A 508,853-nucleotide genomic window follows, 5' to 3' on the forward strand; every position below is an offset into this window, starting at 1 on the left:
GTAAACGGCAGAAGTAAGGCAGAACGGCAGAACTGCGGTATTGGTTTACCATACACGCCTGCAACGATGCGCTGCAAACCGCGCGACGAGTAGCTAAATGAACCGTAGAGTAAGTGAGCCTTCTAATATTTGTAGAGGGTTCACTTACTCTACAGATCATTGTGCCAATGAACTGTAGAGTAAGTGAGCCGTCTTCTATTTGTGTAATAGTTATCATGAAATAGGCTCGTATAGTATACGAGCCTACTCCTGTAATTTATTTAAATTCAGTATTTTGGCTCGTATACTATACGAGCTTATTCCTGAATTATTCAAGAATTCATACGCTTGGCTCATAGGCACAATGATCTGTAGAGTAAGTGAACCCTCTTCATTTATTTGATATTTTTGATCGGCTCGTATAGTATACGAGCCTGTAGTGCAAGTGAACCTTCAATATTATTTACGAAGCTCGTATAGACTATGATTTGTAGAGTAAGTGAGCCATGTGTTTTAAGAATTACATATTTGGAGGCTCATTGTGTCAATGATTCGTAGAGTAAGTGAACCCTAACCAGCAGGAGCAGCACAGCAGATCTAGAAGAGAAGAAGAAGAAGAAACGCAGAACAGAACAAGAAACGAGACGAAGGAAGGCTGAAATTTGGGTGGAGTAGAGGTAATTCAAAGAAGTCGCGGCCGTCGCGGGAATTTTCAGAAGTGTAGAGGGTAAGCGACCGCACAACGAAACACGTGACCACGGCGAAGCCACGCCCTTCCCCCAGAAGGGAGGGGCTGGGACCTAGCTGACCGATTTGAGTTGTTGGTACCAACTTGATATGTGATTTAAGTGAAATGGTACCTAGATGAAAGGTTGCCTAAAAGAAGGCCTCCCTCTACAACGAACTACGATCAGCTGATCCAGATCCACTATCCTATCCTCTCCTCCGCTCTCGGCGCTCTCCTCTCCAGTCTAGTCTACCTTCAGACCTCCTCTCTCTCGATTCAATTCTATTTATTTCCATTCGATTCTAACGTTGACTATAACCATAGATAAAACATGCTATAACCATTGACTGTGCTATAACCATTAGATATAAAGTCAATGCTATAACCATAGATGAAGTAATATAAATGGTGTTTATTAGATGGTGTTTATTTATTCTATGCTATAACACATCGATGTATAATACTCTCTACTGGATAGCGCGCTGTGTGGTGGAAAAACGGTCCGTGCCCACCAGTCGAATTTGTGGGATACCTACCGAGGTGGACGGGCCGTAAGAACCTCTGTCTTTTACACAAACATACTTTCACTCAACCTGCCCTGCTTCACTTATTTGCCAACGTAAAAATTTCAAACTTTTATTTTTATTTTCTGGAAAAGACAGTGTTTTTTACTGTATAGTTTGTTTTAACCTAAACATATTTTTTATAATTTATTTAGGCAAATAAAAACTGTTGATCGTTTTTTAACACAACTAAAAACATGAAAAATGTAGTAAGCGAGGAACTTTATTAATTTTTGGTCAGGAAAAAAATCCTGTGGCAAAGTTTTAGATTAAAGTATGAATTTTATTTTTTAGTTGTAGCTTTTTTCGATACGGAGTTTGCTTCTATAATTTTTAAGCGATTAAAAGTAGGCATAAAATCGCTTGGCGCGGCATTGGCGCTAGGAGTTTGGCCGGCTAGGCATCAGTTTACGGGATTTAGATACTGAGTTTCTGGCATTTAATGATCATTATACACATTAAATATGTCATTACATTTATAGCTTAAGTAACTAAATCTACAAACGTATGTTTATGAATTTTATTGCTTACCGTAGTCTATAGTTTATTTTTTTAAATCGTTGAATCAAATCATACGTTTTGGATTCACAGTACAGTAGTATTTATTATTAATGTGGGAAAATATTTTGCAATTATTTTACTTTACTGAGAATAATTAATGAATCGGAGTTATTGCCATAAAATATTATACACTCCTTTTATTTAACAACATATAATATATTTTATGACAAAGAAACATACTGTAATATAACCAAAATGTATACTTTTTTATACTTTATACTTTTCTTTGAAATGGCGACCATACAAATGTAGTATATTCTGTTGCTAAGTCTCTGTATAATAATTGGGGCTCACAGCAGCAAATGATGACATGCTTATGTGATAGAATAATTATTGTGGTATTTTGTTCTGACCAATGTTCAAATAGGTTATAAATAAATCTAACTCTTTCATAACATCACTAAATTTCTTCTGGGATTTACTTGTGATGCATAGTCTGTAAAGTGTGAGCAAGTAATTAGATTAATTATACCTGTTTACAAACCTCCTTAAGTTCGATATAATAAATTTTACTCGTAACATTTCCACAAAACTAACATTTGCAACACGCGGATAGCGCGGGCGCGACGCTCGCCACTAGGGTGACTCGTGTCTTTATCCCCACTCCTCGCGGACAGAGCGAGGAAGCGGCGGCAATGAATACACAAACTATAGTTTGTGTATTCATTGGCGGCGGACCGTTTTTCGAGCCCTACTTCAATCTCAGCGTGCAATCCAGGGAGTTATTATACATCGATGCTATAACCACGGCCTCCTTTAGTAGGAGGCCGTGGTATAGAGAGAGGTTCTCATCGGTTCCTGACCAGGAAAATGAGACGCCAGCAGTTATACCACGGCCTCCTACTCTGCAAACTGTATTAAAAAATATTAAAACTATTAAACTGTATTATTGATTATTGTAACTATTGAAAGTAATGTAACCGTATCTAAATTGTAACAGTAGTCTATAGTGTAGTATGAAGTGTAATCCTTAAAAGTGTAATTGGTAGCTTAATTTCTTTTGTATAATAAACCATCATCGTTTTTCTCTAATCTTTTCTAACTCGTTATTAATCCAACATCTCCCACTGGATGCCTTGATGAACAACGAGAGCTCGAGCTACACTAGAAGCGCTCAGGAAATCCTGCAGACGCCCAGTTGGAGCTATCCCAGCCTTCGTAAAAGTGTTTTGGAGAATTTTGCCTAACTTTTAGAATGACTCTGTAGGGCCGACGAGTATCCAATGATAAGCCAATTTGATATAAATACTCGTATTAAGCTTCAACTATCTGGCTAAAGACGTTGGTAAATAATATAAAATCGAATATAATGTAAAAGAGCAATTCCTACAGAGTCGTCGGGGCCTAATGAAGATAATTGGACGGAGAATTTATCGTGATACGTTTAAAATAAATTTAATACTAATATTCGTGGGTGATTGTTCAAATCAGCCTACTCCCAAGACTAGGTTCTCTCGCCCGCCAAAGACGGAGTTTAGAACTCAGACGACAAGTCTCGGGGCATTAAAACGGTGAATTAATTAGAATAAACGTACGTAATAAACATTCGTAGAAATCGTAATTTTGAAACTAATTGATTTAAATCAAACCAAACTATAATCACCGCTAGTCACTGGCAGTGGCAGGCAGGAACTGGCGGGTCTAGAATCAAGTCGGCGAAATTTAAGTTATTAAATTTATTTATTGAAAATCGAATTTGGAAACGGTAATGCGAATGTCAAACGTAAATCGTAGCAATGTGATTAATTAATTACGCTAACCTTCGGTAAATTATATATGATCGTCAGATCGTACAAGCCAGTGGCGTAACAAACTTTTACGGGCCCCCCTCCCCCTGCAAACTTATTTTTTGGGCCCCCCTCTCATGAGTTATTTTTAGACCACCGATACAACACAATCAAATGCCCTCTCCCTCCCCCCAGAGTTATTTTTGGACCACCGATACAATGATCAAACAGATTAATCATAAAAAGAGTGGTAAATAAATTATGAAAAAAATATTAAATTAAAAATTGAAACATTAAATTATGGGTTATATGTCATGTCCATAAAGGTGTGTTAAGTATTTCAGTCGTGGTTTGATGAAAGTGTTACATCACTACATCATTATATCAATATTAGTGTTTGTAAATAGTTTTGAAATCAAATAAAAAAACCTTATTTTCCATCCGTCTATCAGAATGTTTATATCAAGGAGGTTAAAAATTTTACATTTTATTTATCACACATGTTATCAATTTTTATTACCCTGATAATTAGACTAAGTCGCTAATTACAAGGCAAAAATGTGGTTCGAATTCCCCTATTAACCCCACTGAGCTATAATACTCAAAATGATTAACCCCCTTAGGTGCCTTTTGCTGTCATGGCTAGGCTATTAATTAACATCTGTGTCTACAAATGTCGGACTTAGTCCCTTTCAAAACTAAAAGGTTGGGCTACGGTACTCATACTACACTCCATGTCCATTAATCCTTGGCTTAAAATACAGTACCTACATTGGTATGGTCGCCATTTCAAAGTAAAGTATTAAAGTCAAACAATCATAAGATGGGGACGCCACTATGTGCGTATTTTAACTCAAATATGACTGAAGGATGGGAAAGTATTAATTTATTAGGTTAGTTTAATCTTTGGTTATAATTAACTCGAACACTAAAAGCTGGTTAATTTAATATATTAACGTACTTTTATCACAGGCTAAAATAGCCCATTGCATTTTTATTTGATCTTTGTATGGATTTCAAGCGTCTTATTACGTTGTAAGCGTTTATCTTACAACAAATGTCTTTAGTAGTATCTTTTCTGTGGTATTGGTTAATTGTGAGGTAAAATAAGATATGGGTTAACAAACAAAGTCAGTAGAGTAGCAGCTTCTGAAATATTGGCACTATCCATCGACATAGAATTAAAACATTGATTGACTATAATAGTCAATGATTAAACTCAATCCACTTTGTTTACAACCACACATATAGGCATGGTTTGATATAGTTCATAAGGTTAACCGCAGACTGCAGAACTTATTACTTCTAAAGCAAAGCCAGAATTTATATTTTTATTATTTACATCTGTTTACTTCGGTTCATAAATTAAAGTATTTCCTAGTCAGACTTGACAACCAATTGTTTGTAATAGTTGAATTGATTTACCTTACATCAAATTTTCCTGAATTAGTACCTGGGGACCGAGCTTTGCTCGGGGAAAATCATTAGTTTACTCTAAAAGCAGTCTTAGTATTGCAGATACATAAATCCATTCCCCACAATCGGTACTGCTAGCCTTTACTACTTCTCTTACCATTTCGTGTGTCGTGGACATGTTTCCATCCCTTCTCATAGCATTTCAGTATTGCAGATACATTCTAACTGCTACAAACTGTTTCCAATTCCCACACTCCACACTGCTTGCCTCTTCTACTTCCTTCACCCCTTCCTAAGTCGCGGACCTGTTTCCCTCCCATCCCGTAGCATTTTAGGATTGCAGATACCTTAATATAATCATCATAAACGGTTCCTACACTCCGGACTGCTCACCTTTACTACTTCCTTCATCACTTCCTACGCCACGGACCTTTTTACCTCCCTTCCCTTAGCATTATTTGATTGCAAATACCTTAATCTATTGGTCATAAACAGATACCACACTCCGAACAACTCACCTTTACTACTTCCTTCACAACTTCCTATGTCACGGACCTTTTTCCTTCCCTTTCCATAGCATATTAGGATTGCAGATACCTTAATCTAATTGCTATAAACAGTTCCCACACTCCGGACAGCTCGCCTTGACTACTTCCTTCACCACTTCCTACAATGCCGACCTGTTTTCCTCCCTTCCCATGGCATTTTAGGATTGTAGATACCAAATCTATGTTGTTCAAAGGTTTATTGCCGACATTTTCCATCACGATTGTAAAAAACAATACACAACGTTTCGGGATCTGGAATCTGATCCCGTCCGCAGGTGAAAAAACTTAACTAACACATTACAACTAACAATACACAAACACCCAACCTAAGTTGGAATACACTACAGAGGGTAGCAGTTAAAAAAATATGCACTGTATAGCAGTCACGTCATGATACAAAATGCAAAAAATAACCAATCACAAAACACTTTAATCTATAAAAGGTGTAACGTAAAAAGCTCACACAATGGAACACTAATAGCACCGTTCGCAATGACTCCACCAATGAGACTGTCACACACCTTATTCTAATGGTCATAAACAGTTTTCACACTCCCGACAGCTCGCCTTGACAACTTCCTTCACTACTTCCTACGTTGCGGACCTGTTTTCCTCCCTTCCCATAGCATTTTAGGATTGCAGATACCTTAATCTAATCGTCACAAACAGTTCCCACAGTCCCACAGGAGATTGCAGATACCGTTTTCTAATCGTTATAAACAGATCCCACACTCCACACTGCTACCCTTGACTACAATGTATCAAGTAATCTTCAGTATAATCTTTGCTCAATAGTAACAACTGATGTTTTCCTTTTGTACTGTATTTTTCATTTCCTAGTATACTGTGGATAGACAAGTCTTTGTTTACTTTTTCCTTGTTATTTAATTCAGCCAAGATGGTTACTTAGCAACCCATAAGACTAATGTTAAAAAAATATGACTTTCAGTTTAATTTTTCTGCGTAATTTAGATTTTTGTTGGCAGTTCTAACTGCAGTAAACTAGTTTTTAGGCCAGAAATAAACTACTTACAACATTTTATGAAAATCGTCGGAGCCGGTTTCGAGATCTTTGTGCAAACATACATACATACAAACATTGCTCGTATTAGAGTATAGGATAATGTAGTTTTGGTTACAGTTTGGTATGATAAAGTGAATATTTAAAAGTGCTTTGCTTACTTAGTGCAGTTACCCCATGACCTTAGGATTTTCTCAAAAATGGCCTGAACGATTTTGATAAAAATTTAGTATGTTGTAGCCCTTTAAATTCTGAATAAAATGGGTCAAATCCCATTTCTGTAAAAATTACGGTTCAAAAGTTATTGTAAATTATGTTATTTTCCCATAAAAAAACCCATAAAACGACGAAAAAAAGGATTTTATAAAAAAATCCGGTTTTGATTTAACATAGTATGTTATGGTCCTTACAATTTTGATAGTTTTTTTCATTTTTTACAAATTTTGATTTTTAATGGGGATTTTTCCATAAAACCCCATAAAATAACGGAAAAATAGGATTTTTCCAAAAATGGCCCGAACGATTTTGATAAAAATTTAGTATGTTATAGTCCTTTATATTCTGAACAAAATGGTACAAATCCCATTCCTGTAAAAATTACGGTTCAAAAGTTATTATAAATTATGTTATTTTCCCCATAAAAACCCCATAAAATAACGCAAAATCGGATTTTCCCAAAAATGGCCCGAACAATATTGATAAAAATTTAGTATGTTATAGTCCTTAAATTCTTAACAAAATTGTACAAATCCCATTTCCGTATATTTACTCTCACCGCTTACACATGATAAAGGTTTTTGACAAACTTATGGGAGAAAGTATTTGTCAGAATGCTGATACCGTTTATTTACATTATGATCAGCTGGATAATTTAATTGCTGTTAATATTTTAGTTGCAATTTAAGGAAGTGTGTGCTACAAACATTTTACTAACTCGGTTGAAATTTAATAGGCCTATTATTTAGTAACTAAATTTCAACAATTTTAACTGTTATTCGTTTTAAAATAACTCCTGTAATACTTCGCAATTGCTCGAATTCGAGCAACAGGTACACTAGTACACTATAGTAAACTCTGGTGAGATGGTCCTGAACTTTATCTATTTTCTTGGCTTCAAATTTTTATATCACACAGGAAGTCTATTCTTTATATAGTCAATGCTTCTTTGCTAAACTTTAAGTTGAAGATGATGAATCAGTCAGTGAGGACTTTGACTTTCATATGTTTAGATTTTAAAAAGCAAAAGGTCCCTACTAGGGTACCAGGGTTTTTAAAGATGCTCATATAAATTACAGTCAACATAAAATAACAATTTATTTAACTTTACAATACATTTAACAAAGTTTATCTTATAAATTTAGATCACAATGGGTTTTACTGTAAAAATCAGTGAGTTATGATGAAAGCTTTGGTGAAACAGCTTCTTTCTTGAGAAGCACAGGGTCTACGATGGCTGGGGACATGGAGAGTGCAGGGTTGGCAACAGCAATGATGTTTCCTCCGCTGGACGCAATCACCTGCTCCAACACATCATTTAGTTAATAAATACCTACCAACTATAGGTAGTATATGCTGCAACACTTGTTTGTTTCTGACAACAGTACCTGGGCTCGGTCTACTATGATGCAAATTTTAACCTGGCAATCAAAAACATTTTACAGTCGATGATAAATCACTGGTTTATAATAGCCTATACTTGCATAAACATTGTTTTGACAGTTTGTTTAAATTAAAACAGCAGATTGAAAATTGTTACTTACATATAGAATAAATCTTAGCACAATGACTTCAAAAACAACTCCTATGATTTCCTACAAATTGTTAGAATATCTTAATTTTAGGCTAAAAATGCCATAGGCTCTGTTCTAAGAAAATTTGTTTTCCATTAAAAACTTAAAATGAAATTTTAATATTTGTAACATCAATCTTGGATTTTTAAGTAGCTATAGCAGTTTTGAGTTTAGTTTTAAGAAAATGTAAATACAGTAAATGAATTGTAACATATGATTTAAACAAATCATCTACAGTACAGAAGCAAATGATTAAATACAGTACAAAATAAAAGGACTCCTACAAATACAGTGCTATTTTTAGCATCTATATTTATAAAAGAGGAAGTTTGTATGTATATATATTTGAACGTTATGGACTCCAAAACCGCTCAACAGACTTTAATAAAACTTTCATGCATTATTAAGCATTAAGGATGGTTTGTGTGAAGTTTGGTGTAGATCCGTCAAAATGGTTCCGCCCCAGTGGCTCTGGAGTTTCCCATGTTAACCTTATGAGTACTCTTATTTAAATGGAATTAAAGAATGTTAACAGCTGGTTCAACTAGAAAATTTGATTCTGGGATGTTCAATAGCATTAAAAAGTTAATAGGTTTACCAACAGGGTGCAGCACTATTGTTTTTAAATTTATGACAACAGCTAATTTGCAACCAAAAGGTGAGTTAGCGAAGCGAACGAGTAAGCGGTCAAATGGTAGTAAGCATAACAAACAAACTTCAACCAGGACGTGATTGAGCGATAGGACAGGACGACGTCTGTCGGGCCAGCTAGTTCATTATAAAGTACTCTTGGGGTGTATTACTAAACAAGTGATGATTACGACCATGGTGGAAGGAAAAAACCTAGGCGGGGTATTCCCGCCATGCTTACGTCACCTAGATTGCAAACGCCATTTCACTATTTAGAAAAAATCATATAAAAACAATAACAATCAAATCAAAACAAATGTATACTTATATGACAGATACAATCAGGTAATTTTCTGTTTGCAATTTGGGTGACATCAGCCTATGACGGGAGTATCACACCTGTTTTTTCCTTCCACCATGGATTACGACTATTCAAAAACGTAGAGTCTTTACTGCAAAACAATATACACTAGGCTAATATTGAATTAAAACACTCAAGGAAAAGAAAAGGATATTTTGTAGTTTTTGACGATGCGCCGCCGGAATGGGCGGGTTGTTTGTGTTGAGATAAATAATTTTAACATTATTAATTTAAAATTATTATATATATATATTTTGTTTGTATTATCAACTCTTTTGTTGCCTTTGAGTTTAGAAAAAAAAGAAAGAAGTTTTTTTTATATCAAGAAGGTCTTTGAGTTGTAGGCCTATAGAAAAAGAGAAGAAAAATGGCCGTGGTAATGAGAGGTTGAGTAGTTGTTTTTGCTGTGTAAATTGTAACATTAAAAAAGTGTTTTCAATAAATAAGATATTTGGGAAATGTATTGTGTTATTAAAAAGCCCAGCACAGACTAAAAATTCACAGGTCATGGGCCCAGGTACGCCTGCAGAAGCAGAAAAGTAAAAACGTACCGGTAAAATCAGAAACATGGCAGCAAGTGGAAATTACGACAATGTGGAAAAGTTGAGTGACTCTGAGTCGTACAAATATTGGAAATTTCAGACAACAGCACTATTCAAAGCCCAAGGTAATTATGATATTGTTGAAGGTAAATATGAATATGACACAATTACAGACGAAAAGGAAAGAAAAGAATGGTTAAGAAAAGATGCCCTAGCTCAGAAAATAAAGTCACCTCAGTAGACAAACACTATTTAGTTCATATTTTAAATGAAACAACATCTCATGGAATGTACAGTAAATTATGTAGCTTGTTTGACAGAGAGACCGAACAACAAAAATGTTCTCTATTGCAAGAATTTTTTAATTACAAATATGATGTTGGCCAAAGTATGACCCATTTTTTGTCTAACCTACACAACATGGCTTTTAAATTAAAATCCTTGAATCAAAATATTGATGATGATATGCTAATATCAAAGATCCTTTCATCATTACCAGAGCAGTTTAAGCATTTCTTAACTGCTTGGGACTCCACTTCAAAAGATGAAAAATCGCTAACTAACCTAACAACTAGGTTATTAGCTGAAGAATCACGGTTTAAAACTGATAGTGGTCATGATATGTCATTGGCTTTTAAAACTGGAACAGAAAAATTTCCAAGGTTAAATAGAGGTGGTAATAATGATAGGCCTAGTACCAGTAGGCCTAGTAGCTACCAGCAACCTAAGTCAAGTTACCGACCTGGAGCAAACTTAAATTTCAATCAGCGATCAAACACTGGAAATGTAAATAGTCTTAATGTAGGTAATCGCAAATGCTTTATTTGTGAGAAAGTAGGACACTTTGCAAACTCATGTCCTAACAAAAGTAAGAATCAGAGTACTGGTAGAAGATTATTTTGTAAAATATGCAAGAAAACAAACCATGAGGACAAAGACTGTTATTTTAGATCAACTAATAAATTTTCAAATGACAAAAGTAAATTGTCGTTCTTAACCTACTCAGATTTTAATAAGTCGAAACATGTAACTCAGTTTGTAGTTGACTCATGATGTACAACTCATATGACAAATGACAAAACATTGTTTTCTTCACTAGAATTTAAGCAGTCAGATGTACATGTTGCTAAAAATAATGAAACAATGACAGCAATAGGAGAAGGTAAAGTTGAAGGGAGAGAGTTTGATTTGAATAAAGTTTTGTTTGTTCCTGATTTAAGCACCAACTTATTTTCTGTAAAGGCGGTCACTGATAATGAAGGAGAAGTGACATTTACCAAGGACAGGGTAGTAATATCGAAAAATGGAAAGACAGTAAGTGAAGGTGTGAAGCAGGCGAGTGGTCTGTATACAATTAATTTAGAACCTGAGAGTAGCCTAATTGAACAATCAAGTAAAACTATGTTAACGGGGTATAAGGATAGGCCTAATGCGTTGGATTGGCATTCTCGTTTGGGACACCTAAATGTAAACTACATGAAGAAAATGGTAAAGGAAAATTTAGTTGACGGTATGGAACTAACAGAAAAAGATTGTGAAGAAATTGAAAAAAATTGCGATGTATGTTTAAAATCTAAACAAACCCGTTTCCCATTCAGTGAAGAAAGAAAACGTGCAGAAAGACCCCTCCAAATCATACACACAGATTTATGTGGTCCCATTGATCCGAGTACATGGGATGGAAAAAAAAATGCTTTGACCTTGATGGATGACTATACTCATTTTGTAGTGGTCAAGTTGTTGTCGAACAAACATGAAGCATTTAAGTTTATAAAAGAATATGTATTAGAAGCCGAAGCTCAGCAAAATCTTCGGGTTTCAAAATTAAGATGTGACAACGGTGGAGAATATAAAAGCAAAGAAATGCAAGATTGGTGTAAAAATCGAGGGATTCAGTTAAGCTATACAGAAGCGTATACGCCAGAACACAATGGGAAGGCGGAGAGATTAAATCGAACACTGATTGAAAAGGCCAGAGCATTGTTGTATGACACAGAGACTGACAAGAAGTTTTGGGGAGAAGCAGTGAGAACATCAGCTTATTTGTTGAATAGAAGTCCTACAGAAGCGGTGGACGTAACACCAGCAGAAAAATGGTTTGGGAAAAAACCTAATGTGTCTCGACTACGGAAATTTGGATGTGAGGGACATGTAAAAATTGTGAGACCAATCAAGAAACTTGATCCGAGAAGTGAAGTCATGAAATTTATAGGCTATGCAGAAAATGGTTATCGAATGTGGAGTTATGACAAACAGAGGATCATTACAGCTAGAGATGTCATTTTTGACGAAAAAGGAAATAGGCCTAAATCAGATGTTGGAGGAAAAATTGATTTTAGTCTAGAAAATGACTTAGTCGATGGTAATAGTTCAAATGCAGAATTTTATGAAGAAAATCATGAAGAGGAAAATGAAATGAATCCAGTAAATCAAACCGAAGAAACAGAAGAAGAAATAAGACCTAGAAGAGAAAGGCGAATACCCAGTAAGTTTCAAGATTTTGCAATGTTGACGTTTAAAGAAGCTATAAGTAGTCCAGAGAAGAAGGAGTGGTTAAAAGCAATCGAAGAAGAGAAGAAATCACTTGAGAAAAATAACACTTGGACTTATAAAAATGAAGAAGAAGCTAAAGGAAAAAGAGTTTTAACAAACAAATGGGTTTTTTCTAAAAAAGAAGATGGTCGTTTTAAAGCTCGCTTGGTTGTAAGAGGATGTGAGCAGAAAAGTGATTTTAACTATGAAGAAATTTTCAGTCCAGTAGTAAGTAGTAATTCACTTAGAATTATGTTTGCAATTGCTGTGTTGAAGGAATATCATATTTTAAAATTTGACATCAAAACAGCATTTTTGTATGGTGAAATACAAGAAGAAATTTTTATGGAAGTACCAGAAGGATTTGAAGAGCCTAATAAAGTTTGTAAATTGAACAAAGCCTTGTATGGTTTGAAACAAGCACCAGTTACTTATGAGCATTGTGTGTCTGTGGCAGTTAGATTAATGTATCTTCAATCCTAATGAGAAGGGAAGGAAACAGGCCCCACGACGTAGGAAGTGGTGAAGGAAGTAGTAAAGGCTGGCAGTGCAGAGTGGGGGAACCGTTTGGGCAGTTAGATAAATGTATCTAATTCTTAAATGCTATGAGAAGGAAAGGAAACAGGTCTATGACGTAGGAAAGGGTGAAGGAAGTAGTAAGGCTTGCAGTGCAGAGTGTGGGAACTGTCTTTGGCAATTACATTAATGTATCCTGCAATCCTAAAATGCTATGGGAAGAGAGGGAATCAGGTCCACGACGTAGGGGGTGGTGAAGGAAGTAGTAAAGGTGAGCAGTGCAGAGTGTGGGAACTTTCTTTGGCAATTACATTAATGTATCTGCAATCGTAAAATGCTATGGGAAGAGAGGGAAACAGGTCCACTACGTAGGGGGTGGTGAAGGAAGTAGTAAAAGTGAGCAGTAGTTTGGAAATGGATTAATGTATCTGCAATGTTAAAATGCTATGGGAAGAGACTGTAGACTGTAGTTTAAAATTATTACAAAGCACGAATCGATACACATTTTCGATACATGCAATCGTTTACAATGGAAATTTACAACAAAGTTGACAACAGCTGATTTTTACTCCATAGAGGCTAAAAATGATTTTTACTCCCTAAAAAGTAAAAATGGTACTTTAGACCCGCAATGCATGCATTAAAACGACTGTTTTTACTGCAGTATGACAAAAACAATATAATATGAACCCTTGATGACTCCGCCCAATTTTGTGGATGCCTCTGCGAACGCCACCTAGTACTTAAAAACTACCTATTAAACCTGTGTATCAAATAGAAATAGAAATAATCAATTTAACTTATCAGTTTGTCTCAAAACTATCAACATCTATAACAAGTTTCATAAGGTAAGATGTGGACATAGCCAAATTTAAGCCCATAATCCGACCAGTATGGTTAATGTGTGATTGAGCGGCAAACTTTCACATTTATAATATTATGAGTATGATTATAGTATGATGAATAATACTTTTCATCATGTTGCAAACAACTTTAAAATATTTATAATAGTTATTTTCACAGTAAAATTATTGTGAACAAAAGACGTAGAATTTAAATTACAAAATACACATTGAAATTAAACCCTGGCGTGCATATAGGGTGTGTGAAAGGATAGACAATGAATTGGGGGTAAGAGAAAATAAATCAATGAAGAGGAAAATCAGCAGATTTTTCCCTAGTTGAAAATTGAGAGCTTGGAAAATGATCACTTTCATTTTCATAATCGTGAACTGTTATCGAAAGTAGTTAGCCTACTTTCTACAGGGAGTGACAACAATTATCATACTATTGTTAACCATCCAACAGACCACTCTGGTACCTACCTGAACTTTGTTCTCTTTGAAGTAAGGATCTTCAAAGTCCTCTGTATCCGTTTTGGAAGGGACTACAATCATCTCGTTGACAATTTTAAACTCATCTTCAGACTCATTCTGTAATTTAAAACCAATTTTATAATGAGTTCTAAGGGCTTGATTAAATTATTCTGGTATAAACAATGATTGATTGGGCAACTTTTATCTATATATTTTTAATGTGTTTTTGCTACTATGGATGGTGTTTTTAATATGGGCTTTATATTATTATTGCTTCTATATAAAAGGGAGTTTCTTCTCGGAAAGTATAACTATACATATGTAAATATATTATATATATAAATATACATCGTCTCATGTGACTCCAGTTGATATGAAACACAAACCTATAGCGAGATGTTACTAAACTAACTACTAAAATCAAAATCCATCATAGTTTCCTTCGTGAAGAAAATTATTGTTAAAAAGTAGTTTCTTTTCAAATTGTTAAAATTATACTCTACACTCTTTTACTGTAATTAGACATCATATTATGAGATATAATGAGTGACTCATAGATAGTATGTTTTCCCTTAAACAATGACTTTTTGCTGATGAGGAGAAGCGCCTGAAGTTTGTTTGGATAGGAAACAGTCTGTCATATATTCACTGTTTATTTAAAAAGCATGATAAAAAAAATAATAAAATAAAATTTAAAAAAAAGCGCTGAGGGAGAACTGACTGTGGCACTTGCCTGGGAATAGAATAAATTTAAACCAACCTTAGAAAATACAAATAAATTATTAGATTTTAAATACTGTTTGTGACCAAGTGCACTATAAACACCATGTAAATTAAATTGTATGGTAAAATATTCTTTACATCAAGATAAACTACAACAAGATTACAGTTTTGACAATTTTCTTACAAAATATTAAAGAAATGGGACATGTTAGAATGTACAGAGTAGCTATAAAAATATACGCTGTGACATTCTTTGTTTGATCTCATCGTTTGTAAAGTTTTATTGCGGACATATTTTCCATCACAATGGTAAAAAACACAACGTTGCGGGATCTTGCAAGCTGTGTGATTAGTGTTCCATTGTTGTGAGCTTTTTACATCTTATTTTTCTTTTTCCCATAGATTTTTTGAGTTTTGTGATTGGTTATATTTTGCATGTTGTATCATGACTTGACTGCTATACAGAGCATGTACTTGACTGCTACTCTCTGTAGTCTATTCCAACTTAGGTTGGTTGTTGTTTATTGTTAGTTGTAATGTGTTAGTTAAGTTTTTTCACCTGAGGACGGGATCAGATTTCAGATCCCGAAAACGTTGTTTTTTTTTACCATTGTGATGGAAATGTCCGCAATACACCTTTAAACAATAATAAAACACTGTGACATTTTTATAGACAGGTGGTGACCACTATTTTATGAGTCGTCAATGTATTTTGTTTAAATAGAATAAAAATAAGTCTGTGTAAATACCTGCTTCTTGTAATCCAAATTGTTGCTGTTATGACGCAACTAGTTTTGACTTATCACGAAGTCATCTTCGGGCGTCCAGGGGATGTCAATTCACTTCATCAGAAGGTCGTCAATACACACATACGTTCATACACGAACATGGTCACGGTTACGAACAAAAACACAGACACGAACATTGAAACGAAAAAAGTACGATTTAACGAGTAAAAGCTAAAAATGGTAACACCGGTGAGGATTATGCGTCACGGCCGGATGGATGTAGCGTCTAGACTCCGAAGATGACTTCGTGATAAGTCGAAACTAGTTGCGTCATAACAGCAACAATTTGGATTACAAGAAGCAGGTATTTACACCAATTTTTATATTCAACGTAATCCGGAGGCTAACATCAACAATGAAAAATAAGTCTTTTGGTGAATAGGATATTTTACTGAAATTAGCTGTTTTTCAATACAGAGTGAAAAGAATGTATATATGTTCATTTCTCATGCTTTTATTCTTATAATTTCATTGATAGCCTAACAGATTGTTTTTTGAAAAAAAAATTAAATGCTTTATATCACTATTAACTTTTAGTCATTCCTTAATATTTTTATTATCTCTAACATCAATGCTTTGAGTAAATTGCACACATCAAAATACTACAATCCTCTACACCATGCAGGGAAATGCAAACACACACACACACATTACCTGCAGGATTGTTTCAAAATGTTAATGCCATACAACAAAAAGTTTAAAGCTTATATATTTTATTTGGTTATTTTTCTCATTGAAAATAACTAATTATATAATAAACTAGAGGTCGTCGAGTGGTCGAAAACTCAACCAAAAATATGCAATGTTCAGACTTTCTTCCATTTGTTTAGATTTTGTGTTTATATTGTGTTGTTATTTCGTCACCAGCATGGCAACACATAAGGTCCATGTAAATTGGATACAACAACCAATTCCGTAATATTCTACAGATAAGGGGCCATACACATATTACGTAACGCACTTATGGGGGGGAGGGGGTATGGTATAGCGTTACGCTGCGTTATGTGGAGCAGGGGAGAGGGGTTTGGCTCAATATTACGTAACACGAATATTCCTCTTTAAAAATTCAAAAATAATCAAAATGATATCTAAATAAGTTAGTTATATTAATAAGATACGTCCACGTATCTTTTATTCTTCATTATTAGTATCACGTCTTTTTTGTTTGTATCAATTTTGATTTTATTATAAAAAGATTACTAAAACAAAAGTAATTACAAGTCTAATGTATTTAAATTCATATTTCACTAGTAAAATTATACTTAAGCTGTTATTAAAGTCTACTACAGTGGAACCTTTATAAGAAGACTCTCAATAACAAGTAGCCCTTGATAACAAGTGTCATTTTCAAATACCCATGATTTGATATTGCCCTTAAATGCATGTTATTGCAAACCTATATAAGGAGTCAACCTTGATAAGTCATATTTCATCATCCCCATGAGGGTCTTCTTATCAAGGTTCTACTGTACAATCAAGTTATGTAACGCAAGGGGGGTGAGGGAGGGTTTGCTCAAGCGTTACATTGAAGAGGGGGGGGGGGTTTAATTGTTGAAAATTGTGCGTTACGTAATATGTGTATTGCCTCTAAGGCCTCGGTGAACACACAATGAAATGGCCGTAACGGCCTTAAGCTTACAAGTGATATGAACCTCACCCGTAAATACTGAGCTCACACTGAAGCAATAAAACCTGAGTCGGGTAGGGGCGCGCCTCGGTTGTCTGGTGCTAGTTTTGTGGGGTCGGATCCATGCCTTGTGCAATCAAAGTGTTAACCAACAATTCTATTGACTTTTAGAAACCTTAATACAAAAATAACACATTGGTACTGGATGATATAGCCCTTATCGATACTTAAAAAAAAAACCAAAAATAGCTTATCCTTTATAGGAAAATTCTAATGAAGCTAAACAAATTTGAATTACAGTAATAGACACTAGCAGACAACCCGTCCTTCGTACGGGGTTAACGTATAAGTGTAAGATGCTTTTTGCAGTTATACTCGTGCTTTGCGTTTGCATTGGGATAGGACACGGTTTAAAAAAATTGTGTTCATTTAACTTAAGGTATGCTATAGTATAGCACATCTACCATAACCATAATGTTCTACCACTGCCCTTAAACAAAAAGTGAAATTCTCATTTTCACAGCTTTTTGTTGATAGTTGGTTCAAATTAGATGTTGTCATAAATGAAAAAAAAAATAATAGTGCTTCACCTTGTTGGTAAACCTTTATAACTTTTTAATGCTATATCATAGAACCAACTTGAGTAGTTAAAACAGCTGAAAAAATGCTTTTATTCCTTTTAAATATGAATACTCATAAGGTTAACATGGGAAACTCCAGAGCCACTGGGGCGGAGCCCGAAGGATTTTTGAGATAAGAATGCGTCTGTATGTTAATCGGGAATGTGAGCTATTACCGCACCAAATTTCAGCCCAATCCAACCAGTATTTTTCGCTTTTACCTGTCACAAACATCCATCCATCCATCCAAACTTTCTCACTATATTAGTAGGATTATAAAACGCTAAGACAAGTTTAAAATATCCTGCAGGTAATACTGATACTATTTTTTAAATAGATTTAACAAGCACCAAGTATATATTTTACAATGGTACTTACCTGTAGGAAGAATTTTGTCTTATACACTCCTTTAAAGAGTGAAGAGAATCTATGATCTATTAATCACCTAATACAGAATATATGTAGAAAGAAATTAGGTAATGCTTTTATAATTTTTCAAATATAAATAACATTAGTTGTACGCATTATCATTGAACTAATAATCAAAAATTATACTATAGAGCTCTCAGATTTTTTGGCAAATAATAATGGGGTCAAATTAGATTCACTAGCTTATTGATAAAAAAAAAATAAACGTTATAAAATGCTGGAATTGAAAAATTCAACAGGCAGGCTATGCTGCCACATTCAAACAACAAGCAATTTTTATACAAAAAATTCACAACATTAAACATGTCAACAAAACGTGCATATTAAAAAAAGTTGAGCAAAAATATGAAGCAGGATGGTATTTTGTATCACAGCCATTGTCTATGGATTAAATTATTGTTGTAAGTTAAAAAAAAGAAACTGTTACACCTGTGTGCTAAATTCAACTCTTGTGTACATTAAACTCTTAAAGCCAAAAGCAAACATTCAGACTGCACAATAAGCGGATAAGCGAAGCGGTTTGTGTTAGTTGAGGATGACCACTTCGGCTTCCCGCTTTACCTGTTTTGGTTTTGGACTCAACAGATCAGCCTCCCTCGTTAGTGAGTCCCGGGAGTCACCAACATCCTGGAACAACATCAACAGTGACTTATCAAATTCAGTCTCAGATTTCTATCTTAAATTTGTTTAACACAATTTGGATAAGAATGTTGTACTCATACTTGGATAATTTGTTATTGTTCTATTATAATGTTAAATTTTTTATTTGATTGTTTGAAATATTAACTGTGAAGGAGCTTGCAAAGTTTCTTTTTGATGATAGGCTACCCTTACTTTAGATTGTTCATGTGCTACGGGTCATTTTATGGTGCAAAGCTATTTATTTAAGAACACTGGATCAATGTAAAATTATAAAATATTTGGAGAAAAAATCTGCAGACAAGTTTTCTTCTTTAGTTTTGGAAGCCAGTTGTATCCATTTAGTTTGTAAAAAACCTTATATATAATTCTGTAAGACAACATTTTTACCTGAAAATTGTGGACGTGGTAATGGTAAGTCGCAAAAAAGTGGGAGGGGTCTTAAATTAAAGGTCTTGACCTCAGGGAAAAATATCAGAATTCCCATAAAGAGTCCAGAAAACGAGATATAACGTAAAATGTTCTGCATAAGAATAGCATTAGAAGCCAGTTACTGCTGATCGTGATTTATCATCAAGCCAGTACGCAATGTTAACATTTGGATTGCTTATTTGCCAGTCAATTCTGCAATGTACTATATAAAACCGGGGATGACATTACCTATAATAATAAAGACTTTTTAGTTACGTTATAGAACGTGGAAATAAATTATTTTACGTACTGTAATTTGTGTTTTTTTAACTTTTAACATGAAATAACCACATTGAATATAGTATATTTCGTACCTAGGGCCGAAAATGAGGTTTTGCCGGCTCGAGATAGTTTTTAAGTTCGAGACGAAGTCGAGAACTTAAATCAATCGAGAGCTGCAAAACCATTTCGGTCCGTGGTTCGAACGCTATTTTTCACCACACTATTTCCTATTACCACTATTCACCACTATAATAATGCACACTGATAGTCAACACAACTACAACTTTAAGGTTATGTGAAGAAATAATTTGAGGAATCAGCAAAAATAAAAATAAATAGTTGCTAGGCAACAGAGACAATAACACTATTGCAATGCTATGGATTTTGATTGTATATTTAAAATGCATTCGTGTTTTAAGTAAGTAAGCGGACAGCTGATTTTGCGGCCCCGGCCTGTAAAAACCTGCTCGGTCCCCAAATTACGATGACAGCTGGCATGACCAGCAAAACGTAACTTTCAGCCACCAATTAACGTATGTAATACAGCCAAAAACATCATAGTGTGGTGAAAAATAATTAACGATTCAAGATTGGAAAACTTCTGCTTTGTTTTTATTTCAAAACATATGTTCTAGATTTATTCTACACTTTCTTTAATTTAAATTTGAGATTTATTGTAGTAACCCAGTAACCTTGTTATAAAAATCAGGGTCTACCTTGCATGAAATGGGGTAGTAGGTTTCTTTTTTTTATGTTGTTTGTAATAGTACCGAGTTGCTAAATCCAAATTTTCGACCTCGGCGACCTTCCGGATCACCTCCAAAAAGCTTAAAAATCGGCAGAATTACGCACTATTTTTACGTTTGTCCGATTTTGACCCTAAAGCATCACTTTTTCATCAAGAACAACCATAATCATTTTTAAAGTATATTAAATTACCTATCATATAAGACCATAATGGTTATTACAGGCCTAATAGTTTTCAAGATATGACTCCGCAAACAACGGCTAAAATTACCAAATTTTGAATTTTTTTTAAGTTTGGCTAACGTTAACCCTTAAGCATAACTTTATCGTTATTTTTCATTAAAACAACCATAATTACTTTGAAACTGCATTAAATTACTCACAATTTAAGACCAAAATGGTGATTATAGGCCTAACACATTGAGAGATATGCCTCTTCAAGGTTTATAAAATCTTCCATAAATGTTTGTATTTTAAGATTCAACTTTCAATTTATTCAATTTGGTCAAGTTTTATAAATGAACCATAACAATAAATAAACAAATTTATTTCATTTCAAGTAGGTACAGATTGTGTTATAACAATTTATTTTTAAATTAATTTAAAATAGTAATTTAAAATTAATTTATTATAAATTGAAATAAATCTATTGTATCTATCTACATAAACACACACGTACATTGTTACAATAATTGGTTCTCGGACAGGCCTGTGACGAACGGTATTCATTTTTACGTAGTTTTGATTTTAAATTAAACTGTTTACAACATAGAAATACCTAATAATGGCTTAAATACTATGATTTTGAATACAGATATGGCTTCTGTAATAGCATAAAGAAAGTATAAAAGGATTACAATCATATTTTTTCCAAATAAACCCCATTTAAGGGGTCAAAAACATTACGTAAATTAATTAATTTGGCCTAACACATTTTGTGTCTTAAACTTTGAAATGCTTAAAATTGGCTTAAATATTATAATTTTTAATACAATTATGGTTTTTTTTTAATTGCATAAAAAGTGTATAAAATGAATACAACTAAAAGGTATACAAATAAAGCTCATTTAATAGGTGAAAAACATTACGTAACAGATTTTGCGTAACAGATTTTCTGATTTCAACTTTAAAATGGTAAAAAAGCGTAAATTTAATAATTTTGAATAGGATAATGGTATTATAAATTACACAAAGAGTATAAATGGAATACAATTCTAACTTAAACAAAAAATCATATTTAATGAGTGCAAAACATCACGTAAACAAAATACTCAAATTATTTTTGCTAACATTTTACTTTATTTGTTTATTTCCTTGCAGTTCATATTTTTTAACGCTTGAAAATGCTTTATTACTGAAGGACTATATACTTAATGGTATAGAACCAATTTAGACTATAAAAAGTCAATAGTTTGCTTCATAATTCAAAAACAAAGTCAGATTTACAAGAATTTAAGCGAGTTTTGTTGTGCAAACCATACATTATTTGTTAATATTTTTCAAATTATTCACGATTGACTTTTTAAAACCTCATATATCAAAAGAGTACTAGTTGGAGCAAGGTAAGAAACTAAAAAATACCAATAAAAACCTATGGTTTACGCAAGAATTAAGTTTTAACATAGGAAAGAGCTAAAGACCACCCACAGTGCCAAGGGGACTATGGACACCTGTGGTCACTATTACCACAGAAAACGTACTACTATAACCCAGAATGCCAACCGCATGGTAAAAAGCATTAAGTGTTTTGAGAGAGCTTTGCCTGTCAATCGGTAGGCAGCGCCACCAGCGTTGCTATGCTATTGCTATTGTTGGCTGCCTACGGATTGACAGGCAAAGCTCTCTCAAACCGCTTAATGCTTTTTACCATGCAGTTGGCATTCTGGGTTATAGTAGTACGTTTTCTGTGCTATTACCTACAAACAACCATGATATGACTCATGATGACATATAGTTTTTTTTGTCAGATATTGTAGATATTTGAATCATATACATCCTGCAGTTAATCCCATAGTGATGGGTTGAAGCGTTCAAAAGTTATAGGACTTTGAAATTTCAAATTGAGACAACTTTTTTCACCCAAAAAATCATATTATTGGTCTTAATTTCAATTAAATTCTCGAAATTTGTTACAATTTGTCCTCTTGATTTAATGCTTAAAGGTAAAGCATACCTAAAGGTTGTTTAATCTTATTCCTTACCAAGAAATTGTGAAAATTCATAGGCATGCAGGCAGGCAGATCCAGTGTAAGAGTTCCTTATCAGGTTCATGTAAGGATACCTATACCCATGTCCTTCTAGTGTCAGTGCTGTAGTTTGAACAAGTTGGTCCTTCCCCCCACTACTGCTCAATTCATACAGCACAGACAGGACAGGAGGTCCTGAGGAATGCCAGTAAATCCTGGCATAAAAGAAGTAATATATTGCATGGCAGAACGACAGCAAAGTTGAAACCTTTTTTCACTGTTGCATCTTCATTCTTTATATCAATTCCTCTTGATAGTACTGTATAAACATTTTAATTACAATAGATTTCTTCCATAAAAAACGCATAATATGTTGTTGAAATGAAATAAATTTGTTTATATTCTTATTATGGTTCTTTTATAAAATTTGATCAAATTGAACAACTTGAATCTTAAAATACAAACATTTATGGAAGATTTTATGAACCTTGAAGAGGCATATCTCTCAATGTGTTAGGCCTATAATTACCGTTTTGGTCTTAAATTGTGAGTAATTTAATGCAGTTTCAAAGTAATTATGGTTGTTTTAATGAAAAATAACGATAACGTTATGCTTTAGGGTTAACGTTAGCCAAACTTAAAAAAAATTCAAAATTTGGTAATTTTAGCCGTTGTTTGCGGAGTCATATCTTGAAAACTATTAGGCCTGTAATAACCATTTTGGTCTTATATGATAGGTAATTTAATATACTTTAAAAATGATTATGGTTGTTCTTGATGAAAAAGTGATGCTTCAGGGTCAAAATCGGACAAACATAAAAATAGTGCGTAATTCTGCCGATTTTTAAGCTTTTTGGAGGTGATCCGGAAGGTCGCCGAGGTCGAAAATTTGGATTTAGCAACTCGGTACTATTACAAACAACATAAAAAAAAGAAACCTACTACCCCATTTCATGCAAGGTAAAATGCGTTAGGTTACTGGATTATAGTGTTTAATCAACTTCCAAAATTCCAATCAGGGAAGTTTTTTTTTTTATCACCATTAAGCACAAGACCAAAGCTACCTTAATAAACCAGTAGACTATTTATTCACAAACAATTATATGTTTGCTGCCTTTAGGCTGTGGTTTCCTAGACGCGTAATAGATGCGCTGCGTGTGCGCATCTAAGACGCAGCTCACCTGTCTTATGGAGTTTCGTTTAAGTGGTTTCCAAGGCTGCGTATCTAGTGCGCGCGCATCTAATACGCGCGCACCAATAGCTGCGTATTTGACCGACTGCTTTCAGAGCAGTCAAATCTGAGTTACGCTGCGTTTTAGACATGTCTTGTGCAATGGATTCGGAAGTAAATGTTGTACAGAAGGCAAAATTCTGCAACAACGACGGAAAATTGATTGAATTTGTCTCTTCTAATGACATATTATGGAAGTACTTTGTTCATACAATTAAAATGTTATAGTATTATATTTCATATCATTCGTTATGTAGTGTTAATTTCCCCATAATGTGTAATTTTAATATTCAATTCCCTTGTTACATGTTCCCTACAATTAATTAATTTGTCCTAACATATTTTCTTATTGTTTTTATTAGTAAATAAACCTAATCTTGACAAATATTCTTTTCAAGTCAGCACAACACCAACTCCCAAATATAAGAGCCCCCATAATTATTTTAAGAACTCCTGAACATCTTAGTAATAAGCCTATACTGTATTAATTACTATCATTGTACCCAAACTTCTTACGGGGTTGGCGTATACGTATAAAATGCTTATTGCAGTTATACTTGTAAAAGGTATTTTCATCGATTCGGTAAATCCCGAATAGGTAAATATAATAACAGTAAAAGCAAAGTTGGATAGGGTAAATTAAGATTTATTGTTTACATTTTAAATTGACATGTTTGCTTTAACAGTACAGTTAAAAGATCCACGAGGGCCACGTACAGTTCCTAATCATGTACTTTTTACTGCTTACGCTTCTTAAAAGCTTTTAATACCAAAATATCCATGTAATTATCTAAATCATCATATAACATCATAGTAGCCACTAGTTATCTCTCCCTTGACCTACGCACCAACCGTGTGTATTGTACGCAGTCTAGGAAACCACTCACGGCAGCTGCGTTTTTGGACCTTGATAAAAGACGCAGCGCATCTAAACCGCTGCGCATCTATTACGCGTCTAGGAAACCACAGCCTTAGCAGAGTTAAACCTATGTAGTGATTCAAATGATTTTGATTGAAAATAACATCAACAAAGGCAAACAAAGACAAACAACAAACTGTTTTTTAGACAAAAGATATGGCGTACAGGGATATCTATTCTGACACATGGATAATGTATTTCTTAGTTTGTTTAGATATTACAAAAAGGTTGAATAAGTTTGAGTTTGTAATTTTGAGCTTTTTAGGGATTTTTGTCCCTACAAGCCACTAGTTAGTACTTAATTATGGATGGTTGTCTCCATAGATCTCCCGTTGCAGCCAAGCGAGCAGACCAATGTTGTGTTGTTTACTTTATCTACTGATATTCAAGCCAGTTCCCACCTCTATGCCTCAGTAGTGTCGTCATAGTTGGTGAAAAAGATGAAAGGGAAATCAACACTACTACCAAGTACGGATTGTTTTCTATAATTAGCTTTCTTTGTGAAAAAAGTCAACCACATTTGAAATTCATAGCCAGTTGTCAGTTAATCAGGAAAAAAGTTTCAATAATCTATGTACTCTACAATCAATTGATGGGGGAATTCTTAACACTTACCTGAGAGGGAGAGCTAGCATTACTAAAGGAAAGTTGAGAATCTGTATCATCTGTATCAAGTTTTTCAGAGTCAAAAGAAGAAGACACTCGGCCACAACTGCTTGTTCTCCTGTACATATGTCTGTAAAATTGAACACATATAATCCAAGATTATCTTCTACTAGCCTATAAGAAAAAAAACATGTCCCTTATAATTTTAGATTTTAATCTTCAGACAATTTTGGATTTATATCTGGACCTTCATTTATTTAAACTTAAACTCAATTTAAATCACTGTCATCTTCAAACGGTGTGATGGTTGATTTTATTTACAGGGAATAAATTATTAAGGGGGAATAATTGTGATATTTTAAAGGAGACATTTTAGTGTAAATCAAATCTGGCAAATGAAAATTTGCTTAGTCTGCAGGTTTGCTGCGGCGGGGTATTTAATTGAATTTGTTTATAACAGATACGCTTTAAAAAAAAGATCCTGGATAAAAAATAGTTTATTTTAGTCATAAACAAAACTACACAGATCATCTAACTCCATCTACACTCACTTTGCAATCATATTCAACTAAAAATACACGCACAAAGTACGTTGTCTACTCACAATGAGGAGTTGTATCTCATCAGTTCCGTGCGCTCCTGTAGCAGCTGTGTTTGCCGAGCTTGTAGAGCCTCCACCTGGTAGGGAGCCGACCCTGCAGTCAGCAGGTCCTCTACGCTGTGCAACTCATCGCCTATCTGCTCTAGCCTCTCCTACAAAATCCAACAAATATCTAATCTATTTGAAAATATTATATTGCTAAATCAAATTAAAAATAAACATTTATACATTTAGGTTTGGTCAAAAACCTTACCAACCTTTTCCTAAGTGGACATGCATTATAGCCGTGGATCAAAAGCTCTCTTCATTCAACAAGATGGTTGTCTGCAGATAGATAAGAATATATTGAAATAAAGAAGTGTTTTGGGGCCAGGGGGGGCTATGATAAAAGGCTAAATAAGTACTGTAACGTATCAAAAACTTTAATCTGCCTTTCTTAAACTGTATCGATTTTTTATATTTTTTATTTTGTCATAATCTGTCTCAGGAATGGGTTCTTTGCCATGTGACTGATTTTATCCTAACTGTAGAATGTGTGAGATGTGAGATATAATGTAAGTGTTATTTGGTCGCAGCACTCTTAAAAAGGTGCCAGATTACTACCAAGTGTGCGTGCTTGTTAGTGTTAAGCCGCAGCCAGCGGTCTGCCGGGGCCTGACAAATGCTTTGTGTGTATTTAATATTTATAATTTCTTATCCTACTTACTTGTCTTAATTACCTTATCTTATTATTATTTAAAATGAGTACACCTTTGGGGACTGTTCTTTTTCTTTTATTTCCTTTTCAGAAATTGATTAATACAATTATTATTTTATTTATTTTGACCGCCAGACAAATGGTATAAACCCGCAGCGGCTGACTAACTGAAGAGTGAGTGAGTTTTAGGATTGAGACATGCACTAATAATATCTTGTATATATGTAAATATTGTATATGCGTTAATAGCCTATGATTGCTCGCACAAAGATATTGAAGGAGTTAGTATATCTACGTACGGGGTCACTGAATGTGCCGATTTCAGGGATACATCAAACAAGACCATGCATTTCATACAAGTATTGAACATAAAGAAACACGAGCAGCTGGAATATAAGCATTGCACAGTAACGAGAAGCAGCTTGATTTACAAATCCGGGTAAATACCACTTGTCTGGAGGTCAGACAGAAAGAAACAAAAATAAGAATTCTAAAAATTCATTTGTGAATAGAAAATAAAAGAAAAAGGTCAGTCCTCACTGTGTACTCATTTGAAATATTAATTAGATAGGTAAGGTAATTGAGATAAGTAGGATAGAAATTTTAAAGAAATTACACACAAAAGCATTTGTCAGGCCCCTGCAGACCGCTGGCGCTGGGGCTAAACACTAACACTCACGCACATTCGGTAGTTGTCTGGCACCTTTTGACTGTAATTTAGTTGAGTTTATCAGTTTATGTGAGAATAATCTGGTTAACCAACAAATCGTTCTAGAGGTAGCTAAACTTAAACAAAAATACCCAAGGAATTTCGCTCCTTGACAAGGCCCCTAAACAATAAAATTCAAAAATTTGTTTTTAAATACAAACAATAATTTAACTAAATTACCTTGTTATTTAATCGCTTGTATCTTAAACCTATCCCTTTACATAATAGAACCTCATCTAAAAGAGTGAATCCAGTGGTAGATCAACTAACCCAAACCAAAGTGAAATCCAAGGTCACCCTGTTCTGATGAACTGGTCATAGAGGCGTACCACTGTTACACTTCTTAGCTTAAAAAGGTTACCTAACCTACTATCATCACAGCAGCTCCTGTCGCCTGAGCCTATCTGACTCCTCAGTAAAGTCAGTGGGAGACTGAGGCAGATCCAACCTATCACAGTTGATATCATTATAGAAGTTCATACCTGTCGCCTGAGCCTGTCTGACTCCTCAGTAAAGTCAGTGGGAGACTGAGGCAGTTCTAACCTATCACAGTTGATATCATTATAAAAGTTCATACCTGTCGCCTGAGTCTGGCTGACTCCTCAGTGAGGTCAGTGGGAGACTGAGGCAGATCTAACCTATCACAGTTGATATCATTATAGAAGTTCATACCTGTCGCCTGAGTCTGGCTGACTCCTCAGTAAAGTCAGTGGGAGACTGAGGCAGATCTAACCTATCACAGTTGATATCATTATAGAAGTTCATACCTGTCGCCTGAGTCTGGCTGACTCCTCAGTAAAGTCAGTGGGAGACTGAGGCAGATTCAACCAATCACAGTTGATATCATTATAGAAGTTCATACCTGTCGCCTGAGCCTGTCTGACTCCTCAGTAAAGTCAGTGGGAGACTGAGGCAGATCTAACCTATCACAGTTGATATCATTATAAAAGTTCATACCTGTCGCCTGAGTCTGGCTGACTCCTCAGTGAGGTCAGTGGGAGACTGAGGCAGATCTAACCTATCACAGTTGATATCATTATAGAAGTTCATACCTGTCGCCTGAGTCTGGCTGACTCCTCAGTAAAGTCAGTGGGAGACTGAGGCAGATCTAACCTATCACAGTTGATATCATTATAGAAGTTCATACCTGTCGCCTGAGTCTGGCTGACTCCTCAGTAAAGTCAGTGGGAGACTGAGGCAGATTCAACCAATCACAGTTGATATCATTATAGAAGTTCATACCTGTCGCCTGAGCCTGTCTGACTCCTCAGTAAAGTCAGTGGGAGACTGAGGCAGATCTAACCTATCACAGTTGATATCATTATAGAAGTTCATACCTGTCGCCTGAGTCTGGCTGACTCCTCAGTAAAGTCAGTGGGAGACTGAGACAGATCTAACCTATCACAGTTGATATCATTATAGAAGTTCATACCTGTCGCCTGAGTCTGGCTGACTCCTCAGTGAGGTCAGTGGGAGACTGAGGCAGATCTAACCTATCACAGTTGATATCATTATAGAAGTTCATACCTGTCGCCTGAGTCTGGCTGACTCCTCAGTGAGGTCAGTGGGAGACTGAGGCAGATCTAACCTATCACAGTTGATATCATTATAGAAGTTCATACCTGTCGCCTGAGTCTGGCTGACTCCTCAGTGAGGTCAGTGGGAGACTGAGGCAGATCTAACCTATCACAGTTGATATCATTATAGAAGTTCATACCTGTCGCCTGAGCCTGTCTGACTCCTCAGTAAAGTCAGTGGGAGACTGAGGCAGATCTAACCTATCACAGTTGATATCATTATAGAAGTTCATACCTGTCGCCTGAGCCTGTCTGACTCCTCAGTAAAGTCAGTGGGAGACTGAGGCATATCTAACCTATCACAGTTGATATCATTATAGAAGTTCATACCTGTCGCCTGAGCCTGTCTGACTCCTCAGTAAAGTCAGTGGGAGACTGAGGCAGATCTAACCTATCACAGTTGATATCATTATAGAAGTTCATACCTGTCGCCTGAGCCTGTCTGACTCCCCAGTAAAGTCAGTGGGAGACTGAGGCAGATCTAACCTATCACAGTTGATATCATTATAGAAGTTCATACCTGTCGCCTGAGCCTGTCTGACTCCTCAGTAAAGTCAGTGGGAGACTGAGGCAGATCTAACCTATCACAGTTGATATCATTATAGAAGTTCATACCTGTCGCCTGAGCCTGTCTGACTCCTCAGTAAAGTCAGTGGGAGACTGAGGCAGATCTAACCTATCACAGTTGATATCATTATAGAAGTTCATACCTGTCGCCTGAGCCTGTCTGACTCCTCAGTAAAATCAGTGGGAGACTGAGGCAGATCCAACCTATCACAGTTGATATCATTATAGAAGTTCATACCTGTCGCCTGAGTCTGGCTAACTCCTCAGTGAGGTCAGTGGGAGACTGAGGCAGATCTAACCTATCACAGTTGATATCATTATAGAAGTTCATACCTGTCGCCTGAGCCTGTCTGACTCCTCAGTAAAGTCAGTGGGAGACTGAGGCAGATCTAACCTATCACAGTTGATATCATTATAGAAGTTCATACCTGTCGCCTGAGTCTGGCTGACTCCTCAGTGAGGTCAGTGGGAGACTGAGGCAGATCTAACCTATCACAGTTGATATCATTATAGAAGTTCATACCCGTCGCCTGAGTCTGGCTGACTCCTCAGTGAGGTCAGTGGGAGACTGAGGCAGATCTAACCTATCACAGTTGATATCATTATAGAAGTTCATACCTGTCGCCTGAGTCTGGCTGACTCCTCAGTGAGGTCAGTGGGAGACTGAGGCAGATCTAACCTATCACAGTTGATATCATTATAGAAGTTCATACCTGTCGCCTGAGTCTGGCTGACTCCTCAGTGAGGTCAGTGGGAGACTGAGGCAGATCTAACCTATCACAGTTGATATCATTATAGAAGTTCATACCTGTCGCCTGAGTCTGGCTGACTCCTCAGTGAGGTCAGTGGGAGACTGAGGCAGATCTAACCTATCACAGTTGATATCATTATAGAAGTTCATACCTGTCGCCTGAGTCTGGCTGACTCCTCTGTGAGGTCAGTGGGAGACTGAGGTGGATCTAGCCTCGGTCTCTTGCTGCCGTTTTCTCCATTACTGTAGCCCAACATTGATCTCGAACTGTGACTAACAGTGTATGCTCTGAAACATTACAAATCTATACAGTGCTTGTCAAGAACAATGTCAGGGGTTTAAATTTTTATGCAGCTAGATTGAATAGAATTGAAAGTTGTGCTTAACGAATTTACAAATCTGTTAGCTCTAGGAGGATAGCACAATCTGTCCTTATATGTTTTAACATTGATTATATATCTTCTATCAGTAAAAAAAAGTGCTGGAGCAGGTGGAGAGGATTTCACGGAAAATGAGCTGAAGGTGCGTTTTGCACAGCTGAAGGACAGAAAAGTGCCAGGATATATGATGGAATCATGATTGAAGTTGTCAAGAGGATGTTTAGAAGAATCAAAGGTACACTGTGGGATCTGAACATCAAAAAGTTAAAAGGAGGTAGGTTCCTTATGAATTTCTCATGAAAGAAAGGAATATTGAATGCTTTTTTGAAGAGTGAAATTAAGAATGCGAGCAAGGTAAAGTACCCTCCTCCAAAAGTGACCTGCCTTCCCATGTTAAGAAAGCTAGACATACTATTTACTGTGAAAAGGATCAAAGAGTGGATGGAATGGGAAAAAAGAACAAATCATCTACAATATGGATGTGTTGGGTGGGCACAGAATGTGCCTGGAAAGATCAAGATTGAAGCTGACAGCAGGAAGAGAAGTCCAAAGTTTTTCAGGAAAGAGGCTTGGCCTGGTGAATAGTCTCTGACTTTGTTGGAAATGGGAACGCTGGGCTACAGCCAAACACCTGTAGGAGGATGTTCTGGCTCAGGACCTAAGAACTGTCTTCTCTCCGTCTTTCACCTCACTAAAACGCCTTACAAACATGTTTATAATAAAAGATAAATACCCCCCCGCTCACCAAATTTTCATTAACCTGCTAGAATTTTCACTAGAATATTCTCTTAAAATTGTCAAATTTATTTTCCATTTAAATATAACATTAGTTTTAATGAGCAGGCATACTTAAGTTTGCTGCTATAGAAAGGGTAATAAAGTTTGTTTTTTAGTAAAATGTTATTAGCTTAGTAGTATAGTAAATAAAATTGGCAAGTTTGATCCAAATATTTCCATAAACAAGTTAACTATACAGTTTACTTATTATCCATAAAACTAACATGGGAATTTTGAATTCAATTATTTACAAAATGGTTTATAAAGAGTAATAAAACTTGTGTTATCACTCATGTGGCTGTCCTCACTTGGAATGTCCCTTAGAGTAGTGGTAACCAGAGTCCCTGACAACTTGTCTGGCCAGAGGGAATAGCTCGTCTCTTCTCATGAGCAAGGCAGGGACAAGTCTGCAGATCTGGGCAGCTGCTTCATTTACAGACACCTGCAACAATACATACTCTCACTCCTTACTTCCATGAGCTAAACTATTGTAACAACCTTTAAAAAATATTTGGAAGTCATTACTTTATTATTTTTAATGTTTATTCTCCTAAATGTAAAGTTTTAATATCATTTGTTTTCTTTGCATTTTTGTTTGTTTACTTGGCAGGGTCCTGTGTGTCTGAGTGGCTCATGGAAAATACTAAATTGAAATCAGAAAAAAAATTAGGGCTATGGAAAATGTAAATAAACATAAAATTGGTAATATTATCTGTTTTTCAAGAAAACTTTACAATGGTTTTTCAAAATGCATCAGAATAAAGGTGTAATAAAGAAGGCAAAGGCAGTAGGTAGTACCCTCCTCAGTCCTCATAACAGCTAGTAGGAATAGTAATGGTGTGATATAATTTTAGTATTAGTTAATCCAAGGCTATACTATAAAGTAAAGTACTTATACACAACACTATAAAATATACAATGTATATTAAATACATAATATTCAATGTAGTTGTTATTCCAACCTAAAATATTAAATATAAATCATGAAATAACAAATTTGAAAAATACTGAACCTTCAGGTGTAATTGTATACATAAATTCAAATATTAAGAAAAATGTGTTAAACATTAATTAGGCATACAGAGCTAGCAACCATTAGTCAGTCACACCTCCCATTGCTTTAGAGTTATTAAATTTTCTGTACTCAAATGTTTTCCTAACACATATTGATCGATCACACCATAAAAAGATATATTACCTGTTAGCGAATTTCCTTATAGGGAAGTAGCTATTATCGTAGGTCTCATGGTAAGACCTAGGCCCGGGACCGATTGACTTTTTCATTTTGATGTCCCCAGAGGCCAAAAAAACGATTCGTTCAAATTTTTATATATGTATGTATATATATATATATAGATCTATATACAGGGTGTCCATAAAAAACGTTTCAGGACTTTGGGAAATGAATCCCCATACTAAAAGGAAGAAAAAGGTTTATGGGAAGGTATGTCCGAAAATGCATATTAACCCAGATATCCGCCATTTTGTTTTTATACAAAAATATTTTTAACTGTGAAGTTTTTTATCCGATGATTATGAAATTTAGTAAACATGTTAACATAAACAATACCTATAATAGAAAAAATAACAAAGTTGATCCGATTGTAAATTTCAAAATGGCGGCCGTTTAATTTTTTCTAACTTAAATAACTCAAAAACGGCTAATTCTATGAAAAAAAGTCAAGAATACTTTTTTTGCATTTTTAATTTTCTATTAAACAATACCAAGATCAAAAAGATCGGACAAAAGATAACTGAAATATAAGGTTTTTTGTGTAAAAATAAGGCAAAAAATAAGGGTTCCCCGACTAACTTTGCCTTATTTTTACACAAAAAACCTTATATTTCAGTTATCTTTTGTCCGATCTTTTTGATCTTGGTATCGTTTGATAGGAAATTAAAAATGCTAAAAAAAAATATTCTTGACATTTTTTCGTAGAATTAGCCGTTTTTGAGTTATTTAAGTTATAAAAATTCAAACGGCCGCCATTTTGAAATTTACAATCGGAACAACTTTAAAATTTTTTCTATTATAGGTCTTGTGTATGTTAACATGTTTACCAAATTTCATAATCATCGGATAAAAAACTTCACAGATAAAAATATGTTTGTATAAAAAACAAAATGGCGGATATCTGGGTTAATATGCATTTTCGGACATACCTTCCCATAAACTTTTTTCTTCCTTTTAGTATGGGGATTCATTTCCCAAAGTCCTGAAACGTTTTTTATGGACACCCTGTATATATACAGGGTGATTGATATAAGTGTGCCAGCCGTTTTATTCGAAAACCATAAGAGATATCAAAAAAAGTTAAATGGTAAGTGCATTGGATTTTTTATTTTAAAAATTGTAGTCAAGTCGGAAAAATATTTTTAGCCGCCATTTTTCCAATATAGCCGTCAACTTTGATTTTTCTTATGGAACACCCTGTATTTCATAATGTATTCCAGTAGAAAATGTAATTTTAAGCCGATTTTATTCTTGTGATTTTTTTCATAAACCTAACCGTTTTAAAGATAATAATGGTTAAAGTTGTGAAATTTTGAATAGTTTTTGAATAAAACAGCTGGCATGCTTGCTTAGGCCTTTATCGAAACTCTTTCTTATGCCTATTTTTTAAAACTTTAAACATTATTATCTTTGAAACGGTTAGGTTTATGAAAAAAATCCCAAGAATAAAATCGTATTAAAATTACATTTTCTACCGTAATACATCATAAAATACAGGGTGTTCCGTAAGAAAAATCAAAGTTGGCGGCCATATTGGAAAAATGGCGGCTAAAATAATTTTTTTGACTTGACTAAAAATTTAAAAATAAAAAATCCAAGGCACTTACCATTTAACTTTTTTTATATCTCTTATAGTTTTAGAATAAAACGGCTGGCACACTTATATCAATCACCCTGTATATACCGGGTGTCCAAAACCACCTGTACACCCCTTTCAAAACGATGGAAACCTTTTCTTACAAACAAAAAATAATACAGAACTAGCTAAATTGGGCACGGTCTACTAAATAGTGATAATTTCAAATCCAAAATCACACCGGAAGTGGCTTTTTCAGACCGGAAGTTGACTTTTTTAAATGTAAACTACCAATTTTTATTACAGAATCGGATTCTACGTTGAAAAATACTTAACTTTTGTCTAAAACATTTTTTGAAAAAAACTTGTTTTCTACCTCTAATCCCCCATTAAAGTCAATAATTTTTGGTCATTCATCTGTCAAAATTACTCGAAACAATAATAGAGAAAAACAAATAACAAAGATTACATAAAGACATATGATGAATAGAATCAGCTGTTTATTTTAAACACCTTAGCAATTAAGTAACAGCTGGTCTACACATTGGTAAGTTTATTTTTTTTTTTTTTTTTTTTTACATTTGACCCCTTAAATGTAAAAAGAAATTATTTATTTTTAAAATTAAATATAATTAAGCAATGTGTAGACCAGCTGTTACTCAATTGCTAAGGTGTTTACAATGAACAGCTGATTCTATTCATCATATGTCTTTATGTAATCTTTGTTATTTGTTTTTCTCTATTTTTGTTTCGAGTAACTTTGACAGATGAATGACCAAAAATTAATGATTTTAATAAGGAATTAGAGGTAGAAAAAAAGTGTTCTTCAAAAAATGTTTTAGACAAAAGTTAAGTATTTTTCAACGTAGAATCCGATTCTGTAATCAAAATTGGTAGTTTATATTTTAAAAAATCAACTTCCGGTCTGAAAAAGCCACTTCCGGTGTGATTTAGGATTTGAAATTATCACCATTTAGTAGACCGTGCCCAATATAGCTAGTTCTCTATTATTTTTTGTTTATAAGAAATGGTTTCCATCGTTTTGAAAGGGGTGTACGGGTGGTTTTGGACACCCGGTATATGTGTGTGTGTGTCCATCCGCACGATAACTTGAGTAATTTTTGTCCGATTTTTATAAAATTTGATTTGAAGGTGTAAGGCGGGATAAACTTGAATGAGTTCGCGAACCAGCATGATCGGACCATGGAAACGGGGTTTAACGGGGGGTTTTATGGGGTAAAAATGGGTTTTTCTCATTTTTTACCCTTAAAACACACAATTTATCAATTTTTCTCCAGATCTTTTTAAAGAGCTTAAAAAACAAATAATTTAGTATATCAAAGTGTTTTTGTACAATAATTGGTTACGAAGAAAATTTAAAAAATTGTTAATTTAAAATTCCCATGTTATTCTTATGGAGAATATTATAATATACTAGCTCTTGTACCCGTGCTTCGCAACGGAGAGGACACTGAAGCGAAAAAAATTTATATTAAATTCCGTTATAGGAAATAGTTAAACATTCCCCTTTGGTTTCAGGAACATAACTCAACTAAAACTCGTAGTTTGATAAATATCTTTGTTTAATGCTAGGCTAACTTATAAGGCTACCTAGTACAAAAATTATATGAGACGCTGATGCATTTATGGAAATAATGATATGTTTTACCATAGCTACTGAGCTTTTTTCAAAGTTCAATCTTTACCTGCAGATCAGTGTGTGTACGGTTTTTTTTTTTTTAAGGGAGAGGAGGTAAAAATGCTTTTACGCACACAGGTAGCCAGCCTGTAGTGTGAGACTCCTGAGCTTGTCAGACTACTCACTAAAAAACCCCCTCTACTCTGTTGGACACAGACCTGGGATTGTTTGTCACATTACTTCAGGTCAGGTCAACGTGTGACCTAAGCCCTCAGGGCTCGCGCCTTTTCTGGCATTCAATTTCTTTATGACCTAGACTGCATCTCGATCAAGCTCTAGCTTCTTTGTGCGGAGAATATCCTGGACGAAATGTGACATACAGGTCCAATTGTCCTCACCCTCCGTCATCATCGGAATGACAGTGTCCACCAACAACTGCCCTACATGTTGTTCGGCCTCCAGGCGGGAACCTTCCCAACGCTGGCAGCGGAAGAAGGTGTGCTCCGCGTCGTCAAGAGTGCCTGGGCAGTAGATGCAATCGGGTGACACGGCTTTGCCCATCCTGAACAGGTACGACCGAAAAAACCCGTGTCCTGTCAGAAACTGGGTAAGGTAATAGTCCACCTCACCATACCGTCGGTCAACCCATGGCTGGACTTGCTGAATCAGTCTCCTGGTCCAACGTCCCCGCGACTCCTGTTCCCAGCTCTCCTGCCAGAGCTGGTAGGTGCGGTTGCGCTCCTCCATTTTTGCATGGTCCTCTCCACGCCGCTGATAAATCGCTTTCCTCTCCGCCGCCAAAAGTTTGACGGGATTACTCCAGCAACCACAAAGATGGCAGGTTCAGACACTGTTCGGTAGGCGGATGCTACCCTGAGTGCTGCCTGACGCTGCACTCTGGCAAGCCGCATCCTATACACCTCCTTATTGAGCGCGTCTGCCCACACCTCCGCACCATACAGGAGCACAGACTGAACTGTAGACATCAACAGCCTTCTGCGACTGGAACGAGGACCTCCGACATTGGCCATTAACCGGCTAAGAGAAGAGATCACCTTAGCAGCCTTGTCCGCCGTTCGGAATATCTGGTCCCGCCAGCTAAGCTTAGAGTCCACCATGTCACCAAGATACTTGGCAGCACGAACGGACTGGACTTCGACGTCCCCCACCCTCAACGGCACAATGGTGTCAATCCGCTTTTTGGTCAGAATCACGATCTCAGTTTTGTTCAGCGCGAGTGAGAGACCGTGATCTGCCATCCATGCGTTTATAGTTCGCATGACTCGGTTTAATTTTAGCTGGGCCAGCTCAACACTACGAGCAGCTATTAACGCTGCAATGTCATCTGCGTACCCAACTAAAACGGTTTCTTCAGGCATTTCAGACCTAAGGAGGCTGTCGTAGGCAACGTTCCAGAGGTCCGGGCCGAGTATGGAACCTTGGGCAGCACCAGAAGTGACACTCATCGTCCGTGGGCCTTCTGTAGTATCATACATGACGAGGCGGAACCGGAGGTAATCCTCTATAATGCGCATGAGGTATGCCTGGACGTGGAAGTTGTTCTCCAGAGCGTCCAGCATATCGCACCATCTAGCAGAATTAAATGCGTTTCGCACATCGAGTCTAACGAGCAGCACAACCCTACGAGAGTAGTGATTAAAATCCTCAGCTCTCATCACGGCTTGCTTCACCTCCTCAATAGCGTAGACCGTTGATGGCCCCTTCCTGAAGCCGTATTGGCGAGGGCTCAGGTCCCCCGCAGCAACCACGGCTGAATTCAGTCGGGAACGGATCAACTTCTCTAGGACTTTCCCAGCCGTATCCAACATGCAAAGGGGTCTGTAAGAGGACGGCAATTCTGGGTCTCCTTTCCCCTTCCCTACGAGCACGAGCCTAGCTTTTTTCCAGCACAACGGAAATACCCCCTCTGCCAGGCAGGCGTTGTACATGCTCAGAAGAATCAGGGGATTGATTGAAAAAACCTTCTTAAGAGCCTCGCCAGGTACCCCATCAGGTCCAGGAGCCTTGTTGTTTTTTAGGGATAAAACGGCAGTCTTCAGCTCCTCATGAGTGAAGAGTGGGACATCGTCCATCATCTCAAACTCACGCAGTGGGCGCAGAATATGATCCGTAAAAAGGGATTTGACAACCCTCTCCATAGCGGCCCCCTCCATGACGGAAGGTGGAGAGCGAGTGGTGAGTTTTTGGGTTACTAGTTTGTAACCCAGGCCCCACGGGTCGGAATCGACATCATCCCTTAGTGTTTTCCAGCAATTGTGTTTGCTCCGGTTGATGGCCCGGCGGAGAGACTTCCTCGCCACCTTATACGGCTCCAGCCACCAAGCTCCACCTTAGACTTCCTCCAGCTTACGGCGTCTATCCAAGGGTGCCCTGGCCCTAGTAGCGAGTCGTCTAGCTCTTAAAGCAGCTCGGCACAAATCCGCGATCTCTGCAGTCCACCAGTTTACGGGTCTCCTATCGCAACGGAGTCTCTTGCAGGGCATTGACTCATCACAAGCCGAGGCAATCAGCCCCATCATTGATGTTACTATAGCCTCTGCATGAGCCATGCCAGGTGCGGCAGGCACCACTGGCACTCCCCGCAGGATGGCCTCGGTGAATTTAGCCACGTCCAGTTTTTTGGTATTCCACCGAACGGGCACTTCCCGAGATGCAGCAACTGGTCTCGGGAGGCGATCTAAGACATAGAAAATAATGTATTGATGGTCGCTGGCTGTATAATCCTCCAAGACTCTCCAGGCTTTGATCCTTGGCAGAAGAGACTCAGATGCAAGGGTTATGTCTGGGATCGTTCCCCTCATACCGGGTCGCCGGAACGTTGGCGTGTTGCCCTCGTTGATTACAACGAGTCCGGCCCTGGCAGCAAAGTCCAGGATGTACTTCCCCCAGGAATTAGTGAGGGTTAGTCCCCACTCGACGGCCCTAGCATTGAAATCACCAGCCACGACTACATGCCCTGTGGTGTCGTGCACGCTCTCTTCCAAGCGGTCTATCTTCTCGCGGAAGTCATGGATAGCCTCGTTAGGGGTGAGGTAGACACTGTAGTAGGTGACGTCCTTGCACCGAACCCAAACAAATCCACGGCCCTTTCCATGACCCCGCACTTGCACTTGAGCTGTATTACGCAACCAGAAAGCAGCAGTACCAAGACTATCGGGGAACCAAAAGGGTGGGACCCTATTCCGGTACTGGTACTGCTCGCTGACCAACAGCGCGTCGACACCGTGTTCGAGGGCAAGCTGACTGAGAAGCGCGTCAGCTGTCCTGGATCGCCCAAGATTACATTGGAGTATTCTTATTTTCGTGGGTGGGCTTTTGCTTGCTGGAGCGCAGTTTTAAAAGCGCTGCACTGCCCAGACCCAGCTATATGTTTGGTGTTTTTGTCCGCAAGCCCATTTTCCTTACAAAGAAAGCAAGATTCAACTTGGCAGTCCCTTCGAGCGTGACCCACCCCTCCGCACCGGAGGCAGTGCTTGCCTCGGTCGGGCCCCTTGCAATTTCGGGAGGAATGACCGAAACCGAGACACCTAAAACACCTGGTTACTTCCACCCTCTGTCTGAGCCTGCAGTTGACCCAACCGACCCTCAAATGCTGGAGTGCCAACACCTTACGTCTGCCATTTCGGCGACCGCCATCCGCTGCTGGTTTCTATTTGGTTTTGTGAGCCACACCCTAAGAACAGCCGATGTTCCGGCAAGCTCGGGGACTGCTTCCTTTAGGGCCTCAACCACCTCACTCTCTGTCGACAGACCATCTATGTCCCGAACCTCAACTGACGTTTTAGGCTCGAGTGCACGGACATGTGTACGGTATATCACAATAATAAGCAAAAATAAACTAATGGAAAACTTGTATTACCTTGTGTTAGAAAGCCAACCACTATTCATGTTAATCAGGGCACAAATTTCATTAATTTAAATATAAATCAACAACATAATACATAACAGTTATTATTTTTGTTCCACATAATCGTTCCATAGTTCAAAACGTGTATGCATTTGCAATAATTTACATAATTATTTAAAACATTGAGTAAAGAAACATAGTTATGTTACAGATATTTAATTGATTTTAGAAACAAAAGTGAATTGCGTGCAGCTTAGTTTTGTGATATTCTCCATAGTCAAATTAAAGCAGTGTTGTAAAAGCACAACTACTAAGGAGATTTCTGTATAATGTAAAAAAAGTGAATGTGAAGTAGATGATATAAGTACAGTAGTAGCTACCTCTGGACAGAATAAAAGTAGGTATAGTTGAAATTTAGTTTGTAAATTGAATTAAAACACAAATAAAAGTGTAAAAATTGAGTCAGTTAAATTTGTAAAACTGTACCAGTACATACATCTCTTAGTTTTTTTAAAACCTACTAACCCTCATCCAAAATTTGTTTATCAGTTCAAATTTGTAAACAAAAAGCAACCATATCAAAATTATTCAAAAAAATTTATACATTGTAATGATCCTTCCGCTTCCATGAAAATAAGTATATTTTTATAAATATTTTAATCAAACTATTCTCATAATCATAAAATTTATAATCTTGGGAGCAGAACCTGTACCTCTTTACCTCTGCTGTTTGAACTGTCAAATTATAGTATTTACAGCTAACTTCAATTAATATTTTTTTTACTATTTACATTCTTCCATAATGTAAACAATAAAACTTTGGAAGCCCATAGGGCGTAGCCCAAGGGGAATATAATAACAGGAATAGGCCTATATGTTAACCAGGTATATAAGCTACCTTCATACAAAATTCTATTTCAATCGGTTCAGTGGTTCTTAGGTTATTAGGTAACAGACAGACACACACACACAAACACACACCATCTCATTTTTATATATTAGTATAGATAGATATAGATTGTAGTTGGCTTGTTTATGGATAAATTTTGATCAAACTTGGCGTTTTCATTTATTTCATACTAAGCTATTGATATTTATTTAATAAAAAACACACTTTATTAGTTTCCCTGTAGCAGGTAACCTAGGTAGGTACTCGTTAAACATAAATGTTAATTTATTAACATTTATAATAGATTAATAGTTTAATAATTAATAGATTAATAGATAATTAAAAGTCAATCCAGGCAAATGGAAATTCGCTAAGTCGGTAGGTTTGCTGCAGCGGGGGTATTTTTACTTAATGTTTACTAGATATATTTTTAACTCCAGTCCCCGTTATATACACCTCTATACTGTAGGCCTACTATGATGAGCAACTGACCTCATGGAGTGTGAGAGGTTTCTCCGGTTTGCGTTTGCAATCAAAGCGTCCGTAAATAGCGGCAAACTTCCTGATCTGCTCTAGTTTTTGTGGATCGTCTTCGTCCATAGCAAGGACACTCTGAAAACAGCCGTAGCAATTTGATTTCGTATCTTACTACAAACAATGTGCTATTTAATTACTATTATTAGATTAAGACTGTTATTTTAGTAACTATCACAACCGTCCAACACAAACTCAGCCCAGAAAAGTTGCACTTTAAGATGATCTATTTGATTAGGTAAGTTGTTAGCATATTACCGGTTTTAATTTTCAATTTGCCCTAATTCAGCAAGGCTTTTTTGGTTAAACCTGAGATATTTTATTCGTTGAACCTATGGATCGGATACTAAAGAACCAATTGATTGGATTGGATTTGGTGTCCAAAGAAAGAGAAAAAAGCAGGTGCGTCTAAAAGGAAAAGTGTACAATATTTTGTACTTTTCTGGATTCTTTTAAACATAATGGGATGTTAGTTTTAGTTTAATTGCTTCATAATATTAATTTCTAGTTGGCAAAGGCAGCGTTTCTCAAATTATGAGTCACGAGAAAACAACTAACATATAATATTTTTCTGACCAGACTTGAAAATTGAGTACCGGTAATACTTTATTGCTAGCCAAACAGTAGCAACCACACCAATGGGTCATTAGCTGTATAATTTATGGATGTTAGCTCACAATGACAAAATTTTAATTATAATTGTATTTGTTTATATTTAAACTGTGAATAAATATTGTTTGGTAATTATTATTTTAGACACATTAAAACGTGTTTAAAATATGACAGTAATATAATAATTATAATTGAGCGGTGCAAAGCCAAGCTCTTTGGGATCAACTTCAATGCAATCTTTATAACACTTAATCTCAATAACGACTGAACACATTTTAGCCAAACTTACCAAGGTTGTTTTGTCAAATTTTTGGATGGTATATACGTAACCAATTCCAATTTTTGCTAACGCCTATTATAATTCAAAAGTAACTCAGAGTTTTAAATTTTAACATTGGCCTTATGGGTTGCCATGATGGTTACAAAATAACGAGGTAAATATGTAAACAAAACAAAGAATCATAACATATGTTCAAATTAAATTAAGCCACAACCTAAACACAGTATAAAGGAAAAAAATTTGGATGATGACAACTGATCAAATAATACAGAGAAAGTCTTAGGTTTAGATTAGAAAAGCAATTTTTGGAAATGACCACTGATCGAATAGGTACAGTCATAGATAAAACATATTTTCTTAGGTACAGCATTTAACAGATTTTATAAGGTTATAAAATCTTAAGTAATATTTATAAATCTTGAGTAATCTCAAGTGTAATATTTGCTCAATAGTTACTACTGATGTTTTCCCCTTTGTATTGTATTTTGTATTTTGCTATTACAGTATATATGCCTAATGTGGATGGCTTGTTATAAACACGTGTTACAAGTCTTTTGTTTACTTGGTACTTTCCTGTTAAAGGGAACATTCATTATTATCGATGATTTTTATTTCCATATCGATATCAACAAATTGAAACATATCAGCTGACAACTATGATAAAAAATAGGATATTGTTCAGTATCAACAAACAATTTAAAATTTTTACCAGGAGACCGAGCTTTGCTCGGATTGAGCTAAACATTAAATTTATTAGATAAGTTATTTAGCTAAATATAAAATATTTATTATGTACGTTAATCATGGTGAACAAATTTGAGATGAAACAAAGAAAACATTTTAGTACACCTGTATAAATACATAGATTGCTATAAAAATTGCCTGTATCAGCTGTTTTATTATAACTGCAGCTACAAAAAGGTATTAACGATAACATGGGTACTTTAAAGGGTGGAAACTGGATCTTTCCCGGCCTTGTGACCAACTCCAATCGATTTCTCATGGCCAAATAATACCTTTTAATAAACAAACTAGCGCTTGTGTTAAATATTATAGGATTATACTGAAATGAAACTGTTCTAAACTAACCTAACCTAGGCTTACTAACCAAACTTGATGTAACATTTCAAAATTCCGTTTGATATTCCCCACATGCCTTTTCTGTTATCAAACGGAATTTTGAAATGGTACAGCAAGTTTGGTTAGTTATGTTAGGTTAGTTTAGAAATGTTTCATATCTTAATCCATATATATATATATTACTTTTGGTTAAACAAAAGATCAGTTGTCAATTTAATTTATAATTAAAACACATGAAGATATTAAAACAGAAGGAAAATTGATAATAAAGAAAAACAAAAATATCGATATATCAAAAAAACCATAGATTATAGAGTGAAAATTTAAAAACGTACGTTTTCATGTCCCTGGCCTTTTACTTCGTAGATACTGGATTTGTAGTTTATTATTATGTGTTTTAATAATTTTTGGGACGGGGGCAACATGTTACACACATTTATTTGGTTTTAAATAGGTTCTTGGTATTTTTTTCGTATTTTTAAAGTCTCGAAATTCACGACCATGACGTGTCCCTAGGGTACATTTTCCAACTTTCACGCTGTTTTTAGACTAATTATTCATGCCGAAATATATAAAGCCATATTTTTATGTCATCAATGGTTATTAAACTTACAAAAAAGGAGCATATTATAATTTTATTGTCATTGCAGACTGACTACTATGACAAAATAAGTCTGTCCCTCGATTTGGCGTCACGACCATTTGGGAAAAATTTTGAACTTTGGAGCACGACAGTGGCAAGCCTGGCGTCGATGGAGTCAGTTGGTTTTAGAGACTAGTTCGGGGTGTACGTCAGGATTGTAGTGCCGGTCGTTTTGAGTTGAAAGGAGGAATTACAAGATTAATAAAGGAAAGATTGTGTTTTTTGTAATTTTGGTGTGTCCATGACCGTACGTAGTCATTCGATGAAGTAGACATGGTGTTAATTTTTGTTTATAAGATATTTCAATTGCTAGATTAACCTAGAAGTCCACTTTGTATCCTCGAACATGAGGTGCAGGGCTACCGCCAGAACAGAGCCAAATAACACGTAATTTCACGACTAAAGTTTCACGATCATCGCGGTTTTTTTCACGACCAATCCACCTTTATGGATTATAGTATGTTTGGTCGTGACAATAACTTTAATATAATTGTAAATTGAACAGTTTAGTTCAATTGAAACACATAGTTTATTATAACTAACAGTATAATTGAAGGTTTTTTTTAGAAAGATTTAGATTATTCCAGACAATTCACGACCGTACCGCTTGTCCCTGACCATCACGTTTATGATTTCTATCATAAAAATTTCAAAAATTAAAATATCGTCATATTTCAATGTTTTATACACAAAAGAAGCACACCTCTATACAAACATAACGATTTTTCGGGTCTCAGGTAAGTTTTTTCGGAGTTATACAAACTTAAAAAGATTTTATTGGCTTTTTTATATTTTTTGAGTTTTTTTTATTTTTTTCTTGAAAGACCAAATATACCAAAAGCTCAATGACCTTTTTATTGTATAATGGTCATTAAAGTAAATTAGTTTATAGCAAAACATAGTTATAAAAATAATATTAACTATTTTTAATATTCATTTAAATGTCCGTTATGGTCGTGACAGGATTTTGTGTTTTTCTACTAAAGATGCTCTTTAAAAAGAAAACTACCAAAGATATTGCGTTACCATGGACATTTTATGAAACTTCAAATGTTAATGAAATAAAAAAAATAATAAAAGTTTTGAAAAAAGGGGACAAAAATTTGCAAAGTGCTTTTCCTGAAAACGTACGTTTTTAAATTTTCACTCTATAATTAATGTTGCCTTTAACAGAAAGTAGCCTCCATTTACTTTTTTCTTGTTATTTTGTTCAACCAATATAGTTAAATATTTGGCAACCCATAAAGCCAATTTTAATTTTTTACTTTTTCAAAATGAGTTGTGTAGCGGAAATAGGGATTTTCTTGAGGTAGTGGCTGTCGCCAATCCCATTTAGGCCTAAGTCCCTAATTCTAAAATTTAGTCAAAATCCTGCTGGATTTAGAAATATATATTACCTACAGACAGACAGACGCATTAGCGGATATAGGATAATCATTAACAATAATCATAACAACAATAAAAAGATAACAATAAAAGCACCATCAATAACAAAGTCAGAAGTGAAATAAACCTCAAGTTCCTTGTTGGCTTTCTTCTTGGTGGGGTTGGTGGATGCTCTGGCTGTGGTCTCCAGTTGTGGCAACCGCTTGACAAGGTTAGCAGCAGAGTCGGCCAGCCGCTGTACTTGGGCTGGGCTCAGTACAGGGGTTAGTTGTAGTGGGGACGGGGGTCCGGGGCCTGGACTAGTACTAGTGGCGGGTCCTCTGCCAGGACTGCCTATACTTGAGGCCACCTCACCAGCCATTACCTGTGACAAGTACCGGTACTCAATTAACTATTACTTTATTTTGTAAGACTGAGTAACTTTTAATAAAATATTTTCCATTATAATAATGCTTGCGATGATATTTTCAAAAACTTTTACATGACGTTTTACATACAAAAGTAAAAATCAAACATACCGTACCTGTTGTATTTACTACATTCATTTTTCTTCTTAGCGAATTTCCCATAAAGGAAATACTCTATTAACGTATGTCTCTTACCTGGACATACCTGGTCTTGGGTTTTGGGAACCTGGACCAGGGTCCGATTTAATTTTTCGTTTTTATGTTAAACTAGCTGGCCCGACAGACGTCGTCCTGTCCTAATGTGGTTTTATGTCAAATGCGCGTTCATTTTCAAGATGAGCTCGATTGCATGGCTCATTCACGTCCTGGTTGAAGTTCGTTCGCTACGCTCACTCACCTTTAGGTATCAGGTTAGCTCGTTCGCTACGCTCACTCACCTTTAGGTATCAGGTTAGCTCGTTCGCTACGCTAACTCGCCTCCAGGTTGAAGTTCGCTCGCTACGCTCACTCACCTTTTTGTTGCAAATTAGCTGTTGTCTTAAATTTAAAAAATAGTAGTGCTGCATCCTGTTGATAAACCTATTAATTTTTAATTCTATTGCTGAACATCACAGAATCAAATGTTTTAGTTGAACCAGCTGTTAAGATGCTTTAATTCCATTTTAAATATGAGTACTCATAAGGTTAACATGGGAAACTCCAGAGCCACTGGGGCGGAGCCCTTTTGACGGATATTCACCAAACTTCACACAAACCATCCTTGAGTAATGCTTAATAATGCCTGAAAGTTTCATTACAATCTGTCGTGTGGTTTCGGAGTCCATAAAGGACAAACAAACAAATATACATACATACATTGAATTTTATATACATGGAAAAGAAACGTAAAAAAACAAATAATTTAATACATTAAAGTTTTGTTTTATTATAGAGTTATTGATTACGGAGAAAATTAAAAAAATTTTAAATTTAAAATTTCCATGTTAGTCTTAAGGAGAATAAGTAAACTGTTATAGTTTGCTTGTTTATGGATATATTTTGATCAAACTTGGGAAATTAATTTATTTTTTACACTAAGCTATCAACTAACTATACACTATTTTACTAAAAAGCACACCTTATGAGCCTCCATGTAGAAGCAAACTTAGGTACTCGTTAATCTTAATGTTATTTAAAAAGACTAATGTGAAAATCAAATCAGCTAAATGGAAATTAGCTTAGTCTGCAGGTTTTCTGAGGCGGGGATACTTTGAATAAATACATGGTATAGGCAATCTGACCCATACTTTCTCTCATTGGCTTGCCAACATCCCCATATCATGGGCAACAGTGGGAGAAAGTATGGTACCTGTAATATGGGTAAAATGACTAAAGTTGCAATAACTCTTGAACTGTATATTTTACAGCGATGGACATGGGGGTTGTACAATTCTGTTTAGAGTCATAAGAACCAGAAAATACTACATTTTAATGAAAATCGGTTAAGCTGTTTTTTTCATCAGATTTTTTCATGGGAAAGTCTTTTAAGTTGCAATAACTTTTGAATAGTAATTTTTACAGCAATGGGAACTGTACAGTATGTAAAGTTTGGTTGAGAGCTAAAAGAATTATAGCACACTGTTAATAAAAATCATTCATGCAGTTTTTGAAAAAATATGTTTTTTCTGTTAGTTTAGGGGTTAAAAAAAATGAAAATTAAAAAAAAAACCACTTTGCAAAACTACAGATCAGGAAAATTTTTCTGACACTTTAATCCAAAAAATCAGTCTAAAAATGAGGGAGGAGTTCTGTTTACAAACATCGGCTTAGCATATTATATATATAGAAGATGTATAAATATACTGTATAGTGTGTATAAAATATTCAAAATTTATGTTACCGTATGTATTTTTTATTGTACAGGGTTAATAAAAAGTCTGGAGACCACTTATTAACTTTTTAATGGGTTACACAGGTAAACCAAACTCTGCACACCTCTATATAGCATAAAAGTATACCTTTTTGTTGGTATCCCAATTTCGTCTGAAAACCCAAAATGGGTTATTTTGGGGGAAACTCAAAAATGTTAAAAGTAAAGCCCCATCAAGTGACACCTAATTTTAAAGGCCATTAGTTTAAAAGAATATCTGTGAAAACTCAGGGTGTCCACAGAAAATTTGTCATTAATTTCCATGACTTTCCATGACTATCCATGACCATTTACCATCGATTTCCATGACTCACGAACCTTACTCAAATTATAATATAACATACACACACAAATAAAACTGCCTAGATTTCGCAGAAACTACTGAAATATGTATTAACAGACAACAATGGAGTACAATGGTACAACAATGAACTAATACAAACTCAAAAATCATAAAATAATACAACTGTAATAAATTGAATCGTCGAAAATTTGTGAAAAATCCTGAAAAATGCTACAGTAGTCGGAGTTACAGCGAACTAGAGCATTGAATAGTTCCCTCAAATCATCCATCATAGGGAATTTCCATGACTTTCCACGACCTTTTGCCTATTTCCATGACTTTCAATGACCAGAATTTTTTTCCATGACTTTCCAGAATGTGGACACCCAGAAACTAGAGGTAAGCTAAGGTAACCTAAGGTAAATCTATTGGTAAATATGGTAAATCTATGTAAACTAAGGTAACCTGTATCTCAACTCATTACAGAATGGCAGCCCAGGAAAAATTGTCATACCGACCAAAAAGTAGTTTTCAGTGTCTCATTACAGTAAAACTGTGTTAGCGAATTTCCCATATAGGGAATAAGCTATTACCGTAGTACTCATGGTAAGACCTGGACGCGGGACCGATTTTTTTTTCGTTTTGAGGTCCCTAGAGGCCAAAAACACCATCCGTTCAAATTCATATATATATATATATATATATAAATATATTTATATATTTATATATATATATTTATGTGTCCGTCAGCACGATAACTCGAGCAAAAATGATCCGATTTTAATGAAATTTGGTACAAACGTGTAAACCTACGTTTATTCGAACGAGTTCGCGATCCAGCATGATCGGACCATGGGAATGGGGGGTTTACGGGGGGTTTTATGGGATAAAAATAGGTTTTTCCCATTTTTGACCCAAAAAACATAAAATTTAGCAATTTCATTCCAAATAATTTTGTAGAGCTTAAAAAAACAAATAATTTAGTATATTGAAGCGTTGTTATACGCCTAATGGTTATGGAGAAAATTCCAAAAAATTGTAAATTTAAAATTCCAATGTTATTCTTATGGAGAATAAGTAAACTGTTGTAGTTTACTTGTTTATGAACATATTTTGATCAAATTTGGAAAATGTTTTAATTTCTTACTAACTATTAACATTAAAAAAAAAACAGTTTTACCCTCCCTGATGCAGCAAACCTAAGTACTTGTTAAACTAATTCTATTTAAATAGGGAATAAATGTTATATTTTTAAGTAGACATTTCAGTGTAAATCCAATCAGTCAAATGGAAATTCGCTTAGTCTGCAGGTTTGCTGCGGCGGGGGTATTTAGTTTTCCTGGAGATATTGTTATACTATATATTTACATAGGGTCTCTCAGGATGATGAAAAATAAAAATGGCTGCAATTCTGTAATGAGTTGAGATCGATACAGTACCTCTAGTTTTCACCGATATTCTTTTTAACTAATGGCCTTTAAAATGAGTTGCCACTTAATAGGGCTTTACGTTTTAAATATTTGAGTAGTTCCCAAAATAACCCATTTTGGGTTTTTGGACGAAATTGTGATGTCAACAAAAAATTGCACTTTTATACTACAGTTGTTTTTAGAAATGTGCAGAGTTTGGAGTTTCCTGGTGTAACCCATTAAAAAGTTAATAGGGGTCTCCAGACTTTTTATTAGCCCTGTATATTTGAGCTTAAAAAATAAGTGCATAATGTTAGTTACCTACTATTGCTTAAGCACAAAGAAAAATACTAAAAACCTAAAGGCTAACTAAATGCAATCCTGGCTAACCTGAGTGTTGTTGGGAGATGGCGAGTGAGGCAGGAGGGGGTCAAGTTTGCATGTGACGGGGCTGGGACTGACGGGGGCGACATACGAGGGCGCCACTCTGGAGAAGGATCCGGGCACCAGGGGTGTCTGGAACATTACTGACACACAGGGCTTACACAACCTGAGGCAATCCAACAGAAACAGAACTACTTGGATTTCACATACAGCGGGTAAATCCCAAACCCAATGTAAAATAAGTTGTATTCTTATCTAGTAATGGCGTGTCAAGGGATGAGATGAGGTTTTTGGAAGTTATTGGTCCGTTTTTATTTGATATAAGGGTGACGAATCTACCGCGGCGCGCAGCGGCAATTTAAAACCCTGAGACTAGATGGGCTAGATTGAAGGGTAAAAACAGATTGCGCAATATATTGAGTGTATTCAAAAAAGCTTATAAATTGAAGCTTGTGTGGCTAGTACCATAGACAAAAAGAATTAAATGTAGTACAATACCCTGCCAATCTGTCAGTTCTCTGCCCATATTATGTTTACATTTGAAACACTACTTTGCTTCTTATAATGTGAATTTACGGTCTGTACAATCTTACCAATATTATAAATGTGAAAGTTTGTGTTTTTGTTTGTTTAAAGTTCAAACACGCATTAACTTCTGGACGGCTTGGGCTGAAATTTTTCGGGCTCTGTCCCAGTGGTTCTGTAGTTCCCCATGTTAACCTTATGAGTATTCATATTTAAAGGGAACTAAAGAATTTAGTCAGCTGTTTCAACTAAAATAGTTGGTTCTATGATATGCAAAATCATTAAAAAGGTTATTAGATTTACCAACAGGGTGCAGCACTATTATTTTTTTCATTTATGAAAACGGCTAATAAGCAGCAACAAAAAACTGTGATACACAATGAGAACTGCCAAAGTAGGACTGTTTACAGTTATGTTTACGTTTTTAATATTTCATTTTTCTCTATTGTTTAGGTGAAGTGGTAGAACATTATGGCTATGGTAGATGTGTAATACTAGTATAGGCCCTACGGTAAATTTAAAGAAGCAAATGTTATCAAACTGTGTCCTCCCCATTGCAAACGCAAAGTTTGAGTATAACTGCAATAAGCATTTTAGACTTATATACCAACCCCGTACGAAGGACGGGTGCTCTGCTAGTTAAGTATAATTGTTAATAAACACGACACACTTTGATGAAAGGAAGTCGTTATTGGAGCCTGGGGGTGATAAAAGTGTGCAAATCGTAAACCGTATTTTTGGGACCAACAGCTAAGTTCAAGGAACAGCAACAGATTAAAGAACAACGGGCAGTACAATGTACGATGAACTACAATAGTCCCTACTGCTCACTGCAGAAATATATTTAAAAGTATCCAAATGATGACAGGAAGGCATTGGTTAAGAACATGATTTCACTGATTTTCCAAAAGTGTTTGACCGTGGGTTGCTCAAATTTTTTGAACTAAGTATTTTGTGGACCTTTATATCATCGCGCAATATATTAATGAACAGTCATATTTACTGGGTATGAGGCCTTGAAATATTCGCCCAGCAGTAGCTAGTGGTACAGGCGGGCACTACCATAATAATAATATGGTGCACGGTGTGCTGTTTAAGATAAAATGGCAAGTAGTTTCAAAAAGTTCGTGTCGACTGCATATTATAACTTTTGATGTTTTTGACAAGTACACCAGTGATACAGTGTTAGTGTTACTGATTACACACCCCGCAATTGTTATTTTCTCACCAAAGGGGGAGGGGTTAGCTTCCCTTGTACGCTCTTCTACAAATACACATGGACTATTCCATTCAACCAAAGAAATCATCAGACATGTTACATATTTAGAGACACCGGAGTACTTATACTTTAAAACAAGGTCAAAAAAACATTGCTGAATCAACAATTATTTAGTTCCAATTGTTGCATAATAAAGACCATAACGTCAGTGCCTAAAAGCTCAGTGTAGTTTTTCGAATCGATAAGAAACGTGGTATGGACGTATGAAACAAAGATCGGAGAAGGCAATTAGTATAACAGCTTGAGAAGGAGGCGTTGCCAAATGGCTGTGTGTCGTTCATATAGACAACAAACTAAAGTCGTACAGAGGAACAAAAACATAATAATCGCCGTATATGGGAAGGACGGTGTCGTTAATGAATAATATAAATAAACGACATGGCAATGGCGCGGACGCGAACCAATCGTGCGACTGCTGGTTTCATCGCCACACTCCCTTTCTCTGTGGTAGACTATACCATCACTATCCAATCCAGTATTCACCCTACCATGTGTAGGTACCTCGGTACCAGTACCTCAGAAACATACACGACACAATTAATTGCATTTGGCAATCCATTTGTTAACGACAAGACTTGCTACTTCCTTTCGACGAAGTGATTGTTATTTATATAGGGCCTACAGTAATTTGATACGTGTTTTAACAGAGAAAATGGCATTTAAACAAATATCACTAAATACGTTATTTGTGAATTGTAGAAGTGCCCAATCACTTAAAATATTCTTAATTTGTTTTATTTCATATCACAAATGCTATATCTAGGATTGTTAACAGGACGACACATAAAAGAATTTGTTGGATTTTTGTATTCAGCAAATCGATCCCTAAATATTAATTTTTACAGGCATATTGGGTATAAATTTAAAGCTCTTTTCCTCTAGATGTGTTTTTTTGCAGGTTCGTATGATATTCCATGAAAGCTCTTCGTCCTGTAGGCTTTTAAAATTCCAAAGTTTGTGCTGGATTCTATTGTCAATCACCTGAACTTTTTCAAGTTTACATCTGTTTACATAAAAACAGGTGGCCATGATTCAATTTTGTTTACATCCATACGAAAATGCTTAACAACACTATTGAGCGTGTAGTACGGAAGTAGACTTCCCATCTATATGGACCAGCTGTAGCCAATTTTTTATTAAAAAAGAATGTAGTTGTGTGAGCCAGTCACAGAATGTGTTAGTGTCTAAAATTCTATTTTATACGTTATTTTTGTTGCTGGCCAGGTTGATGGGTCATAACAGTTGCTATAGCTCACCATAAGTTATTCCCTAAGTTTGACCATAGACAAAAATAATTAAATATAGACTGTCAGCCGTGCTGCGGTTACCATGGTTACCATAGGTTCCGGCGCACACCGCTGTAGTTTACGTAGCGCGTACGCCGTAAATACATGGCGCTCCAAGCGGTGTGCGCCAGAAGCTATGGTAACCGCAGCACAGCTGACGGTCTATATTTAATTCTTTTTGTCTATGGTTTGACTTAGAAAAAGTTTTGTGTATTTGACAGAATTTAGTAATTTAGATCAGTGCAATCTGTAGGTAGCTCACACCAACTACGACGATATTGTTAACAAATATAGCTACAAATTTAACATAGGGACTGAAGGTTTGTTGCAAAAGGACAGTATGTTACTTCTGGCCAATAATTACGGACAATGTTGTCTGGCCAGAAGTTCTGTGAATTTCGTAAACATTTTCTGTTTGACATATTTTGTTAAGAAAATTAAGGACTTCGGCTGAAAAAAACGTAGGCTTACTTGTCTAAATAAGTTTTTTTTTTGTTAATTATTAAAGTTCGTTTCACTTTATTATGCATGATTTCATATTTTACTAGAGGTCACCCCGTGGTTGAAAACTCGACCAAAAATATGTACTGTGCAAACTTCTCTATTTTCACCCCACACTGTAAATAAAATATGTGATTGGAACTTTGTTTTGATTTTCTGTATTTTTTTTGTTTACAACATATATTTCTGGTTCAAAGAGGACATTATTCACATCATTGTTAACAAAATATGAACAAAAATAAACGGTTTTCGTTTATATTTATATTTTCTGTTTATATTTCTTTATATTCGTCACCAACATGGCAACCCATAAGAACCATGTATTTTTTTTTTAAATTTAAATTCATTTTTGTGTTTATTTTTGAGCCTATTTTAATTTATAAAGGGATTCTGCACATATACAGGCAAATATCTATAATAAGTTATTTTTTACTGTTTCTGTATACCCTCACTAGAATGATGTAAAAGTTTAGGCCATTTTAGCGAATTTCCCATAATAGGGAATAAGCTATTACCGTAGTGAAGTACTCATGGTAAGACCTGGACGCGGGACCGATTTTTTTTCGTTTTGAGGTCCCTAGAGGCCAAAAACACCATCCGTTCAAACTCATATATATATATATATATATATATATATATATATATATATGTGTGTGTGTGTGTGTGTCCGTTATCACGATAACTCGAGAAAAAATGATCTGATTTTGATTAAATTTGGTACAAACGTGTAAACCTACGTTTATTCGAACGAGTTCGCGATCCAGCATGATTGGACCATGGGAACGGGGGTTTACAGGGGGTTTTATGGGGGTAAAAATAGGGTTTTCTAATTTTTGACCCAAAAAACATAAAATTTAGCAATTTCTTTCCAAACCATTTTGTAGAGCTTAAAAAAACAAATAATTTAGTATATTGAAGCGTTATTATGCGCCTAATGGTTACGAAGAAAATTAAAAAAAAAATTAAATTTAAAATTCCCATGTTATTCATCTGGAGAATAATTAAAATGTTGTAGTTTGCTTGTTTTTGAACATATTTAGATCAAATTTGGAAAACGTTTTTATTTCTTACTAACTATTAACATTTTGCAAAAAAACAGTTTTACCCTCCCTGATGCAGCAAACCTAAGTACTTGTTAAACTAATTCTATTTAAATCGGGAATAAATGTTATATTTTTAAGTAGACATTTCAGTGTAAATCCAATCAGTCAAATGGAAATTCGCTTAGTCTGCAGGTTTGCTGCGGCGGGGGTATTTAAATTTGTGTATAGATGATGTCTGACAATAGCTGTGAAAGGAGTCCACTAACATCTTCTGATTTTATAACAGTACTGATTTTTCAGATTTAAGTATTAAAATTATTAAGATAGCCACGTCGTCAAGTTGTATTTGAAAAATGCACTGGATGACTTAGTTCTCGTAATATTAATGTTTTTGAAAGGTAAAAGAAAAATGAAGGTTATTAATTTAAAAACAATCTTTGGCTACTTGGGGATGGGATGGTTTCTTGTATATGTTTCAGCTGACAACATAGGCTACTTGTGCGTGCGTAGGTAATTGCATCTCATTATCAGTATGGTAAGATGAAACTAAATTAATGAGTAGGCCTATGGTTCCAGTTCAACTTTCCCTACTGTCTACATTCTACAGCCTTTTACTATTTTAATGCTACAACCGTAACAGTAAGAACACTGTAAACAATTTTGAATAGGTACTCAATTATGTAAAACCTGGCTGGATTTCTACTAAAATATTTCCTTAAAACTGCCAGATTTATTTACTACTGGATGTTGTACCCGTGCTTTGCAACGGGAAGAGGACACGAAACATTTTGATCTTTACATCCGCCAACACTTTTAGAAACAAAATTCAACCTTTATGGCCTTTATAGAAACGTTTATGGATGTAAAATATGGTAATTAGCGGAAACCGCCATTTTGGTTTTCATTAATTTTAAATCTTGTGTAGGCTAATATGAGGCAAATTTTCGAATAACATGTTCACGTACATGATTACATCTCCCTTATGATTACATATCTTTTTGCTTTATTTTTGACATTTTAAATTTAAATTTTGAAGTTAAAAAAAACGACTAATTATTAAATTGAAATGAAAATTAACTATTTCAAACCATGCCCATGTGTTTAGAATAGACAAAGTAAATTTAATTTGTTCCAATGTCGACGGATAGCGGCACCGTTCCGAAATTTTAGCCCAACTGTACTTACGTCATGCCGTTTCTTAATATTCTGAGACGTATTTGCACATCTATGTGAAAATACCTTTAATTTGACATCTCAAACGTTAAAATCCTTCCAGCCGTTATCGAGTTATGACTCCAAAAATAAAACTGCTTGTGTATTAAAATCCATATCAAAATTTATCCAAAATATATTTAATTGCAAGCATGTTTCTTTAAAACCTTGTTTCTCCGCTCGTGTACATTGCAGGGAAAATCTACGTATATTGTTAGAATTATATATTCCTGTATAATATGTGCAGAAACCCTTTATAAATTAAAATAGGCTAAAAATAAGCACAAAAAAGAATTAAATAATAACATTTGCCTTGCAAAAAAAAAAAAATAAATAAATAAAAAGATATGTTGTCATGCTGGTGGAAAAGTATAGATACCTAATAAAGTGTTTATGCCAGTTCACTTTTGATCCATTCTTTCTGGGACACCCTGTATTTTCGTTGCCTGCATTTTATTTTCTGTGAAACTGCCCGTGCAGTGTATACATAAGCGTAATCGACAGAGTAAGTTACTATTTATTGTCGTTTAACATTACCATAGATAGTCTAATTGAATTAGAATTACTTCCAAACACGTGTAAGGTTTCCTAAACACACGACTTTTTCTGATTTCCCAGATTTTATTATTAGTGCCAGTGTCCCAGCAAATGACCAGCGACGCGAGTTTGTATGGAGGGAGAAGAAGGGAACCACACCATTTGCGCGCCGAGCAAAGAAATGGGCTGCGAGAAAAACTGGCATCGCTATCTCGAGCTGTCTACAGAGTTTTTCTGGGGAGCAGCGCCTGGCAAAAACCTCCCTTTTCTAAGAAATTCTCGTTCAGCGCCACCGCTTTATACCCATCGGAATTTGGTGTTAACGTTTTTAAAGGAGTCAAAAAGTGGCATCTGCGAGAGCGAATGTCCTGAACAGTTGTTACCAGGCCCACGATGTTGGACCTGAAACCACATACAAGAGAAAAGCGCCTTTGACTGTGGTGTAATAAAGCACACAAAGATAACCAGATAGCTCAGCAGCACACATCCTAACTCTACATTATACTACAAACATACAAAAATAAACTAGTTTAGGTATCTAAGCAAAGTCTCTCAAATATATACTGTACTACTGTCTGCTGCTATACACGATATGTGTCCACTTATGAGATAAGTATCTTTAAGATAAATAAATAGCTTTAAATAGCTTTGGGTGAATAAATAACTATAAATTCCCCAAGGAAAACTTTAAAATTTGTTAAAATGTTTTTTTTTATACAGAATGTACCAAAACCACCGGTTCACTAGTTGAAATCGCACAAATGTGGAATATAAACAGATTTCACAGTATACATCATTTTAATGCTCGTTTTAATACAAAAATTTTTGTGCAATTCGAATTTGACTATTATTTTTCATCCTTTACAAATTGGCGACTCTTTATATGGAACATTTTGTACTATTTTTGTAATATCTTTCTTGAAAATGTATAAAAGCTACTTTTGGAAGCATTGCCATTTTTTACCACCACCAGGGTACACCCCCCCCCCCATGAGGGTAGGTACATAATCTTTAATGTAAGCATAGGTTGATATGCACATCATTTTAAAGGGCTGGTCAAGTGGAGTTCATTGCCGGAAACCGCGTCTCAAAAGGTTCATCCGTTACAAAATGGCGGCTGGTCAAAGTTCTTGCGGAAATACCTGCACATGCCTTACTATTGGTAAATACTCGTGGACAACATTAGCTAGAGAGCTAAAACCCGGTTATGTTTTGAATATTGAATAATATTATTCTATGAGCTACAGTAGTTGAATTTTAATCTCCGATGTTGGACGGACCATGTGGAGTCAGTGGATAACCTTAAAAGTAAGCATGTAATCTTTGGCTTTATTAATACTTATGAAGTCAAACGGGGTAAAGCCCGTCGGTAACAGCTATGTATCTTAAGCTATATTTATGAGAATAGTTTTATTCATATATTTTCATGGAAACATAAGGACCATTACAATGTATAAATATTTTTTAATTTATTATTTTGATACGGTAACTTTTTGTTTTTAAAATTGATTGACTAACCCACATATTTGGCTTAGGATTTAAAATAGATGGATTTTTTAAAACTAAAAGATAAATAGTTATTTTTAGCGAATTTCCCTATAGGGAAGTGGCTATTACCGTAGGTGGCACGGTAAGCTTAGGCCCGGGACCGATTTACTTTTTCATTTTGATGTCCCTAGAGACCAAAAACACCATTCGTTCAAATTTTGATGTATGAATATTTTTATATATTTATATATTATATATATATATAATATTTATATAATATTAAATAATTATATAATTATATATTTATATACATTATATATATATATATATATATATATATATATATATATATATATATACGTCCGTGAACGCGATAACTTGAGTAATTTTTGTCCGATTTTGATGAAATTTGGTTTAAAGGTGTAAGGCGGGATAAACTTGAATGAGTTCGCGAACCAGCATGATCGGACCATGGGAACGGGGTTTTACGGGAGGTTTTATGGGTTAAAAAATGGTTTTTCTCATTTTTGACCCTTAAAACACAAAATGACCCAATTTCTCTTTAGACCTTTTTAAAGAGCTTAAAAAATCAAATAATTTAGTATATCAAAGTGGTTTTGTACGATTATTGGTAACGGAGAAAATTCAAAAATTGTAAATTTAAAATTTCCATGTTATTCTTATGGAGAATATTGAAAACTGTTGTATTTTGCTTTTTTATGGATATATTTTGATCAAACTTGGAAAATTTATTTATTTTACACTAAATATTTTACAAAAAATAAACTTTATTAGTTTCCTTGTTGCAGCAAACCTAGGTACTCATTAAACCTAATGCTATTTAAATAAATTTAATTGAAAATCAATTCAGACAAATGGAAATTCGCTTAGTCGGCAGGTTTGCTGCGGCGGGGTTATTTATTATTATGGTGACTTAATGTTTACACTATTATTTGTGTTTTCATTCAATTTACGAACTAAATTTCAATTATACCACAGTTTTGTTGTTGTTCAGGTAGCTACTACTTATATATTTTTCTATAATTTACTTAGGATACTGAAACTTCTTAGAGTCTACACTTTGCGTGCTATTGTAAAATCTAAAGCCTTTTTGAACTGCATTTCATGCGTGGATACGATTGAGTGCCCTGATGGTAAAATTCATTTAACATATCTTACACTTCACATTGGATGTTTTCATAATTAGAGAATAGGAGAATATGTTGGTGTGTTTTTATACAACACTGCTTTAGTTTATCTATGGAGAATATCACAAAATAAAGCTACTGCATAATACGCAATTCACTTTTGCTTCTAAAATAAATTAAATATCTGTAACTATGTTTCTTTACTCAATGGTTAGTGTGTAAATGTAACGAACTATGGAACGAGTAAAAATAAGAACTGTTCTGTATTATATGTTGTTGGTTTCTTATTTACTTTGATAACATTTGTGTCCTGAGGATTTCTAATCGAGTGTAATATAAGTTTTCCATAATTTTATTTATGATTACTGTACTGTGATATTTACATAATGAACTGCAGGTAAAGATTCCTGCCTTAAGTTCAATAGTTAGGGTAAAACATCAATTTGATGTGGAATTAATATAACCTGTTATTTTTGTTGCTTTATTATACAGTACCCTATGTTGTGCGATTATGTTTTACAAATTAACTTAATATGTAAGCTTTCAACGAAATAAACGTAAGCGTATAATTTGAAAATTAAATTGTATGATACATTGTATTTTCATACATGCATCAGCTCATATATTTAGTACTAGGTAGCCTTATAAGTTAGCCTAGCTTTAAAGATGGATTTTTAAACTAAGAGGTCCAATTGTAACGTAAGGCCGGGGCCAAACTCATCTTATCTAGCTGATTTGTTTTCCAAGGGCGTTACCAGTGGGTTTGAGAGATACATTACGGTACCGATGAAGTGGCATCCTCAGTGTCTCGGCCCAGACACTGAGGATGCCACTTCATAGTGAAGGGCGAAGCGTCTGGCAGTGAAATACAACTGACGACACAGTTGACGCCGAAAACCACCACCATAGATTGACCTTAGTTTGAACTAGTTGCTATTGGAAAAAACCTGACCAATTAGGAATCACAGAGCAAAGCGGATGTAGTATTTTTATGATTATGGAGAATGTGAATACACAAAACCACTGCTATACTGATTTAGCTAAATTATTAAGCTCAAGTTTAGCAACAGGAAATACATATTTGCATAATTCATATTTGCTGTACTTTGTATTCACATTTATCGTTATGTTAAGAACACCTTTCATGAGGTTAAATCCAAGTTTTTATTTGGTCGATTTTTTATGACAGGTTCAGTCAGTTGGTATAGATACCGATGGATGTTTAAACACTTAACCCTAAAAAGTTCTATCTATCTTATTATTGTATTAAAAACTATCGTTTAGTTTCTAGCTACTATGATCGTAGTACTTGCAAAACTTATAATGGTTACTTGGTTAGGATTCATTCTGAGCTCATATCCCACATTAAACTGCAAAAACATTTTTCAACAAATACACCATTACACGATTCAGGGGTGAAACCACTTTAGTAAAATTAAAAACAGTATGACACTACCACGTGTGGGAAAGATTTATGACAAACTAGCTGTTGTACCCGTGCTTTACAACGGGAAGAGGACACAAAATAGAAACATTTTAATCTTTACATCTGTTGCATATAATAGTTACACATCCACCAACACTCTGAGAAACAAAATTCAACTTTTATTGCCTAGAAACGTTTAAGTTATGACTTTTAAATCTGGTAAGTAATGGATACCACCATTTTTGTTTTGATTAATTTTAAATCTAGTGTATGCTGATATATTAGAAAAACTGACCAAATCTTTGAATAAAACTTTTACATATATGATTTATCTTCATCTCCCTTATAAAGTAAATGTAAACTGAAAGCTAGGTTAAGATAAAATTAAAGTATTTAGTATTACCATTTATAATTAAATATAGTTACACATATACAACAGATGTTATAACACCAAAATCAACGACATACAACTTAGTTTTTGATGATATTCTTTAGTTTAATTTAAGCATAGGTTTAGCAAAACACAATAACTAAATTCACCTAAATATATATCTAAAAAAAAAAACAGTAAGATGTGCAAGTTATGTTAAGTTAATCTAACATGTTAAGCAGTTCGAATTTATTTAAAGTAGCCTCCAAATTCATACAAAACATCTATACATTGTAATTTTCTTACTGTTTACATGAAACTATATCAATAACATTATTTTCAAAACACTTTACAAATCGAAAGCAGATCCTGAGTTGAAACCAACCACATAATTGTGTGAAATATTATATTTTAATTTCATTGGATCAGCTGACTTATGCAATTTGACAGTTCTTCTGGTTCACATTGAAATGTCTAAGGAAATGTAAACATTGTGAGTATTCTCATTGCAGCCATGGAGACGAATCAATATTTACTTTTAAAATCCTCACCTCAGAACTTTTAAAGCCAAAGGGGCAAAGCCCGCGGTCAGTATCGAAGTGTGAATAGTCCTATAATGGTCCTTGGTATGGTAGCTATATTTTTGTAAAGTTTAAGCCCAGTTGGTTGCACCTATTAGTAATGCACACATACAGACATACACCATTAGATTTTTATATAATAGTATAGATTAAACAATACTTTCTCCGTATACTATGTATAGGCCTAACTGAACTGTTAATTATTGAGCTACAACTACAAAGTAGTGATGTAAAATACCCGGGTATTTAAAACTCGGGGTAAATACCCTGGGTATTTACCCGGGTAAGTACCCAAAATCCATAAATACCCGGGTATTTTGGGTATTTATGAAATCGATTGAAATTCATTTATATTTACCCCTTAATATGTTATTGTTATCATTACATGATTAATTAGGATAGTCTATAACACCTTTTACAGTAACTTGAAGCTTTGCTAGTAGGCTTCCTTTTATTTAATGATTTAGCACTTTTTTTAATAATACATAAAGTTTCTAAATAAGCATGGGGTTTCGTGTCTTAAATCGAGTAACATCAGTTATATTTAACTTACTAAAAAATAGTATATTATTGTCGGGACCACGTAAGTTTGCAGTTGGTGACAGCCAATCACAAGACGAGGCTAGTGCGACGTTGCCACATCGCCAATGACAACACTAATAAAAATATACAAAGCTATATTTTCAGATCAGCTGGTATTGTTACATTTGGCAACACCACACCGTTCTCATTGGATAATTGAAAACCATATGGTAAATAAGCTCCTCCCTCAACTGCAAACTTATGTGGTCCCGACAATAAAAAAAGGTTGTGGCTATTTCAATTTTTATCATTTTATAAATTTACAGTATAACCAATTAAATAACATAAACAAAGTTATTTTGATTTATAAATATCCAGGAATTGTTGAACGATTTATTGTGCTATAGATTCAAATGTTTTGTATCACAAGTTTATGAAATTAGTTTTTTTTTATTTTGATACTATTGATAGGCTTACCAACAAAATGTCTAGAACAAAAATATTATTAAATCCTGCCATCCTACAGATTGAGTTTTAATTATTTTCTTAAGTTGACACATAAGTTAGGCCACTACTAGGTTAAATTTTCCTTGTCTTTCTAAATAATAATTATTAGGTACTTTACAAATTATTTTTCTTCACTTTCAATAAAATAAATTCATCTATCTAGCATAGAAATTAAAAAATCATAAGTAGTCAGGAGCAGTGCAACCATGGGACCAGGGTATTTATTCCAATTATGCTTTATGCTCAGACCTGGGTATTTATGGCGATTGTACCCAGAAGTAAAATGCTAGTAGTGACCATATGAAATTTTGTTCAACACATTTTATCATCATTTTACTATCCTTACAGGGTAATAATTGCAAAAAAAAATCTCAATTTTCTTAACTTTAATAAAAATTATAAATACCCAGTTTTTGGGTATTTCCCCAGGCCTGGGGTAAATACCCAATTTAACTTACCTACCCACTGGGTATTTACCCGGCCCACATCACTAGCTACAAGTCTTTACCCTATCTATGAAAGGCTTCTGAATCTCGTTGTATTCTATGCTACTAGCATGACTGGTACATTTACTATAAATACGGGAACAAAGACACAAATTAATTTTATTTTAGGTGTGCAATTATTAAACAAACTTTACAACAATAACGATCAATCGTCCTTCAAATGTGGACGGGATATCTTACAAAGAGAGGTTAGTTAGGCCGCATATCTAACTGCTTAACAAACATAAACATGTAAACTGCGCAACAGGATGCAAGCGATACTAAACACGTAAAAAGTTGTCCAAGAAGCGCGCGGCTTTTTGCTGCTATGTGCTCGTAGGCTATTTATGAGCAGGTCGATCTCGTTATGGAATAGAGAACGATTTTTTCGCTCAAATCGCTCTGCATTTGTTACTCGGGTTGTCAAGACTCAAACCTTGACAAACATCGTCCATTGCCTCCTGTCCGAGCATTGAGGCTCGTGTGGTACAGTAATGTTACTAGCTTATAAACTGCGCCGGTACCTTGTGTTATGAGCACCGCAAACCCCCAAATATTATTTAAACTTACATTTGGGAGGGGAATTAAGTTTGTGTTTGTTGTTACTGTTTTAAATCCAATTAAGATGACGGTTATTTTATGGACATGGGAACCATAGACCAGATTTATTGAAAAAGACAAAAGTATTTCAAGACCAATCCAAAATGGTTTTAATTCTAGCATCTATTATCGTAAAGTCCATTAAGATCGTATTCAAATATTTAGTATGGTTCCAATTCAAGTTTGTATATATCAGAAATGTTTTGCCATGGAGTTTGCCATGTGAAATTGAGTTGTAAGACTTTTTCATAATTTGAGAATGTTTCGTAAGCACTGTTTTTATTAAAATGTCCCTAAATAAATAAATAATTATTATCAACGATGAAGAGTGAAATTGCAGTGCGTTAATCCTTGGAAAACCCAACCAAAAAGTAGATGGTTCCTTCCCAGTGAAAATTAGAAGATAAAAATTAGCTATTAAAGTTAGAAACATTGATCATAAGGTGATTGACAAAAAAATACCCCCGCCGTAGCAAACCTGCACACTAAACGAATTTCAATTCGTCTGATATAAATTTTACTCAAATATTTACATCGAATAAGACATAGCCTATTCATTCCCTAAAAAAAACATCAGATTTAACGAGTACCTAGGTTTGCTGCTACAGGCTACGGGGAAAGTAAAAATTTTTGTTTTTTATAGAATTAAATCCAATACAAAAACAAACACAACCCCCATATTATGTGGTTTCATTTGCCACATTTTATCAACATACGTCATAAAAACAAGCAAACTAAAATAGTTTTCTTTTCACCATAAGAATAACATAGGAATCTTAAATGTACAGTTCCTGTGGGAATTTCCTTTTTTAAGCTCTACAACATAGTTGTAATGAAGATTGGGAATGTTCATGTTTCAAAGATAAACATTACAAATTTACCCCGTTCCCATCACCCGATCCTGCTGGTTCATGAACTCACTCAAGTGTAGCCTATCCAGTCTTTACAACTTCAAGCGAAATTTCATCAAAATTACTCGAGTTATCGCATTCATGAAGTATGTGTGTGTGTGTGTGTGTGTGTGTGTGTGTGTGTGTGTGTGTGTGTGTGTATAAATTTGAACGAATAATGTTTTTAGCCTCTGGGGACATCACAATGGAAAAGTAAATCGGTCCTGGATCTAAATCGGCCTTAGTATGTCTAAGTGTTTTTGTACGGTTATTGGTAACGGAGAAAATTCAAAAAATTGTAGCCTAAATTTAAAATGATCAAACTTGGCTAGTTTATTTATTTTATACTAAGCTGTTAATATTTTACTAAAACACACTTGATTTTTTTCCTTGTAGCAGCAAACCTAGGTGTTACAATAACCTAATGTTATTGTTATTGTTATTGTTGTTATTAGTTAAACCTAATGTAATTGAAATAGATTTGGTGGATATTTATAGGCATGCACTGTGGATGCGATACTCTCTGGTGTGGATTAACGTCCGTACAAGTGAGTACTACGACTATCCGCAGTGTTATCCTGATAATTAGACCAATACCAAGGCAAAAATGTGGTTCGGATTCCACTATAAACTGTAGGTCCCTTAGTCGCCATTAGCTGTATGGGCTATTAATTAACAGCTGTGTCTAAGGAATATGTCCGCCTTAGTCACTAACAAGACTACAAGATCGCGCCACTCATCCTACACTCATCCCCATTCATACTTGGCTTAAAATACCTACTTTGTATGGTCGCCATTTCATCGAAAAGTAAGCTATTAAAGTATTGAAAATCAATTCAGACAAATGTAAATTCGCTTAATCGGCAGGCATGCTGCAGCGGGGATATTTTCTATTCTAATATTCCACTCGAATCATCTAAGGTAATAAATACAGCTGAGACTATTACAGACTATTGCAGTAACATTACATCATAATGAAATTTCCAACAATTTTTTACTTTAATTAATTGTTAATTAATTTATACAGAACCCTTCTGTATAAATGGATGTCTGCTTGGTTTGAAAAGTCGACAGTACTTCCTAAAATCTCAACTCAGAGCTTCAAATGCCTAAAAATCTCAACTTTTACGATTTTCGATGATGGTTGGGGGTGGCTCCCCTCCCTCCCCTGTCATAGTACCGGTACCCAAGTGTAATGTCACGTATATCGGGGCCGAGAGCAAAGTACACGTCGATGTACTTTCACTGCACGACCCAATACAGTTCGGACATAAAACCTCTCCCGATCGAATAAATGAAAAACGCCCAGTCCTTTTGAGGTAAAAACGATATCCGCCGCTCGGATATACGACTGCTTTTTACCGTACGACAGTAATTTAATTTTTTGTTGCCAAACAATGTTCTCTCTTGAAGTTCGTTATACACTTTTTACTCGTGTATTATTATTGTTTATAGCGATAGTCGCCTAGAGGCCGCTCCGTTCCCGACGAGCTATTCAAGTTTTTGTTCTCTAAGAATATTAACTGGAATGGACGAGAAGTGAAGATTAGTGGACGCTAAAAAAGAGCCCTTCCGTGTGGTAGGGAGGGGAGAGGGCCCGACTGACCGACGAGCGACAACGCAACTGTCCGGAGATGTATTGTACCAAACATTGTTTGTAGTACAGAGTACAGCACAGCATCAGCTAAATAGCGTAAGCATATACATTCAGATTTACGGACAAAAATGTCCAGATATATTTTAATTAAGTATTTAAACCCCTTGCAGTCGACCCTACTACGTTCGTATGTTTCGTTTTAATCGAGGAGACTACAAAAAACATCTTACTCCCCAGCATCACAATACAATACTTCCATTTGTTGAAATTCAAGAAATGCAATTATTATTTCAGTTAGCATTAAAACTTCCCCCGCTGCAGCAAACCTGCCGACTAAGCGAATTTCCATTTGCCTGGATTGATTTTCAATATTAATCTATTAAATGAACATTTATGTTTAACGAGTATCTAGGTTAGCTGCTACATGGACACTAATAAAGTGTGTTTTTTATTAAAATATCAATAGCTTAGTATGAAATAAACAAATCTGCCAAGTTTGATCAAAATATATCCATAAACAAGCCAATTACAACATTTTACAATAGTCTCCATAAGAATAACATGGGAGTTTTAAAATAACAATTTTTTGAATTTTCTCCGTAACCAATCACCGTACAAAAACACTTTGATATGCTACATTATTTGTTTTTTTAAGCTCTTTAAAAAGGTCTGGAGAAAAATTGATAAAATTTTTGTGTTAAGGGTAAAAAATGAGAAAACCCCATTTTTACCCCATAAAACCCCCCGTTAAACCCCGTTCACATGGTCCGATCATGATGGTTCGCGAACTCGTTCAATTTTATTCCGCTTTACACCTTAAAACCAAATTTAATCAAAATCGGACAAAAATTACTCAAGTTGTCACGTTCACGGACGTTTATATATAGATATATAAAAATTTGACCGAACTGTGTTTTTGGCCTCTAGGGACATCAAAATGAAAAAGTAAATCGGTCCCGGGCCTAGGGCTTACCTTGAGAATTACTGTAATAACTACTTCCCTATAGGGAAATTTGCAAAAAAATATAAATAAGTACATTCTACATCTAATTGTGTTGCTAGCTGATTCAGAGATTGTGTTCTTAGCATGAACACAAATTAGTCTCGAAAGAACTAATAGGAGGATGGTTATATACATCGCATCTATTAGCGTACCACCGCATACAGTAATGTGGTGAACTACATGAGACATGTGGGTCAGCCGGTCACTAGTCAGACCAACGACGTTGTCACCAACGACACGTGTACTTTTATTTGAAACCTTGATTTTTTACGCCGGCAAAAACGAGATACGGAGGCACAAAAAGTGACCGACCAGTGAGCTAGTAATCGACGCCACGTGGGTACCGGTTTGGCAAACAGTGTTAACCTTTATCTAGAATGCGAATGTAAAAACTCGTTGTTTGGCTTCAATTATTTTATGAACTAAGTCAGTGATATATATCCTAAATGATGATTTAAATCCCTCGATCCGTTGGTTTACGTGCTTACTATGCTTACAATGATTGTTGTTTCACTACGTATAACCATGTTTTCAATGATATTTCAATCATAATGAACTATTGGAGGGATTGTATCTCCTCTTAATGTAGACGTTTTATTGTATTTAATTGACTGCACGACATCGAACGGTGAATATAGTAATCTGATGTGTAGAAAACCTATCATTGTTAATAAGCTACGATTTATTACAAACAAAATTTATTGATGAAAAATTATTCATTATTTTCATTACTTGTCTGTTTAAGATAGGGAAGTATATAGGTATTTATGGCAAGAGCATTATGGTTCCAGTGCGAGTCATGCCGAGCGCGAGATTTCATGTGCGTAAACACTTTCCCGGGTGAGTTGCGTACGATCATCGCCTTACTATCAGCAACAAGTTTCTTGCTAATTTAAACAAATTGTCGACTTTTAACTGCATCATTGACGTTACTAATATTTCAATAATTTCGTCACTAAAATATGGAATGCTATTTTCTCATATGTAGATTTGAGATAATTTCTTTCGACTTAGCTATTATATCATATTGACATTTATAATACACATTCTTGTAAAGATTAATTTGTAAAATATTACAAAACTCTGCACAATGACAGTCGTCAATCTAAGTGAAATAGATAACGAAATATTTGATTTTTACGATGGGCGGGGGGTATTGCAAAACTGATCGGGATCGTACTGGCTTTACTGGCCACTTCTGTAATGTAAACAACGACTTTCTGCTCTAAAAAAGACTACAGAAAACAGTTGCTTACTGTGTGGTGTGGCGAAAAATACTATTAAAAGCCTGACATATACTTATAAACCTCTGCACCGCAAGAGTAGTCTGTGAGTGAACCGCTCATGGTCAACGCTGACATGGCCTATACAGTATACACTATACAGTAAATACTCTTCATGTATATGTTTAAAGTTAAATTGGTATGGTGAAAGTAGAGTAGCTTTGTTTCTGAATTCAAATGGAATTCTCGGTGTAAGATCATAGAACCAACGAATCCCCCCCCCATTTATTTACATCCCGGGAGTATATATTTAAAATTATTTAGATAATAACTCTACAATGTTGGAACACCTTTAAGGGTAAACGCTTGATTACAGTACTTCATGGCAAATTTCCATGGGTCCAAAAAAGTATTTGAAGTTCACTTCACTTCACTTTAAAGTTGAAAAAGTAGTTGATGGCCACTGGCCGCCCTCAATGCATAGACTCCCTGCATAGCGGGATATGTGAGGGTGTAAGCTGCGACACAAAACATTACATTATTTAGCTGGATAATAAACAGTAACTTGCTTTAGCACGCTTTAATAATCATTATCCAAACCGTGACACGAATCGGGTGGAGATGGTAGCCTGTTTGAAAACTCAGCAATGTTGGGCGTTTACATGTTTTACAATTACCGAATCGTTATAACTATTCTCTCATCTGTCATAAATGTCTACAATCTACGTCAGAATAGAATGTAAATTAAATCCTATCCTGAACGATGATGGAATATTAATAGCATTTTGCAATAGCAAACCACAGTAGTAGTGGTTTGTAATTATTTTTATCAACTTACTACTGTAAGCATCTCATTACACCTAAAGGAAGTGATGTTTTCAAATATTTGCAATATTTGTATATGGTTGTAATAAATGGAATTTGGAAAAGTAGATATAATTGGTAGTTGGTTTAATACAAGCGGTAGTTACCAGGGTTGGTCAGCCACTCTTGTAAAGCCTTCTGCAGCCTCCGCACATGCAATGGTTTTGACGCCATCCCCACCAACGCCATGATCTCCAGGAACTCCTCCTCTCCAGCGTCACAGAGCTGTTGTACGTCGTCCCCTCCTGAGACAAACAGCCCGACGTCTTACAACTTTCCTTGCTAGAGTGCAAACACCACTGTCATATTTTACTAAGGACTCGTTGAGCACTCCGATTGACTTGGATGACGTGATTATAGCCTTCAATGTTTGATGGAAATTTTTATTAAGTGACCGCTATTTCAGTGCTTAATTCAATAATCGAAAGTTGCCTGCTCAAAGTTAGTGCTCTGTTTTGACGTGAGACACATATCCTAAACTAGTAGTGACTTTAGGATACTGAAGCTAGTATATGATAGAATTATTTACTCACCCATTTCTAGGAGAGTGTCGTAGTAGGCCAGCAGGCTGGCGCGCTGCATGACGCGGTACAACTGTAGCTCAGCTTCGTTGTTGGGAGTTGACGTCAGCACCACTGCAACGAGAAAACATTTATCCTGGTTTGAATATGGCCACCTGACCCAAAATAGCACAATCTACTCTTAAAATTACTAAATAAATTATAATCATTTGCAATTTGTCATACAGACAATTTAATAGATCACACGAACATCTGTTATAACGGAATAGTATAGATATTTTACAACATTGCATGCATCTTGTTAGACCATTTTCATTCTGAATACTCTGGTGTTTTATTCCTAATAATTAAGATTATTTAGCTTAAACTACACATGTATAACCTCAAACCCCTAATATAGCTAATTCGCATATCCACTCCGAATATTTCAAGCTCTAAAGTTTGACACACTGATAGCGTAGTTAACGTAGTAGACCGAATTGTTATGTTTACTTTTCATTGTTGCCAAGTCCAGACATTCCTTTAAAATTTCTTCTTATGTTTAAGGTTATGTGTTTTCTTTAATGAGTTGATCTTTGACAATGAACCGAACAAAAGAGATCCAACATAAAGGGAGTTGTGACGATGACCAGAAGAGATGGATCTGTGTCTACCCGGCGTACATCGACAGTAGGAAACATCTAACCGAGGGTCGGAGGATCGCGAAGGACGAATCCGTGGACAATCCTACAGTCCAGGAGATGCGGGAGGTGTTGTCAGCGGCGGGTCTTGTCGTGGCTGTGGAGGACAAGACCTACTGCAGGACCAGAGGCTCGTGGGGGAGAGTCAGGGTACGACTGGAGGACAACTACCCTACCAGACGAGCAGTGATGTTGTATGCTGCGGCGACTATATCCAAGCAGCGAGGAGTCACGAAGGGCAGTAAACACAAAGGAAAGGCCAGGAGGTGAACAAGTTAGGACCTACTGCTGCCTGACTCATTGCATGCATAACTTGTTACTAAAATTTGTTATTTTATGCCTAACTACTTTGTAAAACAGTTCCTTGTGTTCCTTATGTCGTTTGTATGTATGCCTTTTTCAAAATTTGTTGTGCATAATTTTGTTTATGTAACAGTGTAAAAAAACAAGAAGGCAGTTTTTATATTACAGGGCTTGATTTGTAACGTTAAACCAAATTATTCTAGCAATATATAAGTGGCTCTACATAGTCATTCAATATTAACAGCGAGCATCTCAACAGTACGAGAGTCGGTAAGCTGAAATAACATACAGTTTTCATTATGTTAATAATTTAGAATTCAAGATGTATCATGTCTGCAATGAAATGTATGTAAAATAAACGTAATTTCAGTGATGAGCATATACAATGCTCAATTAGGCACACGCCTTTACCGTGTTGCGTTGCTTTTGTGAATTCCAATTCGGCTCTCAACATTGTCAGATTATGCTAGGCAGCCCGTTTGGCGCTGGGGAGACGCGGCGCTGGGGTGACGCGGCGCTGGAGAGACGTGGCGCTGGGAGACGTAGAGCTGGGTTGACGTGGTCCTGGGGTGACGTGGCGCTGGGATGCACGGCGCTGGGGAGAAGTGGAGCTGGAGTGACGCGGCGCTGAGAAGACGCGGCGCTGGGGAGACGCGGTGCTTAGGAGACGTGATTCTGGGGTGACGCGGCGCTGGGGAGTCGTGGCGCTGGGGAGACGTGGTGCTGGGGTGACACGGCGCTGGGGAGACGTGGCGCTGGGAGACGTGGCGCTGAAGAGACGTGATTCTGGGGTGACGCGGCGCTGGGGAGTCGTGGCGCTGGGGAGACGTGGTGCTGGGGTGACACGGCGCTGGGGAGACGTGGCGCTGGGAGACGTGGCGCTGAAGAGACGTGATTCTGGGGTGACGCGGCGCTGGGGAGTCGTGGCGCTGGGGAGACGTGGTGCTGGGGTGACACGGCGCTGGGGAGACGTGGCGCTGGGAGACGTGGCGCTGAAGAGACGTGACGCTGAGGAGACGTGGCGCTGGGGTGACGCGGCGCTGGGGAGACGCGGCGCTGGGGAGACTAGGCGCTGGGAGACGTGGCGCTGGGAGACGTGGCTCTAGGAGACGTCAAACCGCATCAAGCAATATTCTCCAATCACAGTTCAAGTTAAATGGTATTTGGTTCGGTGAGAACGGGGCCATTGCATGTGATGAATTTACAAAACAAATGAAGTATTGCAGTGGGTTATCTCATTGACTAACCAACTCAAGTATACTTCCCATCCAATGTCAAATTTGAAGCATGATTTTATGTCTAAATTCGTGTTGGTGACACTGGGTGCTAGTGCTGGCAAAATTTTGTTTCTATTATTTTTAGGATTAATTTTATAATTTGAACTTAACTGTTTGGTTACGGTATATAACTAGGGGACGAGTTATTGTTTACAATTATATCGTTTGATTTGATCAGTTTCAAATAACTTAAATAACAAAAAATTGCATACAAATCACGATCTAAGTGGCACCAGAGAACCAACAATAAAACTGTCTTCAGCAGATCCATGAGAATGATACTTAGAGAGTATGTTTTAGTATGTTTAATCTATGGTAATTATTACTATATACCCTCGCCGCAGCAAACCTGCAGACTGAGCGAATTTCCATTTACCTGGCTGGATTTCTACTAAAATATTCCCTAAAAATTGTCAGATTTATTTCCTATTAAAAAATTTGGTTTAAATATATCAATAAACAAGCAAACTACTACAGTTTATTTATCTATAAGTATAAAAGAGGATGTTTGTATATATATTTGTTTGTTTGTTTGGCAGTGATAAACTCGGACACCGCTGAACCGATTGCCACGAAACTTGGTACATACGTGTAGAATGTCATGGAATAGGTTTATACACCATCAATTTCGTGATCCGTCCAATCGGCTCCGCCCCAGTGGCTCTGGAGTTTCCCATGTTAACCTTATGAGAAATGGAATTAATGAATCTTAACAGCTGTTTCAATTAAACAAGTTGGTTCTGTTCTGTGATGTTCAATAGCATTAAAGTTACAAGGATTACCAACAGGGTGCAGCACTATTATTTCTTTTACATTTATGACAACAGCTAATTTGCAACCAAAAGGTGAGTGAGCGTAGCGAACGAACTTCAACCTGGAGGCGAGTTAGCGTAGCGAACGAGCTAACCTGAAGGCAAGTGAGCGCAGCGAACGAGCTCCAACCTAAAGGTGAGTGAGCGTAGCGAACGAACTTCAACCAGGACGTGATTGAGTCATACAAACGAGATCATCTTGAAAATTAAGAAGTTAAACGGGACAAAGCCCGCGGGATTATAAATAGTCAAAGGCAAGACAACGTCTGCCGGGTTCAGCTAGTTCTCCATAAGAATAACATGGTAATTTTAAATTTACAATTTTTTAAACTATCTCCGTAACCGTTGGGTATACAACAACACTTCAATATACAAAATTATTTTTTTTTTAAGCTATACAAAATGGTTTGGAGAGATATATTGTGTTTTTAGGGTCAAAAATGGGAAAATCAATTTTCACCCAATAAAACCCCCCATAAACCTCCGTTCCCATAGTCCGATTATGCTGGTTCGCGAACTCGTTAGAATAAACGAGGGTTTACACGTTTCTACAAAATTTCTCGAAAATCGGATCATTTTTGCTCGAGTTATCGCGCTAACGGACTCATATATAAACATCTACAGTAATATATATATGAATTTGAACGGATGTTGTTTTTTGGCCTCTGAGGACCTCAAAACAAAAAAATAAATCGGTTCCAGGTCCAAGTCTTACCACGAGACATACGGTAATAGCCTATTCCCTATATGGGAAATTCGCTAAAATCCTATTTAAAGTTATTGATAAACTATGCCTTAATAGTATATGCTTATTCGTTTCAGAATTAAAAAAATCTACCTTAACAAGAACAAACATATTTACTCTTATAAACTTGATCCATTGTCGACGGATGTGGAACAACGGTACTGTGAGCCCGTCCCACCCCGACCTACCCCGACCTACCCCGACCTACCACAACACAACACAACACTTGCTTGACCTGCGCGATCGATTCACCTTCCTCCTTTGCCATTCCTTTTTGCCATTTACTAAATTATTTTTACTTCCAGGGGTGAAGGGGGGGGGCGTTAATGGTTAAAACAATATCGTAAACATACCTTTTATAATTTACGAAAAACAATTTTAATACAAACCATTGACATTTGGTCGCTGAAATAATAACAACTCTGTAATGTAAATTATTCAATTAAATAAAAATAATATACACTTTTATGATCTTGCTTAAGTTTAAGTGCTACTTTCACAGAATTTTTCTCTCCTCTAGACATTGAAACCCGTGGTTCGGCTTTTACGCTCACCAATGACAGCAGATAAAAATATGGTATATAAACAAAATCATACTAGTGAACCTGTGCGGCTCAATACCCCGCAAAATTACATATGAATTTAGAAAACAAATTCATCGTGTTATATATTGGCTCAACGTCAAAAATTAAATACAGTAATAATAAATCCTTAGAAGAGAAGCAGTCCAGCAATTTTCTAGCTCTATTTGTATTTTATTTAGTAAATTAATAAGTGTTCAAGTATGTTATAGGGTAGTTATATTTAAAGATTTTTTAAAACACATTTAACAAAACTCTTTATCATATCAAACCAATAGGCCTATGTAGCATATTTTGAGGGTCATAAAAATGCTGCTTAAAAAAACAAAACAAAAACAATATTTTAACCACAAAAGCACTTCCATGAATACACGATTTTAGTCTTAAAGTTACCTTCAGGAAGATTACCCTCGTCAAAATTTCCCATTATGAATATGTGTAGCCTATTAAAAGATGTAGTCTTTACTTAAAACAACATATAATATAATTGCTCATGACTGAAATTGGTCTGGGTAAGAAAGTCTGATCTTTAATTAAAGTGCTTAAGTTACTTGGCTTGGTGCGAACATAACTGCAAACTCATAATACACCCACAAGTAAAAAAGAATCAAGATTGTATGTTTGTGTAACAACATTATTCACATGAAGTAGACGATTTGTTTAATTTGTCGATCAGCTGTTTTGTTTCAAATGAATTAATAATGTCAAAGATTTGTGATGTTAAATACATAAATTATTATAGTAAAGTTTTCTAAATCATGGTAACTTATTCCCAACAAAATTTTACTATTCCCAGCATTAAAATAAAGTAGTAAGATCCATTATTATGAGTAAACTTTAAGGTATACAATCCTTGATTGAAATGTAGTATAGTATACACTAACAGTCATAAGGCACAGCAATTATTATGTAGTATACTTTGACTGTGCTCAAGTAACAAACATATGTTTCTGTAAATAAAAATTATCTGCAATGTTATCCTTATGAAGAAATACGAAACTTTAAAGGGCGCCAGGGCCTCACTCTCTTATTATTTCCCCAAAAAGAAAGTTTCCTGCACAACTTCACGTTACGCTCTTTCCAATGACACCATAAACATGTCAATCGGTTCAGTAGTTTCGGAGGAGTAATTGTCACAAAAAACCTGCTTGCGTATTAAATAAGTACTAGTGTCCCTGTTGCTCGATTTCGAGCAATTTATAAGTATTACGGGAGTTATTTTAAAACGGATGAAAGTTATAATTTCTGATGACTTTAAAAGATTAGACTCAAAGATTATGGAAATACTCAAGTACATAACAGATCGATGTAATCAACGTTTCTTGAATATATCTTGTCATTTTTCAAAAATGATAAATGATGTACTTTTGAAAAATGATCTTTTTTGTGTTTTCTACAAATGGCCTAAGTCATAGCCGCATTTGGTTGTCTATAATAATGATTACAAATATAAAAAAAAACATTATTTCTATTTCTTCTCCTTGGTGGTGTTCTATGACTTTCCTATGTTTCCATAGTTTGCAAATCGGCTCTTTCAATCATCACTAAGAAATGCAGCACAGTGTTAATTCAGTTTTCTTTTTAGTATATCAAATTATCCAGGCTCTCTCGCTTTTTCCGTTGTAATATTTACGCCAACCCAAATTCAAATAGTAAATGTTTCATTTTAACCAAGTCAGTAAATATTTGTAGCTAACTGTTAAATTAGCAAACTTATTGACTGTTTACAATTAACATGTTCTTCTTCTCACTTTTAATTTCTGACAACAGCTGGAGTTTCAAAACAATTTTGTTTCCCATGTTAATCTTATGGAGAAATACGAAAATTTAAAGGGTCCCAGGGCCTCACTCTCTAATTTTTTCCCTAAAAAGAAAGTTTCCTGCACAACTTCACGTTACGCTCTTTCCAATGACACCAAAAACATATCAATCGGTTCAGTAGTTTCGGAGGAGTAATTGTCACAAAAAACCTGCTTGCGTATTAAATAAGTACGAGAGGTCATCCAGTGGTCGAAACTCGACCAAAAATATGTAATGTAAACTTACTCACTTCTCTATTTTCACCCCACACTGTAAATAAAAATGTGATTGGAGTTTCTTCCATTTGTTTTGATTTTCTGTTTATATTTCGTTGTTATTTCGTCACCAGCATGGCAACGCATAAGATCCATGTTAATTTTTTCAAATTTTTAAACTAATTTTTTGTGCTTATCTTTGAGCCTATTTAAATTTATAAAGGGATTCTGCACACCTACAGGAAAATAGCTTTCTAACGGTATGCGTAGATTTACCCCACGATGCACACGAGCTGAGAAAAAAGGTTTTAAAGAAACATGCTTGCCTATTAATATATAGATAGATAGATAGATTACTGAAGTTTAAATATGTTTTGTGTTTCACTTTTTCACTTCTACTTCTAAAGAAATTAAAATTCTGTCTGTTTTGTCTTATTGTGGAATGCCTCAGTACTTCGGGGATTCAACCTTTTGAAGTGTTGGTGGGATACAGCTAAGTAAAATAATCAGTATTTGATCTATTTTGGGGGACTATTTTCCCCTATATAGAATAATCTTCAGCATAATCTTTGGTCAATAGTTTGTTTTCTTTGTATTGTATTTTGTAATTTGCTAGTGTACTGTGGATGGCTTGTTATAAACACATGGACAATTCTTTTGTTTACTTTTTCCTTGTTATTTTGTTCAACCAACATAGCTACTTGACTTGGCAACCCATAAGGCCCATGTTAATTTTTTAAATTTTCAAATGAGTTGTGTAGAGAAACGCGAATTTTCCTGAGGTAGTGGCTATATTAGAGCTGTATTAGAGTATAGGATTTAGTTAATTATCTTGTTTCTTAAGGCCTGGTAGTGTCAAAATTCAATAAACGCAATTTTTATGCAATTAAAAGAACCAATTAAAGGGCTATGATATAGATGGTTTAAGTAGTAAAAAAAACAACATATACATAACTAAACACACACACATAAATACACATATACATATACATAAATGTGGTGTTTATATTTAAATTTCACGTTAAAGGTTTATATTCTTAAAAAATAAAAATACGCTATTTTGTTCACGAAATTGCGCCAATGATTGATCTCGCTGCTATATAAATGATGGACGATTGTTGATGTGATGGTAGATATCGTGTCCTAACAAATCGACAGTAATTTTGAATTTATACATAATATGTCGCATACAAGGCCTAAAAAATAACGGTAATTTCCAATTTCTTAATTATATTTAGATAAACTACAGGTACGGTGGACATGTTCAGTAATAAACAAAGGTTATTTTTAATAATCTTCTTTACCTAACTATAAATCAGTTACATAGTTCAGTGGCGTACTATTTATTCAACTATTACTAATTTGCACTCTTTTGATGGCTTTGTATGCAAAAATTCACTTTAAAGTAATTTTAAATATACAAAATATGATGAGAAGTACTGCACTGTGGTGATAAACTTTGGGAATATATAAAATCGCTTTGGAATGCGTCACAATGTGTTTTGTAAGGGAGCCTACCAGTAGACCGACAAGATACTTGGTCGTCTGGCCACTAGACCGTCTTTTTTAATTAAATAGATAAATACTGAAAACCAGTACGTCGACAAGTTATTTCATCGTCATTCCAGTTGACCGGCCTGTAAAACTAAATTATTATATACGAGAAACCAACTTGTCGTCAATTGACCCGACCGACTTACCACTTGCTCGTCTTTTAGGTGGGGATAGGGGGCAGAGTGGGAGGAGCTAACCGGGGATTACCCAGGAGTTTGAGGCGCTTCTCATGGTTGAACCACCTCGCTCGAGGCTAGAAGCCAGTATTGCCAACTGAAAGTACTATAGCTCCGTCGAACACTACACACGCGTGTTTATTGTACAGTCTAGCGTTTAGTTGACGTTGGCGCGCAATTCTAATAGATAGTTTCGTCGTTTCTATAGCAACCGTGCCGTGACCTTGTCCTTGGTTTCGCGCATTCCTCTGCCTTTGTATTATTTAATCTGCATCGAAAGATAAGACTCGCTTATATGCATTGACTATTGAGTCAAATAACAATTTCATTCGGGGTTTTTGATCGTTTGTTTGGATAAAACTACGTACCGTATATTGTAGAATCAAATTTGTAGTGTGGTAATATGGTACCTGTGTATAATTATGGATATCATGGAGGTCAATTTACCTCTTGTATATCAACAAAGTTTAATATCTTAAATTAATCCGAACGATTCATAGTAGCCAACAGGCACAAAGTAGTGTATTATGCAAGATGTAAATTTCAAACATGTGTAAGAGTAAAGTAAGAAATATTCGCAAGTTTACTGCAACAGTAGTTCGTTAGGATTATCTATTCAAGAAAGTTATTATTACGTGTATAAGCCGTTCATCAAGCGTCATGAGAAAGAAAATCTTTTATAGAAGTGAAAGTGTATGTAAAATATCTATAAATAAAATTAGAGTTTTCACTGTGCATTGTTCAGGATTATGTATTTTTCTGTTATGTTTGAGTTTATACTTTAAAAATCTTTTAATGTGTTATCTAACTTTCTGTCTGTCTGTTTATCATGGCCCGGAAGGCATTTTACGTAGTCTTTGCATGTAAAAATGAACAAGAGTTCTTCTCCTGAAATACGAATACGAAATACGATAGGGATTTAAATAGTTTTTTTGTGTTCACTGAATTGGCAAGAGTGTATTTAGCCATTAAAACATGCATCGCTACTTTTGAAATAACCTGACTGATGACGTTCAAAACCCAATTTTGTGGATTTTTGTCAAGTTTTCTCCCCATGTACATACACCTTTATCAAATACTAATTGGAGAATACGACATCTATGAAATAACGAACATCTTTTTGGATGGATTATTTTTTTCTAGCTGTCACTGATATGTGTGATATGTAGATATCCAATGTGATATGTGGATATCACATTGGTGGATATCCACTAAGATCCATTGGTGGATCTTGCCTCAGATGCCTCTCTCTTTCCTCGATGGTGTATCTTGCCTCAGTTTACCTCCTCTTTCCTCATTTTTGTATCTTAGCCTCTCTCTTTCCTCGTTGGTGTATCTTGCCTCGGATAGTTCCAGACACCGGGCGCTTGGAGCGCTGAAATAGTTTCTTTCCGTAGTAAGGCAACGTCGTGTCGGCCTGTCGGCCGCTACGGCAGTGTGCGAGAGGCTGCTAAAGTGACAGCATGTCGCTCCCATCGATATGTAACACAATGGATCGCGCTACGTGAGCCAAAACGCGGACGCCCAGACACCATAGTCCGGTCAACCACTGGGGCTGCCGACGTATACTATCTGTATAGTATCTGTACGTCGTCAGCACGGGTGTGTGGTTTGAACTGGTGTTTTTTTTGCAATAGTGCTGTTTAGTTTATATTTTTTATAATGAATTGAGTATATACGTGGGACATGCCATGCAAGTGTGTTCTACTTCTACGATCTGAATTTGTCAGAACAGCTAAAACTATAACGAAGTTATTTGTTTTTAGTGAATTTACCATATAGGGAATATGCTATTACCGTAGTACTCATGGTAAGACCTAGACCCGGGACGGATTTAATTTTTTGTTTTGAGGTCCCTAGAGGCCAAAAACACCATCCGTTCAAATGCATATGTATATATATGTGTGTGTCCGTTAGCGTGATAACTCGAGCAAAAATGATCCTATTTTGATGAAATTTTGTACAATTGTGTAAACCTGCGTTTATTCGTACGAGTTTGCGATCCAGCATAATCTGACCATGTGAACGGGGGTTTATGGGGGGCTTTATGGGGTAAAAATGGGGTTTTCCATTTTTTTTACCCTAAAAACAAAGAAATTTGCAATTTCTTTCTAAACCGTTCTGAAGAGCTTAAAAAATTAATAACTTAGTATATTGAAGCGCTGTTGTATGCCTAACGGTTACGGAGAAAATTTAAAAATAGTATAATTTAAAATTCTCATGTTATTCTTATGGAGAAAATGAAAATTGTTGTAGTTTACATGTCTATGGGTATATATTGATAAAATTTGAAAAATTAATTATTTCATCCTATACTATTGATATATATTGTCCAAACACACTTTTTACCTTCCCCGTAGCAGCAAACCTAAGCGCTCGTTAAATCTAATGATATTTAAATTTGGAATAAATATGTCTTATTTATAGAAATATTTTAGTAAAAATGTAATCAGACAAGTTGAAATTCGCTTAGTGTGCAGGTTTGCTGCGGCGGGGGTATTAAACATATGTGCTGATAAAGAATCGATGTAGGGTACACATTGTGTTATATACGTTATATGTTATGTTACGTTATATATATGGTCGCTCCCCGGTTGAGTGAATTTGATACTTTCCAAATTTCTTCATTTGGAGTAAAACAAGTCGACTTCTTACCCCATTGTAAATCTTGAAGCTCGTTTTCGTGTCTAGTTCATGTACGGTGACACTGGGCGCTAGTGTCAACAAAATTGTGTTTCTAATTATATCTTGATTTGTGCTTTCCTGTTTAGTTATATAAATAGGAGACGAGTTATTGTTTATGATTAGATCGCATTATTTGGTTAAATGATGTTTTAAATAACTGAAATAACAAGAAACCAATTGTAAACAAAACACGGCCTCTGTAGTACCGTACAGAACTATAGCCGAATACAGGATTAGGCAAAAGTCTGGAACCCCCCAGTTAATCTTTTAACGCGTTGCAGTAGAAAAACCAAACTCGGCATATATTTACAACATAAGAAATGGCACTTTTTAATCTAAGTTACAACTTTGCCCCAGTTTTTACAATGCAGCCCCGAATTTTCAAAAGTAAACACCTATCATGTGAACCCTAATTTTAAAGGGTTTATCAAGACAAATCGAATGGCGCAAACCAGAGGTCAATATCGCACCCGTAATCAAAATGGCAGCCCAAGATAAAGCCTGGACACCCCCTTAACTTTATAACGCGTGGTAGTGGGAAAACCAAACTCGGCACATGTTTAAAACATAAAAATGGGATTTTTCATTCAAGTTAGAACTTGTACCCGGCCCCCAAAATGGGGTATTTTGGGGGCAGCACCAAACTTTCAAATGTAAACACCTATCATGTGACCCCTCATTTCAAAGGGTTTCTTAAGACAAATTAAATGGCGCAAACTAGAGGTCAATATCGTATCCCTAATCAAAATGGCAGTCATTTTGAAATATCCCTTATTAACTTTTTAACAGGTTATAGCAGGGAAACTAAACTCAGCATACCTGATATGTTTGGACATACTCTCATAATGCGGACTATTGCGTCGTATGAGAATTTGACCGAAGTTGGTCAACTTCGCTTTGATAGTTTAAGTGAGCTACAACCAATCTTATATAGTGCTTAGGTTTCTCATCAACATGATAATAGAGTTCTTTTTAGCGTGGGTTAATGAGGTAACTAACCTAAGGGGCTTAAAAACTCGAATGCATACAACAGAGCGTTCTACGTCCCTTGGTAAATAACCGAATCAAAACTGATAAATGCCGTTTCCTGTCGGTAACGAAATCAACACAACATAACCATTCATTGAAACCTGTTAAAGAAGAGTTAAGAGGTGATATCATTTGAAGATGGGTTTGTTAAATATATATAGAATAGTTGGTAGGTATGTAAAAATGAAGATTAAAGGTTAAATAAATAAATATTCGTTCTTTTGATTAATATAACTGAAAAAAGTTGTACATTTTGAACAATGTAATAACCTACAATCATGCGTCCACTCATAACGGTGTTTCTTTCGGCTCTCTTTTTAACGTCTTCGCGTCAAGTAAAAATAATGATTGTGGAGGGTTTCACAAATGTAGCTAAGGTCACGGGAGATTTTACGATGTCATCGTGATCTTCATGGATGTTCACGGATGCTGCTGAAATTGTTTCGCTATATTTTGTGTTGTATACTTCGCTTTATCTGCAAACTTCCACTAATGAGTGAGTCTGCCTCCATGCCGTGACCGGTTAATAGTTGGCCTACTTTAAATTTTAAATGTTTTGCGTGCGTTGTGTTTGTGTATTTATTTAAATGTTTTTTAGACGACTATATCATGTATTTTTTCTTGAAATGTATTGAATGTGTTTATGTTTTGTAGTAGAAGTCATTATAGTTTCATATATGAACAGTCATAATTATTGGTAACGGAAGAGTTATTATGTTTTGCGGGGTGGCTGCACTGTGCACTGAGCCCTGAAGTGGGATGATTCGTCACGGCTCCGTCTTCTATGTCCAACAGCGATCGTAAGTGGTTCTTTTATAATTACTGTCCACTTTCTAACGTAACGGTTAGGTTACGACATGTTTCATTACATAAAAATTGTATTTCGGAAAAACAAATTTACAACAAAACGCATTAAGGAATATTTGCAAAAGTCAAATAAGAAAACCAATAATCCTACACCTTGAAAGGTGAGTTGCCTAAAGTAAACATGTAAATTTCAAAAAGCTGGCTATAGTGCAGCGTCACAATTAAGTTAAAATTTGTATTTTGGTTTAATCAGACTAAAAATGTTTTAAAAGGGCAATACAACAATAGGGCCTATTGCCATACAACAATAGCATTTTTTGTATTATCTAGGTTTATTCAGAAAACCCGCTCTTCGGTGTTTTAAAAAAACATTGATGCAATTAAAAAAGTAGCCATCTTGGATGAAATTAATAACTTCACCCTGCAGATCGATATAACTAAAATTTCAATGGTGGCAAGAAAAGCCTCTAACGGGAATATGCAACTCAGAACGTACCAATCGAAGGTAGACAGAAATTTTGTTATAATATCACCCGGGCATTGTTAAAGCTAATTCCCTGATTTATGGCCCTCCCCGGCACATTAGGGGTGACAATCAGTCGATGGTTCCGAATGGGGGAGGAAGTGAAAGTAGTCTCGGTGAGAAAGCGCGAACTGCTCCGATGTTCCTAGAAGGATATGGATGAAGTAGGCCTACTACACAGGGTGAATCACGTCAGGTGCCCACTATTGATTTCAGACAAACCGTTTGTTCCACAGTCATGAAATAACAATTTTCCCACTAAACAAACTCAACTATAACTTCAAAATATTTTAAATGTTTTTTATACAGAATGTACCAAACCCGGAGGTTATCCCGTTCAAAATATCACAATTATTGTCAAATGGGTGTAGCAAAATGTTTTATTTTTGGTTCTCTTTTTGGCCCTAAACAGGTGGGTCAACATTGTCTACAATATTTTAACCAAGCGGAATTTACACACATAAAAAAAGTGGCTTTTTTGAAATACCGAGTAAAAAAGAATGATTAATCCTCGATATTATGCATACATTTCACTACGAAAAGCATAAAAAACTTATTCCTTGTATGGGAAATTCACTAAAAGCTATTTGCAATTCGCTACAACCGCTGATACTTGACATATAATCCAAAAACATAAAGCAACAAACTCATCTGCAATTGCATGATTGTGACTTTTTAGCCTTTATGTAAGGATGTAGGGATGATCGAACTTACATCTGATCTTCTCTCTTGAGCAAGCATTATAAAATAATCATAAGGTGATTAACATCATAAGTGAAGAAGGCAGATGACCTTCCCTAAAAGAACTAGATAAACTAGTGAAAATAATCGTACCTTTCACGTATTCTGGACACATTGAAAAATATAGGCCTACTGTTATTTAGTTGTGTGTAAACGCTGATATTAAGAACCACAACAAATAGTGCACAAATGTTTATTTGTAAATTCATTTAACGATTTCAAAAAGTGTTATGCTGTAAAACACAAATTTTCAACCAACAAAACAATGCAAATATTTCCATTAAAACCAAATAAATACAACCATCTCTATAAATAAAATAAAATTATAAATTAAATAATAATAAGATAAAATAAATAAAATATCTCTATAAAAATATCACATTTATTCCCTATTTAAATAGCATTAGTTTAACGAGTACACATAGGTTTGCTGCAAGAGGCAGGGTAAAAAGTGTTTTTGTGAAATGTCCCTCCGTAGTTAGGTGTAAAATAAATGCATTTCCAAATATTATCAAAAATATTTTCCTTTTACAGGAAATTACATCAGTTTACTTATTCTCCACAAGAATAACATGGGAATTTTAAAATAAAATTTTTTTCATTTTTTTTTACAATTATGGCTCTTAATAACGCTTTTAGTAAAATTTTTACTGCTATGACTATATACTAATGCACCTGTTGCTCGAATTAGAGCAATTATTGTAAAGTATTACAGGCGATATTTCAAAACTAATAACATCCATACTTCCCGATGACTTACAAGAGTCAGCTCAAAGATAATGTAATCAATCACTCCACTACGGTTATCGAAACTGAAAACGAACTCACTCTGAAAACGAACGCTCTTGTGTGTTTCATGTGTTTACTTTGAACAGCTGTGTTAGTATGCAATTTATACAAATCTTACTAATATTATAAATTTGAAAGTTTGTGAGTTTGTGTGTATGTTTGTGTGTTGCTCAATCACGCATAAACTACTAGACGGATTGGTCTGAAATTTGGCATGATGATAGCTAACATTTCCTATTAACATTAAGGCATATTCTTATCTCAAAAATCATTTCGGGCTCCGCCCCAGTGGCTCTGTAGTTCCCCATGTTAACCTTATGAGTATTCATATTTGAAGGGAATTAAAGAATTTAGTCAGCTGTTTCAACTTTCTATAATATTGGTTCTATAATATGCAAGAGCATTAAAAAGTTATAAGGTTTCCCAACTGGGTGCAGCACTATTATTATTTCGGTTTTGCATATATGACAACAGCTAATTTGAACTAAGCAGCAACAAAAAGCTGTGATACACAATGAGAACTGTCAAGTCAAAATAGGATTGTTTACAGTTAGGTTTGATTTGTTTATTTAATGAATAATTTGAGATATTGTGCGAATGTTTGATAATTTATCTTTTCTATTGTTTAGGTGCAGTGGTAGAACATTATGGCAATGGTAGATGTGTTATACTATATCATACAGTAAATTTTATCAAACTGTGTCCTCCCCCCATTGCAAACTCAAAGCTTAAGTATAGCTGCAATAAGCATTTTATACTTATATACCAACCCCGTACGAAGGACGGGTGCTCTGCTAGTTATTAATATGTTTAAGTAAACAAAATTCTTGCTTCATAAGAAATACATTGGGATTTAGATGGTCTGTGGGGCAAAGCCCGAGGACTTTTATTGCTGGAATTGGTGAAAGGGGGCGTCTACATAAAAAATACTTAATTTTGACACATCATTTGTAAAACTCCGTCCATTATTAACGGAGGAGTAGTGTTTCGTATAAATCGCCTTCACGTATTATATATAAGGATATCTATTTAATTATTATAGAGACAAATTAATTTGCTTTAATCTATAGTATGTTTTTGGTTTGTAATTAATGAATGATAAGTGATTTATTAGAATTGTATATATGCTCTGCTATTTATTTAATATACTTCTAAACTGGTTTACACATTTCTGATTAACCATCTATTACAGTTGTATACGTCATTTATTTATACAAACAGCGATTTTATTTTATACTAGCAGAGTACCGTTCTACGTACAGGAATCTTGTAGTAAGTTGAAACCTTCTTACATTCAGAACAGGAGTTTGTTTGCATATTTAGAGTGCATTTTTCCAGATATGCTGGAAAAACTATTTTTGTATAGGAATACATATAAACCTTCGCAAATACAATATCTGACAGTTTCAAGCCAAAATGAATGCTTCGCAAAAAAATGTCACCCGATCGTGTTAGTCCTTATTTTATATCTAATGATAAAAATAATTGCTTTATAGATCTATGAGGCATAGCCCTAAGGTAGGCCTGTAATTGGAAGTTACTTTTCACACTGGTTAAAATTAGTTAAAATACTACCTCAACCACACTACTGTACACTTTATTCGGGGTGAAATTTTCATTAACAAAGGCACTCTTGTCTTTTCCACGAAACACAAAAAAATAAGGACATTAATGCGTTACCAACAGACATACACACAGAAATGCAGAATTGAATTAGGTGATTTGCTACGCTTTAGCCAAAGCAAATTACAAACAAAATAATTATTTGAAAGTTTTGATAGTGTCATCAAATTTTATGATAATCGTATTTAGGCCTAATCAAACTGTAAACTTTTTGTAAATCCGTTGGCAAATATATAAATAAGTAAATAAATACACAGTCCACAAAACATTTATACGTTAACAACGTAAAGCTTTAAAAATTCATGATGGTTTGCTGAAAAAATCTTTCACTAATGTGTTATTACTTTCATAGCTGAACTAACATTTTTGAGTCCAGATAGAAAACGCAAAAAATATACAGTAAGACATCAATTAAACTTAAAAAGCAATAAGGTGCAGCACTAAAGATAACTAAGTTGTAAATAGTGAAGTGTTTGTACGTAAAAATGATTCTTACTGCTACCACAGGTTCTAAGAAAAAGTACCAGTACCAAAAACCAACGTTTACAGTTAAGAAAAGAACTATTAGTACTTACGACCAATTCAAACTGCCCTTCTAATCAAACTGTATTATTGGTGTTAATCCGTTTGCAAATAATAAATAAATACACAGGGGACAAAACATTGATACGTTAACAACGTAAAGCTTTAAATTTCATGATGGTTTGCTCAAAAAATCTTTCACTTGATGTGGTATCAGTACCGAAGTTATTAATCTCCCTTGGTTTTTTTTTTAGTTTTCGAAAATCTAAGTTATTTTCCATTAATAGCATTATTTGTAAGCAACTTTTAATGTTAACATATTAATGACAGTTTGAAAAAACCACCTTTATCCAACCAAAGGTTTCTTATTTAAAAGATTACGTAATCTCTAAACCTAACGTAGATCGGTATATCAAGGAAATTCCCTAGTTCTCAAAATTATCTTTCTTTCAACACAAAAATCATGAAAATCCGTCGAGTGGTTGATTCAGAATCGTGAAATAAAAAAAACACTGTTTCGTTTTAATATTATAGATAATTGGCAAATGGGTCCTTTCAATGATTTAATTTTTCTAGGACGCATTTCTTTGAATTGCAGCTTAAATATTACCAGCAATATAATACCCAGCTGATCATAATGAAAACAAATATGTTCTTCATAAGGATAACATGGGAACTTTAAAAGCCAATGAGGCAGAGCCCAAGTGGCTTTAAAAAAAATGTAAGGTCAGTTTGCAAATCTACGCAACACGCTCTTTCTAATGAGACGTCAATAGATAAAATCGTTTAAGAAATGGCGGAGGAGTTCAACCGACAAATTTCGTGTTGGTCTATTAATTATATAGAAGATGGTCTGAACATTTTATCTTTGTTCGCGGAGAATTCTAATTTAACTATCCTATTGACACCAGCTGTAATGAAATGTTCAAAGTCAGTTTTTACAAATAGATTTCATGTAATTCTTCAATGATTTAAATGTAGTAGCTAAAAAACGTGTATTTAATTGAAGTAAATTAATATAGGCATATTTATATTCACTGTACTGTATATAAACAAATATCGATTGAGAAACAAACAATTACACGTAATAAAAAACCTCACTAGTCCGCTGCATTGTGATAGTTGGAAATCGTCGGAATAAAAACCGCCGCTACAAGATACAGAAGTTGGTACGCCTACAGCGCCCTCCACAGCTGCGTGCGCCGCTGGCACTGCTGCTCAACACATCCCCACCTAAAAGACGAGCAAGTGGTATGTCGGCCGGGTCGATTGACGACAAGTTGGTTTCTCGTATATAATAATTTAGTTTTACAGGCCGGTCAACTGGACTGACGATGAAATAACTTGTCGACGTACTGGTTTTCAGTATTTATCTATTTAATTAATAAAGACGGTCTAGTGGCAAAACGACCAAGTATCTTGTCGGTCAACTGGTGGCCCCCCGTTTTGTAAATCGACCGTTTTTATTATCAGACAACAGGGCTTCTTTAGGCTACAAATTATACAAATTTGACACTGATAAACCAATAGTTTTTAAAGAAATGTAGATTATTCTAGAATATCAACAGTAATCGTGACGCCTTACATTGCACAAAACAGTTTTTGTTCGTTAAGCAAGAGTTGGACGGGCGAGTGGCTGCAACAGTCTGTCGTAGCCTAGTGTAAATAAGGTGCTACTCTAGTTGTCTTGTTATACTGCTATGATTTCACTAACTACTTCACTCATGAAATAAGATTAAAATTCTAAACTAAAGACATACATTTTAAGAGGAATTAGTTGAGTGTCAACGTACAACTTTCCAATCGTTCAGTGCATAGCCTAATAAAAAAAGTACAGGAACACATTTCAGTGAAAAGGAAAACACATTTTCAAGTGATTCAACCTCCCTTACTTGGTTTTAGTTCAATATTTACATTTTTATTTAATAACCAAACACCACGCGTAGGCCTATAACCACAACCGTGCTCGTTATTATGTTGTATAACACAGCACATGCGATGAACAGCTCGTCGATTGTGCTACTCGCTACCTATCAAATGTTATTTACCTTAACACTCTACAACTAGTTTTATTTTATTTTATTAATTCTGTATGTAGCGTATAACGTTGATCAAAACAATTAACCAAGCATATTACGAGGTAAGTCAATTTTAAGAACACATATTAAGTTGGTGGATGTCCTTGTTTAACATATTTGTTTTGTACTGTAATTGTTTATTTCATAGACAAAACTCAAAGTGTACATACAAAGAATAAAAAGTTGAAAATTTTTAATTGGCCTATTATTTTTAAGTTTATGATTTTTTTGGTAGCAGTCTTGTATTGATTGCCTGGTGACATTATATTGCCATATACATTAAAAAAACCAAAGTGTAATTTTTGGTTCATGGACTATCATGCATAAACATGGCATAAGTAACTAATACCCCCGCCGCAGCAAACCTGCAGACTAAGCGAATTTCAACTTGTCTGATTACATTCTTACTAAAATATTTCCATAAATAAGAAATTTTCCCTATTTAAATAACATTAGATTTAACGAGTGCTTAGGTTTGCTGCTACGGGGAAGGTAAAAAGAGGTTTTTGACCATATGTCAAAAGTTTAGTATGATATAAATAAATTTGCCAAATTTTATCAATATATATCCATAAACAAGTTAACTACAACAATTTTCATTTTCCCCATAAGAATAACATGGGAATTTTAAATTACACTATTTTTTAATTTTCTCCGTGACCGTTAGGCATACAACAGCGCTTCTGATTACATTCTTACTAAAATATTTCCATAAATAAGAAATTTTCCCTATTTAAATAACATTAGATTTAACGAGTGCTTAGGTTTGCTGCTACGGGGAAGGTAAAAAGAGGTTTTTGACCATATGTCAAAAGTTTAGTATGATATAAATAAATTTGCCAAATTTTATCAAAATATATCCATAAACAAGTTAACTACAACAATTTTCATTTTCCCCATAAGAATAACATGGGAATTTTAAATTACACTATTTTTTAATTTTCTCCGTGACCGTTAGGCATACAACAGCGCTTCAATATACTAAATTATTTCTTTTTTTAAGCTCTACAAAACTGTTTGAACAGAAATTGCAAATTGTTTTGTTTTAAGGGTCAAAAATTGGAAAAACCCATTTTTACCCCATAAAACCCCCCATAAACCCCCGTTCCCATGGTCCGATTATGCTGGATCGCAAACTTGTTCGAATAAATGTAGGTTTACACTCTTGTACCAAATATCATCAAAATCGGATCATTTTTGCTCGAGTTATCACGCTAACCGACATATATCTATATCTATACTTCTATACTATTATATAAAAATCTAATGGTGTCTGTCTGTATGTGTATTACTAATAGGTGCAAAAACTACTGAAACAACTAGGCTTAAATTATACAAAAATATAGCTACCATACCAAGGACCATTATAGGACTATTCACATTTCGATACTGACCGTAGGCTTTGCCCCTTTGGCTATAAAAATTCTGAGGTGAACATTTTAAAAGTAAATATTGATTGGTCTCCATGGCTGTGATGAGAACACTAACAATGTTTGTTTACATTTGCTTTGACATTTAAATGTAAACAAGAAGAACTGCTAAACTGCATATTTCACAATTTTAGACAGCTGATACAAAGAAGTTAAATATAATATTTTCCATAACTATGAGGTAGGTTTATTTTAATCTAACTTTTTATCATGGATTATTTATTCTAAATCTATTTCAAGGATTATAGAAAAAAAATTCTATAACCGTTGCTGTATCAACTCAAGGCCCCACTCAAAGCGTCTAAGTTATGAAAATAATGTTATTGATATGTTTTCATGGAAACAGTATGAAAATTACAATGTATAGATGGTTTGTATGCATTTGGAGGCTATTTTAAATAAATTGAAACTGCTTAACATGTGTTAGATTAACTTAACATAACTTACACATCACATTGTTTTTTATAAGTATATTTAGGTAAATTAAGTTATTGTGTTTTGCTAAACCTATGCTTAAACTAAACTAAAGAATATCACATATAACTCAATTAAACGTTGATTTTTGTTTTCTAAAATCTGTTGTAACTATATTTAATTATCAAATGCCAATACAAAATACTCTAATTTTATCTTAACACAGCTTTCAGTTCACATTTACTTTATTTGATACATTTATTATTTGTGTTTTACCAAACCACTGATTAAATTAAACCAAGGAAAATATCATAAAACTAAGCAGTACACAGTGTTCTTTTGTTTATAAAATCAATGAAATATCTGATACTATGTTTACTTAATGGTAATTGTGAAAATGTAAAGGCAATGGACCAATGGACGATGGAACTGATTAAAAGAACGAGTTTGTATAATATTAAGTTGTTTGTTGATATTTTTGTAGAGTAGAATCGGGAGATGCAATGAAACATATACTGTATTTGCTATTACATTTTTTAGTCCTTGATGCTTTGATAATCATAGTTTTGTCTGCTGTCTTTAATGCAAAATTATTTGCTAAATTTTTTTTATAGTACCTATAGATATAGTCTCTTTAATATAAAAAAAAACAGTATTGATAAGGCACAGCAATATTTCTAAAGTTTATAACAGCTGACTTAGTTTTGCTAATGATTTATTATGAGTGAAGAAACTGAAGATGGAAGGTTTTGTGATTTAATATAAAGAAGAGTGAAATTAAAAAAATGTTCATTTAAATTTAATAATTAGTATTTTTGCAAGTTCAAAATTTAAATTTAAAATGGCAATAATAAATTAAAATATATGTAAGATGAAGGTAAATCATGTAGGCCTATGTCAATGTTTTATTCGAGGATTTGGTAAGTTTTTCTCATATCAGCCTACACAAGATTTAAAATTAATCCAAACCAAAATAGTGGTATCCCCTACTTACCAGATTTAAAAGTCATATAACTTAAACGTTTCTATTAAGGCTATAAAAGTTGAATTTTGTTTCTAAAAGCGTTGGCGGATGTGTAACTATTATATGCAACAGATCTAAAGATTAAAATGTTTTCATTTTGTGTCCTCTTCCCGTTGCAATGCACGGGTACAACAGCTAGTATATATATATATAAATATATATATATGAATTTGAACGGGTGGTTTTTTTGGCCTCTAGAGACCTCAAAATGAAAAATTAAATCGGTCCTGGGTCCAGGTCTTACCATGAGTACTACGGTAATAGCTTATTCTCTATATGGGAAATTCGGTAAAAATAATATGTTAAAAGTATAGAAAATATTTCTAATATTCTAGTATTTTTTTAAGGAACTAGTAAATATTAAAACCTGCTTTATTTGATTTAAACCTGCAAACGATAGGTGCTCATCCTGGATACTCATTGCTGCATAATAGAGTAACTTGAAAAACAAAATATATCTGTTAAAATCCTTCCGTTATAAATCCAAGACAACCAATCTAAGCTCTTCTAAACTAAAATTTCAAAATTGATGGATTGACGTATCTAAAACATTTAATATTTCAACAAAACCAGTATCACGACCCTAATATTATAGAAGAAGTATTGCATTGACATAACAGAACGCTTTAAAATAAAATTGTCAGCAATGTCGCCAGAAAAAGAGATAAATCTGTCTATAAAGTTGCAATGGAAATGGCGTCGTGGCGCCCGCCGTCGTGATCATGGCTCTGCTGCAGTGTAACAACTGCATCCCATCTCTTGATGTAAATATTGCTGCAGTTGATATAACGTAACAGCACGTCTCAGTCTGCTGCGGTGTAACAACTGAATCACATGTCTTGATTTAAATATTGCCGCAGTTTATATAACGTAAAAGCACGTCTCAGTCTGCTGCAGTGTAACAACTGAATCACATGTCTTGATTTAAATATTGCTGCAGTTTATATAACGTAACAGCACGTCTCAGTCTGCTGCAGTGTAACAACTGAATCACATGTCTTGATGTAAATATTGCTGCAGTTTATATAACGTAACAGCACGTCTCAGTCTGCTGCAGTGTAACAACTGAATCACATGTCTTGATTTAAATATTGCTGCAGTTGATATAACGTAACAGCACGTCTCAGTCTGCTGCAGTGTAACAACTGAATCCCATCTCTTGATGTAAATATTGCTGCAGTTGATATAACGTAACAGCACGTCTCAGTCTGCTGCAGTGTAACAACTGAATCACATGTCTTGATTTAAATATTGCTGCAGTTGATATAACGTAACAGCACGTCTCAGTCTGCTGCAGTGTAACAACTGAATCCCATCTCTTGATGTAAATATTGCTGCAGTTGATATAACGTAACAGCACGTCTCAGTCTGCTGCGGTGTAACAACTGAATCACATGTCTTGATTTAAATATGGCCGCAGTTTATATAACGTAACAGCACATCTCAGTCTGCTGCAGTGTAACAACTGAATCCCATCTCTTGATTTAAATATTGCCGCAGTTTATATAACGTAAAAGCACGTCTCAGTCTGCTGCGGTGTAACAACTGAATTACATGTCTTGATGTAAATATTGCTGCAGTTGATATAACGTAACAGCACATCTCAGTCTGCTGCGGTGTAACAACTGAATCACATCTCTTGATTTAAATATTGCCGCAGTTTATATAACGTAAAAGCACGTCTCAGTCTGCTGCGGTGTAACAACTGAATCACATCTCTTGATTTAAATATTGCCGCAGTTTATATAACGTAAAAGCACGTCTCAGTCTGCTGCGGTGTAACAACTGAATCACATCTCTTGATTTAAATATTGCCGCAGTTTATATAACGTAAAAGCACGTCTCAGTCTGCTGCGGTGTAACAACTGAATCACATCTCTTGATTTAAATATTGCCGCAGTTTAAATAACGTAAAAGCACGTCTCAGTCTGCTGCGGTGTAACAACTGAATCACATGTCTTGATGTAAATATTGCTGCAGTTGATATAACGTAACAGCACGTCTCAGTCTGCTGCGGTGTAACAACTGAATCACATGTCTTGATGTAAATATTGCTGCAGTTTATATAACGTAACAGCACGTCTCAGTCTTCTGCAGTGTAACAACTGAATCACATGTCTTGATTTAAATATTGCTGCATTTGATATAACGTAACAGCACGTCTCAGTCTGCTGCGGTGTAACAACTGAATCACATGTCTTGATTTAAATATGGCCGCAGTTTATATAACGTAACAGCACATCTCAGTCTGCTGCAGTGTAACAACTGAATCCCATCTCTTGATTTAAATATTGCTGCAGTTGATATAACGTAACAGCACGTCTCAGTCTGCTGCGGTGTAACAACTGAATCACATGTCTTGATTTAAATATTGCTGCAGTTGATATAACGTAACAGCACATCTCAGTCTGCTGCAGTGTAACAACTGAATCCCATCTCTTGATTTAAATATTGCTGCAGTTGATATAACGTAACAGCACGTCTCAGTCTGCTGCGGTGTAACAACTGAATCACATGTCTTGATTTAAATATTGCTGCAGTTGATATAACGTAACAGCACGTCTCAGTCTGCTGCAGTGTAACAACTGAATCCCATCTCTTGATGTAAATATTGCTGCAGTTGATATAACGTAACAACGTCTCAGTCTGCTGCGGTGTAACAACTGAATCATATGTCTTGATTTAAATATGGCCTCAGTTTATATAACGTAACAGCACGTCTCAGTCTGCTGCAGTGTAACAACTGAATCACATGTCTTGATTTCAATATGGCCGCAGTTTATATAACGTAACAGCACGTCTCAGTCTGCTGCAGTGTAACAACTGAATCCCATCTCTTGATGTAAATATTGCTGCAGTTGATATAACCATAGACTAACCAACACAAGTAGACTTCTCATCCCATTGTAAATTTTGAAGCACGTTTTTCGTGTCTAGTTCATGTAAGTGACACAAAGGCGCTAGTTGCGATGAAACTTTGTTTCCGTTATTTTAGGGTTAATTTCTTTATTTGTGCTTTACTGTTTGGTTATATAACTAGGGGACAAGTTATTGTTTATGATTAGATCGTATTATTTGGTTAAACGAGGTTTTAAATGGCTATAATAACGGGAAACAAATTGTAAACAAAACACGTCCTCTACATAAACCGTACATGAACTAACAATAAAATTGTCTTCAGCTGTTCCATAAGGATGAGAAATCTACTAAGGGAGTATGTTTTATCTATGATATAACGTAACAGCACGTCTCAGTCTGCTGCAGTGTAACAACTGAATCCCATCTCTTGATGTAAATATTGCTGCAGTTGATATAAGGCAGGGTGCACACTGGAGAAATCTGTTTCAGGAAACCGATTTCACGAAACGAGAAACTTTAGTTGCTCGCAACAGATAGATTAGTTTAACACAGGGCAGTGCACACTGCGTTGCATGAAACTGTAATTTCATTTGTTTCTTGCAACTGGTATACATGAAATCCAAAAAACAGATTTCGTATAGGATTCAGTTTCACGTTTCTATTGGTTTTATTGACTTCCTCAATGTATTGTTATTTTTCCTCAGCACTCAGAGCTAACCTCCGGTTAGTGTCCTTCTTTGTTATTAGTGGGCTAGTAATTCCACAAAACGTTAAAAAAGAGGTTTTGGCATTCTAAAATATCAAAAAATTTACAGGATCACAGCATAATTAACGAGCTACGCAATGTAAGTACTGTGTTGACCATCCCTAATCAACAGGTGAACCCAATACTTCCTTCTTTTAGTTTCCTTTAGCCACCACCAATATAGTCACATAATCATCATCCGAATTCATAACACGAAACTGATGGAATCCCGTTTCTTCTGTGTGCATTTGTTGAAGAAATGGTTTCCTTGAAACCAATTTAATGAAACCAGTTTCCTGAAACGGGTTTCTCCAGTGTGCACCCTGCCTAACGTAACAGCACGTCTCAGTCTGCTGCAGTGTAACAACTGAATCCCATCTCTTGATGTAAATATTGCTGCAGTTGATATAACGTAACAGCACGTCTCAGTCTGCTGCAGTGTAACAACTGAATCCCATCTCTTGATGTAAATATTGCTGCAGTTGATATAACGTAACAGCACGTCTCAGTCTGCTGCGGTGTAACAACTGAATCACATGTCTTGATTTAAATATTGCTGTAGTTGATATAACGTAACAGCACGTCTCAGTCTGCTGCAGTGTAACAACTGAATCACATGTCTTGATTTAAATATTGCTGCAGTTGATATAACGTAACAGCACGTCTCAGTCTGCTGCGGTGTAACAACTGAATCACATGTCTTGATTTAAATATTGCTGCAGTTGATATAACGTAACAGCACGTCTCAGTCTGCTGCGGTGTAACAACTGAATCACATGTCTTGATTTAAATATTGCTGTAGTTGATATAACGTAACAGCACGTCTCAGTCTGCTGCAGTGTAACAACTGAATCACATGTCTTGATTTAAATATTGCTGCAGTTGATATAACGTAACAGCACGTCTCAGTCTGCTGCGGTGTAACAACTGAATCACATGTCTTGATTTAAATATTGCTGTAGTTGATATAACGTAACAGCACGTCTCAGTCTGCTGCAGTGTAACAGTTGTGTAAAATAAAACAGAGATTGGATCTAAAATGTCCCTAAGCTATGGATGAATTACTTAAGTACATTTGATCGATCTCCCTGTTAATCCTATGTTTGTGCTAGTCATAAAACATTTCTTGAGTCGGAAGGACAACCCGCAGAAATGACACAACATCGGACTATCAAAGAAACAAAAACCTCGGACAGATGTCCCGCGTGGCCGAGAAAAAATACTCATTCTTCGTGACCCTTTCATCTGACCAGGTGGGGCATGCAAATGAGCCCGGGCTCCGAGACGATGCATTGTGCCACCAAAAAACCTAGTAAAAACGTGTTTAAAAATGAATAGTCCTTTCACTTTTCATCTGCCTACCCGTTGTTTTTTCGTCGGACCTGTTTAATCGTCATCAGGGGATGCCGGAAGGCTTCTCAAACATTTTTTACACCAATTTTTTGGAAGGTCTTGGGCGAGCTTGGGAACGGAAGGGTTGAGGGTCACCGAACCCCAAACATCTTTCACTTTCGGTAATCTATAATCTTGAGACCGATTATCCCTCATTTGAACATGATTATCTGACGTTTCTGTTTACGTGGAATGCATATCTGACCCGCATCTTAGTTTTTACTCGACTTGTAACGTCCCTTACGCCCACATAGTCCTAACGAATATTTGCTTGAGTCTGTTATACTCAATAACATTGATCATGCCTGTAAAATATAGTTAAAGATAAAAACGCTTTTATATTTTTATGTTAACCATACTTTACAAAGGAAACAAATATCCCAAAACATCAAAGAATGTCCGGTAAGCTAGTGAATATTGTTTTTGTTTTTTAAAATATTTGGGAAGGATTAAAATTATGAATATGCTAGCAACAGAACCCGTTGTGGTTAAATACAATGGTCTCTAGTAAAATAATGGTTATAAAATCCATACACCACTTTACTCACTAATAGTAATGGTACAGATTAAGCATATAACATTAGAATAACACACTTAACTTATAAGGAACACACTTTAAACACAAATGAAAATTGTTAACAACATTTAATCAAAGAAAAATCAATTAAATAACAATTTAACAATAAGCTGTTAAATTATTAACACATGTTTCCTATGATTAGATTATGCATACTGATAAACCAATTATTGCTATCTATAAAAATTATTGGTTTTTCTTATCCGAGTTCCACCCGACCGATTTTCATAATTTTGACCTTAAACTAAAGGTATGGACGCACCACAGATTTGCCATGAAGCATCGGCATTCATTTTGACGTAGCCTATATTTAGAGTTATATACAAACTGCCTCCCTGTACATTTCTTATGGGAGTTAAATTCGGGGTTTTTCGAGTCCGTTTGGCTCTTCTACCCGAACGATTTTCATTATTTTGGTCTTAAAATAAAGCTACGCGAGCACATATTTGTCATGAAGCATCATCATTAATTTATATTATGTATTAGCCTACTAGACAAAAAAATTTAAATTTGTTTTTTATTCTTTACTTCAATTAAAGATGTATCCAACAGTTCTAATTACATTACCCTATATGTTTTGGTCTAAAAACCTTTAGTGAAATGCCAGCTTTCATTTGAGCTATTGATTATTAAGATCTGGACTACCTAAAACACACAGCTGAATCACGAATCAACAATAATTATAATCGTTTTAGTACTTATCTGGATTCAATGATACGTAACTCTTTTTATAGTTAAGTTATTTTAAATGTCTTGGTCTTAAAATACTTCTAGAAATAAAGGCTTTCATTTGAGATATTGATAGTTTTAATCAGTTAAGTTCAAGATATGACTCGCTCAATCAGAAAACATAAATTTGATTATATCTTGGATATGGAATTTAGTTTTAGATATATTTACTCAATTCTAATTAATTACGTTATTCTATTTGATTTTATCTACGAACCTTCAGTGAAATTCCAGCTTCCATTTGAATTATTGATTATTTAGATCGGACTTACCTAAAGCACACTGCCAAATCACGAACAACCCAAATTGTAAAAAAATGGAGTTATTTATAATCGATTTATAGTCAAACGATCTGCTTGCAACCTCAACAGTAACTGTCGACTTTGACGGGTTTCACCTAGTAAATCTTAAAAAACAAATCAAACTTTCATAGTTATTTGCAAATCTACACGAATTAGGCTTTACAATGACCTCTTAATTAATAAAATTGGTTCAGTAGAACTGTAGATTTAATTGTACACAATTTAACAATAACATCTTTAATTCAGTATTTTCTCACAACTATAAATTGGGAGGTTGCTTAACTATTTTGCAAATAACTTTAAAATGGTGAGGAAATCGTCCAATGTGGAAGGTGATATTCTGATAGAGAATAAAATTTCCTACAAATTATTAATATGTATTTCTTGAAAATACTCAATAAAGGCAGCCTAAAGTTGGCTACAAATATAAACTTGGAAATATGAAATTGGAAAAAAGGCGTTTAAAATGTATTATTGTTTTTTAAATTCATTTTCACTTCAAATATGTAATAAAATTAAACTTTCATAATTATTGCAAATCCACACGAATTAGGCTTTCCAACGACCCATTAAAACGAAATCGGTCCGGTAGAAGTCTAGATTTAGTTGTACAATGTTGAACAAAAATATATCTAATTCAGTATTTTCTCACCACTATAAATTTGGAGGTCACTTAGGTTATTGCCAAAAACTTTTACATGGAGGGGAAATCGACCAATGTGGATGTAATATTCTGAAAGAGAATACAATTTACTACAGATAACTACTATGCATTTCTTGAAAATACTTAATGAAGACAGCCAAAAGCTGGCTACAAATAGAAACTTGAAACAGAAACTTGAAAACGCAGTTTTTAACGCATTTTTGTTATTTTTACTTTTTCACCACAAATATTTAATGAAATCACACTTTCATAAATATTTGCAAATATACATGAATTAAGATTTCCAATCACCCATTAATTATCAAAATCGGTCCAGTCAGTAGAAGTCTAGATTTAGTTGTACAAAGTTTAACAAAAGTATCGCTAACTCAGTATTTTCTCATTACTATAAATTCGGTGGTTGCTTAGCTTTTTTGCAAATAACTTTTAAATGGTAAGGAAATCGACCATGGTGGAAGGTGATATTCTGAAAGAGAATAAAATTCCTATAAATTGATGCCACGCACTTTTTGGAAATACTCATAAAAGGCAGCCAAAAGTCGCGCCCAAATAAAAAGTGCAAAAAACCGTTATCAATGTATTTTTTATTGAAAACATGTTTTTTTTATTTGTCACCATAAAGTAAAACAAAAACAAACTTTCATAATTATTTGCAAATATACACGAACTAAGCTTTCCAACAACCCATTAATTTATAAAATCGGTCCAGTAGAACTCTAGATTTAATTTAGTTGTACAAAGATTTTAAAACTGAATTGTATATAAGTAGATATGTATAAGTATATAGATAGATAGATAGATAGAGATGGATGCTACAATGCGTTAAATAGCCCTTGAAACTATTAGCTTTAAAATATGTATTTAAGAACCTTTTAACTATGTATGTTGTAATTAAAAATACCCCCGTCGCAGCAAACCTTCTGACTAAGGGAATTTCCATTTGCCTGAATTGAATTTTAAAATTAAACATACTATTTAAATCACATTAGGTTTAACAAGTACCTGGGTTTTCTGCTACAGGGATGGTAATAAATTTGATTTTTAGTAAAATATTATTAGCTTAGTATAAAATAAATAAGATGGTCAAACTAAATCAAAATACCACGTGGTCATAAATTAATGGACGCATTATTTTATGAATTAATAAATAAATAACTAAGCATCCCAGAAACATGGAAATCGTTTGATTAAAATAGCAAACGTAAAACAGTTTTATACAGTTATTACAAAAAAATAATCATAAAAACTGCCACTCATTATAACAAGAGGTTAGACAAAGTCTGTATGACCTAAACTGTGAGTGTAAGTTGTTTTCTTATCAATGACTTGTGTTGTGACGCTGGCCAACTAAACAATGGACCTTCATACACCATCTGTGTATGGCATTTGACTCATCAACAATTAAACTAACTTCAGTATCAACATGGCTAGTGTCCAAGAAGCAGGGTTTCTGGTCGTTGGATTGGCCGCCACGTTCTCCACACGTTACACATTTAGAATTTTTTATGGGGTTACGTCAAAGACAGAGAGTTTTTCAAAGGAGGTCCAAGCCATTGAGGAACATAAGATAAATGTTAGATACTGTAGGCTATTGAAAGGATAACTCCAGCAATCTGAGGTAGAAATTAGACTGAAAGCTTTGCGTGCAAACCATGGAGAACACGTGGAAATAGTTTAGTTACTTTAGTTGGAATTGTAACAGTAACTTTTTTGTGTTGTTATGATAAAAATTGTTTTAGATTTGCTATTTACTTAAACAATTTCCATGTTTCTAAGCTGCTTGGTTATGTATTTATTTAATTTTAAAATATGCCCAATCATTTATGACCACTTGGTGTATCCATCGACAAGCAAAATACAGCAGTTAAATCATTCAAATCATCTTGCACTTAATTTATTGGACAATCACAACACCATTTACAGACTGAAGCGACATACGATATTGGACCTACCATTCAGATTCGGCTAAGTGTTATCAAAATTCTCTTTGTTTGCTAGTGTTGACGGTGGTCAATCACTAGCTCATGTTCTTCAAGTTATTTTTGTATTACTATTTATATCATTTGCTTATTGTTCAACTTGAACAGATTGTAAATTGAATAAAGTTAAAAAAAAGTCTAACTCCCCTCTATTTATGAATAGCATATGGGGATTTTACATTTTAAATTTTTGAACTGCCTCCTTAATTAATAATTGACAATTATTAATGAATCAATAATTGTAAAAAAAACACTTCAATGTACTATAATTATTTGTTTAAGCTCTTTAAAATGGTTTAAAGAGAACTGCCCGCCACATCATTTAACTGCATAATAAGCGAATTTGTATTTGCCTGATTTGATTTTCACTTTAATCTATTTAAAAACATTAGATTTAATGAGTACCTAGGTTTGCTGCTACAAAGAGGGTAATAAAGTGAGTTTTTAGTAAAATATTGACAGCTTAGTATAAAATGAATACATTTGCTAAGCTTGATCAAAATATATCCATAAACAAGCAAACTAAAACAGCTTACTTATTGTCCAAAAGAATAACATGGTAGTTTTAAGTTAACAATTTTTTTTTTGAATTTTCTCCGTAATCAATAACCGGTTTCAGTTTTCCATAATTAAGTTGCGGCAAGTCTTCTTTTGTATTTGACGCCTATATTAACCTATTTAACAACAATTGTTATAATTTGTTAATAACTTAGACTGACAAAGTGTACACATTGTTGATATGAATTTGTAACGGTGTTTATACAAATCAAAGTGTTGCCGGTAGTTGACGATGTAAAGGTTTATTCCAAGTTGAGGCCTTTGCGGATAACACCGATGATACGGTATAACCATTGACTAGGTAGACTATATATAGTCAATGGTATAACGTCGAACTGAAGAAGTTATGTTACTATTTCAAAAACAATCAATGCTGACCAAATTTGTAGCATTCAGTTCATTCTTGATTCCTCACTGCACAATGCATAGTAATTGTAATGAAACTTATCAAATAAAATAAGTTGAAAACATTACAAATGTAACTATTGTTTTTTAGAAACGAATGAATTAATTTTAACGAACGTTGATTTTTGAAGCGATTTGCGACTGTTTTACTACAGAGATACTGTAAGAATACTAAGGATTGTGATGTTTCACCATTATTCATAGAAAAGCCATGATTATTTTATGTAAATTTTCTATGTATGCCTAGTTTGTCAAGTATTGCTTATTTTATTCCCAAAGCTCTGAATTCCCTTCTGCAAAATGTTCTCCTCAGCATGTTTTTTTCTCAACACTACTTGTTGTAAATGGATTTAATTTGCCAGTTGTGTCAAGATTTGTGGTGGTTACATAGACAAGTAGGGTCCTTCTATCATCTAATCAATTAATGTGCGCAAGAACAATTTCTAAAGCTACCCTTACTTTTTTTGTAAAATATGTTGTATAACCTTCTGCCAGAATACCTCTTACAATGAACATAATTCAATAAATTTAAGAAGCATTTAAAAACTTTCATGTTATTTAAAGGTTGTTAACTTTCATTATATTTTCTGGTTGATTATTTCTAATTCGTAGCAATAGTTAATGTTAATAGTTTTTATTTCTTGACTTTAGGTTCAGTATTTAATATTAAATTGTATAACACCATTCTTGTGTAACATGTTGCACTTTCAAAAAATAGTGTATTTCGTACCTAGGGGTCGAAAATGAGATTTTGCCGGCAGCCGGCCCGAAATGGATTTAAAGTTCGAGACAAAGTCGAGAACTTAAAACTACTATCCACCACAATAATAATGCACACTGATAGTCAACACAACTACAAAATTAAGGTTATGTGACGAAATAATTTGAGGAATCAGCAAAAATAATAATAAATAGTTGCTAGGCAGCGGTGACAATAAAACAATAATTAGATTGCAATGCCATCGATACTGATTGTGTATTTAATATGCATTCATGTTTTAAGAAAGGAAGCGGGCAGCTGATTTTGCGGTCCTAGAGATGGAAGAACCTCCTCGGTCCCCAAATGACGATGACAGCTGGATTGGCCAGCAAAATGTAACTTTCAGCCACCAATTAACGTGTGTAATACTGCTAAAAACATCATAGTGTGGTGAAAAAGATATATGACTATGCCTAAGTAGCATACCAACAGTTTCCACCCCTACATCTTTCCAAAATTATTAACTTCTGGGATATAATTGTATATTGCTAGACCAGTTACACTTTTGCGAACCTTTGAATCTGGCGGAACACCACAGCAAATTCGACAGTGCATGAAAAGTAAAATATACAGGGTGGTTACGGATGCGAGGTGCGGGAAGTATGTGTATGTACGCAGCGCACATATCAAGACAAACACTCATTTGCATTACGACCGTGCGAAACTAAGAAAAAATCATTAAGTCTATTTTTTAGTGAAGGTTTTGTCGGGTGATTAGCAGACCCCGGTATGCAAGAGCATGTAGATGCGTGTGAAACTCTCCTAGCTGTGTTTTTTGGGCGACCCGAAGATGCATGGATAATTACTATCCCGGGGCGTCAAGCTATTCACGTTTTGTTTTTTGACCACCCACCAAAAAACTTACCGAAGGGTTGGTATAAAAACTCGGGACTACTTGCTTCGTGGTTTTTATAAACCTGTACGCCGAGTTTTTCTGGCGTGCACCGAGCCCGGAGCTTCTTGCGAGGGGAGTTTTTCATTCCCTCCCCTCTTGAGAAATCGATGTCGTAGTCTCCCCTCTCCCGTCGCATAAAAACCTTTCACTATTTTTTTGCCGAGTCGCGTAGGGTAGTTTTTGTTTAGAATTCGTCCGTTGAGCGAAACTTCCACCCCGCCAATGGAGTTTGAGAATTCGCGGCCCCGTCCCTCGCCACTCCCCCCACCACCCCTCTACTATTGTATATTAGCCATAAAGGTTGTCTACGATATGGCGGTCACGGAGCCGGTAGTGGAGAAAAATATATCCTCTAAAACTTAAATAATGTATCAATCATATGCCAAAACACTTCTACATTCTATGAATACAATAGTATGTAAAGAAGCTATAACCGTCAAACCGAGTCTGCGTATAGGTCTACAAAGACAATGCCGCATAATTATGATTTATAATTAGATTAAGTTTATTCGACTATAGGCCTACTGTTGGATTCATCTATTTTTTTTAAACATTAAGTTTCAGAAACAATAGATAAGTCACATTATTTCGTTAAACTGATTTTATTTTTTTGAGATTCACATCCAAACGAAAAAACATATGCCTTTCGACGACTTGTTTCTAGTAGTTGGCTTGGTTTGTAGATTATTTTGATGTTCCTTTGTGATCCTAGAGCGTCTAATTAAGCCATATTATAACATAGAATAAATCAGTTTTCTAAGGAAATGAATCCCCACCCCATAGAAATACTTATGTTACTTATGAGGGGTCAAATGTATAATGACCCCTCGTTGAAAAATTGTAAGTATAAACTAACATACACACACAGTGGACATTTTTCGACACCCGTAGAAAAACTTATTCAAGTACAAATTTAATAAATCTTGGAAGATCGTAAAAATAAATGCATTTTTGGTTGAGTTCAAAATTCAGCGTGACCGAACAACATTTAAGTCGTGGGGGTCGTACGTCGTACCCGAAAAGCAGTTTCTCACGTTTTTACTTCTTGAAGTTGGTATTTATTATACAACTTACCAGCCGTTTGAGAAAACAATACATTTAATGTAAAATCATCATCATCATCATAATCATATTTAATATATTTATTATTTACTAGAGTTCGTCCAATGGTCGAAAACTCGACCAAAAATATGTAATGTGCAAAATTATCTATTTCCACTTACACTGTATATAAAACATGTGATTGAAATATCTTCCATTTGTTTTAGTTTTCTTTTTATATTTCGTTCTTATTTCGTCACCAGCATGGCAACCCATTTCGACCATGTAATAAACAAATTAAGATCAATTTTGTGCTTATTTTGAGTCTATTTTAGTTTATAAAGGGATTCTGCACATCTACAAAAAAATATCTTTCCAACAGTATGCGTAGAGAAGCAGCTATGCATCCGATCACCACGTTTAAGGTGTCGTTGCATAGGTCGTGGCACGCAGATTTGCCATCTATCAAAAAATGTTTAAAATTCCATCAGGGCTCTGCCCCAGTGGCCTTAAAGTTCCCATGTTATTCTTAGGGAGAAAATGTTTATTTACATTTGAACAGATGAATACTTTGAAACTTACACTAATAATTGAAACAGCTGGTTATACTAAAATTGGAATTTGGAAACATGAGCTATAAGGATTTATTAGATTTCTTGAAAAGATCTACTCTGTTTTTGTGGTTTAAACATTGGCGTTTCGCTGCAAAACACGTTAAAGGTTCAATGAATTTAAAAGTCAACTGACAGTAAAACATCCTTATATATAATACGTGAAGGCGATTTATACGAAACACTACTCCTCTGTTAATAATGAACGGATTTTTACAAACGACGTGTCAAAATAAAGTATTTTTTGTGTAGACGCCCCCTTTCACCAATTCCTGTAATAAAAGTCCTCAGACTTTGCCCCACAGGCCATCGAAATCCCAATATATTTCTCATGGAGAAAAGATTTTGTTTACTTAAACAGACGAATAATTTGTATTAATTGCAGCTGTTTATAGTAAACACATGATACACACAAGAGCGTTCGTTTCAGAGTGAGTTCGTTTTCAGTTTCGATAACTGGAGTGGAGTGATTGATTACATTATCTTAGAGTTGTACATAGGAAATTTTATGACTGTTAGGGTTATTCGTTTTGAAATAACACCTATAATAGGCTACTTTGCAATTGCTCGAATTTGGCAACTGCATTCTTCTGTATGATATATGCACAAGAATAATCATTAGAAGTTATTGGTATGAGTTTTAAACATGTTTTCATATCCGGAAAAAATATTTGATTATTGGAAGGTAGTGGGTCCCAAACATTCTGGAAAACGCCATTGTTGTGTTAAACAGGAATCTTGATAAGTCGTCAGGCTTGATTAAGGAGTGGCTGTAGGTAAAGGAATGACCTTTGAAATACGTGTGGAGGAAATGTGCAAAAAAAATGAAAGAAGTCTTCGCGAAATAAGCAGGACAGACCAGAGCCAATAGAGGCATGACTGGGAAGCATTTGATGACGATGAACAAAGGGTGTTGAGCCAGCAATGCTTTACGAATGCGAGTTTGGATGCTAAGAAGATACGATTGAAAAAGAAACTTTTGAGTATGCAAAGAAGAGGTTTGTTGAAAGTAGGGAAATCAACCAACACAGTATCGCATGATAGGATTAGGGTTTTGACCGGAGCCATATCACTCATGATAAAATGGGAGGCCAAAATCCTCTTAAGGTTTCAGTGGCCACTGAGGTAAAATCAGGTACGGTAAGTGATAATATGCAATTAAAGGTGGTAAGAAGCTACTGTACTTTAAACCAGTGTGTGTGAATTGACCACCAATCTCACTTCAAGGCTTTTAAAATCAATACAATTGCTGTTTTATTTGAAAATTATCGGATTTAAAATTCATATCATATAGACCAATAATCGGTCGAACGAAATAGGTGGTCACGTGATATTAGTTTACATGATGATTGTCCCTATTAAAACTGCCACCTAACTTTATGTGTGTAAACTATATGTTCTGAATTACATTCAGTTTTAATCGACTACTATATACACCCGTACGTAGGACGGGCTAACATATAGTTTATACAATTTGTATCAGTGCTTGTCTGACCAATTAACTGTACTCTCCAGTCAGATTTGGTGTCAAACAAACAATTTTAAAATTACTGCCAGGGTATGCCTTGTGTGGGTACATCCAACTTTTAGTTTACCAAATGTTAATTTTTACTCTCTAGGTAGAGCGTCCTTTTTAGGCTAGAATGAATCTCGTTCTCATGGGTTTGTTCGAATGGCTTTTAAAGATCCCGTGATAATGTAAGTTAATGTTTATCTAATTTACAGGAACTCATCATGTATATCATTTAAAGATTTAAATAACAAATACTGAGAAAAAGCTTACCAGTAAGAAAGACACCAGTATCTTACCTACCAAGTTAACTTATAAAAAAAGTGCACCATTTGTTGTACACTTTTGTTATAAACGGATTAGAAAGAAGAGTTATCAACAAAAAGTTTCAAACATTTTGTTCCAAACTCCAATGTAAACGCGGCTTCAAGCAAACGGCTCGCTTATTGAATATCTTATCTTACTAATCTTACTAATATTATAAATGTGAAAGTTTGTGTGTTTGTTTGTTTGAAGTTCAATCACGCATAAGCTACTGGACGGATTAGACTGAAATTTGGCATGATGGTAGCTCACATTCTCGATTAACATATAGGCATATTCTTATCTCAAAAATCCATTCGGGCTCCTCCCCAGTGGCTCTGTAGTTCCCCATGTTAATCATAATGAGTATTCATATTTAAAGGGAATTAAAGAATTTAGTCAGCTGTTTCAACTAAAAAAGTTTATTCTATGATACTGTATGCAAAAGCAAAAGTTATAAGATTTACCAACAGCACTATAATTATTTTGCATTTTTGAAAACAGCTAATTTTAACTAAGCAGTAACAAAAAACTTTGATATGCAATGAGAACTGTCAAAGTAGGATTGTTTACAGTTATGTTTATGTTTTTAATTTCATGAATAATTTGTGATATTTTGCGAATTTTTAATATTTTTTCTCTATTGTTTAGGTGAAGTGGTAGAACACTATGGCTATGGTAGATGTGTAATACTATTGTGTACCGTAAATTTAAAGAAGCAAATGTTATCAAACTGTGTCCTCTCAGAATTACAAACGCTAAGTTAGAGTATAACTGCAATAAGCATTTTACACTTATATGCCAACCCCGTACGAAGGACGGGTACTCTGCTAGGAACCTATAACGGTTCGTGTACAACTACTACTGTAACTGTACTATAATTTTTACAATGTTATATCACGGGTGAACACAGTGGAGTGATAAGTCTTTTATAGAGCTAAATTAACGCAAAATGCATTAGCTACGTCAAAAATTATTAATTGTTAGGTCTAATAATTACAAATTAAATGAAAACTGTTAATAAAATATTTTTGTCAAATGGTTGTAGTCATCATTTAATTCCTCATTACCAGTCTAGGTGCTAAAACAAGGTCACATACAATTAACAGTGCAAAGAACCGTCCTGAATGTTGTAAGGGATTTTCATGATTTTGGAAACCGGCGTCGTCCCCCCGGGGTTAGTGAATAAAATGTTTAAAACCTTTGTCGTAAGAGGTAGACTGCTTGTTGTAATGCAGTTGTAAATAATTATACTTTTAATGAGTTGTAGCCTTTTTTATGACTATTAAATAATTTAAACTGTATACAAGTTAATAAAAAAAATTAATTGATTTATAAATGGAGTGATATAGATTAATTAAAAATCGATAAACTTAGCCTAAGTCTACCTACTTAAGTATCGATTAACTCAAGTAGTATCAATAAATGTATAGCCCTACTTTACATGCAGAAGCTTACATTATAGATAATTGTATGGCACATTTTAAATTATAATTTATAAAGAAATTGTTAAACAAGGTTTGTATATACAATTTTACTATATAATTTTACATACATTACGCAAAAGAGGCTTAAAACATTATCTTTAAGTGCCCAGATATCATTTTAGGCAGAAACGTTATAGAATTAAGCCCTATTGTATTTATGCGTAAAGTCTGATCTGAATTTGATGAGGGTGGTTTTGTATGTAAAGTATTTTTCGAATGATTCGCAAGGGAACGCCCAAACGCCGAGGTTGTCGAGCTTTTCTTTTAATTGTTTTTTAATAAATAATTACTGACGGAGCATTGACCTATTTAAATAAACATATCTGTCGCAAATAAACAAACTCGATCGTCCTGTCTAACATAATGTTTATTTGTGATAAAGGTTGTGCAGGCCATGGTTATTCCTAAAAACGTATTTGTATGAATCGCCCTAGAATGTTTTAAGCTGTTTTATAATTACAGCAATTGCATTATCAACATTAGTGATTTAGGGACGATGTTAATTAATCAGCTAGTGATTTTCATAGTTAAAAATATAACACATATCAATAGGTTCAATAGGTTTTAGCCACAATGGTAATGACAATTAATCCATGTTTTTAGTTTTATGAATGATAATTGCTGGCAACAAAACCCTGTTCTAAAAAAATTAAAATATTTATGGTTTTATATGATTTTGTTATGTACGTAATGGTATACGTATCAGATGTTAGGTATTTATGTGGATAAGAACTCTTTTTCCAAGTACAGACTCACGGTAAATTCGGGTTAAATTAACTTTTATTCCATTGTAAAACCTTTAATCTTCAATGTTTTATTTTCCCGTTTTAGTTATATATATGTGGGATTTTCTTATATTATCCAGTTGATTTAGATTTGTTATTTTTGAGGATGAATAAAACAGCGATCGCACGCCTACAAACCAACGAACTATTACAAACACGTTTTCCAAGCACTCACGTCTCGAGTTTGGAAAGCAATCCAGCTTCCTAAAGTGAACTATTGAGCTACTTAAGCGAATTAAACTGTGTATTCATAGCTGGTTCACTATAGTAGATAATAGTGTTTCCTTGCACATTTGACAAAAAACGGACTTTGGAATAATTTTGGATTTCAAGTACCGTTTTAATCTTGTGTGGTTTTTAATAACATTTGCGTGATAACTTCTGTGTGTTGATTAATGATTAAATGTACGTGTTTATAAACACATGTTTTTTATGTTTTTTTTTTCACGCGCAGCGTGCTATAAATAGTAAATAGTTCAAAGCAGTAATTTGATTTTATTCAGGGCTTTATAGAAGCTGAATGTATCAACAGTTGTTTTAGATGTTACAAAAATTGTTTTGAGTTTTTTGTACTTGACAAGGTAGTTGTTATTGTTAGTTTTGAAGGCCATTAGGCATACACTTGCATACAATCTTCTGCCAAGTCCACCTTTTATAGAAGCGTACGGTATCACGGCTCACAGTACAGATAATAACGCAAGTATGTTACTCACAGGTGCCGTTGGTGTTCCTAGACAGTATCTTGGGGGCTGCGTTGTGAAGGGGTGGCGGTGGTGTAGTCACTGTGCCGGTACTAGAGCTAGCGTCGCCAGGGTAGTCCATCGGTGATCGGTGACCAGACCATATCACGAGCGACGCTCACAGCTGACTGTCGTGTCGCTGTCGCCGCGGCGCCCCCCCCCCCCCTAGCAGGAGGCGTGACCCTTCCCCTCCGCACTCACCCCTTTACTCGTCGAGAACTTTTTGCATGTCTCTATAACATCGTACAAAGAGCGCCAAGGTCTGAAAATATGCAAAAAGCTCGGTTTTAGCCCTGGCGACGAGGAGTCATTTTTTGCTGTGTTCGTTATTTAAAATTCAACGCTTTCTGTTTTTTTTTTCAACCTAAAAAACAACATATTTGTTTACCATCGTGAGAAATTGATCCATATGTTGAACTTAAAAATTGATAAGGAAAATTAAATACTTTAACATCATTTTTAAGTATTTGAGGGATGAGTACAATAAAAAATGTGTCAAATAATAGTCATTGGTACTTTTGAAACGTAAGACTTTTTTATAGCATTTCAAGCCTTTAGCCTATATGTGAAATTCATGAGAAACTGTTGTTGCGGAAAATTCTACAGCCCAATCTCAATTTGTTGGTTCTACAGTGGAAGTGCACTTGATCGCACACGTACGTAAATATCATACACATTTCTCGTCTTCTTGTCTTCAAAATTACGTTTAAAATTTGTAATAAAGTAACAATTTGTTAGATCATAATTTTTAAATTGGGGTTTCATTCTTTACTAATTTGGTGCATTACTGTAAATTTGCTAAGGTTGTCGTTATGATGGTGGTATACTTGATATTTAAGGCACTCAAGAACGACTCGAGAAATATCATTATAATGTTTGTTTTGATAAATGTGTACAAACTACACGCTGACAAAACAAAATAACTTGAAAATACTTCATTTAGACTTCTGAGGTCCCAAGATGTGTTGTTTTGAGCACAAGTGGCAGTAATGCCATAGACTTAAGATACTAACTTAACTAGTTAACAGATTCAATAGTGTTCTGTTTTTCTGTGAAAATTGTTGCATTGGCTAAACGTCAGTCGGCTGCCTTGATCTGTAGCCGGGGAAGTGCGAGGTAGCAGGAAACCACAGCTTTGAACGAAAAGAATATATTATCTACAGCATTGTTATAGCAACTAACTTCTGTACTTCCAAATAAGGATCATTGGTTATGGTTTGGCGAGCATTCGTGTTGTGTTAATGATGTTGATACCACTCCCATTGAATAATTTTGTATAATAAATTTTAAGATTTAGGTCTTCACTCAAAATATAACAATCCGAATTGTTATTTCTACAGACAGTGGTCAGGAAATAAAAAATATGTAAGATATTGCAAACAACGATGGTTAATAAGTTTATGGACTTTTCTTATGCTAAGTGTTTTAAGGAAAGTACATAAACTAAAATTAAGAAAATAAAGAAAACAACAGAACGTTGACAAAATCTTTAACAAACTAATGTTTGAAGGTGATATCGTATGAATATAATAATGTAATATATAAATACCCCCACCGCAGCAAACCTGCAGACTTAGCGAATTTCCATTTGCCTGATTGGATTTAAACTAAAAGGCTCCTTAAAAATATCACATTTATTCCCTATTCAAACAGAATTAGTTTAATGAGTACTTTTGGTATCAGTAGGCAGTAGGTTTGCTGCAACAGGGAGGGTAAAAAGGTTTTTTAAAATGTAAATTGTTAAAAGGTACTGTGGTTTAGTAAGAAATTAATGCATTTTCCAAATATGATCAAAATATGTTCATAAACAAGCAAACTACAACAGTTGACTTATTCTCCATAAGAATAACATGGGAATTTTAAGATTACATTTTTTTTTAATTTTCTCCGTAACAATTAGGCGCATAATAACGCTTCAATATACTAAATTATTTGTTTTTTAAGCTCTACAAAATGGTTTAAAAAGAAATTCTGAAATTTTGTGTTTATATGGTCAAAAATGGGAAAAACCTATTTTTACCCCATAAAACCCCCCATAAACCCCCGTTCCCATAGTCCGATCATGCTGGTTCGCGAACTCATTCAAGTTATCCCACCACACACCTTCAAACCAAATTTTATCAAAATCGCACAAAAAATACTCAAGTTATAGTGCGGATGGACACACACACACACACATATATATATATACTAGCTGTTGTACCCGTGCTTTGCAACGGGAAGAGGACACCAAATAGAAACATTTTAATCTTTACATCTGTGGACATCAAAATGAAAAAGTAAATCGGTCCCGGGCCTAGGTCTTACCATGAGACCTACGGTAATAGCTACTTCCCTATAGGGAAATTCGCTAATACGAATATATATATAAACAATTGAAAACATTATAAACACATTAGTACCTGTTTATTTAGTTTTAAATAAATTAATTTGTTTGAATCTTGATAGATAATCTCGTTTTCCAGGAGAAGGCCACGTAAAATGGCTCTTGGTCCGTGACAGACAGACAGAAATTGAGATGAGACTGGTTTCGGTTTCTTTAATGTATAAAACGTAAATATAACCTAAAAATATTTATGACTCTGAGCAATAATGTACAGACAAAACTTTAATTTTATTTATATAGAAGATAGATATTAATAGTTTACTAAAAAAACACTTTACTGTAGGCAAGTGAAAATTCGCTTAGTCTGTCGGTTTGCTGCGGCGGGGGTATTTACAGTATTGCCGTTGTTATGATTCAAGACATTGTTGATAAAACTGTCCAATAAGCTAGTAAAGTACCTAATTATTGTTTTGCAATATCATTAAACCCGATTGTTTTAACAAGGCAGACGTGAGATACTTTTTAGGCCTACATATATCTATTGGAAACGTCTGAAATGTCAGGATATTATGATAAATACTTGACACCATCGCACCATTATCACTGTTATTTAACTGTCTTTGCTTTTTATAAGCAAATTGTCTGGGTTGATGTTCAATTGAGTTAAGTTTGATTTAAAATCAAATCGTATGAAACTAGAGGTAGGCCTACCGTACATAGACTATATTGGTAGGTCTACGGTCTTGACGGCCCAAGCCACTCGCCAGGACAAGATCAGCTCATCACGTACTATAGTCAGTAGGACGGAAATGATAGGCTACATCTATCTATGATTGGACACGAGCAAGTTGTATTCGGATGCCATCTGGCAACTTCACCCTTTATGTCCAGCTGGCCCTTACTTCCACTTCTGTACTGCGGCTGACGGCGAGCTACTTCCGGTCAGAGGACGTGGGGAGGAACATCTTTGACAGAAATAGTTCATTTTAATGCATCTTTAAAACTTGGATTACACACAGTGTAAAAAATATACTATAGGCTAGATATTTTCTGCATTCCCATGACACGTTTGATTGATTGTGTTGGGGTTCGTTGGCCTTGATTGCAATTTAAGTAGTTGTTGTGAAATACAGTTGGGGACCATGGATGGATTGGTTGGAAGGTAACTGATCCCAGTAAACGAGTGAACCACGTTGAGCCACTAAAAAAACTTAGCAGAAAACATCAACATTTGATTACATAATAATCTTTCCACAGTTATTGTATTGTAGTTCGTCACTCAATGGCATAATTGTATTAATATATCTTTAGGCCTACCGTTTATTATGTCTTGTTAGCGTTGTAAGCTTCCGGATAACTGGAAGTAAGAGTTGTATGTTTACTGTTTACCGTCTCATACTAGCTTTACTCGTTTCATATGTTCCGGATTTAATTTTCACTAGTGGAACTCGCGGAATTTTATTTCGTTTGTTGATAATCATCCCAAAATGGCAAGGAAGTGTAAAGTAAGCGGAAGGGACAGTCGGACAGTAAATAAGGCGAATACGTTCCAGATATGGCTGAAGAGGACTAAGTCCTAAAACAGCCTCAGTCCAGTAGGGTTTCAGCCACAAACAATATAATACTTTAATGTTTATTTTTTTAATGTTCTTTTTAAGGTTTATTCCATTGTCTGTGGTTTCAGCTCTCTGGATTGGAACGTCACGAAGAACGAGAACGTACGTTCCAGACCTAATCAGCTACAGTAGCCTAGTAGTAGTTAACACTCAGACATTGCTTTAGATCTAAATTTGTGTAACTATCGGGGCAGCTCGGTCAATTTGTTTATATTTAAAACTTTACTCCAGAGCTTTATACACCTCTCATGTACCTGAACCATACCTTTTGAGCTAATTGAAATTTAATCCCTCGTTTCAAATGGTGTAGTGGCACATAGGCTATCCTTATTAACGAATTCCCATATAGGAGGGAAACAGCTTGCGTGTAGGTGGCACGGTTAAGACCTACAGACCCGGGACCGATTTGATTTATCAATTTGATGTCCCCAAAATCCAAAAACACTATTCGTTCAACATTTTATGTTTAGGGATATATATAAATAAATGTATATTTAATGAAATATGGCATAATTATGTAGGGATGTACCGGTATACATTAGAATGAGAATGTATACACTCAAAACGCTCTAACTAAACTTGTAAGGTAAATAGCAATTACCTTACAAGTGTAGTAAGAGCGTTATTACATCATGCAGGTGAATGTTGTGCAACGAGCGGAAGCGAGTAGCATAATTCACCTATAAATGATGTAAACACGCTCTTGCGTAACGTGTAACGTACAAGATTTTACTTGACCCGACAATATACAGGGGGTTACGTACAATATTTTTCCTACAGTCACCCGACAAAGTTGGCTCCCTTGTACTGTTTACAGTACAGAAAGCTGCTAATTGCTGCATATTTATACTTTGCCGTACGGTTTATACTTTGCCGCACATCAGGATTCCAACGAAACAACACAAAACAGCGTGGTTATATTATACACGTAATCCGTGTACGCTTGGAAATAGGTTGGCAACACTTAAAGATAATAATACTATGAGCAGCTGATTGACTATTATAACTACGATTTAACCTGTCATTTCGTGTTTATAGTTTCGGTATTTCTGAACTTTCTGGACTTTTCTTTTAAACGTTTTTAAAACATTACTACGATCTTAATAAACGAGAAAATACCTTTAAAGCATTTTTTTTGGCGTGGAAACCACTTCAAATTACAAAAAACATACGGAACTATATTCTCAAAACGTGGAACACATTTCTTGCCGAGGAAAAATAGCGGAGTGATACGGACCGCGGGTACTACTTTTCTAGGGCACCATTTGTTTTGCCAGCTGAACCTAAAAACGTGTTGTATAGTGTTTGAAAGACTAATTATTTATATGGTTTATTTACTGTATGGTTTATTTATTTACTGTAGGAAAATAACTATTTCATTATCCATTTACCTCATCTTCTAACAGTAACGTTTTTTTTACAAACAAAAACTAAGTTGGGAAAAGTCTTTAAAGCATAACAATAAAATTCAAGCGCACAGCTGAATTCTAGCGTTGAACGTCGTTGGCTCCATAGAGGTATCATCATCTATCTATCTATATATTAATAGGCAAGCATGTTTCTTTAAAACCTTTTTTCTCAGCTCGTGTGCATCGCAGGGTAAATCTACGCATACTGTTGGAAAGATATTTTCCTGTAGGTGTGCAGAATGCCTTTAAAAATTAAAATAGGCTAACAAATAAGCACAAAAAATGAATTTGAAAACTTCAAAAAATTAACATGGACCATATGGGTTGCCATGATAGTGACAAAATAACAACAAAATGTAAACAGAAAATCAAAACAAATGTAAGAAATTCCAATCACATGTTTTATTTTCAGTGTGGGGAGAAAATAGAGAAGTATGTACATTAATATTTTTTGGTCGAGTTTCGACCACAGGACGACCACTAGTATATATTAAAACGTGACAGGGTTTTTTATTTCACGATTCTGTATCCAACCACTTGACGGATTTTCATGATATTTGTGTTGAAAGAAAGACAATTTTAAGAACTAGGGAATGTCAAAGCCATAATTTTAGTTTAGGGTTTCAGTTTCTTATAAATTAAGTTTTAAATTTTTAAAAGTCTAGCAGCCGACGCTAACATTCTACTCAATCTTTTGGTATAATAATAATACCATTTGTTTAATGTAACAGCTGTAAACATTCAGCGTTTTCGACACAAATTCAGCATTTGGATGAAAATGAAATGACATACGCATGGTTGACTTATTTATACTATGTGTAATGCTATAATCATTGATACGTCCATTTATTCGGTAAGAGGACGAGAGATTATTTAAATATACATACATAATAAAATACTAGATGTTCTAATTTATTTTGTTTGAGCAGTCTCTAAAATCTTTAGTTTGTTTTAGTGCAATATAATTTGTTATAACTAACAGCTGGTTGAATATAAAAATATTTTATGTAATTATGAGGTTAGTTTATTTACTCTGTGATTTTGTCATTGATTATAGGAAATAAGTAAGATTCTATAACCATTAATGTATACGATTCGAAGCTCACGAGTCTTCAAAAGAAAGCTTATGAAAATTATTTTACTTCTCGACTTTTTGAGAAAAGGTTGAAAAAATAACAATGATCACATGTTTTAATTCATCTTGGCCGTTTTTTCTTACAATAAATTTTGAACTGCTTAACTATGATTGAATAATTAGGATTGGACATATTTATATAACTATATACAGTTTTAATGGACAACTTGATTCCTGTACGTAGGACGGGCTAATAGCTCGTATTGTTTGAAGTTGAGCACTCAATGTCATTTAAATGGGTTCCATTACTTCACTAGTGAGTTTTTGAAACTTAACTTCACTCGTGAAGTAAAGAAGTTGTTTACATCGCGCTTGGGATAGGGAATTTTAACATGGTGGGTTGGGTAAATAATTTAACATTATATTTTGAACAAGTGAATTACTTACTAAAATGTAAACCCGCATCTATTCCTGAAGTAAGAACCCATACTTAACGATGCACTTACTACGCAGTAATTAACTGTGTGTTGTGTACTTCAATGAGTTGGATTTGAGAAGGGTTCAGTGGGATGGGAATGCTTTGCACGGGTCAGCTAGCTTACCTTTAAAGCACAAAAATTCCCAATTTTAAATGCATCTGTGTAGAGCTTTAAAAACAAATGATTATGTACATATATTGAATCATTGTTGTAAAATTGAAAAGCATTATTTGTAAATAAATAGTCACATGAATCGGACTTCGACTCACACTTCGTTCACTTTATTGTTGCTAAAGGCCCCACTTCACTTGACGGGAATTGAAATTTAACACTCGTAATCGGAAACACAGATTCGTCTGTAATTTAATTTGGCTGTACAATTTATATTTGAGACAAAGTACTATGAAGCTCAATATATGAGCGTTTTGCGTTGCTTCTACCAGTTGGCCAAACTGAATATCGGTAAACAAGCTGTGATGGTAATTAGTTTTACGGTAAATTAAGTTGTTTACGTAATATACTCTTTTTAAATTAAAATTCTTATAACATAATTTACTAATGAATTATTATTTACACATTCCAGACACAGCGTTTTGCTGCAGATTTCAGCTCACAAAAACTAGGATAATTAGAATGTTGGACCTCAGGTGAATACTAATTATTATTGTCGACGAGAAGGGAACGGGACGTGGACGTAAAAATCGAATGCAAGGCCCGCAAATAAAGGGTTTTTGTTTTGATGAGACGACCGTGTCGGTTTTTGTGGACTCCGGTTAATGTAGCATAATTTAAGGGGCTCGTGAGACCAAGGCGCATGCAAAGTTCCGGAACTGAAAAAAAAAACGACAAAGAAACGCTCCCAGGTACGACGAGTCGGCGACGTAGACATAGTACACGAGTATACTATGGCAACGACAACTGAGTTGAATAATATGAGTAGGTACCATTGCCTTTTGAATGCACAAGTCTCATTGAAATGTACCAACTATTCAATTTTCTGATTTAGAATAGGCCTAACTAGTCGAATGCAAGCATACACAGAGTATGCTAAATAAAAATATATTTTCTTTCCTATCCTTTTAATGAATTTCCCTATTAGGGATGTAGCTATTGCCTTAGGTGACACGGTAAGACCTAGACCCGGGACCGATATCCTCGGTACTTTAAACAGGCGACCATAGTACTTATTATTATTACTACTTATTACTTATTATTATTAGTACTTATTATTTCACGTTTTTATTTTATATTTAAACGTATTTTGTATCACTGATTAAATTAACTTAAGGTTCATGTAGGCTACTTCAACTAGCTATTTTAAATGGAACTTATTTTTTATTTTCCTTTAAGCTTTTAACAGTTTTATGAGTTGGAGATTCGTAATGAGCACGAGCACTGTAGCTCTCCAGAAGTAACACAAAAGGGGTTTCAACGTCACTCCTTTTAATCATTTTTAGCGAATTTCCCTATAGGGAAGTAGCTATTACCTTAGGTGGCACGGTAAGACCTAGACCCGGGACCGATTTACTTTTTCATTTTGATGTCCCCAGAGGCCAAAAACACCACTCGTTCAAATTTTTATATATGTATATATATATATATATATATATATATATATAGACTTTTATATATATACGTCCGTGAACGCGATAACTTGAGTAATTTTTGTCCGATTTTGATGAAATTTGGTTAAAGGTGTAAAGCGGGATAAACTTAAATGAGTTCGCGAACCAGCACGATCGGACCATGGGAACGAGGCTTTACGGGGGGTTTTATGGGATAATAATTGGGTTTTCTCACTTTTGACCCTCAAAACACAAAATTTCCCGATTTCTCTTTAGACCTTTTAAAGAGCTTAAAAAAACCCAAATAATTTAGTATATAAAAGTATTTTTGTTCGATTGTTAGTAACGGAGAAAATTAAAAAAAATTTAAATTTTAAATTCCCATGTTATTCTTATGGAGAATATTGTCAAATGTTGTAGTTTGATTGTTTATGGATATATTTTGATCAATTTTTGCAAATTTATTTATTTTGTACTAAGCTATCAATATTTTACTCAAAAACACACTTTATTAGGTTCCTTGTAGCAGCAAACCTAGGTACTCGTTAAACCTAATGTTATTAAAATATATTTAACTGAAAATCAATTCAGACAAATGGAAATTCGACCCGTCCTTGCAACGGGGTCAGTATGCAAAAGAGACAATGTTGGTCTTTGTAAATGACTTAAAAATGGTTTTATATCTATCATTTGATTTTGAAACGAAATTGAACTGTATTATACTTAACTTGATGATAACACGTTTTTGTTAATTCTGACTGTGAAAACTTAAGTTAGGCTACCTATGAAACAAATTCAATGACATATTTTAAGGTATAATCAAATAACATGTTGATTGGTTTGTACTATAAACGAAAAGCTATAATAATAGCACCAAACCTGTCAACAGTGTAATTTTTAACTTATTTTTGTGAAATTATGATAAGGCAAATGGTTTTTCGCTTGGTCTGCAGGTTTAGTGTGGCAGGGGTATCTTATTACTATTTATACTCCGCGCCAAAGCTGGTGGCGGCTGAGGGATTAGGACCGCCGGTACATTTTTGTACACAGTAAAATGTATCTAAAAAAAATAATTCTCATAAAACTCAGGATAAGTCTGACTTATTCACTGTTAACTATTATTACAGCATTTCACAAATATCAGAACAGACTCAGTAACTTATAGATCATAAACATCGGGAAGTTAGTATAAAATTGATTGCAAAATTTGTACCGGACAAGAAAGCGAGCTAATAAAAACGTTTTAATTACCCCAACAAAGAGAATTCTATACTAATGCCATTAACACATGGTTTGTCCGTTCCATTTAAATAATTATTTGTATAATAATATTGTATAAGTTATTTGTGTAACTAGTGGGCAAAGTGACACTTTGCTGCACACGAGAGCAGCGGAATGATCTCGAGTACAGCAAAGGCCTTTTGCACTCGTGTTACACATTATATTTTTCCTACAGTCACTATAAAACATATAAATAATTAGTCTTTCAAACACTATACAACACGTTTTTAGGTTCAGCTGGCAACACAAATAGGTGCCCTAGAGAAAGTAGTACCCGGTCCGTATCACTCCGCTATTTTTCCTTGGCAATAAATGTGCTCCACGACTTGAGAATATAGTTCCGTATGTTTTTGTAATTTGACGTGGTTTCCACGCCTAAAAAATGTTTTAAAGGTATTTTCTTGTTAATAAGATCGTAGGAATGTTTTAAAAACGTTTAAAAGAAAAGTCCAGAAAGTTCAGAAATACTGAAACTATAAACACGAAATGACAGGTTAAATCGTAGTTAAAATAGCCAATCAGCTGCTCAGCTGCATGTATTATTATCTTTTAAGTGTTGCCAACCTATGTCCAAGCGTACACGGATTACGTGCATAATAGAACCACGCTGTTTTGTGTTGTTTCGTTGGAATCCTGATGTGTGCCAAAGTATAAACCGTACGACAAAGTATAAATATGCAGCAATTAGCAGCTTTCTGTACTATAAACAGTAAAAGGAAGCCAACTTTGTCGGGTGACTGTAGGAAAATTATATTTTCACCACACTATGATATTTTTGGCTGTGTTAATTGGTGGCTGAAAGTTACGTTTTGCTGGCCATGCCAGCTGTCATCGTAATTTGGGGACCGAGCAGGTTTTTACAGGCCGGGGCCGCAAAATCAGCTGTCCGCTTACTTACTTAAAACATGAATGCATTTTAAATATACAATCAAAATCCATAGCATTGCAATAGAATTGTGTTATTATCACCGTTGCCTAGCAACTATTTATTTTTATTTTTGCTGATTCTTCAAATTATTTCTTCACATAACCTTAAAGTTGTAGTTGTGTTGACTATATGATAGTCGTGAATAGTGATAATAGGGTATAGTGTGGTGAAAAATAGCGTTCGTACCACGGACCGAAACGGTTTTGCAGCTCTCGATCGATTTACTATTTTTTATTTTTTTTTTTTTTACTTAAAAACTATCTCGAGCCAGCAAAACCTAATTTTCGGCCCAAGGTACGAAATATACTATTACATTCGGGAGAGTGATATCATTTATTAATGTTTATGATCCATATACAGTTTCTGTTCTAATATTTGTGCTGTATTTAACATGTTTGAACCAGCTGTGTGGAATTGTGAAATCAAAATTCATATGACAGTTCGCTCTGCTTGTTTACTTTTTTAAGCTTTGTAGGTGTGTTCTTTGTTACAATGGATACCATGAATCAATATCCACTTTTACATCTCTCACCTCAGATTTTTGAAAGCCTATGGGGCAGAGCCCTAGGTCAATATCGAAGTGGGAATAGTTCTATATGTATCCTTGGAGCTGTAGCTTCATTTGTGTGCAATTTTTGAGCCCAGTCGGTTCAATACTTTTTGAGATTAGCTCATACAAACACACAGACAGACAGACAGTCACCACCTCTGCTTTATAATAGTACTAGCAGAGTACCCGTCCGTCCTTCGTACGGGGTTGGCATATAAGTATAAAATGCTTATTGCAGTTATGGGTGAGGACATAGTTTAAGAAAGTTTGGTTCTTTTGTTCTACCACTGCCCCTGAACCATAGAAAAAAGTAAAGGTCTCATTGTGTACCACAGCTTTTTGATGCTAGTTGGTTCAAATTAGCTGTCGTATATGCAAAAAATAATAGTGCTGCACCCTGTAGGTAAACCTTAAAACCTGTTAATGTTATTTAATATCATAGAACTAACTTGTGCAGTTGAAACAGCTGACAAAATTCTTTGATTCCTTTTGGATATATATTTTTATCAAACTTGGCAAATTTATTTATTCTATACTAAGCTAATAGTATTTTCCTAAAATCACACTTTGTAACCCTCCCTGTAGCAGCATAACCTAGATACTCGTCAAACCTAATGTTATTGAATTAGATTTAATTGAAAATAGGCTGCAGCTGTAGGTGTGCTGCGGCGAGGGTATTATGGAATTGTAATTGATGTAGAAAGAAGACTTTGTGGTAGTACATAATTAACTCTAAGTTATATAAGATACTAAAAAAATAAATAAAAAATAAATAAATAAAAACAAAACTAAATTTAACAGAGCAACTCAAGAACTTAAGAGGGATCTGAAAAATTTAAAAAATGAATGGTTTTCTGAATATGCAGGTAATTTGTCACCTGATAAAACAACAAACTACTCTTTATGGAAAGCTACTAGAGGGATGAACCGTCCAAATATCCTGATACCGCCTATCTCTAAGTCCGATGGAACTTGGGCAAGAAACGATATTGAAAAATCTGAAGTGTTTGCAAACCACTTGGCCGCAGTGTTTACTCCCAATCAAAATCAAAATAATAATTTTAATAATCTTGACGAAATTCTTGAGTTCATTGACTCACCAAATCAGTTATCACCTCCAATAAAGCCCTTTACTCCCTCAGAAGTCTGTAAACTTGTAAACAAATTAAAACTGTTTAAAGCCCCTGGATACGACTTAATCACGGGGAAAGTAATGAAAGAGCTTCCTAGAAAAGCATTCATATACCTGACACTCATTTTTAATTCAATTATGCGGACTGAGTATTTCCCGTCACAATGGAAAGTTTCAGAAATAATCATGATAGCAAAGCCAGGAAAACCACCCCAACAAGCAAGTTCATATCGACCTATCAGTCTACTTCCAATAACATCCAAATTGTTTGAGAGGCTCTTCTTGAATCGTCTACTTGAAGAAGTAGAGGACAGAAACTTGATTCCAAATCATCAGTTTGGGTTTCGACGGGAGCATTCCACAGTTGAACAAGTACATAGATTGGTTAATACAATTAAAGAAGACCTTGAGAAAAAGAACTATTGTACAGCTGTCTTTATCGATGTAAGTCAAGCCTTTGACAAAGTTTGGCACACAGGCCTACTTTATAAACTCAAACTGAATCTTCCTCATACATTTTATATGACAATTAAATCATACCTAACCGACAGATATTTCAGAGTTAAATTTGGAGATAGCATTACAAAATTGTACCCAATTCAAGCTGGCGTTCCCCAAGGAAGTGTTCTCGGACCTGTACTACTGGAGCTGTAGCTTCATTTGTGTGCAATTTTTGAGCCCAGTCGGTTCAATATTTTTTTAGATTAGCTCGTACAAACACACAGACAGACAGACAGTCACCACCTCTTCTTTATAATAGTACTAGCAGAGTACCCGTCCGTCCTTCGTACGGGGTTGGCATATAAGTATAAAATGCTTATTGCAGTTATGGGTGAGAACATAGTTTAAGAAAGTTTGGTTCTTTTGTTCTACCACTGCCCCTGAACCATAGAAAAAAGTAAAGGTCTCATTGTGTACCACAGCTTTTTGATGCTAGTTGGTTCAAATTAGCTGTCATATATGCAAAAAATAATAGTGCTGCACCCTGTAGGTAAACCTTAAAACCTGTTAATAAAATTTAATATCATAGAACTAACTTGTGCAGTTGAAACAGCTGACAAAATTCTTTGATTCCTTTTTTATCAAACTTGGCAAATTTATTTATTCTATACTAAGCTAATATAGACCAGGCCCAAAATTAAAAAATCCCTCTCTATAAAGTGCAAGAAGCATTTCATGTAACAATTGGGGAAACAACGTTTTTAGGGTATTTCGACCCTGCTGAGTACGAATCTGCCTGTTGCCAACGCGAAATTTGTACCGGAAGTGCGGTATCCAAGATGGCGACCAAAACTCTATTTGCCCCATATCTCCCTTGTTATTTGGCCTAAAATAATGGTTTAAACGTGTATATAGGGGGTTTTCAGATGCCAAGCACATTAAAACACTCAAAATTAACTTAAATGAAGTTTTGAGGGCATATCTTCCAAAATGGCGTCCAAGATAGCCGCCAAAAACTCTAATTTACGCATATCTCCCTTGTTTTTTGGCTTAAAATAATTATTTAGACGTCTGCATAGGGGTTTTCTCCGATGCCAAACACATTGCAACACCCAAAATTTACTTACTCTAAGTTATGGGGGCATATATTCCAAGATGGCACCCAAGATGGCCGCCAAAAACTCTTATTTCTGTATATATATATCCCTTGTTTGTTTGTTTAAATTAATTATTTAAACGTCTACAAAGGTATTTTCTCGCATGTTAAATCACATTGCAACACTCATTATTTACTTCCTTTGAGTTTAGATGACATAATGTTTCTAAGATCGCAATATAAAAACTTTATTGTGCTTACGTGAGCTCCGTTTGTATTATTGTATAGTGTTTAAGACCAATCAGATATCTATTAGTGGCTGAATATTTGCTACTATTTTTGAAATACCAATTGAAATTTAGCAATGTTAAAGTAGAAGGCAAATTGTTTAATGTACTCTGGTGGCACCGTAGATAACGCGTAGTATAACAGAACCTGTAATTAAGTAATTGTAGAATTAATTGTGTATGATGTTGACGAATTTATCACTTATTTAAGGTGTCCAGTTATGTAAATAGATATTTATTGTAAAATATGACGATGCCATACGTATGTTTTGTATGTTATACGGCAATAAATAATTTGATTTGATTTGATGTTATTTGAACGTTTAGTCCAACAGAACCTGTAAAAATTATTTTTTAGACCATACCTAAAATCCGCAAGAGGTGGTGCATGTAAATTAAGTTAAACAAAGGTTCTTTATAACACATTAATAAATAATAGCCTAATAAACAATTTGGTGACAATATTAACAATGATACTGTACTGTTATATTGTATTGATCTTGTGGTACCACCCATCAATGGAGGTTTGTTTACCATGGGTCTCAATGGATGAAATAGATTTTTTTAAAGTTTTTTTTTATGGCAGCATTGTGTTGGCTGCACTGATCAACATTAATCAGCAAACAATTCTTCTTCTTTTTAATATCTTATGTAGGCCAACCGTCTATAAAAGTTAGTTTATGAAGAGAAAGTAAACAATTGTATGTGTACAAAATAGTTGTTAATAAGGTAACATCTTTTGTTTCCCAACCGTCTATAAAAGTTTGTTTGTGAAGAAAAAGTAAACATCTGTATGCATTTCTACGAAATAATTATTTGAGGTAAGTACAATTTGTAATCCTTAGTTTATTTTAACTTATCAATAAGGAGTTTTTGAACCATTTGTTAAATAATTACGGTAAACGCTATTCGTTATGTTTTCTCGTTTATTAAATGTTAAAATAGTGTATTGCGTTTACCGTGATTATTTAACGAATGGTTCAAAAACTCCCTATTGCTAATTTTTAATAAACTAAGGATTTAATACAAATTATACTTACCTCAAATAATTATTTCTTAGAAATTTACAAATGTTTACTTTCTCTTCACAAACAAACTTTTATAGACGGTTGGAAAACAAAAGATGTTACCTTATTAACAATTATTTTGTACACATGTATACAATTGTTTACTTTCTCTTCATAAACTAACTTTTATAGACGGTTGGCCAACATAAGATATTAAAAAGAATAAGAATTGTTTACTAATTAATGTTGATCAGTGCAGCCAACACAATGCTGCCATAAAAAAACTTAAAAAAATCTATTTCATCCATTGAGACCCATGGTAAACAAACCTCCATTGATGGGTGGTACCACAAAATCAATACAATATTTTAGGTATGGTCTAAAATATAATTTTTACAGATTATGTTGGACTAAACGTTCAAATAACATAAAATCAAATCAAATAATTTATTGCCATAAAACATACAAATCATACGTATGGCATCGTTATATTTTACAATAAATATATATATTCACATAACTGGACACCTTAAATAAGTGATAAATTCGTCAACATCATACACAATTAATTCTACAATTACTTAATTACAGGTTCTGTTATACTACGCGTTATCTACGGTGCCACCAGAGTACATTAAACAATTTGCCTTCTACTTTACATTGCTAAATTTCAATTAGTATTTTAAAAATACAGTAGTAGCAAATATTCAGCCACTAATAGATATCTGACTGGTTTTAAAAACTAAATACAATAATACGCACGGAGATCACGTAAGCACAATAAAGTTTTTATTGCCATCATAGAAACATCTAAATTTAAAGAAAGTAAATAATTAGTGTTGCAATGTGATTTAACATGCGAGAAAATACCTTTGTAGACGTTTAAATAATTAATTTAAACAAACAAACAAGGGATATATATATACAGAAATAAGAGTTTTTGGCGGCCATCTTGGGTGCCATCTTGGAATATATGCCCCCATAACTTAATGTAAGTAAATTTGGGTTTTGCAAAGTGTTTGGCATCGGAGAAAACCCCTATGCAGACGTCTAAATAATTATTTTAAGCCAAAAAACAAGGGAGATATGCGTAAATTAGAGTTTTTGGTGGCCATCTTGGGTGCCATTTTGGAAGATATGCCCTCAAAACTTAATTTAAGTTAATTTTGAGTGTTTTAATGTGCTTGGCATCTGAAAACCCCCTATATACACGTTTAAACCATTATTTTAGGCCAACTAACAAGGGAGATATGGGGCAAACAGAGTTTTTGCCGCCATCTTGGATACCGCACTTCCGGTTCAAATTTCGCGTTGGCAACAGGCAGATTCGTACTCAGCAGGGTCGAAATACCCTAAAAACGTTGTTTCCCCAATTGTTACATGAAATGCTTCTTGCATTGCCTTTTTTTGAAAACGGGCCTAGTCTAATAGTATTTTCCTAAAATCACACTTTGTAACCCTCCCTGTAGCAGCATAACCTAGATACTCGTCAAACCTAATGTTATTGAATTAGATTTAATTGAAAATAGGCTGCAGCTGTAGGTGTGCTGCGGCGAGGGTATTATGGAATTGTAATTGATGTAGAAAGAAGACTTTGTGGTAGTACATGATTAACTCTAAGTTATATAAGATACTAAAAAAATAAACCCCGTCGGGCGTCGGTCCCAATTAGTAGTGTCGGTCGCTTAACAATTTGACTGGCGGTACTATTCGTATTCACTTGCTGCTATACCCGTGCCTTGCACTTGCAACGGGGTCAGTATGCAAAAGAGTTAATGCTGGTTCTTTAAAAATTCCAAATGGTTTTACTCCCTACCATTTATTTTAGAAACGAAATTGAACTGTATTGGCCTACTTAACTTGATAATAGTAATTAGTACTTGTTTGTTAAGTCATACTGTGAATACTTATTTAGGCTACCTAGGATACAAAACCAATGATATATTTTAAGGTATAATAAAAGAACCTGTTTAAAGGTTTGGACTGTAAACGAAAAGCACAATAGCTCCAAACCTGTCAATAGTGTAGTTTTCTAACATATTTTAGAAATGACAATCAGGCAAATGGAAATTCGCTTAGTCTATAGGTTTGCTGCAGCAGGGATAATAATTTACTGTTTACACAACAATAAATCTAAAACATAATTCTCATACAACTCAGGATAAGGGCCTAGGTTGATAAGGCAATGATTGTAGAATCTTAATTATTTCCTATATCCATGAATAATTTCTTTTTACAATGAAATATTCACTGTAAAATATTATTAGAGCATATCACAAATATTAGAACAGACTCAGTATAATTGATTATAAACATAAACAAATGATGTAACTGAAAGTCATACAAGACTATTATAATGAAATGAAAATAACATGGTTTGACAGCTCCATTTAAGTAGCCTAATATTAAATTATGTTTACATTCAGGCTAGTGACATCATTATTTTAAATACGATCCTTACCCTCTCTGTTCTAATATTCGTGCAGTATTTAAATAAATGTTTGAATCAGCTGTGTGGAATTGTGAAATCAAAATTCATTTGACATCTACCTCTGCTTGTTTACATTTTTAAACTTTGTAGGTTTGTTCTTTGTTACCATGGATACCATCAATCAATATTTACTTTTAAATCTCTCACCTCAAATTTTTGAAAGCCCATTGGTATAGCCCTAGGACAATATCGAAGCGGGAATAGTTCTATATGTATCCTCAGAGCTGTAGCTTCATTTGTGTGCAATTTGAGCCCAGTCTGTTCGTAGTTTAAGTTTTTGAGATTATCTCATACAAACACACAGACTCACAGACAGACACTACCTCTTCTTTATAATAGTATAGAAGATAGATAGATAGATACATATAAAACGTGAAGGCAATTTCTACGAAACACTACTCCTCCGTTAATAATGAACGGATTTTTACATACGGTGTGTCAAAATGAAGTATTTTTTGTGTAGACGCCCCCTTTCACCAATTCCTGTTATAAAAATCCTTGAGCTTTGCCCCACAGGCCATCAAAATCCCAATGTATTGCTTACGAAGAAAATATTTTGTTTACTTAAACAGACGAATAATTTGTATTATTACAGCTGTTCGTGATACACACAACCTACACACAGGACACACTGACACACGATACACACAGGAGCGTTCGCTTTCAGAGTGAGTTCGTTTTTAGTTTCGATACCTGGAACTGGGGTGGAGTGATTGATTACATTATCTTTGAGTTGACTATTTTAAGTCATCGGAAATTATGAATGTTTTGAAATAACGCCAGTAATACTTTGCAATTGCTAGAATTCAAGCAACAGGTGCACTAGTTATATGTTATATATTTTACTGTAAATGGTCCAAACTACTGCAATTGCGCCAAAAATGGCCGATATTGTCTTAAAAACTACGAAATCGTGAGCGTCATCCGTGTTTGCGGGGGTCATCACCTTCGTCTCCCGCGGTCGCGAAGTAATAGTAGTTATCTTCCGAGATCGACGGTGGAGTAGCGAACATCTTTCGCAGTCGCGGGGATGTATATTCTACGTGTCCTGCCTTTAAGACGAAATCGTTAACATCTCCCACGAACGCGGGGTCAACATTATCGTCCCCCGTGATCGTGGTGATATCATGAATACTGATTAGAAAACTAACGAAGTCTTCCTTTGGTCACAACAAATTCGTAGTTGAGACACCTGCGGTGTTGTTGAAAGTAAAATGTTGAGCATCTTCCGCGATCGTAAAGGAATCGTGAACGTTTCGTATACTACGTTTGCGAGGATATCAGCTTCTTCTCCCAATATCGTGGCGAAATCATGAACGCCTCTGTCTCGAAGCAATCGTGAACATCTTTCGCGGTTGCGAGACCTGATTATCGTCACCCGCGATCGCTGGGAGTCGTGTTTTACGATCGCGCGATCTTTGCAAAATGCTTTAGGCGATCGTGAGGATATAAGTTCGACTCGGAAAATTCCATCCCCTAATTCTAACAGATTATTGGCAAAATCTATTTTCTAAGAGAAAAAAATCATAATTTTGAGGCCGCTTTCCAGGCCGAGAACCTCGGCAACCGCTGTTAGGGAAGGGGAAGGTGGGGCAAGACGGGGTTTTTGTGATTTCTACCTTAGTGGGTGTCTCAGCCTATCGGTAAATAGTTGAAGTAGTAGATTGTTGCTATGCCTTTGTCTCATAATGCAGCAAGCCAGTTAAAGTAAACCACATGATGTGTATGGGTCATAGTGTGTTTTTCACCAACAACACAACAACAAGCAATTTTTGCTTGTTTTTACGCAAGAAAATCTCAGAGACATGTTTTTTTCTCATACAAATTATTATTAGCATTAAATGAGGGTTTTTTTTATCGAAGTAATTATTACAACATACAGCTTAATTGACTAACCTAAACATTGTCCACGGGGGCAAGACGGGAAAGGTTTATTTGAAGGAGAATAGTTATGAAAGTTATTTTATAATTTTTTAACTGCAGACATTTTTATTTTAAGGAGAAGAATCTGTTTAGTTAGTAATGTCATTATTTTTTTTTAGTAACTGCAATACTTTTTATTACATAGTAAAGTGTCAATAATATAAATTAGAGTAATTTTTTATTGTTTATAGGAGTAATTTTTATGTTTTCTGTTAAAACGTAATATCACTATTGACAACATAATACTTTTTATATTATAACAAATGTTTTTTTTTAAGTTTGAATAGTGTTTATTTGTTTATTTATCTTACTTTATTACCGCAAGATGGGGTACTCAGTAAACTATAAAAACGATTTTTTTATATATAAGTTTTTAAGCTAGACGAGTAGAAAAATTTATATATTTACTCTATAAAGACTAAAGTTTAAGTTGCAATATCATTTATTTTTGTTAACTAATTAGGAAGCTTTCCAAAAATTATTAAATGCTTAAGTAACCCATCTTGGCCCACCTTCCCCACCAGCCCTGTTTGGGGGCCTATGTTGGTGTGTGGCCTGGGGCTGCAACTTTGTAAAACACAGTTAAATAGTATATTTCGTACCTAGGGCCGAAAATGAGGTTTTGCCGGCTCGAGGTGGTTTTTAAGTTCGAGACGAAGTCGAGAACTTAAAACGATCGAGAGCTGCAAAACCATTTTTGGTCCGTGACACGAACACTATTTTTCACCACACACACTACTACTGTTCACAATGATAATCAATGCATACTGATAGTCAACGCAACTTTAAGGTTATGTGAAGAAGTAATTTCAGGAATCAACAAAAATAATAATAAACAGTTGCTAGGCAACGGTGAAAGTAAAACAATTCTATTGCAATGCTATGGATACTGTTTGTGTATTTAATAAGCAAGCGGGCAGCTGATTTTGCTGCCGTAGGCATGTAAAAACCTGCTCGGTCCCCAAATGACGATGACAGCTGGCATGGCCAGCAAAACGTAACTTTCAGCCTCTAATTATTAACGAATGTAAAACAGCTAATAACATCATATAGTATATTTCGTACCAAGGGCCGAAAATGAGGTTTTGCCGGCTCGAGATAGTTTTTAAGTTCGAGACGAAGTCGAGAACTTAAATCGATCGAGAGCTGCAAAACCATTTCGGTCCGTGGTACGAACGCTATTTTTCACAACACTATACCCTATTACCACTATTCACCACTATAATAATGCACACTGATAGTCAACACAACTATAACTTTAAGGTTAAGAAATAATTTGAGGAATCAGCAAAAATATAAATAAATAGTTGCTAGGCAACGGTGACAATAACACAATTCTATATTGCAATGCTATGGATTTTGATTGTGTATTTAAAACGCATTCATGTTCGAAGTAAGTAAGCGGACAGCTGATTTTGCGGCCCCGGCCTGTAAAAACCTGCTCGGTCCCCAAATTGGCGACAGCTGGCATGGCCAGCAAAACGTAACTTTCAGCCACCAATTAACGTATGTAATACAGCCAAAAACATCATAGTGTGGTGAAAATATTATAACATACTTTTAAAATCGTGGATATTTTCCAAAACAAGCAGAAAAATTAACAATATTCTTGTAGTTTGATATTTAACAGTATTGTTTATTAATGTTATTGCAGTAATAAATTGAGAACACTTTTGCTTCTGAATTTTTTTAAACTAGTTTAAGTTATACTAAGGCAAAACAAAAGGTATCAGCAATCTGACACTTTATCTCATTACCTTTACCTTTATCTCATTAGCTTGTCAACAACCTTTATCATGGGTATGGGAGTAACTTTGATAATAATAGGGAAAATCACAAAATAGTTACTTCTGAACCTTAATTTTTACAGCAATGAGGTTGCACTATTTTGTTAGAATTATAAGGATCTTAACATACTAATTATGATAAAAACCGGCTTTCTTTTTTAAATAATCTGCTTACTGTTATTTTAAAGGTTTTTAAAATGGGAAAATAGCATAAGTTACCATAACTTTTAAACTGTAATTTTTGCAGCCATGGGACCATTTTGTTCAGAGTTTAAAGGGCTATAACATATAAGTTTTAAATAAAATCGTTCGGGCCATTTTCAAGAAGATTTGATATTTTCATTATTTTATGAAAAAAATCACCTTTACAATCAAAATGAAGAAATGAGAAAAACACCTGGAGATACCACGGATAAGTACCTACATACCAAATGCATCACAATTGGACAACGGGACGTGTGGTCTACTGGTCTGTAGCTCTGTACATATCCTCACACAGACATCACTTCGAAAACCACTTTTTTGGGTTCAGCTAGGGGGACCCAAAACAGATATATCCACTCAAAACTCAAAATCAAAAATTTTGCCAAAAACCAAATATTCTTCATATGGGTATAGGGGGAGAGAGTAAAAATTGTAGGTTCAAGTATTGATGCGAAACTCTTAATTTTCATACTCAATATTATCGTTTAAATGTATTCTTCTATAAAATTTATACCTTATTAGTGTACGATACCTACGATCAGGAGCGAGCTGGTCTTGTGGTGGAGAGTGGGATTTTAGTCACCAAGGTTCCGGTTTAAAATCCTTCACATCACCAAAGGATTTAATCTATGTGATAATGCCACAGCCCTCTAGACCTTCAATAAAAAAATAAAAAAAACTATGATATAGGGGAAAATAGAGCAAGTCAGTGTTGATGAGTAATGAGTGTTTCGTGTAGGTGCCGTTTGAGGGCACTTTAATACTTTTCATTGAAATGGCGACCATACAAAGTACGTATTTTAATCCTAGTATAAATGGAGATGAGTGTAGGATGAGTGGCGCGATCTTGTAGTCTTGTTAGTGACTATAAGGCCAACATATTCCTGGGACCTACAGTTTATAGTGGAATCCAAACCACATTTTTGCCTCGGTACTAACAAATTGGTTTAATAATCAGTAAAGTACTACGGATAGTCAGTGCGGATGTTAATCCAAACGGCCTTCAAATCAATGTTTCACTCTATTTAATGGTAGATTTTAAAATTTGTATGAACAATTTTTTATAGTTTACATAATTTGGATAGCTGTATTCATAATAAATTGAAATTCCACTGGAACTTAAAACATAAAAAACAAAATTACTTCAATATTATTTGAAACAAGATACAAGACCTGTATTATACAAATAATTTATTTAACTATTTTGCCTGAAGGCATTGTAGGTTGTTGTAATAAACGTGAGTTTCCTTTATTTTATATTGCTTTTACAACAACAACAAAAAAAACCTATAGTAGGCCTACTAGTAGTTATATGATGTAAAATTCACTTTCTTCCAAAGTTAACTGTGAAAACCCATGCTTGTTACGGGCTAAGTATGGGTTTTCTCAAACAAGCATTGCCTCAGCTCATGTGGCTGCACTGTAGCAGGGAGAGAAACACAAGAGTAGCACCAAGATGTAATGTTTATTTTACACATCATACTGTAGTATCGCAATCAGTTGGAAAGAGAGGTCGGTGAGTGTCGATACTGTAGTATTACTTTTCTTAAAAATTTGGATACATATTTTAAAACCAAGACTATTTGTTTGCAATATGATACAAACCTGATAAGCTAACGCACTTTCTACATATTATATATATTTTATGTACAACGTTTTTAACAACATGGTCAAATTTAAAATAAAACATAACAGCTAAGTAATTTAAATAATAACATACTCAGTGATCTGTGAAATATACTGCAATTCAAAAGAATAACTAGAAGAAATAGGTAGTTTTCCCCAAAGCTGTGTAAATAACTATGATTTGGTGCATCAGCTTGTGTTATTTTGTGCATTTATTGTACAACATTTGTGACCTAACTTAGAAAAGAAGACTTAAGATAAATAATTTTAGATAGGATGTAATAACACATTCAACTAAATAATTATTGTGTATATTTAGTCATAATTTCAAATAATTTAGATATATCTCTTTCTTACCTTGGTTTGAGACAAATTTATTGTTTGTAAGAACACGTTTAATACAAGGAAGAATAAGATCAGTTCTTAAATTGATTAAAAAAACCACCTTTTGAAATAAACTCTTCCTTTGTAAATAATAGCAATTATCAGTAATCACAGTATGGTACTTATTTCATTATTGTTAATTTTATTTCTAGAATTCTTTTCCATGAAATGGTCATAAATATTAAATATAATATTGTTTATATTTTAATTTTTATCAAATTTTAATGTTGGTTATTTGTTAAAGGTTCAATCCCGACACTTACTTGTGTAACTAATTAAACCAAACCTTCTGATTGGTTAAATAGATTTTGTGTCCTAAAGCTAAACAAACCTAACAATTTGATCCAAAATAAGATCAAAGGCAATAACTTTATTTGATACAGCGTCCAAAGACTTGAATAGTTATTGAAAATATTTTGTGAATATAAACATGTTTTAATGTTTATATTTTCAGCAAGTCAATTGAAAAATTTCATTCTAATAAGCCAACACCCATTGAAAATGTTATTAAAATTTGTATAATTAAGTTCAAATTATGGTTTCATATGATAAGCTAATAACACATATTGCTTATTTTACTTTCCTTAAATTGAAAATTTACACAAAGCTTATAATGTACAAAACTTATTTAACATTTCTGGTACATTTGGTTTATATAATTATTTTGTAGCCAGAATGGCCACGAATGTTGACATTAGTAATTTAATAATAAATACACTGATGATTACCCTAACTCGGCCATATATTTCCTTAGTGACTTAGTGTTTCTAGATTTTAAGGAACATTACATTTTAAAATTTATCTGTAAACACTTTACTTTTGCATAAAGTAAGCTTATAAAGAAGATTTTTGGTAATTTGTTATACAAAACCATTTTTAGTCCTAAAAAAACTACAGACAAACGAGTAGGTAGCCCATTTGCAAAATATTTAATATTGTTTCGCAACAACATGTGCTGACTTCTTCACTCAAACAAGTTTAGTCACATTAAGGTTTTTATTTAACTGTAAGCTATAAGTAATTTTTGAGCCATCACTGTCAGAATTCTGACACACCTAGGGCGGTGCTTTTACCTGTTATTGACAGTATAAAATGGAACTTCTATAACAATGCAACATTTTATAAGTGGCTTACTAATCAGTAGTTATTGACATTTCATGCGGGGAAGTATCTTACATACATTTGTGTAACATTTAAAAATAAAAGTACAAAACAACGACCCTATTTTTGTCAATAATAAAAATGCCTGTCACTTGAGATGGAAAATCTATAGTTGTAGATGTATTTACAAATCAGTGTCCAACGGTGAGTGTATAAACCCTGGTATTCCATTGATAGTTCTATCTTAACTTAACTTATTGCTAAGCTAACATCTCTAAGTTGACAATTACTGCAAATTGTTGAGTGATTGATGCGGATAAACACATTGACAACTGAGCGAGTATAACGACATTTTGTTGCTTGATTGTGCAAACTTATACATTTTACAGTATTTAAATGTTTTTTTTTTAATTATTAAAAGAAACATTTAAAAAAGAAAGTTTAAAAATATACAAAAATGAAATAAATGAACAGATCTTAGTCAAAAAGAGGGATTTGCAGGGAATAGATTTTTTAATAATTGGTTTTGATCAAACAACACCAACAACACCAACAACATACAAATTATATTAAATAATATAATGCTGCTGGTTAATGTGCTGGTTATTTTTTCTAAAATTCAGGATTAATTTTGATGATACCTGTTACTGAATGTAAGTAAAAAAAAGATGATGAAAGATTTTTACAGTGAACTTAAATGTAAAATATATAATGTGCTTTGACACTAAAAAGCGTGTGTATCTCTTCATCATGTATCTTTTTCTTTCAAAAATGTCTTACAAATATTGAAAAAAATTGGCTTTTATTTATAAATCATCCGTATCACTTCTCAATTTCAAAAGGTGATAGAAGACAAGTTGTATTATGTTTCTTTAACGCCAACAGGTATAGCCATAACTATATGACAACATTGATTTATAGTTTGTTTGTTTACTTTTCCATGAGTTAATCTTTTGATTCTGATATTCTGTAGATGTTTAAATTACAATAAAATTATTTTTTTTTATCCTGCCACACAGTTTAATACAAATACAAAAGAGATTTTCATTAAAATAAGCAACAAGAACAAGTTTCTTATTTGGCTGCAATGACATCACATTGGTTCCTAGCAGCCAGGAGTGTATTTTCTATCTGTGAGAGGATAACAGAACTTGTAAAACTCATTATACATCTAACCAGTATTTCAGAAAGTTAATCTTGTCAGTTTTACAGTTAGAGATATAAAACTTACTATATTATATTTATGCAAGTAATATTGATAATACTTGACTAAGGAGACAAATTAATACTGCATAGTTTTTATTTATTATATTAAACCGATATATTGTACTGAAAGTTAAATTTGCTTGACTTTAATTGATTGGTTTTTATGATTGCATCCCCTGGTGCAAATATATATACTTGAGTAATTTTCAACAATCTTGGTAAGTATGAATAACACACTACTTTAATGTGTTTAAAAAAAGAATCTTTGATGTATTTAAATGGTACAATGGTATAACAATTTAGAAACAAGCACAATACAGATTTGTCTGAAACCATTTATCGTTTTATTTATTAATTTTAATATTAGGTTAACATGTAAAGACAACTTAGTAAGACTTTTAAAACATGAACAATAAATATATAATTCTTAGAAATAACAGAACATAACCTCTAGCCTAAACATTCTACTTTAAGCTCAGTTATTTATATTTATATATTTGTACATATTTTTGTATAAACATATTCATATAAACAAAGATACAACAGTAACAAGAATCGTTCTATTACATTATCAGATACACAACTCAACCACCTTCATTTGATCACATTTGTTCAATAAGTTACAGTAGTTATAATTATGGACATAAGGAAATTGTACAGTTGGAAATATCAGCCAGTCTAGCTTGAGCACAGACCATGAGTATAACAATCAGATGTTCTACAAGGGCCTCCAATCAACAAGTTGACATTTATCATGACAATATTTTTAAATTTAGCATTAAAATAAACTATGGTACCTTATTCATTTCACTAAGATAGGACTACAAATGTTATTCAGATAATAATAAACAAAATTATATATTTTTCAAATTTATTTGATGATTTCTTGCAATTACAAAAAAATGTGAAACGTTTTTATCATGGTAGTAACATTTTCAGATCTGAACAGAGTAACCAATCAAACTAAGACACAATACTGACATTTTTTAATGATTAAGATGTTGCAATTCAAGTTTAAAGAAATTAAACACTAGAATTAAGCTTGAATGAAATGAGCATTTTGATACTTAAATAATAAAATAAAACTCTGTGTGTTCTCATTATTCTTAAAATGTAGTTTGTACTGTGTCGCTAAAGGAAGCAGTCCCACTATGCCTGTATCAGTTGCAAATCAAATAAATGTTGACTTTTATTCAAGTAAATAATTTGCACACAACTTTTTATAAAAGCTGATGATACAATTAAAACAGATAGGTAATCGAGGATAAGCATTAAGATCTTTTCTTAAACTTAAATATGGTTTAAATGGGTTTACTCATGGCTATTTACTTTGACACAATGAAGTGTAAAGTAGATTATGTTCTTCATAAGATGGCATTTTTCTCTATTCGTTTTATAGCTTACATAATTTAGGTACAAGTACAATGGTCAACATGGAGGTGTTTTTACCTCATGTCCTTAGTAACTTCAATACCCTGTGAAATGTTACCATGGGAAAATAGCTCAAGAAAATGATTCAGAATAGCTGTGGTTTAATGATAATACCTTTTACAGTACAAATTACTTACATCTAATGCTTTGTACATTTTTATTTACACAAAGTAGTACATAGGCTAATGGAACTGCTAACCCATAGACAACATTTCTTTATTGTAGATATGTAATTTTTACAGAACAATATTGAGCCCTTTAATTGTGAACAGTTAATCTCAAGTACCATAAATGCACAACACTCTACTCGCACACATTGTCACATTAACAGCCACTAATTATCCGAATATCATTTCAATACATTTTACAGTAACGCTCCGATTCTACTTTAATCAAAGAATCTTTCATTTCAAATGTACATTTTTGCACTGTTGAGGCATTGCACAATCATTGTTACACATCAATTTAATTCGATAGTTATAAAAAATCAACACTTTTATTTTTAAAATCTGTGGACCAGACCATATTCAAGGCAAAATGGCTCCAAATTCTCTCCTGAACTAAAGATCTAGCGGTCATAAAGATAAAAGGTCGAAGCGATATCGGTTAGTGAATCAATCTGTATCGTGTGAACCGTATAAAAAAAGTAGAAAAGCCGGTCCTTTGAGCCACCGTGTGAGTCAACCACTCTAATCACCATCTTTGTCTTCTCGGAACAGATAAGTAGACCAATAGGTGATGTTGAACAGAGCGAATACCAAAGGAAAGGTGATGCGAGAGATTACATCAATGCGTTTCGAACGTGTCGGAAACTTGGAGAGCCACGAGCGGCAGAAGCTGGGTCGCTTGGGCTGCTGCATGTGCACCTGACAATGCATCTTCTCTAACGTTAAAGAGTCCCCAGGCTGCCGTACCAGGGGCTTCTGGAACAAGGGCTATTACTGTAGCAAACAATCGCGAATACAATTACACACTGCTTCAACCTCTGGAACAAAAAAAGTTACTGTGCCAGACTAAGTCTAGTTCTCCATGACATAGACTTTGGAGATGTCACATGGGTGTCAAGATTGCTACCAATTCCTATAAAGAGTTAGTCAGGTGAATCACTTTCAGATCAACACCTTGCTCAGTGACATAAGTTGGGTATCTCTTTATGTCAAGGAGGCCCCTCTAACATTATGAAGCCATCTCATACAACAGAGCATTTAGCAGAAAGATAGCACAGTCTCCATAATTAGACACACTCAATACTCAAGTAGTGGTGGTCTCAATACGCAGAAAGATGGAGATTTCACATTTTGAATGAATATGAAAATGTTTGTAAATTGGGGTTCCCTGTACATACTTTCTTGGGTAATAACTAGTTAGAATTCATTTCCTACTACTGGAGCGTAAGATATTAATAAATAATAATGTTACCTTCTAGCGTTCCAAGTTTGTTGTAAATTAATACGCGTTACGTCCACACAGTGACATCATCAGGTAATAAGCTATTGCTTCGTCTTCAATATTAACATAAAACAGTCACTACACAATACACAAAAATACATTTAACAACCGATCGATAATGTTGTCGCAGTGGCCAACTTGCATACGCACATGATTAATTCTGGGCGAAGACTGCAGGATGGAGAGTTGTCTATGGTGTACTTTGCCCCAAAACGTCATTGCTCTTTTCCAGGCGTATTGCAGTTTCGAACAAAGCATTTCCTTGAGTGTCTATTTTTTCATTCAGTTCATTATCTGGTTCACACTGTACTGCCTTTTATATCTCACAAGACTAAAGTGTAGTCATTAAATAACCTTACGCCATACTACACTATTTTGACGAACTTCCCACGCAAGGATTTAGTCCAGAAAACAGCTGTTTGGCGCCAGCTTAATCAAATGGGGTTTCATTGCGTACTACTGTACTGTAATGAGTTTTACCGGACACCAATCAGCTGATTATACTGTATTTGGGTGGCAATGAGTAGTTATAAACAAAAACATAACCTGTCTTAGAGGTTATGACTAGTGATTTTTAGTCCTTTAGTTGGTAACAACCACACACTCGTCCGGCAAACACTTTTCAGGACTAATAACGTAATATACTATCTTTTGCACTTGTGTAATATTTGCAAATTATCTGAGATGGAATTTTAATTATGTCCACATTGTATAACAGTCCATTCAGGTTAAACCTTAAAAAAGGGCCTTGCATGCAACATGGTCATGTAGTTCTATTTTTTTAGTAGGTTGTTAGGACCTATACCACGAATAAGAAAACAAGTTTGCAGCTTGGTAACCATAAAAAACAATTGAGACGTTGCTAACAAAGTGGTTATTGACGTAGGTGGTGTAACCTGAGATGACTGATGCTACTGAACTTTTTCGCTGCCAGACCCTTTAGTGCAGGAGATAGCTACCATCTAAAACAACGTATGTATTGGCATCTCATTAGCGTAAGAGAATTAAATTGGTGTGTGGCTGGAGAGAGGAGTGAAAGCAAAGTAGAGTGAGGAATTTGTGCTTTTTTGCATCCCTTGCTCCGTAAACAAAGACAAAGGGGACGGGGCCATTTCGTACATGAAATATTCTTGCAAATCCTTTTCCAACTGTTTAATAATGAAATGAAATGAAAATCCTTCTTTATTGAGGCGAACTTACAGTTAACTTCTAAAAAACTAACAATAATGATAAACATTAACAAAATAAAACAATAAATTGAAATAAACAAATAGGTGTAACAACATTACATAAATGTATTTCCCTAACACACAATCACACACACATACACCCTCTGCTGCACCCAGGCCTAATGCACGCCATCCCGCCACGCCACAGCCATCCGGTTAAGGTAATATTCTTTCAGCGCCACCGTCAGTCGGGATCGGCTTTCTAAGGATTTAATGGGATAAGGTACAGAGTTCCAAAGGCGGCATGCAGTTACTACAAAAGATTTGTTATAAACAGTCGTCCTGTGATGAGGAATACGCAGCGTGGGCGAGCCAGAGCGAATATTCCTTGCGACTCTTTCACGCAAAAATTCAAACTTGTCGGCTAGATAATTTGGAGTTCCAACATTAATGGCTGAATGAGTAATTGAAAGTATTCGGATTTTTCTGAAGTCATCTAATTTCAAAATTGATTCATTAATATAATACTAGCTGAACCCGGCAGACGTTGTCTTGCCTTTGACTATTTATAATCCCGCGGGCTTTGCCCCGTTTAACTTCTTAATTTTCAAGATGATCTCGTTCGCATGGCTCAATCACGTCCTGGTTGAAGTTCGTTCGCTACGCTCACTCACCTTTAGGTTGGAGCTCGTTCGCTACGCTCACTCACCTTTGGGTTGCAAATTAGCTGTTGTCATAAATGTAAAAGAAATAATAGTGCTGCACCCTGTTGGTAATCCTTGTAACTTTAATGCTATTGAACATCATAGAACAGAACCAACTTGTTTAATTGAAACAGCTGTTAAGATTCATTAATTCCATTTCTCATAAGGTTAACATGGGAAACTCCAGAGCCACTGGGGCGGAGCCGATTGGACGGATCACGAAATTGATGGTGTATAAACCTATTCCATGACATTCTACACGTATGTACCAAGTTTCGTGGCAATCGGTTCAGCGGTGTCTGAGTTTATCACTGCCAAACAAACAAACAAATATATATACAAACATCCTCTTTTATACTTATAGATGGTGTGACATGATCGTTACGTCTAAGATTGAACAAAAATCGAATGCAGTAATTTTGAACACATTGTAATTTTGTTGCCAAAGCCACAGTCATATCATTAACCACAGTGTTGCAATAGTTGTAGTGTGGAAATACGAGTGATTTGACCAGTAAGAGTTTAATATGAAACGGTAGGAGTCATTGCATCTTTTTCAGTGTGTGAATGGCGGCAAATACTCTTTTACAAGTATTTACCACCGCGTCAGTCCAGTGCGTCAGTCCAGTCTAATGTACGGTTTAATTTCAAACCAAGACTTTTTACTTTGTATTGATATGTCAAAGTGGTTCCATTCACGGTAAGTTTTGGTAAATTGTCTACATCAAGTGTGCTAAGTAACCGTGGGTGACCTATGATGATTGGCTTTGTTTTGTCAGGATTGAGTCTTAGTCCATTCTTTGCTGCCCAGTGAGCAATGTTGTCGATGTCTTGATTCATTAAGTTTATAGTTTCATTCGTATGACTGACTTTAAAATGAGAGTAGATTTGCAAGTCGTCAGCATAAAAATGAAACTTTACGTGGTGTAGTACTGTAGTTATGTCATTTATGTATATTGTGAAAAGCAGTGGACCAAGAATTGAACCCTGAGGAACTCCACAGGGAACATGTTTCCAGTCGGACGTCAAGTTGTCATGACACACACACTGCTTTCGGCCCTGAAGATGATCTCATACATTTAAATGAATTTTCAGAGAATCCTATAAGCTGGAGTTTGGTTATAAGAATGTTATGGTTTACTGTGTCGAAAGCTTATGCAAACTCGCTGAAAGATTGTAAGTTAGATCAATAAATTCATTCTTGTTCTTGTTCTCGAAATGAAATCATGTAAGTGCAAAAAGGGTTGCAGCGGCAGATGCAGCTGCCGTAAAGCTGGGCTGAAATGTTTTGTTCTTTGCCAAGCATGTAGTGGAAAACCATGCACAAATACTCCCAAATGGATGATAAGGATTAGGATCTTACAACTGAGTTTGAATCGGTCGACCCGGCCAACATCGGCAACGAAGCAGCACTTCCTCCATTTGAACATTTTCCTGAACCAGGGCCGTCGAAAGTCATAAAAATGTAAATACTTCTTAATATACTTAGGTTATTGTCTGTCACAAGTTGTATGGTTATTCTTTTTATTAAATAAACTATCCATACAGATGTGTTAGATAGTTTACTTTTATTTCTGCGAAATCCCCTTCTTACATTCAATGTTACAGTATCTACCGTTTTTGAAAGAACCGTTGGGTCTACGGCAACTGATGCTCAAATGAAAGCTAATTAAATTATCTTTAATTTACTTCTGTATAGATTTTCTCTTGGATTAGAATAATATGACACAAAATAATAGATCATTAAAAATCTTTTAATTTTTTGGAAAATTTCTATAGTTTTTTAAGTATTGTACATTCATTGATAACGGACATATTGGAGTCGTTAAAATCTCAAAATTTAGTAAATTTTATCTAAATTAAGTAAGGATAGGGCAACATTTACTGAAAGAGGCATACCTTAAGAAATATTTGGCAAAAATGAAAAAAAGTGTAAAGTTTTGATGGTTTTCGGCTATTGTCTCCCATAACAACTGTAAAATAGTGATCAACTCCCGTGGATAGAGAAGACATTATCATTGTCCCTACCCATTTTGGAGGATATCCTGAACTTCTCCCACAATGCCGGCAAAAACTAAACATCTCCTGTGATCATGACAAATTTGAAAACATCTTCTCCAAGCCTGAAGACATCACGATCGTGTCCAGCAATTGAAAAATATATGAAAATTTTTTTGTGATTTCAAAAACATTCTTACAGTTTCACAGGTTTGTAGCAAAAACATAACTTTACAAGCTGTCTGGGTTAGTCTGGGTTATAGTGCTTGCCTTAAAATCTGAAGGTTGCTGGTTCGAATCCAAGCAAGATCGTTTCCAGACCCAGATGCCATTTGTCATTGGGCTATGAATTAATGATGCTATCTAACAAAAAGGTCAACGTTAGATAGTAACAAGACCAGGGTTTGGACCGTTCACTTTCAAAACGTTAAAAATGCCACTGGCGTAAAAACTAGGGCAAAATTTTGTGAAAAAATATTCCCAATTTTTGGAACAGGATTACATTTGATTCGGGAATATTTCCGGACGGGATTTGATTCAATTGTCTGCGATTTTGCTGATGACGCTGCTTTCGTGAGTCATTCTGACAATCACGCCGTGACCACGAATCATTTTGATGATCGCACCCGTCACCGGGAGTCATTTCGACTGCGAACCTGTAAGTTTTTACCCATTTTTTGGTTTTTGTAAATCAGTGCCACAAATGGTAAAAATTGATTTTTTTGTCTTTTTTGGTAACTGCAATACTCAAGACTTTCTTTTTATGCACAGGAAAAAACCTGTCCCAAACTAAAAATTGAATCCCGACCATCCCTAGTAAAAACACACAAATACAATCAAAAAGCCTCGCTTTGGCAAAGCTTATTATTATAAAATACCACTATTACAACCAAAATCATCCTCTTTACCATAACGTGATTAAATTGAAAGCATCTTCTAAAATAACAAAGACATAATCATTCTCCCCCGTGATTATGACTAAATATTGAATATCTCAATTGGAAAAAATTATTTTAAGTAAAAAAAAAAAAAAAATTAAGGGTTCCCGTGCTCCTTGGCGATTGCCCCTGCATAATAATAAGGAGAAGATGCAAATACAATCAAGCCAGTTTTATAATGACCCTGCGATGAAATGAAATTAAGATAACCTGACAATAATCCTTCAAATATAAATAATGTTGTAAATAACTACAATTTTATGTAAATCCACATATTTAATATAGTTGGATGACGTTTTTATCACATTTTTTATTTTAGCGGTTTCACATCAATCAACCATTCTATAATACCTAATGTGGTTAAGTTTAAACGCTATGTCTTTAATTTTAATTTAATTTATTATTTTATTTGAGTAGTGATTAAGAGTATCACAGGATCTAACTTCATATTGATCCTGCCTAAGCAAGCACTACAGTATCATCAAGGCAAGTAGAAGGTACCCCAAGTAATAATTTCACATTTAATCAGAAAAAGACAAGAAAAACCCTTGATTATAATATTATTTATTTGGTTATTATAGTCTTCTAAATAAAGTTCTGAAAAAACTATAATTTACTTAACAACTTTAATTCCATTGGTAAAAACAAATCAATATATTTTGAATTTGCTTTTTGATTGTTTCATAAAAAAATATCAATATCTATTTGGAACTAATTTGAGGCACTATAAAAATGTTATATTGCATATTAAATAATTTTGACTACTTTATTTAGCTAAAAAGCATATGAAAACTGATTATGTATTTCAGAGTGTTAAATAAGTACCTCTATTTCAGACATCGGGGCGAAAGAGCAGAGCCGAAATTGAGTGGACGGGAAACACTGCAACAGTGAAAGACTGTCTCAAAGGGGAGATGTTTAGTAAACTATAAATTTTGCTTCATTCATAGTACAGTATAACTATTCATTATTACAGATTTAAAATCGATAACTGCATGGTATTTTCCTAATTATTTAAGGCATATAAAAGAGGAATGCAATATCCAATGTGTGCGTGCACCATCACTCTGTCATAGGGGATGTCCATACAGGAGGGATAGATTAACTAATAAGAATAATGATTAAAACTAAATCTGAGATTGAATACAGTTAGTTGTAGTTTGTAGTCAATAAACTACTAACTGTGAAGATGGTAAACAGATATGGCTTGGATAAAGGAATTTGAACACTTTGAAAATAATTTAGTTTGTTATGTCATATTGTTAATTACTAGAAAGTAAATCATATGAGTACATAATTAAATTTAAACAACGAAGGTTGTCATTGAAGTTTTAATTAAGCTCATCTGTCGCAGCCAAGCAAGCTAGTTCACAAAATTCCTTACTTCATTCAATACTGTTAGTTACTCTTTCTAGCCAGTCCCCGATTGGTCTCGTCATAGTTGAAAACATAGTGAAAGAAAATGTAAGCTCCTGCCGAATTCTGTGATCAACCATTAATGAAATCCATCGCCATTTGTTGGACCTGAATGGAGTTAAGTATTTAAACATAGTGCAAGAGATGGAGGGAGTTCGTAGGTAGTCAATATACATGAGGTTTTCCATGGTGTCGGCCAACTAGTGTTGTTCATCATTCTCATTTCAATCCTCAATCACCGTCAATCACCGGAATTACACTGACTTTGTTTTTGCCGCAAGTGTCAGTCGCCAATCACGGTGACGTTGAAGGCTTTTAAATTTTTTCCTGTATTTTTTTAATATAATTGCCTACTATTGAATGTTTCCGGTGACGATGCATACCGTATTCAGCAGATTCTGGGCTTCATGACAACCAATGAAGATAGCCGTTTGGTGAACTATTTCTTTTTCCCTGTGTTTGTTTTCCTGCTTGTTTGTTTTTATCTATGGTTGTCATAGTGCTATTGTTTTGGTGTTCATATCTTTGTTTTTTATAAAGTTTAGTAATCATTTTTCAAATAAATACTATATAACTATATACGAGGGTTGTTCCAAAAGTAAGTTACACTCTTTTAAAAAGGTAATAAAAAACTCCAGAAAAACTTTGTAAAGGATATATTTTTAAAGCTACACTCAAAACCTATTTTTCTACATAGTTGCCTTGGTTTTCAATGCATTTTTGGTACCTTGGCAAAAGTTTTATTAAAAAACCTTGCTTCATACCAATCTGCCGCCATACTGTTTAGCCAACTTTCAACTTCTTGCTTTAGATCTTCGTTGTTTGCAAAGCGTTTTCCCCCAAGATGTTGCTTCAGCTGTGGAAAGAGATGATAGTCGCTTGGTGCGAGGTCAGGGGAATAAGGCGGATGTCCAAAAACATCCGACCGAAACTCTTCAAGCAGGTCTTGTGTTCGTCTGGCAGCATGTGGGCGAGCGTTGTCGTGGGACAAAAAAACTTTTTTGTCAACTTCCCTCTTCTTTTGTTCTGTATTGCCCTTCGTAAGTTTTTTAACACCTCACAATAACGTTCTGCGGTAATCGTGGTCCCATGAGGCAGATAGTCAATCAGTAACACATCCTTTGAATCCCAAAAGACAGTTGCCAAAACTTTTCCTGCAGATTGCACGACTTTTGCTTTTTTTGGTGCAGCCTCATCTTTTGCTTTCCACACCATGCTCTGTTTTTTTGTTTTGGGAGTCCAATTATGAATCCATGTTTCATCTCTGGTCACTCTTCGATCAAATAAACCATCCCCTTCATCATCGAAAAATTGCTGAAATTGCAATGCTGCATCAACTCTCTGCTCCTTGTGTTGTTCTGTGAGCAAGCGTGGAACCCATCTTGCGCAGACTTTTGAGAGGCTTAGATCTTCAGTAATTATTCGATGAAGTGAAGTACAGCTTATTTCAACATTTGGAGGCAGTTCAGTAAGGATGTCATCAAGTGTAAGGCGGCGATCAGTGTCAATGACCCTTCGGACGTCTTCGGCAATGCTCGCAACTCGGGAAGTTGAAGGTCGGCCACTTCTTTCTTCATCATGTGTCGTTGTCCGTCCATCAATGAATGACTGGTGCCAACGATGAACCATAGGCCTAGACATAACGTCATCACCGTACACACTACTAAGTTCGCGATGAATCTCAGTCGCATTTTTATTTTTAGCGGTAAAAAAATGAATGACAGCACGCACTTCACAATCGGCGGCAGGAACCAGTGGTAACTCCATGATGGCTAGCGCCTGACTGGCGTAGTGAGCCACGCCCAGCCTTGGGCACGTTGCAGTGCTGCCACAACACCCAGACGCTAATTCCCTGCTACTCCCAGACTTCTCCCTCATACCGCACGGATTTTATAGAAAAGTGTAACTTACTTTTGGAACGACCCTCGTATTTTCTTTTTCCTCATTGAATTTAGAATAAAATGTATAAAATAGTTTTTTAGTTAGTGACTGTTGGTGTTTTACCACAATGTCTGGTTACTCAGAAATAGAAACAACATTTGTGCATCTCCTGGATTTGAACCCATATCGGAATTCAGTCTTGTAACCTGGTATTATACTACATGTTTAAAGATAGCCTATTTTATGTAGTTTAAGAAAATATACATGTTTACATATATATGTGTTCAGTAAAAGTGTTTATGGATGTTTACATAAAACTCGGCAAAAGTGCCTAAATACTCGTGACATTTGGAGGTTGTCAATGCGACACCTAGAGGGTTAAGCAGTTATCAAAATTAGGGGAATATTGCATGCGGATCACGGTGTGACTGAATAAGAGAGATTTACGAACTAATATGTAGGGGTTGTCATTATAAGAAAGAACTACGTTCAGTCCTGAAAGTTTGAAGCACATTGAATAGCAAGCAAAGTTTCCACAAATTATATCTTTGTCTTGATGGAAACTGATAAATACACACTGTTGACTCCTTTAAAAAAAAAAAAAAAAAAAAAAAAAAACGTATTAGCTTCTACAATATCATTAATGCATATTTTCTTTGTCAGAACACTTGACTGAATCTGAATACACATCTGTCTAGGGATAAATCCCCTTCCAACAGAAATTCAATCACAGAACGTGATTACAACTTAGCAGGACCGTCAATTTTCTTCCACAGTGTTGAGAAAGAGGAGACTGATCAACCGTTAGGCTTGGAACAAGCTAGAGTGGATGAACTAAAGAACACAATGTTGGTCTCAGATTTGAACTAGCTTACTTCGATACAATGTGAGCTCGATGGAGGCTTTAATTTATCAAAAGCAAATAGATAAATAAACACATTAAGTTAATAATGTAACCAACCCTTATATCTTTAGGAATTATTTTATAATTTATTTGCATTTGTGTTGTTATTATTTTCCCCTTATATCTCACATACAAACCCAAATTCATTTAACACAAGTTTTAAGTGGATACAAACTCGGAAAGGAAAAGCAAAAGTAGTAAAACTGTGTGATTTGAGGTGCAACTCTCAAGAATCCACCCATCCCATTAACTTGAACCAAACCCAAGGTGGGCCACAGAAGAGTGACCTCTTGATGAGTTGCACACAAGCTCTTGTTTAGGGAGAATAACAGCGAATAGTGTAGGGAAAGAGAGGTCCCTCCCCCCGGTACCTAACCTTGGGCGATAAAATACTTACTGAAATTAGTGTGTTTTATATGTTTTTTTTGCAACTAAAAACTAATTACAAGAACATTGTAAATCAAACTTTTTTGGAAATTTCACGGCTCTTTAAATTTGGTACTCTGGGCTAGGCAGACCTAGCTGTCTGCCACTAGCAATACTGATCAACCCCAAGCCCGAGTTTAGCACATGTCAGCTATAGCTTTCAGTCGTTCTTTTTAGGTATACTCACATAGATTTAAGTAAAAGTTTGGTTACTCTAATTTAATAGTTTTTTTTTTTTAAGTACAGATTGATAAAAGCAGCAGAGGTTTCTAGTTTGATGATGGAAGTTTCCCAACAATATCTGTACTCGAATCGACTCTTTCTGGTCAACATTATATCACTTCATATATAGAATTTTAGTGGAAAGAACCACTTTTAAATAGGAGAATACTTGAAATTAAGTCTAGAGATTTCCACTTAACTTTGATGTTTAAAGATCTTTGATGGAACACCAAATCTATAAGTAATTGTGTATACAACTTACTCTGTCCCAGCACTGAGGTAAGGTAGAGACCATCCATAAGGCAGTCATTATTATTATAAATAAATTATTTCAGAGTTTGATGTCAAATAGTCTTTAAAACATAGAGATATACAGCTTTCAGCAAATTTAATTATCCCTACAGTATATCTGACAAAAACATTGTAAACTTGTCCTAACAACTCCTTGAACTCATTACAGAACATCAGTAGGAATTATCATCTACAATTCAAGCCTAAACAAATATGTCCCAGTATGTCTGCACACTTCTTTTAAATGATTGAATACTTAAAACAATTATTTTCCACACAAACATGCTGTAACCCACTCAAATTGTTCATTAACTGTCTGAAATGAAGGCCATGCATGCAATTTAATAATCCCATAGACTGCTATGCTGAAAGAGTAGCCTGGTTGCCTTTGACAAAGAAAACTGTATTGCATTTTTATGGTACATTTTGTTACAAAACTAATACCTGGATTTATCAAATTTATTTGGTATTAGAGAAACAAAATAGAAGTAACATAATTCACATTACTATCTATAACTTTTTTATGTTTTTTTTTATTAAATAAAAACCATGAGTGTATTAACTACCTTTTTTAAAATCACATAGCAAAAATATCTAAATCTTCTTAAGAAAAACTCTGAAACTTTGTTAAATTTCTTGATTCTAAAGATAGTAAATATAAAAATGTGTTAGGTATATTTTGTGGAAGTTATAGCGATCACACAGTTTTTAGGAATGATACTGACCATAGCAAAAGTGGCTCCTCCGTCCTCCAGGAGGTCAGCCGCCGCATCCAACTGAGCGTTGGTGGCGTGTTCCATCTCGCACGCTCGACGCTGCTTTGTAATGTTGTCCCGGTGCATGTCAGACCTGGAAGCGTAGTTCACCAGGGCAAACTCTAACAGCGCTCCAAACACAAATGTCAAGCAAACTCCGGTCCAGACATCAATGGCCTTGGTGTAGGAGACGGGAGGCAAGGAGGCGTTGATGCCGGACGTCTGAGTGGCCATTGTCAGCAGTGTGGTGACTCCTAGGGACACTCTCGCAGGTACAGCGCTCTGGTCTAGCCAGAACGACACCCAGGATACTATCACCAACATGCAGCAGGGGATGTAGATCTGTATCAGGTAGTAGCTGAACTCTCTCTTGAATAACAAGTCCACCTTTAGGCAACTGTATTCACCTGTAAACATCCATAGGTTGAAGCTAATGGTTTTCATATCTTTAAAGATGTTTAAATGTTACATTCTGTTGTATGGTTTTGAAAGTAGCTAATTTAAACTAATAATTAAAATTTAATGGGCAAGCTTTCATGCCCACACTGTACAAATATATATGAAAAGTTTGATAGTCTAAGAAATAAATTGTGAAGTTATCTCGTTTCAACAGACTTACTGCAATACTGCATAAATATTAGACTATATAAATGGCTTTTTTGGTTTAGGCCTAAGTAAAATTTTTTTACAGTGTATCTTAAAATAGTCCTCCCATGACCAACATTTCTGGGGGGGGGGGGGGGCATGCACAATATATCAGCACTATGAAGTCTAAAAATAAGCTAAAATATTGTATTTTTAATAGAAATTCCTAAAACATGCCCCCCTATGCCTATATCTGCCTAAGACCCTCAATAATTCCAAAGAAAATAAAATTTGGAGAAATATTCTATTGGAACGCATCAAACCAAGGATGATACATATGTAGATGATAAAGGATGATACGCATGGTACACTCATTTATCTGTTCTTTGTATCAATTTATTGTGAAATAATTAAATAAACACAGACTTTTCATCTTTAGTTGATGAAATTCCAAGGATCCTTGTTTACTTCAAATCTAATTAGAATGAAACAATGATATCAATTACTCCATGGACTTTCATGTAAATATAATTAACTAATTTTGCATAAGTATTACTGCACAAGTAAGTAGGCCAAATCACGAAATCTCGGAAACCATAAGACCTAGGAACCTGAAACTTGGCAGGCATCTTCCTTTTGGGTAGTAGACTATAATATCGATATTGTTTAGTTGGCTAAGAAAGGATTTTACCCTCCGACCTCTGGGCTCCGCCCCAGTGGCTCTGGAGTTTCCCATGTTAACCTTATGAGTACTCATATTTAAATGGAATTAATGAATCTTAACAGCTGTTTCAATTAAACAAGTTGGTTCTGTACTATGATGTTCAATAGCATTAAAGTTACAAGGATTACCAACAGGGTGCAGCACTATTATTTCTTTTACATTTATGACAACAGCTAATTTGCAACCAAAAGGTGAGTGAGCGTAGCGAAAGGACTTCAACCAGGACGTGATTGAGCCATGCGAACGAGCTCACTTATGAAGTTAAACGGGGCAAAGCCCACGGTTACAGCTAGTGTTATCATAAAAAAATCTACACATAATTTTACTATGTACTGTTAAAAGTCTTTATTTAACCAATTGCCAATTTCAGGGATAGGAAGAAAACATGAAATTTGTATCACAGTGGTAAAATAGGAGGGTCAAATAAAATCATATCAAAAATGTTTGTTTCAAATCTATATATGAATACGCAAGCGGTTTTCTTTTCACAGTCATAGCTCGATAACTGCTTGATGGATTTTAACGTTTGAGGTGTCAAATTAAAGGTATTTTCATGTAGATGTGCAAATACGTCTCAGAATATTAAGAAAGGGCATCACTTAAGTACAGTTAAGGGCTAAAGTTTGGAAGGCGGCGCCATCTGTTGACATTTGATTAAACTCATTTCCCTTTGTTTACAAATAACATATGGACGTAGTTTGAAATAGTTTTTAAGGTTAACCACAGACTGCAGGACTTAAAACTTACAGAGCAAAGCTTGAATTTATATTTTGTTTCAATCTGTTAACTAAGTCTGGTTCATAATGAAGAGCATCCTATCAATACTAGACAACAAAGTGTTTAAGAATAAATATAATTCTTAAAATTTTTAAGTTTGACCATAGACTGCAGGACTTATTTATTCCAGAGCAAAGCCGGAATTCTATATTTTTCTATATTTTTATCTAAACATCTGTTAACTATAAATGTTTCTTAAATAAAGAGTTTCGTATCAAGACTTGACAACAAATTGTTTGTAAATAGTTGAATGTATTTACCTTACATCATATTTTACTGAATAATCGTGTAGTTTTGGTTACAGTTTGGTGTGATGAAATGAATGTTTGAAAGTGATTATTTCCAGTGCAGTTACATCACATTATCATGTAATTTACAACGTGTATAACAATTCCGTTGTAGTGTTTTCTGTTGCTTTGTTAACTTTCGTAATTCATCTTAATTTAAAATAATGTAAGACGAAGACTTTGAGTGGCTGGAGGAAACGCGGACGTAGCCGCTTGCATCAATCTCCCAATGTATCATTTGAAGATTACAGAGTGGCAACCATCGTGTGGGATACATCTAACCTTGACAAATGAACGTTAAATGTTTACATTGTGGTGGCTTACATTTTAAGCAAAAAAAAAAAAAAGAGTTTGGCCGATACAGTTCAATTACTCTTTGGTGCCATAAACGAGAGAACCATTTACCTCATTTGCGGAATTCACCATACCTACTTTCAGGAACTTATTGGAAACTCCCAATCTGAAATCAGGGCTGTGAGGCTTGGATCTAAAAATTATTAGAGTAAAATTTGTCAATTCAATTCCGCCTTTGCCATGGTCAGCTCTGAAGCTCATTTAGATGAGAGGATCATACAGGGGATCTACAATTTCAAGATCCATGACACTTGAAAGGAAAGATTCAATGATAAAATATGTGGGAAATAGGGTCACATTGCCAACCCATTTGCCCAATCTTTTAAACTGTGGCAGAAATGTGTAGGGACGAGAGCTCCGAGGAGTTGAGGGAGATTCTTATGTACATAATAAGAGACAAAATAATTGGCTTTCCTCGCTACAATGATGCGACCTGTATAAATGTCACCGCTATTTTTAAAGCTGAAAACAGAGTACCACCAGACAAAATAAATCTTAGTTTCTTTTTTTCCAAAAACTAATAATGTTAAACGCGAATCCGTTCTAGATCCGTCGTTAGATACACTTGCTTGCCCTCCAATGTTCCCAACTGGACACTTTGGTTGGGGCCCCTAATTTAAACACGCCTAAAACAGAACCTATCGCAGAAGTAATTTAACAGTGCTATATTACGTGTCGAACTGGTTTCATTAGGTCGGAAAAGCTCACTTTACAGTGTGTGGTTGACATCTTCGTTCTCATAGTGGGGGTACCTACAATACATAAGAGATGACCAAAGCAGTATGAGAGCGGATCTATATTAAATATTGTAGGTTAGTTTTATTGAGCGGAGCGAAGCGAAGCGAGCGAAGCTCTTATACAGGGTGATTACCGAGAAACGCATGTTTTTCAAATAACGAGTACTCAGGTAATTCAGAGCAAAAAATGTATTTATGAGTGGAAAAACAGTGTACACAATATGCAATTTCAGAATAAAATTACTTGCAATTTAGCATTTAAAAATTACATTTCTAACGTGGTGGTTAGAGAACATTGATAATTTTACGGGTCGCCTTCTGCTTTAATACAGCGTTGAAGGCGTTCCTTAAAACTTTCTACGGAATTTGCTAACATATCTCTAGGAATGGCGTTGATTTCCTGGCGAATAGCTTCTTTAAGATCCTGTATTGTTTTTGGTTTGTTTATGTAAACTCTAGATTTAAAAAATCCCCATAGAAAGAAATCTGGAATTTTAAGACCTGGTGAGCGCTCGGCCAAGTGACACCACCAAAACGTGGGTTTTAGGTAATGTTCGCCGAAGGAATTCCATTCTAATGCGAGCTGTATGGACTGTTGCCCCATCTTGTTGGAACCATACGTCATTACGTATCTCGACACGTTGATGGCGCAGTTCCGGCAAGAAATATTCTTCCAACTTGTCAACGTAGGTACCGTTGTGGATTCACTGTCACTGCTCTGCCGTCGCGGCTAGGACTCTGAGCTGTTGCAAGGCGCACTCTTTCAACTGTCTCAGGGGTACTAACTGTCCTTGCCAGTCCAGGAGGGTTTCTCTTAAGCAGAGATCTAATTGAGTTTTACATTATGTATCCAACGCAATATCGTGTTACGATCAGGGGTAGCGCCATACCGTGCAATGTTAAAATGTGTATGAAAGTCTCGCTGAGTCTGAGTGACTAAATCACCATTTGCGTAATATCGTCGCATGACAAACATACGATGCTCAAGGTCCCACATCTTGGCAAAAATTGAAAATGCACACTTCCCCCTACACATCGCAACAACTTCCGGCCGTCGCCGAACGATATTCCTTGTGTACTATGAAAGTCAAAAACATGCGTTTCCCAGTAATCACCCTGTACTACACTCCTGCTTTTGTTTTACAAATACTCCTCCTGAACGGCTGAAGCGATCTGCACGAAATTTAACACAACCATAGTACCCAACCATGGGAAGGTATAAATCTTAAATGGTAAAAATCGGACCACGGGGCTTTTCCCTACGTGAATTTAAACTTTTGGAAATTTAACATGGGCCTTATGGGTTAATTGGTTGCCATGCCATTATTTGCGAGATAACAATAAAAAGGTAAACAAGAGTTGCAACATATGTTAGTCAACGAATCATCTAAATAGCACATTTCAAATACCGTACACAGAAAAAGGGAAGAGCAATCTGATTGATATCATTGAGCATATAATTTACTACAAAAAATGAATAAGCATTATGCAATAATTTATTATGGTCGTCGGTAATAAGGCTGATGAACCATTGAATTTAAATAATCCAAATAGACAAATAAATGTGAACCAAATAAATGTCTACAATTGAGTTTGAATACTGCAAGTAGACTTTCCATTTATGTGAATTGGACGTACGATTCAATAATGCAGACTTTGAATAGGTACTGGTACTGCAACTAGGAATTCCATTAAAATGTGAACAAAAAAAAACACTGAGTTTGGATACTGCAAGTATAGACATTCCATTGTTGTGAACCTACGTACCAGATTATAAAGGACTTTGAATACTGCAAATAGGCACTCCGTTTATGTGAATCAAATGAACTATTGCTTTGGATCCTGCAAGTAGGCTACACAATTAATTTACGTTAACCAAATGTGACATTATGAGTTTGGATACTGCAAGTAAACGATTTCTTTACGTGAACCCGACGTATCATTGGCTTTGAATACTGCAAATAGACATTCCAAGTGATCCAGAAGTAAGCCTACCATTTACTTTGGATACTGCAAATAGGCATCTTATTCATGTGAAACAAATGGACCATTGACTTTGGATACTGCAAATAGGCATCTTATTTATGTGAAAAAAAATGGACCATTGACTTTGGATACTGCAAGTAGATTTCCCATTTATGTGAAGCAGGTGTGCCATTGATTTAGGATACTGAAAGTAGACAATTCATTTACGTGAACCAAATGTACGAATAAGTTTGGATACTGCAAGTAAACAATCCGTCTACATGAACCAGACGTACCACTCATAATATTAGAACCTGTAAATAGTCATTCCATTTAAGTGAACCAGGTGTACCATTGACTTTGAATACTGCAAACAGGCGTTTTATTTATGAGAACAAAATGTATCATTGACATTGGATACTGCAATCAGACAACATACAGATGAAACATAGACTTTGGTTCCTGCATTTACGTGAACCAGACTTATAATTGACTTTGAATACTGCAAATAGACATTCCATTTATGTGAACCAAATATAAATTGACATTGTAAACTTAGTCAATGCTGCAAGTATTTAATCTCATTTATGAGAAACAGATGTAGCAAGGGCTTTATAAAAGTATTGGATTAATATGCTAGCTCCGCTCAATATTACAAGCAGACAACTGCATTGTACACCTAGTAATTTCTTACAACATAATATTTGTCGTATTTCTATAATCAGTCATAGACTTTAGAATTACTCTTTGATTGAGGTCTTGCTGTTTATGTTTTTGTTGTTTATTTTTTTATTACAAGTTGCAGTTTTGCTCGATTTTGAGCAACAGGCTATCTAGTTATAAATAATCACATAATGTATTACATTAGTTTAGTGCATCAGCTTTTATCCAACCAAAGAGAACATGGCAATAGCTGAAATTAGTGAAATTACTAATTTGAACATAATTAGAATTTGTACATAATTAGCCCAGTCTTTATTAGCCCAGGATCTGAAGGGGGTTGAGTATGCATGGAAAGCCTGACGCAATTTTATTTCTTATTGTTGTTATAGGCACTATGGTGATCATGAAAACGCATGTTGTCGCCCCCAGCGTGGTCGACATTCCCAGTGTGAGGAGGGGAATATGGGGGGGGGGGGGGGCGCTTACTAAAACGCTCATTAACTTGAGAACATTGCAACAAGTGCCAATACTCATTAAAATATGACCTTCAAAGAAGGTTATGATGTTTGAATTTGTATCTTAGTTGTTTTTTAGCGAATTTCCCATATAGGGAATAAGCTATTACCATAGGTCTCATGGTAAGACTTGGACCCGGGACCGATTTACTTTTTCATTTTGATGTCCCTAGAAGCCAAAAACACCATCCGTTCAAATTCATATCTATATATATATTAAGATTGAGCAGAGCGAGCAAAGCGAGCGAAGCTCTTTGGGATCAACTTCAATGCAAACAATATAACACCATCACTCAATAACAGCTGAACACATTACAGCCAAACTTAACAAGATTACTTAGACTAATAGGGAGATGGTTTGTAAACAAACAAATTACAATAAGATAATGCTAATGCAGTTTAAAACTAACTTAAAATTTACAATTTTTAACGTTAGGCTTATGGGACTAAAGTAGCCATGACAGTTTTATGAATTAACAAGACAAATGTAAACAAGAGGTATTTCTGAACTTTCTAGACTTTTCTTTTAAACGTTTTTAAACCATTCCTACAATCTTAATAAACAAGAAAATGCCGTTAAAACATTTTTTTAAGGCGCGGAATTCACTGCAAATTGCGAAAATATACGGAACTACTTTCTCAATGCGCGGAGCATATCGCACGTCAAGAAACAAGGAGCGGAGTGATATGGACCGGTGACTACTTACTCTTGGGCACCTATTTGTGTTGCCAGCTGATTAGAAAAAGGATTTAATAAGTGATATATCGAACCGCATCGAAATCGATATTTAATCCAATAATACCTCACAGGTTATATGTTGAACTACATCGACAGTACAGTAAGTTATTATACTTATTAATAAAATGCAGATTGAACACTGATCTAATTTAGGCATTTGGAGAAGGTCAGATTGGGGTTTATGAGTATTCGTGACTACATTAAGTGTTTTGAAGTAAGGTTAGATTAGGAAGGTAAAGTGTAGGTTATAGCATTGACTATATAACCAATGTTGTGGTTATATAGTTGTGGTTATATAGTCAATGGTTATAGGTAGGTGATTGGGTTGTTTATTTGTGTTGTACCATATTATTTTTTATCTTTTGGAATATGCAACCTCAGGGTTTAGGGTTAGTGCTAGGAACTCTCTTTATTTTCCAATTTCCTTGCTATCTTTTAATTTATGAGACCTTTTTTGAGCGGAGCGAGCGAAGCTCTTATACGTCGACTTTTATGCATTTCGTAATACGCAAACTCCTCCTAGACGGCTGAATCAATCGTTTTCAAATTTTAGATGGTGATAAAGACCATATCGGTTAGTGCCAACATCTATATGGCGTTAAAAATAACTCTCAGGAATCCGCCCCACTGGGTCTCAGAGTTTCAATGTAATCCTTATGGAAGCAGTATTTGACACATAAACAAAGACATATGATCAGCTGTTGACTTTTGAATGCAGTAGATAAATAAATAGCTGATAGCATTATTCCCACAGATATTAGAACATAAACGGTGGTATGGATCATAAAATAATCAAATGACGACACTAGATTGAGGTCCGCGACGTAGGAAGTGTTAAAGGAAGTACTAAAGGTAAACAGTCAGGAGTGTGGAAACTGTTTACGACGATTAAATTTAGGTATCTGCATACCCAAAATTATAAGGAAAGGGAGGAAAACGGGTTCGCGACATAGGAAGTGATGAAGGAAGTAGTCAAGGCAAGCTCTCCGGAGTGTGGGAATTGCTTATGACCATTATATTAAGGTATTTGCAATCCTATCATGCTATGGGAAGAGAAGGAAACATGTCCACGATGTAGGGAGGAAAACGGGTCCGCGACGTAGGAAGTGATGAAGGAAGTAGTCAAGGCAAGCTGTCCGGAGTGTGGGAACTGTTTATGACGATTAGGTTAAGGTATCTGCAATCATAAAATGCTGTGGGAAGGGAGGAAAACAGGTCCACGATGTGGGAAGTGGTGAAAGAAGTAGTAAAGGCGAGCAGTCCAGAGTATGGGAACTGTTTATGACGATTAGATGAAGATATCTGCAATCATAAAATGTTATGGGAAGGGAGGATAACGGGTCTGCGACGTAGGAAGTGATGAAGGAAATAGTCAAGGCAAGCTGTCCGGAGTGTGGGAACTGTTTATGACGATTAGATTAAGGTATCTGCAATCATAAAATGCTACGGAAAGGGAGGGAAACAGGTCCGTCACGTAGGAAGTGGTGAAGGAAGTAGTCAAGGCAAGCTGTCCGGAGTGTGGGAACTTTTAATGACAATTAGATTAAGGTATCTGCAATCATAAAATGCTATGGGAAGGGAGGATAACGGGTCCGCGACGTAGGAAGTGATGAAGGAAGTAGTCAAGGCAAGCTGTCCGGAGTATAGGAACTGTTTATGACATAGATTAAGGTATCTGCAATCATAAAATGCTATGGGAAGGGAGAGAAAAGGTCCGAGACGTATGAAGTGGTGAAGGAATTAGTAAGGTGAGCAGTGTGGAGTGTGGGAACTGGAAACCGTTTGTAGTAGTTAAATTAATGTATCTGCAATGCTGAAATGCTATGGGAAGGGATGGAAGCATCCCCACGACATAGAAAATGGTGGAAGAAGTAGTAAAGGCTAGCAGTGTGGAGTGTGGGGAATGTTTGTGGCAATTAGATTAACGTATCTAAAATACTAAATTGCTATGGAAAGTGTTGAAAACAGGTCCACGATGTAGAAAAAGGCTTAGAAAGTAGTAAAGTATGAGCATAGTGTGAAAACCGTCTGTGGCAGTTAGATTGATGTATCTTTAATCCAAAAATGCTATGAGAAGGGATGGAAACGAGTCTATGACGTAGGAAATGGTGAAGGAAGTGGCAAGGCTTGCAGTGCAGAGTGTGGGAATTGTCTTTGGCAATTACATTAATATATCTGCAATCCTAAAATGTTATGGGAAGAGAAGGAAATAGGTCCACGACGTAGGGGGTGGTGAAGGAAGTAGTAAAGGTGAGCGTGTTGAGTGTGGGAATGGATTAATGTATCTGCAAAGCTAAAACGCTTTAGGAAGAGACTGTAGACTGTAGGTTAAAATAATTTCGAAGCACGAATCGATACATATTTCGATACATGCAATCGTTAAATAATAGAAATTTACAACTGAGTTGACAACAGCTGATTTTTACTCCATAGAGGATAAAAACTATTTTTACTCCATAGAGGATAAAAACTATTTTTACTCCATTGAGGATTAAAACTATTTTTACTCCATAGAGGATAAACACAATTTTTTACTTCCTAAAGAGTAAAATTGCTACTTTAGACCCGCAACGCATGCATTAAAAACGACTGGTATTACTGCAGTATGACCAACCAAAACAATATAATATAAACCCTTGATGACTCCGCTCAATTTTGTGGATGCCTCTGCGAACGCCACCTAGTTTATAATAAAGTGATAGCCTTTTGATTATTTTCTTTACCAAATAATGTTATATTAAATTTAGATAGGATTGTTCCAAAAACAAATTGATAAATTTAGTCTTTAAAGCACATGGCTTATAGCCTAATTTTAATGTCTGTTTGTTTGTAATTTCACTAAAAGATTTTACTTGAATCAAAGATTTTAAATAGGCTTTAATAACTATGAGGTTACTCGATCCACCTGAGAAATAATGTTCACAAATTTCCAACACCTAAATAGGCTAGTCTATAATAATTAGATGGGGATTACCAAGTTCAATTTTCCAGATCTTCTTCCTATTTGAAATAATAAACGATTTTGGTCTAGCTTTCACTTTTTATTAGAACATATTAATATTAAAACCACACAAATTTGTTTCAAACTATCACCCAGGCTATTTCATGGCAGAAGAAGGAGGAAGTCCAGTTGCTAACATATGTTCTACAGCAACAATGCACTCAGGTCTTCTAGATCTTGAAGTTCAATATTCACTTTTAATCACTCAGGTCAATTAATATTATATGCAATTTCATTTGTGTAAATTGGCTTTATGAGATTTATTTAATTATACATATATTTATTTTATTTTAGCTTGTGTTTGAAATAGATTATAAACATAATACATTTTAAATAGGCTGTTAGGCTTAATTAACTGGTAATAGGCTATTTATATATTATTTAATTAATATACAAATTTATGAACTGTTGCAAATATTTGGTTAAACGGGGAAACAATTTCAAAAATGCTTGCATATGGTCATAGATCCCTTATTAGATTTCTCATCCTAATGGAACAGCTGAAGACAATTTTATTGTTAGTTCTGTACGGTTTATGTAGAGGTCGTGTTTTGTTTACAATTTGTTTCCCGTTAATACAGTCATTTAAAACCTCGTTTAACCAAATAATACGATCTAATCATAAACAATAAATTGTCCCCTAGTTATTTAACCAAACAGTAAAGCACAAATCAAGAAATTAACCCTAAAATAATAGAAACAAAATTTCGTCGACACTATCGCCCAGTGTGGCATACATGAACTAGACATGAAAAACGAGCTTCAAAATTTACAATGGGATGAGAAGTCTACTTGTGTTGGTTAGTTTATGATACGGTCTTAACAAACCATCTACAGTATTCTAGCATCGACTTTATATAAAGTCAATGATTCTAGCAAATTACTACATACAGACCAAAAGAAAAGAACATTTGGATTTGGACCTTTGACCATAGCAATACTAACATATATATATATATAAACTCCAATGTATGTTATTTGTTTGTATGTTTGTTTGTTTGTCCTTTATGGACTCCGAAACCGCTCGACAGATTTTAATGAAACTTTCAGGCATTATTAAGGATTATTCAAGGATGGTTTTTGTGAAGGTTGGTGCAGATCCGTCAAAAGGGCTCCGCCCCAGTGGCTCTGGAGTTTCCCATGTTAACCTTATGAGTACTCAATAACAGCTGGTTCAACTAAACAATTTGATTCTGTGATGTTCAATAGCATTGAAAAGTTAATCGGTTTACCAACAGGGTTCAGCCCTATTATTTTATGACAACAGCTAATCTGCAACCAAAAGGTGAGTGAGCGTAGCGAACGAACTTCAACTGGAGGCGAGTTAGCGTAGCGAACGAGCTAACCTGAAGGCAAGTGAGCGCAGCGAACGAGCTCCAACCTAAAGGCGAGTGAGCGTAGCAAACAAACTTCAACCAGGACGTGATTGAGCCATGCAAACAAGCTCATCTTGAAAATGAACGAGCATTTGACATAAAACCACATTAGGACAGGACGGAGTCTGTCGGGCCAGCTAGTAATTTATGAAATGTGAAAAGTTGTATATCATTAAATACAATCTGTAATATTAATAATTGTTTGGCAAATCCTCATTTTAATGCCTCGGCTGAAAATGGAATCTGCATTTTGTGAAACAGTAATTTGGTAACAATTCAGCAATTTCAAATGTTGATAACAGTAGCCTATCCTATATAAATACTGTTATTTGATTGCCAAGCCACGGACTATACATACGTCCAGTTAAAACCATAATAATAAGTAAATAATTAATTACCTAGCCTTATAGAAGTCCCCTTTAACCACAGTATGGATCATTGTCTAGGCCTGTCCAGAAGTAGGTTACTAATTTCTAATTATATAGCCTATTGAATAATTGTTTGTAGTTTATTATTCTTATCTCAATTCTCATATTCTTATCTCAAAAATCCTTTCGGGCTCCGCCCCAGTGGCTCTATAATTCCCCATGTTAACCTTATGAGTATCTATATAAATAAAATTACAGTTTTGTCTGTATATTACTTGAAATCATGCAGTTTTTGGTTATTTTTACGTTTCATAGTCTAAGAAAGCCGAAACGAGTCTTATCTCAATTTCTGTCTGTTTGTCTGTCTGTTTGTCCATTCTGTGGTTTCGTCTGTAACGCCAAAATGTCATTTTACGCGGCCTACTCCTAGAAAACTAGAGTACCGATCAAGGTTCTAATCATTTTTCTGTATTTACTGGAATGGTGAGAGTGTCTTTGGCTATAAAAACATGGCCTCACTTCTTTGAAAACAAAATAACGAACCATCAAAAACCCAATTTTGTTCGATTTTTGTCAAATTTTATCCCAATGTTTACTATTACTTTTATGAAATAACGATCAGCTGTTTGGATTAGTTCTCACTTCTAGCTGTCACTGCTATGTTTACATTAAAAGTTGTTTACAAATACCGCAACCATTTCCGATCAAGTTTTGTTAGCATATCCAAACCATGTGAGATTAAAAACGTTGTGCTTTACTTAACCGGTTTAATTAATCGCAAGTGCAACGATTGTTCTTGAGTTTTGATAACCGGGGAAAATACTGCGAATCAGTTTTAGTGCTGGGAAACTTACATTTTTTTAATCATCGTCACCAATAGCTTACAAAAAAGGTTTCTACTCATTGACGGCGCTTCAAGGACAGTTGTGTAAAGTGCAAAGTAAAAAAAACAACTGCAGTGGGTGATCGTGGATGTTGCTGCGATCTTGGAAGATCTTTCTGATTTCGCTGTGATCGTAACAGAGGTTTAACTTACAGATGTAGCTAAACTCCCTTTTCCAATGTGTCACTTTGGTTTCTACTTACAGTACTTACATTTCAACAACGATATCGGTACTTTTCCTACTTAAGAAGTAAAACTACAAACGTCCAAAACCCCAGATTTGTGCGTTTTTTGTCACATTTCCTCCGAATATTTGCTAGATATATGTACCGATTATCGTTTAAAGATTACGTAATCTTTTAAATATGAAACCTTTGTTTGGATAAAGGTGGTTTCTTCAAACTGTCATTAATATGTTAACATTAAAAGTTGCTTACAAATAATGCTATTAATGGGAAATAACTTTGATTTTTGAAAACTAAAAAAAACCAAGGGATATTAATAACTTTGGTACTGCACCACATTAAGTGACAGTTTTTTTGAGCAAACCATAGTGAGTGTCACTTTGTACACTCACTCTTGTGTGTACAGATGATGTGTACACTCACTTTGAGTTGTCACTCCAAACTACACTCTAGCTCATTTTTATTGCAGAAAAGAAGGGACCCATGGGGGTTCTTGTATACTGATTAGCTCAAATTTGAAATATAGTGTAAGGCATGATTTGTGTGTTTTCAATGAAGAATCAATCTTTGAAGTTTCATGTATTGAAATTGAAAGTTTAAATATTATTGTAGCTTCTGTTTACAGAACACCTCATGTTGCAAACTTTAATTTTTTTCTTTATAAATTAGAGAGCTTATTAAAACTTTTAACAAAGGCCACAAAAACCAAGAACATATATATTACAGGAGATTTTAATGTTGACATTTTACAAGACTGTAGCCAAACTAGACAAAAATCTGACTTTATTTCTTTGTTAAAACAATATGGATTTAAATGTAATTTCTACCAACCTACCAGAATTACAAATTCATCTAAGTCATGTATTGACAACATCTTAACATCTGAAATGAAATATAAATCTCCAGTTACAATGAATTTGGAGTTGGGCCTCTCGGACCATAGGGCTTTATTTATAAATATTTCAAGTGAAATTAATAAGCCATACAAAGAAAATAGAAATAAAAAATGTAAGAAAAGAATTTTTTCCAAGAAAAATATTGATATATTTTTAAATAGTATACAAGCTACAAAGTGGGAAGTATCTGTTAATAACTGTTTTGAAATCAACTGTTCAAATTTTTTTCAAAAATTCCAAAGTAAATTTGAGGAAGCATTTCCTCTAAAGTTTTATAGTAACCAAAACATAAACAAAAAAAAAACCTTGGGTCACTAAAGGTATTAAAATATCTAGTGTAAGAAAAAGAGAGCTAAGCAGATTGGCTAAAGAGTAAAATAATATTGACTTCATTAACTATGTTAAAGAGTACAGAAAGATTTTTAGACAAGTGTGTAATAAATCTAAGAAATCATGTAACGCTAGTTTAAATAAAAGACTCAGAACATAAAAGTAAGGCTGCTTGGGCTATTATCAAAGCTGAATTGGGTTTGGGAAAGAGTCAGTCTACTTTTCCCAATATAAAGGTGGCTGATAAATCTCTTACAAATGCAAAGGAAATTGCTGAATATTTTAACAACAAATTTATAAACATAACAAACCAAATTGGATTGTCCTCTTCTGAAAGTGAGGCGGTACAATTAACAATAAAGGCAATGGATGAAAGACAGACCCCTAAATTTGACTTTCAATTTATTGACGTGAAGGATGTTATTAAAATTATTAAATCTTTCAAAAAAAAGAAATCATCAGGGTGGGACGAAATACCACTAAATTTGGTCAAAAATGCTTCTAAATTCATTGCAGAACCACTCTCTATAATTATAAATCAATCATTCCTCAATAGTAGTTTTCCTGAACACTTAAAATATGCTGAACTAAAACCTCTTTTCAAAAATGGAGAGAGACATAATCCAGACAATTATCGTCCAGTCTCACTTTTACCGACATTCTCTAAAGTTTTTGAAAAATGTGCTTCTTACCAAATGTCCTCTTTTATGGAAACCCACAATATTTTGTCTAACAAACAGTTTGGGTTTAGAAAGGGTCGAAGCACCATGAGAGCGCTCTCAGACTTTGTTGAGGAGGTGTCATGGGCCTTGGATGAGTCGCATAGCACAATGGGGGTGTTTTGTGACTTATCCAAGGCGTTTGACTGTGTCAATCATGATATCCTCATTAAAAAACTAGAGTCGTATCCCTTTTCTGGAAATTCAGTGTCATGGTTGAAATCTTACTTAAATAATCGCTATCAGAGAACAGTCATTTGTAAAGATAATTTAAAAGTAAAGTCAGAATGGCAAAAAATTAAAATAGGTGTGCCTCAAGGTTCGATTTTGGGACCTCTTCTATTTCTTATATATATCAATGATCTTCCAAAAAATGTTTCAAATAATCTAATTCTGTATGCTGATGATACTACTGCAGTAGTTAAAACAAAAAACAATGAGGGATTAAAACATAAAATTGAAGAAAGCCTAACCGAATTGGGGAAGTGGTTTGAGATCAATGGATTGAAAATGAATGAAGAGAAAACCAAATTTGTAAGATTTTGTACACCTCAATCAATGGCACTCACTGATCAATCTCAACCAACTGATGATAATGTAAAATTTTTAGGGCTATATATTGATAAACACTTGACCTGGAGTAAGTGCATTCAGTCGGTAATTGGAAAATTAAATTCAGCCTGTTTTCAAATGTTATGTTTAAGAAATTCTATAGACCTGAAAACTTCTGTCATGCTCTATTATGCTTACTTTTATTCAATAGTTCAGTATGGAATTGAATTTTGGGGGTTCGCCTCTGAAATTGAAAAAGTTTTTAAAATTAAAAAAAAGTTTATAAGAATTATGACTTTTTTACCATGGAAATCTTCGTGCAAAACAGTTTTTAAAGAATTGAATATTATGACTATTCCAAATTTGATTATTTACAAAACATTGTTAGCGGTGCATTCAAATTTTGATGACTACATTAGCGAAAACTTTGACCACATATATAACACTAGATTTAAAAATAATTTCCAATATCCGAGACACCGACTGAAGCTTGTAGAAAAAACACCTAAATACATGGGAAAAAAACTTTTTAATAAACTACCCTCAACTCTAAAAAATGTAATTAATAATAAATCTTTTAAAAGCAGCCTTGCTGATTTTCTGATTAGCAAAACGTATTACAGTGTGACCTCAATGAAACTAACCAATCAATATGACTATTTTGTATGACATAGAAACTAATTTTTTTTTTCTGTCATCGTTTAACTAATTTTGCCAACTTGTTTACAAACATTTTTTATGCATAAGACATATTGTTGTACATTAGGTTAAGTTAGTAATAATTTTGACAATGTCATCTGTTTTTTAGCTGTGCTATGATTTAAAACGTTGATGTGACAATAAAGAATTATTTATTTATTTATTTAGTGTTCAAGGCTTTACATTGTTAACGTTACATGTTACATGTTTTGTGGCCTGTGTATTTATTTATTTGCCAGCGGATTAACACCTATAATACAGTTTGATTAGAAGGACAGTTTGAATTGGTTGTAAGTACTATAGTTCTTTTCTTAAATGTAAACGTTGGTTTTTGGTACTACTACTTTTCCTTAGACCGGTGGTAGCATTAAGAATCATTTTTACGTACAAACACATCACTATTTACAACTATAGTTATTGTTAGTGCTGCATCTTATTTCTTATTAAATTTAATTGATGTCTTACTGTATAATTTTTGTATTTTCTGTCTGTACTCCAAAATGTTAGTTTATGCTATAAAAATAATAAAACATTAGTGAAAGATTTTTTTTTAGCAAACCATCATGAATTTTTAAAGCTTGGCGTTGATAACGTATCAATGCTTTGTGGACTGTGTATTTATTTACTTATTTATATATTTGCCAACCGATTTACACACCAATTTTATAGTTTAGTTAGGTCTAAAGACGATTATCATGAAACTTGGTGACACTGTCAAAACTATCAAATAATTATTTTGTTTGTGATTTGCTTTGGTTAAAGCGTAGCGAATCCCCTAATTCAATTTTGTATTTGTGTGTGTATGTCTGTTAGTAACACATTAATGTCCTTATTTCTCAGTGTTTTGTGGAAAAGACAAGAGCGCCTTTGTTAATGAAAATTTCAACCCGAATAAAGTGAATTAGTGGGTCGGTAGCTCAGTCGGTAGCGTCGCGGACTTCGGGCCCAAGGCAGCGATGTCGTGGGTTCGGATCCTGGTCACTGCCACTAAAATTTATCAGTACAGTTCACCTTTGTACTGTACCGCCTTGCTTTGCTGTAAACGTTCCACGCACGGGCGGTTAGTCTATGTGGACGGGCAAATGCAAGGTAAAAAGAGGCCGCCAACCTCTTTTTTAAAAGTAAAGTAGTAAAGTAAAGTGTGCAGTAGTGAGGTTGAGGTAGTATTTTAACTACTTTTAACCAGTGTCAAAAAAGTAACTTTCAATTACAGGCCTACCTTAGGGCTATGCCTCAGTCAGATCTATAAAGCAATTCCTTTTATCATTAAATATAGCACGATCGGGTGACATTTAATTGCAAAGCATTCGTTTTGGCTTTGAAATTGTCAGATATACACTTATTTTTAATAACACTAATACCGAAACCCCACCTAGGCTGACGTTAACCGAAATCCCCGGTCTGTGAGACCCCATTTGAAAAATAATGGACCCCGCTTAGAAACACACAAACCGAAACCCTCGGTCTGTGAGACCCCGCTTTAAAATACACTAACGCTGGGCTTCTGAGACGGACATGTTATGAACAGACGACCTGTCAAGGTCACGGCACCCATGCAAAATGAACAAATGATATATCAATAGGTAGGGGAGGAAAAGGGGGGAAGGTATTGGGGGAATGGAATCTACCAAGTAAACAGGGTTTTCAACATGCTTTTTTGAAAATTCCCGTGGGCCTGTCAGACCGGGGTTTCGGTATTAGTGTTAAAAATAAAATATTTTCAAAAAAATCTAGATTAAAAATTATTTTTGTTTTTGACAGCTCTTCACAGTGGCGTAACATAAGGGCCCGCAGGGCCCACAATGCGGGCCCTGACTTTTATCAACTTATAACTTTTTCATCAAACCATGACTTAAATACTTAACCTTTTATGGAACATAACCCATAATTTATTTGCTACTTTATTTATGATTAATATGTTTGATCATTGTATCAGTGGTCCAAAATTACTCTTGGGAGGAGGGGGAGGACGTTTGATTATGTTGTATCGGTGGTCTAAAATAACTCATGAGAGGGGACCCAAAAATATGTTTGCAGGGGGGCCCATAAAAATCTGTTACGCCACTGGCTCTTCATGTAGTAACCATTCAAGCTTTTGGCTTGCAACTTTACCAAAAGTTGTAGAATTTGACGAAGAACAAGGAAAAATGAATTTATGTATACCTTTTATTGGGATTATTTTTGTCAAAATCTAAAATATTGTACAATATCAGAAATTAATAAAATAAAGCGAAATAAACAAAATTGTATATTTAGCTTATTTTTAAACACATCCTAATAAAAGTTGGTATATGGGTTCTACTAGTTGAAAAGTATTGCATAATGGCCTAAAATGTCCTTCTTTTTCATGTTTAGTGATAAAAAACAAGCATACTCACTTTCCTACGTCAACCTTATGGGGAAAAAATAAAATACGATAGCCAGTGGCGGATCTAGAACAGGGGGGAGCGAACCAGGGGGCTAGGCGGTTTAAAATTTATGTAAACTAAGTCTCCAAAATGGCAGTTTCATACCATTTCTTTTGTCCAAAGTTAGTGTGACAAATTAGTTTACGGAATTTGTATGCACTACTGTATTACATGCAGTAAAAAATATATGTACAGTCCAACCTCAGTATAACGAATCTGAAAGGACCAAACTGAATATTCGTTATATCAAGGATTTTGTTAAAACGAGGTTCGTTATATAGAGGTTAGGTTTGCAGGAATTTCGCTAAGTCAAGGTTCAGAACCAGCATCGGTCAATATAGGTCGGGATTTGACCTCATTAAAATACAATTAAAGTAGCATAGGCTACAATACTTTACAGTACAGTGTTTACATTGTACAGTAGAACCTAAATTATCCGGCATGGCATAATAAAGGGGAGGGATCTTGAATATTGCGCAATCATGACAATGACATTGACCTTGGTACAGGTTAAAAACTGTAAGTGTAAAATCACAGCTTGTTCTAACCCTCCTAAAACCTAGCCAAACACTACATTGCGTAGTCATAAACCATGTAAAGAACAAAACAAAACAGTAGAAAGTTTTGTAAGCTACTGCTCGTGATAGGCCGGTAGGCTACTTACAGTACAGTACTGATTTATCACAACAGAGGAATGTCAATAATAATCATTAACTATAGCATTGGTGTTGCTAGTTGAAACAAATCGTATTGAAAACAATAAATTATTAGATAAGTCATTATAAAAGTGTATAATCATAGCCATCTTAAGGATAATAAAAACAGTCGTAAATGGAATGTTAAGATAACGATGTTGCTATTCTTTCTCTTTGGGTTTGTTTTTATATTCTTTCTTAGTTTTCTCTTTATCCAAAAATTGTACAATTCACCATAGTTATCCCATATCGCCCAATCATAGCTTACTAAACATTACGTCGTCATCAGTCCTCAGTAAATGAAATCAGTTCAGTTCTCAGTTGCAACATAGCGCGCGCAGCGACAGCAGACAAAGATGTAAAACGGAGCAGACGAATGTTAGCGCAAGCGATGACGTGACCTTTCCATTTCATTTGATAAATAAACAGATTTTCCCAAAACAATAATTGGGTGGGGGATTTGTTATATCGAGGGAAAGACGTAGACAATTCGTTATGCAGAGGTTAAATTTGCAATGTAGAGGTTCTGACAATGACAAATTCGTTATATTGAGGTGTCTTATTTTAGCCGAAATCACGAAAAATTCGTTAAATCAAGGTCAGTGTTATGGTTTGTTCGTTATGTAGAGGTAAAATATACATTGTGTCTTATGGAGGGTTCTAGGGGATTAAAAAATATTCGTTATATCAAGGAATTCGTTATATCGAGGTTCGTTATATCAAGGTTAGACTGTATATGTATGCCCGAGGGGGGGGGGGGCGGTCGCCCCCTTCGCCTCCTCTCTGGATCCGCCACTGACGATAGCTCGCATATTTTTGAACACATCTTATTAAAACTTGGTACATCCCTTCTTTTATTTGAGTACTACTTGATTATGGCCTAAAATCTCTAGTTTACATTTCTGTTGCACGAAGCCTGCTTATTCCCATCCTTTAGAAAAAAATATAGTTTTTCCAACTTTTTGTTTGTCTAATGGACGTTTTGACCTAAAATTGAAATAATATTTCGAAAAAGTGTTTGTGATTAGATAGAATATTAAGTTTTAAAGAGATACCATTACTACTATGTGCAGAAATACTGACTGTGGTAAAAAAATCTTTTGAAAACGAATACTTGATAAAAAAAAAAACTAGATATGTTTTTATTTTAGTAGCCATTCATACTGTAACCTTTCTAGCGTCGATCTAGCGGATATTTTAGGCCACAATCAAGTAGTACTCAACTAAAAGAAGGGATATACCAAGTTTTAATAATATGTGTTTAGAAATATGAGAGCTATCGTATTTTATTTTTTCCCCATAAGGTTAACATAGAAAAGTGGGTATGCTTGTTTTCTATAATTAAAAATGAAAAAGAAGGAAGTTTTAGGCCATTATGAGATACTTCTCAACTAGGAGAACCCTTATACCAACTTTTATTAGGATGTGTAAGCTAAATATACAATTTTGTTTATTTCGCTTAGTTTAATTAATTTTTGATATTTCACAATATTTTAGATTTTGGCCAAAATAATCCCAATAAAAGGTATACATAAATTCATTTTTCCTTGTTCTCCGTTAAATTTTACAACTATTGGTAAAGCTGCAAGCCAAAAGCTTGAATGGTTGGTTACTACATGATGAGCTGTCAAAACCGAAAAATATTTTTTCCTACAGTCACCCGACAAAGTTGGCTTCCTTGTACTGTTTATAGTACAGAAAGCTGCTAAATGCTGCATATTTATACTTTGTTGTACGGTTTATACTTTGTCGTACGGTTTATACTTTGTCGTACGGTTTATACTTTGTCGTATGGTTTATACTTTGTCGTACGGTTTATACTTTGTCGTACGGTTTATACTTTGGCGCACATCAGGATTCCAACGAAACAACACAAAACAGTGTGGTTCTATTATGCACGTAATCCGTGTACGCTTGGAAATAGGTTGGCAACACTTAAAGATAATAATACTATGATCAGCTGATTGACTATTATAACTACGATTTAACCTGTCATTTTGTGTTTATAGTTTCGGTATTTCTGAACTTTATGGACTTTTCTTTTAAACGTTTTTAAAACATTCCCACGACCTTAATAAACAAGAAAATACCTTCAAAGCATTTTTTTAGGCGCGGAAACCACTTCAAATTACAAAAACATACGGAACTATATTCTCAAGTCGCGGAGCACATTTCTTGCCGAGGAAAATTGTTTTTTTTTCCTTTATGGTAAATGTGTAATTAGTATTTATAGTAAAAATTATTATTAAAACGATGTTAGATTTTATAATATAGATGGTCTGATAATAACTCGTTCCCCACGCACAGGCTTCGCCTATGTGGGGAAGTTCCATTATCATTAAGAATACTGTTTTGTAATTTTTGTTTATCATGGAATAAATTATGTTTGATTTGATTTGATTTTGAGTCCTGTAGGCTATCGAAACTCCGTATTTCTTGAATCTGTTAGCAGTCCTTTGTGTTGTAGTCCCCGTGTAGCTAAATGTGACATATCTGGTGTTTTCCTCTTTCATCTCTTCTAATGTTGTTCTGCTGTGTAGTGTATTCTGTCTATTGAGTTTTATTTTCGTCTTTCTTGTGATGTCCTCTATTGTCTTGGTTCGAAATCCATTAACTTGAGCGATCTTCTTAATGGTGTCCAGTTCTTTCTTCCTATTGGCTTGGCTAAGTGGGATTTTATAGGCTCGGTACAGCATGGATCTAAAGGCTATGCGGTGTTGTGGATTGTCGGATGGATAGACTTGCTGTTTATTGTAGTGTCCGTTTGCGTAGGTTTTCTGTAGATGTCAAACTCGATCTTGCTGTTTTTTAGGTCCAAGAAGTTGATCTTTTTGTTTTCTTCAAACTCGTTGGTAAAGGTGAGGTTCGGATGGTGGCCGTTAAGTGTATGCATCATCGTTTCGTGCTCTTGTTCCTAGGCTTGTCTAAAAATAACAAGAATGTCGTCTACATATCTAACATACAGTTTTACATCATGATTCTTTCTTAAATCTGTTAACATTTCATTTTCCTGATGCTGTAAAAATATTTCTGACAAAATTGCCGAAGTGGACTTCCCATAGCTAAACCATCTGTTTGTTCATAAAATCTATTGTTAAATCTAAAATAATTTTGTTTCAAAACAGTTTATTAATTTTGTTTCATTTTATTTACTTTCCGTAAATTTAATAACACGTACAATGCTGATCAAGAAGTTATTTATATTTATATATATATATATTATTTTCTTGCATGTTTAGGCTACTAATACAATACAAATCAAAAATATATTTAACAAAGTACCCTTTTAGTAATTATTTTATTTTTCATGACGACATGTTTCGGAGACTAACTCCATTATCAAGTCATTTTTACCATACCCTCATTCTTTAAACTAATTTAAGTTAGTTTAAAGAATGAGGTTATGGTAAAAATTACATGATAATGGACTTAGTCTCCGAAACATGCAGCCATGAAAACTAAAATAATTACTAAAAGGGTACTTTGTTAAATATGTTTTTGATTTGTATTATATGTGTGTGTCCGTTAGCACGATAACTCGAGAAAAAATGATCCGATTTTGATGAAATTTGGTACAAACGTGTAAATCTACGTTTATTCAAACAAGTTCGCAAACTAGCATGATCGGACCATGGGAACGGGGTTTTATGGGGGGATTTATAGGGTAAAAAAAGGTTTTTCTCGTTTTTGACCCTCAAAACTTAAAATTTCCCAAATTTTCTCTAGACGTTTTGAAGAACTAAAAAAAAACAAATAATTTAGTATATTGAAGTGTTACTGTATGATTATTGGTTACGGAGAAAATTGTAAATTAAATATTCCCATGTTATTCTTATGGAGAATAAGTAAACTGTTGTGGTTTGCTTGTTTATGGATATATTTGGATCAAACCTGGCAAATCTATTTATTTTATACTAAGCTAATAATATTTTACTAAAAACACACTTTATTACCCTCCCTGTAGGCAGCAAACCTAGGTACTCGATAAACCTAATGTTATTTGAAAATCAAATCAGGCAATTGGAAATTCACTTAGTCTGCAGGTTTGCTGCGGCGGGGATATTTTAGTAATAGCATATTATTTTATAATGAAGCAAAAATATTCAATATATTAAGCAAAAACAAGTTATTTTGTAATACAAAAAATAAAATAAAATTTATAAATTCAAGCGATTACATTTTTAACAGAAGAATTGTCAGTAAATAATACTGAAGATGAAAATACACATAACTGAAGATGCTGTTGTTAATATGGCATTGCCCAGTGCCCATACACGTTGTTTATACAGATGGGATTTCTATTTTTTATTACTATTTTTAATTACTCAATACGAATTGTATGCTTAATGACGACGTACGGAGAAAGTTTTTCTCAATTACCCTGTATTATATTACCTTTTTACTGATGGGGATTTACCTCCAAAACATGTTTCTTTAGCACAATACGTGCATCACTTCATCCGATCAAAATCAGTGCTCGTCAAAATATATAAGGTGTATAAGGTGTGATCAAAACCGTGCCTGAAGAGAATTGATAGTCAAACAGCCAAGGAATATAATAATAAAAAATAAAACTGAGAGTTTACCTACAATTATACCTCGTGATCCTGACATTTTTCTTCATGAAGCAGTAGAAAATTATGACTTCAAAGAGGGATCATGTATGGGAAAAGACCAGCCTATGTCACTGCAATGGTGCTATACCAGACATCAACTGACCGCGACCGACACTCAAACTACATCAAAAGAACCTCTGCACCTTGAACAGAAGTTGATTATACTGATACAGTATTATACTGTGCCAGTCTGTCAAGAAATGTGCCTGAATAAAAAATAAACCATTAGTCTATCCGGGAAAAATACAGCAAAATGTAACCAAAGATGCCCTCTCAGTAAAAAAAATATACTACAGGGTTTCCTGCTGACCATATCCGTACATGAATTCCTTTAAAGATCCGGGCAATTTAAATGTTTGAATAGTAGCCAAAAAATTAGCCCGAAATCGCAGATTTTTCTCATTTTCCGTAGTTGAAAATCACGATGGCTGGAAACCATCACTAATAACAGACGGGTCCGTGATTGCAAGATGATCTCAGATGTGGCCGAGATCGCAAAAAAATAGTTACAGGAGTTTAAACAATTGCAGGCGACGATCGCAGATTTTACCATGTGAAATAATCTCAGGTGTTGTTCACGTTTGCGGTACATTAACACAGTTATTGCCGCAATCATGAGAAATTAACACAATATTTGCTGATGGGTTTTTAAAAGTACTAGCAGGTTTAAAAAAGGGTTTTCCTAGAGATGTTGAACCTGGAAAATCTGGAATTGACCTAGAATTTTATTTTGACGGGACACTGGGCACCAGGGGTAATTAATTAAATTAACAAGTGCAATGTACGAGTTTGACGAGCATAGCAGTAATGAGTAATTGTGATCGGATGAAGTGATGCTCATATTGTGCTAAAGAAACATGTTTTGGAGGTAAATCCTCATCGGAAATAATAAGGTGATATAAATCCAGGTAAATTAAGAAAGACTTTCTCCATACATCGTCATTAAGCATGCGATCCATACCGAGTAATTAAAAATACTGATAAAAATAGTAATACAAATTATAAATTCCATGTATCTAAACGACGTGTGTGGGCACTGGACAGCGCCATAGTCTATCTTCAGAATTATTTACTGACACTTCTAATCTGTAAAAAATGTAATCGCTTGAATTTATTCATTTAATTTTTTATTACAAAATAACAGTTTTTGTAATTTATTAAATATTTTCGCTTCAGTAAAAAATAATATGCTATTACTAAAAAAACCACTAAGATACAAATTCAAACATCATAACCTTTTGTAAATGTCATATTGTTATGAGTAAATTGGCGCTTGTTGCAATGTTCTATCTAAAAGGGTTCTCGAGTTATGAGCGTTTTAGAAAGGTTTTAGTAAGCGCCACCCCCCCCCCCATCATATACCTCCCTCCCAGGGGGCGACAACATGCATTTTCATGATCACTATAGTGCCTATAACAACAGTCAGAAATAAAATTGCGTCAGGCTTTCCATGCATACTCAACCCCTTTCAGATCCTATACTATATAATCAAACCACACCCACAAATCTATTATTCTTGGTAATTTTTTCCAAGTGAATGCTTTTCACTATTTATAAAACTTATAATGAACTCTATTTAATATTTTGAATAATTTTAAATCCAACTAAAATCGTTTCCCCATCTTTGCACCTATATATAGTATTATATTAAATATTTATTATGTGATGTGTTTATGGGTACTGATACTGGCAATTCAATCAAAAGCCAGAACAAATATTAGTCCAAGAATTTTAGGAATAATAAAGCCATTCGACCTAACAAATTCGGACTAAGTCGAAACTTTGCACAGTTGTTTAGTAAGCCTTAATAAATAAAATCTCAAAAGTCTCCATAAATCCGTGCTGTGCTTCAGCCGCCATATTGGAAAATGGTGGCCAATTTTCACTTTTTTGACAATATTTCACAAACTATTGGTCCTAGAGAAATTGTGTAAATACAAAAGTTAAAGAACGTCTAATAATGCATCTTTTTTATAATAGAGGTTTGCTCTATCTCTAATGGTTATTGAGATAAATAATAAAAGTTAGTATTAAATAAAAAATTCCCATGTTATTCTTATGGAGGAAAATACAATTGTTGCAGTTTGCTTATTTATGGAAATATTTTTATCAAACTTGGCAAATTTATTTATTTTATACTAAGCTATTAATATTTAACATAAATATACACTTTAGTACCCTCTCTATAGCAGTAAACCTAGTACTCGTTAAATTTAAAGTTATTTTAATAGGGAATCTATCTTCCTTTTTTAGGATATATTTTTAGTATAAATCCAGTCAGGCAAATGGATATTCATTTTTCAATCATATCAACAATCATTTTTCTTATTAGTATTATGATTACAGCCCACTTACGATTTTGTCACTACTATGTAACTACTAAAAACTTAAGTGGTACCTACGTTATTACTCCCGGTATAATTTTTTGTCGGTAAATATTAGGAAATTGAACCTTAAAATCCGGACTAAATTGCAATTTTGCACAGTTAAGCACAGTGAGACTAGTTGATGAAAATGGCAAAAGTTCCCAAAAATACCGGCTGTGCCTCAGCCGCATTAAGTCCGGATTTTAAGGTAGAATTTCCTAATATTTACCGACAAAATAATTATACCGGGAGTAATCAGTAGGCCTACCATGTAAGTAGTTACATAGTAGTGAAAATATAGTGAGTGAGCTTTAAACTTACTTATATTAATAAGGGAAAACTATAGTTAATATGTCTAAAAAGTAAATTTCCATTTGCCAGACCTGGATCATTACTAAAATATATCCTAAAAATATAAGATAGATTCCCTATTTAAATAACTTGAAATTTAACGAGTACTAGGTTTACTGCTATAGGGAGGGTACTGAAGTGTATATTTATGTTAAATATTAATAGCTTAGTATAAAATAATTAAATTTGCCAAGTTTGATAAAAATATATCCATAAATAAGCAAACTGCAACAATTTTATTTTCCTCCATAAGAATAACATGGGAATTTTTTATTTAATACTAACTTTTATTATTTATCTCAATAACCATTAGAGATAGAGCAAACCTTGTGATATAAAAAAGATGTATTTTTAGACGTTCTTTAACTTTTGTATTTACAAAAATTCTCTAATAGGCCTACCAATAGTTTGTGAAATATTGTCAAAAAAGTGAAAATTGGCTGCCATTTTCCAAGATGGCGGCTGAAGCTCAGCAGGGATTTATGGGGACTTTTGAGATTTTATTTATTTAGGCTTACCAAACAACTGCAAAGTTTCTACTTAGTCCGAATTTGTTAGGTCGATTTTCCTAATATTCATCCACTATATCTATTGTTCTGATATACAGGGTGTTTTTAAAAGAATGCCAGGATTTAAAATGGTAATTGCTTGGATACTATTCAAGGTAACTAAACGTTTTATACGTCAAATTAAAGCTAAAATGACTAAGTTTTGTTTCCCGTGTAGCAAGGGAGGAAACTTTGACCTTGGCATGCGTAAAACAAGTGCAGGGTGGTAGGCTGCCATTGTGACTCATACGCTTGACTCCAGTCGCCAGTACGACGTTTAAGGCGCAACAGAAGACACAGATTGTAATCTATAGTTCGCAGAGTTTATATCTGTTGCTAAATTAAACTAAATTTAAATCTACTTGATGATAAAGAAACTTGAACTGGTTTAGTGAGTTTTGTGGCACCAAAGTGTTTTGAAAAGACATTTATTTACCTTGCCGGCTAAAAACAATCGATGACATAGTTGAAGAAATCTGACAATTCTGCATCAGAAGCCCGAAAGATTCTATTGCCCAACGAAGTCTTCAGTTTAACAAACCTAAATTTGCCACTTTATAATGTTATCTATAAAAGATATAGTCTTTGTGCCAAAAAGATTTAGTTAAGACATCAGATAAACCCGCCGGTCGCCCTGAGCGTACATACTTTTCCAGTTTTACGCTCATATAAGATTGATGAAAATCAGAATTTTATTAAATCATTCCGAATTGTATGAAAGAATGAGAAAAAAATTTTATTCTTTTCTCTTCAATTTGACGTTTAAATCGTTTAATTATCTTGAATAGTCCCCGAGCAACGACCGTTTGAAATCCCGGCATTCTTTTAAAAACACCATGTATTGCACCACCTGCTAACTTCATATTCACTATTCAATTAATCTTCTCCTCGAGTATATTGTACACAGACAATGTTAGTACAAAAGATGGAATAAGAAGCTGGGTGGTAAGACCTAAACCCAGGAATGATTAACATTTTCATTTTGATGTTCCCAAAGACTAAAAACTCTATTTGTTCAAATTAGTTAAGGACTACTTAAAAAGTGAGATATTAATTAGACAAGTTAAAATTTTATCATAAATCAAATATTTAAACCTATGTTTATATTTACACATCAGGACAAACTGTTGTACAAGACGGAAGTGGCGAAAAAAAGGAATAAAATACATTAAAACTTTATCAATAATTGAAACAATATTTAAAGATATTAAAACAGTAACACTTAATTTCTGTGAACATATACAGGGTGTTTTGAAACTCTCTCCCGAAACTCCATGTTCCTTAGGTCAAAAAAATACATATTTAATATCCTACAAACATATGCCCTATCTCGCTTCGTTTTCCGTGTGTTAGTGTGTATAGGCGCCTGTTGGTCTTATAATTTCCCTCTCTACACTGTGAATGGCTTGCCCTTTGTTACGGGCGGTTGCCATGATATTAATCTAAGTTAGCCTAAAGTTGTTTAACCCACGGGTATTTTTAACAATCACTCAATAATTACTCAACCACACTAATCAACTCCACAACACAGTCCAATAAACTCAAATTGACAGTCGATAGAACACGATAGAATACAATACTCATCCAGTCATAAAATAGTGTCCTAAAATACTTTACGACCTTAAGAGACGGACATTCGTTATATCAACTTAGGGATATAAAATAAATAACTGCAAGCCATTAACCTTTTTACAGTGTTCGGAAAAACCGTCAGATATTTTGAGGTGTTATTTATTGTACATGATATGAAAATAAGCAAAAAGTTTCCATAATTATATAAACTCAGTTATAGTTTACACCTAATAAGTCAAATTTTACAATTAAATTGAAATATACTATGATTTTATCGTTTAGTGTACATTTTAATAAGTAAAAACATAGTTGTATCAGAATTAATTATTCTACTACAGTACCAAAACTACAGTATTATACCAGTAGAACCCTTAAAAATTACATTGTATGGTATTTGAATTAAATTCAAATTTAAATTTTTTTTAAATGTACGCAAAAAAGTAAAATAACACGAGCAGCGCTGGTCTAATGTTTTTAGAAAGCGTAGTCCGACCAATGCCACGGAAACTTTGGCTGCGGTGGGAGATTGGTGCACACACCCCCCCACACACCGCTGGTAAACAAGTCCAACGCTTACAGTATTTTTGACATAACTTTGGAACCACTAGAGGTACCAACTTCAAACTTGTTAGGTGCATGATAACTAATAGGAAATATTTTTTTTTCAAAACATCAAGTTTCTACTTCTTATAATTTCAAAATGGGGGCCATTTAAATTTTCAAAGCATAATAACACATAATAGCTTTCAGTACTACCACAGGGATCCTCGGATTTTTCTATAAAAAAACTTAGCACTGGATTTATGTAGTGTTAAATCATAAAAACATACTACAGCAACGGAGAAAAAACTATAACTTTTAATAATACAGTAGAAACATTCAAAGTTGACTTGCTTCAACTTGCAATGCAACGCTGTCATGACTTTGAAGCACTTGAACACCCAACGTAGCTAGCTATAGAGTTTGCTAGAAGCAGGTGTGATCTAAAACCTGATGGATCAATTAATGCCTTTAAAAAGTAAGAGGAACAGTGAAAACTCAATGTCTATGTCACTTTAACACAACTGACCTGTGTTGGTTTTGCTGTTGCAGTAATCTGTCAGAAACTTCTCCAGAGTGAATCTTGGCAAATGCAAATTTTTCACCACCTGCACAGGATCCCCTTCTTTCCATAGAAAAACAAGGTCATCCGTAGTCCAACCATCTAAAAAATATTTGCTTTCTAAGGAAGATGTATTTGAACATACTGTAGTTCTTGCTAATATAAAGCAGCAAAGACTTATGCCATTGATAAGAAAATAAAGAATTCAGATAATGTCTTGATAATGGAATACCTATTATCAACAATATTAAAAATTATACAAAAAGTCAATCCAATTGCACTAAACCTCAATGGAAAGTTTAAGAACCCAGACGATGTCGCCAATGCTTTCAATACTTTTTTCCATTCAGTTGATGAATGTAAATCAAAAACAAACCCAACACCTCTTCACAGTCATTTCTGGCACAGTCCGCTATCATCAATGGTTTTAGCTCCTGCCAGTGAGATTGAGGTCGCACGTATCATTCATGATCTTCCGGCAAAAAAAAAAAAAGGACGATATTAATGTTAAGGTTGATGTGGACAGTTAAGCAAATTTATTTGCTTATACTGACCTCATTGACCAAACTCATCAATCTGTCACTTCAGTCAGGAACTATCCCATCTGGATTGAAAATTTAAAAAGTCATTCCAATATTCAAAAAAGATTATCCAAAAATGTTTAATAATTACCACCCTATTTCAATCTTACCAGTTAGAACTTATTTAGAAATAAGCAATTTTAGAGGATCTTTCTCACAAGGCTTCAATATTTTTTGAAAAAGTATAATATTCTTTCAGAATCAATATGGATTGAGACCGGTAAAATCCACGATAGACCTGGTAAATAAATTTATTGAAGATTTACTTGAAGGAGCACCAAAAAAAGACACTTAGTTCTTCATCGATCTTTCAAAGGCGTTCACACACAGCCACCTCTAACACAAGGCCGCGGCGAGTGAAAAGCGGCAACGTCGCATCAGTGTCTTGGCGTTCGGTCGTTTTACCATTACAGTGAATGGAGGAGTCGCGTACTCTACGTACATAATCGCGTTTCTACTACCTTTAATCATTAGTAATGACATTAAACTTCTTACTACAGCATGCCAGATAGATGTGATGTGCCTGGATGCAAGAATAATTACGATAGCTCAATTAAAAATGAATAATACATACAGTGTTCTAAGATTCTACTTGATCCACCGCGTAAGCAACAATTAATTGCTTTCTGCTATTCTTCGATCAAATTAGACATCTAAAAAATATTCTCGTTTTTGTGTGAAACATTTTTCACGAATATGAGCTTAGATTAAATTTGTAAAAAAATGTAAGAATAAGACAATGATTCGTGTAAATATAGACGCGAGAAGCAAGTTTTAGGTAGTAATGCCGTACTATTTCCTTGTTTATTTGTCTATCTTATTGATAAATGCTGTTGTTAAGTGATTAAAATAACTTAAATAAATGCCACTTCAAAGAAATAAGCCGGTGTTCCTGTTAAGTAGGCCTACTATTAAAAAATATGTAACCTACTGCACCATCTAACAATAAAAGCATCATAGTCTCCGAATCCAGTCTGAATGTTGATGTGATAAAAAATTCTATTAATATTGTGGAAAGCCATATAGAGGCCTAGCTTCTAAAATCGTTTACAAAATGGCAAACGTTTTTCTTAGTAATTATTCAAAGAAAATAAATTATTTAGTCAGTATGCCTTCAAAATGAAAACTTCAAATTTTGTTGTCGCTAACTTATGGTTTCCTCAGGTAGACTAAAACATAATATTCCTATTAAAAATTTAAAATTAATTTTATTTGAACAAATTGTTAGATGTTAGTCTCTACAAATCCCAAAGTCTCTACAAATATTGAAGTGGCAATAAGTTAGTCCTACTGTATAACCATTCTTGGTATAGTAGCTTTATTTTGTAAAATTTAAGCACAGTCTGTCTGTCTAGTAGTTTTTACTATGTTGAATAACACACATATATACAGACACCATGAGATTGTTATATAATAGTGTAGATTAACAAATTAACAAAGGAAATATTTAAAGTTCATCTATTTCCACATTCATCGTACTTACAATACGATAAATGCAACCAAAAACATTATGTTTGTATATTTTTAGTTTTAGACATATTGCGGTATGTTGCAATTTTTCACTAAATAAACAACCTAGATTACAATTTTGTCTATTTTACCATACCTTAAAATCTACTAAAATATGTTATTACGTATTTAAATACTTTCATTCATTAATACAGAGCAGCAATACTCTCATTGATGTTCATAGCCTAGCGCGTGTGAAGACGGACGCAGAGGGGGTGTGATTGCGGCGTTGCCAGTTCGAACGTCGCGGCCTTGTATTAGAGGTGGCTGTGGTTCACAACATCATCAGATTGCGTGGGTCACAACATATTGTTACGGAAACTGGATCTTTGCGGCATCCGTGAAGTCCCAATTCTGTGGCTGGAATCTTACCTTGAGGGTAGGACCCAGTACCTACAGGTATCAACTTGCAGATCAAAGACCTTAAGGGTTTGTCAAGGTCTCCCACAGGGTTCAATCGTTGGTCCAGTTTTGTTCTTAATTTATAATGACATCTGCTCCTCAATGTTATGGCGGAAAATTCATACAATATGCAGATGACACGCTCTTTATTTTCAAACATAATTCCAAGATGCTCTAGAACTTTAAATTTTTTCAATTTAAACACCTGCATCCAATTTCCGAAAATTTGAACACAAATCAGTCAAAAACAACGTACATAATTTTTTTCCTATGTCACCTTGACGACGAGTGTGCGCCCACAGTAATGGTGGATGATACCTGCTTGAAAGAGGTTGATTTCACAAAGTTCTTACAGATGCACTTAGATAGAGTGCTGAACTGGCAAGATCATATAGATAGCATTATTTGTTCAAAAATTAAAAGGGGAATTTTTATTTTTGCCTTGTGTAATCTTAAGCCTTCATGTTCAATACAAGACCAGGTCATAGGCTATTATGGACTTAATCATCCACATCTTTCCTTCGGATTACAATTGTGGGATGGTTCTACCAGGCGAGATTTTAAAAGGCCATTTAGAAAAAAAAAGTGCCGTATAGACTTTCAGTTTCAACATGTGCCTATTCAATGCTGAGTTAAACTTCCTTCTCAAGTCCTCTTGAGAGGCTTAAAAGTCTGGAAAGTGCCTCTAAAACAAAACTGAAACGTGACTTTAAAAAATCAAGTGTTCTATTCGGTTGATGAGTTCACTGAGCACCGTTGGAGTTGAAGGTACAAAATTATATCCCCTAGGGGTTAAATGTTAAATGTATAATTTTTTGTAGATTTCTTCCGTCTCTTGCATGTATTACTGTAGTATTGATTTATTTGTTGAAAGTTAAATTTTATATATGCATTGTTATTTTTTTTTTAACTTCTATGTAAGATATTGTATTTATAAATATTAGAATGATTATGTTTGCTACGCAATGTACAAATTTTCAAAAGTAGTGTACCATATGATATAATGGTAAGTTGTTTTCATCTTTTAAATTGCTAGGATTAGGAATCTTCTTTCTGAGCCTGGCAGAGAATCCCGTAGATAAAGACCAAACCAATGTAGGGTGCTGTATCATTGATACACCTCTCTACGTAGTTCATAAATGATCACAAGAGCTCAGAGGTAGGGTCACATCTGACATAAAGACATTGGTATTATAATTATGGTAAACAACATAATTAATTATTTGTTCTTGAATCTGGGAATACCACATAAAATCTATGGAAAATCCTCTTGGGTTAAGTTTTGCTTTTCTCTTGATCTTGATAGTGTGTATAATTTTAAGGAACTAAAGTAAATATGTTATTTTCTAATCTGTTAGTTTAACCCAAAGCAAAAAAATCATAACATGAAGTGTTATTCTAAAACTCCTAAGAGGACTTTGTCATTTGAATAGTAGTAGTAAAACCCTTTGACTACCAATCATTAACTATTTAAAATCTAGTTTAGGAGCTCTTTAACAAACCAGTAGTGACATAGTGAACAACTATATGCTATTTTAGGCTATGGGATATGCTGCGTGTATTTTATACTTCATCTATTGCTTGAGCCTCCCAACATATTGGAAGAGGTTCTTTATGTTTATTCTCTTCCAACCTTTTGGAAGAGGGTTTATGTTATGCATTGATGGTCCTTACTAACAACACTGTTCTATATATGTACAGGGTGAAGAAAAAGTCCATGGACGGTCAAATATTCCAAAAAGTTATAAAGACAATGCTTCAAAACTTTGTACATAGTTACTAGGCTTTTAAAATCATTTAAAAACATTATTCAGTTATGCACTACCTCCTCAGGGGGATGGCCCGCCAAGAGTCAGAAGAACATCTTAAATTGAGCATCATTTGATATGCACATAAAATTAAAGATCTTTGTTAGTAAAGTACAATGCTGCAAACCCAAATTTAAACGATCAACCGAGTCAAAAATGACAACTATTCAAAGATGCATTGATTTTGCATTGCTATTACAGTATACGCTGCCTCTGGGAGCGTGTGCTAGAAGTCGGAAGAAAATCATAAACGTATGCATAGGTAAATGTACACATCAAATTAAAGGTCTTAATTAGTAGAATACATTGCCACAAATTAGAGCTCAAAATAACAACTGAGTAAAAAATAGCAGCCCCCCATTAAAAAATTCAAAATAGCAGATTCAAGATATCTTTGAATGGCTGCCATTTTCGACTTGGTTCTCCGTTTGAATTCAAATTTGCGGCATTGTATTTTACTACTAAAGACCTTGTGCATATCAATCTATGCTTACATTTAAGATTTTCTTCTGACTCCTAGCGGGCCGGCCCCCTGAGGAGGTAGTGTATTACTGAATAATGTGTTCAAATGATTTTAATGTCTATATGGGAGTGTACCAAATTTTAAAGTTCTACCTTTATTACTTTTTGAGATAACTTGCACCCCCCCTTAGCTTTTCAACCATTTGAGATATTTGAAATCTGTTTACGGCAACCTTCTTAGATATGAGGGGCTACAAAAATTAATTATGGTCAATTTAGAAAATTTTGCCCTTAGGGGTAGTAGGGGTAGGGGGTAGCTCAAAATTTTAAAATTACAACTATAGTCCAGTTTAGTATCATTTTACAGGTCTTGAGGAAACATAAAAATTGACATAAAGAAAACCAAAATCGGCCCATTAATAACAAAATGGCGCCCTAAAACGTTTCAAATCCAAATAACCATGAGGGTGGCTGAAAATTAACTTGCACCCCCTTTAACTTTTTAACTATTTGAGATATTTGAAATCAGTTTGCGGAAACTTGTTTGGATAAGAAGGGCTACAATAATTATGGTCAGTTTTGAACATTTTGCCCTTAGGGGTAGTGGGGGTAGGGGGTAGCTAAAAAATTTAAAATAGCAAGTATAGTCGAGTTTGGTATCATTTTACAGGTCTTGACGAAACATAAAAATTAACATAAAGAAAATAGAAATCGGAGCATTAATAACAAAATGGCAGTTCAAAATTACTTTTAATGATAATTGTCTTAACCATTTTTAGCTGCCCTTTTGTTATTAATGGTCCGATTTCTATTTTCTTTATGTTAATGTTTATGTTTCGTCAAGACCTGTAAAACGATATTAAACTCGACTATACTTGCTATTTGAAATTTTTGAGCAACCCCCTACCCCCACTACCCCTAGGGCAAAATTCGCAAAACTGACCATAATTATTGTAGCCCTTCATATCCAAACAAGTTGCCGCAAACCAATTTCAAATATCTCAAATAGTGAAAAAGTTAAAGGGGGTGCAAATTAATTTTCAGCCACCCTCATGGTTATTTGGATTTCAAACGTTTTAGGGCGCCATTTTGTTATTAGTGGGCCGATTTTGGTTTTCTTTATGTCAATTTTTATGTTTCCTCAAGACCTGTAATATGATACCAAACTCGACTATACTTGTCGTTTAAAAATTTTGAGCTACCCCCTACCACCACTACCCTTAAGGGCCAAATTTTCAAAATTGATCATAATTATTGTAGCTCCTCATATTTAAGAAGGTTGCCGCAAACGGATTTCAAATATCTCAAATGGTTGAAAAGTTAAGGGGGGGGTGCAAGTTACTTTTCAGCCACCCTGTATATGGATATGTAAAAGGTAGTTGTGTTACCTTTTGTCTGAAAAATAATTACACAAATAAGTCATAGATACCCATGCATCAAGATTGGCTAGAACAGGCTTTAACGACACATCAATACATGCATACACATGCAAGGATTATTCTTGTTTCAACTGTAATCAATGGTATTTTGGAAATTATTTATTTTAAGTAACCGATTGTTACCTGTTAAGTGAAAGTGACAAATAAAATCTGCCCAGCCAGTCAAGATCAATCCAACGCAGCTAAACTATTTATCAGTCGTGCAGAAGAAATACAACTAAACACAACCCCATTCTAGATGCCTACTCAGCTATTCAATTTAATCTTTGCCTAATAACTAAAATTAGAACAAAAATGATGCAACTGAAAATAGAGGCATAAAATTAAAATAGTTCTTTACAAGATAAACAGTAAACCTATCTCTCTACCTGTTGCATGTTCTGCAATATCTGTATCAACCGGAATTAATTTTGAAACTGAAATTTTAGAAACTGTAGCAAAATTAATCAGCTTTATGTAATTAATGATTATTAAAAATATAAATATACATTTCAAACTATATTTCTAAAACTACCTAATAATGATTAAGTAAATATGACTAGAACACGTCAGGCCATGCAGACTGTATACTATAAAGAAATACATGGATGGTATGTATTTACTAAAAAGTATACTTTGTAAATACTGTTCCACATTACCTTATAATTAATGAATATTATTAGGTAATACATAATTGATTTAATGAAAAACTAGTAAGATTTAAATGTGTAGTTAAAATATCAATTTACTGACATTTAGTTTTTAGAGGTAGGTACCTACTGAAAAAAAGTCTAGGCTACCATTGATAAAAAAAAACATTTTCAGTGTTTTAAATTTTTGACCAAAATTTTCACTTAAAATACCAAAAGGTTTTGTTACAATGATCAGTATAACAGTGTTTATGGTAAAGGCAAGTTTCTACTGTTTCAATCAATTGATAAAATACCTACCTTTGTATGGTTGCCATTTCAGTTAAAAGTATTAGTGGATAGGAAAACTGAAATATTAAAAAGACGCAAATATAAGCAACCATGAAATTCAAAAGCCATTCGAATTATAAAGCAAAGCTAGTGCACAGCTTTATCTTGTTTCCAGTTTCAAAATCAATGTTGACAAGATATTACAGAGGTTGGAGATACTTACAACTGGCCATTCGCAGAGAGCACACCTGCCTATCCAGTGGATACAGTTTCAGGTTCATTGGGCACGACAGGGTCAATGAAATTCTGCACAACAAATTAAATACGATCATAAAACGAGTCATTGAGCCTACTTACAGCTTGCCATCCTTAGTGAGCAGATTTGGCTGTCCAGAGGGTACAGTTTCAGGTTCATGGGGCACGACAGTGTCAACGAAATTCTGCACAAAGCACAAATAATCAATGTTAAGAAGACTATTTTTTAGTGACTCCCAATTTGACGGTGAAATATTCTTACTTTACTTAAAAAAAGGATTGCTCGAGAAATTAAGACTTTTAGTACTTGATGTAATGGGTTAAATGATAAGTCAGAGCCGAAATGGAGATAATTTTATCTGCTATAAGTTTATAAAACTTAGCTGATGATTCAGCCATATGCTGCACTACGTGGCAAAACTGTAACAGGACAGAGTCATTATCACAAGTTTACAGGTTTTGGGACTTATCTACTGACATGTGAAAATAACGTTATTGTCTTTGGTCTCAATTAATTTTGTTGAAATACTCTTAGATTACCGGTAATGAATAAAAAATGTCGTATGTCAAATGTGTGCATGTGTGTGTTATAACTTATTTTTATCAAGTAGATGTATTTTTATCAAAGATTTTTCATATTCTGATGTGATTTGAAAATTTGCATGCCAAATTAGACAAAAACAGTAAATTGTATTAAAATATAGGATAAGAATATGTAAATTTTTGAAAAAAAATCATGCATTACGGTAGTTAATAACTCTAGTTGAGAAATGGCTGAACTATGAATTATTAACCCACGTTTAAATGAAATGTTATTGTTAAGAAAATTGGAGCTTTATTGCATAAACTAACGCCAAAATTTTATTTTGAAAAATACTAAGGAACCCAAATATTTTAAATTTGATTTTCATGAATTAGGTGCTATTATATTGACATCAAAATTTGTATGTTTTATTAGGTACCAGTACCTGGAGACCGAGCTTTGCTCGGGGAAAATCATTAGTTTACTCTGAAAGCAGTCTTAGTATTGCAGATACATTAATCCATTCCCAAACTCTACACTGTATACTGATTCTTGTATTGTTTGTTTAAAAAAAAAAAAATCCAGCAAATTTAGTTATAGTATGTAAGAAGCATAAGTTGATTTATTTTAATTGTTTGTAGTGGTAACATTGTTTCTTTTTTCATTTCCCTCACAAAGTTTGATTTCATTCATAATTCTGTATCTCATGGCAGGCAAATCTCGTAGACATTGTAAGTACAAAATATTATTATCCATTAAAATCTAGGAAAGTAAAATCTGAAATTAAAATTTGTATTAAAAATACTATTGAACATGGATATGGGAAAATAATATTCACTGTTGGTTAACCTCAAATTCTAAAATATGTTAAATTAGGTTATAAGTATGTTAACTTGCAAAAAGCACATTGTACGAAAGAAAATGGTAATTGAAATTTATATTTAGAATAGTTATATTAGTAATATTTATGCATTTGTATATTTTTTTTACAGACGAGTTCCTGTATTAAAATAGAGCTCTACGGAAGGCCATCATAAAGTAAGACTGTTTCAATTAAATAATTAGGTATTTAGGGCTGAGATACAGAGGTATAATTTAACTAAAGGAAAAGTATATATTTGTTATGATTACATTTATTTTGTTAATAAAATGTCATTGTTGTACATGAAAATGAAATGGCTTCTTTTTAACTTAGGCTGAATCCTATTGAAGTTATATAGTTCTGTAGTATAAATCATTACATTTATACTTTTATTGGACCTTACGAGTATAAATATATGCGCCACTCTGCTATACAGAACAACAAAATATAACAATAAATCAGGAAATCACTATAGCCTACTTTTAAAGTTTTATCCAAGCCTAATTTTTACTAGCCTAGAGTGAAATATTACATTACAGCCTAATTACTAATGAGCATGAATCTATAGCAAGATAATTTCATAAATATGTCTAAATTTAACTTGAATTACCTTATCAAAGAAGAGCTAACATATGAGCTCTTATCAAGAGGACAAGATATTATCAACAAGGATGTTCAGAGTTTAAGGAGGCAATTAAGGTTATGTCAAGACGTTCCAACAAATGTCATTAATTTGAAAGGGAAAATTATACTTAAAGATGAATTTGACACGATAGAAAACAAATTATATAGTGTAGAGGAACTAATAGGTCAGTGCAAGGAAGCTAATAGCAACTTATTAGTAGCCAAAATCAAGGCTAAGCTAGCCCATTTAGCCTTAAGAATTTCACATATGAAACTGTGTAAATTAGAAGAATCATTTACGAATAGACTTACTGAATATGTGGATAAATTGCAAAAATCCACGTCGCAATTTGAAGCTATCCTAAATGACATCCCTCAGGAGGAGTTGGCGGAATTTGAAGAAAGGTTAAACACATCTATTTTGGACGAAGAGGAAATCGACTCAGAGATAAATAAGCATGTTGTTCACGATAGACAAACTTCTTCTACCCCTACCCAACATAACACACAGACACTGGAAGTCGTTCAAGATTTCAAGTCTATAGAAATTCCATTTAACAATCGCCTTGGTCCACAAGTACAACCACTAGCAGGCCCCTCTCAAGAGATTGAGAATGTAAATGTATTCGGAAAAATTAAGAATCCGTTAGAAAATTATCTCCAAAAATTCAGGATCTGTAATGGATTAGAAATCTATCCTCTGCTGGACTTTTTAAGAAACCTAATAACCATCACCATCGAGACCAATCTTACTTCACACCAACTGTTTGAAATCTTGCCTACATATACTTCTCAACCACTCACGAATAAAATATTAGAACACAAGAACACAAATCAATCAATAGACCGACTACACACAGATATCATAAATACTTTCATACCAATAACACTGAAGGAGAAACTGAAACAAGAACTTATCTTTAGACCGCAAAAAACAAACGAACCGTTGTCAATTTACATAAATGAGGTCAAGACAAATCATCAAGTATTGAAGGGAAATCTCACTGAAGAAGAATTGGTTTGTTTCATCAAAAATGGCATCCATCCGGAAATCAGAAATAAATTAGTGTTTGAAAAAAATCCGATAACCTTCAGAGACCTAGACCAACTGTGCATAAACCTAAACAACGTTAATTTTAATGATTATGTCAGACACAATATGTTTCCTACAACGTCAAATACATCATCAGGACATATGCATAATAGGTCAATTGAAAATCAGGGAAATCATGGGTATGGACAAACGTCAAGTGGGACCTCATATCCACGAGACAGGGTTTGTTATAACTGTGCTAGACCAGGTCATACAGCAAGACAGTGCTTCAGAAAACCAAAAAACTCATAAACTTGGGAGGTGTAAGAACCGAACTTCACGTATCTTATCCTCCCAGAAAACAAAATGTTAGTGATAATACAAATCATAGTTTCGCATTCAAAAATGAATTAAGACAACTAGTTAAAGGGCACAACAAATCAAAGAAACCTAGCATAACTAAAACCAAAGGTAAAACAATACATTCTTTACCATGCATGCAAATAAAATTAACTGGGAATATACATGTAAAATCTCTACTCGATACTGGAGCCAGTAGAAACTTTATAAGTAAAGAGCTTTATGACAAACTAAACGCAGTAAATAAAATTAGAGGAACTAAGAAATGGACTGATATAATGTTAGCTGCAAATGAAGAACCGTTGGACATCATAAATGAATGTAAGATAAAAATCAAGATAAGCAAGTATTCCTGGTATGAAAAATTTTTGGTGATAAAACAAAACTATTATCACATGATAGTGGGAGCTCCATTCATTCGGAACAAAGGCCTAATTATCGATTTAAATGCCAACAGCTGTTATTTTAAATTCGCACCTTCAGACAAAATAAAGTTGTGTGGAGATGAAAATTGGCAGAAATTAGCAATAAATAATATTCATATCGGAACTCCAGAGATGACCACAGAAATAGAAGAACTAGTAAAATCTTATCCCAATGTATTTACTGATAAGATTGGTGAGGCACTTGACCTACAAGTAGAACTAAAGCTTACTGATGATAAACCTATATGTATTCGCCCTTATTTTCTAAGTCCGCCCACTTTGAACAAAATGAAAGCTATAGTAGACGATTGGTTAGCCCAAGGTATAATAGAACCATCCACTAGCGAATATAGCAGCCCAGCATTTTTAACAGCAAAAGATAGATTGGTAGTCAACTATTCAGAGTTGAATAAGAAATTAGTGAAAATGAACTATCCAATTGGTGACCTCCAAAATATGTATCATCATCTACAAGGGGCTAGTTACTTTACAGTAATCGACTTAAATAAGGCTTTCCTTCAATGTCCTTTAGCGGAAAATTCTAGAGACATCACATCATTTTCTACAATTTTTGGGAAATATCGCATGAAACGTGTTTGTTTTGGACTCCAGGTTGGAAGCTCCGTTCTATCAAGCTACTTGGATAAAGTTTTTCAAGATATAAAGTTTAAATACATGGTAAATTTCTGTGACGACATAGTTGTTTACAGCACTAACAAGTCTCTGCATATGTCACACGTTAAGGAGGTCATTGACAGACTCGCCAAACACAAACTAACAGTAAACGTTGACAAAGCAAAATTTTTTTGTCGGGAAATCAGCTTCCTAGGACACTTAATTAAAGACAACACTGTAAGAATCGACCCAGAACGTACAACTGCCATTCAGAAGTTTCCCGAACCTAAAAATGTAAGACAAGTAAGGCAATTTACAGGTATGTGTTCTTATTGGGCTAAATATATCCCTAACTATGCCGATATATGTGCACCTTTACACAGTTTGAAACAGAAAGGAAATAAATTCATTTGGTCCCAAAAGTGTAAAACTGCCTTTGATACGTTGAGGGAGAAAATTTCAAATCCCCCAATTTTGCAGTTAGCTGATTTTTCAAAACCATTTGTTTTACAAACGGATGCATCGCAAATAGCGGCAGGAGGTGTTTTATTGCAAGAAAATGAAAATCAAGATCTACTACCAATTGCCTACTATTCCAAAAAGTTCAATGATAACGAGCTCAAATACAGTGTGTATGAGAAAGAAGCCTACAGTGTCATATTATGCATCGAAAAATGGCATGAATTTTTGGAAGTACAGCCCTTTAAATTGATAACAGATAATCAAGCTCTCAGCTACGTTCTAAACACTCGGAGGAAACTGGGAAGATTATCAAGGTGGGTAGAACGCCTGTTAAACCTCCCATTCACTGTCGAACATAAAAAGGGAAGTGAAAATATCTTAGCGGATACTTTATCCAGACTTTTTGATGAAGAAGACATCAATCATGACGAAGACATCACAACAGAAGTGGACTCTACGTTGAAGAATATAAATAAATCTGTAAATATTGTTAGGGAAGAAATGAGGAACAAGAAGAGAAATGTAAATAAAATAAATCATGTAAATAGTAGTAATAAGAAAATGATGAGAAACAAACAAGAAGATATACATTTTTGTAATCTAATTCAAGAGATACCCATGGCATTAAATGACTTGAAGTATCACCAGGGAAATGACCCCAAATGTGCAGAGATAATTAAAAGCGTACAAAATAATACTAATCAAGAGTGTTACTACCTGAAAAATGACGTTTTGATGTACAAAAATCAATCTGGAAAAAGTAAAATTTATCTACCAGACAACTTAATAAATTTGGTTTTCACATTTTACCACAACACAATGATCGGAGGTCATTTGGGAATCTCTAGGACCCAAGGAAAAATAAATGAATATTTTTACAATCCGATTTTAAATGAAACTGTGAAACAGAAGATAAAACAATGTAAAATATGTGCTATGTCGAAGACCACACAAAGAAAATACGAGGGTAAACTAATTTCAATCCCAGTTGAACAAACCATGAATACAGTTTTTATTGATATTCTAGGACCATTGCCGAGATCAAAGGGACAAAATAAATATATTCTAGTGATAGTCGATGCATTCACTAGATATTTATGGCTTCACGCTCTTAAGGACTGTAATTCAAGATTGATAATCGCAAAACTTCAGCAAACCTTTGTGAATTTTTCAACTCCGAGGATATTAGTGTCTGATAACGCTTCATATTTCATATCCAAGGAATTCAAGGCCTATTTGTTTAAACATTTCATCGAGCACCGTCGTATAGCGATATATCGTGCAAACGGAAATCGAGCTGAGAGATTTATCAGAGATGTGTCTACACTATTGCGATGTTTTTATCACAACAATCAATCTAATTGGGATGACAATTTAGGTTTGGTCCAACTTAGTTTAAACACAGCTGTAAATTCGTCTACAGGTCAAACAGCCTTCCAAATGATGTTTTATCATGAATGTAATAACGCACTATCAAATGTTTGGAATATACAGGATTTAATTTCAACAAAGCTAACTGAAGATGAGAAGAAAGAAAATTTAACCAAAGCTATAAACAACATCAAGAGAAGCATTAAGAAAAACCAAGAACGTGCGAAATACAGGAATCCAACATCGCCATTCACTGTCAATTCTATTGTTTATGTCCGCACTCACTATTTGAGCAACAAAGTGAAAAACTTTTCTAAGAAGCTTGCTATCAAATATTCTGGACCATATAGGATATTGTATTTCATCACGGACGTAACAGTTTTGATACAGAACGTGAATAATTATCAAGACGTGAAGAAAGTACACATTGTGGACCTCAAACTAGCAGAAGACAAATGAATGTGTTTTAAACCCGATGCTTACACCGGACTGAGAGGACTGAAACTACTTCAGAAGATTGTATTACTTTTTTAGAGTAATGTCAGGGAATGTATATTTTTATTAAGGAGGTATACAGAAAGAAAAGCGAATTATTTTAGCAAACAATGGCGAAAGAAAACCAAAATTTCAATAATTAAATAAAATTAAATGTTAATAAATATAGCACATTCATTTAAAATAGTGAATCAGGATGAATGAATGTGTGAGTAAATGTATAGTTCAAATGTGAGTGTAAATGTGAGCAAATGGATTGATCAAATGGGTGAGAATGTGTGTGAAAGTTTTGACTAAATTAGTAAATAAGGATACGTGACTCTGAACACTTGACACTAAACTGTTACTTATACACTTATACGACAGGCCATACAAAACACAAACTTTAACGCGCACTAAATATACTAAACTTATAACTAAAACACGACACATCACACTAAAACGCACGCACTTCAACTAGTTTCAACTAATGTGAGCAAACAGGATTTTAAATGAATGCAGTTTTTATCTTATCTTTGGTATTCGTGATCATTATCATTCTTCCTTTTGGGCATAGTTTGCTGAATAATCTGCCTTGTTTTAAAAAGGGATATAGGAAAGTTTTGTTTGAATCAAATAAATGGATTTGTATTTATTTATATGTAGTTTTAAAATGGTAGTTGATGAAATCACAAAGAAAAATGTTAAGTTAAAAGAAATGTTTTAAGTCAAATTAATTTGGTTTCATATAACAAAAAAAGCAACAAAACTGAAGGCCCGCGCATTCTAGTGACAAACTATTTATACTACAATAGGTTATCTGAACTAACCGGATATTGTATTGAGCCGAGCTATTCTATTTCATTGTTGTGTATTTCATAGTATTGAATCTTGTAAATATCATTGTTTGTTATTAAGGAAACAAAAATTTGAACTAAATTTACTATGATTTTTTTTTATTTTGAAGTGGCGGAAAATTTATACTGATTCTTGTATTGTTTGTTTAAAAAAAAAAATCCAGCAAATTTAGTTATAGTATGTAAGAAGCATAAGTTGATTTATTTTAATTGTTTGTAGTGGTAACATTGTTTCTTTTTTCATTTCCCTCACAAAGTTTGATTTCATTCATAATTCTGTATCTCATGGCAGGCAAATCTCGTAGACATTGTAAGTACAAAATATTATTATCCATTAAAATCTAGGAAAGTAAAATCTGAAATTAAAATTTGTATTAAAAATACTATTGAACATGGATATGGGAAAATAATATTCACTGTTGGTTAACCTCAAATTCTAAAATATGTTAAATTAGGTTATAAGTATGTTAACTTGCAAAAAGCACATTGTACGAAAGAAAATGGTAATTGAAATTTATATTTAGAATAGTTATATTAGTAATATTTATGCATTTGTATATTTTTTTTACAGACGAGTTCCTGTATTAAAATAGAGCTCTACGGAAGGCCATCATAAAGTAAGACTGTTTCAATTAAATAATTAGGTATTTAGGGCTGAGATACAGAGGTATAATTTAACTAAAGGAAAAGTATATATTTGTTATGATTACATTTATTTTGTTAATAAAATGTCATTGTTGTACATGAAAATGAAATGGCTTCTTTTTAACTTAGGCTGAATCCTATTGAAGTTATATAGTTCTGTAGTATAAATCATTACATTTATACTTTTATTGGACCTTACGAGTATAACTGCTCGCCGTTACTACTTCGTAAGGAGTGGTGAAACTCCTTACGTCATGGACATGTTTCCCTCCTTTCCATAGCATTTTAGGATTGCAGATACATTAATGTAATTGCCACAAATGGTTCCCCCACTCTGCGATGCCAGCCTTTACTACTTCCTTCACCACTTCCTACGTCGCGGACCTGTTTCCCTCCCTTCCCATAGCATTTTAGAATTGTAGATACCTTAATCTAATCGTCATAAACAGTTCCCACACTCCGGACTACTCGCATTTACTACTACCTACGTCTTGTACACTTGTTTTCATCTCTTTCCATAGCATTTTAGTATTAAATACATTAATCTAATTGCCACAAACATTCCCCACACTCCACAATGCTCCTTTACTACTTCTTTCTCCATTTCCTATGTCGTGGATATGTTTCCACCCCTTCTCATAGCATTTCAGTGTTGCAGATACATATTATGCGACGTAGGAAGAGGTGAAGGAAGTAGTAAAGGTGAGCAGTCTGGAGTTTGGGAACTGTTAGTGGGGATTAGATTAAGGTATCTACAATCCTAAAATGCTGTGAGAAGAGAGGAAAACAGGTCCATGACGTAGGAAATGGTGAAGGAAGTAGTAAGGATAGCAGTGCAGAGTGTGGGAAATGTCTGTGGCATTTATGTATCTGCAACACAGTAAACAGTTTCCACACTCCGGACAGCTCGCCTTGACTACTTCCTTCTAGTTCTAGACTAGTTCCTACGTCGCGGACCTGTTTCCCTCCCTTCCCATAGCATTTACCACATATATTTCTTATTTAGCATATACTAAGTTCAACCTAAAAATACCAAAATAAATGGTATCAGCAATCTGATACATACTTTCTCCCATTAGCTTGTCAAAAACCTTTATCATGGGTAAGCGTTGAGAGTAATTATGATATTTAACCCTTCTCGGACAGCCTATAGCATAGATAAAACATACTCCCTTACTATATTTTTCATCCTTATGGAACAGCTGAAGACAATTTTATTGTTAGTTCTGTACGGTTTATGTAGAGGTCGTGTTTTGTTTACAATTTGTTTCCCGGTATTACAGTCGTTTAAAACCTCGTTTAACCAATTAATACGATCTAATCATAAACAATAACTTGTCCCCTAGTTATATAACCATACAGTATTGTACAAATCAAGAAATTAACCCTAAAATTATAAAAACAACATTTCATTGACACTAGCGCCCAGTGTCACCGTACATGAACTAGACACGAAAAACGTGCTTCAAAATTTACAATGGGACGAGAAGTCTACTTGTGTTGTTTAGTCTATGCCTATAGTATGTAAACAGACAGCAAAATTATTATATTAGGATAGAAACTAAAAAGTATTATCTTTTTTCTATCTATAGTATATAGAATGTTGAAAATAGTTTACCTATGCAGAACTTTTGTCCAAAATAATTTTTGTTATCCTTTTTTCACCTTTTTAATTTTTTTTGTTACGGTACATAAAAAATATTTATTAAATTTTTATTCTTCTAGGAAAACATCCCTTGTACATCAGCTAAAGATACAATTGGAAAAAAGATGTTTTTACAAAGATTATTGTTGTTATGTACAATCTACTATAACAATAGATGTCGTAATAATCGGCGGATATATCCGCCTACAGTCTAGGAAGGGTTAATAGGTAAAATCACATAAGTTGCATTAACATTTGAACCAAAATTTTTGCAGGAATGGGGGTTGTTCTATTTTGATAGAATTATAAAGATCTTAACTACCTAACAAATTTCAAACAGAAATGGTGTGTTTTTTTTAAATCAATTTTTCTATTTTCTATAGGTTTTTATGAGAAAATAAGTTACGATAACTTTTGAACCGTAATTTTTACAGGAATTGGAGTTCTACAATTTTTTTGAAATTTAAAGGGCTTCAACATACTAAATTTTATTAGAGTCGTTTGGGCCATTTTCAAAAAAAACTTTATTTTTCTGTTAGGCCTATTTTATGGTTTTTTTTATGGAAAAAACACAATTAAAAATCAAAATTTAAAAAAATATTTAAAAACCCTGGAGATACCATGGGTTAGTGCCTACATACCACATTAAATCAAAGTCGGACAATAAGAGGTGTGGTCTGTAGCTCTGTACACATCCACACATACAGACAGACACACCCACACACACACACACACACACACACACACACACACACACACACAGACAGATATCACTCCGAAAACTACTGTTTTGGGTTTAGGGGGACCCAAAATGGATATATCCACTCAAAACTCAAACCTACAGATTTTGACAAAAACAATACTTTTTCATATAGGTATGGGGAGAAAGTAAAAATCAAACCATGACTGAGCATGGCTTAGTTTTATGATAATCAATGCTTGTTTTACAAATCAAAATAATTGTAAAAAATATTATAGTCCTCCATACCTAATTTATGTGTGTAAAACACTCTTCACCCTTGATATAAATAATTTCAAAACATGACGTAGTACAATGTAGGCCCTACCTTATACTGTAGAGGACGGAACCATATGGAAATATTCTGATGTACACATTTGGCATGATGATGTTGTGGAAGTGTCCCTCCTTCTCATTGGAGAAGAACAGATCTGGCATCCACACTCTGTTTGCCTCTGTTAGTGTTAAATACTTGATCTTGCCTGAAACATACCAATGATAACTATCCGTCTTTTAACTTAAATAATAAATTATTTTGCTTAACTTCATCTGTGTAAGGATTCTCTGTTCTATGTCCATGTGTAGAAAAGTAGTCACAATGATTTAGTAAATATTTTAAATACAGTACAGTGCTGGTTTCACCTGGATACATTTTGTTATCATGGATGATAGTCGATAGCACAAACACTCTTTTAAATCAAATCTTGTTGGCTGTGTTGGCTGTAAATCAGCTTAAATGTTGTTTTGGAACTTGAGAAATTAGATCAAACATCTGCAAACCTTTTCAGTTTCTTTAGGTATTTTTGCCTGCATGTTTTGTCACATTAAAAGCATCGAGAGCTCCTGTATGACTTGTTTAATGTTTACCTCTAATCTTAGATTAAATACTATGTTTTGAATCAATTTGCTCTTTTTAGCCAATTTCCCATATAGGGAAATAAGCTATTACCGTAGTACTCATGGTAAGACCTGGACCCGGGACCGAATTACTTTTTCGTTTTGAGGTCCCTAGAGGCCAAAAACACCATCCGTTCAAATTCATAAATATATATGTATATATATATGTGTCCGTTAGCACGATAACTCAAACAAAAATGATCCGATTTTGATGAAATTTGGTATAGATGTGTAAACCTACATTTATTCAAACGAGTTCGCGAACCAGCATGATTGTACTATGGGAACGGGTGTTTATGGGGGGTTTTATGGGGTAAAAAATTGGTTTTTCCCATTTTGACCCCAAAAAATAATATTTAGCAATTTCTTTCCAAATCATTTTGTAGAACTTAAAAAAACTTAAAAACAACTTAGTATATTGAAGCGTTATTATTCGCCTAATGGTAACGGAGAAAATTCCAAAAAACTGTAAATTTAAAATTCTCATGTTATTCTAATGGAGAATAAGTAAACTGTTATAGTTTGCTTGTTTATGAACATATTTTGATCAAATTTGGAAAATTCATTTATTTCTTACTAAACTATTAACATTTTACAAAAAAAAAAAAACACTTTACCCTCCTTGTTGCAGCAAACATAAGTACTTGTTAAAGTAATTATATTTAAATAAGGAATGCATGTGATATTTTTAAGGAGAAATTTTAGTGTAAATCCAATCAGGCAAATTGAAATTCGCTTAGTCTGCAGGTTTGCTGCGGCGGGGGTATTTAAATTCATGCCGTAGCTTTAGTGGGTGGTTGAATTATCAAATTCCAAGTAAGAGCTTCTATCATATTAGCAGTATTTTATTAACTAATATCCACCAGAGTGACTCTATTTGGAATCGTAGTATTGTATAGTATGGCATTTAAATCACCATTGTTAACAAATTTTATCAGGAACAAAATTTCAGTTGTAACACATTGAACTGACCTTTAAAATCATCAAACTTGAGTCTTTCATCCAGCCACTGCTCTCTGAAGGTCAGCTGGACACTGTATTCCTAAAACACATAATGAGTATTAGATCAAATAAATTACTTTATTGCTAATCACATAAACATCTATATTGCTAATGATTTAACACATTTTTTAAGGGATTGTGGTTCAATATATTTTACTTGTTTGTTACTACTATGTTAAATGTGAGTAAAATGAAATTGAATTACACAGTGTTTTTGATGGAACTTATCTGGTAAATATGGGCTTCTAATGAATTCCATATCCAAGACTCATTAAGTATATGATTATAATGTACATTTAACTGGATCATGTTCCATGTATAGATATACATCTATAGATCTATAGACATTTATAGATTTATTTGCAAACATTAAAATAAATACCTATATAGTGTTTCAAAATAAATATTGCAGTTTTAATACTCTTTAATGTATCTTAAAGGTATATTACATTGCACTTTTTAAAGTTAAAATAACACATCAAACGAAAAAGTACAAAACAGAAGTCAAACATCACTGCCATATTTAAGAAGACAGATAGCCATTGTAAGGCACTGTACCCGATTGCTTTATGACGAATCTTGTCCTAAATCCATGTATACTTGATCAGACATTATGTTGAAAAAGAATCATTTAAGTGTGTGTAGTTGCCTCCACTACAAACTGATCCACCTTAGTTAGTTAACAAGATTTCATCAGATAGTGCAACTATCACTCCAGAAAAATGTATCTACGGTACTTGTGGAAGGGTAAATGCATATAAAATGTGTTACAATAGCTATTGATATTGACTAGTAACTGGTCATCATCAGGCCTGACCAGGGACTGAGAGAATCGAAATGGCGTCCTTGCATAAATACTGGTGGTTGCCGGAAATTGAACAAGCCAACTTTGATCCAGCCAAAACTGATCTGAATTTGTTTCCAGGACTTCCGGCAACCTAAGAATAAGACATATTTATTTCAATTGATTTTTATAAAAAAAATAGGACACATAATTTGTTATACATAGTTACATGGTGATTCAGTCTTTACAGTATGATATATATATCTAAAATTTAAATAACTACTTACATTCTTCTTACAACTTACAAAATGAAAGCTTTATTTTAAATTACTCTTCAACATCTAATATTTATTTTACAACTTATATAATCATAAATTTTGTAAAAAGGATTTTTAACCATCCAGTCATACAGTTAATTTTTTTTAAATACTGTAAGAAACTAATTTTGACTCTTCAGGCAACTTATTAAAAAACTTTATAGAATTTCATTTATGTGGATATTCGGTTTTTACCAATCTGTGCTGCTATATATCTATAGTACTTAAGTAAGACACCATTTCATGCTCTAGTCTCTTAGGGCTCTTACACTGGCCGCCCATGTTACCCGCCACAGCTTAAACATAGTTTTCAATAGGGGCCTTCAGACGAGGCCACTGCAATTGCTCGTGAGGACTCGCACGACTGCGAGCCATCAACCGCTGTGGCAACAACTCACCGCGGATCATTGAACTAAAAAGGAGCTTTCAGACAAAGCCACTAGTGGCCGCCACCGGACTCACGACATCACCTGTTTTGGGGTAAACAGTCAGTTAACTTTAAAAATCATCAAATGACACTTTGGACATGTACGGAAATAGTTTTAAATATTTTGTCGGCACACAGTTTGTCAAACTACGTTCAATAAAGGCCACTGCACTTCCTAAACACTAGGTATTGGATGGTGATGGAACATACACCTGCCTCTTTGCCTTCTTTTCTTGATTTGTAATGCGAGAAGATGTTTATTGTTTGTCAGCATTTTCTTGACTAGTCGTGCGGTGGCAATTGGTGGAGTGGCTTGACAGTGGCCTGTACCATCAACTGCAGTTCACCGGCCACCTCTTAAAGCTACCGATGGCCTCGTGTGAAAGAGCCCTCATAAGCTCAGATGATGACCAATGTCAAGAAACGTCAAGAACGTTTGCTATTCCAAAATCTTTTATTTGAAGTCTTGTAAATATTTACAGTATTTACAAATGTATCAAAAAGTGCATAAACACATATTTTATAATTTTCATGTATAAAACTTTAAAATTGTTGGTATAGTGTTGAAACCAAGCATTGAAACTACTATATTAAATTTGAAACACGTTGATTTGTTTTCTTACAAACTATTTAAAAAACTTGGCAAATTCTTGAATTGTATATGAATTTGATAAATACCGAGTTGTATCATGAAACAGCACAAATACAATGTTTGTCATGCAATTGAAGTTATTGTTTTTGACAGTTCACACAGTTTTATCTTCCTAAACAAAATTAGGAGTTTTGATTTTTTTCAAACCCTTCATATAAATTTTTAAAATGTATGGACTTATTAGATTACTAACAAGATTCTGAATTTTTGGATTATTTTAATATTATAAATCAAGAGTCATAAAAAATAGGCCTTATTGTATTTATTATCAAAACATTTAACTTAAAAAAGATTGTTTGAATGAAATAAAAATAGTTCTAGTTGTGACTCCTAGAAGATGCTTTGATGCGATATTAGATGTATTTATGTATACAGTCTGAAACTTTACCCACAAGCTTTTTAAACTTCTGAACGGACCAACGATTTTCTCATGACTTACTGGTGATTTGCTAGCTATATTTTGGGAACTGCTAATTTCTGACTTTTAAGTTTTATTTTTGTCTTAATAATAAGCCCTGGATTTTTTATGTATCTTCATTACATAATTTAGTAAATTAAATTGATTTATGGCAATCCCTAAAAAGATTATAAGTACATACTTATTTTACTAGCATGCAGGGTAATGATTATCTCCAGAGTCCAGTCACTACTGTTCATTATCTGGTAGAGAAGTAAAAAATTCTACTTTCAAGCATTTTGAAAAAGGTTTTTGCGGTTTAACTCCATGACAGTTTTAAATATATCAGTTAAAAAGGCACATTTACAATTGAAATACAGTAAAGTAAAAAAATCTTTTTATCCAAAGTAACTTTTGAATGTTATCATCAATACTTACCTCTAGACCTCTAAATATTAGCATAGAATCACAAAGGTGAAAGATTGTAATGCACATTTTTGTGTGTAAGTAGGTTAAACGACAGATTATTAATGATTCTTAGCTCAAACCCAAATTAAAAAAAATGTTTAAAACTACTTTAAATTTAAAATAAGTCATGCATCAAAGGGGTTTGTTTTTCAGAATGTTCTCATGTCTTACAACAAATCTATAAATAATCAATGAACACAACTATGTTTCTTGAGGTTATCAGGAAAAGACATGTATTTTATTTTACACTATAATTATATATTTACATTATTTACATATGAAAGCGGACAGCAAGTGCGAGGGGGAGGTGGGAGATGTGTTCACTACAGAAAGAAGCTTCAACTCTACACAACATGAACATATCAGAACAAATGTATTTACAACATGCGGGCTTACCTTTTTTGCTGGGGAGAACATTGTTATACTGTAAACAAGAACTACACACGTTTTGCTTAATGTCTGGCATTTGAGCAAGAGATCATAAACGAACACTGCAGTTCATATGGACACACAGATGCATTCACAGACATAAACAGTCGGTCATTCAAACGTTTAATTTTTTTATGTATATCACGAAGAAAATATGAAATCATTCTAAATATTTCAGTCAAAGCTAGACACTAAAAAATTTAAATTAAATTATTTAATTCTCGACACACAGCTTTTTAAAAAAACTTGAATATTTGATTTAAAATATTTTTGCATACCACCTTAAGACATTTATTAAGCATTTAGGGCTCGGAACTCAACATGAAATGTTTATATACAAAAGACATGATAAGGGAATATAGACAAAAATACCAATACGTCAATGAAATTATTATTCATGATATCATATAGATTTAGGCGCACATAGACAATCCATGGACCAGGCGACCAGGCAATGCGCAGCATCACACGACACCAAACAAAAACAATGACATCAATGGCGAAAAATGAAAAATAGTGAGATAGGTGACGGCAACACGGGCTCAACACAGCCAAAGAATCTGTACTCAACATTGGGGCAGAATGCAGGATCTGGAAACACAACTACAGTATGGTATAGTATACCAACTTTGGTCATGTTATTTACCTTGTGTGAATATCAGTAACAGTCTGAGGAAATGGAAAATAGTTTTTTCATAAACAGTAGTATTTTACCATTATTGTCATATTTTTCTATAACTTCAATGTTACTTAATTTTTTTTCAATTTTCTACATTTGTTAAAAATTGTTGTATTAAAAAGTATCATATAATATTAAAGGTAAACTGCTGTTAATCTAAAGTTCTTCATTGCACCCTCTCTTTCTGACTGAGAATTGAAAATCAAAATACGATCAAAATGTTCCTTCCTGTTTTATAATTGTTCTATACTTTTAAAAAATAGGCTAAGCGCTATTGACTAAAGATTCCTATGCCTAACCAAAAATTTTATCTCTTAGGTCAATCTAAGTTGTTCTATTTTTTTAAATCGAGTAAAATAGTTTTTGACTCTTTAAAATGTGTTTCTGGGCAAATGATTCCTTCATATGGGATTTTGTAACAATCGTTAAATCTTGTTAAACTTGTTATCTCGTTTAATTCTATGGCTTAATTTATAATACAATACTAGCTCTGGAGATGTAAGTTTATATGTAAACGTTTACCTGACTACAATTAGCTGTCTTATACAGAGTTCAGTTGTATGTACAAAATAAATGTGTAGAATGTGGCTGACTAGGTGTATAATACAGCATTTAGGTTCATGCTATCGGTGTGTTTTGGAAGAGGATTATAGAGAAGGATATTATTGTTGATAAAGCTGCTAAGCTACATTCTCCATTGTGGGTGTGGCAAGCTTCAGTATGTACATTCCATATGACATAGACACACGCACACACATACAGTCCAGTGTGAGAATACAGCCAACTCGGACCCTCCGACCTACACTCATCTTTCAGGTAAAATAAGTATTAATGATGATCAGTATTGGTATTTGGTAGTATTGACTGAAACACACGCTTGACGTTTTGTCACTTGGCACATCCACATGCATGGACTGACTCATGTGCAAAGACAAAGGATCAGGACTTGAGTACAGACTCTTTGTGAATGTAGTGAATATATAAATAGAAATTTGGCAAAACAATTCAAAAATCAAATTAAACACATCACGAAAATTCAACATAGCAAAGAACTTGATTCATTCTTCACCTGGTGTTTTGAAGGATCGGAAAATATTACAATATTTTGAGTTTTGATTAATATTTGGCCACATTGTTTTTATTCCAATTTTGGCTTTGAGAAAATTGAGGACTAATTTCAGCAGACATTGTATCAAATAATGAAAAGAAAATTAGGTACACACCTAGATGATATGATTGATATTATAAAAATTAGTTCTTGGTGAAACTTACAGTTTGCACCATTGACCCTCTACTGTTATTTGACAGTATGTTGGGAAATTATCTTTACATAACTTATTAGATTGTACTTGATTGCATTTATTTAACCATGGAAATAATTTGCCCCCCTTGTACCGTTCCAACTCTTAATGAACCTATATTGATTTGACTGACTAAATAAATCCAACTATGGTACTCAATGTCATTTCATCATATTTTAGCTACTTTAATTCCACAATTGGAATTAACTGTTTGTTAATTTAACAGTAACAGTGAATAAAATTGAACTACCAATCGTAAATACTAAACATTATCCAAGTTTACTTATTTTCCTTAAATCTCTTCATTAGGAGTTTAAATTATATTTTGATAACTAATATACTCCTTACAGACGCAACTATACTCTGTCCATCAATCCCTACAATCAATTGGTACGCTCAGTGAAATAAGTTGGTTTATTGGGAGAAAGCATAAATTGACTTATGTTATCTTAATTTAGAAATCACTATTTCCTGTTTGTTAAGATGAATACATCAAAATGTAAGGTGTCTCTCGCTTATAAAAATAATAACACTCAAATGAAAATTGAATCAAGTTTTTTATCTATGGCTCGTCCAATAATACTCCAATTATGTACAGTGACAATAGGCCTATGTACAATATACAGACATAGTTACAATCAATGAAATATTCAAACAAATATGAGGGACGTTGTATGCATCCCTCGGTTACGAAAATAAGATCAAACCGTGAAAGACGTCACCAGCACTCACCATCTTGTAATCGTCAATTTTGCTGATGGAGCGGAGAAATATGTTGACACGAACTTTGGTGTGCACTGCAGGAAACAGACACAACTATGAGCAAAGCTGCATCACTGCACCACTACTACTAATGGAAGGCCAACGGCAGTTTCATATAATATAATAACGAAAATCAAAATGATTAATTAAACTAACTATATAATAAAAAAAACTGAAATGATACCAGATCTAGTTGTGACCACTTTTAGGTTGTTTTTGTGGGTGGGGGGGGGGGGGTAATCCTAAAGTAAATTAATCAATTCTTTTAACTTGAGATGCAAGATGACAATATCAGTGGAATGCTAAATTTAGCATTTTGCACATCCTCACAAGGTATAAAAGACTAATCCATGTATCGGAGCCGCTGTATATAGTGTGAATTGAATTTCCTTAGAGAGCATCAGGTCCGGGCAAATTAGTGAGGTTTTTTGTTGTTTGGGACAGACTTTGGTAAGAGAAACGATCACTTTCATTGGCTACAGCCTACAGAAAAGCTAATGTCTGGAAACAAATGTAGATGTATGCTACATTAGTGGCACAAACATATCACTGAATTGCAATGTAAGTAAATCAAAAACGTTGATTTTGTATGTTAAAATTTAGTGGACTTATAAATACTCATAAATTATAACTGCCTTTGGTCTTACCATTGACACATTACATTACTTACATTACACATTACATTTAATGAAAACTGTGTGGATGTCCAATAAGTCTACGATTAGTAATGATGGTCATGCCAAGCCTTAAAAATGATCAATGTTAAATAAGTAATGCTGATAAAAGTAGAAGAGAATAGTTTATGTGAATAAGTTTTGTTACACCTAAGTGCAAACACTGTACTTGTGGTTCTAAATAAATAATATTAAGATTGGTTTTCTGTATACTATGTAGACCTCAGAGGATATTTTAATACAATACACATTTTACAACTTTATAATGCATTGGCTACTATGAATATGTTTAAAATTAACTTTAAATTAAAAACAAATCTATTTATCAAGTTTGCAGCTGATAAAAATTTTTTACAATTTAATATATTATGATATTCTTACACAATTTAAGTCTCATTACCAGCTAACAATGATTACTTTCAATTTTAGTTTATGAACATAATAATTTCAAAAGTCATCAAAACTTAAACTTTCTCTGAGGAGGTTAACGTTTTTGGCCTCTAGCAATGTTTCAAAAGAAGTTATTTATAAAAATGTCACATATGACCAACAGAGCTTTGGTCATTGTAGAAGAAATAAATCTCTAGAGATAAGTTTGTCATTGCCATGGTATGTGATAACTATGATATTTTTGTTTTGACCTATATTTAGGCTTAACTGTTAATTATTTAAATTTAGGTTGTATAATGTTTTAAAATAATAATGTTAATTTGTTATCAGATTTGTCACACAAATAAATAATTATTATACTGGTATTTATTTATGTACTCTGGTAAAAATTACATTATGTAATGCTTGTTATACAAAGTAAATTTATTACAGGAGTATTTTTTTAACATATATTTATATTTTTGTAATTTTGAAGTATAAATAGTAGTCATCTCTTTTCTGCTGGTACTAGTCAAGAAATATTTGTGTAACAAACTTAACCAACAGACAAAATAAGCGCTGACACATTTTTAATTTGTGATATTGCTATTTTTTTATGTTATAAAAACATAAAATATTATTATCACTAGATTATTATCGAGTGCAATAGATTGTATAAGCCTTTTCTAAAATTTGAGGAATAAAGCTATATTGAGAGGCTGAAATATTATTCTAAGAGAAGAAAAAAACTTTATCGGCTAATAATTTATTTTGAAAGATAAATTACTAAGAAAAAGTAATGAAAAACCAATATAACCAACAAGATGCAAGACCAGGATGCACTGTGCATGCTCTAGAAAAGTCGCTGTGAATGAAGCTGCAATCTGCAATCGGCGACTGAGCGACTAACATAGACAGCGCTAGACTAACACACACTTCTAGGTGACCTACGAACCACCGCTAGTCCTCAAAAAGTTTTGCTCGGAATACATTACATAGAGAACATAGAGAAAAACAAAGTTGAACACATTTAGAAGTTTAGGAGGCAGTGAATTGAGGAGGGGTATGGGTGTAAGCATCTACTCGTGGCGGGAAGGATGTTAACTTACCATGGTAACATCATCGATTTTTGAGATACTGCGAACGAATATGTTGACCCGGACGACCGCAGGGCCATCTGAGGGACGCAAAAATGTACGAAAGGTGATAAACTATCTGAGCAAAACCTGTCATCGTAGCATGCTAGAGGCAGCACTCCTGAATATTGTATATCTTACAAGCATTGCAATACCCATTCCTCAATAAAAATAGACAAAGCTGAAAGCGAATAATTGGTTAGAGCTGTTGCACAATGTGGTTGTTTAGTGTAATGAATGAAATTGTATTGTAAATTATAAATAACATTTGTTGCAGACTAGACTGCCGAGCAAAACTTTCTGACTATTGCGGTAAGTATTCGTGTACTTATTGTAACTGTCTCTTGAGAATGTATAAACCACTAAAATAAAGTGGTATAACTTAGAAATAAAAATTGCTTTAAAATTTCTAGTTTAATCAACACCCTTGAATGCAGTTGGTCAAGAAAAGCAGTCTAAAATAATAATAAAAGCACTACAGAAATAAATTACAGAAATCAATCAGTTTTACTGTATTAATCTTAAATAAAAAAAAGTTTGTGGACTAGATTGTTTGGAGATACAACACTTGCAGTAAGGTTATATTCACAATCGCCAAATAAAATGGAATATTCAGGAGCTAAATACTTCTGCCACTTGAGTATTGGTATTGCAAACAAAATTTTAAATTTTACTTTTCTTAATATTAGTACGAGTAATTACAGTTATTTACTTGATAAAAAAGTTATATTTTCAAAACATAATAATTAAAGTGACTAGGCTGTGCTAAAAATACCGCTTTTGGTTATTGCACAACAATATTTATGATGAGCATCATATTGAATATAATTCATTTGAGACTTCTTTAAACTCTGATATCATAGTCACCGTTTGAAACAGTTTTTAAATTTCACTAATATCAATTTCAGAATCAGTTGCATGTAAGCAAAGAGCAGTGATATGTACACAGATCTAACACTATAGTGGAGTCAGATTCAGCTTGTTGCTGTGTAGCAGTAGAAGCTCCTTGACATATTGTGTTTAGCTTAGCAAAATGATTAAATTACGAGTACTATCTATGATGAGTTTTTGTGTTAAGGCTATTTCCCAACAATTGTTGAAATGGTTGGTTTCTTTACAGCAGGCCAAATGTAAAAATAAATTTTACATTCCATGCTAAAGAAGCACTGGCTATAACACAAAAATAGTATTTATTAAATAGTTTAGTAACTCAATAACATTGACACTTTAATGCTCTTATTTATCATCGCCATCAAACAATGAGTATCCAAGATCTTAAGTCAAATTCAATATTCAAATTCTATTTGAGGGGGAGAAAATCAATATTATGGATGGTCTACGATTAGTAATGATGGTCATGAACCTATAGGCCTAATAAACTTATGGGCTGGCTAAGTGAACGTTTTTGATAACACGGTAAATAGTAAAATCCATGGTAAACACGTTGCTATCATAAAATTAATGAATTTTCTTTGTTGTTAAGCTATTTTTGAGAATACATGTTTTTATTTTATTAAAACTTTGAGCTTGTTCCATTTACAATCCATAATCACAAACAGCTATAAAAGAAATCTCTTCCACTCAGCCACAGGTTTTGTTTCGCACCATAACCATGACACCATTAATTTAGCCTACTATAGAATGAACCATAAATCGAGACTATCAGGATTCATGCAGTTTTATTATTTAAACATTATATTTTCTTAGAATGAAGCATCTCCTTTTAAAGAAAGCTTTAACAAGATTATACATTGGAAAATAATAAAGCTAGAAATTGATATAGTAGTTGAATTAGATCTTCGTTCTCCTTTTATTAAACGGAAAAAATCAACACTTCGCATCTTACAGAAGTAATCTTAGAGCAGTGGGATTTGGAAGAATTTTATTTTATTCACCATCGTAGGGTGTAATTATGTGTAATTGAGTACATCAGCAAATATGTTTTTTTCATCACAGCACTAGGCATGAACATAAGCAGTTTTGAATAAATGTAGAATGTATACACAAGATAAGATGTATACACAATAAGATTGTTGTTGTTGTAATTTCATACACACATTTAAACCAAATAAGGTTATATTAAACGATGTACTTGGTTTCCAATTATAGTATAGCACTGGCATATCTTAATTTTATCCAAGTTGTACATTGGTACAAAACCAACTTGAAGACTACCTAGTTTCAAAGTGGTTATGATAGTTTTATAATTTTTCCACAATGTAGTAAAAAAGTTCATGTATTTAAGCGGTAACTTCAATGTAACAATTATTTTTACTATTTTTGCATTGAGCTATCATTGTTTTTTTTTTCATAATCCTGTTATATAAACCGAGGGAATATTATTACTGTACCTAGTATAGCCAATCCTTTTATGTTAGAGTATTTTTTATTTTTTTTTGTTGATATTTTTTATAAAACACTACAATCACAAAGTGTTTGGTTTTTACTTAATGCATTGTGTGATTGCAGTTTATTTTGAATACACTATATGAATCGTCACTGTTACATAGATTTCTATTGTATTTTAAAATGATCTATTACACATAATAAATGTTAGATTAGATGGACAGTTCTAGATTCTAGAAAGAAGACAATAGCTATCAGGTGCAAAAGGCAGATAGGTGAGATGGCTATACAACATATCAATCTTGTCTTCTAAAATACCCAAATTCCACATTCAAGCCACTCCAGTCTATTCATGCGAGTTACAGCTTAAAATTCTACCAAGGTACCTAATTGATTTTGTAGAGTTTAAAACATTATATGTTTCTTTGTTTTATATTACAGTATGCCTTTTGTATATAAAATTTAAAGTCACTTCATAATATAGATAATTTTATGTCATTGCATATTTTGTTGTCTAGAACTTTATTTTTTAACTTGACATTTTACCTAATAATATTACAAATATATTATGTTCTCTAGAACACAAACTAGTTGGGTGGTTCAATATCAATGAACACTTTGGACGATCATAATAATTTTGGCTGGTTCATGTGAAAACATTTTTATGTAGGTATAGTTCTTCGACTTGAGTCTTGAATCAAACAGTATCTTATAAATTGACTTCAATGAATTAAAAGAAAATATTAAGACATTATTTATATGAGTTCACTGTGTGACAGAAACCGATTTCACAAGTTGTTTGAGAGCCTAATTTAAAAGCTCACAGTTAATTCACTTATGCTGTAGTCAGCAGTTTTAATATTAAATATACACCTTATTACCAAAGCAACTAAAAGATATATTCGGTTGATAGATTGATCTTGATGTTCTTGTCTGCAGATAAGATGGTTAGCCAAATGACCCACTCAGTCCCCAAGTATAGGGTGATCTCTAAGGTACAAACAACTCTTACTGTTAACAGATCATGTTGAGTTTTGAGCGTTATCAGAGGAGTTTCTGTATTACAAAAGAGCCCCATATTGCACAAGCTTCTTTGATCAGGCTACTACAACTGTCAGGTGGTATTTTATTAATGAAAAAAGAGTTGACAAATCATGTAAGACTTAAGCGTAGTCATTAATAACTTGAACAAAATGAACAGTTTTTGTAGAAATTTTCTAGTTGTCATCGAGAATCAATCAATTAATTATTCAGCTCTCAATATCGGATAAAGAAAAATCAATGAAATGATTCAAAATAAGACTGAAAATGAGTCTGTTGATGAGAATCATGCAGTCTAGACCTTGTAGGCCAGGACATGCAGCTACTCTACTCAACATGATGTTGATAGTTTCAAGCGTTTTGGTTTGTGCAATCCGTTTTGTTTAAGCATCAAACTCGTTTATTTCTACATCGGATAACAATTATAAATTATAAAATTACATATCAACAGAAACATTTTGCAGCAAATTTTTTATTAAGGCCTAGTTTCGCGAAGCCAGAAACTTTTGAATAGTGCAAAACAAAACACAGTTCAAACGCAGCCACACAATCTACAAAATGCAATTAGGGCGCAAACCACTGACCTTAACATGTCGACTGCGCCCTCATAATGGTTGAATGCTATTCTTAATCTGGTGGAGCTGTCACTTCATGATATTGAATGAACAATTTTAATTACTCAAATATTTGCTTAAAAAATGAATTCTGGTAGAGTTAGACAAACATGACAATTAACTATGAAATTCTACAGATACAAATTATGGTATAATACGAGCAACTTCTTTCCAGCTTTGGTTAAAGAAATTCACATGTCTTCTCTACATTTTAAACTCTGCTTGGACCCAAAAAAATATTCTTTAGCAGAGTTGAAACTATGTACACTAGTGTATCTGTTCATGAGAATTTGTTTTATTGAAAAAAATAAAATTATTATTTCTTATTGGGGTTTTTTTCTTCTTAGTCATATGTTGGGTCTTTACAAAACAATGCCACTGATTGTGGTCTTATATCATCTCTATTCAGTATATTGAAGAATCTAATCAGGCTTTTTACAAAATCGTGGATTTGGCTTCATATTAATGCAGATTATTGATTATTCGCTAGGAAAAAGTATTCCATTGCAAAGAACATTACTATTTACATTTGCAAATGTTATTAGGACATTCATTATCAAAGGGAACTCATCATATAATTAATTTAAGGGCTACTCTTAGGAATCATTAATGGGAATAGCAAGACCCTCCATAGGGGCGAAGGCTGGCAACTCCGACCTTCAGATGTGATGACTATACTGTATGTTAAATGGTAAACATAAAACCGAAATTGTCAAAATATTTATAAAACTCAAATAAAAGTAATATACTTAGTTTTAAATGATTTTAAGTTATACCAGATAGAGAATAGCATTCATCCATAAAAATATCAATCAAGAATACAACTGCACTGCATTGGACTTAAGATAACGGTTAGTTAGTGGTAGAGGAGATATTTCGCTTACCATCTTGATGTCGCTAATAGTAGCTATGCTCCTTACAAAGAGGTTAACCCGCACGATGGCCGGACCATCTAATAAACAGTGGCTGCGTTTGACATTTTACACTTACACAGGGACATTTATTTTTTGTCCTTTATAAAACTAAAAATGCATACAGTATTTTACAAATAAAAACTAATTGTTTCTGAAAAAAAAACTCAGCTAATAGAAACTTTGGTCACTGATAACAAACTCAAAGTCAAAGATAATCTGTTTGAAAGAATTCTTTTGATAAAGAGGTAAATGGTGGGATACTGTGGACTCATTAAACTTATAAACAAATTTAAACTTTACAAAATCTCGATAAATTTGAACTTTATTGAACTCTATGCACAGACTATTAAATTGTATAATTACAGTTTAAATATTTTCAAATACTTAAAAGATGTCTTCCATTATATCAAAATTGTACGACGTTGTTCTGTTGACTGATGTTCAATTAAGGACAAACTAAAAGTATTCATTTATAGTGTAGAAAATTGTATTACTTCACTCATATAGTTTTGAAACATAAAATTTACCTACCAAGTTAATGTACAGAGACAAAATGTGACCATAGTGTAGCTTACAGAAGATTTACTTTGGGAAATTCATAGTATAGATCTTTAGAAGGTAAGTCTAACATTTTAATATTGTTTAAATACATTTTAATTAATGATAAATTTATGTAATTGAGACCATAGTGCTTTAGTTTAGAGTGAACATCAGCATCACCAAAGAACCTCAAATACCATGTATGGATATAATTAAAGATACTCCGATGTAATAAAACTGTCAAACATTCATTGAGCATAGTAAACTTAAATAAACCATTAGTTTTTCAAAGTTTTTCAAAAGAGATTTTAGTTTACAACCTAAGACTTTCAAAATACATTTGGAGACGATGAAAATGTTAGTAAGCCTCTGATTTGTTTATGTGCCAAAGCAACGGTAGTCTACTGTCTGACCGTCAAGATTTTAGTTTAAGTTTGGATTTCAAAACGTAACATCTCAGTACCCCTTATCACATGTCAAGTTTTGGTCATTGTGATCCTTGCACAGCTTGATACTGTGGAGCTGTTAGCCTTTCACTTGGACCAATACCGATACAACTGTTAAAGAAATTAATATTTTAAACAAATAAATTAGATCATTTTGTATATGGCTGAACAGTGAACAGACTGGGTGGTGTATTATTTATTTATATTGCATATTCAAAATAAAAAAAAAAGAATAATTGGCAAAATTGTGAACAATTTATATATTTAATACACAGTTGTAAATCTGTTTTCTCAGTGACTACTGGACCGATCTAACAGATTTATGTATCAAATTAAAGATGATAATGCGTGATTTGCCGAATTTCCTTAGAATTTATGGTTTTTCTAAGGGCTACGACCTACGGGAAACAGACAGAGGAGCGCAAGTCATAAAACTGTCAACCCCTCGGCAGAAGAATTCGTCAGGGTAGGACCAAGGAGCGCAGAAGTACCTTGCGCGCTCTTCGGTCCTACCCGTGCAAGGAAATAATCCCCTTCTTACAAGGGTTGAACAAGACAATGCTTGGGTCGACCCTGCGAGATCCCATTAGTGGCGCCTCACTGACGACACCATCGATTCAGGCATATTTTTATAGTGGAACTTATTACCAAACTAGTGTTGTATCGACAAATAACCATGACGTACACTTTTACTTTTAAAAATCCAGTGTTGCTTAGCAGCTTTCTTTAAAACGGTGTAAATTCAAATTGTAATATAAAAACTGATCCTTAAGTTGAATGTTGAACCACACTCAGATTGTAAACAAGAGACCGAAACATTTTTTCAAATGGATTTTGAATAGGTTACTTTTTTATAACTGAACTTGATAAGGGTAGGCGACTCGAGTCTTCATGGCATGGATCTAAAATCAATTAATGTAATTATTGTAAATTAGTAAGTTTATTCACTTTTAATAACTTCCTAAAACAAACAAAATCTTTGAAAAGTAAAGGGGTATCACGTTATTAGTTTTACCTATCAAATGATTTAAACCTTGTTTAAAAATGTGCAATGGGTCCACTCGTTATATACCCTTTTTTATGCAGGAATGGTTTGTGAACACCTCAACTAAACTTGAATCTATGAATACAGTTGCTTTCAACATGTACCCTTAATTGATAAGAAAATTAAACTGAATTTTACATCATAGTTTTATAAAATTGTCTTTAAATAAATTCAACGGACAGAAACCATCTCTTCTTTATGATGTTTAGAACATTGCCCTTCCATTTAAAGTATTTCATTATTCCATAAATAAATAAATAGAAAAAGGTAATGAATATTATAAGTGCAAATACGGTACTGTATTTAAGTTAATTTTAACTAAGTTTAATCTAAGTTTAATTTAATGCTTAATTTAACTTCTTGAAAACATAACCAACCTATGTCATATTATTTACAAAATTCAATATTATAAACAAAATAATATACTTTGGAAATAGCCAAGTAAATTTTTATTAAATAAATTTGTGACTTAATTAAAGTAAAGTTAGGAATAATCATAGAAACTTAAGGAGTAAAGGTTTTCATTAGATACACTTTTTGTCGTCAATGGACTAGCGTACTGTTGTTAAAAAAGTAAACAAAACAAAACAATCGATTTACTTCCAGGTATTTCCAACAATATATTACTATAACAATATACTTTCAGAAAAACCTAACTAATTCTTATACAAAAAGTATTTTTAAATTAAACAAAGCCTATGTAAACAACACTACTTTTTTAAGTAAATTTAACCAGCCAGACACATTGTCATTTGGCAAAAATCACTTTCAGCTAAGCCGGAAATACACAACATAATATTTTGTTCTTAAGAATTAGTTTCCAGACTGGTTGCTCCTAAATAGTACGGACGTCCAGTAGTATTGAGTCATTAAATATTCTAAGTCAACCACGAGAGAAAATTTCAGGTGTTTCCGTAGGACGAATGGGGAATCAAGGGTCGAGGATCAAGACAAATTACGTAGAACCATGCATGTTTATAAGCATTAGTCTTCATGCCTTCAAAGCTTTTTTAAAATTTTACAAACTATACCTGTGAAACAAACTACTATACGGTACCGAATTTAATAATTATTCTGAAACGCAGAGAGAAGTTTAACTGTCACACATTAAATAACATGATCTAATATGATTTTAATCAGATTAAAATAATGAAAATTTAGTCCCGTACTGTTTAGTGATAACAATTTAGTCTTAAAAGACTTTTGCAATACTTACGACAGCTAGCCTGGCCATACTACTGGACCAAATTACACGCGAATGGTACCAAATGAAAGATATTTTCCTGTAGATGGGCAGAATCCTTTTATAAATTACAATAGGCTCATAAATAAACACGAAAAATGAATTTGAAATTAAAAAAAATTAACATGGGCCTTATGGGTTGCTATGCTGGTGACAAAATAACAACAAAATATAAACAAAAAATCCAAACAAATTCTAATCACATGTTTTATTTACAGTGTGGGGTGAAAATAGAGAAGTCTGTAAATACATATTTTTGTTCGAGTTTTCAACCACTGGACGATTTCTATTTTACTATATTAACTGTTTTACAGAGTTGTTCAAAGAAGGAATTGTCTGTGGCAGTTAGATTAATGTATCTGCAATACTTAAATGCTATGGGAAGGCAGGGCAACAGGTCCACGACGTTGGAAGTGGTAAAATCAAAAAAACCACACATACCAGATAAGGCATAATTCATTGCGGAGTGTGAAAACCGTTTGTGGCAGTTGGATTAATGTATCTGCAATACTTAAATATTCTATCGGAAGGAAGGGAAACAGGTCCACAACGTTGAAAGTGGTAACAGTTTTTTGAAATAAAAAAATTCCAAAAAAATAGATTTTTGAAAATATTTGCAAATTTTCAAAAATCAATTTTTTTGGAAATTTTTATTGTTTGAAATTTTTTAATAACATTACAGTAAATGTCAAGTGGCACATCATTTTATAGGATTTTTAATTCTTAACAACTTTGTAATTTACACTTACTTCGTATCTCTTTTAGTTTTTGTGAAAATAACAAAAACCTAATTAAATTTTCCTATATCATATGCATGTTATTTGGGTTTAACACTCAATGAAATGGGGCCGTTAGTGTTAAACCCAAATTTAAAAAAATTGAGAAGTCTGTACATTACATATTTTTGGTCGAGTTTTTGACCTCTGGACGACCTCTAGTTTGTATTAAACTGCACTTAGAAAAATATGTGATTGTCTGCATTAAAAATCGGACGAATAACGTGGGACGATCACAAATTGTTTTTAATATAACTACAAATACATAATACAGTATCTTGCATTATCTCTGTTAAATTATTTGTATTTTCAAAACTACTCCTTACATTTCCACTTCTACAGTGAAGAGCGACTAATGGGATTTACTCACAGGGTCAACCCAGCCATTGTAACTTACAACCCTTATAAGTAAGTGATTAGCTCTTTGCACGGGTAGGACTGAGGAGCGCAAGTTACCTCTGCACTCCTCGGTCCTACTCTGACCAAATTTAATTTATGGTCTCTCATTAGAGCAGATTGTGCGCTCCTTGGTCCGCAAATCACGACCTACAGCCCTTTAAAGGTAGAGTCAATATAATTATTATTGACGAATATAAAATTCAGTTATAATTACAAATCATTCGTCAGATGTTACATGTTTGTCAGCTGTGAGACATTTGTTATTATTTGTATAACCTCACCAAGTATGTAATTATTAATCTAGGAGTTCCTGTTTAGGAGCACACGATTCTGAAGAAGAAAAAGTTTATTTGTTAACTTTTTATACAACAATATTTTTACAACCAAACCGAATAATGTGTTAGTTTTCCTGCGAAGTGATTTGAAGGAAAGTGATAATTTATTTTTAGTTTCAGTATGGAACGTGAAATAATGCCCATAGTAGGGGACGGAAACTGTTTGTTACGATCAATATAAAATTTTTGCTCTACGGTCACCAGCACAATTATAAGGAAATCCGCTTGCAAGTTGTACTAAAAATTGCTAATGAGTGGGAAACATACAAACATTTGATTGTAGGTGATGAATTTTACTCAAGATCAGTGTTTGATGTTCAGCAGTACCAAACTTAACTATCTCGAGATGGCGAGTACGCTGGATACAAGGAACTACAATATATCAGTGAACTATACCCTAACTATTTATTTTGAGTAGACAGGGAAGTTGCTGGAAAAACTGTGACTTATGATTTCGGTTCTGGCGAAGAAGTGTGTGACTTTATGTTTACTCATTTAGATGAATCAACATCTGGTGGTCTATATAATTTTAAGATCCACTTTTCCTTTACCATCAAATTGGACCGTTAATACCCTTTAACCAGGTCTTTTATTGCTGACATTATTCCCGTGCTGGAACACGGGCGGTTAATTCATAATTATTAAGCAACATGTCGTTAACATAATGTAGACGTATGTGTCAAAATTGGCTTGAAACTGGTATAGGCTTTGACTATTAATATAACTAGATATTCCATTTTCATGTTAAATTTGTAGTCAGATTTTTTTATCAAAATCATCGTAGTTGATGATTATTCAACTAAATTACTAAATTCTGTTGAATAATGAAACTTATGGAATGACTTATGGTGAGCTTTAGCAACTGTTATGACCTACCAATCTGGTCAGCAGCATAAAATAAGGTACAAAATAGAAGACACTAGCACATTCTGTGACTGGCTCACACAACTATGTCCTACTCCTTTTTAATAAAATATTGGCGACAGTTGGTCTATATAGATGGGATATCTTCTCCAGTATCCAATAGTCAATGATATAGGCCTACAGTGACGTATTGGTATGGGTAGGCTACATATACGCCATTGTGATCATATTCCACAATGTAGGTACCATGCACGACATACAAAACAGAGTTGTTTCTACCATTAAACAGAGAAGAGGAATGGGATTTGTTTTGGAACTTACTGCCTCGTAGAAGAAATAAATTGGTTGTGCACTTGCGCAGTTCTGTATAATGGTGATTGTGGAAATGGTGAGAAAATACTTAAATAATATGAAACATAGATCTTAATTTTGCTATAGAAAATAATGATAGAAGCTACATCTGAGAGAATTCAATAATAATATGGATTTTCTCTTAAAAAGTAATAACCTAAGGGATAAGTGACAGGATGACAGATGGTCATTTCTATCCAATCCTCTCATAACTCTGGGCCTTTCTCTTGGTGGTCTGACAGTACTTCCCTTCTTTATGAATAGGGTAGTTAAAGAAAAGTTTAAGAATTTAACATTTATTCGTTAATAAATACCGTACATTATTCGTTTGTTACTGTCACAATACTTGACCATCATCCAAAAACTTACGGTATCAGCGAATATAAGTCTCTTGACACGCCTTAAATAACTGAGTGAAAATTTAAAAACGTACGTTTTCATGTCCCTGGCCTTTTACTTCGTAGATACTGGATTTGTAGCTTATTATTATGTGTTTTAATATTTTTTGGGACGGGGGCAACATGTTACACAAATTTATTTGGTTTAAAATAGGTTCTAGGTATTTTTTTTGTATTTTTAAAGTCTCAAAATTCACGACCATGACATGTCCCTAGGGTACATTTTCCAACTTTCACGCTGTTTTTAGACTAATTATTCATGCCGAAATATCTAAAGCCATATTTTTATGTCATTAATGGTTATTAAACTTACAAAAAAAGAGCATATTATAATTTTATTGTCAATGCAAACTGACTACCATGACAAAATAAGTCTGTCCCTCGATTTGGCGTCACGACCATTTGGGAAAAATTTCAACTTTGGAGCACGACAGTGGCAAGCCTGGCGTCGAACGAGTCAGTTGGTTTTAGAGACTAGTTCGGGGTGTACGTCAGGATTGTAGTGCCGGTCGTTTCAAGTTGAAAGGAGGAATTACAAGATTAATAAAGGAAAGTTTGTGTTTTTTGTAATTTTGGTGTGTCCATGACCGTACGTAGTCATTCGATGAAGTAGACATGGTGTTAATTTTTGTTTATAAGATATTTCAATTGCTAGATTAACCTAGAAGTCCACTTTGTATCCTCAAACATGAGGTGCAGGGCTACCGCCAGAACAGAGCCAAATAACACGTAATTTCACGACCAAAGTTTCACGACCATGGCGGGTTTTATCACGACCAATCCAGCCTTATGGATTATAGTGTGTTTGGTCGTGACAATAACTTTAATATAATTGTAAATTGAACAGTTTAGTTCAATTGAAACACATAGTTTTATTATAACTAACAGTATAATTGAAGGATTGTTTAGAAAGATTTAGATTATTCCAGACAATTCACGACCGTACCGCTTGTCCCTGACCATCACATTTATGATTTCTATCATAAAAATTTCAAAATTTTGTACACAAAAGAAGCACACCTCTATACAAACATAACGATTTTTCGGGTCTCAGGTAAGTTTTTTCGGAGTTATACAAACTTAAAAAGATTTTATTGGCTTTTTTTCTATTTTTTGAGTTTTAGCGAATTTCCCTATAGGGAAGTAGCTATTACCGTAGGTGGCACGGTAAGACCTAGACCCGGGACCGATTTACTTTTTCATTTTGATGTCCCCAGAGGCCAAAAACACCATTCGTTCAAATTTTTATATATGTATATATATATTAGATTTATATATATATATATATATATACGTCCGTGAACGCGATAACTTGAGTAATTTTTGTCCGATTTTGATGAAATTTGGTTTAAGGGTGTAAATCGGGATAAACTTAAATGAGTTTGCGAACCAGCATGATCGGACCATGGGAACGGGGCTTTACGGGGGGTTTTATGGGGTAAAAATTGGTTTTTCTCACTTTTGACCCTCAAAACACAAAATTTCCCAATTTCTCTTTAGACCTTTTTAAAGAGCTTAAAAAAACAAATCATTTAGTATATAAAAGTATTTTTGTTCGGTTATTAGTAACAGAGAAAATTAAAAAAATTGTAAATTTAAAATTCCCATGTTATTCTTATGGAAAATTTTTGTCAAATGTTGTAGTTTGCTTGTTTATGGATATATTTTGATCAAACTTGGCAAATTTATTTATTTTGTACTAAGCTATCAATATTTTACTAAAAACACACTTTATTAGTTTCCTTGTAGCAGCAAACCTAGGTACTCGTTACCCCTAATGTTATTAAAATATATTTAATTGAAAATCAATTCAGACAAATGGAAATTCGCTTAGTCGGCAGGTTTGCTGCGGCGGGGGTATTTTTATTTTTTTCTAGAAAGACCAAATATACCAAAAGCTCAGTGACCTTTTTATTGTATAATGGTCATAAAAGTAAATTAGTTTATAGCAAAACATAGTTATAAAAATAATATTAACTATTTTTAATATTCATTTAAACGTCCGTTATGGTCGTGACAGGATTTTGTGTTTTTCCACTAATAATCCAGTAAATTTGTATTTAAATTTACTCATAGCAAGAAAGTTTTGGGGTAGTTTTGATTTTTTCCATTTCTTATGTATTTTGGGGTGCTGAATCCGAATCTGAGGTTTGCCAACAAAAATTCTTGACGCAACATTGACAAAAATGAGAAAAATATGGAAAAAATGATATTTTTTGTAATATTTAGCTTATAACTCGCAAACTATCAACTTTTTGTTATTAGTCTATATTATAAAAATTAAAGTACACAAAATTTGCTACAAAATGTACCCCTAATGTGACAATCTCCGATGAACCGTTTAGGCTCCAGAGCTATTTGAAAATTGGAACATTTTCTGTTAGTTTTTAAATTTCTCCAATTATTCTGTCAATGACATATATTCATTGTATATGCCCAGGCAAAGGTCTTATATAAATACAAAGTGTTAAAATTGATTAATTTTGTGTTACTGAACCGTTGACAGTTTATTTAGTGTACAGAAAAGTTACACAAACTGTTGCCGTTTAAATTATCCTCACTCAGAGGGTTGTAATGAGGCAGGTTCTGGCAAACGTTTCGATGAATTATTTGTGAGCATTCTAGCTTGTTAATATGGACAATTAAAAAAGGGTAAAAGTAAAAAAAATTACACATAATAATAAGTAATACCAAAATCAAGATTATCAAAATTAAAATAACAGCAATCTGTTAATCATGTAATATCGTATGCACCTGATGACGTGATATTTAGATATATGTAAATAATAAAATGTTATGTAGGCATATACTGTTGCTAAGCATTTATATTGTGTGTAGATTTAACAAGTTAATAAATAAAGGAATGTGCGTTTGGTACTATACTTACTTTCTTACTTACTTAGATTCTAGCATCACAGCCCATCGTACATCCTCAATCGTATTGGCACCCATTATAAATTTTATGTGTAAAATTTCAAGACCGATGCATGGCTTAGAGTGATGGGCACTGTTACCATAGGCCAATACAAATTTTTTTCACCCCCATTCATTCACCTGAATGTAAATGTAAACTCTAAGCGAGTTATGTCCACACAGCTGCTTGATTTGGGGGCAGTGAGGCAACGTTGGATTTAGTTTTCTAGCCAAAATTTGTATTGACTATCTTAAGTCAATTAACCCTTACCACTCTCATGTAGGCCTATGCCCTAAGCCCTAGGACCTACAATTTATCAAATCTACACACAATGTAAATGCTTAGCAACAGTATATGCCTACATAACATTTTATTATTCACGTATATCTTAATATCACGTCATCAGGTGCATAAGATATTACATGATTAATAGATTGGTGTTATTTAAATTTTGATAGTTTTGATTTTGGTATCTCTTATTATTATGTGTAAATTTTTTACTTTTAACCTTTTTTTAATTGTTCAGATGAACAAGCTAGAATGCTCACAAATAATGCATCGAAACGTTTGCCAGAACCTGCCTCATTACAACCCTCTGAGTGAGGATAATTTAAACGGCAACAGTTCGTGTAACTTTTCTGTACACTAAATAAAAAGTCAACGGTTCAGTAACACAAAATTAATCAATTTCAACACTTTGGATTTATATAAGACCTTTGCCTGGGCATATACAATGAATACGGTATATGTCATTGACAGAATAATTGGAGAAATTTAAAAACTAACACAAAATGTTCCAATTTTCAAATAGCTCTGGAGCCTAAACGGTTCATCGGAGATTGTCACATTAGGGGTACATTTTGTAGCAAATTTTGTGTACTTTAATTTTTATAATATATACTAATAACAAAAAGTTGATAGTTTGTGAGTTATAAGCTAAATATTACAAAAAATATCATTTTTTCCATATTTTTCTCATATTTGTCAACGTTGCGTCAAGAATTTTTGTTGGCAAACCTCAGATTCGGATTCAGCACCCCAAAATACATAAGAAATGGAAAAAATCAAAACTACCCCAAAACTTTTCTGGTAAAAACACAAATTAACTGAATTATAAAGATGGTCTTTAAAAAAAAAAACTACCAAAGATATTGCGTTACCATGGACATTTTATGAAACTTCAAATGTTGATGAAATAAAAAGAATAATAAAAGTTTTGAAAAAAGGGAAAAAAAATTTTCAAAGTGCTTTTCCTGAAAACGTACGTTTTTAAATTTTCACTCAACTATTACTTCTTTGTAATGTGGTATACTATAAGAAAGGTTTTGAGCAGTTTCAGCCATAATAATAACAAAAAAGTCTTTACATTTGGTCATTACTATTTGGAATATCTTAGAGCAGAAATGTTGCAATAGGCTGTATTTAAAATCAAGTGTAAAAAAAGAAGTTTGAAAGATCAAAATCAACAATGTTTGATCATGACATAATCAAGAATTTCCATGATCAAGAGGTTGCAAAAGATAATTTATCTAAGGTGCAAAAACCATTTTTCACGACTCTTTAAAATAAACACAACAGCATAAATTAGGTACCGGTAATGAAAAAACCAATGTTTTGAAATTCATATGGAAAATATAACTAAAATAAATTAAAGTCGGGACCACGGGAGTTTCCAGTTGGCGTCAGCCAATCACAAGACTGGGCTAGTGTGACGTTGCCATATCGCTTGTTGACAACACTAATTAAAATATACTAAGCAATATTTTCAAGTCAGCTGGTATTATTAGATTTGCCAACAACGCACAGTCCTCATTGGCTCCTTCAAAGTCACGTGGTAAATAGGCTGCATCCTCATCTGCAGACTGCGGACCGTATTGTAATTTAGTTACTACTTATCTGGGGTTGAGACCTTTTTGTTACATATATCGATGAAATGTTTTGATTACATTTATAGTAGCCATTTGGCTTAAGAAACATATGGAAACATCCTAGTGGGATGAAAAAAATATAGTTTATCAAACGGGCAAAAATTGTCTTTTCAACTCTTGCTTATTTTCCAACCTCGGCTTCGCCTCAATCATAAAACTTGAGCTCAGGTCAAAAACTCACTTTACGCTTAATGATAAAATATACTATTAATAATAACTTATGTGCCTAGGAAACAATCTTAATTCTTCATCTATATTCTTGACATTGTTTTTCATGTTTGAAGATTTTGGTAAGATTGGAGATTTTAGGTATTCAATCCACAAATTGTAAGATTTTTACAGCGACATAAAATCAATGTTTATAAAAACAAAAACTGTGGAACTATTCCTTCAATTAACTAGCATTTTAGACTATCAGCATTTACCTTCAACGTCTATCATGATAAACAAATAATAATGTTTTATACAAATTTGAGGAAGCTAGCGAGGTATTTATGACAAAGCTAATATTTAACAGCCATCCTATTTATGGAACTGAAAATATCTATAGTCTTACTACTGTATTTAGATTGTTATAGTCTTTTGTAATTCATCTCTTTTCACTTTCATATTTCCAAACATATTACAGAATATTTTAATAAAATATGGTTAGGTTAGTTCAAAGTCAAATAACAAATTTCAAGAAGTAAATAAATTCAGTCAATTAAAACCCTGCTATGAATGAAAACACGTGATTGAAGCTCCACGCTGAAACTCTCTCAGGAAATTGGCAATTTAACATGTGTGACAAGCTTAGTATTCTCATAGATTTTGATTGGAAGGGCTCCTGAAATAACTCAAACCCTTGCCATGAGTTTATAGAATAGTTATCTACAAACTAAGGAGTTTGTAGAGAATTTTTCTATAAACTCATGGTAAAAACTTAAGTAAGAACTTATCAATGTAACTGATATATATTATGGATGGACTGTTGTAAGACCACAGGATATAGGCCTATAGCAACTATTTGGTCAAATATGTACGTAGGCTACATGCAGTTTGTTTGAATCACAGAGACCATCTAGATTTGGCTTTTCTTTATTAAAATTACTTTTAGAATAGTAATTTTGTCTATTATAATTTTTAAGCCCGAATATATTTAAAAAAAATTTGTGATTGTAAGAGCACACAAACGTTTTATGTTCTAAATCTTAACCAGTAACTCTTAAAACAGACGGCAGCTTCAATTAGACCTGGCTGAAGCAAACTATTGATTCACACATAAAACAAATCTTGAACTATTTCGTCATTTCGTCAATAGTGATATTAAAGTTTTACTTAGTTCTCAGTAAATCTCAAATAAGGATAGCTAAACACTAATTGGAGAAGAACATGTTCTCTCCTCATACCTACTTAATGAAAAAAAGTGTTTACAGGGTGGAAAAAAAGTCCTGGGACGGTTAAATATTTCAAAAACTAATAAAAACTTCAAAACTTTATATACAGTTACTGGGCATTAAAATTATTTTAACACATTATTCAGTGATGCGCTACCTCCACAGGTGCTAGGAGTCAAAAGAATGTAATCATAGGTTGATATTCACATCAAACTATTATAGAAGAAAGAATAGAGCCGGCCTTAGGCACAAGCAAAGAGTGTGACTACCACACCTAGGTGCCTCTCTTAGAAAAAAACACAAATATGTAAAATGTCTGTGGGCGTTATAAAGACTGTGTATGGGACTAGAAAATTTTAGATTTTGAAAAATCGCCAATAACCTGCTAATATCTGCCATATATCACTTTTTTGCATCGTCTTGTAAAATGAAAAATTGTGATTATTTGCAGTTAATGTCACGATGTAGCCCTACTCATGGGAATTGACCATAGTAAGAAATCATTAAACAATTGTTGCTGTAATCTTGAGGATGATGACATAAATTGCTACAATTGCATTTAAAATTATTGAAGTTGGTGCTACGACCAGATGAGATGAATACTGCTGATGTTGCCGCGATTGTAAGGAACCATCGCGAATGTTAGAGCAATTGTGAAAAATCTTCATGTGTCCGTGATGACAGGAAACCATCATGGATGTTACTACAACCGAGGGAAATCAACAGCGACATCGCCATGATCGCTGCGAGATGTCATGAACGTTGCCTTAATCGCAAAAAATCATTTATTGGATGTTGCTGCGAATGCTTGAAATGTTGTGACATTTCTGCTAGTATGGAGTTCACAGTTTTTAAAGTTAGTTTTAAATTGAGAACTGATATACACAAAATTTCTGTGAATAACAATGCAAACAAATGTTCATACCGTACTACAGTCGAACCTCGTTTGTACGAACCTCGATAAAACAAATTCCTCGATAAGACAAACTTTTTTAAATCCCCTTAACACTTTCATATAGGTCAATGCTAAAAACACCTCTATACAACGTAGTAATTTAGTTAAAAACCTCCATAAGACGAATCTGTTTGTGACATGGGCTAGGACTGATTAACCTCTATACACCGAATATTCTTAGCACAAAACCTCTACAAAACGAACGTGACCTCTATAAGACGAATTTATCATAATCTTAACCTCCATAGTACGTAGTTTTCAAAACAAACAGAAGCTTGTCTCAACATGAAACCCCCACCCATTCCTCCTCCTTCCTCAGCCATTGTTTGGAGAAACCTTGGAGCGAGGAGAAACCTCTATAAGAAGAATAACAGCAGCATTAAACCTCGATAAAACGACCCTCTTTATTAAGAATACCTCTATAGTACAAATTTTCCCCGTACCCCTTGAAATTCGTCTTATAGAGGTTCAACTGTACATTGTATTGTGTTTTATAACTTTTTCCTAACATGTATTCAACTTTTGAGACTAGTGTTTTAATGTGTTTACTCATTAAATAAATAAATATTCATAGGCTACGGTACTTAAATTTCTCAAAGCTACTTGTTTACAGTTTAAAGGCTACGTACCTGTGACATAAAAATGCCATATATGTTGCCATGTTGGCCTAAATACTTTTTACTGTCACAACAACAAAATAATCATCATATGAGCAACAATTTTGTGTTTTGGGTGTTCGATTATTATGAATAGGGTGGCCTACTAGTATTTAATGTAGACATATTTTTGGTTGGTAATGTTGGGGTAGGTACTACTATTTTAGTAGCAAGAGGCCCCGCTCTGATATTTTGTACTGGGACCTACAGCACCTAAGGCCGGCTCTGAGAAAATAACAAACATGACTTCCATCTGACAGCATTAATGTAAGTCATAATAAAATAAACTTGTCTAAATTTGTATTTGAATTTTTTGTTGATGTAACAATAGTTTAATGAACATTCAATATATTCCACAACTAAAACAAAGGTACCGGTACCCTATTATAAATTCTGGCCGACGTCATCATGATAAGAATTAAAATACAAATTCTGTAGCCTACCTAGTTTTTTTTTTTTTTAAGTAAGTGAATAAAAGTACAGTGAGATAGAGCTCACCTGTCCCGTTGACACCTGAGGGCCGTATTCTCGCATCGTAGCTTGTAGGGCCGAGGATCTGATCCAGCACTTGCTTCTCCTTCTCCCTGTAGTTGATCTTTTGATTGTTGTAACACCTGCAATCGATTCATAATAAGAAAAAGAAAATTATTAATAGACTGAGAAATTACAGAACTACTTAGTTAGGTTAGTCATGAAAACCTAGAATGTAATGGGGCATGTTTGTAATATAGGTAAGCCCTAACTAGAAAGACAAACAAATTGATGGATAGAGCAACACCCGCAAACAACCATCTCACAGGGAATGGCCGGTTTGTATAAAATACATCATATTAACCTTTTGGTTTTGCCTGGATCACAAAGTCACTTGAGCCTTAACTGGTCACTTGAGCCTCTACCCTGTCACTGGTTCAAAAAGAAAGTGTTGATCATCCTTGTAGGCTAAAATAAACAAAATAACTTAAAGTGTTCCAACCAGATAATCCTCAAGCTTCTTTTAAAAATGTCTTGTAAAAACAAGGTTGTTGTTTAGACATAGTGACATAGTTCTTTCATTATTTATTAAAACTGTGATATCTTACTAATATTATAAATGTGAAAGTTTGTGTGTTTGTTTGTGTGTTTGAAGTTCAATCACGCATAAACCACTGGACGGATTAGGCTGAAATTTGGCATGATGATTGCTTACATTCCCGATTAACTTATAGGCATATTCTTATCTCAAAAATCCTTTCGGGCTCCACCCCAGTGGCTCTGTAATTCCCCATGTTAATTTTATGAGTATTCATATTTAAAGGGAATTAAAGAGTTTAGTCAGCTGTTTCAACTAAAACAGTTGGTTCTATGATATGGAAAAGCATTAAAAAGGTATAAGATTTACCAACAGGGTGCAGCACTATATTTTTTTGCACTTATGAAAACAGATAATTTGAACTAAGCAGCAACAAAAAACTGTGATTCACAATGAGAATTGTCAAAGTAGGATTGTTTACCGTTATGTTTATGTTTTTCATTTCATGAATAATTTGTGATATTTTGCGAATTGTTGATAATTTATTTTTCTCTATTGTTTATGTGAAGTTGTAGAACATTATGGCTATCGTAGATGTGTAATACTATAGAATACTGTAAATTTAAAAAAGCAAATTTTATCAAACCGTGTCCTCTCTTATTGCAAACGCAAAGCTTGTGTATAACTGCAATAAGCATTTTATACTTATATTCCAACCCCGTACGAAGGACGGGTACTCTGCTAGTATTATATGAAATTCAGTTAACAGGTTTAAGGTGCGATTCTGTTACAATTTTAAGTAGGGATCTGCAGTAGGCCTACAGAAAATTTAAGGCCCATACAGCTCAATGTACATTTTTTTTTACACCCGTTATTGGTACCGAACACGATATGGTACATAATCGGTTCTTAACAGTATGTGCCCTCCAGTATATTTACAATTTTGAATTTTCTCCTCAGGATTGCATTAAAACAATTTTGTTGTTGTTATAATACATGAAAATTACTGAAGATGAATAGTTTCTAGTTGACAGGCTTTTTTACAATTTTTTTACAATTACAATACAACACATTACTCTTAAAAGGATTGTGTTAGAAATAAACACAGTTAAGATAAAGGCTTTACCTTAATACTACTAACATAAGTCATAGGCATAAAGAGGTTTTAAAATGTAGGAACTAAGCATGTTTGAAGCAAAAATTGACAAGATAAACACAACTGGTAACATTATTCCAACTAACTAACACAAACACAACACGAACATAAACTGGGCATTTAATTCAAACTTTTATTTATTTAACATTTATTATTTATTTTATCAATGCTTTCAGTACAAATACAACGACATTCGTAGTTGTCAGCTGTTCACGTTCACGTTCACAATTCACATTCAACAGACGACAATCAAATCAAATCGGAATCGGACGAGAATGAAATGAAAGACTGCTGGACTGAAGACAGGAGGCTAAGGGGAAGTAAAAGCAAAGAGGAATAATGCCAAACATCAAAACCTATATATACTATATATAATAATATTAGTTGCAAATGTTCCACTTTTTCTACGATAATACTGTTCCGCTTATAACCTTGTAGTATGTCATTAAAAGTATTGTAGCAAAAATCTCATATCTGAACATAATAATTAATGTAAAGAGAATTATAACAAAAGATAAATCGTATAAGTTAGTTGATTCAGGTGTTTGAGAGATTATTATTGGCTGTAACCATAGATAACAGATAACACATACTACCTTAGTAGATTTCCCATCCTTGTGGAAAAGCTGAAGCCAATTTTACTGTTAGTTCTGTCCGGTGTACTGTAGAGTCATGTTTTATTGTTTACAATTCGTTTCTTGCTATTTCTATTTCAGTAATTTAAAACCTCGTTTAATCAAATAAAACTAACTAATCTGTGAGGAAGTTTCCTCCAGAGCACTAGGCCTTATCAAGGGTGGTAAGGGTCGATAAGTGAAAGACTCTGGGTATCTCAAACTTCCATTTTATTCCTTTCTAACCTTATCCTAACACATATATTTTTATTTACAATCTATAAGTATAAAAGAGGATGTTTGTATATATATTTGTTTGGCAGTGATAAACTCAGACACCGCTGAACCGATTGCCACGAAACTTGGTACATACGTGTAGAATTTCATGGAATAAGTTTATAAACCATCAATTTCGTGATCCGTCCAATCGGCTCCGCCCCAGTGGCTCTGGAGTTTCCCATGTTAACCTTATGAGAAATGGAATTAATGAATCTTAACAGCTGTTTCAATTAAACAAGTTGGTTCTGTTCTATGATGTTCAATAGCATTAAAAGTTACAAGGATTACCAACAGGGTGCAGCACTATTATTTCTTTTACGACAACAGCTAATTTGCAACCAAAAGGTGAGTGAGCATAGCGAACGAACTTCAACCTGGAGGCGGGTTAGGGTAGTGAACGAGCTAAACTGAAGGCAAGTGAGCGCAGCGAACGAGCTCCAACCCAAAGGTGAGTGAGCGTAGCGAACGAGCTCTAACCTAAAGGTGAGTGAGCGTAGCGAACGAACTTCAACCAGGACGTGATTGAGCCATGCGAACGAGATCATCTTGAAAATTAAAACGAAAATTAAAATTAAATCTTGAAAAGTAAAACGGGACAAAGCCCGCGGGTTACAGGTAGTCGTATATACAATCTTGATCCTGGGTCCGTAGTCCTCCTACCAGGCAGTGTCTCCGGGCTCGTATTCAGGGGTTGGGCGATCAAGTCTTGCTTGCGCCCTTACTGGCCCGGTGGTCTACGACACTCCTAAAAGATATCCGTGTGGGTCCGCGGTCTAGATCCTTGGCACCTTCACCCCGGAATCCTCGGTCCCCTAGATGCTGCTCTCCACTGGAGACGGTTCTGGCTTTCCAAGCACAGAAGTCAAGCTGGTCCGGTTTAATGTACTACTGCTCTCCACTGGAGACGGTTCTGGCGTCACTTGCTCAGAAGTTAGCACTCTCTAGAGGTGAAAGAATTGCGCCCTGTGGGACTCCGGCTTGAATTGGTCTGGAAGTTGATAGGGAGCCATCAATATTAACTGAAAACGTTCTATCTTCAAGGAAGCTTTCAATAATTCTCTGTAGGTAGGAGGGGACTCCGAACTTTCTTAGTTTAAACAACAAACCATCGTGCCAAACACGGTCAAAGGCCTGACTTACATCAAGAAAAACTGCAGCAGTATGACATTTTCTTTCAAATCCTTTAATGATGTCTTCAGAAACTCTTAAAAGTTGATGTGTTGTGGAATGTTGGGAGCGAAAACCAAACTGATGAGGAGATATTAGGGAAGCACTATCTACGTAGGAGTCTAGGCGTTGCTTAATGTTTTTTTTTTTTTCAAACAATTTAGACAGTGTGGGGAGGAGGCTAATCGGGCGATAACTATTTACTTGCGATGTCCTTTAAGCGCCGTCCTTGAGTGAAAACCTTTTTTGTAAGCTATTGGTGACGATGACAGTTAGTTGTGTAAAGTTCAAAGTAAAAAATCACAACTGCAGTGGGTGATCGTGGATGTTGCTGCGATCTTGGAGGATCTTTCTGATTTCGCTGTGATCGTAACAGAGGTTTAACTTACAGATGTAGCTAAACTCGCTTTTCCAATGTGCCACTTTTTGATTCTACTTACTTACATTTCGACAACGATATCGGTGCTTTTCATACTTAGGAAGTAAAACTACAAACGTCCAAAACCCCAGATTTGTGCGTTTTTTGTCACATTTCCTCCGAATGTTTGCTAGATATATGTACCGATTATCGTTTAGATATTACGTAATATTTTAAATAAGAAACCTTTGTTTGGATAAAGGTGGTTTCTTCAAACTGGCAATAATATGTTAACATTAAAAGTTGCTTACAAATAATGCTATTGATCGGAAATAAATAGCTTTGATTTTAGAAAACTAAAAAAAATTAAAATCAAGGGAGGTTAATAACTTCGGTACTGCACAACACTCCCTTTGAAAAAGTATTCTCGTAAACATTGCTAATGCACTTTATTGTCCACTTTGGGCTGATTAAAATGATTTTATTTTTTAACGCGTAGCACGGATTAGGGTAACGGAGACCATCCTACCAAATAACCACATAAAAACTACAATTAAGTTTTAGTTTGATTAGTGTTTGTTGATTTGTTGGATGACTTTAGATCCTGTGTTTTAATAAGGCTAACCGTAGCATTCACTACTCTTAATGAAACAATTATGCACTTATCAGCATACAGCATTTATCGTCTTTATAATCAATCTCCAATCATCAATGTAGGATTGATATTTACAGGATATATGTTCGTTGATATCTAGTACTGAATATATGTAAAATATTTTTAGGATATTGCATCTAAACATTATATAAATATCTACTGTGAAACTTTTAATATCCATTAACCAGTTCTTATTTTTACTCGTTCCTGAGTTCATTGTGTTTACATTAATTTACACGCTAACCATTGAGTAAAGGAATATACTTACAAATATTTAACCTCCTACTGCCCAAATTTTCAAAATACCGTAGAAAAAACGTTTAATTGAAAAATTGTGGTTATTTATGTCTTAAAATGACTTGGAATTTTTTTCAGATTTTTCCAATGCTGATTTGACATATTTTGGGGTTTGTTACTAAAACGCAACATCGGGCAACAAGCGATTTCAAGCACCACAGGGGTTTGTAATGGAAATGCATCATTGGGTTCTAAAATATTTTTTACTGTAGACAAAAAATATAAAAAAAACAATGTAGGCTTGGATTTCAATCTTATAGTAAACAACAGTCTTTGATTTCAATGGCACTAACTTATGTATGAGAGGATGATGAGAAGCAATTTCTGTTTTTGTTAGACATAGATGCACATAGCATTTAGAGCACTTTACAACGGTGATTCCTTTGCAGGAAGGCTTTTTGCATCTTTGGCGGTCTTCTGTGATCAGGGGCCAATGACCAACGCCATCATGTCTAGTTATTTATAATGTGATACATTTTATTTATTACAACATTTACGTCATGTTCTAATAAGTCTAATGCCTACGTAAGTTATAAGGAGTACCTGGGGACCAAGCTTTGCTTGGGAAAACTAATAAGTTTACTCTGAAAACAGTTTAGTATTGCAGATACATTAATCCACTCCCAAAATCCACACTGCTCACTTTTACTACTTCCTTCACCACTCCCCACGTCGTGGACCTGTTTGCCCTCCTTCCCTATACCATTTTAGAATTGCAGATACATAAATGCCACAGACATTTCCCACACTCTGCACTGCTATACTTACTACTTCCTTCACCATTTCCTACGTCATGGACCTGTTTTCCTCTCTTCACACAGCATTTTAGGATTGTAGATACCTTAATCTAATCCCCACTAACAGTTCCCACACTCCAGACTGCTCACCTTTACTACTTCCTTCACCACTTCCTACGTCGCGGACCTGTTTCCCTCCCTTCCAACGGCATTTTAGGATTCCCTAATCTAATCTTCATTAACAGATCCCACACTCCAGACTGCTTGCCATTACTACTTCCTTCACCACTTCCTACGTCCAGGACCTGTTTCCCTCCCTTCCCATAGCATTTTAGGATTGTAGATACCTTAATCTAATCGTCATTAACAGATCCCACACTCCAGACTGCTTGCCATTACTACTTCCTTCACCACTTCCTACGTCGAGGACCTGTATCCCTCCCTTCCCATACCATTTTAGGATTGTAGATACCTTAATCTAATCGTCATTAACTGTTCCCACACTCCGGCCAGCTCACCTTGACTACTTCCTTCGCCACTTCCTACGTCGAGGACCTGTTTCCCTCCCTTCCCATAGCATTTTAGGATTGTAGATACCTTATTCTAATCGGTATTAACGGTTCCCACACTCCGGACTGCTCACCTTTACTACTTCCTTCACCACTTTCTACATCGCGGACCTGTTTCCCTCCCTTCCCATGGCATTTTAGGATTGCAGATACCTTAATTTAATCGTCATTAACAGTTCCCACACTCCGGACTTCCTTCACCAATTCCTACGTTGCAGACCTGTTTCCCTCCCTTTCCATAGTATTTTAGGATTGCAGATATACATTAATCTAGTTGTCATAAACAGTTTCCACACTCCGCACAGCACGCCTTGACTACTTCCCTCACCACTTCCTACGTCACGGACCTGTTTCCCTCCCTTCCCACGGCATATAAGATTTGCAGATACCTTAATCTAACCGTTATAAACAGTTCCCACACTCCGAACTGCTAGTCTTTACTACTTCCTTCACCACTTCCTACGTCGCGTACCTGTTTCCCTCCTTTCCTATAGCATTTTAGGATTGTAGATACCCTTATCTATTCGTCATAAACAGTTCCCACACTCCGGACTGTACGTCGCGGCCCTGTTTCCCTCCCTTCCCGCGACATTTTAGGATTGCAGATACCTTAATCTAATCGGCATTATCAGTTCCCACACTCCGGACTGCTAAGCTTTTCTACTTCCTATACCACTTCCTACGTCGCGGACTGGTTTACTTCCCTTCCCTCGTCATTTTAGGATTGCAGATACCTTAATATAATCGGCATTAACAGTTCCCACACTCCACACTGCTAGCCTTTACTACAACCATAGATAAAAAAAATCCTGCTACAATGTATCATAGACAAATAGATGAATATATCGAGTAATCTTCAGTATAATCTTTGCTCAATAGTAACAACTGATGTTTTTACTTTTGTACTGTATTTTGTAATAAATTGCTAGTATACTGTGGATCGGTGGGGCACACGGAAGATTTCTCAGGTGCCGTTTGACGTCACTAACTGCTGACGTCACTAACTGCTGCGTCTGAAGAAACAGACAATTTTATAATTTTCTATTATTAAATTAAACTGTCATAACCTAACCAAACTAACCAAACGTGCTGATAATGGAAAAATCGATTAAATGTTTACTAATCTAAAAAATAGTTTTGTTCATAAAATAAAATTATAATTGCCTAAAATTCAATTTTATAATTTTTTAATTATAAAATTAAACTGTCATAACCTAACCAAACCAACCAAACTTGCTGATATGAAAAAATTGTTGATAAAAAGTTAGTACCGCCGGCGGGATTCGAACCCGGAACATACAGATTATCAGCCCGTAACGCTATCCACTGCACCACCGAGGCCGATGGCTCAGAACCGTATCCTTGCGGTATTGGTGTTCCCTCAAAGTGACGTCAGCAGTTAGTGACGTCAAACGGCACCTGAGAAATCTTCCGTGTGCCGTTTCGTACTGCGTATAAGTAGTACGTTTTCTGTGACTGCGGTTAGACTACTAGCAAGTCTTTTGTTTACTCTTTCCTTGTAAACCAGCCAAGATTAATTAATTCAGCCAAGATAGTTGCTTATCAACCCATAAGACTAATGTTAAAAAAATGTGACTTTCAGTTTAATTTTTCTACGTAATTAGATTTTTGTTGGCAGTTCTAACTGCAGTAAACACGTTTTTAGGCCAGAAATAATCTATTTACAACATTTGAAGAAAATCGTCGGAGTCGTTTTCGTGATCTTGGTGCAAGCAAGCATCTATATATATATAAGGCAAAGCCCTCACTGACTGACTGACTCACTCACTCACTCACTCACTCATCACTAATTCTCTTACTTCCCATTTACCTAGGAGGCTGAAATTTGGTACACTGATTCTTTAGGCATTAAATAGGAAAACTAAGCTGTTTTTATTCTGATTGGACTCTCGGGCTCCGCCCCAGTGGCTCTGGAGTTTCCCATGTTAACCTTATGAGTACTCATATTTAAATGGAATTAATGAATCTTAACAGCTGTTTCAATTGAACAAGTTGGTTCTGTTCTATGATGTTCAATAGAATAAAAATTACAAGAATTACCAACAGGGTGCAGCACTATTATTTCTTTTACATTTATGACAACAGCTAATTTGCAACCAAAAGGTGAGTGAGCGTAGCGAACGAACTTCAACCAGGACGTGATTGAGCCATGCGAACGAGCTCACTTATAAAGTTAAATGGGGCAAAACCCGCGGGTACAGCTAGTACATACATACAAGCAAACATTGCTCGTATTAGAGTATAGGATAATATCAATATCCAGATTCCATATGTATTTTGCAGTTATAAATATCACGTAATGTATACCTATATACGTATAAGTAATATAAATTACATACACTTACTCATATAATATATACTTTTACTTCAGAATATAAATATATTTTAAAGTAGATGAGGGTTCATGTTATAGAAGGGTTTGACTCTTGTAATAATTAATAAAAGTGGGATATTTGCCCAAAATATTTTGCCACTCCAACTCCCCTCTCGAGCGGACACCTCTTGAGTTGTGTTTAATTATCCGCTACAGCTGTTTTATCACGTTACTCGTTCACCGTAATATATTTTATTAAGCTCGTTATTTACAGAATGAGCTCTTGGCTTTAACTGATCCACTTACGGGTTGTTGCGACAATACAACTAAATTATAAAGCACGAATTACTGTAAATAAGCTCACTTGCACCTTTTTTTAAGATTGTTGTTATACATCATCGCATCATGTATGCAGATCATGGATCATGGATTATGGATGTTACCTGGATCATGGTATGTTATGCATCATGTATTTACTGTATGTATATAATTGACGTTGTAGCTGAAGGTCTGTACTAGGATTAGCCAGCACTTAGAAAATATACAGACGATATAATCATAATCTATCTACCATCATGTACGAGTACAAATGTATTATTAAAGTTTACTCCACTTTAATAATAATACTCTTTATAGAATCAAAAACATAATACATTTAACGGTGGCAAAAATGTATTATACTAATTTAAGAAAAGTTTAATAATTTTATTTATCCTATACTATATTACTCATATTCCTATACAAGTGACGTTTACGAGCACAATGATTTTTTAAACGGCTCCAATTAATTCCTCTTAATTTTTAGAAATAACTTAGTTTCATACAAAAAATCTACGTTAGGGTCTAATTTTGAAAAAAATAGTTTCTTGTTAAAAGCTAAAAATGAAACTTAAATATTTTAAATATTGGCCTTAAAGGTTGCCAAGAAGCCATGATACTTTAACGAAAATTTTAAAAAGGAATTGTATAAAATATACTATCTACAGTATATTAGCCTATAATACTGTAATACGCTAAGCCGATTTTTGTGAACAGAACTCCTCTCTCATTTTAGACCGATTTTGATGATTAAGTGTCAAAACATGGCTCTGATCTGTAGTTTTGCAAAGTGGTTTTCACTTTTTAAAATCTGTATTAGTTTGGGCAGGATCTTTTATCAAAATGGATTTTCTCCCTTATGGTTAACATGGGGGAATAAATGGTTTTTAAATTACTTCTGTTTATAGCAGCTGATCAGATGATTTGTTTACATTTGAGCTCAAATCAAAGCTTTTTACTTTCTCCCACGAATACTAGAAAAATACCGGTATGGATCATAAACATAAACAAATGACGTTGATGGCCCGAATCCTATACTAATAGCATTGAACATAAGTTTTGTCAGTTCCATTTAACTAATGTTAAATAATGTTTATTTTCGGGCCAAAAACGTCATTTGTTTATGTTTATGATCCATACCGGTATTTTTCTAGTAATCGTGCTTTCTCCACAAAGTATTGTTTTCGTCAAAATTTTCGAGTTTGTCTTGAGTGAATATATCCGTTTTGGATCTCCCTGAACCCAAAAACTGGTTCTTGAAGCGACGTCTGTCCGCGTGCGCGCGCGCGCGTGTCTGAGTGTGCGTGCGAGTGTGTGTCTGGGTGTCTGTATGTGTAGACGTGTACAGAGCTACAGACCATACACCTGATAAAATCCCTTTTGTAGGTAATAATCCATGGTATCTCCAGGCAATTTTTCATTTTTTGAAATGTTGATTTTTGATAGTGATTTTTTCAAAAATGCCCCGAACAATTTTGATAATTTTATGTTGTAGCCCTTCCTGTATAAATTACGGTTGAAAGTTAATGCATTTTATGTCATTGGGTGATACAAGCTTGAAAATGTAAAGTTATGATTGAGTTGCAGTTATCTAATTACCATCTTCGTCTCATAAACTGCAACGACCTAAGCGTATCTCTTTAACATAATGTTCATCATTATCGAAACCCATTTTTAAAAGGAGGTTTTAGTAAATAAATTCCTTATTTTCAAGGAAATACAAAACGCGTTAATTATATCGATATAAATAGACTACTTACGAGATCTTGGATAAATTTTACAAGAAACTCACCAACAAATTTGAGCAAAACACAGGAGCACGGTGAGAAGGCCGTTGGGGGCAGCCATGACTCCCGGAAACATCACAATCTGTAACAAGACAAACCACATGTCATCAGAGTATTGTTGTGTGTATTGTTGATGAAGAGTAAAACCATAGATAAATCATACTCCCTTTGCTTAGTCTATGGTAAAACTGTCTAATAATACAGCCGCAATACTAACTACTTCAACACACTCCATGCGTAAGGATCCGGTCAGTCCGCTTAGTGAGTTTCAAGGCATGTATTCGATACGTTCAAACTACAACAATCAGTCCCAAAACGAACGAATTCCCTCCCTATTTTTAGACGGGTTTAACCATATTTGCAGTATAATTACGTTTCTAAATAAGATAAATAAGTAAATTTGATGTGAATTTGGCTTTAGTTTTAGTATGAATGTTAACTGTTTATTTTCTAAACACCAAACAGCTAACAGCAATAAACGGATTTACAAAAGACTTAAATGTTGTGCCGTATTATGAAATCAAAACTATCAATATATTTTCATTTCACTTATAGGCCTATATCGAATCGAGATACGGGTGAGAGTATATGTAGTGACAAAGAAAATTCAATACAAAGTACAGTACCGGTATCCTTCTCTGCATTATATATATATATATATATATATATATATATATATATATGTACATATAAATATTAAAATACATTAGTACCCCTTTACATTTATTTTAATTAACAAACGACATGTTTCAACACTTACGAGTAGGTCATGTTCATGTTTGCATTTCATACAAAAATACAAAAACAAAAATAATGAGAGGAATAAATATAGTCATATGTTAGACTAACTTAGAATATAATGCTTTCGATTATTTATATAGTATTAGCCCTAATCACAATTACATTATGTGAATAGATTTTAAAAACTTTATATTACACTTGACATTTGTTATCTTGGTCTTGTCAGTTCTAAATAACTTTATAAAAAAGGTTTATTTACGCACAATATTGCATTTATGTAGTTTTTTTTTTTTTTAATATCATTCGATTTATCTTCATATACGGGCAGATCTAAGAGGATATTCTGGAAAATTCAAAATGTAGTTAAAGTAACTAAAAGAAGGCTTTTAAGAGGGCTTGTGGTGAGCGCGGTTAGAGACAATGCGTAAGACACAAAAGCGCGGTGGGGGCGAGAGCTAAGTGGCTGGGGTAAATCACAACAGAAATACAGTATAACCTACTGCTTTGCCACCCTTCAAACGGCTGTCACTCTGCATATAAACTATTACAATAGAAATACAGTATAATCTACTGCTTTGCCACCCTTCACACGGCTGTCACTCTGCATATAAACTATTACAACATAAATACAGTATAATCTACTGCTTTGCCACCCTTCACACGGCTGTCACTCTGCATATAAACTATTACAACATAAATACAGTATAATCTACTGCTTTGCCACCCTTCACACGGCTGTCACTCTGCATATAAACTATTACAACAGAAACACAGTATAACCTACTGCTTTTCCACTCTTCACACGGCTGTCACTCTGCATATAAACTATTACAACAGAAATACAGTATACCTACTGCTTTGCCACCCTTCACACGGCTGTCACTCTGCATATAAACTATTACAACATAAATACAGTATAATCTACTGCTTTGCCACCCTTCACACGGCTGTCACTCTGCATATAAACTATTACAACAGAAACACAGTATAACCTACTGCTTTTCCACTCTTCACACGGCTGTCACTCTGCATATAAACTATTACAACAGAAATACAGTATACCTACTGCTTTGCCACCATTCACACGGCTGTCACTCTGCATATAAACTATTACAACAGAAATACAGTATACCTACTGCTTTGCCACCATTCACACGGCTGTAACTCTGCATATAAACTATTACAACAGACATTTGGTATAACTTACTGATTTGCCACCCTTCACACAGCCAAAACTTAGCACATAAACTATTATAACAGAATAAACTATAACCTTGGACATCACTCTGAGGTAATTCAAAATATCATATTAGTACGTAAAATTAGAGTTTTCACCACACCATTCTAGGCAACAAAGACATGTCAAAAATTATAAAAAAAACGTAATTCACTACATATTTATTATTATTTGTTGCCACTTAGACAAAGATTGTACAGCATCACCAGTCGAACACACACAAAGTGAGTATAAAATAAAACCTATAAAAAAAAAACTTAAAAAAGACGAGCTGTTACCCACGGGTTTCACCCTGTTTGACTTTAACAAATAAGAATACAATAATACAAAAAATAAGTACAGCTGAGGTATTTTTGACATAAGGTATATGGAAAGTTCCCTTTAGAAAGGAATTACGAATTTAAAGGGCAATTTATGAAATAATGGATAGTTTTGCGCAAAGTTTCTCGTCATAACGAACATTTTAAGTTTATGGTTTATGGGGGTGTGACTTTTAGTTTTCTCAAAAGTTCATGGGTACTTTTGGGGTTTATATATGGATAACATGTAGGCATCAATCTCTATTAATAATAGAGTTCGATGCATGTAGGTTGTAGTATTTAAAAACAAAATGTATAAGTCATATTGATAATGCAATATATTTAAAACGCTAAAATAAGCTTAGCAAGAAGCGCAACAACCAATCATTAGATTAACGGTGCTTGAACGGAAAACAGAATATGACGTCAGCATCAGTGACGTCATGAAGAGTAGTTCTCCGTGTTGCTTGGATACCAGATCAATCGCGCGGTGGCCCCACCCTGCCTGGACCCGCGTTCTACACCTGCTACCACTCTCCGGTCCCCTCATACACAGATACACCATGTAGTAGTGTCATACTACAACCTATCACACATATACTATCTTATCTGTGAATTTACCCTGCCTGGACCCACGTTCTATACCTGCTGCCACTTTCCGGTCCCCTCATACACAGATACACCATGCAGTAGTGTCATACTACAACCTATCACACATATACTATCTTATCTGTGAATTTACCCTGCCTGGACCCACGTTCTATACCTGCTGCCACTTTCCGGTCCCCTCATACACAGATACACCATGCAGTAGTGTCATACTACAACCTATCACACATATACATCTTATCTGTGAATTTACCCTGCCTGGACCCACGTTCTACACCTGCTACCACTCTCCGGTCCCCTCATACACAGATACATCATGCAGTAGTGACATACTACAACCTATCACACATATACATCTTATCTGTGAATTTACCCTGCCTGGACCCACGTTCTATACCTGCTGCCACTTTCCGGTCCCCTGATACACAGATACACCATGTAGTAGTATCATACTACAACCTATCACAAATATACTATCTTATCTGTGAATTTACCCTGCCTGGACCCACGTTCTACACCTGCTACCACTCTCCGGTCCCCTCATACACAGATACATCATGCAGTAGTGTCATACTACAACCTATCACACATATACATCTTATCTGTGAATTTACCCTGCCTGGACCCACGTTCTACACCTGCTACCACTCTCCGGTCCCCTGATACACAGATACATCATGCAGTAGTGTCATACTACAACCTATCACACATATACATCTTATCTGTGAATTTACCCTGCCTGGACCCACGTTCTACACCTGCTACCACTCTCCGGTCCCCTCATACACAGATACACCATGCAGTAGTGTCATACTACAACCTATCACACATATACATCTTATCTGTGAATTTACCCTGCCTGGACCCACGTTCTATACCTGCTGCCACTTTCCGGTCCCCTGATACACAGATACACCATGTAGTAGTATCATACTACAACCTATCACAAATATACTATCTTATCTGTGAATGTACCTTGCCTGGACCCGCGTCCAGTTGTTAACGTGCGTCGTTTTCGTGCAACGTTAAACTTGGACACTTTTGATAGTGACCGGGTTCATCGTTGTCCTAGTAGTCTCATACTACAACCACACATGTACCACACATATACCATCTTACGACTGTATACCACCCCTGAATTTATCCTGTGTTTATATCATTCTCCGATACTTAATATAAATCTTTTTTAATTGCTTAGAATATTATATTTGAACTATCGACCTCATATCTACGTAAAACATTCAATAATATTGTTTGGTTAAAGATCTGTAGTATCGTATCTCTCAACTAATCTGTTGTGATAATTTATAATAATAATTAATTTACATTGTAGGCCTATAATTTAAGAGTGCCATAAATATAGAGGGACAGTGGTAGAAGAGTGGTTTTTGATTTCTTGTAGAGGGGAATATTGTCAAAGGAGTCTCAGTGTAGGATTATCAAGAGATCTTCCGCCCTTGAGTGGATTTTATCAGCACGATGGTTACGTGTTGCCCCCTCATCCAGTCAAGAGATTTTTGTTTCGTAAATAACGGTTACTGTTTACCCTCTCTGTTTTTTTCATGGAAGTAAACATGAATAAATAATGGCTATTTTCCTAGACCTTAAGTTACCTACCTCATTGATATTTTCTGGTAGACTAACAAGAATAGTTCTTTATAAATAAATGGCTTTAAAGAAGTGATAATTTGAGACGACCAAGAATCTAAAGCTTTAGAATTCAAGACTACGATGTTTATGATATATTTTCCGTCTGCTTGTTTGTAGGAGTGGAATTGTTGAGGTTATTAGAGCTCTTCGTTGTGCCTGTAGTCGATTAATCAAACAGCATCTATTGGATCTTTGATTTATAAAAATATATAGGAAACAAAAACAACAACACCATTGGTAACTGACAGAGCCGAGCTCCTTCCATGCGACTCTTCTGGCTCAAATTGATTGATAAGGGTTTTGCGGGGAGGTGTGAATTCAAAATAAAGTTCAATAGGTTCCTAGAAAGATGCACGTGAGCGTGAGGTAATGTTACTCCTAGAGCTGCCGACTGGTGATATCCCATATTTTTCTATAAAAACAAATGTGTCGAGAACTTTAATTTGAGCCTTCTCCCGATTCCAGCCCTGGTGGACATAAACTAAGTACTGTATTACAGCAGGTAGGGGCGTTACAATGACATAGTACCAAAAGGAGAGGCGAGTGGCAAGTGATGATACAGACCTGTGCAACTCTTGTATCAGTCAGTAGCACAAACAAGTACAATGACTAATGAACTCTGTCGTAGATGTATCTCTGGTCGAGAGGTTGATATATTTGGCTTTCAACCAGCAACATATAGTCGTGGTCAAGTGACAGACAGGTGTAATGCAGCTGTCAACAACAGTTTTAACATATCTTGATACACCATTGGCGCATATTCCCTTCACTACTAAATTGATCAGATTCCGTTCGAGGGGTTACGTTTAAATTGATAAAATGGACGTTATTCTAATAAATACACGGTACTGAAGTAGTCCACAGATATACACGTTTCACTCTACGTGTACTAACGGTCAACATGAGGCAAACATTTTTTTTTTCAATGAAAATCGTTTATCACACCGGAAACTAAAAACTTTATGAAAATACACCGTGGTTGGCTAGGCAATTCCTAACCAATGTGAAGTTTTATAGCAATAGACAGAAGGATATTTAAGAATCTACTGAATGAGTAAATCAAATATACAGTGTACGAAATCGTTTCTAAGATTATACTAAGTGCGAGATACATAACGCAAACCATATTATGGGTTGAGAGTTTATATGAGGTTATCCTGAGTACGTTGCGGCAACGTCAAGGGTTGCAAGTTGATGAGGGCGTACTGAGTGCATGCTACAGGACGACAACCTCGACGGTTACAAGTTGATGGGTTTCCACTGAGTGCGTAATACAGGACGCCAAACCTTGACGGTTGCAAATTGATGGGTTTCCACTGAGTGCATGCTACAGGCATCCGATGGCTACAGGTCGCCAACCTTGATGGTTACAAGTTGATGGGTTTCCACTGAGTGCGTGATACAGGACGCCAACCTTGACAGTTGCAAATTGATGAGTTTCTACTGAGTGTGTGTTACATGGCGCCAACCTTGACGGTTGCAAATTGATGAGTTTCTACTGAGTGTGTGATACATGGCACCAACCTAGACGGTTGCAAATTGATGAGTTTCTACTGAGTGCGTGCTACATGGCACCAACCTCGACGGTTGCATGTTGATGAGTTTCTACTGAGTGCGTGCTACATAATGCCAACCTCGACTGTTTAATGTTGATGAGTTTCTACTGAGTGTGTGCTACATAATGCCAACCTCGACTGTTGCATGTTGATGAGTTTCTACTGAGTGCGTGCTACATAATGCCAACCTCGACTGTTGCATGTTGATGAGTTTCTACTGAGTGCGTGCTACATAATGCCAACCTCGACTGTTTAATGTTGATGAGTTTCTACTGAGTGCGTGCTACATAATGCCAACCTCGACTGTTGCATGTTGATGAGTTTCTACTGAGTGCGTGCTACATAATGCCAACCTCGGCGGTTGCAAGTTGATGAGGTTCCGCAGACGGATCGCACTCTCCATCACCGTACATTGCACGTTGCGTCGCCCATGATCGATCATATACCATCCACGCTCGTATGATAATATTCTGCATTAATCTTGATTTTTGTAAGCGTTATTTCAGTGCTTGTTCTTTTAAAGACTCTTTACCTTTTTTGTAAGATAAAACTATAGTAGAACATGGTAATAGCGTCAGAGTAATAGTTTGTTAAACCAAACTTGTCGTATTCGAGGTGTTCATATTTTAAATTATAGCCTATGTAATACAAATGCTTAAACAACATATTGCAAATTCGTCATTCCAATTTTTCAAAAGGTCCATTTTAAATGCTATCAATGCTATTATAAAAAGTCCTTAGGAAGGATGGGTTTGCTAGTAGACAATTTTAATAACAGCCAGGGTTTCAACACTAAACTGCTGATAACATCGCACATATAACAACTGGCAAGTCCGTATTGAAATAACACAATAGCCTATATAAATCAAACAAAAGTAATAGTTACAGTATATTTATTTAGTTACTAAAGTTTCAGAATTTTATAAGAAAGTCGTGCATTAACTACAGTATGTGGGATTCGAATGTAATAATGTGTATTCACCAACACCAATCAATCTGTCTTAGTGACGCTCAGAACAATGTTTGGTGACTAACCCCAACTACTGACATGACAATTATTCAGGCGCATTAGGTACTTTCTGCAATGTACAATACCAATGTGTATGTATACTCCTAGACGATTGACCATTGATCAATCCATCTTTCCTAGCGTCACTCAATGTTTGGTAACCAACACAAACTGTTATAACAATTCATTATTAGTTTAGGTACAGTAGTAGTTATGTACAGTACCTACTTTCTGCGATATTAAATACATAAATGACTAAGTAAATGCACTTGAAACGCCCTATTTCTTAGAATACTGTATATGTTGTTTATTGTTTGCTGAGTTTGGTTTTACTTTATTTCTTTACCCCATAGTATGTAAGGAAAGAATTGTTTTCGTCACGATTTTCGTGTTTAAGTATTGGTGGAAATGTCCGTTTTGAGTCCCTCTGAACCCAAAAAGTGGCTTTCGAAGTGATATCTGTGTGTTTGTGTGTGTGTTTGTGTAAGTGAAAGAGCTGGACTACACCAGGAGGCCGATTTTGATTGAGTATATTCAGACATTATTCATTTTATATTTTATTTTTAATGATGATTTTTCCCATAAACACCTACAAAATAACGAATCGAACGTTTTTGATTGATGTCATGGTCCTTTTTACAAGACCATGAGATTGTACAACTCCAAATGCTGTACAATTTCTGTTCAATTTCTGTTTGTATGTTTTGTGATTTTACCCATAAAAAACATAAAATAACACTCCCACCGCTCATCATAAGGGTTTTTAACAAGCTAATGAGAGGAAGTATATTTTGTCAGTTTGCTGATATTGTTAATTTATCAAAATATTCGTTGAATTATGAATATACCAAAATTAATAAATCCCCATCACACCAAACCTGTAGATCCGTGAATTCCAGGATTTTTCTTAAGTTTTTACAAGTAGGCTACATGAAAAAATTTACACTTATAGATCCAAACCTTGTATATGCAACATTGACTTGATGAGTTCTTCAGGTCTCATGCTAAGGAAAAGACAACATTTTGTATGAATGAAATTTGCCTAGTAAGTATCCTACTTGCCGTATGGACATGATAGGAAGTGCGGCGTGTTTGTAATATCTTGGTGTCGGTAACCAATAGGCATGGAATAAAAATGCAATACACCAAATTTTTTACGTTTTCTTATTAATTTATTCTGTTATCATTAAATTGATTCTTATTCTGTCGTACGTTGCATCCTGAAACGGTATAGTAGGGTTTACACACATTCTCTGATTACTGTATGCTACTTTCAAATTTCTTATAGACATTAATTTGACTGGCTGTATTCATATTAATAAAACACTTTAAAGACATTTATTTGTCCTCTAAACCCGCGCGTCCTCCTTCTATCTTCACAGTATCGTGACAGTGACAATCGATACTGTACGTCATGTCCCCAGTCTCGTATTTCCATGGCAGAGCATACGAAAATAGCCATCAATAATATACAGTGCTGTGTTGCAGAAAAGGAAATAGGTATGTAGGAGCAAAACAATTACGTAATTAAAAGCAAGTAGTTAAGGATTGACTATCAAATTATTTCAAAACTACTAAATACATATTTCATTTTTTAGCTTTTACAAACTACTGTACAAGTTACAACAAATGTATGTAACCTACATTACTCCCTTTATGTCTGTAGCACCAGACAAATAATCTAGAGCCAAGAAGCAAATTGTTGGCATGTATTTATCTGCTTAAAAATGCGTTGATTAGGCAAATCTATATTATTAAAAGAATTTGTTGGATTTTTGTGTGCAGCAAATCGACCCCTAGATATTTATATACTAAATATTTATATCCTCTAGGTGTGCCTATTGCTCGTTTGGATAATATCCAGTGAAAGCCCTTCGTCCAATTATAGGCTTTTAAAATTTCATAGTTTGTGCTGAATTATGTTGTCAATCATCTGAACTTTTTCAAGTTTACATTGTTTACATAAAAACAGATTACCATTATAGAATTTTAGCGAATTTCCCATATAGGGAATAAGCTATTACCGTAATACTCATGGTAAGACCTGGACCCGGGACCGATTTACTTTTTTAGTTTTGAGGTCCCTAGAGGCTAAAAACGCCATCCGTTCTAATTCAAATTATATATTTATATTTATATGTGTGTGTGTGTCCGTTAGCACGATTACTCGAGCACAAATGATCCGATTTTAATTAAATTTGGTATAAATGTAAAAACCTACATTTATTTGAACGAGTTCGGGCTTATTTGAACCAGCATGATCGGGCTATGGGAACGGGGGTTTATGGGAGGTTTTATAGGATACAAATTGGGTTTTCCCATTTTTTACCCAACAAACATAAAATTTACCAATTTCTTTCCAAACCATTTTGTAGAGCTTAAGTTTTTTTTATTTCACGATTCTGAATCAACCACTCGACGGATTTTCATGATTTTTGTGTTGAAAGAAAGATAATTTTGAGAACTAGGGAATGTCGAAGCCATAATTTTAGTTTAGGGTCCCAGTTTTTTAGAAATTAACTTTTAATTTTTAAAAAGTCTAGCAGCCGACGCTTAGATTCTAAACTAGCTTTTGGCATAAAATAATTTGCTTAACATAACAGCTGTAAACATTCAACTTTTGTGTCACAAATTCAGCATTTGGATAAAAATGTAAAGACATACTTAGGCTTGACTTATTTATACTATGTGTAATGCTACTCATTGATACGTTCAATTCTTCTGTAAGAGGATGACAGATTAATTAAATATACATAGTAAAATACTAGGATGTACAAATTATTTTTTAAAGCAATCTTTGAAATCTTCGATTTGTTTAGAGCAATATAATTTGTTTTTCCTACAGTTACCTAACAATGTACATGTTCTCTCACTGATTTGAGAAAGCAAAGTGGCCAATTCGCTCATCGGTGAGACAATGTTAACATTGTCTCACTCTAATTACTTTGTCTCACTCCAGATTTGCAACGTGCGCACGAAATAGTGAGCGCGTAACATGCAGGCAACGTCGTATGCGCGCGAAATACGTTGGCAGCACTGGCTGTAAATCAGCTGGTCAGCTGTTGTACTGTTGTATTTGTCACTTCACGTTAAATGTTATATTAAAAGTTCACTTCTGTGTAAACATAGGTTATGTTTCTTCACCAATTTATTTGTTTTATGGTAACTGTAGGAAAAGTATAATGTGCAACTCGAGTCCAAAGTACAATTGCCTCACTCGAGAAACCATTCCTCACTCGCCTACGGCTCGTGAGTAAGGATTTCTCTCGAGTGAGTCAATTGCTCACTTTTCTCACTAGTTGCACAAATAACTATTAACTAACAGCTGGTTAAATATAAACTATGGAACTATGAGGTTATTTTATTTACTCTTATTTTTCATTGATTATAGGATTAGTAGAGATAATTAGACCACAGTTTTAACCCAAATAAATTAAACCACAGTACAAATCGAGGCTCTGTAGGCTACACGAGTCTAAAAAAGGATAAATGCAAATTATTTTACTGCTCCACTTTTCAAGGAAAGATTAGAAAAATAACAATGTTTACATGTTTTAATTCTTAATGGTAGCTTTTTGTTTACAATTAATGTTTGTCTGCTTTAACTTTGTTTAGATTAGGCCCGGAAATATTGATGTCATAAAAAGAAGATCAAGAATAATTAGGAATCACGATTTTAAATTACCACCACAACCTCAGCCGGGTTTTATGCAAAGATAAACAGAGATGGATGACATAGATTGAACACAACGTCAACATTGACCTAGGATACTGCAATTAGACAAACCGTCCTTTTATGAAATCGTGTTCAGTTGTGGTTACGTTTAGGGGCGCCTATATCAGCGCCCCCAAACGTGAAAATATCACTTTTATTTCAACTATGAATATATTGTAGTTTAAATTAACTAATATGGGAAATTACGATGTACGTTTATCCAATGAGGGTGGGTTATTATCAAGGATAGAACTGATAACGGACGGTATGGATAATAAACATTGACAATTACGTCATTAGCTTTACTAGCGTGTTTACTTTTTTTATTCCTGCTACATGTGACCAGTTCTTTTTTCAAATGAATGTTATTTAAACCAAACAGCTGTTTCAAAACAAATTGTTATTGTTTTTACTTTTCTTTGTTTACACTTATTTATTCAGCAATTAATGCAGTGAAATTGATATAAAGGATAGGTGTGACGATTAGTTTTGATGTTAGGACACCAAAGTTAAATTATGTGTAGTGTGAATTTGATTGGATATTATCGTTTTATTTTAGGTCGTTTCTATTCAGACCTACTGGAAATTGTGTATAGTAGTTGTATTTTGGTGATAATAATTATGGAAGAGGCAGGTATGCTATGGAAGGTGGTATCGTTGACTAGGTCTATACACTTCTCAATTGACTATTACTCTCTCTACCGTAGGCTACTTATAATCAGTGTGCGTCTGTGCGAATCGGCTGCAAATCTCACTTCAACGCTTTTCTCATCGTAAAAATTGCAGAATTGCTGTTTTATTGTAAAATTATCGGATTTAAAATGCATATCGTATAGGCCTATGATGGAATAAAAACATATTTGGTCACACAACATTTGTTTACAAGATGATTTTTCACATTAAAACTGCAAGAAACTTTGCCTTTATTTGTGAAAACTAGCTGATCTGAATTGTACACGGTTTTAACTGACTACTGAATTCCCGTACGTAGGACGGGCTAACACCTCGTTATATTTAAACAAGAAATGAATGTGATATTTTTAAGGTGACAGTTTAGTGTTAATCAGTCAATTAAATGGAAATTCACTTAGTCTGCAGGTTTGCTGCGACGGGGGTATTTTTTACATTCATGCGAAATGGGGTGATCTGTTAGTTGGTGTTGTTTCAATGAATTCAAGTAATATGTTGTAATTTGTATAAAATTACTTACAAAGTAAAAGAAAAAAATACTTACATTAGTTTTTGTGTTTTCATAGTATGTTTCGTTATTATTTGTAACGTTTCTCAGATGCCTTGAAGAGGTCGCACATGCAATGAAAATAATAGGGATACGATGACACATAATCGTTTTCATCCTTATCAATTATATATCAAATATATTACGGATTTTTAAGTCATGAAGTGACGCAGGTTGCTAGTATATACTGAAAACTAAATATTAGTTTTTTTTTTGTGACACAAAACTTATTAAAATTATTGTGGCGTGGATAGCTCATTTAGATAAATTAAAAAACCAACGCAATTGTAACATTCAGACCAAGTAAACCTAAAATTAATCAATGACTTTCAAATAAAAACACTTTAATATGAAACGCCGTCAAGATAGGCCTACTAGCTTGGATTGATTATGGATGTGTACATTATTTGTCTTCATAATTCAACTTTAAACAAAATTCATTATAAGCCAACGTATTCGTATCTCAAAAATCCAATAAAGGTATGAGTGCTGAAAGCTAAGTGTACGGTAAACTTCTAAGTGATAACTAGTGTTAGTAATAAACTGTTTAAGAGCTTGTAAATCTAGTGGAGTGGTCTTGGGTTTAATTGTAGTGATGAGAGCTTGCCAAGCTGCGGTCGGCGGTCCCACCGACACAAGAGAACGACAATACTCAGATATTAACTTCGACCTCACGACACAAGACAACGACAATACACAGATATGAACCTCGACCTCACCACACATGACAGCGACAATATACAGATGTGAACTTCGACCTCACGACATGAGACAGCGACAATACACAGATATGAACCTTGACCTCACCACACGTGACAGCGACAATATACAGATGTGAACTTCGACCTCACCACACATGACAGCAACAATATACGGATGTGAACTTCGACCTCACGACATGAGACAGTGACAATACACAGATATGAACCTCGACCTCACCACACATGACAGCGACAATATACAGATATGAACCTCGACCTCACCACACATGACAGCGACAATATACAGATGTGAACTTCGACCTCACCACACATGATAGCGACAATATACAGATGTGAACTTCGACCTCACCACACATGACAGCGACAATATACAGATGTGAACTTCGACCTCACCACACATGATAGCGACAATATACAGATGTGAACTTCGACCTCACCACACATGACAGCGACAATATACAGATGTGAACTTCGACCTCACCACACATGACAGCGACAATATACAGATGTGAACTTCGACCTCACGACATGAGACAGCGACAATACACAGATATGAACCTTGACCTCACCACACGTGACAGCGACAATATACAGATGTGAACTTCGACCTCACCACACATGACAGCAACAATATACGGATGTGAACTTCGACCTCACGACATGAGACAGTGACAATACACAGATATGAACCTCGACCTCACCACACATGACAGCGACAATATACAGATATGAACCTCGACCTCACCACACATGACAGCGACAATATACAGATGTGAACTTCGACCTCACCACACATGACAGCGACAATATACAGATGTGAACTTCGACCTCACCACACATGACAGCGACAATATACAGATGTGAACTTCGACCTCACCACACATGACAGTGACAATATACAGATGTGAACTTCGACCTCACCACACATGACAGCGACAATATACATATGTGAACTTCGACCTCACGACATGAGACAGCGACAATACACAGATATGAACCTCGACCTCACCACACATGACAGCGACAATATACAGATGTGAACTTCGACCTCACCACACATGACAGCGACAATATACAGATGTGAACTTCGACCTCACGACATGAGACAGCGACAATACACAGATATGAACCTCGACCTCACCACACATGACAGCGACAATATACAGATGTGAACTTCGACCTCACGACATGAGACAGCGACAATACACAGATATGAACCTCAACCTCACCACACATGACAGCGACAATATACAGATATGAACATCGACCTCACGACACAAGACCAGTTGTATCCATGGTTGCATCATAAATATGAATTTACAAGTCAGCACCATAAGCGTTGGCGTTGTTGTATTGCTAGGTATTTTTCAATTGTGGTCACATTTTGTGCATGTGTTTCAGTGTTATCACAGGCTATAGAATAAGTCTGTGGCGTTATCAGCTCTACCAGTTTTATTCATAAACCATTTTAAGTTTACTAACAACTCAAAGAATCGCAACTACGATGTGTAAACACATCTACTGCAAGGTCTGTGAACGGCATTGTCCCCGAAGTAGACAACAGTACATCGGTGACCGAAATACCATCGCTCGTCTGGACGTCGGCCACGACCCACACGACCACACGACCACACGACCAGATCAACTTAACTTGCGTTTCATTTGGTATTTGTTTTATTTACTTAGAGAAAGTGCCGCTCTGGGAGAAGGCAGTAAAAGGCAGTTGAAATATTACCCTCTCTGTTTTATTGCAGCTTCTCCGTTTTTCACCTTCCCGAAGTACAACACCATTTGTACTTAGGAAGCTTGCTTGAGACGATAAACCTTTTCCTTCCCACTTTTAGAATATTCTAATTTTAAAAAGGCCACTCTTTAAAAAAATGGTTGTATACAAATTACACAAATCAGAGTAAAGGTAATTATACAAGATAATTAAAAAAACTCAAAATTAATAACATTGTTTAAAAGTTGACATACGGTGGTAAAATAATAAATTTATTTTGGTTGTTATTTTAACGCCAGTTTTACCAGCAAATTTTTAACTAGAAAATGTTGTTATACGAATACATAATTGGAAGTTTAAATTAGGTTAAGCATTTAAGTGAGTACAATTAAGTTCACACGCTTTTGTTTTAACGATTTATAAAGGTGACAAGAGTGGTTTCGCATTAATCGCACTATTTACTGACGGAATAAACTGCAAGTTAGCGTTTCATCATTGTGTATACTAGAATTCGAAATAATATTTTTAAATGCTAAATTATTTTAATAGAGTAGGCCTTTCGGCATTTATTATAGTTATCTAGATTATGTTACATTCAAAACTGTTTAGTAGATTGTAAGTATGAAAACTAGTAGTGTTAGGCGTGGCGACTCTTAATGTTGTACGGTACATAAAAAATACTTTGTCTTAGCTCACAGTTTTGAGTAATTTTATAATTTTTACAAAATTTTCGATCACTACTATCATAGAATAAATAAACACCATGGGTTTGATTTATTCTATTCTACTATTTAGCACCCTTTACTAAGACCTTATAATATCAACGGGATGTAATGTTAATATTACAGAGATTATACACGCGCTTTATTGATCACGTTTAACGAAATTTGACTAATAATAACTAAAGCTTATACACATATTTTCAATGTGTATCATATTATATTTGCTGCCACACATTAAAGCATTCCCACGATGCCTGCCAATTTCTACAACACAGTGTATTTATTGGGCGATTAAGGTGTTTTGACAGACATAAAGTTATTGTGACAGAGTCGTTGGCTCCTGCCATTTTTCTGAATCTTGGCAACTTCGCCTCCATTAGTTCTTCGAAATTAACTTCTACGATAATTTAATTTCGCATTTCTTTACACGACTCAGTGTGTTGTTTAACACTAAACAGAATTGCTTTGATGTTCTCTAATATTTTTAACCTTTTAGAAAAGGTGTTATAGTGAATTACTTTTCAGCGATCTAGATGGCAGGTGATGATAATTTCCATGTTTATGTTGAGCAGAAGGTTTCATAAAGACGATTCCGAGCAAAGAAACAGAGGACAAGTTTCTAACATGGTGGAAGGAAAAAACATAGGTGTGCTATTCCCGTCAATTCTGACGTCACTCGGATTGCAAACAAACGGTCACCTGATTGTAACTGTCAAATTAGTATAGGCTATGTATTTGTTTTGATTTGGTTGTTATTGTTTTTGTAATGTTTTCAAAATAGTGGAATGGCGTTTTGTGCAGTTGCCGGTTGTAAAAATTACTATCGCAAAACTAAAGACTCCCAAATAAAATATTATAGATTTCCAGAAAATGATTATCTAAAACGACAGTGGTTACGATCGTGTGGTCGGGTTGGCATTAATGTGAAAAACGCACGGGTCTGTTCGGAACATTTTACTGAGGACAATTTCGTAACACCTTTAAAATTCAAAATTCTAAATTATAAACCAACCAATTTTAGGAACCTAAAAAAAGATGCAATTCCAACTTTGAAGATCCAACAATCAAACGAAAATGGCACTTTGGAAACGAAGAACACTTTGGCAACCTCACAAACAACAGAAGAATCGTCATCAAATGATATTGAAATCCAACACCAAACTTTACCTAACGAAATTGAAGATTTGCAAGAAAAATTGAGATTAATGTCACAAAAAATTGAACACCTAGAAAACGAAAACGAAAAACTAAAACAAGAAATGAAATCTTTAGTTTGTAAAACAGTTTTAGAAAAATCTTCTTTGTACGAAGAAATGAAAGAACTAAATGCTCAGTGTAAACATAAAGATGAGAAATTAACTGCTGTGTTGTCCAAAGTCTTTACACCAGGACAAATAAAAGTTTTATTAAATCCGAAAAAACGGGTCCGTTGGTCAAACGAGGACATTGCTTGCGCCATCAGCCTCAGATCGATAAGTGCAAAAGCTTACCGCTACATGCGAAGCAAATTAAATTACCCTCTTCCTGCTTTGAGCACTCTCAGAAAATGGGCCTCCAAATTTGAATGTTTGCCAGGAATAATGAGACATGTGTTACTGGTCCTTGAACAATATGCTAAGACAATGACCGAATTTCAAAAACTCACATGTCTTTCATTTGACGAAATGAGTGTGAGTGGTCGAATGGGTTTCGATAAAATAAATGAACAGATTGTTGGTCCTCATGAGCAAGTGCAAGTCGCATTTATCAGAGGACTAACAGGAAAGTGGAAGCAACCTGTTTACTACGAGTTTGACAAACCAATGACGCTTGGAACTCTAAATGAGATAATCACTTCAGTTGAAAAGACTGGATACAAAATTGTATCAGTACCGGTAACGTGCGATTTGGGCGGTGAAAACCGAGCAGTTTGGAATTCATTAGGAATAACTACAAATAAAACTTATTTTCCAAATCCTTTCGACAAATCAAGAAACATTTACGTTTTTGGTGACGCTCCACACCTCTTGAAACTGGCTAGAAATCACTTTTTGAACAAAGGGTTCATTACTGTTGACGGAACTCACATAACCTCTAAGTGTCTTGAAGAAATTATGGAGCTTCAAGATTCCGACTTAAAAGTTGCTTTCAAGCTGAAAAGTGACCACATACATGTCAAAAATAAACAAAACGTCAAACTGGCTGCCCAACTAATGTCAAACTGTACCTCTAAGGCTGTGGAATTCTTAGGAGAAAAAGGTCTATTGACGGATCCTAACTGGAAGCTCACTTCTGAAATGATTGGGTTATTTAATGATTGGTTTGATGTACTTAATTCCCAAATACCAAATCACAAGATTCCTGAGAAATGTGCATTTGGTGTTCAGATCGAGAAACAGACTAACATATTGGATAATATGTCTCAGTTCATTTCAACCATATTAGTATTTGGAAAGAAATCCTTACTGCCATTCCAAAAAGGAATTCTAATCACGAATAAATCACTCAAAGATATGTTTGATGATCTACACAAAAGATATAAAACTAAATTTATAATTACATCAAAACTGAACCAAGATGTCTTGGAAAACTTCTTCTCCTACATAAGAAGTATGGGTAGGGCGTATGACCACCCAGATCCAATGCAGTTCTCGTATAGATTACGATGGTATATCCTAGGCAAACATTCCTCTACAGCCTTTGCTGTGAAAGGAAATGTCCAACCGGATGATGAAACGTGCTTGGTTTCAACCTTTGAAACATATGTACCTACAGCTTGCGAAGGAGTTGAAATGGAGTTCTGCCAAAGCGCAAAGATTTTAGGCACTGTGCTTACAACGCCTCCAGATGACGATATGGACGATGACGAAGAAGATTTGTCTCTAGATCTGTCATTCATAATACCTCCAGAGTCAAAACCAGCAGACATCATAGGGGACGAAGGACTGCGATATGTGGCTGGTTATGTCGCATTTAAGTTGAAGAAAAAATATCCCCACCTGGGAACACCCTCAAGCCACATATTGAGCGTTGATCCAGAAACATCTCAGCAGTGGATCGAGACTGTTTCCAAAGGGGGGTTAAGCGTCCCTTCAGACGATTTCTTAGGCTTTGCCAGACAGATTGAAAATGCATTCAATGAAATTCATGGTGAATGTGTTTGCAAAGAGCGTGGTATAATAAACAAAGTGTTTGATAAAGTGATTAAAACCAAAGAATTGTATCCAAATATCCCCGATGAAGCGGCGTTACGACTGATACAAGTTAGAACTTATATACGAATAAAGCACCTCAACACAAACTCTAATGCTGCATTTGAGGAAGGAAGGAAAAAAATGACAAATAAGTTAAAGAAGTTAAAAAGGTAGACGAGCCTGTAAGAAAACAAAAAGTTTTAATGAGTGTTTAAAAGTTTGTTTGATATTTATTCCAATGTTTGTAATTTTCAATGTTAAATATTTAAAAAGTCATAGAGTTAGAAATTTAACAATCATAACTAGGCTAATTAGTAACTATTGAACACTGTCTTTATTGTAGGCCTACAACTATCACACACTGTACAGTACTGCAATGTCTTGTTTGTTTTTTTATGCCATGACTTAGGGTATTTTGTCTTATGTATTGTATCCTAGTTCAATTATAACAATAAACCTAATTTTTAATTAAACCTTTACCGACTAAAATGAACTCTATTTTAATGAGAGGTTGTTCACTTTTATAACCACAATATATTGAATTCGATACTTTTAACAGTCACTTATACAATAAAATGAAAGTTTAACGTTGTTCAGTTCAGTTTTAGAAAGGGTTTGTCGATCATTACATTTTAAGTTGTTATCCGATTTCTTAAAACGCGGTTACGAATTTTAAAGGTGTTACGAAATGTTCCGAACAGACCCGTGCGTTTTTCACATTAATGCCAAACCGACCACACGATCGTAACCACTGTCGTTTTAGATAATCATTTTCTGTAAATCTATACTATTTTATTTGGGAGTCTTTAGTTTTGCGATAGTAATTTTTACAACCGGAAAATGCACAAATCGCCATTCCACTATTTTGAAAACATTACAAAAACAATAACAATCAAATCAAAACAAACACATACCAAAATGACAGTTACAATCAGGTGATCTTTTGTTTGCAATCCAAGTGACGTCAGAATTTACGGGAATAGCACACCTATGTTTTTTCCTTCCACCATGAGTTTCTAAGTTAACTCTGGTAAAGTAACGTAACCAAAACATCAAAACTAATTTGGAACCTGAGCGACTTACGCCAACAGGACTCTCAACAAATGTTGACTCCAGACTTCTCTTATTGTTGCGCTAATGAAAGTCACACAAGTTATCAGAATATTTAATTTTAATTTTAAAGTGGAGTCAAATAGTAGTTGATAAATAAAAGCAATTTCTCAACAAGGATTAGCTACATTGTAATCTTTGGTTACATATATTTTTTTATTTTAGCCGATCCATTATTATATTTTGTTATGTGTATAAGCATTTTATTGTCAATGGTATAAGTATCTAAAATTTAAATACCATTATGTATATGATTTTATTAGACGAAGGTTTCGTGTGTTTATATGTGTTTAATATACGAAGGTTTCATGAGTTTATATGTGTTTAATAGACGAAGGTTTCATGAGTTTATATTTGTTTAATAGACGAAGGTTTCGTGAGTTCATACTGTATGTATTTAATAGACGAAGGTTTCGTGAATTTATATGTGATTAATAGACGAAGGTTTCGTGTGTTTATGTGTTTAATAGACGAAGGTTTCGTGAGTTTATATGTGTTTAATAGACGAAGGTTTCGTGTGTTTATATGAGTTTAATAGACGAAGGTTTCGTGTGTTTATATGTGTTTAATAGACGAAGGTTTCGTGTGTTTATATGTATTTAATAGACGAAGGTTTCGTGAGTTTATATGTGTTTAATAGACGAAGGTTTCGTGTGTTTATATGTGTTTATAGACGAAGGTTTCGTGTGTTTATATGTGTTTAATAGACGAAGGTTTCGTGTGTTTATCTGTGTTTAATAGACGAAGGTTTCGTGAGTTTATATGTGTTTAATAGACGAAGGTTTCGTGAGTTTATATGTGTTTAATAGACGAAGGTTTCGTGAGTTTATATGTGTTTAATAGACGAAGGTTTCGTGTGTTTATATGTGTTTAATAGACGAAGGTTTCGTGAGTTTATATGTGTTTAATAGACGAAGGTTTCGTGTGTTTATATGTGTTTAATAGACGAAGGTTTCGTGTGTTTATATGTGTTTAATAGACGAAGGTTTCGTGTGTTTATATGTGTTTAATAGACGAAGGTTTCGTGTGTTTATATGTGTTTAATAGACGAAGGTTTCGTGAGTTTATATGTGTTTAATAGACGAAGGTTTCGTGTGTTTATATGTGTTTAATAGACTAAGGTTTCGTGTGTTTATATGTGTTTAATAGACGAAGGTTTCGTGAGTTTATATGTGTTTAATAGACGAAGGTTTCGTGAGTTTATATGTGTTTAATAGACGAAGGTTTCGTGAGTTTATATGTGTTTAATAGACGAAGGTTTCGTGAGTTTATATGTGTTTAATAGACGAAGGTTTCGTGTGTTTATATGTGTTTAATAGACGAAGGTTTCGTGTGTTTATATGTGTTTAATAGACGAAGGTTTCTTGAGTTTATATGTGTTTAATAGACGAAGGTTTCGTGAGTTTATATGTGTTTAATAGACGAAGGTTTCGTGAGTTTATATGTGTTTAATAGACGAAGGTTTCGTGTGTTTATATGTGTTTAATAGACGAAGGTTTCGTGAGTTTATATGTGTTTAATAGACGAAGGTTTCGTGTGTTTATATGTGTTTAGTAGACGAAGGTTTCGTGTGTTTATATGTGTTTAATAGACGAAGGTTTCGTGAGTTTATATGTGTTTAATAGACGAAGGTTTCGTGTGTTTATATGTGTTTAATAGACGAAGGTTTCGTGTGTTTATATGTGTTTAATAGACGAAGGTTTCGTGTGTTTATATGTGTTTAATAGACGAAGGTTTCGTGTGTTTATATGTGTTTAATAGACGAAGGTTTCGTGAGTTTATATGTGTTTAATAGACGAAGGTTTCGTGAGTTTATATGTGTTTAATAGACGAAGGTTTCGTGTGTTTATATGTGTTTAATAGACGAAGGTTTCGTGAGTTTATATGTGTTTAATAGACGAAGGTTTCGTGTGTTTATATGTGTTTAATAGACGAAGGTTTCGTGTGTTTATATGTGTTTAATAGACGAAGGTTTCGTGAGTTTATATGTGTTTAATAGACGAAGGTTTCGTGAGTTTATATGTGTTTAATAGACGAAGGTTTCGTGAGTTTATATGTGTTTAATAGACGAAGGTTTCGTGAGTTTATATGTGTTTAATAGACGAAGGTTTCGTGTGTTTATATGTGTTTAATAGACGAAGGTTTCGTGTGTTTATATGTGTTTAATAGACGAAGGTTTCTTGAGTTTATATGTGTTTAATAGACGAAGGTTTCGTGAGTTTATATGTGTTTAATAGACGAAGGTTTCGTGAGTTTATATGTGTTTAATAGACGAAGGTTTCGTGTGTTTATATGTGTTTAATAGACGAAGGTTTCGTGAGTTTATATGTGTTTAATAGACGAAGGTTTCGTGTGTTTATATGTGTTTAGTAGACGAAGGTTTCGTGTGTTTATATGTGTTTAATAGACGAAGGTTTCGTGAGTTTATATGTGTTTAATAGACGAAGGTTTCGTGTGTTTATATGTGTTTAATAGACGAAGGTTTCGTGTGTTTATATGTGTTTAATAGACGAAGGTTTCGTGAGTTTATATGTGTTTAATAGACGAAGGTTTCGTGAGTTTATATGTGTTTAATAGACGAAGGTTTCGTGTGTTTATATGTGTTTAATAGACGAAGGTTTCGTGAGTTTATATGTGTTTAATAGACGAAGGTTTCGTGTGTTTATATGTGTTTAATAGACGAAGGTTTCGTGTGTTTATATGTGTTTAATAGACGAAGGTTTCGTGTGTTTATATGTGTTTAATAGACGAAGGTTTCGTGTGTTTATATGTGTTTAATAGACGAAGGTTTCGTGTGTTTATATGTGTTTAATAGACGAAGGTTTCGTGAGTTTATATGTGTTTAATAAGAAGCTGCTGTGCTTGAACTGCTGTAATTATAAATATCTATTCTTTTTCTTGTTTTTATATTTCAAATATATAAAATATAAAAAACAAGAAAAAGCTTCACCATCGTTTTGGTCTCGTGATCGTTTACAGAACAGTTTTTTCCTGTTGGTACTGTTTATTGTTTCGATGTTGTTTGTCATTGCGTAGTCTACGCAGTGAGTGAAAGAATAGTATACGTTAAAAGAGGTATGATCTAATCCGAGGAAGCTCAAACCAAATAGAATAGAAACTTAAACGTGCTTAAACCCTCTAAACTATATAACAATAAGTAGTTTTTCGTTTTTCTGGACATTGTTTTAACCATAATTTTCGCCGACAGTCGGTCAGTACCGGGGTTTTGATGAGTTGAATTTAAATAAAGTATTGTTGATTAATGTAAATGTTTGAAAGTTTTATCTTAAACACTTACTTCATTTCACTTCTTCATTAAACGAAACCCATTAGTGTAACTCTTTCAATTGGTGTTTTGTTCCTGTCATCATATATTCAAAACAGTTTTAATTCTTTCTTCTATTGTAGGCTATATGTGTGACAGACTTCTTTCTTCTTGTGTGTGTTTGTGTTTGTATATGTATACAAATGTGTATTGGGGTCAGGGGTTGATTATATATCATTGAAGGGGAATATTAATTGGGCCTTAACACCGGTAGTGACTCAGTAATGTGCTTTGTCTGTTACGATAATGGCCCGCCAAGCCGAGCACTTTTGGCTTGTAAAAACTGACGGTTTGAGAGACTGGTACTTTGGTTATCTTCACTGTCATTGGCTAGGAGAAACTGAAAGATGTGTAAACTAAACGGATTCCAAATCAAAGAAGCCTTCTTCTGTATCCCACTAATTGCCCCTTAGATTGACACTCGAATCAATTCAGTCACGAGATCGTTTGTTCAACCAAGTAACCTTTATGCGGTAAACATCGCCGTTTAGTGTTCAGTAGAAACATTGTTCACGCGAGAACAGATGTATGCAGATCAAACCAAATGATCGGGAATAGAATGAATAAAATATTACTTTGTTTTGCCGCAGTCTCGATTGTGGCGTGCCACTCCGTCAGTCATTGGATAGTCTGATATCTATTCAGTATTGCCACTGTGGGATTGTATCCATCTCTGTCTCCCAAGCGTGTCAAAGGACCATAAACATACACTTGAGTTCGGCATTGCGGATCAAGGTTTATCACCACTCCAGTACGCCGTGGCTCCTACCTCAACGTGCAAGTGTGGCGTGCCACTCCGTCAGTCATTGGATAGTCTGATATCTATTCAGTATTGCCACTGTGGGATTGTATCCATCTCTGTCTCCCAAGCGTGTCAAAGGACCATAAACATACACTTGAGTTCGGCATTGCGGATCAAGGTTTATCACCACTCCAGTACGCCGTGGCTCCTACCTCAACGTGCAAGTGTGTCGTGTCACTCCGTCAGTCATTGGATAGTCTGATATCTATTCAGTATTGCCACTGTGGGATTGTATCCATCTCTGTCTCCCAAGCGTGTCAAAGGACCATAAACATACACTTGAGTTCGGCATTGCGGATCAAGGTTTATCACCACTCCAGTACGCCGTGGCTCCTCCCTCAACGTGCAAGTGTGTCGTGTCACTCCGTCAGTCATTGGATAGTCTGATATCTATTCAGTATTGCCACTGTGGGATTGTATCCATCTCTGTCTCCCAAGCGTGTCAAAGGACCATAAACATACACTTGAGTTCGGCATTGCGGATCAAGGTTTATCACCACTCCAGTACGCCGTGGCTCCTACCTCAACGTGCAAGTGTGTCGTGTCACTCCGTCAGTCATTGGATAGTCTGATATCTATTCAGTATTGCCACTGTGGGATTGTATCCATCTCTGTCTCCCAAGCGTGTCAAAGGACCATAAACATACACTTGAGTTCGGCATTGCGGATCAAGGTTTATCACCACTCCAGTACGCCGTGGCTCCTACCTCAACGTGCAAGTGTGTCGTGCCACTCCGTCAGTCATTGGATAGTCTGATATCTATTCAGTATTGCCACTGTGGGATTGTATCCATCTCTGTCTCCCAAGCGTGTCAAAGGACCATAAACATACACTTGAGTTCGGCATTGCGGATCAAGGTTTATCACCACTCTAGTACGCCGTGGCTCCTACCTCAACGTGCAAGTGTGTCGTGTCACTCCGTCAGCCATTGGATAGTCTGATATCTATTCAGTATTGCCACTGTGGGATTGTATCCATCTCTGTCTCCCAAGCGTGACAAAGGACCATAAACATACACTTGAGTTCGGCATTGCGGATCAAGGTTTATCACCACTCCAGTACGCCGTGGCTCCTACCTCAACGTGCAAGTGTGTCGTTTCACTCCGTCAGTCATTGGATAGTCTGATATCTATTCAGTATTGCCACTGTGGGATTGTATCCATCTCTGTCTCCCAAGCGTGACAAAGGACCATAAACATACACTTGAGTTCGGCATTGCGGATCAAGGTTTATCACCACTCCAGTACGCCGTGGCTCCTACCTCAACGTGCAAGTGTGTCGTTTCACTCCGTCAGTCATTGGATAGTCTGATATCTATTCAGTATTGCCACTGTGGGATTGTATCCATCTCTGTCTCCCAAGCGTGACAAAGGACCATAAACATACACTTGAGTTCGGCATTGCGGATCAAGGTTTATCACCACTCCAGTACGCCGTGGCTCCTCCCTCAACGTGCAAGTGTGTCGTGTCGAGTACCTACAAATCAAAATAATTTCGCTACGCTTATATAAGTCATAAGTTATATAATTTACCACATATTGGTAGAAGTGTGCAGTTATAGGTTCAGCAAAATATTTTGAAGGAACGCCAAGCTTTTATTTTGTTGCTATTCAATAGGTCAGAGGAAATAGGTCAGACGTGTAGTTGTCCTATAAAGATCCACACTACACACACGTTGCAGAGAGAAAACTGCCAGTATAATAAAGAACAGTATGATGATATAGATAATACAGTAATTTAGTTTTGTAAATTTATATGGTAAAGTAAAATTATTTAAAATTAGTATTGGGATAAAACACACAAATTTCTCTTTATCTACCTAAATGTGTTACCTAAGTATTATGCCAACTATAGGCCTACATAATACCAAATAAACCAATAATCTCGAAATAAAACTATTCCGAATAAATACAACTATTCAACCTATTCCGAGTGCCCTGCGGGTACCTTATCAATTGTGCAAACTCGAACAATGCAATTAACTTTGTCTTAAACGCAAACTACCACTCTAGATAAGAGATATGCAGGATCCATATAAATTTGTATGAAAGGGCCTTGGTTACTTGGGTTATAGGATGGTTGGAGATGGGCCTAGATAACGCTGAGTCGCTTCTTATCACACCGTGATGTACATGACTTGTCTTTCTCAATACATTACTAAGCATATGTTGTCGCTCACTAAGCATATGTTGTCGCTCACTAAGCATATGTTGTCGCTCACATTTAGCTATGTTGCTTTTAGCTATCAATTCAACTATATTTATAGTCCTTAATACAGTTACTACATTTATAATTTAAAATTGCTTTAAAAAATATTCATTTTTCATGGTTTTCCAATATATATACAGTAACAAGCTTGGAGGGTTCTTGGATAAACCAGAAACACCTGTGGGGGATACAAATATGGCTACAATCCATTCAGATTAAGTACTGGAAATAGATCGAGTTAATCAAAAGTGTGAATAACATTTGCGGATTAGCTGGCAAAAGAAACTGGGTCTGCTAGATTCATGAACAAATCCATAGTCCCCCACCCCGTACTGCCTAAAATTAGGAGGATATAACAAACCTAATACATCAGCCATATGTACAAAGTTCATATTATATGTTCTGTACGCTTATTCAGTAAATCAACCATTCGTCTTGAATTGACAGTATTTATTCGTATTTTGTATTGCGGTTAAGATACCAAGCCCACAGCGACTTACGCGAGTTGCCTACCTTTGATGGAGGATTGCACTAAGCTCCTTAGTATGCGGCATGAGTGCTCGGTTTGTCCAATCGTATTCCTATTCAAGTTATTTCTCGTTGTACATGATTTGTAGGTGTATTTAAAAATATGAAACCACCACTCATAGCTGATAAGAAATAGTTTACCAATAAAAATATCCAACCTGTAAAGTGACAGTGACACTATAGCCATAATACCAATGCATTACTTGTGCCACTCTGAGAATCATTTCCACTCATTTGATTCCAGCAAATTATATGGTGAACAATGTTGTAGAGCAGGACATCTACATGAGCGGTATTGTGTCACGTTGATGACAAACAGGGTACTTTCATATGAGACATAAATGGTGTTTTTGGAATGACGAATTACTTAAAAAAGAAATAACGAACAAAATGTTAACGAACAAACATCTCTTCTTATGGCATGCAATATTAGGTGTACAGTACTTTCATGCACTCACCAAGCGAAGAACACAATTTTACGACATAGGCTACTGAGTTGTTTTTATACGAGGTATACCTACATTTAATTAACTAATTCCCATTATCATTATCATTGGAGCAACATATATCGTATGCTAAATCACTTTCACCATTCTATGGTGGATTCTTTCACGATGCATTTTTAAATTAAAATAATTCAAACGAGATCTAAATAATAGACAACCCTCTTTAGCAAGCACCTAAAAGTAATTATAGGTTAAGATTAATAATTGGTAAACATAATTCGTTCCACTTCGTTGTATTATAGACGTAGATACTGTAATGATACGTTTTTATGCATGGCAAAGGCGGTTTTCCAATGCATATACAGTAACAAGCTTGGAGGGCTCTTGGATAAACCAGAAACACCTGTAGGGAATTCAAATATGGCTACAATCCATTCAGATTAAGTACTGAAATAGATCAAGTTAATAGTTAATAGGTGTTTCACTAAATCAAAAATATTATCGTACCTTTCAGAATTTGATAAGTGGAAAAATTATAGGAATTAAAATAGCCAAACTAATATGCGAATGAACCTGGGTAGGTAAGTAATATTCACGCAAATTTACGTTCTAAATCCATGTATGAATCCCAAAGTACCCATGAACTTTTTAGAAAACTACAAGTCACACCCCCATAAACCATATAGGCTACTTAAAATGTTTGCCATGACGAGAAACCTTGCGCAAAACTATCCATTATTTCATAAATTGCCCTTTAAGGTCGTAATTCCTTTCTAAAGGGATTTTCCATAAACCTAATGCTAAAAATACATCAACTGAACTTATTTGATTTGCTATTAAATCAGACAAGTTGAAATTTGCTTAGTTAGTCTGCAGGTTTGCTGTGGCGGGGGTATTATTAATAATTATTTTATTTTATTAATACTTATGAAGTCAAACGGGGTGAAGCTCATGGGTAACAGCTAGTTAAAGTAGATCAAAAAATAAAAATATTATCTCAGCTATGAAATTTAACCATAAAATAGTTGTATATGGGCACTCAGCTCTACGTGTTACAATAGTACATTTAATGACTGAAAGTCTGTACGTGTATGGGAGCCGAGAAGCAGAATTCGCGTGCTATATGCATTTTACCATTATTTTACGTTGCATTACATTTTCCTTTATTCAGTTATATTCAATGGTGATGAGTGTATGTAGATCCCTGAGTATATGTAGAACTACTATATAGCAACGAAACACACACACCATTGCACACAGTAGCGTGTCCTGTCCATCGATCCTTCAATACATCGATGCTGTTGTGCCTAATTTTGTTTATTCAAGAACAGATTAAATGCAGCGTTACACTTCATTTATCACTCGTGACAGCTCGCTCAATCAAACAGACTGCTTTCAATATTAAAATGATTTGGTGACTACCTTGTTGGTTACTGAAACTATTGTTGTTTTCTAATAAATTAACTAATCTGTAAATTACGACTACCTACTTTCGTTGTAAGGTAAGGTTGAAGTGTCTTTTAACAGAGTACGACCTGTGCCTGCTCAGTTCATGGCAACGATATGTTAATTTTCCTACACCAGTATTCCAACTACAAACAACACAACACAGTATGCTTTTATTTGGCACGTAATACGCATACGCTTGAAAATAAGTTGGCAACTCTTAAAGATACTACAACTACGATCAGATGGTGCAGCGTTTCCTATATTTTTCAAATCTTGGATTTAACCATGATTTAGCCAAACCTAAAAACGTGTTGTATAGTGTTTGACAGACTAATTATTTTATGCTTTATAGTAACTGAAGGAAAAATATCATGTGTAACGAGAGTGCAAAGTGCCACTTTTCAGACTAGTTACACAAATGACTATTGAGTGTAGAATAAATGACGCTAAAGCTTTGGTGAAACTGACAAACACCAGCAGATTCTTCAGTTACAATCTATCTATAACATATTAATAGGCAAGCATGTTTCTTTAAAACCTTTTTTCTCAGCTCGAGTACATCGCAGGGAAAATCTACGCATATTGTTAGAAAGATCAAAGATATTTTCCTGTAGATGTGCAGAATCTCTATATAAATTAAAATAGACTCAAAATAAGCACAAAAAATGAATTAAAAATTATAAAAAATTAACATGTGCCTTATGGGATGCCATGCTGGTAACGAAATAACAACTAAACATAAACAGAAAATCAAAACAAATGGAAGAAATTCCAATCATATGTTTTATTTACAGTATTACAGTGTAGGGTGAAAATATAGAGAAGTCTATTGTCGGGTGCCTACTGTACTATGGCTATAACCGGAAACCCGCGGATAACAATGAAACTAGGCAATCGAACCAACAATATACGTAACGATTGATTGTGAATGAAAACATGGCAGAACAGAGAGTAGACGCCAATAGACCGGTGATCGAAGGATTAATAATTGATGTTCTGTTTGCCCATTAGTGGAAACGCTGGCTATTGTTGGTGTCCACAGTGGAGCAGTGGAGGTTGTAAAACTATTCACTTTGTCATTATATAAAATTCTGACCATATTGTCAATCGTATACATTGTTTATTTTTCTCAGATATAAACAAAAAAATATACATACGCCATACAGTTGTTGTATTTGATTAGTTTATACACTAACCTCTATCACAAATGCAACCATTCACGGGATGAAATAGATAAAACCCATTAACCTACACTGGTACTGAAATTGTAATAATTTTTCTTATTATAAAAAAGTTGTTTAAAACCCTAATTTAAATGTACCCTATAAAATATACAAAATTTGGGCAATTCAATTTCGAAGTTTGTTTGAGTTTAAGTAACATGAATTACTGATTACTTTACTACATTACTGATAGATCGTGCGGTACTAATTGAACAGGGGAAAGAATACTTGCATAGTATTTTCCGTACAAAACCTGGTCTTTATATAACCTTACTGCTTTGAAGTTTTATTGGGTGATAATAATGTGGAAGCAAAAAATTGGTATTATAGTTGTTTAAATGATAAAAATGTATTTCATCCAGCTTAGCTAGATACTTGGTTCTAGATTTGTCAGTTTGAGATTGATGACATTTTAAACTATATGATGATCAATGTGACTTAAAAAAATACCATTAATCTTTTTTCTTTTACAGCAGTGCGTCGTGTAGCGCAATTGGCAAGTTTAAACATTTGGCTAGCTGATTACACAATTCATTAATTGAAGCTTTAGTTTATTATTAAAGAATTACTTAATAATATATCAATCATTTTCTCCATAAAGAGTAAACCGATATTATGAACTAAAAAGAAGAAGAATTTGTGAGGTAGGCCTATAGTTTAGATGGACGTTGTTAAAAAAAAAAAAACACATTTAAATAGACACTCGTCTTATAATTCATTAACTTTAAATCAAAATTTATTTTTCATATCTTACCGAGAAACCGTATAAATATCAAAAACTTTTTATCTGGACCAAGTGAATTATCATTATGTGGTTAATTTAATATGGTTTTCAAACGATTCATATCAATATGACATGGACAACAATTAGTAATTTTTTATAGTAGGCCTAATATAAAGTAAAATATTAAATAACGAAGAGTTAAATGATAAGTAATTTGCTATTAATTTATTTAGCGTTTTAAAACATTATTGTATCAAATATGATCAACCAACATACTAAATATTCCAGATGAATATCAAGTAGCTCCCTCGCATACTCACATTGTTCAGCAGTAGCAGGCAGCACAAACGACCACTACAACTACCACACATTCACAACTAACTGAAGACGCGGCGCGTCGGCGCGCCGATCTCGCTTCTCCTGGCACATCTACTGTACATACCATTGCCACAAGACCAGAACAGGGGTGGGACCTATATCTAACAAACACGCGAAATCTTCCAATAAATAATGGCACTGCGATTTGATATCTTCTGATACTGCCACACAACCTATACCAACTGATGATGGCACCACGATATTGTATCTTCTGATACTGCCACAATACCTGTAAGAACTGATGATGGCACCGCGATATTGCATCTGCTGATACTGCCACAAAACCTATACCAACTGATAATGGCACCACGATATTGTATATGCTGATACTGCCATAAAACCTATACCAACTGATGATGGCACCACGATATTGTATCTTCTGATACTGCCACAATACCTGTAAGAACTGATGATGGCACCGCGATATTGCATCTGCTGATACTGCCACAAAACCTATACCAACTGATGATGGCACCACGATATTGCATCTTCTGATACTGCCACAAAACCTATACCAACTGATGATGGCACCACGATATTGCATCTGCTGATACTGCCACAAAACCTATACCAACTGATGATGGCACCACGATATTGCATCTGCTGATACTGCCACAAAACCTATACCAACTGATGATGGCACCACGATATTGCATCTTCTGATACTGCCACAAAACCTATACCAACTGATGATGGCACCACGATATTGCATCTTCTGATACTGCCACAAAACCTATACCAACTGATGATGGCACCACGGTATTGCATCTGCTGATACTGCCACAAAACCTATACCAACTGATGATGGCACCACGATATTGCATCTGCTGATACTGCCACAAAACCTATACCAACTGATGATGGCACCACGATATTGCATCTTCTGATACTGCCACAAAACCTATACCAACTGATGATGGCACCACGATATTGCATCTTCTGATACTGCCACAAAACCTATACCAACTGATGATGGCACCACGATATTGCATCTTCTGATACTGCCACAAAACCTATACCAACTGATGATGGCACCACGATATTGTATCTGCTGGTCCTGCCACAAGACCTGTACCAACTGATGATGGCACCACGATATTGCATCTTCTGATACTGCCACAAAACCTATACCAACTGATGATGGCACCACGATTGCATCTTCTGATACTGCCACAATACCTGTAAGAACTGATGATGGCACACCGATATTGTATCTGCTGATACTGCCACAAGACCTGTACCAACTGACGATTGCACCACGATATTATATCTTCTGATACTACCACAAGACCTGTACCATCTAAATGGCGCACCGATCTTCTGATACCGTCACAAGACCTGTATCAACTGATGATGGCACCGCGATATTGTATCTTCTGATACTGCCACAAGACCTGTACCAACTAAATGGTGCACCGATCTTCTGATACTGCCACAAGACCTGTATCAACCGATGGTGGCACACTGGTAGTGCATCTGCTAAGGTCACAAGACTTTTACCTATGATGGCACAGTGATATTGCATTTTATTCCTGAACTTGAGCTTGAAATAAATTATTCTAGCTAATGAAAAAGCTGATCTTAGTCAGCAAAAAAGCTACTATATTTCACTTTTCCTTCACTTATATTTGGGTTAAACTAAGCACATAAGGTGGCGTCCCCATTTCAATGATTGATTAAAAAAGTACCGGGGGACCGAGCCATGGTTCGGTATAGTTATTAATATTTTAATGGCAATATAAAGGAAACTTATGTTCTTATTAGCAAATTTGTTTTTCTTTGATATTTAAGTTTCACTAGAATTTCAATTTATATTATGATGGCAATTTTTACCTGGTAATCCACACCACATTAATTTATTTCACAGTCGAAAGTAAAAATCACTCGTTTACAATATACTTCCGTAAAAATGTTTTGCCAGTTTGTTTAAAATAAAACTGCTGATTGAAACTAATGTAAAATACTTCTTTCACTACTAAACCAAATTTTGCAAACAATTGCTTCAGTACTTCAGGGATTAAGTTTTGGTAGGAAAAAGCCAAGTAAAATAATCAGTATTTGATCGAAAATATTTCCCCCCATATCGAGTAATCTTCAGTGTAATCTTTGCTCAATAGTAACAACTGGTGTTTTCCCTTTGTACTGTATATTGTAATTTGTTAGTATACTGTGAATGGCTTGTATAAACACATGTTACAAGTCTTTTAGCGAATTTTTCTAAAGGGAAGTAGTAATAGCGTAGGTGGCACGGTAGGACCAATGCCCGGGACCGATTTACTTTTTCATGTTGATGTCAAAAACACCATTCTTTCAAATTGATATATATATATATACGTCCGTGAACGTGACGAAGTTCAATTTTTTTATGAGTATTATATTTTGGTTAAAACAATTTATAGGGATACATAAAAAATCTTCGGATTTCAAAAATTATCGTTTAAAATTTGTGTCATATAAAAAGATTGGCACACCATTTACAATACTGCTGAGTCAATGCATAAAAAGGAACTAAGTCTGTACATGCATCGGACACAACACGAGAGAACAAGATCTGATTTGAATAAATGCGCGTGTAATTGGTCACGCGAGAGTTAATCGGTCTGTTGCTCGTTTAATCGCCAATCCACTCAAAACTGTAGACTCTGAGACCTGGCATTTCTTGGACACCTTCATATATAATTACTGGAACAGATTAAATTACTAAACATCAAACATTAGTGTTAAAAACTGAAGATTCAGCAATTTATAAAAAAGAATATGCCTACTTTGATGTATGATGTAGGTATGCGATGTTTATACTTAATTAGTTCCGACTGATTTTTAATTGCAATTTCGTTGTTATAGTTGTTGTAATGAGGTGTTTAATGTTTACAAAGATGTTAGTTTAACTGATTTAATGATTTCTATAACTTCTGGAATACTACAATTTTACAAACTTGTATTGTTACGCCAAGGTTAATTTTTACATTCTAGTCAACTCTCGCGAAACAAGGCGGCAGTTTTATAGAAAATGTATTAAATACGTTTTCTAAATCATTTTACACATTTTTAGAATGATTTTTTTTAATTTTTTGCTATGAATTTGTTTATTTAATAATTTTTCCAACAAATTCATAATATTTATGACTATGAACAATCTCTTTGTTCTGAATACTTATTTATAAATTTACTTTGCCTGGTAAACAGATAATTGTTTTGAATGTGTTATCTTAGACACTTTCATTTACATTGACATTCAAAGATCTACTTTAAAAGTGATAAACACACATTGCGGTTGTCACGTTGCTTGCAGCACTTTTACAACATTTTAAGAAGTTATATCAGCAAATGCGGACTATTAACACGAAAAACCTAATAATTTATGTAAAACCAAACATAGAATAAAATAGTTTTTCGCTTGATGTAGTACAGCACGAGCAATTCAAAGTGGAAGTTCCCAAAGAGCGTTTCACTCTTCAACGTCGTCGGGTGAAGGATTGAACGGTGTTTCCACGACATGAAGACCGTAAATAGACTGGGGCTGGATGGAGTCAGGAATATTAGGAAAAACATCAGCACGCAAACTAGCGCTAGCTAACGTGTCTGACTCGGTGACTGACACACTTGCACGCAGCGTGATGTAGATTGTATACTGCAACACCACGTCTACAACTGTGACTAGCTAACCTGACTGAATGACTGACACACTTGCACGCAGCGTGATGTAGATTGTATACTGCAACACCACGTCTACAACTTAGACTAGCTAACCTGACTGAATGACTGACACACTTGCATGCAGCGTGTTGTAGATTGTATACTGCAACACCACGTCTACAACTGTGACTAGCTAACCTGACTGAATGACTGACACACTTGCACGCAGCGTGATGTAGATTGTATACTGCAACACCACGTCTACAACTTAGACTAGCTAACCTGACTGAATGACTGACACACTTGCATGCAGCGTGTTGTAGATTGTATACTGCAACACCACGTCTACAACTGTGACTAGCTAACCTGACTGAATGACTGACACACTTGCACGCAGCGTGATGTAGATTGTATACTGCAACACCACGTCTACAACTTAGACTAGCTAACCTGACTGAATGACTGACACACTTGCATGCAGCGTGATGTAGATTGTATACTGCAACACCACGTCTACAACTGTGACTAGCTAACCTGACTGAATGACTGACACACTTGCACGCAGCGTGATGTAGATTGTATACTGCAACACCACGTCTACAACTTAGACTAGCTAACCTGACTGAATGACTGACACACTTGCATGCAGCGTGTTGTAGATTGTATACTGCAACACCACGTCTACAACTGTGACTAGCTAACCTGACTGAATGACTGACACACTTGCATGCAGCGTATTGTAGATTGTATACTGCAACACCACGTCTACAACTGTGACTAGCTAACCTGACTGAATGACTGACACACTTGCATGCAGCGTGTTGTAGATTGTATACTGCAACACCACGTCTACAACTGTGACTAGCTAACCTGACTGAATGACTGACACACTTGCATGCAGCGTGTTGTAGATTGTATACTGCAACACCACGTCTACAACTGTGACTAGCTAACCTGACTGAATGACTGACACACTTGCATGCAGCGTGTTGTAGATTGTATACTGCAACACCGCGTCTACAACTGTTACTAGCTAACCTGACTGAATGACTGACACACTTGCATGCAGCGTGTTGTAGATTGTATACTGCAACACCACGTCTAAAACTGTGACTAGCTAACCTGACTGAATGACTGACACACTTGCATGCAGCGTGTTGTAGATTATATACCGCAACACCACGTCTACAACTGTGACTAGCTAACCTGACTGAAAGACTGACACACTTGCACGCAGCGTGTTGCAGATTGTATACTGCAACACCACGTCTACAACTGTGACTAGCTAACCTGACTGAATGACTGACACACTTGCACGCAGCGTGTTGTAGATTGTATACTGAAACACCAGGTCTACAACTGTGACTAGCTAACCTGACTGAAAGACTGACACACTTGCACGCAGCGTGTTGCAGATTGTATACTGCAACACCACGTCTACAACTGTGACTAGCTAACCTGACTGAATGACTGACACACTTGCACGCAGCGTGTTGTAGATTGTATACTGCAACACCACGTCTACAACTGTGACTAGCTAACCTGACTGAATGACTGACACACTGGCACGCAGCGTGTTGTAGATTGTATACTGCAACACCACGTCTACAACTGTGACTAGCTAACCTGACTGAATGACTGACACACTTGCACGTAGCGTGTTGTAGATTGTATACTGCAACACCACGTCTACAACTGTGACTAGCTAACCTGACTGAATGACTGACACACTTGCACGCAGCGAGTTGTAGATTGTATACTGCAACACCACGTCTACAACTGTGACTAGCTAACCTGACTGAATGACTGACACACTTGCACGCAGCGTGTTTAGTACAGGTAAAATAATACAAAAACACTCCATATAAACAACAAAATTTGTACATTCATGATATTTTACCCGTAAGTTACTAATAATATGAGAAATGAAGATCCGATGAGTCCCCAAAATTTTGGGCGTCCTTAGGCCCTTTTGGGGCCCTTTTTTTCGAAGGGCCCATGTTCCTGAATAATTTCATTTTTACGTTTATGGTCGAGTGAGGTGTGGTGTTCGATGGTTTTAGCTATTTTGAATTGATTGGGACTAGTTTTAAGTGTATTAAACCACTCCATACAGGGTGTTTCAAAATATAAATACTTTTTACGATATTTAAAGATTTATTCATAAAGTAATAAAATTAATTACCTCCATGGTCTATATAAAAGAGGATTATTGAAAATTAATTAATTTAATTATTTACTATATAAGAGGGAAGCATCACAAGGAGTAAGAGAAAATATTTAAATACCCCCGTCACAGCAAACCTGCAAACTAAGCGAATTTTCATTTGCCCGATTTTCAATTAAATCTAAAATAGCATTGAGTTTAATGAATACTTAGGTTTGCTGCTACAAGGAGGCTAATAAAGTGTGTTTATAGTAAAATATTAATAGCCTAGTATAGAACAAATAAATTTGACAAGTTTTATTAAGACATATCTATAAACAAACAAACAAAATCATATTACACTATTCTCCTTAAGAATAACATGGAATTTTAAGTTTACAATTTTTGAATTTCATTCGTAACCAATACACTTACAAAACACGTTAATATACTAAATTATTTGTTTTCTTTAAGCTCTTTAAAATGCTCTAGAGAAAATTGGGAAACTTTGTATTTTGAGGGTCAAAGATTACCATTTTTTACCACATAAAACCCTGTTCCATGGACCGATTATGCCGGTTTTGTTAAAATTGAACCAAAATTACTCGAGTTATCATGTTTACGGACGCGTATATAACATGGATATATTTATTATATATATGTATATAAACACATATATATTATTTTGTGTGGAATGTGATTTAGGCTTCTGGGGGCATCGAAATGAAAACGTAAATCGGTTTCGGGTCTATGTTTTACCATAAGACCTTCGGTAATAGCTTATTTCCTATATGGGAAGTTAAAGGGGGATAAGTTATCCCCTTTAAGGGGGGGGGGGTTAGGTTATATGATGGGTAAAAGGGTATGGATTAAGTTTTACACTATAACATAATAACATAGGTTACCACGCAAAAATTTCAACTTTTAAGGTGGTGTGAATAATCTTTCAATGTGTTTTTTATGCAAATCTATTAAGACCAATTTCAAATTGATATGTATTTTTCTTAGGTATTTAGTAGTTATTTACGGTTTTTTACATTAATTAAAAATTAAAACAATTGAATTTGTATCCTCACATTACATATTAAAATGACTTAAACTAAAAATTTACTTAAACTAAAGCTATTTGTTTACAATTTCCGTAGTATATCTCTTTACAATTTCATCATCACAATAATTATTCTCAGACGACTCATTAACAATTTTATTATTCTTAGCAACTTGTCCATCTTTACTGATTTTGTCCAAGTTGGTGTTCAAGTGGGATTCCCCTTTACAAACCTTGCATATTGCAGAACAGGCAACACCATTATTAAAACACGAACAATGTGGTGCAACAAAAACACCTTTCATACATACTGACGTTTGCAACTTGTATCTTAAGTTCCTGAAAATTATTTTCAATTAATACAAGTAAGGTTGTCTTTAATGGTTATGACGACCAGGACAGCACTAAGACATCAGTGCGGCATTGTCGGTACAAGCATTTTTGTCCTGAACATTGGGAACGAGGTTTATGGGGTAAAAATTGAGTTTTCTCAATTACTTTACCCTAAATACACAAAGTTTCCCAATTTTTCTCTAGAACATTTTAAATAGCTTAAACACAAATAATTTATTATATTAAAGTGTTTTTGTATGGTTATTGGTTACGGATAAAAATACTAAAATTGTAAATTTAAAATTCCCATGTTATTCTTATGTAGAATAGTGTAACATGATTTTGTTTGTTTGTTAATAGATATATCTTGATCAAACTTGTCAAATTTATTTGTTTTATACTAGGCTATTAATATTTTACTATAAACACACTTTATTAGCCTCCTTGTAGCAGCAAACCTAGGTAATCGTGAAACGCAATGCTATTTTAGATTTAATTGAAAATCAAGTAAGTAAAACGGAAATTCGCTAGGTCTGCAGGTTTGCTGTGACGGGGGTATCTAATATCTTACTCCTTGGGATCCTTTTCCCTTACGTAGTAAAGAATTACAATTATTTTCAATAATCCCCTTTTATATGGAGCATGGAGGTAACCAATTTTATTACTTTATGAATAAATGTTTAAATATCGTAAAAAGTAATAATATTTCGAATTACCCTGTATGGAGTGGTTTAATACACTTAAAACTAGTCCCAATCGATTTAAAATAACTAAAACCATCGAAAACCACACCTCACTCGACCTTAAACGTAAAAACAAAATTATTCAGGATCAAGGGCCCTTTAGAACAAAAAGGGCCCCAAAAAGGGCCTTAGGACGCCCAAAATTTTGGGGACTCATCGGATCTTCATTTCTCATATTATTAGTAACTCACAGGTGAAATTTCAAAAATGTACAAATTTTGTTGTTTATAAAACCCTATTTTACCTGTACTAGTTGTAGATTGTATACTTTAACACCACGTCTACAACTGTGACTAGCTAACCTGACTGAATGACTGACACACTTGCACGCAGCGTGTGGTAGATTGTATACTTTAACACCACGTCTACAACTGTGACTAGCTAACCTGACTGAAAGACTGACACACTTGCACGCAGCGTGTTGTAGATTGTATACTGAAACACCAGGTCTACAACTGTGACTAGCTAACCTGACTGAAAGACTGACACACTTGCACGCAGCGTGTTGCAGATTGTATACTGCAACACCACGTCTACAACTGTGACTAGCTAACCTGACTGAATGACTGACACACTTGCACGCAGCGTGTTGTAGATTGTATACTGCAACACCACGTCTACAACTGTGACTAGCTAACCTGACTGAATGACTGACACACTTGCACGCAGCGTGTTGTAGATTGTATACTGCAACACCACGTCTACAACTGTGACTAGCTAACCTGACTGAATGACTGACACACTTGCACGCAGCGTGTTGTAGATTGTATACTGCAACACTTTGGATGAAAAACTAGTAAGTTTTCGTCTAATTATAAAATTGATATATCGATTAAGCTGTTAGTAGACGTTTTTATACCAAACTTGTATCAATATAGTCAAAGATGCCAAAAAATCCACAAATAATAAAAAATAAGATTTAATCGTGTTTGTATGTTGACTAAATAGTAAACGAAAGGCCGGCCAAACAACTACTGAGGATAAAATCACAGTTTTACCTTAGCCAGAATGTTCCCGGATGCTCGGATTGTGCTGAGGTGTAGACCGTAGATATCCGCTCACCGGTCATGGGCCCTTACCTACAACATGACACAGAGACTAAGTAAAGGCGTACAGGTTTTACAATTATTATTATGTTGTAAAGTCAGTTAACATAGTTGTAGACGTTTCTGAATTAGCAGTGCCACACACCAACGTACCTCATTCTCTTCTTTGATGTTTTAAGTTTCTCACTAATTACAGCTAAACGTGATTGCATGTGCAGTAAATTATCCAGTAGTAATCGTTCTCTTTGTAATTTTTACTCTCAGAGTAATGTTTTATAGGCCTACCGTTTATTTAAAGATCCGAAACTCAAATACAATTGATAACAAGTTATAATGTAGAACGGCCTCCGCTACCCAGCACATTGGAGAACGAGTTTTATTTTTAGCCACCATGAGTCAGTTAGAAAATGTCTTCGAGTAATGATGTGTAAAGGTAAAATGTCACTTATTGGCACGAGTCACTCTGTTTGTGTCACTATGAAAGCGTCTTCTGTGCTTCGGTAGGTTGTTAATTAGAGCTCGACTCTTTTCAAACATAAGAATAATCCGCTTCAGTTCACACGCTACACTGTGTGGTAACTGTATTCTCGTTTGTTATTTGTTTCAAACAACAATCTTCAAGTTTGGTGTTTTCTAGTGTCCAAGAAAAAAACTGTGTTTTGGCGTTTTCGATCTGTAATCGAAATTCCCAGAGGAAGAATAATGGTTCAAATTGTTTGTTGAAAATTAAGTATGCAATTAAGGATTGCAGGTACAGAAACGAATGTTAACGAATAAATTAAATAGGTAACAAAGGAAAAGAGACATTTGAATGTTTTAGGTTTACGGGCTTTACCCCGTTTGACTTCATAAGTATTTATAAAACTATTGATTGGTTTTAAGCTGAAATAAACAAAACAAAATACAGTAATACGAACAAATAATAATCCCACCTGATTTTAAAAATCTAATAAATAGAGAGAATAACGTACAAATAAGTACAGCTGAGGTATTTTTAACATTAGGTATATGGAAAGTTCCCTTTAGAAAGGAGTTATGATCTTAAAGGGCAATTTATGAAATAATGGAAATAGTTTTGTGCAAAGTTTCTCGTCATGACGAACATTTTAAGTATATGGTTTATGGTGTGACTTGTAGTTTTCTCGAAAGTTCATGGGTTTACTTTGGGATTTGTATATCGTTGCAGCTGTTGTTGCCATATCATTTAAGCAAATGCATGTTTTTATACAGGAGATTAGACATTAGCCGTCCGTGTTTTACAAAATAAACTCTTAAATTTAAGAATGAAAAAGCAAAGAAACAGTAAATCTTTATACATCATTTTAAAGGTTATTGATTGAAGAAGTTTTTAGTAATATTTGACACTCCCTTAAGTCCAGTTTAGCATAGAAAAACTTATGTAAAAGTTTTTGAATTTTTCTCAAAAATCACTCTCTTTCTCAATTTAAACTTCCATTGCAGAATAAATGTTTATACAGATGTTTTACCTCAGTGACTCTGTACTATTTCTATTGGAAATTCAATTAAAATTCTAAAAATGACATTACATTTGAAATAAAAACATTTTTTATTGCACTAATGGCCATTTTATGTAAGAAAATACTAATATTTTGAAAAAATCATTATTTGACTGTTACTCTAAATACATTACTATAAATCCATACCTGTTAGGGTATGAAAATTTAAATTAACGCAATTTTGACATCAATACTAAGTAGTTTAACACATAAAGATTTTTAACACTAACTTCGTTCCACCCTGGATATATATATATAATTTATTGCAAGACATATTTGTGATCCTCTTTTTAATAGCATGCAAACGTCCCCCTTTTCCTCTTCAGATCAAGCATAGTATTAGAAATCTACGTAGAAAGATACAAATGTCGTGTTAAACTCAGATGTGGTAATTACTCTAGAATGTAACAATAAAACACAATGGCAAACTCGACTCTTGACTTGCAATTCGCGTCCACTCAGCACACTACCCTCGACAGTTCGTTCGTACGTCTAAACCGCTCATACAACAAGCATGTTTAAAACACAATGGCAAACTCGACTCTTGACTTGCAATTCGCGTCCACTCAGCACACTACCCTCGACAGTTCGTTCGTACGTCTAAACCGCTCATACAACAAGCATGTTTAAAACACAATGGCAAACTCGACTCTTGACTTGCAATTCGCGTCCACTCAGCACACTACCCTCGACAGTTCGTTCGTACGTCTAAACCGCTCATACAACAAGCATGTTTAAAACACAATGGCAAACTCGACTCTTGACTTGCAATTCGCGTCCACTCAGCACACTACCCTCGACAGTTCGTTCGTACGTCTAAACCGCTCATACAACAAGCATGTTTGTCGACAACATATTTTTTTAGTGTGATATACAGTAGATTTTTTTACTGTGAAGACATTTTAAATCACTAATTTTCAGCTTGATTATGGAATGTACATCTTGTAGGCTCTTAACTAATACGACATTGTTTTGTAAACTATTTTACGCGATACACTGCAGTGTCATATGCAGATTGTGCAGCATTTTGGAATAGTCGGCTTACAAACTCTCTCACGGAAAGAGTTGTCTGAGTGAGAAGAAGAAGTGTGTTTTACTGCCATCTTTAACGTAGTATCTGTGTTATTGCTCGAGGAGCTTCTGGCAGCCGTAACCAACTCTGTAAAACAAAACAGCCATCGTAAAAGGAGCTGTTCACTTCAAAAGAAAGAAATACGAGTTAAGATTTACTAGAATCCAAAAAGAAAGTAGTCAGATCGCCAATAGTCATAAATAAAACCTTGTCATAGTACGCAACTGTATATGTTTGTACATGGATATAATAATATATATATATATATATATATATATATATATTTAGGGCTGCGCACTACCCGTCTGGCGCACGCTAATGCAAGGGTTTTACTTCTTACTGTTTGTAGCCCCAATTATGAACCGATTTAAAAGATCTTGGTGTCATATTTGTCGTTAACCATTTTTGTAGTTTTGCCATTTTTTTTATTTGTATAATTTTACAAATGTTGGGCTCAAAGGATGGTAAAAATGGTTTATCATAAGTTTTAACGTATACAAATAATTTTTTGAGAAAAAAGTAAAAAAAAATACCCCCACCGCAGCAAACCTGCAGACTAAGCGAATTTCCATCAACCTGGTTGGATTTACACTAAAATGCATCAGTAAAAATATCACATTTATTTCCTATTTAAATAGAATTAGTTTAACGAGTACTTAGGTTTGCTGTACAGGGAGGGTAAAAGTGTTTTTTTTGTTAATATTTTAGTAAGAAATGAAAGTATTTTCCAAATTCGATCAAAATATGTTCATAAACAAGCAAACTACAACAGTTGACTTATTCTCCATAAGAATAACATGGGAATTTTAAATTTACAATTTTTTGGAATTTTCTCCGTAACCATTAGGTGCACAACAACGCTTCAATTTACTAAATTATTCGTTTTTTTTAAGCTCTACAAAATGGTTTGGAAAGAAATTGTAAAATTTTGTGTTTTTAGGGTCAAAAATGGGGAAACCCTATTTTTACCCCATAAAACCCCATATAAAACCCCGTTCCCATAGTCCGATCATGCTGGTTCGTGAACTCATTCGAATAAATGTAGGTTTACACGTTTATACCAAATTTCATCAAAATCAGATCATTTTTGCTTGAGTTATCGCGCTGAAGGACATATATATACAGGGTGTCTCACGAGAGGTGTCTCAAATTGATTACGGAAAAACGGTTTAACGTACAAGGATGAAATAAAATTATTTCCCACTAAATCGACCCCAAGGAATAACGTAAAAATATTTTTAACTTTTTCCCAATACAGGGTGTGCCAAAAACTGAGGGTCACTAGTTCGAATCTCGGAATTTTCAAACGTAAACATATATCATGTTATACATAATTTTAAAGGTATTTAATAGACAAACATTTTGGTGAAAACAGAAATAAGTTATCTTTTCCCGTTTCAAAATGGCGGCAGTTTTTTTGGAAAAAATCTATATTTTTTTAATACTCCGTGTTTCCTATACCAATGCATTTATCCCTTCTCCGGTTGAATTTTCTTACTCGTTATGAAATTAGCTTTACTTTGATATGCTACAAGTAACAATTTTTTAAAATTATAAAAATTCCAAAAAAATATTTTTGAAAATTTGCAAATGCTCATTTAAAAAAAATTTTAAATAGCAACATATGTCAAGTGGCACATAATTTTATAGGGTTTTTAATTCCTAACAACTTTGTAATTTACACTTACTTCGTACAACACAACACTAAAGGCCCAATTTGATGAAGTGTTAAACCACGTCAAACCCAAATAACACGCATTTGATATAGGAAAATTAGGTTTTTTGTTATTTACGCAAAAACTAAAAGAGATACGAAGTAAGTGTAAATTACAAAGTTGTTAGGAAAAAACCTATAAAATGATGTGCCACTTGACATATGTTGCTTTTTAAAATTTTTATATAGATTTTTTTCAAAAAAAAACTGCCGCCATTTTGAAACGGGAAAAGATAACTTATTTCTGTTTTCACCAAAATGTTTGTCTATCAAATACCTTTAAAATGATGTATAACATGATATATGTTTACATTTGAAAATTCCGAGATTCGAACTAGTGACCCTCAGTTTTTGGCACACCCTGTATTGGGAAAAAGTTAAAAATATTTTTACGTTATTCCTTGGGGTCGATTTAGTGGAAATAATTTTATTTCATCCTTGTACGTTAAACCGTTTTTCCGTAATCAATTTGAGACACCTCTCGTGAGACACTCTGTATATATGAATTCGAACGGATGGTGTTTTTGGCCTCTAGGGACCTCAACACGGAAAAGTAAATCGGTCCCGGGTCCAAGTCTTACCATGAGTACTACGGTAATAGCTTATTCCCTATATGGGAAATTCGCTAAAACGGGGAAAGTGCAATAGATTCTTAAAAACAAGAATCTGCAATTAATGTATTAAAAACTTTAAGGATAACGATGATAATCACCCAGATTAGAAAGGCTTGCGAGCGCTCTTCATGGCGCTGTTCAGTGCAATGGTTAGGGACATTGGCGTTCAGCAACGTCGTATTGAGAAATACGAGCTGAGCGCACCCAAGGGTTAAGTTGATTATATGTCCCTAATAATTTTGTATTCTAGAGTAAAAACGCAAAAGGTTTATATGGTATTTTAAAACGCCCTTGAGGCCATAGTGTAAAGCACCAACATAACACACAAAAATATGTGTTTAAGGAGAAAATGGATTTTTTTTTCTTATTATAGACTATAGCTACACAGATTTACATTGAATCTACTAAAACTGTTTTAACTTCTTTAAAACCAGTATCCCGATATACTGTAGCACGAAATGAGCTTTTCAGCATATTTGCAATCAAGTTGGCTGACGACCACAAGACGGAGCAATTGGGCAGCGGTTTTATTTAATACTAACCAAAGTACCCTTGCTTCATGTTGGAAGAAATTAATTTTAGTTTGAATGTGCAGGTATGATGGTAAAAGATTAAATAAAAGAGTGATGGTTTAAAAAAGTATTATGTTTTTTATGGTCTCAGAATACAATACGGTAAAAGAAATGGCTGCAAAAGTTACAAAGTGGTTTATATACAATACTAGCTGTTGTACCCGTGCTTCGCAACGGGAAGAAACATCAGTTCCATAATCATTGAAATATATTTAGAATAAATAATCTAGGTCAAAATCCGTTACAACTCGAAAACTCTGAGTGAAGAGTTTTGTCTTGTGCTTGTTGGTTATCGCATGGCCAAGGCCATCTTTGGTGGGAATTGCAACCATCCAGTAAGAATCTCGGCTTCTAAAACGTTTTGTTTCAACGAACGAACTATTACATATGATACCGTTGCAGAGTCGTGTAGGTTCCAAATTTCACGTCTCAGCAACATTACATGTAATCTCCAGGTGTTTTTTGTTTTCATTTTTTATTTTTTTTTTATACTAGCTGTAACCCGCGGGCTTTGCCCCGTTTAACCTCTTAATTTTCAAGATTATCTCGTTCGCATGGCTCAATCACGTCCTGGTTGAAGTTTGTTCGCTACGCTCACTCACCTTTAGGTTGGAGCTCGTTCGCTGCGCTTACTTGCCTTCAGGTTAGCTCGTTCGCTACGCTAACTTGCCTCCAGGTTGACGTTCGTTCGCTACGCTCACTCACCTTTTGGTTGCAAATTAGCTGTTGTCATAAATGTAAAATAAATAATAGTGCTGCACCCTGTTGGCAATCCTTGTAACTTTAATGCTATTGAACATCATAGAACAGAACCAACTTGTTTAATTGAAACAGCTGTTAAGATTCAATAATTCCATTTCTCATAAGGTTAACATGGGAAACTCCAGAGCCACTGGGGCGGAGCCCGAAAGGATTTTTGAAATAAGAATATGCCTATATGTTAATCGGGAATGTGAGCTATCATCATGCCAAATTTCAGCCCAATCCGACCAGTATTTTTTGCGTTCACTTGTCACAAACATACATCCATACATCCATACATCCAAACTTTCTCATTTATAATATTAGTAGGATATTGGTATGGATATAGTTAAATTATCATGAGGATACATCTATGTTTAGTTCTTTGTGTTAATTGTACACCTTTGACAACAGTGAGTAGAGTAGTCGCCTGATTGATGTGCTTGTGAAGTCAACAATCAGTAGTTTCATAGCAACGTGCCCCGCCATGCCACGCCATTCCACGCCATGCCACACCACGCCACATGTCACTGGCATTGGCATGTGTTGTAATTTACATTCGTGAACTCACACTCGATCCAGCAAATGTCTTTTATTCACTTGATTACATTGTCATTTCTACAGTTTCGTGACTGAGACCTATTATGGTGTATATAGTGTTCAGTGGAATCTATTAGTACGTGTTGAGAATTACATACTAAGGTATGTAATGCCTAGCACATGATTTGAAAATGATTATACAAATGTTCTTAAGGGGTGTTATCGTTGTATTCAAGGGTTTGCGGTTCTGACGAAACTGCCATTTGTCAAGACCAGCTGCGACGCGAGGGTCGCCCCACTGCTGTGATTTGTAGCATGGCCGAGACGTGGTCAACTAACATTTATATTTATATATCTGTAATTAAACACACACGGCACGCCAAACCACCACCACCACCACTAACGCCAAACACTACTGTGCTTGCTACCTGACTATAATTAATTATAATTTAAAGTAAAACGTTCCATTTTCTGCCCCTATTTTATAGAAAGTATAGTTTTTGTTAAACATTTAGGGATTGGGTTTTGAGTGGAACTATCCGTCTTGAATCCCCTGAACCCAGATAAGAAACCGTTATCCCTAAACCCAAAAAATCAAACATTGTAAATCAATTTATTTTATACTAAGCTATTAGTATTTTACTAAAAAACACACTTTATTACCCTCCCTGTAGGCAGCAAACCTAGGTAATCGTTAAACCTAATGTTATTTGAATAGATTTAATTGAAAATCAAATCAAGCAAATGGAAATTCGCTTAGGCGGGGGAATTTGTATCTGTATCTGTTATCAAAACCTAATCATCTGGTAAGCAGCAAAGCAGCAACGGGGTTATAAGAAGTTATGGTGTACTTCTAGCTGCATCAAACCTGTTATTATTATTATTTTTAACAACAATTTTATTAACCGATCAGCATTACATTGCTATACAGGTAACTATAATATAAGAAAGGAAAAAAATAACATTATTAATTATATTAACATAGGTAGAGGTCAGCTATGGCTAGCTTCTCAGGCACTTATTGTCACTGTTTTAGCGGGTCGGACTGTAAAGGCGCTGTCCACCAATGAAACACAAATGAATAAAAGGAAAAAACCCTGTTATTTAGCATTGAAACTAAAATTAACCTCAAATAAAATTATACTTCTAATAAAATGAAATTCTGAATCAATTACTCTAAAACGTGTAGTAAAATTTTGTAGGGGTCTAAACTTTTCAACTTTTTTTAAAAGTCTAAGGTTAGAAGTATTGTCAAACGTGGAAAATCAATACTTTTTATTGTGATGCTACAAAAATATAAATTAGTTTTAAAATGCTACATTGGTACTACATTAATTCGACGTTACGTACCAGTGTTTTTTTTTTATATTTATTTTAGAATTAAAACAAAGCTTCGTTCAGTGTTTTGACCCTGAACACTGAACAGTGATGACGATAAGACGTGAAGTGGCTGTGAGCCAATGTTATCTCAGGACAAACTCTGGGAAATTACAAATCTGGAGATCTACACAATTAACGCGAATCATCCTTCAGACGGATGGAATAATTAAAGGCAGCAATCGGCTGAGATGACACCTTCCCTTCCCTCTCTTTTGTCTCCTCGGCACTTATATCGAGCAGAAAAGTAACTTTACTATTGCTGTATATGTAAACGTAGACCAGTTTGTAACATACTGATTTTAAATTCTCATAATAGTATATTTCATCACTAGTACCTAAAGTGACTCTTTTCGACCCGGGCACAAGTTTTACGATCGAGGCGAAGCCGAGGTCAGAAAATGACTGAGGGTTGAAAAGACACTTTTTGCCCGTGTGATGCCTACATGAATGATGTGAACTACCTACATTTCTCATCATATTGCACCATTATTTGAACAAACTATGTTACAAAACTAAATAGTCTTAATTTAAAGATAACCTCTCCAAACTACTGGTAGCATTTAGCGAATTTCCCATGGGGAATAAGCTATTACCGTAGTACTCATGGTAAGCCTGGACCCGGGACCGATTTAATTTTTCGTTTTGAGGTCCCTAGAGGCCAAAAACACTATCCGTTCAATTCATATATATATATAGGGTGAGTTTTAATTGAGTTGCCCCCTACTTTTTTCTACATTTCTTATGGAATCAACTCCGGACCACGTCAGATCATTGTATAGTAGTAAGTACTTCATTTTGACTGGGTATAAATTTTTGGCTGACATCTTGGATCCGCCATATTGGATACCAAGTTTTTTTCAAATTTAGAGGTAGGGTTGTGACCCATCGTTTCAAACAAGAACGATGCTGCAATCCGTTTAAAAAAAAATCTTGATTCATTCTAAAGTTATGAGAACTTTTTATAACGTTACTCCCTATTGGCAAAAATAATAGTTTTCGTTAGTAGTCCCTAAAGTAGGCTTTTTTGGGACGATATCGTGTACGATAATCTTGTTTGGGAAATTCGATTAAGTCGCAAATAAGCATTTTAGGACGAGTTACGAACAATATTTTTCATTTTCTTGTCATATATTATAGGAGAAAAGACAAAATATAGCCAAAACCGTTTGATTAATAATTTATTTTTGTAAAAAAAAATACAACCGACTTCAAACGCTCTAAAAAGAATGAAATAATTTCAATAAAGTAAACTTTTTTATTAGTCAAGCTCACGTATTTTAAGTCGGCGCAGCTCTATAATGATTTTTGATACAACATTTAAAGAGGATGTCTACATTGCAGGTGACTATATATGACTAAATGTCTTTTTCATAGCTATGCGTTGGGTGTTATTTTATTACTGTAACCAAAGATCGGCAGATACCATCATAACTTTTTTGAAATAAGATAATAAATTATAATCTTATTGTGTTATTAATGAGTATCTTTAAAAAGATTATAATGCATTTAAATGTTTCTAACTTGGAAAAGTGACGTTTTAATATTTAACTTCTTTTTTAACTTCTTTTATTTATTTTCTTTTCTTTTAAGCTTCTTTTCCCTATCATAATATCAAAAATAAATCATTTTCCTATTCATATGGAACATTTATGTGTGTTATTTTCATAGTGCATTCAATCTGATGTAAACATAAAATACAAGGAAATACTTCATTTGATAGATAAACCAAATAGTTCAGTATGTTTTTTTATATATTTATGTTACCCAGCTACAATTTATTGATTTTCAAAATACACTCTCAATCTTTTATTTTATTCATATTTGCAGTTAGAGCGACTTGAAATACGTGAGCTTGACTAATAAAAAAGTTTACTTTATTGAAATTATTTAATTCTTTTTAGAGCGTTTGAAGTCGGTTGTATTTTTTTATAAAAATAATTTATTTCATGATTTTTACTGACTGTATAATTTGTTATATAATGATTACTTGAGGTTTTTCGATAAGCAAAACTGTTTGAACCAATCAAAAGTGCCACAGAACAATCATTATCTTAAAACTGCTCGAGTTACTTGTTTAGGTTACATAATCAAAGGGTATAAATATTAACATTTTTAGATTTCCCCTAAAAATCAAAGAGTTGTCCATTACGTTAGGCCTAATGAAAAACTAAATGTCTTTCCTAGAGACATTGAAATGCCAGACATTATCGTTTCCTGCAATCGGTGTACTTCTACATTATAAAAAGAAACTCGCCTTTGGCTCGCTGGGGGCTCCGCCCCCAGGCCCCCTAGCTGTTAGTCGTCATTAGTAGATTAGAGTTAAGTTGTAACAAAGCAAGAAGTGAAACCGTCAATATTAAGTTATATAAGTTAACTTTGAGTAAGATAACTTCTAGCTTAAGGAACACCTCATAAAAAAATCATTTTTTAAGTTGCGGTAAGTGAGTATGTTAGTCAAGTATTTTTACAATTGAGTTTTTGGTCAAAGGAAGTAATAATATGAGGAGAGAAGGGTTCGTTATAGTAAAAATCGACATTAAAGTAATAACGATTTCATGAATTTATTAGAGGAGATTGATAAGTTAATAAGTTGATAATAGTAAAGTATTATATGAAGTAAATAGATTATAGTAGATATTCAAGTATATAATTACGAAAATAGATTAAGTAAGGTTTGTTTCCCTGTCGGTTAGCCATAAACTTTATGGCATATCCAGTTCCGCCACGAGGAGGCCAGGAAACGTCGGAACCATATTTGCAATTATTTGAATATGTACAAGTTAGTAAACTTTTGTACAAGATAAGTAAATTTATATTGATGTTCATTGATAGGTTAATAAGTTGATAATAGTAAAGTATTATATGATGTGAATAGATTATATTAGATATTCATGTATATATGATGTAAATAGAAAATAGAATGACGTATATATTTATGAAAATAGATTAAGTAATGTTTGTTTCCCTGTCAGTTAGCCACAAACTGTATGGCATATCCAGTTCCGCCACGAGGAGGCCAGGAAACGTTGGAACCATATTTACAATTACTTACAAATGTACAAATTAGAGAACTGTTGTATAAGATGAGTAGATTGATTAGTATGTCGATTGATAAGTGAATAAGTTGATAATAGTAAAGTATCATATGAATTAAATAGATTATAGTAGATATTCATGTATATATTTATGAAAATAGATCAAGTAATGTTTGTTTCCCTGTCGGTTAGCCATACAATTTATGGCATATCCAGTTCCGCCACGGGGAGGCCAGGAAACGTCGGAACCATATTTACAATTATTTACAAATGTACAAGTTAGTAAACTTTACTAACTACTTTATACAACAACGGGGACTTTTGATAAGGCAGGCCCCCTATCGTACTGCCGATGTTGTCAAGTCACAACGGGGAGTTTTGATTAAGCAGATCCCCTAGCCTACTGCTAATGTCAAATCAGGTTTAGAGAAGGAGATCGCCATACACGATGTTCTTTGCGTATGCGATTCCATCTCGGACACGTTCGGGGTGTACGAGAACAACAATATGGTCTGGATGTCTGACCCTACTGAGCAAGACGTATAGTTGTCCGTGCGTGAAGCAATCGGTCCGTAAATCAACACCGACTGAATCTATTGTCTGACCTTGGCTCTTGTGTCCGGTCATGCAATAGGCCAACATCAGTGGGAACTGACGTCGACGAACACGTAACGGCGAACCCTCGACAAACGCAAAAGTAAAGGTAATCCGGGGAATTCCGATAGGTTGCGTCTGTCCGGGAAGTCTCACTGTAATCAGGCGGTTGGTGATGCCGATTACGATGACTTTAGTGCCGTTGACGAGTCCTTCAGCGATGTTGAGGTTCCTCATAATGAGGCAAACAGAACCGATCTTCAGCCGCAGAACATGGTCTGGTACGCCCTTGCCAGTAGCCGTGTTCAGGAGTTGAACGTCGACATCCAGGCCATCGTCGTTCTCTCTGTCGACTGTGTCGGCGCTCCTCAGCTCGTACAGATGACCGTCGAGGGAGTTCAAGATGTGGTCGTTGATCTCCTTGACGTTCACTATCAGAGTCGAGAGGATTGCGCGTCGCGAACACATATCAGAGTCGAGTAGGACGTTTGCGGGAAAGACGGAATCGACCAAATCAGTCAAAGACGTCACTTGTCTAATCCCGAGCAGCGGAATTAGACTTTGTTCGTTCCGTCCCTCCAAGAAAGTGGTCGAACTGACAGTTCCGTTGCCTACCCTAAGAAGGAATTCGGAATAGGCTGTGGAACTACTAGTCCGATGAGCTGTTGTCAGGGCAAAAATTTTGAAATGCTGCCACAGATGGGAAGCCCGAAGTGAGACACAAACAATGTCAGTTGGAGTACGAGCGTTTACAACGACAGGCGCGATCTGGCGAAAGTCGCCACAACAGAGGAATATTTTACCACCGAATAGCTCACTGGAACGCATGAGGTCTCGCAGGGATCTGTCAAGAACCTCGAAAACGAACCGATGTGCCATCGGGGCCTCATCAAAGACAATGAGCCTTGCGGCCCTGATGAGCTCTGCTCGCTGGGAGCCGTTGGTGATGTTCCAAAAGCCGGTGCCGTCACCGAAGTCGAGTGGCAACCGGAACATGCTGTGAGCTGTAGTTCCACCAGGCATGTTACCCGCGGCGATCCCAGAGCTAGCGACTGCCAGTGCAACCTGACGACAACCTCTCACGTATGCGAGAATGACACGAATCAGAGTGGTCTTCCCATAGCCTCCCGGGCCGTCAAGAAAAATGATTTTCGACGACGTTCCGCTGGCAGGGGCATTGAGAACGGAGGTAACGTACTCAAATACGCGGTTTTGATCTTCAGAGAGCTTTGGCACCCACTCCTCCACAAACACTCTCTGTTGATTTTCACCATGTAAGAGCAGTTCTCTGCCCAACTCCGTCGTGTCATCGTGTACATCGGGGAGGCCATGATCTGCGACGCAAGAACCCTGCCGACGAAGACTCCGATCAATATCGATGAGACCTAGCTTGTAGGCCAGTTCAACATCGAGAGGATTACGCTCTATGTGGTCCTCGCAGATGGAATCACGGAAAGCATCCCACAGGAGAGCTGCAGGAGCCCCCATGTTGCAGAGGATCACAAAGAAAGAACGAAGTCTCGGGCCAGTCATGAAAGTGGCGGCCTCGCGCAGTGCGTAGTGGTACTCCTGTTCGTCTTGCACCAAGCCAAGATGCCGCGCGACCCCTTGAAAAGTGCGGCAGTTTGGTCCACCGCGGGACAGGAGGTCGGCATAACCACGGCAAGATACAGTCATAAGCAGGATACGCAGGTAATAATGTTCTGTCCTGCTCGGTGAGACCCAAAACAGTCTGCACACCTTCTCGCCACGCTGTCGGGCAGTGATAAAATGGACGCCATCGGGGTGCTCGTATATCTCCGCAGTTTTTGGGCGCTTGACATGAACCACAAACGTTTCATAGAACCCCTGATAAGTCAGGTCGTCAAACAGTGAAATACGAGGCCGGTCAAAGTAGATGGTGAGTTTGGAGCTGTTCCTAGCGGCTGCCTCTGCCAGTTGGCCAGGTCTAAACAGGACGGACTGCTTGCCCTCCAGATGGACGGGAAGACATTCAACAGCCGGCTCAGATTCTGATACTGGAAAGTTTAATAAACGCCAGCACGCGTCACTGGCACCCACCATTCTCTTCGTCACGTAATGCTGTACCTCATCATCTTGCTTACTGAAGGGAGTAACTGTGACGTTCTGGAGAGATCCTCCCTTCATAAGATATTTGAAGAGGTACTTAATCACGCGGCGAGTAGACGCCAGCTCCAAATTGATGTGAGCCTCGTATTTCAACATCAGTGCGGGATTATAAGGCACAACCCAACCGTCATGTACGATAATGTTCTTATTGCGTGATACAATTGTCCCCCGATTGGTATAATCTCGCTTGTACTGGACGAATCCCCTCTCGTCGACGTGGGTGGTTTCACAGCAGGGCTTGGGGAAGTATTTGGTGCAGTAACCCTTTGCAGAGTCCCAACAGAGAAAGTCAGTCCTATGATCATTACCACATGGACCGTGGATCATGTGTTTGAGGACCAACTTTCTCAGTCGGCCTCCGGCCTCTTCTTCCGAGGGAATATCCGCGCGGATGATGGAGTCAATTTCGGACGCCTGAACTGGTCCGTCGCCGTCAATCTTGAATACAATGTGGGCGTGAGGAAGGCCCCTCATTTGCATCTCGATGACGTAGACGATATAGACAGAGCGTCCAAACATTGCTCCGCTGCGCAGGTCTCGGAGAAGTTCCAGAAGTTTGATCCTAAAAACTCTGCAAGCAGTGCTAGGGTCACTGCGAGTACCTCCACGAGGGCAAGCTTTCTTGTTTTCCTCCCAAGTCGCGTTGTAAGTAAACGTCAAAAAGAAAGTGGGGGAACCCAGGCGCGATACGATTGCCATAGCGTCTTCGTATTTTACTTTCATGTACCTGGGCCCCCCGGTGAACGAACTTGGGAGGTAGACTTTTCCTGCCTGCACCCCACCCTCGCCTTGGACGGTTTCATCACGAGCGATGTCGTTCAAGCCCTGCTGTGCATTCCGAATCTCGTCAACCGGCCCCACCCGCAAGGCACTATCGGTGTTCTTCAGCTGCGTAAACTTAATGTAACGCAGTTTCTCCTCCTCGTACCTCGCGAACATCTCAACCTGCCAAGCTTGTGAGAGACGGCCTAGGTGAGAGAAGCGAGGTTCAGAAAGTAGGAGGCACCGCGAGTACTTAAATTGAGTCAGTTTGGCACCCTTGTTATCAAGGCGGCCAACGTGCCATCCCACAGTGCCTTGCGGGTAAAGTAGGGGATATTGGAAAGGTTCCATTAGGGGGTGTAAAAGATCAATAAATGTAGGTCTATCGGAACCGGATTTCCATATAGTCAGTCTCCGGGGCTCAGTGTCGTTTTCATCATTGCTGAGCACGGCGTGCACTTCGACGCCTGTTTGCCGATCACCGAGAACAGGGCCATGGGTAGACCTGCTTGTTACTTCAAAAGCCAAGTGAGCTGTTACGGAAGGCTCGTTGCTCAATCGACGGTAATGCTCAATGTAAGGATTTTCCCTAGACAGGAAATCAGCAATACCGTCGATGATCTCGGCATCAAGCGATCTACCCATCGCAATGTTACGGCGCTCTTCGCCATCGTCAATATACAGGCGGGACCGATTCACAAACTGAACGTTCCCAGAACGAGTGGTGAACTTTTGTCCTGGGGCGTCCAGATTGTAGACCTGGTGGTACATTCTTCCCTCGATCTTGAAAAAAGAAAGACCACTGGGATGACGATACCCGCCTGACACTTCGAGCGCGCAGAAAGCAAACAGGTCGTTGTACGCACGGGCTCTTTCCAGGAAGAGACGGTCGGAATAAAAGCGTTCTTGCAACGGAGGAATGTCGAGAACATTGAACGCTCCTTCCCCGCAGCACCATTGCTTTCTATTCTTCTCCTCCTCGAAGAGCCGTGCTTGGCAATGACGACATCTGTAAACGTCGTCAACCCAGAGACTGACTTTTTTTAATTTGTATGGTTGTATTTCATTGAGTGGCTCCCCATTCCAAACAGACATGGGGCCATTTTTGACTACGGACCGAGCAAGTGATGCGGGCATATAGCGAAGTTCAGACATTTTCGGATTTTTCAGGCGAAAAATCTGAACTCTCTCAGCAGAAGCACCGGGATTACGCAGGTCGTATTGCTGAACAGCCTTTCGGTGCACCTCAGGGTGGGTTTGAGTGTAACGTTGACTGTCATCCCGGAGTTTGTCAGCGTGCGTCTCCCTATACTTCTTCTTCGCCGCATCCACTTGCTCTTCTCGGGTCGTGTCTAAAAGCTTTGGACGACCACGCTTTATTGTTTTTGGTCTACCAGGACATTTGGTTTTCTGAACAACTGTCTCAGAGGCAGATTCTGATAACTGAGTTAAGTCATTGTCCGAACAGTCGACCGTGTGGACAGTTTGAGTTTCGTTGACGGAAAACTTTATTTTTGTGACGGAGTACTGCCCACCGACGAACGCAGAATTCACCAAAATGAGGGAAGCTAGAGAACGAAAACTATTACAGACGAACACCCTAGCCTTATTTCTCGCCTCATCAATGTCTCGACGACGGTTTTCGTTTACCGCGTGGGAATCAAAGAGGTACAGCCGCCCTTGGAAACGCCAAAAAGCGACTGTCACCAACTGTCCCGTAAACAAAAAACCGCTATCAACGGAGTCACCGGGCATAGCTGCTTCCAAAACCGAAGACAAGGAAGAGGTCACCTCATCTAGGCCATCGTTTCGTAACGGATACAACCCGTCCCAAACACAAGAAATTTCTTCGATGGTAACACGATGGTGTGCAACCACGAAGTGCCTGGCGAGGTCCTCAGGGAACAGATACCGGTTAGTGATGCTATGCTCACGGCGAGATAGTGTATACAAGCTATCGCCCGCCATGAGTATAGCGTCAATAGCGTTGGTACTGAATCCGCCGCAGAATGCTTGCCATGTGAGGGCACAGGTTGCATTTGCCATGCATTGAGCGTTGTTGCTCTCGGTAAATCTGGGATCTCCCTGGTGGAACGACCCAGCAGCAACGCAAGAGAATTCCATGCTTACAGAAAATTGCAGCAAAATCGCCAAAATAACAAGTCCAATAAATAGGAAGAAGTGACAGTGAAACTTAATCATGGGTAGCCAAATCCATTAGCAAAAATTAGAGCGAGAACCAAATGACTATACAGCGTTACTGACCTACGCGTTTTGGGGGTCAAGGAGTAAAGTTACGAAAAAACATGTGAAGGGTGAAATGTAAAGTAAACTAAGGAGAGTACGAAACATTAATAATATTTGAAGAAAAAATTTTTTATGTACGAAAAATTATCAAAAACCGTTAAAAATTTGAAGAAAATTTACCAAAATTTGAAAGTGGGGCTTTTTTTTTAGGTGAAGGAGTGCGATTTTCTAAAAACGCGTAATAGTGTCTTGTAGGAAATTTAATTCCTGTTCATGAAGATTCTTTCAAATTTTTGCTAGCTATTACCGTTTTTTAGTTATAGTCGGTATTAAAAACCGTGTTTTTTCGTTTTTATACGTCTACCATTTTGGATTTTTTTGGGGGTTAAAATTTTTAAAAGGCATTTTTGCAAATTCCACCATTAACGGATGATCCCATACTGCAATACTACAAAAATTTAAAGTCTTTAGAACGTTTCTAAACTAATCAGATGAGCATACCAAAGTATTAAAATTACATAGCTATTCTCCATAAGGATAACATGGGGCTGGTAAAACCGGTAAAAACCAATCAAATTTTCACATTAAAATTAAGTTTTTGGGGGTCAAGGAGTAAAGTTACGAAAATACATGTAAAGGGTGAAATGTAAAGTAAACTAAGGAGAATACGAAACATTAATAATATTTGCAAAAAATAATTATTTAGGTACGAAAACATAGCAAAAACCGATAAAAATTTGAAAAAAATTTACAAAATTTTGAAAGTAGGGCGTTTTTTGAAGCTTAAGGAGTGCGATTTTCTGAAAACGCCTAAGAGGGTTTTGTAGAAAATTTAATTCCTGTTCCTGGATATACTGTCAAATCTTTTCTAGCTCTTACCGTTTTCGAGCTACATCCGGTTGAAAAAAAAGTGTTTTTTCGTTTTCAGAGGTCCGCCGTTTTGGATTTTTGGGTGGGTTAAAATTTGAAAATGGGACTTTTGCATATTCCACCGGTAATGTAAGATCTTTTACTACAATACTACGCAAATTTGAAGTCTCTAGCACGTTTCTAAGTGGTTCAGATGGGAACACGAAAGTCGGCCATTTTTAATGTTATTCCCCATAAGAATAACATGGGGGGGGAATTCGAATTTTCGGGGGGGTTAAAATTTGAAAATGCGTTAATTCCTGTTCATGAAGATTCTTTCAAATTTTTGCTAGCTATTACCGTTTTTTAGTTATAGTCGGTATTAAAAACCGTGTTTTTTCGTTTTTATACGTCTACCATTTTGGATTTTTTTGGGGGTTAAAATTTTTAAAAGGTATTTTTGCAAATTCCACCATTAACGGATGATCCCATACTGCAATACTACAAAAATTTAAAGTCTTTAGAACGTTTCTAAACTAATCAGATGAGCATACCAAAGTATTAAAATTACATAGCTATTCTCCATAAGGATAACATGGGGCTGGTAAAACCGGTAAAAACCAATCAAATTTTCACATTAAAATTAAGTTTTTGGGGGTCAAGGAGTAAAGTTACGAAAATACATGTAAAGGGTGAAATGTAAAGTAAACTAAGGAGAATACGAAACATTAATAATATTTGCAAAAAATAATTATTTAGGTACGAAAACATAGCAAAAACCGATAAAAATTTGAAAAAAATTTACAAAATTTTGAAAGTAGGGCGTTTTTTGAAGCTTAAGGAGTGCGATTTTCTGAAAACGCCCAAGAGGGTTTTGTAGAAAATTTAATTCCTGTTCCTGGATATACTGTCAAATCTTTTCTAGCTCTTACCGTTTTCGAGCTACATCCGGTTGAAAAAAAAGTGTTTTTTCGTTTTCAGAGGTCCGCCGTTTTGGATTTTTGGGTGGGTTAAAATTTGAAAATGGGACTTTTGCATATTCCACCGGTAATGTAAGATCTTTTACTACAATACTACGCAAATTTGAAGTCTCTAGCACGTTTCTAAGTGGTTCAGATGGGAACACGAAAGTCGGCCATTTTTAATGTTATTCCCCATAAGAATAACATGGGGGGGGAATTCGAATTTTCGGGGGGGTTAAAATTTGAAAATGCGACTTTTTGGAATTTTATGGGTGGTTTGGGCACTAGACCTACAACCACCGAAAATTTCAAGTCTCTAGCTCATCTAGAAGTGGTCTAGAATTTGTATCCCCAGTCAGTTACACATCGGATTGTATAGTATTTAGACTCGCCTTGTGCTCGCTGGGGGCTCCGCCCCCAGGCCCCCTTTTAATAGTAGCCGTGATGAGAAATGTTCACGGGGGACAGGATGTTGTCCGGAAACATTTTTTGTCCGGAAACATTTTTGCGTAAAAGACGTAGTGATAACTTGGCAGTTGCGAAGTATTCTATAGAGGGGTTGTTAAGTGCAAACCAAACCAGTCTTGACATGTTAGTGTCTCGATGTAGGGCCGGTGCTATGATAAATTAAATTTGCTAAGTCACAACCTCAAAAAACTTTCTTCACATCAATAAGCATCGATATAAAATCTTAGGAGTTAGAGTGATGTAAAATAATATTTTAAAATAATCTTAGGGGCGGGGGTTGGTGAAAATTATCGGCATGAAGAATGGACCCCTTGCGCAGTCAAAATCACGAAAAATAGGGAAAATAAGGTAAAATTTAAGGTTTAAACACGAATTTGGGGTGGAGATGGGAAAAAAATTAAACTAAACGCATGGCTCAACCAAATCCTGGTTGAAGTTCGTTCGCTACGCTCACTCACCTTTAGGTTGGAGCTCGTTCGCTGCGCTCACTTGCCTTCAAGTTAGCTCGTTCGCTACGCTCACTCACCTTCAGGTTAGCTCGTTCGCTACGCTCACTCACCTTTAGGTTGGAGCTCGTTCGCTGCGCTCACTTGCCTTCAGGTTAGCTCGTTCGCTACGCTCACTCACCTTTAGGTTGAAGTTCGTTCGCTACGCTCACTCACCTGTAGGTTGGAGCTCGTTCGCTGCGCTCACTTGCCTTCAGGTTAGCTCGTTCGCTTCGCTCACTCACCTTTAGGTTGGAGCTCGTTCGCTGTGCTCACTTGCCTTCAGGTTAGCTCGTTCGCTACGCTCACTCACCTTTTGGTTGCAAATTAGCTATTGTCATGAATTTAAAAATTTTAATGGGGATGAAAGAGAGGGGGTTGGAATGGGATTGGAATACGTTAAAAAAATCTTTAAAAACTCCCTTCTTGATTGAAACCCCGCCATTTTTAATTTTTTAGTACGTTCAAATTATAGAAGGTCACTCAAGGGACTTTGTTTTCAACGTTGGGACCATAAAAGGTACAAATATATGTACGAAAATAAAAACACTTAAAAAATCAAGAGTTTTTACAATTTTTGGAAGTAGGGCGTTATTTGAAGGTGAAGGAGTCAGATTTTCGATATGACCCCTTCTTAGAGAAAACTGTCTTGTAGAAAATTTGATTCTGAACCTACGATTTTCCCTCAAATCGTTTCTAGCTCTTACCGTTTTCGAGCTACAGCAGTTTTAAAAAAACATGTTTTTCCCAAAAAAACTAGGGTTTTAAAGGATTTCTTTTGGTGGGTTTCAGTTGGAAAAACTAAATTTTGGGACTTTCTGGGTGGGTTGGTACCCAGACAAACTTTTACAAAAAATTTCAGCTCCGTAGCTACTCTAGAAGTGACAATAATGCTTTTTCTGTCGCCAAACGCCCATATTTCACCTACTCACGTTTACTTCTAGTTTGCTTGTCGTAGCATGTTAATTCTCCATAAGAATCACATTAAAAAAACGATCTTTTTGATTGAAAATCCGCCATTTTGAATTTTTTTTGTAGGTTAAAATTATGGAAGGTCACTCTAGGGACATTCCTTTCAACGTTGGGAGCATTAAAAGTAGAAATATATGTGCGAAAAGTCATTTTAAAAATTAAAAACACTTAAAAAAATCAAGAATTTTTACAATTTTTGGAAGTAGGGCGTTTTTTGAAGGTAAAGGAGTGCGATTTTCGAAAAACGCTTAATAGTGTCTTGTAGAAAATTTAATTCCAAACTCACGATTTTTCCTCAAATCGATTCTAGCTCTTACCGTTTTCGAGCTACAGCCGTTTTAAAAAAACGTGTTTTCCCCCAAAAAAGGGAGTTTTTAATGGAATTTTTTTGGGGGGGTTGCATTTTGAAAATGTAACTTTTTGGGATTTTGCTGGTGCTTTGGGACCTAGACGGACCTCCAAAAAAAATTTCAGCTTCCTAGCTATTCTAGAAGTGCCCAAACATTTGTATACCTGATGAATCAGTCAGTCAGTCAGTCAGTCAGTTACACATCGGGCTGTATATAATATAGACTCGCCTTGTGCTCGCTGGGGGCTCCGCCCCCAGGCCCCCTTTTTTGGTTGGGGGTAAATACAAATGGGCCATGGCGCAAGTCACAAATTTGCCTAGTCACAACCTCTTAAACTTTCTTCACATTAATAAGCATCGATATAAAGTCTTAGGAGTTAGAGTGAGGTAAAATAATATTTTAAAATAATCTTAGGCCCCCTTTGGGGGCGGGGGGGTTGGTAAAAATTATCGGCATGAAGAATGGACCACTTGCGCAGTAAAAATCACAAAAAATAGGGAAAATAAGGTAAAATTTCAGGTTTAAACACGAATTTGGGAAGGAGATGGGAAAAAAATTAAACTAAACGCATGGCTCAATCAAATCCAGGTTGAAGTTCGTTCGCTACGCTCACTCACCTTTAGGTTGGAGCTCGTTCGCTGCGCTCACTTGCCTTCAGGTTAGCTCGTTCGCTACGCTCACTCACCTGTGGGTTGGAGCTCGTTCGCTGCGCTCACTTGCCTTCAGGTTAGCTCGTTCGCTACGCTCACTCACTTTTAGGTTGGAGCTCGTTCGCTGCGCTCACTTGCCTTCAGGTTAGCTCGTTCGCTACGCTCACTCACTTTTAGGTTGGAGCTCGTTCGCTGCGCTCACTTGCCTTCAGGTTAGCTCGTTCGCTACGCTCACTCACTTTTAGGTTGGAGCTCGTTCGCTGCGCTCACTTGCCTTCAGGTTAGCTCGTTCGCTACGCTCACTCACCTTTAGGTTGGAGCTCGTTCGCTGCGCTCACTTGCCTTCAGGATAGCTCGTTCGCTACGCTCACTCACCTTTAGGTTGGAGCTCGTTCACTGCGCTCACTCACCTTTAGGTTGGAGCTCGTTCGCTGCGCTCACTTGCCTTCAGGTACGCTCACTCACCTTTTGGTTGCAAATTAGCTTTTGTCATAAATTAAAAAAATAATAGTGCTGCACCCTGTTGCTAATGGTAAAATTTTATTAATAGGGATGAAAGAGGGGGGGGAGTTAAAATGGGATTGGTCTAAATATCCATAATTCACCTACTTACATTTAGATCTTGTTTGCGTGCATAAGCATGTTAATTTTCTATAAGGAATATGTTAAAAAAGAGTTAAAAACTACCTTTTTGATTGAAAACCCGCCATTTTAAATTTTTTATTACGTTGAAATTATAGAAGGTCACTCAAGGGATTTTCTTTTCAACGTTAAGACCATAAAAAGTACAAATATATGTACGAAAAGTCGTTTTATAAATTAAAAACACCAAAAAAATCAAGAATTTTCACAATTTTTGGAAGTAGGGCGTTTTTTGAAGGTGAAGGAGTCAGATTTTCGACATGACCCCTTCTTTTGAGAAAAGTGTCTTGTAGAAAATTTAATTCTGAACCAACGATTTTTCCTCAAATCGTTTCTAGCTATTACCGTTAACGTTGGGTCCATAAAAAGTACAAATATATGTACGAAAAGTCATTTTAAAAATTAAAAACACTTAAAAAATCAAAAGTTTTTAAAATTTTTGGAAGTAAGGCGTTTTTTTAAGGTGAAGGAGTCAGATTTTCGATATGACCCCTGTTTAGACAAAAGTGTCTTGTAGAAAATTTAATTCTGAACCTACGATTTTCCCTCAAATCGTTTCTAGCTCTTACCATTTTCGAGCTACAGCAGTTTTAAAAAAACATGTTTTTCCCAAAAAAACTAGGGTTTTAAAGGATTTCTTTTGGTGGGTTTCAGTTGGAAAAACTAAATTTTGAGACTTTCTGGGTGGTTTGGTATCCAGACAACCTTCAGAAAAAATTTCAGCTCCGTAGCTACTCTAGAAGTGACAAAAATGTTTTTTTCTGTCGTTAAACGCCCATATTTCACCTACTCACGTTTACTTCTAGTTTGCTTGTCGTTGCATGTTAATTCTCCATAAGAAATACGTTAAAAAACGACCTTTTTTATTGAAAATTCGCCATTTTGAATTTTTTTAATACATTAAAATTATAGAAGGTCACTCTAGGGACTTTCCTTTCAACGTTGGGAGCATTAAAAGTAAAAATATATGTGCGAAAAGTCGTTTAAAAAATTAAAAACACTTTAAAAAATCAAGAATTTTTACAATTTTTGGAAGTAGAGCGTTTTTTGAAGGTGAAGGAGTGCGAATTTCGATATGACGCCTTCTCTGACAAAACTGTCTTGTAGAAAATTTAATTGCGAACTCACGATTTTTCCTCAAATCGATTCTAGCTCTTACCGTTTTCGAGCTACAGCTGTTTTAAAAAAACGTGTTTTTCCCAAAAAAGGGCGTTTTTAATGGAATTTTTTTGGGGGGGTTGCAATTTGAAAATGTAACTTTTTGGGATTTTCCTGGTGGTCTGGGACCCATACGGACCTCCACCGAAAATTTCAGCTCCCTAGCTACTCTAGAAGTGCCCAATATTTAGTATACCTGATCAGTGAGTCAGTCAGTTACACATGCGGTTGTATATTAATATGGACTCGCCTTGTGCTCGCTGGGGGCTCCGCCCCCAGGCCCCCTTTTAATAGTAGCCGTGATGAGAAATTGTCACGGGGGACAGGATGTTGTCCGGAAACATTTTTTGTCCTGAAACATTTTTGCGTAAAAGACGTAGTGATAACTTGGCAGTTGCGAAGTAGAGGGGTTGTTTAGTGCAAACCAAACCAGTCTTGACATGTTAGAATCTCGATGTAGGGCCGGTGCTATGATAAATTAAATTTGCTAAGTCACAACCTCTAAAACTTTCTTCACATCAATAAGCATCGATATAAAGTCTTAGGAGTAAGAGTGAGGTAAAATAATATTTTAAAATAATCTTAGGCCCCCTTCGGGAGCGGGGGGTTGGTAAAAATTATCGGCATGAAGAATGGACCCCTTGCGCAGTAAAAATCACCAAAAATAGGGAAAATAAGGTAAAATTTCATGTTTAAACACGAATTTGGGGTGGAGATGGAAAAAAAATTAAACTAAACGCAGGGCTCAATCAAATCCTGGTTGAAGTTCGTTCGCTACGCTCACTCACCTTTAGGTTGGAGCTCGTTCGCTGCGCTCACTTGCCTTCAGGTTAGCTCGTTCGCTACGCTCACTCACCTTTAGGTTGGAGCTCGTTCGCTGCGCTCACTTGCCTTCAGGTTAGCTCGTTCGCTACGCTCACTCACTTTTAGGTTGGAGCTCGTTCGCTGCGCTCACTTGCCTTCAGGTTAGCTCGTTCGCTACGCTCACTCACCTTTAGGTTGGAGCTCGTTCGCTGCGCTCACTTGCCTTTGGGTTAGCTCGTTCGCTACGCTCACTCACCTTTTGGTTGCAAATAAGCAATTGTCATAAATTTAAAAAATAATAGTGCTGCACCCTGTTGCTAATGGTAAAATTTTATTAATGGGGATGAAAGAGGGGGGGTTAGAATGGGATTGGTCTAAATCCATAATTCACCTACTTACATTTAGATCTCGTTTGCGTGTATAAGCATAATAATTTTCTATAAGTAATACGTTAAAAAAGAGTTAAAAACTACATTTTGATTGAAAACCCGCCATTTTAAATTTTGTAGTACGTTGAAATTATAGAAGGTCACTCAAGGGACTTTCTTTTCAACGTTAAGACCATAAAAAGTACCAATATATGTACGAAAATCCGTTTCATAAATTAAAAACACCAAAGAAATCTAGAATTTTCACAATTCTTGGAAGTAGAGCGTTTTTTGAAGGTGAAGGAGTAAGATTTTCGACATGACCCCTTTTAGAGAAAAATGTCTTGTAAAAAATTTAATTCTGAACCTACGATTTTCCCTCAAATCGTTTCTAGCTCTTACCGTTTTCAAGCTACAGCAGTTTTAAAAAAACGTGTTTTTCCCAAAAAACTAGGGTTTTAAGGGATTTCTTTTGGTGGGTTTCGGTTGGAAAAAACTAAATTTTGGGACTTTCTGGGTGGTTTGGTACCCAGACAAACCTTCAGAAAAATTTCAGCTCCGTAGCTACTCTAGAAGTGACAAAAATGTTTTTTCTGTCGCCAAACGCCCATATTTCACCTACTGACGTTTACTTCTAGTTTGCTTGTCGTTGCATGTTAATTCTCCATAAGAAATACGTTAAAAAACGATCTTTTTTATTAAAAATCCGCCATTTTGAATTTTTTTTGTAGGTTAAAATTATTGAAGGTCACTCTAGGGACATTCCTTTCAACGTTGGGAGCATCAAAAGTAGAAATATATGTGCGAAAAGTCGTTTTAAAAATTAAAAACACTTAAAAAAATCAACAATTTTTACAATTTTTGGAAGTAGAGCGTTTTTTGAAGGTGAAGGAGTGCGAATTTCGATATGACGCCTTCTCTGACAAAACTGTCTTGTAGAAAATTTAATTGCGAACTCACGATTTTCCCTCAAATCGATTCTAGCTCTTACGGTTTTCGAGCTACAGCTGTTTTAAAAAAACATGTTTTTCCCAAAAAAGGGCGTTTTTAATGGAATTTTTTTAGGGGGGTTGCGTTTTGAAAATGTAACTTTTTGGGATTTTCCTGGTGGTCTGGGACCCATACGGACCTCCACCGAAAATTTCAGCTCTCTAGCTATTCTAGAAGTGCCCAATATTTAGTATACCTGATCAGTGAGTCAGTTACACATCGGGTTGTATATAATATAGACTCGCCTTGTGCTCGCTGGGGGCTCCGCCCCCAGGCCCCCTTTTTTGGTTTGGGGTCAGTGGGAATGTTCCTCGGGGGACAGAATTTTGTTTAGGAATATTTTCTGCGTTTTAATATAATGATTACTTTGCAGTTGCTAGTTAATTCTTAAAGAGTATTTTTAAGGGGGTGATTAAATAAGCCCAAAAATATTAGAGTCTCGATGTGTGTTTGGTGCTCTAATACAAAAATTTTCTAAGGCATTTACTGTAAACCTATATTTAGCCACAATTATATAACGTCACAATACAAAGGGATTGAGGATGTAACAATATTTACTCCGCCCCAGGCCCCCTTATAATAGTAGCCGTGATAATTTCAGGTTTAAACACGAATTCGGGGTGGAGATGAGAAAAAAATTAAACTAAACGCATGGCTCAATCAAATCCTGGTTGAAGTTCGTTCGCTACGCTCACTCACCTTTAGGTTGGAGCTCGTTCGCTACGCTCACTTGCCTTCAGGTCAGCTCGTTCGCTACGCTCACTCACTTTAAGGTTGGAGCTCGTTCGCTGCGCTCACTTGCCTTCAGGTTAGCTCGTTCGCTACGCTCACTCACCTTTAGGTTGGAGCTCGTTCGCTACGCTCACTTGCCTTCAGGTAAGCTCGTTCGCTACGCTCACTCACTTTAAGGTTGGAGCTCGTTCGCTGCGCTCACTTGCCTCCAGGTTAGCTCGTTCGATTGGAATACGTTAAAAAAACGTTAAAAATACCTTTTTGAATGAAAACCCGCCATTTTAAATTTTTTAGTACGTTGAAATTATAGAAGGTCACTCAAGGAACTTTCTTTTTAACGTTAAGACCATAAAAAGTACAAATATATGTACGAAAAGTCGTTTTATTAATTAAAAGCACCAAAAAATTCAAGGTTTTTCACAATTTTTGGAAGTAGAGCGTTTTTGAGGGTGTAGGAATAAGATTTTCGATATGACTCCTTCTTAGAGAAAACTGTCTTGTAGAAAATTTAATTCTGAACCTACGATTATCCCTCAAATCGTTTCTAGCTCTTACCGTATTCGAGCTACAGCAGTTTTAAAAAAACGTGTTTTTCCCCAAAAAACTAGGGTTTTACGGAATTAATTTTGGCGGGTTTTAGTTGGAAAAACCAAATTTTGGGATCTTCTGGGTGGTTTGGTACCCAGACAAACCTTTACACAAAATCTCAGCTCCGTAGCTACTCTAGAAGTGACAAAAATGCTTTTTCTGTCGCCAAACGCCCATATTTCACCTACTCACGTTTACTTCTAGTTTGCTTGTCGTTACATGTTAATTTTCCATAAGAAATACGTTAAAAAACGAACTTTTTAATCAAAAATCCGCCATTTTGAATTTTTTTAAGTAGGTTTAAGTTACAGAAGGTCACTCTAGGGACTTTCCTTTCAACGTTGGGAGCATAAAAAGTATAAATATATGTGCGAAAAGTCGTTTTAAAAATTAAAAACGCTTAAAAAAATAAAGAATTTTTACAGTTTTTGGAAGTAGAGCGTTTTTTGAAGGTAAAGGAGTGCGATTTTCGAAAAACGCTTAATAGTGTCTTGTAGAAAATTTAATTCCAAACTCACGATTTTTCCTCAAATCGAATCTAGCTCTTACCGTTTTCGGGCTACAGCTGTTTTAAAAAAACGTGTTTTTCCAAAAAATGGTCGTTTTTAATGGAATTTTTTTGGGGGGGTTGTAATTTGAAAATGTAACTTTTTGGGATTTTCCTGGCGGTCTGGGACCTAGACGGACCTCCAAAAAAAATTTCAGCTTCCTAGCTATTCTAGAAGTGCCCAAAGATTTGTATACCTGATGAATCAGTCAGTCAGTCAGTTACACAAGCGGCTGTATATAATATAGACTCGCCTTGTGCTCGCTGGGGGCTCCGCCCCCAGGCCCCCTTTTAATAGTAGCCGTGATGAAAAATGTTCACGGGGGACAGGATGTTGTCCGGAAACATTTTTTGTCCGGAAACATTTTTGCGTAAAAGACGTAGTGATAACTTGGCAGTTGCGAAGTATTCTATAGAGGGGTTGGTAAGTGCAAACCAAACCAGTCTTGACATGTTAGTGTCTCGATGTTTGGCCGGTGCTATGATAAATTAAATTTGCTAAGTCACAACCTCAAAAAACTTTCTTCACATCAATAAGCATCGATATAAAATCTTAGGAGTTAGAGTGAGGTAAAATAATATTTTAAAATAATCTTAGGGGCGGGGGTTGGTGAAAATTATCGGCATGAAGAATGGACCCCTTGCGCAGTCAAAATCACGAAAAATAGGGAAAATAAGGTAAAATTTAAGGTTTAAACACGAATTTGGGGTGGAGATGGGAAAAAAAATTAAACTAAACGCATGGCTCAGTCAAATCCTGGTTGAAGTTCGTTCGCTACGCTCACTCACCTTTAGGTTGGAGCTCGTTCGCTGCGCTCACTTGCCTTCGGGTTAGCTCGTTCGCTACGCTCACTCACCTTTAGGTTGGAGAAACGCATGGCTCAATTAAATCCTGGTTGAAGTTCGTTCGCTACGCTCACTCACCTTTAGGTTGGAGCTCGTTCGCTGCGCTCACTTGCCTTCAGGTTAGCTCGTTCGCTACGCTCACTCACCTTTAGGTTGGAGCTCGTTCGCTGTGCTCACTTGCCTTCAGGTTAGCTCGTTCGCTACGCTCACTCACTTTTAGATCGGAGCAAGTTCGCTGCGCTCACTTGCCTTCAGGTTAGCTCGTTCGCTACGCTCACTCACCTTTTTGTTGCAAATTAGCTATTGTCATGAATTTAAAAATTTTAATGGGGATGAAAGAGAGGGGTTGGAATGGGATTGGAATACGTTAAAAAAATCTTTAAAAACTCCCTTCTTGATTGAAACCCCGCCATTTTTAATTTTTTTAGTACGTTCAAATTATAGAAGGTCACTCAAGGGACTTTGTTTTCAACGTTGGGACCATAAAAGGTACAAATATATGTACGAAAAGTCGTTTAAAAAAATAAAAACACTTAAAAAATCAAGAGTTTTTACAATTTTTGGAAGTAGGGCGTTATTTGAAGGTGAAGGAGTCAGATTTTCAATATGACCCCTTCTATGAGAAAACTGTCTTGTAGAAAATTTGATTCTGAACCTACGATTTTCCCTCAAATCGTTTCTAGCTCTTACCGTTTTCGAGCTACAGCAGTTTTAAAAAAACAAGTTTTTCCCAAAAAAAACTAGGGTTTTAAAGGATTTCTTTTGGTGGGTTTCAGTTGGAAAAACTAAATTTTAGGACTTTCTGGGTGGTTTGGTACCCAGACAAACTTTTACAAAAAATTTCAGCTCCGTAGCTACTCTAGAAGTGACAAAAATGCGTTTTCTGTCGCCAAACGCCCATATTTCACCTACTCACGTTTACTTCTAGTTTGCTTGTCGTAGCATGTTAATTCTCCATAAGAAATACATTAAAAAAACGATCTTTTTGATTGAAAATCCGCCATTTTGAAATTTTTTTTGTAGGTTAAAATTATGGAAGGTCACTCTAGGGACATTCCTTTCAACGTTGGGAGCATTAAAAGTAGAAATATATGTGCGAAAAGTCATTTTAAAAATTAAAAACACTTAAAAAAATCAAGAATTTTTACAATTTTTGGAAGTAGGGCGTTTTTTGAAGGTGAAGGAGTGCGATTTTCGAAAAACGCTTAATAGTGTCTTGTAGAAAATTTAATTCCAAACTCACGATTTTTCCTCAAATCGATTCTAGCTCTTACCGTTTTCGAGCTACAGCCGTTTTAAAAAAACGTGTTTTCCCAAAAAAAGGGCGTTTTTAATGGAATTTTTTTGTGGGGGTTGCAATTTGAAAATGTAACTTTTTGGGATTTTCCTGGTAGTTTGGGACCCATACGGACCTCCACCGAAAATTTCAGCTCCCTAGCTATTCTAGAAGTGCCCAATATTTAGTATACCTGATCAGTGAGTGAGTCAGTCAGTTACACATCGGGCTGTATATAATATAGACGGGCTGTATAGTTATTTAGATACAGTAACGTCTCAAGCAAGCCTTTTGGAACAATATAAAAGTTATTCCTCAGCCACCAGCACTAAAATTCTCTCAAAAGTAGAACATTGGTTGTTATCACGTATAGTACCTTTGTAAAATATGTATATGAAAGACTGGTTCAGCTAAAAGTGGTGTAAGCAGGGGTAGGTGGTTTCGTTTTGCAAATCAGTTTCCTCTATGACTTTCTGAAGCAGGCATAATAGTATTGATATGATATAGTTCATGGGTGGAGAATATTAATAAACATTCCACATCTGCAAATGCATGTTTTAAAATATTTAAAACTTTAAAAACGATTGACGATTATGAACTCTCACACTTCTTAGGTCCTGTAAGGAATATTTGCATTTAATTTATATTTGGACCTCTTTTACGAATGCTTTGGTTTTCACAATAGGTTACACCTTTATTTGTCAATATCATACAGCTATTCAGTATGTTTTTATAAGTCAGAATATTCAATACTCAAAACAAAATTATACACAAATCAGGTCAAACGTTGAAATACCTTTTTTATAGTAACCAAAACGAAATTAATTTTTTCAATGTAATTTATTTAGGCACCATGGCAAGAAATAGTATTTTAATCAATATGAAGCAACTGTTTCGTGAAGAACTGTCTGTAGCTTCATTTAAATGGTTTCAACTAACAGCTGTAGGAATATTATTATTGTTTATTGACTTCTCTGCACAAATATAAACAAAATAAATGTTGAATATTTCAAGTTTTCAGCATTTTTCACCTAATCAAATATTACACTTAAATATAATTCTATATATGGTACCAAATAGAAACTCTCCTGGTTATTTTGGTGGTGGAACCACGCTGATCGGTAAAAGAATCGCAGAGAAATTGGTGAACATACATAGAAAAAAAACATCGCCACAGACAAATTGAGAACCTCCTCCTTTTGTTGGTTGTGGGGAAGTCGGTTAAAAAGGAACGTTAAGAAACAAACAAAGTTTGTTAATATATTGTTTTTGAGATAAGCTTTGACATAACCATATGGTTCGAGTCCGTAAAACTTTACGGACTAGTCCGCAAAAAGCTATCTTTAGGGACTCAAAATGATCCGTAAAACAGCTGTTTTTGAGACAGTGTAATGAAAACGAGTTTTCCTACATCTACCTGACAAATCAGGCTTCCTTACTCTGATTATAGCACTCAAAGTAGCTAATTGCTAAATTTAATTTGTTCGGTAACTATTTAAAGTTCATAGAATGGTGCTGGTGCTACTCTACCCAACGTTATCTACTGGGAGTCGTCCCCACTCCAACCACTGGAGACGCTCCTCTACACTGGCATTGCTGATGTCGTCACGGGTAGACGTCCTTACCTTTACCTCCACAATTTGGACTTTCAATGTTATTCATTGTTTTTACAGTTTAACTTCATGTATGCCAATCTTAAGTTTTCAATTAATATACCAGTAATTTTAACTTCACCAGTGCTAGTCATTTCCCTTGTTGTTGCCCCCGCACCATTGATTGGTCTACACCGCTGCTAACCACCTCCATCCCCTGGGCTACCTTGGACGAGACAGACATCATTCAGTCGAGACATCCGACAAGGTAATGGTAGCACCAGAATTAATTTGTTATGTTCAAACTGCCGTACGGCTTTCCGCTAAAGACTGTGCATACTTACTTTTGCCACACTCATTTATTTGTCGCACTCTAGTATTCCAACCAAACAACACTAAAAAGTGTGCTTTCAGGCACGTATTACGTGTACGCTTGGCATACGTTGACAACGCTTTAAGATACTACGACTACTATCAGCTGGTGCAGCATGTCACAGCCTTTTGGATTTCGATACAACGACTAAACCTGTTGTTTCGTGTTAACTTTATAATTCTCGTTCAACGCTTGAATTTAACCTAACCTAAAACGTGCTGTTTAGTGTTTGAAAGTCTAATTATTTATACTCTTTTAATAGGAACTGTATGAAAATATAATGTTAACGCGAGCGCCTAGTTACACAAATAACTATTTACTCCCTAGAGAGTAAAAATGCTACTTTGGATCCGCAACGCATACATTCAATACGGCTGTTTTTGCTGAAGTATAAAGAAATATAATATTCTACCGCAATAAATACAAACGAATTAATTAATTGTAGACTTGAGCACTAATAGTATGGAAAGATCATAGCACAAACAAGATTCACAATACCTAGTGTTGTAGACTTGAACACTAATAGTATGGAAAGATCATAGCACAAACAAGATTCACAATACCTGGTGATGTAGACTTGAGCACTAATAGTATGGAAAGATCATAGCACAAACAAGATTCACAATACCTAGTGTTGTAGACTTGAGCACTAATAGTATGGAAAGATCATAGCACAAACAAGATTCACAATACCTAGTGTTGTAGACTTGAGCACTAATAGTATGGAAAGATCATAGCACAAACAAGATTCACAATACCTAGTGTTGTAGACTTGAGCACTAATAGTATGGAAAGACCATGGCACAAACATGATTTACAATACCTAGTGTTGTAGACTTGAGCACTAATAGTATGGAAAGATCATAGCACAAACAAGATTTACAATACCTAGTGTTGTAGACTTGAGCACTAATAGTATGGAAAGACCATGGCACAAACATGATTTACAATACCTAGTGTTGTAGACTTGAGCACTAATAGTATGGAAATATCATAGCACAAACAAGATTTACAATACCTAGTGTTGTAGACTTGAGTACTAATAGTATGGAAAGACCATGGCACAAACATGATTTACAATACCTAGTGTTGTAGACTTGAGCACTAATAGTATGGAAAGATCATAGCACAAACAAGATTTACAATACCTAGTGTTGTAGACTTGAGCACTAATAGTATGGAAAGACCATGGCACAAACATGATTTACAATACCTAGTGTTGTAGACTTGAGCACTAATAGTATGGAAAGACCATGGCACAAACATGATTTACAATACTTAGTGTTGTAGACTTGAGCACTAATAGTATGGAAAGATCATAGCACAAACAAGATTTACAATACCTAGTGTTGTAGACTTGAGCACTAATAGTATGGAAAGACCATGGCACAAACATGATTTACAATACCTAGTGTTGTAGACTTGAGCACTAATAGTATGGAAATATCATAGCACAAACAAGATTCACAATACTAGGGGCCTGTTTCATAACAAACTACAAGGTACAAGCTGTTACTAGTAATTTGCAATTTCCATTAGATTTGCATTGGGCGATCAGCTGATTTACTATTAATATTAGTTTGTAGTTTATTATGAAACAGACTCCTGGTGTTGTAGACTTGAGCACTAATAGTATGGAAATATCATGGCGTAAATACGATTCACAATATGTGGTGTTGTAGACTTGAGCACTAATAGTATGGAAAGATCATGGCACAAACATGATTTACAATACCTAGTGTTGTAGACTTGAGCACTAATAGTATGGAAAGACCATGGCACAAACATGATTTACAATACCTAGTGTTGTAGACTTGAGCACTAATAGTACGGAAAGACCATGGCACAAACATGATTTACAATACGTTGTATGCTTGAGTGCTAATAGTATGGAAAGATCATGGCACAAACAAGATGTACTATATGTGGTGTTGTAGACTTGAGCACTTATGGGAGACGGCGACACACAACCAATAAAAAGGTACAGTTTTTGCTCATTTTAAAATCACCACAGCCATGAATATGTATCCGAATACAAACACTTGAATGCTCAAAGCTGTACCCTAAGTCGCGCATATATTATGTCAAGAAGGTTATTCTTATTCCTTGGAATGAACACACTATTGTAACTGCTTGCGAAGTATAGTTTACAAAAATATTGCATTAGTTTGAGAGATATGAAGAATAGGCCTACCAGCTTTATAATATCTCTAAAGGTTAGGGTTTAAGGTTATTTAAATAATTAGTGGCTGCACTTTGCTTTACGTCCTACACTCACTCAAATTAAAATATCGATCATTCGATTGTTTCATTCGATATATCGTATAATCGATATACCGATCGATATTCTCATTCGAATGAGTGTAGGACGTAAAGTTCAGCCTAATTAGTGCCTAAATGTCCTCATGTCGTACAACTAATTAAACTATGTTTAATTGGAAGTTCGTGGACGTTTGAATGGATTGGATTAACTCCTTAATGACAGGACTTGCAGGGTATATATTTTTTACAAACAAAAATTAAGTTCCGAGTAAAAATAAAAACCATCTCATTATTGTAGAGGGATATCCAATCCAGGAACAAATCTCTTCACCTATTTTTTTTTAAAGTAGAGACTTGTTTAATATTTATAGATGAACTAACAACTACACCGGGTCACGACATGCAGTCAAGCCCAAGTCTAGCCTCCAGGATAGAAGTCTCGCGTTCAAACCACTATTTTGCCGTGTCCATTAGCAAAGAAAAGGTGTACAATAGGATGATTGATTACGTAGACCCTTGTAACATAAATTACTTCAATCTATTTAGAGTGTCTAATTGTTTATGCCAGTAAACCGTATCCAACGATTGTTCACATTTTGGGGTTCGTAGTTTCCCACAATATATTATTATTTTATTTCAACAGAAGGAACGCTCATGTGCGACTTCTCCATCTTTCTTCCTCCTCCTCCCCCCCCCCTGACCTAGAGGCCTGGATCCCGCTATTACTTCATCAAAATTCCACTTTACCACATTTTATTTCAATCTGTTAAAGATTGGCGTAAGTGATCCCCCTGGCAACTCGGGTAAGATGTGTTTTAATGGTTAAAAATTTTACTTCCTCGACGAAAATACGTTAATGCAACGCACCTACATAGAGACATTTACGCGGTATATTAGAAATCCGGCAATAACACATCATTTTAAGGGTTATTATATGCCCAGAGTATTTCCATAATAAAAGTGGACTGGTACGGTAAATAAAATATAAATTAATAAAAATGCTTATTTCGTGTTAGCTTCTTTAAGGTTCATAAAAGCTTAACTTAAACATAACATTAGTGGACTTCTGTAAAACTTGTGAAACATAACGAGAGTACTCGTGTGCAAATATAGCATTCATTATAATTCAAAACTTGCTTCCAATGCAAAAAAATAATACAATACCATTTTACGTTTCAAAGATTACCTTTGTTTCTCTAAGATTAATTAGGTGAATAAAACTAATTAACCAAACTAAGTCGATATCTATTATCTATAATATTAAAATATGATATTATTAAAGTGACACAATCAAATTTTATGTAAACGGTTAAGGTCATTTACTAAATAAAATTATAGGCATATGGCACATCAAAATGAAGCTTAGAGTGTGTAGATTTGCCGAAAAGTATTGATATGGACGAATTTCCTAAGGCTCTGCGCCACAGGCTGATTTCCAAAGGGTTACGTCTGGCATGCTTCCAATGTTTAAATGATTTAATTTAATTTAGTTAATGAGACAGCTGGTCAGTACAATGAACTGCAGCTGGTCAGTACAATGAACTGGTTTTTGTTGTAAAACACCTCGAAAAAGATGTTTGTGACGCTTTATGTAGATTGAGGAGGGGGTTTTAAAGTGAGGTTGTATACGTTTTGTAAATTATTGCTCAAAGTTACATTTTTTAATTTATTTATTAAGCTAAATGTGAAGAGGCTTGACTAAAATTGAAGAATTATGGTAAAATATGTCATTCATGAAGCATTAATATGAAGCAATTGATGCTATTGCTACACTAAGGTATGCTGTCATATTCTTATGGATCTATATTAACATCAAAAGTAGGGGTTTGAAAGTTAGTTGGTTTACGCCTTTAAATCAGTTTATATTTTCAAACTATATTTTCATAGAGTTGCTGTATTCTAAAACACACATCAGCACCACTTTAATAGCTCTCTAGGTCACATTTCTTCCCGTTGCAAAGCACGGGTATAGCAGCTTGTATTATTAAAAAAAAATACAATCAAATTTAATGTAAATGGTGAGGGCCATTAACCAAGTAAAAATATAGGCATATGGCACATCAAAATGAAGCTCAAAGTGTCTAGATTTGCCGAAAAGTAATGATGTGGACAAATTCTCTAAGGGCTCTGCCCCATAGGCTGATTTTCAAAGATCTGCGTCTTACATGTTTTAGAAGTTAGGACGTAAGGTATGAAGGTCCCGCTGCTTTTAACATTCCTTCTGATGAGAATTTCTCGAACTGAGGCGACTAACAAAGGAATGGAGAGCAGCTCTAATCATTTAGATCAGACGATTTTGTGGGAATGGGGAAACATTTTGACGGAAATAAATCCATACGCGAGATTGTATAAGAATCTACCCGAAGTTTTTACACCTGCATTTCTAATATTTATTTTTTTTACTGCCCGAACGAAGAGATCAAATGTTTGAAGAACTTAAAAAGAAGAATAGTTTAGTGTATTGAAGTGTTTTGAACATTATTGGTAACGGGGAAAATTCAAAAAATTGTAAATAAAGAATTCCCATGTTATTCTTAAAGAGAACATTGTAAAACTAGGTGAAACCCGTCGAAATCGACGGTTACTTTCAAGGCTTACGCTAATTCATCTAACTGCAATAAATTGAGTGAAATTATACATATTTTGAGCATTTAGCATTGTTCAAAGAGTAATAATTGTAAAAACAATTATATTAATTGCGTTAGTTACCAAAAAGGGTTGATCATTCAATGAATAAAATATTTCCCATTTCAATGAATAAAATATTTCCCATACCGTACGTCATCGGAGTTGTTAGTATGCTATCTAGTATCTCTTCCTTTGGAAGAACCTTTAAATACTGTAGTATTAAAATCGTATTGGTGGATCTTTTATAGCTAAACACCTCAAATGGGCACCGTGCCCTTCTGCACTTATATTATTTTGTATTGTATTACACAATCGAAGATTTTTCCAATGATTGAAAGCCTGTATGACAATAATCTCACGAACCTATGATCATCTGTCTTGAATGATATAGGCAAAAGTGGTAAAAAATGCAGACACAACCCGTTCAATAGATATAAGATAATTCAATAAGAAATAATCTCAAAAGTTACTGTTATAATAAGATTTTCCACCAGAAGAAAATCAATTTTAAAATCAGAAAATAACATTGCAAATATTTCTTTTGGACTATTTAGTAACTCCCAATAGATGTGTGTTGTTTAAAATACAATTTTAAAACTAACAGCTGTTTCATTAAAAAGTATTATCCACATGGCCAAAATGTAAACAAATCTGTGGAGGGATCTTGAAAGGCTTCTGGGGCAGAGCCCTAAGCGAATTTACTTCGTTTTTCTTTTGATAACTCATCTACAGACCAAGACCTTTCTTTGGACACCTCTACCAAGTTTCTACGCCCAGCCGTTCTCTCAAATTAGTGGAGGCAAAGTTTCCAATTAAATATTTAGATTCCTCCATGTTAATCTTATGGGAGAAAATCCAACTTTGATGGAAGATCCTGCCCAAACTAATAAAGATATCAATAAACTAAAAACACTTTGCAAAACTACAAATCAGGCTAATTTTTTTGACACTTTAATCATCAAAATCGGTCCAAAAATGAGGGAGGAGTTCTGTTCACAAAAATCGGTTTAGCGTATTAGTCTAGTTGCCAAAAGGCATTTTTCACCCAAACCTGAAAGTAAGGTCCACCCGAAGTTTTATGGTGTTTTCTGTTTCTTCAAGAGCTACATAACTAAAATCTGCAAGGTGCCACTTTGTCACCCTTGAGCAAATTGAAATATTCAAGATGGCGGCCAAGATGGCTTAAAAACTGTATATTTGCTGTATCTTTTCCTATAGAAGAGACAGGATAATAATTTTTGTGTCTAATTTTATGTTTTAAGGGTCAGAGAATACCAATAATTGATTATCTTAGTAATAAAAAGACCCCCGCCACAGCAAACCTGCCGACTAAGCGAATTTCCAGTTGCCTGAATTGATTTTCAATTAAATGTATTTAATTAACATGAATTTTTATGAGTACTTAGGCTTGCTGCTACAGGGAGGGTAAAAAAGTGTTTTTTTGTGAAATATTAATAACTTAGTTTAAAATAAATAAATTTACCAAGTTTGATCAAAATATATCCATAAACAAGCAGACTACAACATTTTACAATATTCCCCATATGAATAACATAGGAATTTTAAAATAACAATTATTTAAATTTTCTCCGTATCTAATAATGGTACAAAAACACTTTGATATACTAAATTATTTGCTTTTTTAAGCTCTTTAAGAAGGTTTGAAGAGAAATTGGAAAATTTTGCGTTTAGAGGGTCAAAAATTAGAAAAAACAATTTTTACTCCATAAAACCCCGTTCCCATGGTCCGATCATGCTGGTTCTCGAACTCATTCAAGTTTATCCTGCCTTACACCTTCAAACCAAATTTCATCAAAATTGTATAAAAATTACTCAAGTTATCGTGTTTACGGACACATATATGTAATTGTCTATTATCAAAAATTGAATTTTGGTATGTTTCAAAACCCCAACTTTTTCAATCAATCAATCAATCAATCAATTTATTTATTGAACTATAATGAATACATGCATATTATACAATAGATGTAAAAACCATACAAGGCTTGTCTGCACCAACATATTATGAAAAACAGTGTTCAGTGTTCTCATGCTAGGATTTTGTCAGATCTTTTTATACATTGCCCTATATGTATGAATGTATGATTCCAAAATATGTTTTAAATGTTCTCAAAGCAATTTTTCCCACCTCAAAGTGTATTTTAATCGAACTAGATGTAGTGGTGCAGCCCGCGTCACGACTAGCGTTCCAAGTTGAAGACTAATAACAATATATCCCATAATATATCTTCAAAGCAATATACAAACTGATATGAGGTTGATAATTGTTGAAAATTGTATTCAGAATCTCTTAAGAGCCACAAAATATGAATGTTCTTATCACCTGAGTTTGTATTTGCAAACATTTAAAGGTTTTACAAAAAAATCTTCGAAATTTGCTATTGTTTCAATTTAAAGCTGTCTATTTTAAATAAATCAATAATGAAATGGTATAAGGTTATTATTATCTTAAAGTAAACTTGAAGAGGAATCTATTAAGACAAACCGCAAATCGTTAAGACGATTAGTTGTCAAATAATTGATGTTTTACTAAAAGCTTACATAAATCCAATATGGCGGAAGTTTTTTCAAAAATGGCGGCTTTTTACCACTTGGATTTTCTTGATTTTTAGTATAATATTCTTGACACCTTTTTTGACAAAATCCCATATATTTTGGAATATATGGGGAAGAAATATATTTTATTTCTTTTACCTTAAGTTTGATGTTTGACCGTATTTTGACTAGCCTAAAGAACAGTGTTTTTTCTTAATTCAAGAAAACTATAATTTAAAAAGCAGTTGATAAAGTCATTCACTGTTCCTGAAGAGGGATAATGCACTGTCCCCAGTACAGCACAAGCATCAATTAGGAGAACTGCTTGTAAATTAACTGATTTGATGACTGTGTTCTGTTTGAATGTAGCACTTATCCTCAGAAACCATAGATATAATGTTTTAAGTCAAGTAAATACTTGAAAACATTGTTGATAAGGTAACTTGGCAACAAATTAATGTGGAAATTTATCAAAAACTTATATTGATTTATTATTTTGAGTAATTTTCTAATTAAAACATCAAACTAGGCACAAAATGATTATCCTGTCTCTTCTATAGGGAAAGATACAGCAGATATACAGGATTAGTAAACCGAACCAGCATGATCGGACCATGGGAACGGGGTTTTACGTGGGGTTTTATGGGGTAAAAATTTGTTTTTCTAATTTTTGACCCTCTAAACGCAAAATTTTCCAATTTCTCTTCAAACCTTCTTAAAGAGCTTAAAAGAACAAATAATTTAGTATATCAAAGTGTTTTTGTACCATTATTAGTTACGGAGAAAATACAAATAATTGTTATTTTTAAATTCACATGTTATTCTTGATTATATTTTATATATTTTTTATATTAGGATATATTTTGATCAAAATTGGTAAATTTATTTATTTTATACTAAGTTATTAATATTTCACAAAAAAACACTTTTTTACCCTCCCTGTAGCAGCAAGCCTAAGTACTCATAAAAATTAATGTTAATTAAATACATTTAATTGAAAATCAATTCAGGCAACTGGAAATTCGCTTAGTCGGCAGGTTTGCTGTGGCGGGGGTATTTTATTACTAAGATAATCAATTATTGGTATTCTCTGACCCTTAAAACATAAAATTAGACACAAAAATTATTATCCTGTCTCTTCTATAGGGAAAGATACAGCAAATATACAGTTTTTAAGCCATCTTGGCCGCCATCTTGAATATTTCAATTTGCTCAAGGGTGACAAAGTGGCACCTTGCAGATTTTAGTTATGTAGGTCTTGAAGAAACAGAAAACACCATAAAACTTCGGGTGGACCTTACTTCCAGGTTTTTTGACCGGCAACCAGACTATATTATATAGATGTTTTCTGTGGCAGAACGGACTAACCCACAAAATTAAGTGCAAATTTGGACTATCCCCCATTAGAACAATGTTAATCCAAATGTCATTTTATTGTAAAGTCAAAATGGACTTAACTGTGACATGCCTTTAATGTTTTTGCTCTATTCTCCTTTATACTCTATGTAGGTCTTAGTTCCACATTGGTGTAACAGTAAAATGGACTAACCTTAATGTTAAAACGGACTAACCCACAGGACATGTAAGCAAAACGGACTACTCAATTTTGGAAGCCATTTGGAAATGAAATATTGTGTTTTTTTTTATAATTTACCAAACAGTATAATTCTATGGGTTTAATCTGACAGATTAAAAAAATCACAAACCAGATCAACTTCTGACCTAAGATATGATTTTTTAACTTTAGCACTTAATATCTCAAAACTTACTTTTTGGGGTTAGTCCACTTTGACTTTAGGGGCTTCTAATAATATATACACACACGCACGTGGTGCACGCGTGGCCTCATTTTCAAATAATCGAATCAACCAAAATTTGCTGTGTTGAAAATCAAATTCAAACAGAAATAATCGTTTAGCGAAAACATCTATTAACACGTTGCACCCCAGCTGTCACACTCCTTTTATAAGGAGCCATGTTTCACCTGGTAGTGAATGTGTTCATAAAATAGAATCCTTTTTCACAAAACCAAAACTTCAATGATGGCGAGGAAACTGCAAAATTAATCAGGTCTTTCACCAAAAACACAAAATTTTAAAAGAGATCAATAAAAACTAATTATTTCCTTATTAACTGTGTCTATATTGCGTGAAAACCCGTGCACCTGGTAATTTTTACTGTAGTTTACAGTCTGCAGTGTACATTTACATCATAAAAGCACCTATAAGAGCCGATATATCGGTATACACAGCCACAGTGTACAACACCAGAAACTATTTACACTGCATAGATAGTCCTATATCATTAACATAGTAATATCATAAATCGTATAATTTAAAATACCATATCACTTTTACTACCTTCAAAACTCTTATGTACGAACTTCAAAATATGTAATGTTGTACAAAACTCTAAACTTAAGAAAATTACATTTCATTAAAACGAGAAGAACCAAAACTGCTCAGCATCGATTTCTTTCATCTAGCGGAGATCACTTTGACGTTTTTCATCAAAGGGTTTGAGTGTTGGAGACATGCCTAAAGCCTTCTATATAGCTTGCATCTGATAAGGAACAAAAGGAAGTTCAGTGACAGTTCATACAATCTGATATATTCTTACATGTTCCGATGTTCTCACTTTACATCTAACAAGGGACCGAAATAAGTATGTCCTGTGACTATGGCCTATATAATCTGATGTATTCTTACATGTTCCCACTTTACATCTGACAAGTGATAGAAGTAAGTATGTCCTGTGACTATGGCCTATACAATCTGATGTATTCTTACATGTTCCCACTTTACATCTGACAAGTGACAGAAGTAAGTATGTCCTGTGACTATGGCCTATATAATCTGATGTATTCTTACATATTCCCACTTTACATCTGGCAAATGATAGAAGTAAGTATGTCCTGTGACTACGGCCTATACAATCTGATGTATTTTTACATGTTCCCACTTTACATCTGACAAGTGATAGAAGTAAGTACGTTCTGTGACTACGGCCTATACAACCAATCTGACTGGGACGGGTGGCGTCGTCCTGTAATCCAGCTACTAGGAGGTCACGAATTGTGGATATTTATAGGCATGACTGTGAATGCGATACTCCCTGGTGTGGATTAACGTCTGCACTAGTGAGTACTACGACTATCCACAGTACTATCCTGATAATTAGACATTAGACCAATTCGTAATTACCAAAGCAAAAATGTGGTTCGGATCGGATCCCACTATAAACTGTAGGTCCCTTAGTTGCCATTAGCTGTTTTGGCTATTAATTAACAGCTGTGTCTAAGGAATGTCGGCCTTAGTCACTAACAAGACTACAAGATCGCGCCACTCATCCTACACTCATCTCCATTCATACTTGGCTTAAAATACCTACTTTGTATGGTCGCCATTTCATAAAACAGTATAGAACAGTACAGATATATTCTTACATGTTCCGATGTTCCCACTTTACATCTAACAAGGGACCGAAGTAAGTATGTCCTGTGACTATGGCCTATAATCTGATGTAGGCCTATTCTTACATGTTCCGATGTTCCCACTTTACATCTAACCATGGACCGAAGTAAGTATGTCCTGTGACTACAACCTATAATCTAATGTATTCATACATGTTCCCACTTTACATCTGACAAGTGACAGAAATAAGTATGTCCTGTGACTACGGCCTATAATCTGATATATTCTTACATGTTCCCACTTTACATCTGACAAGTGATAGAAGTTTTGTATGTCCTGTGCCTGTGACTACGGCCTACACAATCCCTATACAATCTGATGTATTCTTACATGTTCCCACTTTACATCTGACAAGTGATAGAAGTAAGTATGTCTTGTCATTACGGCCTATACAATCTGATGTATACATGTGTTACATGTTCCTACTTTACATCTAAGGGACCGGAGTAAGTATGTTCTGTGACTACGGCCTATACAATCTGATGTATTCTTACATGTTCCCACTTTACATCTGACAAGTGACAGAAGTATGTTGACAGCCTATACCATCTGTTGTGTTTCACATGCTCTCTTCTCACATCTGACAAGCGACGAAAGTAGGTATGTTCTGTGACTACAACAGCCTATACTATCTGTTGTGTTTCACATGCTCTCGTCTCACATCTGACAAGGGACGAAAGTAAGTATGTTCTGTGACTACAACAGCCTATACCATCTGTTGTGTTTCACATGCTCTCGTCTCACATCTGACAAGCGACGAAAGTAAGTATGTTCTGTGACTACAACAGCCTATACCATCTGTTGTGTTTCACATGCTCTCGTCTCACATCTGACAAGGGACGAAAGTAAGTATGTTCTGTGACTACAACAGCCTATAACATCTGTTGTGTTTCACATGCTCTCGTCTCACATCTGACAAGCGACGAAAGTAAGTATGTTCTGTGACTACAACAGCCTATACCATCTGTTGTGTTTCACATGCTCTCGTCTCACATCTGACAAGCGACGAAAATGAGTATGTTCTGTGACTACAACAGCCTATACCATCTGTTGTGTTTCACATGCTCTCGTCTCAAATCTGACAAGCGACGAAAGTAAGTATGTTCTGTGACTACAACAGCCTATACCATCTGTTGTGTTTCACATGCTCTCGTCTCACATCTGACAAGGGACGAAAGTAAGTATGATCTGTGACTACAACAGCCTATACCATCTGTTGTGTTTCACATGCTCTCGTCTCACATCTGACAAGCGAAGAAAGTAAGTATGTTCTGTGACTACAACAGCCTATACCATCTGTTGTGTTTCACATGCTCTCGTCTCACATCTGACAAGCGACGAAAGTAAGTATGTTCTGTGACTACAACAGCCTATACCATCTGTTGTGTTTCACATGCTCTCGTCTCACATCTGACAAGCGACGAAAGTAAGTATGTTCTGTGACTACAACAGCCTATACCATCTGTTGTGTTTCACATGCTCTCGTCTCACATCTGACAAGCGCCGAAAGTAGGTATGTTCTGTGACTACAACAGCCTATACCATCTGTTGTGTTTCACATGCTCTCGTCTCACATCTGACAAGCGACGAAAGTAAGTATGTTCTGTGACTACAACAGCCTATACCATCTGTTGTGTTTCACATGCTCTCGTCTCACATCTGACAAGGGACGAAAGTAAGTATGTTCTGTGACTACAACAGCCTATACCATCGGTTGTGTTTCACATGCTCTCGTCTCATATCTGACAAGCGACAAAAGTAAGTATGTTCTGTGACTACAACAGCCTATACCATCTGTTGTGTTTCACATGCTCTCGTCTCACATCTGACAAGCGACGAAAGTAAGTATGTTCTGTGACTACAACAGCCTATACCATCTGTTGTGTTTCACATGATCTCGTCTCACATCTGACAAGCGACGAAAGTAGGTATGTTCTGTGACTACAACAGCCTATACTATTTGTTGTGTTTCACATGCTCTCGTCTCACATCTGACAAGGGACGAAAGTAAGGATGTTCTGTGACTACAACACCCTATACCATCTGTTGTGTTTCACATGCTCTCGTCTCACATCTGACAAGCAACGAAAGTAAGTATGTTCTGTGACTACAACAGCCTATACCATCTGTTGTGTTTCACATGCTCTCGTCTCACATCTGACAAGCGACGAAAGTAAGTATGTTCTGTGACTACAACAGCCTATACCATCTGTTGTGTTTCACATGCTCTCGTCTCACATCTGACAAGCGACGAAAGTAAGTATGTTCTGTGACTACAACAGCCTATACTATCTGTTGTGTTTCACATGCTCTCGTCTCACATCTGACAAGGGACGAAAGTAAGTATGTTCTGTGACTACAACAGCCTATACCATCGGTTGTGTTTCACATGCTCTCGTCTCACATCTGACAAGCGACGAAAGTAAGTATGTTCTGTGACTACAACAGCCTATACCATCTGTTGTGTTTCACATGCTCTCGTCTCACATCTGACAAGCGACGAAAGTAAGTATGTTCTGTGACTACAACAGCCTATACCATCTGTTGTGTTTCACATGATCTCGTCTCACATCTGACAAGCGACGAAAGTAGGTATGTTCTGTGACTACAACAGCCTATACTATTTGTTGTGTTTCACATGCTCTCGTCTCACATCTGACAAGGGACGAAAGTAAGGATGTTCTGTGACTACAACACCCTATACCATCTGTTGTGTTTCACATGCTCTCGTCTCACATCTGACAAGCTACGAAAGTAAGTATGTTCTGTGACTACAACACCCTATACAATCTGTGGTGTTTTACAAAATGCTCTCGTCTCACACCTGACAAGAGACGTTATGTTCTGTGATTACAGCCTCTACAATCTGCTTACAGACGTATCTATACTCTATAGTGTTGATCTGATGATTATAGTGAAACAAAAATGATAAGTGTACACTCCAAAATGACTAGCTGCACTGTGTTTCCATTTAGTTTTTCCGTGTATGTCTGACCGTAGACTAAAAAACACAAGTATACTTCCTATCCCATTGTAAATTTGTAAATTGTCTACTTAAAGTCCGGTGACACTGATTGCTAGTGTTGACGACCTTTTTGTTCTATTATTTTAGAGTCATGAATTGTGCTTTACTGTTTTGTTATATAACTAAGAGCGAGTTATTGTTGACAAGATCGTTTTATTTGGTTAAACGGGGTTTTGAATGACTGAAATAAAAGAAACAAATTGTAAACAAAACAGGACCTCTACAGTGCGCCGGACAGAACTAACAATAAAATTGGCTTCAGCTGTTCCATAAGGATGAGAAATCTACTGGAGTATGTTTTATCTATGGTCTGACATAATTAGAAAATGTTAAGTGGATAATCAAGTACCTTTTTATGTATGTTTATCGTACATTATTGTAGATTGGCCTCTGTGATCTCGGCCATAAACTTAAACTGTGAACATGGATTATCAACCAATCAATCAATCAATCATTGAGATGGGGACGCCACCTAGGTGCGTATTTTAACCCAAATATAAGTGAAGGATGAGTGTAGAATGGTGTGTGATGACCTGTGTTGCTTTGTTACTGACTAAGATCAGCGGTTTCATTAGTCAGGATCATTTATTTAAAGCCCAATGATCAGGAACAGCTGGGTCCAGTTCCGAACCATCAAAAAGCTACTGATTTTTCTCAGGATCGAAACAAGATTATTATTTAGAAATCGTGTAAATGCAAAGAAATAAAACCCATGTTTATTATTACATCTGCGTAGCTACTATTTTTATTTCACAAAATTTACTTTATCGACCAAGTACAATTTGAGGGTTTCTCATAACGCGGAGAATGCAAGTGAACAGATCTCGAACTCGTCGAAATGGAGCCTTTGGAGGTGGGAGTGTCGTGTAATTAAAAATGTGCTGAAAGTTGATGCCGTGAAAGGTTTGTATTTTGTATTTCAAGGAATGGCGGAGCTCCTCGACTAATTGCCGTCGCACCTGTGGTGGGAAGGGTTGTGGGGGTGAGGAGGGGTGAACCCTCACAAAGAAACCTTGCCTTAACCTCTATATATTTTTAGTAGTTTCTTTCTATTTTAACTTGATGTTCAAGAACTCGTATTATTAATGTACCAATAATGCTTCGTGTGTTGCTAGATATACTTGGGCGAAGTGACACAGCAAACAGTAAAATTATTAAATTTACAACTCAATTTGATGTCTGACGTAAACCTTTTTTACTGTAGCATATGCCACAGTGCAATACAAAAATTAAACTATTCAAGGCATTGGAACCATTTTAATACAATGACGAATATCAAACATATCAAGGGATGAAGTAAATAGTTGCTCCTGTCCCCATATTAGGGCCCAAAGATTGTATACACTTTTACTACTTAATCTTTTTGATATTTTACACTTTTACAGTAATTGAACAGAGTAATAACGAACCAAACAGAATAGTGTATATTACTTTTGGTCGTTGATCACAGTGACACTGTTTCTCACCCGTTAATGAATTTATGTTAGTTAATTTGTTTGACAAAGGACAACGCTCATAAAGAACATGGCAATCATTCGTCGACGATATTTCAGCGAAAGGAAATTGACCACAACTTTCAATATTAGTGTTTGTCTAAACCTTAACTATACGAAAAAATGGCTATAAAATAAACTTGCAGTATAAAAGGAGAAAGTAAAAAACAACCAGCAAGTAAAGAATAAACGCTTTAGAATTGAGTGTTGTTAAAAATTAAACCATGTGAAACAATAACTTAGCCTAGAAAAAGTTCTGTTGATTCATCGGAATAAGTTGAACCGCATTACATCTGTAGGATGGAATGTTGGAAGAACGTCACCAGTACATGTAAATATATAGTATATGTAGCTTGGATGTGAGAAAATTCGGCTAGCAAGCAAGATCTGAAGACGTGATAGAGGCAGGATTATAAAAAGGTTATCTATAATTCAAACGCTTCATATACCCGCCTATCAAGTATTTGAAAGTCATAAAACATGAGGATCCAGAAGAAGGCCATCGCTTTCATTAATATTAACCCTGAGCTGGCGTATGGGCGCCTCATATTGGAGATTTACTGTCTGCGCAGTCAGCGACGAGCCCCAATAACACAATCCACCCCTCAGTCGCATAATCCTTACACACTGGCTACTGTTTTGTATTCAAATTACGACTAAGATTTATTATTTCAAAGGTGGTATTCAACAAAAAATAACAAAATACAAATTGGTTACGGTTTTATAACAATTTGATTTCATAGTTTTTCTTTAGTATTTAAACAAATCCTACCACCTCATTCGTCTTATAATGATAGAATATAACCTTTTTAAAGTTTTACAAAACAGAGATGATAAGAGTCAAGTTTGACTCATACATTGGACAACTTAAAACCAAATATTATACAATTGTACGGATATTTACTTGCGATCAGAAATTATTAATTAATTATTGAACACGATAACTAGAGTCATTTTGGTCCGATTTTGATTAAATTTGGAATTGTTATGTAAAGCTGGATAAACATGAAAGAATTCGCGAACTAGCAAAAACGGGTTATAAGGTTTTAAAATGTTTACCCTTAAAACAAGACTATGGAAATTCACTTAGTATGCAGGTTCGCTGTGGCGGGGTATTTTTCAACCAAATTGGCAATACTCTACCAGGCGATTCACAACAAATAACACTTATTCAAACAAAAGGCTGGAATGAGACATGGATCCATAGAAATGTTTTGGTTATTTTAAAGCCGACTGGTAAGGTTCATGGCAGTATGAACGGTAGTCTGGTAGAGTATACAGTATAGGCGTAACACTCTCGTGGATCTAGCCTGAAGTAATTTGAAAAACAATCCTGGGCTCGTGACAATTTAAAATGTTGAAGCTGTACATTTTATTTTATCTATAGTTTGTTTGTTTATTTTTTCCTGAGTGTGATTCTTATCATAGATGTTTACATTAAGATAAAGGTATTGGTTTTTATCACGCCACACAGTTTAATAATACATAAGATATTTTCATTTAAAAAAGCAATACGATTGAGATTTAACTGTAAATTTGTATGGTAAGTGGGTTTAACTGCCTTTCCAGTAGATTTAGAGGCCCGCTTATTATTATAATAATGTTATATATTAATAGTTATTATTATTATGGTCCATTTGCTTCGCATAAATAAGATATAAAGGTTACTTACAGTCTTCGCAATCCTGTAAATTGAGCACTACGGCCGTTTCGGAGATAACTCCATCGTCGGGTGCGTAGTCATCATACACTAATCTGAGCTATTTACATATTTACATTTTTTACGTGGTTTCTTCATTTTCATTGCGTCAAAGTTTAATAAATAGTGCATACAACACAAAACACGGACACGACACGAAAACATTAAGGCACGTGCACGGCTAAAAACTGACGACCGACTGATCGAACTTTATCACTGCAAAGGTTTGGTGGACGACTGGAACAACTGATAACACGTGTACCAACATAGCTGCTCAAATTATACCTTGTCCTGTTTGATTTGTATTATTTTCTCAAAAATTGGATTGGCTGCTGAATTAGTCTGGGAATTAATTATTAAGTTCGGTTCTTTAGCTGTACTGGTGTAAATGTGGAAATTTTCAATACAAATAAGTTAGAGCTGCTATGGATGGTTGTGTCTGTACTGGTTGGTTTTCTATAAATATTAAAAAGGTGTTTGTTATCGGATTTTGTTATTGTCAGGTCAAGGAAGTTGATAGAAGAGCTTTTCTCATGTTCTATTGTGAATTTAAGTCTAGGATGGATATTATTAAGATATTTTCCAAACAGGTCAATTTGTCTGCTATTGCCTTTGAATAAGCAAAGTACGTCGTCGACGTATCGGTGCCAGTAAACAATCTTTCCTTGATGCGCATTACTGTCGGCCAAAATGCGTTGGTGTTCTATGTATCAAGGAAGATTTCCGTAAGATTGAAGATAGAGGTGAACCCATAGCTAATCCCTGTTCTTGTAAATAATGTTTGTTATTAAACTCGAAACAATTCTGTTTTAGGACAACTCTTAAAAGTGATAATAATTCTGCTGTTTTCTCACTATTTAAAGTTCCTTTCGTTCTAATGTACTGTTCTACTAAATATATGGTTTCGTCAATAGGCACACTCGTATACAAATTCGTGACATCAAAAGATACAAACTGTGCATGGGACGGAATATTTACATTTTTTATCACATCAACCAAATGTGTACTGTTCTTAACGCTGCAATTAACTTTGAAGTCAATGTCGTTTCTTATAATTCTATCAATCAGTTCGCATAAGTTGTATGAAGGTGCGTTAATAAAGTTCACTAAAGGTCTGATTGGAACATCGTTTTTGTGTATTTTCGGAAGCCCACGCATTTTAGGAGCACTAGGGTTCATGACCTTGACCTGCCTCTTTTGACTATCACTAAGGAGATATTTACATTTATTAATAACTTTATTAACTTCACTGTGATATTGTTTTGTTGGATCCTTAGTTAGAATCTTAATGTTATTTACTGCAATAAAACTGTCCACTTTACATGTGTATTCATCTAGTACTACAACAGCATTACCTTTATCAGCCTTTGTGACAATGGCCTTATTGAGGTGGAGCTTATCTGTTAAACTTATACCCCTACCATATAGCCAATTAGGTAGTATACTTTAATTTAGGATGAATCTGATTTAAGCTGGCAGTAGAAGTGAGATAAATTAAAAGACAAAGTAGGCCAAATACATATATATTTTACGGTTCTCAAATTACACCAAATACACTTTCCAAATAAAATCCATTTATGGTCTTATTACTCCCAAATCTTGTACTAAATAATAAAATAGTGGAAAGATCTTACTTTAATCAGAGACACTGGTTTAATGGTCAGAACTGGCACTAGCAGATACCATGCAAACTAGAAGTGGTGCAAAAGCTACTGGACCAATCATAAGAAGGTGAACAAGAAGTGGTAGTACCAAGAAGTGGTTGATATCTGTCTGAAAACATCACACAAAACCGATAAAAACTATTCTCTACAAATTCTAATAATTAAAAGTGGATTTAAGATCCTTACAACTCCTTGTGAAAATGTGCTTCTCCTAGAACAAAACTCGACAGGTCTGTATAAACTTTACTTGTTTTCTTTTCTTGTAAAATGCATTAAAACTGATTTGAAAACTATTCTTTACTTTACAACTTTTCCCAAAAATGAATTATACAAAAGTTATATACAATAAATCAGCTAAAATCTTATTACTAAACAATATTAAAACTACTTACAATTTTCTACAGCAACCACAACTTAGATGACCATATTTCCAGTGAACTTAAAACTGACAAAGTTGAACCTGGTTATCACTAACCACTACCAACCCTACAAAACTAAAACTTCTAAACTGCTGGTGACTCTTTCTTAATCTCAGACTACCCAATGATTAAATAATATTATTTTGTTTTGTCATTTCAAATAAAAACCATCGGTACAAACTTCTTAAAGCTGTCAAATCATTTTTAGCTTCGTTTGAAAGATTATCAACAATGACCATTTCACTGTTACCTTGACTTAACTTATTAATGATCTCATATCTAATAGGGTCCTGTTTCTAGGGTCCTGTTTCTCATGTTTTATTGTCTCAATACAACTCAATCTCCAAAAGAGAGTCGACTATACAGTTTTTTGGTTTGTGATGGAAATTATGTTTAAGGCCTTTGTTGAGTAATGATGTCTCTTACTGATTAAACTCTATTGATGTCAAATTGACTATTCTAGGGTGAAATGTGTGAGAACAAGAGATAACTTTGGCTGTGTCATTTTTTACTTTATAAAGATTGTCAAGTTTCTTTAGTTGGGTTGATCTTTTTTTCCTAATTATAGGCCTTATCCAATCTTCGACAGCACTAAGTACAATTTCAAAACAGTGCCGATATAGGTTAGACAATTCTAAATACATCATTAAGACTTGCTTTGTTAAAAGGTCCTTTTTACTATGTAATTGACGGATTTCTTCCTTAAGCCAAGCTTTTTTAGCTATGTACACTGCTCTTTTTGCCGCTGTTGTTTTTGTATTTGTATAAATGTTGACATACTTGGGAAACAGTGTATTTTTCAGACAAGATTTGTTGAAGGTTATGTTAAGTTTTGTTTCTTCAATTCTCAGTTTAGTGTACTTGAACTTTGCCACGGTGGATTGACTGTCCATATTCAAGATTAATCAATGTGGCAGATTGCGTGTAATAAATATAAAGGTTACTTACAGTCTTCGCAATCCTGTAAATTGAGCACACGGAATATTTACATTTTTTATCACATCAAAATAACAAACATTAAGGTAATAATAACAACTTAATGTTTAATAACAAACATTATTTACATGAACAGGGATTAGCTATGGGTTCACCTCTATCTTCAATCTTATCGGAAATCTTTGCAGTATCCAAATTCAATGGTAGGCTTACTTCTGGTTCACAATGGAATGTCTATTTGCAATATTCAAAGTCAATGATACGTTGGGTTCACGTAAAGGAATCGTTTACTTGCAGTATACAAACCCAATGGCACATTTGGTTAACGTAAATGAAATGTTTACTTACAGTATCCAAACTCAATGGCACATTTGGTTCGCGTGAATGAATTGTGCACTTGCAGTAGCCAAAGCAATAGTTCATTTGATTGACATAAACGGAGTGCCTGTTTGCAGTATCCAAAGTCAATGGTACGTCTGGTTCACTTACAACTTATGGGAGAAAGTATGTGTCAGAATGCTGATACCGCTTATTTACTAAATTATTCTAAATGATATCAATCAGATTACACACGTCCAGTTATATTCAGACAATGCACCACAAGTGACCATGCTCTTATCTCCATTATATGGATGAATCCAACATAAAGCGTTACCTTTGATACCAGAGTGTTCGGGTATTTTTGAGAGTAATGTTCTGTTCACCATGTCTAATGCTTTACCAAAATAAAAAATCTCAAAACATTATAAATATCATCGATAGAATTTTTGAAAACTAACTTAGGTTCTAAGTTGAACAATATATCCATTTTAGAAGTATTTTTCATATGCCGAACTGAAAAAGAAATTTATTAAGACGATTCGTGAAGCGATTTCTAAATATTTGTTGTTACAATGTAAGAACCGTCCTTAATGCCAATTAAATTATGAGTTAGGCTTAAAGAATTTTTCGAGGCAGTATTATTGTAGGTGGAATAGAGCTATTTTTATCGAAGTGTGTATTTATCTTTATTATGTGGCATAGAGTATGTATTTGGAGGCTGAGGCTAAGGAGACGCAATTGACGAGCAAAGCCGCGCCCACAGTAATGGATCTCAACTTCTCAACTTCGTAACTGTTAAAAGCAATAAATGCTGCACAAACAGCTAAAGGTCGAACTAACATTACCAGCGTTGCTTTTTGTTGTTAACCAAAAACAAATACACACATTTCATCGGTAAAATTGTTACCGTTTGTTTTGTAACTAGTTTAAACACTGAATCTAATAATGGATGTTCTATGTAATAAATATATTACTTTTATTAGTTTTTTTTATCGTTAACTTTTGTTTTCAATCTCGCCAAATAATACAGTAATAAGTACGGATTGACTTACAAGTGGTTTGGGACCAATTTACTTTTGCGAACCAGCAAGATTGGGTTATGGAAACGGGATGTTACGTGGTTTTTGAATTATTGAAAAAAAAAACGGGGTTTTCAAACATCTACGTGTTCATATAAATACCCCCACCGCAGCAAACCTACCGACTAAGTGAATTTCCATTACCTGATTAATTTCAATTAAATCTATTTAAATCATTAGGTTTAACAAGTACCTAGGTTTGCTGCTACAGGGAGGGTAATAAAGTGGGGTTTTAAGTAAAATATGAATAGCTAAGTATAAAATAAATAAATTTGCCAAGTTTGATCAAAATATAATTACTCAAAACCATAAAAACAACATGAGAATTTTAAATTTACTTTTTCTTAATTTTCTCCGTAACATATAACGTACAGCAACACTTCAATATACTATATTATTTGTTTTTAAGCTCTTTAAAAAGGCGTAGTGATAATTTGGGAAATGTTATGTTTTGAGGGCTAAAATGAAAAAAAAAATATTTTTACTCTATAAAATCCCCCCATAAAGCCCAATTCCCATGGTCCAATCACGCTGGTTCGTGAACTCGTTTGAATAAACGTAGGTTTCACAATTGTACTAAAATTTCATCGAAATTTAATTTTTGCTCGAGTTATCGTGCTAACACACACACATCCCATTTTAACCCCATAAAACCCCCCGTTAAACCCCGTTCCCATGGTCCGATCATGCTGGTTTGCGAAATCATTCAAGTTTATTCCACCTTCAAACCAAATTTTATAAAAATCGGACAAAAATTACTCAAGTTATAGTCTGGACGGAGGTCTTGGGTCCAGGTTATTACCATGAGACTTACGGTAATGGCATAGATTAAACAGTATGTTTAATCTATGTTTATACCCAATATGCCTATAAAAATAAATATTTAGGGTTGACACGGAACACTGAACACAGAAATCCAACAAATTCTTTTAATAATATAGATAGATATAGATTGATGACTAGTGAATTATCACCACACCTCTTAAAGGCTATAGATACCTAAAATTGGGCTTACACAACATGTTAGGTGGTAAACAAAAATAGCCTTCCGACTCAATGAGAAAATACTATGCACGTGCAAATAACAAGCTTATTGTACTTTAAAACGTTGCAAAAAATGTTCCACTTAAACTAAGCAATACACTTTATAAATCAATTAGAAAAAATGAGTACATAATACCATTGATACCATGAAGGACTCAGTCGCTATTTATTATCGAACTACTAATAAACTTGCATTATAAAACTATTCAACATTTAAAAACTATATAGAGCTTGGGTAGATATTTTACTTGAAGTGAATACCTTGGCGTAAATTATAATAGTAGTAATTAGTAATTAGAATAGTAGGACAGAGTAACGAGGCAGACATAATTATACAGGGTGAGTCTTCTAAGCCGTCCTAAACAGATTACAGACATAGACAGAGATGAAACTAAACTTTTACCCACTAATTCATACCCAAGGAACAACGTAAAACTGTTTTTTCAATAAAAAAAAAAACAGGGTATTCGAGAAACTGGGGGTCATGGGTTCGAATCTCAGAGTTTTCAAATGTACAAATATGCCATTTTATCTATCATATTAAAGCTCTAGACTAGACGAACAATTTGGTGAAAACAGAACTCCTTTATCTTTGTCCGTTTCAAAATGGCGGTCATTTTTATGGAAAAATAGCAGAGTAAACGTCCTTCGTACGGGGTTGGAATATAAGTATAAAATGCTTATTGCAGTTATACTCAAGCTTTGTGTTTGCAATAAGGGAGGACACAGTTTGATAAAATTTGCTTTTTTAAATTTACAGTATTCTATAGTATTACACATCTACCATAGCCATAATGTTCTACCACTTTTAAACAATAAAAAAAAATAAATTATCAAACATTTGCAAAATATCACAAATTATTCATGAAATGAAAACCATAAACATAACTGTAAACAATCCTGCTTTGACAGTTCTCATTGCGAATCACAGTTTTTTGTTGCTGCTTAGTTCAAATTAGCTGTTTTCATAAATGAAAATAAAATATAGTGCTGCACCCTGTTGGTAAATTTGTAATGCTTTCATAGAACCAACTTTTTTAGTTGAAACAGCTGACTAAATTCTTTAATTCCCTTTAAATACGAATACTCATAAGGTTAACATGGGGAATCACAGAGCCACTGGGGCGGAGCCCGAAAGGATTTTTGAGATAAGAATATGCCTATATGTTAATCGGGAATGTAAGCTATCATCATGCCAAATTTCAGGCCAATCCGTCCAGTGGTTTATGCGTGATTGAACTTCAAACACACAAACAAACAAACACACAAACTTTCACATTTATAATACTGTATTAGTAAAATATTGATATTTACAGAATACCCTGTATCTTGGAAAGCACCTAATTTATTTTCGTTCTGTTTGAAAATTCTTAACCCTCGTGATTTCAGCTTTAATTTGATATACGACAAGTCAACAATTTAAAAACTAAATATTTGTTCAATGGTTTTAATTTTTTTAGTTGGTAGCCTTGTAAATGAAACATTTTAAATTGTAACATAAGTCAAATTGTGTATAATTTTGAAGGTCTTGCAAAAACAAACAACTTTTAATTTAAACCCACCGCTTAACTTTTCAAAATGATACACAATTTGACTTATGTTACAATTTAAAATGTTTCATTTACAAGGCTACCAACAAAAAAAAATTAAAATCATTGAACAAATATTTAGTTTTTAAATTGTTGACTTGTCGTATATCAAATTAAAGCTGAAATCACGAGGATTAAGAATTTTCAAACAGAACGAAAATAAATTTGGTGCTTTCCAAGATACAGGATTTTCTGTAAATATCAATATTTTCCATAAAAATTTCCGCCATTTTGAAACAGACAAAGTTAAAGGAGTTCTGTTTTTACCAAATTGTTTGTCTAGTCTAGAGCTTTAATATGATGCATAATATGGCATATGTGTACATTTGAAAACTCTGAGATTCGACCCCATGACCCCTAGTTTCTCGATTACCCTGTATTTTTTAAATTATAAAAACATTTTTACGTTATTCCTTGGGTATGAATTAGTGGTTAAAAAATTTGTTTCATCTCTGTATGTCAAGCCATTCGTCTGTAATTTGTTTAGGACAGCTTAGAAGACTCACCCTGATATCAATAAGCGTAGTTATATAGGTAACGTTTAGCTGTGTTAAACAACGTTGCCACGGGAGTTTGTTAAACTTCATATCAGGTTACTCTCTAGATATTTTACATACAAATATCACGAACGAAATGCAAGTAAACAAATAACAAATCACTAAACCACAAATTAAGTGGCCTAGTTTCCCTTTCTATTTAATAATTGGCAAGCGAACCGACGCAACTTGACTTACCAAACCTGAAACCTATTAGTTTGTCAATCCAAATTTAATTAACTTCGTCCCTAGAACCCAAGATAGCTAACGAAAGATTTCTAGGTCCAAATACGCAATTAGAGTAGCTATATATACTAGCTGTTACCCACGGGATTTACCCCGTTTGACTTCATAAGTATTAATAAAATTATTCATTGGTTACGTTAAGCTGAAATAAACAAAACAGAATACAGTAGGTAATACAAACAAATAAGTACAGCTGAGGTATTTTTAACATTAGGTATGTGGCACGATTACTAGAAAAATACCAAGTAATCGTGGTATATTGAAAGTCCCCTTAAGAAAGGAATTACGACCTTAAAGGACAATTTATGAAACTAGTGTACATGTTGCTCGAAATCGAGCAATTGCAAAGAAGTACAGGAGTTATATTTATAAACAAGTGACTTGTTTAAAAACTAATAACAGTCATAATTTCCGATGGTTTTAAAAGAGTCGACTAAAAGATTATCAACTAATGGAAATACTCACAATTTACAAAACAGTCCTATTCCAGTTTAAAGGGATCAAACTGCCCATGGACAGGAAAAGGTAAGCTTACAATTTAAGTCAACGTAAAAGGGCTGACAGCTTGTATAATGTACCGTACCTAAGTTATTTAGCCAATTTGTAGACAATAAGGTGTAGGCTACTTTAAACTATACAGAACAGTGTTAGGCAAAAACTGTGAGAACTCTGAAATGGTGTTATTTATCATAGGTATACTCATATGCCAAATCCTAAAATAAAAATTAAATAATTAATAACTTATTGACAGTTTCAAAGCCAAAACGAATGCTTCACAATTATATGTCACCCGATCGTGTTAGTCCATATTTTATATCTAATGATAAAAGGAATTGCTTTATAGAACTATGAGGCAAAGCCCTAAGGTAGGCCTGTAATTGAAAGTTACTTTTCACACTTGTTAAAAGTCGTTAAAATACTACCTCAACCTCACTACTGCACACTTTATTCGGGTTGAAATTTTCATTAACAAAGGTGCTTAATGTTAATGCTTAAAACATCTTGTCTTTTCCACGAAACACTGAGAAATAAGGACATTAATGCGTTACCAACAGACAGCATACACACACAAATACAGAATTGAATTAGAGGATTTCCTACGCTTTAACATTACAAACAAAAAAATAATTTGAAAGTTTTTATAGTGTCATCAAATTTTATTATAGGTTATCGTTTTTAGGCCTAATCAAACTGAAAAATTTGTGTAAATCCGTTGGCAAATATATAAATAAGAAAATAAATACACAGTCCACAAAACATTTATACGTTAATAACGCCAAGCTTTAAAAATTCATGATGGTTTGCTAAAAGAATCTTTCAATAATGTTTTATCATTTTTATAACATAAACTAACATTTTGGAGTCCAGATAGAAAATGCAAAAATTATACAGTAAGACATCAATTAAATTTAATAAGAAATAAGGTGCAGCACTAACGATAACTATAGGCTAGTTGTAAATAGTGATGTGCTTGTACGTATAAATGATTCTTACTGCTACCACCGGTTCTAAGGAAAAGTAGTAGTACCAAAAACCAACGTTTACATTTTAAGAAAATAACTATAGTACTTACGACCAATTCAAACTGTCCTTCTAATCAAACTGTACCTATTATAGGTGTTAATCCGTTGGCAAATAAATAAATAAATACACAGGCCACAAAACATGTAACATGAAACGTTAACAACGCAAAGCTTTAAGAACTCACTGGTTTGCTAAAAAAAAAACTCACTTGATGGGGTGCAATACCGAAGTTATTAATCTCCCTTGGTTTTAATTTTATTTTTAAGTTTTCGAAAATCAAAGTTATTTCCCATTAATAGCATTATTTGTAAGCAACTTTTATTGTTAACATATTAATGACAGTTTGAAGAAACCACCTTTATCCAAACAAAGGTTTCTTATTTAAAAGATTACGTAATCTCTAAACGATAATCGGTACATATATCTAGCAAACATTCGGAGGAAATGTGACAAAAACGCACAAATCTGGGGTTTTGGACGTTTTTAGTTTTACTTCCTAGGAAAAGTACCGATATCGTTGTCGAAATGTAAGTAAGTAGAAACCAAAAGTGACACATTGGAAAAGCGAGTTTAGCTACATCTGTAAGTTAAACTTCTGTTACGATCACAGCGAAATCAGATAGATCTTCCAAGATTTCAGCAACATCCACGATCACCCACCGCATTTGTGATTTTTTACTTTGCACTTTACACAACTGTCCTTGAAGCGCCGTCAATAAGTGAAAACCTTTTTGTAAGCTATTGGTGACGATGATTAAAAAAATGTAGGTAAGTTTCCCAGCACTAATACAACACTGATTCACGGCATTTTCTCCGGTTATCAAAACTCAACAACAAGAACAATCGTTGCACTTGCTATTAATTAAACCGGTTAAAAGGCACAACGTTTTTAATCTCACTTGGTTTGGATGTGCTAACAAAACTTGATCGGAAATGGTTACGGTATTTGTAAACAACTTTTAATGTAAACATATCAGTGACAGCTAGAAGTAAGAACTAATCCAAACAGCTGATCGTTATTTCATAAAATGTAATAGTAAACATTAGAAGAAAATTTGACAAAAATCGAACGAAATTGGGTTTTTGATGGTTCGTTATTTAGTTTTCAAAGAAGCAAGGCCATGTTTTTATAGCCAAAGACACTCTCACCAATCCAGTAAATTCAGAAAAATGATTAGAACCTTGATCGGTACTCTAGTTTTCTAGGAGTAGGCCGCGTAAAATGACATTTTGGCGTTACAGACGTAATCACAGAATGGACAAACAGACAAACAGACATACAGACAGAAATTAAGATAAGACTCGTTTCGGCTTTCTTAGGCTATGAAACGTAAAAATAACCAAAAACTGCATGATTTTAAGCAATGTACAGACAAAACTCTAATTTTATTTATATAGATAAACAGAGCGTTTCGTACTCTCCAAATTTCATAAGCTCCAAATCTATAACATTCAAATAATCACCGTTTCACAGTTTCCAAATTTCACAAACTCCAACGTTAAATTACCGAATAAACAGAGCAGTTCATAATCTCCAAATTTCATAAGCTCCAAGGGTACAGTCTGGGCCAGAAGTCTCTACAGTGGTTGCCACGGTCAGATAGCAGGCACCGTCCGCCGGCGCTCAACTTCTGATTATACGTGCATTTTAATGATTGAAGAACACTGTGTGACTCAAATATGTGTTAACACATAATGTGCAAATTAAATCTACATTTTTTATATTTTTAATATCTTTAATTCAAGCTTTCAGCTGTTTCTTAACTGTTCCACCTCTCAATTAAAAAGCCATTACAAATATGGTAAGATATTTTTTTACCGATGAAAAATTTTAAAACTTATAAATATGTTTTATAAGTATATTTTCTAATAGCTGTTAAAATTTCATGATGATTACATTAGTAGTTTTTTTTGTGTAAAAATAGCCCGTTCTTAGAAAAGTGCCGAAAACCTTGTACTTTATTCATTCTACCCACTAAAAGGATGAGTTGAAACGAAACTACATAAAAAAGGTAGAAACTAACATTCATAAACGCAGAAATACATAAAAAAACACACACACAAACTTTCAAATTTATAATATTAGTTAGGAAGTACGATTATATTAACGATTATCCATGTTGCAATATATCAACTAATAACCTAATTGATACGTAACTTCATTGATAGTGTAAATCAAATAAGGAAAATGGAAATTCGATTAGTCTGCAGGTTTGCTGCAGAAGGGGTATTATACCAATACTTTACACTCTTAACAAAGCAACTACAGACCAACAATGATGTTTCGTGACCCGTCGCTACAATACTAGAATGTGTAGCGCCTACATACCGAACCACGGCAACCTCTGCAGAGACTTCTGGCAGAGACTGTACCGTTGGAGCTTATGAAATTTGGAGATATTGAACCGCTGTGTTTATTTAATATTCTAATCGTTGGAGTTTGTGAAATTTGGAGGTTGTGAAACGGTAAGCATTCGGAAGTTATATCCTAGACAATAGGAAAAAAGTAAAAATAAACATATAGTTTTTTTATATTTTTTATTTGTCCTTCAGTCAAAGTTTCTGTGCTTGTGATATAAATTAGTTATCAGCTGTTTGATATTGTGGACATTTTTACTTGTATATCTTTGGATCATATTTATTGATTCTTGTTGTCATGGAGAAAATAAATATCATCCAAAGATAAACAAGTAAAAATATCCACAATATCAAACAGCTGATAACTAATTTATATCACAAGCACACAGTTCCTTTTTCACTAGATGACAGTGCCCATTTTCCAAACACAGGATCCTTCTCTTTTACGCATATCTCCTAACATATCTTGATTCGGTTTCCCACCACATCGTCCCATTTCAAAACTGTCAATTGCCTCTTAAGAAAACTGCATGCTGGTCGAAGCCAACCAGCCACCGGGAAATGTCCGATTAACTGCATATAAATTAGTTATCAGCTGTTTGATATTGTGGACATTTTTACTTGTTTATCTTTGGATGATATTTATTGATTCTTGTTGTCATGGAGAAAATAATATTTACTAGTGAGTTTTATTGTTCTGATGTGTAGTGAATGTTAGTTTGTTAAAGCATTAAATATCTTTAATTATTTGTCTTCAATTTGCATGTTGAATTAATTACAGTTTCCAACATTCTTAGCATCAGATAAGTAACACACTCCCTGATAATGATAGTTGCCAGCGATGCAACATGTTGATTGTAATCTGATAACCCTACAATTAGCGAGGTGTCCTTCACTCAACGTTTACAACATTTTTAACATCAGATGCACAACACGACTCCCTGATAATGATTATATAGTTGCCAGCGATGCAACATGTTGATTGTAATCTGATAACCCTACAAGTAGCAAGCAGGTAGCAAGGTATCCTTCAGTCAACGCTTAGCTTAGAACATTCTTAACATCAGATAAATAACCGCTTTCCTTATACTGTATCTCACATCACATTACAAGCTGCGAGAACGGTTAATATATTGAAGATTATTCGCCACTACAATATGTCACCCAATATCTGGTGTCAGTAATATTGAAGTTCCCTTTAATAAACAGGTTCCCCACACATTCAGCATCTGATTAGCCACTAACTTTCCGGTCATGAAGAGTAAGGCAGTTAGAAAAAATACCAGTATGGATCATAAACATAAACAAATGACGTTGTTGGCCCGAATCCTTTAGCATTGAACATATGTTTTGGCAGATCCATTTAAGCAATGTTAAATAATGTTTATTTTCGGGCCAAAAACGTCATTTGTTTATGTTTATGATCCACACCGGTATTTTTCTAGTATTCATGGCAGTTACGAACAAGTCCAAGCAAACTAAAAAAACTTACACAGGGATCGTTAAAAAAATTGCAAGAAAACGTTTAATGGTTTTATTTTATAGTGTTGGGTTTGCAGAATGATATACTAAAAGCTGCCAAAAATCGGTGCATGAGAAAACCACTAAAAACGCAATTTAAAATGGCGGCTTTTCCCAACATTGGACAAATTAAAAATACCCCCGCCGCAGCAAACCTGCAGACTAAGCGAATTTCCATTAGCCTGATAGGATTTCACATTAAAATGCCTTCTTAAAAATATCATATTTATTCCCTATTTAAATAGAATTAGTTTAACGAGTACTTAGGTTTGCTGCAACAGGGAGGGTAAAAAGGTGGTTTTTTATGTTAATAGTTTAGTAAGAAATGAATGTATTTTCCAAATTCGATCAAAATATGTTCATAAACAAGTAAACTACAACAGTTGACTTATTCTCCATAAGAATAACATAGGGATTTTAAATTTACAATTTTTTTGAATTTTCTCTGTAACCATTAGGCGCACAATAACGCTTCAATATACTAAATTATTTGTTTTTTTAAGCTCTACAAAATGGTTTGGAAATAAATTGTAAAATTTTGTGTTTTTATGGTCAAAAATGGGAAAAACCTATTTTTACCCCATAAAACCCCTCATAAACCCCCGTTCCCATAGTCCGATCATGCTGGTTCGCGAACTCGTTCAAATAAATGTAGGTTTACACGTTTGCACCAAATTTCATCAAAATCGGATCATTTTTGCTCGAGTTATCGTGCTGACGGACACACACACACACACACATATATATATATATATATATATATATATATATATATATGAATTTGAACGGATGGTCTTTTTGGCCTCTAGGGACCTCAAAACGAAAAAATAAATCGGTCCCGGGTCCAGGTCTTACCATGAGTACTACGGTAATAGCTTATTCCCTATATGGGAAATTCGCTAAAATATGTTTCACATGCATTTGTTATGCACATTTTTCGAGATATTGACTTGGGATCACTAACTGTATTTAGGTATTTGGGTGGTTAGTACTTCATTTTAATAGGGATCACGTTTTTGGCCGCCATCTTGGATCCGCCATATTGGACATAGATAATTTTTTTCAAAGTAATGATAGTGTTGTGACACATCATTACAAACTACATTTTAACACTGATTTTTATGCTGAAATCCGTTTTTCAATATTTTTTTTTCATTTAGAAGATATACTGAAACGAAAACTCTCCCCCATACTTTTCTTATGGACGTTTTGTAATTTGATAATTTGTGTAAGATTATTTTTCTTATATCTTCAGTTCTTATTAACGCTTGCAGTTCGTTCTTGGCTTAAAATATTCAGTAATGTAAGGGCTTTCGTTTCAGCTCTTGAGCATTAAAATCAGACGAGCTAAAGAGCAGCTACGAACCTCAGAACAATATTAAATATAACTTTTTAGAAATATATTTTTATAAAAAGATTTATAACTCCGGTTGTTAATACGTCACCAAGTTCTTTCTGGTCTCAAATTATGTTTGGCTTTGATTTTATTTATCATTAACCAAAATCTGACAATTTTAAAATGAGTCATGGACCTTAATTTGACTTTAAAATGTATTTATTTCGAAATTTGTCTTTGGTTTAAGACATATATCCCCAAGTATAAAAAGCTACCAATAAGTAATCTTTAGCTAAAATAAAAGTAAATAATTTGACGAATTATTTTAGACTATAATAGTTTTGGGAGTTATTTAGAATTGGGGATATACGTCTTTAACTAAAGACAAATTTTGAAATAAATACATTTTAATGTTTAATTAAGGTCCATGACTCATTCTAAAATTGTCGGATTTTGTTTAATGATTAATAAAATCAAAGCAAAACATTTACTGAGTAATTTTAGACCAGAAAGAACTAGGTGAACTAGGTATTAAAAACCTGAGTTGTAAATCTTTTAATACAAATATATTTCTAAAAAGTTAAATTTAATATTGTTCTGAGGTTCGTAGCTGGTCTTACCCTCGTCTGATTTTAATCCTCAAGAGCTCAAATGAAAGCCCTTACATTACTGAATATTTTAAGCCTAGAACGAACTGCAAGCGTTAATAAGAACTGGAGATATAAGAAAAATAATTTAAAAAAATTATCAAACTACAAAACGTCCATAAGAAATGTATTGGGAAGAGTTTTCATTTCAGTATATCTTCTAAATGATAAAAGTAATTGAAAAACGTATTTGGTCATTGAAATCAGTGTAAAAATCTAGTTTGTAATGATGTGTCACAACAATACTATTACTTTGAAAAAAATTACCCTATGTCCAATATGGCAGATCCAAGATGGCGGCCAAAAACGTGATCCCTATTAAAATGAAGTACTAATCACCCAATGAATACAGTTGGTAGTCCCAAGTCAATATCTCGAAAAATGTGCATAACAAATGCATGTGAAACATATCTTTTTAATTTGTTCAATCTTGGGAAAAGCCGCCATTTTAAATGGTGGTTTTAGTGGTTTTCTCATGCACCGATTATTGGCAACTTTTAGTATGTCATTATTCAAACCCAACACTACAAAATAAAACCATAAAACGTTTTCTTGAAATTTGTTTAAGGCCTTATCCTATATTTCTCTGACTACTATGTTCTTCGTTAAATACGGTAATTAAATTATCAGGTGTGAATTCATTTAGTTTTCAATTCTCAGATTAAATGTTGTACCTATTTGAAATAGATCGGATGCCGATTATATACACTTTGTGTTAAGAGTTTTCATATAATCACTCTTGGCTTCCAAAGCAACATAGATCTACCAACGACCATTGATTGAGTTAATCTTGCAGGATTAGTGTCATTTTTTGTATGTAACTCATCCTTTGTAAGATAACCATATCAAAATGCAGGGTGTTTTTAAAAGAATGCCGGAATTTTAAACGGTTTTTGCTCGGGGACTATTCAAGATAATTAAACGATTTAAACGTCAAATTGAAAATAACAACGTTTTTTCTCACTCTTTGATTATATTCGGAATGATTTAATAAAATTCGTATTTTTATCAATATTATATGAGCGTAAAACTGACAAAGTATGAACGCTTAGGGCGATTGGTGAATTTATCTGATGTCTAAACTAAATCCTTAGGCACAAAGACTCTATCTTTTACAGATAACATCATTAAGTGACCAATTAATAAGGTTTGTTCAACTAAAGAATTCGCCGGGCAACCGTTTTTTTTGGGGGGGCTTCTGATGCAGAATTGTAGGATTTCTTCGATTATGTCATAACTTGTTTTTAGCCGGCCAGGTGAAGGTCTTTTCAAAACACCACGACCACGGTGCCGCGAAACTCATTAAACCATCTTCAATTTGATTTATCATCAAGTAGATTTTAATTTAGTTTAATTTAGCAATGGATATAAACTATGTGAACCACAGATTACAATCTGTGCCTTCTGTTGCACCGTAAACGTCATACTGGCGACTGGCGTCAAGCTATGAGTCGCAATAGTGGCCTACCACCACGCACCAGTTTTGCGCATGCTAAGGTAAAAATTTCCTCCCTTGCTACAGGGAAACAAACTTAGTTATTTTAGCTTCAATTTGACGTATAAAACGTTTAGATATTTTGAATGGTACCCAAGCAATCTATCTATCTATATATTAATAGGCAAGCATGTTTCTTTAAAACCTTTTTTCTCAGCTCGTGTGCATCGTAGGGAAAATCTACGCATACTGTTAGAAAGCTATTTTCCTGTAGGTGTGCAGAATCCCTTTATAAATTAAAATAGGCTCAAAAATAAGCACAAAAAATGAATTTAAAATTTTGAAAAATTTAACATGGATATTATGAGTTGCCATGCTGGTGACGAAATAACAACGAAATATAAACAGAAAATCAAAACAAATGGAAGAAACTCCAATCACATGTTCTATTCAAAGTGTGGAATGAAAATAAAGAAGTCTGTACATTAAATATTTTTGGTCGAGTTTCGACCACTGGACGACCTCTAGTACTTATTTAATACGCAAGCACGATTTTTGTGACAATTACTCCTCCGAAACTACTGAACCGATTGGCAAGTTTTTGGTGTCATTGGAAAGAGCGTAACGTGAAGTTGTGCAGGAAACTTTCTTTTAAGGTAAATAATTAGAGAGTGAGGCCCTAGGGCCCTTTAAAGTTTCATATTCCTCCATAATATTAACATGGGAAACAAACATTGTTTTGAAACTTCAGCTGTTGTCAGAAAGTAAATATTACATCATTCGTTTCCATGGAAGCATGAGAAAATTCACAATGTTTACATTTGCTTTAAAATTTTATTGTAAACAACCAGAACTGTCAAATTTCTATTTCACAAATTCCGAAAGCTGACCAAAAAAAATGTATTTTCCTTTGACCATGTAAAACAACTATGTGGTAGATTTATTTAATCTTAAACTTTATGATAGATTATTTATTATAAATCTATTTCAATGATTATGAAACAGATTTTTCCCGTTGCGAAGCAAAAATTAATAGTGAGAAGAAGAACATATGTAAAACAGTCAATGTGTAAATTATCTATGTTGTATTAAAAATGTGTTTAGTATTGGATGTTGGTTTGTGTTGAATGATATCGGTTATTAGTTATTGCATTTTTATTCTAAGGATTTGGCATATTATTAAGCCTATGATAAATAACACCATTTCAGAGTTCTATCAGTTTTTGCCTAGAGTTTAAAGTAGCCTACACCTTATTGTCTACATATTGGCTAAACAACTTAGGTACGGTACTTTATAAAAGCTGACAGCCTTTTTACGTTGACTTAATGTAAGCTTACCTTTTCCCGTACATGGACATATTGATTGTTAAAAATTAACCCTTTAAACTGGAATAGGACTGTCATGTAAATAGTGAGTATTTCCTTTAGTTAATAATCTTATAGTTGACTCTTTTAAAATCATCAGAAATTATGACTGTTATTATTTTTAAACAAGTTATTTGTTTATAAATAACTCCTGTACTTCTTTGCAATTGCTCGATTTCGAGCAACATGTACACTAGTTATATTTAAAATCCCGGCATTATTTTAAAAACACCCTTTAAATCAGTGGAAATGTGTTAATATTTTATGTAGTAAAAAATAAACCCCTTAAATACAATTAATTAATTACATTATTTACATTTATTTACATTAATTATGTATATTTACTACATACTTCTCTTTTTATATAATTAATACGCCAAAACGAAATTTGTCGGTTGAACTCCTTCCCCATTTCTTAACCGATTTTAACCATTGACGTCTCATTGGAAAGATTGTGTCACGTAGAAGTGCAAACTGGCCTTACATTTTTGAAAAAGTTCCTTGGGCTCTGCCCCAATGGCATTTAAAGTTCACAAGTTAGCATTATGAATAACACATTTATTTACATTATGATCAGCTGGATATTTAATTGCTGTTAATATTAAGCTGCAATTCAAAGAAATACGTCCCACAAAAATTAAATCATTGGAAATGACTATTGAAATTATGGAAACATAAAAAGTCATAGAACGCCACCGAGTAGAAGGAATAGAGTTATTATTTTTTAAAGAATTTATGATCGTTATTACCCTTTATAATGAAGAACACCTACAAGATGAAGGTCCCTACAAACGATGAACAAGAATGTTAGCCGACGTGCTACAATTTATAGTAGGGAACATGGACTTAACTCTGTGATCATTGCAGAGGAAAACCCTCTCTAAGGCTAAATAAATCTGGTACGTTAATGACATTAATCTATGTTTCCATAAAAGTCAAGTGATTTTAGAATAATAGCTTATGAAAATATTTAAGAAACCCTTACTAAAATTTTTATTTAATGCATTTAATTATTATTCATATATAGCTAAGGGAAACAAAAACCAACTGAACAACATCAGATCTTTAACTCTGCATTTTCTCAGGTAAATATAATTAATGTTATTGCAACTAACCAAAAGTACGCCAATTGAACAAATAAAATTGTGACAGACAACAGGAAGTCCTTTAGGTGATGAAAAAAGTTTTTATCTTTATTAAAGAATGGCTGAAATTTGTAAACTTACTGCTGGCGACAAGGGTGGTACCATGCATAGGTTAATCAATAACGAAGATAAACATGGACAACCTTATGCGGCTATAAGTTAGGAAATGTGTGTAGAAAACACTTACAAAACAATACCAGATACAACAATATATGATAAAATAATTCCAGGAAATGTTCATTACTGTTTTATATACATCGTGAGTATCTCCATGAGTTACACACCGGTAATCTTTGAGTTGACTCTTTTTTCAAAGTCAAAGTCAACTCGTTTATCTCCAGAAGTTAAACAATACAATATACAGATACAAATTATAAAGAAATGTATTTTACCTACGACCGTTTTTTAAAGTAGCCATTTCAGTCCAGTTCTTAGAATTTAAAAGTTTCACTTTACAGCTGTTTACTTTCATATCCGCATAGTTTCATTTCATATCCGCATAGTTTTCTCATATCCACACAGGTAACGGACCAATGAGGTTCAAGTATTGAGAGAAAAGAATTAAAATTTTAATGCTTCGAACGTCAACTAATCAGCTGATCAGCTGATCAGTTGACCAATTTAATTGTTGATCCGACTTGTTCATGTTGATACTCGCGTATTCTTAATTAAGATGGTGGAAGTCCAAAAATAAATGAAATATTTGCCGAATTGTACCTGATACAATATTATTTATGGTAAGAATGCTGCTAGCAATGTAATATTTAACGAAGTTTAACAAACACGTAATTACAGGAAATCAGCTGATTATACAACAAGTCGTTGCATCACTTTCAGTGGCAATGACAATACACGAAAACATAACCTCTCTAAAAAGTTATCAGTAGTGATTGTTAGTAATTAAATCCAGATTGATAGTAATTAAAAAACGGTCGTAGGTAAAGTAGTGTACGCAACTCGCGTTAATAGTCTTTACGACACTCGTAGAAGTTTTTAAGGCACGAGCCTTGGCGAGTGCCTTAAATTTTCTACTCGTGTCGTCGTTGCGTAAACTACTATTTCCGCATAGGTGGACACATTTTTTTTTGAACTCATTGTAAATATGACTGTTATTTGTTTTGAAATAACTTCTGTATTCCTTTGCAATTGCTCGAATTCGAGCAACATGTACACTAGTATATTATGATAACAAGTCTTTAAGGTATATAGTACATGTTTACGGTAATATGTTTACATCCCTGCGAAGGTGTATTTTTGGCCGCCATCTTGATTTTTACTTGTTTAGTGATTTACGTAATCGTAAGTAACAAAGACATTTATGTATGTTTATATACTTCCACATACATACATAATGTGGCATAGTAAAGGAAAGTAACAATCAATAAAAATAGCAGTTTTATGATTTTACAATAAAGTAAATTTCCTGATCGAGTGAAAACATTGTTTAGTAAATATTATAAGTTTATATAAGTGGGTCCATTGAAACAATAAAGCTGATGAATTTAATATTACTTAGGTACTGTAATGAGGAAACGTACGTAAAAGTACATTACAGATTATTTTGATACTAGACCGATTCATTTCTCCTAAGGGGGTATAAAAGGAGGAACTCTTTGTAGGAAAACTCCCATTCGGTTTGGACTTTGTGGATGAGAGTCTTCATAACATATGCTGCCTGGATAAATAGAATGCACAAAGATTGAAAAGGAGGATTCGTGGGTTTTCATTGTCATTTCAACGTTCTGATGGAAATATTGTACTTAAGACGGTTTTATTTCCCATTTTAGAAAATATTTGACAGTAGGATAGTTTTTGTGACAAACGTGAGATATTTACAAGCTTTATTCGTTACTGATGTGGCTGAGATATTTACACGTTCTATTCGTTACTGATGTGCCGGAGACAATTACACGTTTTATTCGTTACTGATTTTGCTGAGGTATTTACACATTCTATTCGTTATTGATGTGGCTAAGTAATTTGTACACGTTCTATTCGATACTGAGGTGGCTGAGTAATTTACAGTGTTCTATTCGCTATTGATGTGGCTGAGTGATTTACATGTTCTATTCGATATTGATGTGGCTGAGTAATTTACATGTTATATTCGATATATTGATGTGGCTGAGTAATTTACATGTACTATTCGTTATCGATGTTGCTGAATAATTACATGTTCAATTCGTTACTGAGGTGGCTGAGGTATTTACACGTTCTATTCGTTATTGATGTGGCTGAGTAATTTACATGTACTATTCGTTATTGATGTGGCTGAGTAATATAAATATACTATTCGTTATTGATGTGGCTGAGTAATTTACATGTTCTATTCGTTACTGATTTTGCTGAGGTATTTACACGTTCTATTCGTTACTGACGTGGCTGAGTAATTTACACGTTCTATTCGTTACTGAGGTGTTTAAACGCTATAAATGGTGCTGCTGTTTCTATATCATAGCATTTACACGTAATATTTATTACTGATCGTTTTTAGAGATTTAGCCTACTTGTTTTATTTTTTGTTGCTGTGATTGAGGAAATTACACGTTTTATTTGTTTGCTCTGTGCCTGGTGGTGGTTACATGTTTTATTAGCCTTTTAAACTAAACACGTAATATTAGTTTCTGTAAATGCAAATATACATTTTTATCTATAACATCATATTATAACAGTTGAAATATAAATTACTTCAATGTCATGCCGTGTTCAAGTATTACTAAGTAATTACTCCACTACCTTGTCAGTAGAGACGTTATCCTTTACTAAATGGTGATTTAAACCTGTAGAAACTACAATGTATTCTGGGGCTGTAAGAGGCGGCTGTTAGGGATGCGGTCGTATGGTGAACAGAACCCCAGGCATGCGCCTTAGTTCTGGCAAATAAATTAATCCGTCCATACTTCGCCTAACTTTAAGCAAATTACTTTTTCACTTTAAACAGATAGCACAACATCATTAAACGATTATGAAGTACAGTACATATTTAAATAATCTGGGGTTTGACACATTTAAGCATACATTGCACAGCTAGATTTAAATAACTAAAATTCACTACGCCGATCCGGTACCTGATTCTAACTTTGAAAATTAGTTTTTATATGATGATTACAGTGCGTGGAATGAACGTATAATTGGGCTGAATACTCATCAATGCATAAATTACTAAACATGTGAATTAAATTACTGAAGCTAAACTTATATGGAGGAAAAATAGTTCGTTATTAGATTTAAAAACTATTTAACCCCATAAGATACTTGAATAGTCCCTCACACATCAATGAAAAAATCTAAAAAATAATTGTAAAACAAACCACTAAAACCGATTAGAAAGGTAAACTTGCAAAACTGTCTAGTTTGCTTGATAAACGAAGGGTATGTGGCAAACGAGTGGATCTATATAATACAGAAAACTGTTCTCATAATGAACCAATGGGTACAAGATGATAGTGTAGAACTTACCTGGAGGTGTACCTGGGCCGCCGCTGGGCGCTGGACCGCTCGCTCAGTGCTGCTGGATGCTGGGGTATTGATCACTCCCTGCCACCTCCGCGCACACTCCCGTCTGTTTCTATGCCAACCCCACATTCCCGCACCCCACCCGATACATCGATACTGTTTTTCAGTTTTGTTAGTGTATTTTTAACATTTATAGGTAAATATTTATTTCCCCGAAGGCAGGGTAGTGGAGTGTTTCGACTCGAAGGTAGAATTCGGTGGACGAGCGAGAGGGCTCGGCTGGATACGGATCGAATGAACGATCTAGTTAACCTTTTGCCTTAAATAATTATCTATTTGTGGTACGACACTCTGTGTTATCAGCACTCATTCTATTGTTAATGTGGGAGGGATCATTATTATGGTCGTAAAATCTTGCTTTTACAACCTTTTTGTTCATCGTATGGTATTAATTAGAAATTTGTATTTCTAAATCAATTGCTATTTCATTTTTGAAATCTATTGGAGAATTAGATATGTTAAATATGTTTAAAGGTCGAAACATAGCTTATGAAACAAATATACAGTTAATACAAAAATTACAATTCCTTACACAAACTAAGTATTACCATTTGATAAAACAGTATGGTAGCCTACATTTAACCGAAATATTTGCAGCATAATGAATTAATTTGAGGAATATAGAATCGTTGGAAATAGAAAGAGAAATGTACATCGTTGTGGTATAAGATCAGCCATGAACATTGATACTGTGAGTGGTTTGGACGAAGAAATACAATTATCACAGATTTGCTGATTTTAGGGATTTATGTTATGTCCATGGCACCTTTTGCATAATGATTTGTACTTATGCCCCTCTAGAAACTCGAGGATCATGGACAGTGATAAATTTACGGAAAATGAGTGTTAGGAAAACAGGAACATTAAGTTGATAAAAAACATTATCTGTTGAGGCACATTCCAATATCTTTGGGAATTTTACTAAACAAATATTCCGATCATGACAATTCTAACGTCATATATCCGTGACCGACACCTCTGCGTGAACTGAAAAAAAAAACATTCAACAAAGAATAGCACATGTAACTTTACACTCAACACTACAAAAAAGTCATACAAAACTACTATAAGAATATCAACTGCTAGAAGAGGTCCAGATGTGACCATTTCTCTTGCTTTATACGTTCTACTTTTATCTGAAAAGGCCACCATACAAAGGTACCGGTAGGTATTTTAAGCCAAGTATGAATATCCACAATTCGTGACTTCCATGTATCTGAATAACAGGACGACGCCGGATTATTTAAATATACATAGTAAAATACTATGATGTTCAAATTATTTTTTTAGGTAATCTTTGTTAGTCCAGTCAATGAATGATCCAAAAGTAGGTGTAGAGTGCGTGAGCAGGTAACTAAGCGATTCCTTCAGAAACTTGTTTAGGGGGCTTAGGGTGTTAACATACCAAAAGTCCTGACTCCTAGGTGGTGAGCCAGGGGGTGGAGGGGGGAAAAAGGGGGGGGAAAAGGTACGCATTTTAGGTTTTTTTATTATATCTCGAAAACTATCAACTTTTTGTATACTATAGTAAATTATAAAATTGAAGAAGATTAAATTTTCTACAAGAAAAGTATATAATGTGTTTATTTTGGTTCAACAGATTACGAGTTATAACTTATTTAATTGATATCTTATTAAAATACTCCTTCCTTAAGAAATACATGTAAATTAGTATGCGAAATGGGGCGAATCCTATCCGCCCAAAGGAAATATAACTGATATTCTGGAAATCTTGACAAAATTTCCAGTAATTTGACACTTTAATCATGAAATTTTGTCAAAAATTAAAGCGAGGGTGAGCGTTTAAAAATGGGATGATTTAAGGTTTTTTTTATATTTCCAATAAAAAAACACCAAAACTCGACATTTTGTTACCTCGCCCTCGCCTTAATTTTGGATCAATTTTAATGATTAAAGTGTCAAATTACTGGAAATTTTGTCAAGATTTCCAGGATATCATTTATATTTCCTTTGGGCGGATAGGATTCGCCGCATTTCGCATACTAATTTACATGTATTTCTTATGGAAGGAGATTTTAATAAGATATCAATTAAATAAGTTATAACTCGTAATCTGTTGAGCCAAAATAAACACATTATATACTTTTCTTGTAGAAAATTTAATCTTCTTCAATTTTATAATTTACTATAGTATACAAAAAGTTGATAGTTTTCGAGATATAATCAAAAAACCCAAAATGCGTACCTTTCTCTCCCCCCTTTTTCCCCCCTCCACCCCCTGGCTCACCACCTAGGAGTCAGGACTTTTGGTATGTTAACACCCTAAGCCCCCTGAACAAGTTTCTGAAGGAATCGCTTAGTTACCTGCTCACGCACTCTATACGTCATTCCTTGACTGGACTATGTAATCTTCGGTTTGTTTTAGTGCAATATAATTTGTTTTAACTAACAGCTGGTTAATTATAAAAATGCCCTATAGAACTATGAGGTTATTTACTCTGATTTTGTCTTCGATTATAGGAAATAAGTAAGATTAGTAGACCACCGAGATAAGTAACACCATTGACTATACACCTCTAGATTGAACATGTAATGCATTTAGTTGATAACCAGATAGCGGTGCGGAGCAACGCAACCTATCGTCATATAACGGAAACATGTGTTCTGTCTGGTGCTGCCCCCGCGCGGAGAATGTGAAAGCTACTAGCACTAGCACACTACAATGAGAGACGAGACTAGTCGGCGCTCGGCTCGGCAGTCGCCGGGGCCGATGACGGCGGAAGTGATGTAAATAAATAAAACTATCACTTCCATTATCTCACCCACACGGGCTCAACGTCGAGTGACATAACTCTGGCCTCTGACACTGCTGACACTGTGTTCATGTAAGGATAGTCAGCTGTTACTATGCAACTTTTGTTAATGAAACATTAAACCATTAAACAAAAGTATCAACTGACTTGATGTTTTCAACATGACACGGTTCGGGAACGCCTCACCATTAATAAATAGATTATTTCAACACCGGATACACATTTTAAAATGAACCTTTCATTAACTGTACTATACAATATAAAATGGCAAAAATCAACATTAGTAAATCTAGTTATGTAACAGCCTGCTGTACACTATTGATTAGTTAAAAAGTTAAAAATATTGATTACACTATTGATTACACTATATTGGTTACACTATTGATTAGTTAAAGAAGTGTTAAAAATATTTGCTTAGACGCTATTTCTAATTAATTTTAACAGAGTAATTATGATACTTATTTTTTATGAGAAATAGCTACAATGAGTCAAAACCACAGATTTGAATTAGGGGACTAGGCATGTGTAAGTAGTCCGTTCCCTGACGGTGTAGGGCGCGAGTTGCCCCGTCTCAATTCGTTGGGACATGACATGCCGCTCGCTACCTTTGAGTGACGTGTCATAAAGTTTTTGTGCCATCTCCTTCATCCCTTAGTTTGACGCCAAAATGTTAAAAGCTGTATTGTTGCCAAACTTCAGTTCGCAAATGTTTGAGCACGGCGACGGTCGTAACGGTTGTGCACGTCGTCGTTAGTTTTGACCGGTGTGTCGTGTCGATTTCGAGTGCGTGTGTTTAACGTATGTTGGTGAAAACGTAGGGACTTTTTTATTTACTGTTTCAGAATTGGTGACGAATACTTCTAGGTATTGTTCCATGGGTCAAAATAAAACTCCCAAGTTAATGAGAATGTAAGTTATAAGAGCCTACCAACGTAGGCATCCACTATTTTTCATTTTTATATACTAATTTATGTTTATTAACTTAGTCCAACGATCCACACATAAATTTACGTAAGGTATTTCTTTGCGTTAAAATTTTGGCCGACTGGGAAGTCGTAGAACGACGGGGACGGGAGACAGATCAAATTGAAGGTCCCTATCTCGTGACAGCCTTTAAAGAAATTGTGAACTCCCGAAAGTTTTAACACACATTTAGATCTAACGTAAAATGCTCTCCATAACAATATCATTTAAATTCATTTATCGCTGATTATTGTTTACTTCAGTACAACTTAAAATTATTTATAACATAGCAAATAAAGTCAATGTCAATGCGCTATAACCGACACTAGTAAAATTTGGATTACCTTTTTGCCAACTAATTCTGCAATCTACTGTATACAACCTTTGACTATACGTATAGTCAATGATACAACTATATAAGATATATGAAACTAAGAATAACGTGACATAAAATTTATACTATTTTGTTATGACTTAGAATGTTAAAATCAATTATTTTTCCTGTGCAATTTGCAAATTTTTGTATTTTTATGTAAATGTTTTAATCGTGTGATAACTTGTAAAACTTGTAAAAGCATATTTTAGTGAAATTATAATCAGCCAAATTGAAATTCGCTCAGTCTATAGATTTTCTGTGGCAGTATATTACTGTTTACAGAAAAAATCTAAAAAATAAACCTCATAAAACTCAGGAAGGGCCCAGGTTGACACGGCAATGACTATAGAATCTTTATTCCCTATATCCATGAATGGTTTCGTTTACAACGAATTATTCCCTGTAAAATATTAATACAGCATTTCACAAATATTAGAACAGACTCAGTATAATAGATCATAAACATAAACAAATTAAGTAATATACTAATGGAATTACATTAACATATGGTTTGACAGCTCCATTTCAGTAATGTTAAATTTAAGTAATGTTGCCCTCTCGTGCAGTATTTAATATGTTTGAACCAGCTGTGTGGAATTATGAAATCAAAATTCATTTGACAGTTAGTTATGCCTGTTTAAATTTGTATAAACTTATAAACTTTCAGGGCTTTTTGGAGTTTTAGTTAGCAGCTATCGCAGACATTTCAAGGACTTGCTTTAACTACGTATAGTCAGACATATGTATTCAATGCTTATACCTCATATTATAATCATCATATTATCTGATATGATAAATACATACGTACATGGTTTTAACAGTTTATCCTGCAATTCGGTGTAACGGTAAATTCGTTGGATATGTATGTATAAATTTTAAACACGCGTTTTGAACAGAAGTATTCCCTGTAAAATATTGTTACAGCATTTCACAAATATTAGAACAGACTCAAATAGATCATAAACATAAAATAAAGTTGTCATTGGAAAGAGCGTAACGTGAAGTTGTGCAGGAAACTTTCTGTTTAGGGAAATAATTAGAGAGTGAGGCCGTGGGGCCCTTTAAAGTTTCGTATTTTTCCATAAGATTAACATGGGAAACAAATATTGTTATGAAACTCCAGCTGTTGTCAGAAATTAAAAGTGAGAAAAAGGATATATGTTAATTGTAAACACAGTCAATAAGTTTGCAAATTTAACAGTTAGTTTGCTACAAACATTTACTTACTTGGTTGAAATGAAATATTTACTATTTGAATTTTGGGTTGGCGTAAATATTACAATGAAAAATACCCCCGCCGCAGCAAACCTGCCGACTAAGCGAATTTCCATTTGTCTTAATTGATTTTCAATTAAATATATTTTAATAACATTAAGTTTAACGAGTACCTAGGTTTGCTGCTACAAGGAAACTAATAAAGTGTGTTTTTTTGTAAAATATTGATAGCTTAGTACAAAATAAATAAATTTGATCAAAATACAAAATACATCCATAAACAAGCAAACTACAATATTTTACAATAATCTCCATAAGAATAACATGGGAATTATAAATTTAAAATTTTTTAAATTTTCTCCGTTACTATTAACCGAACAAAAATACTTTTATATACTAAATTAATTGTTTTTTTAAGCTCTTTAAAAAGGTCTAAAGAGAAATTGGGAAATTTTGTGTTTTGAGGGTCAAAAGTGAGAAAAACCAATTTTTACCCCATAAAACCCCCCGTAAAGCCCCGTTCCCATGGTCCGATCATGCTGGTTCGCGAACTCATTCAAGTTTATCCCGCTTTACACTTTTAAACCAAATTTCATCAAAATCGGACAAAAATTACTCAAGTTATCGCGTTCACGGACGTATATATATATAAGTCTCTATATATATATACAAATATAAAAATTTGAACGAATGGTGTTTTTGGCCTCTAAGGACATCAAAATGAAAAAGTAAATCGGTCCCGGGTCTAGGTCTTACCGTGCCACCTACGGTAATAGCTACTTCCCTATAGGGAAATTCGCTAAAACGAGAAAGCCTGGATAAATTGTTATACTAAAAAGAAAACTGAATTAACACTGTGCTGCATTTCTTAGTAATCATTGAAAGAGCCGATTTGCAAACTATGGAAACATAAAAAAGCCATAGAACACCACCAAGGAAAAGAAATAGAAATAATGAGTTTTTTTATACAGGGTGTCCCAGAACTCTCTACCAATATTTTAGGGCATTGCTCCTGAGTAAGAAACATACCTAAATATCATATTTAAATTGTCCGGAAGTCCTTAGTTACTCACACAGCCGCCATTTTGTTTTTTCCATTTATTAATTTTTTTTCTAAAGAATGGTTAAACATACGAAATGGAAACTTTGCACAAACATTAATGACAACTAGACAAAGCTACAAAAAAATTATGAAGATTTTTCAAATTCATAAAACAAAATGGCGACCATTTAAAATGTTGTTTCTTAAATAGCTCAAAAACCGTTGATTTTATAAAAATTTTAAATGGCCGCCATTTCGTTTTATGAATTTGAAAAATCTTCATAATTTTTTTGTAGCTTTGTCTAGTTGTTCTTAATGTTTGTGCAAAGTTTCCATTTCGTATGTTTAACCATTATTTAGAAAAAAAATTAATAACTGAAAAAAACAAAATGGCGGCTGTGTGAGTAACTAAGGACTTCCGGACAATTTAAATATGATATTTAGGTATGTTTCTTACCCAGGAGCAATGCCCTAAAATATTGGTAGAGAGTTCCGGGACACCCTGTATAATCTTTTTTATATAAATGTTGATTAAATCGATCTGTTATGTAAATCTTGAGTATTCCATAATCTTTGAGTCGAATCTTTTAAATTCATCAAAAATTATTACTGTTATTTGTTTTAAAATATCGTCTGTAACACTTAGCAATTGCTCGATTTCGAGCAACAGGGACACTAGTATTTATATATTTCAAACTCATCAAAGTATTTAATAAATTTCCTTTCGCACAGTACTGTAGAATTTGGAGACCATCATTTGTATCCAGCATATAAATTGCTTATTATTGTCAACAATTTTTAATGGGAATCTCAATTATGAATACCATTATATTTTATAAACTCTCCTCCGAGATGCATTAAGTACGACGGTGGAGTAGCAGACTGGAGCTTCATAAGGCAGCTTTACGAGCTAGATACAAGTGCTGGGAAAGCTAGGGCCTTGTGCAAATTAACTGATAAGCACATAAGTCCAAATTCATTTGATAAAATGAAAGTAAAGCTAGCCACGCAAGTTTTTAGCAGCAGTGTCAAAGCTGCAATGCTAACCGCAGTGGAGACCAATCAGTTGGCAGAAGATGCTCGCCAGACTGCAGATTTTGTTGGCATCCTAAACGATATTTTTGATTGCCTTAACAGTAAGGTCCCTTTTGATCCTAATCCTCTCAGATGTGCCATCTCGTCCTCCGCCGCGGGGAATAATGTATTGAGTAGATTAAGTTCTGCTATTCCTTGGATTAAGTCATGGAAGACACTGGTTGTCAAAAAGAGGGAATTGGAGAGACCACCATGTTTTGATGGTCTTGTGTGGTCTATAACGGCAGTAGGGATGCTATGGAATGATCTGAAGCTAGAAAGCTATAGATTCCTACTGACCAACAGACTGACACAGGACGCGTTAGAGAATGAGTTCTCCATCGCTCGTCAACGATGTGGTTACGAAAGAAACCCATCCGCCATGCAGTTTCGACAGAACCTTAGATATAGAATCCATGTAACATTGATGAAAGCTCCCGAAACTGGAAACTGTGAGATTGATGAAGACGTGTTTATGGCTGACGCATCGGGGAGTGAGATGAGTGACACGCTGTCCAATACTGAAGATGAGGATGAGGATGATGGTGAGGATGGGGGATTTACTGCAGACGTACCAACCTTCCCAGACGTTGGAGACTCCGAAGACGAGCCAGACGGAGACGATCCAGATGACATGGACATCGATCCGACTCCAGGCATTTCTGCACCCTGTTCATCAAATTACCCTTCTCTAGAAACTTGTGCTGTGCAGTAAGTACACCTATATTTGTAATTGTATGAAACTTATGACGTTTTTTGTAGATTACAACAGATTATATTACCATTGACTATACTACTATTGAATAGAAAAACACTTTCTGAACACAATTTGCCTATACACATTTTAATAGCAATATATTCTGTTTGTCCTTGAATTATTAATTTTGATAATGCTTTGGTTGACGTTAAACATTTGTGAATACAGTCTTATGATTGTAGATGATGAAACATTTTGAATTCATAATCTGGTAGAAATCTTAAAAATAAAATAGCTGTCTCAATACAGAAACCTATGATTAAAATAATGGTACCGGGGGTCTGAGCCATTGATCAGTATATTTTTTTACGATTGTTAAATGAATATATAGAAAACTAACGTTTAATTTAAAACTAATTTTGGCTTTTATTATTTCATATTTTTTATTCATTAAGATATAAATTTCAGCCAGACAATAAAAAACACACAAATTAATAAATTTTTCAGTATATAGTAAAATCGTAAATAATTGTAATACAAAATATTTCTAATTGGTCTCAATTAAATGAAATGTTTCTAAGAAAATTAAAAACATTTATTAAATGATTCAACACATACTATTCAAATAATACTAGATATATTAGTTTGAGTATCGAATATTAAAAATTACAGGTATGTTGCTGGGTACTTGGCAATGTTGGCACTGAAGAAGTACAATTGTGGAATATGCAGGACCGTCCTTACAAAGGAGGTGTTGCTTGACGAGCCCAATGAGCTACTGATCCTTCACCGGACTTACGCGACCAAGGAAGGGGTGAGCCATCTCACTGCACCCTCCCAGCTGATGGTCAGTGCAACTGAGGCCATTTTGACAGTTTTTAAAATGAACTACGACAATTTAAAGCACTACACAAATGTCAAGAGAACTATTGTGGACTTGGCTAGGTCTGCCATAACAAAGGTACATGGAGATTGGCTTGCTACAGACCACCCTTGCAACCCTCATAGAGAATTTATACTGGATAGAGCCATAAGATTGAAACTTTTAAAACACACGCTTTGGGAATCTCGATCACTTAGGACCCAAAGCTACCATAAATCCATATTATTGCAAAAAGTTAAAAATGTTTCAAGTCGCTAAGTAGCCTAGGCTAATGACAGCCCAAACCACAGAAATAAGTTCATAATAAATAAAAAGTCATAATAAATAAAAAGGCAAACAGATAAGGACACGATTATCTTACAAATATCAATTATAAACCTTATTTAAAACGTAAAACAGTTACTACAAGTCCGATCATTCATTAAAATAGATAATCTGATCTAATTTCTTCTAAAATGTACTACCTTGAAATACAGTATATTGTGTTAACTGTAAATAATGAGACTACTTGTAAACTTAGTCTCTGTCATGGATTTTTTTTACAAACGGTTACTAGATTATGTCAATTGCACTATGTTGATATATTTGAATTTATTTGTAAAATATTTTTAGCAACCCTAATCATGTTAAGTTGGGTTACTTTTTCTATCGTGCAAGACTGTATAGTCTAGTTTTATATATTCGTGGATTGTTCCTAGAATTTAATATTAATACTCAAATTCAACAAACTATTACAGTTAAATCATCTCATTTAGGCTTTTGATTATTTTGTATTTATAACAGAACAAACCACAGAAATAAGTTTATTTACATTAAATAAAAATAGGCAAACAGATAAGGGCACGATTATCCTACAAATCTCAATAACAAACCTGATTTAAATTGTCAAATAGTTACTACAAGTCCGATTATTCGTTAAAATAGATGACCTGATCTCATTTATTCTCAAATGTACTAGCTTGAAGTACAGTATATATGCATATATATTGTAAACTGTAAATAATACTACTTGTAAACTTAGTGTCTCTCTAGGATTTTTTTTACAAAAGGTTGCTAGATTATGTCAATTGCACTATGTTGATGTATTGTAACATTGACTATACACATAGTCAATGATTGTAAATTATTTGTAAAATATTTTTAACAACCCTAATCATGTTAAGTTGTGTTACTTTTTCTATCGTGCAAGACTGTATATTCTATTTCTATGTGTTCGTGGTTTGTTCCTAGAATTATATATTATTACTCAATTTCAAGAAACAATAACAGTTATCATCTCATTTAGGCTTTTGTTCTTGTATTTTGAAATAGACTGAACATGTTTGAGATGCAAAACAAATTGTTTCCATTGGTTGCATTATATAAAATGCTACATTGTTTGCATTTATTCAATATAACATTTTAATCTCGTAACGTTTTCTGACCCATTAGAATGAACATTTGATTTGTCAAGTTGATGCTATATTTAGATATATATTTGTTATATACTTCCATCAAAAAATTACACCGTTTACACATTATTAAAGTATTATGTAATATATCACCTGCGATCCCCGAAGGTTGATTTGTAATGTTTGAGTGCATTGGTTTTTTATGTACGTATGTTCATTTATTCTTATTATTAAATATATTATTCTAATAAGTGTTCTTAATTCTTTGTAGTTTCTAACCATGTTTCAATTTTCTTGTAGTTCATTTTCCTTAATCCATTATATACTAATAGAGTAGGGGTTTTGTCTAAGTCAAAAACCAATAATAGTTCATTAAATTGTAAAGCACCAAAGAATATTATAATTTATAGCAGGTGATGATTATAATTACTTGTTGACTAAAGTGTATATTTAATTCCACTTAGAAACTACTTCTGCGAAAAAGCAATTCATCTGTCATACAGACAGTACACTTTTGTTCTATGATTTACAACTTCACTCTAAGAATGTTCAGTGTTGAAAACGTCCCCAGTGAAATGATAAAAATTAGGCATAACATGGTCTCCAAGCCAACATTTTGTATAAAGATTAAAAAAATACTTTTGTATTAATCATATTTAGTCGTAAATATGCCATGTTTTGGAAAAGTTTCTGGAAATTATTATCTATTTTGCTTTAATGAAAATCAGCTGACTTTTGCCAATGGATACGAAGACACACAATCAAAGTAAGTAGGCAAGCTATATATCACGCAATATCTCAAGGGGGACCCAGCAATTTGTACTTTTTACCGCGCGCTAATCAACAAGTTGATCGTCACTGCTCGGGACTCGCGGCTCGCAATCGCAATACGCATCGTAGCCGAGGCTGTCTGCAGTGACAGACGACGGGCGCTCGCAGCGCGATCCTACGTTATCTAAGGGAACTAAAGGCGCTTGAAGAGCGCCTAGCGTCATCTAACATAACTACGTGGACCATACACTAACGCAGAACAGTGTATTGTTAACAAAGCGACCGCATAGTGTTCAATCTAGTAGAGGTGTATAGTCAATGGTAACACCATTGATGTGTACAAGTCGAGGCTCTGTACACGAGTTAAAAAAAAGATATGCAAATTATTTTACTGCTCATCTTTTTTGGAAAGGGTAGGAAAATCACAATTTTTACATGTTTTAATTCATCTTTGGCAGCTTTTTGTTTACAATCCATGTTTTTGAATGCTTGAACTGTTTGGATTAGGCCCAGAAATATTGATGTCATAAAGATGGAGATCAAGAATCCTCAGGAATACGATTTTAAATTACCACCACAACCTCAGACGGGTTTTATCCAACGATATATAGATGAATGACATAGATTGAACACAACGTCATCATTGACCTAGAATACTGCAATTAGACTAACCATCCTTTTATAAAATCTAAAAAGTTGTTTGGCGTGTGTTTAGTTGTGGTTACGTTTGGAGGCGCTGAATATTTTATAGTTTAAATAAATGAATATGGGGAATTACGATGTACATTGATTCAATGAGAGTGGTTTATTTATCAAGGATATTAGAACTGATAACGGAATGGATAATAAACATAGAAAATTAATTACGTCATTAGCTTTACTAGCGTTTTTACTTTTAAAATTCCTTCAACATGTGACCAGTCCTTTTGTTCAAATGAATATTATTTTATTTTTGACTCAGCTGTTTACAAAACAAACTAATATGTTGTTGTGTTTACTTTTCTTTGTTTACACTTATTTATTTAGCAATTGATGCAGTGAAATTGACAGAAAGGATGTGTGTGGACGATTCGTTTAATGATGTCAGGACACCAACGTTATAATTATGTGTACTGTGAATTTTATTGGATGTTATCGTTTTATTTTAGGGAGTTTCAATTCAGACCTACTGGAAATTGTGTATAATATGAGTAATTGTATTGTGATTATATTGATTATGGAAGAGGCAGGTATGCGATGGAAGGTGATATCATTGACTAGGCCTATAAACTTCTCAATTGATAATTACTCTTTCTACCGTAGGCTGCAATAAAATTTGTCTTTATACGTGTAAACTAGCTGTTCTGAATTATAGGCCTACACAGCCCCCGTACGTTGGACGGGCTAACACCTCGTTTTCCAGAAAAAACTAAATCACATTATTGGCAAACCTCAAAAACAAACTTATACTTTAAATTTGACTACAAAAAGAATTTTAAAATGTTTCCTTTGTTAAATGTTATTGGAAGAGATTATTAAGTTTTGTTATTCATTAAAAAGTCCATTGTAGCCATTTTTAGATGCAGAGCAAACTTTTTTTACAAAAAAAAGAGGTAACAGCAAATTTGCAGTATATTGCTGCATAAAAAGGTAAAATTCGTGATCGCAGCACACAAGTGTAACGTAAAGCTCATGAAATCGTTAATAAAATGTATATTATTAAATAATTGTGAACTGTAAATTTCAGAAACTTTTATACGTATCCACTCATCGCACGGACTTTTTGAACTTCTTACATAGTGGTTTTTAAGTTTCACCTCCAGTTGTGAATCTATAATTTTACTTGTATAATAAGCTAAAACGAGGTGTTAGCCCGTCCTACGTACGGGAGTAGTCAGTTAAAACTGTGTATAAATCAGAACAGCTAGCTTACACGTATAAAGACAAATTTTACAGCAGCCTACAGTAGAAAGAGTAATTATCAATTGAGAAAGTGTATAAGCCTAGTCAACGATATCACCTTCCAATTCCATTGCATAGTCTACCTGCCTCTACCATAATCAATATCAACACAATACAATTAATCATACTATACACAATTTACAGTAGGTCTGAATAGAAACTCCCTAAAATAAAACGAAAACATCCAATAAAATTCACAGTACACATAATTATAACGTTTGGTGTCCTGACATCCTTAAACTAATCGTCCACACATTTTTTATCCTTTATATCAAATTTCACTACATCAATTAATTGCTAAATAAATAAGTGTAAACAATGAAAAGTAAAAACAACAACATATAGTTTGTTTTGGTAAACAGCTGAGTCAAAAATAAAATAATATTCATTTGATCAAAAGAACTGGTCACCGTAAAAATTACGGTTCCAGAGTTATTGTAACTTATGTTATTTTCCCATAAAACCCCTATAAAATAACAAAAAATTGGATTTTAGTAAAAATGTTGGTTTTGATTAAAATTAATATGCTATGGTCCTTGGTTATAATTACAAACAAAATAGAGCAATCCCCCATTGCTGTAACAATTACGGTTTAAAAGTTATTGCAAATTTCCTTTAGTTACTCCCATCACCCATGATAAAAGGTTGTTGACAAGCTTATGGGAGAAAGTATGTGTCAGATTGCTGATACAGTTTAGTTTCCTGTTAATCACCTGCAACATAACTCATAACTAAGAAGCATGTGTTTTAGTTTATCTTCTTTAATATTAATACGCCAACACGAAATTTGTCGTTTGAACTCCCCCGCCATTTATTAACCAATTTCGACCATTCACGACTCATTTTAGATGGGCAGGATCTTCCATCAAAGTTGGATTTTCTCCCATAAGATTAACATGGGGGAATCTAAAAATTTAATTGGAAACTTTGTCTCCACTAATTTGAGAGAACGGTTGGGCGTAGAAACTTGGTAGGGGTGTCAAAAGAAAGGTCTTGGTCTGTAGATGGGTTATCAAAAGAAAAACGAAGTAAATTCCCTTAGGGCTCTGCCCCAGAAGCCTTTAAAGATCCCTCTACAGATTTGTTTACATTTTGGCCATGTGGATAATACTTTTTAATGAAACCGCTGTTAATTTGTAAATTGTATTTTAAACAAGACACATTAATTGGGAGTTACTGAATTGTCCAAAAGAAGCATTTGCAACGTTATTTTCTGATTTTAAAATTAATTTGTTTCTGTATCATGTTATGTTTTGCAATATATACCATGACGAAATCAGTGGAAAATCCTTTTACCACAGTAACTCTTAAAATTATTTCTTATTGACCTTATATCTATTTTACGGGTTGGTGACTGCCCTTTTCACCATTTTTTTCTTTATTTTTACCATATTGTTCTAGACAGATCATCATAGGTTCATGAGATTATTGTCATACATGTTTTCAATCATTGAAAAAATATTAAATTGTGTAATACAATACAAAATAATAGCCTACAAGTGCAGAAGGGCACGGTGCCTATTTGAGCCGTGTCCATATTTTGTTAAATTAATAGTAGTTTACAGCAACTGGATAAAACATTTTACAATATTTATGTAGAAATATTTGCATGATAAATAAAGTCATTAAGCTGGAAAACTGCAATATACTGCAGACTTTTCAGAGAGGTTACTTCGATGTATTCATTCAGCATAGCGAGCACATAATATAGATATGTACAAATAAGAACTTGAATTCTTAGAGAGCCTTTGAATGTTATTAGACTAACGAAAAGGGTTGTGCATGTTTACTAGCGCTACTCTACAAAAACCATTTAATTTATCTCCAAAATATATATTCTTAAAGTGCACTGATCAGCAGCAAAAAAATCTATGTAACTTACCCATATGTTATTGAAAATAACACAACATTTTGGCTGTAAATATGGCCCAATCAGTAAATAATATTTAAGCAGCTACTGTCATGACAGAAAGGTCATATTCCTTTTAAACTAGATCACATCATCCTTTATAAGATACGTTGATTAACAATGCATGTAAACGTCAATATTTACGTAACAGCAAATTTACAGTATTTTTGCTTTTTGGAAATGTCCCATTGCTATGTCATTTGCATTATTTGTTGTCAATGAAGCCGCATATAAATGAGGAGGTCCCTAACAGTTTAAGAATAAAAGCCAACTTCACTTCAAGTATATTCCACTACACCTCACATTCCGTAGAGAGACTATATTGACAACTTTATGTAATTGATATGGCTGAGACAACTAACTGACATCCCCCATGTCAAGGAATTCCAGCTTTAACAGTAACCCCACAACAAATTTCTCAAAACTATGATAGAGGGTTATTCATTAGCACAGAAGTACGATATGAACTGACGCGACGTGACGAAGGAAAAATCAAACTTATACTGTAACGGACATCTCCCTTTGAAGTTAGAACGTGTCTTCCCAACAAACAGATATTTTTTTTCAAATAAAATCATAGATTAATCTGCATTACACTGATGAAATCACGGAATTGTTTAACTACAAAAGATCCACCAATAAGATTTTAATACTATTTAAAGTTTAATCCAAACGATGAGATGCCAGATAATATACTAATAACTCCGATGACGTACAGTATGGGAGATATTTTATTCGTTGAATGATCAACCATATTTGGTAACTATCATTATTGTTTTTACACTCTTTAAACAATGCTAAATGCTCAAAATATGTACAATTTCACTCAATTTATCGCAGTTAGATGAATTAGCGTAATCCTCGAAAATAACCGTCGATTTCGACGGGTTTCACCTAGTATTTAAATAATCTGTTAATCCCTTACCAAATAAATGAATGTATCAATTATTTAGCATTACAAATAGCATAAATAAGTCAACCCTACGTATGTCATTTAATTTCTATCCAAATGCTAAATTTGTGTCACAAACTCTGAATGTTTACAGCTGTTAGTTAAGCAAATGGTTTTATAGCAAAAGCTAATCTATAAATGTCGGCTGCTAGACTTTAAAAAAATTAAAACTTGGTTTCTAAAAAAACTGAAACCCTAAACTAAAATTATGGCTTCGACATGACATAGTTCTCAAAATTATTTTTCTTTTGACACAAAAATCTTGAAAATCCGCCTAGTGGTTGATTCAGAATCGTGAAATAAAAAAGTCCTGTCACGTTTTAATATATACGAGAGGTCGTCCAGTGGTCGAAACTCGACCAAAAATACGTAATGTACTCACTTATCTATTTTCACCCCACACTGTAAATAAAACATGTGATTTGAGTTTCTTCCATTTGTTTTGGTTTTCTGTTTATATTTCGTTGTTATTTTCGTTACCAGCATGGCAACGCATAAGATCCATGTTAATATTTTCAAATTTTTAAACTCATTTTTTGTGCTTATCTTTGAGCCTATTTAAATTTATAAAGGGATTCTGCACACCTACAGGAAAATAGTTTTCTAACGGTATGCGTAGATTTTCCCTACGATGAACACGAGCTGAGAAAAAAGGTTTTAAAGAAACATGCTTGCCTATTAATATATAGATAGAAGATGATTTTATAAATAAAATATTGAAGACAGGTCGTTGTCTGCGGGTGATCCAATGATGCTGGCGACATTTCCTTTTTGTATGGCCATGGCATTTCTTAGAACTAGGTAGCTCCTCGCTTTAGAGTCCCCTGTTTTTTTCAATTAGCTTGCGGCCTATTTCATTTACCAAGTTCTTGCCTTCTTTGCACCATGGCCCAGCAGTTTCCACACCCAGGACAATTAACTTATACCCTTTTGACTTAATATCTGAGTATTTCGGATGTTTTCTCTGGGTGGCCATTTCAGCTGCTTCTCTGGTTTGCTTTTTTGTTAGATTTATATAACTTACTGTGTAAATATCAGAGAAAGTGGAATCCCAGATTAGACATTGGCCCTTGCTCCAGGGGATGATTGTGGCTCCATCTGGCCGCTTCCCATCGTTTCAGCCAAGACCTCTGGGTTCCAGTTGGGCTGTGATGTCGGCACACACCAAGGCTTTTTAATCAGGTTGTTCAGCGTGTCAGAAACATCTGATACAAGATAACGGGTGTAAACCTCTCTTGTTCACGATTTCGCCACAGACACACTGAAAGTCTCGGCAGAGATTCGACCTATTCTAAGTCCATTACTAATTTAGAAGCTTTTGTCATCCATAAATATACCAATGTTTTTTGATGGAAAGGCATGTAACCATGTTCCAGATTCTTTTTCTTTGATGGCATTCATTCTTGCCAAATCTTAAATGTTTTCAAATTTTAAATTATCTTCTTTCTTCTTCATTACTATGTTGTCCTATTTATGCTGTAATATTGGGTTTGAAGGCAGTTCATTGTAATTTTTCAAAAACTCTTCGATTCCTATAGTCCAGAAAGATAATACCAATTCGTCAACTGGTATATTAAGTATGTTGGAGACGAGTGGTGTTACTCCTGCACATTATGAAAGAAAAGTGGGCAAACTCAAATCAATGAGACTTCGTATACCAATGCCACCACGGCTTATGGGGAGACTTGCTTGTTCCATTTGCTTGGGTGTAATATTTAGGTTTAAAATATCCTTCAGAGATTAAATGATAGTATCGTCCTGAGTACTTAAATCTTATTGAAATAGAAATGTTGGCACACTTCTAATTGTGTAAAGTATTTTGGGTATACCAAGGCAATTTTTCAACAAAAAATAGGCAATGTGCTTCGGTAGTGATTTAAGCCTTTCGACCATGATCTTCAAAGATTCTAAATGCTTGTTAAATGGATTTTTAAATCCTTCAAAACATTAAGGAGGACCTAAAAGATGTAATTCTGAGGAATGTACTTACTGTTTGAATGCCTGGAAGAACAGTTCTGATATGTGTTTTTATGTCAGGGTCAATGATGTTTGATGTTAAAAATAACTCACACTTTTTAGGATTAATTGTTAACTCTATTTTTCTTGATTCACTTATCAGTATGTTTATGTCCTCACATACAGTTTTCGGATCACCAGCCATCGTCTAAATAAAACAGTTTTAGTTTAAGCAAAATTTTAGCATTGGTGGTACCATGCAAGCTACAATATCAATGACGAATATAATCGCGGACAACCTAATGCGGCTATGAGTGGGAAACATTTTTTATAGAAAACACTAAAAAACAAGATCAGCTTTTTTTTAAAATGATCAAATATTTACAAGAAATTTTGATTGTATCGAACTGGTATGGACATTGTGAGTATTTCCATAAGTTACCAAATCATTGAGTTAAATCTTTTAAACTCATCGGAAATTATGACTGTTATTGGTTTTTAAATAATTCTTATTTAATACTTAAATAATATGCTGCAATACTTTGCAATACTTTGCTCGAATTCGAGCAACATTTGTAGTTTCAATAAATCTTGAATGATTTTGCAATTACAATTCATTGAACGGCTCTGGTTTAACTGATGTAATAGAGAGTGGAGAAGACAGAGAACAGGTATTACAGTAAATAGTCGGATTAATATTTCAATTCCAAACTAAGCTTCTAAATTCAATAGGGACGAGAATATTTTAATTTAATTCGCCAATCCGTCCTCTATCAACCCGACTGAAGTGTCATATTGTCGTTTGTGTTCTCTAACATGTTCATCGCTCATCACTAAGCTGAGCCTGGCAGAAATATTTCATCACGATATTTTATGCTGTGGTTTAGTAATTATTTGTATGTTTACTCATATGACTATGGTTACCAGGGGTTACTAGGTTGTTGACTGGTTTTGAAGTGAGTTGTTAAGTTAGTTGAATGTTGAATAAAAGTTCTTAGAAGAATTCGTTTTATTCTATCTTTACATGGTGGCAGCGTTTAGACTGAAGAAGAATATTTTAAAATGAAATTGACACCAGAATTACTGAAAGATATATTAAACTCTGTTCTAAATACTAAAATGAGTGAAGAGGCTAAATCTAGGCAAGAACCTATGTACCAAGTCAAACCTCCTGATCCTTTCAACTTCCAAGATCCAGCAACATGGTCAAACTGGATAAAGTTATTTGGAATGTTCCGTAAAGCTACTGGGTTGGCTTTAAAATCTGAAGATCAGCAGGTGAACATGTTATTGTACTGCATGGGCCAAGAAGCTGAGGAACTCCTAACGTCACTAGGAATGTCTGAATAAAAAAGGGTTTCATTTGATGTGGTAGTGAAAACTTTTGATGATTATTTTTCTACCAAGAAAAGTATATTTTACCATCGAGCTATGTTTCTACAGAAAGACCAATGTCCAGGCGAGGAGGTTGACTCTTACATTAATGATTTACATAAAATGTCAGAGAAATGTGAATGGTCATGCAGCAATTTGTAAGAGTAGACATTTTAATGATGAAATGATACTTCTTAAGCTTGTTACAGGGATGTCTAATAAGAGTTTATCCAAACACCTACAATTAAAAGATGGGATAACATTGACTGGGGCAGTTCAAGCAGCAAGGCAAGCAGAAGCGATGGAACAACAGGCTGCTAACTCGGAAGAGATAAGCGAAACATCAGTCATGGAAACAAGAAAGATGTTTTCATCAAGGTTTGGTAAAACCAGCGACACACAGCAATTTGGTAAGACCTCAGCATTTAATCAAAATAGTCAGAAATGTAGTCGGTGTGGTTCAAATCAGTTTCATTCCAAGGAAAAGTGTCCGGCAGTTGATAAAGATTGTTTCAAATGCGGATTAAAGGTAGTTCAAGAGGTTGAATCTGAACCATCATCTAGCAAAGTTAATCCATTTGCTCTGAGTTCTGTTATGATTGATGAAAGGGTGTCAAATATAAGTTCCTCCCAGCCGTTTTATGTAAAACTTTTGGTTAATGAGACTGATTATCTTAACTTCAAAATTGACTCTGGTGCTGATGTCAGCTGTATTGGAATTCAACATACACAGATTTTGAATCTTAAGATTGAAAAAACTAGTATCAAGTTGAAAGGTCCTGATTGTATACCACTTAAAGTAATTGGTAAGTCAATCGTGAACTTAAAGAAAGATGGTATAGATCATATGGAGGAAGTGTTCATTCTAAGCAGCCAGAAAGAGGCCCTCTTAGGGAGGACAGGGATATTAGCATTTTCATTGCTTAAGGACATTGGTGAAGTAAGTTTAAGAAACGAGTGGGAAGCAAAATATCCAAAGCTTTTTTCAGGTCTAGGAAGGTTTACTGAGCCCTATACGATCAAGTTAAAAACTGATTATAACCCAGTTTCTATTGAGACGCCACGAAGGATCCCTATATCGCTCAGGGATAAAGTAAAGATTGAGCTTGATAAAATGGTAAAAGCTGATGTGATAGCACCTGTCACAAAACCAACAGAGTGGTGCTCTCCCTTGGTTGTTGTCCCTAAAAAGTCCGGCTCAATAAGGTTGTGTGTTGATTTTACAGCTCTCAACAAATATGTAGAGAGAGAAAGACTAATTTTGCCATCTGTGGACGAGACCTTAGCTCAGATGGCAGGAGCAAAAATATTTTGTAAACTTGACACAAACAGTGGTTTCTGGCAAGTAGGCCTTGACAGTGAAAGTGCCAAGTTGACAACTTTTATAACGCCTTTTGGTAGGTTTTATTTCAAGCAATTACCTTTTTGGATCAGCTCAGCTCCTGAACATTTTCAAAGGAAAATGTTTGCATGTTTGGAAGGTTTAGAAGGTGTTGTCAATTTAACTGATGACATATGTGTGTTTGGTAGTACGAAGCAAGAACACGACAAAAGACTTAACTGTGTTCTCTCTCGTCTATGTGAAACGGGTATCACTTTGAATCGGGAGAAGTGAAAAGACACTTTGAAAAGACAAAGATAACTTTCTTGGGACATTTTATTGAAAATGGCCAGCTTATGCCAGACTCAGAAAAGACCTTGGCTGTGGAGAAGTATCCTGTTCCAAAAAATCAAACCGAGTTGAAACGTTTTCTTGGAATGGTAAACTATTTAATGAAGTTTCTTCCCAACCTTTCAGAACTGACCAAGCCATTGAATGATCTCCTTTCAAAAAGAAATGAATGGTACTGGTCCGATCTTCATGAGAAACAGTTCAAGCAGATAAAGGAGTCATTGATTCAGGCTCCCGTTTTACATTTGTATAATCCTGAGAGGAAAACTAGAGTTTGTGCAGATGCATCGAAATTCGGACTTGGAGCCATTTTGGAACAAAATGTGGATGGTCAATGGATACAAAATGCATCAAGAACTATGACTAACACAGAATATCGGTATGCTCAAATTGAAAAGGAGGCTCTTTCCCTAACTTGGGCTTGTGAGAAATTCTGTTCTTTCATTTTGGGAAAGAAATTTGAACTGGTTACTGATCACAAGCCCCTTATCCAAATTTTAGGACAAAAGTCTTTGTGTGACCTGACACCTCGGTTGCAGAGATTCAGAATGAGACTCATGCCTTTGATTATGAAATGAGATATGAAACAGGAAAAAGCTTCTTTGTTCCTGATGCACTGTCTAGGGCGCCATTGCAGACTGTTTCAACTGCGGAAAGTGATATACTAGATGAAGATGTTGAGGTGTTTGTTAATTCAGTTGTGTCTACATTACCTTGCTCAGACAGTAGATTAGAAATAATTCGTCAAAGTGTGAAAGAAGATGTTCTATGTAACATGTTGAGGAAAGCAATAGAATCAGGTGAGTGGACTTAAAGAATACAGAATTTTTCAGAGAACGAGGGAATTTGTCTTTTGTTAATGGACTGATTTTAAAAGGATTAAGGATATTTATTCCAAAACCTTTAAGAAATGAGATTTTATCCCAGATACATAGTGGACATCTAGGAGTAAATAAGTGTCTGGCTCGTTGAAGGGACACAGTTTGGTGGCCTGGACTATCGGTGGATATAAAGAGAATGGTTGAAAACTGCTCTAGTTGCTTGGAGAATCGGGTTAATCCTGCCGAACCATTGATCACGTCTGTGGTTCCTAATCAACCCTGGGAAGTTGTTGGGACATATTTATTCGTGTATAATCGAAAAGTATATATTTGCATGCAAGACTATTTTTCAAAATATATTGAATTGTTGTCATTAGCCAGTATAAATACGGTTGCTATAAAACAAGCTTATTTGTCAATATTTTCCAGACATGGGATTCCACGGGCCCTTTCACACGAGGCCACTGGTGGCGGACACCGGTGTCCGCCACCAGTTACCGGCCGGGAAACTGCAGTGGATGGTACAGGCAACTTACAAGCCACTCTACTACAGCCACTGTACTGGTAGAAATGCTGTACATGCTGTCGAACAATGAACATCTCCTTCTTCTCGCGTCGATAATAAAGAAAATAAGGCAAAGACACAGGCGTACTATACCGAATAGCCGGTTACTTTTAAATTTCGCAAATTAGATCATCAGTATCCACTTTGTTTTCTATTATTTTGTTTATTCTCTTCTTCTGTTGTTTTCCTTTGTCTTTTTCTTTTTCAGCAACGTCCTCTTTATTTTTCTTCTGATCACTCATTTTCACAAACAAACAATTCAACACGAAAACACTCAACAACTACAACCATAGTGCGTTTGTCTTTGCAGTCTGCACGTGAACTGATTCAAAATAGCTGCGTGCTCATCCACTGGTGGCGGCCACTGGTTGCTACGTGTGAAAGCTCCCATATAATTCAATGCCCCGCGACGAGTTGCCGCCACTGCAGTTGCCGGCGGTGGCCGACTAGCAGTTGCGCGAGAAGACACTGCTCGGCCACTGTGTAGTGGCGGGCAACTACAGTGGCTGTGTGTGAAAGGTCCCATTTAAAATAATGTTAAAGCTGTGGCGGGCAACCAGTGGCGGCCACCGGTGGCGGCCACCAGTGGCCTCGTGTGAAAGGGCCCTAAGGTCTGATAATGGAACTGCTTTAGTCTCTTCAGATATGAGAGCATTTGCAAAAGAATTGGGTTTCGCTATAGAGACCTCAAGCCCTCACTTCCCTCAGTTTAATGGGCAAGCTGAGAGAGCGGTTGAGACATGTAAAGGAATATTAAAGAGAAATAAAGATCCATATCTTCTTGGTCTTTTAGCACATCGCTCTTCTCCTCTTGCATGTGGAGTATTCTCTGCAGAATTGATTTTTGGACGGAAAATACGCACAACTCTTCCGTCAGTTCCAGAGCAGCTTCAACCTCGTTGGCCTGATCTAGATCAGTATCGAAATGACCAAGAAAAACAGAATCAAAAGGACAAAATTTACTATGATCGTAGGCACAGAGCTAGGAATCTCGACATATTGGAAAAGGGGGTTAATGTATGGATAACTGATTTGAAGCGGTATGGGTGACGCGAAATTTGTATTGAGGATTGAGTTATGTCTTGTCCAATAAGTTGTTTTAATGTGGAAGCGTATTTATAAATTTAGTTGAGTAAAGTTTAGAAGTTAAGTTTAAAGTTTCTTGTTAGTAAATATAAGTTAAGAATTGGATTAGTTTGATATGTAAAATTTCGTTTAAGTTAAAAGAATAAAGAACACTTATTTCATCCAGTTTAGTTTTCATTCAAAAAGTTATTAGTTTATTTACAATCACCAACAAAATATCATCTGTGTTATAAAGCATATGTAAATAAAAACATTTGTTATGTACAGTCTTATGGCTTAGCCACACTCCCACGGAACACAAAAGTTTAAATAATCTTCACTAATTTACTTCCATGGTATAAAGTCAGTTGAAGCAACTTCTTATTACTTTTCGTGATTACTGTTGCACTTCTTATTTTTTTTATCACAGCTGATTTGAAGTTCTAACATCTTTCGCATCTTCCATCTCCCACAAGGTGGGATTTTCTTCCAAACGTCCCAAGGCCTTTTCATAGGCGAACTCTCACTTTTAAATGTAGTGTAAGGTCTTTTCTCTGCAACCATCTTCTTTAAGGCTCCACCTTTTTCGTCGAAATCAAAAAAGTGGCTTGTAGTAATCATGTCGTCTGTTACACATGATTCACTGAAGGATGTGTTAACAAGTGGTCTTGAGTTTATAACTGCCTCAGACTTCACGAGAACAGTTTCCGATTGCAAGTAGTTTATTCCAAAGTCTTTTTCAAATGGGGTTCCTACAATCTTGTTTATGGAAGCATCAGTTTGAACACCTATTTCTTCAGTTCCATTCTCCTCAGTCGGCTCTGCAGGGTTACATTTCCAGTCCGGCCATTTCATTTTAGGCCTAACATTTTCCATTTTTACCTTATCATTAAATCCACACAAAGCTATGGCGTCATCATTCTGATAGGGATAGTCGTGGATTTCTAAATTCTCTATGCTCCGCAAGTTCCTTACATTCAAACCCTTTACTGTCTGAGAGTCAGGCGTTTCAAAGTTCTTCTTCATTTCAAAATGGTTAGTGGGTTGAATTATAGTGTGAAAGGAAGATGAATACCCAAGGTGATGATGAATGTCCGTTTTCTCACTTAATGCTTGTCTACCGCTTACAATCCAACCAACTTTGGACCCGATCAGGTAAAAGCAAGATGTTAACTCGATTCTTTCATATGTCATAATGTCAAGGTAATAATCATTCCCAATTAAAATATCAACTTCAGAATCTTCATTCTGGTTTTTAGCAAAGTTCAATGAGGGGTAGAGTTTCTTGATTTTACTGACATCAATTGTAGTGCAAGCATGAAGTTTTCCGGTAATTTTTGGTACGACATTAAAGTTAACCTTAAGTAGGTTACCATCAAGTAGTTTAATACCGGCAGTAACAGTTTGGGTTTCAATGGTCTTAGCTTCTGTATTACCAAAGGAAAAAACTGATACAAATTGTGTATTATTGCACTCAAGTTTAAGTTTTTTAGCAAGATCCTTTGAAATATACGACCTCTGACTTCCAGTGTCAAACAGAACTCGAGCAGGTTCGGTCAAGTCATCATTCACAACATATACTTTTGCAGTTTGTAAAATTGCATTTTCGTTTGCCGGAATCAGGGAAGTTTCTTTAGAAAAAGTAGAGTTAGCAGAAGAGGTTTCATTACTTTTAGTGTTTTGAGGGAATCGTTTGGGACACAGACTCTATGATGGTTTGTCCTCTGTTTACAGTAGACACAAGGTTTATTTACTTTACAATGTTTTAAGTTGTGTCCACCTCTTAAACAAATATAACATAATCCTTTTACTTTACCTTTTCTCTCTTCGATAGAAGTGTATTTCGGACACTGATCACTCCAATGATTCTCCTTGCAGAAAATGCAAGACTGTAAGGAAGTTCGTTCTTCATAGGAAGGCAGCGCCTGTGTCGTCGAGAGTGTACTCCTATCTGAAAGTTGTGAATCCCTCCCATATCCTGAGTTAGATGATTTGGAAGAACTAGCACCTACAAGAAGCTGTGACTTTTCCCTAGCTTGAATTTGGTTCTTAACTAAAGTGCACAACGTTTTAACATCTAAGGAGTTACAGTATTAACATTTTGCTCTTCAACCTTGATGATGATATCTTGAGGTAATTTCCTCATGATTAGTGATAGAAAGAAATTTGAATTAGTGTCTTCACCAAGGTTCTGTAAACATCTCAGATGTTTTTCAATATTGTAAAACAAATTTCTAAGCTTACTGAGTTCATTTCCAGAAGTTCTAACTGGATTTAGATCCATCAATGTCTGGTAGTGAGAATTAATGATGAGCTGGGTATTTGCAAACCGGTCTTTAAGCATAGCTACTGCGGTATCATGGTTTAGGGAAGTTAGAGGTACCCCTGCTATGCAAAGCATTGCTTCATCCTAGTAATGAGTTAGTAATGAGTTAAGGTAGTTAAATTTATCCACCTCACTCAAAGATTGATTCTTGTGGACAGCAGACTCAAATGAAAAGTTAATGGACGGTATTTCACTAGGACCGGAAGAGAAGTTAAACCTACATTGCGGTATCAGTTTTAACATTTTATCATGGGAGAGAGGATGTAATGGAATGACATGTGATTTAGTAATTATTTGTATGTTTACTCATATGACTATGGTTACCAGGGGTTACTAGGTTGTTGACTGGTTTTGAAGTGAGTTGTTAAGTTAGTTGAATGTTGAATAAAAGTTCTTAGAAGAATTCGTTTTATTCTATCTTTACATATGCACTACTGACTTATAGGTGCACTACTGGCAATCCTGTAAATAAAGGTAAGATATAGTAATAGAATCATTGGTTAGACGAGTAATTGGTTCTGATACTATACTACTAAAATACTATTTATTAGTTTCAGTACCGGACCGGTAGTACTAATACTGAAAAATGACCCGAACGATTTTGATAACATTTTTGTATTTTACTTCCCTTTGAATTCTGAACAAAATGGCAGAAGCCCCATTCCTGTAAAGACTTTGGTTCAAACCCTATTGTCAATTATGTTATTATCCCATAAAAAAAACCATAAAATACAAGAAATCACATTGATGGTGTGTTTATGGGGGTTTTATGGGGTGAAAATTGGGTTTTCCCATTTTTTACCCAAAAAACATAACACTTAGCAATTTCTTTTCAAACCATTTTGTAGAGCTTAAAAAAAATAATTTAGTATATTGAAGCGTTATTGTGCGCCTAATGGTTACGGTACGGAAAAAATTCCAAAAAATTGTAAATTTAAAATTCCCATCTTATTCTTAAGGAGAATAAGTAAACTGTTGTAGTTTGCTTGTTTATGAACATATTTTGATCAAATTTGGAAAATGGACTTAAACATTTTACAAAAAAAAAAACACTTTTACCCTAACTGTTGCAGCAAACCTGAAATAAACCCCTAAATATGGTGTTATTCTAATCTTATCTTAGTTTAAACAATAATAATTATGAGGACAGAGGTTTTAAAGTACGAGGTTTAATGGTATGTAAATGGTTGAAATAAGGTTGCAAAAATTCTTCAGGGGTGGGGATTCGTGCAGACTGAATCAAAAGATTTCGTTGATGCCTAATTAAAATTTTCAATAAGTATGGTAAGTTATAAATTAAATAATCTTTTAGAAACAATAAATATAGGAAGGATTTTGATTTTAATGAATGGAGGTGTGTTGGGTCTAAATGGATGCTTGAGGAGTCTATAGTCTGAGTTAATAACTTAATAAATGGAATTTTCTCACCAATCTTCTATAATAATAAATTTCTTCATAATAATGTAGGCCTAAATTCTTCTTTCTTCAGTTAACTTGGTTTGGATATTTGCCAATACTTTATTTTATAATTTCACAATTTATTTCACAACTAATAGTTTAAAAACTGTATGTTCTTCTAGGATGCCTTAACTGCACTGTCACTGTTCATTGTTGTAAATCCTTTCTTAAGATATGGGGTTCAGACAAATAAAAACATGGTTGAATTTTACTTGTAATCTTGAACCCAGATGCACTGTATTTTAAATGGAGGAATTGTTTTGAATAATAATTTTGGATAAGCCAATGAATAAATTTTGATTATAAATTATATATATGTTGAGACAATATGGTTTTAATAATATTAACAATAAACATGAATAAATATTGAAAATATAACAAGATTGAGTTTGGAATTTAAATAAGGACTATATTTTTATAAACATTGAATTTTGAGTCATTACAAACCTAGGTACTCGTTAAACTAATTATATTGAAATAGGGAATAAATGTGATATTTTAATTAAACATTTTAGTGTAAATCCAATCAGGCAAATGGAAACTCGCTTAGTCTGCAGGTTTGCTGCGGCGGGGGTATATTTTAAACTATTTATAAGCCTGTTATTAAAATATTTACAATGTAACAGATTTGTTCGGTTTTTTGTTTTTTGTGGTTTTTTTTTACATCCTGTAAATTAAAACAAATGTAACAGCTGATGCAAAACGGGTACGCAGATAGTCTTGAATTATTTTACTTTCATATGTTTTGTTAGTAAACAAATCTATCTAAATTCATTCAAAATCACTGACGTGGGTACCCTTAAGACGGTCCCAGAACTAAGTCCTGAAAGTTATCACGAAATTGATGGTGGATAAACCTACTCCATGAAATTCTACATGTGTGTACCAAGTTTCGTGGCCATCGGTCCAGCGGTGTCTGAGTTTATATCACTGCCAAACAAATATACAAACAAACAAACATCCTCTTTTAGCAAATTTCCCGATAGGGAAGTAGCTACTACCATATGTGGCACGGTAAAACCTAGGCCCGGGACCAATTTACTTTTTCATTTTGATGGCCCCAAGAGGCCAAAAACACCATTAGATTTTTTATATATGTATACTGTATACTGTAACAGAGAAAATTCAAAAAATTGTATGTTTAAAATTACCATGTTATATATGTATACTGTATACTGTAACAGAGAAAATTCAAAAAATTGTAAGTTTAAAATTACCATGCTATTTATATGCAGAATATTGTAAAATGTTGTAGTTTGTTTCTTTATTTAGATTGCTTCTTCCCAATTTATCTCTATGCCTTTTTAAAGAGCTTAAAAACAAATAATATAGTATAGTGTTGCGGTACGTTATTGGTTACGGAGAAAATTAAAAACAAACGGTATCAGCATTCTGACACATACTTTCTCCCAAAAGTTTGTCAACAACCTTTATCATGTGTAAGCGGTGAGAGTAAATATACGGAAATTGGATTTGTACAATTTTGTTCAGAATTTAGAGGACTATAACGTACTAAATTTGGTTCAAAATCGTTCGGGCCATTTTTGGGAAAATCAGATTTGTCTGTTATTTTATGGGGGTTTCATGGGAAAATTACATAATTAACAATAACTTTTGAACCGTAATTTTTACAGAAATGGGATTTGTACAATTTTGTTCTGAATATAAAGGACTATAACATACTAAATTTTTATCAAAATCGTTCAGGCCATTTTTGGGAAAATCCTATTTTTCCGTTATTTTATGGGGTTTTATGGGAAGACCCCTATTAAAAATAAAAATGTCTAAAAAATAAAATAACTATCAAAATTGTAAGGATCATAACATACTATTTTAAATCAAAACCGGATTTTTTTCTAAAATCCTATTTTTCGTTATTTTATGGGGTTTTTATGGGAAAATAACATATTTGACCATAACTTTTGAACCGTAATTTTTACAGAAATAGGATTTGTACCATTTTATTCAGAATTTAAAGGGCTACAACATACTAAATTTTTATCAAAATCGTTTGGGCCATTTTTGAGAAAATCCGATTTTTCCGGTTTTTTATGGGGAAATCCCCATTAACAATAAAAATTTTGAAAAAATGGAAAAATGCCTGGAGATACCATGGATTAGAAAATACTTAGAACCTACATACCAAATTTCATTGAAATCGGACCACAGGTGTAGTCTCTAGCTCTGTACACATCCAGACACACAGACACACCCACTCACACACACACACAGACACACACACACACACACACGTCAAAAAGTTCACAGCTTGCAGATTGTCTTCTGTCTCTCTCCACGATTGATGCATCGGCAGCTGACCACCGTGGGACAGGAAATGTATAGACGGACGGGAAGTCATGGATAGAATTACTGAGATCCGTGGAAGTATATGATGTAGTTACAGCTTCTTTATGATAACAATAAATAAACAAAACCTAACTCTACCGAGGTTTCGGCAAACTATTCTTATGGCTTTAGGTGTGTGCTGCAAAGTGAACCGCGCCCTCGTGCCTGCACCCAGGCCAACGACTTGGAAGCGTGAATCCGTGTGCAGGCCCGAGGAGCGGCCCACAAAAAAAAAACAAACAAGGTGAGAACCATGGATGGAGGTTCAAGAACAACGCACCAACGAGCTGTAATTAACCAAAATTTAAATAAATAACAACATTAACAACAATACATGAAACAATAAAAAAAATATGTTTTTAATAATTTGGCTACCCATCTAGCCTACTAACTTACAAGCATTTCTTTAATTATTCAAAATAGGCAAACTTCAAATGAGCATTGAACAAATTTTACCATCAAACCATTTAAATATTGACCATTATAACAATAATTATCTTTTTTTAATAAAGGCATATAAGCTTGGTAACTATCAAAACTTAGGGGCCCCAAAAAAAAAAAAAAAAAAAAAAAAAAAAAAAAACAGTAGGAAATATTTGAATCAAAATTGTTTAAAGATCAACAAGTAGGCTAGCTAAAATAAAATTTTAAAAGATATAACAAAAAATAAACTCTGTAGGCCTCAACAATAATAACTTTAGATAGTATCTTCCTTCTTTTTATAAATCCAACTATAAGTTAAATATATGACAAAAAAAAAAACAAGTAACTTGCGGTACGACGGATAACTTAATGGGTCTTCAGACACACATCACTGGAGGGCTGCTGAAGTTCGACGGAGAGGGGGACGGCCAGAGTCCCAAAAGAGGGCCCCACGATGAAATGTTTCTCCGCCCATGCTCCAAATGTCAAAGATTGACAGTAGTCCTCCTGGGTCCCAAAAGGCGCGCAGGGCGCTCTAAAATTACTCCATGATAGACAAAATCTTCACCAAGATGAAAATAAAGGCAAAAAGCAAGTAAAACATGCCACAAAAAATAAGATGCCAATCGATGAAAAATTTATGCCGATGCAGACAAAATGACAATCTCGGAGCCTCTGACACTTGGCGGTGGGAGCAAGAAGAACATGGCACAGCCTTGTTGAGGGTCGTGGGAAGTAACAAATCGAAACACTAATCTAACCTACTATACAAAAACACTTGGACCGTTGAATATTAGTCGTGACATTCGTCGGTGGAGTTAGTCACGGCTCAAAAGCTTTGCTTTTCCGAAAGTTTTTTTTATCTTGAGGTACCCATATTTTAAAAACTGTAATACATAGAGACTTACAATTGTGCATGCTTTAGTCTGGGTACATGGTGAGTACATTAAACCAATCATTTATTGCTTTAGTAATACATTTTTATAAAAAAATAATTTATTTTTATTTTTAGAATATCGCATGCAAATTTGTATTTTTCAAATGGTTGAAAATAATTTGTATGTTGATATATTTCATTAAAAGGTGGTTTAACATAAAATAGTGTACCTGTTGCTCGAATTCGAGCAATTGCATTACAGGCGACTCAAAGATTATGGAAATACTCACAATCTAGCCTACACAACAGTTAGATATAATCAAAATCTTTTGTAAATATCTTATATTTTTTATAAAAAAGCTGATCTTGTTTTTTTAGTGTTTTCTACAAATTTTTCCCTCTCATAGTCGCATTAGGTTGTCTATGATAACTATTATAAATTTAAAAAAAAACATTATTTCTATTTCTTCTACTTGGTTGTGTTCTATGACTTTTTCTATGTTTCCATTGTTTGCAAATCGGTTATTTCAACGATTGATCAAGAAATGTAAAACAGTGTTAATTCAGTTTTATTTTTAGCCTATATCAAATTGTCCAGGATTCCATTCTATACACCAACCCAAGTTTCGTCTACAGATGCAATATGCCAACGAATATCACCTACGTACAATCTCCAAGAAGTGGTAAAAAGGCAGAAACCAACCCATACAATAGATATAAGTTAACTCCAAAAGAAAAGAGTTACTGTGATAATAGGATTTTCCACTGATTTGGTAATAGAACATTATATTGCAAAACATGACACGATGCAGAAGAAAATCCATTTTAAAATCAGAAAAACCCATTGCAAATACTGTACTTCATTTTGACAAATTCAATAAATCACAATTTGAATATTAACAGCTGTTTCATTAAAAAGTAGTGTAGAATTATGCATATGGTCGTAATGTAAACAAATCTGAAGAGGCAACTTTAAAGGCTTCTGGGGCAGAGCCCCAAGGGAATTGACCTCGTTCCTCTTTTGATGGCTCATCTACAGACCAAGACCTTTCTTTAGACACCTCTACCGAGTTTCTACGCCCAGCCGTTCTCTCAAAATAGCCGTGACAAAGAAAAACAGTTTCAAATTAATATAATATAATATTATAATTTGATATATAGATATATGGATGTGATAGTTAAGTGTGCAAAAATTCAGTATGATAGGTTTAGTGGTTTTCGTGCTATATGTATTTGAACTTGTAAAGAATCTCCGTTTAAAAAGCATTGAACCAGAAAAGGTACATCAGTCTCCCCTTGATTGGAAATCAATCCAGACAAATGGAAATTCGCTTAGTCGGCAGGTTTGCTGTGGCGGGAGTATTATACTTCACTCCTTCAGGCTATGAGCGCACACCGTTTGCCATCGACGTCCAGCTGCTAGCATCACTTGCTGTCGGCGAGCACCACAGCAAAATAATATCACTAGGAATAAAACAACAATAACTAAACTTTATGCTCACATTTGATAACTGTTTACATTATAATAAATGTTCTGTCACACAGCCGATTGAATATTGAAGCATTGAGAGTTGTATAGTTCAAAGGTATAAATTAACTTTCTATTATATTATTTAAATATTGTCTTGTAGTAGGTATAACCATAGATAAAACATACATACTCCCTTAGTAGATTTTTCGTCCTTATGGAAGAGCTGAAGACATTTTAGTTTCATTACGGTGTACTGCAGAGGTCGTGTTTTGTTTACAATTTGTTTCTTCGTATTGCAATCATTTAAAACCTCGTTTAACCAAATAATACGATCTAATCATAAACATTAGCTCAACCCCAAGTTATTTAACCACACAGTAAAGCACTAATCTAGAAATTAACCCTAAAATAACTGTAACAGAATTATGTCAACACAAGCGCCCAGTGTCACCGTACATGAACTAGACAAAAAACGAGCTTCAAAATTTACAATGGGATGAGAAGTCTAGGTCTCTAACCTACCATTTAGTAGGGCGTATCCTTTAAGCCCGCATGGGCGCCCGCAGGATTTGGAACAGGGGGGTGCAATATATATATATAGGTCTAAAGAACATCTGGGGGGCTTAGGGCCCTCCCAGGGAAAATTTCTGGAAATATAGTGTTTTAAAACGTATTTTTAATTTTTACGCTATTTGTATTTGATAACACACAGAACCAACCAAAACAAAATAGTGTATTGTGCATCGAGGAGGGTAAGTCACAGTTTTTTTTATGCCAAAATTAAAAATTAATAAGCTATTTGAAGTTATTATGTATAATTTAAATGGTTAAATCAATGAGTCAAACAATTATAAAGAAAAATAAATTTACAGTTGGATAAAGTATCTGTTGATGTTTTTTTCTGAATATTTTTGTTATGAAAGAAAAGTATAAAATAATGGTATATCTGTGATCTTGATTTAAACATCAATTTTTAGAAATTACCATTATGCACACACTTTTATAAATTTCTTAAAACCCACTTTTGATTAATAAAAATGATTATAGAAGAACATAACGGATATTAAATTTATTTCTTATTTTTAGGGGTGGTTTAAGGGGTGCAAGAGGGTGCACTTCTACCCTTTGTGGGCACTCATGCAAGCCCGGGTCCCATATTTTCAAACCTTCTTTTCTAATCATTTACATTTAAAAGTTAATAAGGACTACTACAGTAGGCTATATTGAAATACACCGAAACCATCAATTCCCTTCATTATAAACACATAGCTCCAATAGCTTTACACATGAGTTAGTCAATATTTCTAGTACTTACTACGAAGGTTACCTTTTACTTAGCACTGAAGGTTTGTGTGTTTGTCATTCGGTAACAAGCCAGCTAGTAAACAAGACTACTCTTGTCATCTCATCAATATAATTTACAATTTCAGCACCGTACACACAAAAAGCTCATCATTAAAAATTTTAATATCTCAGATCTATGTACCTTTGATTTAATATTGAAAACCTTAGTATAGAGCAACGATAATTTTCTGATACTTTTCAAATTTTACATTTTTTTACCGAGTTCAAGGCGTTTAGTCTGACATCTTGTAAGAGGCGAAATTCGAACCGTTTTTATTTTAACATACTTCTGTAAAAAATGAAGATAATTACTTTGTAACTTGAAACTAATACAATTTGCTGTGTATTGCATTCACATAGCAATTTGTATACAACACAATCAAAAGTTGGAAGATTATCAGAACTTTGAACGTTATGAAAACTTCGGATGTTTATGACCAAGCTTCTTATATACGCCACAGATTGGATGAGAGTTATACATAATTTTTATCTTAACTATGGTTTTGTATGAAAGTACCGTAAATAATTTGTTGTGAGATCACTTATACAGTATTTATCATTAATACAATCTTGAATTTAGAGCGTTATGCACAAGAAGTAGGACTAAATACTACATCATATCAAAATCTTAACCTGACTGCTAGGGTTAGTCGTTTTTGTCAAGTAGGCTACCAATCGTAAAAGTCCAATGGTCAAGATAGCTGGGTCCAGATTCAAACCATTAAAAACCTATTGATTTTTCAAACTGGTGAAGTTTAGTTTGGAAGTGTACTTATACCCTTCAGCACCCATATGAATCAATGTATCTTTTAATAACATATTTTTCTATTTATATGTGTAAGTAGACGTTTCGCTAAAGCATTCATGATAAAACTTTTTCGGATCTTCTAAAAAGGAAAGACTAAATAACAAATTGAGTTTTCTATTACCCTTTCCTATTCACAGACACGTGAATATTCAACCCATCTGAACTATACCACATGGCAAACAATACAGGTGTATTACTGTAGAGCGCAGGTTTGCTGCGGCGGGGGTCTTGGGGAGGGCAGCTGGCCAAATATTCATGTCCTGCAGTAGCTCCTCTCGTTGTGACTCATAAATACTTAAGTTGATACTCGCTCCTCGGTTAGTATCACAAAGAAACGTAAACATTTTACTGCTAGTTTTTTCATGGATAAAACCATTGCCTTATATCGTGTAGAGATATAAAGTCAATGATAAAACTAAACTTGTCATGGATGGTTTTGATGTAAAGATGGAATTAAATTTTTATATATTACTTCACTTCATACAAGAAACAAATCATCGCATTTTTCATACAGTAGTTTATACAGTAGACCTACTAGCTAGCTGCTGTGCCCGTGCTTCGCAGCGAAAAATTTGATCTTTAATCCTGTTTTTAGCGAATTTCCCATATAGGGAATAAGCTATTACCGTAGGTCTCATGGTAAGACCTAGACCCGGGACCGATTTACTTTTTCGTTTTGAGGGCCCCAGAGGCCAAAAACACCATCCGTTCAAATTCATATATATATATATATATTTATATATATATATATATATATTTATATATATATATATATTTATATATGTGTCCGTTAGCGCGATAACTCGAGCAAAATTGATCCGATTTTGATGAAATTTGGTACAAACGTGTAAACCTACATTTATTCGAACGAGTTCGCGAACCAGCATAATCGGACCATGGGATCAGGAGTTTATGGGAGGTTTTATGGGGTAAAAATAGGTTTTTCTCATTTTTGACCCTAAAAACTTAAAATTTCTAAATTTCTCTCTAGACCTTTTTGAAGAGATTAAAAAAACAAATAATTTAGTATATTGAAGTGTTTCCGAATGTTCATTGACTACAGAGAAAATTAAAAAAATTGTAAATTTAAAATTCCCATGTTATTCATATGGGGAATAAATAAACTGTTATAGTTTGCTTGTTTATGGATATATTTTAATCAAATTTGGCAATTTGGTTTATTTCATACTAAGCTATCAATATTTCAATTGAAAAAACACATCTCAACATCTTCCCCGTAGCAGCAAACCTAACTACTCATTAAAATTAATGTTATTTAAAAATGGAAATAAATCTGAAAATTTATAGGGAATATTTTAGTAGAAATCAAGCCGGGTAAATGGAAATTCGCTTAGTATGCAGGTTTGCTGCGACGGGGGTATTATAAAATAGTTACACATTCCCCTTTGGTTTCAAGAACATAACTCAATTGAAACTCTTAGTTTGAAAAAAATATCTTTCTTTAAGGCTAGGCTAACTTATAAGGCCTATTGCGAATGATATGAGGCGCTAATGCATGTATGGAAATAATGTATCCATACGATTAAATTTTCAAATTATAAGCTTACTTAAACATTTATTTAGTTGAAAAACGTTCATATAAAGTAAATAAGGAAAAATAATCGCACAACATATAGAGCACTGTAGTAGAGAAAATCAGTTTATATTGATTTCACATATAATTGATACGTTTTACCGTAGCTACTGAGCTTTTTTCAAAGTTCAATCTTTACCTGCAGATCAGTGTCCTCTCCTATTTTATTCCTATTGTACATCAATGATCTCCATTATGAAGGAAATGACTGTCACATGAATTTATTCGCTGACGATGTAGCACTTCTAATCAAGGCCCCAAATGCAACCAGCTTAGAGAACAGATTCACTTCGGTCATCAAGAGCTTAAATAGTTGGTTTGAGTACAATGGTCTTCTCCTTAACAAAGACAAAACACAATGTCTCAATTTTGGTCTGATTGGTTCGTCTCAGAATAATCAAAGTAGTCCTGAAACGCAGCTCACTAATCCCTCATTGACCACAAAATTCCTAGGTGTCATTTTTGATTCCTCCATCAAATGGTATGGTCACGTGCAAAGTGTTGTTAACCGCACCAGTTCTGCTCTGTTTGCCATTCGAATTCTCAGTTCAACTTGTAGCAGGGAAGTTCTTGTGGACGTCTATCGTGGATATTGCGAAAGCATTTTGCGTTATGGCATTGCCGTTTGGGGAAGCTCTTCTGATTTGGAAAGAATACTTAAGCTCCAAAAAAAGATTCTGAGGCGCATTTTCGGTCTCTCCCATCGCCATCCTTGCAAGGAAGTGTTCAAAGATTCTGGCATCCTTACAGTACATTCGTTGTACATTCAGCAGGTCCTCATTTTGACCTATGTCAACAGGGATCAATTTCAACATCTAGGGCATTTCCATGACCACCGGACGAGAAATGGAGGCATCCTCTGTTATCCGAGGCACAGAACTGCGGCCTTTGAGAGGAGTCCGTTTTACAGGGGGATCGAATTTTTTAACAAATTGCCTCAGGCAATAAAATCCCAAGACTCTTTGTCCCTATTTAAGAGGAACTTAAAAGATTTTCTATGCTCAAATGCCGTTTATTCCGTCTCTGAATTTCTAAGCCTATAATGTGTATATATGTAGATTCTCATGTTGTATGTTTTAGTTTTAGTTTGTAAATATTGACGATGCATGATATTTGTTACATGTTATTGTATACAAATCTAATGTGCAAATAAACGATTTGATTTGATTTGATTTGAGTGTGTGTATATATCACAATAATAAGCAAAAATAAAATAATGGAAAACTTGTATTACCTTGTTAGAAAGCCAACCACTATTATTGTTAATCAGGGCACAAATTTCATTAATTTAAATATAAATAAAAAACATAATACATAACAGTTATTATTTTAACTCGTTCATTAGTTCAAAACGTGTATGCATTTGCATTAATTTACATTATCATTTAAAACATTGAGTAAAGAAACATAGTTACATTACAGATATTTAATGGATTTTAGAAACAAAAGTGAATTGTGTGCAGATTAGTTTTGCGATTTTTTTCATAGTCAAATTAAAGCATTGTTGTAAAAACCCAACTACTGAATGAGGTTTCTGTAAATGTAAAAAAAGCGAATGTGAAGTAATTGATAGAAGAAAATAGAAGTAGTAGCTACCTCTGGATATAATAAAAGTAGGTATGGTTGAAATTTAGTTTGTAAATAAAATAAAAGTGTAAACAAAGAGTCAGTTAAATTAGTAAAACTGTACCAGTACATATATATCTGTATAAGTTTTGAAAAACTAAAAAAATCCTGATCCGAACATTTGTTTATCAGTTCAAATTTGTAAACAAAAAGCTACCATATCAAAATTATTCCAAATCGTTTAGGCTATACATTGTAATGATCCTTTTGTTTCCATGAAAATAAGTATATTTTCATAAATATTTTATTAAACCATTCTCATAAGCATACAACTTTAGAATCTTGGGAGCAGAACCTGTACCTCTTAACCTCTGCTGTTTCAACTGTCAAATTATAGTATTTACAGCTGACTTCAATTAATATTTTTGACTATTTACATTCTTCCAAAATGTAAACATCGAAACTTTGGAAGCCCATGGGACGTAGCCCAAGGGAAATATGATAACAGGAATAGGCCTATATGGTAACCAGGTATATAAGCTACCTTCATACAAAATTGTATTTAAATCGGTTCAGTGGTTCTTGTGTTATAAAGTAGCAGACAGACACACAAACACACATCTCATTTTTATATATTAGTATAGATAGATAGATATAGATTGGAGATCCTTGCGTATGTTTACATTGTTTAATGCCGTTGATCCCTTAACTCATTGATCGCCATAAATATAGATACGATATCCTAAATATCATCCATCATTTGTCGAAAAACAACATACATTTTAATTATAGACTAATAGTGTAATAGTATTAACAGTTGTAAGATTTCTTAGATTTGAAATTTTGGGGCATTCGCTAGAAGTCAGAAGAAAATTATAAGCCCAGCTTAGCTTAGTATGCATGTCAAATTAGAGATATTTATTATTTGAATTCAATACCGAAAACCCTCAACTCAAACGTACAACAGAGTCAAAAATGGGAACCGAAAGATGGAAGATGGAAGCCATTCTTTATTTCATGGCGGTAAATTTGGTGACAAATATTTTTAATTTTAGATACTGCTCTTTAATGTGGGCTAGGCATAATAGTTTTGTACCAGTTAAAACCCCAGGTATGGTAAATCTATCTATCTATCTATCTAACTATCTATCTATCTATCTATACTATTATATAAAAATCTAATGGTGTCTGTATGTATGTGTGTTACTAATAGGTGCAAAAACTACTGAACCAACTAAGCTTAAATTTTACAAAAATATAGCTAACATACCAAGGACCATTATAGGACTATTCACATTTCGATACTGACCGTAGGCTTTGCCCCTTTGGCTTTTACAGTTCTGAGGTGAGGATTATAAAAGTAAATATTGATTGGTCTCCATGACTGTGATTAGAACACTAACAATGTTTGTTTACATTTGCTTCAATTCAATGTAAACAAGAAGAACTGCTAAATTGCATATTTCACAATTTCAGACAGCTGATACAAAGAAGTTAAATATAATATTTTCCATAACTATGAGGTAGGTTTATTTTAATCTAACCTTTTGATGGATTATTTATTCAAAAACTGGCAATGATTATAGGAAAAAAATTCTATAACCGTTGCTGTATCAACTCCGGCTCCGCTTTGGATTTTTCGTCTCAGTTATGAAAATAATGTTATTGATATGTTTTCATGGAAACAGTATGAAAATTACAATCCCTATAGATGTTTTGTATGAATTTGGAGGCTATTTTAAATAAATTTGAACTGCTTAACATGTGTTAGATTAACTTAACATAACTTGCACATCACATTGTTTTTTATATGTATATTTAGGTAAATTCAGTTATTGTGTTTTGCTAAAACTATGCTTAAATTAAACTAAAGAAATCGTCAATAACAAAATTGTACGTCATTGATTTTGTGTTCTAAAATCTGTTGTATATGTGTAACTATATTAAATTATCAAATGGTAATAAAAAATACTCTTATTTATCTTAACATAGCTTTCAGTTCACATTTACTTTATTTGATGAATTTATTATTTGTGTTTTGCCACACCACTGATTAAATTAAACCAAGGAATATATCATAAAACTAAGCAGTACCTACACAGTGTTCTTTTGTTTATAAAATCAATAAAATATCTGTTACTATGTTTACTTAATGGTAAGTGTGAAAATTTAAAGGCAATGGATGATGGAACTGATTAAAAGAACTGGTTTGTAAGTTGTTTGTTGATATTTTTGTAGAGTAGAATCAGAGATGCAATGAAACATATACTGTATTTGCTATTACATTTTTAGTCCTCGACGCTTTGATAATCATATTAGTTTTGTCTGCTGTCTTTAGTGCTAAATTATTTGTTTATCATTTTTTATAGTATAGATATAGTTTCTTTAATATTTCAAAAGACTGTATTGATAAGGCACAAGAATATTTCTAAAGTTTATAACAGCTGACTTAGTTTTGCTAATTATTTATTGTGAGTGAAGAAACTGAAGATTGAAGGATTTGTTATTTAATATGAAGAAGAGTGAAATTTAAAAAAATGTCCATTTCAATTTAATAATTATAATTATAATAATTATAATTCAATTATAAATAAAAAGATATGTAACTAAGGGAGATGAAGGTAAATCGTATGTGAAAGTTCGAAAATTTGGTAAGTTTTTCTCATATCAGCCTACACAAGATTTAAAATTAAGTACATTAAGTAATCTTAATCAAAACCAAAATGGTGGTATCCACTACTTACGAGATTTAAAAATCATAACTTAAACCTTTCTATTAAGGCCATAAAAGTTTAATTTTGTTTCTAAAAGCTTTGGCGGAATTATTATATGCAACAGATGTAAAGATTAGAATGTTTCTATTTTGTGTCCTCTTCCCGTTGCAAAGCACGGGTACAACAGCTAGTACTATTATAAAGAAGAGGTGGTGTCTGTGTGTGTGTGTTTGTATGAGATAAACTAAAAAACTACTGAACCGACTGGGCTCAAATTGCACACAAATGAAGCTACAGTTCCGAGGATACATATAGAACTATTCCCGCTTCGATATTGTCCTAGGGCTCTGCCCCGTGGGCTTTAACAAATTTGAGGTGAGAGATTAAAAAGTAAATATTGATTGATGGTATCCATGGTAACAAAGAACAAACCTACAAAGTTTAAAAATGTAAACAAGCAGAACTAACTGTCAAATGAATTTTGATTTCACAATTCCACACAGCTGGTTCAAACATATTAAATACTGCACGAATATTAGAACAGAGAGGGTAAGGATTATAAATTTAAAATAATGATGTCACTAGCCCGAATGTAAACATTATTTAACATCACTTAAATGGAGCTGTCAAACCATAATGTTAATGTGTAATTTCATTATTGTATGATTCTTTCAGTTACTTAATTTTTTTATGTTTACGATCTATTATACTGAGTTTGTACTAATATTTGTGAAATGCTGTAATGATATTTTACAGGGAATAATTCGTTGTAAAAGAAATCATTCATGGATATAAGAAAGTTAGAAAATTACCCTATTTTCCATATTTATTTATATTTTCCTATTAGCGAATTTCCCTATAGGGAAGTAGCTATTACCGTAGTTGGCACGGTAAGACCTAGACCCGGGACCGATTTACTTTTTCATTTTGATGTCCCCAGAGGCCAAAAACACAATTCGTTCAAATTTTTATATATGTATATATATATATATATCCGTCCGTGAACGCGATAACTTGAGTAATTTTTGTCCGATTTTGATGAAATTTGGTTTAAAGGTGTAAAGCGGGATAAACTTGAATGAGTTCGCGAACCAGCACGATCGGACCATGGGAACGGGGCTTTACGGGGGGTTTTATGGGGTAAAAATTTGTTTTTCTCACTTTTGACCCTCAAAACACAAAATTTCCCGATTTCTATTTAGACCTTTTTAAAGAGCTTAAAAAAAAACAAATAATTTAGTATATAAAAGTATTTTTGTTCGATTGTTAGTACTGTAACGGAGAAAATTAAAAAAAATTGTAAATTTAAAATTCCAATGTTATTCTTATGGAGAATATTGTCAAATGTTGTAGTTTGCTTGTTTATGGATATATTTTGATCAAACTTGGCAAATTTATTTATTTTGTACTAAGCTATCAATATTTTACTCAAAACACACTTTATTAGTTTCCTTGTAGCAGCAAACCTACGTACTCGTTTAACCTAATGTTATTAAAATATATTTAACTGAAAATCAATTCAGACAAATGGAAATTCGCTTAGTCGGCAGGTTTGCTGCAGCGGGGGTATTTTTTCTATTTTTCGGTTTGTAACTGTTGTGATAGCTTTTTTGTTTACAGTGCAAACCATTAAACACGTTCTTTTATTGTACCATAAAATCTATCATTGGTTTTGTATTGTAGGTAGCCTAAATAAGTATGAACGGTATGAGTTAACCAACACCTACTATTATCGAGTTAAGTTATACAGTTAGGTATATTTTCTGAATTAAATGGTAGGAGTGAAACCATTCGGCATTTTCAAAGAACCAACATTGTCTCTTTTGCATACTGACCCCGTTGCAAGGCACGGGTATTTGCTAGCAGCTATACCCGGTATAGCTGCTAGCAAATACGAATATTAGCGCTGGTTTGCAGTAGCTGTTCAAATAACAAGCGACCGGCACTACTAATTGTGACCAACGGGATTATTTAGTATCTTATATAAATTAGAGTTAATCATTACGACCACAAAAATGTCCTCTTTCTACTAAATATAAATTCCATAATACCCCTACCGCAGCAAACCTGCAGCCTAAGCAAAATTCCATTTGTGTGACTTTATTTTCAATTAAATCTAATTCAATAACATTAGGATTAACGATTATCTAGGTTTGCTGCCTACAGGGAGGGTAACGAAGTGTGATTTATAGGCAAATATAATATAGGCAAATATAGCTTAGTATGAAAGAAAGAAATTTTCCAAGTTTGATAAAAATATATCCATAAACAAGCAATATTACAACAGTTTACTAATCCTACTAATATTATAAGTAAGAAAGTTTGGATGTATGGATGGATTGATGGATGGATGGATGGATGGATGTTTGTGACAAATAAATACTTATAAATACATAATGATTGAATTATTAATTTTAAGTTTCATTTGACCCGTAGAAAATGACGCAATTTTGATAATTCAAGCCAAATGCTGATTTCGCTCGCATTTACGATTAGGTTTTTTTACCATTTAACACATAACAATACGTATACTTTATGAAAGGTATGGTTTAAAAGTGTTTCACGTTTACAATAGTCTTAAATGTGATTGGTTAGATCTACTCAATGAAACATATGGATTAGGTTGTGACAAACTACAGTACATCACCTCAACACGTTTTACATGATTTTACTTCTTAAACTTTATTCCCCTAACAATATTAGGCAATTTAAATATATAAATCACAATTCCTTTTTTGTGTTTGCAGATTCGTGGTGCACGTCTGATTCAATTAAAAATAATTCATACATAACGATATTACAATTTGATATATTATATCCCTAATAATAAAGTTTCTAAAGTTTATCGAGTGTATACAGAGAATAAGTAAATACTAAACCGATAAGGTTGAAATTTGGTATGATGATAGCTGCCATTTCCGATTAATATATAGACATATTCTTACCTCAAAAACCCTTTCAGGCTCCACCCCAGTGGCTCTGGCTCTCGATTTTCTCATGTTAACCTTATGAGTATCATATTTAAGGGAATAAACGAATTTTGTCAGCCGTTTCAACTGTACAAGTTGGTTCTATGATATTAAATAGCATTAAATTTAAGGCTTACCAACAGGGTGCAGCACTATTATGTTTTTACTTTCTCCCCCTATACCATAGTATATGGAGAAAGTATTGTTTTCGTCAAAATTTTCGAGTTTGAGTTTTGAGTGGATATATTTGTTTTGGGTCCCCCTGGACCCAAAAAAGTGGTTTTCGAAGTGATGTCTGTGTGTGTGTGAGTGTGTGTGTGTGTCTGTGTGTCTGGATGTGTACAGAGCTAGAGACAACACCTGTGGTCCGATTTCGATGAAATTTGGTATGTAGGTTCTAATTTATGGTATCTCCAGGCGTTTTTTTCATTTTTTCGAAATTTTGATTTTTAATGGGGATTTTCCCATAAAAACCCATAAAAAATCGGAAAAATCGGATTTTCTCAAAAATGGCCCGAACGATTTTGATAAAAATTTAGTATGTTGTAGCCCTTTAAATTCTGAATAAAATGGTACAAATCCCATATCTGTAAAAATTACGGTTCAAAAGTTATGGTCAAATATGTTATTTTCCCATAAAAAACCCATAAAATAACGACAAATAGGATTTTAGAAAAAAATACGGTTTTGATTTAACATAGTATGTTATAGTCCTTACAATTTTAATAGTTTTTTTTTAATTTTTTTAGAAATTTTTATTTTTAATAGGGATTTTCCCATAAAACCCCATAAAAAAACGGAAAAATAGGATTTTCCCAAAAATGGCCCGAACAATTTTGATAAAAATGTTGTCTGTCATAGTCCTTTATATTCTGAACAAAATGGTACAAATATAATTTCTGTAAAAATTTTGGTTCAAAAATTATTGTAAATTATGTCATTTTCCCAAAAAACCCCCATTAAATAACAGAAAAATCGGATTTTCCCAAAAACGGCCAGAACAATTTTGATCAAAATTTAACATGTTATATACCTTTAAGTTCTGAACAAAATTGTACAAATCCCATTTCCGTATATTTACTCTCACCGCTTACACATGATAAAGGTTGTTGACAAACTTATGGGAGAAAGTATGTGTCAGAATGCTGATACCGTTTATTTGCATTTATTACAACAGCTAATTTGAACCAACTAGCAACAAAAGGTTGTGGTACACAATGAGAACTTTACTTTTTCCATGGTTTAGGTGCAGTGGTAGAACATTAGGGCTATGGTAGATGTGTGCTACACTATAGGATACCGTATAAATTTAAATACCAAATTTCCTTAAACCGTGTCCTCTCCCATAACTGCAATAAGCATTTTATACTTCTATGCCAACCCCGTACGAAGGACGGGTACTCTGCTAGTTTATCTTATATATTTGTATTTGTATAATATCAGTTCAAATGTATTTCTGCTTCTATTTTTCTGATCCAAAACTCCGTAAGTCCAGTGCTAAGACTTTTAATTTCCCAAATGAGTTTTTCAGCAACATTCAAAGTTTCGTACAGTGTTGCTCCACCAATAAATTTGTTGGTTCCAAAATTATCTATTCCTCAAATTCCAGCCAAATTCGTTCCCTAGTGAATGTTTTAGTACAGTTTGCTTACAAAATATAAAATACATAAGAACCACCAGTAAACAAACAAAAAATAAGCATCTTAACTTGCCATCACAAAAATGCAGTTACCGAAATTTCTTATTTTAAGTAATGGTATTGTACTTTTGTGGGTGTTATCCTGTGTTCACAGGAGTGCACTAAATTGTGTCTATGGTTAAGTTTGTAAAGGTCAGGTTGTCCATACGTTGCCTGTTCAGAACGTGCAATTCTGTATTTTTTTATATATTGTTTTGGATTTTCTAAAAAATCCACAATCATAAATTTCTCTTTTAAGCATGAGATAGGATATAAAATATGATAGCTGGAGATTAAATATTTAGAGGCAAGATGCTTTTAACTCAAAACCATTTAACTCAACGACAGCTGGATCCATATTCGACATTTCAAAAAGCTACTGGCATTTATGGAGATCGAATCGGCAACCTTTTGAAAATAAACTTGTGCTACAAACACTCAGCTAACCCAAAAATTCAAATTATGGAATTAAAAAAAAAAAATAGGTTGTAAGATACGAGATTTCCGACAAATCTTTTCTCGAACTCTCGTAGACTGGAATACCACAATGATCGTTTGTTATCTTTATACATACAGTATAAGAGAAGACGATCACACGACCTTGTGGAGGAAACTTGTTCCCAGTAGATTGCGCCATCGCCATCGCCATCACCGAGCAGAAGGTTACACATCAGCTGTGCCTGGGACTAGGACTAGAGACTCCTTGGCCTACTTACAATACTGCTGTGCCGATTGATATCTGATAGGTACAGAGGTCGACGTCCTAGTTTCAAGTCAAGTGTAACTATTTGGACAATCTCTCACAGAAAGGTAACAATTCCTATGACTGTCTCCAACATAACTTGGCTTTCTGTTGTAGCACGCATCTTGTTTTTGGCACCTGCTCTTGACAGGGAAGTTCACAAAGCCAGGAACTTTCAAGGGTAGCTTCGAAGTTGGTATCCTGGAACGCGTGCAATCATAACTAACTGATGAATATATTCCTCATGCATCGAGAGAACACATATGATTACGATATTCCCCATTTAAATTATTCCATTTTCAGTACTAGCTACATCTGCCCGCTTCGATCTAGCTACACAGGGTCAAAGCTGTCTACTCAGGGCTAAGTACAGTGTATATAAATTAAAAATTGTTAAAGTTTTAGTCAGTTCAGCACCGTTCTTCGTTTATTGCGCACCCCCCTCCCCTTTGTGGACAATTCAGCTTGGAGATCCCTTGACTAGAACCACAGAAAACATACTACTATAACCCTAGAACTCAGGTTAAAGTATCGGTGTTGTGCAGAAGCAAACTAATTATAAACACCGATAATTTTATAAAGATATGTTTCCAAACTATTTGTGGAAGGTATTAAAATTCCGTAAATTTAAAGTTGCATTTGGCTTTCTATTAAATTCCTTGACTGGCATATTGATTGCTAATCAGTCAGACATAAAGTGCAAATGCTGCGATTTAAAAAAAAAATGTTTGCTCCAATCTGAAGCTAAACTCTTTGCAAGGATCAGTCAGTTCCGCTCCCCGCCACACGATGTGGCGCTGTGTTGGAACACACAGGAAGGGCGTTGACAAACTTCATCACTGCAGTATCAAGACTACTCAGTGTTCACTTCACTAACGTGTACGTGTAGTGGGTAAAAGTGTAAATAATACTCGCTTCGACAAAGTAGTTTGTTTTTCCAATATAGGTGAAATTTTCACAGTTGGTAACAGGATTGGCAGTGACGCATGCGCAGCCACATTACCATTACATCACTCATATACCAGTACCACATTGCTTTGACTGACTAGTGACTGTTGACTACTGTATCACTGACACTGACGACTGGGCGTGGTCCTGTCTACAGGTAAGCTAATGTATATACTGTACCTGGATTGCGACGTACAATATACACCAGGGTAGGTGTGATAGCAGCGCCGTCATCTGTCACGTAGGCATTGGTAATGGTTACATTGCATTGTCAATTAGTTGTGTCAAGAAAACATAACATTACAATAGGCTTGGTCCTCTCCACCTTGCTTGTTGTTGTTATCAATTACAGGAGTGCTTGTAGATTGTGGGACTAGATTAGTTTTACAACCCAATGTGGGGTTGACGAATATCGATTGTGGAACTGTGTGGCGTCATTGTTCTGTCCAAAACATTCACGTTTTTACTACTTTGTCTTGATTGCATTTTAAATCAACTACAAATCGTCAGAATGATCAATAGAAATATGATTATAAATAGATTAACTAAATAGAAATTCTGCCATTTTGCAAGAGGTATAATGATTCCCAAAGACCATGTCGTTGTTTTTCCAATACAGTTTTGCTGCTGTATAGTGTTAATTGAATTTTTAAAGTAATTTTTAAATTGCGAAAATTATACATAGTGTTGTCAGGAATGGAGAAGAAAGTAGTATATAAGCTATCAGAGTGTTTACGAAAACTTACTAAGAACGATTTACAAATGTTCTTTCTGGAATTATAGTGATGACCATGACAATAATGTTGAAGAGAATTTACAGTTCAAAGTAGTCATATTGTGATTCTCAGTAAAATAAATCATTATGTTTCCAATTACCCATTAATAAATACATAATACTGTAATCTATGCCAAACATTTTACTAAATTCAGCAACATTTTCTAAATGTATGATTTAGAAAATGTTGCTGAATTTAGTAAAATGTTTGGCATAGATTACAGTATTATGTATTTATTAATGGGTAATTGGAAACATAATGATCTATTTTACTATGAATCACAGTGTGACTACTTTGAGCATTAACAATTTTGTATATTAGACTAAGGATACAGCGAATCTTAAGAAGATAAACAATATTTACATTTCAGTATCAAAACTGATATCCGCGTATAAAAGGTTTTTTTTATTCAGTGCTGTTGATGCTGAACTGCGTACAGTACTTCTTGATGAGAAAAACATCCCTTGACAGAAAATATTTTCGTTTTTAATATTTTGGAAAACCCCCATTATGTACCAAATCACTCTCGTGTCATACTGCTGTATGTAACTCTAGCTGTAGAATAATTACGGTACCTGCTCTGTTGGTTTATAATAGTGCTGGACTTAAAATCTTAAGTTTACTTGTGCAATCTGAAGAGAATACACAAACATAATAGGTAAATAGAAGTAAAAGTGATTTCACACAATACAAAACCTAGTAGTACAAACTATTCACTGTGTGACGCTCACCATCTTCTGATAACGGACTAATAGCACTGATAGTAGTGATTCTTACGATAACGCTATTAGTAGTACAAACTATTCACTGTGTGACGCTCACCATCTTCTGATAACGGACTAATAGCACTGATAGTAGAGATTCTTACGATAACGCTATTAGTAGTACAAACTATTCACTGTGTGACGCTCACCATCTTCTGATAACGGACTAATAGCACTGATAGTAGTGATTCTTACGATAACGCTATTCACACAATACAAAACCTAGTAGTACAAACTATTCACTGCGTGACGCTCACCATCTTCTGATAACGGACTAATAGCACTGATAGTAGTGATTCTTACGATAACGCTAAACCATCCAACCCAATCACAAAAATATCTCGCAAAGATGTCATTATCGCACGATGAGCCTGTGATCGTCGTTTATATAGGAGCCAGAGTTTGACTTAGTTAGCATCGCGCCGCATCGTCTACGTTACTACGTAAAACCTGTAGTGAGTATAACTGGAGTGCAAACCTAACGATACGGGATCATCAGAGGAGTGTAACGTAGGCTAAGCCTTTTTTGTTTCTTCCATGATGACATGAAGGAGGAGGTTGCCTGAAGCCTGCGGCTCGCAGGACGCTTCCCTGCGCATTCTTCTTGGTCCCTCTTCGTGACTTCTTTCCTTTCATCCTTACCGGATACTCTTCTAAGAGATGCTTTGTCCTTCCATGCAGCGAAGCACTTCTCGAAAACAATCTACGTGACCGGACAAGGACACGTTTTACGCACTCTTACGGTGATGTGAACACACCATGTTTAGAACCACGGCAACAGGTCATTTGTATACTGTACATAGCCTACAGAGACAATGTCTGCCTAACAAAATACCAACGAAATTAAATTCTTATGTTGGTTATTAAATGTAAATGAAATTAATTGTATGATTCTCACCCAGATTTTCTCAGATCATCAAATTCTTGATAGTCATTTATTCCTGGTGGCTCAAGGGCGTTTTAACCGTTTTAAGCTTGCTGCACACGGCATGAATCTACATGCAGTGAACTCGTCTCGTCGGTTTTTATATGAACATTAATTGTGTCGGATCTGACAGACCCTATGATAAAGTACATGAAAGTTTTCTAAATTATAGTCTTTTAGCACCGTCCATTGTATAAGTCCCAAATCCTTCCTATAAAAGTACCTATCAGAAAATGCATTTAGTGGTTAATAATTATTTAATTATCATCACAGTAACAAGTATCACTGAAGAAGTACGAAGTACCTGCCATAACTGTGCTTTTTAGATCGACTCTAAAGAACAGAGCTCCAAAGAAGATTTGAAATCCATTCCAAGAAATTGTTTCGTATAATTAACTAGCTGTTACCCACGGGCTTCGCCCCGTTTGACTTCATAAGTATTATTAAAATTATTGATTGGTTAAGTAAATCTGAAATAAACAAATCAGAATACAGTAATACAAACAAAAATCACACCTGAGTTTAATAAGGTAATAAATTAAAAGAATAACAAACAAATAAGGACAGCTGAGTTATTTTTAACATAAGTCTATGGAAAGTTCCCTTTAGAAATGAATTACGACCTTAAAATGCAATTTATGAAATAATGGATAGTTTTGGGCAAGGTTTTTAGTCATGGTGAACATTTTAAATATATGGTTTATGGGGGTTGTGACTTGTAGTTTTCTCAAAAGTTCATGGGTACTTTGGGATTTATTTATGGATAAAACATATATCAATTGTAAACAAATAGGATAAAAATTTTAACTTAGACTTGGACATGGAAGGATCCCAGCAGACCCTAACACGCGCCCACACTATAGGTTCACAGTGGCATACATTTTGGGGCGGTAGACGTGTAACTATACCAAATAGAATTGGTTTTCAGTACGCTAGTATAGACTGGTGTTATCATGCAAGCACTTTATTTATTTATTTATTTCAACGGACATCTCTATTTTACAACTATAGGCCTACAAATCAAATCAGTACAACTCAGGATGGCTTATATAAAAATAAGTTTTAATTTGATTTTCTTATATCAAATTTATGTTTTCTGATTGAGTGATACACTATCTTGAACTTAACTGATTAAAACTATCAATATCTAAAATGAAATTTCTAGAAGTATTTTAAGACCAAGACATATAAAATAACTTAAATGAAAATAGAGTTATGCAGATAAGTTCTAAAACAATTATAATTATTGTTGATTCTTGTGATTCAGCAGTGTGCTTAGGTAGTCAGATCTCAAGTAAATAATCAATAGCTCAAATGAAAGCTGGTATTTCACTTTATGACAAATGTTCTTGCATAGCTTTAAGGCCACAATTATGAAAATCGGTCGGGTAGAAGAGCCAAAACGAACTTGAAAAAAAAACAAATTTAACTCCTATAAGAAATGTACAGGGAGGCAGTTTGTGCATAACTCGAAATATACGTCAAAATGAGTGCCGATGCTTGATGGCAAATCTGTGATGCGTCCATAGCTTTAGTTTAAGGCCAACATCATGAAAATCGGTCGGGTAGAAGAGCTAACCCGATTCGGAAAAGAAAAACCAATAATTTTCAGTATGCATAATCTTATCATACGAAACATGTGTTAATAATATAACAGTTTATTGTTATATTGTTATTTAATTGATTTTTCTTTGATTAAATGTTGATGTTAACAATTTGAATTTGTGTTTAAGTTTAAAGTGTGTTCCTTATGTTAATTGTGTGATTCTAATGTTATGTGCTTAATCTGTACCATCAATATTAGTGAGTAAGGTGGTGTATGGATTTCATAACCATTATTTTACTAGAGACCGTTGTATTTAACCACAGCGGGCTCTGTTGCTAGTAACAATAAGGTTATTTCAAGATAACCTTCAAATTCATTACTCACTGTTATTATGAACTCGCGAACACTCAGGCGAAGAAGGCGTAGACACCTATCATGACTTCATGCCATTAGTCACGGTTCTGTTAAATTCAGGTTAAATCATTGTTAAAATTGTAATAAATGTAAAAATTAGTACCGGGGGACCGAGTCTTGTTCGGTTGAAGTTAATTGGGTTTAATAAATTTAAATAAAACAATATTGTAAACAAACATTTTATAATTTACGAAAAACATTTTTATTACAAACCTAAAGCTGGGTTTTCCTAGGCGCGGAATCGGCGAGCGAGGAACGCGGAGAGCGGAAATGAAATTAACATGGCATTCCGCTCCGCTTCTAGGAAAACAGTAACATTAAATTGCCTAAGACAAGTGGAGTCCGCTCTCCGCGTTCCTCTCTCCGCTCGCCGACTCCACGCCTAGGAAAACCCGGCTTTAGACAGACATTTTATAGCTGGAATAATATCAACTCTACAATGTAAAAGCATGCAATTAAACAAAAACAGGATACATTTTTATGATCTTGCTCAATTTTAAGTGCTACCATTAATAGTCAAAGGTGCTACTCACAGAGAATTTTTCTCCCCTCTAGGTATTGTTGTTCGATGTGTACAAAAGACAGCAGATAAAAATAAACCAAATCATATTATTTTCAAAATGGCTTGTGACAACAATGTTTTGCTTTTTCAATACTACTTCTAAAGAAATTTTAGTTTTTTATTGGGATTTGGCATATGGTAATAGTTTCATGCCAATTAAACCCCCCCAGTTGCCCCCAAATGTAATTTAAAAATTAGTTTACTTTAAATGCCTCAGTACTCCAGGGATTAATTTTGTTGGGAGAGGGCTAAAAATAATCAGTATTTGATCGGAACTATTTCCCCTAGTAATCTTCAGTGTAATCTTGTGTCTTGTTTACTTTTTCCTTGTTATTTCTTTCAACCAATATAGTTCCTTAGGAACCCATGGTCAATGTTAAATTTTTAAATTTTCAAATGAGTTGTGTGGCGAAATACGGATTTTCCTGAGGTGGTGGCGGGTGGCGTTCACCAATCACGTTTTTAGGGCTATAACCCAGATAGCAGACTATTTTTCGGCAAAGTTGCCGTTGATTGGTCGGGGCAAAGTTGTTTCTGCAACTTTGTCTTAACTTTTCATTCAGTTGTCAAGGCAACTTTCTTGCCCCTAAAATAATAAAAGTTGCCGCATCGTTGCAACAAGTTTGCACTGGCAAACATGTAGTTCAATAGTTAAGCGCGGGGAGCGCTGGTAGGCATATCATCATCAACGTTTCATCCAACCCCATTCGTACTCGTTGACGGGATCGACGCCATTTTGCAATTTGCTTCATAATCATCCTAATTTTCTGCTAATAAAATAAAGGTTAGCTTTATTCTACTTAACTCATTTTGTTTTTGTAAGTAAACTATAAGTGCACATTTAAAGATCTGCATTTGAAGTGGCTATTTAAAGATCTGCATTTGATGTGGCTATTTGAAGATCTGCTTACAGTATCAGAAAATCCATCAACAAGAGCTGTTTGTTAAGGTAAGTGCATTTAATTTAAACTGCTTTTACCCTCGTACAACTTGCACCAAAGAAAATTGTCTAGTCTTGATTAGTTGTTCATCTAAAAACAACTTTCATGTCCACATAACCCATACATTGAGTCGGCGCAAGTCAAGTTTGTTAACAAACTCATTAGCTTCTTATACATATAAGCTGCGTGTTTTAGGTCAAGTGAATTATTATTAAAACGTTAAACATCCAAGATATTAACAAAGAATCATCTGCCCTCAAGTAAATATGTGTGTAGCCCAGTATAGCTTAAGCTATATAAATGACCTAAAAGCCTAGTGTGTGTTGATCGACAAGCCAATGAAATAGGCTAATGACCATGACAATAGTAATTCGGTTACTTTTCTAGTGGTATATTAATGTCCAGTAATTGTTATGTAAAGAAACCACAAAGCCTTGGTCTAGCATCTAGGCCTAGCAGGCCTAGTCAATTGAATTGCTTCTAGGCCCATAGATATTTTAGGTAGGTACCCTACCGGTAGTTAAGTCCTAGTAAGGCCTACGCAGCAGAACCTTGATATGGGCCTATAACTCAACTGGTTAAATCGATTGTAAAAAACAGGCATAGGATCAGGTCTAACCAATATTTTCATATAAATCCATTTTAGCACTATTTACAATTGAACATTTTTTCTTTATGTTATCCAAGTTTTTTTGTTGGAAACTCTAGGCAAGTCTTATATGCCAATGCCTCATACTACAACTGTACCAAGTCACTCATCAGACATTATTTATTTTGCCTTCCTTTCTTGATTTCAGTTGCTACACAAAGGGTATTCAAAGATGGTTTCTCCCAGGCAACTACCGAGAAAAATGTGACAATGTGGCTGAACCAAGCTAAAACCAGATTAACTTGAAGGTATTTTAACAGTTTATCATTTCATGATAGGCCCTATCCAAATGAGTTGAAAACACATGTTATTTTTATTGATACTAAGTTAGTTGTTGTGCCCATGCTTTGCTTGGATAATGTGGATCTCTAAATCTACTGTGTAGGAACAGTGAGGCTGGTACCCCACACAGTTAGGCTATACCACCATACAAATTATACAGGCAAATCTCAAATCGTACAAATTATTTTAATTAAATCTTTTGTGCATTTGCATTATGCATAATTGTACTTTATCAATAATTTTGGGTTTGTAGGTATGACAGATTTAAAGAACCACATTGTTCACTTTTTTTGTTCTATGCCAATTGAGAAGCACAGAATAGTGCCAAACTTATTGCATAATCTGGTTAAATTAACCACAAAAATATGGTCTTAAATTTAATAAGATTTAAAATCATAGACAATAATTAATAAATAATTGTCTTGGGAAATCGTTAAGAGATTATCTTTATCCTATTCTTGTTATTTATTTTTAGGGCAGAAAGGAGAATTCAGCTGGAAAACAAGGAAGCCACACTGAAACTGTCCAACAAGAAGATGACATGTTTTAGGACTCTTAAGTGTGTTTTCTGCTCCTATATTATAAGAACCGCATATTTCATGTTTCTGTTTTGCATAAAAAATTTAATACACTACCTCAAAGTTGAATAATTATATATGTATAATTTATTTAATCTTAGTAAACTGCCTAGTGAGGTTTTGGTTTTATAATTCAATAATTTCTGTAAAAACTAAAAATGGTGTTGATGTACTAAATGTGTTTTTTATTGACCTGACTATTTATTCTCTTAAGTTTTTTATTCACCTATTCTGAGTTGTTAATGGTCACATTAGAAAATGTCTTTTTTTTGGCTCATAAAAACCCTTTAGTGACCGTGTTTTACTCAATATTCTTCTGTCACAAACTTATATAGAATAAATTATTTACAGCTATTTCGCAACCCAGATTGGAAAAGTTGCCACAAAAGAACCATAACAACTTTGTTGCAAATTTGGATGACAACTTTGCCGACAACTTTGCCCCTATGAAACTAGAAAAGTTGCCGCAAAGCTGACATAACTTTTCATGTTTCCCATGACAACTTTGTTGCATTGTTGCCATGACAACTTTGTTTCATCTTTGTCATGACAACTTTATTATTGCAAATTTGGATGACAACAAATTTTTTTGCTATCTGGGAAGTCCCTAATTCAAAAATTAAGTCAAAATTCTTCCCCTGGAATCCGAGATATACATGGTGACAATTAATTACTAGGACGACTTTACAACATTAAAATAAAAGGGATATAACAATCAAATTAGGGATATCATTACTGGCAATAGTAAGCTAACTACTTTTTTATGTGTACATGGTGATCGGATGTCACCTATGGGGGACGGCCTATGGGAGTAAATTGAAAATCTTAAAGCTAAGCATAGGTTGATATGTGCATCAAATTAAAGGTCTTGTTGAACTAAAAACAATTCCACAAACCGTACCTCAAACGGACAACCGAGTAAAAAATGACAGCCGTTAGTATTTTTTTAAGTTTATTTTGATCACACTTGGAAAATTTATTTATTTTATACTAAAGATTCGTCTCCACCAACCGAACATGTCCGCTGAACATTGTTCGCTAACATAAAAAAAGACGAACATTCCACAATTAGTCTGTCGAACATATGTTGGACGATCATTTAGCTCACGTAATCAATGTTCGCTTATAAGAGATGCGAACATATTGATTAGTTGGTGTTTGGTGATCGTGTGTAGTACTCAGCGTCTTAGCGTGCAAATCAGTTGCTTATTTGCTGCTTATGAGCAAGCAGAACATTCTCTTATTTCTTTTTTTAAACTCAGAAACATTGCAACCCACACGTATCGTCGAGAGGACTATCGTCGTTTTGAACAGAATATACTTTTGACCTAGCGGTACGGTACTGTTGACTTATTGAAACAGTGAAATATATCGTTTTATGAAATATTTGTCCTCGTAGGAACTGTTCACTAGGTCAAAATCCCATTAGGTCAAACTCATATACACTGCCTACGTTTTTAACACTTGTTGACCAAGTGGTACTGTTGACCTAACGCTACAGCAAAATATATAGTTTTTCCTACAGCTACCTAACAATGTACATGTTCTCTCACTGATTTGAGAAAGCAAAGTGGCCAATTCGCTCATCAGTGAGACAATGTTAACATTGTCTCACTCTAATTACTTTGTCTCACTCCAGATTTGCAACGTGAAGGCACGAAATAGTGAGCGCGTAACATGCAGGCAACGTCGTATGCACACAAAATACGTTGGCAGCACTGGCTGTAAATCAGATGGTCAGCTGTTGTACTGTTGTATTTGTCACTTCACATTAAATGTTATATCAAAGTTATATTAAAAGTTCACTTCTGTGTAAAAATAGGTTATGTTTCTTCACCAATTTATTTGTTTTATGGTAACTGTAGGAAAAGTATAATGTGCAACTCGAGTTCAAAGTACAATTGCCTCACTCGAGAAACCATTCCTCACTCACTTTTCTCACTAGTTGCACAAATAACTATTACCTAACCCGCCATGTTAAACTTCCCTATCCCAAGCGTGATGTATACAACTTCCTTACTTCTCAAGTGATGTAAAGTTGAAAAAAACTCACTCGGTGATGTAATGAAATCCATTTAATTAACATTGAGTGCTTAACTTGAAAAAATATCGTGTCGTAACTCTTCGGCCCAAGTAACACTTCGGCCCAGTAACATTTCGGCCCAAAACCCTCAGATGTGGCCTACGGTCCAACTCTCTACCTGCCCACTAGTAACACTTCGTCCCAACAAAATATTTTACAGGTTAGGTTAGGTTATGTTAGGTTAGGTTGGGTTAGGTTAGGTTAGGTTAGGTTAGGTTAGGTTAGGATAGGTTAGGTTAGGTTAGGTAAGATTCCACCGATTCTCCGTCATGTGAGGTCAGAGGATGCAAGGGGTGACGGTTAGGCGACATTCCACCAGAGGGTGGTTGCAAAGTATACAGGTCATGTACCTCTTACTACCTGAAATGCGTTCCTCAACCCTTGTCAATTTTTCGTCGGGCCGAAATGTTACTCCATTAGCTTATTTAATCATCTGTAAAAGCGAGTGGGACGAAGTGATACTGTTTTTCTAAGAAATTTGAGTTTGGCCGAAATGTTACTGGGCCGAAGTGTTACTACATCAAAAAATATACCTCTATGGAGGCATCGACGTTCAACGCTAGAAATCAGCTGTGCGCTTGAATGTTATTGTTATGCTTTAAAGTATTTTCCTAACCTAGCTTTTGTTTGTAAAATAACGTTACTGAAGACGATGAGTGAAATGGATAATGAAAAATATTGTAGTAAACCCATGTATATTGTCGGGTCAGGTAAAATCTTGTACGTTACACGTACACGTTGCGCAAGAGCGTGTTTACATCTCTTAGGTGAATTATGCAACTCGCTTCCGCTCGTTGCACAACATTCACCTGCGTGATGTAAAAACGCTCTTACTACACTTGTAATGTAAATAGCTATTTTCATCCGTATGCTCATGCTGTGTTGTGCCACAGGAAACATACATATAGTAGTATGTTTTCTGTGGCTAGTATGTTTTCTTTTCTGTGGTTGTGCTGAGTGAGTATGCATGCACCACTCCACTAGCCAGCCACTACACCCATGGTGGAATCCTTTTACCATGCTCTACTACAAGGCAGAGCGTAGCGAGAGCGGTGAACGTACCGGAACCGGACCGGACAGAGGGACCGAGGTCGTGGTGAGTCAGAGCGAGTCAGAGCAGCGTCACAGCTGACAGCACAATTCCCCCTCTCCTTCTAAGATACCGCCTCTGTCTCGCTCTGTGACTGTGATTGTGATGATCTCATTGCCTTGGCATGCTGTTTTTCCTTCCTCCACCTCCACCACTGACCATCCATCCATTCTGTTCCAGTGTTCTGTGTTCTGTGGTTCTGTCTCACCTCACTGTCTGTCTTCATCAGTGTCTTCTGTCAGTTTCAACCTGTGTGTACAGCGGATTCCACACACTTGCAGTTTGTAGTGTTTTAATCGTAGTTACCCTTGTTTGTTAGTGTCAGAAAGTTTGAGTGAAGGTTTCTTCTGTTGCAGGTTTATTAACTTAATTCATCGAGTATTACAATGAGCCGCTACTACCCATCCCAGGTAAGATAGGATATAACTTAGTACGGTACGGTACAGTAAGTTATTTTCGAAGTTAATAGCACAATTCACATTTATTGATTGATTATATGCCATTTTAATGTCAATATTACCCTCACAACCCACACTTAGAAAGATAATTATGTTAATTTAAGTAGGCTATAACTTATGTATTATTTGATTACCTAAAATTAATTAAACATTAACTTAATAAACACCTCTAGGTCGGACGTATTTAATCTGGATCTGAGGACTGGATTATGAAAATTGAAGAAGGAATCCATTTAGTTCTTCTCTTCACTTAACCGAATGGATTAGCTTAGGTTTTGACCATGTAACCGTTATGTCCCATAAGGATAATAGTGTAGTGGCAGTTTTAATAAAATGAATAAACAACAAATTGACACTGTTCTAACCTAACCTAACCCAACCAAACTTCTCAAACAGTTTAAAATTTGTTTTATAAGTTGAAAAAGACATGTGAGGTTGATAGGTTGGATGTTATGTGGACTCGTCACTGTATTAAGTCCTTTGAAGGTAGGTTAGATTAGGGAAGTTAAAGTTTACAATTTAAATAAGTATCTAGGGGCAATTATATCAAGCAACAATATAGTGAAGAAATGGAAATAAATTATAGGATTCTTTGCGACACTCACAAATTAATTCTACTTTCGGTAATAAACTACACGAAAAGTCCATTTTTACATATTTTATACAATAACTTGTTTATTTATAGAGACACGACCTCGTACTCAATAACTATTATTGTAGTCCACATTTTTAGCATTACAACGACGTTTTAACCGATGTTCTATCTTTTACCGTTTTCGAAATATCAGCGTTTTAACACATAGCGCAAACCGTTTATGTTTGCCCCCTCCCCCCCACCTTATCGACCACTTTTGAAATAGGCGACATACGCAATTTTGATCACCACAGTCCATATTACAATAATCAGCAATAACATTGCGTACTGCTTTCACGCATGCTCAAACCCCCTCAGCTCCTGGACTATAGACCTTTTTGAAATGACTCCTGATATCGACAAATACCTCATTGATGTAGATACCTCATTGATGTAGAATTAAACGGCAAACGTCAACGTTTTGAAGTCGATTCCGGTGCAAAATTTTCCCTACTTTCAGAAAGTGATTTCAAGAACCTCGAGCTTGGCCTTCCCCTACAGAATTCTAATGTTTGCTTTCGGTCATACACAGGTAACATCATTAAGCCTGTTGTAAAGGTATCTGTTACTGTAACGTACAATCGTAAACAGATAGTTGATGAATTACACATCGTACCTGCAGGACATGACGTTTTGTTAGGTAGACAGTGGATTAGAGGGTTGGAAATCGAGCTTCGACAGGTGTATTTTTTTTTTTTTTTTTTTTTAATAGAGGGCCAGGCTTCAAGTAACCATGGGATTGCAACGCAGCTAGAACAGCTTATTGTGCACCCTCATTCACAGGTCCTCATTCTTTGTCAAATCCCAGGTCCTTTGTGAACCGTGAGATCCTTTTGACAATGGTGACCCGTTCTTCCCTTTGATCTCCAGTCGATAGGCCAAGGGATCTCATGCGCAGACCTTGTAGGGCTGGGCACATAAATATCACGTGGAATGCTGTCTCCTCCTCCTCCTCCACATTTCCTACATAAGAGGCTTTCAACTTGAATTCCCATCTTGTGTAAATGTCCACGGAATACCCAATGGCCGCTAATAAAGCCAACCACCTTCCGCAGGGTCTTCCTACTCAGCCCAAGGGCTTCTGCCGCTATCGCACCTGTAGGTGCCTTCAGCATTCTCTTTGACTGTACATTTCCTTCTGTTCTTTCCCAGTTCCTTTGATGTTCTATGCCCATCCACTGGCGAACAGCTCTCCGTGCTGTGTTGTAAGCAATACCACACGTCGGCTCTGGACCCATGAGCGGGCTTTCAGCTCCTTTGTTTGCCCACTTGTCAGCTCCCTCATTGCCAGCAATACCTTTGTGCCCTGGAACCCAACTAAGGATGATCCTGTTGGTCTTTCCCAGGGCTTTCATGGCTTGATGACAGTCCCATACAGCCTTGGAGGTAAAGTCGAAACTGTCAAGTGCCATTAGTGCTGCTTTGCTGTCTGAGTTCATGTATATAGTGTGGCCTATAAGACCGCGCTTCAAACACACTCTTGCACACTCAGACAGGGCCACCACTTCTGCCTGGAATACAGTGGCCATTTTTCCCAAACTTACGCACAACTGCACCTTGGGTCTGACTCCATATATTCCAGCCCCCGTGCCCGTTGGCTTTTTTGAGCCATCCGTATACCAGGTGATCCCCCTTTTCATGAATTCAGGTTCACCCTTATCCCAGGCATCCCTGTCAACAATGTTGACATTGTATGGTTTTTCTAGATCTGTGATCTTCACCATCTTGTCTGGTAGCATTTCCAAGGAGTTCTTTTGCACCTTGTCTACAATTCTTGTGTGCTCACTGGAGGCATTATACTTCCAGTTGCCACTACAAGCCATTCTGTAGGCTGCCATCCTTGCCTCTCCTTTCACAATGATGTCGAGAGGTGGCAGGTTTAGCACTACTTCCAGGGCTGCAGTTGGAGTGCCTCTCATGGCTCCTGTGATGCTAAGGCATGCTACTCGCTGGATCTTTTGTAGTCTCTTTACAGCGGTAGTTTGCATTACCTTGGTCCACCAGACCACCGAGCCATACACCATCATCGGTCTTGCGACCCTAGTGTATAGCCAGTTAGTCATTTGTGGACTTAGACCCCAGGTCTTCCCAACAGCCCGCCTCATCATCATAAGTGTGGTCTGAGAACGTTGCGTTATATGTGCCAAATGGCTGTTCCAGGTGAGCTTGTCGTCCAGCCTTATTCCTAGGTACTTGAACTCCCTCTTAACCTGGATCTGATTACCGAAGAGAGTTGGTACTCTAGCGATATCAACATTTCTCTTCCTTGTAAATGGTACCATTACAGTCTTCATTGGATTGACCCTCAGACCTTCCTGGTTACACCACCTCTCCACTATGGACAATGCCCTCTGCATGAGTTCCAGGCAAGTGTTCATAAATTTTCCTCTTATTAGTACAACAATATCGTCAGCATATCCTTGAGCGTACATGCCCTGTGCATTGAGCTCGGACAGGAGATCGTCAACCACCAGATTCCACAGATTTGGTGACAAGACGCCACCCTGTGGACACCCTCTTTGGGCCTTGACCTCTCTCACCGTCCCACACAGAGAAGCTTGCGCTCTCCTACTTTCGAGCATGTTGCCTATCCACCTCACTACAGTGCTTTCCACATTTCTTGACACCAGCTTTGATACAATAGAGCGAGTACTGGTGTTGTCAAAAGCTCCTTCTATATCAAGAAATGCAGCCACCGCTATTTCCTTGTTCGAGATAGCACTTTCAATCTTACTAACCAGCGCATGCAGGGCTGTTTCGCATGACTTTCCCTTCTGGTAGGCATGTTGGTTCGGATGCAAAGGATGGCTTACCAAGACCCTATCCTTTATTCGTCTATCCACTAATTTCTCCATGGTCTTCAGGAGAAACGATGTAAGGCTGATTGGTCTGAAAGCCTTGGGCACAGCATATGTATCCCTTCCGGGCTTCGGTATGAATACCACCCTTGAGGTCCTCCATGCTGTTGGTATAACTCCACTGGCTAAGCTGGTCCTAAAAAGACGCACCAAGGGGAGTATCAACTGGTCCCCACCTTCCTGCAAAAATCCAGGATAGATGCCATCGGTACCAGGAGCTTTAAATGGTTGAAATGCCCTAAGCGCCCATTTGATACCGTTATAGGTAATCACAGCCCTAGCGCAGGCCCAATCTTCTCTTACCGTCCGCACCCTAGTCTCTCTTTCTATCTCCACCTGGACTGTGCTCTGCGGTTGTAAGGATCCTGGGAAGTGAGCGCTCAAAAGGCTCTCCAGCACTTCTTCTGGGCCGTCTGTATATGTACCATCCTCCTTAAGCATTGTTCCTAAAGGATTAGCTTGACCTCGAGCTAGTACAGTTGAACCTCTATAAGACGAATTTCAAGGGGTACGGGAAAAATTCGTACTATAGAGGTATTCTTAATAAAGAGGGTCGTTTTATCGAGGTTTAATGCTGCTGTTATTCTTCTTATAGAGGTTTCTCCTCGCTCCAAGGTTTTTCCAAACAATGACTGAGGAAGGAGGAGGGATGGGTGGGGGTTTCATGTTGAGACAAGCTTCTGTTTGTTTTGAAAACTACGTACTATGGAGGTTAAGATTATGATAAATTCGTCTTATAGAGGTCACGTTCGTCTTGTAGAGGTTTTGTGCTGAGAATATTCGTTGTATAGAGGTTAATCAGTCCCAGCCCATGTCACAAACAAATTCGTCTTATGGAGGTTTTTAAATTAATTACTACGTTGTATAGAGGTGTTTTTAGCATTGACCTATATGAAAGTGTCAAGGGGATTAAAAAAAATTCGTCTTATCGAGGAATTCGTTTTATCGAGGTTCGTACAAACGAGGTTCAACTGTACCCTATGAAGCTTTGCACATTCAGAAACACTCTCCATGTTCTGACAGAATTCTCTCCATGACTCTTTCTTAGCTCTTCTAATTGTCCTATTGTAAACAGTGAGCATCTCTGAGTAGTTGTTCCAATTTCCTGTACGTTTTGCCACATTATACAGTCTGCGAACCTTCCTCCTCAGAGCTTCTAGCCCCCTATTCCACCAGCAGGCTTGCCTAGACATGTTCTTTACAGTCTCTGGGCACGCTTCTTGGTATGAGCTTAGTAGGCCTATGGCCGCATTTAGAGAATTCGTCATACTCTCCACCCCATGCCCTTCTGTGTCTTTTAATTGTCTTAGTCTGTCCCCTAGCACCTCTCGATACTGGTTCCAGTCTGTCCTTCTAACGTTCCTATAGGTCTCTTTTACACAGATCGAACCTATAGTGAATTCAATGTAGCTGTGATCTGACGCTGAGTGATCATCAGATACCCCCCGTTTTACAACCTTTGTCGCCGCATAATTACTGGCCAAGGTTATGTCCAAAACCTCTTCCCTTAGTACCACCCCTCTCCTCTGTCTAAAGGTTGGTTTGGATCCCTTATTAAGTATAACTAAATTAGATTCAGCTACAAAACTTAACAAGCTCTCACCTCTCTCATTGATATTGCTGCTGCCCCAGGCCACATGATGGGCATTGGCGTCGCAGCCCAACAGCAGGTGTTTTCTTTCCCTGGCTCCATATTCGACAACCATCCTCATTTCTCTGGTCGGTGGTGGTTCCTGGGAGTCATATGGCAGGTATACTGAGGCAAGCAGGATTTTGACGTTACCGTCACCCATCTGCCCGTATACCTCGGTCACGGCACAATCCCTAGAACAGAGATTAGTGACTTTCAGTGTCTTAATATTTCTACTGACAAAAATGCAAGCTCTAGGTTTGTCACTGTCAGTATCATATATCAACTCACCTTTTGCGGTGCTCATCCCCATGATTCTGCCTCCTGCGGTCCATGGCTCGTGGATCAGAGCCACGCCTATGCGGCCGGCAAGAATTTTCTGGCAAAGCGTAGCCGTAGCCGCCTTGCTGTGTTGGAGATTTATCTGGAGCACCGCAACCATCCTCTACTTGTGTGGATCCTTGCTCCCATGCAACCTGAAGGTTACCCTCTCGCAGCCCAAGAATGGGCGCATCGCAAGAGACTTCAGCTTCTGCAGGGAGTTTTCGTCAATTATTATGACCAGGAATTGTCCGCTAGGGTTTGAGTTCCCCCCAACGACCGCCCAGTGGTCTGTGTCAAGGTCATTCTGCAGCTTTATGCCCTGCATCACGTCCTTCTTGGTTGTTGCCCCCATTGTGGTGGGAACAAACACTGATACTTTCACAGCCTTTACAAGTTCTTTGGCTGGGGCAAGCTTTAGCGAGCTGCCCTCAAAGGGGCTCAGCTCCTGAACCTGTTTGACCAGCCATTCCTTTGTGGTTGTGTTAGTACAGCCGACTACTAGGCATCCACCTTCAAGATGGCAGCTGCTTATCCTGACGTCTTTGCCACGAATGGCCCGTCTGGACAGCTCCCCCTTGATTTTGTTGGCTTCAACCTCTGTCAATTTCCTGTCCGGGTGTTCAGTTCTGGCGATTGCCATCTTCTCTACGGACAATGTCTCAGAATATGTGGGTGCCGATGTCCTCTTTGAAACACCGGACCCCTCTCCTTCCTTCCTCCTTGACTTCTTTTTATCACCCCCAGCATCCTCAGGTGTCAGGTGCTCTCGCCCCCTCTTTCCACCCGTCCTTCTAGAGGCTTCAACAGAGTCGGCTTTGGGAGTGCCGCCCTCACCCTGCTTTTTCCCAGCATCCTGGTTCCCAGAGGAACCGGCTTCGCCGGGAGCAGAGTTCGGGTGCTTGGCAGCCCACGCCAGCCTTCTCTCACTTCTAGATAGCACCTTCTCGCCTTTGGCTAGAGCTTCCGCTATCCTTTGTCTTCGTAACTCTCCCCTGGAAAGTCGTTTGTTTTTTCGTTCCTTTCCAGTTTCCGGGAGCTTGTCATCTTCATCAGATTTTAGTAGGCCTTCCTCCTCCATTAGGGTCGGATCTTCTACATTTACACTAGCAATAGAAGTGCTTTCGACCTGTTGGTCACACTTTTCTTGCTCATCAGTTATGTTTTTGTCAGTTTGCTTACTAACTTTTGTTTGGACATCCATTTTGTTCCCACGAGTACCGGGTATATAAGGTCCACCTCCCCAGTGACCCGATTAGAGAGGTAAGGGGTTCATACGACTGGGTTCCCCCTGGGTCCCAGAAGGCTCCGTTTCTGACACTGAGTATTAGGCCCCCAGTGCCGCAAGGCTCTCAGCACGGGTCGCATTACACCTTAGCCCAGGGCCCGCAGTGCTCAGACATAGCTATTGCTATGACTGAACGTCTAGGTGGGCGCCCTGCTCTAAGAGAGGCAAGCCTCTCTTAGACCAGCACGAAACACCCAGTTCTGATGGTGCTGCTGCCCCCCACCAGAGAGTCATTCAGGACTCTAGCCTAGATCCGCCGAGATCAGCGTGACAGGGGCCACGACGTGAACGGTGCAGTCATTGGACTAAACAGGCCTGTACTTCATTTTTGTACTGGCCTTCTCGGACGGTCTTGAGCACCATAGATGCCCCCGACAGGTGTATGAGGAAATGTTTCAGAAACCTTCAAACCACGTTCCGATTCACAGTGTTAATTCAATAAACGAAATTGTAAGTAATTTTGCTCCCCAACTACCTACTTGGCAAGAAGTTCATTTTAGTTACAGATAACGAACCATTGACAAGGATTTTCACCAAAATAAAGCTCTACCACAGATGACGTCAGCTCGCCTACTGCGATACGCTTCATTCCTCTCCGGATTTGATTACATTGTTCGATTCAAGAAGGGAAGTAGCAATCAAAATGTAGATTGTTTATCAAGATCTCCAGTCAAAACATGCAGTAGTTCAACAGATCAACAAATCGAGGAAGAAGTGAACCAGCTTTATTCTCAATCACTTTTTCAAGTATCCAACTGTGAAATCACTTCAATGACAATCAAAGAAGAGACCGCAAAAGACCATGAAATGAATGGAATAGTTCGAACCCTGAAAAACAATTCTACTGACTCAGATTACACCCTAATTGACGGTATATTGTTTCGAAAAGACAGAATTGTAATTCCAACATCTTTACGCTCCAAAATACTCAGTGAACTTCATGAAACTCATCTGGGAATAACCAAAATGAAGCAACTCGCTCGACACTATGTTTACTGGCCAGGAATTGGCGGTGAAATCGAAAGACTAGTTAAAGGATGTAAAAGCTGCGCCCTAGTGAAAGCATGTCCACCTAAAGTGTCAGTACATCCGTGGAACCTACCTGAAAATAACTGGGACCGAATGCATATAGATTATGCCGGCCCTTATTAAAATCACTATTTTCTTGTTTGTATTGGCGCAAGATCCAAATGGGCTGAAATCAAAGTGTTGAAGGAAGCACCCACATCTTCAAACACAATCAATCTGTTAAACAAGATATTTGCTACACATGGGTATCCGAAAGAATGCGTTTCTGATAATGCTACAATATTTACAAGTGAAAAATTCAGAGCTTACTGCAAGATCAACGGCATATTCCAAAAGTTTCTTCGCCCCTGGGCATCCAGCGACAAATGGCCTTGCAGAACGCAACGTACAAACCCTGAAGAACGTAGATTAAAGTCAGCTTCTGAAGAACCTGGGACCCTTACAGACAAAGTGAGAAGAATCTTATTCCGTTATAGAGCTACTCCATTAGCTAGCAACCAAACCCCTGCTGAACTCTACCTCAATAGAAAATTGAAAAAGGATTCGACTTGATGCTATTTTTCTTTACCAACACCCTAAATCAAGTTTCCAGCCTGTTTTAAAACCTGTCCGATCAATTCAAGAGGGGGAGAGAGTGCAAGTTCAAATATTCAGTAACAACAGACAAGTTTGGAAGTTTGGAGTAATAAAGAAGAAGCTAGGAAAAAGACTTTGCATAGTAACACTCGATAGTGGAAGAAATATCAAGAGACACATTAACCAGCTTAGACCAACTCTTGTAATGAAAGAAAAGATGGTAACATTTGGACGTAAGCAATCATTCGATGTACCAAGACTTCCAAACCAAACTCCATCTTATCCTGATCAAAGACCCGACCATATTGAACCAGAACCAGACCAACCTACAGAAGTTAACATTCCAGTTCGCTCTCCACGACCAATAAGACAACGACGACAGCCACCTTGGTTACGAGACTTTATCGTTCAAAAATAGTTTATGTTCTTCTCAATAAGTGAGGGAGAGTGTCATAATCTTGTTCTATTACTCTAAATAGTCAGTTGTTGGTAAATATTAAATAAGTTATTAAAGTTGTTTAGTAAACACTTCTTATTGTTACTTTTAAAAACATTACACTACAAACATCTATGTTGTTAAAATAAAGAGATATAATTTACAATGTGCGTGTATTTCAATAGTACGGTCACTAAACTTTACTGATTATTTATTTATTTGAAATTAGTAGTCAATAGAAATATAATGCCTATGTTTTTTCTCGTTTAGTAGAAACTCGATCATACACACAGAAAATATGGGACCAACTATACCAATTAGTTTTATTTTGTTATTTATTCGCAAACATGTGTTGGGGTTAGTTGGGAGTAGACGAAACAGCTGATTAGATAAAAAACTAGTTTTACTTTGGCGACGAAATGGCAACAGTGTCTGCCCCACCAGCCCCTTGGCCCGCTCGACCCAATACTAAAGCAGTTTAAAACAGACTATAGGGCCCACAATTATATGTGGGGGCCATGCACAAAACATCACCTGATACCCTCTCCACAGCTACGTCATGACACCGTTCATGTCTCATCACTAGAATCAACCAGTGCAACCCAAACAACCTGTGTGTGGCCTTGTCATACGCACAAATCGAAATTCAGAGTGCAGAATCAGAGAGCAAACATAGGCCTATTTTGAAAGCAGGGAACGATCTCAAAATTGTTACAACGCAAAATATTCTATACCCCACTATCTCATGTTCAAGTCTCTAAATATTTTTCTCTATTGTCTGTACCATAACATACACCATAGATTGTTTTATCGCGTTTTAACGTTGTCCCCCTCCCCTAAAGTCACTAAAAGAGTCACTGAAATTTAGTTTGATCAACTCCAATTTAGAACACACCCACTACAACTTAGAACTCAGAACTTAGCTTAGTAGAACTTAGTAGACACCCTGACATAAGTGTAAACCACAACACAATTAACAGTTGCCACTCTGATTCTACCAAGTCCTATAAATTAATTAGCAACCGGTGGTTTTGATTTTTCCGCGACAGTGGTGAGCATTCCTGCACTAGGAAATTTACGACCATTCAACTGCCTACCTGACATGTGGATGACACCTTGGATATGTGACATTGCTGTCTTTGGGATGACCAGCGCTTTTAGTGTGGTGGACTGGGGGTTGGTCTAGTGGTTAGAGCGTGGGACTTCGGTCCCTGATTCCATCAAATTCCACCGAACATTCTACCAAATCAACAATGAATTTGATCTAAAGTGATATTGCCACAACCCCTAGGTAATGAACCCCTGAAGTAATGTGAAATACAATCCCGGGCTCTCCTGTCTGCCGACCTAGGACAAAAAAGTGTGGTGGACTGTTAGGTCTGATAGTTGGGTCATCCATCTAAGACGTTGACTCTCCAGCTAGAATACTGCACTTTAGATTGAAGGTTCACATCCCCTCATGGCCAGGTCTGGCATGTAATTCGTTGAAGAGTGTTCAGAAAATATTGTTTAATTTAAGGCTGAAAATCCCCCAAAAATAGTTAAAAATGGTAGGGCGGAAGGGGAGAATGTAGGCTATGTATTTGACTTACCGCATATGTATCTGTCCTGTATCTTGAGGATGCGCGCGCACGCGCTGTGATGCTAAACCGGCTGTACATCAGTCCTGCTGAAAATAAGTTTTATTGTCGGAATATATGATCTTTTAATTTATACGTTATAACTAGTATTATTGGGACGTCCAAGTTTATATTTTACGGACACTACGAACTCATTGTGTGTAGCTGAGCATCGTAAGTAGATGTTAATGTGATGTGGACAAACACATAACCTAACTAATGGACTAACAAGCTGCAACATACTGTCTGATAACAAGACGCACGCTTCATTGTTGGACACGCTCAGAACTTCTTGTTGTTCTTCTGAACTCTACCTTATCAGCTGTGTGGTGGTCGAGTGGTCTAAGTGACTGTTTCAGTAATCAACCCACCTGAAAATCCAAGTTCGAATCCTAGTGAGGGCTAATACTTTTTGTTCAAGAAAACTCATTGTTAAGGTTCATTTTTGGCAAAAAAATTATTGTATTGATTTTTAGGTGTAAAAAGATAGTTAGTTTGGTTATTATATATTTATTGGTCTATATTATTAGGTTATAAATCATTAGGTTAAAATATTGCTAGAATTTTATTTATATAGCCTATTTAAAATTTTTACTGTAAATAAAAAAATTGTTTATTATTAATTGTTATGCTATTTATTGTGATTGTTACTGTTGATTAAATTGGTATACGTTTTTATTTATTAGGTATTAGTTATTGTTGTTATTAGTCATTAGTAATTTATTCATGTATTATTTATTTATTTATTTCCTAGTTATCCATTATTTATACTTGTTACTTATTATTCTCACTATTCTAATTTAAAAACAAAACCAAAAGTAAAATGCCTGTAATCACACGTTCTAAAGACTTGTTGAATCTCACAGATGGATTATTTTTTATCGATCAGGAAGTTATTGACCTTGCTTCAGGTTTTTATGCTGAGCTGAGATCAACCATTGCTACTTTTGGTGAGGACTCGGTAGAAAAATTGATTCCGCATGTGACCAGCTTAATGGAAAAACTCAACAACGTGTGTAAGTCCAACGAAGAAGCTCTCAGAGAAATTAATCAGCTGCAAGATCAACTGAGCATGGCTGAAAGTCGTTGTATGGACTTAAACAAAAGTTTTAAAGAAAAATCCATGGTTTGTTGTGAGTTGGAGGATCAACTTGATGCTGACATCGGTAGTCTGACCGCTGACCTAGAGAAGATCAAGGCCGAAAATAAACAGCTGAAGAAGAGGGCAGAGTCAAATGTGGACCATGAAGGCATCTTGCTGGAAAGTCAACAGAAAGTAGCTGACCTGACCGCTGACCGCCAGCGCTTGATGACTTCAATAGAAGTGTTGGAGGCAGAGATAAAATGCTTGAGGGGAGAACTGAGAAGAGCTGAGAGTCGTGCAAGGCAGAGAAGATCTTCATCCGACATGAGCCTGCTAGCGGAGCTATCAGCTGCGGAGAAACAAGAGCCTTCACTCCACACTGTTACCCCAGCTTCACTCCGCACTGTTACCCCTGCTTGCTCTGCTGCTCCCTGCACACCTCCTCGGCCTACTACTCCACACTGTGACACTTCACCTGCACCTAAGTCGGAGGAGAAGCCGGACGGACAACACAAGACATTAAGAAATGTACTTGTAATTGGGGACTCACACTTAAGGTACTCAACAAATATGTGCATAGAGAAGGGGGCATATGTTGAATGCTGTCCAGGGGGAAAGATTTTACACATTAAGAATGTATTGTTAGGTTATTTAGGTGTAAGTTTGTCTGTGATATATTTTCATGTTGGATGCAACAATCTCAGACGTGGCTATCGGGGGGGCCCGGGGTACAATGGGGGTCATGGGAAACGTGAGGCTCTCCACAGCATGGCTGACCTTTTGTACTCTGCCAGAACACACTTTCCAAATTCAAAATTAGTTCTGAACAGTGTTCTGATTAGGCGAGACGTTAGTTATAGAGCACTCCACGACTTTAACACCCAGGTTGAGCTAATGTGTAACAACTTCGGTGTTACATTCGTGGAGGCTAACACGTGTGTTGGCAGAGGGGATCTGGCCCGTGATGGAGTGCACTTCAGCCGACGAGCTGTTTCTCGCCTCGGGCATTTGCTCATGGATGTGATTGGGACCCTTTTGCAGTCTCAGAATGACCCACATGTCTCTGGTCAGGGTGATGTCAACTTAATGCCTACCCCGCTTTCTCCTGTACTGGGCCATGACGCGGTGGCTGCAACTGACTGTGGCCATGGCGGCAGTCAGAGTGTTGTCACTGTGTCGGAAAACTAGTCGGAGGGGGAGGTGTGGGCAATGTCAGAATTGGTCACCTAAACATACGCTCTTTGAACACTGGATTCACTGAAATGTGTGAACTTGTCCTTGATTTAAATTTTGACATTTTTGGTGTGACAGAGACCTGGCTTCACCCTGACACTCCCTCAGACAACTTCAATATACCAGGATACAGTTTGTTGCGCTCTGATCGCCACCACATTTCTGGCTTATTTGAGGAGGAGGAAGCCGGTGGGGGCATTGCTTTATACATCAGGGAAGGAATTATGTATGACCAACATATTTTTCCAGCCAACCTTCCACCTGGTATAGAAACACTTTCTGTTGTCCTCAGGCTAAAAAGCCAGAGACTGGGTCTGTGTGTAGTATACAGGCCTCCCAATGTACGATACACTAACCTTGATTCTTTGTTTCACTCCCTATTTGTTGACTTAGCAGTTGAAGTCGACTCTGTGATCTGTCTGGGTGACACAAACGTTGATCTTATGTCAAAAACAAGTAGTGATTCTAAATATTTATGCCGACTCTTGAGAGAATCAAATACAATCCAGTTAATAAACGAGCCTACGAGGGTGACAGCAACTTCAGCCACCTTGTTAGACCACATATTCGTGGACAGGTCGGTTGAAGTCAAGAGGATCGGCGTTATAAATGCACCTAGCATATTAGATCACAGAGGGAAGTCAATTACGGACCACAAGCTTATTTTTTGTGAATTGATCCTAAGAAAAGAACAAAAGAAACCAAAGATGATCAGATATAGGGATTTTTCAAAATTCAATGTTGACCAAGCGGTAAGAGAACTTTCTGAAATAGATTGGAAAAAGATAACAATCTTACAAGGAGTAAATAATATTGAAAATGCATTGACCAATGAAATTAGAAAAGTATATGATAACCACGCACCTATAGTGTGTAAAAGGGTAACCAAGAAAGTAGCTCCGTGGAGAAATGATATAATTAAGAAACTGACGAGGGAAAAAAATAAATTAAGGAATAGATATTGGAAGTCAAGAAGTGATCCTGATTGGCATAAGTATAAGGAAATAAGAAACAGATTGAATTCAATGGTCTGGCATGCGAAAAAAAGGTTTTTTACCAACAAACTTTCGACAACAAACAACAGCAAAGATTTCTGGAAATGTATAAAGAATTGCGAAGTTTATAAGAACAATTGTATAGAAACTATTGACGGTTTTGAAGCTGATGACATTAATGAATATTTTACAAAAATGGGGTCTGGTATCAAGGCTGATGAAGAAATTATTAAATTTTATATGACTAATAAACAAGATGAAACAAGAAGCGAATGTCGATTTAGTGCTGTCACCGAAGCAACTGTAAAAGTAGTGATGAATCAAATAAAGTCTAAAGCTGTAGGCAGTGATGAGATATCAATAGACATGTTAAAAGCTGTGAGTCCGTTTGCTATTGAAGCAATCACACATCTTGTAAATGAGTCACTCATCAGTGGAGTATTCCCGAATGCATGGAAGCAAAGTATTGTCAGGCCATTGCCAAAAACAGCTGCACCAACTAAGGTAGAAGATCTTAGACCAATATCAATACTTCCAGCAATATCTAAAATATTAGAGAAAATAGTGATTGACCAGATATCCCAATTTATGAATGACAATAGGCTGCTACCTAAACTACAGTCAGGTTTTAGAAAAAACCACAGCACATGTACAGCTTTGACCAATTTATTCTGTGACATGATTGATGCCAAGGACAAAGGGAAACATAGCACACTTGTCATGCTTGATTACTCCAAAGCATTTGATTCTATGGACCATAGTATGCTGATTGCAAAAATGAAATATATGGGTTTTAGTGATAGAATCACTACCTGGATTCGCTCTTACCTTATCGACCGAATGCAGGTTACCAGATTGGGTAGTGAAACATCGTATCCCCTCGTCAAAAAACGGGGCGTTCCTCAAGGTAGCTGTTTGGGGCCTGTACTTTACACGCTTTACACAGCTGACTTTCCCAGCTGTGTAAAACATTGTACTGCACACTTGTATGCAGATGATTCCCAGTTGCACTTGTCTTATGAGCCTGGTTACATGAATGAGGCCATCGACAAGATCAACACTGATCTGGAGAACATCTCCAAATGGTCTAGCATTAATGGGCTTAGGCTGAATCCAGACAAGTGCACTGTACTTCATACTGCCCCTGTGAACCTAGTACAGACACTGAGAGATAATGGCTTGAGCATCAATCTTGATGGCAGGAGTCTGGCAGTCTGTGACAAAGCCAAAACTCTTGGCGTCATTATTGACAGAAATTTGAATTTTAAAGATCACATCACGCATGTCTCCCAACGAGCAATAGGAAGACTGAGAGGTCTGTACAGGTTCAGAGGTATGCTGCCTGAGGCTGCAAAGCTTCAACTCATGCAGTCACTGATATTGTCAGTAGTCTACTACTGCTTCCCTGCATATGGCAATAGTATCACTAAGGAAGACATGTGCAGAATACAGCGAATCCAAAGCTCAGCAATCAGATTTGTATTCTGCCTTAAAAAATTTGATCATGTTTCCCCTTTCCGTGAAGCAGCCGGGATGTTGCCCATGGAAGCCATGTGCAGGTTTTTGACGTGCTGCATGACTCACAGGGTACTGACTCTCCGTGAGCCCGACTATCTTTGCGAGAGGCTTTCTGTCCGGGATGAGGTCATACAACGTAGGACACGTCATGGTGGGAGGCTTCACTTTCCAAGGGTCACCTTGGAATTGGGAAAGAAAAGTTTCTCATATTTCGGACCCACATTGTACAACGGACTACCCGAGAGCCTAAAAACCGTTGCATCCAACAATACCTTTAAGATTAAGATTAAAAAGTTTTTAAAAGATATGAATGTTTAGTTGTAAGTGAATAGGTTAATGACAAAAGTTGTTCTGAAAAACTGACATGTATCAGAGAAACGCTGGCTAATAAAGACGTTTTTATTTTATTTATTTATTATTTATTTATGTATTGTATCTTCTGGATACTATTATTTCATGGATAACTTAGTGTATTTTTATTAATTTTTCATTTATTTAATAAGACCTCTATTTCTATAAACTTATTTATCTCTAAACTTTTAGGTTTTAGTTTGTAGTTTATAGTTTTAAACTTACAATAGGCCTATACTATATCATATTTTCTTCTCCCACAAATCAAAAGAAATTACTGAACTTAAAAAAGGTTTGAAAAGATCAGCATTTGTATAGCTACAATAAGAATTCTTTCAAGAATTGTTAAGATAGTCTTAGACAAACTGGACCAAAGTACATTATTTTTGTTTTTCAGTGCACCCCGACTGTGTTTCCGGCGGATCCCTTCGACCCTAACGCTGATGCTGAGGCACTCAAAGCAGCCATGAAAGGGTTTGGGACAGATGAGCAAAGTATCATTGACATCCTTGGCAGACGATCCATTGTACAGCGGCTCGAGATTGCTGAGATGTACAAAACCTTGTTTGGGAAGGTATTTGAGACTTTATAATTTTACTAGCTGCTGTACCCGTGCTCCGTAACGGGAAGAAAATTCTGTTTTGAAGAACAGGTGTCCCCTTAACATCATAACATATCTTGATAGTTAAAACTATCTCTGGGTTGATAGAGCAATGGTTATAGATTCTTTTTTATTTCCATAATCAACTGCATAGTTTTAGAATAAATAATCAATGACAAAGTGTTAGAATAAACAAACCTACCACATAGTTGTGTATAAACTAAATTTAATTTGTTTGGACCACCTGTCTGAAATTGTGAAATAATCATTTGGCAGTTCTGCTTGTTTACTTAATGTCAACGTCAACGCAAAGGTTATCATTGTCAGTTTTCTCATGCTTCCATGGAGACCAATCAATTTTTACTTTTGAAAACCTCACCTCAAAACTTTGAACGTCCAGAGGGCGTAGCCCGAGAAGAATTCAGGGAAGTGAATAAGCCATTTCTAGATATGCGGACCGACCATCTTTGTGTTTTGGCTACATGAGTTTAGTATTTTTGAGCGGAGCGAGCGAAGCTCTTTGAGATCGGACCTTATTCAAACTATGTAATCAATTAACTCAATAACGGCTGAACATATTGAATCCAAACTTACCAGGGGTATTTCAACAAATATTCTTGATGTTACTAAACAAACAAATTTCAATTTGATAATACCTGTACCTACACTTTTAGACTGATATAAAATTTGCAATGTTTAACATTAGTCTTATGGGTTGCCATGATGGTTACGAGATAACAACGTAGATGTTAACATAGAATCGTAGCGTATGCGACTCGACATTGTGTACCCACGGGCACCTCAGCTTGCACATGCGCAGATGGCCTACAGTCCCACATTATGTGTTGCACCGTATTTTGCTTTTGATGAAGAACTTTTAACGGATTAAACTTTTCTAACTGCCAACTTATTATTGTTAGTTTTACTGAACCACGCCCTCGTGCCTGCACCCAGGCTAACGACTTGGAAGCGTGATTCCATGTGCAGGCCCAAGGAGCGGCTCACAAACTTTACAACAACAGGAAAAACTGTGGAGGAAGGTTCAAGAACAACGCGTAATTTGAGAGAAACGAGCTGTAATAACAATTTAAATAAACAACAACAACACATTAACAAGAATAAAAAACTAAAAAAAAACTGTAAATGATTTTGTTACCCATCTAGCCTACTAACTTACAGTCATTTCTTTTATCATTCAAATAGGCTAACTTCAAAAGAGCATTGAACAAAATTTTACCTTCAGAAAAATTTAAATATTAAACAACATACGACAATAAATAATTAATATTTCCTTTTCAATAAATGCATTTATCCTGGGTATTTATTAACACGTTCACTGCACTACGAGATCCCGAGGTCTTGTAATCGTACCTAGCCCGTAGTGCGGGACCCATAATTTGGCTTCTTTCCTAAAGTTACGACATCGATATTTCGGCGTACAGTTATCGTAAAGAAATGAAACTTGTACATATATAATACACTAGCTGTACCCGCGGGCTTTGCCCCGTTTAGCTTCTTAATTTTCAAGATGAGCTCGTTCGCATGGCTCAATCACGTCGTGGTTGAAGTTCGTTCGCTACGCTCACTCACCTTTAGGTTGGAGCTCGTTCGCTGCGCTCACTTGCCTTCAGGTTAGCTCGTTCGCTACGCTAACTCACCTCCAGGTTGAAGTTCGTTCGCTCCGCTCACCTTTTGGTTGCAAATAAGCTGTGTCATAAATTTAAAAAAATAATAGTGCTGCACCCTGTTGGTAATCCTTGTAACTTTAATGCTGTTGAAAATCATAGATGTTGATTCCACTAATTTTACTAATAAAAGTTCACATTTTGTATAAGAAAATAGAAAGTAAGTTTTTATTAAATCACAATCTGTAAGTAAAAATAGACAATTCAACAAGTAAACAAAAGAATAATTTGAACACATGTTAGAAATAAAATTTAAATAAAATATATGTTAACACCTCCTCCTCTATTTACTGTGCTGCGGCACTCTACGAAGAATCAGCTGATCAACATGTCTTCTAATTATTCGCCCATCTTCCAGTTGAACTACGTACATTACATGTCCTTGCTTTTTAGTTATATAGCCCGAGTACCACTTGGATGATCCATTGACATATTCCCCCGCTTGAACCTTATCTCCAACTTTGAAATTCCTTTTAATACCGACTTGGAGTCCCTTTTTCTGATATTTGTTCGGTTCTAATGTTGGAACAATTATTGCTAGGTTTGTTCGTACACTCCTTCCAAACAAATGCTGATGTACCAGTTGAATTCGGGGATTGCCTGAGTTGCATTACAAGTCTTTGGATTTTGTTTAGCAGTGTACCCTTTTCTCCCTCCATGGATTTTAACGCCTTCTTGACAGTCTACACGTATCTTTCAGCCTGGCCGTTTGAGTTTGGGTGAAATGGTGCCGTTGTTCTGTGAACAATCCCACATTCATTCGTGAAGTTTTTGAACTCTTGGGAAACAAACTGTCTTCCATTATCTGAAACTAAGATTTGAGGGAACCCAAAAGTTGAAAAGATTTTCCGTAATTCTTGGACTGTCCATGTACTTGTAGTTGTTCTTGTCTGTATCACCTCCACCCACTTACTAAAAGCATCCACTAATATGAGGTACTGTTGGCCATCTGTTGGTCCTAAGAAATCAATGTGCACTCTCTCCCATGGATTAGTAGGTTGTTCCCATGGATGGATAGTTTTTCTCGGGTTGTTGCATTGTTCAATGCATTGTCGACATTCAGCCACCATCTGTTCAATATCCTTGTCTATACTTTTCCACCAGCAAAAACTGCTAGCTAAAGCCTTCATTTTTATTTCTCCTAAATGAGCTACGTGTAATTCTCGAAGCACGTGAGGTTTGAGGTATCATGACTCTCCAGCCCTTCAGTACACAATCATCTTGAATGGACAGCGCGTTATTGTGAAATCCATATTGTTCGACAGATTGTCCTGATTTTAAGGCCTGTAGGACTGGACCCAACACAGAATCGTTGAGAGTTTCCTTAGCCACAACGGTACTGTTGACATTGAGTGTTTCTAGTTGGTTTATGTGGTACATAGAGAGGTCATCTATAGCATTTTGTTGTACAACTTCGGTAGGGAAACATGAGAGATAATCTGCATTGCTATGATGAGCAGTTTGCCTGTACTCTATGTCATAGTTGAACCCGGAGAGAAAGTGAGCATAGTTGAATATCCGTGTTGCCGAGATTGTTGGTAAGGTCTTTGCTGGATTAAATATTGACACTAGCGGTTTGTGGTCTGTAATCAAAGTAAACTTGCGGCCATAACAAAATGGGAAAAACTTTTTCAGGCCCCAATATATTACCAAGGCTTCCTTGTCGATTTGAGAGTATTTTTGTTCTGATTTTGTTAAAGATCGAGAGGCGAAGGCAATTGGTCTGTCTGTTCCATTGCTATAGCGGTGAGACAGAACGGCTCCCACACCGGTGAAGCATCGGTAGCTAAGACCAGAGGTAAGCTAGGATCAAAGTGAACCAAAACGTCGTCACTTGTGATAATTTCCTTAATCTTCTGAAAACTCTTTTCACAAGATGAATTTTAATTGAAAGGGTTTCCTTTTTGTAGCAGTAGGTTCAAAGGATGTAGTAGTGTTGCCAAATTCTTTATGAATTTGTTGTAATAATTTGCTAGGCCCAGGAAAGTTCGGAGTTCAAAAACGTTTTCTGGCCTTTTACATTTCAGAATTCTCTGTATCTTGGTATCTGACTTATGTAGCCGTTTGCTATCGATCACATGACCTAAATACTCAATTTTCGTCTGGAAAAACTTGCATTTGTCTCTATTTAGCCTCAAATCGTTTGTCTTCAGTCGTTCGAACACCTGTTTCAGTCGGCGAAGAAGCTGTTCCCGGTTAGATTCTTGGACAATGACATCGTCGAAGAAACATTGTACACCCTCTAAGCCATGTAATGTTTTGTCCATGAATCTCTGCCATAACAAGGGTGCCACTTTTACTCCAAACATTAATCGGTTCACCTTAAACAGCCCTTACTGATTGTTTGCATTATGGCACTGTTTTCGTCCATCTCCAGGTGCAAGTATGCATTACTGATATCAAGAGTACAAAATATCTTTCCACAATGCATCTTTGACATGATATCATCGATCCGAGGTATAGGGTAGGGTTCATCTTTGATGACTTTGTTCAATGTCACCTTGTAATCAGCGCATATTCTGACTGAACCATTTGGTTTGACGACCGGAACAATTGGTGTGCCCCAATCAGATGATTCAACTTGTGTGATTATACCCAAAGTTTCCAGTCGTTCAAGTTCTTTCTCTACTTTTTCTTGTAATGCATATGGCATGTGTCTTGGTTTGATGTAAATTGGCTGGGTTTTGTCTTTTACATTAAAATGGCCCTTTTTGTTTGGTATTTTCCCAATGCCTTCTTTGAAAATGTCTTCGTATTGAATCATCAGTTTATCTAGTTCTTGAATGTTTTCATTTTTTTCACTAAAATCTAATGAATGTATGTCAGCTGCATCAAGCTGAATCTCTCTTATTCTCTTCCGAATATAGAGTCTACTACACTGTTCAGTCAAGTTGCTTTTGTTTTTTGTATTAATTTTATCTGTCTTTGTTTTTAACAGTCTATCTGTAATTCCCATCACATTACCATATGTCAATTTTCATTGTTGCATTCATTCATCGCGAATCACCTCTCATAACAACACGTACTCATTATTTCTCTCATAAATTAAACCTCTTTTATACCAAAACCCTCGACCTTTTACTCTTTATTATAATAACACCGCACATTTTTGGTCCTTCGAGCCGGATTTTTGGTCCTTTCGAGCCGCGGATTATATCTACGAACATTAGTGCGACTTTTCTCAAGTTTATTTTCAATATCTCGGTTGAACGTAGCCTATTTCATCCATCGTGAAGCCGCCAAGGACAATACCGCATCGCCATTTTGAACTTTACGTCTACGTCACGATACAGTCCACACTCCTCTCATTCCAAGTGTTCAACATCGTCATTGTTCTACTGTTCTGCTAGTTCCGCTCCGCATTCATCACTTCGACACTTCATTTCGTCTACAACTTCAGCTTCAAACGTCATGTCAAAAGTAAGGTTATGTTTGTAATTCTTCGAAGACAATGAAGACAACTCATCGCATCTCATCGTAAGTTCTAACAATAAATCAATAACTACAAGAAAATTATAAAGAAACCCTGATTTTATTCCTCAGTCGTCCTTATCCTCAAATTACTTCATCCATTTACAAATCTTGACTAGGCCTACTTATTGAACTCATTGAACGATCTAGGCCTAAATTACAGAATGAGATTTTCAACATTTTCTAATAGATGCAAATTGCAAATTAAATAAATTAAATACGATCAGTGAGTATATCCCTCCGAGCGTCACTCGTCGAAAAATCGACGCGCGACACACTTTGTGTAGTGTCACGCGTCGATTTTTCGACGCACGAACATCGTTTACGGCGAAGGCTCTATGACTGACTGAATCGGATTGAACTGGATCGAGTTAGGTATCGTTCTTTTTGATATATTCTAAGCTTTCTCCAGAGGTCTGTCTCTAAGCGCTTTATGTTCTCCGAGCCGATCGTAATTGTAGCAGACAGCTGACGTGCGTATTTGTAAACAGCTAGGTTACCCTCGGACCGATGACTGATGTGTTTTATTACGTTTATCATTGTTTTAGTGTTAAAAATCAAAAAGTAGTGATATACGTGGTTAGTGATGTGGGCCGGGTAAATACCCAGTGGATAGGTAAATATAAATTGGGTATTTACCTGGGTATTTACCCCAGGCCCGGGTAAATACCCAAAAACTGGGTATTTATAATTTGTATTAAAGTTAGAGAAGATTGAGATGTTTTTTTGCAATTATTACCTTGTAAAGATAGATAAAATGATAATAAAATGTGTTAAACAAAATGTCATATGGTCACTACTAGCATTTTACTTCTCGGTATGATCACCATAAATACCCAGGTCTGAGCATAAAGCATAATCGGCATAAACACCCTGGTCGCATGGTTGCACTGGTCCTGACTACTTATGATTTTTCAATTTCTTTGATAGATAGATGAATTTATTTTATTAATAGTGAAGAAAAATAATTTGTAAAATAATAATTATTATTTAGAAAGACAGGAAAATTTAACCTAGTAGTGGCCTATGTGTAAACAACTTAAGAAAATAATTAAAATTCAAACCGTAGGATGGCAGGATTTAATAATATTTTTGTTCTAGATCTTTTGTTGGTATCAAAATAAAAATAAAACTAATTTCATAAACTTGTGATACAAAACATTTGAATTTATAGCACAATAAATCTTTCAAAAATATATCAAAGTTAGACCAAAAAACAGGAGATACATTTTTTAGTAGGTTTATCCAAATATATTATTGTTCCCAACTAAGCGGTAACACAGAAAAGTTTAATGTAGACTCCCTCTTATCCGGACACCTTTTAACCGGACAATTTTTATCAGCCCATTGGTTTAACCTGACTAGATTGGCAAGAAGTGAGCGGTACTGAAACGACTGTTCTCGTGGGAAAGATTTGAGACCAGTGATCACGTATCTAAATACAATGCTCTCCTAAATTAAAGTCGAATATGACAGTACCGGTACACGGTTTCCGTTTTAACAAGTTTTTGGGGACTTCGGTTTAACCAGAAAACCCGTTATCTGGACTAGCCTCGGTCCCGAGGAGTCCGGGTAAGAGGGAGTCTACTGTACTTTCAGTATTCTGCCATTCTGCCTACATCAATCAGGCCATGGGTCTATTTCTCTGATGAGGTGTTGTCTTGATTTCATAAAAAAAGTGCTAAATAAAAGGTACGAGCAAAGCTTCAAGTTACTGTAAAAGGTGTTATAGACTATCCTAATTTATCATGTAATGATAACAATAACATATTTAGGGGTGGATAAAAATGAATTTCAATCGATTTCATAAATACCCAAAATACCCGGGTATTTATGGATTTTGGGTATTTACCCGGGTAAATACCCAGGGTATTTACCCTGAGTTTTAAATACCTGGGTATTTTACATCACTATACGTGGTGCATTATAAGAAGATTTAAGTGATTTTGAAGGGCTGGTTGATGATCCTGAAGAAGTAGGTAGTGATATTGATGTAAATTATCAGCCAGATTCCTAGCTATGGTTAGGCTATGCATTCTTAGCTAAACGCTATGTACTGAAATCTGTTTTTTGCCCATAACTTATTTATTTGCAAATCTACTTCCTTATATTATTATATATTTGTAATCCCCATAAAATTTTGAACAAAGTGGCTATTTTCAAATATTTATAGGCCTATAATTTATACAACTTCATTGAGCGCGAACTTTTTTTTTTTTTGAAAGTTTTCCAAAATATTTTTTTTTTCCTAAAAAATTTTTTTGAAACAAATGTTCCTTATGTTTTATGTATAATATTGAAGCCCATGATTTTCCAAACAAAATGGTATATAGAACAGTAGAATTAACATTGTTTTAAGCTTCTCAGATCCGTTTTAATAAAACCTTGCAAATGCGCCAAAAATAGGCGGACATTAAGGCCTAAACTATGGACACTCGGAGGGATATTCAATCATGTTCATTAGAAATAACAGAAGCTCAAACCGCAAAACTTAACCTTTATTTGCACGAAGCTAAAACCATTTCTGCCAATTTTGAATCTAACCTAGATAAGCTTCTTGACGTTGATGACGATACTAACGTTTTTTCTGACAATGAAGAAGCTATTTTAAAGTTCCAGAACGACATAACAGAACGACTATCAATTAACATTCAAACCGAAATTTCTCTTCTTATTCAGAACTCTAATGATGAACACTTGTCAATTAACTCGGTAACATCAAACCCAACCTCTAGGCCTACTACTAGCATAGTAAAATTGCCCAAGCTAGAACTGAAGTCCTTCAATGGTGACACTAAAACATGGATATCCTTCATTAACCTTTTTGATACTACTATCCACAACAATAGTAGCTTATCCCTTGTTGAAAAACACCAGTACTTGATAACTTCACTTGAAGGCGAAGCCTTACACCTAATCAAATCCCTACCAATTTCGTCTGGCAACTATACAGTAGCCTATAATGCTTTAAGGGAAAGATACCACTCAAAGCGTAGGCTAATCTCTGTCCACCTCAGTAAAATTGTCGATTTGCCTAATATTACTGAAAAATCTATCAAAAATCTCAGATAATTTTTAAATTACTTTAATGAAAATGAACAAGCCCTTAGTGTTCTTGACTATAATGTCATGGAAGACAACTACCTACTAAGTATGTTGATCTTACGAAAAATGAATTCCAACCTCTGTAAGGTTTTCGAATCAAGACGCATAAATTCATCTGATTTTCCTCAAGCTAGTGAAATAATCAAATTCCTCAAAGATTTTTGTAACAACAGTGAAAATGCTTCTCTATGTTGTGACGGTGCAATTTCGTCCTGGGACAAAATTGTACTGTCGGCCTCGGATAGCTAATCTAATTGAGTTAGTCCAGGGTTAGTGGTAATAATAATAGTATTTAGTTTTTAAAATATGGGCTCAGATATGGTCGTTAAAGCATCAGCTTTCAGTAAATGACACATTCATCACTGCCCGGGTTAGGCCCTAATTTAAACAAATTAATAATTAGGCGTTAATTCCGTGAGTGAAACACTGGTCGTAATTAACTAAAATATTAACTTCGAAAATAAAAAATAAAACCTCTACTTAATGGATATACCGTGTTTCACTTTTGGAATTAAAACCAATTATACTTACAATTAACCGATTCGATTGTCGCGGGTCCACGAGCTATTTCGCCCTGGCCTAACACCTACTATTCGACGACACCAGAGTTATTTCACCACTGGTTAATTACCGGGCTATTCCGCCCTCGACCTACGGTTTCGCGATGTATATGCGCGGATCCGAGAGCTATTCCGCCCTCGGCCTAACACCTAGGATTCGACGCTACCAGGGTTATTTCACCACTGGTTATTTACCGGGCTATTCCGCCCTCGACCTATCGTCTCGCAATATACGCAATCCGAGAGCTATTCCGCCCTCAGCCTAACCCTAGTATTCGACGCTTCCAGTGTTATTCCACCACTGGTTATTACCGGGCTATTCCGCCCTCGACCTAAGGTTTCGCGATGTACTCCACTCCACTTACCAGGGAGAGATGTTGCTAGCTATTCGCCCAGCGCTCAAGTCCGACTGAGCCTTGTCCTGCGCCGCTTTTATAGGGGTCGCGACGCTAGCGCAGTGCGTGGCCGCTCGGAGAACCAATGACTCTGCGCGGGACATTTGAAATTGTCTGAACGCTCGCTTTCTGATCTCGTAATATTTTTACCATTACAATGTCACAGTCAGCAAGCAGCTCCTTTCTAAATATCCAACCCTCACCAAGTTCCACGTCAAATTGATGAATCAATTCAGTTTCAACATCCTCCTATGGCTTTGATATGTACTTCAAATGATTTGAAATGTTTTTGCTGCCATAAAAATCACAAAATATACAGTTGCCCTGTCACAGTAAAAATACATTTCACATTTTGTATAAGAAAATAGAAAGTAAGTTTTTATTAAATCACAATCTGTAAGTAAACATAAACAATTCAACAAGTAAACAAAAGAATAATTTGAACACATGTTAGAAATAAAATGTAAATAATGTTAACAATAGAACAGAAACAACTTGTTTAATTGAAACAGCTGTTAAGATTCTTTAATTCCATTTAAATATGAGTACTCATAAGGTTAACATGGGAAACTCCAGAGCCACTGGGGCGGAGCCCGAAAGCCCGATCAGAATAAAAACTACTTAGTTGTCCTATTTAATGCCCAAAGAATCGGTGTACCGAATTTCAGCCTCGTAGGTAAATGGGAAGTGGGAGAATTAGGTATGAGTGAGTGAGTCAGTCAGTCAGTCAGTGAGTCAGTGAGGGCTTTGCCTTTTATATATATAGATTTTTCTAAATGTATCAACTTCCCGCAGGGGGCCCATGCTTGCGTGGGTATGTGGCCTGGCGACCACGCGGACCCTAGCTCTTGACCCCCAGAGGGGAGGTAACTGCCCGGTGTTGGAACCAGCACTCAGGTAGACCACAGTCATGGACGACTGGGAGTGCCAGCCCCTTCGGGGGAGCCCCCAGTGACATTCCCATCATCCAGGTTGGTGGGGTGTTCAGCTCTCAGTGATGCCGCTTTTTGCCGCCTCTCCTCATCTGCCTGTGGCTGTGGTTCTTGGGCTTAGTCCTGCCTGATGTGTATTATGACTAACATTATGTGCGGCATATCCTCGGCTCTGGAAGTAGTCTCTTCCTGGGAGGTGAAAGACGGGCAAGTAAGCCCCCGAAGGGGAGGTAACTGTCCGGTGTTGGAATCGGCATTTCAAGTAGGCCATAGTCATGGACGTCTGGTAAGCGCCAGCCCCTTAGGGGGAGCCTCCAGTCACACTCCTCCATCCAGGTTGGTGGGGTGTTTAGCTCTCGGAGAGGTGGAAGTGCGCCATCAATCTCCCATCTACCTGTGACTATGGTTCTTTGGGCTTCGGCCTGCTTGCTCTGTGCGACCAGCATTCGGCAAATCCTCGACTTTGGAAGTAGCCTTTCCTGGAGGTGAAATCGGGCAAGTACCCGTAAGCTCACGGGGACACTCTAGGGGAACGTAACTTTCCGCAGTGTGAGGGCAACGGCTGGGCGCACTCCATTAGCCAATCCCTGTCTCTGAGACCGGAAGGTATGGTAATCTAGAGTGTGGGGGGTTCTCCCTGGAACCTCAATTGAGCAAAGGGTGTCGCCACCTTTGGTGGATAGGTTCATCCGGGTGGGACCCACTTCTATTTCTGCCTCCTTTTGGGAAACCCTGATGGCCTGGCAGAGATGTTGGGCTTGATAGGCAAACGAAGGAGATCGGGTGCTGGGTTCAAGCCCGCTGGGGGTTTTCAGGGATCAATCGCCTTGGTCACCTCTGGTTTTCCAGCAACTGGGTAAGGCCTCGATCGGGTAGTGGTGGTAATAGGTGGTTGGGGTTCCGCTGATGGTCCCCTTCCTCCTGGCTTTGATGGCGGGTCTTGGCCTGTCAGGGATTGGATAGGTCCCGAGTGTTGCTTGCACTAAATGCGTCAGGGCGCTCCATTGCGATTCTTCAGGGTTTTGTACCAGGTGGATTCTAGGTGGAGTGATGCTTAAACAAGTAGCCGGTATCCCTGGTTAGGATTGAGGGGAAACCCTCTCTCCGAAGGGTTGCTTCGGCAGCCGGTGAGCCTGATGACCTTAAGCCATCCTCCCATGATGTGCCAAAGGTTGGTGCATTTGCTTCGGCCTACATCATGGGGCCCGGGTATGTTTAATTATAGGTACCGGGTTTGTAATCGGAGGGTTTCTAGCTCTTACGATAAAACGAATCGAAAATCGAATTGAATCGAATCGAGATGTATCAACTAGTAAACATGAAATAAACGAGATAAATAGATCTTGTAAGTAATAAACTTTTACTTTATTTACAATGCGAGACCTCTGGATCTCGTATCACAAATAGGCTAATAGGGTGATTAGTAACCATGGCAATTTGTTTTGTTGAATGCTTGGATGAATGAAGGAACCCCAATAAATAATTCATGAACAAAGAGAAAGAATAATGGTGTTTTTATGTTGTTAGGTATCTTTATGAGTTAGGCCTATCTAATGTTTTATAGGTTTACATAATAATGGTTTTCAACTACGGTAACATTACATTTTTTTTAATTATCGATGTGTTTCTCTTCTGAAACAGCACTAACGGATGCGTAATAAAATAAAGGTCATTGGTCAATAACCTAAAATATCACGTTTGTGCAATGTTGTATTTTGATGTAAAAAAGCAAATGCAAAAGCATGGCATTGATTCAAATAGTTTTACCGGTCCTATTAAATCATACAAAATCAATGCTAAATAATTGTCAATCCGGACAAGGAATTTTCGATAAACAACTTTGAATCATTCTTTTGCGATTGGAATCCCCTTTCCCAGCATTTAAGGGAAGTGGTGCAAGTCTAAATATAGCTTCAAGGTTGGACCCACCCCTTCCCCTCACCCACTCGACTCACTGTGGCTCGCACTCATTTCGAGGTCATTGCTTAACCCAAAAATTATAACAAAATACCGTAATTTCTAAACATATTTAATTTTTTTTTATTTAGCCTGATATCAGCCGTAAGTAAACACATTATTATAAAAAGTGATAATAGAAAGTTAAAATATATATTTTACTACGGTTACGATTATTATGAATTCGTAAATAAACAGTTAACACATATTTTTCTTAATTTGTTATTGTAGGAAAAGAATAAATACAATAAATAATGAACTATTACAGCTGTGCGGTACGAGATCTCAGGGTCTCGTACAATGACGTCATATTCACTTCCTGGGCTGCTTGAAGATTGTCAACATTGTACTGGTTCACATAAACAAACACTCAGCGCTCTCTCGCCTTTCTTTGTGAGGTTGTGATGCGCAAAAGATTACTGCGCAACGTAATCTCAGGGTCTCGTATCGCACCTGGGTAATCATAGCTGACGAGACCTACAGATCTCTTAACACAACATTGGAATAATGCAAGAAAATATACAACGCAGTAAACGTGTTAATTATTTAGGGGCCCCAAAAATAAATGAGTTAGAAAATTAAGTAATTTAAATAGGCTATTGAATAAAATTTTAAAAGAAAAAAAAATAACGACAAATAGAAGGCTGTGCTTATAAATTTTTAACAAATAATAAAATCTCTAAGTCCATTTGGCAACAGCAACAATAAATAACAAAACAGGCGGTAACTTGCCGTAACACTGGCGGTATCAGTCCTTTGCCGGGTCAAGTGTGTGACACCGGAGGGCCATGAAGCTGGGCGGAGAAGAGGGCCAAGGTCCCAGGTAGGCCAGGATGTCGTATGCTTCTCCGCCTCAGGTAGATGGTCCAACTCCAAGGCCCTATCAAGCGCGCTGGGCGCTTTTAAATTAGAATATCGTAGTCAAATGGATCGCACAGATAGAAAAATGAAGGCGACAAGGCATAAAAAGTGTTATCCGAAAGGATGGCATACGATACAGAAAACTAAAACGATGTCTATTGTAACAAGATGACGGAGCCTCTACCTCTTGACAGTAGGAGTAAGAAAAACGTGTTGCAGACAAACGTCACAGAGGGTCGTTGGAACAGTAACATAGCAAAACAAATACTAAACAAAAACATTTTGACCATTGATTATGAGTCGTGACATTCGCCGGTGGAAAGTAGTCACGGCTCATTACACGTTAAAAACTCTCCATCAAGACTTATACCTATTAAGCCCTACTGCTAATATGCCACTAACCCCAAAAGGGTAGTAGGGTCAAAGGCGAGTAATGTTCTATACGCACTAATATTAATTTCATTCATCAACCCTTTGAGTGCTATGCAACGATATATTGTTGTTTACTAAAATCTCTAAGGGATATAGAGAGGAAGGTTATTTTAACAAAAAGTAGCAAAACGGGCATTGGTGACCTGCATGTTCATAGGATACACTAACAACCACTTAGCTAAAAGATTTGCCCAATCCGATGATTTGAGGTGTATGTCTAAACCAAGGATTATGAACACCTCACTATGCCCCAGTGGTTGTAGTATATCGCTACAAACACACAGGTCACCAATTATTTGCCACACAGGACCGGAATCGAACCCGAGCAAACAAATTAACTGGTCAAGTGACACACACCCAAGCCTTCTCGGCTATCTGTGCTTGGAAAATATGGAGTAAAAACTGGTATTTAAGCTGACGTCAACAATTGCTTACAGATAGCGCACCCGATGGCGCTACAACCTAGCTGTTCAATGTGTTACTTACTAGGTAGCAGCACTAGTTAGTCACGGATAGGGATGGACGAGATTGGATTTTTAGTTTGAGACAAGATGAGACGGGATTTTTTATTTCTTATAAAATTTCGAGACGAGATCAAGACCTTCATAACGGGAAATGCATGTTCCACATTTTAACCTGATTTTTTAACATTTTTAAAAACCTACTGATTTATGACAGACTAGTTAATCACAAAAATAATAATAATAGACAAAAATATTTAAAATCTTTTATTAAAAATTTATTAAAAACGTTAATAATAGGCTACCCCTGCCGCAGCAAACCTGCAGACTAAGCGAATTTCCATTTGCCTGATTGGATTTACACTAAAATGTCTACTTAAAAATAAAACATTTATTTCCTATTTAAATAGAATTAGTTTAACAAGTACTTAGGTTTGCTGCATCAGGGAGGGTAAAACTGTTTTTTTTTTATGTTAAAAGTTAGTAAGAAATAAAAACATTTTCCAAATTTGATCAAAATATGTTCATAAACAAGCAAACTACAACAGTTTACTTGTTCTCCATAAGAATAACATGGGAATTTTAAATTTACATTTTTTTTAATTTTCTCTGTAACCATTAGGCACATAATAACGCTTCAATATACTAAATTATTTGATTTTTTTTTAAGCTCTACAAAATGGTTTGGAAAGAAATTGCTAAATTTTATGTTTTTTGGGTCAAAAATGGGAAAAACCTATTTTTACCCCATAAAACCCCTCCAATCATGCTGGTTCGCGAACTCGTTCAAATAAATGTAGGTTTACACGTTTATACCAAATTTCATCAAAATCGGATCATTTTTGCTCGAGTTATCGTGCTAACGGACAGATATATATATAAATATATATACTAATAAATAATACACCATAGTACCATTTTTTTAAATTATTTTTAATGACTGGTGCATTTCAACACTAAGATCATAACTGATCTTAGCACCTTGGTGTTGAAATGCACCAGTCATTAAAAATAATTTAAAAAAGGGTACTATGGTGTATTATTTATTAATATTAATTACAGTAGCCCTACACGTGAACAATATCAAATATAATAAATATATATATAAACTAGCACAGCACCCGTCCTTCGTACGGGGTTGGCATATAAGTATAAAATGCTTATTGCAGTTGTTATACTCAAGCTTTGCGTTTGCAATGGGGGGAGGACACAGTTTTCATATATTTACGGTATGATATAGTATAACACATCTACCATTACCATAATGTTCTACCACTGCACCTAAACAATTGAAAAAAATAAATTATCAAACATTCGCACAATATCACAAATTATTCATTAAATGAAAAACTCAAACCTAACTGTAAACAATCCTACTTTGACAGTTCTCATTGTGTATCACAGCTTTTTGTTGCTGCTTAGTTCAAATTAGCTGTTGTCATGTGGAAAAACAAAATAATAATAGTGCTGCACCGTGTTGGGAAACCTTATAACTTTTTAATGCTATTGCATATTATAGGACCAAACTTGTAAAGTTGAAACAGCTGACTAAATTCTTTAATTCTCTTTAAATATGAGAATGAGATTTTATTTGCCAGTTAATCTATCTATCTATATATTAATAGGCAAGCACGTTTCTTTAAAACCTTTTTTCTCAGCTCGTGTGCATCGTGGGGTAAATCTACGCATACCGTTAGAAAGCTATTTTCCTGTAGGTGTGCAGAATCCCTTTATAAATTTAAATAGGCTCAAAGATAAGCACAAAAAATGAGTTTAAAAATTTGAAAAAACTAACATGGATCTTATGCGTTGCCATGCTGGTGACGAAATAACAACGAAATATAAACAGAAAATCAAAACAAATGGAAGAAACTCCAATCACATGTTTTATTTACAGTGTGGGGTGAAAATAGAGAAGTGAGTAAGTTTACATTACATATTTTTGGTCGAGTTTCGACCACTGGACGACCTCTCGTATCTATAAAAGAGGAACTATGTATGTATGTATGTATGTATGTATGTGTGTGTGTGTATATACGTTATGGACTCCGAAACCACGCGACGGATTGTAATGAAACTTTCAGGCATTATTAAGCATCTTTCAAGGATGGTTCGAGTGAAGTTTGGTGCAGATCCATCAAAAGGGCTCTGCCCCAGAGGGTTTTAAGTGGGTCAATGTCAGACTTTTTGATCTACAATGTTTACAAATAAATACAATTTAAAAGCAGATGCTTACTTTCACCAACTGTTTTGTAGGTTTGAATAATCACAACATTCTGTATTAGCATTAGTCATGATTTGAAATAGTGCCACAGTGTTTCTACAGATTGCAGCACAGAAAACTATTTTACTTTTGAATAAGTCCAAATGTATTAAACCTCAATCGCAGCACTTAATGTACACCTGTGCACTTAACAACGTTTAAATTCTCCAATGTTAAATATTAAAACATAAAAACCTTTATCAAAGTACTGTATTATAAACAATAAAAGGGATGACTTTTTTAATTTTATGACAAAAGCTAATTTGCAACCAAAAGGTGAGTGAGCGTAGCGAATGAACATCAACCTGGAGGCGAGTAAGCGTAGCGAACGAGCTAACCTGAAAATAAGTGAGCGCAGTGAACGATTTTCAACCTGAAGGTGAGTGAGCGTAGCGAACAAACTTCAACCAGGACGTGATTGAGCCATGCGAATACTTATGAAGTTAAGCGGGGCAAAGCACGCGGGTACGGCTAGTATTCCATAGGTACAAATACATTGGCACGTCAAATTAGTCATAACATAACATTAATTCAAACAAACCAGTGGAGTCAGTGTCCTTGACATATAATCTTCGATTGAGTATGGCTGATTACAAAGAAAGTTATTTATTTTAATCTTGAAATCCTTATCACTAAGTAATCTTATGGCTATTGGTAACTTGTTATAAAGTTTACTGCTTAAAATTAATGGTCTTTTATCAGACTTAGCAAGTCTAACATAAGGAAGATTTATATTACATTTATGACGAGTATTATGGTAGTGTATATCTCTCCTATATTCCAGCTTATCTAATTGTGGTCTTAAATATAACAGGCATTGCCTAATAAATAGAGAAAACAGTGATAATATTTGGTATTCTTTAAAATATTAAGTACAATCATGGTGCCAATCTACTGCAGCTATTACCCTAATTGCCCTTTGCTGCAAATTGAAAATTTCTTTTGCGTTAGCAGAAGACCCCCAAACAAGTAACCCATAGCTTAAATGGCTATGAAAAAGTCCATAGTATGCCTGTATGAGAGAAGGCCGTTCTAATTCACCACATAATTGTTTAAGTGAAAATATACTTGAACTCAGTTTATTTTTTAAAACTACAACATGATCATGCCAGGTCAAAGTAGAATCAAAAGTTAATCCAAAAAATTTTTGATTTCTCTCATCCATTGGCGCACTGTGTACTTCACGCAGGTTAAACAAAACAGTTTTTTCTTATCATTATTTAGTACAAGATTATTAGAAATTAACCAGTTTTCAGCCTGCTTTAGATTATGCATAGAGTCAACCAAAAGTTGTTCATGATCTGCATGTCTAGTAATGAATGAATGAATGATGGTTGTGTCGTCGGCATATAGAACAATGTTTGCAGGGATATTAACACTTAAGTCATTAACTACTACCAAAAACAACAGAGGCCCAAGCACAGATCCTTGGGGAACTCCACAAAATACAGGCTTAAGAGATGATACATCGTTTCCCAAAACTACGTATTGTGTTCTATTTGACAAATAAGATATAAATAAATCTAACACTTTACCTTTAATGTTATAATGTTCTAACTTTTTTACCAAAATTTCGTGGGATACTCGATCGAATGCTTTACTAAGATCACAGAATGTAATTACAGCAAAATCCTTATTTTCATAACAGTCGAGAATTTTATCAACCAAGGAAGTAATGCCATGTGTCGTTGAAAGCCCTTTACGAAATCCAAACTGTTCTGTACAAAGGAGTTGATTTGATTCTAAGTATTGCATTAACTGTTTACCAATAACTATTTCAAGGACTTTAGACAGAACAGGAACAGGCCTATAGTCACCTATTTTATCTTTTTTGCCTTTTTTGTAAATAGGATGGACTTTACTTATTTGAATGATATCAGGAAACACACCTTGAGCCATACAGTTGTTAATCAGAATTGTTAATGGGGTAACTAAGTAAGGTATGGTCTCCTTAATGAGAGCATTTGTCATTCCAAAATTATCCATGCTTTTTTTTGGAGCTAAGTGTTTTACTACATCTAAAATATCATTTTCTGTCACATATTTAAAAACTAAATCTCTAACACTATCAGGTACTACTTTTTTCTTTAAATAATGAGCAAAGTTACAACTATTACTTATACCTACATTTTGACTAGAATTTACATTATCACAGGCAGTATTCACAAAGTATTCATTAAATTCATCTGACTTAAAATAATTATCTACTCTACATTTTCTTGACTTATTTTTATGTTTATGTACAATATTCCATAAAGCTTTTGTTTTATTTTTGGCGTTTTCTATAGCATTAGCATTTTCCCTTTTTTTGGCGTTTTTAATCTTACGTCTATAAACATTTTTAAGTTTTTTATACTCATTTCTATACCAAACAACATTAGTGTCTTTATATAAATGATAGAGAGAATCCTATCCTTCTTTAAGGTTTTGTAACTCTGAATTATACCAAGGACACTTATTGGAGGTCTTCTTTTTCCTTTGAAAAATTTTCACATGTTTAACAAAACAAAGGTTAAAATAAAAACTCAAAATATTTACAAAACTACTAAATGCTAAGTGGTCGTCATTAATTTAAAATACCTCTTTCCAATTTTCTTTTCTTAAATAATATTTGAACTCTCTTATACCAGCCTCAGATAATTTTGTGACTGCTGTTTTACTGTTATATACAGGAAAGTTATCCTTATCTTCCACACTATAATTCAGGGGTGCCCAGAGGGGGGTACTGTGGCGCGTTTGCGCCACAGGAATTTTTGGGGGGGACTATTTTTAAGGGATTTTGGGGGGGATATTTAATTTTTGCTAGCTGTCATAATGGCTGTATAATTTTGTACAAGCAGTCCGAAAAAGTGTTTCTCACTAAAAGTAGCTCACTATCAACACCAACATTTTGCCGTTCGTAATTAAGATTGCTTCTAAGAATGGTAAAGCACCTTGTCAGACAACCCTTAACATACCAGTGTAGAATTTTACATGCTACATATGTTTTTGTTGGTTCTTTAACTCCACCATAGCACAGAAAACGTACTACTATAACCCAGAATGCCAACCGCATGGTAAAAAGCATTAAGCGTTTTGAGAGAGCTTTGCCTGTCAATCCGTAGGCAGCGCCACCAGCGTTGCCATGCATTAGCATAGCAACGCTGGTGGCGCTGCCTACGTATTGACAGGCAAAGCTCTCTCAAAACGCTTAATGCTTTTTACCATGCGGTTGGCATTCTGGGTTATAGTAGTACGTTTTCTGTGACCATAGTCAGGATTTACAAAAGATCCCCTTCTGGAGGTGTCGTCAGTATACGTTACAAACATTTAACACAAAACACGAAACGATTACAGATAGGCTTATCAATTCACGCGCGTACATTGCCGTCGGCAAGACTGGAAGTAAACTGAATCGGGTTCAGGTTATGACGGACCGACGTGGTCTCTGAATTGTCGTCTGCGTTTTCAACAGCTGATATTGGACTATTGTTATAGTGACTGAGAAGAGTATTGAAAATATAATGGCTTTCATAATTAATTGAGTGTTTTCACTCAAAAATGTTGTGCTGTCCCCAAATTTTATGTATTCATATATTTCAAACTCCTCAAAGTATTTAAAAATTTCCTTTCGTGCAGTGCTATAGAATTTCGAGACCATCATTTATATCCAGCATATAAATTGGTTATTATTGTCAATAGTTTTGAATGGAAAACTCAATTATGAATCCCGTTATATTTTCAACATACTCCGTCACTACAATTAGTCCAATATCAGCTTTTGATAACGCAGACGACAATCCAGAGACCACGTCTTTCCGTCATAACCTGATTCAGTTTACTTCCAGTCCTTCCCGCGGCAATATACACGCGTGGATTGATAGGCCTATCTGTTATCGTTTCGTGTTTTGTGTACAAACGGATTGTCTGACAAAATACGTTCCTACCATTTTAGTCATAAAAGGCAATCCTGGGGCTATCAAAATGAATTATAAGATTACTTCGTCACAAAAACCTTGGTAACATGGTATTTTGCCCGACGATTTTTGTAGAAGGATTTTTGTAGGATTTTTGGGAAGTGGCGAGCAACAAGTCTGACTTATTTCGTGACTCTGCCTATAATTTTGAAACAATTAAGATACTTTTTGCCAAAGCATTATTAATACACTTAAAGCTGTTTGAATTCTTAATACCCTCTAAACATTAAATCCACCTAATATATTGTACAGTTACAGTACTGTGTTGGAGTAGAGTAATTCACCGAGTATAGGCCTATTGTTGAACGTGTTGAAGACGTTGTCTATAGCAATACTGAGCACATGTTGGCTGACAATACTAATTCGGAATTTTGTAAATTGAAAAACTTCTAATTCAACCATTACTTAGATATGTATTGTTAAATGACGTTTCATATTAAACATTTAATTTTGATTCTCAATCAGCAAGTTTGTTTTTTGTACCTCAAGTTTACTAAATACTTTAAATACTTGTTTAATGAGGTAAAGGGAAATTGTCAGATAAATTGGTGGGGGGAGGGTAGGTTTAAATAGACGACAACATAAATTGGGGGGACTACTCCTTTGGCTTGGGGGGGGGGATTGCGCCTCTGGGTTTAGGGGGGATGGGCACCTCTGCTATAATTATAGGTAAAAACTTGAGCTAAGTGATCACTAACATGTTTATTAACCACAGAGGCTGTAAAATTATTTTCTAATGAGGTGAATATGTTGTCCAAACAATTATCACCTCGCGTAGGCTCATAAATTGTCCTATGCAACCCATACATACTAAAAAGATTTATAAGGTTTACAGAGTCACTATCATTACTAAGAAAGTTCATGTTAAAGTCGCCACATACAATTGACTGTTTTTTCTGCCGATTGATTTGGCTTAGTAACTTTTCTAAGATGCTAAAAAAATTTTGGACACTTCCATTAGGAGTACGATATATGATCACTAGCAATAAATTCATGTTTAATATTTCAACAACTGCTATTTCACAATCTAAATCAACTGATAATTTATTCATATCATCCATTACTTTGATACATGATGGGTCATAGCGAGAAAAAATTGCTGTGCCCCCATGAATTCTAGAAGTTCGGCAATAGCTAGTGACATGGTGAAGCTCGCTAATTGAACATATGTTGATTTCATTAACTTTTAACCAGTGTTCAGTTACACAAAGAAAATCTAAATTCATTTCTTGTGCAATCAATTCCAATGTATTAACTTTATTCAGAAGGCTTTGACAATTTTGGTGATAAATTGTTACAGCATTTTTTTTTGTGCACATTCTTACTATTTTTATTACCTGTAAAACTATTTGTTTTTTTCCCTTTTGTAATACTACTATTCATTAAATCATTCTTACATTTACTGAACTTACTTAAGCTAATTTCATCACAGCTAGTAAAATGTATAACATCTATGGGTGGGTCTGGTTGTTGTCGATGAACCGTTGAAGCCGGTGGGGTGGAGTTTCCCGACAGCAACTCTGTTCCTGGAGGAGGTGGTTGACTCATATCTCCTGGCTTCTGAGGGCACCTTGACGTCACTGGTACAGACACACCAGGCTCTTCTGTGTCAGATTTTCTTACTAGAGCGTCACAGATATGTTTTGACAGCCACTGCTTCTTTTTATGATTTAAATGCATCCCATGATGAGTGTGCAAATGTCTTTCTGCTGAGCTTATTTTGACCAAAGACACATTTGGAAACTTCTGACTTAAAACTTTAAGCGTATTATTGGATTTTCTAATTTCTTCATTAACACATGACCATTCTTTTAAGTCATGCCTATGTGGGAAATCAACTAAAACTATTTTAGAGCTGTCATATTTATGCAGAGTGTCGTTTACCAAGTTTGTCATCCTCTCTGCCTCATTACGGGCAATGTCATTTGAGCCACAAGCAATTATCAAAACATCTTCAGGACCCAATTTCTCTTCTTCAATGTTTTTATCATTTAGGATGGATTCTGCTAGACCTCCTGGTCTTATAACTCCAACAGCCTTGTGTGATTTGGAAAGATGATTTATATGATAAGCTAGTCCCCTTCCATGACTGTCTGCACATATAAGCATCCTGTGTTTTTTATTGCTATCTTGGCGGTTTTCATGTCCAAGAAGTGTTGTTTTTGTTTTATTGTTTGATTTTAGCCCCTTATTTTTTACTATTATGCATTCTATGCTTGCTATGAGTAAAGAAAAGAAGGCTCAAATTTTGAATGTAATTAAATCGTATAAGGACATTTTGTTAGGAACGTTTTCAAGTACCCTAACCTATGTTTTCAAATATTCGAATGCATAAGAATATTTGGGTTAAAAACCATTCTGTGATATTCTAATTTTGAGTCTACAAACCATGAATAATAAGCCTAAACGTTTATTGATGTAACAAATAATTGCAACGCCGTTACAAGCAATGGAGAAGTAGGTTTTCAAGTATAGTAAAACATGGCATATGCACTATTGCAGGGCGTAGCTCAGAGGAAGAGTTTTCGCTTCTCATGTGGTGGGTCCCTGGTTCAAATCCGCACCACTCACTATACTTTAGTTCCATTAATTAAACTTTTACATGTTTTATATTTAAATAACAGCTCTAATCAACATTTAATTTTTTATTACTTTGAATAACAAATTCAGAATACCAAAATGGATTAAAAGTAATTTTTTAATGATAAGCAGTTCAGTCCAACGCCCAAAAATCAAATATAGGCATACAAAATTGTTAGTACATCACAGGGTTTTAGCTATTTAGGGAAACAAATAATGAGCACCTAAAAAAATACAATGCAACCCCTCTTTAAAATTGTCTTACTATTATTTCCCATTAAAATGTCTTTAAATAAAACCGAGAGCCTTGGGTGTAAAATAATCTGATTAATGTTGCAATGTTGGATACATTTTTGTACATATTTGTATGCAATACGGTATGCTGTTTTAATTTGGTTTCTCTCAAAGCTTAAAAATCTTTTCTCTGTGATAGCTAAATAGTTGATATAACCATGAAATTTAACTCAAGTAAAATTAGACTAAAATTTCACAGAAATTGATAACTTATAATTAATTCTAATAGGGCGATTGTACATACATTATAAAATTCAATTTCACTCTTTTGTACTACGCCACATTTATTGATTGTAATTTATATCTAATAAGAATTATCATTTTAGCACTCATAGATATATTTTTATCTTAAATTGCAAACGTGAGCCAATTCGCACTTGCAAAAAGAACCTAATAATTCATTTTTTTTAAATGATGTGAGTAATGAAATAACTCTCTTTCCAAAAATACTAGTCTACTTCAAATAATACGGGTGTAGAGAGGTTGTTAGAAAATGGCAAGTATTTACCAGTGTAATTTACAAGAGTAAAACTTTATGAAACACATTGCTGTCTACACTAGTAAAAACCACTAGTAATACTAGTCCCTACACTAGTAACTAGTATTTTACACTAGTAGGTTTTTAAAACGTAGACTTGTAAAGTACACTAGTATTACTAGTCCATGGACTAGTAAATACTAGACTATAGTAGTTTTATGAAACAGGGCCCAGATGTTCTACCCAGAGGGGGAAAACAGTTAAGACAGATAGATTTGCCATTTTCACCTTCATTTGGTAAAATTTTTTTGGTTGTTTTTTCTCTCTTTCTAATAATTGTATGACTGTCTCTAGTGTCCTTATAGTTTCTACCATTTTTGTTGCCTCTAGTTTGTAGACATCACACCTGTTACATTTATTATGATGTGCTGCTGACTCTTTCATACCAGGATTGGCTCTCATGTTCTCTTCATAGTGTAAAAGTAGCAAGCTCTTCGCCTCTTTTTCCTTTTTGAGTTGTTGTTCCAAATGTCTTACTTGTTTTGAAAGTTTGTTTTCATTATCTTCAATTTGTTTTTTCAGGGAATCAATAATCTCTTCATTTTCTTTAACTCGATCTTCCAACTCCAAAACATAAAAAGAGCTTTTGTTTTTTGCTTCATACAGCTCTTTTCTCGGTTCTTCATTTTCATTTAAAATATATGTGTTAATTTCTTCTGCAATTGAGGAACAATTGAGCTCACTTGTACTTTCACTAGCATCGATCACACTTAATACAGATGTTGCAGTTTTGTTATTATAACTGGTTTTTTTATGAATACTCATAAGGTTAACATGGGGAACTATAGAGCCACTGGGGCGGGGCCCAAAAGGGTTTTTGAGATAAGAATATGCCTAAATGTTAATCGGGAATGTGAGCTATCATCATGCCAAATTTAAGCCCAATCCGTCCGGTAGTTTATGCATGATTGAGCAACACACAAACTCACAAACTTTCGGATTTATAATATAAGTAAGCTATATATCGATGGTTATATGCACAAACATTGTATGTCCAATTTTTTTCACTTTTGACATTTTTATATATTTGGAAAGCTGTAGTCTTCATCTTTCAGATCACACATATTGTATGTCCATATTACAATAGGAAAAATTAATATAAATTCTCAAAATAAAAGTGTTCACTTTGGTATGATATAATTTTATCCTGCACACTTGTAGCATGTCCAATGATTGCAGTACCAGCTGAACAGAGAAAAACTCCTTTAGAGCACAGATATAGTATCTTTGGACTTGCAATGATTGTGCATGAAAATACAAGGCCTACTATCTCTGGTATTTGTTTTTTATCTTGTAGTATGTCCAAAAATCTGATGATCTCAAGTGCACTCTTATAGTATGTCCACATTTTATTTTACAATTAGGTTAGGTTTAGGACATACAGCATCTGTGCACAACAGAACATAACACCAAAAAAGAATCCGTGAATTGGCTAAAGGTAAAGTGGTTTGGGTTTTAAAAAGCAAACCCTTTTGAAATTCTATACAAGTACGAACTTAACAAGGAAATAGAGTTTTTGACTCTTGATGTACGAATGGATTCCGAGACGCCATTTGTCTGGGAACAACAACTTCTCAGTCCAAAGTACACCGAGCCTATTCCGGTTTCCAGCGCCAAGAAAAAGGATTTGATGTACCTACTTAAAGCGGGGTAATCCCAGAAGCATTCACGCATTTTGTCTCTGAAATCCCTAGTTCCGCATCGGTAAGAGATATTGTACTTTACGTCATAGAGGAAGAAGAAGGAAACAAGTCTCTCACTGAAGTTACCAAAAAGAAAGAAGAAAGAGACGCAGTAGAAGAGATGTTATAGGGCAAGAAACCAGAAAAAGAAGTAATGTAAAGAGAGTTTAAGAAAACCAAGGAGGCTAAAAAAAACCAGAGAAAATAAAAGAAATTAAAACTTCATAAGAAAATAAAGTAATGTGTCTAAAGGACAGCACTGTTGAATAAACCCCATAAAGACTGACTCAACAAAATACAGTGTGTACTGTATAGGTACCATTTTACAAAAGGCACTACCTGATTTATTTCGTGCTTTGTTTAATGTTTCGTTTAGGCATATTTGTGTTTAAGTTTCGAATAGCTGGTAGGCCAAGTAATTTTTATTTTTAAAATGTTAAAAATAAAAGTAGTCTACAATGTAAGACAATAACAGTCATGGGCGTCCGCAGAATTTGGAACAGGGGCAACCCCAATATATAGGTCTAACGAACCTCCAGGGGTTGGGAGCCTTCCCCGGGAAAAAATCTGAAAATATAGTGTTATAAAACATATTTTTACGCTATTTTGTAATACATAAAACCAACCAAAACAAAATAGTACATTGTGCATCAAGGACAGTCACCTGAGGGAGTCGTCGTTTTTTATGCCAACATTAACAATTAACCAAACAATTATAAAGAAAAATAATTATAGTTGAATAAAGCCTAGATAACAGCCAAGAAAGTTTATGTTTTGTTTTCTGAATACTTTTGTTAAAGTATGAAAGTATACAAAGTATAAAAGATTTTTACATCTGTGAGTCAACTACTTATTTGATTTAAACATCAATTTAAAACATTTTTTAGACATGACCATTTTGAACATACTTTTATAAATTCCTTAAAACCCCAGTGATCACAGAACATTATGTGTATTAAATTTATTTCTATTTTTTTAGCCAGGGGGCGCCCATGATAACAGTTGTTTAAATTTTTCATTCCTTACTAAAACCAATCTAGGGGCAGTTTTTGTATTGCACACTCGTAGCATGTCCATAAATCTGCGCGTTCAGAAGTGCACACATATAGTATGTCCAACATGGTTTGATTTACAAATTATTTGTAAAAATGTGGCTTGAATAAAGATAAAACTATTTATGTAGATGCATTTTTAATAAATGGGGCCAATAAAATTTATTTATTTCAAACATTTAACAGTTTTAGTTTAAGTTTCCCCCATAATACAAACTTTGTTTTTGCGGTTTCCGAAAGTTTACCAAAATGGACATACAACTATTGTGCTTATAACCATCGATATATATATATATATGTATAAATATATATATATAAATATATATATATATATATGAATTTGAACGGATGGTGTTTTTGGCCTCTTGGGACCTCAAAACAAACAAAAAAAATCGGTCCCGCGTCCAGGTCTTACCATGAGTACTACGGTAATAGCTTATTCCCTATATAGGAAATTCGCTACAAAACATCAATATAAAAAAATATATTATTAGGCCTAACTTATTAAAATAAAAGTACCTGTCTGGCATTGGAAACGTGGAGATATCAGTTAGTATATAGTTCAACTTAAAAAATACTAAATTTTATAAGTCTAAAACAACAGTCCTACTAGTAAAGTATCAAGTAACAATATTTCAGTCTTGTGTTATTTTTAGATTGATTTGGACTGACTTATTTTGGCTATGTTTACAGTAGTTAAACATGTCTTACACTGCTTACACTAACAAAACTTCTCATAATTTGCTATGTCAAAACAAACACAAAATTATAAAACAATTAAAGCAATATTTACATCTAAAGAATTAATAATTAAATAAAAACGCCTTCGCAAAGGTAACGCAACATAAACACGCTCCTGTATTACGGGTATTGCATTGACTTTCTGCAGGCGTTTTTTTATCTCGTCTCAAAAAAAATCCCGACCAAAATAGAATCTTGTCTCAACGAGATTTAAAATTTCCCGAAATTTCGAGATCCGTTCATCCCTAGTCACGGACTTATTAGATGATATTTTTTAGCTGAACCACAACAGTGATCATAAATGGTGTTACTAAGGCTTTACTGACAAACTGGTTTTTTCCTAAAAAGGCTATATTATAATAACCTTATCAAACTAAATCAAGTTTAAATTCAACTTATTACACTGTAAACTAGATGTCTTTCGATTTTATGAGATTTTGGTTTTTAAATACCGTAATTCTATCAGAACATTACAATTTACAAGAAAACTTACACCAAATTAAAAATTACAACAAAAACACAGTTTTTTTTATTTTTACCTACTGCAAATACCAAGACTTTTCTTTGTTATATATTTGTTAGAGTCTTATTATTCCAAATTAGCATGATTAATAAAATATTGAATACAATACAGTTACAATTCAACAACAGGTAATGGAGTTAAAAGGCAAACAATAACTCTTACAAAATAAGAATTCTTGGCCTAGCAATCAAAGGGTTAAACAAATTGTTTCTTAGAATTCTTCACAATTTCTAATGCAATAGACGAATAGCCGTAGCCCTTTTGCCTTCTTAGATACCTTTCAGCTTTAATTCCTCTCAGGAAATCAAACATATTTCAACTTTAAATTTAATTCTACTACCATATCTTTATATGATTTAAACTTCATGTCATAACAGTAATAAATTTAACTTTTAATAATGTACTGTGTAGGATCTGATAGATGCATTGAAGAGTGAGCTTGGTGGTAACTTTGAAGATGCAATTGTGGCATTGATGACTCCTCTGCCAGAGTTCTACGCCAAGGAGCTGCATGATGCCGTGGCAGGTGTCGGCACTGACGAGGAAGCTCTGGTCGAAATCCTTGGAACTTTGAGCAACTACGGCATCAAGGTTATATCCCAAACGTACAAGAAACGTAAGTACAAACATAGTTTTGTTACACCTTCTCTTAACCGACCCTTTAGGTGAGAAAACGGTAATTATTGTGATTAATGTGACCATGGGAACCTATATATATTTATATCTCACCAGAAACTAGATTTTTAGCTGAAAATAATAGTGACAAAATTTCTTCACCCTCACAAATATTAACGGAACTAGCCTATGGCCGTTTAAATTGTAGTTTACGCTTGTAAATCTACTGAATAATTTATGTAATGTTTCCTCACTAAAAACTTGATATAGTTATAAATTATAAATTTTCTGTTGATTGTAAAATATTTTAAGTGAATACCAGGCCCACACTAATAGTTAATTGGTTAATTAAAGTGTACACTATTTTATAAACATATTAATAGTTTGGGAAAAAACAACAAAACTGCGTTCTAGATTCTAGACAACTAAACTGAATGTTACTGAAGGTGGCCATGATGGATTTGGATATCCATCCAGTTTCTTTGTAGTTGTTTTTTTTTATGTGTAGTCCATGCTATACATGCTTAGTTTGGCTTAAGCTTTTTACGATATATCCTTAAAATACTCTTAACTCTTTCAAAATTAAGATAACTTATAAGGTTATCATAAAATGAAATTGTTCAAAACTAACATAACCTAACCAAACTTGCTGTAAAACCTAAAGATTGCGTTTGATGACAGAAAAGGCATTTGTTGAAGGCAAGTAGAACTTTATTCTGATTCGTGAGTCCTTGGAGCCTAGACGTTCTAACTCATAAAACAATTAAAAACTGCAAAGACAAATTCTAATCTCACAGTATACTAAATATTTAAACTACAATCACTTTGGTATTTGAAAAAATATTTTGAGGTGGTAAATAACTCTTCAGTGGCTGTTTGAAAATAACAAAATTAACATTGCTCTTATGGTAGGCGAATCCAAGATGGCCATTGGCTTCCATGGCTTCCCTTGTAAATACATTCAAAACATCAAACAACACTTCTAATCTCACAGTATACTAGATATTCACATTATAATCACTTCTGTGTTTAAAAACTATTTTTGGATGATAATTAACTCTTCAGCAGCTGCTTGAAATTATCCAAGATGGCCGCTAGCCTCCAAGGACTCTTTGAAGGTAGGTTAGACTAGGTAAGTTAAAGTATAGGTTATAGTGAACCGAGTTGATAATTTATATTACACACAGGCTGTTTTAGCGAAATTCCCATGTAGGGAATAAGCTATTACTGTATGTCTCATGGTAGGACCTAGACCGGGGACCGATTTAATTTTTCGTTTTCACGTCCCAGAGGCCAAAAACACCATATATGATAGCCTATAGAAGTGATATAGAGGCCTATGTGTCCGTTAGCGCGATAACTCAGGCAAAATGATCCGATTTTGATGAAATTTTGTACAAACATGTAAACCTACGTTTATTCTAACGAGTTCGCGAACCAGCATAATCAGACTATGGGAACGGGGGTTTATGGAGGGTTTTATGGGGTAAAAATTTATTTTTCCCATTTTTTACCCTAAAAACACAAAATTCATAATTTACCTCTAAATTCTTTTGTAGAGCTTAAAAAATAAATAATTTTGTACATTGAAGCAATGTTGTATGCCCAACAGTACGAAGATAATAAGAAAAAAAATTAAATTAAAATGCCCATATTATTCTTATGGAGAATAAATAAACTGTTGTAGTTTACTTGTTTCTGGATATATTTAAACCATGAAATAACAAAAAACATGGATACATATTTATATAAATATAACCATGTTTTACGCCAAAAACGGTTCATTGCTTTTTTTTTTTGCCTAAAATAGCAAGCATTTAGACCTACTTAAAATAATAAACTAGGATCCGGCATTTAAAAAATATCAATGCAGAATGAGTGTGATGATCTAAACAACTTTGTTGCTGGTCACGATTAGCTAATTTTTCTGCTTCAATGATAACTCCTTTGCTGTTATTTGGTGTGTCTAGGCCAATGTACAAATACAGCAAGGTCCTACTGATATATAGGTTATCTTTGAAAATCTAACATAATTTAATTTATTCATGAGGAGATGGAACAGTAATGTTTCCCAGTGTTGTAATATTGCTAATAGTAGGTAACTGATCTGATTTCAGTTTATGACTCTGACCTAGAGGATGACCTCAAGAGTGACACATCTGGCCATTTTAAGAAACTTCTTGTTTCACTTTGCACTGTAAGTTTGACCTAAAGACAATATTCTACTAATATTTAGTGTATGTTTGGCAAATAAAAAACCATAAACTGAATTTATGAATAAATCTTCTTATAGCCTATTTGGCTTTGTATAGTTTTGTATCAGAATTTTTAAGGGTTTAGTCCAATAAAATACACCTAACAACCTAACGAACTAAAAAGATCTATCAACAACACTGAACAATAAGTGACACAACAACAAGTTAGTTTTTTGATTATTGGCTTAGTGAATTTGTTACATGTAATACTTTGAATGAAAGTCAAGTAGGTGATTATTAATTTTTTGAAAAGTGATAGAGTTCACCTGAGGAAGTTAGAATTCAGAGAATAATTACAGTGGCGGTTCCAAGTAAGGGCTAATGCCCCCCCCCCCTTGCACCCTGAATAAATAAATTTAACTATACATTTCGTCCTTAAAACACGCAATGTTATAAAACAGACATCAATTTAGTTTTTATTAAACTAAATAAGCGATGGCGGGAGTAGTATTAAGCTCCACATAGATAAACTTTGTGGGGCAATAGCACGACGAATTAAACAATAATATTACGTTATGGAAAGTTGTACGTATCATCCAATGTTTACAGCAGTCAGCTGTTGACATGCTAGGGCAAAGGCGAGCGCAGAGCGCGACAGCAAGGACGGGGAAACAGCTGATTTCATGTTCCTAGTTGTCAAATTGTCTGCTAGCTACTAATTCTTAACAAGGCATCAGCCATCAGCGGTAGCACCAGTAGCCTATTACCATTGACTATATAAACACTAGTGTTTAATTTTATGTAGGCAAATGCTATTACTTAATTTGATATTATACACATTGTGATAGATCTATGAAATGGAGAAAAACATAAGGTTAAAAAAACGTGTCTACTTGCTTGCATCACATATAACAGGACGGGTGAAATGGGAGGTTTTTGGACAATTGGGCACAGCTTTAGACGTCAAAAATGGCTTTTAGAAACAGAAAGTCACCAAACGGCTTTTAAGAGGATATGGCTGAAGTCTAGTCTACAGTGTGTTTTGAAATTCATGAATACAATCGTCATAGTTTAATTTTTTAAATGTCTACTTGCTCATGACAAACAACAGGTGAAATGGGAGTGTATGGACAATTGGGTACTGTTTTAGGTGTTAAAAATGGCTTTAGAAAATCACCAAATGGCTTTGAAAATTCCAAATTTTCCCCGGGGGAGGACCCCAGACCCCCTGCTTTTTTGGGGGGTGCTCCCCCAAGCCCCCCGTTAGCCCCCTCCATGACAAGGTCCTACAACCGCCACTGAATAATTAATACAAAATGGTACTAGGTTTTTGTCGTAATATGGGATTTCTTCGGGGAGTAGCTAAAAACATGTGTAAGTCGTTTTGAAATCTATAAAATTTACAGAAATCTTACTTCAAAGTTTTTATAGTTTATTGATAAAAAATTCAGATACAACAAAGTTATCTTAATTATTTATTGATTTTATTGTATAACCAAGAAAACCCACAGGTTTTAAGATCTTGCTTTTCTATGTAATCAAATCTATTTAACCCATTTGCATCGCATGACGTTCGACTACCTACGTCAAGTCCGTGATGTACAGTATCACGACTGATGCACTGGTACGTCAGCCATGAAATACTATAAAACAACATAACAAATAATCTAATATTTTTTTCAGACAAGATATTTTCCAACAAATAAATTTAAAATTTTGAAATTTAATTTGGGCCTTATGGGTTGCCATGTTGGTGACGAAATAACAACAAAATATAAACAAAAAATCAAAACAAATTGAAGAAATTCCAATCACATGTTTTATTTACAGCATGGGGTGAAAATAGAGAAGTTTGCACAATACATACTTTTAGTCGGGTTTTCTTCGATCACGGGGCGAGCTCCCGTATACATATAAAATACATAATTATATATAACTAGCTGTTACCCACGGACTTCACCCTGTTTGACTTCATAAGTATTAATAAAACTATTTATTAGTTAAGTTAAGCTGAAATAAGCAAAACAGAATACAGTAATACAGTACAAACAAATAATCACAACTGATTTTAATAAGGTAATAAACTGAAAGAATAACATACAAATAAGTACAACTGAGGTATTTTTAACATTAGGCATATGGAAAGTTCCCTTTGGAAAGCAATTACAACCTTTAAGGGCAATTTATGAAAGAATGGATAGTTTTGTACAAGGTTTCTCGTCATGACAAACATTTTAAGTATATGGTTTATGGGGTTGTGACCATCGATGTATAATAACTCTACTGGATAGCGCGCTAGGTGGTGGAAAAACGGTCCGTGCCCACCAGTCGAATTGGTGGGATACCGAGGCGGACGGGCCGAATGAACCTCTCTGTTTTACACAAACATACATTCACTCAACCTGCTCTGCTACACTTATTTGTTAACATAAAAATTTCAAATTGATATATTATTTTTCTGGAAAAACCAGTGCTCATTACTATGTAGTTAGTTTTTACATTAACATATTTTTTATAATTTATTTAGGCAAAATAAAACAAATGATTGTTTTTTAACTCCATTAAAAACATGAAATATGTAGTAAGCGAGGAACTTTTTTATTTTTTGGTCAGGAAAAAAATTCCTGCGGCAAAGTTTTAGATCAAAGTATGAATTTTATTTTTTATTTGAAGCTTTTTAGCGAATTTCCCATATAGGGAATAAGCTATTACCGTAGTACTCATGGTAAGACCTGGACCCGAGACCGATTTAATTTTTCATTTTGAGGTCCCTAGAGGCCAAAAACACCATCCGTTCAAATTCATATATATATATATATATATATTTATATATATATGTGTCCGTTAGCGCGATAACTCGAGCAAAAATGATCCGATTTTGATGAAATTTGATACAAACGTGTAAACCTACGTTTATTCGAACGAGTTCGCGATCCAGCATAATCGGACCATGGGAACGGGGGTTTATGGGGGGTTTTATGGGGTAAAAATGGGTTTTTCCCATTTTTGAACCTAAAAACAAAAAATTTTGCGATTTCTTTCTAAACCGTTTTGTAGAGCTTAAAAAAAGAAATAATTTAGTATATTGAAGCGCTGTTGTATGCCTAACGGTCACGGAGAAAATTCAAAAATAGTGTAATTAAAAATTCCCATGTTATTCTTATGGAGAAAATGAAAATTGTTGTAGTTTACTTGTTTATGGGTATATATTGATAAAATTTGGCAAATTTATTTATTTCATCCTATACTATTGACGTATGGTCAAAAAACACTTTTTATCTTCCCCGTAGCAGCAAACCTAAGCACTCGTTAAATCTAATGTTATTTAAATAGGGAATAATATGTCTTATTTATGGAAATATTTTAGTAAAAATGTAATCAGACGAGTTGAAATTCGCTTAGTCTGCAGGTTTGCTGCGGCGGGGGTATTTTGATACGGAGCCTGCTTGTATCATTTTTAAGCGATTAAAAATAGGCATAAAATCGCTTGGCGCGGCATTGGCGCTAGGACCTCGGCCGGCTCAACATCAGTTTACGGGATATAGAAACTGAGTTTCTAGCATTTCATTATCATTATATTACATCAAATATGTCATTACATTACGAAAAATGGTAACTTAATTTACAGGCGTATGTTTATGCATTTTAATGCTTACCGGTAGTCTATAGTTAACGAAATTCTTTGAATCAAAGAATAAATGTTGGATTTCACAGTAGTATTTAATACCTAAGAAAATATTTTGTTATTATTTTACTTCAGTGAGAATAATGAATACATTTGAGATATTGGCATTAAATATTATACATTCATTTTATTTAGCAACATAATATTATTTCCAAACACGTTAATCACAGTATGACAAAGAAACATATTATAATATAAACAAAATATATATTCTTAAATATATATTTTGCATTACATTATTGCACAGTCTAAGCAAATGATGACATGCATGTGTGATCAAATAATTATTGTGATATACTTTGCTCTGGTTAATGTTCAAATATAAATAAATCTATCTCTTTTATATCACCACTACATTTCTTATGATATTTACTTTTGACACATAGTCTATAAAGTGTGAGCAAGTACGTAGATAATTATATCTGCTTATAAAAATCAATTATCCTCGGAATATTTCCACAACATAGCAATACACGGCGAGAGCGGGCGCGACGCTCGCCACTAGGGTGACTCATGCCTTTATCCCCACTCCTCGCGGACAGAGCGAGGTAGCGACGGACCGTTTTCCGAGACCTACTTCAACCTGAGCGCGCAATCCAGGGAGTTATTATACATCGATGGTTGTGACTTATAGTTTCTCAAAAGTTCATGGGTACTTTGGGCTTTATATATGGATTATACATTTTATTATTATTTTCAGCTATAAAATACTATAAAACATTATAAAAAAATAGTCTAATATATTTAATTTCTTTTTAACTTTTTCACTGCGCTACGAGATCCCGAGGTCTCGTATCGTACCTAGCCCGTAGTGCGGGACCCATAGTTTGGCTTCTTTCCTAAAGTTACGACATCGATATTTCGGCGTACAGTTATCGTAAAGAAATGAAACTTGTACATTTATAATGCATTTTTCTTTATGTATCAACTAGTAAATATGAAATGAACAAGATAAATAGATCTCGTAACGCACTGAAGTAATAAACTTTTACTTTATTACGATACGAGACCTCTGGGTCTCGTATCAAAAGTAGTTGTTTCACTTGTTTCAAGCACCACATGAGGCACGAATGGAGTGATTAGTAGTAACTATGGCAACCTTTGGATGAAAGAAGGAAACCCAAGAAATAATTCAAGAACAAAGAGAAAGAATAATGGCGTTTTTATGTTGTTATCTTTATGAGTTATCTAATGTTTTATAGGTTTACATAATAATTGTTTTAACTACGGGAACATAAATTATTTTTAATTATCGACGTGTTTCTCTTCTGAAACAGCACTAACGGATGCGTAATAAAGGTCATTGGTAAATGAACTAAAATATCACGATTGTGCAATGTTGTATTTTGATGTAAGAAAGCAAATCATGATATTAAATCGTATATTTATCCTGGTCCCTACTAAATCATTCAAAAATCAATGCTAAATAATTGTCAAACCGGACAAGGAATTTCCGATAAAAAACTTTGTATCATGGTTTTGCGATTGGAATTCCCTTTCCCAGCCCTTTAGGGAAGCGATGCAAGTCTAAATATAGCTTCAAGGTTACCCACCCCTTCCCCCCGCCCATTTGACTCACTGTGGCCCGCACTCGAGGTAATTGCCTAACCCCAAAATTATCACGAAAGAAATACAAAATTTAATGAAATAAATACAGTTAATTTGTACACATATTTAATTTGTATTTTATTTAGCCTGAAATCAGCCGTAACAAAACGCATTAATATAAAAAAGTGATAATAGAAAGATAAAATATATATTTTACTACGGTTACAATTTAGGAATTCGTAAATAAACAGATAACACATATTTTTCTTAATTTGTTATTGTAGGAAAAGAATAAATACAATAAATAATGAACTATTACAGCTGTGCGGTACGAGATCTCGGGGTCTCGTACAATGAAGTCACATTCACTTCCTGGGCTAGCTGAAGAGAGTCAACATTGTACTGGTTCACATAAACAAACATTCAGCGCTCTCTCTCCTTTCTTTGCGAGGTTATGATGCGCAATAGATTACTGCGCAACGTAATTTCGGGGTCTCGTATCGCACCTGGGTAATCATAGCGGACGAGACCTATAGATCTCGTAACGCACCATTGGAATAACTTAATGCAGGAAAATATACAACGCAGTGAACGTGTTAATGTTTCGGTGATACTGGTATTTTTGGTATAGTTATTTGGGCAACTAGTAGTGCTAAGTGAGCAATTGCCTCACTCGAGAGAAATCCTTACTCACGAGCCGTAGGATAGTGAGGAATGGTTTCTCGAGTGAGACAATTGCACTTTACACTCGAGTTACACATTATATTTTCCTACAGTTACCATAAAACAAATAAATTGGTAAAGAAACCTAACCTATTTTTACACAGAAGTGAACTTTTAATATGACATATAATGTGAAGTGACAAATACAACAGTACAAAGCTGACCAGCTGATTTACAGCCAGTGCTGCCAACGTATTTCGCATGCATACGACCTTATCTGCATGCTACGCGCTCACTATTTAGTGTTTTCACGTTGTAAATCTGGAGTGAGACAATGTTAACATTGTCTCACTGATGAGCGAATTGGCCACTTTGCTTTCTCAAATCAGTGAGAGAACATGTAATTTTTTTTTTTAAGAGGTTGGCTGCCTCTTTTTAACCTTGCATTTGCCCGTCCACATAGACTACAGATCTGTGCGTGGAACGTATCCAGCAAAGCAAGGGGTGAGCCGGCACAGTACAAAGGTGAACTGTACTGATAAAAGTTTGTGGCAGTGACCAGGATCCGAACCCACGACATCGATGCCTTGGGCCCGAAGTCCGCGACACTACCAACTGAGCCACCGACTCACCAAACTGTAGGAATTGTAAATAACATTGTTAGATAACTGTAGGAAAAATAAATAAGACGATGCAAATGCAGGGTGTCCACATTCTGGAAAGTCAGGGATAGTCATGGAAAGTCATGGAAAAAAATTTTGGTCATTGAAAGTCAGGGAAATAAGCAAGAAGTCATGGAAAGTCATGGAAATTTCCAATTATGGATGGATTTGAGGGGACCATTCAATGCTCTAGTCAGCCGTAACCCGGACTGTTGTAGCATTTTTCAGGATTTTTCACAAATGTTCGACAATTCAATTTATTACAGTTGTATTATTTTATGAGTTTTCGGTTTGTTTTAGTTCATTGTTGTACCTATTGTATTCCATTGTTATCTGTTATTACATATTTCAGTATTTTCTGCAAAATAACATGTCCAGGCTGTATTATTTGTGTGTGTATGTTATATTATAATTTGCGTGTAAAGTCCGTGAGTCATGGAAATCAATGGTAAATGGTCATGGATAGTCATGGAAAGTCATGGAAATTAATGACAAATTTTTTGTGGACACCCTGAAATGGGTTACACCTGTCTAAAAGTTAAATCATTGTATTATATATGTTGTATGTTTACAGGCCAACAGAGATGAAGACACAGAAGTAGACCCAGAGGCCGCTGTGGCTGATGCCCAGGCTCTTGTTGATGCTGGTACGGATCTTCAATCATACTACACTTTTCTTTAAAGAAATCCAAGTTCTATACCTACTTAATAAATTTGATGGACAGTTAAAAAAAATTAATCAACAGGTTTTTAAAGTTCACTTTGATGTTACGAAATGATTTTTTCTAATACAAGGAGGCCTGTGAGAAATGGCGTGTTTTTCTTCCTTTGGGTAATGAACATAGAGCATATAATATTCATCTGCTCTATGGTAATAAATGAACAAGACACTTGGTGGCTATTGGTAGTGATTCTTCCAAAATTTAAATTTCTCGCTCCCAATCAAAATTTACGTAATCTACTAACAATTCACTAGCTTAAGTCTGGTCTTCCAAATTCTACCACAGTTCCCAATTTTCCCAGTATGGTGATTAGCTTGACATTCTGCTAGGCTACCCATAAATTTATTTGATTTACAATTAATTAATATATTACAAATTAAAAATAGTTCTGGAAAACAATATAATTTGCTGTAAATATATTGTCAAACTGCTTTCACAGATACACCACTTTTTCAGCAAAGTTTTTGGGAATATATGTAGATAGTCAGCTAACATGGGATTCTCATATAGACTATTTAAATACCAGACTTTCTCGTGTAATATTTTTACTAGGTCGTCTGAAAAAATGCATTCCATTAAATTATGTCCGAACAGCATATTTTTCATATTTTCAATCCATTTTCAGGTATGGGCTAATTTTTTGGGGCAATTGTGCTAGGGTAGAGGAAATTCTTGTTTGGCAAAAGAAAGCAGTTAGAGTTATCTCTAATAAAGGCTCAAGAGACCACAGCAAACCACTTTTTAGAAATCTTCAAATCCCTACTATTATTAACGTTTATATTTATGACTTAATAGTTTATATCTTGGAAAATCAACATCTTTTAAAATTTAGAAACCATTCTCATGATCATAATACCAGAAATAAGAACCATACCACAATAGAATTCCATCGTTTAAGTAAAACTCTAAATAGTCACATAGTTTTATCACTTAAAGTGTACAACTTTCTTGAATCCATAATTAAATTACACAATATAAAGGATTTCAAAAGTAAATTTTATTGTTGGCTGACCAATAACCCATTTTATAGTTTGGAAGATTTTTTTAAGAATAAGATTCTTCAGTTGTAATTATTCATTTAGAATATGTATTATAATATGTCTCCCTTTGTTAAGTTAGCTATAAGTATTTTATTAATTAATTACCTGACTATGCTATAATTTTAGCTGTATCTTGACGTTGTCGATGATTTGTACAAATTCAAAAGACAATAAAGCATATTTCATTTCATTTCATTTCATTTCATTTCATTTCATTTCATTTCATTATTTCATTTCATTTCACCCATAATTAATTGATAAAAATAGACGGATCTTTGTATGTATGTAGCGAAGATAACATTGCATTTTTCCATGTTCACACATATTTTTTACTATGTAGTTTTGATCATCTCGTACAATTGTAGAAAAATCTGTGACCATATTCTGCGATCTCGGCGTCATAGCTGGTCGTCTCTCGCTATCGCGTCAACGCCAGTAATCGGCTTTTTCAGCCACTTTTCGGATGACCGGGCTCGACTGTTGACGACATTACTGATACCAATATCTGATTTTGATCAGGATCAGTTACTAATACTGACCTTAAAAAGTGTGTTGGCACAAAGCTTAAGTTAATTTGTTATCAACTTTACATTACAATTAAATACACAAAGTCTGCAATGAAACCCTTCAATAAATATTAAATGTTACTGAATTATGAGTGGCGGGAGGCAGTGTTGGCTTTACAAGTAGGACGTAGTCTAGGACCGCTGCGGTATTGTACAAAAACACCGCGATCACTTGTTACGATGATGATGACCCCTTGATCACGGGATATGTTCAGGATTTCTCTGTGACCGCGGGTGAAGATGATGTGTCTCCTCGATTGCTAGAGATATTCACGATTTAGCCGCGATCGCGGGAAAGTTCCACCTAAAGGGCAGTCAACATGGGCTAATTTGGCATTGGTCTGCAAGTACTCTAAATACAGCACTTGTGGGAAGGGGGGGGGAGCAAGTAGCCTACAACCCTAAAGTCCAGGCAATGGCCCCGAGAGTCTGGCTGGACCAGCCCCAGCCTGTGGGCAAATTGAACATTTTTATAGGGTTGAATATTCGTCTCCTAGGCATAGCAAATAATGCAATACTCTTGTACCTTTTAAAGACTACTTCATGGCTAAAAAATTTACATTCAAGAAAAACATCATCTTTTGAAAATAAAAATAATATGTATCTTTGTTTAGGACAATTATAACATTACTACCATTGTATTTTGCAATATTTAAACATATCAATTGTTGATCTATAGGCCTACCATAAAGAGTAGTTTACCTACAGTAGGTTTACCTCATTAAGTCTAAAAATATACCATATAAAATTAATTTAAATCAACTCTTTTGTTTCCTTCTCCTATATAAAATCTGATTGTGGTAAACAAATCAACTGCAGTTAAATTATAATACACATTTTAAAAACCCCTATAAAAAGTTGGTCAGCAACACTGGACCTTTGAAAGTGACCTCTAGGAATAAGCCAAAGGCTAGGAGGCCCTAACAGAAATTATAATTTCTTTCTCTGCTAGATCATAATATTTAAAATTACACCTCAATCATAAATTTTTTTTAAGTAAGGTGGGTTAAAAAGGGATGTCACAGTCAAATCCTTATTGTATGAAGTATAAAGAAGATTCCAGCTTTCTTTAATTTGTATGATAATATTGGTTACCATTTTAATTACCTTTCAAAGATTGTTCATTACAAAAGGTAGAAATGTTAAAAAATTATCTGTTAAACAAATCTTAAAGTGGTCTCTGACAAAATGTTTAGGTGAGGGCCAGTGGGGTACTGATGAGTCAGTGTTCAACTCTGTGCTGGTGCAGCGCTCGTATCCGCAGCTGCGCAGGATATTCCAGGAGTACCAGACACTCACAGGAACTCCGATAGAGGAGGCGGTGGAGAAGGAGGCTGAGGGCAGTCTGGAGGCTGGCTATCTGACCATTGGTAATTGTGAAAACATACACAGTAGACTTAGCTCAGGTAACCTTATAGGTACATCTGCAGTGCCATCTCATGTAACACAACTCATGTGTGGATAATAATATGCTATCTTGGCTTACAATAATAATAGAATAGATTGTTGAAGATATTCGTTTAGCGTAATTTAACCCTCTGAGTGGCCAATGGTCGGTTGATGGGTGAGCCTTAAAGTGGCCAACGACCGATTCCCTCGGTTCGGGTCCAAAAATTTTGTAACGCTGATTAAACATTTATGATGGAGCCTAAACTTTATACTAATACTAATACCTATACCCACCAATCGAAAGATAAGATTCTAAAGTTTCATTTTGTAACACCAACAACCCCAGTAGTATAAGTACAAAAATATTATGGCAGTTAGAGTAAATAATATTTATAGCTGTTAGTCAATCCAGCTGACGACGATCCCAAAACGTCAAAACTGAGTTTTTTCAAGTTATTGAAAAGTTGGGTAAATTTCATTTTAGCGAGTTGAGATTGGTATCAATGTAAGCAGAAAGAAATATTAAATAAAAATATAATAATAATACAATTGACATATTAATGTAATCCTGTAGATTTTTTTGAAAACCACCGTATTTCGGAAAATTGGGTTAAGGCCGACCAACCGAGCAGAGATAGGTTGTTGCCACAGATTTTAGATTGATATGCTTCACCCATCTATTCCACTTCAGCTAGGCCATTTAAAAAGAGAGGCTCAAACAAATAAGTAGAGACCTAACTGTGTAAATGTTTTTTAGTCAAAAGTGTGCAGAACAAAACCAAGTTCTTTGCTGAGCAGCTTGAAGATGCCATGGCTGGTTTTGGTACCAAGGACAGGAAACTGGTCCGAATTATTGTTGGAAGATCTGAGATCGATCTAGGAGACATCAAGGAGGAATACTTCAAACTGTATGAGAAGCCTCTAGAGGAGAGAATTGCTGTAAGTTATAAATACATCTTCTACATACACACTCTTTGCTGTGCCTAGCTTCCAGCACAAAGATGCTTTCAGTGGTAGACGGCTGTTACGCTAACTAAATATTTGTCTTGATGCTTTTAAACATTTATTTTACTTTTAGTATTCCTGTTCAAAAGATTTTTTTTGATAATGACTCCATTATGTTAAACCTGCACATGTTTCATCATTATTTTCCAACTGATGTTACTAGTCAGAAAATACCATATTTATATGAGTATCATGATAGAAAGTTGTGAATTGATTAACCCAGTAAGTAGAGTAATACGTTTTCCCCTGAATTTTGACATGCATTGTCAATGATGCTTGATACATTATTATGCTTTAAACCAGTGTGTGGTAGAACCAGCTGCACCCCGTTATAGTTGTTATAAGTATTTTTGGCCAAAGTAGTATTCCTTGTTGATCGCCTTCATTTGTTTTTTTGTTTTCCCAATCAACCGAGAAGATTGGTTACATTCATTTAAGTTTTTTTGAGATTGAACTAGTGAAGACACATTTTCAAGAAAGAAGACATTCAGAACATGGTAAGTGTTTTGGTAGTTATGGGAATGGGAAGAAAGTTTGGTTATTTATTAGTAAATTCATTTCCAGCTTTAAAGTTTTTAACAATAAAAAAAATATTAAGTCACTGTATTCCTAAGCACCATTGAGTGTAAGATATCTGAATCCCAGTTCGTAGTAAAGTTGCTTTAACAGCATAAAACGTTTTAGCATAAAACGTTTAACAGCAGTCAGCACATTTTAGCATAATACAATCTTCCAAATAACAATGAGTTTATAATTTTAACTGTGTTAAATGTGCTGACTGCTGAAGTAAACATCTCTCATAATAAGTAGTGTACGTCTGTGAATCTTAAACTTTGACTGCAGGAGCTAGCCCAAGTAGCAAAAATCGTTGGCAAATGGTTGGCCCTACGTTTCTGTCGATGGTTGGCCACTAAGTCTTACGGTTGACCAACCAACAAATTTTTAACAAAGGGCCAACCATCCCATTGGGCCTAAACATAAAAAACACAAAATAATAAAGATTTAGTATGAAAAGCATAATTATTAGTTGAGTAAATTGATTAAATAGTTCATAAAAACTAATTTTGAAAAAAAACCAAATTTTATTTGCCCAGACGGTACCTTTGTCTTATTAGCCTCATACCTTACCTCTGAGCTATCTGTAATTGATGATTATGAGAGTTGAAGTGATGAAGAGATGAAGTGGTCAAAGAGTAGCCGACAGTTGCAAAGGTCACAATAGCCTACTTAAAATATTTTTTATACCCACAGTATATAATATGATTTTGTTAATCTAAGTAGTTGAATTGTTTTTCTGGTAGTTGGAGAGGATACTGGTATTTGAATATAGATTATTTAATTACCATTTAGTACTTTTATAATTGATTGTTATATGATTGATTAATCTTTTCCCTTAAACTATTAAAAATTTGCTCAAATAAGTTAAAGAATATTATAAAAAATTAAAATATTGCATCATTATGATTATTATTATATGTTAAGCAGGTGTTCCCCACTGTAACTAGTATCACAACATCATCTGACTACATTTATTATAGAACCAATTTTCTCAAATATTGTCTTATATTCTGCTGCCATAACATTTATGTTCTTTTAAATAAATCAATTTGTTAAAATGTGTTTTAGAATGTTTTATACTTAAACCCAAGGAAGGCCAAACGATTCTTTCCTTTGTAGGGCCAACGAATACAAGTTTCTGTTGTTGGGCCAACATTGGCAAATCGTTAAAATTTCCGCCAACCATTTCCCAACCCTACCGACCATTTCCCAGCGTTGGGCCAATGATGTGTGCTACTTGGGAGAGGTCATACATCAAACAAATATTTAAACTACAGTCAACTTTGAGCAACAAGCAACATACATAAAACAAGGCAATCCCACCAGTTACTTAATATATGACCATGATGCATTATTGGTTTCTTTTAGGCTGAATTTTACACAACAACTGTACTTAATAAATTATATACTTAATGGAAAAATTATACAAAAAAGTACCATACAATAAACAAAAGAATATCACACAAAATAAAATATAACCTCTGTGCATTATGACTGATTTTCATGACCATTTCCAGCCATCTCACAACCAGTTCCCATATAGTAACTTATTGACCTATAAGACCTATAACTAGTATATACTATACATTAGTAGTCATGGTGGAAGGAAAAACACATTGGTGTGCTATTCCCGTCATATGCTGACGTCACCCAGATTGCAAACACTATTTCACCATTTAGAAAGATTATAAAAACAATATCAAAAAAATAAAAACAAATGTATACTTATATGGCAATAAAATCAGGTGAATCTTTGTTTGCAATCTGGGTGACGTCAGCATATGACAGGAATAGCACACCTATGTTTTTTCTTTCCACCATGATTAGTAGGAGTCTAAGGTAGGCCTACGTAATATTAAAAAGTTTAAATTCCATGTTGCGTCAATTGATCCTGTTATTTAAATAACGACAGCTGTTCAGGTTAAACGTTAAACACTAATGTCATTGATGTATGAGACTAATGTTATGATTTTCTACACCGACCTACATAGTAATTTAGAAATCATGCATCTGTGGAGTGAAGGCAGACAAATGGATGCCATAGAAAAATTCAAGATATAAAGCATCAAAACTACACCCTGACTATAAATGAACAGCTGTCCTTCAGATCCAATATAATTTACAATACTACTATAGGTCGGCCGCTTAGAAAACGACCTCCTCCAGCATTGGTTTAGCATTAGCGCGCAGGTCGTTTTCTAAGCGGCCGAACTATATCCACATTCTCAACCAGAAAAAACAAATCAGAGTCAAGATAAGGAGGGTGGAGGGGCAACCTCCGACACAGGTCAGTCATGACTAATCATCAACCGGTAATGCACCTCGTGTTCAGGGTCGATTTACCGAATAGGCACCGTAGTCACGTGCGTAGGGAGCAAGGCAAATGGCTTTTTTGGGGGGCGCCAAATATTGGGAAAAAAATGGTATTTGTATGCGAACACGGTAACCCTCTTATAATCCCTTGCGGCCGTGTAGACATCGTAATCGTCTCCCGCGATTGGGGCAAAATTCTGACTATTTTCCGCGGTTGTGAGGACATAATTATCATCTTCCATGAATACGGCAATATATGAACATATCCCGCGGTCGTGAGGAGATTATTGTGTACTGCAAATGAGGCAAAATTCAGATTTTTTACTGCGATCGTGTTGACATTATGATCATCATGCGCGAGCACGGTCAAATTCTCATCACCACTTGCGCCGTGAAGACATCATTATATTGTCCCCTGCGGTCGTCTGGACATTGTAATCGGCTCCCGCCACAAAATGGTTATAATCTCCGTCAGCCATGTGGAGATCATCGTCTTCCACGAATGAGAATAAATTCTGATCATCCCCGCCGTGTAGAAATCATTATTGTATCTACCGCAGTCCTATGGAAAAATTCTTGCTGTTTCCCGCGGTTGTGTGCACATTACCATGGTCTTTCCTGATCGCGGCAATATTCTGATCATCCCTTGCGGCTCTGTAGATATCATCATCGTCTTCTGCGATCGTGGAAAATTCTTACCATCCCTCGAGGCCGTGTGTAGACGTATTATCGTCTCCTACGGTCACGGAAATGTCATTGTTGTCATGCACGATCGCGGTAAGTTGAAAATTCCAGGCAGAAATACAAAATTCCCGGTTCAAAAAAACTTACGCATAATTCCCGGCTTTGCCGGTTGGTTTGACACCCCGTAGTATATATTCCAAAGGGGCGCTACTATTAGTTTTGCCTAGGGCGCCGACAGGGTCAAAAACGGCCTGCTTGTGTTTGGACTACTTGGCCAAGTTTATTTATAGAGATTACACTAAGGCCGGTGACACACTATGCGGTTTAGCAGGATGCAGTTTAGCGGGATGCGTTTTTACCGCATTGACATTTCCATGTCACACTTGTCACGTTCTACTGCAACATATTTCGAGTGAAGAGCGCGAGCATCACATGCAGTGCACTGTTGATAGCGACAACATTATCCTCGCACGTTTTTAAATTCTTATAGAATGTCTATCGCATCTCTTGATGAGCTGCTGGGTGTTTTGAGGCCACATTTAACAAAGATCAGTATACAATTCAGGATTTCAATCAGTGCTGAAGAAAGATTAACAATAACTCTAGCATCTTACACCTTTAATTCAATCTCCAACCAGTCGCTGAACATCTATTCTCCAACTAAATTCCAACATTTCTCATGCTCAGTCCTATCAGAATACTCTTGAAGGTGTTTATTCCACAGTGCAGATAGATCGTGGACACATTCGATAAACTTGTCCGTGCCGAACATGCTAAACGCGCGCGGCAAAACAGGACAGTGTGACAGCTCTCATTTAACTGCATGTATTTATCTTTTCATCCCGTCGTCCCACCACGCCGCAGCACCTTGCAGTGGATCCCGTCGACGCGCCGCAACCGCATCAATGTGACAGCTCCCATGAGTTTGAATCATCCCGCCAAATGAGATAGTGTGTCACCGGCCTAATGCTGACAACCTCATACATCAATGAGAATAGTGTTTTAACGTTTAACCTGAAGATGTGCTCTTAGCAGCCTAAAACAGCTGTCGTTATTTATGCAACAGGTATTCTAAACATTTTTAATATTGCTATTGCTATATCTTGATCCAGAGGCTAACCCATCATGAGGCCTACGTAAATATTGAATTTTTAAGCTGTTTATTTAAGCCTATTAGTTTAAATTCTCTTATACCAAGATTATATGTCAGTATAAATAATTGCGCTCATACACACCACAGTATATATGCACACTATGGAGATCAACCATGTTGTTTGTATTTCTATAAGCTCTATAAAAACATGAAAATTATTAAAAATCTATTACCAAAGTGTAGATCATGTCTTTCACTCATTATTGCTATGTTTTTAAATTTCTATCCCAGTTTAGTAATATCAAAGATCCCCTCATTTAATTTAATAAGAAATAAAAAGCGCATGAATGTTTTCAATACATGTAAGTATTATACCTATGAATTCTGAAGGTAGCTATATATATTTGCCATTAGTTTCATTTTGGCATAAGCTTTACTAATAGACAGAAATACATGTAAAATAGTATAAGTATAATACTTATTTTTCATTACTACAATTTTCCTTAATTAGTATTACTATCAAGATTGTTTGTCTTGCCTTAGGATGACTGTAGCGGAGATTTCAAGCGTCTTCTGGTTGCACTGGTCTCATAACAATCAAAGCTTTAAACTGTGCCTTCAAACTAACCACTCGCAAGGCCTCTGCACTAGATACTTCTTGTTAAGTCATACCATATATTTTTCCTAGGATATCACAAGGTGGCAGCATGTGCCACCAGTTAGCTTATGCCATTTCCGTTAGCTTCAGAATCAGATTGTTTCATACCATAAATACAGGAGTTATACTTGAGTGCCAATGTTCTGTTGTCTATGTTCTCAGAGTGATTGTACTTCAGCATCCAAATATCTTTTCCATACTTTGATCATATGAGAAGATCAACGTTCACGTCAATTCAGTTCTACAATTATATAAAAATATAAGTCAGTTTTGCTGTTTTTATGTTAAGACTAAAACTAATATTTTTTGTTACTAATTGCATTTATTGAATGCAGTACACTCGCAATTATCCGAGCCCCGGTTGTCCGAGCTCTTGGGTTATACAAGGTTGTTTTAGGACTGAATATCTATACTGTAAGTTTTTGTTTGGCAAACAATAATTAGGTTATTATTGTATGTTATGTTTAAAGTAAAAATAGCAATTAATTTGTGATTTGTAAAAATTAAAACTTGAAATAATTATTACAACTATAATTTTAACTTACAAATAATCTTTATTTGAAGAACATCACACAGTATTATCTTGTATTATCCTTGGCTGCCAACCGTTGACAAGGGGGTTGAGACATCTACTGAACATGAACATGAGTTGAACATGAGGCCCAGGAGTAGCATTTTTGCTCGGGTTTTACCAACTTACATCGCCTTTTGTCAGCCTTTGTCAATACGATGTTTTAATGTTGACATGATTGTGATTGTGTTAAGTGTAGCTCAAGATCAAACAAAGAGTAATTTTATACTGCAGCCCGACATAATTATAAGTACCACAGTAATTTTATACCGACATATCACCATCGGTTCTCGGTTCTGGTTCTTTTGCCAAAAACCGGCGGAACCGACATTTGACGTGAAGTACCAACCCATCACCAGTTTAAAATACTTAAAATCTAAGCGACCTCTGTGTTATCTGATATACTTGGTAACCCAGGTAGTCTCGGTCCCAATAATCCCAGTTTATCGGGAGTGTACTGTAATTATATTATATTTATTTAGATATGTAGTTAGCAACAGTATTAGTATCGTAGCTATTTATGAACAAATTTAAAAAAAAACAAGGATTTTGCAGACTGAGGGTACTCTTATCTCGATCAAAATTTATATCCAAAATGTTTCAAAATATTGTACTGTTATCAACTCTTAACTACACAAAACAGTTTTAATGTAAATAGTTTTTAATCAATACTAGATTGCCATGAATTTTGATGTTAAGTAAAGTTTTTTTGAGATATCTTGTCAACAACATTTAACTTAGTACATTCACTTTGAAAATTTTTGAAAAAGACAGTCAAAGTTGTATGTAAACTATTTTTATATACAAACTGTAATTCTACACCAGTTAAAGACAATGTAGAGACAGTATTGAAGTATGAGAACATTTGGCCAAGAAGCTCATATTGTTATATATACCGGGTGTTCAAAAAGTCTGGCAACAACTTATTTTTTTTTTTATTAATAAAAATTTTTTTCAACAACTAAATTGATTGTTAGTGATATTTCCGTCCCTCTACACTCCAGCTGTGTATTTATCTAAGTTAAAACACTATCATAAGCAACACAGTTGAGTATTCACTTCTGTCTATTAACATCTGCTAAATTAAAGTTAAAAAACTTTTAGAGGCTGCTATTTCGAAACGAATAGTCCTTTTTCAGTCAGGTTTGCGGCAATGTGTTTCTCTAATATAGTCATTTAAAATGAGGTATAATTTGACCTATTCTTAATTTTTAAATATTTAAGTTTTTCTAGACTTCTTCCACAGGACGTCCCCCAAAGCAAAAATTACGGTTTAAATTACCAACAAGTCAGTAACTACATTAAGGACGTAATTCTAGAGTTTAATTGTTCTGCATTTATTAATAAGAAAAATATTAAGGCATTGCCAAACTTTTTGAACACATGGTATATCTCCAAGTTGATAAGTATTAGATATTTATATTGTTTAAAGTACCTATAATTAGTTTGTTATTCTCTGCCAGTGGGCGATGTAACTTTAATAATTAAAGTTTTAAAGATTTGTTGTGAATTATTTTATTGTTCTAATCCTTATAAACTTTAGATAAAAGTAATTTTAATAAGGTATAAAATAGGCGATAGATGAATGAAAAATCAAGCAAAGCTTCAAAGCCCTGATTATAATGATTCAGATAAATTAATTGATTTGTAGGAGAGTCAAAGACAGTGTGTTATGTTGGGATATCTGGCATCCTGGGATATGTTGACAGCTGCAGTGCTCTCTCATTTGACTAGATTTTTAATTTTCAAGTTTGAATTAAAACACCGTAATACATTGATGACCTATGAGAACTGTGATATTCTTCTAAACTTACAAACAATTTTAACAGGTGAAAGGACCAAAGAAACTTTCAGCTCATTGAATTTTTACAAAACTGTTAAAGGTTTTTGGCTTTTTGGTAGTGTCTACATCAGCGGAAGTTTGTACCCGGTATACTTAGTTTTGAATTAAGTGTGCAGCGAAAATGTTGTGTCTCTTTTCATTCAATTATAAGTAATCAGAAGTTTGGGATTTTCAAAGTTGAAAATTTAAAAGAGAGGCACAAATTTGTTGTTAAACCCTGTCGATGTAGCAAAGTGCTACTGCACGCTCCTCGACCCAAATTATGATCAGGGAGCATGGACTCGTAACTAGACATGTAAAAAACAGGCAATCAGTTCCATGTACATTCTATAGTGTGTACACCATTCAATAGTCAATGATTATACATTTCTAATTGATAAATAAATTATATCCTAAAATAAAACATTCATCATAGTTGCTTGCATACCGTAATGTAGTCAATAAGTAACAGCATTGACTTTAAAACATCTTTAGTCAAAGACAGATGCTAGCCTGTTTTAGTGTTTTGTAATGGATATACAAAAATAACAGGGTTGGTAGGGTCAGGGAAAACCTGGAAAAGTCAGGGAATTTGGTTGGTCTGGAAAAGGTAGGGAATTATGAACAAGTTCTGGAATTTCTCCTTAAAGACTACCTTTTTACAGATATGCTAAATTTTACTCTACATATTTTTGTCAGGGTGATGACTAATGGCAAAAAGAACGATATAAGCACTGATGCACATTTTTATATAGATAGTTATCGGTACGGAAAAGGAGTCGGATATGTATATAGTTTGAAACAAGTGTTGTTTGTAAGTGATTAAAAATAAGTTAAATATTAAATTTTGTTTATAATATTTATTGATTTTGATTAGTCGATATTGACTTACGGTGTACCTGGAAAAGTATAATATCAGTCTGAAAAATCTGGAAAAGTCAGGGAATTTTATTTTCCAATTTTAGTACCAACCGTCAAACTATATGATTGCAAAATCCTTTATTGAGCGGAGCGAGCGAAGCTCTTATACGTCGACTTTTATGCATTTCGTAATACGCAAACTCCTCCTAGACGGCTGAATCAATCATTTTCAAATTTTGCATGGTGATAATGACCATATCGGTGAGTGCCAACATCTATATGGCGTTAAAAAAGTCTCTCAGGAATCCGCCCCACTGGGTCTCAAAGTTTCAATGTAATCCTTATGGAAGCAGTATTTGACACATTAACAAAGACATATGATCAGCTGTTGACTTTTGAATGCAGTAGATAAATAAATAGCTGATAGCATTTTTCCACAGATATTAGAACATAAACGGTGGTATGGATCATAAATATAATCAAATGGCGACACTAGCTTGAGGTTCGTGACGTAAGAAGTGGCAAAGGAAGTAGTAATGGTGAGCAGTCTGGAGTGTGGGAACTGTTTATGACGATTAGATTAAGGAATCTGCATTCCTAAAATGCTATGGGAAGGGAGGAAAACGGGTCCGCGACGTAGGAAGTGGTGAAGGAAGTAGACAAGGCGGGCTGCCCGGAGTGTGGGAACTGTTTATGGCGATTAGATTAAGGTATCTGCATTCCTAAAATTCTATGGGAAGGGAGGAAAACGGGTCCGCGACGTAGGAAGTGGTGAAGGAAGTAGTCAATGCGAGCTGTCCGGAGTGTAGGAACTGTTTATGACAATTAGATTAAGGTATGTGCAATCCTAAAATGCTATTGGAAGGGAAGGAAACAAATCCGCAACGTAGGAAGTGGTGAAGGAAGTAGTAAAGACGAGCTGTTCGGGGTATGGGATCTGTTTATGACCATTAGATTAAGGTATTTGCAATCCTAAAATGCTATGGGAAGGGAGGAAAACAGGTCTGCGACGTAGGAAGTGGTGAAGGAAGTAGTAAAGGCGAGCTGTCCGGAGTGTGGGGACTGTTTATGACGATTAGATTAAGGTATCTACATTCCTAAAATTCTATGGGAAGGGAGGAAAACGGGTCCGCGACGTAGGAAGTAGTGAAGTAAGTAGTCAAGGTGAGCTGTCCGGAGTGTGGAAACTCTTTATGACGATTAGATTAAGGTATCTGCATTCCTAAAATTCTATGGGAAGGGAGGAAAACGGGTCCGCGACGTAGGAAGTGGTGAAGGAAGTAGTCAAGGCAAGCTGTCCGGAGTGTCAAACTGTTTATGACAATTAGATTAAGGTATCTGCAATCCTAAAATGCTATTGGAAGGGAAGGAAACAGGTCCGCGACGTAGCAAGTGGTGAAGGAAGTAGTAAAGGCGAGCTGTTCGGGGTATGGGATTTGTTTATGACCATTAGATTAAGGTATTTGCAATCCTAAAATGCTATGGGAAGGGAGGAAAACAGGTCCGCGACGTAGGAAGTGGTGAAGGAAGTAGTCAAGGTGAGCTGTCCGGAGTGTGGGATCTGTTTATGACCAATAGATTAAGGTATTTGCATTCCAATAATGCTAAGGGAAGGGAGGTAAACAGGTCCGTGACGTAGGAAGTGATGAAGGAAGCAGTAATGGCAAGTTTTTCGGAGTGTGGGAACTGTTTATGACGATTAGTTTAAGGTATCTTGGTATCTACAATCTTAAAATTCTATGGGAAGAGAGGGAAACAGGTCTGTGACGTAAGAAGAGGCGAAGGAAGTAGTAAGGTGAGCAGTGTGGAGTTTGGGAACTGGAAACCGTTTGTAGCAGTTAGATTAATGTATCTGCAATGCTGAAATGCTATGAGTAGGGATGGAAGCATGTCCACGACATATAAAATGGTGAAAGAAGTAGTAAAGGCTAGCAGTGCGGAGTGTGGGCAATGTTTGTGGCAATTAGATTAACGTATCTAAAATAATAAAATGCTATGGAAAGTGATGAAAACAGGTCCACGATGCAGGAAGTGGCTTAGGAAGTAGTAAAGTATGAACATATTGTGAGAACCGTCTGTGGCAGTTAGATTAATGTATCTTCAATCCTAAAATGCTATGAGAATGGAAGGAAACAGGCCCCACGACGTAGGAAGTGGTGAAGGAAGTAAAAAAAAAAAAAAAATAAGAAAGAAGTAGTAAAGGCTGGCAGTGCAGAGTGAGGGAACCGTTTGGGCAGTTAGATAAATGTATCTAATACTTAAATGCTAGGAGAAGGGAAGGAAACAGGTCTATGACGTAGGAAATGGTGAAGGAAGTAGTAAGGCTTGCAGTGCAGAGTGTGGGAACTGTCTTTGGCAATTACATTAATGTATCTGCAATCCTAAAATGCTATGGGAAGAGAGGGAAACAGCTCCACGACGTAGGGGGTGGTGAAGGAAGTAGTAAAGGTGGGCAGTGTTGAGTGTGGGAATGGATTAATGTATCTGCAATGCTAAAATGCTATGGGAAGAGACTGTAGACTGTAAGTTAAAATGATTATGAAGCACAAATCGTTACATATTTCGATACGTATTCAATCGTTTACAATATAAATTTACAACTGAGTTGACAACAGCTGAGTTTTACTCCATAGAGGCTAAAAACGAATTTTATTTCCTAAAGAGTAAAAATGCTACTTTAGACCCGCAACGCATGCACCAATGACGACTGTTTTTACTGCATTATGACAAAAACAATATAATGTGAACCATTGATGACTCCGCTCAATTTTGTGGATGCATCTGCGAACGCCACCTAGTTGAGCGAAGCTCTTATACGTCGACTCTTATGCATTTCGTAATATGCAAACTCCTCCTAGACGGCTGAATCAATCGTTTTCAAATTTTGCATGGTGATAAAGAACATACCGGTGAGTGCCAACATCTATATGGCGTTAAAAAAGTCTCTCAGGAATCCGCCCCACTGGGTCTCAAAGATTCAATGTAATCCTTATGGAAGCAGTATTTGACACATAAACAAAGACATATGATCAGCTGTTGGCTTTTGAATGCAGTAGATAAAGAAATAGCTGATAGCATTATTCCACAGATATTAGAACAGAAACGGTATGGATCATAAATATAATCAAATGACGACACTAGCTTGAGGTCCGTGACTTAGGAAGTGGTGAAGGAAGTAGTAAAGGTGTGCAGCCTGGAGTATGGAAACTGTTTATAACAATTATATTAAAGTATCTGCAATCCTAAAATTCTATAGGAAGGGAGGAAAACAGGTCTGCGACGTAGGAAGTGGTGAAAGAAGTAGTAAAGGCGAGCTGTTCGAAGTGTGGGATCTGTTTATGACCATTAGATTAAGGTATTTGCAATCCTATGATGCTATGGTAAGAGAGGGAAACAGGTACGTGACGTAGGGAGTGGTGAAGGAAGTAGTAGAGGCAAGCATTCCGGACTGTGAGAACTGTTTGTGACGATTAGATTAAGGTATCTGCAATCCTATGATGCTATGGGAAGGGAGGAAAACTAGTCCGGGTCGTAGGAAGTGGTGAAGGAAGTAGTCAAGGCGAGCTGTCCGGAGTGTGGGAACTGTTTATGACGATTAGATTAAGGTATCTGCAATTTTAAAATGCTATGGAAAGGGAGAAAACAGGTCCGTGACGTAGGAAGTGGTGATTGAAGTAGTAAAGGCGAGCAGTCCGGAGTGTGGGAACTGTTTATGACGATTAGATTAAGGTATCTACAATTCTAAAATGCTATGGAAAGGGAGAAAACAGGTCCGTGACGTAGGAAGTGGTGAAGGAAGTAGTCAAGGCAAGCTGTCCGGAGTGTGGGAACTGTGTATGACGATTAGATTAAGGTCTCTACAATCTTACAATGCTATGGGAAGAGAGGGAAACAGGTCCAGACGTAGGAAGAGGTTAAGGAAGTAGTAAGGTGAGCAGTGTGGAGTGTTGGAACTGGAAACCGTTTGTAGCAGTTAGATTAATGTATTTGCAATGCTGAAATGCTATGAGAAGGGATGGAAGCATCCCCACGACATAGAAAATGGTGAAAGAAGTAGTAAAGGCTAGCAGTGCGGAGTGTGGGGAATGTTTGAGGCGATTAGATTAACGTATCTAAACTAATACAATTTTATGGAAAGTGATAAAAACAGGTCCACGACGTAGGAAGTGGCTTATGAAGTAGTAAAGTATGAGCATAGTGTGAGAACCGTCTGTGGTAGTTAGATTAATGTATCTTCAATCCTAAAATGCTATGAGAAGGGAAGGAAACAGGTCTATGACGTAGGAAATGGTGAAGGAAGTAGTAAGGCTAGCAGTGCAGAGTGTGGGAACTGTCTTTAGCAAATACATTAACGTATCTGCAATCCTAAAAAGCTATTGGAAGAGAGGGAAACAGGTCCACGACGTAGGGGGTGGTGAAGTAGTAAAGGTGAGCAGTGTTGAGTGTGGGAATGGATTAATGTATCTGCAATGCTAAAATGCTATGGGAAGAGACTGTAGACTGTAGGTTAAAATGATTATGACGCACGAATCAATACATTTTTTTGATACATTCAATCGTTTACAATCGAAATTTCCAACTGAGTTGACAACAGCTGATGTTTACTCCATAGAGGTTAAAAACGATTTTTACTCCCTAAAGAGTAAAAATGCTACTTTAGACCCGCAACGCATGCATTAAAACGACTGTTTTTACTGCAGTATGACAAAAACAATATAATATGAACCCTTGATGACTCCGCTCAATTTTTTGGATGCCTTTGCGAACGCCACCTAGTAAAATTATTAGTTGAATAAATCAAATAATAATCTCTCCAATACACTTAAAAACAAAATTTTACTAATGAACTTACCTGAAAAAATTACTGAAAAGTTCTACATTAACCATGACTTTGACATAATAAATTGTTTGTTTTAATTTACTAGAATGGTAAAATACTAGGTCAATAAAAGATGCTAATATATTAAAATACAGGATGTCCACAAAAGATTAGTACGGTTTCATACCTAAGCCATATCGTTATTTTTTATGTAGATGCTCTACCTGTGCACATTACTTTAACAAAGACACTAAATTTGGTCCTATGTGAAGAAATTGCTTGGCCTTTTCCCCAATTTTAAAACGTTTTTATTAGCTCCCTTTCTTGTCCGGTACAAATTTTGCAATCAATTTTAAAATAACTTCCCAATGAGCTATAGAGACTTGAAACTTTTGAAACATAGCGCACAAATAAATGACAATGCAATCCTACTAATAATCCTACTAATATTATATAATATTATAAATGAGAAAGTTTGGATGTATGTATGTTTGTGAGAAGTAAACACGAAAAATACTGGTCGGATTGGGCTGTAATTTGGCATGATGATAGCTCACATTCCCGATTAACATATAGGCATATTCTTATCTCAAAAATCCTTTTGGGCTCCGCCCCAGTGGCTCTGCAGTTCCCCATGTTAACCTTATGAGTATTCATATTTAAAGGGAATTAAAGAATTTAACCAGCTGTTTCAACAAAAAGAGTTTGTTCTATGATATGCAATTAAAAATTTATAAGATTTACCAACAGGGTGCAGCACTATTATTTTTTTCATTTTTTATGAAATCAGCTAATTCGAACTAAGCAGCAACAAAACATTGTGATACGCAATGAGAACTGTCAAAGTAGGATTGTTTACAGCATGGTTATGTTTTTAATTTCATGAATAATTTGTGATATTTTGCGAATTTTAAATAATCTATCTTTCTCTATTGTGTAGGTGAAGTGGTAGAACATTATGGCTATGGTAGATGTATAATACTATAGCATACCGTAAATTTTGGGAAGCAAATTTTCTTAGACCGTGTCTTCTCACATTGCAACAGCACAGTTTGGATGTATGGATGTATGTATGTTTGTGACAAGTAAACACGAAAAATACTGGTCGGATTGGGCTAAAATTTGGCATGATGTAGCTCACATTCCCGATTAACATATAGGCATATTCTTATCTCAAAAATCCTTTTGGGCTCTAAAATCCCAGTGGCTCTGCAGTTCCTCATGTTAACCTTATGAGTATTCATATTTAAAGGGAATTAAAGAATTTAGCCATCTGTTTCAACTAAAAGAGCTGGTTCTATGATATGCAAAAGCATTAAAAATTTATAAGATTTACCAACAGGGTGCAGCAATATTATTTTTTTTCATAATTTATGAAAACAGCTAATTTGAACTAAGCAGCAACAAAAAACTGTGATACACAATGAGAACTGTCAAAGTAGGATTGTTTACAGTTATGTTTATGTTTTTAATTTCATGAATAATTTATGATATTTTGCGAATTTTTAATAATCTATCTTTCTCTATTGTGTAGGTGAAGTAGTAGAACATTATGGCTATGGTAGATGTGTAATACTATCGCATACCGTAAATTTGAGGAAGCAAATTTTCTCAAACTGTGTTTTCTCACATCGCAAACGCAAAGATCGGGTATAACTGCAATAAGAATTTTATACTTATTCAATCAATCAATCAATCAAAATATCCTTTATTCATTTAAGTACAATTGTACAGGAATAGAATCAGATCTTACAAAATAAAATGTTTTACATTGAACTAAAAATAAGACAGAATATTTATTTTATTTGTTCTCCCAAAACTCTTCAAGAGAATAAGGGGCAGTTTTAATCAAATACTGTTTCAGACAATTTTTAAACTTTTTTGTATCATTTTCAGTTAGAAGTGTTTTTGAAAGATGGGACATAAATTCATTTCCTGTGAATTTTGTTTTCTTTTTATAAAATTCTAGATTGTGTCTATCAATTTGAGATTGAGAAAGAGTGTTATAATTATGACTAATTTTGTTTGATACCTGAGTTTTTGTAATATTATTTGCCAACCCCGTACGAAGGACGGGTCTGCTAGTATTATATAATTTAATTTTCATATTTCCCTTGGGCTACGCCCTATGGGCTTGTTTTTATTAGCTCGCTTTCTTGTCCGGTACAAATTTTGCAATAAATTTTAAACTAACTTCCTGATGAGCTAGAGACTTGAAACATATCTCACAAATAGATAACAAAGCAATATTATATCATTTAATTTTCATATTTCCGACTAAGCAAATTTCCATTTGCCTGGATAGATTTTCGATTAATCTATTAAATTAAACATTTATGTTTAACGAGTACCTAGGTTAGCTGCTACAGGGAAACTAATAAAGTGTGTTTTTTATTAAAATATCAATAGCTTAGTATGAAATAAATAAATCCGCCAAGTTTTGATCAAAATCCAATACTCTAATAAGAGCAATGTTTGCTTGTATGTATGTATGTATGCATGCTTGCACCAAGATCTCAAAAACGGCTCCGACGATTTTCTTCAAATTTTGTAAATAGTTTATTCCTGGCCTAAAGGATACTGCAGTTAGAACTGCAAACAAAAATCTAATTACGTAGAAAAATGAAACTGAAAGGTTTTGGTTATTTATTAACAGGCCATATAAAATATATTTAACATATTTAGACATTAAAGACTAAAAAGTAGAAAATAATTTATAAATATGTGGGGAGAATAAATACTTGTAAGATTTAAAATTAAAAACGTGGGGCATAATAATATAGTTCAATAGGTGAAGATAATAATAGTAAATTAGCATGCGCCCCATGTTTTTTGTTTTAAATCTTATAAGTATTTATTATCATTTCCCTTCCTTGCGGTTAAAAAGCAGTAGGTAATTGATCATAAATACCTATGCTACTAAATTTGTTCTCCCATGTATGCACAAATTCTTATAAATTAATGATATGTACTGTAGAGTTTTTTTTCACTGTATGTGTTTTTAACAAGCTTGCTAAAGCACTGTAAATTTGTACAATTACCGGTATTGAATTTATTTGTTTACCGTAGTTTTACTCAATAATATTACTGCTCTATCAAAAGGTATTATACATCATTGCATAACTAAATATTGAATCTAATTACTGCTTAAAACTATGGCTTTAGAATGCTTTACAAAATCATCACTTTCATGGTGGAAGGAAAATACATAGGTGTGCTTCCCGTCATATGCTGAGTCACCCAGATTGCAGGAAAAAATCAGGTGATTGTATTGCCATATAAGAATATATTTGTTTTGACTTGATTTTTATTGTTTTTATAATTTTTGTAAATGGTAAAATGGTGTTTGCAATCTGAGTGACGTCAACATATGACGGGAACACACACCTATGTATTTTCCTTCCACCATGCATCACTTTTTCCTACATAAAACATACAAATTATTACAACCATTGCTGTTAATTTTTAAATCTCTTAAAGTATTAATTTTTTTACAACATTTGAGATGTAGATGAAGAACTTTGCTCATCGTGTTTCCTGTGCTTTGAGGACAGTTGATGAAGCGATTTTCTATGTCCTAGGTCAGGTGGAATTAAAACTGCATACTTGGCGTATTCTTCCTTTCATCCATAAAATATTTTTACACTAATCATTTACTTCTATTAAATGGGAAAGATTCAAACACGCATCTTTCTTTGTTAATAAGTAAGTGGTTCTGCAGTAAAAAACATCGATAATATTCAACAATTTTAATCACTGTGTAATATCTTCTATTGCTTACACACTAACACACTGACTGGCCTAATTGAATAGTATGGCAGTAATTAATTTAGACTAACAACCAAAATTTAAAAATGTTCTTTTGCAACAGTTTTTACAATCAAAAATTGGTTTTTTGCAGAATGACTGTGGAGGGGATTTCAAAAAGCTTTTAATAAGAATAGTCTACTAAAAAGAACATCTAATCGAAGAACTTCTGGGTTTAAGCACATGCCTATAGTACTGGTTCTATACATTCAGTTTCAATTATTTGTTTAAAGTTTGCTTGACTGCTTTTATAATAAATCTATTTTTCACACTAGTTACTTCTGATGTATCATTCTCCTTAGAATTAGCTGATAAAAGAGAATTAGAAAACTTTTTATGTTAAAATTTTGCACGTTTGCCTATCCTTATGATGAACTATTAACCTTTATTATATTAATTTTCCTTGGTTTTGGTTTTAGGGGGACACGTCGGGCGATTACAAACGCCTGTTGCTACTTTTGGTCTCCTAAACGCAGCTGCATGCATGGCTTTCACTATTAGGCCTTATAGCACAAAAACTTGTTACTTTTATAGTTGTATGTAATATATATCTTTGTTAGTATTGGTGATATTTTATAGATATTTATTGTTCAGAGCTATATTAACAACTCTATGATAAGTGCCAGAAAGTTGTCTATCCCTTGTAGCTGACACATTTTTCTTTTGTGATGTATTAGATGAGTTGTTAAAATAAGGAACTAAGCTAACAGGTAAAAAAATTTTATGTTATTGCAAAAATAAAATAAAATTAAAGACAAAATATCTTACTTAACATTGTTATGGAAGTACATTAATTTAAGACAATTTGATTTGAGATGGATTAAGCAACAACAAAAGAAGGGGTTTTCTGGTTCTGATTATAATGAACTTGTAACTTCAATTGTTACCAAATTTGAAACCAAAATGAACAAATGTGCACTTTTATAGGCTATATTTTTTATCATTAGTTTTTATTTTACTATTCTTTTTTTAAGATTTGTGTTTTTTTTTATCAAATTTGATACTTATGTAAAATGCTAGTAGTTATTATCAAACACAACCAATATAGTCCACATTATTACTTTTATACAAGCAAAATCCCCTTACAACACAAATGCAGGTTTAGGTAGGCCCCTACACACAACACAAATGCAGGTTTAGGTATGCCCCTACACCAGGTTTAGGTAGGCCCCTACACACAACACAAATGCCGGTTTAGGTAGGCCCCTACACCAGGTTTAGGTAGGCCCCTACACACAACACAAATGCAGGTTTAGGTAGGCCCCTACATACAACACAAATGCAACAACACAAATGCAGGTTTAGGTAGGCCCCTACACACAACACAAATGCAGGTTTAGGTAGGCCCCTACACACAACACAAATGCAGGTTTAGGTAGGCCCCTACACCAGGTTTAGGTAGGCCCATACACCAGTTTTTATTCTTTTTTTCTTACTCATTTTCTATACCTCACAACTTTATAAGCCTTAGACATTGTCTGCAACTAAAATAAAATCCTATTTTAAAGTGACTGAAATAGGGAGTGAGAGATTCTGATTCCTTGTATATTTACTTGATTTCAGAGTGATTGTACTGGGGAATTCAAAAGCCTTTTGGTCACAATGCTCGGTTGAGCATCTGTTTGACACATTGATGTCTTAGGTGCCTTGAGGTGACTAGACACAATACCAACATTGAGCGTACACATATTGTAGGTAGTTAGTGTCTATTTATCTTTTATGCAGAAGTAAAAGGTGCTTTTTGAAATATTTTGCCCTATTAATTGTTACCAGACGAGATGTTTTTGAACTTGATCTGAGCACACCTCAGTGTATTTAAATATTTTCATTTATAAAACAAGGGCTCTATCTGTGTATAATTTGCAAATATTTTTATTGTTTACAGATTTCAAAAATTTTGTTTTTAAATTGAATTTATATTTATATATTTATTAAAGACCCACACTTCGTCAAGAATCACGTGTAAAGCTTGTGTGGATTGTTGTATAACTTAAATTTGAGTTGAAGTATAATATTTAATGTAATATATTAAAGCATAAGAAAAGTAACCCCGCTATGCACAATGCACTAACATCTAAGTTTTATAGAGAGTGTTGAAAAAGTCTTAACACACCCAAAAATAAATTAAACGGCATAAGATAAAATGCCGCAAATTTGAACTTGGATAACCGAGTGGAAAATGGTAGCCGTTCAAAGATATCTTTAATCTGCCATTTTAAATATTAGAACAGCTGCCATTTTTTACTCAGTTCTTTTGAACTCAAATTTGTGGCATTGTATTCTACTAATTAAGACCTTTAATTTAATGTGCATATTAACCTATCCATACATTTATGATTTTTCTCCGACTTCTAGCAGGCCACTCCCGAGGAGGTACCGCATAACTGAATTATGAGTTAACATCATAAACGTCAAAAAAACATGAATGTTAAAATTAGAAATTTTTTAGTTGCCCCCTATCCGTTTAAAGGGGGAGGGTGCAAAATTTTGATTTATTGCAAAAAGCTAGAAAAGTCATCATATAATGATATGTTGAAGTTTCAAAATTTTATCTTACGCTGTTTAATTTATTTGTGGGTGTGTTAAGACTTTTTCAACACTCTGTATATTCAACTTTGTAAGGTACAGAACAAAATATTAGTAGAACAATGTATTGGAATATTTGGAAACAATTTGACTTTATTTGTTATGTAGAGATTTTGTTAAAATATAATAAACAAAGCCTGAAATTGTTATATTTTGATTACTGAATTTCAAAAGCATTACAAAAGAATTTTAAAATTTTCCCAATTTTCGGCTATTATAACCGTCAGATTTATATCAATTATTGGTGTTATGCAAGGTTTTATGGCTGTCTTAGTCTATGTATATATACCTACAGTATACAATACAATTTCATTTATACCTCATATCCTCAAACTATTTACAAATTAAAAATTAAGCAATTCTTAGTCAATTTTTCTAAAAAACTAGGCCTCCCTACAATAGTTCCTAGAGGTACAAACAAGTCTGATAAAATGTCAACAGGGGTTTGAATAGGCTAATATATTATTACCATGGGATCACATCATTTGTCCGAGTTTTCAACTGTCCGAGTTTGTTAAAAATTACAAAATTTCATTTTGTGTATTACAAAATTATAAAATTATAAAATTAAATTATTATTATAAAATTAAAATTATTATAAAATTATTATAAAATTATAAAATTATAAAATTACAAAATATTTGAAAAATCATTTGTCCGAGTTTTCAACTGTCCGAGTTTTTATTATTAACTAATAATAATTAGATAAATCAACTGTCCGAGTTTTCATTTGTCCGAGTTTATTAAATTATTTTAAAAAATATCGAAATATCAAGTGTCCGAGTTTTCAACTGTCCGAGTATGGCTTAAATAATAATAATATTTCGTTAAATCAACTGTCCGAGTTTTCATTTGTCCGAGTTTTTAAATTATTTAAAAAATATCAAAATATCATTTGTCCGAGTTTTCAACTGTCTGAGTAGGGACAACATCAAAATGTGACACTGCGCGCCGAGACTAGCGTGTCTAAAGCGCCTGTTCATAAGTCGATGTGAACCCCTTCTGTGAAGGAGTCAGGCATTGTGCGAGCCGCGAGAGCCCCTCACGTCGAATTAAAAAAATTATTTTATTTTTATATAAGACTAATTTTACTATTATTAATTATAAAATTAAACTCTCATCACCTAACACAACCAACCAAACTTGCTGATAATATAAAATACCCCCGCCATCATTATTATATTATCAGCAAGTTTGGTTGGTTGTGTTTGGTGATGACAGTTTAGTTTTATAATTAAAAATTGTAAAATTAGTCTTATAATAAAAATAATAAAATTTTTCTTAAGTCGACGTGAGGGCCTCTCGCGGCTCGCACAATGCCTGACTCTTTCACAGAAGGGGTTCACATCGACTACTGAACAGGCGCTTTAGACACGCTAGTCTCGGCGCGCAGTGTCACATTTTGATGCTGCCCCTACTCGGACAGTTGAAAACTCGGACAAATGATATTTTGAAATTTTTTTAATAATTTAAAAACTCGGACAGTTGATTTAACGAAATATTATTATTATTTAAGCCATACTCCGGACAGTTGAAAACTCGGACACTTGATATTTTGATATTTTTTAAAATAATTTAATAAACTCGGACAATTGAAAACTCGGACAGTTGATTTATCTAATTATTATTAATTATTTATAAAAACTCGGACAAATGATTTTTCAAATATTTTGTAATTTTTAACAAACTCGGACAGTTGAAAACTCGGACAAATGAAATTCACCCATTACCATGATTTTGATTGATTCTTTTAACTTTCATATGGTAGGCTATTTATTGTAATAGGCTATTGTATTTTTTTCTGCTATTTTTAGAAATGCAATAAAATATTTACAAAGAATTCTGTGTGTTTATTAAACCCATATTTTTAAAATTTACTTAGCATTCACCTTCGTTGTAGCTTTGATTATAATACAACTTCAGTATCCAATAGTCAATTGTTGTAGCTTATGCTTGAAATTAAGACCTCTAGGAAGGTCCTTATTTTGTAGAAGATTAATTTGTTTTTAAACAATAGTATTATCATACTATACTAATTACAGTGTGTAAAGATATTTTTATAATTCATTGTTATCAAAAGGTTGTACAAATTTATTAGTTTTGTTATGTAACCTACCTTTAGTTCTCTAAAACCTGGGATGTTTGGTTTTTAAGAACTGAAAAGTTTATAATTTAATGGTTGGTTAATGGCAATGGTTGAAGCTCCGGAAGTCCATGTCCATTGTTGAAATAATGTACATCTGGTTAATTCACATAAATGACACTTGCCACAGTCATTTTGATTTTCTTTGGATAATTTTGAAAAGTAATACGGTATTTAAGATGTTATTATTATATTGTAGTTTTCTTACAATTATATATTATTCTAAGTAAATTAGATTATTGTTGGTTTTTGATCAGTACAGGATGGATATGGTGAGAATTGACATAAATATTATTTTGTAACATAAAATAGGAGGATAATTCTGTGGGGTGATGGGATATTATATAACATTGGATAAAATAATACATATTAACAAGGAGAAGCATATTAAATAACTGATAACACATTATTAGGGGCATTAACAAACATTATAGGAGAAAACACACAAAATTATAGAGAAATTAATGTTAATGATGAATGAATGACATGTAATATTACAATACTAATTACAGTGAGTAAAGATATTTTTATAATTCATTGTTATCAAAAGGTTGAACAATTTATTAGTTTTGTTACGTAACCTACCTTTAGTTCTCTAAAACCTGGGATGTTTGGTTTTAAGAACTGAAAAGTTTATAATTTAGCTTTAAATATAATTTTTTCATGATTTGAGAGCCATTTTTGCTTCCTATAAATCTTATAACCTGTCAACAAAGGTCCACATTGCAAACTTGGTGTGGAGAATACAGGTGCAGTAGACCATGTCTTCTTAACTGACCCTAACGGGACCGGACAAGGTTGGATACTCAAAAGGTTGGTTAAAACGGACATGAAGTGCTATTCATTTGGAATTATGTAATCATTATTCTGAAATTGTGCGTGCGTTATTACAAAATAAACTACCCTCATCTCCTTTTCTCTTGTATTGACGACAGAAATGTAACAAATAAACCCAAAACACGGTTAAGTCAAATACTTTCAGTGGAATAAAAGCCAGGCCCCACACCAACTTAGGCTCCCAAATCAGGGCTGTATTCTGCAGCGATTGCCAAGGCCCACAGCCTGGGATGGGACCTCACTTGGGATCTCAAAAGATTTTTTTCTCTCTTGGAAAATAAAAATTAACCAATAATCTGTTAGAATTAGGGGGTACAATTTTCTGAGTTAAACTTATATTCTCACAATCGCCAAAAGCATCTGCAAAGATTACACAATCAAAAATAACGACACCCAGCGATCACAGGTGACAATAATCAGATCTTGCAACCGCAAAAGATAATCACGATTACTGGATTGCTCCGAGACCACAGAGATATTCATGATTTTGCCGTGATATTAGTGATGGGACAAACGACTAATTTCAACTATCCGATGGTTTTGCTTTCATCCTATAGTCTTCAGATGGATGATTCATCCGATGGTTTTTAGTGTAGTGGGGTGGGGAGCGTCCATGCTGCTTCCGGAGACAGATAAAACTATCCGACTAGAGGTAGAATGGATAAACCATCTGTTCGCGCGCCTGATCAGTTAGATAGTTTTGTTATTGTGGCGTTTGGCGTTCCTATCCAGCGCCATGTTTTGGAGAATTTATCCGTGCATGAATAAACAGAAAAATATTTGTTTTGCATGATTAAAGAACTAAAATGTACTGTGAGAAAATTACTTCCCTCGTCTATGTTTTATTTTTATAATAAATGCATTTATTTGTTTATTTTTTATTCGTTTAAGATTATTTAAAATAAATAATTCGTGCTTAAGGTTTGTTATTTGCTATTTAAGGAGACAATTCCCATTTTTTAAGTTGCTTGGTTATCTAAACTTAATTATTTCATCTTTCGATATTTATTACTCACGTAATAATTTTACGCCTAAAAGGTATCAAGGCTGTTTGTACAAATTATTCATAATAACTACGTAATAATATCTGCCCGAATGCATTCAAGCTACTGTTGTGCTGAGCATGAGCAGATGATTCACCTGAGAATGGATGAATAAATAACCCATTTAATACCCCTGTGTAGATAATTAAAAGGTAAACAAATTAATTCATCGTGCAAATAAACGAATATTCATTTCACCATTCAATAATTTAAAGAACAGTTTCAGATTTCAAATAACAAATTCGTAGTTTAAACTAATGAAAATGCAAGACAGATAGTTTTACAATTGGATGAAAGCGTGGAACGGGTGGTTTACAGACAGATAAGATAGTTGAATCGGCTGATTCACATGTGATAGAATGGATAGTTCATCCGGATGAATATTAAAGTAACCATCGGATGAATCGGTTGGCGTGCAACAACCGGATGAATCGTTTGTTTCTATCGGATAGTTCCCATCACTACGTGATATTGGGAGACGAAGATGATGTCCTCGCAAACGCGGAAATTGTTCAGGATTTCGCCAAGATTGTAATAGATAGTATGTCCTCGCGATGGCACAAGATGTTCGTTATTTAACCGTGGACGTAGAATATCGTTTATTTTTTAATCAGTTTAGTGTTCACGATTTTGCCGCGATCGAGGTGGGGATAATGTTGTCCCCGCAATCATGAGGAATGTTAACGATAAAGGCAGGAGACTCAAACTATATCCATGCGACCAAAAAAGATCTTAAATATTCCACCGTGAACGTAGATGTTTAAGATTGCTCCGCGATCTCGTAAGTTAACCACCATAACTTCACGGCCGCCGTAGACGAAGACGCTCACAATTTTTTCATGACCAAGGACCAGGCACGGCCCTAGGGACTTTGCCGCCCTGAGCGAGATCGGCGAACGCCGCCCCCCGGGGGGTCTTGGCATGGAGTACCGCAGCAAGTAAGAGGGGCCCGGGAAAATTTGAGAAAAATAACTTCTCTAAACACTATTTTTAAGCGTTTAGGAAGTGAAATCTGGTGTTAATACTTAATATAATTTTATGCAATTTAGTACTTATGAAATTAAACTTTTTGCTTTAATTGCATGTGGACTAGTTTTTATTACATTTATTTTTTAAGTACTTAGGCTAGGCTTTTCGTTATATGATAACATTTAACATTATGTTTCTCTATCCTTTAATACTGAATATTTTGATTAATACGTTAACGGGACTTGGCCTATTTAAAAAAAATTATTTTAAAGGCGAGTGATAAAATCACTTCGTTGTTCCATTGCCATACCAGCTAACGCCATCAAATTTTTCTTTTCGGGGCGAAAAACCCGATCAGTTTACTTTGTTTCGACATAAAATAACACTCATGAGACACCACGGAATACGAAAATCATAAAAACACACTGGCACAATAATTAACACCAGACGACAGATCAAGCATAGTGTGGGTGACGGGGTAGAGGAGGAGAGTGTCGAACTCTGACTTAATTATGTACTAAAGGTTCTAAGTGTTTAGCACATTTTAAAATTATTTTCATTTCATAAGCTGGTTTATGTTTACAGTTGCAGATATCAATTATTTTTTTGTTTTTGTTTAAAATCTTATCTAAGAGTCGGCAGGACTTTCGGCCATCTTGGAATTCCCCCAAAATGGCAATGTTATTAATTGTTGAAACAAATTACGACATTGTTTATTAAGATAAAAAGTTGTAAAATATCTCATCTTTGCAACTCCTCTCTCTCGGATGGAAAGGAAGCCCATGCTACCAAAAAAATCAATAATAAAGTAAACACAACGTCGTGGGAGGGGGCAGAGAGAGAGAGAGGAATACGTCGAGGTCGAGGTCAATCCCAACCGCTGCAATGTTGCTTTGACGCTGTCACTCGTCCTGGGTAACGTTGTAACAGTAACGTGGTGGCGACGGTTGTTCGATACACAAGCCGAGTGGTTCGTTTTTATATTTGGGCTTAAATTATAATTTTAAATCGATTTTTGAATTGCCGTTTATCTTCTTAGGCTTGTTCTTTGCGTAAAATGTAATATAGATAATTGTACTCTTCACATTCACTTAATGAATTTATTGTTTTATTCGTATTAAAAATTTACTGTTCCCTAAAACTTGTTTGTTGCCCTGGCTCTGCCGCCCTAGTTCCACCGCCCCGGCTTCCCCGCCCCGGCCCCACCGCCCCAGCCCCGCGGCCCTGGGCGACCGCCCGGTCCGCCCACCCCTGAGGCCGGCCCAGCCAAGGACAATATCGTTCTTTTGTGCCGCCATTGCTTAATGCCTAGTAACTTTGAAGTTTTGCTTGTCACTAATTTGTTTTGACACAAAACCTTTAGGCTCTTATTAGACGAGGCAGCCAAGTTGCGCAACCAGCCGGGCAGCCAGTCGCCTGTCTGGCTGCCTAGCGTAGCAACCAGTAGGGCAGCCACAAAATTACCAACTAGGCCAGTCTCTTGTTGACAGTGGAACAGTTCTGTTGGGGAGAGACGCCTTTTTGGTGCAGTAGTTTTAGAGCCATCTCCCTGTTTATTTTTTTTAGATTTATTGCAACTTCCAACCACACTCACTTCACTATTCTCGTTGTTTGCTGTAACATTCACACTCACTTCACAATCAGACGACATTGTTCACCAAAAGAATACTGAGGAAAACAGCACACAATGATGTGACCGGCAGAGATGAACGCACTTCCACGAGTGATGATCTACTACTGATGTGTGGCAGCGGGCGACTGGCTGCCCAGTGTAATAAGATCCGTAACCTACACAGGAGCGTGACCAGACCGAGCAGTCAGTGGTTGCCTGTGCGGTCGCCGGGCTCGGCAACCAGCCGGCAGCCAAACAGTGGCTGAGCAACTGGCTGCCCTCGTGTAATAAGCTTCATAAGAACCAATGCCCAGTGACTGGCTGCCGGGCTGGCTGCGCAACTTGGCTGCCTCGTCTAATAAGGGCCTTATTGACTGGGCCAAAAGTAGAAGTTGAAGGGCAATCAGATGCCCAGTAACGTACCCTTTTAAGAAAAGGAAGATGTTAGTGTTATTCCATATTGTTTTAAATGTTATTATTCTTTGTCTTACATTATTTGATTTGGTTGGTACAGGTAACAATCTTTTGAAACTTATTTTTGTACATCGGTGACTTCCGTTATTCAAGACATGCTATTATTATAGTGATCCACAACTATGTTCTTTGCCGTAATGATCATCGAAAGGGGAGGGCAGTGCAGGGTACGCAGATTTTGACCATTGGTGCAATTGAGTAGATGATTACCATAAAGCAGTTATTTACATAATATTTACAATATAAATTCAGCTCCACAATTACTCCGTACGCAGAGCTTAAATATCACATGTTAAGTGACGAAGACAAATTTCATTATGTTTTAACATAAACAAACACAGACAAATAGGTCCAATGGAAAATATTTTTCATCACTCCGTAACGAAAGCAACTATTTTCGATAACAGCTGACATCAATGAAAGTAGTGGTTTCCCAAACTCTAATTTAGGGAGAGGGAAAATCGATCAGCTGATTTTCCCTTGCTCTAAATTAACTTTCCCTCGCTCTCAATTGGTTCTCCATTTACTCACTACCTGCGCTAGTGTTTTGTTATGGTTTAATTTAATGATTTGAATCACCTGTGTGTATTGTTAAAAGTTGTTTTATTCTTTTATTTTGATGTTTAAAAAAAGTTAATTGAGAAATATACGTAGGTTTCCTTTTAGAATAAATAAAATGAGAAATAAAATAGTAGTAATATTTTGTAGTAAAATGCCACTTACGGTCCTAGTAATGAAATATACTATTTAATACATTATTTGTAATAGTCCGAGTGGTCAAATTAATAAAGATTTGAGTTTTCAAGTCTATTCTAAGCTTGGAGTTGAACACATATTATATTATATTTATTTTTGATGCCACACACTTATTAATCACAGTCAAATGGGGGGTCCATTTTGGGGCCATACATCTTCTTCTGTGGTCACCAGGGGGTACAATTCCAGGCGGGTACAATTCCGGTCCTAGATGGACTAGACTGGTGGGGGGGGGGGTACAATTCCACCCCGCACACTGACCAAATAAACTTGAGCTGAGGGGGGGGGGTACAATTCTGGCCCGCACAGTTTTTTAGATGCCAGTGGATTTAATCGAACCACTCGTGCATAACAATATCAAAGTTTTATGAGGGGGGTACAATTCCAGCCTGTACACGCCATTTTGGTCGAGAAAATGTGACGTCACTAACCTGGGGTGTACAATTCCACCACCCCGTTTTTTCATATTGTATTTTATGATCAGAACACAAATATACTGGTTGCCCCAAAATGGATCAAAAGTAAATGGGCATAAACACTTTATTGTTAAAGATAAAAAGTTAACTTTATATACAGGATAGTAAACTATCTCTTCCTTAGTTGAAAATGCTGTCAGTGACAGTGAAATATTCTAATGTTTTGTGTATATAGTGTAAAGTTTTGTTTTGTGTTTCCTGTGCCAGTTTGGACTCTTTCCCATTCAGGTAAGCCTGCTATCCTCTCAAAAAATCCTAAAAAATCTAGGCCCTTGTGCTCTATGCTACACCCTTAACTTTATATACAATATTTTCCGTCGATTTAAGAAAATTTTTAAATTGATTTTATAATTTTTTAATTATAAAATTAAACTGTCATAACCTAACCAACCAAACTTGCTGTTAATATAAAAAAGATATAAAATGAAAATCAAATGAAGGTTTGCTTATAATTTTTAATCATAAAATTAATTTTAAAATTTTTTATTATAAAATTTAACTGTCATAACCCAACCGAACCAACCGAACTTGCTGATAATATAAAAAATATATAAGATAAAACTGGAATGAAGGTTTACTAATTTTTTTAAATAGTTCTGTTCATAAATAAAATTATAATTAATTGCCTCAAGTTCTAACAAAAGATGTTCAGTTAAGAAGTACTGTATTTGCATTCCAAGCAAAATCTTGGACAAAAAGTTGGTGTCGCCGGCGGGATTGGTACTGGAGACCTCCAGATCACCAGTCCGAGACGCTATCAACTACGCCACGACACCGATGGAATCATATCGTCTCGTTATGGTAATGGTGTTCTCTCAAGAGAAGAGTGACGTCACGCCCCCACTCCCTCTCTTAAAAGGTTCTCATCAGTTCCTGGAAGAGGAAAACAAGGAGCTATAACAGTTTCACTGTCAGGTTTAAAAAACTGGTTGTCTAGACCAAATTTATCCAACATATCAATGGCAAAATCTTTACCGAGCTGTTTCTCATTTGGTTTTAATTCTCGCAAAATTTGAAGATTGTAGTATCTTTTGTGCATAGGTGTAGTATCTTGTGAAGAACTCTGTGAATACTATACCTAAATACCTAAATTTAACCCACGTTCGAAGTTCAAAATGACTTTTTGGGAATTTGAAGTTATGCATCTTGAATGCTATCTGCAGCTTCATTAGACAGTCCAGGCCTACCGCAACCTTTTTATGGCCGCTGTTTAATGAATCCTAAAACTAACTGTTTGTACCAGCCTGGAAACTGTTTCAGGTTGGTGGACTTTGATTGAAGATAGTTTGAAATCTTCATTGCTACTTTTACCTCAGATTTCATCTTTATTATAAACCACTGAACACACAGTTCAACTGCACCTCCAAATCACAACTGTAATATGTTTGCTTTGGAAAATGCAAACGTGCTAACAACAATGGAACAGCTGATACTGTTAAAGAGTACTAAAAAAAAACTCAAATATGCCAGCTTTAAAATTAGCCATAGTTGACTTTTCTACGACCCTCGGTAACATGTATATTAAGCTGTAGCTTTGATTCATTATTTGGGACACCCTGTATTAAAATACCCCTGCCGCAGCAAATCTGCAGACTAAGCAAATTTCAATTTGCCTGATTGGATTTAGAAATGTCTCCTTAAAAGTGTCACAATTATTCCCTAATCAAAAATAGCATTAGTTTTAAAAGTAATTAGGTTTGCTGCAACAGGGAAGGTAAAAACGCGTTTCATTTTATTTTAATAGTTTAGAATGAAATAAATTCTTTTTCCCAATTTGATCCAAATATGTTCATGAACAAGCAAACTGCAACAGTTAACTTAAGGCGCATAATGACGCTTCAATATACTAAATTATTTTTTTTTTAAGCTCTACAAAATGGTTTGGAAATAAATTGCTAAGTTTTATGTTTATACCCCATAAAACCCCCAATAAATTCCCGTTCCCATAATCTGATCATGCTGGTTCGCAAACTTGTTTGAATAAATTTAGGTATACTTGTTTGTACCAAAATTTCATCAAAATCGGATCATTTTTGCTCAAGTTATCGGTCCTGGGTCCAGGTCTTACTATGAGTACTATGGTAATAGCTTATTCCCTATATGGGAAATTCGCTAAAATCAGTTAAAATTCAAATATTTTAAACTCAGAAGCTCTATAGAGAGTCGAAGACTATGGCATACAGCAAACCCACATAATGGTTCTTATAAAAAATATATTTATACTATATTACACTGCACATATACATCCAATCAACTCCCCAATGTGGGGATTTGAAAAACATGTAACTAAGTCATCTTAATCGATAAATTACAGTATATATAACTAATACATCTATTGACAGATTACGTTTACAAGCCTAGATTGACACAAAAACGTCCTGCATGAACAGCACAATCAAACCAACAGCTTACAGTTACAGTCCCAGAGAGGGAGTATTAGTTGTGACAAGCAATTAAACTATTTAGTGAAGCTAACTTAGGCCCACACTGTTACTGTAAGTTACACCACCTTAATGCCCTTGTTTATATTGATTTGTTCATCACTTTTTTCATAACACAAATAAAATACTAAAAATAGTCATATGAGTATTATGACAAATTTTAATTAGTGTAGTTAGCACAAATAACTTAGGTATATCCTATTATTCAAATTATTTCATTTATTCACGCTACTCTAATTCTATATTCATCTGTACATTTATATATACTTACACATTCTTTAAGCTGATGTGGTTTCTATTTGACAAACCCAATTAAAGTTTACCATTTAATTTAATTCTTTGTTAGGTTTTTCAATAGTGTTTCATAATAAAGTCATAAGATGAATTCCATTACAACTTTCCAGTCATATTGTTTTGTGTTGATTTTTTAAAGTTTCCAATAGACATTATTTTAAACCAAAACACCAATTATTTCGCTCCAAGTCGTTCCTCCCATACACTGTTACGGGTAAAAAAATATTTTTGACCTGTATTGGGGTCGGTCAATGAGGAATATTTTCTGAATTTTTGTTCTAATTGTACATAAATACAGCAGTAGTAAATAAATAAATGTATCAATGTGATTTAATAATCAATATTAAAAAATATAACGTTTATTATTTGTAGTTAAATTAACAAACTAACATGAACATGTAAAAAATGTTTTCTGGTAAAGAGAATATGTAGAGCTAGAAATAAAAGTTGAAGACATAGGTGAGATGGATTCCACTACCACCATTAGTGAGTTGTTCATCATAGAAAGAAAGGCTAGGATTATACTAGGACGCTGGCGTCCGAGAGGCCAGCGTCCGGGACGCTAGCGGGGCATTAAATCAAATGGGGGCGGTTATACTATGGATGCTAGCGTCGGATGCTAAAAAAAGCCACCGAAAGCTCGAAGTTATTACCGTAGGTGGCATGGTAAAACCTAGGCCCGGGACCGATTTACTCTTTCATTTTGATGTCCCCAGAGGCCAAAAACACCATCCGTTCGTATAGATTTAAATATTATATTTAAATATGTCTGTTAATGAGCTTAAAAACAAATAATTTATTACCTATATTTAAGTGTTTTTGTACTGTTATTAGTTATAGAGAAAATTAAAAAAGAGTATATTACAAATTGCCATGTTTTTCTTATGGAAAGTGTTGTTAAGTGTTGGAATTTGCTTGTGTATGGATATATTTCGATTAAACTTGGCCAATTTGTTTTATACTAAGCTAATAATACAGTATTTTACTAAAAAACATACTTTATTTGCCCCCTTCAAGGATAAAACCTTGGCACTCGTTAAACCTAATGTTATTTAATGTTACAAAAAGGGACTAAACATTGAAATAAAATGGCAGTCCGAGAGGCTAGCATCCCAACACAAATCACGTCATTTTTCGGCTCGATGTGGGACGCTAGCCTCTCGGATGCCAGCGTCCTAGTATAATCCTAGCCAAAGGTTCAAAACATTAATGAGAAACAAAACTCTATATTTTAAGTCCAGTTTTCCTATCGTTTTGATCAAGAACAAGCATGATGATGTTCTCAGCTTCTTTAATTTAGTTTTGAATCATTTATAATGATTTGAAATTTATTTATCAGAAAAATGTTATACTAGGCCTATTGCTTTTGGGCTGATTTGCCTTTATTGTGATATTAGGTTGATTGATTGTTGTAGGAGTATATCGAACTGCACCTAAGGTACAAACTCAATATCTAATAAATTTATAGTACATCTTAGCTTAGAGAATCATTCAATTGCAGCTAACTACCGTATTTAAAATTAAATAAAAAATACGTCTTAATACCTACAATTACAATTAAGAAACACATTGTTCTTTTACGTATACCTAATGTGTTTATTTCAAAGCTTTATTTAACTTTTTATTTGTCTGATGACTTTTCTTATAAATGATTAACTACCAGGCTTGACTAAAACTACAGCTCCACTGGGCGTAGTATATCAAGCTGTAATCTTGACAACATTTGGGTAGCTGCACAAGTAACGGAATACGAACCACAATGTCATTACGAATCTCCAACTCATAAAAACGTAAAATGTTAAAAGCTTAAAGGACAATTTAATTTAGCATCATTCAATTTTTCCCAAATAAAATATTGATTAATTACTTAAGTAAATTAATAAGTAATTAAAATAGTTGAAGTAAGCTCATTTAATCAATGATACAAAATACATTAAAAGCATATATTTCTTTTTAGTTCTAATCACTGTTTAGGGTTACTTTTTAATAAACACCATGGTACCTTACCTACCCTGTTTAAAATAATTTGAAACATAAAATGATTTTAAACAGGGTACTATGGTATTTATTATTTCACATATGTATGTAAAAAAGGCCCTCTCATCTAAGCCGCCCCAGGCCCCCAACTATGACAGTACGCCACTGCCTTCATTATTAAATACCAGTATTACATAACTTTGCAATGAAAAAGTATGGATACAAATGATGGATAAGACTGAGATTCCATTTCCGCGCAATACTTTTTTCTGCGGCGTGTCGTAATACGATTGACACTGCTGACTCACTAGTGGAGCCACCTTCTTGTTTCTCTGGCTTATCAACCACTCTATGTGGCGTGACAAATAACGGCAAAGTGGAGCCGCAGCCTAAGGCTCAAATAGTAGTTATTCTTTAGTAAACTTGGGTAATAATTAAGTGTCTGAGTTATGTATATATAAGTAACAAACATAAATTGATTACATATTTATCAACATAAAATGACATGACTTACTAACTTACCAAGCAAACTTATTTTATCATGGCTATTATGATGATTTAACTATGTTAATAGATCAAGATTTCAAAATTACAACAATTATCTAAAATATTAAACTGACGAGTAGATAATTCAAATAATTTAGCCATAAATATCATGTTGGTGAAAAAATCAAGAGATATAAAATAAAACATTATATCATTGACTACCGTATACACAGAATAGACTTCCCATGTAATGTAAAAATTTGAAGCCAAGAAAATAGATGAATTTAGGAACCATCTCACCAGAGGGTACTAGTGTATTGGGTTGTAAAATATTAATTAAAATCAATGTGGTATCATAGCAAACAGTTGATTGATTTATCACTTGACTCAGAATATTTTCATTAGTTGGTAGACCATCTCAATGGATTGCACAACGTTTTTGGCATCAAATTTTTACATTACATGGGAAGTATATTCTGTGTAAATTTCATGATTTTACTCATCCATTAAATTGTACAAGGAGTTGCATAATATGTTGTTACAGTATTAATTACATCTTGAATAAATTTAATGCCAATATTAATATTTTTTAAACTACTTATGTGCAAACTAAAATTTGTATTTTTATTATAAAAGTCAAATGTTTAAAAAGGCAAAAACATTTTTATATTTAACACGTTCAATGCCAATGTGCGATGGCCGACCGCTGCCGGTGGCGCAAACATCTAGTGCGTGAAAACGCTTAAATTTAGTTTCATCCAAATGAGAGGCATATACTATGTCCCAGTTGTTGTGGACGTAGTTTTACAAGAACCCAACAGATAGCAGAACTGAACAATACTGCTAGCCGGCTTTCAGTATTGTCAAAAATGGATGGAAAAATGAATTACCAGGACTCACCACCAAAAATAAATGCGGTCAAGCACAATTAATTATGAGGTTAGGTTCCTTCCACAATGCTACAATACATTCATTAACGTTATTCTATTGCTCATTAGATCCAAGCCTAAACCCCACACTACAATAAATTTGTAACCTTCTCTACCCCCAATAAAATAGTCAGATCAGAAAACAAACTATACCAGATTGAAGTCTAACACGGGCACAATATGCGGCAAGCGAAACAAAGTCTCACGGGGGCACGGCAGTGGCTAACCTCGCATTGGAACAACAGTTTGTAAACGGCGATTTGACGAGTATACTCGTCGCGCGCAACTGGAAAGCGAGTGAACGTGTTAACTAAAAAAAATTAGGAGGATACATTTAATTTCATTGTTAATATAATGAATTGCAAAAAAAATTAAGATTTACATTGACACTTTTTATGAACCCTGATTCAATTATGTTAATTCCACTTCTATAATAACTAACAAAAATATTCAACTCTTTACATGACTAATAAATGGAGAGTCAATATGAATATATGAATAAGAAATTGCAGCTAAAAGTATCACATGACTTCATTATATAGATAAAGAACTATTGTCGGGACCACGTAAGTTTGCAGTTGGTGGCAGCCAATCACAAGACAAGGCTAGTGCGACGTTGCCACATCGCCCGTTGGCAACACTAATTAAAATATACTAAGCAATATTTTCAAATCAGCTGGTATTATTAGATTTGGCAACACCGCACGGTTCTCATTGGTTCATCCAAAACCATATGGTAAATAGGCTCCTCCCTCAACTGCAAACTTACGTGGTCCCGACAGTAGTTAATTAATTACCTGTGCTGTTAAAATGCATATACATAATATCCCAAAATCAACACCACACTTGCAATACATTTTTAAGAATTAATTGGTGAAAACCACAAAAATAGTACCATTAATTTTTATTTTTTAATGACTGTATACTAAGTTTTACTTTAAAACACTGATCCATTAAAACGCCATGCAAATATGAGACAGTGAGGGAATGTGAGTTGAGGAAGACATAAATACAGTAAACATAATACTGGCCTGAACTACTCTGATGTAGGTTGGGTGTTTACACTGTGTGTGAGGTGATGACATTAAAACAACACATTCACTTGCTGGTATTCACAAACATACTGAAACTAACTCAGTGAATCATGTGTAATTAGATAATTTTCCTATAGGGAAAAGTAACTATTACCGGTGGTATGGAAAGACCTAGACCCAGAACAGATAAGTATAATTTTTCATTTTGATGTCCCCAGAGGTCAAAAACACTATTTGTTCAAATTTGTTTATAAATATATGTATATGTCTGTAAACCTGACAACTCGAGTAATTTTGGTCAAATTTTGATTAAATTTGGCTTGGAGGTGTAGGGATGAATTTGAATGAGTTCACGAACCAGCAAGATTTACATAGAAACAAGGTATTACAAAATTTAACATCTTAAAAAATTAGTTTTTTCAATTTTTTTCTCTTCAAGACATCGAAATGCCCGATTTTCATCAAAACAATCTTGTAGAGCTTACAAAACTAATAAATTTGTATATTGAAAAGTTTTTGTACAACTAAAAGTAACAGAGACAATTTTTAAAGGTGAACATTTTAATTTCTATGTTTTCTTATAAAGAAGAAAAATAGAACTGTTATAGTTTACTTGTTTATGGATACCTATTTCTTCATCAAATTTGACAGATTTATTTATTACATCCTATACTATTAATGGTTGGTCAATTAAATTAGTCAAACAAATCAACATTCAGATTTCCCAATTAGTGTGGTAAGTACCTTCCATTATATTTTTAGTAGGGTGTATGCACAAGTGAACGACCGTTTCATATAAAAAAACATCACATTTAGTTTTTTGTTTTGCCTAGTCTATCACAAACGCTCTTAGGAGTAAATTTGGAGCCTGATTGGAATCTACCTCATCACTGGTTGAAATAGAAAGTGCCAATCGTCCTTTTGTAACACAAATAAAATTAAGTGTTGCAACCAATTCATCTTCAAGCTTCTTACTATAGCATCTCGTACAAACAAGGTTGGTTGTATTTGTCATGGTTCTTTGATTACTGATGGAAACTGCAATATATTATATGTAATTCACAGTAAACATGTCAAGGTATGCTACTGTACTCATTTTAAGACCAAAATCCTAATAAAATTATCTAACCAGTAAAGTAACTTACTGGATTAAACGAGACCTTCTCTGGAGGACCAAACCCCCCACCACCGTTCCGGGACAGCGGAGTTAAAATCAGAACGGAACATCCTAACTGTACGAACGAAACGGATTGAATCCATCGGTGTTAGTGGCGTAGTGGATAGCGTACTTGACTGGTGTTCATGAGGTATCTAGATCAAATCCCTCTGGCATTAAAAATTTAATTTCATGAACAGGACATTTTTAAATTTATTAGTAAACCTTCATTCGATTTTAGTGAATTTCCCATATAGGGAATAAGCTATTACCGTATACTCATTGTAAGACCTGGACCCGGCACCGATTTATTATTATTATTTTTTTATTTATTTTTTTTTTTTTTTGAGGTCCCTAGAGTTCAAAAACACCATCCGTTCAAATTCATAATGACAGGCCGTCGTTTTGATGTGGTACATGAAGATAAAAGAAAACCAATCTATAATCATGCTGCTATAATCACAACCAAAATTTTGAAGGCTGCTAATACCCTTAAAGCCCTTCACAAAGTAAACCCACATGAAAACCCTAAATGCAACCAACTGGTCTTAAGAAATTCTGAATTGGCTCACCAGTTGGTACTGAAAACAAAGTTCCCCTCTGGTTTAAATTTAAGATAGTAAAAAAGTGATTCAACTCAGCTGAATTTTAATTTTCTTTTAGGCTGATTTTATTTTTCTTTGATTTGTACTCAATCATAATTTTATGTTCTCAAAATTCAACTATTTGTAAACTATTAATATTCATTTGTTTTATTCATTTTTACATTTTTCATTAATTTATCTCTGCTTGAGAACGTTTGTATTAAGCAAAAAATTTTCACCGTTTCATGTTTCATTTTTCATAATTCTATCAAGAAATCCTCAAGAACAATATATTATATATATATACAGGGTGACTAAAAAAGTCTGGAAACGGCTTAATATCTTTTTAACTAGATCTGTTAGAAAATTCAAACCTTTCACATCAACTTACAAAACATCTGCATGGTTGTCTTATAAAAACTACTTTTTCCAAGCATTTTCATTTTTTTACCTCTACCAGGGGACGACCCATGAGGAGTAGGTACATAATCTTTAATGTATATATGGTTGTGAACAAATGCAACTGTTATGTCTGCATCAGCTATGATAGTGTACAAATTCTGAGAATAGCCCACTAGAAACGCTCTTAGTGAAAGGTTTATAGGTTGATATGCACATCATTTTAAAGGGTTAGTCAAGTGGAGTTCATTGCCGGAAACCGCGTCTCAAAAGGTTCATCCGTTACAAAATGGCGGCTGTTCAAAGTTCTTCTGGAATATACCTGCACAGGCCTTAGTATTAGTAAATACTCGTATTAAACATTAGCATGAGAGCTGGAAATTGTATTTTAAAGTCAACTAGCTCATAGACTAAGTTTATTCAATCTTCAAAACAAATTTAACCGGGTTTCAGATTTCCCGGCTAATGTTGACTATGAGTATTTACCATTACTAATGTCTGTGCAGGTATATTCCGCAAGAACTTTGGACTGATACCATTTTGTAACGGATGGACCTTTTTTGACGCGGTTTCTGGCAATGAACTCCACTTGACCAGACCTTTAAAATTATGTGCATATCAACCTATGCTTACATTAAAGATTATGTACCTACTCCTCATTGGCCGTCCCCTGGTGAAGGTAAAAAAATGGTAATGCTTGCAAAAAGTAGTTTTCATACATGTAAGTTGATGTGAAAGGTTTGAATTTTTAACAAATTTAGTTAAAAAGATATCAAGCCGTTTCCAGACTTTTTGTCACCCTGTATGTGTGTGTGGGTGTGTGTGTGTGTGTGTGTGTGTCCGTTAGCGCAATCACTTGTGTAAAAATGATCCGATTTTGATGAAATTTGGTACAAAGGTGTAAACCTACGATAATTCGAACGAGTTCGCGAACCAGCATCATCGGACCATGGGAACGGGGGTTTATGGGGTAAAAATGGCGTTTTCCCATTTTTTACCCTAAAAACAAAAAACTTTGCAATTTCTTTTCAAACCAATTTTAGAGCTTAATTAATAATTTAGTATATTGAAGCGCTGTTGTATGCCTAACGGTCACGGAGAAAATTCAAAAATAGTGTAATTTAAAATTCTCATGTTATTCTTATGGATAAAATTAAAACTGTTGTAGTTTACTTGTTTGTGGATATATGTTGATAAAATTTGGCAAATTTATTTATTGCATCATATAGGCCCCTACTATTGACGTATGGTCAAAAATCACGTTTTACCTTCCCCGTAGCAGAAAACCTATAAGCACTCATTAAATCTAATGTTATTTAAATTGGAAAAAAATATGTCTTATTTATGGAAATATTTTAGTAAAAATGTAATCAGACAAGTTGAAATTCGCTTAGTCTGCAGGTTTGCTGCAGCGGGGGTATTATATTATCAGCAAGTTTTTGCTGGTTAGGTTAGGCTATGACAGTTAAGTCGACGTGAGGGTGAGGGTCTCACCCATAATCCCCCACTCCTTCGCAGAAGAGGTTCTCATCTGTTTCTGACCAGGACCCTGAGACGCTAGTCACGGCGCGGTGGTAGGGGGTTTTGGTCCTCCAGAGAAAGTCTCGTCTGGATCATAACTTTGAGCGTAACAAGTGAATGACTGTTAAGGCCATTAACTAGATTTGAATCTCTTTCCTTCCAAAGTTTTGGATACTAAGCTTTCTGATGGATTACGTACTTTTCTAGGAAACATAAAATCTTAACAGAAATCATTTGGATACACTATAACCAGAATTTGACTGCGGGTTAAGCGGTAATTTACTAGATGAAAAGTCCTCATTCACTAGGAAACAATTCTAAAATGGTTATTTTTACTATATACAGGATGTTCAGCTTTGATGTGAGAATCTTGAATGGGTTCTTTTCCCTGGGTTATTTGGTATAAAGGAGGAGGTTTAATAGAATTTCAATTTGATATATAATGTGGACATTCATTGGTGCAATTATTTATGAGAGGAAAAATGTATTTTCAACACTCTGAACATAATACATTAATTTTCATCAAAAGGAAGTGCAGGAGAATATAGGCTATACATTTACAATATTTTTTACACTGTAGCTTTAAAATAGCATATTTTTCCAAGTCAGACACAAGTGGAAACCCAAGCTTAAAAAAGTCATTTGGCACTCTGACCATTCCATTGGTAGACATTCCATTGCCATATTTGAGGAAGTTTTTTAATAAAAACATAGCATAGTTTAATTGGGCAACTAGCAACTTGTACTGCTGTAAAATACAGCTTTCTTTCTTATACAGCAACTCTCAATCATGTTGAAGTGAAAGAACAACTTGGTTGTGAACAAATGCAACTGTTATGTCTGCATCAGCTATGATAGTGTACAAATTCTGAGAATAGCCCACTAGAAACGCTCTTTCAACTACATTTTCATTGGGTTGGAAACTCAATTGGTCTATGTGAATGGAATGTCTACTTCAATAAACAAATTCACCAGTGGTATTAAGTAAAAGTAGGATTTAAAAATAATATTTTTAATAGAAAATATCTGATTTACCAGTGCAACTACAGAATCACCTGAGTTAACAAAAATAGCAATGACTAAACAAGAACTAAACTGTTGAGGTATGTCTAAAAAATCGATCAACCTAAAATAATTAGTGGTGTTAATTGTACCATTTATTCTTTAAATCGCACTGTTATTCAGCAAACAATAATTTAATAACATAAATGAAGAATTTGAAGCTTTCTTGGAACAAGACCAAACACTTTTGTGCAGTGGCAATTTCTGATATTTGTTGCAGTAGGAAAACTTTTATACATATCAAAAAATGTTACTAGAAACTAATCTTTGTCCAGGTAATGTATTTGAATTTGTTTCCACCCATACAGCAACCTTTAATTGACAGTACAAACACTGACACTTGCTTTGACTACTTGTTATTATTGAGATAATAGTAAGAAGTGCCCACATTGTCAAGTATGCTGGAGACAATCACTTCAGCTGAGTTAGGAATTGTGGAATGTTCATAAGAATAACACAACACTTTCAAGTACAGTTGGGTGTAGGCTTATGAAATTTTACAAATTAAAGTAAGCATGGTATCTGTCAATTTCAGCCTCTAGATTGCTTACAAGGCATATAAAAGGTTTGTGCACACGCATCCCCCCACTCAAAGCAGTCATAGTGTGACGTAATGTGCGAGGCTCTACTGCTGAGCGGTAATTTAAAAACATTCTTTCAGCAACAAATAAAAGACAGTCCCTTAGCAAAAGATTAAAATATATATTGGAGTTTTAACTAATGGCTGACTAGACACATCACTACAATTCTTAAGTTTATTAAGCTTTTAGGGTCAAATTGTGTTTATCAATATGCCAAGTTTGCCTGAATACTAGGTATTCTGAGCATATAAAAAAACGATTAAATTAAATTCAGATGTCCTTGAAAACTTAAGCGTATATCCGTGGCATGGGATATTCTGTCTGTTCATTTTCAGCGCAGGATTCCATCGAAGAAGATAGAACCATTACTGAGCATCTTTTTATTAATAGTTTAAATTTAGAAAAGACACCTGAAAATACTGCGGAACCTAACAACAACAAAGACTAAATTTGTGCGTTTGGAAGTAAAACAAATGAAGAAGAACTGAATATGATACCGTAAGAAGGTCTGAAGTATGTAACTGGGTATGTTTGCCAGATTACGAAATAAATACCCTCACCTTGAAACTATGGACAATCCAGTTATCGGTACTGGAGAAAATTCAGAATGGATCAATTTGTTGAATCGAGGAAAGCTCATTTTCCCTAGCCCTTAGAGAAAAATTTTCCAAAATGTACATGGCTATTATTTCAAAAAAGGCTCGAACGTAATGACCGACATACATTTTGAGAAGAGATGTTTATTATGAAGAGAAGATTTTTCAAAAACCTGTTACTATGACCTGGATTAGAACTCGAACATACTTGAGAGTAAAAGATCTTAATAAAAAAATCAAGAGTAAATTTATAATAAACAAAAGAATTACCGTAAAAAAATGAAAAAGATTGTTACAGACAGGAGTCATGAAAATGTTGAATACATTTCTTGTTGTAAATAAAATCTTGTCAATTTATTTGTGCCTATTTTATTTTCTGCTAAGGATACTTAAATCAGAAGATTTTTAGGATATAAAACATAAAATGTAAGAGTTGCAAAAAGATATTATAATAAAAAGTATCTGAGGCAGCCATATTTACTGCTTTACTATTTTACGATAAAAAGATACTATCAAAGGTTTTAGACTAATACCATTGAATACATCAACATTATATATTCAAGGTTAATACGTAACAAATGCCGTTTGAAAATCTATTGAAAATTACAAGAAATTAGAAAACATATTGATTCGGTAAAATAAAACACGTTCAGCAAGCAGTTTGTGTGAGCGGCTCTGGCACGGTGGGGAGACTCGTACGTGACGTAGCTGCGCGAACTGGACAAGTTTACGCCTCGCTATGCACACACCTTTTTCTTCTTTTTCATACGCCTTGGATTATACTTATACTTGGTTTTATCAAATCGTATACAGCAAGTCAAGCAATAAGTTTTTTTTATTTTATTGATTTTATGATGTTATGTGAGAAAAATAAAGTAAAGTGGGACGACAAGCAAGTTTCGTATTAATTAACTGCTACGAAAACTCTACCCATTGACGCTAGAATGTATTTTTCATTTTTATATTTATTATTTTTTTTAGGTTATGCTGTTTTCGATATATTTATTTCAACTTTATTTGTCCATATTTAACTAAGAATTAAAAGCCAAAAAAGATAAATCCACGTCCTTTTCTTCTTAATGTAAAAATAAGCAAAGCAGGTGTTGAGTATAATCCCTCTTAAACTCACTAATTTTGTCATCTTCCACCCAAAACTTTGCATTAAAATATTTTTTTTATTTACCACACAGCCTTCCTGTAGAAAAAATGCATTAACATTCAACATCAAAGTTATTAGAATTTTTGAAGATAGCAGGCTTGCCTGAATGGGAAAGAGTCCAAACTGGCACAAGAGACACAAAACTTAACACTAAATACACAAAACATAAGAATATTTCCCTGCCACTGACAGTATTTTCCACTAAAGAAGAGAGAGGTTTCTTTAGGAAAATGGAACTGATGAAAACTCTCTCTTTCTTAGTTTGTTAAATATGTTGTCAGTGACAGTGAAATATACTGTTTGTGTATAATATAGTGTACAGGTTTGAGTCTCTTGTGCCAGTTTTGACTCTTTCCCATTCAGATAAGCCTGACATTCTCACCAAAAAATGTTAATAACTTGTATAGTAACAAATGTTAATTGAACTTTTATATACAGGAGGCTGTGTGGTAAATTTAAAAATTATTTAATACATGGTGTTTCCAAATTGTCTGGACATATTTTGTGGACTTGTTCCTTGGGCTGAGACAAACATAAAATGCCATATAAGTATAGTATAGTATAGTATGGGCTATGAATACAAACACCCTTTAAGAAGCAAAATGCTTAATGAGAATAGTCAGACTGGAATTTTGCTGCCAAAACAAGCTTCCCGTGGCCGCCGCTAGGATTGCTTAAACGCGGTGACCACGCTAATTCGTCTCTCTCTCTCTCTGATCCGATTCTTCGTCTAACTCTCTCTGACTTAGTTAGCTGAATTGTCCGAACGCTCGCGATAGTGGACCTAGCGGCTGCCGTGGGAACTATCAAAATTTTAATAGGACCTAGCTTAAGAGCAGTATGGTAGTCCTTTTAAATTGCATAACAGAATGTAGAAAAAACTGATAACTCGGTTGTTTGTCATCCGATTGTAACAAACAAGGTCTCATTTGATTTGGATTTAAATTATCTATATTTTTTATCATGCAAACAATCTTAATATTTAAGGGTTTAATGAAATTTGACATTAAAGACTTTAACACTAATACCAAAACCCTACCGAGGCTGACGCTAACCAAAACCCCGGTATGTGAGACCCCATTTCAAAATAATGGACCCAGCTTAGAAACACACAAACCGAAACTCTGGGCCTGTGAGACCCCGCTTTAAAATACACTAACGCTGGGCTTCTGAGCGGGCATGCTATGAACAGACAACCTGTCAAGGTCACAGCACCCACGCAAAATGAAAAAAAACAATATATCAACAGGTATGGGAGGAAAATAGGGGAAGGTATTGGGATAATGGAATTCCCCAAGTAAACAGTGTTGCCAACATGCGTTTGTGAAAATTCCCGTGGGCCTGTCAGACGGTCACTTTCGGTAAAAGTGTTAAATGGCCACCATATTAAAATGGCTGGAGATAATGGAACAAACATTTTTAAGCTGTTTTTACCTTCTAAACTACACATTTAGACCAATTTTGAAATTTCTATCTTGAGAAATACCTTAGATATAAAATTATCATAAATAAAAAAAATCACAAACAGACCGACGGACAAAAATCTAGGCATTTTAGACCCATACTTATATGGGATTTTATGTTTGTCTTAGCCCAAGGAACAAGTCCAAAAAATATGTCCAGACAATTTGGAAACATCTGTATGCTTGAAACAAAGTTTTTTAAGTTGATTATCATTAATGGATGGAAAAGTATTAGCCTACCTATAGAAAAAAGTATATTTCGTACCTAGGGCCGAAAATAACGAGCGAGAGCTGTAAAACCATTTCGGCCCGTCGTACGAACGCTATTTTTCACCACACTATACCCTATTACCACTATTCACCACAATAATAATTCACAATAACAGTCAACACAACTACAACTTTAAGGTTATGTGAAGAAGTTATTTGAGGAATCAGCAAAAATAGTAATAGATAGTTGCTAGGCAGCGGTGACAATAAAACAAGTATGTTACAATGCTATGGATACTGATTGTGTACTTAATATGCATTAAAGTAAACGAAGAGCTGATTTTTGGCCCTACGGATTTAAAACCTACTCGGTCCTCAAATAAGGAGAACAGCTGGCATAGACAGCAATACGTGACTTTCGGCCTCCAATAAACATATGTAAAACTGCTAAAATCATTGTAGTGTGGTGAAAAATTATGTACTTTTTTTGTTACTTGATTTTTTTTAAGGTAGCTTACCATTAAAAACAAAGTGCCACAAACCCTCATGTTTTCAAGAAAATGTCCCTATGTTGGGTTTTCAAAATGTGATAAAATTTCTTTCTGTAGGTACAAAATATCCTCCAAATTTTACAATAGTCAAAGATAGTAAATACACAAAAAATAACAAATGCAAGGAACTGGTAACAATATTAACTCCATAAAAGGTAAATAGTAGTTTTAAATAGCTATTTGTATAAAAAGGATACTATTGATTACCTTAATTTGATTGAAAATACTCAATGTATTTATAAAATAATTTTTTAACACCTGAAAAGCTCCAACAC

The 508,853-nt window shown here is 35.0% G+C and overlaps 4 protein-coding genes across 26 annotated transcripts; 1 reads left to right on the forward strand and 3 right to left on the reverse strand.

Moving 5' to 3' along the window:
- Positions 1–7,838: 7,838 nt before the first annotated feature.
- Positions 7,839–109,483, reverse strand: LOC128984102 (NGFI-A-binding protein homolog). The gene is made up of 13 exons (XM_054403387.1): positions 109,361–109,483; positions 69,250–69,351; positions 68,824–68,961; positions 49,636–49,772; positions 45,365–45,601; positions 41,195–41,314; positions 31,805–31,938; positions 30,492–30,627; positions 26,042–26,190; positions 25,447–25,567; positions 18,978–19,043; positions 14,239–14,346; positions 7,839–8,059 (listed from the first exon to the last, which is right to left on the reverse strand). The coding sequence occupies exons 1-13, from the start codon at positions 109,467–109,469 to the stop codon at positions 7,937–7,939; spliced, it is 1,680 nt and encodes a 559-aa protein (XP_054259362.1). The 5' UTR covers positions 109,470–109,483; the 3' UTR covers positions 7,839–7,936.
- A 22,947-nt stretch (positions 109,484–132,430) lies between these two features.
- On the reverse strand, positions 132,431–348,563 carry LOC128984115 (glutamate-gated chloride channel). 13 transcript variants are annotated; one of them, XM_054403433.1, is made up of 12 exons: positions 348,474–348,563; positions 277,096–277,176; positions 237,610–237,686; positions 226,822–226,937; positions 212,068–212,135; positions 198,758–198,827; positions 197,217–197,370; positions 186,222–186,304; positions 178,866–179,000; positions 148,856–149,292; positions 143,816–143,872; positions 132,431–137,655 (listed from the first exon to the last, which is right to left on the reverse strand). In XM_054403433.1, the coding sequence occupies exons 3-12, from the start codon at positions 237,678–237,680 to the stop codon at positions 137,422–137,424; spliced, it is 1,425 nt and encodes a 474-aa protein (XP_054259408.1). In that variant the 5' UTR covers positions 237,681–237,686; positions 277,096–277,176; positions 348,474–348,563; the 3' UTR covers positions 132,431–137,421. The 13 variants fall into 13 exon arrangements, with proteins under 13 accessions (XP_054259408.1, XP_054259444.1, XP_054259414.1 ...); XM_054403469.1 differs by lacking the exon at positions 212,068–212,135; XM_054403439.1 differs by lacking the exon at positions 277,096–277,176 and having other exon boundaries at positions 348,474–348,514.
- LOC128984186 (annexin B9-like) lies at positions 203,720–485,665 on the forward strand. Of its 11 annotated transcripts, XM_054403524.1 has the most exons (10): positions 203,720–203,756; positions 207,460–207,494; positions 406,202–406,255; positions 422,273–422,449; positions 450,375–450,579; positions 452,696–452,775; positions 459,906–459,978; positions 462,856–463,029; positions 463,806–463,987; positions 481,659–485,665. In XM_054403524.1, the coding sequence occupies exons 3-10, from the start codon at positions 406,232–406,234 to the stop codon at positions 481,707–481,709; spliced, it is 966 nt and encodes a 321-aa protein (XP_054259499.1). In that variant the 5' UTR covers positions 203,720–203,756; positions 207,460–207,494; positions 406,202–406,231; the 3' UTR covers positions 481,710–485,665. The 11 variants fall into 11 exon arrangements, 7 of the variants coding, with proteins under 7 accessions (XP_054259499.1, XP_054259485.1, XP_054259472.1 ...); XM_054403510.1 differs by lacking the exons at positions 203,720–203,756; positions 207,460–207,494 and adding an exon at positions 395,216–395,392; XM_054403497.1 differs by lacking the exons at positions 203,720–203,756; positions 207,460–207,494 and adding an exon at positions 481,334–481,431 and having other exon boundaries at positions 406,018–406,255.
- LOC129000249 (uncharacterized) lies at positions 288,752–293,938 on the reverse strand. Its single transcript, XM_054427211.1, has one exon. The coding sequence runs from the start codon at positions 293,936–293,938 to the stop codon at positions 288,752–288,754; it is 5,187 nt and encodes a 1,728-aa protein (XP_054283186.1).
- Positions 485,666–508,853: the final 23,188 nt, after the last annotated feature.

This window comes from Macrosteles quadrilineatus, unplaced genomic scaffold, assembly GCF_028750875.1.
Source record: "Macrosteles quadrilineatus isolate MER2022 unplaced genomic scaffold, UCM_ALF_1.0 Scaffold_1__1_contigs__length_201487025, whole genome shotgun sequence".
NCBI classification, from domain to species: domain Eukaryota; kingdom Metazoa; phylum Arthropoda; class Insecta; order Hemiptera; family Cicadellidae; genus Macrosteles; species Macrosteles quadrilineatus.

What these genes read in the sequence shown, in the direction of transcription:
- LOC128984186 (XM_054403524.1), top strand. Translation starts at nt 406,232, where the DNA reads ATGAGCCGCTACTACCCATCCCAG. An exon ending in ACAAAACCTTGTTTGGGAAG is followed by an intron (nt 422,450 to 450,374) that starts GTATTTGAGACT and finishes TGTACTGTGTAG; the next exon opens with GATCTGATAGATGCATTGAA. An exon ending in GGCTGGCTATCTGACCATTG is followed by an intron (nt 463,030 to 463,805) that starts GTAATTGTGAAA and finishes AATGTTTTTTAG; the next exon opens with TCAAAAGTGTGCAGAACAAA.
- LOC128984102 (XM_054403387.1), bottom strand. Translation starts at nt 109,469, where the DNA reads ATGGACTACCCTGGCGACGCTAGCTCTAGTACCGGCACAGTGACTACA. An exon ending in TAGGAACACCAACGGCACCT is followed by an intron (nt 69,352 to 109,360) that starts GTGAGTAACATA and finishes TTCTCGTTGCAG; the next exon opens with TGGTGCTGACGTCAACTCCC. An exon ending in TGAGTCCAAAACCAAAACAG is followed by an intron (nt 14,347 to 18,977) that starts GTAAAGCGGGAA and finishes TTTAAATTACAG; the next exon opens with AATGAGTCTGAAGATGAGTT.
- LOC128984115 (XM_054403402.1), bottom strand. Translation starts at nt 268,184, where the DNA reads ATGTGTGGTAGTTGTAGTGGTCGTTTGTGCTGCCTGCTACTGCTGAAC. An exon ending in AAATCGATGATGTTACCATG is followed by an intron (nt 198,828 to 207,155) that starts GTAAGTTAACAT and finishes TATGTGTTTTAG; the next exon opens with GAATACAGTGTCCAGCTGAC. An exon ending in GAGGAGCCACTTTTGCTATG is followed by an intron (nt 143,873 to 148,855) that starts GTCAGTATCATT and finishes TCACTGTTGCAG; the next exon opens with TGTTTCCCGTCCACTCAATT.
- LOC129000249 (XM_054427211.1), bottom strand. Translation starts at nt 293,938, where the DNA reads ATGGAATTCTCTTGCGTTGCTGCTGGGTCGTTCCACCAGGGAGATCCC.